The sequence below is a fragment of the Manis pentadactyla genome, chromosome 6 (genome assembly GCF_030020395.1).
Source record: "Manis pentadactyla isolate mManPen7 chromosome 6, mManPen7.hap1, whole genome shotgun sequence".
NCBI lineage: Eukaryota > Metazoa > Chordata > Mammalia > Pholidota > Manidae > Manis > Manis pentadactyla.
The window spans coordinates 40472319-41039162 of NC_080024.1; the positions used below are offsets into that span (position 1 = coordinate 40472319).

The window sequence follows — 566844 nt, forward strand, 5'->3', positions numbered from 1 at the left end:
TAAAAGTTTAGAAAGCTCCTAATAATCTATGTATTTTTAAATTATCTCAAAATTGTTTATAAAGAGATTAGGTAGGTGACACATATTCCCCGATATCTCAAGGTGACAGAGTATAATCTTTTAAAAATTTTGGCCATTTTTATTTTTAATATAGGGCTCCTTGATATTAGTTCAGAGAGGCATACACCTGGTCCAAAATTAGAATTAATGTGCATTTCCCTAATGAGAGTGACTTCATGATTTGCATTCATATTAATTCTCAACAGGCTTGCTTAAAATTGTTTTGAATTAGAGTTTCTTAATTAGTATTTAACATTTAAATCATATTCAGGAGACTATGCATATGGTTAAACAGACTGCCAGAATAAATTATGAACTAACAAAATAGTAATGTATTACTTTAAGGCATTTAGTAAGTCATACTATAGTTATCCTTTTACATCTTCTTACAAAAATATTCCCTTAGGTTTCTTAGCCACAGTTCACCCCCACTTTGGCCCCCAACACTTGCCTACAGTGCCTTCACACTGCCACACCAGGGAGTCAAACCTTCGTGGTGTCCTGTCAATTACATGAGGGAGAAATTCAGTAAAATATCCAATGTGTTTGCTTCTTTTCTTAGTAACCTGAGCTCTCCTCTTTTTTCCCTGAGGTATAGCTTAGGCTCCAGTAATGTTTTTTTCATAATATCACCTTCCCAATGTTCTGTTTAGAGACTGGAGAAAACACAAGACCAGGTGTTAACACATTTGCTTTTGAAATTTGAGAACCATTTCATTGGTTATCTTGCCTTCTAAGCTTCCCAGCTTCCAGTCTTATTCAGCTTTGTTATTTAAGTCACCTTGCCTCTGGTGAAAGGCTTCACAGCCTCTGCACTATTATTTGTGGCCAAGTGACTCCTTGTTGTGGGAGGCAGTCCTGTGCCTTGTGGCATGTTTAGCCCCATCCCTGGCCTTCACCCATTTCCGATGCAAGTAGCACCTCCTCCTACCCCCATCCTGGCTGTAGCAAGCAAAAATGTTTCCAGATATGATCAAATGTCTTCTGGGTAAGTAGAGGGAGGGACAAATTGCCCCCAGTTGAGAACCATGCGCTATGATAACTGGAGCTAAAGATCTTTCCAAATGACACAATACTAAGGATCACTAGAATTAAAAACCTGTTTTAGATGAGATCAACATTTAAATCAGTGAACTTTTATGAAAGTAGGCTGTTTCCATAACATGGGTCCACCTCATCTAATCCGCAGAATGTCTAAATAGAACAAAAAGGCCAGCCTCCCCAAGCAATAGGAGCAATGTGGGAGACTACGGCTGGCAGTCCAGTAGACTGCCTTGGTACTAAAATGGCACCATCAGCTCACCTGGGCATCAAACTATATATGTATTTATGTATGTATACATACGTATATGTATGTGTGTAGCATAAATATGTGTGTGTGTATAATAAAATATATAATATAGTTTGTGTGTGTATATATACATATATATATGCATATATATATATACACACATACACACACACTTTTCCTGTGTAGAACACTAATACATGACATAATTGAAACAACAATATTTCTGCTTTTCTTCCCTTCCACACATACTCTTTCACCAAATTAGCAGAGCCATCCATGTTGCCTTGAGGAGGATGAGCAATGTTTATTTTTTTACTTCTGAATATTGTCAAAGAATCAAAAGGGAAGGTTTAAGGAAGTAAGACCCAAAGTTTCCTTAATAACAGAAGAATTATAAAGAAAGTAGATGTGAGAAGGGTAGGGCAAGGTCTGGTGGGGTATAAAGACAGAAGCAGAGCTAACAGGAGAATCCAGGGAATTCTGTGGTGGGATGGCCAGTGCTCGGGAGCCAATCCAAGATCCAGAAGAGACCATGTGAGGGAGTTCCTCACACCACCTGGATGGATAACCACATTAACTGCGATCTTGTGACTAAATGTGTCCATTATCAGCTTCCTACATGTTTCCCATGAATTGTGCTTTGAGAATTTTCAGAGGCCCATTCAAACTGCCCAATTTGAAAGCAACCTCTCTTTTTCAAAGGCTCAGAGAATTTATAAGTCTCTTCCAAACAGAAAGCCGATGCCTCAGCACTCAGAAAGAAGGAAGGGAAAATCATTGCACTGGTGAAATCATGAATGTTCATGCTGTGCTTCCTCATGCTGAGAACAATGTCCAGTGATAAAGAAAGGTCACAAGATAAGAAGCATAGGTCTTTATTAAGTTGAGCAGAAAATGCTGCACAGCAAAATAAAATACAGAGAAGTAAAACTGTCTTCTGTATGGCATTCTGAGTTTTGAGAAATCAAACTTTCTGGTATCTGCTTTGTTTTGAATCACAGATAGCTCCTCTGCATAGGTTTTCCTTTTCAAAAAAACAGAGCTCTGCTTACATATAGACAACTTGTTTATGTTATGATACCTGTAGATTCTTGGCATTTCTATTAAAGAAAAATTATTTCTATTATTAGTATATCACATGAAAATGGCTAGACATAATTCACCAATTTTGAAGCATGTGTTTGGTTGATCTACCCTGAAACCCAGAAATTCCACTCATAGCTATGTTCCCAAAAGAAATAAGTACATGCATCCACCAAAAACCATGTATAAAGAGATTCATGGCAGTTTTGTTCATAATAGCTCAAAATTGGAAACTACCCAAAACAATCATGATGGGAGACTGGATAAACATATGCCTACAATAGAATACTCTGCATTACTAAAAAAAGACTGAAATATTGATACCACAGCAACGTGAATGAACCTCAAAAACATGCTGAGCAAAATAATCCAGACATAAAAGTGTGTACTGCATGGTTCCATTTATATGAATTTCAACAGGCACAACTAATCAATGATAATACAAGTCAGAATAATTGATGACTGGGTGGGCATATATATAGAAAAGGACATAAAAGATGCAAGGGCCTCCACTGAAGTGATGGAAACTTCCAGTATCTCCATGCTGGGTAGTGGCTCTTAGGTATGTACATAGAAAATGTCATCAAGCTATACACTTAATAATAGTTTAACATTTTATTGACTGTATGTTATATCTCAAACTTTTTTTAAATTTCCATACATAGAGAAAGAGCTGTGTACAAAATTCACCAAGAGGGACCTCAGATAATGGAAGTCATGCTTAGTCTAGAGCATCTGAGGCTCAGATACCTGCTAATTTAAAGAAAAATGTGCTCCATGTTTATATGCTCTAATCAGAAAAAATAATGATTTAAATATGAAGGCCAAATGGAAGATCATAAGGGTGGCCATTTGGAACAGCAAACATTGATTTGCTGTGCAGCTGCCTCTCATATGGTGTATTAATTTTCTACTGCCACCATAACTAGTTACCAAAAATTTAGTGGCTTATCTCTCAGTTTCTATTGGTCATAATAGAAGGTGGGCTCAGCTGGTTTCTCTGCTCCCAATTTCACAAGGCCACAAAGTATCAGCCAGCTGGACTCTTATCCACAGGCTCTGGGAAGATTTCCTTTCCCAGCCCATCCAGATTCTTCATGGTGGTTACACGTTCCTATTTCCTTGTCATCCAACAGCTACAGACCACCTGCAGCTCTTAAGGGCCCGTATCTGTTCCTTGCTGATGGTGCCTCCAATCTCAGACTCAGAAATGGCATGTCAAATCCTTCTCATGCTTATAATCTCTCTGACTTCTGCATCTCTCTTCTGCCTCCAGCTGGAGAAAATTCTCTGCTTTTGAGGGCTCACATGATTAAGCTGAGCCCACATAGATGATGCCGGATAATCTCTCTGTCCAAACTACACTTGCAAAGTCCCTTTTGTCATGTGACAGCATCTTCACAGGTTCCAGGAATATAGATGTGGAGTTTTGGGGTCCATTATTCTGCTGACTACACGTAACAGTTCTGTTTGGTGCTGTGGCTTTGTGGTAGCAGGTATTTATTCATTCATCAGTGCTTAACTGCTTTCCTGAATATGAGAAAGGAAAACAGCTAATATATCTGCAGCCCGATCATGATGAAATTATTTGAGTCTTCATTTCAAGATATTAGAACATTCTCTGAAATATAACACCACTCTATTTCACTATATTACTTCACCAATTCTAGTCCTAGTTTGACCTTGAAGAAATGTTCCTAAAATAATTACTGCTTCCCACAAACCTCAATAATTCTGTGCTACTGAAGATTCAGGTTCTGGGCAAAGATAAACCTTTAAAGTAAAGGATGAATTATGCTCCTGTAGCCATCCTCTCTCATCTTCCTTACAGTAGAGTGGCTTGGAGAAGAAAAGCAAAGAGAAAAGAAAATTGGCTTACTTTAACACAATGATGTACAGAAGGCAGTATATGAATCCTGGTTCATCCTAATTGTCAGAATTCGAAATGCCATTGTGAAGTGTCACCAGGACCCACCTTAGTTCTGACACAGGCAGACACTGCCTTGCTCACATTTCTTTTCCCCTTTCGTCTGTCCTTTAAGACCTTTACTTTGCATAGCACTGTGCAAATCTTTTGTCACACACAGACTTTCACTGAGCTTCCAAATAATCCTGTTAGGTAAATCAGGCAAGCATTATTACTCCATATTTCTCATGGGATAGCTGAAGTAAAGGAGAATGAAGTTACTCCAAGTTTATAGAGCTGGTGAGGAGCAGACCCAGCCATGCGTTCAGCAGTCTTTCCACCATCACTACGGCGATTACAGCTGCATGGGTTGCCAGAGCTCTCTTGTTCTTAATCCCTATCCCCTTGTCCAAGCCTAGCCCCTATGTCTCATTCACAAAGTGTGAGTGACTGATTCTTCCCAGAAGTGTCTGCACTTTGATATCAAAGGAAACAAATTCAAAAGATAACATTTCAGGCATTAGCAATTAAGTCAAGGAGAAAAGGGTTGGGATGGGAGGGGGTACAGAAGAATAAGGTCTTCCCAATTCTCCTAGAATGACATCCAGAAGGTTCTCCCAAATTTATCTAAATGTTAAACTCAGTGCCTGACTTCCATGGAATTTAGACATCAAGTTAAAGCTGCTTCAGACAATCTCATTTCATTCCAAAAATGAAGTTAATGCATAAATAAGGGAAGGTGGAAAGTTTAAAGAGCATTAGAGCAAGGAAGTTATAAGAGGAGAATGCCAGGCACAAGGAAGTTATGAGACGAGAATGCCAGGCACCAACAGAGGAAAATGACATAGATAACTAAAACTCTCAAGTTGTTATGTTAAATTAGATGTCTAATATTCCATCAAGAAATTGAGAAATTGCAAATATGGCCTTCTCTCACAAATGATTGAGTAATAGCAATTTTTATGCTTTGTTCTCTCTTGTTCATCAGGATAAATTGCCCTGTACTGAACTCAGAAGGACCTCAGAAGCCTCTATTAGAGAAATGTAATCATCTTTGAAACCATTGTCTCCACTGAAAATAGCACCTAAGTTCCTGCCACCTCTTTCTTTTCCCTACAGTGTTTTCTCATTTAATTTTTGTCCTCCTGTTATCTCTTGACCTGCTTTATGCTATCAACTTCTCAAATGTCTTTGAATAACATGTAGAAAATTATCCACTTAATGTTTCTTTTCTGAAACCTCAGCCCACTAAAAAAGATTAAGTAACTGAGTTTGATAGAATTAAACTAAAACTTTATTTGAAGCACTGCTGGGGTTTTGTTTTCTTTCCTGTTTAAAATTAGAAAGTAACATCTTTTCTATGTCACTTTAAAGGTGAAAGAGACCTTGACAAATTATCTAGAATTATTACATGAATCTAGGAAATACTACATTAAAACCATCAAACAACGTGATACCTCTCTTCTTATTTTTTTGTGTATTTCTAATCTTCACTGAAGATAACTTTGTAGAATATTTGTTCTCTTTACAAATGAAAAATATAATGGTGATCATGGTTAATATATATTGGTAGGTGTCTAGTTATAAAAGATGAGTTTCATTTCTCCTCAGATATACTGCATAGAGACGCCCTGTTCCGTGTGATGAACACACCTAACCAAAAGATACGGTTGGGTATTTATTTGTTTAAAAGGAAGTAATAAATGCAGGAAATTGAGAGTAACCTTCCCTTTAAAAAAAAAAATAGGTAAGAAATATACCAAGTACAGAAAAAACTGATCAGCATCTACGTTCACACCCAATAACCACATAGAAAGATGGTTCAAGATAATGGGTTAATTAGAATTCTCAAGAGAAAAGCTGCCTCTGTAGACTCACCCCTCTCTCTCTAAGGAGATGAAATCTCTGAATGGCCTGACCGATGATGCCAGGATAATAAGGCTGAATTAAATAAGACAGGACACTGAGGTGAGACGTCCTTCTAATAAAGTTCATTAGCATGGGGGAGGAATAATGCTGCACTAGCAGATAAGGTAGGGGTGAGAAAGAGGAGGAAATAAAGCAGGAATTTTATCTCTTTATATATATATATAAACCAGACTCCCTTTTATGTCCTTGAGTCTTAGCCAGACTCTCAAGCTGGAACTCTCAGGCAGGAATAAAGTGAAAGTAGGGCACTGTCTCTTACTTGTTACTGAAGATGACAGCTGAGTACACAGGGGAATATTTGATAGAATTTGATTTGGAACCAGTGATTTGACACTTCACAGAGGTGTATCTCCTGGTTTAAGATTAATGGCACTGCAAAAGTCAGAGTACTACTTTATCATAATACACACATGAGAATTATTATTCACCTCTCCATTGTAAGGAAAGAACCTAAATATTCCAGCTTCTTTTTATTTATAATTAAAGTATGCTAGTCTAGAAATTTCTAGAGGGTAGTTAAAAGTTATTAATACTGATCTTGAACATCCCTAATTAAATCATCTGGATGTGTTTTTAAATATCTTTAAATAATCATATGCTAGATATTTTCAAGCAATAGGTAGACAAGTAATGCCTTAGATTTAAAATGAAATTAGTATTCCAACCCCAAGATTCCTCTGGTCTTTGTAGCTCCAATTGCAAATCTATTGTTTGTGAAATCCCAAGAGTGATGACAGAATGGAAATGACTTTATAATTTATTGAGTATTATATAATTATATTAAATGATTTTATTATTAACATAACAAAAAGTGGTCTATCACAATTCTGCTCAAAGTACCACCTTCAACTTCATCTCATCTGGGAGGAAGAAAATTAGCAAATGGCTCTATCCCCTGCCATAAGAGAGGCATGGATTATATATTGTAGAAACATAAATGAAGTTTCAAATTACTTTTATATTTATAAATGGCCAGATGCACTTTTATACTACATTTGTTTTTCATCTTAAGCAAAAGGGAGTGACATAAAAGAATCATCTTTGAAAAAAAAGATTCCAAATTTGTATAAATGATAAACCCTAGAATTTAGCTTAAATTAATTTTAAGCTTGGTTATATCTGAGGTAAGATAAGTCCAATTTCTGAACCATTATTTCTTTTCTACACCAGTCATGCTTTTCTACACCAGTTCATTAGCATGGGGGAGGAATAATGCTGCCCCAAAATTACCCAAGTATGTTTCATGATTTGGACAACACAAAGGCTGACGTTCTAGTTAGCTAGTAAAACAGTACAAGAGCAGGAGAGACTGTGTTTTTTTGACAAAGAATGGAAACACATCCCAGGAATGTGCTAATTAATGTTGAGCAGAACCAAATTTAGTCTTACTTTGAAAGGTTGTCTCAAACTAATCTGGTAGAAGGCAAGCTTTTTCTTTAGGTTTCTGGCTTTACAGATCCAGTTTGCATAGTTGTCTTTATCATCAAAGAGAAGCACTTAACAACATAGTGTTTGAATCAACAGAGTACTTTTTGGTCTCATTGGCCTCACAATTCCTCTTTCCTTAAAGCTGATTCCTTGTTGAAAGCAAGACCAACATTTCTAACTTTCTCCGCTCAAAGAAGGGGTTTATATTATTCTGCTTCCACAACTCTATAAGTCATAATCTTTCAAACTACATTACTAAGTCATATTTCTAGGCTTACAATGTACAGAGAACATAAAGGGTTCACACTAGTTGCTGATATTCTCACTGTCAACCTTTTCTGTCTTCAAATTCACACTTCTGACCCACGTTAAATATTCATCCTCACACAGATACAATTTCTTACATATGCACATGAATGACAGACACAAATGTGGGAAATAACCAAAAGCAAACTGCTGAATTTTCAACATACAAATTTACCAATTATTATTTTGTTCATATTTCCATCAAGAGAACTGCTACTTTTTTTTTAATGATGCCTGCTGTTAGTTTACTAAATCTGATCTGCTAATGGAGAAAGAGAATTTATTAGAAGTATTTGTCATAGATTACAAAATTGGTGGGAATGCTAAACAATCAGATCCAGGGGAGCTTCAGGAATCACCAGGGCACCTTCTGTGAATGAATTTGTTCAAACCAATTTCAGCCTTTTCTGTAGTCTACTCGAGTTTTATCTTAATTGAACAAAGCATCTGGTTAGTTTAATTAGGATCATCTGCCCACCCCACACCCATTTTTCAAAATAGCAAGAGGCTATTCCTGAAAAAAGAAATTTGGCAGAACCAAACTTGGAATGAATGTTAGGCAGCTAAAAATAAGGAATGTCCATCCTTATCTAGCCCTTTGACTTCCTGAGCGCCTCATATCTCCTTTCAGGTTATAGATCCAAACGTCCACACCCAACATTTTGCAACTATTGGAGGTAAAACTAAGGGCTCAACATCTGCACCAAAGAAAGAAAACTCAAACTCTGTCAGTTTCTGGTGAACTTGCCAAAAGTGTCATGACTTACTCTTGACCAATCATTTGGGCTACAATTTCCCTGCAAACAGTGATTGGTTCAGGGAGAGCCACAGAACCCAAGTGACCAATCATAACTGGAGACTTGCCTTGTTCCCTCCCTTTGGGGGAATCTAGTTAGGTGTAGTCTTCAAATACTGTAGACCGCTTACTTTTGTTTTTTACTTTCTTTAGAGAATTTAAAGTTTTCTCTTACAAATTTGAAAGTACCAGCTGCCCACCACTTGGCTTGAGGAACAGACAGTAATTTAATAGTTCCACAGAATGTGAAAGATAACAGTGCTAGTACTAAAATATGGTGAAATGGATAGTAGGAATTAAAAGATCAACCAATGACCATTGTATCCCCTGCTCAAATATGTTTTGAATGGCTTTATTAAGGAATAATTTACTAACCATAGTATTCACCAATTTTAGGTTTACAGTTTAATGAATTTTAATAAATGTAAAAAGTGGCAGCCATCACCATAGTCCAGTTTTAGAAAACTTCCATCATCCCAAAAAGTTCCCTTGTGCAAATTTGCAATCAATCCTGATTTCAATCCCAATCCCTTCTACTGATCTGTTTTTTTAAACTACAGTTTTGCCTTTCCTAGACATTTCATTCTTAACATGTAGAAATAGTGTCTGTCTTCTCTCACTTTCTTCTTTCTTTTCTAGGACCCTAAAGCCAGACCCAGCCCTGGGCCTCTCCTGGGCAGGGTTTGATGGGTCAGGAAGTTGGGCCTGGACTTGAATGTAATGAGCCTGGGCTGCAATCTCTCTCTTCTTTTTTTTAAATTTTCCTTTTTCTTTCTTATTTTGCTATCATTAATATACACTTACATGAGCAACATGTGGTTACTAGATTTCCCCCATTATCCAGTCCCCACCACATACCCCATTACAGTCACGGTCCATCAATATAGAAAGATGCTATAGAGTCATTGCTTGTCTCCTCTGTGCTATACTGCCTTCACCGTACTCCCCCGTACGTTATGTGTGCTAATCGTAATGCCCCTTATTCCCCTCAATCCTTGCTTCCCACCCACCAACCCCAGCCCCTTTCCCTTTGGCAACTGTTAGTCCATTCTTGGGTTCTGTGAGTCTGCTGCTATATTGCTCCTTCAGTTTTTGCTTTGTTCTTATGCTCCACAGATGAGTGAAATCAATTGGCACTTGTATTTCTCCGCCTGGTTTATTTCACTGACCATAATACCATCTAGCTCCATCCATGTTGCTGCAAATGGTAGGATTTGTTTTCTTCTTATGGCTGAATAATATTCCATTGTGTATATGTACCACATCTTCTTTATCCATTCATCTACTGATGGACACTTAGGTTGCTTCTATTTCGTGGCTATTGTAAATAGTGCTGCTATAAACATAGGGGTGCATATGTCTTTTTGAATCTGGGATCCTGTATTCTTAGGGTACATTCCCTAAAAGTGGAATTCCTGGGTCAAATGGTATTTCTATTTTGAGTTTTTTGAGGAATCTCCATACTGCTTTCCACAATGGTTGAACTAATTTATATTCCCACCAGCAGTGTAGGAGCGTTTCCCATTCTCCACAACCGCACCAGCATTTGTTGTTCCTAGTCTTTTCCACGCTGGCCATCCTAACTGGTGTGAGGTGATATCCCATGGTGGTTTTAATTTCCATTTCCCTCATAATTACCAATGTGGAGCATCTTTTCATGTGTCTGTTGGCCATCTGAATTTCTTCTTTGGAGAAGTGTCTGTTCATATCCTCTGCCCATTTTTTAATCAGCTTATTTGCTTTTTGGGGGTTGAGTGTGAGTCCTTTATATATTTTGGATGTTAACCCCTTGTCAGATATGTCATTTACAAACAATTCTCCCATACTGTACAATGTCTTTTTGTCTGCTGAAGATGTCCTTTGCTGTACACAAGCTTTTTAGCATAATGTAGTCCCGTTTGTTCATTTTTTATTTTGTTTCCCTTGCCCGAAGAGATGTGTTCAGGAAAAAGTTACTCATGTTTGTATTTAAGAGATTTTTGCCTATGTTTTCTTCACAGAGTTTTAGTTTCATGACTCACATTCAGGTCTTTCATCCATTTAGAGTTTACTTTTGTGTTTGGGGTTAGACAATAATACAGTTTCATTCTCTTGCATGTAGCTGTCCAGTTTTGCCAACACCAGCTGTTGAAGAGGCTGTCATTTCCCCATTGCATATCCATGGCTCCTTTATCATATATTAATTGACCATATATGCTTGGGCTTATATCAGGGCTCTCTAGTCTGTTCCATTGGTCGATGAGTCTGTTTTTGTGCCAGTACCAAATTGTCTTGATTACTGTGGCTTTGTAGTAGAGCTTGAAGTCAGAGAGCATAATCCCGCCCACTTTATTCTTCCTTCTCAGGATTGCTTTGGCTATTCGGGGTATTTTGTGGTTCCATACGAACTTTAGAACGATTTTGTCTAGTTCATTGAAGAATGCTTTTGGTATTTTGATAGGGATTGCATTGAATTTGTAGATTGCTTTAAGCAGGATGGCCATTTTGACAATATTAATTCTTCTATCCGTGAGCATTGGACGTGTTTCCACTTACTGGTGTCTTCTTTAGTTTCTCTCATGAGTGTCTTGTAGTTTTCAGAGTATGTGTCTTTCACTTCCTTGATTAGGTTTATTCCTAGGTAATTTATTCTTTTTGATGCAATTGTGAATGGAATTGTTTTCCTGATTTCTCTTTCTGCTAGTTCATCTAGTGTATAGGAATGCAACAGATTTCTGTGTATTAATTTGTATCCTGCAACTTTGCTCAATTCAGATATTAGATCTAGTAGTTCTGGAGTGGATTCTTTAGGGTTTTTCATGTACAATGTCATGTCATCTGCAAACAGGGGCAGTTTAACTTCTTCCTTGCCAATGTGGGTGCCTTTTATTTCTTTGTGTTGTCTGATTGCCATGGCTAGGACCTCCAGAACTATGTTGAATAAAAGTGAGGAGAGTGGGCATCTTTGTCTTGTACCCGATCTTAAAGGAAAAACTTTCAGCTTCTCGCTGTTAAGTATGATGTTGGCTGTGGATTTATCATATATGGCCTGTATTATGTTGAGGTACTTGCCATCTATACCCATTTTGTTGAGAGTTTTTATCATGAATGGGTGTTGAATTTTGTCAAATGCTTTTTCAGCATTTATTGAGATAATCATGTGATTTTTGTCCTTCTTTCTGTTGATGTGGTGGATAATGTTGATGGGTTTTCGAATGTTGTGCCATCCTTGCATCCCTGGGATAAATCCTACTTGATCATGATGGATGATCTTTTTGATGTATTTTTTAATTCACTTTGCTAATATTTTGTTAAGTATTTTTTTCATCTATGTTCATCAGGGATATTGGTCTGTAATTTTCTGTTTTTGTGGTTTCTTTGCCTGGTTTTGGTATTAAAGTGATGCTGGCCTTGTACAATGAGTTTGGGAGTATTCCCTCCTCTTCTACTTTTTGGAAAACTTTTGGGAGGATGGGTGTTAGGTCTTCACTAAATATTTAATAAAATTCAACCATCTGGTCCAGGGGATTTGTTCTTAGGTAGTTTTTGATTACCAATTCAATTTCCTTGCTGATAATTGAACTATTTAGATTTTCTGTTTCTTCCTGGGTCAGCCTTGGAAGGTTGTATTTTTCTAGAAAGTTGTCCATTTCTTCTAGGTTATCCAGTTTCTTAGCATATAATTTTTCATAGTATTCTCTCATAATTCTTTCTATTTCTGTGGTGTCCATTGTGATTTTTCCTTTCTCGTTTCTGATTCTGTTTATGTGTGTGAATTCTCTTTTTTTCTTAAAAGTCTGGCTAGGGGGTTATCTATTTTGTTTATTTTCTCAAAGAACCACCTCCTGCTTTCATTTATTCTTTCTATTGCTTTATTCTTCTCAATTTTACTTTATTTATGCTCTAATCTTTATAATGCCCCTCCTTCTACTGACTTTGGGCCTCATTTGTTCTTATTTTTCTAGTTTCATTAATTTTGAGTTTAGACTGTTCATTTGGAATTGTTCTTCTTTCCCAAGGTAGGCCTGTATTGCAATATACTCCTTCTTAGCATGGCCTTTGCTGTGTCCCACAGATTTTGTAGTGTTCAATTATTGTTGTCATTTGTCTTCATATATTGCTTGATCTCTGTTTTTATTTGGTCATTGATCCATTGATTGTTTAGCAGCATATTATTAAGCCTCTGTGTGTTTATAGGCTTTTTCATTTTCTTTGTGTAATTAATTTCTATTTCATACCCTTGTGGTCTGAGAAGCTGGTTGGTACAATTGCAGTCTTTTTTAATTTACTGAGGCTCTTTTTGTGGCCTAGTGTATGATCTATTCTTGAAAATGTTCCATGTGCACTTGAGAAGAATGTGTATCCTGTTGCTTTTGGGTGGAGTGTTCTGTAGATGTCCTTTAGGTCCATCTGTTCTAATATGTTGTTCAGTGCTTCTGTCTCCTTACTTATTTTCTGTCTGGTTGATCTGTCTTTCCTTTGGAGTGAGTGGTGTGTTGAAGTCTCCTAAAATGAATGCATTGCATTCTATTTCCCCCTTTAATTCTGTTAGTATTTTTTTCACATATGTAGGTGATCCTGGGTTGGGTGCATAGATATTTATAATGCTTATATTCTCTTGTTGGATTCACCCCTTTATCATTATGTAATGTCCTTCTTTGTCTCTTGTGACTTTCTTTGTTTTGAAGTCTATTTTGTCTGATACAAGTACAGCAACTCCTGCTTTTTTCTCCCTTTTAGTTGTGTGAAATATCTTTCCCAACCCTTTACTTTCAGTCTGTCTATGTCTTTGGGTTTGAAGTGAGTCTCTTGTAGGCAGGGTATAGACGGGTCTTGTTTTTCTATCCATTCAGTGACTCTATGTCTTTTGATTGGTGCATTCAGACCACTTACATTTAGGGTGATTATTGTTACGTATGTACTTATTGTCGTTGCAGACTGTAGATTCATAGTTACCAAAGGTTCAAGGGTAATTCCCTTACTATCTAACTGTCAAATTTAACCTCAATTAGTATGCTATTACAAACACAGCCTAAAGGTTCTTTTTTTTTTTCCTCCTTTTTCTTCCTCCTCCATTCTTTATATATTAGGTACCATATTCTGTACTTTTATCTATCCCTTGATTGACTTTGGGGGTAGTTGATTTGATTTTGCATCTGTTTAGTAATTAATTGTTCTACTGTGCTGTGGTTTTATTTCCCATGATGACAGCTACTTAGCCTTAGGAATACTTCCATCTATAGCAGTCCCTCCAACATGCACTCTAGAGGTGTTTTGTGGGAGGTAAATTCTCTCAACTTTTGCTTATCTGAAAATTGTTTGATCCCTCCTTCACATTTAAATGATAATCTTGCTGGGTAGAGTATTCTTGGTTCAAAGACCTTCTGCTTCATTGCATTAAATATATCATGCCACTCCCTTATGGTCTGTAAGGTTTCTGTTGAGAAGTCTGATGCTAGCCTGATGGGTTTTCCTTTGTATGTGATCTTTTTTCTCTCTCTAGCTGCTTTTAAAAGTCTGTCCTTATCTTTGATCTTTGCCATTTTAATTATTATATGTCTTGGTGTTGTCTTCCTTGGGTCCCTTGAGTTGGGAGTTTTGTGCACCTCGATGGCCTGAGAAACTATCTCCTTCACCAGATTGTGGAATTTTTCAGCAATTACCTCCTCAAAGACACTTTCTATCCCTTTTTCTCTCTCTTCTTCTTCTTCTGGCAACCCTATAATGCGAATATAGTTCTGTTAGGAATGGTCCCACAGTTCTCTCAATATTCTTTCATTCCTAGAGATCCTTTTTTCTCTCTGTGCCTCAGTTTCTTTGTATTCTTCTTCTCTAATTTCTATTCCATTTATTGTCTCTTCTAGTACATCTAATCTGCTTTTAAATCCCTCTATTGTATGTTTCATTTCAGGTATGGAATTTCTTAATGATTGAATCTCCATACTGAATTCATCCCTGAGTTCTTGAATTTCATTCTGTACCTCCATGAGCATGTTTATGATTTTTATTTTGAACTCTCTTTCAGGAAGATTCATGAGTTCAGTTTCATTTGGTCCTTTTTCTGTTTTTTGCATGATTTTTGTTTGAACCATGTTCCTTTGACATTTCATATTTGTATGTGTCACTCTTTATTGCCCAAAGGGTCTAGTCTCTGGAACTGCTTGGCCTCTGGAGTGATTTCGGGAACACAGGGGAGTGTCGCTGGTGCCTGGGGGGAGGATAGAGCTGTTTCCTGCCCCCAAGCTGCAGCTGCCTGTCTCCAGTGTCAGAACCAGTGGACCAGCACATAGGTGTAAACCTCTGTGCTTTGCCTCCATAGTTGCTGTGGGCAGGGCCTCCCTCTGGCTGGCCTGATGTCAGGGCAGGGACTGCCAGTTTGCAAGCTGGTGCCAGCAAGCCAGGAAGAAGGCACAGCAGGCTGCATATCACAGTGGGGGGCCTCGGTGCTGAGTAGCCAGCCAGTGGGATGGAGCACCTGAAGCTCCTGAAAGTTCCCAGGATTGTATCTGCTGGGCAGAGCATGTCCAGCCAAACTTTACCACCTATTCCTTCTCCCATGCAGCAAGCTCTGTGCAAACCTTGCCCCTTCAGCAGCCCTCTCGCTGCTACAAAGCCTCTCAGACTGTCTGCCTTTCCTTTGCCCCAGGCCAGCTGTATGTGCATCCCTGTCCTCCACAAACAGCTGGAATCTCAGTCTCTCCAAGAATTCTGTCTGTCTTAGGTTTCCAACCCCACTAATCTCCAAAGCACCATGCAATTAGGTTTGTGCTCCCATAGTAGATTTCCAGGGCTGGTTTTTCAGCAGTCCTAGGCTTCTACCCCCTCCCCACTCTGTTTCTCTTCTTCCTGCTAGTGAGCTGGGGTGGGAGAAGGGCTTGGGCCCCGTGGGATCAAGACTACTTTGGTACATTACCCTGTTTCATGAGGTTTGCTATGTTCTCCAGGTATATGCAGTCTGGTGCAACCTTCTTTCCTGTTGTTCTTTTAGGATTTGTTGCATTAACTATATTTTCATATTATATGTGGTTTTGGGAAGAGTTCTCTGTCTCACCTCTCATGCCACCATCTTGAATACTGCAATCTTCTTTCACTTTCTATGATGTTTTTGAGGTGCATGAAAGCTACTGCATTTATCAGTTTTGGACAATTAGATTTTTTCCATTTTTCATTTGGCTATTATAATAATACAGCTCTGAATATTTATAGACAATGCTTTGTTGACATGTTTCCATTTTTCTTGGATAGATTTTAGAAAAGTATATTTTTGACTTAAGAAATTGCAAAGGTATTTCCAAAGTAGCTAAACCACTTTATATTCCACCAGCACAGTGTGAAAGTTCAAGTTGCTCCATATGCTTGACAACACTTGGTATTATGTCTCCTTTATTATCAGTATTCTAGTTGGTATGTAATGCTATTTCCTGGTGTTTAAATTTGCATTTCCCACTGATAATATTTGCCATTCACCTTCTTTAATGAAGTGCATACTCAAATCTTTCCCTCCTATTTTGAATTGGATCATTTGTTGTCTTATTCTTATATTTATTGGAGTTTTTTAATATATTCTTGATGTAAGTTCTTCATTATGTATGTTATTTGCATATATTTTCTCACAATCTATGGCTTATCTTTTCATTCTCATAATGAAGTCTTTTGAAGAGTATAAGGCCTACATTTTGTTGAATTTATCTTTTTTCCCCATAATAGTAGATAGTGCTTTTAGCATAATATGTAAGAAATCTTGACTAATCCAAGGTTATAAATATTTTCTCCAATGCTTTTTTCTAGAACTTTATAATTTCAGTCTTCATATTTAAGTCTATGATATTTTTGGGTTAATTTATTTTAAATGGTGAGATGTCAAGGTCTAAGTTCATTTTGTTCATATAGATATCCAGTTTTTCTCACATCATATGTTAAAAATATTATGCTTTCTCCATTGAATTACCTTTACATCTTTGTTGAAAATCAGTTGACAATGAATGTGTGGATTTATATCTGGACTCCACTCCATTTTGTTTCATTGTTGATGTTTATTCTTATATTTTGATTATTTCAGCTTTCCAGTTAATTTTCTAATTGGTTAGTGTAAATTTTCCAGATTTCTTATTTTTCAACACCTTTGAAAAGTGTTTTAACTATTCTACATCCTTTGAATTTCCATGTAAGTTTTAGGAAGAGTTTGTCCATTTCTAAAAAAAAAAATGGAATATGATAAGGAGTGGATTGTATCTATAAGTCAATTGAGAAAACTGTCATTTTAATGATAGTGAGGCTTCCAATCCACGAACATGGTATAACCCTCTATTTATTTAGGTCTTCTTTAATTTCATTCAGGAATGTTGCATACTTCTCAGTGTTTAAGTCTTATAATTCTCTTGTTAAATTTAGTCTTAAGAATTTTAATCTTTTTGATATTGTGAGAGGAATTGCTTTTTTATCCATTTTTTTATTGTTAGTAAATAGAAATAAAACTGGTTTTTGTATATTAGTCTTATGTCTTACATACTGTACTAGGCTTTATTTTCCTCTTCTGTAAAATGAGGCTATTGAATTTTAGAATTATTTTTAGCTAAGAGATTCTAAGACCCTGGTCTTATTTATTTCTTCATTTATCCTAAGACCCTAGTTTTAGAACTAATAAAAACAAAAGAGGGTTATAAAAAGAAGTCATTAACTCTAGCAGGCTATGGAGGATAAATACAGAAATTGTTTTGAGAATTGTCTAACAAATGTATCCCTGCATCATTCATAAAAGGGAATTGAAGTAGCATCACTGTTTCTTTGGGGTACAATCTGACCATTTTAAGTCTGGTATCATGAACGCAGATGTCATACTCTCCCAGATGATACTGTTTGTTAATTCACTTTGTACCCCTTGAGCTAACAGTTAACGTTCTTCCAGGGAACTGATACAATAGCAAAGGTCATTGTGCATCATATCAGATAAAAGCTGCTGTGGTCAGTCTTGCAGTTTTTTTCATTTGGAATGGATTTTCTAATACTATCAACATATCTCATACCTTAGTTGCTATGCCTTACAAAGACATCTGAAAAATGAGATGATAATGAAAAAGAATGTGAAAAAGGTTTATTTTCTGGGATGCTTTTTTAAATCGCTAACACATTGGGAAAATCTGAGCAAGAGTAAGAGTTTTCATGGATAATGAAGCAACACATGCCCAAATTTATTTTACCACCAACAAATTTAATTATTTCCAAGATAGAATATCAATATATTGGTGCTACAGTTTAAATAGAATTGTGTCACACAAGAATCATAAATAACGTGACTATTTACTTGAATCTGAGCCCATGTGCCCTGTGCCTAAGTAAACATAACCAGGTTGTCTCTTAAGACCTACAGCTCTAAGCAAATGAAAAATTTCAAGGATGCTTGAATGTTTGTTTCTCTGTGTGTGTGTGCTATCAATAGGGAGTTTTTGCCGAGTCTGTTCTCTTTCCAAGACCTCTGAACATCTTTCTAAATAACTTGCTTTGGATGGGGTGAATAGGGACTATGAAAAAGAGTTTTTCTTCGAGGGTAATGGGGAGACAAGGATGGCTGAAATGAAAAGAACATTATTTTCTCTGCTGCTCAGCACAGTTCCTCAACCTGAGCTATTTTTGAGGGTCCCTGAAGGCAGAAACCTACAGAAGGAGCTGCAATGGATACCTTGATGCTAGGATGCCCTACAGAAGCTAACAAGACTGCAGCAGACAAGGCAGAGCCTAGCAGCTCCCCTGGGAAGCAGATTTATTTGTGAGCCATGTGACACACCCCTGAGGACTTCCAGGAATCACAGGAAAGGGATATTTCAAGGAATCCAAGTGCTGGCTCCATCGGTGGGCATATTGAACTACAAATCTGAGTATTAATGTCAAGTTCATTTCATTCGTGGCAAATTGGTAAAGTCTGGGGAAATTTGGATTTATATGTATCTGTAAGTCCCTTTTCTCCAAGCCAGTTCTTTTTCTTTATTGTCTGTGTCCTGACTGCCTTCTAAAATTTCCAGAACAACAGTAGTCTAAACACTCCTAAGCCTCTTTGCCAAGAATAATTTCCCTGTCCTTGCCAGCCTTTTTGCCCTGACTGTTGCCTCCTGCTGAAGGCATGATAGGGAATACTAATGATGATATTTATTGACTCAGTGTAGTGTTAGGTGACTTAATGCATTATCTCCTTTTTAATTCAAAACAGACCTTTGAGGTAGGTACTCACACTCATATCACAAATGAGGAAACTAAGTTTCTGAGGGATTAAGTTAACTTGGCCAGTGTCACATGGCAAGTAAGTGATGGATCCTAGAAGTCCACCACTTGCAACAGAATTGCAAGTTTTTCCCTAACTCACTCCTTTATCAACTGCTGGTCAAACAAAGCAGATTTCTTGCCAACAATCTTTACTCTCCTAGAGGCCCAAGTTTTCTTAGGAGAAAAAAGACATTTAGCTGTAGACCTTTGCACCTACTCGAATTAATAAAAGCTATTCAAGCAAGAACCAATTCCACATGTCACTCTAATTTTGGCCTGTCGATCAATGTACAAATGCCAGGGTCCACTGAGCAGTAGAAATAACAGTAACAGAAGGGTCAAAGGAATTTAAATCAGTCTTATGCCCCATGCTGGCTTATGCCAAAAACCTTACATTAAAAAAAGTCTGTCTGTTGAGCATTCAGATAGATTTTAACACCAAAAAAAGAGGAAAAGGTTAGCGATACCCTTCTGCACAGAATACCTTTGGCACCTTGAGGAGTCCCACTTAGTACACAGGAAATGGCGCCAAGTGTTTTTCAGGAGAGGATGCCTCACCCAAGGAGTACCCAGTTGGGGAAGGATTAACAGAAGACAAAAATGGCAGCTGCTACATAATAACTGAACAGGCTTGCTCCTCTCTCTCTCTCTCTCTCTCTCTCTTACTCTCTCTCTCTCACACACACTCACACACATACACACACACACACACACACAAACACACACACAGAGTCCTGTAATTTTGCGTGCCATAGTGCATATTCAGTATAGCACAGAATAAAACTTATAAGCCTGAGAATAAAAATGCTAGTCTTGGCCCTATCCTGTTACTTCCAGTAAGTAAATTAACTCACTCTCAGTCTCAGCTTCCTACTCTCTTAAAAGAGGAAATTGAACCAAATAATATTTTTAAAGCTTCACAGTTCCAACCATCTTTACTGTTCAAAGAGCTACCCAGTTCACATCTTGCCAAGGGAATTGGAACATTTCTCTTAAAAGAATTTCAGTTCTAACCTTAAAAATAGTCTAAAGCATACCTCATTTGCTGATAATGTTTAAAATATTCTTTTCTTTTTTCTTTTTTTCTTTTTAAAGAAAATGCTCTTGCCCTTCAGGCAAAAGAAAACTCTTTGTCCTCATCTGTTGGCTGGCCCTCTTCAAGGCACAGCACATCCCTGACTTCTAACCTTGTGTGGCACTTTTTTCCTTTTCCTACTGTCAGAGTTCTCTGAAGTCTTGTTTGCAGAATAAGGAAGAAAACATTGCTGTCTGCAAGACTGCTTGTCACCTCTGAATATACTCCATCAACATGCTGCCACTTCATCTTGTTTAGACTCATCGACTGTTTTGTAGAAGGACACCGTTGCCCACATCTGTCTCCTTGAGACAGGCATAGAAAGGAATCCTTTTTCCTGTCTTAAAAAGAGCTGACAAGCTTTTAGTAGTGTTTATCTTCACTGAAGGGTGATAACCTTGAAAATGAAAGTAAAAAGAGACTGATACAATTAGGTCTTCTCCATTCTGTATTACAATTGGCTTTCTTTTATAGTTTAGGGAAGTTCTATTGTCCACATTTATTTCTCTAAAACTAAATTTAAAGTTGTATCTTACTTAAAATACAAGTGCATCATGTGAAATTATATTTGCAAAAAAGCAGTTCCTCTCTTAGGCCTAAAATGAGTTAAAAATGTAATTCCTTAAATATTTTCCATCCTATCCACCATTCTTCCCTTATTATCCATGCTATTTTTTCCTCTTCCTTTGAATTTGTGGGCCCCATATTATGTCATATTCACAGTCTTGAGATTTCCCTAAAATAATTTTCCCTGATTATAGGCAAAATCTTTGAATTCTAATTATTTACAGTATGTTAACTCAAAGACAGTAATAGGTGGATTTGATAGTTGCCTTAATAACTTATTGCTCTAGATGAGTGTTTTTATCCCCTCATAATTCATATGTTGGAATCCTAATCCCCAGTGTGATGGAGGTGAGGTCTTTGGAAAGTGATTAGGTCATAAGGGCAAAGCCCTCAGAATGAGAGTAGTGCCCTCATAAAAGAGAGAAGAGAGCTCCCTCCCTCCTTCCACCTCTGAGGACACAGCAGGAAAATAGTTATCTGTGAACCAAGGTGCAGGTTCTCACCAGACAGAAAATCTGTAGGTACCCTGATCTTGGACTTCCCAGCCACCCAGTAATGAGAAATAAATATCTGTAGTTTATAAGCCACCCAGTCTATGGTATTCTGTTACAGCAGCCCAACTGACTAAGACACGTGTATATTAGGGTTCCCTTGTGACCTACATTGTGCCCACTACTGGAGCTCAAACAGGCATAGATATATCTGCCCAGCTGGAGCCTGGCCCACCAGAGGTCTGTTTGTATGAGAGACTCAGAGTACTTTAGGAAAGAGTTTACCCTAACAGAACAAGAAGCCAGGCACCGGGCTTGGGCCGGCAGAAGAGAGCAGCATTGCTCAGCCTGGTGTCATGTCTGTTGCTCGGCTTTGTCTCCGGGCTGGCCCCCCAATGTTTCCTGTCTAAGGCACAGCAGAGAGAAAAGTCCACAAACAAAAATGAAGCTTAATTCAAATGGAAGAATGACATTCTTTCCGATTATGCAGCAGAGAAAGGTGCAGCGGTGACCTCTGGAGGGCTCCTGATTCAGCTATAATGGAAGCACAGTGGTAATGCCGGGGTTCTTGTTTGCAGAGTCGAAGAATGAGCTTCACAAACACCCAAGGTAGGAGACCCAGGGCAGAGGCTTTGATTTAGAAAAAGTGAGAGGAAAGAGCTCCTGGCTCAAGCCAGGAGGGGACAAGAGAGCCTGGGGCGGTGCGTTGTCTAGGATTTATAAGCAGTGAGGATTTTTGTGAATTGAGGGCTTAGGGTGTGGATTTGTACCACCTGCCCCGCCCTCAAGGTGGGCTGGGTGGTTGTCTGTTTGCTAGGGCTACTTACAGGGAAGTCACAGGTTATGCTGAGATACCCTTTCAGAACACTCAAACATTTCAGGCCAAGTTGCTCCTGGCCTTTTGACCTTTAACTGATCTCACTGAAGATGTCTATATTCCTAGTAGTATCTTTACCCTAGAGAATTAGTGTGACCTTGACTTTGCATAATGCTGAACACAGAGTTTCAATAGTGACTTTACATTGTTACATTGCTCTGACTGTAAATACCTTGCCTTACTTTATCTGGAGGCCCTCACCCTACTCTGTCTAAGCCCATGGTCCCTGTCTCAGTGGTTCCTGGTAAATGACTGGCAATGAGTTACTGAGAGGCGCAGCATCCAGTGAGCATAAACTGCTGCTAAACACACATTAATCCTGAGAACCCACAAACACACTGAAGGGAATTCTGGAGGGACTGAAGTCCCACAAAAGCAAGCAATCACATCTTTTATGCCAGCCCTGCTCTTAATCCAGGGAGAGGAAATCCCAGGGCAAAATACCTCTAAAACCAAAATCAGTCAAAGGGAGAAATAAAGTTTAAAATCTGTTTATTGCTTACAAACTGCAGTCTGGGGCCTTCTCTCTTTCCTGCTTCCAGCAGAAGCAAAACCAGCCCTCCCCCTCACCTCTCAGGTACAGATAAACCCTCTGTTGCTCAGGTAATTACCCACTGATATGGAAATGAATTTCTCTCCACCCCTGAGGAATAATGCAAATGCACTAAAGCCATACCTCTTTACATCTCTGAATGCCTATTGATATGCAGTGGTTCTAAAGCCAGGCAAGATATTCTGGAAATATTACAATTTTACCCACACCTGCTACTGTCCCCTCCCTGCTACTGCTACCTGCCATTCTTGCAGGCCTCTCTCCCCATGGGTGAGCTTAGCTACCCAGTATCTATGGCAGGCAGTACTGAATTATCAAGTCTGTAGGAGTCTAGCCAGAAGGGTCTTGGAAGCCAGATTCACACTGCCCTCTCCCTTCTCTCTACAGGTAATTGGCCCTGGCAGGGCTCTGAGCACCAGCAGAGTTGGTGAGTCAGCATCCGCCCACTGAATGTTGAATGTTGTTACTTGTTCTCAGTGGGAGCCAAGTGCAGATGAAATATCCTTGCCGGCTTAATCTGGCCTGCAGGTTGTATTTAGCCACCCCTGCTCCAGCCCTAAATTACTTCATAGTGATATAAGAATGTCTAAAAGTTACACTATCTGGTTTGGCTCAGAACTTGATACTACATTTTAAGTGTCTTAAAAATACAGACCATCTCATGTTCTTTTTCATACAGTTTATACAGAGCTAATAACATGGAGGTCTTTCTTTGGCATGAATTGTTTTTATCTTACCATTTCCCACCTCCACAAATAATTATTAAGTCTAATAGATAATGCCTGGCAGTAAATTGAGCAATGTAAATTGTAACTTTCCCTAAAATAGCACAGTCTAAAGCATAAAGATATTGATTGCATAACAAGGAATTGTGAGAGCTGTAGCACAGGCTAGCCATAAAGTAACATCTCAGTAAGTAATTTTTGAATTGAATTTTAATGGATTAAATGGGATGAAATTATCTGTTTATTAGTTTGTTGGTCTGTTAAGAGCAGGCAGAATCATACCCGGAGAGAAGGACTTGGAAGAATATTCTTTTAAGAAGTCATAGATTCAAGTCCTATCTCTCTTGCAAAGTATTGCTAAAAAGAAGCTATAGGCCCAAAATGGAGTCACTGATGTTAAGCTCCACTAGGGCTTAATACTGAACCTGACTGCATCACTCAGCACTGTGAGGCCATCAGGGCTACAGAGGTAATCTGCATGACAAAGCCTTCTGCCCTTCCCCTTCAGGGAAGGTGACCTTGCCGGAAACAATCCTTTCTTTTATTTGGCTGCTAACTTTTCCCACCCATTTCTGGCTACAAAATCCTTCCACTTTTCTGAGCACTTCTTTTAGATGGGAAACTGCCTGATTCACAAATTGTTGAATAAAGCCAACTAGATCTTTAAATTTACTAGGTGAATTTTTGTTCTTTAACAATTATAACCTTGGAAAAAATCATAAAACAGAGACAACAAACTATATCTCTATAGGATGCTGTAATGATAAATTACATAAGAATGTAAATCATCTACTGTGTTTGGTTCAATGAAGTTAATTGTCTTTTTTTAAGTCATAAATAGCTTTACGGCTATATGCAATAAGGATTAAAAGGTCAGCATCTGTCACTTTTCTAAGCTCTTATCTACGAATGTAACAACTGTGATAAAGGGGTCTCTAAGAGGTCTCTCCTGTTTGGAAACTGAATGTCAGCTGTAGTGTATAAATGGAAGTTCTTGATGATATCTGAGCCTTGGAATCTATCAACTACTCAGAAATATCAGTGTTCCAATTTACTGTCCTTTGTTTAAATGTGTCCAATTTAAATCCTTTGTTTAAATGTGGCAGCAAATACCATTTGGCCTGGAACATCTGGGAGGAAGGCAGCAATGAGACTATCCCCATATTCCTGGTTCAAGTTTGGCCCATTGGACACCTCTATTCACCGTAAGCAGCCCACTGTGGAGCAAACACTGACTGTCTTAAGGGTCTAAGACCATGAAATACAGCATTGGTTCCACTCATTCCTAGCTGTGTGGCCTGAGACAAGTTACTTAAGCTCATTAAACCTCAGTTTCTTCGTCTGAAAAATGAAAAAATTTCCTGTTCTTCCTACACTATTAAGTTATTGATTGTTACCCGGCTCCACCTATATTGCTTGGGTCTAATAGTCTCCTCAGCCCTATGTCAGTTACTAACTGTAACTCCAGGGAGGAAATCCCAGGGCAAAATACCTCTAAAACCGAAGTCAGTCACAGGGAGAAGTAAAGTTAAGAAGCCTGTTTATTTCCTACAAGCAGTCTTCCAGTCTCTCTCTTGACCAGGCTGCAGCAGAAGAGAGCTCCACCCAACCTCTCTGGTCTAGATAAACCCTCCCACGCCCTTTTAATTACTTATTGATTTATAGATGTACTAATTCTCTCCACCCCTTAGAAACACTTATTGACATGCAGATGCACTAAAGCCAGGCAAGAGATTCTGGAAATATTGCAATTTTACCCACACTGACATACCCCATATAATTATCTCATATAATCCTTAATTCAACCTGATGAGATAACTGTGATTCCCATTTGCTAGATGAGAAAACTTAAACCCTGAGAGATCAATTAACTTACACACCTGGGGTTAAGTGGCAGAGCAGGAATCCAGCTTCAAAGCCCACACGCCCAGCTGTTATTCTAACCCACCTCTTGGAAACTGAAGTAGGGTTTGGGGTCCTGCCACTCATTCAACAGGCATATATTAAGGATGAGTTCCTGTCTTAAGGATCTTATATCCAAAATCATAGTTCAGAGATACTCAGAGTCAAACTGCCATTTGTACCACCCCAGAAGAGGTAACTGAAGCCTACATCTCTAGCCAGTGGAGTAATTTCCTGGCAGGATATGTTACCACGAGAGATATGCCCACAACCAGTTACCCACACTCAGGTGGGACTAGAGATAGTTTGTCTCCCCCAAAGGTGCTACTTCTTTTCTGGTTTATAATCACCTTCCCCTCTGTTTCCATTAAAGTATAATTTTTAAAAAGAAACATTTATTTCCTTTACTCATAAAGGAAATTGCATTTTGCTTGGTCTCAAATAGATAAATTTAATGCTGCACTGCAAAAAATAAAACCTTTCTTAAATTACAAAAATGATAAATCCTTATTGGGCTTTCTTACTGATATGCATAGCAGTTCAGTATTAATGGCTTCTAGAGTTAGAACCTAGAATTTTAAAACTCCAAAGCAGTTTTGTAATGCCATTTTACATACAAGGACAAGACTCAGAGTTGCATCTCCTTACTCCCACTCCTGTGCTCTTTCCACTGTAAGAACACCCTTCTTTAATTCTCCTGGATTTAAAAGATCAAGGGAAGCTTATAAAGAGATGCCTTTCATCTTTTCCTGAAGTCAGTGTCTTAGGTGATCACTTCTTGCCCAGAGGCGATGAGTCCCCCAGATGAGGTGCTGTGACTCAGGGAACTCTTGCCCCAACTTTATCAGCTCATTAAGGGTACATTCTACCACAAAGTGACTTTTGAACAGAATAAGTAGGAAGAATCAAATGGTTTCTGCAGTGACAGGGTCAGCTGGATCAGAGCCTGAGCCTTGAAATAAATCAGCTATTGAAGAAGTAAACAACAAAAGGAGCTGAAGACAGATTGAATACAGACATGGTGCTTTTATCTGTCAGCCAGCAAGCCGCCAACTTTCTCTTTTGCAGACAGACATGGCGTTGCTGTGGTGCCATCTTATCACACTGTGGGTCCCTTGCCTACCTCACTTGCTGGTCTGTGAGCTCTCGGCGAGAAGGGACTCTGTCATGCATATTTGTATTTCATAGTTTGCAGCACACCTTTTATATAGTGGTTTTCTGATATATGAAGAAAATAGAGGAAGAAAGGAACAAAAGCCCTATGTCCTATATCCTGAAGAAATTTATAATGAGACCTTTTGTTCTTCCCTAGAACAAACAGAAATGAATTCCACAATAGAAAAAATGAGTAACTGTTTTTGTAGGAGAAATTGGGAGAATGGGAAATAAGAGAGTGAATAAAGAAAAGAATAAACATTTGTTTAGAGGCTACCTTGTGCCAAACACTGTAGCAGGAAATTTGCATAAATAATCTCATCTAATCCTTATGACAGCACCCTGAGTCAGATATTTGTATTCTTCTTTTACAGATTAAAAAAAACGGGTCTCAGAAAGAGTAAGCAATCGTTCAAAGTCTTAAAGCTGTTAAGTAACAGAGGCAGAATTCAAACCACTGACTGCAGAGCCCATCTTGTTTTCATTTTGATCAAGCTGCCTCCCATAGACAATGTCATTCTATAGCCGTAATTAATCTCATCCTAGCAACAAACACTTCTCATCCCTGTAACAGGCGGCTTATATCTTATATTCCTCCATGCCAGCACTATTGCCTCTTTTTCTCCCATTGATATTTTTTTAAGACATCACAAATTAGGGACTTCCACTTCCAGCACAACTGGAATAACAGGAAACTAATTTACCCTTCAGGCTAAAACAATCAGAAAAAAAACAAAAAAGCTACAGTGTATTAACAGTTTTCAAGACTTTGAGCATCAGGCAATGAAGTATCATAATCCCTGAGAGATGAGAAGCAAATGATGTAAGCCCTACAGCAGCCCTGACTTAGTGCTTTGACAGAATATCCAAGCTGTGGCCCAGAGCGGGGGTATCCAGGCACAGCCCAGTGAATGACCCAAGTTGAGGACATAGAGCTGAGAGTCCAAAGAGAACCAGGCAGGTAGAATTTACAAGGCAGCATAACCAGAGAGGAGAGAGCTGCACAAAAAGCGAACTCCAGAAATCTGCAGAGGAACCTCTAGAGTATTTAGCAGAGTACTGATTAGTGCAGGATGTGAAGAAATTGCTCCTAGTTGGGAAAGGACCCCTGAATTATCAACTACTGTATAAGAATATACCTAGGATAATTCAACTGAGCAGCTAATTAATATATTTCAATCTAGAAACAAGAAAATACCAGGTATTTTCCCTCCTGTGTTACTATTACAAATAGGTCAAATCAGCTTATTTCGACAAATATTTATAGAGTGCCTACCATGTGCCAAGCACTGTACTAGGCACAGAGGATAGAAACAAAGGATGGTATTGGGCCATGCCAAGGACCTCACAATCTGATGGGAGAGACAGATTTTTTTTAAGGCAAAAAAAAAAAAAAAAGGCAATAAGGTCAATAAGTATATGACAGGAATATAGGGTAGTGCAGAGAAGGAAATGATTCATATCCTGAAAGATTTTTATCTCAAAAGAAAATTCACAATAAGCTCACATACATTACCTGGAAGAAGAACAGAATGAGAATAAATGTAAAAATAATGTGAGCAAAAGTGAATATGAGGAAAAGTACATAAAACTGAATCTTAATGTTTTTATGCCTTTTCATCTTTTTATATGGGTTCTAGATTTGATTGGAAGCATGCAAATGATGGTAATAAATGAGTAGATAAATGGCTATGGTTATTTTATTTTACTAAATAGTTTTAAAAATTACTTGTGAGCCCTATTTTACCTACTTTTTATCTCTACACCTGGGGAAATCTAACTATTGAGCCAATGTAATTAAACCCAGAACTAGTCAATCCTCAGCAATTACACAGATTGCAACAGAGTACCTAAGTTGAATTTTCAGTCTGTATCAATGATGATACCAAGCAGTTCATTAAAATTGCTGTAAGTTTTAGTGTAGAAAAATTTAAATATGTTTTTCTTTTCCAATGCTGCTGGTTTTCCTTCTCAGGGTGATTAGTCTATAAAATCAACAACAAAGAGAAAACTATGCCCTCTGAATGAATCATTGTAATTTCAGATCAAAGGACATATTTTTTTAATTCCGCTGAAGGAAATTCTGAATGGACCAAACTATCAAGAAAGTTGGTTAAATACAGCAATCCCAATTTATTATAATTAATGTTATTTTAAAAAAGTAATTAGTAATATTCATTTGCCCAGGCACTTTTAAGGAATAGAATTGTTATTATCTATTCATTTAGTTAATCATTCATTCTTTCATCCACTCAGTTTTCCAATAAATTTTTACTGAGGGCCAATTTTGTGCCAGGCATTGTTCTACGTGCTAAGGCTATGGCATGGAACGAAATGATGGTTCTGCCCTGTGGATAAAGTGAAGGTTCCTGTGGCCAAGATCCTCACCTGGCCCTGGTCAGCTAGCTCACTACACATGTGTAGGCAATACATTGGTATTGACTCTATGTAAAGAGCTCCACCTAGTGCTCTGGAGACACAGTGGCATGGCCGTAGGGCTGCATGTCTGCAGGAGAGCACAGACTGGAGTGGTGGCAGCACAGAGGACAGAGACTGATACAGCTATGGGGGCAGAGAGGCCTAGAGGCAGAAAACAGCTTGCTGTATGCAGACGGGCTCTGAATGTACAGGATTCTGGTGATTGACCTGCCACCATGGGAATAAAGCTGGTTATAAACCCTTTTGCCCCAAGAATGTTCCATTGTCATTCCTCGGTCTTCCTGAATCCATAGTGAACTTGCCTGGGGCTGAAACCCATTGGCACAACTTGCCCATAAAACATATTGTAGTGAGAGAGACAGATAATAGACAAATTAAAAAGTAAATATGTAATATGTCAGATGGTAAGAAAATAAAAGGCAAGACATGGAAAGTAGAGGAGGTCAGAGGCTCACAGATACAGTATTACATGAATAAAAATCTGAAGGAAGTAAGTGAATAATTCATGTAGATATTTCAGGAGGAGAAACAACCAGTGCAAAAGCTCTGGGGTAGTACCATGTGGGGAAAGTGAAAGTTCCTATGGCCAGGATCCTCACCTGACCCTAAACTACTCAATGACATAATTGGCCTACTGCTAGGCTAATGCTTCCACACCTGTAGGCAATGAGCTATTATTGACTGAGTCACTGTATAAAGATCTCCTCCCCTGGATGAGGCAGAAATGGAAGTGGACTAGGGAATTGCAGACTGTTGGATATAGACATGATTCTAGTGCTCCACCTACCAACTGTGAGAATAAAGCTGGTTATAAACCCTTTTATCCTAAGAACATTCCGTTGTGATTTTTCAGTCTCATGGAATCCATCATGAACTCACCTGGGGCTGAACCCTCAGACAAGACAGCAATACTAACCTAAAATGTATCTTTTTATCTCATTTACATAAATTATATGTGGAATAAAAATAATGTCTGTGTGATTTTGTTTAGTTTGGTGTTGGGGACATTTTTGTTTGGTCTGACATGTATTTGTACCCTGTTTTGCTAGGGCTATCATCTTAAGAAAAATCATTGCACACTTTCTCTTTTGAAATCATGATTTGTGCGAGACTTTCATCGATTGACATCCATGAGCTTGTTTGTCTTTTTATTAAAGAAAAAGTGTTAGGATGAGTAATCAGAATGGCATGCTTTTAATTCATTATTATAGGGCACGAGGAATTTGAGAAAGGCATCTCATTTTTTTTCCAAGAATTAGAGAAACAAATAAAATTAGGATTTTATTTTGTTTCTTTTTCATCTATCACTGTAAATGGCATAGACATTTAAATATAGGAGGGTGCTTAACCACATTTAGATTGTACCAGTGAAGACGATGATAATTATGGTAAAAGTAAATACACAACTGGACTTTCTCTTTCATAATTGGGTAAGAGTGGTATTTTCCTAAACATATATAAAGTAGAAACTTGTTTTCTATACCTAACTCCCAAATTCTGGGATCTCATAAAGTATCAGAAAGTTACTATCAGGCTTTCCTTATCACCCAGACAAGCTACTCATAGTTCACTCTTACCTATAGTGCAGGACTAGGAGGAGAATAAAACTTAAAAAGGAAAGTTCAGTTAATTTTTTTTCCTATACCTTATCATACAACTTTAGTTTTTGACCTAAAACTCATCCATCTCCCTAGGTGTCCTATTCTTAAAGATCATTAGAATAAAATAGTCATTGGCTAGATCTTGCTGGATAAATTCCAACATTACTAATACTACATTCATATTGGTGTTATGATAGATAAATTATTCCTAGAAATAGGCTATTATTTGTATACATAGTCTTTTATGTGTATACATAGGTTTTTTTATTTATAAATATAGGTTATAACTAAATGCAGGGAAGAGATTATTTGATTTTAAAAATTAGGAATCAAGGTTATTAGATTCGATGTTAACCTTGCCACATACTGTGACCTTGAACAAATTAGTTAACCTCCTGGTGGCTTAATTTATACATCTACAGAAGAGTAAATTACCACCTACATTATTTTCAGAAAGGATGAGAATTTACTTAACATAGTAATTAGTAGGGCTCTATCATTTTGGTGAAAGTCTGACTCAGCTGGAAATCTACACATACTTAATTTATGGCAAATCTTAATGCTGAAATAACTACCAATGTATTTTTTTTAAAGGAACTATCCAACTTTAAAATTGGCAAAATGTTCCGCTTGAGCTAGACAAATGAGTTTACTTTGTTGAAGGAAATCAGCTCACTAGGTCGGACTACAGAACCAAAGAGTTCAAGGTCATAGGAGTAGCTCTCATATTGCTCAGATACTTTCACACACGAAAACTGTTTGAGCCATGACTTCCACAGCATCCCGATCACATCTTAATCTACTGCTTTGTAGTTTATGGCATAGATCACAAGGAATCTACGCATGCAGGTGCCTCAGTAACACTTTTATCAAAACTGCTGAAATATGCAACGCAAAACCCAAATCTTGCTACTTGTATAGGTTAGTAAGATCACGACTACCTTTGTTTCATTAATAGAATGTAGACCTCAATAACAAAGGTTTTTGCTGTTTTCTTCATTTTTATATCTCTAGCTCCTAGAACAATGCTTGGTACATAATCAACAATAAGTATCTATTCAATGAATGAATGAATTACTCTCAATCAGTAGTTTGGAGCTCTCTTTCCTGCCACTCTCAAGGGAACTATATGATTATCCAGAAGATGGTTACGAAAAAAATCTCTTTTTTTGGATTATTATTTTATGTGTTGTGGCCAAATTGACATATGCATTGAACATATTTAGAAATAAACAATGAAAGAACAACCTAGAAGGACCTCTGCTCATCATAGTACTTACTAATAGGTTGCCATCTATAGCAGTTTTCCCAAAGCCTTCCCAATTTATACCTTTCAGTCTAAAATTATTATTAATAACTCCCTTTCTTATTCCCAAGAAGTCCTGCTTAGGACAACAAAATATATGCTCACCCTTCCTACTGACCTACACACCAAGAAATAGAAAACCTGTCCCTTTGTAAGTTGACTTTCTCTAAGTAATACTAAAACAAAATCTTAAAATAATCCATTAAAATATCTAATAATGAAAACCAAAATGAACTGCAATATAGTGGAAAGGATATTAACTAAAAGTTAACAGACTTGAGAATTGTGCCCACTGACCAGCTGGGTGATTTGGAACAAAATGTTTAAATGAGCCTCACTTTACCTACTGAAGAAAGCTGTTGACTTAAACTAGGAAATCCATAAGAGCACTTCAAGCTCTGTTATTCTATAATACTTTATCATAAACTTATAAAGTTTATCAATTGCCTTTTCTTTTTCATTACTTATTGAAATATGAATTTTGGCCTGTTGATTTAACTTTCTAATTGTTAAATGATTCCTGAGGTCCTTTCCAACTCTAAAAATGTAATTGGACTATAAAAGTCTAGGTCTGCTATAATTTATACTAAGGAAATAAAAATTGTGACTGTATAATGGGAAGAAAAGTCTAAACATTAATATCAAGTACAGAGAGATTTTTGAGGAAGTATAGAGGAAGGCAAGTCTAGGTAGGACACTGCATTGTTAGGACAGCTAGAAAAATGTTTAGATTTTCTAGGATCCACAGCAAAGAAAAGAGAGATATCCAGAAGTTAAGAGAAGGAGCATAAAGGGTAATTTCCATAATTTTTTAAAGATACCGTTTTCCAGTCTTCTTCATCTAGAGGCCAAATCACTTGTTTGTTAATGGCATATGCTATGGTTGAGTTCCCTCTCTCTTTTGCATGATGTCATACCCATCGATGCTTGTGGTGATTTAAAAATGAGTCCACACACTTTTTGACACTTCTTCCTTCAGAAGGTGGAACTTAATTCTTCCTTTTTTAGTGACTTGCTTCTAATAAAGAGATCGAAGTAGAAGTGATGGTGTATGGCTACCAAGATGAGGTCATAAAAGGCGATGTGTTTCCTCCTGCTCTCTCTCAGATAGCTCACTCCAGTGGGAGCAGCTGCCATCTTGTGGAAATACTCAAACAGTTTTGAGTTTCAGTGGTCTCATGCCGGAAGCCAGTGGAAACTGAGGCCTCATGCCTCCAGCTATGTGGTGAGTCATCCTGGAAATAGATCCTCCAGCCCAAGTTAAGCTTTCAGATGACTGCATCTCCCACTGCCATCTTGATCTCAACCTCAGGAGAGACCCTTAGCCAGAATCATCCAACTAAAATGTTCCTGAATTCCTGACCCACAGAAACTGAAGATGATAAATATTTGTTAAGTTGCTAAATTTGGAGGTAGTTGGTTACAAAACAACATATAACTAAAACAGTGATCCATTTAAGTAAAAAGTGAATTGCTTCAGGAGAAATAAGGTTGGGGTAGAAGGAATAGCTGATATCAGATGCTAGGAATGAGAAAACATTCTAATTAAATTACATGGAAGAACTATCTGTTCTCTTGGAGTCAGATTCTATTGGACACTGAAGGGCCTTCTTTTATATAACCCCACTCTTCTCTAGGAGATACATTCTGAAATCTTTACAAGTGAAGTGACATGATGTCTAGGTTAGCTTAAAAATATTCTAGGAATAAAACAAAAAACAAAACTGAGAGTAGGGGTTGAATAAAGATGCCAAAATGCTGATCATGGTTGAAGCGGGACAATTGATACATAAGGGCTCATTATGCAATTTTCTCAGCTTTTGTGTATGTTCCGAAATTTCTACAATAAGGTGCTTTAAAAATCTAAAAAACATATAATTAAACTCTTGACTCTGATACTTTAAAGCAAATGTATGTTTTAGAATTATTTTAACTAAACTAAAAAAAGTATGTTTTTTTCAAATACAATTTCAGAACCTTAAAAAGTGAAAATAAATAAATAATAGTCTCATCCACTTGAACGGGTGAAGTGTGGGGGATTTGTGACACAGATACCTGTATTCCCAGGCCATGTTCACTTTTTCACTATCCTTAACACCTTCACTCTTAAAGCAGTGGAAAGGCCTATATGCTGAGCTTGTGACCCAGGGAATTTGAGGGGTTATTGTGGACTGAATTGTGTCCTCCAAAAAGAGAGACTAAATCCTAACTCCTGGAAACAATGTGAATTTACAGAAATACGGTCTTTGTGATGTAATCAAGTTAAGATGAGGCCATCCTAAATTATGGCATCCTTATAAAAAGAGAAAAATTTAGACACACACAGAAGAAGGCCATGTGACGACCAAGGCAGAGACCGGAGTGACATGCCTACAAGCCAAGGAACGCCAAGGACTGCAAACAACCACTGGAAGATAGGAGAGAGGCAGTTTCTCCCCAAGCCTCTGGAAGGACCCAAACCTGCTGATATCTTGACTCCTAGCCTCCAGAATTGTGAGAGAATAAATTTTTGTTTTTTTGTTGTTTAAGCCATCGAGTTTGTGGTCCCTTATAACTGCAGCCCTGAGAATCTAAAACTGGAAGCATCAGTGCAATTTCCTACTTTCCTGTGACCCTTCCTACAAATGAGTTGAGAAATGCCTGATTTGGCTGTGTAAAAATACAGACAATTTGTCACTTACATGAACAGCTTGCTGCTGATAAACCCTCCCAGGGCCAGGTCCCCATCATCACCCTAGGCTCCCTCACCCCTGCCTTCATCATGCCATTACACACTGTCTTCTTTGGTTCCTCTGAGAGTAGAATGTGGTTTACCCAGCTTCTCACCTTCCTACAACCAGTGTGTATTTTACACTTGTTTTTAAGGGCTTTACTATTGTAAAGAAACAGGGCTTTAAAATGATTAAAAAGTATTACAAAATTATAGAAATCTCCAAATATAGAAGTAAAGGTATATATAATTTTCATTGAGTTGTCGTGGAAGTTTGACCTGTCATTGTCACATGGTGATTACCCAGTAAGGATAACTATTTATTTTCTAGAATTACTTCATGAGCCACTTCTAAATGTGGATACCATATCAGACCACTGAGAATAGAAAGATAAAAAGACAGTCTTCATCAGGGGTTATATTTCAGAAGGAACAAAAATAAGTAAATAAAAGCAATAGGTGTTAAGATTAAAAAGATATGTTTTGTATTGAGGTGGCATGAGTTAGCTGTTATAAACAATTTTCAGAATAAATAACCCTGTATTGAGTTTTCAAAAATCAAAATAGGAAAGGGCTTTCCAGCATGAATCTAGATAGACAGATAGACAGATAGACAGACAGACAGATGAAAATTTTGGGGAACTGCAAGTAATTTTTGTGGGTTCAGAGGCATAAAACAAAATTGAAAACAAGAAAACAAGTCTAAGGAAAAATACATGGAAGGGAATATGATGACATCAAAAGAAAGTTGAGAAAGTCATTCTATAAATTGCTATGGATATTTTTTAGAAATAGCCTTTGTGTATATTTCCATGCTCCACAGTAGATAATTGAAGGAAAGGGACATTATCAGTTAAGAGTCACAATTTCACAAGGTAAAAATGAGTCCTTTGCTAAGAGAATGAGAATATTATTACTATAATCCCAAAGTGTAGTTGTCATAGTGCTAGAGAAGAGGAGGGAACAGAAATGAAATACAAATGATAAGGAGGGAAGATAAACTGGACTGGCTCACCTGGTCCATGTGGAGGATCATGGCAGAACAGCTCCCTGGTTTCTTGCATTGATGATGGGAAAATAGAGAACCTGCTGATGATGGAGAATAAAGACAACAAAGGTAATGAGTTCAGTTGTGAGGATATTAATTTAATGCCCTGCAGGTAGGGGGTAAATACAATGAGACCACAGTTAGGGGTAGCAAATAAATGATCTTATAGGTAAAAGTTGAAGACAAAGAAATAGATTAGCTCAGTCAAATGGGCTTGTAGATTAAGAAAAGAAGATATGTGATGAGTAGTTAAGAGCATGGGCCCTGAGCCTGAAAGCTAGACTTTGAATGATAACTCCATGGCTAATTAGCTGAGTGGCCTTGTGCAAATTAACCTAACTTCTCTGTTTCAGTTTCTGCACATGTGAAATGTTGTAAAAATTAACTGAGTTATTTTATGTAAAGTCCTTAGAAGAGTGCCTGACTGTCTCACCTACGGGTCTCATCTCCAGGTAAGTTCATTCTGGATTCAGTGAGACAATAACAGCAATAGAATGTTGGGGGTAAAGGTCTTATACCAAGCGTGGTTCTTGTGATGGCAGGTCAATCACTAGAATCACTTCCACATCCAGCAAGGCTGCAATCCTTCTCTGCCTTTGCCTCTACCAATGGGGAAGAGCACTGGGCAGAGCTCTTCATATAGCAACACAGACAACAATGGTTCGTTGCCAACATGTGTACAAGCATGGCCTGCAAAGTAGGCTAATTACATCACTGCGTGTGTGCAGTGGGCAAGAAGATTAGGGTTAGGTGAGCATCCTGGCCATGGAAACTTCCATCTTCCCTACATGACCCATAGTAAATATTAAATAATATTAGAGGAAAGGCAAGGGTCAGGGGACGACAAAACAAAGGAGAGAGAGAGAGAGGGAGAGATATTGGTGAAAGGGATCTGAGGGAAGCAACAAAGGAAAAACAGCATATATCAGCAGTGGGCAGAGAAGGAGCCTCCATGAAAGGCTGGGAAGAGTCCCCAGAAATTGGAGCCAGTAGCAGGAATGCAAGGATATCAAGATGACAGGTGTGCTCAAAAGCTTAATCTTCAAAGAATTCAAAAGATATAAGTGAATGAAGAGTCCACTGGTTTGGCACTTGAGCCAATGGGAAGAACTCAGTGCATTGGAGACACAGAAGCAGAGAGAGCAGGCCAGAGACTATTGTATAACCCTCTTCACTAGCCACCTGCTGTCTCTGCCTGCTTATGTAGGTCCATAATAAATATACACAGTTTTTGAAGGTGCAGTATGAAGACTTGGCATTTTCTTCCATTGTAGTTAACTTCCAGTTGTTCATACATACCAGCTTGGGGGAAACATTTCAAGAAGATAATACAAACTTTTAAAAATGCATTATTTGTACTGTCTTCCCCACCTGTAACCATCACTCACCACCTGCCCTTTCCCAAAGACAGAACTAGTGATGATGCTAGAAAGGTGGGTAGCAGGGACAGTAAGCAAATGCCAAAACTGAAAAGAAAGAAGGTAGTATAAGAATAAAAATTTCTGTCTCAAGAAATACTAGAGGACAGGGCGGAAGATGGCGGCGTGAGTAGAGCAGCGGAAATCTCCTCCCAAAACCACATATATCTATGAAAATATAACAAAGAAAAGCCTTCCTAGAATAAAGACCAGAGGACACAGGACAATATCCAGACCACATCCGCACCTGAGAGAACCCAGCGCCTCGCGAAGGGGGTAAGATACAAGCCCCAGCCCAGCGGGAGCCGAGCGCCCCTCCCCCCAGCTCCCGGCGGGAGAAGAGTAGGCAGAGCGGGAGGGAGACGGAGCCCAGGACTGCCGAGCACCCAGCCCCAGCCATCCGGGCCAGAGTGCAGGGCCCTCGATACTAGGAAAACAGGGCAGCAAGAACAGTGAGCAGGCACTGGAGGCTGGGCGACAGAGGACATAAGAAAAGCGCGCGACCATTTTTTTTTTTTTTTTGCTGTTTTGTTTTGGTGAGCACTTTTTGGAAGACTTAAAGGGATAGGTACCCCAATACTAGGGAAACAGGGCAGCAACACCGGTGAGCAGATGCCTGACACTGGCGCCGGAGAATAAAGAAAAATGAGCGGCCACTTTTTTTTTTTTTTAATTAAAAAAAATTTTTTTTTAATTTAAATTTTTTTTTTTTTTGTGGTCGTTGTTTTGCTTTGGTGGGTGCTTTTTGGAAGTCTTAAAGGGGCAGGGCGGGCCACTTAATCCAGAGGTAGGGAATCCGGGGTCTCTGGGCACCCTAACCCCTGGGCTGCAGGGAGCAGGGAGGCCCCTTACGGAGATAAATAGCCTCCCAGCAGCTCCTGCTCCAACGCGACTCCACCATTTTGGAGTAGCTGCCCGAGCCAGGCCACGCCCACAGCAACAGCGGAGATTAACTCCATAGCAGCCGGGCAGGAAGCAGAAACCCTGTCTGCGCGCAGCTGCGCAGCACAAGCCACTAGAGGCCGCTGTTCTCCCAGGAGAGGAGGGCCACAAACCAACAAGAAGGGAAGTCCTTCCAGCCGTCACTCGTCCCAGCTCTGCAAACTATTCCTATCACCATGAAAAGGCAAAGCTACAGGCAGACAAAGATCACAGAGACAACACCAGAGAAGGAGACAGACCTAACCAGTCTTCCTGACAAAGAATTCAAAATAAGAATCATAAACATGCTGACAGAGATGCAGAGAAATACGCAAGAGAAATGGGATGAAGTCCGGAAAGAGATCACAGATGCCAGAAAGGAGATCGCAGAAATGAAACAAACTCTGGAAGGGTTTATAAGCAGAATGGATAGGATGCAAGAGGCCATTGATGGAATTGAAATCAGAGAACAGAAACGCGTAGAAGCTGACATAGAGAGAGAGACAAAAGGATCTCCAGGAATGAAACAATATTAAGAGAACTGTGTGAACAATCCAAAAGGAACAATATCCGTATTATAGGGGTACCAGAAGAAGAAGAGAGAAGAAAAGGGATGGAAAGTATCCTGGAAGAAATAATTGCTGAAAACTTCCCCAAACTGGGGGAGGAAATAATCGAACAGACCACGGAAATACACAGAACCCCCAACAAAAAGGAGCCAAGGAGAACAACATCAAGGCACATAATAATTAAAATGGCAAAGATTAAGGACAAGGAAAGATTTTAAAGGCAGTTAGAGAGAAAATGGTCACCGATAAAGGAAAACCCATAAGGCTAACATCAGACTTCTCGACAGAAACCCTACAGGCCAGAAGAGAATGGCATGATATATTTAATGCAATGAAACAGAAGGGCCTTGAACCAAGGATACTGTATCCAGCACGACTATCATTTATATATGACGGTGGGATTAAACAATTCCAAGACAAACAAAAGCTGAGGGAATTTGCTTTCCACAAACCACCTCTACAGAACATCTTACAGGGACTGCGCTAGATGGGAGCACTCCTAGAAAGAGCACAGCACAAAACACCCAACATATGAAAAATCGAGGAGGAGGAATAAGAAGGGAGAGAAGAAAAGAATCTCCAGATTGTGTATATAACAGCTCAATAAGCGAGCTAAGTTAGGCAATAAGATACTAAAGAGGCTAACCTTGAACCTTTGGTAACCACGAATTTAAAGTCTGCAATGGCAATAAGTACATATCTTTCAATAGTCACCCTAAATGTTAATGGGCTGAATGCACCAATCAAGAGACATAGAGTAATAGAATGGATAAAAAAGCAAGACCCATCTATATGCTGCTTACAAGAAACTCACCTCAAACCCAAAGACATGTACAGACTAAAAGTCAAGGGATGGAAAAACATATTTCAAGCAAACAACAGCGAGAAGAAAGCAGGGGTTGCAGTACAAATATCAGACAAAATAGACTTCAAAACAAAGAAAGTATCGAGAGATAAAGAAGGACACTACATAATGATAAAGGGCTCAGTCCAACCAACAAGAGGATATAACCATTCTAAATATATATGCCCCCAAAACAGGAGCACCAGCATATGTGAAACAAATACTAACAGAACTAAAGGGGGAAATAGACTGCAATGCATTCATTCTAGGAGACTTAAACACACCACTCACCCCAAAGGATAGATCCACCGGGCAGAAAATAAGTAAAGACATGGAAGCACTGAACAACACAGTAGAGCATATGGACCTAATAGACATCTATAGAACTCTACATTAAAAAGCAACAGGATATACATTCTTCTCAAGTGCACATGGAACATTCTCCAGAATAGACCACATACTAGGCCACATAAAGAGCCTCAGAAAATTCCAAAAGATTGAAATCCTACCAACCAACTTTTCAGACCACCGAGGCATAAAACTAGAAATAAACTGTACAAAGAAAGCAAAGAGGCTCACAAACACATGGAGGCTTAAGAACACACTCCTAAATAATCAATGGATCAATGACCAAATCAAAATGGAGATCCAGCAATATATGGAAACAAATGACAACAACAACACTAAGCCCCTACTTCTGTGGGACACAGCAAAAGCAGTCTTAAGAGGAAAGTATGTAGCAATCCAAGCATATTTAAAAAAGGAAGAACAATCCCAAATGAATGGTCTAATGTCACAATTATCGAAATTGGAAAAAGAAGAACAGATGAGGCCTAAGGTCAGCAGAAGGAGGGACATAATAAAGATCAGAGAAGAAATAAATAAAATTGAGAAGAATAAAACAATAGCAAAAATCAATGAAACCAAGAGCTGGTTCTTCGAGAAAATAAACAAAATAGATAAGCCTCTAGCCAGACTTATTAAGAAGAAAAGAGAGTCAACACAAATCAATAGTATCAGAAATGAGAAAGGAAAAATCACAACAGACCCCACAGAAATACAAAGAATTATTAGAGAATACTATGAAAACCTATATGCTAACAAGCTGGGAAACCTAGGAGAAATGGACAACTTCCTAGAAAAATACAACCTTCCAAGATTGACCCAGAAAAAAACAGAAAATCTAAACAGACCAATTACCAGCAACGAAATTGAAGCGGTAATCAAAAAATTACCAAAGAACAAAACCCCCAGGCCAGATGGATTGACCTTGGAATTTTATCAGACATACAGGGAAGACATAATACCCATTCTCCTTAAAGTTTTCCAAAAAATAGAGCAGGAGGGGATACTCCCAAACTCATTCTATGAAGCTAACATCACCTTAATACCAAAACCAGGCAAAGACCCCACCAAAAAAGAAAACTACAGACCAATATCCCTAATGTACGTAGATGCAAAAATACTCAACAAAATATTAGCAAACCGAATTCAAAAATACATCAAAAGGATCATACACCATGACCAAGTGGGATTCATCCCAGGGATGCAAGGATGGTACAACATTCGAAAGTCCATCAACATCATCCACCACATCAAAAAAAAGAAAGAGAAAAACCACATGATCATCTCCATAGATGTTGAAAAAGCATATGACAAAGTTCAACATCCATTCATGATAAAAACTCTCAGCAAAATGGGAATAGAGGGAAAGTACCTAAACATAATAAAGGCCATCTATGATAAACCCACAGCCAACATTATATTGAACAGCAAGAAGCTGAAAGCATTTCCTCTGAGATCGGGAACTAGACAGGGATGCCCAATCTCTCCACTGTTATTTAACATAGTTCTGGAGGTCCTAGCCATGGCAATCAGACAAAACAAAGAAATACAAGAAATCCAGATTGGTAAAGAAGAAGTTAAACTGTCACTATTTGCAGATGACATGATACTGTACATAAAAAACCCTAAAGACTCCACCCCAAAACTACTAGAACTGATATCGGAATACAGCAAAGTTGCAGGATACAAAATAAACACACAGAAATCTGTGGCTTTCCTATATACTAACAATGAACCAACAGAAAGAGAAATCAGGAAAACAACTCCATTCACAATTGCATCAAAAAAAATTAGATACCTAGGAATAAACCTAACCAAAGAAGTGAAAGACTTATACTCTGAAAACTACAAGTCACTCTTAAGAGAAATTAAAGGGGACACTAAAAGATGGAAACTCATCCCATGCTCGTGGCTAAGAAGAATTAATATCATCAAAATGGCCTTCCTGCCCAAAGCAATATACAGATTTGATGCAATCCCTATGAAACTACCAGCAACATTCTTCAATGAACTGGAACAAATAATTCAAAAATTCATACGGAAACACCAAAGACCCCGAATAGCCAAAGCAATCCTGAGAAAGAAGAATAAAGTAGGGGGGATCTCACTCCCCAACTTCAAGCTCTACTATAAAGCCATAGTAATCAAGACAATTTGGTACTGGCACAAGAGCAGAGCCACAGACCAATGGACCAGACTAGAGAATCCAGACATTAACCCAGACATATATGGTCAATTAATATTTGATAAAGGAGCCATGGACATACAATGGCGAAATGACAGTCTCTTCAACAGGTGGTGCTGGCAAAACTGGACAGCTACATGTAGGAGAATGAAACTGGACCATTGTCTAACCCCATATACAAAAGTAAACTCAAAATGGATCAAAGACCTGAATGTAAGTCATGAAACCATTAAACTCTTGGAAGAAAACATAGGCAAAAACCTCTTAGACATAAACATGAGTGACCTCTTCTTGAACATATCTCCCCGGGCAAGGAAAACAACAGCAAAAATGAGTAAGTGGGACTATATTAAGCTGAAAAGCTTCTGTACAGCAAATGAAAACATCAATAGAACAAAAAGGAACCCTACAGTATGGGAGAATATATTTGAAAATGAAACACCCGATAAAGGCTTGACGTCCAGAATACATAAAGAGCTCACATGCCTCAACAAACAAAAAACAAATAACCCAATTAAAAAATGGGCAGAGGAACTGAACAGACAGTTCTCCAAAAAAGAAATACAGATGGCCAACAGACACATGAAAAGATGCTCCACATCACTAATTATCAGAGAAATGCAAATTAAAACTACAATGAGGTATCACTTCACACCAGTAAGGATGGCTGCCATCCAAAAGACAACCAACAACAAATGTTGGCAAGGCTGTGGAGAAAGGGGAACCCTCCTACACTGCTGGTGGGAATGTAAGTTAGTTCAACCATTGTGGAAAGCAGTATGGAGGTACATCAAAATGCTCAAAACAGACATACCATTTGACCCAGGAATTGCACTCCTAGGAATTTACCCTAAGAATTCAGCAATCAAGTATGAGAAAGATCAGTGCACCTCTATGTTTATCGCAGCACTATTTACAATAGCCAAGAATTGGAAGCAACCTAAATGTCCATCGATAGATGAATGGATAAAGAAGAGGTGGTACATATACACAATGGAATACTACTCAGCCATAAGAAAAGGGCAAATCCAACCATTTGCAGCAACATGGATGGAGCTGGAGGGTATTATGCTCAGTGAAACAAGCCAAGCAGAGAAAGAGAAATACCAAATCATTTCACTTATCTGTGGAATATAAGAACAAAGGAAAAACTGAAGGAACAAAACAGCAGCAGAATCACAGAACTCAAGAATGGACTAACAGGTACCAAAGGGAAAGGGACTGGGGAGGATGGGTGGGTAGGGAGGGATAAGGGGGGGGAGAAGTAGGGGGTTATTAAGATTAACATGCATGGGGGGGTAGGAGAAAAGGGAGGGCTGTACAACACAGAGAAGGCAAGTAATGATTCTACAACATTTTGCTATGCTGATGGACAGTGACTGTAAAGGGGTTTATAGGGGAGACCTGGTATAGGGGAGAGCCTAGTAAACATAATATTCGTCATGTAAGTGTAGATTAGCGATACCAAAAAAAAAAGGAAGGACAGTTCCTGTGTGGTAACCTCCAATGAGTTCTACACAAGGGTATAAAGGGCATATAAAAGTGTAGGCAAAGGGTCTGTTTGTGTTTATACAGAGGATCAAAGCCTAATTGGGTTACCCCGAAAATGAACTAAGATACGATATGAAAGAGAACTTCCAACATCAGCACTCTCTGAAAGACTCATGCCAGAAGATGATCATCAAAAAACCCCAACAAAGATCCACGCACTGCTACAGCTATAGATGCACTCATCCCACCAGCTCCTGGACTTGCCATGGGAATGAAGTTGATATCTAAGCTGGCCTGTGCATACAGTAAAACAACAAATTTGACTGGATCTATACTGTTGGAACTCAATCAAGAATTAGGAGAAGTGCAAATTGAAGCGCTCCAAAATCTTACAACTACAGACTATTTACTGTTAAAAGAACATAAGGGATGTGAACATTCCCCAGGAATGGGTTGTTTTAATTTGTCTGATTTCTCTCAGACTGTTCAAGTTAAGCTGGACAATATCCACCATATCATAGATAAGTTTTCACAAATGCCTAAGGTGCCTAACTGGTTTTCTTGGTTTCACTGGAGATGGCTGGTAATTACAGGTATGCTTTGGTTATGTAACTATACTCCTATTATGTTAATGTGTGTGCACAATTTAAGTAGTAGCTTAAAACCTATACATGCTGAAGTTACTCTACAAGAAGATATGTCAAAGAAATAATCAATCTTCCCATGTTTTCTGCCACCTGCTACTTCTATAGCTTTTCTTCTTCCTTCCTAATTACAACCCTTAAATAGAATTTGTGCCTCATATCAAATTTACCGAGTATCATAATTCTTCCAAGTGGTAAAGATACCTCAAGACAAATGCTGGGCATAGAAGCTACAGGGCATAAATATGCAAAGAAATAAAAAGCTAACCATTTCAAACAATAAGGCTTCTCTCTCACTTACCAACTTCACATTTCCCTGTATGGCCCCGGAAGATGACTGGTTAGCCAGAGACGGGTAAGATTCCTCAAGGGAGGAACAACCTAAGACAGGCACAGTCACAGGTGGGTCATCAGGTGAGAAATTGGGGATCAACAGACGTGAGGCTTAGAACTTCACCCCCCGTTCTGAGAGAAATCTTCTGCATAAGTGGATGTTTTATTGCCCTTGTCTAGCTTGGAGTAACACATAGTCTACAGGCACACACCTGATCATCTACATTTGCTCCCTTACAACACTAAACTATGTTTTCTACCTTTATCTTGTATCTACCTACCACTTCAGCTTTTTATTAAAAATAACAATAATAAAGAGAGAAATGTGGTATCCACATATAAATCAAGTATAAAAATCAAATGAGTATTCATATTTGAACTGACTGTTTATAGTTCATAATGCATGAGCAAAACCGAAAGTTTCTGTGATGACTGCCCTTGTACTGTTCACCATGTAACTTATTCACTATGTAAGAGTTTGTTCTCCATGTAAGAACATGTTTATTATGCCTCAGAAGATTGGAGACTGACAAAAATTAGGCTTGGGTGGATTAATGATTGTGCATTGAGCATTGACTCCCCTATACAGAATTTTATTGTTGTTAACAACCATTTGATCAATAAATATGAGAGATGCCCTCACAAAAAAAAAAAAAAAAAAAAAAGTACACACTTCCAATTGTAAAATAAATAAGTAACCGGGATGTAATGTATAGCATGAGGAATATAGTCAAGATATTGTAAGAGCTTGGTATGGTGATAGGTGGTTCCTAGAATTGTCATGTATATAAATGTTGAATCACTATGTTGTACACCTGAAACTAATGTAATGTAATACTGTGTGTCAACTACCCTTCAATAAAAAATAATTATCTACAAAAAAAAAAAAAAAAAGAAATGCTAGAGCAGCTGAGGTAGAATTTCAGTTCGATTTTTACATAGTGATTGGGAATGTGAGCTTAAAAATGCAGATTCTCAGAAGTCCAGGAACTTGCATTTTAACGCACCCTCCTTGTGATTCTGATGCAAGCAGTCTGAGTGAGCAGCTGACTTTTCAAAATAATTGCTCTTGAGAGTGTGTAGATGAACTGAGAGTAGATATTCTTTCATTACAAGGTCAGAGATGTTAAATAAACGGGCCAAGATATTTTGTAGTACTTGGTCCCACACTGTGAGAATTCCTATACAAAAGTGGTTCTCAAGGTTTAGGATTGTTAAACTCAGACTGTTGGGCCCAACACCCACAGTTTCTGACTCAGTAGGTCTGGGACAAGATCCAAGAATTAGTAGCTCTATCAAGACCCCAGGTGATTTAATCTGCTGATGCAGGGACCACATGCTGAGAACTGCTGCTCTTCAGCTGCATAATATGATAATACTTTGCTGTCCTCTGTCAAGAGCATGAAGAAAATCAAGCTCATTTTATATATGCATATTAAAGCATAAAAAGATGAAGACATGGTGGCAAGTGTCACACAGCCTTATATGCTTTAAAGGAGGAGAATGATTTCACACATCACTTACACCACATGGTCTCAAGGCCATCCCAGGTGGATCAAGGTAGAAACAAGCAATATTTTGTTCTTTCAATTACATCATCATGGTTTTGCACACACATCCTGAAACTTCCTGGGGAAGCTGTAAGTGATACATGCAAAGCTACTGGGTTCAGCCCTATCAAAAGACCTATTTCAATCTGAGCATACCTCAAATAAGAAACGTTTGAGAGTTATTTCTCCTCCCTAACTCTGGGATGTTGTGTAAGAACCCAAAATGAAAATTGAATTAATGATAAAGACTTACTTACTATACTCATTAATGACTTAATTTCTAACTATGATTCATATTTACATACTTGCATAGTGTGAGTGCAGTATAACTATACTGTGATTCATTTCAGCCACTTGTTTTAAATTTCTTTTAAATAAGAAACCTACAATAGTTTCTGCATAATACATTTATGGTAACAAACTGAAGTATAAGATTCCCCCATAACTGTATGTTTTTTGCAATTGTATAGTTTTATATTTGTACATAATTGTATATATTTGTAAATGCTCTTTTGCAAAGATATGTTATATGCTGGCTTTCATATAAGAAAAGCTATCACAGGAAATAATACCCATTAAGTTTTCATATTTTTGTTGGAAAGTATTACTTTAAGTATACATACTCAAGTTAAAATTGTTAATTATGAAAAGAACAGGTATATGAGAGAGAGTGTGTATGTATAGAGAAAATGGAAGCTCCCATGGGTAGGAAGCTCACCTGACCCTAATATACTGGCACTGTGCATGTGCAAGATGTAATAATTGGCCTACTGCACAGGCACATGCTTACACATGTGTTGGCAATAAGCCATTATTGACTGTGTTGCTATATAAAGACCTCTGCCCAGTGCTCTCTGCTGGGGTGGAGGCAGATTGTGGACTTACTGGGTTCAGATATGACACTAGTGCTGGACCTGCCATCACAAGAATAAAGGTTGGTATAAGACCTTTTACCCACAATGTTCCAGTGCTGTTATTTGGTCTCACTGAATCATGTGAACTTTCCCAGAGCTGAAACCCTCTGGTGCTGCAGAGAGAAACATTAACAATCTTTATAAAAATTAGAAATGAAGATCTGTGAACATCATTTACATAGTCACAGGTGTATTATAGGTGAATTTGAGGCAAATAGTTTTTTTTCAAACAAAATTGCAGGTGATGGAATTGGAAAATAAATACCATTTTATACTCCCACCTTGGTTTAGGAATAAGAGTAACAGGCGTTTTAGATGCAAACCAGGTGGTTCTGATCAAATTACTCTGGGATGACAATGAGATTTCTTGAGCACTGTATTTGTCCAGGGTTCTTCTTTGGAAGAAATAATGGCTACAGTGTAAGCTGCCTAATAGCAATAGCTTTGCAAGTTGACTTCCTCTAAGCTGCAGTAGCAGGAGAAAGTAGTACTCCTTCTTTCCTCAAAAACAGTCCCTTCTTAAAGTTAAGGTAATATGTAAATATGATTTTTAAAAGTATGAATTGAAAAGGAAAGTGGTTGCCCCCTCTCTTAATACTCCAAATTTCTCTCCCAAAAATTAACTACAATTAATAATTATTTTGTGTACCTACATAGAAAAACATTTTATGTGTACCCTTTATGTGTAGTTTATATGCATTTTCTCTTGTTTACATAAATATAGTCATGCCATACATACTGCTTTACATCTTGTTGAAAAACATACTGTGGAGATCTTTCTGTATTTGCAAATACAAATCTTCCTCATTCATTTTTTAAAAACTGTATGAGAAGTTCTGTACTTATCCTCTTATTAACAAACATTTAGATGGTTTCCAATTTTTGCTGTTGCAAACAAGGCTATAGTGCAAGTATATCCATAGGGAAAATTCCTGGTAATAGGGTTACTGGGTCAAAGAGGATATTAATTTGCAATTTTGATAGATACTGCCAAATTGTCCTCTTAAAGTGTTGTGCCAAGTTTCACTCCCATTTACAGTTAATAAAAGAGCCTTAGTAGCATGGGCTCTCTGTTTAAGCATCCTGCCCAGCTACAGTAGAGAAAGGGGGCCTACTCCAAATACTGGCAGGAACCCACCTATCCCCTGTAGAATTTTCCACTTATCAGCACACCAAGGAACTCACTCAAAGGCATCTCTCTAATTTCACTAGTCAGTTTATCATCTAAACATGTATTTAGCATATTTATCAAAGAATACCTACCATATGCTAGTTTCCCTAGAGCTTGCTAATAATCTGAAATTTTTGCATCTGTCCTACATTTCATTTTGTCCTTGGGAAATATATAGTCCCAGCATCTGGATGGTAATAATAAATAATAATATCTCCCTTATATGGGATTTTTTGCTCCAGGAATTCAGAGCACATTATGCACATTATCTCATTTATCATAAAAACATCCATTAAGGAAGGCATTTTCATCTGTATTTTAAAATTACATAGAGCTTGAGCAACAGACTGTTAAGAGTTTCCCTTACAGGTCTTCATGAACTAACGAGTTTTATGTATTCTGGTCTCCTGATTTGAGTTCAGCAAAGTTCATGACACAGGCTCTCTGAGTTCTCATCATTAAGGAAAGTCCCATGCTTTTATTAAACTATAACAAGCAAAATGGAACAGAGCTCTCCCAATAAGCCAGAGAAGACTGTGAACTACTTTTCTCAAGGGATTTACCATCTTCCATTAAACAATTACAAAGGGAAAAGAAGCCAGGCCACAAGAAGAGAAGAATCCACATTGCAAATTAAAGTTTACGGTAAGGTAGCAGGGGATCCTCAGGATGCTGATCAAAATGAGACGAATCTATGAAGCCTTATGAGATACCATCAAGCTATAATCAAATTGGAATGGAAGGAGCTGAACTAAAAATTATGCTAGATTTGGCAGACAAGAATGAGGGTTTGAGAGGAAATCTGTTCGACTGGCCAGCTCACACAGCCATGTGCAGCCTGATATCAACATTCGCAGATTCAATGGTTCACTCAGTTCATTCCACTCAGCACTGTTATTGTGAAATCTAGTGCTAGTTGCACCGAATTCCTGGTCTGACTTGGGAAGGTTAACTATAGAAACCCCTGGGGGCAAGGATAAACAGAGTCATGACTGGCATTTCCTTCAGGTTTATTGGATTGCCAGTTACAAGTACACAATGGGTTTTTCTACTGGTACATTTCTATTCTTCTCTCATAAAAGTTAGGATTATGGAGATACTATCTTACACAAAAGGCAGAAGCATCTTTCAAGGTGGGATCCTACTCAGGGATACTCTTCATACATTTCTGAGGTCTTAGCAAAGTCTGTCATTTCCTCTTCCTGTTGCAATTTGCAGCAGAATTTTTCCACCTCAGAGGAGGAATAGGAGCATGGTGAATAGAAAAAATAATACAAAATTCCATAAATAAAATTCCCTTTCTTGCTTTATAACTTCTGCCAAGAATGACTTGTGAACCAGAAGCAGAGATCAAAAGACAGTGTAGACTTTTCCAGAATGAGTGCTGGGGCAGAATTTTTTAGCATTTCAAATACTAAAATAGACAGAAGGAATTCAGAAAAATAATGTGCAAGATACTGTGGGCTGTAGTTAGCAGAACTGCTTTTCTTTCTATAGCAACAAAATTAGACGTGACTATTCAATGCTAAGAACAGTGGAGCATAACTGTATGGCTCATATTTATGCTAATTTCAGTACATTAAAAGAATTTTCATGTTTTTATTGCAGACCACTTGAAAATATGAATACTTTAAGTAGGTGTACTGAAAACTCATGCCCTGTTTGGCCAAAAAGGTTCTTGTGGTAACATTCAATTGAGATCTGACTTGAAGGATTTCATAAATATGAAACATTTCATTTAAATGCACACATATTATGCACATATTAACTGCCTTTGGTAAGAAGAGACAAGGTCAACTCTAAAGGGTTCCTATCTCCTGTAGTGTTTGCCATTAAAGGATGAAGGCAAATTGCCAGTGCCTGTGTACATGTATTTTCTTTGTCCTCCTTTGTTTTGTTTGTGGGGCCTATCCTAGTGATTTCACAAGAAATAATTTACACTGCTGTGTTCCTGAGAAAATAATAAGCAAAGCATACTGGCCTTTAGCTCATCCTTACTCACGGGAGATACCTTGCTCAATTAATTGCTGGACTCCTAACTGCAACTTTTCCATTCCTTAGGGAGTTTGGTGTTGCTCACAACAAAGTTACCTTTTCAAGTAAAAATGCTGGCACATCCCTTTGGGTTTTATTGGACCCTAGAGATAGTTGGCCTAATCTGAGTCTGAAGGTTAACTTACAAAATTTAATTTAATATATCTAATTGTTTGTGGTTTTTTTGGCCATTGATACTGCCAAAAATATAGGTTACTTTTAAAATTTTTTTCAGACAGTTTCAGTGGTTTGAGAGAACATTCAGTGCAGGAATCTTTGTATTCTCTTAAACTGGGCCACCTTTCATAGAACTTCACAATAAAATAATTTTAGATCTAGAAGGGATCTCATCTCATACGAGCCTATTATTTTATCAGATAAAAAATTTCCACACTATGATTTTTTTTCAAAATATGTCACTTCTTTTGGATAAGTAATGTAAGCATATTGTTCAAATGTCAGAAAACACAAAACATTGGGCAGTAGAAAATATTTCCCACTCTTAGTTACCCAGTTAGCATCCCTAGAAGGAACTACCATCGCCAGCTTCTTGTGATATTTGCAGAGATATTTTCTGCATGCTGTAACACCCTCTCAGCAAGAGCTGCAAACCTGGCAAAGCCGGAGAGTCATAAATTAATTGCAATTTGATAATTGTCATAAAGTAAGAGTGGATCTTTTAAATTCAATCTCAGCTCTGTCACTTACTATCTAGGGCAAATTAATCTCTCTTCGTAATTTTCCCATCCATGTGATGGAACTAATGATCCCCACCCAGAAAGACAGTCAGGATTAAGTGAAGTAATGTACCAAAGTTCTAGATACACCCCTTGATTTTTGGCTATATGGGTATAAGGAAAATGAAAGTTCCTGTGGCCAGGATCCTCACCTGATGATAAAATATTTGATGATGTAATTGGCTTACTGCTAGGCTAATGCTTCACACCTGTTGGCAATAAGCCATTATATGGTGTTACTATATAGAGAGCCCCACCCAGAGGCAAAGATGAAGACTGTGAATCCTCCAGAGGCTGACATGATTCCAGCACTCGACCTACCACTGCGAGAATAAATTCCAGTAGAAACCCTTTCACCCCTAATGTTCCATTGTTGTTATTTAGTCTCACTGAATCCAGAGTGAACTTGCCTGGGGGCAGTCCCCCTAAGGCCAGACAGGGGAAATATAATCTTTTTTTTTTCTTCTATTTACTTGCATTTCAAATGCAGAAGATGAAATAGGTAGGAATGAGAGTGTCTATAGAATCTACATAATAAAGAAGTATATATCATGTTTTCTGTTTCCATAGCACTGTCACTCTACTTTCATCATCCTTGATGAAACTGACTGGCTTCTTTAGTCACACTGTTTTCATCATTAAATGTCTTTAATCTTCTCTAACACTACTTCACACAACCTGAGAGTCAAATGCCTCTTTTAAATGCACTACTTTCAAAGATTTTATGCAGAAAATATCACAAAGAAGAAGGGGATTATCATTTAGTCAATACTGATGATGCAACTAATATGTATCAGGCACTGTGGGGCAGTTGGGGCTCCTACGGCCAGGATCCTCACTGAACTTAAACCACCTGATGATATAACTGGCCTGTTGCTGGGCTGCTGCTTCCACACCTGTAGGCAATAAGCTATTACTGTGCTATAGAGAGAGCTCGGCCCAAAGCTCTGGGCGGAGGTAGAGACGCGAGTGCTCCACCTACCCCCAGAGAACAAGCTGGGTAATGAACCCTTTCACCCCGAGAACGTTTTGCTGTCGATTTGTTTGGTCACACTGAATCCATAGCGAACTTGCCCGGAGCTGAAACCCATTGGCAAGACAGGCACTTTGCTAGGTGACCCAGAACCACACAAAATGATGAAAATGGTGCTAAGGACTGCTTTACTTAGGGATTGGTGAAATTCAATGGACAACTTGGTCTTCTGAGACCTAGAAAATCATTAGTCTCACTCAAATTTAAGATTTCATTTATAAGTTTAAAAAAATCTAACAACTTAAAGTAACTAAAAGTGTTCATTTACTCATATGAAGGAAATCCAAAAATTGAACAGGCTTTAAAAAATAAATGGCTCCTTAATGTCAACAAAGACCTACTTTCTTTCAATTGCTATACTCCATCTTCCATGATGTTGTTTTCTTCTAAGCCTTGTTTCTGTTAATGGTCTCAAAAAGGTAGTCAGAAAAAACCGGACCTACATCCTTCCTAGTTCACAGCTACAAAAGCAAGGAGTTCTTTTTAAGGCAGTTCCCATGATTAGAGAGAAATTTCCTTTCCCCAAAACTCCTATCCCCATTTCTTAACCTCATTGTCCCCAATTGGTTCATGTGCCTACACTGAACCAATTGTGTGGGCAGGCTGATGTGACTTAAGACAACCAGGAATTACTCTGGATTTTGGAGATCCAACACAAACCATGCTGGAAAATGTAAAGTTTCCTTAGAAAGTAGAAAGAGGCCTGGATGGTGAGGGATGATTTCACAAATGTCAACTAGAGCTCTTGTTACTGCTTCTCTCTGCATGTCTATTGTGTGTCACTCTCTTAGGCTGCCTATACATAAAATTGCTGAGTCTTGTCATGGGACAACTCTGAAACCAAATACCTATGACTCTGCAAATCTAATTCTCATCACCCATCTACAACTTTTATGCCTTACTTAAGAATTCTCAAATGATTTCATCTAATTGGCTTGTCCTAACCTATGTATTGACTCTCCTGGTCATCTCTGCACACTGGTCCTTGTCTCCTATAGCCAGAGGTAGGGTCATCTGATATAATCAGGGATGACTATGTCCATCTATTCAGCAGGGTTTGTAGGTAGGAGCAGATCCTTTTAGAAGGGGATGTGGGCAGAAAGGCAATTATATGTATCTCTAACCAGGAAAATTCCCAGGGGTGTAAATTATAGGGAAAAAAATGGCACCAAATTTAAAGATAAAAGAAAAGCTTGCCACCATGATTCAAGACTGGGCTATGTGACTGATAATAGAGTTTTGCTTTTATTGCTAACTTAGCCTTAAAATCTCTCAAGTTCACTTTTAAGAACACCAAAACACTTCTTCAAGGATTCCTCAAATACTTCACGGGTACTTGGTTACAGAAGAGAAAACAATCTTTGTAAGTGTAGAACCTAGAAGGATATTTATGCTCATTATATCCCAGGTGCTGAAAAGTGGCAAGGTACTGCTAAATTTTATGCCTTTTTTGCAGTCGCTTCCTCTAAATGAGTTGAAGCGTTGAAAGGACTGGCCTAATACCCCAGTAGAATTTCTCCCAACAGAACTGCACTTTATTCTTAAGTGAATTCTGCATTTCACTTTCTGATACCCAGGAAGATGTTGGAGATTCCCATCCCATCCCATTCCCAGCCCAACTCCAGATATGTTCATTGGACAAAGGGAAGTTTTTAAGTTCTCAGCAGTAACTGTGGCTCTAAGGAAAGAAATTGATGGGTATCAGAGTAGCACAATCAAACATCTGCTGGACAAAAGAGGAACACAGATTGCCAGAATGGGAAGTGTTTTTCTTCACTCTCTTGTTATGCCTTCTGGCTTACTTTGACCCAAATAACCATCTGACTGGTTACCATTTTAGATGCAAAAGAAGTGGAGAAGGGACTCTTCCAGCCCCCATAACCTGGAACAGATTGGACTGAGGGCACTAAAACATCCCCCGAAGCATGGAAATCGTACTTCGTATGTTTTCCATGTACAATTGGTTCTAATACTGAATTAAGAACTCTTTGTCTAGGCTAGGTCCAAGATATCAGAAATAATAGAATAAAACTGAACTGAAGAAAAGTGTAGGAAACATAAAGACAACACTTTTCAAAAACGTATTTATTTAGCCTGTGGCTAATTCTGATTTTAGTTAAAAAGCATAGCAAAGCCCAGTGATGGCTAAAATTAAACAACAGTTAAAAGAAAGAGAGACTTTAAACATAAAGGCAGAATTTTTAAATCAACATTTCATGCAGCAGCTCCTGCACAGCCTTCCAATTTCTCAATAGCTTTGATTTGTGGAAATAATGGTTATGCAATTTCCACACATTGTGCCCCAATCACAGCATGTAGGCACAATAAAAGAAAACAACTAAACACACTTGAAGCTGGAGATTTTGATAAGCTTTTCTTTTCACTTAACAAAGGTATTTAACTTGATTTTTCTAAGGCAACTGAAATAGTCCTATTGAGTTTAAATCAGATACACGTGAACACAGCAAAGAGTCTCATTTTCTTAAACGTGTTTATGGCAGCAGCACTGGTTAATTTAGTCATGAAAAATTAACCAAAAAGAACTATTGGACTATGAGAATTCCACAGTTGACAGATTGTTGGTCTTTCTCTTAAAATAAAAAAAATCTATGCCATCTGTTTACAAAAGATGAGAAATACTGGAGAAAATTATTTCCCTTAGGGCATAATGCTACAGCCTTTTAGAGAGAGGTTTCTGGTATTTTCAGCAAGGTTTTAGTACAAGGAACCAGACAGCATCAGGTCTGCACAGTCGTTGGCTGTGAAAAACAAAGATGATTTCCTCTGGTCCCTATTTCCCTTTTACTCTTTGAACTTCCAACAGTTTATTTATCATTGTTGTTATTATTTTTAATTGGGTACAGATTGTTTCAGGAGTCATCTTGGTTCCCTTTTTTGATGTCCTTTTTTTTTTTTAATATGTTGAGACTGTTTTCCTAACGCGCTCCACTTCCACCACCTGTCACTACACAGGGGTCTGCGACTTGAGAACGCTCAGCAGTTTGAGTTCAGCTGTGGACTGGACGGTGCAGGGCAGCAGCAGGAAGAGGTAGAGGTGCAGACTTGGAGGTAGGTGGCAATATAGTATTTCAAAATAAAAATTCCCAAGCTGCAAAGCAGTGATAAATTTTCGTACGCTCTGTGTACCTGGGGAACTAAAACTAATCTGTCTAATTTAATTCTCTCAGAACAGGATGTTCTGCTTTACATATAAGATCCTGGGAATTTTGCCTCCTAACCCCATCATTTCTGTGATTAATCATATGTTGGTCACTTGTCACTAGAGGGCATCATGTAGTGTTTGACAGTAGTAACTAAGTTTGTGAAGTTACAGCTGAGATGGTTTTTCAGTATTTTCTTCTTTGGTATGGATCTAAAGAATCTAAATTGGATTCTGGATATTTCCTCTATTGGTTTTATGGGTTTGCTTTGTAAAATTTGTGTGTTTTTGTACTTATTTTTTCAGGGCACCTTGCTAGTATGTAAATTCAATAATTGTTAGTCTTAAATAAATAATAAATTAGCTCTTCCTCCAAGTTTTCTTCTAAGTCACATACACAAATATTTATTTTAGGGACTTTGCAGAAACAAAATAAAGCTCAATATATCCAGGATCTTTGCCTACACATGCAAGTAGAAGAAATATACATGAGAACTTGCTTTATCTAAGCATGGCCAGTTGAAATCTAGTCATGGATGAGCTATGCTGATGGAATAATATAAAAATGGTCAGTTGGTGCTTTCATAAGCCTGTGAAATTTATAAAGGAAATATAACAGTGATAAAGAAAACTGATGTGAATATAATGTGAGTTAATGGTCTCAGTCTTATATTCTCCTAGATGTGACAGGTAATTATGACCATTTTTTATTTGTTATATTCCAATAAAACTTGTCACTGAAAAATGAATTCTAAATTTTATGCTGTCAATAAAACAGGATAAGTATTTCTAAATTGTGATTATGACTTGGTGATCTGAAAATTTGTAAATAATAATAGAAAAATACAGAAAATAATTTTGAGTGAGGCTAATAAGATAAATGATATATTAGATGATTGATAGATAAATGGATGGCATCTAATACAATACTTGATATTCTCAGTATTTGTCTAAAATCTATATTACTCTTCTATTTACATATATTTATTGCTATCTGAAAAGATAGTTGTCTTTTTCTTTTTTCATTCATTCACTCAAAAAATATTAGCAGAATACTTATATGGGATTAAATACTAGAGATACAAAAATAAATAGGACAGTAAATATGCCCTCAGAAAGCTTTCCGTTTTTTATGTTGTTAAGCATCCATAAAGTAAGTTTCCAAATCAATCATGACAGGGAAAGGAGAGAGAGAGAAACAGAGAGGGAGAAAGGGAGAGAAGGGGAAAGGAGGAGAAAGGGAGAATGCAAAGTCTGAAACCAGGAAACAAGGTACGCAGTTACTGTCATAGCTCTGCTGGTAACTCATGCTGTGACCATGGATCTCCCTCATTATATGTTCAAATGAAATAATTTTACATGAAAGTGCTTCGTAAACTGTAAAATACTTTTTAAATGTAAAGGTGTTTTTTAGCTTTTTCAATTCTTCCTATAAGCATCCCAGTTATAAATTGAACTTTGATCCTGCAACCAAGTGCTTACTACTTTTCAATTTCCCCTCTATTTCAAATTCCCAACTGCATGAATAAAACCCATCCAGTTTGCAACTTACCTTGTAAAGCAAAAAAATGATCTCATGGTCAGAAGCACCATGATCTTGGAGAGAAAATAGAGAGGCTAAATTAAATGGCCCTGTGATCACATCAGGCTCTGAAATACTGAGACTCCGGGATTAATCTCTCTACTCTTCTCTGGTGCTGCTTTTGGTTTCTGCAGATGAGAAATGGAATTTCAAGCAAATTATGTTACAATAACACATGTGGGATGAAGAGACCTCTGTGAGTTTCATTGTGGTCCTGTAACTTTACTTCGTCTACAGCTTGATGGTAGAAAAAAACTAAAGAAAGTTCTAGCATATTACTGGGTTAGGAGGTTCAGTACAATGCTGTCTATTCTTATACTAGCCCAATAGTTCTGCAAAATGCTTCTTATTTTTCATTAAGTCCAGTCATATCATATTCTACAATAGATAAGTCAGAAAACTTCTTTTTCTACAGGTTGTATGCAGAAATCAATATGCAAGGAACATCAAACTCAAACCTATTTAGGACCACAATTACAATGAAATGGCATTCTTGGTCAAATTCTTGACTGGATCAGGACATATAAAGAGGTTAATCTTAATTTCCTGGTTTATCTTACTTTTTTAAATTTATCTTAATTTCCTGGTCCATTATCTGGAGATTTTGTCTTTTATTTTGTTACTGAATTAAACTATATTTTTAGTATTTTGACAGTTTACCAATGAAGATAAACTTCTAATGAAGGATTTGGGTTGAAAATACACATCCAATATATTAATATATCCTTGTTTGAAATAGTCTTATTTCATTAGGAAAAGAGAGAAAGTAGCTTGGATTTGTTCTACCTGTAGGAAATTATTTTGAATGATTAATTTTATTATAAACTATTTGCCATCAGACATGGGCTGGAGAAAACTCAGAAGGTTGGAAATGAAAGTTTAGAGACTGAGATCTCTATTTACTATATCATTTCTTTCCTTGCTTAGGTTTATGACATTCTTCTCTTTGTTTAAAATAGTATTTCAAGCCAACAAGTGCTATAAGAATGTATTTATGCACAGGAACTTAGAAAATGGAATTCTACTTCAGTTCCAGAGACCAAAGCCCTTAAGCCATTCACCATCAGTATTTTTGAGTAAAAAGATGGTCTTTCTCATGAAAATGTATGCACCTACATTTAGCCATGGACAAAACTTTCCTGGAAGGAAGCAGAAATTTAAAAAAAAAAATTATTTTGGAAAAGTATGCTAAGGCTTTTCTCTAAAAATAAAATGGTTTTTCACCAGTACTGGTCATTTTTTTTAGCCGCATATGACAAATGATCACAGATGCTCATAAAAATCTAAAAGGAACTGAACACCATTCTCTTCTGAAATGGCAAATATTTTTCCTTTAACTACATTTTAAAACAAAAACAAACTTTACCACTTTGACTGAAGAGAATGCAGGAAGCCATATGGTCCCACCCAAAGTTCCTGCCTTCAAAATGTCCTCTTGGGGAAGAAGGCTCAAGGTGTTTTTAAGAACAGAACTTTTATGTTTCTGCAAGGTAACAATGGCACTTCCTGTTTTGATCACTAACCATGTCAGGCTATCAAGAAAGTAAGATGATAGACTTATTTTTGCACAGTGAAGAGTATTTTCACCCACCTCACCTTGTGTTTGGAGTTCAACATGAAGATGAGCAGGACTCAGTTCTCCTGAGGTCCTATGCATTGATCTGTGGCCTCCCAAAAAGGGTTGGGATTTCCAGTAATTTATAGTTACCTAGCCTTGAGCCTGGTATTAAAGTCAACAGAATGTGCAATATCCCTCATCTCAAAAGTAATAAAGCTGTATATATTGTCTCAAAATGGTCCCATTGTTTTACTAAAAGTCATTAACAACCCTTGACAGATTCAGGACTCAGTGATTGCCTCTTTTTAAGTCACCTTCTGTCAAAAAAGAAAGAAGAAAGTAGTGAAAGAGGAAGGAAGGAAAGACGGAAGAAAGAAAAAAGAAAAGAGGGAAGGGAGACAGGATGGGGGGAAAGGAGACAAAAGAAAGAAAAATTAGTAAGATTTATAACTTTAAAGTGAGAAAGAAACTACATGCAAGATTCAATAATGTGAGTTGCATCCTAAAACCAGAAAGAAAATATTTCTAAAACAAATCCAATTCCACTTAGTATTAAAAATTTTATGTTATTTTTTAAATATAGGTACAGATTTCTGGAATGCTAAGGATTTAAGTATGATATCAAATAAATAACAAGAGCATTTTAGAAAGTAATGTTTTCAGAATTAAAAGAAATAGTACATTGAAAAAGGACACTATCTAAAGTCAAAAAAAGTCTCAGCATATTTTCTGAATTATTGTCAGAATGACATTTAATAGAAATGAGAATATCTTTTCTTAACAAAAAAGACAAACCTTGTCTTGGAATTTACCTTCAGTTCTTGAGAGAAGATATATATTTTATGCCATAGAAAAATAATATGTTGGCTATGCTACCCAGATTCTATAAAATCTCCTTTAAATATAAATGTATAGGCTATTAAACATATAAGTATTCAACTTAAACTGTATGTGCATAGATATAAATGGTTTAGGGACACTTAAATGACTACTTTCTTTAAAATGTTTCAGTAATTGGGATAAATGCAGTAAAAATAAATTTCTTCAGGCATTTATTATCATTAATGATTTGTGCATGGCTTTTTAAAAATAAGAAATTCATATGTTTTAGATGCAAATTCCAGATTGTTACCCATACCAAATGATACTAAAGCAATAAAAGATTGGCTAAAGCAGAGAATAAGCAAAACATCTTCAAAAGATGATATTGGTGCAGCTAATAGCAAAGTTGGTAAGACTGCTGATCCTAAAGCAATGAAAGATTGGCTAAAGCAGAGAATAAGCAAAACATCTTCAAAAGATGATATTGGTGCAGCTAATAGCAAAGTTGGTAAGACTGCTGATCCCATTTGGAAATCTTCACAACTTGATGAGCTGATGCATAAGAAAGATCTTAGTGGAAGATATAAGATAACCAAAGATAATTAGGAAGGAAAGTCAATGCTTATCAGAATGCATTCTAAGGCAAAAAGAAGTTTTTGAAATAAAAGATTTTCTGGCATAATAACTAAAATGATTAGGCATTCTTGACAAAAACTTCCATAAATTTACAAAATCGAAATAAAAAATGGGTACCCATCAAAAACTAATGTTTTCTTCTTCCATAAAACAACACTTTGTAGAACAGTTTTGCTGTAAAAATGATCACCAGATCACCAGTACATGTTTTCCTTAATTCTTGATTTAGGGTTTTATGTATTTTTCAGAAGTAAACAATTGATAAATTATCTGATATTCTTGATCCATTATCAATAAAAGGTCAGGGAGTTGGATAAAAAGACAATTTTAAAAACTCTTTATAAATAATACATATAATATGAACATAATAATGATATGTCAACTTCAAGGGGATCTAAGAAGGCTTTTACCTCTAAAAATCAATTGTTCAAGTATGGAATGAACATAGGGAAGCAAAAGAAAGCAAGGAAGTATGCGACCAGGAAGTAAATGCTTAATCTCAGAGATCAGAGGCGTAAACAGAAGGATCGATTAAAACCTAAAAAGAAAGAAAAGACCCCAGTGCACTCAAAGAAAGAGAAGTCCCCCAAACCCTGCTTCTTCTTCCAGTATGACACACAGCCAGGCGCACCTTACCACATCCTGGGTGATACCAACTTTATCAACTTTTCTATTAAAGCCAAACTGGACTCAGTGCAGTCAAATGGACTGTCTGCATGCCAAGTGTATCCCTTGTATAGCTGATAAGGAGTTGGGTTCCGAGTCACAGGGAAGTCAGACAGACTGAAACCAAAGTCTAGAAAGCAAGCAAGCAAGTTTCTTACACTCTGTCACAGAGTGGGCCCTGACCTAGTGTCTGACAGGCCCCCACTGCCTACTGTGAGGCTTTATGACGTTCTGGCAGGGCAGAGTCCTTGATTGACAGTTCTTGGCCCTGTAGGCCTGATCTGATTGGAGAAGTGAGGACAAGGGCAGGGCTGAGCTCTGATGTTTCTTATCTGGGGAGACCCTGGACATTCCCTGAGTCACTCTTGGCCCCTGTGGCTTCATGGGATTAACTCTGAGTCATTTCTGGCTCTCTGGCTTTATCTGATTAGCTCTCTGAGTCATTTTTGCTGGGGTCTACTCTTTTTCCATCCCACTCAGTCTATCTTTCTGCCTAACATAGCTGACTGTGTAAAGGCTGAAACTGAGAAATTTGGGCAGAAGTATCAAGTTGCTAAGGGTTGCCAAAGACCTAAGATTTGAACCCATACAGATGACTGCTTATTATAAAGTAACTCCGCACAAGTGTAGCAAAGTGGCCACAGCTGACCGGGACCTTAAATGGAGAATCCGGAAGATACCTGGAGTTCCCATCATATGCATATGTAACCATAGTTACAACACTGAGCAGATGCCAGATGGTTATGGATCCCCTTGGCTCTAACTGTTATAAAACAAAGTTCCTCTGCCTTCCTTTGACCAAATTCCTCTGTTGCCAGTTCATTAAAAATACTGTAGTGTGAGGTATTATTCACTCCCCCGTTTGCTCTGCTACCAGCTCAGTATGGTTAAATACACTCACCTTTTGATGTTGTTTTGAAAATGACATTTTGATCATTTTAAAGTTTGTTGCATCCTTTTATAAATCCCATGATTCCTTACATAAAAAAATCAATTGTTCTGCAGGTCTAGTTTTAGATGGTGAGTGATTAAGAGCAAGAACTAGGGAGTCAGGTAGTCTATATTTTAATTACAGTATAGTAATACCACTCAGTATCTCTGGTAAAATGGACCAGTTTACCCCAGTAAATTATGGTTTTCTTCATTTCAAATGGAGATGGTAACAGCCCTTTCATCACTGGATTTTTGAGAGTATTAAATGAGAGAATTCATGCTTAGCACAATGTCTGAGACACAGTAAGCATGCTATAAAATCAGTTGCAATAATGTTGTTTCTGATGATGACGATGCTATTCTATAAGGGCTCTAACCTTCCTCCTGAGATTTCTAGTTTTAACTGTAACTAAAAGATAAGCCTCCCCCCATGTGCTCCTTGAGAACTCAATTATCTACACAGAAGCAAAATGTCAGAATTCCACTTTCCTGGTCTTGATACCTTCACAGCTCAATAGTTCTTACCTAAACAGGTATGTAGACTTGAAGGAAACGGCCACCCCTGTAGATGCGAAAGCGCCATCTGATGGGACAGAACCCCCAACACCAGCACTGTTTTCTCTGAGATTTGTTCACGTTACAGTGAAAACTACAGGACAAAGTTCTGAGACTCATCACTTCAAAGGTGTCAATCTTGAAGTCAGTTATATCTCAAATGCGAAATTATAGTAGTTAAATGTGGAATACAGAATTGGATGAAATTATAAAGTGGAGTTTGGAAGTTCAGGAACACAGGCTCAATGCTAAGGAAAACAAAGAGAAATACAGGCTATAGAAATCACAAAAGCCAGAAATATGCAATGGATTAGGATTTGAGGGGGAGCCATTGTGTTGCTGATTAGGCACCACAACCCTCCCCAAGAGACCATCACGAAATTACTTCAGCTGAGGCCGGCCGGCACCGTTTGGCCTCTTACTCTGTCGGTGCTGTCTACCTTGACCAAGTTAGAAGAAAATTTATTTGAGCTCAGAGTTGCATCCTTTTTCTTTGGACCGAAAGTACCTTGAAAAGCTGTTGCCAGGGTAAGTCTTCTTGTGTTCACCCACCCTAGGCCTAAGACATATTATTACGGAGGCTGTGGAAAGATCCTGAGGGCCTCTCTGACGTGCCTGTGTATTTCCTTACTGCTTAAACTTTGGAACCTGATGTCGTGGGGAATGGCACTCAACCAAGATTCAAGGATGGCTGAGTGCTTCTGGGGTATTAATGGAGTGTTTACTGAAGACAGAAATTTGAATTTCTACATGATAGAAACTAGCCAAGGAGAAATTTTGCCACCTTTCATCTTGAGATTCATTTGTCTTGTCCCTTTACCTCTTCAAACCCCATGCTCCTGTTCTTAGCAGAGTAACAGATTAGGAACTACTAACCATAGTGAAGAATACAAGTGTTAGGCACATAGAAAATTATTTATGTTCGCTGTATGCTCTTTAAATTGTTAGATCTGTGTTTTTAAAAGGAAGTCATTTAAGAAGAAAAAACTCAGGTGCTGGTTCTTGGCCACATCTATGAGCAATGTTAAGTGTTCACCCAAGGTCTTAAGGTCCATGGTGTGGTCCACAAAAATTATAATTGTTAAGAATCAAATAAGAAACATATTACAGGCTTGATTTGATCCTCTCCAGATTGCTTTCAATTCTGAGAATCCAGGTTTTAGGATGATGTAGAATGTTGGATATATGACACAATTGTCAGGTAACATCATAAAGTGATGTGCAAAAGTGAGGAAGGACTGTGTGTGTGTGTGCGTGGTGTGGGATGTGTGTGTATATGTTTTTGTGAATTTTGCTGTGTCAGAAAGGAAAACTTCTTTTTCCCTTTTAGTTTCTGTAGCTGGCCTAAGAATTAAACTGACATATTAACAGGAGAGAAAAACATGCAAATATATTCCAAATATATTCAATTTTTTTACATGTATATGGGAGTCTTCAGATGGAAAATAAAAACCTGAAGAAGTCATCAGGCCCAAAAGCTTATGTACCTTTCTACACACAAAAAAATAACAAGTCGTGCTGATGTGACAAGACAGGGGTTTGGGCTAGGGGCAGTAAATTATGGGACAGTGACTAGGAATTTTTTATTGGGGGGGAAATAATAATTGAAGATAAGGTTTATTTAGTAAGTTTCTACGGGTCTATTCTGGTGACCACTCCTATACTTTGGTGATAAAATGTTCTCTCCTGGTACTGGGAAGGCACCTTTCTCACTGGAAATTTTATGACTGCTTTTAGGTAGAAAGCGAAAGTCGGATAGCCCTTCATACATCTGTTGTTTCTCAAGTGCCTTCAGCTCAAAATAATCAGTATGCCAAATAGCATATATTCAGGTGGCATGTTCGGAATCCCTGATTAACTTTTCAAATCAGGAAAAAGGAAACAACAAAAAAATCTTTTTAATTCCTACTGTGAAATAAATAATTTTGTGTCTGTAGATGCTGGTGCATATGCTGATTGTTCATAACCTCATTGTAATTTGCATGGTAAACACACTACAATCTTTCAGCTAACAGCCTAATAGTCTACAGCTTGTATGCAATTTAGTCAGAAAATAAGCAATTTGATCAGCAAAGATTTTCAGGCTGATCAGAAAATTGATCTAGTGAATTGTGACATCAGTGAGATACATAAAATTGTAATGAAAAAGATACACTGGTAGCATGACTTTATCTCTTTGGATTGATCATTAATCCCCAAATACTTGAGTACTTGAATGTATTCAGAAAAATCAAGGGACAAACCAAACACAAAATTTTCCTATTCTAAACTAGTCAATTAGAAGGACTAAATTCAATTATGAAGTGATGAGGTGGAATGTTAAATGAAGTAAAGGGAAGTTAGGAAGGATTATAGATAATGAAAATAAATGCAGATCAATTTCCACATAATGTAAAATATGCGTATTAAGACATTTAGAAAGCATGTGCAGATAATACTGGCCTTAAAAGTAGAAGAATGAAAGATAATACAGACACAAGTTATATAATACAAAGACTAAGATAAAGTCTTTAAAAAGTATTTGTGTTTCCTGGGGAATTAATATTGAACTTAAAAGATGTGTAACAATTTTTCGAATTCGCCTGATGTTAGATATTTTCTGCTGGAATTGCTTTGTGCTCTTAAAAGATTTTTTAAAATATGTTGAACCTTTATATTGGCTGTACCAAGGATACAATTTTAAAGATAAAAGAAAATTACTTACAGGTTCAGACACATCAGTAGGCATTTAGGGTCAATGCCAACTGCAGAGTGCACTGGGGTGTCCGCTCCCTGAGATAGAGGCTCAGACTCCAGGCTGAAGGAAGGCCTGAGGTGTGAATTAACTCTTGGTGCAAAGCTTCTTCCAACTTGAAATACTCAGCTCCCCTGTGTAGAAGGCCCATCCCAAGTTCAGGTTTCTGAAAGCTTCCCTCTTAGACAATATGTGATTTAGAAGATTAAAACTTTAAGGAGAGTGTTCAAAAAATGGAGGTCCGCAGTGGCCTTTATGATTAGTTTGTCATTCACTGAAACAAAGCAATGATTTGAACACACTAAATAAACCTAACACTGTGACACATCAGTAGTAATGGATATTTGTAGGGTTAATTTTTCTTAATGTGCCTTACGGTATGCCTAAAACTATTCAAGGTCTCAATCCCACAAAACTTTGGTGAGACTGTCTTTCTTGTTCCAGATAATGTGACTTCTGAAGTTCTGTTTTTCTTGTATTGACATGGGGTCTAGTAGTTTGTATTTGAATCTCTGGTCCATGATCTCAGTCCTTAATTTGCTTTATCATACAATAATTTTAATACTCAAAACATTTAAGTTCTAGATTACCTGGATTTAACCTGCTCCAAATAGCCAAATAAATATTCTCAATTCTTTCTTGAACCTATAGTGATCTAATCTAGTCTTAAAAATCTTGATAACTTCAAACCCAGGCTCAGGCCACTAGATTATTTTACTCAAGTTTCTATTGCCTCTTTACTCAGGATTCCATCCAAATGCACCTTAGAGACCTGGAATCACGTACCTCTCAGTGTGCCATCCTCTTCAACTTGGTTTTCGATTCCCAATCCCCATTTCTTTCTTCTTTTAATTACCACAGACAGGAGTACTTTTCAGTTCTCAATGACCAACACTGAAATGTTTCTAGTTTAGGAAATAGTATCCATAAACAAAGCTCTGTAAATAGGTTCTCTCATAAGGGTGCCTCACGTAGGAGAAGCATTATGTTGCTCTAAGCAAATAGCACATTGTGTGCTGTGAAACTCAAATGATTGAGTTTTCCAGGACAGAAAGCCAGTGTGTGAAAGGTGAGCCACAGATAAAAGTTCCACTGGGTGCAGGGCGGAAAAACAATGGACAGAAATGTCCGGGCTGCTTATCAGCAGATCGCTGATCCTACAACTTCAGTGGACCATGATGTTTTGCACTGTTCGAATCCCTAGATTTTAAACACTGCTATAGAGCTCTAAAACCAAGTATCTGCAGGTTCCCCAGACCTTACAGTTTCAGTACTTGACTCTAAAACCTTTCCAGAAGAGCCAACATTAGTATTTCATTCCTTTTTTACCTCCAATAATTATAAATTAAGACTGAACTGTGGCCCAGAGATGAACTATTTCTGGCTTACCGTATTTTTGGCCCAGTGCCTTGGCAGTTTAATTACCAGATATTTCTAGATGTGCTAACTGAAGATATGGAGCATGAGGAGAAGATAGAAGGGCATTGTTTTCCGTTTGACTGCAAATCTGGGTTGTGTACAAATAAAACCAAAGCACTGAGCTGCTGTACCTTGTTAGATTCTAAATTTTTCTCAAGGTAAAAGAGCAACCTTCCAAAGTGAGTCATTGTCTGCATTTCTAAAGCTGTGGAGGTGGAGCACCTGATATTGTAAAACATGACTCCAGATTTGCAACCATCCCCATCATGCTAAAAAAAGGAAAAGGTATAAAAAACTGAAAAGCCAAGTCAAAACTATTCTCCAAAGCAAAATCTGACTCCAGAATTTAGGCAAGGTTTCTTGACTACAATCAAGGTAGCCTTTTTTTCCAGTATCATCTCTTCAAAGAAGCAAATTGAAGTACAGGAATTGGCACTGATCTTCTGTCCGATAGGACCCAAAGGGCAGGATGGGGCTGTGTAACAGAGTGATGGAAATAGAATGAAGCTCTTGTTACTGTTTTGCAGAAGATAATCCGAGGGTTGTCATGGTAACTCACTAGGGTATAAGACTATTGTCAGCTCCAGGGGACAATTTGGGCTTACATTCTTAAAAGGATATCAAGTGCTTGCATTAAAAGAGAAAGAAGAATCTCTTGGAAGTGAATTGAAACTAATTTGAGATTTTGATTTGTATTTGAGAGAGTGGGTTTCTTGGGAGAAAGCAATAGAAATATGTCAGTTGGTAAGCCTTGCTAAGTCATCGGCATTGTTGCGGGGGAAATGAAGGGGTGGCGGACGGACTTGAGAAGACTTACGCCAGATAGTAGAACTAAAAGAAAGAATCTGAAAACAGCTGGAGCTGTTTCGTAATTTAAATATGCACATTCTTATAAGAACTAAAGCTGTAAAAGAAATTGCTCTGCTATTAGCTTTTCATCTCAAAATTACCTAATCAGAAAGACGCCATTTCAGAGTTTATCCTGCCCTTTTCCTGTATTTTCATTCTGAAATTCTTCCTTCTCTGTATTAATGACTATGTACAGCTTTTCGCCTTCTTTCAGAAAAGCATAAATGAAATAAGGTTTTATTGCAGCAGCTACTTTCAGAACAATTATTCCTGGTAAAAGCTGTTTAACTATGGGATGCTGCAGTTAAGATTTCCTGTAATTTTTTATTCGAGTGTGGTGGTAGCTAAGCCCGCTCCTTTGACTTTTCACATTTGAGTACCATGTCCTTAGGGGAACAGGGCTCTGAACAGACAGCTGCCTTCCTGGAGCTTTAGCTTTACTAGAAAATTTGGGGTAAATAGATTATTGAGCAGAATAGCACATATGCAACATTTAAGACAAAACACAAAACTAGAAAGATCTCTCCTGCTTTATGCCATCTATGCTGCCTTCCTTGACTTCACTATGATCTCACTTGTTGAACTTTTTGGAAAACTTCTTGAGAAACCATAATTCAAATAGTCAGTCTTTCTGGGATTCCTGAGGATGGATTCAAACAGTATAATATGCAAATAGCCCTAAATCATTTTTTAAAAAATGTGGTTTGAGTCATTGTGACTTGCCTTTCCATGACAATTACAAGGTGTTGTCTGGGTTAGTGTGATTCTAGGTCATAGACTAGAATCCATTCCCCATTTGTCGCTGAATCAAGTCCCCACCCCCCATTCCCCATTTTCCACACCTATTACCTGAGGTGGGTCCTTGGTCTCTCTGCAAGAAATAATTCAAAAACAGATGCAAAAGTGGTTGAGCACTATGAGTTTAGCTGGAAAATGTGATTATAGAAAGAGTATACACCCAAAAGTGAGGGTGGGCAAACCCAGAGAGAGTTAAGCCAAGGAGAGAATAGGGACCTATTTTCATAAGAAGGGATATGGATGTTCACTAAGTGCAGTTAGGTTTCAAAGGTAACAGGCAGAGTTTATTTATTTATGTATTTAATTGATGTATTATTGATATATAGTCTTACATTGATTTCAAAAGGACAACACAGTGTTTCAACAGCTACCCATAATATTAAATCCTCACCCCCTCTATTTATCAACATAGAAAGATGTTACATAATCACTGACTATATTCTCCATGCTGTACCACCATCCCATAACTAACTTTTTTTGTGGTTGTGAATTGCTATGCCCTTTTATTCCCATCACTCTCCACCCACACCTGCCCCACCCCCACCCCCTTGGTAACCACTAGTTATTTCTCAGTGTCTATGAGTCTACTGCTGGTTGTTCCTTCTGTTTTTCACCGTTTTTATACTCCACAAATAAGTGAAATCCTGTGGTATTTGTCTTCTTTGCCTGGCTTATTTCACTGAGCATAATACCCTCTAGCTCCATCCATGTTGTTGCAAATGGTAGGATTTCTTTTCTTCTTATGGCTGAATAATAGTCCCTTGTGTATGTGTACCACATCTTCTTTATCCATTCATCTACTGATGGACACTTAGGTTGCTTCCATTCTTGGCTATGCAAATAGTACCTGGATAAACATAGGGGTGCATATGTCTTTTTGAGTCAGGGATGATGTTTTCTTTGGGTAAATTCCTAGAAGTGAAATTACTGGGTCAACTGGTATTTCTATTTTCAGTTTTTTGAGGAACCTCCATACTGCTTTCTACAGTAGTTGCACCAATTTCCATTCCCACCAATAGTGTAGGAGGGTTCTATTTTGCTGCACTCTTGCCAACATTTGCTATTTCTTGTTTTTGGTTAGAGGCCACTGTAACTGGTGTGAGGTGATATTGTGGTTTTAATTTTCATTTCCCTGATGATTAGTGATGTGGAGCATTTTTTCATGTGCCTGTTGTCCATCTGTATTTCTTTGGAGAAGTTTATGTTCAGGTCCTCCACCTATTTTTTAAGTGGGTTGTTTGTTATTTAGGTGTTGAGTCATATGAGTTCTTTATATATTTTGGATGTTGACCCATTATCTGATACGTCATTTATAAATATATTCTCCCGTACTGAAGGATGCCTTTTTTATATGCTAATGGTATCCTTTGCTGTACAGAAGCTTTTTAGTTTGATGTAGTCCCATTGTTCATTTTTTATTTTGATTCCCTAGCACAAGGAGATGTCTCCAGGAAAATATTGCTCATACTTATGTTCAAGAGATTTTTGCCTGTTTTCTTCTAAGAATTTTACCATTTCATGACTTACATTCAGGTCTTTGATCCATGCCAAGTTTACTTTTGTGTATGGAGTTAGACAATAATCCAGTTTCCTTCTCTTACATGTAGCTGTCCAGTTTTGCCAACACCAGTTATTGAAGAAGCTGTCTTTTCCCCATTTTATATTTATGGCTTCTATATCATATATTGATTGACCATACATGCATGGGTTTATATCTAGGCTCTCTATTCTGTTCCATTGATCTACAGATCTGTTCTTGTGTCAGTACCAAATTGTTTTGATGGCTGTAGTTTTGGAGTAGAGCTTGAAGTCAGGGAACATAATCCCCCAGCTTTGTTCTTCTTTCTCAGGATTGCTTTGGCTGTTCAGGGTCTTTTGTGGTTCCATATGAATTTTAGAACTATTTGTTCTAGTTCATTGAAGAGTGCTGTTGGTATTTTGATAGGGATTGCACTGAATCTGTAAACTACTTTGGGCAGGATGCCCATTTTGACAATATTAATTCTTTCTATCCATGAGCATGGGATAGCTTTCCATTTATTGATGTCTTGAATTTCTTTCATGAGTGTCTTATAGTTTTCAGAGTAAAGATCTTTCTTTCACCTTCTTGGTTAAGTTTACTCCTAGGTATTTTATTCTTTCTGATACAGTTGTAAATGGAGTTGTCTTCGTGATTTTTCATTCTGTTCGTTTGTTGTTAGTATATAAGAATGCAACAGATTTCTGTGTATTAATTTTGTAGCCTGCAACTTTGCTGAATTCAGTTATTAGTTCTAATAGTTTTTTTGGTAGAGTCTTTAGGGTTTTCTATGTATAATGTCATATCATCTATAATCAGTGACAGTTTAACTTTTTCCTTACCAATTTGGATGCCTTTTATCTCTTTGTGTTTCTGACTGCTGTTGCTAGGACCTCAGTACTATGTTGAATAAAAGTGGTGAGAGTGGACATCCTTGTTTTGTTCCCAGTCTTAGAGGAAAAGCTTTCATCTTTTCACTGTTAAGTATAATACTGGCTGTGGGTTTATTGTATTTGGCCTTTATTATGTTGAGCTACATACTCTCTATACCCATTTTGTTAAAGAGTTTTATCATGACTGGATGTTGAATTTTGTCCAATGCTTTTTCAGCTTCTGTTGAGATGATTGTATAGGTTTTGTTCTTTCTGTTAATGTGGTGTATATTGATTGATTTACAAATATTCTACCATCCTTGCATCCATGGAACAATTTCCACTTGGTCATGATAGATGATCTTTTTGATATATTTTTGAATTTGGTTTGCTAATGTTCTGTTTAGGATTTTTACATCTATATTAATCAGGGTTTTTGGTCTCTAATTTTCTTTTTTATGGTATCTTTGTCTGATTTTGGTATTAGAGTAATGCTGGCTTCATAGAATGAGTATGGAAATATTCCCTCCTCTACTTTTTGGAATCCTTTAAGAAGCATATGTTTTAATGCTGGTAATTTGACAGCAGATTTTCTGTTTCTTCCAAGGTCAATTTTGGAAGGTTGCATTTTTCTAGGAAGTTGTCAATTTCTTCTAGGTTGTCCAGTTTATTGGCATATAGTTTTTCATAGTATTCTCTAATAATTCTTTGTATTTCTGTGGTGTCCATTGTTATTATTCCTTCTTCATTTCTGATTTTGTTTGTGTGTGTATTTTTTTTCTTTGATAAGTCTGGCTCAGGGTTTATATATTTTATTTATTTTCTCAAAGAACCAGCTCCTGGTTTCACTTATTTTTTTCCTATTATTTTCTTCTTTTTTTATTTATTTCTCTCTGATGTTTATTATGTCCCTCCTCCTACTAACATTGGACTTCATCTGTTTGTTTTTTCCAGTTTCTTTAATTGTGAATTTAGATTGTTTATTTGTAATTGTTCTTGTTTCTTGAGGTAAGCCTTTATTGTTATGTACTTCCCTCTTAAAATTGCCTTTGCCACATCCCACAGATTTTGGGCTGCTGAATTTTTGTTTTCATTTGTCTCCATTGCTTGATTTCTGTTTTATTTTTTTCATTGACCCATTGGTTATATAGAAGGATGTTGTTTAGCCTCCATGTGTTTGTCGCTTTTTTGTTTTTTTTGTGTAATTTATTTCTAGTTTCATACCATTGTGGTCTGAGAAGCTGCTTGATAAAATTTCAATCTTTTAAAATTTATTGAGGCTCTCTTTATGACCTAGTATGTGATCTATTTTTGGAAAACATTCCATGGATGCTTGAGAAGAGTATGTATCCTGTTGCTTTTAGGTGGAATGTTCTGTAGATATCTGTTAAGTCCATCTGATCTAATGTGTTGTTCAGTGCCTCTTTTTCCTTACTTATCTTCTCTCTGGTTGATCTGTCTGTTGATGTGAGTGGTGTGTTAATGTCTCCTAAGAGGAATGTTTTGCAACCTATTTCCCCCTTTAATTCTGTTAGTATGTGTTTTACGTACTTAGGTGTTCCTATGTTGGGTGCATATATATTTATAATAGTTAGTCTCTTATTAGCTGACTTCTTTGTCATTATGTAATGTCCTTCTTTATCTATTGTACTTTCTTTGTTTTGAAATCTATTTTGTCTGATATCAGAACTGCTACTTCTGTTTTTTCTCCCTATTCTTGCATGAAATGTCTTTTTTCATCCCTTCACTTTTAGTCTGTGTATGTCTTTGGGTCTGAAATGAATCTCTTGTATGAAGCATATAGATGAATCTTGCTTCTTTCTGCATTCTGCCATCCTATGTCTTTTGATTGGCTCATTCAGTCCATTTACATTTAAAGTATTATTGATAGATATATACTTACTGCCATTTTATTGTTTTGTAGTTGTTTTTATAGCTCCTCTCTGTTTGTTTCTTCCTTTTTTATGGTCTTCTCTTGTTATTTGATTGTTTTCTGTAGTGCTGTGATTGGATTTCTCTCTTTTTTTGTGTGTTGTATCTATTTTGGGCTTTAGTTTTGTGGTTATGAGAGGTTCAAGGATAGCTTCCTTACATTATAGCAGTCTACCTAAAATTGCTGATTACTCTATTTCAAGCACAATCTAATGGTACCTTTTCATTCTTCCTCTTCCTCTTCCATAGTTTATGTATTAGATGTCTTACTCTACTTTTTGTGTATCCCTTGGCTGATTTTGTATGTGTTTGATTTTGCTTCTTTTGTTTTCTTTCAATCTCATACTTGCTTGGTAATTAATTGGTCTACTACCTTTACTGTGGGTTTATTTTCACTGGTGACAGCTATTTAGTCTCAGCAACATTCCATCTACAGCAGTCCCTTCAACATATCCTGTAAGGCTGGCTGAGTGGTAGAAAACCCCTTCAACTTTTGTTTATCTGGAAATTGCTTTATACCTGCTTCAAATGTAAAGGATAATCTTGCCAAGGAGAGGACTCTTAGTTGGAAGTTCTTCTGTTTTAGTTCATTAAATATATCATGCCACTCCCTTCTGTCCTATACATTTTCTGCTGAGATGTCTGGTGATAGCCTCTCTCTCTGGCTGCTTTCAGCACTCTCTTTCTTTTCTTTCTTTTTGTCATTTTAATTATTATGTCTTGGTGTTGTCTTCCTGGGGTTCCTTTTGTTAGGGCCTCTCTGTGCTTCCATGACCCGAGTGTGTATTTCCTTCCCCAGGTTGGGGAAGTTTTCAACAATTATTTCCTCAAAGAGATTTTCTATCCCTTTGTCTTTCTCTTCTCCTCTGGTACCCCTATTATGTGAATATTGTTTCCTTTGGATTGGTCACACAGATTTCTTACCATTCTTACATTTCTAGAGGTCCCTTTTTCTTTCTGTTCTTCAGCTTCACTGTGTTCCTGTTCTCTAATTCCATCTCATTGGCATTCTCCTCTAGCTGTGGTAATATTCTGTTCAATCCCTCCATTGTATGTTCCATTTCAGTTACTGTATTCTTCAGCTCTGAGTGGCTCTTTTTCAGCACTTCTATCTCTTTGAAGTTCTCCCTAAGATCCTGAATATTTTCCTGTAAATCCATGAACACATTTATGACTTTTACTTTGAAAACTTTATCAAGAAGATTAGTGGTCTCCGTTTCATTTAGACCTCTTTATGGTGTTGTCTGTGGTTTTGTTTGAAATACGTTCCTCTACCTCCTCATTTTGTCAGGGTTTCTGTTTTTTCCTTTGTATTAGATGGCTCTTTTATGTTTCTTGACATGGAGAGTAGTAGTTTTATGAAGGAAGCATCCTATTGTGCCCAGAAGCTCAAGACTCTTTACCGTTTCTGCTTCTACTTTACAGGAATCCCAGGTTTTGGCTTGCAGTGGGTGGGGCTGCATTTCTGTCTGTCTTCTGTAGTGGTCTGAGTCTGTGCCAGCTATGTGCTTCAGCCACACCTTTGTGATCTGAGCAAAAGATTCTACTGCGATTGCTGTAGGTGGGGCCACAATCTGCCTGCCCTAAAGCGATGGTAGAGCTTCAGGGTTAATGGAGTGGGTGGGCCATTGTGTGGCTCTGGGGCAAGGTGGCACTGGCAGCAGTGGACTTGGACACCTGCAGAAAGGAAGGAGCTCTTGGGGTGGATCCTGCAGGCACCTCCTCAGTTGGACTGAAATGGGATGAGAAAGCTGGGATAATTTCCCTCTGCCTGTTAGGCAGGAAAATCTGATGTTGACACTGGGCCAAATAGGTTGGCTCACTGGCATGCACGTAAGGAAAAGCCTTTGGGTTGCACTGTCAGTGAGGGAGATGGAATATCTGGGGCTCCTGAGAGTTCCTGACCTGTTGGGCTGAGGAAGGGCCTGGGAGGTATAGTCTACCTGTTCTTTCTCCTGAGGAGAGAGCTCTTTCCAATCCTCACCCCTCTGGCACCCCTCCCACTGCTGGCAAGTCTTTCAAACTGCCACCTCTGCTTTGGGTCTCAGGACTGGCGGAGCATGCGTGTCCTGCACAAGTGGCTAGAGTCTCAGCCTCCCAGATATTCCTCCTTTCCCTGGTGTCCAGCTCCACTAATCACTATAAGCCAATGTAATGTGGACTTGTGCTCCTGGAGCAGATTTCCAGGGCTAGGTATGCAGATGTCCTGAACTCCTATCCCCTCCCTGCTCCATTCCTCTTTCTCCCACCTGTAGGCTGTGGTAGGGGGATGACTTGGGTCCTGCTTGATTACAGCTCTGTCCCTTTACCCTTTTCGGTGTGGTCCTCTCTTCTTCCCCAGGTGTAGGTGGTCTGTTCTGCAGTCTTCAGGTCATTTTCAGGTTTAGTTGTTTTTGTTGTATTTTCTTCTTTAAGGTGTTTTTGGGAGGATGTTTTTGCCTTTCCCTTCTACTCCATCCTATTTTTCTCCACTCTCCAGGTGGAGTTTTTTCAGAGTTTGCTTGTTCCACCCATGTGGTATGGAGGGATATTTGACTATTTTTGGTCCCCATAAGAACTGTCATCATGCGGGATGGTGTGATTTTTTCCAATGCTAATGACAGGGGGTGTGATTTTTACTATGGTAATGGATTTTGTGGTGAAGTCTGGGTCAGTTTCTCCTCCATGTTGGAACCAGCCAGTTTAACCAATCTGTTATCTACATTCTCATTCCCCTCATCCTGTGAAAATAGCTTATACAGAATGTATAGAATGTAAGCAGGCATCTGAATGAAGTTCCCCTTCCTCTCTCTGCTTATGTCTACCTGTCTACCTACTCTAAAAGAGCCTACCAGATAAGAATGGTTCTTCTATTTTTCAGTGGTTGGAAAAGTTGAAAAGAAAAATACTTCATGATGTGAAAATGATATGAAATTCAAATGTCAGCTGCAAACAAAGTTTATTGGAACACAGCCACACATTCATTTATCTATTGTCTGGGGTTGCTTTCCTGCCATAAGAGCAGAGTTGATGCCACAGAGACCATATGGTCCAAAAAGCCTAAAATAGTTACTATCTGCTCTTCATAGAAAATCACAGCCAATCTCTAATTTAAGTCATAATCCCCATTGTTACCAAGTTACAGGGTGAATTATTTAAATATAAACATCAATCAAATTATATTAATACTACACCAATGAGAGCTGTTCTGATAAGAGTTCATCATGCTGTTGCAGAAGCCTGAGTGCAGAGACCAGACTTCTCAGTGGTAGGTGTGACAAGAAGATAAAATACACAAAGAGAAAACAGAAGATATTGTGACACTTCTCAGTAATCTCTTCCAAAGAAAATTGAAATCTTTTCAATGATACTCGCTGTTAAGTTTCCATTTTCATATCAGAAACCAAAATACCCTATTTCTAAACCCATGAAAACTGGAGACACTCCCACTTGGTTGACAGTTTTCTTCCAGAGGAATTAGTGATCATTGTGTGCAAGTTCAAACTGTTACCTCATCTGTCAAATTGGGGTTGAATACATTGGGAAAATGACAAAAGGAAAGAATCATTTAGATATGTATTTTCTGAGACTCCATTCATCTTTATGAAGGAGCTATAAGACTAGCATTCTGGTCAACTAATAACTGGCTTGCTTTAAACAGTGGAAAGGTATTTTGAATTAAAAATCTAGTTGTTATTCTAATTTAGCCAAGTCTCTTGTCTCTCTCTATAAGTCCAGAGAGTGTAGTACTTTTTCTTGGCTCCTAGCAAATCTCTTTAAAAATCCAGCAGTTGGATTTACAATTGTCCTTTTGTCTTGTGGGAGTACTTCTCAATCTTTCTGCTGATGCACAAATTGGGCAGTGTTCATATGGCTTGTGCCCAAGGTTTTACATAATCCCAGAATCCACTGAATCTAATGGAACCACTTGCTTTACAGTCTGACTTACAGAATGTAAGTGAATGCAAGAAAACTGAACCCACTTCTCTATATTTTGTATATTTTAAGTAAACTTCAGTACATTATGCCAATTTTGGAATTGTGAACAACAGATTTGTTTAGACACATCTTACACAACTAGTTGCAACACCTCAGCTGAATGAGAACTATGGCCTTAGCTGAGAACACATTTAATTTGGGTTATATAGGCAAAACATTGGGCTCCTTAATCTTTTCACCTTGGAGAGTTTTCTCTGGGCAGCAACTTGAGTAGCAGGGAGTTGACTTCGGCATCACTGTCATGGCAGTTCTGTGAAAAGAGGCCCCTGGAGGTTGAGCTTTAACTGTCTCTCACAGTTGGGTCCGCCTCTGGTATACTTTGATCCTTTCAGACCCAGAGCCCATCCATGCAGGAGGCTGTTCAGTTGCATTGGACTCAGTTACAGGTAAGGGATCAACCTTCATCTCTATATGCCATCCCCCACAAGGTGCCAAGGACTCTCAGAAACCACAAAAACTGCTGGGGAAAAAAGTTTCTTTTCTTCAGTATTACTTATTTCTCTGCATGCTCCGCAGTATTTTCAAGAATGTGCCCATTATCACTAGTCATGTGGGACACACTTACAAGGCCATACCTTCTCAGAATCTTTTGCTCTTCAGCATTTAGGAAATCAGTTACTTCAGAAATGTGCATCCATCCAAATGATTGTGTATGAAAATCTCCTTTTAACCAGTTTAAGAAATAGAGGAAGAAGTCCTGGCACACTGGATGTAGGTTAAAAGAACGCCTGCATTTAAGGAGAAAATGAAATTTCTTAAGTCAACACACTGGCTTTTAGATTTCTACTTTTATACAGTTTGTGGCTTCATCAGACATGAGTAGAAGAACTGATCCAGTGATCAGCTGGGGAGCGCTAGGTAGCACTAATGTGGACCAAGGCAAGTAAGGATAATTGTGAATCTACAGGGAATCTTATGTTTCAGAGTTGCAGGTTCTAATTACAAAAATAGGAACACAAGGCTAGTCCTGAAGAAGAAAAAAGGCCAGTTGGATATGAGTATGGTGGCTAGCCACATGTTCTGCAGAAGCAAGATGCTTGCTCTGAATACAGGGCTTGTTGTAAAAAACAAAATTTAATTAATGTGGTTCTCTAGATAATACATTCATATAATACAGAACTTAATATCTGGAAATGGCCTACACCACTGTGTAGTGTGGTAGCCACAAACCTAACACTAAGGCTGTCCACCAAGCCCTGTCCATGAGGTTGGACTTTTCTTTATTTCTGCCTCCTAATCAAGAGAATAAGATTTTTCTTTTTTGATATAAACAATTCTTCCCATTTAACTTTTGAACAGTATTCTCTCTCTTGGTTTATTTTTTAAGCATCTTAAATGCTTTATATTAAAGTCATATTCTTTTCATTTCTCATTTTTTTTCTGTTAGCTTTTCACATTTTATTTTCTTTAGTAATTATATTACTTCGTCAGTGTGTGTGTGTGTGTGTGTGTGTGTGTGTGTGTGTGTGCTCACACATGCACATACTTTTCTGGAAGGATTTTATTTGTGCAGCAAAGACACTTGCTATTCTGCCTTTTTCTTCCTCCACGTTTATGTGTGTGTCACTTCCCCTTTTGTCTTAAGCAGTTTCAATATTTATTGCTTAAAGATTTTGCACTGTGAGATTTTTATCTCCAAACTCCTTCCATTAATTATAAAAAGCAATATTATGAGCACTTGTACTCAGGTTTTTTTTTTTAGTGGGCATAATTTTTTTCAAATTTTGATATCATTAATGTACAATTACTTGAACAACATTATGGTTGCTAGACTCCCCTTATTATCAACTTCCCCCCACATACCCCATTACAGTCACTGTCCATCAGCGTAGTAAGATGCTATAGAATCATTACTTGTCTTCTCTGTATATACTGCATTTCTTGTGTCTTCCCCCGCTACATTATGTGTGCTAATTGTAATGCCCCCTTTTCCCCCTTATCCCTCCCTTCCCACCCACCCTCCCCAGTCCCTTTCCCTTTGGTAACTGTTAGTCCATTCTTGGGTTCTGTGAGTCTGCTGCTGTTTCGTTCTTTCAATTTTTTCTTTGTTCTTATACTCCACAGATGAGTGAAATCATTTGGTACTTGTCTTTCTCCGCCTGGCCTATTTCACTGAGCATAATACCCTCCAGCTCAATCCATATTGTTGCAAATGGTAGGATTTGTTTCTTTCTTATGGCCGAATAGTATTCCATTGTGTATATGTACCACATCTTCTTTATCCATTCATCTACTGATGGACACTTAGGTTGCTTCCCTACCTTGGCTATTGTAAAAAATGCTGCAATAAACATAGGGGTGCATATGTCTTTTTGAATCTGAGAAGTTGTATTCTTTGGGTAAATTCCAAGGAGTGGGATTCCCAGGTAAAATGGTATTTCTATTTTTACTTTTTTGAGGAACCTCTGTATGGCTTTCCACAATGGTTGAACTACCTTACATTCCCACCAACAGTGTAGGAGGGTTTCTCTTTCTCTGCATCCTCACCAGCGTTTGTTGTTCTTAGTCTTTTCGATGCTGGCCATCCTTACTGGTGTGACGTGATATCTCATTGCAGTTTTAATTTGCATTTCCCTGATGATTAGTGATGTGGAGCATCTTTTCATGTGTCTGTTGGCCATCTGAATTTCTTCTTTGGAGCACTGTCTCTTCATATCCTCTGCCCATTTGTTAATTGGGTTATTTGCTTTTTGGTTATTGAGGGTGCAAGTTCTTTATATATTTTGGATGTTAACCCCTTGTCACATATGTCATTTACAAATATATTCTCCCATACTGTAGGATGCCTTTTTTGTTCTGTTGATGGTGTCCTTTGCTGTAAAGAAACTTTTTAGTTTGATGTAGTCCCATGAGTTCATTTTTGCTTTTGTTTCCCTTGCTCGAGGAGATGTGTTCAGGAAGAAGTTGCTCATGCTTATATTCAGGAGATGTTTGCCTATGTTGTTTTCTAAGACTTTTATGGTTTCATGACTTACATTCAAGTGTTTAATCCATTTTGTGTTTACTTTTGTGTATGGAGTTAAACAATAATCCAGTTTCATTCTCTTGCATGTAGCTGTCCAGTTTTGCCAATACCAGCTGTTGAAGAGGCTGTCATTTCCCCATTGTATATCCATGGCTCCTTTATCATATATTAATTGACCATATATGGTTGGGCTTATATCAGGGCTCTCTAGTCTGTTCCTTTGGTCTATGGGTCTATTCTTGTGCCAGTACCAAATTGTCTTGATTACTGTGGCTTTGTAGCAGAGCTTGAAGTTGGGGAGCATAATACCCCCAGCTTTATTCTTCCTTCTCAGAATTGCTTTGGCTACTCAGGGTCTTTTGTGGTTCCATATGAATTTTAGAACGATTTTGTCTAGTTCATTGAAGAATGCTGTTGGTATTTTGATAGGAATTGCATTGAGTCTATAGATAGCTTTAGGTAGGATGGCCATTTTGATAATATTAATTCTTCCTATCCATGAGCATGGAATGAGTTTCCATTTATTGGTATCTTCTTTAATTTCTCTTAAGAGTGTCTTGTAGTTTTCAGGACATAGGTCTTTCACTTTCTTGGTTAGATTTATTCTTAGGTATCTTATTCTTTTTGGTGCAACTGTGAATGGAATTGTTTTCCTGATTTCTCTCTCTGCTAGTTCATTGTTAGTGTATAGAAACGTGACAGATTTCTGTGTATTAATTTTGTGTCCTACAACTTTGCTGAATTCAGATATTAGATCTAGTAGTTTTGGAGTGAATTCTTTAGGGTTTTTTATGTACAATATCATGTCATCTGCAAACAGGGACAGTTTAACTTTTTCCTTGCCAATCTGGATGCCTTTTATTTCTTCGTGTTGTCTGTTTGCTGTGGCTAGGACCTCCAGTACTCTGTTGAATAGAAGTGGGGAGAGTGGGCATCCTTGTCTTGTTCCCGATTGTAAAGGAAAAGTTTTCAGCTTCTTGCTGTTAAGTATGATGTTGGCTGTGTGTTTGTCATATATGGCCTTTATTATGTTGAGGTACTTGCCCTCTACACCCATTTTGTTGAGAGTTTTTATTATGAATGGATGTTGAATTTTGTCAAATGCTTTTTCAGCATCTACGGAGATGATCATGTGGTTTCTGTCATTCTTTCTTTTGATGTGGTGGATGATGTTGATGAATTTTCAAATGTTGTACCATCCTTGCATCCCTGGAATAATTGCTACTTGTTCATGATGGATGATCTTTTTGATGTATTTTGAATTCGGTTTGCTAATATTTTGTTGAGTATTTTTGCATCTATGTTCATCAGGGATATTGGTCTGTAATTTTCTTTTTTTGTGATGTCTTTGCCTGGTTTTGGTATTAGAGTGATGTTGTCCTCATAGAATGAGTTTGAAAGTATTCCCACTTCTACTCTTTGGAGAACTTTAAGGAGAATGGGTATTAGGTCTTCACTAAATGTTTGATAAAATTCAGTGGTGAAGCCATCTGGTCCAGGGATTTTGTTGTTAGGTAGTTTTTTGATTACCAGTTCAATTTCATTGTTGGTAATTGGTCTGTTCAGAATTTCTGTTTCTTACTTGGTCAGCTTTGGAAGGTTGTATTTTTCTAGAAAGTTGTCCATTTCTTCTAGGTTATCCAGTTTGTTAGCATATAATTTTTCATAGTATTCTCTAATAATTCTCTGTATTTCTGTGGTGTCCATAGTGATTTTTCCTTTCTCATTTCTGATTCTGTTTACGTGAGTAGACTCTCTTTTTTTCTTGATAAGACTGGCTAGGGGTTTATCTATTTTGTTTATTTTCTCGAAGAACCAGCTCTTGCTTTCATTGATTGTTTCTATTGTTTTATTCTTCTCGATTTTATTTAATTCCACTCTATTCTTTATTATGTCCCTCCTTCTGCTGACCTTGGGCCTCATTTGTTCTTCTTCTACTAGTTTCATTAATTGGGAGTTTAGACTGCTTATATGGGATTGTTCTTCTTTCCTGAGGTAGTCCTGTATTGCAATATACTTTCCTCTTAGCGCAGCCTTGGCTGCATCCCACAGATTTTGCAGTGTTGAATTATTGTTGTCATTTGTCTCCATATATTGCTTGATGTCTGTTTTTATTTGGCCATTGATCCTTTGGTTATTTAGGAGCATGTTGTGAAGCCTCCATGTGTTTGTGGGATTTTTCATTTTCTTTGTGTAATTTATTTCTAGTTTCATACCTTTGTTGTCTGAGAAACCGGTACAATTTTCAATCTTTTTTAATTTACCAAGGCTCTTTTTGTGGCCTAGTATATGAGCTACTCTTGAAAATGTTCATGTGTACTTGAGAAGAATGTGTATTCTGCTGTTTTTGGGTGTAGAGTTCTGTAGATATCTGTTAGGTCCATCTGTTCTAATGTGTTGTTCAGTGCCTCTGTGTCCTTACTTATTTTCTGTCTGGTTGATCAGTCCTTCAGAGTGAGTGGAGTGTTGAAGTCTCCTAGAATGAATGCATTGCATTCTATTTTCTCTTTTAATTCAGTTAGTACTTGTTTCACATATGTAGGTGCTTCTGTGTTGGGAGCATAGATATTTATAATGGTTATATCTTCTTGTTGGATTGACCCCTTTATCATTATGTAATGTCCTTCTTTGTCTCTTGTGACTTTCTTTGTTTTGAAGTCCATTCTATCTGACACAACTACTGCAACTCTTGCTTTTTCTCTCTATTAGTTGTATGAAATATCTTTTCCATCCCTTCTGTGTATGTCTTTGGGTTTAAAGGCAGTCTCTTCTAGGCTGCATATAGTTGGGTCTTGTGTTTTTATCCATTCAGAGACTCTACATTTTTTGACTGGTGCATTCAGTCCATTTACATGTGGGATGATTATCAATCAGTATGTACTTATTGCCACTGCAGACTTTAGATTTGTGGTTACCAAAGATTCAAGGTTGACTTCCTTACTATCTCAGAGTCTAACTTAACTCACTTAATATGCTATTACAAACACAATTTAAGAGTTCTTTTCTTTTTCTCCTCCTTTTTCTTCCTCCTCCATTCTTTATATATTAGGTGTCATATTCTGTACTCTTTGTCTATCGCTTGATTGACTTTGTGGATAGTTAATTTTGTATTTGCTTAGTAATCAGCTGTTTTACTTTCTTTACTGTGGGTTTATTACCTCTGGTGACAGCTATGAAACGTTCGGAACGCTTCCATCTATAGCAGTCCCGCCAAAATAGACTGTAAAGATGGTTTGTAGTAGGTAAATTCTCTCAGCTTTTGCTTATATGAAAATTGTTTAATTCCTCCTTCAAATTTAAATGATAATCTTGCCAGATAAAGTAATCTTGGTTCCAGGCCCTTCTGCTTCATGGCATTAAATGCATCATGCCACTCCCTTCTGGCCTGTAAGGTTTCTGCTGAGAAGTCTGATGTTAGCCTGATGGGCTTTCCTTTGTATGTGATCTTATTTCTGCCTCTGACTGCTTTTAACAGTCTGTTCTTATCCTTGATCTTTGCCAATTTTATTACTATATGTCTTGGTGTTGTCTTCCTTGGGTCCCTTGTGTTGGGAGATCTGTGGATCTACATGGCCTGAGAGACTATCTCCTTCCCCAGGTTGGGGAAGTTTTCAGCAATTACCTCCTCAAAAACACTTTCTATCCCTTTCTCTCCCTTTTTTTCTTCTGGTACCCTTATAATGCGAATATTGTTCGGTTTGGATTAGTCACACAGTTTTCTCAATATTCTTTCACTCTTAGAGATCCTTTTTTCTCTTTGTGCCTCAGCTTCTTTGTATTCCTCTTCTCTAGTTTCTATTTCATTTATTGTCTCCTCCACCATAATCCAATCTGCTTTTAATACCCTCCATTGTGCTCTTCAATGATTGGATCTCCGACCAGAATTCATTTCTGAGTTCTTGAATATCTTTTGTACCTCCATGAGCATGTTAATGATTTTTATTTTGAACTCCCTTTCAGGAATAGTCATGAGGTCCATGTCATGTTTCTCAGGGGTTATATTAATTTTACTCTGGACCAGGTTTCTTTGGCATTTCATATTTGTATATGGTGCCCTCTAGTGTCCAAAAGCTCTACACTCTGGAGCTGCTCAGCCCCTGAAGCAATGTTGGTGGTTGCAGGGGCATGTTATTGGTGCCTGGGGAGAGGAAAGAGCTGTTTCCTGCTTCCTGGCTGCTCTGCCTGTCTCCACTGCCTGAACCAGTGGGCTGAGCACAGAGGTATAGGCTTTTGTCCCAGAGCAGCCGGATATGGATCCCTGCTTTCCACAAGCAGCTCGAATCCCAGTCTCCCCAGGAACTCCACCTGTCCCAGCTTTCCAAACCCATAATCACAAGAGTATGATGAAAGCACCATGAAATGTAGGTTTGTGCTCCCAGAGCAGATCTCTGGAGCTAGGTATTCAGCAGTCCCAGGCCTCTACTCCCTCCCTGCTCAGTTTCTCTTCCTCCCGCCAGTGATCTGGGGTGGGGGAAGGGCTCGGGTCCCACCGGGCCACAGCTTTGGTACGTTACCCTGTTCTGTGATGTCTGCTGTTTTCTCCAGCTCTATGCAGTCTGGTGCACTCCTCTTTCCTGTTGCTCTCTCAGGATTAGTTGTATCAATGATATTTTCATATTATATGTGGTTTTAGGAGGAAGCCTCTGTCTCACCTCTCATGCTGCCATCTTCAATCCTCTCCCTTGTACTCAGTTTTAAATTTGAAAATGTTTCAAAATTCTTTTTCAAAAGAAGTGATAGGATTTGATGGACTTCCTTATTAGCTTGCCAAAAATTAATTTAGCTGCATGTTGAAAAAATCTACCTTTGTTCAGCCTGGACTTTTCATGTCATTTATATAGCTTCTGTTTTTTTCAGCTTTATTTGAAGCATAAGCTATGTACAGTAATGTCCAATAATTTTTAAGTGTACATTTGGAAGAGTGTTGACCAATGTATAAAAGCCCAGTAACTGCTACTAAAATCAACGAGCAGAACATTTCCATCTCCCCAAAGACTTCTTCCTTCCTGCTCCTCTGCAGTTAATCCTCTTCTCCCACCACCCCCCTCAGTCCCTAATGGGCCACTCATCTTTCTGAAGTCACTACAGTCTGTGTTTTTTGAATTTCATATACATGGAGTCATAGTGTATGTATTCTTTGTCTCTGGCTTCTTTAATTCAGTGTAACTCCTTTGAGATTTCTCCTTGTCTGCAGCTTTTATTTTTATTGTTACATGTATCAATAGTTTATTCCTTTTATTGTGAAATGGTTTTCTATTGTATGAGTCAGCCACAATTTATTTATTAGTTTACCAGTTGATGGACATTTGGGTTGTTTTCAATTTCTGGCTATTACAAATAAGCTTTTCTGAACATTCTCATACAAGTCTTTTTGTGAATATAAGTTTTTCTTTTTTTTGGATAGATAACTAGGAGAGGAATTGCTGGATCATATAGTAAATGTATGTTTAACTTTTTAAGAAACTGCAAACACTTTTCCAAAGTGGCTCTACGATTTTGCCCTTCCACCAGCAATATGTAAGCATTTCAGTTGTTCCACAAACTTATAAAAAGTTGATATTATCAGTCTTTTTAATTTTTGTCATTGTAATGTATGTCATTTTAATTGGATTTCCCTCAATGAATAAGGATGCTTACTGTATCTGAAAAGACTTTTTGAAGACTTGGTCTCATTGATTTTTCTCTTCCTGTTGTCCATTTTCTGATTCACTGATTTCTACTCTTTATCTTTTTTCTTCATTCTCTTTAACTTGCATTTAATTTGGCCTTCTTAATCCATTTTTTTTGTTGTTGTTGTTGTTGCCTAATGTGAAAGTTTAGATCACTTATTTTGGTCTTACCTTCTAATGTAAGTGTTAGGCAGAAAGACAGTATGAGCACGGTGGAGAGAGAATAAAGCCAGTAAAACTCATTAAAAGGGACTCAAAGGGTTAACCAGATAAAACCAGAAAGCCAGAAAAGGACTCTTAGAATTAATTAGTTAACTGAAGTTTCAAAGGCCAGGAGTGACTTGTAATGTTCAGATAGTCCCCAGATGAAAAACAATTCCCCAGATAAAGAAAAACATCAGAGCACAGCCCATGTCTTCAGTGTACCAATTAGATCAGGCTTCCAAGGCCAAAGATTGTCAATCAAGGACTTCTGTGCCTTACCCCATGAGGCAGGCAGGGAAGTGGGACAAGTGTCATGCCATTGTAAATCTACCTAGTCTGCAAAAATGGCCTAGTTTATTCCTTAACTTAATCTATATGCTGATCTTCCTCTTCTTCCAGCCCCTTAATCAATTAAGTAACTTTGTAACCATGACAGGAGGTAGACAAGCAAGTGTGAATGAATCTATGTGGATAAAGAATGCCAAGATCCAGACCAATGGCAGTCACCTAAATAACCCTATTCTTAACACAAAAACTTCAAAGGAATTATGAATCACCTGTATACATCATGCCTCATGTTGACCCCTACCCAAGAGGCCTTATAAAACCCCAAACCCTAAACTCTTATAAGCACCTGCTCTCTGAGGTTGCCCACACTCCCATTTCTTTGAGTGTGTACCTTTTGCCTTGAATAAAAACTTCTTGCTGCTCAATTTACTACGTTTTGTTTCTGTGTTCTTCCAATGGTAAGCTTCTTTGCTATTTCTTTTCTCTAGTCTTAAGCACAAGTCTTCACTCTCCATGTCCTACTTCAGACAAGTAGGGAGAGGAACTACTGAGACCTCTGATTTGGGCCTGCAAGTTCCCATCACCTAGGTGACCCAGACAGACAAGCTACGCTCTGTAGTAGCCTGCCTGTCCAGCCTTAGGTGAGCCCACTTTGGTACTCTATTACAGGGTGCAATAAAACTTAATTTGTTTTCTTGACTTTATTTTCACTGTGACTTTCCTGTGTCTCTGAACCAAATTCCTTCCCAACATAAGCATTTAGAAATAGAAATTTTTCATCAAACACTTATATTTTGCTATGTTGTGTTTCTAATTCTATTGACTTTATTTTCTTCTTTTTACTATGTGTTGTTTATAAGTATGTTGCTTAATCCAAGTATTTGTATTTTCCCAGTATCTAGAATGTTATTGTTTCCTTTCATTATGGTCAGAGACAGTTTTTATTTACTCTTAACCCTTTTAAATATATTGAGATTCATTTTAAGCCCTAAATCTGGTCTTTCTTCTTGAATGTTCTGTGTCCAGTGAAAAAAATGTGAATTCTGCTATTTCTGGATGGAGTGCTCAGAATATGTCAATTAGGTCAAGTTGTCTTATTAGTATTGATAGTTTTGTTCACTACTGCATCACAAGTACCTGGAATTGTCAGTTCTTTTTAAATATTTGTTGTATGAATTAATTAATTAATTAATACATGACCTATATCATGGCTGATTAGTATTTTTATTCTCAGAAATCTAAATACTGGGCTGGATGAAGAATAACCTCAGATCTAATCAGTGCATCTATCTCACTAGCATCCAAACAGTCACATGAGCAGTAAATTCAAAGGCCATTCAGATGGCATGTCCTCCCTTTTGTGTTATTTTTAAATCTACCACTACAGTGTTTACTGTGTATTCCTGGTTATTTAAACTTCAAGAAATTACCAGTACTTTCTTTCTAGATGAAAACCATGTTTCAATAATGTTCTGAAAGAAAACATCCAGAGGAAAAGAGCTTAAATGTATTTAGGGAGAGTCAACACAAAGTTGATTTTCATAGTAGACAGAGGAGGATGGGGAGGGAAGGGGGCCAGAAGGACAGGAGACTGTGGCCCTGAAATTTTTGTCTTGTAAGTACATTCTTTAGCGATTGCAAATTTTTTGATGTACTCTGTCTTTACAAGTCCTTTGTTTCTTTTCCTGACTCTTTTGAAAGAGATATTAGTAGTGTTTGTGGTCCAAGAATAAAAATGGTAGTAGTTGTAATTAAGATTATCAGTCTTTTTAGAGTAGCCCCACCATTCCCCCAAAAAGTTATATTTCTTATTAATTTCCTTTAAAAATTCAGACAAACGAACATCAATTTTATTCTGAGGCTTTTACAATACCCTCCAAATCACAACAGATACACCGACAAGCCAGAAAACCAGGACTTTTGCACTGATATTATAACTGCTTTGTAATTGTGAAAACTCTTAACTAGAGTTATAACTTTTGTAGTCTCCAAAAGTAGTGTGAGAGTTATATCTTAAATTAATGCATCTAAATCCACATAAAATGTGTGCACTATTAATGTTTAACCCTACTTTTTGTCATTTCAGCTCTCTCAGAGACTTACAACCCTTTTCTTCTTTTTCTTTTTTAACTCCTTCCAAGGAAACCTTGATAGAAATCAAGTATGGCCAGTTTTGTTAGTTCATGACTTGTAAGTGCTATCTTTAAAATCATAGAGCTCTGCTTGCTAGTCTGAGGTGTTACTAATTAGGCCAAAACATGTCTTAGCCTGAGAATTTATCTGCATAATTTTAAGTCTTAATATGTGTGAAAGCTAGCCAAGAGAGTACTAAGTGTGGATTTTTTGGGGTTAAACCTTTTAAAACTAATGTTACTCTCCATAAAACATTTCCTCTACTTCCCCTGAAATATTTTAATTAGATAGTGTTTTGCATATGCAAGCTTTAAGCTGACATATTCCTGTCGGTAGCTCATGGTCTCCTACATTTTCCCCTTGACTATTTCTTCTTTTATTACTCGTATGAAGGAATTTTTTTGTGACTTGTTTTTGGATAATCTGGAATAGTGATTGTGTTCTGGTATGAAGGGGAATCACTCCAAATCCAACAAGAACTGTTTGAGAGCCTGAGGAAGAGGCCATTAGTCACAGCCGTGGGGAACGGCACTGCCCAGTGGAGGACCCCAGTGGGCGCAGTTACAGGAAGAAGTGACTTACATGAGGGTGTGGGCAGTGGATACCCAAGCTACCATTCCCCTGGCCCTCAGTGGTCCACTCAGTGAGGAAGCCAGCATAAACCCTCTGATGACAAGAGGAGGAGAGGAGATAGATACTGCTGCTGAAAGGTGGATTATAACTCATGGTGCGGTTCTATAGTACTATAGGTTGTCTATGTCTCCTACACTCAGAAATCAAGTTGGGTTGGTCTTGAGTGGCGCTTTGAGTCTTAATGCCAGCTTGCTTTCAGAAAAACCTTTCACTGGCTTTCGAACATGCTCTCATTTTGAGGCTGCACAGGGCCACTAGCTAGTTCTGGTTATGTGAAGTAGAAAACACACCCCCTCTTCAGGCAAGTGAATGCAGCCCTGTGTCAGTGCACTCTGCTTGTCTAGTGTCTTTATTTACTAACAAGCTGTACAAGTATATATGTAGCTTCCCTGAGGCTACATCTGTGACCACAACCCCAGGGTCACTCTTGGCAGTAAATAGTCTATCTTGAATATCTATTGAGATCACCTCTGGATTGTAATAGTCAGCAACTACAGGGGAGTTACAGGACAGATAAGACTGACAATTGTCACAAATGCTGCAAAGAAAGGACATAAAATAAGGAAGGAAATCATGTCTGCTGTTTCTTATCTTTAGCCTCTTAGCTCAAATTTCCCTTCCTCAGAGAGGTCTTTATTGTCAACCCATCTGTAGTGGGTTGACTCTTTTTTCTTCTTACTAGTGACAGTTATTTGTGTGTTTATCTTGTTTATTATATTACCTATCTTTTCGACTGTCACCCTGTATGCCAGCCAATACACCCACAACACATAGTATTACTTGACACAGAGCCGGTACTTAGTAAACCTTAGAATGAAGGAATGTCTTTAGGAACCTCTGCTAGTGGCAAGGATGGGAGGTATGAAGGTGGTTGAAAAGAACAAGAGGACAGACTGTGGACAGCAGCTCTTGACCAGAGGAACGAATCTATTTGTTTTCCCATACTACAGGGGCTTACCTTGATCTGCCACCTTTTACAGATAAGAGAGGCTGGGCAGTCAGTGTTTCACTGTTTTTAACAGACGCTCACTAAGAATGCCAGGCACTGTGCTAAGTGCTCTATTTATATGCATTATGTCATCTAACCTGAACAATAAGTACTCTATGAAGTAGGTATAATTATTCATTTCATAAGTAAGAAAACAGATTTGGGTGATAGGTAGGTACATAATGAACAGTAAAAAATGTACAATAAATGAAAGCATCAGCACTTGAACCTGGGTCTGTTCAACCCCAAATAGCCCTCTCTTAAACATTATTAAACTTTATGTTGAACACAGTGAGATGGAGCAAGAAATGCAAAGTACAGATACCTACTACAAACTCTCCGAGCCCGGCTCTTAGTAGCCCTACCTACATTTGGTCTTACCAGATAATGGAGGCTTTCCAGTTCTGCCTGTGTCCTAATCTATTAAATCACAGCCTTCATGTCCATTACCTTCTTTGCTTCCTTATTGGCCGTTAGTCTCCATACTATGGGCAGAGAGCTATCTACTACATGGTTTCTGCATTCCTGGCCAGATGCAGTCTGTTCCTCACACTTAGCAAAGCACAAGGGGTCTGGTTATATAGCTCAATGGTGAACAATGCTCAGTCTCTGGTGGGTTTTGTTTTCCCCCAAATTTTTAACGATTCCTTAAAAATGACAACCTTTTATCCTTTCAGTTTTGAAACTGCTGTGGTGGTGTCCCAGAGCCCAGGCATTTTGGGTATGTCAGCCACTTCAAGAAAAAAACATAGCTAACTGCTCATTGAACCTAATATAAAATATATATTAAATTTTCTCATCTCAAATGATCAGAAAATTTCATAACCAATTTTATACATATCTGTGCTACATATTTACTTGCTGCATAGAACACTACAGTAATTATTTAGATATATGTAGCATTCAATGTGTGCAAATCACATTATAACTTTTAAAATTGTTTATTTAAACATATGGGTTAAGGCCTGAGTGACAAGAAGAAATAAAGATAAGTAAGTGACTGCAAGAGGTTAAAAATCTGATTGTAATTATTTCTAACAAGACCCAGAGGTAGTAGAATATTTTGATCTTCTTTATATAGTCTTAATACCCTCATAAACCAGTCTGACACACTGGACTTCTTTCCAACAGGACATATGCTTTCATTCCTTTGCCTCACTGCTAATAGCTCAGAAGCTCCCCTTGCATGTGCGAGAGCAGAGTTGGGTACAGAGGAACATTGCATGGTTACTAATTCACTCCTCTCTCTCCCTCCCAGCCCAGTTTTGCAGGTGAAAAAAGTTAAGGCAACTCTATCTATGGCTTTTTCAGATCTAAATATGAGGTAACATGGAGGCCATACAATCCAGTGATTCTCCACATTTTTTTTATGATCTTGTGCACTATGTAAACATGGCTGAAGATAAACTCAAGTTTAAGCTGCATTTTATTTTGTAAACTTGTGAAAGTTGCACTTTTAAAATCCTTGGTTATTATCCATGCTAGCCAGAAAGGATTTAAATTAGCAAAAACATTTCTGTCTGCATCTTTAGACCCACACCACCAGACATTATGAACAATTCTTGAGCTCTGGTTTCAGGAAAAAAATATTAAAATTTCTTAAGCTGTAATTTAAAAGTCAACTGTGTTACTTTTCTTTATGTTGTTCTTGGTTATTATGCCTTAATATAGTGTGTAGTAAAGATAAAAATATCAGTTGAGATTTGTGTGTGTGTGTGCTTGAAAAAAAAATCATAAGCAAGGATGAGTAATTTATTTCAATTCAGTAAACCTATCAAAAGCTTAGTACCAGGGTAGGTGCTATAGGCAGAGAGTAACAAAGAGTAACAGAATCCTAATGGGGAGCTGAGACGATACAGAAATGACTATATTAGAGACTAGGACGGTTGTTTAAATGAGGCAGGAGATTGCAGCTAGGGGAAGGGGAGTGGGAAATATTTCTGAAGTTTGTGATAGGAGGTGGCTATGGTATCATTCAATCAAGAATTCCTCTAGACCATGACCCCCTTGAAAGGCAGCACATAGAGTTGGATCAAGCCTTACTGCTTTCTGTTTGGGCCATTATATCTCTCCCACTCACTCCTCTCTTTTCCATCCCTACTTCCATTGCCAAAAGAAGAGAGTAATGGAAGGGAAAAATGCTTTTCCTTTCTTCAGCTCCAAAATGTATTGTCTTGCCTAGGGCCAGTACGTAGACAAACTATTCTCAAAATAGGTTCATGCAGGATGGAGCATGATGCAAAGCTTCCCAGATTTTAAAGGGATCATTCACAGGAATAAAAACGTTGGTGCGGGAGCATATAAAGACGAGGAAAAGCCAGAATGAATGTATTGCCAGTTTACTATAGTCATGGTGTTACAAAAGACCTTGTTTTATTTAGTCAAGTAATCACATTCTCTCTGAAACGTTTGGATGCAAGTGCAGAAATAAAGGTATTCATGAAGTCAGAGTTGGAGTTGCCAGGAAGTAGTAAAGATGCCAATTTAGTTTCTGCTACCTGTGTAAGTCCTAAGGGGAAGATGAGCTCATGAATGCATATGTAGATCATCACATGGCTGAATTAAAGTACATTAAATATGGCAGTTGCATATAAACCCCTGAGGGTTATACAACAAAAAAGAATGGTTGAAGAACAACCTGAAGCTTTAAAAGGGGGAAACCGAAGATCCTCACTGGCTGGAGAAAACAGTTACTACTCACTCTTAAAGGAAAACATCTCCTATAAAGGTTGGGGTTTTGAAAACCTTAGCACTCCTACTGATCTAAATGCATGTAAATTTAGGAGGAGGAACTTGCTTTATCCTTCTTGTGGGCTCCACAGCCTCTGGACCTGAGAGGCTTCTGTAACTGTTCACCTGAATTGGATTAAGCTGAAATAAAGAGGTAAAGATCCTAAATCATCTATTGAAATCTTCCTTAAAGGGTAAGTTTTGTTTATTTACCATTTTTAAACTAGTATTGCTATTCAGCAAAGTACGTATGCTATTGGCTAAACAGTGGAGCATTTATTTTAATATTTCATTTTGGGGTAACATTGTCGTTAGTAGTACAGGGATCAGTACAATGAGTGGCAGGCACTCTGCCCACACCTTGCATACACCCCCACACAGGAAGGAAGGAAGGCTCACACTCCGTGAGTGTCCCATGCAATAAACCTCTGGTGTATTGATGGATTGGCATTACAGGTGGTTCAACGGGGACCAAAAGTAGAATGAAGTGGTTACCAATCAAAAGGAAGAAATATAGAAATTCATACAAAAGAATGGGGAAAAAGTGAGTTAAAGTCAAGAGAATGCTGAGGCTATGGAAAGCATCAAAAATAGAGAAGCAGGAATAGGAAGGAGATTTATGTGGAAAGATTACTTGGACAAAGGATTTTATGCTGGCGTCAGTTGGAGATTGTTCTCAAAAACAACCCAAAAGATAGTAAAGAGGTGTTTGGCCAAAAAAATGAGCCAGTATAGACATTCCTTTTGACAGGTGATGGCTATTCTAAGAGTTACTGAGAACCACAAAAATAAAGAGGAATAAAGAAGAAAACATTTATAGTCCATAGGTATTCATTGTTAAAATTCCAGGGATGTCCATTTGCTGTAATAACTAACATGAACAAAATACAAGAGACAAAATCTGGAAAAAAAATACTGTTTATTTTATAGTCTCAGAAATGGACCTAACCAGACATGTTGAAAGTTAATGGAGACCAACTGATTACTTACGAGTGTGGTTTAGGGTCACCTGTAAACTCATAGAAGAGAATTCTGAAGCAGAAACACAGCAGTCACCAACCTCAGAACTTGGATAATTCTGCCTCAAAGCCAAAGAGCCTTCATTATCCAAAACGTCCTTTTCTTCTACGATACAACTTTAAATTCTGAAATACTCAACATCCGGCCAACTGAGAATCTTACCAGTAAAAAGTAAATAACAAAGCACAGCACCTTGGGACTCTGCATGTCTTTAACTGCCAGGAACCCATTAACAAAGCAGCAACTAAAGACACAGATATAATTCTTTCAGTCACAAATTCTGACTTAATTTAAAAGTAAATAAACTAATCTTCAGAAAAAATAAGGCATTAAGAATTTAAATCTTGTTCAGTGCTTTTCCCCCACACACACAGAAACTAAAATGAAATAGGGGAGAAAAGCCCTATGAAGAAAAAGTATTCAGTCAGCTCTTTGATGCTTTGGTGTAAAGAACCCGTCATCAGAGTGTAATTTTACTAATAGTTGGATTTTCTTCTGCTCATTTAGGTTCCGTCTTGTAGACACGGAACATCGTGTATTCGCACGTTCTTTTCTTTGAAGTGATTCCACGGTTAGGGTTAGTTATGCCATGAAAGACTTCACAGTTGCTTGTTATTCCTGGTATAATAGAAATATTGGCCAATGTACTTTAAAGTTTAAAAGATTACATCAGCAAATGTAATTCAATACCCAAGATTTTTATTCTTTTGGTTATTATCTGGCATTTTAACTATTCTTTTTACTTGGCTTCACTTTTTACCTGTGAATTTTCATGTTTTTCTGTGGTATTTGAATCCATAATAACAATAATGTGGATGTTTATGCTTTTACGCCTTGCAAGAGTGGGTTGAGTGTGTAAGTTAAAAAAAAAATTAACACTTTCTCATGTGCACCTATCTGAAAGAATGCACCCTAACATGTGAAAATACTATTCTTATGCCACATAAAAGATAATCAGCCTTTGCGCTCAAGGTGATCGCCATCTACTTTAGCTGATTGAACTGAGCATTATATATATTCTTTTTGTAAGATGAAAGAGTAATTAAGCTCTTCATGGGTTGAGGAAGCGCTTTGTGTGAGCAGCAGTGACATAAAATGATTTTGGAGTCAAATGGACCTGGGCTTGAACTCTGGCTCTGCACACTTAGTGCTTTTATTCCTTGAAGCCTGAGATATTCCACCTATAAAATGGGAATACTAGTTTTTGATCTTACAGAGGTGTCATGAGGGTTAAGTATAATAATGTGTGTGTAACACCTATCACATAGGTGAGCCCTAAATTTTTAGTACCCTCCTCCTTATATAGATTACTTAAATAAAATAGTCAGCTTTAGCATTGTCCAAATTGTCCCCATTAATTTTCATCTAGTGGTTTTTTTGCATAATGCTTCCAGGTTGTAATTGGCAATACTTTAGGTAGTGAATGAGGCAGCAATACAGTTGAAGAGACAACATAGGAATGCCAGAGCATGAAGCTCAGGAGCCAAGCCACAAGCCTTCCACACATTTATCACCAGCCACAGCCTCTGCTTGTTAGAAATTATCTGCCAGTGCTAAGGAGTGTCCAAGGGAGAAAAGAGTCAGAGAAAAGTGCTTCTAAAAAGCCTGAAGAAAAAAAAAAAAATAGTTTAGATGATAGGGATCTGTTGTGTCAGGGTTCTCTAAGAAAGAAGGATACATAAATTGTATGAAGAAATAAATACTAGGGTTTCTCACTCTTTTTCCAGTCCACCCAGATCCATTATGTGTTTTTTCATACAGAAAACAACTACATGCACTCCTGTCCTTCCTGGACAGCACTGATGCCCCCGTCCTGCCTCCATTTTCATTCTGTTGAACCCTGTCGAGCAATACAGAAAGTGAACTTGAGATCAAACTTTAATTGTCTACCCGAAACCCACATATTCGGTTTCCCTTTTGTCCACCTGGTCACTCTTTGCAGCAGTCTCTCTCAGAAGAGAATCAGGGTGCTCCTTACAAAGATCAAGGGCAGCAGGATTGCCTAACCAAGAAAGTCTAAAACTTAAGTCCAAAAGCCCTAGTAGTCTTTGGGAGAGTCTTTATTATTCTTAAATCCCTCCCTGTCTCCTCATTCCACACCTAATGAAAGAGGGAACAGGAACATTAAAAGAAAAACAGGCTGGTCATTCTGTGATCCCCTGGGTGAAGGGTTATTTCTCTATATTTTAAAAAATGAGATTATCTTTCTCTCTTGTTGAAAGTGGAGACTTTCTAACTTGTTTTTTCTTTCTTCACTGTGAATTCTCATTAAAAAAATTTTTAGTTGTAGAGTAACATGTAGTAATGTGCACAGATCTTGAGTGTTTAAATGAGTTTTAATATATTGATATACCTGTATACTTGAACCTGATCAACATCTAGGACATTGTCAGCATACAGAAAGTTCTCTGATACCCCTTCCCTATCAGTAATGCCTCCCTGGTAAGCCTTGCTCTGACTTCAAGTTTTGCCTGATTTTGAACTTCATATAAATGGAACCATAAACAGGTGCCCTTTTGTATCTGGTTTATCTTTATCAAGATGAAGTCAGTGGGATTCATTCATACTGCTCAGTGTATCAATCATTTTTTCTTTTGTTATGTAGTATTCCTTTGTATGAATATAGCACAATTTATCCTTCTCTGTTGATGAATATTTGTTTTGTTTCCATTTTTTGGCTATTTTAAATAAAGTTGCCTTCTGCACTGCGGATTCTTAATTTTCTCCAAGCCCCTTCTCTTTGGAAATTGTGATAAATAGAATTGTGGATGTTTATAATCACTCAGTTAATTTTGCCCCACATTAGTGTTTCAGTTTACTGTGACACCAGAATTCAAAGATAAAAGTCCTCTGTTGTCCAAATAAGAAGAAAGGGAAGGCGGGCAGAAAGGAAAGAAAGAAGGAAGGAAGGGAATGTGTAGGCATGTTAGTATATAAAATCTTAAACTCATAATTCCCATTTTATAGAGGTATCTGATCATCTTAATTTGCAGTCGCTAAATAAGTAATGCTTACATGATTACATACTTCTTTACCTCACTTTTGGAAGTACTCCATGCCTTCTGGAAATTACTTAAAGAGCTTTGTCATATCCCTTTAGGAAATGATGAAGTCAGTGTCAAGTTTAAGTTCCACAGCCAAGTTCACTGGGAAGTTTGGTTGACTTTGAGTATTTTTCCTAAAAAGATTTTTTTGTCTTGTTAATTGTCTTCACTTCAAGAAGATTCCAAATTCTTGAACAAATCCCAGAGAGGCTAAGGAAAACAGTGAAATGGATATTTGGTATTCACTATTCTGTGCAGTTACCAGCAATCTCTATTGCTGATTCTTATCTTTTGATTCTTTATTCTACTTTCCCTAGGTTTTTATGCTTTTGTTGTTACTTAATTTGCCTCCTCAAATGTGGAAAGTCATCAGACATTCAAGTTGTCCCTTTGAGTCCCCAGCATCTACTACATTAACAAATCATCTAAACAATTACATAACTACTATCTTATTTCAATTTTTATATACAAATCATCTGAGAGACTGGTCAGTTGAAATAATCAGTGCATGATAATTAGCAAATTATTTGTCAACAGTTTATTTTTTATTACGGAGATTTTAATTTCTATCATTAAGATTATAATGGGGATTATCCCCAATAAGAGGGATAGTTTTTATGTATGTGTGTTCATTTTGCAAGTGTTGGCTTATTTGTAATTGTGTTCTTATTTGCTTAGTTATGGGGAAATATACATATTCTTTGTAACATCATTGCTTAATGTTTGAAATCAGATTATACTCATTCTCAATTCAGTTTATGCCAAATGAAGTTTGAGAGGCTTCATGATAAATTATATCAAGCCATAGAACCTCTTAAGAGTAACCACTTGGTACTGTAGAATAAATTACAAATGATACTAAAATAGTGACAAATGGCTGTATAAACATGGCAAGTCAAGTTCAGGGCATCATCTCTAATCAAAAAGAGTTAGTCTAAGAAGAAAATACAAATCACTTTGAATTTCCTTTTAAATAATCATAGGTCAAAGCTTAAAATATGGTTAGAATTTGTGTATGACTTTCTCCCCAACATTTAGGGCCAGATGAGTACAGCTGCTCTAATGAGTGTTTTATCTTGCCACTCATTGCCGGAAGCAGTATGATTTAAAGACAGAATGGAGAGCATATAGGCCAAAGTTGAGAGAGAAAAGATAAATATTTATGTTGAAGGGTGGTAGACACAGAAATGCATTAGCTAATAGTATATAAATGGCTTGGCATTTATTACATTGCTTGGAAGGACATTTTGGAGTCTCCTGAGTTTTCTTGAAAACCACGTTAGCAGCTTCATCTGGGAAAGAGTTCTCTGGCCTAACCAATAGTCCAAGGCCAACTTTCAGGCTTTCCTTAAAATGTGCTTTCTATTAAACTGTCAGAAAATAGGCTTTTGTTAACTCTATAGTTCTGATCTCAAAGACACTGAAGTAATAAAAATATAAATTGTGATTCCTTTTCTCTTAAAAGAGAAAGGACACTCTAGCTGGAGCTGGTTTTGAATTCCAGTGATAGTGTTTAACTTGTTCAAGGTTCACATTCAACATTTACAATTGACTCAGAGTTAGAGAGGAGAAACCTGTTGATACAGCTCCTTTACACGCCATGGGTTTCAAAACAGCTCTGTAGATAGCACACATTCCTGTGGTGGGAGGCAGAGGGAAGCCTGAAGCCTTTATTCATCCAAAGAAGGAGAAAAGGACTGAACTTATTCACAACAGGTTAAGTTATGCACATCCTGTAAGTGGATTGATTTAAATCAAAGTTCTGTCCACAGGGGCCATAAGCAACCCACCTTAACAGCCCCCGGCTTACTGCTAGGAAAATATTTGTTGTTCAGAGATGCCTTTCTTCCTCCTTGAGTTTTTTTCCTCTTTAGGTCAAAAGGATTTTTTCTCTTTTTGTCATGTCTATGTGCCTTGTCTAATACATTATGTTTCCTTTTTCTTCTGTTACTATGCTGTGCACATCTTAAAAACAACTGAGATTTTAATCAAAATAAATGCATGTTTTATAAAATTATAAATGAATAAATACAGCTGTTCTCAATGATGATATTCTTTGAACATTTAAAAGTTTGAAAGTGGTTGGAAATTTCTTTTAAAGAAACTCAAAAAACTAATTACAGAAGTCCATTTTGTGAAGTTTTTTTCATTTTGGTTCTTATGGCTAGTTTACAAAAATACCTACTGTATTTCTGAAATAATTATACATATTTTTAGTGCTGTAGAGTTTCAACAGGTTAAGATTTTAGACTGATTTTTCACTTGCAGTGAGTCTATGTATTTATCCATAGAAGTGATTACATGTAATATTTCAGCAGAGGTAGATAAGAACATCACTCAATACAATTTAACTTAAAAAAGAATAACATCATATAAGGGTTGTGGGACCAAAAGAAAATGGTTGCTGATATTTATTCATTGAGAGCCCTGTTGTCAAATTCTAGCAAAGGGAAAGGGGGAGAAGGGAAAAGAGGTGAGACGGAGAGAGAGGCAAGACCTTCCAGGATGTATCTTTACCTGTTCTGAACTCCCCTTCCTTCCTTTGTTCTGTCCCCAGTGTCAGGGTCCTTAGGATTCAAAGGCAATGCTCCTAAGCTGCTGACAGGCACTGGTTGGGGCATGGACTGCTCTGACTCACCCACACTTTTATCTCGTGAGATCATTCATTCTAGGAGCAGTGACATCAATTTTCCAGGAAGCTGCCTGGCTAGGAATACCATGGAAGGGATGAAGTTAAGGACTATGAAAAGCATCTGGTACATAGTAAGTGTTTGTTGGATAAAAGTCTTCAACTGTTTCCTTAGTGTCAGTTACCTCAACCAGATCATGAGGGAGCAAGGTTTCTTTTGTGTTTGTATTTCAGTTGTAACCCTGGGTTTAAAAATTGAGTGACTTGACATTGTCAAAATTAAGCAAATAAGCTTTACTTAATTTACGTAAGCAAGCATTCCAAACCTCTAGCCTTTATGCTGCATTTACAGTAAGTTTTGCATAAGGGAGTTGGGCAGGAGAGATGCTGAATTAGTGAGGCTCCAAAATCCTTACCCACTTCAATGAGAGAAGTGTTACATATGGATTTTTGCTCTATGATATTGTTGGCAGATGTGCTTTGGCTGCTCAAAAACATTTTTAAGTGAATACCAAAAATCCCACTTAAAAAAACTACCTTAAAGTAACCTATGCTTTAGGCAAACTCCACTAATTCACCATTTCCACTCTAGCAAACTAGGAGGCCCTCATCATCTTTTGATAATTTCCCCTTAATTTCATTTATTTGAGTAGTTGTTCAGCAGCATAAATGAAAAATTAGAAGAGCTACAACCAGGGGGTCTGCATCCTCTCAGGGAAACACCGTTACTACCTAATGAATGACTACTCCCTCCAAGATAACACATTTCTCCAGAGCAGGAATTATCAAACGTAACAGTGTATATGAGAATCACTGCAGATGTTGTCACAGTGCAGATTCTGATTTTGTAATTCTGGGGTGGGGCCTGGGATTCTTCATTTTTAACAGTCACAGATCACAAGAATGCTGCTAGCCTACATTATTATCATCTGTGCAGTTTTGTAAAACTACAGCTATCAGGGTTTTCCACCAGCAGCCCATTTTCCTACCCCACCCAGGTTTCTGATTGAGTTGAGCTAAATTGTGACCTGAACATGAGGATTTTTAAAAATCTCTCAGGAGCTGCTAATATGCAGCCAAGTTTAAGAACTTCTAGAGGTTGTTTTTAGTCAATTTCCACTGGCAATCCATTCATGTGCATGCATCACCTGCCTGGCCCCTAGAGGCATTTGATTTTCAGAATTAAGTATCCTACCCTTTCTTAAGGAAATCAGAGGAGTCTTTCAAAACCCCATTTTTCAGCTATATAATACATTTAAGAAATTCTTCTAGTACTTACCTTGACCTAAATCTCATACAGCTAGATTTGTTAACTGTTTAGGCAATGACCACATTCTGCCTTATAATTACATGTGCATTTATCTTAACCTCCCTAGTTGACACACCACTTAAAGGCAGACATTATCTACCTCTTTTATCTTTCCCTGTGGTTTCCCAACCAGGGGCCCCACACAGTACCCCTACCCGGTGCTCTAAGCATGTATTTCTTCATTCAACAACTTTCACATAGAGCTGGTGAGCCAACCAGGCCAGGCCCTGGTGAGGTCTGCAAAAACCCATGTGTTCCCTCCCTTCCTCCAGGACCTTCACAGTTAAATGAGGGAGGCAGAGAGCCAAAAGTGATTTACCAAAACAAATATAAGTGTCCAACTGAGACATGAGAGAATCTCAACTTCTCCAGATTGGAAAGAAAGTCTTTTTGGGGAAATGATTGAGATCTAAAGAATTATGTAACGAGGTAGAAGTGGGGAATGAAGGCCAAGAACATCCCAGGTAGAGAAAACTAAAGCATTTGCATGTTTTTTTAAAGCAATTAATATTTTTTCAATCAAAAATGCCCCTACCAGTATCCTCTATCCACCCAGGTCCCCAGAGAGGTGCCAACTATTATTAGTTTCTTGTGTATCCTTTCAGAGTTTATGTCTAACCAGACACATACTAAGCACTGTTTTCATTTCTGAAGCATGTTTTTTCTCCTTTAATAATTTACTCTGTATTTCTTCTCATTTTAGTACAGAAAAAGAAATCAGAAATCAGTACAGAAAAAAAAGTTCCTTATTTTTTCATAAGAAAAAACTCACTTAAAGCTGAACGTTATTCCATTTTGTGGATGTATTTACCAGTATGTCCCCAGTAGTTGGGTTACTTATAATATTTTCCTATTGCAAACAAGGCCACAATGAATAATCTTGTACTTAAGACATTTTTCATATAGGAAAGTAATATCTGTAAGGTCATTTTCCAGAAGAGAAATTGCTGAGTCATGATGATGTGCTTTTTTTTGGTTGTTGTTCTCAGGCAAGTTATATTTCCTAATTCTTTAGGATTATGATGTACTGTTGTCATTTGGATTTTTTTTTTTAATGGAAGTATTGCTGATACACAATCCTATATCGGTATCAAGTATACAAAACAGTGGTTCAAATATGCTCCCCCTATTAGTGTGGTTACTATCTATCAACATAGGAAGATGTTATAGAATTATTGGCTATATTTATATTCTTCATGCTGTACTGTCATCCCCATGACCAACTTATATTATGATTGAGAATTTTTTAAATTAATTTTGTTATCATTAATCTACAGTTACATGAAGAACATTATGTTTACTAGACTTCCCCCTTCACCAAGTCCCCCAACAAACCCCATTACATTCACTGTCCATCAGTGTAGTAAGATGCTGTAGAATCACTACTTGTCTTCTCTGTGTTGCACATCCTCCCTATGTGCCCCCCATATTATACATGCTAATCATAAGGCCCCCTTTCTTTTTCCTCGCCCTTATCCCTCCCTCCTCACCCATCCTCCCTAGTCCCTTTCCCTTTGGTAACTGTTAGTCCATTCCTGGGTTCTGTGATTCTGCTGCTGTTTTGTTCCTTCAGTTTTTCTTTGTTCTTGTACTCCACAGATGTGTGAAATCATTTGGTACTTGTCTTTCTCAGCTGGGCTTATTTCACTGAGCATAATACCCTCTAGCTTCATCCATGTTGTTGCAAATGGTAGGATTTGTTTTCTTCTTATGGCTGAATAATATTCCATTGTGTATATGTACCACATCTTCTTTATACATTCATCTACTGATGGACACTTAGGTTGCTTCCATTTCTTGGCTATTGTAAATAGTGCTGCATTCTTAGGGAAATTCCTAGAAGTGGAATTCCTGGGTCAAATGGTATTTCTATTTTGAGCTTTTTCAGGAACCTCCACACTGCTTTCCACAATTGTTGAACTAATTTACATTCCCACCAGGAGTGTAGGAGGGTTCCCCTTTCTCCACAACCTCGCCAACATGCGTTGCTGTTGGCCTTTTGGATGGTGGAGATCCTTACTGGTGTGAGGTGATGTCTCATTGTGGTGTTAATTTGCATTTCTCTGATGACAAGCGATGTGGAGCATCTTTTCATGTGTCTGTTGGCCACCTGAATTTCTTCTTTGGAGAAGTGTCTGTTCAGCTCCTCTGCCCATTTTTTAATTGGATTATTTGCTTTTTGTTTGTTGAGGTGTGTGAGCTCTTTATATATTTTGGATGTCAACCCTTTATCGGATCTGTCATTTATGAATATATTCTCCAATACTGTACGGTACCTTTTTGTTCTATTGATGGTGCCCTTTGCTATACAGAATTTTTCAGCTTGATATAGTCCCACTTGTTCATTTTTGCTTTTATTTCCCTTGCCCTGGAGATATGTTCATGAAGAAGTTGCTCATGTTTATGTCCAAGAGATTTTTGCCTATGTTTTTTTCTAAGAGTTTTATGGTTTCATGACTTACATTCAGGTCTTTGATCCATTTCGAATTTACTTTTGTATATGGGGTTAGATAGTGATCCAGTTTCATTCTCTTACATGTAGCTGTCCAGTTTTGCCAGCACCATCTGTTGAAGAGACTGTCATTTCCCCATTATATGTCCATGGCTCCTTTATCATGTATTAATTGACCATATATGTTTGGGGTAATGTCTGGAGTCTCTATTCTGTTCCACTGGTCTGTGGCTCTGTTCTTGTGCCAGTACCAAACTGTCTTGATTACTGTGGCTTTGTAGTAGAGCTTGAAGTTGGGGAGCGAAATCCCCCCCCCACTTTATTCTTCCTTCTCAGGATTGCATTGGCTATTTGGGGTCTTCGGTGTTGCCATATGAATTTTTGAACTGTTTGTTCCAGTTCATTGAAGAATGCTGTTGGTAATTTGATAGGGATTGCAACCAATCTGTATATTGCTTTGGGCAGGATGGGCATTTTGACGATCTTAATTCTTCCTAGCCAAGAGCATGGGATGAGTTTCCATTTGTTAGTGTCCTCTTTAATTTCTCTTAAGAGTGTCTTGTAGTTTTCAGGGTATAGGTCTTTCACTTCTTTGGTTAGGTTTATTCCTAGGTATTTTATTCTTTTTGATGCAATTGTGAATGGAATTGTTTTCCTGATTTGTCTTTCTATTGGCTCATTGTTAGTGTATAGGAAAGCCACAGATTTCTGTGTGTTAATTTTGTATCCTGCAACTTTGCTGTATTCCGATATCAGTTCTAGTAGTTTTGGAGTGCAGTCCTTAGGGTTTTTTATGTACAATAATATGTCATTTGCAAACAGTGACAGTTTAACTTCTTCTTTACCAATTTGGATTCCTTGTATTTCTTTGTTTTGTCTAATAGCCATGGCTAGGACCTCCAGTACTATGTTGAATAACAGTGGGGAGAGTGGGCATTCTTATCTTGTTCCCGATCACAGAGGAAAAGCTTTCAGCTTCTCACTGTTCAGTATGATGTTGGCAGTGGGTTTATCATATATGGCTTTTATTATGTTAAGGTACTTGCCCTGTACATCCATTTTGTTGAGTTTTTATCATGAATGAATGTTGAATTTTGTCGAATGCATTTTCAGCATCTGTGGAAATGATCATGTGGTTTTTGTCTTTCTTTTTGTTAATGTGGTGGATGATGTTGATGGACTTTCGAATGTTGTGCCATCCTTGCATCCCTGGGATGAATCCCACTTGGTCATGGTGTATGATCCTTTTGATGTATTTTTTAATTCGGTTTGCTAATATTTTGTTGAGTGTTTTTGCACCTATGTTCATCAGGGATATTGGTCTGTAATTTTCTTTATTGGTGGGGTCTTTGCCTGGTTTTGGTATTAGGGTGATGTTGGCTTCATAGAATGAGTTTGGGAGTATTCCCTCCTCTTCTGTTTTTTGGAAAACTTCGAGGAGAATGTGTATTATGTCTTCTCTGTATGTCTGATAAAATTCTGAAGTAAATCCATCTGGCCTGGGGATTTTGTTCTTGGGTAGTTTTTTGATTACCGCTTCAGTTTCTTTGCTGGTAATTGGTTTGTTTAGATTTTGTGTTTCTTCCTTGGTCAATCTTGGAAGGTTGTATTTTTCTAGGAAGTTGTCCATTTCTTCTAGGTTTTCCAGCCTGTTAGCGTATAGGTTTTCATAGTAGTCTGTAGTAATTCCTTGTATTTCTGTGGAGTCTGTCATGATGTTTCCTTTCTCATTTCTGATTCTGTTGATGTGTGTTGACTCTCTTTTTCTCTTAGTAAGTCTGGCTAGAGGCTTATCTGTTTTGTTTATTTCTCAAAGAACCAGCTCTTTGTTTCATTGATTTTTTTCTATTGTTTCATTCTTCTCAATTTTATTTATTTCTTCTCTGATCTTTATTATGTCCCTCCTTCTGCTGACTTTAGGCCTCTTTTCTTCTTCTTTTTCCAGTTTCGATAATTGTGATGTTAGACTATTTATTTGGGATTGTTCTTCCTTTTTTAAATATGCCTGGATTGCTATATACTTTCCTCGTAAGACTGCTTTTGCTGCTTCCCACAGAAGTTGGGGCTTTGTGTTGTTGTTGTCATTTGTTTCCATATATTGCTGGATCTGTAGTTTAATTTGGTCATTGATCCATTGATTATTTAGGAGCATGTTGTTAAGCCTCCATGTGTTTGTGAGCCTTTTTGCTTTCTTTGTACAATTTATTTCTAGTTTTATACCTTTGTGGTCTGAAAAGTTGGTTGGTAGGATTTCAACCTTTTGGAATTTACTGAGGCTCTTTTTGTGGCCTAGTATGTGGTCTATTCTGGAGAATGTTCCATGTGCACTTGAGAAGAATGTGTATCCTGTTGCTTTTGGATGTAGAGTTCTATAGATGTCTATTAGGTCCATCTGCTCTACTGTGTTGTTCAGTGCCTCTGTGTCCTTACTTATTTTCTGTCTGGTGGATCTGTCCTTTGGAGTGAATGGTGTGTTGAAGTCTCCTAAAATGAATGCATTACATTCTATTTCCATCTTTAGTTCTGTTAGCACTTGTTTCACATATGCTGGTGCTCCTGTGTTGGGTGCATACATATTTATAAAGGTTATATCCTCTTGTTGGTCTGAGCCCTTATCATTATGTAATGTCCTTCTTTATCTCTTGTTACTTTCTTTGTTTTGAAGTCTGTTTTGTCTGATACTAGAACTGCAACACCTGCTTTTTCTCCTTATTGTTTGCATGAAGTATCTTTTTCCATCCCTGAACTTTTAGTCTGTGCATGTCTTTGGGTATGAGGTGAGTCTCTTCCAAGCAGCATATAGATGGGTCTTGTTTTTTTATCCATTCAGTGACTTTATGTCTTTTGATTGGTGCATTCAGTACATTTACATTTAGGGTGATTATCGATAGGTATGTACTTATTGACATTGCAGGCTTTAGATTCGTGGTTACCAAAGGTTCAAGGTTAATTTCCTTATGGTCTAAGAGTCTAACTTAACTCACTTAGTATGCTGTTACAAACACAATCTAAAGGTTCTTTTCTGTTTCTCCTCCTTTTTCTTCCTCCTCCATTCTTTATATATTAGATATCATATTCTGTACTTTTTGTCTATCCCTTGATTGACTGTGGGGATAGTTCATTTAATTTTGCATTTGCTTATTAATTAGCTGTTTTACTTTCTTCACTGTGGTTTTATTGCCTCTGGTGACAGCTATTCAACCTTAGGAACACTTCCATCTATAGCAGTCCCTCCAAAATAGACTGTAGAGATGGTTTGTGGGAGGTAAATTCTCTCAGCTTTTGTTTATCTGGAAATTGTTTAATCCCTCCTTCAAATTTAAATGATAACCTTGCCAGATAAAGTAATCTTAGTTCCAGGCCCTTCTGCTTCATGGCATTAGATACATCATGCCACTCCCTTCTGACCTGTAAGGTTTCTGCTGAGAAGTCTGATGTTAGCCTGATGGGCTTTCCTTTGTATGTGATCTTATTTCTGTCTCTGGCTGCTTTTTACAGTCTGTCCTTTTCCTTGATCTTTTCCATTTTAATTACTACGTGTCTTGGTGTTGTCTTCTTTGGGTCCCTTGTGTTGGGAGATCTGTGGATCTCCATGGCCTGACAGACTATGTCCTTCCCCAGAGTGGGGAAGTTTTCAGCAACTACCTCCTCAAAGACACTTTCTATCCCTTTCTCTCTCTCTTTTTCTTCTGGTATCCCTAAAATGCGAATATTATTCCGTTTGGTTTGGTCACACAGTTCTCTCAATATTCTTTCATTCTTAGAGATCCTTTTTTCTCTCTGTGCCTCAGCTTCTTTGTATTCCTCTTCTCTAGTTTCTATTTCATTTATCATCTCCTCCACCATATCCAACTGCTTTTAATACCCTCCATCGTGCTCTTCAACGATTAAATTCATTCCTGAGTTCTTGGATGTCTTTCCGTACCTCCATTAGCATGTCAATGATTTTTATTTTGAACTCTCTTTCAGGAAGAGTCACAAGGTCCATATCATTTAAATCTTTCTCAGGATTTGTACCAAGAATTTTACTCTTGACCAGGTTTCTTTGGCATTTCATGTTTGTATATGTCACCCTCTAGTTTCCAGAAGCTCTATTCTGGAGCTGCTCAGCACCTGGAGCAATGTTGGGGGTCGCAGAGAAGTGGTATTGGTGCCTGGGGAGAGGAAAGAGCTGTTCCCTGCTTCCCGGCTGCTGTGCCTGTCTCCACTGCCTGATCCTGTGGGCCAAGCACACAGATAAAAGCTTTTGTCCCAGAGCAGCCAGATATGGATCCCTGCTTTCCACAAGCGGCCAGAATCCCAGTCTCCCCAGGAATTCTGCCTGTCCCAGCTTTCCAACCCTGTAATCAGAAGAATATGATGAAAGCACCATGAAATGTAGGTTTGTGCTCCCAGTGCAGATCTCTGGAGCTAGGTATTCAGCAGTCCCAAGCCTTCCACTCCCTTCCTGCACCGTTTCTCTTCCTCCCACTGGTGAGCTGGGGTGGGGGAGGGGCTTGGGTCCACGGAGCCACAGCTCTGGTACCTTACCCAGTTTTGTGAGGCCTGCTCTTTTCTCCAGGAGTATGCAGTCTGGAGCCATCCTTCTTCCTGTTGCTCTCTCAGGATTAGTAGCACGAACTATATTTTCTAATTGTATCCAGTTTTAGGAGGAAGCCTCTGTCTCTCCTCTCACGTTGCCATCTTTAATCCTCTCCATGATAATTTTTGTCCCCCTTTATCTTTCTCACCCTCTCCACCTATCCACCCAACCCCTCCCCCATGGTAACCACCAGTCACTTCTCAGAGTCTGTGAGTCTACTGTTATTTTATTCATTTTCTTTTGTTTTGTTTTTAGATTCCATGTATAAATGAAATTGTATGGTATTTGTCTTTCTCAGCCTGGCTTGTTTCACTAAACATCCTCTAGATCCATCCATGCAAATGGCAGGATTTAATTTTTATGACAGAATAATATTCCATTGTATATATATATACGACATCTTCTTCATTCATTCATCTATTGATGGACATTTAGGTGGCTTCCATATCTTGGCTATTATAAATAATTAGCAATGAACATAGGGGTGCAAATATCTTTTTGAATCAGGGATATTGTTTCCTAAGCATAAATTCCTGGAAGTGGAATTACTGGCTCCTAAGGTTTTTCTATTTTTTTTTCTTTTCTTTGTAGATAATTATTTTTTATTGAAGGGTAGTTGACACACAGTACTACATTACATTAGTTTCAGGTGTACAACATAGTGATTCAACATTTATATACATGACAATTCTAGGTACCAGCTATCACCATACCAAGCTGTTACAATATCTTGACTATATTCATTAAATCCCGGTTACTTACTATTTTACCACTGGAAGTGTGTACTTTTTTTTTTTTTTTTTTGTGAGGGCATCTCTCATATTTATTGATCAAATGGTTGTAAACAACAATAAAATTCTGTATAGGGGAGTCAATGCTCAATGCACAATCATTAATCCACCCCAAGCCTAATTTTCGTCAGTCTCCAATCTTCTGAGGCATAACAAACAAGTTCTTACATGGAGAACAATTTCTTACATAGGGAATAAGTTCTTACATGGTGAACAGTACAAGGGCAGCCATCACAGAAACCTTCAGTTTTGCTCATGCATTATGAACTATAAACAGTCAGTTCAAATATAAATACTCATTTGATTTTTATACTTGATTTATATGTGGATACCACATTTCTCTCTTTATTATTATTATTTTTAATAAAATGCTGAAGTGGTAGGTAGATACAAGATAAAGGTAGAAAACATAGTTTAGTGTTGTAAGAGAGCAAATGTAGATGATCAGGTGTGTGCCTGTAGACTATGTGTTAATCCAAGCTAGACAAGGGCAAGAAAACATCCACGGATGCAGAAGATTTCTCTCAGAACAGGGGGGGTGAGGTTCTAAGCCTCACGTCAGTTGATCCCCAATTTCTCACCTGATGACCCCCCTGCGACTGTGCCTGTCTTAGGTTGTTCCTCCCTTGAGGAATCTTACCCGTCTCTGGCTAACCAGTCATCTTCCGGGGCCATACAGGGAAATGTAAAGTTGGTAAGTGAGAGAGAAGCCTCATTGTTTGAAATGGTTAGCTTTTTATTTCTTTGCATATTTATGCCCTGTAGCTTCTATGCCCAGCATTTGTCTTGAGGTATCTTTACCACTTGGAAGAATTATGATACTCGGTAAATTTGATATGAGGCAAGAATTCTATTTAAGGGTTGTAATTAGGAAGGAAGAAGAAAAGCTATAGAAGTAGCAGGCGGAAGAAAACATGGGAAGATTGATTATTTCTTTGACATATCTTCTTGTAGAGTAACTTCAGCATGTATAGGTTTTAAGCTACTACTTAAATTGCGCACACACATTAACATAATAGGAGTATAGTTACATAACCAAAGCATACCTGTAATTACCAGCCATCTCCAATGAAACCAAGAAAACCAGTTAGGCACCTTAGGCATTTGTGAAAACTTATCTATGATATGGTGGATATTGTCCAACTGAACTTGAACAGTCTGAGAGAAATCAGACAAATTAAAACAACCCATTCCTGGGGAATGTTCACATCCCATATGTTCTTTTAACAGTAAATAGTCTGTAGTTGTAAGATTTTGGAGCGCTACAATTTGCACTTCTCCTAATTCTTGATTGAGTTCCAACAGTATAGATCCAGTCAAATTTGTTGTTTTACTTTATGCACAGGCCAGTTTAGATATCTCCTTCCTCATTCCCATGGCAAGTCCAGGAACTGGTAGGATGAGTGCATCTACAGCTGTAGCAGTGCGTGGATCTTTGTTGGGGTTTTTTGATGATCATCTTCTGGCATGAGTCTTCCAGAGAGTGCTGATGTTGGAAGTTGTTTTTCATATCGTATCTTAGTTCATTTTCGGGGTAGCCCAGTTAGGCTTTGATCCTCTGTATAAACACAAACAGACCCTTTGCCTACACTTTTATATGCCCTTTATACACTGGTGTAGAACTCATTGGAGGTTACCACACAAGAACTGCCCTTTTTTTTTTTTTGGTATCACTAATCTACACTTACATGACGAATATTATGTTTACTAGGCTCTCCCCTATACCAGGTCCCCCCTATAAACCCCTTTACAGTCACTGTCCATCAGCATAGAAAAATGTTGTAGAATCACTACTTGCCTTCTCTGTGTTGTACAGCCCTCCCTTTTCTCCTACCCCCCCATGCATGCTAATCTTGATACCCCCTACTTCTCCCCCGCCTTATCCCTCCCTATCCACCCATTCTCCCCAGTCCCTTTCCCTTTGGTACCTGTTAGTCCATTCTTTTTTTATTTTTATTTTTTATTTTTATTGAAGGGTAGTTGACAACAGCATTGCATTACATTAGTTTCAGGTGTACAACACAGTGATTCAACATTTATATACATGATAATTCTAGGTACCAGGTATCACCATACCAAGTTGTTACAATATTTTGACTATATTCCTTATGCTATACATTACATCCCGGTTACTTATTTATTTTACAATTGGAAGTGTGTTTATATATATATATATATATATATATATATATATATATATATATATATATTTTTTTTTTTTTTGTGAGGGCATCTCTCGTATTTATTGATCAAATAGTTGTTAACCACAATAAATTTCTGTATAGGGGGGTCAATACTCTATGCAAAATCATTAATCCACCCCAAGTGTAATTTTCGTCAGTCTCCAATCTTCTGATGCATAATGAACAAATTCTTACATGGAGTACAAATTCTTACATAGTGAATAAGTTACATGGTGAACAGTGCAAGGGCAGTCATCACAGAAGCTTTCGGTTTTGTTCATACATTATGAACTATACACAGTCAGTTCAAATATGAATATTCATTTGATTTTAAACTTGATTTATATGTGGATACCACATTTCTCTATTATTATTATTTTTAATAAAATGCTGAAGTGATAGGTAGATACAAGATAAAGGTAGAAAACAGAGTTTAGTGTTGTAAGAGAGCAAATGTAGATGATCAGGTGTGTGCCTGTAGACTATGTTAATCCGAGCTAGATGAGGGCAATAAACATCCATGTATGCCAAAGATTTCTCTCAGAACATGAGGGGGGAGGTTCTAAGCCTCACCTCTGCTGCTCCCCAATTTCTCACCTGATGGTCCCCCTGCGACTGTGCCTGTCTTAGGTTGTTCCTCCCTTGAGGAATCTTACCCGTCTCTGGCTAACCAGTCATCTTCCGGAGCCATACAGGGAAATGTGAAGTTGGTAAGTGACAGAGAAGCCTTATCGTTTGAAAAGGTTAGCTTTTTACTTCTTTGCATATTTATGCCCTGTGGCTTCTATGCCCAGCATTTGTCTTGAGGTATCTTTACCACTTGGAAGAATTATGATACTCGGTAAATTCGACATGTGGCACGAGTTCTATTTAAAGGTTGTGATTAGGTAGGAAGAAGAAAATCTGTAGAAGTAGCAGGCAGAAGAAAACCTGGGAAGATTGATTATTTCTTTGACATATCTTCTTTTAGAGTAACTTCAGCATGGATAGGTTTTAAACGACTAATTAAATTGTGCGCACACATTAGCATAATAGGAATATAGTTACCTAACCAAAGCATACCTGTAATTACCAGCCATCTCCAGTGAAACCAAGAAAACCAGTTAGGCACCTTAGGCATTTGTGAAAACTTATCTATGATATGGTGGATATTGTCCGACTGAACTTAAACAGTCTGAGAGAATTCAGATAAACTAGAACACCCCATTCCTGGGGACTGTTCATATCCCATATGTTCTTTTAACGATAAATAGTCTGTGGTTGTAAGATTTTGGAGTGCTACAATTTGCACTTCTCCTAATTCTTGGTTGAGTTCCAACAGTATAGATCCAGTCCAATTTTTGTTTTACTGTATGCACAGGCCAGCTTAGATATCTCCTTCATCTTTCCCATGGCAGGTCCAGGAACTGGTGGGATGAGTGCATCTACACCTGTGACAGAGCGTGGATCTTTGTTGAAGTTTTTTTTTTTTCTGATCATCTTCTGTCATGAGTCTTCCCGAGAGTGCTGATGTTGGAAGTTCTTTTTCATATCGTATCTTAGTTCATTTTCGGGGTAGCCAAATTAGGCTTTGATCCTCTGTATAAACACAAACAGACCCTTTGCCTACACTTTTATATGTCCTTTATATCATTGTGTAGAACTCATTAGAGGTCACCACATAGGAACTGCATTTTTTTTTTAAATCATTAATCTACACTTACATGACGAATACTTTGTTTACTAGGCTCTCCCCTATACCAGGTCCCCCCTATATACTCCTTTACAGTCACTGTCCATCAGCGTAGCAACCTGTTGTAGAATCACTACTTGCCTTCTCTGTGTTGTACAGCCCTCCCCTTTCTCCCACCCCGCTATGGATGCTAACCTTAATACCCCTCTTTTTCTGCCCCCCCTTATCCCTCCCTACCCACCCATCCTCCCCAGTCCCTTTCCCTTTGGTACCTGTTAGTCCATTCTTGAGTTCTGTGATTCTGCTGCTGTTTTGTTCCTTCAGTTTTTCCTTTGTTCTCATATTCCACAGATAAGTGAAATCATTTGGTATTTCTCTTTCTCTGCTTGGCTTGTTTCACTGAGCATAATACCCTCCAGCTCCATCCATGTTGCTGCAAATGGTTGGATTTGCCCTTTTCTTATGGCTGAGTAGTACTCCATTGTGTATATGTACCACCTCTTCTTTATCCATTCATCTATCGATGGACATTTAGGTTGCTTCCAATTCTTGGCTATTGTAAATAGTGCTGCCATAAATATAGGGGTGCACTGATCTTTCTCATACTTGATTGCTGCATTCTTAGGGTAAATCCCTAGGAGTGCAATTCCTGGGTCAAATGGTAGGTCTGTTTTGAGCATTTTGATGTACCTCCATACTGCTTTCCACAATGGTTGAACTAACTTACTTTCCCACCAGCAGTGTAGGAGGGTTCCCCTTTCTCCACAGCCTCACCAACATTTGTTGTTGTTTGTCTTTTGGATGGCAGCCATCCTTACTGGTGTGAGGTGATACCTCATTGTAGTTTTAATTTGCATTTCTCTGATAATTAGCGATGTGGAGCATCTTTTCATGTGTCTGCTGGCCATCTGTATTTCTTTTTTGGAGAACTGTCTGTTCAGTTCCTCTGCCCATTTTTTAATTGGGTTATTTGTTTTTTGTTTGTTGAGGCGTGTGAGCTCTTTATGTATTCTGGACGTCAAGCCTTTATCGGATGTGTCATTTTCAAATATATTCTCCCATACTGTAGGGTTCCTTTTTGTTCTATTGATGTTGTCTTTTGCTGTACAGAAGCTTTTCAGCTTAATATAGTCCCACGTACTCATTTTTGCTGTTGTTTTCCTTGCCCGGGGAGATATGTTCAAGAAGAGGTCACTCATGTTTATGTTTAAGAGGTTTTTGGCTATGTTTTCTTCCAAGAGTTTAATGGTTTCATGACTTACATTCAGGTCTTTGATCCATTTTGAGTTTACTTTTGTATATGGGGTTAGACAATGGTCCAGTTTCATTCTCCTACATGTAGCTGTCCAGTTTTGCCAGCACCATCTGTTGAAGAGACTGTCATTTTGCCATTGTATGTCCATGGCTCCTTTATCAAATATTAATTGACCATATATGTCTGGGTTAATGTCTGTATTCTCTAGTCTGGTCCATTGGTCTGTGGCTCTGCTCTTGTGCCAGTACCAAATTGTCTTGATTACTATGGCTTTATAGTAGAGCTTGAAGTGGGGGAGTGAGATCCCCCCTACTTTATTCTTCTTTCTCAGGATTGCTTTGGCTATTCGGGGTCTTTGGTGTTTCCGTATGAATTTTGAATTATTTGTTCCAGTTCATTGAAGAATGTTGCTGGTAGTTTCATAGGGATTGCATCAAATCTGTATATTGCTTTGGGAGGATGGCCATTTTGATGATATTAATTCTTCCTAGCCACAAGCATGGGATGAGTTTCCATCTGTTAGTGTCCCCTTTAATTTCTCTTAAGAGTGATTTGTAGTTTTCAGAGTATAAGTCTTTCACTTCCTTGGTTAGGTTTATTCCTCAGTATTTTATTTTTTTTGATGCAATTGTGAATGGAGTTGTTTTCCTGATTTCTCTTTCTGTTGGTTCATTGTTAGTATATAGAAAAGCCACAGATTTCTGTGTGTTGATTTTGTATCCTGCAACTTTGCTGCATTCCGATATCAGTTCTAGTAGTTCTGGGGTGGAGTCTTTAGGGTTTTTTATGTACAGTATCATGTCATCTGCAAATAGTAACAGTTTAACTTCTTCTTTACCAATCTGGATTCCTTGTATTTCTTTGTTTTGTCTGATTGCCATGGCTAGGACCTCCAGTACTATGTTAAATAACAGTGGAGAGAGTAGGCATCCCTTTCTAGGTCCTGATCTCAGAGGAAATGCTTTCAGCTTTTCGCTGTTCGATATAATGTTGGCTGTGGGTTTATCATAGATGGCCTTTATTATGTTGAGGTACTTGCCCTCTATTCCCATTTTGCTGAGAGTTTTTATCATGAATGGATGTTGAACTTTGTCATATGCTTTTTCAACATCTATGGAGATGATCATGTGGTTTTTGTCTTTCTTTTTTTTGATGTGGTGGATGATGTTGATGGACTTTCGAATGTTGTGCCATCCTTGCATCCCTGGGATGAATCCCACTTGGTCATGGTGTATGATCCTTTTGATGTATTTTTTAATTTGGTTTGCTAATATTTTGTTGAGTATTTTTGCATCTACATTCATCAGGGATATTGGTCTGTAGTTTTCTTTATTGGTGGGGTCTTTGCCTGGTTTTGGTGTTAGGGTGATGTTAGCTTCATAGAATGACTTTGGGAGTATCCGCTCCTCCTCTATTTTTTGGAAAAGTCTAAGTAGAATGGGTACTATGTCTTCCCTGTATGTCTGATAAAATTCCAAGGCAAATCCATCTGGCCTGGGGGTTTTTTTCTTTGGTAGTTTTTTGATTACCGCTTCAATTTCATTGCTGGTAATTGGTCTGTTTAGATTTTCTTTTTCTTTCTGGGTCAATCTTGGAAGGTTGTATTTTTCTAGGAAGTTCCCATTTCTCCTATGTTTCCCAGCTTGTTAGCCTATAGGTTATCATAGTATTCTCTAATAATTCTTTGTATTTTTGTGTTGTCCTTCGTGATTTTTCCTTTCTTGTTTCTGATACTGTTGATTTGTGTTGACTCACTTTTCTTCTTAATAGGTATGGCTAGAGGCTTATCTATTTTGTTTGTTTTCTTGAAGAACCAGGTCTTGGTTTCATTGATTTTTGCTATTGTTTTATTCTTCTCAGTTTTATTTATTTCTTCTCTGATCTTTATTATGTCCCTCCTTCTGCTGACCTTAGGCCTCATTTGTTCTTCTTTTTCCAATTTTGATAGTTGTGACATTAGACCGTTCATTTGGGATTGCTCTTCCTTTTTTAAATATGCTTGGAGTGCTATATACTTTCCTCTTAAGACTGCTTTTGCTGCGTCCCACAGAAGTTGGGGCTTAGTGTTGTTGTTGTCATTTGTTTCCATATATTGCTGGATCTCCATTTTGATTTGGTCATTGATCCATTGATTATTTAGGAGCGTGTTGTTAAGCCTCCATGTGTTTGTGAGCCTCTTTGCTTTCTTTGTACAGTTTATTTCTAGTTTTATGCCTTTGTGGTCTGAAAAGTTGGTTGGTAGGATTTCAATCTTTTGGAATTTTCTGACGCTCTTTTTGTGGCCTTGTATGTGGTCTATTCTGAAGAATGTTCCATGTGCACTTGAGAAGAATGTATATCCCGCTGCTTTTGGATGTAGAGTTCTATAGATGTTTATTAGGTCCATCTGCTCTACTGTGTTGTTCAGTGCTTCCGTGTCCTTACTTATTTTCTGCCCAGTGGATCTATCCTTTGGGGTGAGTGGTGTGTTGAAGTCTCCTAGAATGAATGCATTGCAGTCTATTTCCCCCTTTAGTTCTGTTAGTATTTGTTTCACATATGCTGGTCCTCCTGTGTTGGGTGCATATATATTTAGAATGGTTATATCCTCTTGTTGGACTGAGCCCTTTATCATTATGTAGTGTCCTTCTTTATCTCTTGTTACTTTCTTTGTTTTGAAGTCTATTTTGTCTGATATTAGTACTGCAACCCCTGCTTTCTTCTCACTGTTGTTTGCTTGAAATATGTTTTTCCATCCCTTGACTTTTAGTCTGTACATGTCTTTGGGTTTGAGGTGAGTTTCTTGTAAGCAGCATATAGACCTGTCTTGCTTTTTTATCCATTCTGTAACTCTGTGTCTTTTGATTGGTGCATTCAGTCCGTTTACATTTAGGGTGATATTGAAAGATATGTACTTATTGCCATTGCAGGCTTTAGATTCGTGGTTACCAAAGGTTCAAGGTTAGCTTCTTTAGTATCTTACTGCCTAACTTAGCTCGCTTATTGAGCTGTTATATACACTGTCTGGAGATTCTTTTCTTCTCTCCCTTCTTGTTCCTCCTCCTCGATTCTTCATATGTTGGGTGTTTTGTGCTGTGCTCTTTCTAGGAGTGCTCCCATCTAGAGCAGTCCCTGTAAGATGTTCTGTAGAGGTGGTTTGTGGAAAGCAAATTCCCTCAGCTTTTGTTTGTCTGGCAATTGTTTAATCCCACCGTCATATTTGAATGAGAGTCGTGCTGGATACAGTATCCTTGGTTCAAGGCCCTTTTGTTTCATTGTATTAAATATATCATGCCATTCTCTTCTGGCCTGTAGGGTTTCTGTCGAGAAGTCTGATGTTAGCCTGATGGTTTTTCCTTTATAGGTGACCTTTTTCTCTCTAGCTGCCTTTAAAACTCTTTCTTTGTCCTTGATCTTTGCCATTTTAATTATTATGTGTCTTGGTGTTGTCCTCCTTGGATCCTTTCTGTTGGGGGTTCTGTGTATTTTTGTGGTCTGTTCGATTATTTCCTCCCCCGGTTTGGGGAAGTTTTCAGCAATTATTTCTTCTAAGATACTTTTCATCTCTTTTCCTCTCTCTTCTTCTTCTGGAACCCATATAATATGGATATTGTTCCTTTTGGATTGGTCACACAGTTCTCTTAGTATTGTTTCATTCCTGGAGATCCTTTTGTCTCTCTCTATGTCAGCTTCTATGCGTTCCTGTTCTCTGGTTTCAATTCCATCAATGGCCTCTTGCATCCTATCCATTCTGCTTATAAACCCTTCCAGAGTTTGTTTCATTTCTGTGATCTCCTTTCTGGCATCTGTGATCTCCCTCCGGACTTCATCCCATTTCTCTTGCGTATTTCTCTGCATCTCTGTCAGCATGTTTATGATTTTTAGTTTGAATTCTTTGTCAGGAAGACTGGTTAGGTCTGTCTCCTTCTCTGGTGTTGTCTCTGTGATCTTTGTCTGCCTGTAGCTTTGCCTTTTCATGGTGATAGGAATAGTCTGCAGAGCTGGGACGAGTGGCGGCTGGAAGAACTTCCATTCTTGTTGGTTTGTGGCCCTCCTCTCCTGGGAGAACAGCGACCTCTAGTGGCTTGTGCTGGGCAGCTGTGCGCAGAAAGGGTTTCTGCTTCCTGCCCAGCTGCTATAGAGTTTATCTCCACTGTTGCTGTGGGCGTGGCCTGGTTCGGGCTTCTGCTCCAAAGTGGTGGAGTGGCGTTGTAGGGGTAGCAGCCTGGAGGCTATTTATCTCCGTAAGGGGCCTCCCTGCTCCCTGCAGCCCAGGGATTAGGGTGCCCAGAGATCCCTGGATTCCCTACCTCTGGATTAAGTGTCCCGCCCTGCCCCTTTAAGAATTCCAAAAATCACCTGCCAAAACATAACAATGACCACAAAAAAATTAATAAATAAAAATTTGTTTAAGTAAAAAAAAAAAAGGTGGCCGCTCGTTTTTCTTTATTATCCGGCGCCAGCCTCAGGCATCTGCTCACCGGTCTTGCTGCCCTGTTTCCCTAGTATTGGGGTCCCTATCCCTTTAAGACTTCCAAAAAGCGCTTGCCAAAACAAAACCAAAAAAAAAAAAAAATTGTCGCTCGCTTTTCTGGTGTCCTCAGGCGCCAGGCCACTGGTGCCCACTCACTGTTCTTGCTGCCCTGTTTCCCTAGTATTGGGGGCCCTATCCCTTTAAGACTTCCAAAAAGCGCTCACCAAAACAAAACTGCAAAAAAAACCAAAAAAAATTGGTCACTCGCTTTTCTTATGTCCTCTGTCGCCCAGCCTCCAGTGCCTGCTCACTGTTCTTGCTGCCCTGTTTTCCTAGTACCCAGGGCCCTGCACTCTGGCCCGGATGACTGGGGCTGGGTGTTCGGCAGTCCTGGGCTCCGTCTCCCTCCCGCTCTGCCTATTCTTCTCCCGCCGGGAGCTGGGGGGAGGGGCGCTCGGCTCCCGCCGGGCTGGGGCTTGTATCTTACCCCCTTCGCGAGGCGCTGGGTTCTCTCAGGTTCGGATGTGGTCTGTATATTTTCCTGTGTCCTCTGGTCTTTATTCTAGGAAGAGTTGTCTTTGTTATATTTTCATAGATATATGTGGTTTTGGGAGGAGATTTCCACTGCTCTACTCACGCCGCCATCTTCTGCCCCTGTCCAGTCAGGAGACTGGTATTTCTATTTTTATAGTTTTTTTGAGGAAACTCCATACTGCTTTCCACAGTGGCTCCACCAATTTGCATTCCCTCCTAATAGTGTAAGGAGGGTTCCTTTGCCAGCACTTGTTTTTTCTTGTGTTTTGGATGGTGGCCATTCTAACTGGTATGAGGTGATATCTCATTGTGGTTTTGATTTGTAGTTACCTGATGATTAGTAATGTGAAGCATCTTTTCTTGTGCCTGTTGGCCATTTGTATTTCTTCTTTGGAGAAATTTCTGTTCAGGACCTCCGCCCATTTTTAATGGGTTTATTTGTTATTTTGGTGTTGAGTTACATGAGTTATTTTTATATTTTGAATATTAACCCCTTAATAAGATAAATCATGTATGAATATATTCTCCCATACTCTAGGATGCCTTTTTTTTTTTTTTGCTAATGGTGTCTTCTGCTGTACAGAAGTTTTTAGTTTGTTGTATTCCCATTGTTCATTTTTTATTTTAATTCCTTTGATCAAGGAGATGTGCTCAGGAAAAAATTCCTTATGCTTATATTCAAGAGATTTTTGCCTATATTTTCTTTGAAGAGTTTTGTGGTTTCATGCCTCACATTCATGTTGAGTTTACTTTTGTGATGGAGTTAGATAGTAATCCAGCTTCATTCTCTTACATGTATGTAGCTGTCCAGTTTTGCCAACACCAGTTGTTGAAGAGACTGTCTTTTCCCAATTTTATATTCGTGGCTCCTTTATTGTTTATTAATTGGCCATACATGCATGGATTTATATCTGGGCTCTGTTCTGTTCTATTGATCTATGGATCTGTTCTTGTGCCATTACCAAATTGTTTTCATTACTATAGCTTTGTAGTAGAGCTATAAGTCAGGGAACATAATCCCTCCAGCTTTGTTCTTATTTCTCAGGATTGCTTTGGCTATTCAGGGTCTTTTGTGGTTCCATATGAATTTTAAGATAATTTACTCTAGTTTGATTGAAGAATGCTGTTGTTATTTTGCTAGGGATTGCACTGAATCTTGCTTTGGGCAGGATGCCCATTTTGACAATACTAATTCTTCCAATTGATGAGCATGGAATAGATTTCCATTTATTGGTGTCTTCTTCAATTTCTGTCATGAGTGTCTTATATCTTATAGTTTTCAGAGTACAGGTCTTTTACCCCATTGGTTAGGTTTATTCCTAGGTATTTTATTCTTTTTGATGCATTTATAAATGGAATTATTTTCCTGTTTCTTTTTTTGCTAGTTCATTGTTACCATATAGAAACACAACAGATTTCTATGTATTAATTCTGTATCCTTCAACTTTGCTGAATTCAGTTCATAGTTCTAGTAGTGTTTTGGTAGATTCTTTAGGGTTTTCTATGTATAATATCATGTTATCTGCAGATAATGATAGTTTACCTTCTTCGTTACTAATTTGGAATCCTTTTATCTCTTTGTTTTGTCTGATTGCCATGGCTTTGACCTCCAGTACTATGTTGAAAAAAAGTGGTGAGAGTGGACATCCTTGTCTTGTTCCTGATCTTAGAGGAAAAACTTTTAGGTTTTCACCTTGTGTATGATGTTGGCTGTGGGTTTGTCCTATATGGCCTTTATTATGTTGAGGTATGTACTTTCTATACCCATTTTATTGAGAGTTCTTATCATGAATGGATTGAATTTTGTCAGATGCTTTTTCAGCACCTATTGAGATGATCATATCATTTTTATCCTTTTTGTTAATGTGTGTGACATTGATTGATTTATGAATATTATACCATCCTTGCATCCCTGGAATGCAAGTGTGATAATCCCTGGATTATCATTTTGATGTACTTTTTAATTTGGTTTACTAATATTTTGTTGAGGATTTTTGCATCTATGTTCATCAGGGATACTGGTCTATAATTTTCTTTTTTTGTGATGTCTTTGTCTGGTTTTGGTATTAGAATCATGTTGGCCATATAGAATGAGTTTGGAAGTGTTCCCTCCCCTTCCATTTTTTGGTATACTTTAAGAAGGATGTATATTAGCTCTTCTCTAAATGTGTGGTAGAATTCAGCTGTAAAGCTATCTTGTCCTGGAATTTTGTTTGTTGGGAGTTTTTTGATGACCAATTCAATTTCATTACTGGTAATGTCTTTATATTTTCTGTTTTTTCCTGCGTCAATATTAGAAGGTTGTATTTTTCTTAGAGTTGTTCCATTTCTTTTAGGTTGTCTAATTTATTGGCATATAACTTTTCATAGAATTCCCTAATAATTCTTTGTATTTCTATGGTATCTGTGTGACTATTCCTTTTTTGTTTCTGATTTTGTTTATGTGTGTACTTTCTCTTTTCTTGTTGATAAGTCTGTCTGGGGATTTGTCTTATTTGTTTATTTTCTCAGAGAGCCAGCTCTTGATTTCATTGATTGTCTTTTTCTATTGTTCTAATGTGAGAGCCCCCTTTTCCATGCAGCCTCTCCAATAATGTGTTATCAGTCTTTGGATGCTTTTCAGATCTAATAGGTAAAAATAATATCTTAATAGTTTTAATTTGTATCTCTTATTATGAGCCAAGTTGATCATTATTTGATATGTTGAAGAGTCATTTATACTTTTTTCTGAAAACTTGTTTCCATAATCTTTGACCTTATTTATATTAGGTTGTTGGTAGTTTTCTTATTGACTTCAAAAAAAGCTCTTTATGTGTTAGTTATACTTTTTTGATATTAGTTGCTAATAATTCTCCCAATCTTTTGTATTTGGTCATAGTGTTGTGGAGGTTCTATTTGTTAGTTATTTGTTTGCTTATTTGTTTTTAAATTACAGTTGATTTTGGTTTTGGTAGAGTTGAATTCATCAACCTTATCTATTATGATATCAGAATTTTAAGTCATAGTTAGAATGGTTTTACCTCCTCCAAGACTATAAATGAATTGTTCCATGTTTTATTTTAGAGCAATTATAGCTCTCCCTTTCTACATTTATGTCTTTGATCTTTCATGTACATTTGGTATATGATGTAAGGCATAGGACTGATTGTTTTTGTATATCCATCTACTGTCAAAATATCATTTGTTATATACATATTTTTAAAGGGATAACTGTGAGAGCACTGAGAAAGGGAATCAAGATTCAAGTCTAGGAGACCAGTTCTAGGGAAATAAAAAGTGATGGAGTGCCAAAGCAATCTGTAGCAAGACGGACAGCAAATATATTACATAGATGGCTGCCATTACCACCACCCCTTTAAGGTAGATAAGCATGGCCAATCTGTCATAGCACTTCTCCTTAAAACACAGTGTTTCAGACAGCCACTGCCAATTAATGAGAATAGACACATTGGCCATCCCTAGTGTAGGTTTCATTTGGAGGAATGGGGAAGGAAGAGAGTGCCAAGAGAGGCGGCTAAAAAGAAATAATAGCTTAGGCATGAAAGTATGCTTAATTTAGCCTGGAGAAAAGTACAGATGGTGACTTCATTCACAATAAATGAAGGCACTTAGGGCTAACTATTTCCACAAAGTTCAGACCAAGAGAAGAAGGGAAAAACTGTAAATTGAGCTGTATGAAATGTGAGTCAAAACTTCCTGAGATGAAGGCTAAATATTAGAGTTGATTTCGTAGTTCATATTGTCAGGAGGTTGTGAAATCTCTCTGTGAATCTTTAAAACCTGGAGAGCTACATAGGAAACCTTTTATCTGCAAGCATCCTGTACCTAAGGATCCGGTCTCAGATCCCTGATGTTAAAATTTCTCCACCAATCTCATGTGAGTTGCACCCTATTGTAGAAGGTCATTTCAATAGTCAGTGCCCCTTCAAGACCCATTCATTCATTCAATGACTATTTTTTTATATCATTAATGTACAATTACTTGAACAACATTATGGTTACTAGACTCCCCCCATTATTAAGTCCCCCCCACATACCCCATTACAGTCACTGTCCATCAGCATAGTAAGATGCCATAGAATCATTACTTGTCTTCTCTGTATATACTGCCTTTCCAGTGTCCCTCCACCTACATTATTTGTGCTAATCATAATGCCCCATTTTCCCCCTTATCCCTCCCTTCCCACCCACCCTCCCCAGTCCCTTTCCCCTTGGTAACTGTTAGTCCATTCTTGGGTTCTGTGAGTCTGCTGCTGTTTTGTTCCTTCAGTTTTTTCTTTGTTCTTATACTCCACAGGTAAGTGAAATCTCAATGACTTTTTTGAGTAGTACATGTGAGGCATTATTTTAGGAGCTGAGGATGAGGGATGTATAAAACAGAGGAAAGAAATGTATCCAAAGTTTATTGAGTGTTGCTCTGTATCAGGTACTGAGCAATCACCTGCTCAAGGCTAAAAACCACCTTCCTGAAAAACTGTCTCTTGCTAAAGTCCCCATTTAATTGGATTCCTCATCTGTTTCCTCCCAGATCCCTGCCTGAGTCTGTTATCTCAGAGAGTAGTGCAGGGGCCTGGAGATCCTCCTCCAAAAATAAGTATAATTCATGAGTTTTGATATTAGTAGACTTCAAATAGAGTATGGATTGTCTGTAATTTTAATTTGTATCAAAATCATCCATGATATAATTTATTCATTGGGCTTACTTACTCAATTTTCTTTTTAACTATCTGCTGTCTGATTGCCACTACTGAATGTGACAGCTTGTTGCCCAATGATGGTGTTTTTTGGAGATGTATTTTAATAAAATATTATTTTAATTGCTCAGAAAGGCAAAATTAGAATATACAGCATTTAGGTAGTTTCTTTATGTAATACATGTAGATATACTGTGTATTTTTAGATGTTAAAATTATACAGAATACTTGGGAAAAAAGGCTACTACAAGAATACATGTTTAGAAATTAGCTGAATTTTTTTTAAGACATATTTAAAATTGGAAATTGATTGCCATATAGATTGTGAGTTCTTTGATTTCTTGGAAGATAATGTCTGATGGAGTTAGCTTTCTTGGTACTGAACTCAGCAGAGGGGCAAAGGGCTGTTTATATCTTTGAAGAAGCAAACTACCATCAATTTAGAAGCTATCTGTAGGACAGGGAGTCATATTCCTCCTGTTATTATTTCCAGGTGCTTTGAAGCATCCCCATATTACTTGATCCAATTCTTCAGGTAGAGAATCTAGCAGTAGCAGAGGTAGGATTAGGGAGAAAAGATACTGGGCCAGGATGATTGGAAAACATTATTTTACTGGTGAGATTTTTACCAATTCAGAGATGTGTAAATTAATCAGAATAAATTTGTAGTAGTTAAAGTATGAAGTGACCCACTATTGAAATAGAGTTTCACTTGGAAAGATAGATGTGAACAGGCAGATTTTTGCAACTGTACATGAATGGACAGACTTTGATGATTCTTTCAGGACAGAAGAGTAGTAAGTGGTAGTGGGAGGATCCAGAGCATCCCAAAATTGTGTTTTTATAGGACAATCACCTATGATCATAACAAAGTCAGTGACCTAACTTAAGCATGCATAGGAACATGTGTTGGGTGCTTTAAAACCATTATCCCATTAAATCTTCATGGACCCCTGTAATATAAGGAGTATTTGCAGAAGAACAAACTGAAGCCCAGATAATTAAATAATTCCCCTACTTAGAAAATGGTGGTGCTGGGATTTAAATTCAAATCTATCTGATTCCAAATCTGTACTTTTTCATTGCATCACATTGGTTCTGAATGATTGGGCCATTGTTGCATTACTTTAGAAAAACAAGTGATTTAGAATTCTCCCTTTATATTCAAGCATTGCAGCATTTCCCAGAAATGTTTTGGGTTAAGTAGACTCAATAAACTGAACATTTTCAGTTGGAAGCAGTTAGACAACAATATCAAAATTGTTACCAGTCAGCCATGCCTCCTATGCACCGAGCAAGGTAGTTTCCTTAGGACAGAAGGTTTAAAGAGAACTCAAGTGTTTGAAAGAGAAATTATGGTGAATGTAACAAAGTTAACTTGTAAATAAAAACTTCAAAAAGTTTGGACATCACCAATGTCTGGGCTTGAGTGAGCAATAGCTAGAGATCCCTCAGAGGTAGGGTTATCAAGCAATGATTAAGTAAATTAAGTCAGCTAAGCCCAAAAATATGATTGAAAGTGATAGGAGGAAACTAAGGGTCAAAGTTTGTATGTAAACAAATGATGTCACTTTAAACTTTACTTATTATTATTTTTTTATTAGATCCATCCAATAAAAGTCCACTGTATTCAGGGCTGTTCTGCCAAATTACACAAGGACATGTGTTTTCATGGCGTGATCGGTTTTGAGTATATTATTCTGTCAATAATAGGATTTTTTTCCCTTACGTTTTATATTAATACTTTTGTTCAAGGTTCATTTAGAATTGCCTTAGTGACCTTATCAGCTTTTATAAGAACATAAACTCTCCTAATTTATTGTACATGAGTATTTATTAATGATGGGTTCTTGCACTAGAAGTAAAGCATCCTTTTGGGCTTGGTAGACATTTCTTAAAGAAGAGAGGCCATACTCATGCAATTACTATGATGCAAATAACTGGTACTTTACACACATAGTCTTCAGGAAAGTAATTTTTATTTTGGTTCTCTGCAGTTAACATTTAAGGCAACCATTAATTGCATGCTTTAGCTCTCAAACAGAAAGTTAGCCCAGAGAAGAAAACACTTTTCTCTCTATGAAGTAAATTATTTTCAGATTTTAAATGGGCAAAATGCATATATACACTGTATCATGTACTTCCATTTATATTGTCTTCTTTCTCAGCAGCTTGCTTTTTTATCCTTTGAAAATGAAAATCTGAGAACATTATGAATGTACTTGAAACTTTGCAAAAGTATTCCATTAAGGTAATGATGTTTTAGTCATTATTTTAAAAAATAGCAAGGCTCAGACAAAACAAAAAGCCACACACATACAGATACATATGCAACACATACCCTTTTAGGTATACAGATAGATTAGAAGAAATTAGACCAGAGGCTCAAAATCTAAAACAAAGACTGTATTTCCTGAAAATTTATGTTCAGGAAGAAAATAAAGGAGGGAAATCATTCACCAATCAGAATCTAGAGATTGTTTCTGTTGTGTCCATATATAAAAGAAGGTCTGATGTTTCTGTATATTGAAGATATAAGATGTGGTGATTGTCTATTCAGGAGGAGGGAAGGGTAAACATTGTACTCATAAGTTAGCAAACTTCCAAAATGCCAATTTCAAAAGGTGCTGATAATAATATACATTTGAGAATAGTCACAGTCTTTGTCCAGTAAAGCACTGAAGATTTCAAACTTTGTTGACAACTTGTTTTGATCAGTGAATTATATAAGGAGGGCTTCCTCACCACTCTCCATCTCCAGCCCATTTATGAAGTACCTATTATGTGCGAGGCACTGTGGTTGAGAGATTAGCAGGAAAATACATATCTAAGATAAGGTCTTTGTCTATCCTGGATTGCTTAATGGATAACAGCAAAGCTGGGATACCAAAAATTGAAGAAAGTTCAGCATTGATAAACTTACTCAAATTTTTATAAGCAAAAAAATATCTGGAGAGAAGCTCTTAATTTAAGTATGCCTGTAAGTCTTGCATTTGGGAATTTATACCTTGTTACTGACTTTATTTGAACAATATATGAGGAATCATCATCATCTTTTCAGAGCTCCAGGCCTCTAAAAGTTTTAAATGAAGCTGTATTCTCTCCTTCCTTACCTTGAGGAAATGAAAAGCCTCTCATACTTTCTTCTGTTTTGTGCTTTTTCTCCCCTGGAGATGGCAGTCATATGAGTAGAAACTCTAAAACTTCTCAGACTCCTCTCAGGAGAAGGCCCCACTTAAATTCAGATGGTGCAACTCTGACACCAAGGAAGCTAATGCTGTCTTGATGGTCCTACTGTATATTAGGGGTACTTTCCAATTTACGACTTTTTTCTTGATAACTGCTCCTGAAGCTTTGAGATGCAAGAGTAAGAAACAACATTTTATTGTGACACATAGAAGAGGAGGTCCTACAAGTATTTTTCTTTATGACCACAAAATAATGAATTACTCATCCATATAGTTTCTTAAAAAAAAAAAATGAAATACGTAGGAATAAACCTAACCAAAGAAGTGGAAGACCTATACCCTGAAAACTACAAGACACTCTTAAGAGAAATTAAAAAGGATACTAACAAATAGAAACTCATCCCATGCTCTTGGCTAGGAAGAATTAATATAATCAAAATGGCCATCCTGCCCAAAGCAATACACGGATTTGATGCAATCCCTATCAAATTACCAGCAACATTCTTCAACGAACTGGAACAAATAGTTCAAAAATTCATATGGAAACACCAAAGACCCCGAATAGCCAAAGCAATCCTGAAAAAGAAGAATAAAGTGGGGGGGATCTCACTCCCCAACTTCAAGCTCTACTACAAAACCATAGTAATCAAGACAATTTGGTACTGGCACAAGAACAGAGCCACAGACCAGTGGGACAGAATAGAGAGTCCAGACATTAACCCCAACATATATGGTCAATTAATATTTGATAAAGGAGCCATGGACATACAATGGGGAAATGACAGTCTCTTCAACAGATGGTGCTGGCAAAACTGGACAACTACATGTAAGAGAATGAAACTGGACCAATGTTTAACCCCATACACAAAAGTAAATTCAAAATGGATCGAAGACCTGAATGTAAGTCATGAAACCATAAAACTCTTAGAAAAAAACATAGGCAAAAATCTCTTGGACATAAACATTAGTGACTTCTTCATGAACATATCTACCCAGGCAAGGAAAACAAAAGCAAAAATGAACAAGTGGGACTATATCAAGCTGAAAAGCTTCTGTACAGCAAAAGACACCATCAATAGAACAAAAAGGTACCCTACAGTGTGGGAGAATATATTTGTAAATGACAGATCTGATAAAGGCTTGACATCCAAAATATATAAAGAGCTCACACACCTCAACAAACAAAAAGCAAATAATCCAATTAAAAAATGGGCAGAGTAACTGAACAGACCTTCTCCAAAAATGAAATTCAGATGGCCAACAGACACATGAAAAGATGCTCCACATCGCTAGTTATCAGAGAAATGCAAATTAAAACCACAATGAGATATCATCTTATACCAGTAAGGATGGCTACCATCCAAAAGACAAACAACAACAAATGTTGGTGAGGTTGTAGAGAAAGGGGAACCCTCCTATACTGCTGGTGGGAATGTAAATTAGTTCAACCATTGTGGAAAGCAGTATGGAGGTTCCTCAAAATGCTCAAAATAGACTTACCATTTGACCCAGGAATTCTACTTCTAGATATCTATCCTAAGAATGCAGCAGCCTAGTTTGAAAAAGACAGATGCACCCCTATGTTTATTGCAGCACTATTTACAATAGCCAAGAAATGGAAGCAACCTAAGTGTTCATCAGTAGATGAATGGATAAAGAAGATGTGGTACATATACACAACAGAACATTTTTCAGCCCTAAGAAGAAAACAAATCCTACCATTTGCAACAACATGGATGGAGCTAGAGGGTATTATGCTCAGTGAAATAAGCCAAGTGGAAAAAGACAAATACCAAATGATTTCACTCATCTGTGGAGTATAGGAACAAAGGAAAAACTGAAGGAACAAAACCGCAGCAGAATCACAGAACCCAAGAAGGGACTAACAGTTACCAAAGGGTAAGAGACTGGGGAGAATGGGAGGGTAGGGAGGGATAAGGGTGGGGAAGAAGAAAGGGGGTATAAAAAAAGAAAAGAAAAAGAAAATGACTCAAACAAGCCTTCCAATTCTGTGGAAAGTAGAAGAGTTTCCTTTTAAAAACCAAATCAGTTCTAGATTTTTGGGAGGAATATTGGGATTCTTATGGCAGAGCACAGACAGTCATTAGAAGGGTCAGTTGTAGAGCAACTGTGCAAAGAGCAGAAAAACGTGAAGATATCAGGGAGAATATCATCAATGGGTAGAGATTTCTCTGAGTAGATTTTCGCCAAAGGGGAGATTTTTCTATGTAGAGTTACTCATCTGTATCTCAGGCTCACAAACTGGCTGGCAAGTGGCAGGATTATTGATAAATAGTTGTAGCCTGGAGATACAATTTCTCTCCTTGCACATAAATGTCTTCCCATGTCCCTTGGCTGTTTTTATCTCAAAGCATTAATCTGTGTTTCTTGGGTAAAATAAATTCATGATGCTGTATCAGTAAATTCTCAGCAACTTAAAGATTGCCTTAAAATTGTATTTTAAAATATTACCTTTCTGTATTAAGTTAAGGTTTTACTATTACCTAAGAAGTGATCTAAATTGGAAGCTTTTAACCAGGGACAAGTATAAATTCCAATTTGCTCTAATGTCTCTGGATAATTTATTCTTATTCCGTCCCCAAACATTTTGAAACAGTAGGTCTAGAATCTACATTAACATAAAACAAAAACCTCCCTTGATGACTCATACTTACCACAGTGATTTATTTAAAAAAAGCTAACAGCTTCAATAACTGTCCATTCTTCCATTTAAAACTGCAGTAAACAATAAAGACACTTATTTAAATTAAGTGGCAAATTTATGTCATTCTGGGTAGACTAGAGAGATGGCGATGTGATTTCAGCAGTACCAGCTTCTCACGATTAGCAACACACCCTAAAGGTAATCATATTACCCAAATTACCAAAACCCAGAAGGTAATATAATTACCTAAGTAGCTGAAGGGAGAGAGACTTCTAAGGACTTGCTGATTCTAACATTCCATGATTCTTAGAATGATTTATTTTAATAATCCATAGGCAAACATTTTTTGTACAATAGGAAATAAAACCAAGAAGGAATTAAGAAACACACAGGGAATTCTGAGAGATGGAAAATGTATATACATACACAGTATACTGGAAGTCCAGATGTTGCATTTAGAATCTCTAAATACTGAGAGGCAGAAAAAAAAGCACTGACTCTCTTAGTAAAAGTAATACAAAGGAAGGGAGATTGTTGTCAATACCAAAATTTGCAGATTTCACACTTCTGGTAGTGTCTCTTCTGTGTAAAATTTACTAAGTACCTTGTGCAAGAAATCTCTCCGTGATTAAGACCTATTAAAATAAACTTAGAAATGAAATTCTGGTATAAGGAGCTTGTACAAATATTGACACTTTGAATAAGTCAGCAAAATCAACGTCATGTCCACCTTGTTTACTAAAGTTACAATTGAAACATAAGTAAATGTTTTAATATAACAATTAAATGATACATTGAAGTAGTAAACATTTATGAACTCTTCATAGGTAAGAGAACCTTGAGGGACATGTAGATGAATAACATAGGCTCCCAAACCCTGGAGTTTATGATAGAACACTTGTACAATAGATGAATTGATTGTTCTTTGAACAAAAAAGGTTCTCTATAAACATTCATATATCACAAATCCTCCATGGAGAGTGAAATAATAAACTAAAATGCTCGAATCCTTTGCTGTTTAATTTGTTTCCTTAGGAAAGTTCCAAGATAAATGATAATTGATTAAAGTCTTAAATTGTTACATAAATATTTATATTTTAAAAACTGCTAGATTGTTGTTATCACCTTAGCAGGCTCATCTTACATTCAGTCAATATCCACATTCACTTTAACTCATTAAATACTTAGTATTTATTCTGTGCTGGGCACTATGCTAAGTACTGAGGATACAAATTGAAGAAAATGGCTTTTGCCCTTAAGAAATATACATTCTAGTGAAGACAAATACAAAATAAATAATCACAAATAATTGATTGAAAACTATGTGGAACTCCAGGGAAGAATCCTGGGGCAAAATACCTTTGAAATCGAAATCAGTCAAAGGGAGAAATAACATGGGAGAAACTAATTTATTTCTTAACAAGCAGTTGTCCACCTCTGCTCCCCCAGCAGCAGAAGAAGGGGCCGGGCCCTTGCATGCCCTTGTAGTTACCTATTGATATGGAGATAGACTACTTCTCTCCACCTCTTGGAAAAACCTATTGATATGGAGATGCACTAAAGCCAGGAGAGAGATTCTGAAAAATTGTAGTTTTACCCACAGCCCACCCCTCTAGAAATCTCACCTTACAATCTACGCATTCCCCATCTTCTGCAATGGCTCCTGGGTGAGAAAACTGGACCATTGAAACCACTAATAACAACAGCAACAGCAATAAAATCATGATAATCCACAAGCTAGATGATTCAGCTATGTTCAAAATCCTGTGCAGATTTAGTCCATAGCTCACCCATTCCACAGGCAGGCAGTAGCTGAACAGGTAGGGAGTTCAGAGCAATCATCACAAGGCAGCTGCAGCCAGGGGGCAGGTCCAGGCCACAGGGACTGTAGAAGAAAATAATCTTAAGGGCGATAAGATACATGTTTTAATGACACCAGCATAGGAAAATCTTGTCCATCAGGTAGGATGCATGCAAGAGAGTGGTCCTGTGAGAGGACAGTGGCAGGAATGGGATCTCATCCTGGTCTAGGATACCAGACTTTCACACCCCTCCCTGTGAGCTACAGATGGGTCAATATATAGAGCTATGGGAGGTGCATGCACTGGCCATAAAGATAAAACAAAACTTCCTCATAAAATGCTCTTAACCTTCTGGACTTTTAGGGTACACTATCATAATATTTGGGGGCCACTCTGCTGTTACTTGAGGAATACACACAAGGCCAGTTTCCAGGTCTTTTCCTCAAGGTGCCAGAAAGGCCAGCCATCGCTGGTTCATGTTTCGAAATGTCCAGGGCCACATCCATTTAACAGTGTCTCCAGGGCTGCCAGTTGGGGCTGGCAGCAGGATGTTGCTCTGCTGGCCATATCTTGGATTCAATAACTCCTCTTTGGTTTGCACATACAGTTGTATAGGAGAGGCAGCAATGTGTGTTAGCATACCCACAGGGCTTAAGGCTTCTTTTTGCAGCTTCACTTTCAAACCGTAGCACTGTCCATAAATGAACTGACAAGCTCTGTAGAATATTGGTGTTCAACTTCAGGCCAGATTTCAACAAACCATTGTATCTCTATTACCATGCCTGCCCTGGTAGGGTTATATGGTACATAAAACTTCCACTTTATTCCTAATTGCTGCACCCATTCTTGTAATGCATGGCAGATAAAGTGGATGTCATGATGGCTCTCAATCACCTGCGGCCAGCCATAAGTTGCAAAGAGATGCTCTAGGCCCCTTTTGGTGGTTTGCTGATCTGCATAACATGCAGGAAAAGCAACCAACAGGTCAGTATCTGTGTCCACACAAGTCATGGCATACTGATATCCTTCTGATATGGGCAAAGGCCCAATACTGTGTCTCTGCCACCAGATAAGAGGTATCAACCCATTGACTATTGTCCCATGTTGCTGTGGGACTTGGTGTAAGTCCCTCTTAGAGCACACAAAGCACTCCCTCCGGGCTCTGCTGGCTTCTTCAAAGGTCAACAGTAAGCCCCACTGGTGGGCTACAGCCCACATTGTCTTTTGCCCTGTGTGCAAGAAATGCTGATGTAACCATTGGGCCACATCAGAGACAGGCTTTCCTTCTAGCCAATGCACCTGGGCCAATGTGTCTGATTCATCATTCCCTGGGGATGCCAAAGGCAAATTAGCAGTCACATGATATATGGTAACTGTCTTAGTCTGACTAGGGGTCTATAGGTCTTGCCACAACTCCTTCCTGCAAAGGAGCTGGTGATCAACCATCCAGTTAGCATGGTACCCTGTTGGTAGCCACAGGGTCAAACCCTGATAGATAGACCAGTTGTCAGTGCAGACAACTATGGGGGAAGGCTCCTGGGTGATCATGAGCCATACTGCCCACAACTCAGCCCATTGGCTGAACTTACCCTCTCCATCCTTCATCCATATTGTCTCAGTCTTAGGATGGAAAGCCATAGTCCTCCACTTCAGGGGCTGCCCATGACTGGAGCCATCTGTATACCAAGCATCTTCAGGTATAGGGGCTTTTCCCTCCTGATAAGGAATTTCGGCCACCAATGGCTCAAAAGCAAGTTCTTCCTGCTTTCCACTGGTATATATCACTGACTCCAATAAGTGTTAGAGGTCTCCACCTAAGGGGCTAGTAGAGAGGGTACTACGCTGCTGTAAACATGCATGCTACATGCTGTAAACATCAATGTAATGATACAACTGCACTATTTTCAGTTTCCTCTATGTGGCCAAGTCCTGAGTTACATACAAGTCAGTGACAAATGGTGGGACTGTGGAGGTATCCCTGTGGAAGGACAGTGAATGTCCACTGCCGACCACCCCATATGAAGGCAAACTGTTCCTGACTTTCCTTGTGCTATGTCAGTAGAGAAGAAAACATTAACATGGTCCACAATGCAATGATATGTCCCTAATTCATGACTAAGTGTGTCCATAAGGGCTGCTGTAGAGGGGACAGCAACATGCAAAGGGGGTGTGACTTTATTACATTCTCTGTAGTCCACTGTCATATGCCAGGAACCATCTGGATTTTTTACTGGCCATACTAGGGAATTAAAAGGTCTGCAAGTGGGCTTTGTGATGCTCACTCTCTGCAAATTCTGTAGAGTTTCTCCAATTTCCTTGTGCTCCCCAGGCAATTTATACTGCTTAGTATTTGTCACCAACTGAGGTACAGGCAGAGCCACAGGTGGGTGCTTAGCATGTCCCCTCAGAACTGCCTTTACCACACATACCCTCAGTCTGAACTCACCTGCAATGGTCTGTTAACCACAGGCCCTTCAGGATATCTACCCCCAAAATATATTCAGGGATGGGAGAAATGTACACAGTATACTCCTTTGGGGGTAAATGCCCTATCCCCAATGGGATTTGGGCTTTCTTCACTGTAATTGCCTTACCACCATAGCCATCTATCACAGCAGGGGTCTCTAGAAAATGCTCAGGGTTGCCATAAATCAGAGAGCATTCAGCTCCTGTGTCCACCAGGACCCATTGTGCATTCACAGGGGACCAATGAATTGCTAATTCTGTATGTGGCCTCCGGTCCCCACCACGTCCCCCAAGGTGTCGGCCTTTACACCCCCCAGTCAAACCGTGATGCCCAATTGTCTTCCTTTTGGAGTGAGGGCCCAGGCGGATCCTGAGTACTGTCCCCCAGGAAGTCTTGCAGGGACACAGGCTTGACATGGGCTTTGACTCCAGCTTCTGTGTCTTGGACCTCAGCAGCTGGAACCACTGCTGTGGCTTTAATTGTTGCTACAGTTCCAACAAGATCCTATTGGGTTGCCATTCATGTTTTTCTTTCACTACCCTGGCCTTTATCAAATCAACCCACATCTGGGTCCTCGAGACCTTCACGGGGCCTTTTGCACCTCTCCTTTCTGTCATAGCCTGTACTTCCTCCATGCTCTTATTGTTTCAACCTCCCCCAGATCTTGAATATTCTTGAGTGATCTTATCCAGTTTGCCCTATATGGGGGGCAAGAATAGTCACTAGGGACCCAAAGAGAGATAAGGGAGCTATATGGAGCACCAGATTTCTCAATCCTTTGGTGAACAACTCATCAGGCCCTGGGGGGCCATATTACAGATGATATTTTTCATGCCCAGCTCCCATAACACCTGCTGGAGCTCTGCATACATTTTCCAGCTAATGGGTAAATATGGTAAATCACCCTGATCAGGCCAAACTGCCCTGTTGGCTGCTGTCAGCCAATCCAGAAGTGGCTGATTCCCTGAGGTGTGATGGGCACTTTGCAACTGTTGCCAGAGGGAAGGGTGAGTCATCAGGGATAACAGTCTACCCATTTCAGAACCCAACATAACAATGTTTTCCACCCCCATATCCCAGAGATGCAAAAGTCAAGAGGTTCTCATGGCTTCTGCTGATACCAGACACTCATGTCCACCAATTCATCCTGGGTATAGGGACAGAGCATGGAGTGCTCCACAACCTGGGTAGGGGGCAGTTCTTCCCCATGAGGAGCCCATGGTTGTTGAGGTTTTTTTTTTTTTTTTAATTACAACTGGGCTGGCCTTTAATACAGGAGAGGTGAGTGCTTCAGGCAGTGGCCTCGGCAGTAGACTGGCCCTCAGCCCTACCACCTCATCCCTCCCGACATCTCCTCTACCTTCTTCAGGGCTGAAGGCACTGCTCAGTCCTCCCCCTCCCCCATGGCCTCCTGCAACAGAGATTCTCCTGATGTCTCCTTTCTCACTGCTGCTAACATGTCTTCCAGGAGAGTGACCTGTCTTCTCAATAATTCTTTCTCTTTCCTAAGGGCATCCTGTAGGTCATTGCCCAGCTCTTCTAAACGATGCTGAAGTGTCTCTCTCTCCTGTTGAAGTCTCTCTCTGTCCTTGATAACCCTCCTTTGTCCTTGATAACACTCTCCACTATCTCAAGGAAATGACATCCTGCAGTCTCAGCTACTACACATCCACTCAGCACCTCTAAGCAATCTTCTATCTCATTAGATGGCTAATTCCACAGGTTCCAGTTTCTCCACCCTTCCCCAATTCCCCACCAGGGGCTCCTCAGTTGGAAACCCCACATATAGGGGGCTCCCAAGTAAAACTACACCCTCTACCCCTGCAGCCACTGGGGCCTCCTCACCAGTGGGGTTCTGGATATCTCCCTACCATCTCTAGGGTCAGCTCACCCAAGGTTTGCACCCATGTAGACATATTTCGGGTTCAGAGGTCCTGCTGACTTGTGCCAGATGTAAATCTGGAAGAAAATCCCAGAACAAAATATCTTTGAAACCACAGTCAAAGGGAGAAACAAAACGGGAAAAACCCATTTATTTCTTACAAGCAGTTGTCCACTTTTGCTCTCCCATGTCTCTTGTGACCTGGTTGCAGGAGAACAGTCTGCTCCCAGCCTCTCTGGTCCAGATTTGCCCTTGCTTGCCCTTGTAATTACCTATTGATATGGAGATGAACTATTCTCCACCTCTTGGAAACACCTATTGATATGGAGATGCACTAAAGCCAGGTAAGAGATTCTGGAAATATTGCAATTTTACCCACATTGTGGTAAGTATTTTGAATATAAAATGAGGATATCTGGGCATAGCATTGTCTGATAGAGACTAAGGGGTCAGGAAAAATCGTTTGAAAAAAAATTAAGTAGAAACCTAAATATTAGAGAAGTTATTATAGTTAAAAATGGGGTAGGAAATTGCTCAAGTTTTCCAGAAAGAGGTCTTGGGCCTTCTTTACATTCTACCAAATATTCTTGAGCAATCTTATCCAGTCCTATGATTTCAAATACCATCTCAACACCAACTCCAAAATGTATCACACAGCTCACACACTTTTTGGAGCCTGACCTGGATATTCCATCATCTACTTTGCATCTTCACTAAGGTGTCCCTTAGGTATCTCAAACTTAAAATATCTAACTATTAAGTCTTCATCCTCCATCCCTACCTCCAAATCTACCCCTCCTCCTGTCTTCTCCCTCTTGGTAAAAGATACCTCCATCTACATAGTTATTTTCATGCCAGAAACCCAAGAGTTATCCTTGACCCCATGCCCCCTCCTCCAAGCTATAGCCAAGCTTCATCAATTCTACCTCCAAAATATATTTCATATCTGCTACTACGCTTACCACAGTTTCTACATCAGCATCTTTCTTGAATTACTGCAATAGCACACAGAGTTCCAACGCAATATCTATGTCTTAATACAACCACAGATCTCGAGCCACATACTGAGCATGTCAGACTCAGATTAATGGAGACTCTTTCACCTAATACTTTCCAGAGTATATCATGGAAAAGGCTTTGCATTTATATTGTACAAATGACTTGGCAAGATTCCTTTTCTGATGCTTACAAAGCTACCCAAATTTGAAATTAATATTCCCCTGTGGCACCTAACTGAAAGGAACATATACTTGGAGAATATGTATTTCCATACTATTGCTGGAAGAATTGAACTAGTTATTTCACTTCATGTATATGTTTAAAATGTCAAATTGAATCTCTGATGTAAAAAGTCAGTCTCTAACTGAAACACCAAACATATCTTAGCCCCAAGCTGTACAGCTGATTAAAGGAAATTAAAGGCATTTTAAACCCTCAAAATGCAATATTACTTCTATGTTTAAATAACATTTCTTTTTTAAAAAATGAGACCAAATTGTTGTATGAAATTATAATTTAAGTTATTTAACCATAATATACTTAAAAGTTGCTGATACCTTGTTTTCTGTTAGTGCTTCAGCATGGCTCAAAAAACATCTTACTGAATGGAAATAGATGAAAACTTGCAAGGTATTTGATTTGGAATTATTTCTGAAAAATAGCCTTTGAAAGCAATCACCATTTTTTTTTTAATGCCATTGAGTGCACTTTGGGGAAATGATGAGAACACGTCCAAATGATCATCACCATGAAAGCAATCTCAATTTGTTATTAAGAATATTTACCAGTATAGAACATCAATGTTCATTCTCAATAGGGAGATGGATAAAATAATGATATAATCACAGGATAAATTTTACTACACTCTAAAGTAGAAAGCAATGCAAAATTTTATGGACATACTGATCAATGCTTATAAAATATAAAGGACAAAACAACCAGATTATGAAACAGGATGGAAAACTTCAGCAAATGTACAATTACTACTGTATATAAGGGCACTAATTATCTTTATAAAACAATTTCGAGTTTTATAAAAATGTATAGCTTTTTGAAACAATTACTGAAGCTGCTCTATCATGCAATGATTGTGACTTAATTTGGGCAACCTAACCTTTGTTTCTTAGGCTCTCTATTCAAGGACTTTTGGAGATCTGCAGTGTACATATTTGTTTTGATATTAGACAAGAGGAATTTCATCATGCTTTTGATTTGAGATAAGCTATGCCCAATGAATTTCAATGGTTTGTTGTTCATATCAAAGCATTTTTAGTTGAAGCTGACTTTTAAGTGGTAATGTCAAATACAAAAAAGTGGCCCCAGCTCTCATTCTATTTCCTTTCAAAGAGTTGAAGTACTTCATCTGCTAAAGTGAATTAAGATTTGTGGTTTTACCTAATCCTTAGAATTCAGACCCATTTCTACTTCTTCATTTGGTGGTAACCTCTAAAATAACATCTTGATATGATGATGTCTAGTCATTTCAGAGCTAGTTTAAATTAAAATATGTAATTCAGTGACATTTAATGTTTGAGCTTAAGATGTAACTTTATTTCATTTAGTTACAGAATCATTATACATTAGAAGAGTTGAATGTTGACTTTCATAGAGAGAGATTGCTATTTTCCTAAAGCCATTCCTTATAGAGTGAACTAGATTTTTCTTGTAGAAATGGGAACTCCGATCTTGCAAGGCACAAGTAGCTGTGACCTATTTCTGCTTTTCTATTCACACACAGGGAAAGTGGGTAAGAGAAATAAAAAATGATTTTTTCTATGTATAAGACCAGTTTGTTTCTCTGTTTCTTTGATTTAAGTATTTACCCTTCTGAATCCTACAGTGTGAGATTCAGAGGTTAAAAAAATTAGAACTCTTGAGACCCACATGCAAGTATCAAAAAATAGACCTATTTTATTTTGAAAAGAACTCTTTACTGTAACCTGACAATTCACAAATGAACATTTTGTTACTTCTCTTACTCATGAGTGACTTTGGAAGTAGAACTTTGGTTGTGCTAACACAGAATAACGAATACTTTGCTATTAGTCTACTACAAAGTCTGTCTGTGGGAGAAATCTTTGATTTCTGAAAACTTGGATGTATTTCAAGGGTTTACCTCTGAACACCTTGTTGCTTTGTGATCTTGATTACTCTATAATTCATGAATACTTTTAGTTTCTAAATTTTTGGTGTTCTAATCCCTTTAAGGTTCTCATGTTTTTATTAAAACTAATGTTGTCTGTTATTCAATTTGCCTCCATAAAGCAACCTGTTATAGTTGTTCAACTTGGTATACCTCCTTTTATCTACTGTTAAATGGCTTGTAATAATTTTCTTTTGCTTGCTTAATTCAGGAAGTCTGGAATGTATCAAACTCTGGCAATCAGGTTTTTCGAATAGTAATTGATAGGAAGTACAAGACGATATAAATAAAGATGCTTTTGACTGCAGTGAAGAGAAAACCTAATAGTCACTTAAACAATAAGGAAAATTAGTATCACACATAACAAGAATTCTAGAGGTAAGGCAGTTTCAAAGTAGAATAATTCAGTGACTCAGCAGTGACACATCACTTTGCCCAGATGTTTTCCATCTTTCCTCTTTCCCATATTCAGTGTGTTGTTTGTCCTCTTTGGCAGGTTATTTCTAGGTTTCCCAGGTAAATGACAAAGTCCACATACAGAAAGGAGGTTTCTGCTCCTACCTATCTTGTTAGAAGGAAGAAATCTTTCCCAGAGTCCCCTTTGATTTTTTAGCCAGAATTATATCACATATCTATTCCAGAACTAATTGCCAAATGAAATAGAATATAACATAGACTTAACTCAGCAGTGGTTTGTGGAGCGTGGGAACCCTGACATACTTTCAGGCAGTTTGCAAAGTTGAAATTGTTTCCTCTAATAATGCTAAGATGTTACTTGTCTTTTTCACTCCACTGATGGTGTAAAAGTAGCAAATAAGTAACACTCCTGGGTTTTTTTTGCACAAATCAGTGGTTTTGCACCAAAATATAGTAGTCGTCATTGTATTCTTCACTGTCAGGCAGTCATACAAAGTTTGTTGTTACTGTTTTCAGGTCCGTAATACTTTTGTTATTTCAGTCTCATATCTTGTGATTGAGTTTTGAGTTAAATGACTACTTTTTTTCATGGAACACTTTTTTTTTTTTAACCTGGAAGATTGACAAAGTGTGGTTATTCAGTCTTGGGTATTTGCAGACATTTTCTTGAAAATGAGCAAAATGAGCCTGTCACTTCAAGGAAAACAACTGACAATATTTCTGGCAAATGATGACATTCAAGCTTTCAGGTGAAAATTAGAAGGCTGGATAATTTGCATCAACCACTGTGAGCTTGCCAGCTTCCCAGTACTTAAATATTTCTGTGAGAATGTCAGTGGTGATATTAACAAAAGTGATTTTTTGATATGGTATGATGAAATGAGTCAGCATTTGAAAAAGATCTGCATAACTCAGTGAACAAACATGTTCTCAGTGACCAGTGCAGGTTACAAAATCTCTCATGGGTAATAGATTTATTCAAAGACCAAAAAAATAGACTAAAGATATAAGGATAATTGAGTACAGAATTTCATTGATCTGTTTTCAGATTCCACACTATAATTAACCTTTGAGAGACTACCACTTTTTGAGTTTTAGTGTAGTATCAAAGAAGAATATCCAAAATGATGTAAAGAGGCGACTGTACTTTATTTTTTGACTACTTATTTGTATGAGGCTGGATAGTCTTAATGTACCTCAACCAAACAACAGATTGAATGCAGAAGCAAATATGAGAATCTACATTTTGTATTGTCAGGCTTCTCAAAATTTTTTTATTTTGAAAAACAGTTATTTGTCCATAAAAATGTTTTTTATATTAATGTGTAATGGGCCTATTATTTTTTACTTTTAAATGAAGTAATAAATTTGTGTTTTAAATTTTATTTTTTCATTTCTTAAATGGTAAATACTGATGTAACTCACATAAACAAATGTACTTTGTAGTGTGTAAAAGGATCCTGAAACCGAAAAGTTTGAGAACCACCTGGTTTAGACCAATCAGAGGCTTAGATTCAGCTTCCTCTGAATACAGATATTATATTGTCTCAGTAAAATCAGGGTTGTATTAACAGGCTGGTTAATGGCTTGATTATATAGCAATGATCTGCCACTTTCAAGCCAAAGAACTTTCCCAGTGGCACTTGGCCACTCTGCCACATGTCACCCGTTTTTGGGAAACGTTGGAAAGGATTTTTCAGGTCTCAGAAATCAGGATTTCATCACTACTGTGTTCATCCTGTGCTGCCAGATTCTAGGGGAGCTTTCTGCAAAAGCTACACATAGAAAATGGACAGAGGTGTTAATTTGTCTTTCATGCCCACTGGGGGTTAACCAGAGTCTCTGGTCTGTGCCACAAAAGCAGTGGTGTTCTCTGCCCCAAGCTGGCCATGTTCATTTTATTCTCAAGGAATACAAAACAGTGACATCCCATATCACTGTCTCATATCAGGACTCGAGGTTTCAGCTGTATTTGGGCTCACTCCAGGTTGACAAGTAGGCCAATGCTGTTTTGATTGATTGGTTAGTAATTATTTAGGAAAATTAATGCACTGACAGGAAAGGAAGCAGGTAGAAATAAAATCAAACAATATTTGTATGAACTCAGAGAGGATAATGGTGGTAAATAAAGCAATCATGGGTATATTCAAAGATTCCGTTAGATGAATGGGGAAATTATAATGTTCTTAGAGCTATGATTAAGGACATGGAACCACAGAGTTTAAAATGAGGATTTTTCTTTTGGACATTTTGAGTTTAATATCCCTGAAAATCTGTGTAGATTTGTCCACAAGGCACCTGAAAATATGGTCTGACCTTTAAAAGACAAATTGGACTTAAAATGCAGATCCTGGACTGTTCAACATGAAGGTCATAGTTTTATAGGAATTGGTAAAATTTCTTTCCCACAGAGTAAAGTGATAAGAAAGTGAAGTTTGAGATAGAAAGTTAGGAAATCTTATTTAAGGGAAGGGAAAAACAGGAATCTAGTATTGGAGACTGGAAGAGAGTATTAGGCAGAAGGAGAACAAAGCAAAGGTATTATTAAAGATGCTGAAGGAAGAGAGTTCCTCAAGGAGATATTCAACAGTGCAGGATGAACATTGTGAAAAGGCAGTAAGATTTGACAAATAAGGAATCAATGATGATTTTTTAAAAAGTAAACTATTTTTAGAACAGTTTTAGATATATAGATAATAGCATATAAAGTTCTTATATACCCAATATCTAGTTTGTTTCTCCTATTAACACCTTATGTTGGTATGATGTGTTTGTTACAATTAATGAATCAACATTGATACACTAGTATTAACTAAAGTCTGCAGTTTATACACAATGTCCTTTTTCTGTTTTGGAATCCCATCCAGATCATCACATTACATTTAGTTGTCATATCTTCTTAGGTTCCTCTTTGTTGTGACAGTTTCTCAAATTTTCCTTGTTTTTGATGACCTTGACAATTTGAGGAGTACTGGTCAGGTATTTTGTAGAATGGTCCTGATGTTTTTCTCATGATTAGATTGGGGTTGTGGGTTTTAGGGAGCAAGACTATAGAAGTAAAGTGCCATTTTAATCACCTTATATCAGAAGTAAATACTATCAACATGACTTATCACTGTTAATTATGACCTTACTCATCTGGTTGAGTTAGGGCTTGTCAGGTTCCTCCACTGTAAAATCACCTTCCATCCTGTGCTCTTTGAAAGGAAGTCACTACATATGCCCACTTTTAAGGTGGGGAGTCATGCTTCCCCTCCTTGAAGACAAGGTCTACATAAATTATTTGGATTTCTTCTGCATGGGATATTTGTGTGTTCTCCCCGATTAAAATTTACTTAATTAGTTATGTCAGTATGGACTCCTGGATACTTATTTTATACTTTGGGTTATAATCCAAGACATATTTTATTTCTCAAATGGTTCCAACTTTGGCCATTGGGCATTCTTTCAGGTGGCTCTGTGTCTCTTATACATAGTCCTGCTCCATGAGTTTTGAGTGAGCCATTTCAGCAGCATGGTGAGCACTGGTGTGATGGTGTGTTGAGGAGTAAATAAGTGGTAAAGCATTAGAAACAGAAAGCAGTTAAGTGGTGCCTCCAATCAAGGTAAGGCCTAGTATTTGTCTTTACCAGTTCTCGAGACATGTGAATCTCATAAAACTACAAAGAGATGCAATTCCTAGTTGTGCCATGAAAGGCCCAAAGCATTAAAAGCAAAAAAAAACAAAGCAGAAAAGCCCCAGAGTGATCAAATTGGATGAACACTGAGGATACCACGCAAAATTTATATCTGATGATACTGACAAAATCATTACTGCCTGTTTTTACTGTTTTTATATCTATCATATACTCACTAATTTTTTGTTTTAACAGAGGGTAATGTAAACATTAGTTATAATGTGAGTACCCCAGAATTTTTTTTTCTGTGCTTTTTACTTAAAAGATTTTTTATTTTTTAATAAGGTATCATTGATGTGAAGTCTTATGAAGGTTTCACATGAGCAACATTGTGATTATTACATTCACCCATATTGTCAAGTCCGCCCACCCCGCCATACCTGATTGCAGTCACTGTGCATCAGTGTAAGATGCTGTACAGTCACAACTTGCCTTCTCTGTGCTATACTGCCTTTCCCGCAACTCCCTTACATTGTGTGTGATCATAATGCCCCTTAATCTGCTTCTCTCTCCCTACCCACCCACCCTCCACAGCCCTTTCTGAGAGACCATTTCCTTCCCCAGATTGAAGAAGTTTTCAGCAATTATTTCCTCAAAGAGACTTTATATCCTTTTTTTTCTCTCTCTTCTTCTGATACGTCTATAGTGTGAATATTGTTCCATTTGGTTGGTCACACAACTCTCTTAATATTCTTTCATTCCTAGAGATCCTTTCTTCTTTCTGTGCCTCAGCTTCTTTGTATTCCTGTTCTCTGCTCTACATCATCTAATCTGCTCTTAAATCCCTCCACTGTATGTTTCATTTCAGATACTGTATTTTTCAAAGTTTCTATCTCTTTCTTGAGGTCCTCTCTGAGATACTGAATATTTTTCCGTAGCACCGTGAGCATGTTTATGATTTTTATTTTGAAATCTTTATCAGGAAGATTGGTGATTTCAGTTTCACTTAGCCCTCTTTCTGGTGTTTGAGGGATTTTGGTTTGCACCAGGTTATTTTGCCATTTCATATGCCTAATGATTCCTATGAAATAACAATTTTGTGTAGGCAGTGCCCAGAAGCTCTACTCTCTGGAGCTGCCTAGCACCTGGAGCAATGGTGGGGATTACAGGCGAGGAGTGCCAGTGCCTACCAGGAGGAAATAGTTCTTTCCTGCTTCCTGTCTGCAGTGCCTGTCTCCACTGCCAGGTCCAGTGGGCCAAGTGTCCAGGGAGGAGCCTCTATGTTACACCCTTGTAGCTGCCATAGGCGGGGCCACCCTCCACCTGGCCTGATGTGATGGTGGAGATTGCAGATTTGTGAACTGGTGCTGGCCAGGAGGAAGGAGTGGCAAGCTGGGTATCACAGTGGAGGGCCTCAGTGCTGTGCTGCCAGCCAGGGATATGGAGCACGTGAAGCTCCTGAAAGTTCCCAACCTTCTGGTCTGAGCGTGCCAGGACAATTCTGTCCACCTGTCATTTCTCCTGAGCAGAAAGATCTGTGTAATCTCGCCCCTTTAGCAGCCCTCTCACTGTTGGAAAGTCTTTCAAAGTGCCCACCTTTCTTTTGTCTGGAGCAGCCGGTTGTGGTACCTGTTCTCGACAAGCAGCTGGAATCTCACTCTCTCTTAGTATTCTGCCTGTCTTTGGTTTCTGACACCTCTAATCTCTGGAGCACCATATAATGTGGGTTCATGTTCCCAGATCTCCAGGGGTGGGTGTTCAGTAGTCCTGGGTTTCCACTCCCTCCCTGCTCTGTTTCCCTTCTCCTGCTGGTGAGCCAGGGTTCAGGGAGGGCTTGGGTCCTGCCACATCACAGCTTTGCTGCTTTACCCTTTTCTGTGAGGTCTTTTCTTTTCCCCAGATGTAGGCTGTCTGTTGCAGTTTTCTTTCCAGTCGCTCTTTCAGGATTAATTTTATTTGCTGTATTTTCATGTTATATGTGGTTTTGGGAGGAAGTTTCTGCCAGTTCTCACACCGCCATCTTGAAAAAGTCTTCTATGCCAGAATTTTCGTTACACTTAAAACTTCTTTGTGATTGCCAGCAATACAGGATTATAAGGAAAAGACTTGATTTTAAGTCTTGGTTAAATTCCTGCAAAGTCTTGATCTTTGGAAATGAATACAAAGAATAGGTAATATTTCTCACAGTGAATATATTCTAGTAGTAAAGCAGCTTTAAAATACTTAGAAGACAGAAGCTGTTATCCTTTTATTCTCTGATGATTTTCTCATTCGAATTACCAGATGAAGTTTTAAATCTTTACAAGGGTCAAAGGAACCAAGAGAGGGTTTGGGGTGTTGTTTGATAGAGTATGGTCAGGCTAAGGAAGAAGAGATGATGTAAGTCATAATTCCTCCCACACATACTATTATCAGCCATTTCCAGTAGCCATTCCACTATTATTTACTCCATATTACTTTGTACGAAGCAATATGCTCGATTCTGGGGATACTACACTGAACAAGTCACAGAGCTGCTGACAAACAATGTGTGACTATAGGAGACATAGTTTGGGGGTAGACAAGTAAACCACAAATGTAGTACTCTGCAAGGTGTGTGCTGTATGTGTGAGCAATGTAGGAGGCATAGTTAACCCAGAATTGATTTGGGAAGGGTATGGGGCAGGAAAGGTCCTCATGGTGATAACTAAACTAAATCCTGAAGGACAAGTAGGAGGTAATCAGATGAGGGAAGTAGGAGGTAATCAGATGCAGGAAGTGCAGAGGAGAGGTAGCACTTTAAGCAAGGAAAAGCATAACATTTGAAGGAGTAACATGTTTTTCAGTATTGCTGGATCACGCATGGAGTTCTCACCTGCATCGTCCAGAAGTATAATGCTAACATATATAATTAAAAGAAATTTTAGCAGTCATAGTAAGAATAATTAAGTAAAATTAATTTTAGTAATATATTATTTAGCCCAATATATTTAAAATGTATCTCAGCATGTAATCAATAAGAAAGGCTATTAGTGAAACCTTGTTCCTTTTTTTTTTGTACCATATTTGAGAAATTCATCATGTGAATTACACTTAACAGCACATATCAGTCTGGATTAGCCACACTTCAAGTGCTTAGTGGCCACACATGGCTCGTGGCTACTATACTGGACAGCTCAGTTTTTGAATGAAGTAATAAAGTACCAATCTGCAGAGATGCTATAGAAGCAGATGAGGTGGGATATTGTTTGTCAGTACCCTTAGTTAAATTATTTAACCTAAGGGCAATGGGGGGCTTTGAAAAGTTTATATATGGGAATAATTTGATCAAATTAGTGATGACTCCCACTTTCACTCTGGAGAATGGATTGGAGGTAGGTTAACCAGAAATCAACTAGTTCTAGGTAATATGTGATAATACTTTTACTAAGAGAATGGCTTGGGTGTGATGAGAAGTAGGAGTCAAGAGTCATAAGAAGAGAGTGAACTGAGAGAGGAGACAAGAATGACTGCCTTGCTTCTGCTTTTTTTTTCCCTCCAGGGAGTTCAGGGGAACCATTATGAGAACTAGGGAAAGGAAAGGAAGAGTGGCAGTCTGGGGAGACGGTGTGTTCCGTCTGGTCATCTTAAATTGTAGGAGTTACCTTGTGAGACACCAAGTGGGATGTTCACATCTGAAAATAGGGAGACAGATGCTACCAACAGATAATTAGTAACTGAAGTCATGAAATTGGATAAAATTAACCCAGGGTGAGTGTGTAAAACAGTAATTTCCAATAAGAGTTACTTGGGAGGTAATTTAAAATGTAGATTTTGGTCTTTATCCCCAAGATACTGGTTACCTAGGGTGAGGGCTGGAAATTGCACTTTTAATAAAAACCACTGGAGTATTTGATGTAAGTGATCCTTAAGATACTCTTTTGCAAACACTGGTTTAGAATGATAAATAAAAGGACCCAGAGGAAACTGCCTACATGTATGGAAGTTTATAGAGGACAAAGGCCCTTGAAAAAGATAGGAAAGGAGCCACTAGAGACTAATAAAAAATCAGAAGAGTGCTATATGCTATTAAAGTGGAGAGGAATCGGATTCTTACCTAAAGAGGAGCAAGGCTGGAGGTGGGGCAGCTAGGCAGGTACTTTAATTGGTTGGGCAGTCAGCCTGGGAGAAGGCGCCACCCTTTGGCTGCTTCTTAAGAGGTGTGTCCTGGGCATATCTTCTCATCCTACCACCAAACACATCAAATTTCCTTAGGACTTGAAGGAGGAAGTGCTTTATTACCTGCCTCAGAAGAAGCAGACAAATCAAATAGAATGCCAGTTGAAAGTGACCACTGGGTTTAGTAACTGAGGTCACTGGTGGTAGTGTTACTGAGCCAAGCTGGCTCTGTTTGCCTGCGCGCATGGGAAAACCAGCCAGAGGAGCAGCACACCTGTCTTTTGCAGAGAGAAAGTTTTATTGTAAGATGACTGAACATGGAGACAGGAGGCTGGCTTGATGAATCTGTCTCCTTGACCGGAGTGCAGAATCTATACAGGAGGCTTTTGCATATTAATCAGGGGTTGATGAAATTAACAGAGTTAGGACAGGGCTTTTCTCCTACAACTACATAGCATGTAAATATGTTACTACCTACACAGTATGTTCAAAAATGGTGGCTAAGCCGGGTGGAGATTTTAGTAGGGTAATGAAGAAGAGGTAACTTCAGGTTATCTGGAACTGTCTCTGCACTGGCTCAGTTGAAGGTTGGTGGGTGCAGCCAGCTTGGATCAACTGAAGCTGCTCTGAGTAAAGCTGGCTTTAGGGAAGCTGCAAAGTGACTTGTGACTTCTCTGTCTTAGAAAAGAGCATAGAAAGTGGTACTGAATTTTAACAATGCACTGCATAACAGGGGCAGGAAATGACTTTGGGCTTTTTAATTAAAAGGCCACAATTTCAGCAACTTGGATGACCTGTTAGGGATGGAAGCCCAATTCTAATAGGTGAGTTGAGAAAGTGGGTCCAGTAAGGATAAAAGTCTTTTAAGAATCTTGGTTATGAAAAGGAGAAAGGAGAAGGCACAGCGTATACATGGATGTTCGTAGGAAATGGTAAGAGATGCATGCCATTCTTCTGAGTCTGTCCACCCTTGTTTCATAGTTGGTTGAATACTTGGTTGATGGAATACTATAAAACCATAGACTCTCTGTCCAAGTTTCATAGAATATAGTTATTAAATAATTTGTACTTTTACTTTCAAATCAGTAAAATGATGTTTGGTTATATCATTACTTCTATTAATTATTAGAAGGGATAAACCATTTTACAGAATAACTGTAGCTAATTATTGATGGTTTGAAAGAAGTGCCAACCTATGGTAGGTGACGATTAGATGATGGGGGAAAAAAGAAGAAGAAGCCAGAACCTTGAGCCAGAATTTCTTGGTCTCCTTCTTATGTGTCCTCTCTACTGGCCAATCATGTATCATGGGCAGAGCTCCAGAACATCCCTGTTACAGTAATTTTGTGTTATCTTTTACTCCTCCTCTCAGCACCACTCCCAATACCAGGTTAATTAGGAGCTGACTATTGGTCATCAGATTAATTATTTAACAGTGTAGAGTACCAGTTTAAATAGTGCACCGCCGTAGTAAATATTTAAAACATGTGCTTTGTTTCCACAAATGTGGTATGCTACAAAGTATAAAAGTTCAAATAAAATGAAATTAAAATAGGAGCACTAGAGCTTCATTTTTAAACATAGCCAAAAGTTCAGTTGGGTTAAATGCAAATTAGTTATGTTTTTGGTTTCCTCCAAACATGGTGGGTCTATTTTGGAAAGGGGTCAAGTAATTATAGTCACACGTGCATCGCATTCATGTGTGCCCATTTTACCCCACATGTGACCGATTTAACTACTTGCAAAAAATGAATACCAGGCACAGGTATGACAGTATTATCTTGGCTGATGTCACTACAGACAAATTTTGGTAACTTCAGAACTGCTTCAGCTATAAAGCTATTCTTATTCAAATCTACTCTTATTTTTCGATGTTGTTATTTAAAATACAGCAAAAATAATTACAAACTCCTTCTGAGAATTTATTCCCAAAATCACATTTAAAAACTCTAGGTTTATAAAATCATTCATGTTCTGTAATTTGGTCCAGTTCCTTGAGTATTATATAGTATATTTGTTTAATTTACCTTTATTGAAATGCTTTATATTTTACTGTTGTTATGGAATTTTTAAAACAACAGAAGTAGAGGAAATAGTAAAATGCATACCCATATAACCAACACCCATTTGTAACAATTCACATGTGAATTATCTTGCATCACCTAGATACTTCCAGTGGATAATTCTAAGGCAAATCTCAGACATTTTATTTCATCCATAAATACCTCAGTATGTATCTTTCAATAATGATTCTTTTTCTTATAAGCACAGTACTATTACCACACATTTAAAAGTTAATAATAATTCCTTTCTATCAAATACCCTATCAGTATTTAAAATTTTATGATTGTCTTCCTACATTGGATTCTTCAAATTAGGAATCAGACTCCTATATTGAAATGCTGTATTTTCAATATTTATTTAGCTATAATTTCATCTTGCAATCTGTACAAAACAAAAATGTCACCTGAACCATACATTCTTCTCTACTAACTTGCCATGTCATGGAAAGAGTATTAAAGATTTTGAATAACTTATTGACAACCTATTTATAAGTAAATTTTTTTTTTGAGAATTTTTTTTTTGGTGTTTGGGAATAATGTTTTCTTCAGTAAATCACTAACGCATTAATGGCCAGTTAGGGCTGGCTTCATAGGCCTGCAACCTGTGCAGTCATACAGGACCCCTCGTTCAGAAGGACCTGTGCTTGGTTTGTTCTGCTGCTGCTGTATTGAAATTCCTAATACTTTTGACCAAGGGGCTCCACGTTTTCATTTTGAAGAGCCCTACAAGCTATGTGGCTGATCCTGCAGGCAGTATAAAAGTTGGGTAGGAAACACATGACTCCCTGTTAATGTCTGTAACTCCAGGGGGAAGATATTTTCCCAGCCTGGGGCAAAATACCTTTTAAATGAAATCAGTCAAAGAGAGAAATAAAGTGGGAGACACCTGTTGATTGCCTACAAGCAGTCATCCACTTTTGCCTGTGTGTGTCTCTCACTACCTGGCTGCAGAAGAAGGGATCCCACCCAGCCTCTCCAGTCCAGATATGCCCTTGCTAGCCCTGGTAATTACCTAGATATGGAGATTGACTACTTCTCTCCACTCCTCAGAAACACCTATTGATATGGAGATGTACTAAGGCCAGGTGAGAGATTCTGAAAATACTGCAATTTCACCTACAGTGTCTTAAATAAGTTCTCAAAAGTTATTTGAATGTACCTAAATCTTCTACTTACATCTCTATCAGGATTAATAAAATCTGACTAGGCTTCAAGCCACTCACTACAGCACCTTTGCCTTTCCTAAAGTATCTTACTTGAGTAGTACCTATGTAAAAGAGTGGGAATGGGTTTGAGAGTACTTTCTTGCAGATTTAATATTTCTCCGTTGACTATCATTAATAACGTAAAACTTTGGGGAACAATAGTACCTGCATTATGCTAAACACTATAACTCCTTGTTATGATGATGATTATTAGTTAATTATTACCATTTAGTATCATCTTAGTATCATTTAGTATCTTGACTCTTGGGCTTTTAGATAAGAAATGCAAACCAGTCTTGAAATGCTTTGATAGACGTTCTTTAACAGATACTAATTAGGAACGTAATTAAAAAGATTATTTTATAAGCAAATCATTACAGTTTACCAATTTGATCTTCATTTCAGTAGCACAAGTATCACAGGAATTCTAGCCCCCTGAACCATTTTAATGTCACACATACAGGTATCTGAATTCTAGGCTTTCCAACCTCATCTTTCAGCCTTTGTAAAAAGTCTTAATGGACATAAATACATATTGGATCTAATGCCAAGTTTGGGGCAGCCGTTCTCTAAGGTCTAGTCTGTAGATATACTAATTCTCCAGAGATTTCATAGAGCAAAACAAGTTGGAAATTTTGATAATTCTGTTGACACCTACTTTCTATTTCCTACTCCCATGTATCTATACATTTACAAAAAGAAACTTAGGGTATAGAAGACAATGTAGGTGATTCATAACATTTCTTCTTGATGATAGTAGCAAAGGTGCAAATATTTCCCAGGTGTGGTTCCTATTTAATAAAAAGGTTTATGAGAGAAAACAGACTATCTCTGCCGAAGGACTTGATTATTTTGCAATCAATATCAATTGGAAGGGTCAGGATACATTACAGTAACATTTATAATTTTGCTAATAAATTAGGTATCCTAATATAAATGAGGAGTTAAGGAAAGAGAAGAGGGTGTTCTGATAGAGAAAGCTTCCCTGAGAAAGTGAAACCTGAAGGATGAGAAAGTTTCAGGTAATCTAGATTATCTTTTTTAGCTGAAGGACATCCCATAGTATAAACACACCACAAAAGTTACTTTTTTCCCAAGAACAACATATTTATGATCAAATGCAGTTACTACTGGAAAATCAACAGTGATGCTTTGTTGTAAACTGTATTTTATGGAAATCCATTGTAGTACATACTAACAACCTTTTTTTAGGTAAATAATGATAGTGATATAATGGTGATGGTGACCTTATTGCTGCTGATTAGACCTTATTACATGTTGGGGTATTTACAAAGTATATTGCCTACATTATCTCATTATCTGTATTAGTTCATTTATTATTAAAAGCAATTCTGGAGTATTTCTGATTAAATATGGCAGATCAAACATGTGTGTTTACTTTTGCTCCTTCACTAAAACAAAAATGGTAGTGAGAAATAATAAATGTACAGCCATAAAGATAGAAGACAAAGGGCAAGAGTAATGAACAGTTTGGAAGATAGAAAGGGAAGGGTTACTTTATTCCCTCAGGGAAGTCAATGCTTGGAGATGGGGTTGGCAGGGAGAAGGAAGCCCATCAGTGCCCTAGCATCCCAGAAACACTCAAGTGTTGCAAGTATCATGCCCTTATGAATGGAGGTGAAGGGTATGCCTGGGAAGAAGAAGATATTTGAAAATGTATGCAGGGAAAAAAAAATCTACATTATGATTGTTGTGTTTAATTAAGAGAGTTAAATCCTGATCTTTTTTACTGAAAGTTAATAACAGATACCTAAAATTGATGAAATAGCAGGATAAACACATCATTTTAAAATATGGAGGCAAATCCCTGAAGAAAAGCTAAAATAATTGAAGATTTTGTTCTGGGAAAGTAGATCCTGGAGTTGGTAATGTACTGTTGTTTCTATTCTGTTTTTGAAATTGTAGTTAAGTATACATGGCAATGTACCATTTTAGCCATTTTTAAAGATATAATCAAAAGATTTTATTGACTTATACCTGTGAGTAGATAAAGCTGAATCTGTTTTAAACTTTCACTTTTTTCTTGCTATTAAGATATCATGCATTAGAATTAAATGTATTTATTTAATAATATTTTTCTGTTGTGGTAAAATATACATAACATTTTACCTATTTATAATTCAGTGGCATTAATACATCCACAACATTGTGCAGCCATCACTATTCACAAAATTTTTTCATCATCCCAGATAAAGACTTTACCCATTAGGTATTAAGCCCCCATTTTCTCTGTCTCCTCTCCCCGCTACTTTTCCTCCCCACACCCCTACCCACCCCCGGTCTCTGGAAACCTCTGTTCTAGAAAGTTCTAGAACTTTCTGGGTCCAGGAATTGGCCTATTTTAGGTATCTTAATATCAGTGGAATCCAAAAATATTCATGTTTTGTATCTGACTTATTTCATTTAACATGTTTCCGAATTCATTCATGTCGTAGCATGTACTTCTATTTGAACTTTGAAGGTGATGTTACGGTATGACCTTGATAAAAATAGAAATTGAAATAAAATCCTGCAACGTACTGCCCATTCTATAGGTGTCAAAAATGAAACTGAAAGTTAAGAAGAATCTTTCAAGGCCACAGCTACTAAGTAGAGCTGGGGTTCCTGTTTCATTCTGTCTCCTTGACACTTCTCAAATCCAACAATTTCTCTTTATCCATAATCACTTCACACATCGATTATTGTTTCCTAATTGTACTGGTTTGCTATTGCTGCTCTAACACATTATCTCAAATTTGGCAGCTTAAAACAATACAAATGTATTATCTTAGAGAGTTCTGTTAAGTCAGAGGTCTGTCTGACAGGTCTCATTGGGCTAAAACCAAAGTGTCTGCAGAACTGCATTCCTTCAGGAGGCTCTAGGAGGGACCCATTTTCTTGCCTTTTCTAGCATCTAGAGGCCACCCCCATTCCTTAGTTGTGCCTTTCTCCAGTACCACTGTATCCCTCCGATGATGCTTCCACAGTCACCACCCTCTCTGACTCTCCTCTTGTTTCCTTCTGTTCTTAGAGACCCTTGTGATTAAATTGAGCCAGCCTCATTCAGGATAATCTCCCCATCTCAAAAGGAGCTAATTAGCAACATAATTCCATCCCCAATCTCAGTTCCCATTTGCCCCATAAACTAGCATATCCACAGGTTCCAGGGATTAGAACGTGAACATTTGAGCTGGGGAGGTATTACTTCTGCCTACCAAACTAATCATATTACTACTTCCCTTCTTGCCTGTCATCATGCCACTTGCCTGCTTAAAATCCCTCAGCAGCACTTACTGCCCTCAGGGTAGCATTCAGATTCTTTTATATGGTACACAAAGGCCCTGCTTCCTGGGCTGTCTCATCTTTCCCAAATCCCCATACCAAAAACACACACTGACACTATGTGTTTCGGTTCCCCAAGATGAGAACCATACTTCCACTCATTCATTCCTCTGTTGGGTGCTTTCCCCCTGCTCTTCACCTGGCTCTCCTTTGCATCCTTCATGTCAGACCTTGGATGTCACTTCCTTTTGGAGCTATTTTTGGACTTTACTGTCACAGCAGCCCTTACCTATCTCTAACATAGTACTTGCCACTCTGTACTCTAATTACCTCCATGACTGGATTGTAAACTACTTAAGGGCAAGAATCATATTTTATTCAACCTCATTTCCCAGCTACTTAGTAGAATAATGTGGAAGATATTTCCAAACATTAACATTTGTCTCTTTTTCCAAAGAGACTTACAGAGGATGTAGATCCATACACATCTAAGTAATGAAATGAACCTTTAATCCCCTAACTGAATTTCACTTTTAATCTGTTGGACTATATATGCCTGCACCTGACTGATTCTTCATTATTGATTAGTACATTAGTAACTCATATATACAAAACTATGATCAAAGTCATTAACATACACCTGATTCTGCCTAATTTTTACTGGTATAAATCCTTGAACAACTACCTCAAATCACCATAAAGAGGGGGAAGCTTTCAACTAAATGTATAACCAGACTGGCTAATTAACATTCTAATTTAAGAGACTGTGAAGTAAACATCTCCTTTGGAATTGATTCAAGCTAGTCAAGCTGAAAGACAAAGCAAAAAAGAACAAATGTTCACATTATAACCGTTGCAAAACATCTTTATTCTACTTAAAATTTCCATCGACCTGCAACATTTACAGACTGGGAAACCACCAGTTTATGGTTCTACAGGGTTTTTAAAAATTTTTTTACTTGCAAACTTTTGCAAAAAAAACTAAAATAAAATAATTATTCTCACAATAATTTTGAGCTGCACAGTCTTGATATAAGAGGCAAAGTAATGTACATACTAACTACATCGATTTTCTTCATTTATGAAATGAGCATAAATAATATCCACCTTGACAGAGCTGTCATAGGAATAAAATCAGTTATTGTATTAAAGCACTAATAATGGAGCCTGGCACATTTTAAACTACACCATCATGTATTTAAGGTAGGAAGAAAGACACGAAACATAACTGCTTAGAGAAAGCCACTGTCATTGTAATTGGAATGAAACTTGAGTGTGATGGAATCCCCAGAGGCTGTAGATAAGATCATTTGCCAGAAAGAAAGCCAGGTATATTTAGTTGGTGGCTATGTCTACTGGACACTGCTAGAATCATTTCTCAAAAAATACTAGGAAGTTTCTAAAATTTCTTTAAAGATGTATGCTGGTATAAGGAGGTAGTTTACAAGAGTCTATGAAGAAAACAAAGGTGGTTTATTATGGTAAATATAAAAAAGATTTGAGCTTTACTTAAAAATAGTGCAGGAAAAATACAGAAATCTCTACAAGCAACTCTTATTTTGACAACTCATTTCTTACCTCCCCTAATATTTAGAATTTGCTGCATTCTTGCTGTCAAATTTTTAACAAATAGAGGTAAGCAATATTTGTTAAAATAAGCCAAGTGTGTCTTGATTTTAAAATATGTACTTCATTGTTTTCATAAATGTCAGTTGTGAAATAGGTCTCATTATTAATTATCTTGGAAGCCTTAGGCAAGATCTGAAATTTGCTCTTATGTGATGACATTTTAAAATGAATTTCTGAAACGCATTTATTAATTTTAACTAGTTAAACAAATGAACCTGTTTTAAAAAATATTCACATGGTAACTTATTGCTAATTCATTTCCATGGTGATAATTGTCCTTAAACTGGAGTGTAACCATACACAAATACTTTTCAAATTTGCAATATTCACTGTGGATATTTATGTTACTTTTTATTCCTTTGGACTGGGAGTTAAGGTTTAGAAAGTCAGTATCTGCTGTGCCTCCAGCGTTCCAAAAGATCCGAAATGGCTGCCTGTTTGCATCTAGGCTGCCATGATTGGTACAAGGGGTTGCTTACCAAGCCTGCCGTTTTTCTTCATCTTCATATTCCATGAGTGAACAAGGCTGGTTAGAATCAAGATTGAGAAGTTGGCAGTTTGTCCGGTTTTCCTTCTGTCCCTTTGCACCACACTACCCTTGGGAAACTAGATAACCATGTTTTCTGTCTCAAAACTTCCTCTTCAGAAAATACCTGAAAAAAATACACTCACAGCAGTATAAGTAAGTAAAATGGTAGTAACTCCTCTCACAGTTAAAGTCCCTTTGGTTTCAAAGCCTAGGAATGAAGTGCTAAATGTGGAATTCCAGGGATTGGGGATCACAATAGACTGGCTTGGGGACAAGAAGTCTCTGTAGCACCATCCTGTGTGCAAATGTGTGGTTAGCCTGTTATCTGGGCTCGAGCTCAGAGCTTCTTGCTTTTGTTCATTCTTCTAAGTGGGTTTTCCTCATTCTCCTAAGCTAGGTGTCATTCCTATTTTCGAAGGTACCTGACACGGCAAATCAGAAGCTTTAAGCCTCTCCATCCCTGTTTTTCTTCCAGTTAGGAATGTCTGAGGCTACAGGCCTTTTGTCTGTATTGAGGTAAAATAAAACTAAGGGATCTGCTTTATCTAAAGTTAGTGTCATCTAGGCAAATGATATAGAAGTTCATTTTTCTACCATGGGTGGGGAGTTGCTTGAATATTTGTTTTAATTGTCTCATTCTTCAGTCTGTTTTTGTCTCGGCAGATAGCCTGAAATTCATTTATTCCATAAGTCTTACAAACACAGAATGATCTCACTTGAGAGAAACATCAGTCAAATTTGCCTTTTACCAGGGTCTGATTGGCTCATCTCTTCCTGCTTTTATAAAGTTCCTTCCCCGAAGTGCTAGGCTCTTTGAGAGAAGGTGGCCTTCTCAGTTACATGAGTCATGTTCTTTAGAAGGGGCTGCAAGGGCAGCTCTGTTGCTCTAATCACTGTAATGCAAGCTCTCAAGGCCTCTTTATTATTAATTTTAGTAATGGCAAGTTTTTAGATGAGACTGTAGGACCTTAATTTCTTAAGGGATCAGGAAAAGACTGCCTCACAGAACTCCCTTCCCATACCATGGGCTTGGCATATTAGATGTCATAGAGTGCCATAGGCTTTAAAGAACAGGAATGGGATGTACCTTTTTTTAAATTTGCATAATTCATTTCTAGTTTCATTCCTTTGTGGTCTGAGAAGCTGGTTGGCACAATTTCAATCCTCCTGAACTTACTGAGGCTCTTTTTGTGTCCTAGTATGTGATCTATTCTTGAAAATGTTCCATGTGTACTTGAGAAGAATGTGTATCCTGCTGCTTTTGTTGGATGGAGTGTTCTGTAGATGTCTGTTAGGTCCATCTGTTCCAATGTGCTGTTCAGTGCCTCTGTCTCCTTACTTATTTTCTGTCTGGTTGATCTGTCCTATGGAGTGAGTCATGTGTTCAAGTCTCCTAAAATGAATGCATTGCTTTCTATTTCCCTTTTTAATTCTGTTAGTATTTGTTTCACATATGTAGGTGATCCTGTGTTGGGTGCATAGATCTTTATAATGGTTATATCCTCTTGTTGGACTGATCCCTTTATCATTATGCCCTTCTTTGTATCTTGTTACTTTCTTTGTTTTGAAGTCCATTTTATCTGGTACAAGTACTGCAACTCCTGCTTTTTTCTCCCTATTATTTGCATGAAATATTTTTTTCCATCCCTTCACTTTTAGTCTGTGTATGTCCTTGGGTTTGAAGTCTCTTGTAGGCAGCATACAGATGGGTCTTGTTTTTTATCCATTCAGTGACTCTATGTCTTTAGATTGGTGCATTCAGTCAATTTACATTTAGGGTGATTATCAATAGATATGTACTTAATGCCATTGCAGGCTTTAGATTCATGGTTACCAAAGGTTCAAGGGCAGCTTATTTACTATCGAACAGTCTAACTTAACTTGCTTATTATGCTATTACAAACACAATCTAAAGGTTCATTTTTTTTCTCTTCTTTTTCTTCCTCCTCCACTTTTATATATTAGATGTCATATTCTGTACTCTTTGTGTATCCCTTGATACTTTGGGGGTAGTTGATTTAATTTTGCATTTGGTTAGTAATTAATTGGTCGACTTACTTTACTGTAGTTTTCTCTGGTGACATCCTATTAGCCTTAAGAGCACTTCCAGCTATAGCAGTCCTTTTAAAATACGCTGTAGAGATAGTTTGTGTGAGGTAAATTCCCTCAACTTTTGCTTATCTGGAAATTGTCTGATCTCTTCTTTAGATTTAAATAATAATCATGCCAGGTAGAGTATTCTTGTTTGGAGGCCCTTCCTTTTCCTTGCATTAAATATATCGTGCCACTCCTTTCTGGCCTGTAAGGTTTCTGCTGAGAAGTCTGATGATAGCCTGATGGGTTTTCCTTTGTGTGTGATCTTTTTTTCTCTCCCTGGCTGCTTTCAACACTCTCTCCTTGTCCTTGATCCTTTCCATTTTAATTATTATATGTCTTGGTGTTGTCTTCCTAGGGTTCCTTGTGTTGGGAGATCTGTACACTTCCATGACCCAAGAGACTATTTCCTTCCTTTCCCAGATTGGGGAAGCACTCATCAGTTATTTCCTCAAAGAGAGTTCTATCCCCTTTTCTCTCTTCTTCTTCTTCTGGTACCCCTGTAATGCAAATAGTTTCCATTTTGGATTGGTCACACAGTTCTCTTATTATTTGTTCATTCCTAGAGATCCTTTTTTCTCTCTGTGCCTCAGCTTCTTTGTATTCCTGTTCTCTGATTTCTATTTCATTTACTGTCTTATCTACGTCACTAATCTGCTCTTAAATCCCTCCATTGTATGTTTCACTTCAGATACTCTGGTTTTCAAAGTTTCTGTCTCTTTCTTGACTCTGAGATCCTGAATATTTTTATGTAGCTCCATGAGCATGTTTATGATTTTTATTTTGAAATCTTTATTAAGAAGGTTGGTGATTTCAGTTTCACTTAGTCCTCTTTCTGGTGTTTGTGAAATTTTTGTTTGGACTAAATTCCTTTGTCATTTCATATTTCTAATTATTATTATAGAATAATAACTTTGTGTAGTTTGCACCCTCTAGAGCTCAGAAGCTCTACTGTTGGATCTGCCCAGCCCCTGGAGTGATGTTGGAGGTCGCAGGTGCATGGCACTGGTGCCTGCTGGGAGGAAAGAGCTCTTTCTTCCTGGCTGCAGTGCCTAGGCAGGGCTATCCTCCAGGTGGCCTGTCATGATGGTGGGAGCAGCAGGTATTCGGGGCGATGCCTGCTGGGAGGAAGGGACAGCATGCTGACTGCATATTCCAGTGGTGGGGGGTCCTCAGCGCTGCATTGCCAGCTAGGGGGATAGAGCATCTGAGGCTCCTAAGAGTTCCCAATCTGTTGGTCTGAGTGTCCAGGATGATTTTATTCCCCTGTCCTTTCTCTTGAGTGGCAAGCTCTATGTAATCCTTACCACCTTATCACCCTCTCACTGTTGGTTAGTCTTTCAAAGTGCTGACCTTTCTTTTCTTCCAGAGCAGCCAGTTGTGGATACCTGTTCTCCACTAGTGGCTGGAATCTTAGTCTCTCCAAGTATTCTGCCTGTCTTTCCTTTCTAACCCCTCTAATCTCCAGAACACTATGTAATGTGGGTTCGTGCTCCCAGAGGACATCTCCAGGGCTGGGTGTTTAGCAGTTCTGGACTTCTCCCTCCTGCTACATTTTTCTTCCTTCCACTTGTGAACTGGGGTGTGGGGAGGGCCTGGGTCCTGCTGGATCACGTCTTATTTTATTTACACTTTTCTGTGAGATCTTCTCTTCCCCAGATGCAGGCAGGCTCTTGCAATCTTCAGGTTGCTCTTTCAGGATTAGTTGTATTTGCTGTGTTTTACTGTTATATATGGTTTTGGATGGAAGTTTCTGGCTGTCTTCTCAGGCCATCTCTTTTCCTTTGGGATGTACCTTTTTATATTTTTCTGACTTCAGATCCGGAGCTGGGCCTCAATTTCTAAGCTAAAATTCATAGTCTCTAAAAATGAATTAAGTGTTACTTTTGAGGCCTAGGTTAAGAACACATTCTGATGTCTTCTCTTCCCAGTTCTTTAAAACCTAGTCTTGGTGCTTAGTACCCCCACCTCAGCGCTATATCTCAGTACAACTTAGTCTTTTTTGTAGCCTTGCTTCTAAGCATAATCTTATTTGAAGCAAACATTTCTGGCCATGTAACAATCAGAGTTAAGACTAAACATGAATTTAAGGAAGTTTCTTTATTTTTATTATTAATCTATTTTTATTTTAAAATTTTTATTGCAGTATCATTGATATACGATCTTTTTTATCACTGATATACATTCTTATATTTGTTTAAAGTATACAACACAGTGGCTCAGCATTTACCCATATTATCAAGTCCTCACCCCCATTAATACAACTACTATCTGTCATCATAGGAATATGTTACAGAATCATTGGCTATATTCTCCATGCTTTACTACTATTCCTGTGACCAACCTATACTATGATTGAGAATTTTTGTGCCCCTTATTCCCCCTCAACCTCCCTACCCACCCACTCTAACCCCACTCCCACGGTAACCACCTGTTACTTCTCAGTGTCTATGAGTCTCCTGCTGTTTTGTTCATTCTGTTTTGCTTTGTATTTATATTCCACAAATAAGTGAAATCATACAGTATTTGTCTTTCTCCACCTGGCTTATTTCACTGAGCATAATTCCTTTATCCATCCATGTTGTTGCAAATGGCATGATTTCTTTTTTTAATGGCTAATATTCCATTGTATATACGTACCACATCTTCTTTATCCTTCCATCTATCGATGGACACTTCTGTTGCTTCCATATCTTGTCTACCATAAATAATGCAGAAATAATCATAGGAGTGCTTATATCTTTTCAAATCAGGGATTTTGTTTTATTTGGATAAATTCCTACAAGTTGAATTATTGAGTCAAATTGTACTTCTCTTTTTAGCTTTTTGAAGAGCTCCATATGGCTTTCCACAGTGATTGTACCAGTTTATATTCCCATCAACAGTGTAGGAGGGTTCCCATTTCTCTACATCCTTGTCAACACTTGTTATTTCTTGTCTTTTGGGTAGTGGCCATTTTGACTGGTGTGAGGTGATATATCTCATTGTGATTTTTTATTTGCATTTTCCTGATGATTAGTAATGTGAAGTATCTTTTCATGTGCCTGTATTTCTTCTTTGGAGAAATGTCTGTTCAGGTCTGGTTTTTATTAATCTTGAGTTATGGAAAGAACAGTTTAGTTTGAAAAGTATTATTTCTTAGAATTATAGTCTTTTTTTAAATGAGGTATTATTGATATAGTATCTTAATTGGATTCAGATGTACAACACGAGTGGTTCAGCAGTTACCCATATTACTTAATCCTCACCCCCAGTAGTGCAGTTACTGTTTGTCAACATAGGAAGATGTTACAGAATCACTGTCTATATTCTCCATGCTGTACTACCATCCCTGTGACCAGCTTATATTATGATTGAGAATTTTTTGCCCCTTTACCTCCCTCACCTTCCCCACCCACCCATCACTTATGTTTTTATACATTTAATTAAAGGTTTTTACATTGTTATGGATGATGACAGTTTTCTCCTCTGCTTGAGGGAAAGCCAAGTTTTTGACTCAGACTTCTTTAGTCACAACTGAAGATTGAGTTGTGAAGTGTTGGTTCTTATTTTCTCTGTTTATCATAGCTGGTTCTTTTCTAATCCCCAATGGACAAAAATAGCCATTGGACTTATTATATTATGTCTCACTAAAGTAGATTGGTTATGCTTAAAAATTTTAGATTGTGCAATATACTTGTAACCGAAACTGTGTGAATAAGTGAAATGAATGAAAGGTAAACCATTTACACACAGTTCAATACTCTCTCTTCTTCTTGGTTATTGCAAGTCATCTGTACTGTTTTTATAGTTCAGATGTGCTTCTTTATGAATCAGATGAGGTGGCTGGAAAGAAAAAAAGTAAGTTGTATGATTCTAACACATTAGAAATTCCATACCTGACACATCCCTTGTACATCAAAGTGGTAAAAATAAAACATGAATTATAGAGATATTTTTGCTATATTCTTCATTGTTTAACTCAGTGGGTGATTTTGAGTAAGCCTGAAAGTCATCTTCTGAGATTGCTTTTCCCAGTGGGAAAAGGAATATATTAGTTTGCAGCTCCATCATTACCATACCTAGTAATTTTGCTTTAAGCCCTGCCCTAATAAGTGTGCATACACATGATCATATGTGAATGTTTGGGTGAGTGTATAAAAATGGTAAGAGACACCATCTATTTTCAAGTAGCTTGCCCTGTAGTTTTTATGCAGGGATGATATTTAATAATGTAACAATCAGTAAAGCATAGGCATCAACCAGTTAGAATGGATGTCTTTGACAACAGTTAGGGCCTGAAGGTTTCCTTCTTAGCCAAGCATTAACCCCGTAGTTCCTGAAATGTGGGAGGTTGTGCAATCTTGAGAGAAAGGGTTGGTACTGGAGGAGATCATGGCTGACTTTGGAGATGGGAGCTGCAGCTGTTGACCAACTTGTGTGGGAGTATTTCAATATGGGATCAGTTGGTTCAGCTGAACCTGTGTGTACTCCCTGAATACTTTTAACCTTGTAAATACATAAATAAAAAGCAGAGTGTGGATGCCCTAAAATGTAAGGACTTTAAGTACTATATCTTACTGATATTTAGAAGAAAGGTACTGCATAAATTTTAAAGGTACTGATAGTTATGAAATCATTTAAAACAATTATGAGCCTTAAAATATAAGAGTAATTTAGAAGCATTTCATGCTTTGGACCTGAAAGATGTACCAAATTGATTTTATGAAATCTAAGGAGGTTAGAATATATTTAGACCAGTTAACTTACACATGAATCTAAAGCCTATGTTCACTGTCTCCCAGTTAGTGATATGGTGGGACTTGAAACTAGGACACTTAATCTCTACCATCTACACCTCCCTTTGCAGCTGTGGAAAATGGCCAGAATGACGTAAATGGATTGGCTTTTCCCAAAAGAAAATGGATTCCCTTTCCCAAAAAGGGATATGAGAAGCTTAGTATCCTGGCAGTTAGTAGGCATTTATTAAGCACCTATAAGATGTTCTTTGTAGAGATACGAAACAAAAACAACCTTCTTTCGTGAAGGTAAATATGCAGGTAGCAGGAATGTGTAGCCATTCTAAGTAGGTGTGGATTTCAACTCTTCTCCCCACCTGTTTTGTGATCTTACCTAACTTGTGCCTCAGTTTCTTGGGGTAGGATAATAATACCCACTTTACTGTGTTAGGAGGATTAAATTAATATATATGTAAAGCACTTAGGAAGTATTTGACATAGTAAGACTTGCTATTACTATTAATCAAGGCTGTATGCACTCTGCTAGACCGCATTAAGGCATCTCCAAAACTCTTTAAGTAGATTTTAGCTGCATACAGAAACAGGCACACAGGGCAGAATACAGAGAAGCCTCACCATGGAGATTAAATAAACGTCAGGAAGCAGAGTAATGGAGCAAAGGGAAGGTGTGAAGAACCCCCTTTAGGAAATTATGACTGTGAACTGCCCAGGAAGAGGAGGGGAGACAACTCACCTGGTAGGTATGGTGTGAGCAAAGAATTGGGAGCAAGAATGAGAACGATGTAGGCAGCAGTACGTGGAATTGCTTGACTGGATGTTTTTATTGTTGGGGGTTAAGAAATAATCCATGAATTAAGTAGTAGGAGGTGGTGGGAAATCTTGGAAAGTTGCCAAAAGTCTCGGGAATTACTCTTTAAGGGAGTGAGAGGTCCTCTGGATTCAACTTTTTTCAGGCTTGTAAGGCCCGTAGGAAGTGTACTTAAGAATAAATGCGGGGGTGGGAGGAGAACAATGCAAAAGACCTCACTTTGAGCACGAAATAAATCCTAGTTCCTCTTTGCCCTAACAGACTTAAAGGTTATTTCCACAAAGGGAGGGGTTAAATTAACGTAGATAAACATCCTAATTTATCAGGATACAGACTGAAGATACTATCCCTTCGGCAGAAGCGTTTACGCTTAGGACTTCGATTATTCATCCGTCTCCCCAGGGCCGCAGCCACCGATATGCAAAGACCCGAGAGAAGGAAAGTGGTGTAGGGCGCTCCACGCATGCGTTAAAAGCAGCCCCAACTCCCCGCGGCGTCCTTTCTTGGAACAAAACTAGCGCCGAGCCACGGAGCTCCGCAGTTTGCGTAGACGCTAATTTCCCAGTGCTCCGATTCTCCCTGTAGAATCCACTAGTGGTGCAGTTCCCCTACTCATATTGCGTTATCCGAAGTGAATGGCTGGGTGGTACGTGTACGCCCAGAGCGTAGCACCCTTAGGCGAACGGGGTGCGGCGCAGGGACCTGAGTGGGCCTTCTACGCCGCTAGCGTAGCGTGGTGTCTGACGCTCGCGTCTCCGCGACGCAGGTAGCGCAGCCAGCTTTGGTGAATACACGACTTGGTGCAGCCGGGGTTTGGTACCGAGCGGAGAGGAGATGCACACGGCACTCGAGTGTGAGGTAACTATAAAACCCCGATTTGTTTACATTCCCTCCCCCAGAACCGGCCCCGTGCGCGGCGGAGACTGCGAGTCCTGGGACGGCGGGGGGGTGGAAAGGGAGACAGGGTCCGGGGAGTCTGGGCTGCGTCCCTCGGGGATCCGGGCGCCGCAGTCGGGGACGGCGGCGAGCGGGAGCCGCGCGAGCGGTGGGCTGCGCGTGGAGCGCCGCGGCTCGTGCGATCTCCAGGCTGCGGCGGGATGGCGGCGGGCAGTCTCCGCCCCGCGTGCGGGGCCCGCGTCCGGCTCGGCCTCCTGCGGAGTGCGGTGGCCGCGCGGGGAGAGGGGGAGTGACCGCTGGGCGGGCGGCGCCGGTTAGGGGGCTGCGCGCGGGCGCCCGGGGGCCGAGGGTGGCGGCGCCGGCGGAGGCGGGGACCCTGGGGCCAGAGGGCGGGAGGGTCCGCGGCCGGATCTGCAGTGAGGGGGGCAAGGACAAACGCGCCCGGTCATTCCTCTGCCGGCCTCCCTCCTGGGCCGTCATGGGGTCGGGCGAGGAGACCCCGAAACGGGGACTGGGCGCCGCTGGGAGGCTAACGGACGGTGGCGCTTGTGCTCCTACCGCGGGAAGCCTCGTGGGGGCCTCTCTCCCCGACCAACCGAAACGCCGAGGCGCGGCGCGGGGGGAGGTGTCACGATTTTAGCCAGCCGGGGTCGAGGGGTTGAGGGTTCGGGTGGGGCCAGCGCTGGGGGAGGCCGGTGGGCCGCGAGGTGGTGCGGCAGCCCGGGCTTTGTTCCTGGAACCTTTGGGCAAAGAATGATGCGGGGCCCGGCTGGGAGAGTGGGCAGGGAACCGCCTCGGCCCCCCTCCCCGCGTCTCGAGGTCTGCTCAACTCCTTGCTTCTCCCTTGGGACCCCCGAGTGCCTCGGCCAAGAAGGGGGGGGGGCCTTGAGAGCGCGGCGCGCCGTGCGGTTGAAGTCCTTCCTGTAGCTCCTCTAAGGAGCTGTTCACGTGGGAGGCTGCCCACATGGGCTGGTTTTAGCAGCTGGGAAGGAAGAAGTACCACAGAAGGAACCGAAACCCTCAGCTGGAAGAGTCGTTCACTCAAGTCCCTGTTATAATAGTGACATTAAGGCCACGAATTTTTTTAAAATGGTAGGTTATCTTTAAAAAAAAAAAACAACCTCAAAACTCAGGTTTTTTTTTTACAGTGTTAAGTAATCTCTAGTTTTATCTTGAAACTGAGGAGTCATTATTGATGGAGAAAAACTAGCATGTGACAGGCTTACAATTCATTTGTGTTTTCTTTCTGGATGCATTATCTAAATTCTACATAATTAAAAAGTAATATATTGGAAAAGATGGAGATTTAGAATGTAGTCAGTTAATAATGGAGTTGAAAGCCTTAAGTCAAGATCTTGTGTACTGTTTTATGTTAGGATTAACTAGTCTTCACATTCGAGTTCATTATGAGTCAGTTACTTGTTCTAGACCTTGGTCCATACCAGGCAAACCATATACTTAGAGGCGCTTCATATTCTGGTAGGGGCAGAGAAATACATAATACCAGTGATATATGGTAGGAAGAAAATAAAATAATGATGTACTGGACCATCTTTTAACTTTTTTGTTTGAACCTCAGAATGATTTTTAAATGTATGAAATACTTAGGGTTACAACAGAAATCGGGTATATTGAAATTAATTATCAATATTAAGTATAATGAAGTAATCCATGTTTTATTTTAGTAAAGCATTAAATGTCAAGATTAGTGGGAGGTCTAATGACTAATTTCAAGCTAGTCTGTAAATCTTAAAAAGATTTAATTTGTAGGGTTTCTATTGATAAATTTCAGGTATTGCATATTACTGTGGTTTTTGCCTATGTAACTGATAGAATAAATTTCAGAGATGTATCTTCCCTATCCACATTCACAAACCTGAATTCTATACACAGACCCCTGATTAAGAAGACCTGTGCAAGGATGACATTCTTGCTACCTCTGAAAGAAGTCGGAAGGAGACTTAGGAGTTGATTTCAGTGCTGTGTTGATAATGTGAATTTGTATTCTGCTGACTGGTAGCTTAAAAGCCAACACAGTTCTTCCCCCTTTTTTGAGCACCCTTTTTTGGAAGTACTTTTTAGGAGGCCTCAAGTTTGGTATGCAAGTGCTGCTCTAGGGTATTTTGAACTGAATTATGTAGAATATAAGTGTAAGCAAGTGGAATTAACGGAAACGGTCATTTGCTTTGATTTAAAGAATTTACTTTGTTACTATCCTATTCACCTCAACTCTACCTCTACTATTGGCTTATATTGGAAGGCATTTAGGGCTTTGGAGTAAGACTTCAGGTTCCAAACTGTGACTTGTTACTAGTTTGGTTACCTTGCACAAGTTGCTTTAGTCTTAACCTTTTATCTGTAAACTTGAAATACAAAAAAAAAAAACTACTTCATGGGTTTACTGTGACCTTAAAATGATATAATGAACCAAAAGGCAATGGCTACTTAATTCATGTTTCAGGTCTTCAAGTGAGTGAAGGACTACTTAGTCTTGTCTTTTCCACTTAAACTTGATTACTTCCCAAAGGAGGTTTAATGGTCTCTACTGGACCTTTGGACGTGGATACAGTTATCCTATTGTTATTGTTCTATTGCTCATATGTAACAGAATTTTTTCTGTCTATTTTCTAATTTAATAATTACATATGCACATCTTATTTTCCCTGCCAGACTGAATTACTTGAAAGGGACATATGCACAGCTTTTTTGTCACATAATGCTCATGATACATTATTGAGAAAATGTGCACAGCTTTGGGTGTCAAGCTCTTTAATGAAGTATAAAATGTTGAGTGAAAACTTTTATTTAGCAATAACCCAAGGAAATACTTCAGGTGAAAATGTCAGTGTCTGTCTCAAGAATGGAAATGGCATGGGTTTTTGTTTTATATCAAAGGGACATTATCACTAGTGCATTTAAAACTTGATATTCACAAGATGCAAAAGAAAAATACACAGTAGGATACAGAAGTGTAGACAATCAAAGCTAGCTTTTTAATTTTATAACAGGAAAGTTATCTTTCATTATAAAGCCATCTTTCATTATAATGTAATTCTCATTAAAAAAATATTTCAGCTTAAAGTTTGCAAGTTAGAAGTGTGCCCAGGTTCTCCCAGCAGTTTGGTGCTGCCCCCTAGTGTTTGATTCCTTAGAAGTTTTTAGTTTATCCTTAATCTTTTCCTAAAAGATGATTTCATTTGTTATAATTAGATTCCTTAGTGCTATATTATGTAGTCTACCCTGGGATTTCTTCTTCAGCTGCTCAGTGCTGCTAACTGCTTATTGGTTAACTCTGCTTGATTTTCACTCCTAGCTTTCCAAATAGGAGGTAAGTTTTGGGTGGAGATAGAACAGTATAATGCCATGTTTCCTTCCAAGAGTATATGGGATTTTTCAAAACACGAAAAGCGATATGTTAAAGGTGTATCTTTGAAGTTAGCTTTATATGTAAATAACAGCAGTTTCATTCATTTAATCTGTGTTTCCCTTTGTTTTGGAGAGAGCGATGTGAAATTTTGCTCTCTGGCTTTAGTCCCGTATAACTTTGTATTGTCTCAACTTTGTATTAAAAATAAAATTTGAAAATGTTAAAATCACATGGTGAGCTTTTTTATAAGTTCATACTTATTTTGAACTATGACTTCTATAGAATGCTTTTTGAATAGTAGAGTCTCAAGGGCATTTAACAGCCATGAGATTTTCTGTAGTCATTAAGTAAACTCTAAGGTTTCAAGTTATACCAGTTACCAATATGCAAACTACTTTTTCCTTTTCATTATTTTCCATTCATAAATTGTGAGTGGACCACAGAATGACTTAGGTTTTTCTAAAATAAGCAAATATATTCTCAATAAAAATTTACCACAGCGAGAATATTCAAAACTATGTTTATTATGTATGAAGGCAATTTGCACCTGAAATTATAAAGTTTTAAGTAAGGGTAGCATTATTGAAATTATTTCCAGTTGCTAAGAGACTGCTCTTAGTGTTTAGACATGAAAAACTATAGTTTTCATATCATAATACAGTATCAAATTCAATTTTCTATTTTCTTATTAGAACATGAATTTTTGATTGCCAGGTACAAGGATATTTAACTGAATTTTAATTAGGTTTTTCATGTTTTCAAGATGTATTAGAATGGGATGGTGGGGGTGGTAGTTACAGGTTTGTAAGTATAAGATCTAAAGTCTTATTCAAGTGTTTAAATTATTTCAAGTGGTAGATCATTTTATAATTAATTTTATAATTATGTTTTATAATATTTAGTATATTACAGATATTTTACTGATGAGAGAGAAGAGGTATCAGATAATACTTGTCCTTGTATTAATGGCCATGTTTACCCTTAATATATATCCTACTTTTAGGGACCATCCATCTCATTGAGAAAAGAGGTTATGGAGGACTAGAAGTGAATCAGAATATTGTAGGCAGTATATTTGTCTTGTTAATCTAATAAGATTATATAGTTTCATAAGACCAGAAGTATAGTTCTTATTAATAAGTATTATGAAGTATGTATTAAAGAGTTATTTCTCTAATTATTTGGTAATTATCTAAGACTTGTCAGGGATCACTTTGGTTTTTAGATTTATTTTCATTCATAGAGGAAGTAGAGAATCTAAATTGCTTTCAGTTGTAGTAATGATCACAAAGATATAGATCCCAGTGTCTCCTATTTGTTTAATGTCTGTAAATAAAAAGAAACTTTAAGATGTGTCCTCACATCTGTATAAGATTTTTTTGATTGATGTATTGTTGATATGCAATCTTATGTTGGTTTCAAGTGTGTAACACAGTGGTTCAACAGTTACCATTTTAAGAAATCTTCACCCCCCTCAACTAGTGCAGTTACTATCTGTCAACATAGGAAGATGTTACAGAATCATTGGCTATATTCTCCATGCTGTACTACCATCCTGGTGACCAACTTACATTATTGTTGGGGATTTTTGTGCCCATTTTTCCTCCTCATCCCTCCATCCCATCTACACCCAACCCCTACCCCCCCATAACCACCACTTTCAGTGTCTATGAGTCTACTGTTGTTTTTTCATTTTGTTCTGTATTTAGTTTCTACAAGTAAGTGATGTCATAGTATTTGTGTTTCTTTGCCTTGCTTATTTCTCTTAGCATAATACCCTTTAGATCCATCTATGTTGTAAATGGCAGGATTTCTTTTTTTTTTTTTGTGACTGAATAATATTCCATTGTATTTATCACATCTTTATTCATCTATTGATAGACACTTTGGTTGCTTCCATATCTTGGCTGCCATAAATAATATGACAGTAAACTTAGGGATGCATATATCTTTTCAAATCAGGTACTTTGTTTTCTTTGAGTAAATTCCTTGAAGTGGAATTACTGTGTTAGATGATATCTCTTTTTTAATTTTTTTGAGGAACCTCCATATGACTTTCCACAGTGGCCGCACCAGGTGATATTCCCACCAAAAGTGTAGGAAGGTTCCGTTTTTCTCCATGTCCTTGTCAACACTTGTTATTTCTTGTCTTAGTGTCCATTCTGACTGGTGTGAGGGTAGTATCTCATTGTGGTTTTGATTTTCATTTCCCTGATGATTCACAATGTGGAGCATCTTGCCCTGTACGTGTTGCCCATTTGTATTTCTTCTTTGGACAAATGTCTGTTTAGGTCCTCTGCCCATTTTTTTAAATCAGATTATTTGTATTTTTGGTATTGAGGCATATGAGTCCTTTATAAATAATTTTGGATGTTAACCCCTTATCAGATAAATTGCTTATAAATATATTCTGCCATACTGGAGGTTGCCTTTTTGTTCTGCTGATGGTGTCCTTTGCTGTACAGAAACTTTAATTTGTTGAAGTCCCACTTGTTCATTTTTTATTTTGTTTCCCTTGCCTGAGGAGATGTGTCAGGGAAAAATTGCTCATGCTCATGTTCAGGAGATTTTTGCCTTTGTTCTGAGATTTATGGTTTCATGTCTTACATTCAGGTCTTTGATCCATTTCTAGTTAACTTTTTGTGTATGGAGTTAGACATTAATGCAGTTTCATTCTCTTGCATGTAGCTGTCCCATTTCCTCAACACCAGTTAATGAAAAGACTGTCTTTTCCCTATTGTATATCCATGGTTCCTTTATTGTATACTAATTGACATGTGTGGGTTTATATCTGGACTCATTATTCTGTTTCATTGATCAGTGGGTCTGGTCTTGTGCCAGTACTATACTGTTTTGGTTACCCTAGCTTTGTAGTATAGTTTGAAGTCAGGGAGAGTAGTCCCCCTGGCTTTGTTCTTTCTCATGATTGCTTTGGCTACTTGGGGTCTTTTGTGGTCCCATATGAATTTTAGGATTATTTGCTCTGATAGATTTGCTCTGTCTAGTTCATTGAAAAATACTGTTGGTATTTTCATAGGGATTGCACTGAATCTGTAAATTGCTTTGGGCAGGATGGCCATTTTTGACAATACTAATTCTTTTCCATGAGCAAAAGGGTAGATTTTCATTTATTGGTGTCTTCTTCAATTTCTCTCATGAGTGTCTTACAGTTTTCAGTGTACAAGTCTTTCATCTCCTTGGTTAGATTTATTCCTAGGTATTTTATTCTTTTTGTTGCAATTATAAATGAAATTGTTTTACTGATTTCTCTGTGCCAGTTTTTTGTTATTATATAGAAACACAACAGGTTTCTCTATATTTTGTATCCTGCAACTTTGGGAGTCCTTAGGGTTTTCTATGTATAATATACTGTTATGCGCATATAGTGACAGTTTAACTTCTTCATTACCAATTTGGAATCCTTTTATCTCTATGTGTTGTCTGATTGCTGTCGCTAGGACCTCTAGTACGATGTTGCATAAAAGTGCTGTGCATGGACATGTTTGTCTTGTTCTTGATTTTAGAGGAAAAACACCATGGGGTATGATGTTAGCTGTGGGTTTATACACTTTTTTTCTGAATTCACTATATATACTCTATATATTTTTGAGTTTTAAAATAGTGGTTTCCCATGAAACTGTCTGCTGAATTGGTAGTTTTAAAAAGTGTAGATTAAGTTCATGGGTCAGCAAACTATGACCCATGGACCAAATCAGCCTGATTTCGTAAATTATTATTGAAACACAGGCTCATCATTCATTTATGTATTGTATATGACTCATTTTCTGCCATAATGGCATGATTTAGGAGTTCCCTTAAGAGACTGTACTACCTAAAAAACATATTTACTGTCAAGTCCTTTTAGAGCTGCCAACCCCTGGATCCAGTTCTTAGATGTTATAATTTCACATGTTGTTGTTATTTAAATAGTACATTTTTGTAGAGCCTATAGGAGTAAAATACTTTGGTTGAAAAACTTTCAAATACATGAATTCATAGGTAATAATGTGAGTGCTTAGGTGTTTTTCACCTAAAAGGTACAGAAACTTTTCATCCCTTTCTCTTTCCATTTTCCTTTTATAGGAGGAATAGCACCTGTTATGCATAAAGTTAAAATGTGAATAAGTCCTTTGCTTTTAACCTTGACCATTATATGAAGTATTTTCCCCATGTTGTATTTTTCATCCTTGTGACTGACTTAGTTTTTAATTGGAGGTTTGTATCTCTATCCCTTTCATTTATTTTGCACCACCCCTCCACCCCCTGCCCTGTGGCAGCCACCAGCTGATTCTCTGTATTTGAGTCTATTTCTGATTTGTTTGTTCATTTGCTTTTTTTATATTTTTACATTCCACATACAGTAAAATGTCTTTTTCTGTCTGTCTTATTTCACTTAGCATCTATACCCTCTAAGTCTATGTTTTTGGAAATGGCAAAATTTCTTTGTTTTTTATGGCCAAGTAATATTCCATTGCATAATTTTACCACATCTTCTTTATGTATTCATCTATCAAGTGCTTGGGGACACTAAGCCACCTAACACTGCTACTCTGTTTCTACTACTAAAGTTGTGTCTCTCAAATTTTACCTGTTTTAACAGTGCTTTTGTCTTCTTTTTACCTCCTTCAAGGTAGAATGTGTTTCATATTTATTTTTATGCCTTCTTCCTGTCCCTGTCCCCTTTCCTCCTCATTATCCTCTCCTCCCATTCCCTTTGAAAAGTGATTCATAATAGCAGGTTTACAGGCCTGTGAACAAATGTTTCAGTATAATGCTTGTCAGTGCAGCTCTGCTGAAGATGAATCATTATTTTGTTTATATATGAAGAAGTATACTTGGTGCTGTGTTAGAGAGGAACATAGCCTCTTGATGAAGGGGGCTATGGAGATATTGACTTATATTCCTTATCAAGGCATAACACAATTTATTACACTATAAAACATTAGTAAGGCAATATAGTATACATAATTATTATGTACTATTTAACTTACATAATGGTATAGAAAATTACATACAACAATATAGAACTGGATAATATGTGTAATATATAAGAAAGCAATGAGACCATGTTTTCTGTTCCCATGGACCATTTTCAGTGTAGAATTTCATCTGACTTGTTAACTTGTTAATGTTGGGAATACACTTTTTAACATTTTCATTTTTAATTAGAAAATGCTAGCTTTTTCAAGTAGAGTGAATAATTTGATGTACATAACCATTTTAAAAAGTTCATTTTCAAGAAAACAATCATGCTAATTAAAAATAAATTAGAAAGGTAAAAATCAAATCACTGAAAGATATTTTAAGAAAAAATGTTCTTTAAATTTACTGTAAATATAATACAATCCATAATAAATTAATAAAACAAATGTATAAATTTTTGTAATAAATTTATAAAACAAATGTTACAGCTCTATGAAGATATTTGCTTAAACACAAGTACTTGAAGGTTTGAGGCAAAAATATGAACTTTGTTAGTTAACAAATAAGTATGTATTGTTCAGTGTATGTTTTAATTTTCCCTTAAAAAGATGGATGTCTGGGGTCATGTTAATTTTAATTATAGCTCTTTTTTTAAAAAGGAAAAATATTAAAAAATTTATTATATTTAGAGATCATGGAAGAAATTGAAAGAAATTCATAGGTTTAATTGTATGTACATAAAAATATCTGTACTTGAAAGGGAAACATTGTAATCAGTATAAAAAGGCACTGGAGAGAATGTAAGATGGTTTTTGCAGAAAATATGACCAAGTCATGTTATATAAAAGTTCATATATTTGGATGGGAATATTGAGACACCAGGAATAAATTAAAAATATAAATAAAAATAAGATCTTATTCCAAAATTAATACTACCAAGTTCTAATGAGAATGCTATGATCACACTGCTGGTGGCAGTATAACCAAACTTAATTTCTTTACAAACCAATTTAGAAATATGTAGCAGGATCTGAAAAAATGTAATGTTTTTGTAATCTTTCCCGACATCTTGGAATTATCCAAGCAAGTAACCAAAAATAATAGCACAATTTGGAATTAAAATGGTTGTATATTGTTATTAAAAATTTACAGATACTTGTGAAAATCTTTAAATTGTGATTCATTTTCTTTCACATGTGACAAATGTGATTTTGTTTATTTTTAGTATTTTTAATTAAAGTTATACATGAAGTAGTTTAAAGACAAATAGTTCTGTCAAGTTTTTAGGGAAAAGAAAAGAAAATCAGTCCTCTGTCTTCTTTAAAAAAACTCTTTTAAGTCAATTATTTTGCTCTTCAGTGCCATGGTTATGACATGTTCATTACTTTCTATTGATTTTCAGTTTCAGTCATTATCTGTTTTATTAGAATCAGGATTTAGCGCACTTCCCACTGCCCCATGCACCTTACCATTTCCTATTCTCCAACTTTTCAGTGCAGTTATAACTCTGGTTCAAAACAGTATTTAGTGTTATATTTTTATGGCTATGAATTTTGTTTACAACTGAGCCCTTTTAATAAACTTAATTTTCCTTTCCTGAACAACTTTGTTTTTTCTGATAATTTTCTTAATTTCTTTCCCTTTTTATTTTTTATGTGCCTGTATGTTACAAAATCTACCCCAGCTCTGTGTATCTGAATGTAGTTCTGTAAGAAAGGGAATGTGCCCTATTGTTAGTTAAACTTGATAATAATAAAGGATTGATAATGACATTGGTAGTTGGCTAGGAAAAATTAAGTAGCTTTGACATTTGAATTACACATTTATAGGATTCTGCTAAATGGTAAAACTGAATTATTCCACTTTATTCTACAATTTGAAAGGGTCTTAGTGAATTAAAATAACTATAAGGACAGCTAAAATTAGAAAGTGTCCCTTGTGGGGAAGAAGTAGCCTGTGTTGTCACTAGCACTGAACAGTGTTAATCTTACAAAAAAAAAAGTTGCCCTGGATATTCTGATTAATTTTTTAAACTGACCTCATTCATACAAAGGAAGGGTCGTTTTAACTGGCAGTGCTTATGAACGGCAAGCTGGTGTAGAATTAAGTTAGTATAGCAGTGACAAGATGTTGAGAAAGGAAAACACAAGGGAAGAGTGAAGATGGAGTGACAAAGATTTGAGGCAGTAACAGTAGCTGGAATAAGGGATTACCAGTGCAGTGGTGATTAGTCAGAGAAACACGCCTCTGCAGGGTGAGAAGGCATGCGTGTGTCTTACTCAGGTCCTAAGGGAGCACTGTTTTTAAGTCCTGATGCATGTTATGTGATTGATGTGCATTTGGAGTGGAAAGAGGTTGAAGCCTATTTACTGAAAGGGTAACTAAAATGAATGTTTTAATAACTTCAAATGACATCACAGTATTTTGTGAATGACAGGCCTCCGCGCCAGTACCAGTACATTTACTAACCTCACATCAGATGCTCTTTGTATTCACAAGCAGCAGAACAGACAAATATAGGTGGCTTTCTACAGTATGGCTCCAGGTTCCTTATAATGAAAGCTTGAACAGAAGAGACTTCAGATGCTTTGACATTTAATGAGAAAATGTAGGTTTGTATGTGAATGTTTAGAATATAGTGAAGATGGATTTGATGTGGTGTTGCTTGATTGGTACAAATCGAGGCTCCGATGTTTATATTGTCTTTTATTAAAAAAAGAAAAAGTGAAACAGGACCAGCTCTGAATTATGTTCAAACTCTGTTAGCATGTATCTCTTTTTCTATGAATGAATTTCAGTGGAAATACAGAGGTCTGAACTGTGCTAATTTTTTGGGAAGAACTACAGTGGCGTTCCAACTGACATTAGGAGAAGGCTAGTAAACTGGGGTTAATGAAAAAGCAAACTTTGAAGCTGTAAGCATATTTGGTTCCTGCTGATTCCTGCTGAAAACTCATTACAGGAATAATTTTATGCCTTAAAAGTTTTATAAAGTCAGTGAAACTAGAATTTTGTGGTGATTATTTCCAGCTTCTCAAATACTAGTGAATTCATTGCATTCTGTAATCTAGAAGTGTTCCTGGGAGTACTACTGCTGATAATGCTTTCAGAGTATTTTTTATAGCATTCTTTCAAAGGAGTCAAAACAAAGGGACTTTTCTCCCTAGTTCTGTATTTTTTTTGGAAGTTAAGTGAAGCATACATAACACTGCATCCAATAGTAGTAATATCTTAGGTTAATATACTTGCTTTACAAAGCAGTTTCATATATATTCAGTTAATATATAAGTGTAGGTCTTCTGTTTGGTAGAGGGAACAGTGACAATGCTGGGATGGTGTAAGAGACAAAGGTTTCTGACTCCTGGTTTTATGTACAAAATAATACATTCAGTGTATCTATCAGAAGTGGGATTAAAATGGGTGGAAGTTATGTTACTATTAATAACTTGCATTTAAACATTACAAATAAAATGAATAAAACGTTTACCACTTAAAGTATTCATGTTACTTTATTTGGACCTTGAAATTACTGTGAAATAGAACAGGGATTAATTAGTGTCCAGTGACTTGCTCAACAACTCACGGCTTGTGAGTGGCACAGCCAGAACTCTGACATCTTTGACTCTTAGATGCTGATTTCTTCAGTATGCACAGTGTCACTGCTTCTCCCATTTTGTGTACTGCTGATGAATCACAGAGGGAAACTGAATTAGTATCTGACTACCTACATTCCTGTCAATATGGATAAAGAATGATGAAGTCATTCAAGTGCTATAAATATTAGTTTGTTTTGTGATTCAGGATTATAGAACAAATTTTTGTCATTATTTAAAGAAGTCCTATAATGAAACCTTTCAAAAAAAATGAAATCCATTATGAACTTAGGGTACTAGATATATTTAATAAATTTGGATTTATTATAATTAATAAAAAATAATGGATTTTCACATTAAGTGAACTTAAGGCATGATACATAAGCTAGGTTGAGAGTTTTAGTGATTTCTGTTCTTGGTTTCTACCTCATTGACCTTCGAAATAACAATCTGGAATATTGAAAGGACTAGTCCTAAAACCTTGCTATGCAACTTAGCATATTTTTTCTATGATTATTAGTTTGCATATACATACATTGTGTATGTGTGTGTGTATGGAAGAGAGATTTGAGATATACATAAAAACTCTGGGTCTTTAATTTACCTTTAAAAAAAATCCCTCGAGTAAGAGTCTACTTTTTAATCAGATGAGTTGAATAGATTATACACAGGATAGATATATGTTAGTTGGCCTATCTAGTAATAGGAACTTACTGTTGGAAGTAGAGTTATTTTAATGTTTATCAGTTCTTAGGCCAAGCAATCATTTTGTTAAGTAATCTAGTGATATTCTTACTGACTTTGTATTTTTTATGTTGGCTGTAAGTATTAGGAAGTTTCCTTTCTCTTTAAAAATACTCTGGTAGTATATTGTAGATGGGTATCAGTAGTTGTCTCATGGTGTTCTGGTTTAAGATACACAGATACACCGGTTTTGCAGTAGAAAGAACCCCAGACTTCCAAGTCAGCGGACTGGTACAAACTTGAAATACCACTTGAATCATATTCTACATATTCTCTGGATTTAGATTTCTGTGTATAAAATAAGAGTGTTTTACCAGATACACTTAAGGGCCTTTCATTGTAAACTTTGTATGGTGTTAAATTATGTTCATCTGTGAAATAGAAAATTATATTTAGACAAAATGTAGAAGAATTTGTAATGTTAGCAATTGGTGTATATTTCAGACTTTGTTCCTGATGTAGATATTTTATTTATTTAAAAATTTGTAGATCGGCATTTTTTGTAGGAAAAACTACAATAGAAAGCCTCTAATTAAAGAGGTTGGTAAACATTTATAGAAGTATTTGCTGTGGAGATTATTAGCCTTGAATACTTATATTTAAAGACCTATTTATACCTTTCTCTCGAGTATAATAAAATCTTTTTTTGTGTAAACAAGATCCTTTGGTCACCAGTGTACCTGCCCCAGCACACAAGTGAAGAAGTAAAGCATTAACAGCAAAGCGAATTTTCCCCTCTTGGTTCTTCCCAATCACTTCCCACACCAAAGTATAATCACTGTCCTCACTAAATACTTAGTTTTGATGTTAATGAATATTAGTGAGTTTTTTCTAGGAATTCACCTGAAAAAAACAAAATCCCTGATTTGAAAAAATATAGGCACCCTTATGTTTATCGCAGCACTATTTGCAATAGCTATGATACAGAAGCAACCTAAGTGTCCATCAGTAGATGAATGGCTAAAGAAGATGTGATACATATACACAATAGAGTATTATTCAGCCATAAAAGGAAAAGAAATCCTGCCTTTTGCAACAACATGCAATATCTAGAGGGCATTATGCTCAGTGAAATAAGCCAGGCAGAGAAAAGTACTATATGATTTCACTTATTTGTGGAATGTAAAAACAGCAAAACAGAAGGAACAAACAGTAATAGACTCACAGACACTGAGAAGTGATTAGTGCATACCAAGGGGGAAGGGTTGGGACTGGTAGGGTGGTAGGGTGAGGGGATAAAGGGGCACAATAATTTGCAATCACAATACGAGTTGGTCATGGGGACAGTAGTACTGCATGGAGGATACAATATAGTCAGCAATTCTGTAACATCTTTCTATGTTGATAGTAGCTGCACTAGAGGGGGGAAGGATTTGACAGTATGGGTAACTGTTGAACTACTGTGTGGCACATTTGAAACCAATATAAGATTGAATATCAGTGATACTTTAATTAAAAAAAATAACTAGTTTTATAGGAAAATGTTAGTGAATCTCTTTTTTTTACATCCAAAGCAAACTATTCACTTCAGAAATAGTATAATTAGCACAATAATTAAGTTACTTAATTGTGAATTAACCCAGTCCTTCAGTCCTTAATGGGGAAAGTATACAGTGGTAGGATACTTCAACTTTTAACTGTGGTGATATACTGGAAATAACAAAAAATGAAATTAAATATGTGGTGACAATTGCTGGCTCTTTTCCAGAAACCATTCATCTTATGCAGTAGGATCATCCATAGATGTCTGTAGTACCCAGAAGTCTTCGATAAATAACTCAATATATATGTATTTGATGAATTGAAAAAAAGTTATTAAACTAATAACATTCTCAATGCACAAAACTTGGAAAACTCCAAAGCACAAGAGACAATAGAATATTTTGACTAAGGCAAAGCTGAGTCCTATAAAGACCATTATTTAAGGATAAGTTGTATATGGACTTAGGCAGCATTTCCCCCATTCCTATCTCTACCCCAAAGATCCTCTCTGTGTAACAAATAGAAAATGATTCTTAACTTCTATAGATGCATGGGAAACTCTGTAAGTTGTAGGTAAGACTCTATTTCCCAGTCTCCTTAAAGCTAATTAGGCTATGTGACCAAGTTCTTGCCAGTGGAGTGTGAGATGTGGTACATGGAACATACTGATTTCCTGGTGAAGAAATTTCTGAACCTGGACTTCCATTCTTTCTTTGCTACCACTGGCTGGAATAGCACCCATGTAAGGCCAATGTGTCTCTGAATAACTGGAGCAGAGGTTCTCGCAGACCTGAACAGTCATCTTGGACTAATTTTGAGAGAGAAATTTGCTTGTTTCTTAAGCCACTGCCTTCTGGGAGAGGTCTCTGCAATAGCTGCTTAGTTTATGCTGTCTAGTGCATATTTCATCCAAATGATTCTTAAGCATACATCTGCTATAGCAGTTAAAAAGTTGCAATTTATTAATGATTTACTTAGAAAAAATAACACAGGTTTAATATTACCCCTATGATGTCATTCATGTACTTGCATTCCTGTGATGCTCTCTTGAATGTGAATGATTAGAGGACTCAAGATACTTAGAATCTTTGCAGTAAACAAATCGAGTTCCATATGTTTAAAAAATAGAGACAGATGACAATTCACAGCTCATATAGAGACCACCCACAGTTTTTGTGTTTCATGGAGTCATTCATTTGATGCTACCTTGATGAATATGTGTTTTATTTCCACCACTGGTATTTATTTGACACAGATAATATGCACTGAAGAAACTGCAAAACATTTACATATCAGATGAATGGAGCAACAGTCACTCAGAAATCACTTTTCACTAACATCTTATAGTGGAAAACCAGGGTAAACTGCAGGGAGTGGAACACTGTCCTCTTTCTGCTTAATAGTGATTATTCTTAATTACCCATGCCCTTCCATCATTAGTATGCAGGTAAAATTTGAAATATTTTTCATGGTGACTTTAACCATGAGACCTTATAAGAAACTGAAGTGTAGTTTAGCTTCTGTGTCCACTTGGCCCAGAGAAACTACCTCTAACATCAGTGATGACATCTGTATTGTGTTTGAGCTGTGGAATTAAGGGACATTTTTTTTCTCTAGAAATTTAATTTTTCGCAGTAATCTTTTTTTTTTAAGTTTGAAGAACGAATTTATTTCTCATACCTCGATGGTGGGAATACTAAATAGTAGAACCACTTTGGAAAACATTTCTGGCGACTCATAAGGTTTCTTCATGCAACTTTGCAGAACATAATTCCTTTTCTCCTGACATAACCACTATTCTGAATTCCGTAACATTTAGTTTTGTTCATTTTTTTTTTTTGAGAGGGCATCTCTCATATTTATTGATCAAATGGTTGTTAACAATAATAAAACTGTATAGGGGACTCAATGCACAGTCATTAATCAACCCCAAGCCTATATGTCAACAGTCTCCAATCTTCTGAAGCGTAACAAGTTCTTACATGGTGAACAAGGTCTTACATAGTGAATAAGTTTTTACATGGTAAACAGTGCAAGGGCAGTCATATCACAGAAACTTTCAGTTTTGATCACACATCATGAACTATAAACAAGTCAAATATGATTATTTGTTTGATTTTTATACATGATTTATATGTGAATCCCACATTTCTCCCTTATTATTTTTTTTAAATAAAATGCTGAAGTGGTGGGTAGATGCAAGATAAAGGTAGAAAACATAATTTAGTGCTGTAAGAGGGCAAGTGTAGATGATCAGGTGTGTGCCTATAGACTAAGTATTAATCCAAGCTAGACAAGGGCAACAAAACATCCACGAATGCAGAAGATTTCTCTCAAAACGGGGGTGAGGTTCTAAGCCTCCCCTCTGTTGATCCCCAATTTCTCTCCTGATGGCCCCCCTGCAACTGTGCCTGTCTTAGGTTGTTCCTCCCTTGAGGAATCTTACCCGTCTCTGGCTGACCAGTCATCTTCTGGGACCATACAGGGAAATGTAAAGTTAGTAAGTGAGAGAGAAGCAATATTCTTTGAAAAGGTTAGCTTTTTACTTCTTTGCAGATTTATGCTCTGTGGCTTCTATGCCCAGCATTTGTCTTGAGGTATCTTTACCACTTGGAAGAATTACGATACTCGGTAATTTTCGATATGAGGCACTAATTCTACTAAAGGGTTGTAATTAGGAAGGAAGAGGAAAAGCTATAGAGGTAGCAGATGGAAGAAAACATGGGAAGATTGATTATTTCTTTGACATATCTTCTTGTAGAGTAACATAAGCATGTATAGGTTTTAAACTACTAATTAAATTGTGCACATACATTAACATAATAGGAATACAGCTACATAACCAAAGCAGACCTACAATTACCAGCCATATCCAGTGAGACCAAGAAAACCAGTTAGGTACCCTAGGCATTTGTGAAAACTTATCAATGATATGATGGATATTGTCTAACTGAATTTGAATAGTTTGAGAAAAATATGACAAATTAAAACCACATTCCTGGGAACTGTTCATATCCCATGTGTTCTTTTAACAGTAGATAGTCTATAGTCGCACGATTTTGGAGCACTGCAACTTGCACTTCTCCTAATTCTTGGTTGAGTTCCGACATAAAGATCCAGTCAAATTTGTCGTTTTACTGTATGCACAGGCCAGCTTAGATATATCCTTCTTCATTCCAATGGCAAGTCCAGGAACCCTTGCGATGACTGCAGCTACAACTGCAACAGCGCCAGGATCTTTGTTGAAGTTTTTTGATGTTCATCTTCTGGAATGACTCTTCCAGAAGATGTTGATATTGAAAGTTCTTCTTCATATCATATCTTAATTCGTTTTCTGGGTAGCCAAATTAGGCTTTGATCCTATGTATAAACACAAACACACCCTTTGCCCACACTTTGATATGACCTTTATACCATTGTGAAGAACCTATTGGAGATCACCACACAGGAACTGCCTTTTTTTTTTTTTTTTAAGAGAAAGGAATATTATCTTTTCGCAGTAATCTTAAAAACAAAAGCTAAACAAAACGAACCAAGAACAACAACTAAAAACTAGGCAGTTTTGCCTAATCAGATGTATGAATATGGAGTCAGATCTCCAAACTTCTCTTTCCACATATGTAAAATGGGGAAAGTTTCTCTGCATTGTGGGAAAGATAATAAATGGTAGCAGTTATAATCTAATTGCTAGCTAGTTACTCTGTAAATTCAAGTGAGGAAATTTCCAGGAAATTGGTTTTGTTCCCTCCTGGCCACTAAGAGGTGCACTTAGGACCAGTAGAAATGTGAGCGGAAATAGTTCAAAAGCAGAGGACCTGCTTCAACTTCTGGCAGAAGTGGATGCTCCCTCCTACCACATCCTATAAGCTTAGAAATAATTTCAAATTTTCTACATAGTACAAACGGTAGGCATGAAAAGTTTTCGGCACTACTCCGAGATTATTGTCTTGGAAGCCCTCAGCTTTTTCTTCAATATTACTTCTCGGACGTGGCTTTATATTCTTTGAAAGACCAAGAGCAGGAAAGGTTCGTCTTCCCCCTGCCAGGACCCAGAGGTTATGTCCCATCAGCCTTGGCACGCAATTTTCCTGTCCTTTCCTCGGCGCTGCCTACGGAGGTGGCAGCCATCTCCTACCTGGCATCATGGCTGCCCTCAGACCTCTTGTGAAGCCTAAGATCATCAGAAAGGACCAAGAAGTTGATCCGCACCAGGTAGACCGATATGTGAAAATTAAGCGTAACTGGTGGAAACTCGGAGGTATTGACAACAGGGTGTGCAGAAGATTCAAGGGCCAGATTTTGATGCCCAACATTGGTTATGGGAGCAACAAGAAAACAAAGCACATGCTGCCCAGTGGCTTCCGGAAGTTCCTGGTGGACAACGTCAAGGAGCTTGAAGTACTGCTGATGTGCAACAAATCTGTGCTGAGATTGCTCACAATGTCTTCTCCAAGGACCGCAAAGCCATAGTGGAAAGAGCAGCCCAGCTGGCCATCAGAGTCACCAATCCTAATGCCAGTCCGCGCAGTGAAGAAAATGAATAGACAGCTTGTGTGCATGTTGTATTTGTGTTAATAAAGCCGTAAAACTGGCATCTGGTGTTTCCCTCCAAAAACAAAAAACAAAAAAAACTGAAGTGTGTGTTTTAAAAAAACAATCTCTAGCTAGTTACTCTGTAAAAGTTAATGTAGCTTTGGAATTAAATATATTTTATAGATGAAGTATTTTTTTTAACTTTTAATGCATACATGGTAATTCAATCCAAGTAATTTAGATAATAACTCAGTTGACTGAAGTATCATGTTAAATAAATGGGACTGTGTGATCATTTATTTGTATAGTGGTTCTCAAACTTTAGCTAGCTTGCATCAGACTCCCCAGGAAGACTGGATGAAACGTTGCTGATGGAGTAGGTCTAGGCAGAGTGCAAGAATTTACACTTCTAACGGTTTCCAGGTGCCTGGAATGCTGCTTCTGCTGCTCTTAGAATCATACTTCGATTAATCACTGATTGAGGTTATGTGATATACTTTCAAACTTACTGAAGAGTACGTAGAAGAATGTAACAGTATCTGAATCCCATTATGCTGCTTTACAATACTAAGTGTCTTGTCAGATTGTTTTAGATCCTGCCCCCTTTTTGAAGAAGTAAAACTGCTGATGCAGTGAAATGTGTATATCCTTCCACTATCCGATTCTCCTCCTTCTCTTCCTAAAAGGGTAACCACTCTCCAGGATGTAATAATCCCCATCTTATGCTGTTGCTACATGTACGTATGCCCAAAAGTAAGGTATTTTACATATGTTAGGTTATGTATAAGTGGTATGATATGTATCTTGCAGTTTACTTTTTAAATTATGAGAGTTGCACATGTTACATTCCCTCATGGTCATATTTATAACTACATTGTGATCTTTAATTACATAAATATGCCACATTTATTTTATCCATTTTTCCGCTGATGGGCATTTAGGTTTGTGATAGGCACGAATGGTTACATAATTGACTGCCATTCCTCCTCTACTTCCTTTTTCCTTGCTGTTAGGCCCTTATGTTCTGAGTACTCCCTCTCCCTTAAATGTAAGAAATAAAAAAAGGTGGTTTCTTTCCAGTTCCAAGGGAAGGGGTGTTGATTCGACTAAGCCAGTCATGGTAATTTCTTCCTTTAACAGTGATTGGTTTTGGCCTGGGTTTGTAGTACAGTCCTGCTCAGAGACAGTAAAGGGAAATCTGTGAGGGACTTTACAGGAAAGATTTTTCTCCCTAGATAGAGAGACATGAAGATAAACCCTCCAGCTTTGGATATGGTTGTGCAGGGGCAGGAATGGTTGTAGCAGCAGCTGTTTCTTGAGACTCTGAGAGAACAAATTTGAGGAGGAGAGAGTTTGGGTTTTTGATGATGTAATTGTCCTGAAACTATCCATTTTCCTACTTCTGTTTATGTGAAATTTTCCTCTTTGTTTTAACCACTTTTCTTTGAGTGTTCTGTTATTTGCAACCAAAGCAACCTGTCACAAGGTAAAAAAAAACACTGCAAAAAAGATTCTGAGTTTGTTACCTGTATCTAAGCACAAGAATTTCATTAGGTTAGATAGGTACATAAAAGTGGAATTTGGGGACTGTTGAGTATGTTCGTATTTAGCTTTAATAGATATCAGATTACTTCCCAGTAAGTTTGTACCGATGTATACTTCCACCTGCAGTGTAGGTAGTTTCTATGTCCTGCATTAGATTTTGCTTAACTGCTGGTATTGTCAGGTCTTAATCCTTGACTAGTAATGTCTTGGTGCATGCATTGTCTACATTACTAGTAAATCGGTTGCTGCTCAACCAGCTGTTCTATTTACATCCTTTGTATAGTTGTCTATGCAATACTAGAATTTTTTCATATTGATATGTATATTTTATGTATTCTGGATACTGATATATGCATTGCTTACATATACATTGCAAATGTCTTATAGTTTATGGCTTATTATCAGCTTTGCTTATGGTTTCCTTTATTGTGGAGTAATGGCTAAAGAATTTAGTTTAGATTAACCATATTTTTTTTCTTTAAGGTTTGTGCTTTCTTTGTCTTATTTGAAAAGTTTTTCCCTATCCTAAAGTCATGATATTCTCCTATATGTTCTTCTAAAACTTAAGAATTTTGTTTTTCACATTTAGGTCTTTAATCCTCTTGTAATTAACTTTTTTGGATGGTGTGGGGAAGAACCATTATTTTATAACCAATATTTTTTTTTTTTTTTTTTTTTTTTTTAGATAATTATTTTTTATTGAAGGGTAGTTGACACACAGTATTACATTACATTAGTTTCAGGTGTACAACACAGTGATTCAACATTTATATACATGATAATTCTAAGTACCAGCTATCACCATACCAAGTTGTTACAATATTTTGACTATATTCCTTATGCTATACATTACATCCCGGTTGCTTATTTATTTCACAATTGGAAGTGTGTACTTTTTCTTGGTTGTTGTTGTGAGGGCATCTCTCATATTTATTGATCAAATGGTTGTTAACAACAATAAAATTCTGTATAGGGGAGTCAATGCTCAATGCACAATCATTAATCCACCCCAAGCCTAATTTTCGTCAGTCTCCAATCTTCTGAAGCATAACGAACAAGTTCTTACATGGAGAACAATTTCTTACATAGTGAATAAGTTACATGGTGAACAGTACAAGGGCAGTCATCACAGAAACTTTTGGTTTTGCTCATGCATTATGAACTATAAACAGTCAGTTCAAATATGAATACACATTTGATTTTTATACTTGATTTATATGTGGATACCACATTTCTCTCTTTATTATTTTTAATAAGATGCTGAAGTGGTAGGTAGATACAACATAAAGGTAGAAAACATAGTTTAGTGTTGTAAGAGAGCAAATGTAGATGATCAGGTGTGTGCCTGTAGACTATGTGTTAATCCAAGCTAGACAAGGGCAATAAAACATCCACATATGCAGAAGATTTCTCTCAGAACAGGGGGGGTGAGGTTCTAAGCCTCACCTCTGTTGATCCCCAATTTCTCACCTGATGACCCCCCAGCGACTGTGCCTGTCTTAGGTTGTTCCTCCCTTGAGGAATCTTACCCGTCTCTGGCTAACCAGTCATCTTCCGGGGCCACACAGGGAAATGTTAAGTTGGTAAGTGAGAGAGAAGCCTTATTGTTTGAAATGGTTAGCTTTTTATTTCTTTGCATATTTATGCCCTGTGGCTTCTATGCCCAGCATTTGTCTTGAGTTATCTTTACCACTTGGAGGAGTTATGATACTCGGTAAATTTGATATGAGGCACGAATTCTATTTAAGAATTCGTTGTAATTAGGAAGGAAGAAGAAAAGCTATAGAAGTAGCAGGCGGGAGAAAACATGGGAAGATTGATTATTTCTTTGACATATCTTCTTGTAGAGTAACTTCAGCATGTATATATTTTAAGCTACTACTTAAATTGCGCACACACATTAACATAATAGGAGTATAGTTACATAACCAAAGCATACCTGTAATTACCAGCCATCTCCAGTGAAACCAAGAAAACCAGTTAGGCACCCTAGGCATTTGTGAAAACTTATCAATGATATGATGGTTATTATCTAACTGAATTTGAATAGTTTGAGAAAAATCAGACAAATTAAAACAACCCATTCCTGGGCACTGTTCACATCCCATATGTTCTTTTAACAGTAAATAGTCTGTAGTTGTAAGATTTTGGAGCGCTACAATTTGCACTTCTCCTAATTCTTGGTTGAGTTCCAACAGTATAGATCCAGTCAAATTTGTTGTTTTACTGTATGCACAGGCCAGCTTAGATATCTCCTTCATTCCCATGGCAAGTCCAGGAGCTGGTGGGATGAGTGCATCTACAGCTGTAGCAGTGCGTGGATCTTTGTTGGGGTTTTTTGATGATCATCTTCTGGCATGAGTCTTCCCGAGAGTGCTGATGTTGGAAGTTCTCTTTCATATCGTTTCTTAGTTCATTTTCGGGGTAGCCAAATTAGGCTTTGATCCTCTGTATAAACACAAACAGACCCTTTGCCTACACTTTTATATGTCCTTTATATTATTGTGTAGAACTCATTAGAGGTCACCACATAGGAACTGCATTTTTTTTTTTTTTAATCATTAATCTACACTTACATGACGAATACTTACGAATACTTTGTTTACTAGGCTCTCCCCTATACCAGGTCCCCCCTATATACTCCTTTACAGTCACTGTCCATCAGCGTAGCAACCTGTTGTAGAATCACTACTTGTCTTCTCTGTGTTGTACAGCCCTCCCCTTTCTCCCACCCCGCTATGGATGCTAATCTTAATACCCCCCTACTTCTCCCCCCCTTATCCCTCCCTACCCACCCATCCTCCCCAGTCCCTTTCCCTTTGGTACCTGTTAGTCCATTCTTGAGTTCTGTGATTCTGCTGCTGTTTTGTTCCTTCAGTTTTTCCTTTGTTCTTATATTCCACAGATGAGTGAAATCATTTGGTATTTCTCTTTCTCTGCTTGGCTTGTTTCACTGAGCAAAATACCCTCCAGCTCCATCCATGTTGCTGCAAATGGTTGGATTTGCCCTTTTCTTATGGCTGAGTAGTATTCCATTGTGTATATGTACCACATCTTCTTTATCCATTCATCTATCGATGGACATTTAGGTTGCTTCCAATTCTTGGCTATTGTAAATAGTGCTGCGATAAACATAGGGGTGCACTGATCTTTCTCATACTTGATTGCTGCATTCTTAGGGTAAATTCCTAGGAGTGCAATTCCTGGGTCAAATGGTAAGTCTGTTTTGAGCATTTTGATGTACCTCCATACTGCTTTCCACAATGGTTGAACAAGTTTACATTCCCACCAGCAGTGTAGGAGGGTTCCCCTTTCTCCACAGCCTCGCCAACATTTGTTGTTGTTTGTCTTTTGGATGGCAGCCATCCTTACTGGTGTGAGGTGATACCTCATTGTAGTTTTAATTTGCATTTCTCTGATAATTAGCGATGTGGAGCATCTTTTCATGTGTCTGTTGGCCATCTGTATTTCTTTTTTGGAGAACCGTCTGTTCAGTTCCTTTGCCCATTTTTTAATTGGGTTATTTGTTTTTTGTTTGTTGAGGCGTGTGAGCTCTTTATATATTCTGGACGTCAAGCCTTTATCGGATGTGTCATTTTCAAAGATATTCTCCCATACTGTAGGGTTTCTTTTTGTTCTATTGATGGTGTCTTTTGCTGTACAGAAGCTTTTCAGCTTAATATAGTCCCACTTGTTCATTTTTGCTGTTGTTTTCCTTGCCCGGGGAGATATGTTCAAGAAGAGGTCACTCATGTTTATGTCTAAGAGGTTTGTGCCTATGTTTTCTTCCAAGAGTTTAATGGTTTCATGACTTACATTCAGGTCTTTGATCCATTTTGAGTTTACTTTTGTATATGGGGTTAGACGATGGTCCAGTTTCATTCTCCTACATGTAGCTGTCCAGTTTTGCCAGCACCATCTGTTGAAGAGACTGTCATTTCGCCATTGTATGTCCATGGCTCCTTTATCAAATATTAATTGACCATATATGTCTGAGTTAATGTCTGGATTCTCTAGTCTGTTCCATTGGTCTGTGGCTCTGTTCTTGTGCCAGTACCAAATTGTCTTGATTACTATGGCTTTATAATAGAGCTTGAAGTTGGGGAGTGAGATCCCCCCTACTTTATTCTTCTTTCTCAGGATTGCTTTGGCTATTCGGGGTCTTTGGTGGTTCCATATGAATTTTTGAATTATTTGATCCAGTTCATTGAAGAATGTTGCTGGTAGTTTCATAGGGATTGCATCAAATCTGTATATTGCTTTGGGCAGGATGGCCATTTTGACGATATTAATTCTTCCTAGCCATGAGCATGGGATGCGTTTCCATCTGTTAGTGTCCCCTTTAATTTCTTTTAAGAGTGACTTGTAGTTTTCAGAATATAAGTCTTTCACTTCTTTGGTTAGGTTTATTCCTAGGTATTTTATTTTTTTTGATGCAATTGTGAATGGAGTTGTTTTCCTGATTTCTCTTTCTGTTGGTTCATTGTTGGTATATAGGAAAGCCACAGATTTCTGTGTGTTGATTTTGTATCCTGCAACTTTGCTGTATTCCGATATCAGTTCTAGTAGTTCTGGGGTGGAGTCTTTAGGGTTTTTTATGTACAGTATCATGTCATCTGCAAATAGTGACAGTTTGACTTCTTCTTTGCCAATCTGGATTCCTTGTATTTTTTTGTTTTGTCTGATTGCCGTGGCTAGGACCTCTAGTACAATGTTAAATAACAGTGGGGAGAGTGGGCATCCCTGTCTAGTTCCCGATCTCAGCGGAAATGCTTTCAGCTTCTCGCTATTCAATATAATGTTGGCTGTGGGTTTTTCATAGATGGCCTTTATTATGTTGAGGTACTTGCCCTCTATTCCCATTTTGCTGAGAGTTTTTATCATGAATGGATGTTGAACTTTGTCAAATGCTTTTTCAGCATCTATGGAGATGATCATGTGGTTTTTGTCTTTCTTTTTGTTGATGTGGTGGATGATATTGATGGACTTTCGAATGTTGTGCCATCCTTGCATCCCTGGGATGAATCCCACTTGGTCATGGTGTACGATGGTTTTGATGTATTTTTGAATTCGGTTTGCTAAAATTTTGTTGAGTATTTTTGCGTCTACGTTCATCAGGGATATTGGTCTATAGTTTTCTTTTTTGGTGGTGTCTTTGCCTGGTTTTGGTATTAGGGTGATGTTAGCTTCATAGAATGAGTTTGGGAGTATCCCCTCCTCTTCTATTTCTTGGAAAACTTTAAGGAGAATGGGTATTATGTCTTCCCTGTATGTCTGATAAAATTCCGAGGTAAATCCATCTGGCCCGGGGGTTTTGTTCTTTGGTAGTTTTTTGATTACCGCTTCAATTTCGTTGCTGGTAATTGGTCTGTTTAGATTTTCTGTTTCTTTTTGGGTCAGTCTTGGAAGGTTGTATTTTTCTAGGAAGTTGTCCATTTCTCCTAGGTTTCCCAGCTTGTTAGCATATAGGTTTTCATAGTAGTCTCTAATAATTCTTTGTATTTCTGCGGGATCTGTTGTGATTTTTCCTTTCTCATTTCTGATACTGTTGATTTGTGTTGACTCTCTTTTCCTCTTAATAAGTCTGGCTAGAGGCTTATCTATTTTGTTTATTTTCTCGAAGAACCAGCTCTTGGTTTCATTGATTTTTGCTATTGTTTTATTCTTCTCAATTTTATTTATTTCTTCTCTGATCTTTATTATGTCCCTCCTTCTGCTGACCTTAGGCCTCATTTGTTCTTCTTTTTCCAATTTTGATAGTTGTGACATTAGACCGTTCATTTGGGATTGCTCTTCCTTTTTTAAATATGCTTGGAGTGCTATATACTTTCCTCTTAAGACTGCTTTTGCTGCGTCCCACAGAAGTTGGGGCTTAGTGTTGTTGTTGTCATTTGTTTCCATATATTGCTGGATCTCCATTTTGATTTGGTCATTGATCCATTGATTATTTAGGAGCGTGTTGTTTAGCCTCCATGTGTTTGTGAGCCTTTTTGCTTTCTTTGAACAGTTTATTTCTAGTTTAATGCCTTTGTGGTCTGAAAAGTTGGTTGGTAGGATTTCAATCTTTTGGAATTTACTGAGGCTCTTTTTGTGTCCTAGTATGTGGTCTATTCTGGAGAATGTTCCATGTGCACTTGAGAAGAACGTGTATCCTGTTGCTTTTGGATGTAGAGTTCTGTAGATGTCTATTAGGTCCATCTGTTCTAGTGTGTTGTTCAGTGCCTCTGTGTCCTTACTTATTTTCTGTCTGGTGGATCGGTCCTTTGGAGTGAGTGGTGTGTTGAAGTCTCCTAGAATGAATGCATTGCATTCTATTTCCTCCTTTAGTTCTGTTAATATTTGTTTCAGGTATGTTGGTGCTCCTGTATTGGGTGCATATATATTTATAATGGTTATATCCTCTTGATGGACTGAGCCCTTTATCATTATGTAATGTCCTTCTTTGTCTTTTGTTACTTTCTTTATTTTGAAGTCTGTTTTGTCTGATACCAGAATTGCAACACCTGCTTTCTTCTCTCTGTTGTTTGCTTGAAATATCTTTTTCCATCCCTTGACTTTAAGTCTGTGCGCGTCTTTGGGTTTGAGGTGAGTCTCTTGTAAGCAGCATATGGATGGATCTTGCTTTTTTATCCATTCTATTACTCTGTGTCTTTTGATTGGTGCATTCAGTCCATTTACATTTAGGGTGATTATTGAAAGGTATGAATTTATTGCCATTGCAGGCTTTAAGTTTGTGGTTACCAAAGGTTTAGGGTTAGCTTCTTTACTGTCTTACTGTCTAACTTAACTCGCTTGTTGAGCTATTATAAACACAATCTGATGATTCTTTATTTCTCTCCCTTCTTATTCCTCCTCCTCCCTTCTTCATATGTTGGGTGTTTTGTTGTGTGCTCTTTTTAGGAGTGCTCCCATCTAGAGCAGTCCCTGTAGGATGCCCTGTAGAGGTGGTTTGTGGGAGGCAAATTCCCTCAACTTTTGCTTGTCTGGGAATTGTTTAATCCCTCCTTCATATTTAAATGATATTCGTGCTGGATACAGTAGTCTTGGTTCGAGGCCCTTCTGTTTCATTGCATTAAGTATATCATGCCATTCTCTTCTGGCCTGTAGGGTTTCTGTTGAGAAGTCTGATGATAGCCTGATGGGTTTTCCTTTGTAGGTAACCTTTTTTTTCTCTCTGGCTGCTTGTAATACTTTGTCCTTGTCTTTGATCTTTGCCATTTTAATTATTATGTGTCTTGGTGTTGCCCTCCTTGGATCCCTTGTCATGGGAGTTCTGTGTACCTCTGTGGTCTGCGAGGCCATTTCTTCCCCTAGTTTGGGGAAATTTTCAGCAATTATTTCTTCAAAGACATTTTCTATCCCCTTTTCTCTCTCTACTTCTTCTGGAATGCCTATGATTCTTAAATTATTTCTTTTATATTGATCACTCAGCTCTCTTAAAATTCTTTCATTCCTGGAGATCCTTTTATCTCTCTCTGCATCAGCTTCTCTGCGTTCCTGTTCTCTGTTTTCTAGTCCATTAATGGTCTCTTGCATCTCGTCCATTCTGTTTTGAAGTCCTTCCAGAGCTTGTTTTATTTCTGAATTCTCCTTCCTTAGTTCTTGCATATTTCTCTGCAAGTCCATCAGCATGGTTATGACTTTTGTTTTGAATTCTTTTTCAGGTAGACTGGCTAAATCTATCTCCCCAGATTCCTTCTCAGGGGAAGATGTAGCAGATGCCGAAGCTGTCTGGGTTAGTCTTGTCTGAATCATATTTTTTTGCCTTTTCATGTTGACAGGTGCTATTGACTGTCAGCTGGGAGGGCCAAAATTTTCACTTACTACTGGCCTTTCTTTACTGGGGCAACTGCGACCCCTAGTGGCTTGTGTTGGGTAATTGCGTGTAGAGTGGGTCTTTGTGTCTTGCCTGGCCGGAAGGGAGAAATTTCCCTTTCTGTGGGCGGAATTTGTCTCAGGCTGCTTCTCTGCTTTCGCAGCGCCCGGTGGGGTGATGGATGGGGGGGCTGCTTGACTGTTTGCCTCCGTGAGGGGTCTCAGAGCTGTTGCCCAGGGGGTTAGTGCACCCGGTTTTCCCTGTAATTTCCAGCTGCTGTACTGTGACCTGGGTTGTTTCCGTCAAGCTGTTAAGTCCCTGTCCCTTTAAGACTTTCAAAAAAGCCCCCGCTTTTCTTTGTCACAGGGGCATCAGCTTCAGCACCCGCTCTGAGGTCTACCCCCTGTTCTCCCAGTATCCAGGGCCCCCTGGGCATATACTGTGTCTGCGCTCTGGCCCGGATGGCTGGGGCTGGGTGTTCGGCAGTCCTGGGCTCCGTCTCCCTCCCGCTCTGCCTATTGTTCTCCCGCCGGGAGCTGGGGGGAGGGGCGCTCGGGTCCCGCGGGGCCGGGGCTTGTATCTTACCCCCTTCGCGAGGCGCTGGGTTCTCGCTGGTGTAGCTGCAGTCTGGCCACTGTCCTGCGTCTTCTGGTCTCTCTTTTAGGGCTAGTTGTGTTTGTTGTATTTTCAAAAGTATATATGTTTTTGGGAGGAGATTCCCACTGTCCTACTCACGCCGCCATGTTGGCTCCGCCTGTTTATAACCAATATTAATGATTCTCTTTCTGAACTCTGTTCTGCTTCTCTGGTCTATTTGTCCCTGTGCCAATTTAGTTAGTATAATATAAAAAGAAGTCTTTATCACCTTGCTAATATTCTGAATTGCTTGGTTGTCCTTGGGTTTTCCTCTCTCCATATGAATTTTTGGATTAGTTTGTGCCAGCTCACCAAAAACAGTTACCAGGATTTTGATGGACAATTAAATTTGTATATATATTTGGGAAGGCTTTATATATCTTATGCTGTTTAGCCCATCCACACAAGTGATGTCCCTTCTACTTTTGCAGTTCTTCTTTACTGTCCTTCAATAATGTCTTATAAATTCCTCCTTGTAATGGTCTTGTTCTGTTTATTTTTAGAAGACTTACAATTTTTGTTTATAATTTCATTTTCTAATTGGTTTTCACTGGGGAAAATTCGAGTTTTAAAAAATTCATCAAAATATAATGTGTGTACAGAAAAGTGCACAAGAGTATATATTACAAAGAATCACAGAGTAAACATGTTTTTGTAACCATTCCTCAAGTAAAGAAAGAACACTTTACCATACCTTACAATCCCAATTACTGTTCCCATCTTCCTTTCAAAAAGTAATGATTTCCTTGGTTTGGTTTTGCTCATTTTTAGCTTTACATAACTAAAATTATACACTATGGTTTCTTTAGTAATTGTCGTCTTTTGCTCAGTGTAATACTTGAGATTCATCTATGTAATGTGTGAAGCTGTAATTTCATTTTCATTCCTGTAATATTCCACTGTAAGATTATTCTGCTTTATCCATTCTACTGTTGATGAACATTTGTTCTTTTTCCAGTTTTGACCTGTGATGAATAATAAGAGCTTTCATGTTCATGCCTTTTGTTGTCCCTGTACATAAATTTCTGTTGAGTATATACCCAGGAGCAATATTGCTGTGTGAGTGGATATGCTTATGTTCAAATTCTGGCAGATCCTGCCAAACAGTTTTCCAAAAGATACCAATCTGCAGCCCCATCAGCAGTGTATGCATTATTGGCTCCATATTCTTGCCTATATCTTTTATATTTTGTCCATTCTGGTAGGTGTTTAGTAGTTTCTAATTGTGATTTTAATTTGCATTTCTCATATGACTGTTGAGACTGAGAATCTTTCTATATGCTTCTTAGTAATTTGGCTGTCATTTTATAAAGTGCTTATTAAATTTCCTGCCCTTTTTCTATTGAGTTGTTTCATAATTTTCATACTTATTTTTAGAAATACGTTATATATTTTTACTGGTAACATTGTGGTAATCTTCTCCTAGTCTGTGGCTTGCCTTTCTAGTCTCAGTAATATCTCTTGATGAACAGAAATTTCTTAATTTTAAGGTAGTATACTTTATCAGTCTTTTCATTATGTTTTCTGTGTCCAATTTTGAAGGTATTGAAGCTAGTCTCCCAAGTAAGTCTTCCAGATTTGCAGTTTGCAGCACAGTAGTCATTAGCTACATGTGGCTGTTGAGCACTTGAAATGTGTCTAGTCTGAATTAAGATGTTCTATAAGTGTAAGACATACATGGCATATTTAAAGACATAGTATTAAAAAAGGGAATGTAAAAATCTCAGTTTTTATATTGATTATGTTGAAATAATATTTTGGGTATAGTGAGTTAAATAAAATATAGTATGAAAATGATTTTCACCTGTTTATTCTAGAAAACTTTAAAATTACATAATTGGATCATACTGTATTCCTATACTCTATAAGTGAGCAGTACAGTAGAACTTTAGGTGATGAATATGTTCCCATCTCCACTGTCCACTATAATAGCTATGAACTACAGTTGACTATTGACTGTTTTAAATGTACCTAGGATGATTGAGAAGCTGAACTTTTAATTTAATTGTAGTTAGTTTAAATTTAAGTAGCCACATGTGACTAGTGGCTACTATATTGGACAACACAGTCTGGATACTTTATTGCTCCAAATATTGTTTTATATTTAGGTTTACAATCTGTAATTGACTTTTATGTATGGTGTGGGGTGGGGATTAGGTTTTACTTTTTCTTCTATATGGAAATCTAGTTGTTCAAGCACCAAGAGAAAGGAATCTTTCCTAATTTTAGACTCTATTTTGTTTCTTTGGTATATTTATTTCTTCTCACACCAAATACCATACCGTCTTTAGTAACTGGTAGACCAAGTGCTCCTATATTGTTCTTCAAGAGTGTCTTGACTATTCTTTGACATTTTTGTTTCCACATAAATATCAAAAATACCTTATCAATTTTTTCAGAAAATAACCTCTGGGATTTTGATTGGAATTACATTGGACATATAACTCATTCAGTCATGAGCATGATAATAGCCATCCATTCATTTGGGTTATTTATTTTTTTAAATGTGTGATTTTTTTTTTTAATGTATAGGTCTTGCACATCTTTTGTTAGATTTATTCCTAGCTATTTGCTATTGCAAATGATACTGTATTTTAATTTCATTTTCTATTTATTGCTGGATAAATAGAAATCAAAATTGATTTTAAGTTACTGTTCTTATATCCAGCAACTGAACTAAGTTAATTTATTAATTCTTAAAATTCTTTTGGATTTCCTACACAACAAATCCTGCCATTCATGAATGGTGACTATTTCATTTTTTTCTGATTCTTACATTTTATCATTTTATTTCATCATCTTGTGTTGCATTTACCAGGATCTCCAGAGCAGGGGTCAGTTAACTTTTTTGTAAAAGACCGGATAGGAAAGAAGCCAGCAATTCTTGTATAAAGGTATAGACTCTTGAAATGTGCCTATAGGGAGTCAGAATGATCTTACAGATGAGTCTTGAGCAATTTGTATTAATTCAAAGGGCTGTACATTATTTCAATAAATCACAAGGGGACATTTTTTATAGGGCATTGGAGAAGAATGATTCATAGTCATGAAATAAATGGAGTATAACATTAGGCTAATGTATTGGTAACTGATGGAGAGTTTGTTTTTGAATGTGCCTAAGTGTGAACTAATTATTGCCTCTCTCTTTAAATCCCTTTAGGAAAAATAGAAATGAAGGTACATATGCACACAAAATTTTGCCTCATTTGTTTGCTGACATTTATTTTCCATCACTGCCATCACTGCCACGAAGAACATGACCACGGCTCTGAAGAGCATCACCGACACCACTGTGGGACGACAGAATCGGAGTCAAGCAAGTTTTCAGTGCTGGATGCTGAAAATGAAAAAAAATACTACATTGAAAAACTTTTTGATCGTTATGGTGAAAATGGAAGATTATCCTTTTTTGGTCTGGAGAAACTCTTAACAAACTTGGGCCTTGGAGAGATAAAAGTAGTAGAGATTAATCATGAGGATCTTGGCCATGATCATGTTTCTCACTTAGATATTTTGGCAGTTCAAGAGGGAAAGCATTTTCACTCGCATAACCACCAGCATTCCCATGATCATTTAAATACAGAAAATCAAACTGTGACCAGTGTATCAACAAAAAGAAACCATAAGTGCGATCCAGAGAAAGAGACCATTGAAGTGTCTGTCACATCCAGTGATAAACATATGCGTGACCATAGTCATCGCTCATGTCGCCACCGTTTACATCATCACCTCGATCGTAACACTACTCGCCATCTTCCTAATGATTCCGTCACTCACAGCGAGCATGGGGAGCCTAGCCATGAACCTTCAACGGAGACCAATAAAACACAAGAACAATCGGAAAGTAAGCTGTTGAAAGGAAAGAAGAAGAGAAAAGGGAAGAAAACTAATGAAAATTTTGAGGTTGTTACACCAGGTTTTCAAGTCCCTAACCATGATCAGGGTGAACAGTATGTGCACAATCGGGTCCACAAACCTCATCGTGCACATAACCCAGGTCATTCTCATGTACATCTTCCAGAACATCATGGTCATGATCCTGGTCATGGACACCAAGACCTTGATGCTGATAATGAAGGTGAACTTCGTCATGCTAGAAAGCGAGAAGTACCACATGTTAAAAAAAGTGCAATTTATTCAGCTGCTAGTCACAAAGATCATAACGAAGATAACCGCCAACATGAGGTGAGTATAAAAACAGGGTTGCTCCATAATTCTCAGATAACCATGGAGCATTTTAGATAAAAGAAGTAATAGTGGAGAAGAGTGAGTCATATTCAAGTTTATTTATAGATAATTTTCCTGAACAAAAGACATTAAGGAATCAAAGTCAGATTAAAGGTTGTTCTCTGGACTTTCACTTGTTTTGTTTGTTTTCACATTTGGGTTCCTTAATTCTAAATGTTTAAAAGTTGTTAGAAAATATATCCCTTATTTTCATTCCTTATTTTACTCTCTTGTTTATGACTTGTTTTGATTCCCAAGTTAGTTTACATGTTGTTTCTGTTTTCTGGTTTCTAGATATTTGAAAAATCGAAGCTTTCTTTGTTCAATTTGTCCTCTTGGGAAGTGACTAGACAGTTTATTTTTCATAATTATTAACTTACTGAATTAACAAGAAATGGTACCCAGTTATTGCTCTGGCTCCAAAGTGGGGTATTTTTCATATTTGGTAAATTTGTTTTTTTCTGTGTCATTTTGTGATAGGGCTTATTTGGTCATGATAGTCTTTTCTCACACCTTTGACAGATTTAGGATTAATACAAAAAGATAAACAACAATTGGGAACTCCTATAGTTGTGTGAATGGTTGTGTTTTTCTTCTAAATTTTTTTATGCTTTTTTGAATTCTTTCATATTTGATTGGTTCCTGGATGCTTTTTTAAACTGTTCACCTAAACACCTTTTTTTTGTTTCATTAAAGGTATATCAACATCCTTGTTTCTTCTAATTTTTAGCACTGTTATTAAAGTTTAGATGTTGAATTTTTTCATGTGTATAAAAAACAGCACCATCTAATGTGGAAAATACCTCACCCTTTGCTGTTCCTGTCTCTATTACTAAAGCATGTTTCACATCTCCATAGATATCTTTGTGTTTCTTCCCCAGATAAATCATGAGATACTTGTTCTTTGGTAGTTATAAACATTGATACAGAAATAACTTATTTTAAGATCTTGGTGTACTTGCAGAGAAATAGTTCATTTTTACTATGGACAATATCCTGAAATCTTCAGTTGATAATAGTAACTAGGCATTATGCCAGTTGTTACTGTAAAATATTAGTAAAATAAAATGTTAGTAAAATACTACTCTTTGTCTAAGACTTGTGGTGTCTGCATCATCAGACCTGTTATTTTATGTCCTCAGAGGCCTGATGCATACTGGGAATTTTCTCAAGATTTCTGGAAATGTTCTCTGCACTGGATAGGGTAGTACCTCTTGTTAATACTTGAGAAGAATCTGGGTTTTTTTATACCATAGACAGAATAATGAGGCAGCAAGTCAATAAACCAGCATTCAATCAGAGTATGTGTGAAAAAGAGGCAGAACCATCTCCACCGCCTTAATTTGGTTTATTTAAATTTTTTTATTGACGTATAGTCAGTATACAATCTTCTTTTGGTTTCAAGTTTACAACACAGTGGTTCAGCAGTTACCCACAGTATTAAATTCTCATTCTAATTAGTGTAGTTACTGCGTCAACATAGGAAGATGTTACAGAAGCATTGGCTATATATATTTTCCATGCTGCCCTACCATCCCTGTGACTGACTTATATTATGAGAGAGAATTTTTCAGCCCTTTCATCTCCCTTATCCACCCCAACCTGTCCCCCATGGTAACCACCAGTCACTTCTCAGTGTCTACAAGGCTACTGCTGTTTGTTTGTCTTGTTTTGTTTTTTCCATAAATAAATGATATTATATGGTATTTGTATTTCTCCACCTGGCTAATTTCACTTAGCATAATACCCTCTAGGTCCATCCATGTTCTTGGAACTGGCAGGATTTCTTTTTTTTTTAATGGCTGAATAATATTCTATTGTGTATATGTACCACATCTTTATCCATTTATCTATTGATGGACATTTCATTTGCTTTCATATCTTGGCTATTGTAATTAATGCAGCTATAAACATAGGGATGCATATATCTTTCAAATCAGGTATTTTGTTTTCTTAGGGTGAGTTCCTAGTAGTGGAATTACTGAGTCATATGGTATTTCTCTTTTTAATTTTTTTGAGGAACCTCCCTGTGCATTCCACAGTGGCTGCTCCACTTTACATTCCCATCAACAGTGTAGGAAGGTTCCTCTGTTGCCTTAATTTTAGATATTTGTTTTTACTATATGATGGGCCTATGCTTGTTTTCTGCTTTGCTTTGTTTTGTTTTTAAAGTATCAGTGTATGAAGCTACCTTTTTTTCATCTTCAGTTTTAGCACTGAGCTAGAATTACCCAATAATATTCTCTTGGGTTATCTTACACAGTGAAAAATACCTGTTACAGTATGTTTTAATATAAAGTTACTAAAGTACTCTAAATCTATTTAATGCTTTCACAAATAAGAATTTTGAGTGATTGAATATTGCACTTTAACTAAGGAAGTGATTTTTCTCCTCACCTTTTAAGAATATAAGTCATTTCAACGGCAGGAAGTCTTTATCTTTCATGTGTTACAGTGGAAAATGGCTAAAATCTATAAGAAGCCCTGGGTAATCAAGTTTAATATATTCCTATTATAAATTCCTATCAAAAAGCTTTATTTGTAAAAGATATCTATGTATTACAGATTATTTTCAAATAATATTTAGAATATTTTTATTTCTTTTTCTGCAAATCTTCTTAAAATACTCTTTTACTTAATTTGTTTTATTAATTTCCTTGCAGTGTTTGAACGTCACTCAGTTGTTAAAATACTATGGTCATGGTGCCAACTCTCCAATCTCACCTGATCTATTTACATACCTTTGCCCTGCTTTGTTATATCAGATCGACAGCAGACTTTGTATTGAACATTTTGACAGACTTTTAGTTGAAGATTTAAATAAGGATAAAAATCAGGTTCCTGAAGATAAAGCAAACTTAAGGGCCTCAGGTAAGAAAGATTTGTTTTTCTCCTCAAAATAGGCTCTGTATTTATTTTTTTAATGTAGTTGAATTGGAAAGTAATTCAGATTTATTGTGTTCTTTTTGGTGACTTTCAATGTGTTTTAATGATGCTTAAAATGGTATATATTTTAAAAAGATTGGGGGAGGACAAGAGGCACAATACATTTTATCTCTTCCAGCATTACAGAGGAAAATTTTTCTATAGAGCGAGAACTAGATTTAAAAGGATATATAAGTTTGTGAAACATGGATCCTTCTTTGGGCAAATAAATAATGGGGCCCCTAATTAAAGTTACTGGGTGTTAGAACTACTTTTAGCAGAGTTGAGGGCCTTGGTGAAAGGCTAAGGTTTTTAAATTTTTAAGGAAGTAAAAGGGAAAGGCAGTGTGGTTAAACACTAGAAAGGTCTCAGAAATGCAGTGATCAGCACATGAGCGTCCTCACGGGTCTGCTTCTACAGAGCCCCAGCTAAGGTCAAACCAAAACCATTTTTACACTTTTCTTTCGGCTCTTTTTCATCGTATTCAGCTGACTAGATAACTGCAACTTGATGTTAACAGGTACTTCCCACTTAATATTCCCAAAATAGCTACCTCACACAGTTTGTTCCTGTTACTGAATCCCAAAAAACATTACAATTCATTTTTTTTAAATAAAATTTGAAAACCTTTGCCTTTTCTTCTTATGTTGTTTGTTTTCATTTCCTTTTTTCCCTTTGTATAATGAATCATCAAGTTCAATGGAATCTTCTCTTAAATATCTTCTATCTCTGTCCATTCTGTCTTTAACTTCAGTTCAGGTCCTTATTGGTTCTTTATTGAATTGTTGAAATAACTTCATAACCTCCCTTACCTGTGTTCTTACCCCCTTGTAAGGTCATCCTGAGCACTTATGCTAGACCTATCTTTCTAAATGCAGATGAGATTTTCTGACAGTTTTTTTCTTTTTAATGATAGCTAACATTTAGTTAATACATTATGTTTTTAATTATTAACAAACATATGTTGCAAACATTATTCTAAATTTATTTATTCATCACAACAGTCCTTTGAGATGATAACTTTCCCAAGGTCTCAGAGCTAGTAAGTTAGATAGGTATTAGGATTCAAGCCTTGGAAGTTTAACCATTTTGCTATCCATGTGCTGTGTTTTACATGCTTTATGTTCCCCACTAAACTTTAACAGTAATAAATTATTATAAGAGAGCTAGTATGTTTTTTGTTTTTACAGCTAAGGAAGCTGAGGTAAAGAAAAGTTTAGTAGCTTTCCCACAGTTCCCAGCCTAACAAATGAAGGAGCCCACCAACCCTAAAATTTAAGTCTGCTAGTTTATCAGTATGCTATTATTTTTGAAATTTATTTAATTCTGGTATCACCTTTATGGTTTTTGCCATATATCTTTACACTATTTAATATTTTTCATTACCTCTCTAGTATTTTTCTTTACATCTTTTATATTACAAGCAATAATATCTGTGAGAACATGGATATGATGTGATGTGCTAGTTATATTTTTTCCTTAATATATTTTAGAAAACTGCATTATGCTATATTGTTTAAAGTTCAAAGTCTTTTACTTGACCAACAAGCTTTCTAGAATGTAATCCCTGCTTACCTACCTTTTCATCCTTACCCCACCATTCATTTCTTTTTTCTTAGCTATATAACCATAACAAATTCCTGATAATAGATGATGCTGTTTTCCCCTCTGTCTTTTCTGCCTTTTTGCATTCTCTTTGACTAACTGACTTCTATGATTTCATCCGGGGATAAGACCCTTTGGGACATTATCTCCATCACAGTACAGAGCATGGGGGTTCATAACAGTTCAATTGGTTAATCTCTTTTTGTTAGACTTCACTTGCTTAAAGAAAGTAACTGGATCTCTCATCTTGGCATTTGTAGTGTCTTAAGTTAAAGGGTACTTTGGACAAAAAGTGCTCACATATTGAATGAATTGCTTAATATTAGTCAATAAGCTTTCAGGGATGACAATTGAACATTTTATTAATGTATCAATTAGCCTAGTTTATTTTGATAATACGGTGTTCTCAGAATGAGTGAGATTTTCATCATTATTGTGTGCAAAATCATGATGAATGTAATTCTGGTTGAAATGTCTAAGATGAGTGGTGCTGTTGCATAGTAATTAAAATGACTAAATTGCTGTGCATGAACATGGGCTAAAGAAGGAGTTCTGGCAAGATAAAGATTGAGAGGATGGAATGTAAAATTTTTTCATAGTGTAGGAATAAGGTAGAAATGTTTAAGAGTATCATATTGTAGTGTACATATAAAAGTTTTATTTGGGATAGAGATGTTCATTAAAGCTTGTAAGAGTACCAGTAAAAGGAAAATGCACTCAAAACATAACAAATTGAGTCTCTTAGGTACCTATCTATTTTTGGTTAATTTCTTTGTAATAGAAAAATAACTTTAGAATAGATAAATTAATCATAATAGCCCATGTTATATTGGAACCCTACCATGTGCTGTTCTACACACTTTTTCAAGCATGTTTAATATATTAAACCCATAAGATAAGCACTTTCATTTACTTATACTTTTTGTGGAAAGGAGGCTTTGAGAAGTAAAGTAATTTGCCAAAGGTCATAAAGTTGTCAGGTAGCAGAGCAATGATTCAAACTAGAGTATTCTTCATCTAAAAAGTATAATTGTGACCACTGTGCTCTTCTCCTAAACTGTCCTGTACCGCTTAAGTATGCTTTTTCTAGAATGTAAGTGGTGGGGAGGTAAGGAGAAGTATATTTAGTAGTGTTTGGGCAGGTAATGCAGACAATAGGAAAGTGGTAGATGTTAATACTGGTATAAATAAGTATTGTTATGTAAGTATAGATTAGTCAGTACAGTAACAAAAAAATTCAAGAATAGTAGGTAGAAAAGCAGGGTTCAGTCTAGTATGATCAGTAAAGTTAGATAAAGTGAGTCTACACACTAGATTTGAATTCTGATTTTTCAGTTAGATAAAATATGTCTGTTTTCCTGGCTTACTGCTCACTGATCTTTGTAGATGAGTAAATGCCCTGAGAAGCCATAGTGCCTCTCAGAATGCTTATAAATTACCACTGTGGCAGGAGAAAGGGAAAGCTACATCTGAGATTATTTACTTAAAATACATTTGTTCTTAATAGGGAAAAATGGATACTGAGAAGATTGTTGCATCTAGAGTTAAAACTAGTGAAAACTAAATAGCTTCTTTTATTTTTAAGGCTTCTAGAAAGTTCTAGTTCTTTGTTTTCACATCAACTGCGGATTATCATTTGGAGTTGTCTGTTGTAATATTGACATCTGTATATTTTAATGAAGCTGTTAACACATGCTTGACTATAGTAATATTGAAAATTATACTTAATTCAATCTGAAAAGCCTTAGGGGAAATTTTACTTGCTCTGAAAACAAATAATTGCTAATAGTGAATATTGATTAGTTGTTTGCAAGTGGTTATTGGCATTATCAGGAATGAAGCTTGCATTAATTATGTCCTGATAGATGTTAATAATTGTTAGAGAGAATGCCCTACCAGTAATTATTTTTAATGACTGCTGCACCATTAAGAAAGGTTAACTTGTTCTGTATAAATCTCCCATAGTGTCATAGCTGCTACCTCATTAACTGTTCAAAGGCTGCTGTAAACCAAATATGCTATATACTGTGTATGGTAGAAATCATTTGTTTCACAAGATTGGCTCATTTAGTTATAGAGTTGACCCTAGCTTAATTACCAAGGGGGGCTGTGAATAGGCCTCTAAGCATTTTATGCCAATTAAAATGCTGAAAACTGTGTAGAAAACTGCCATCTTGCACATGCTTTCAACCAAGTTAATTAGAAAGTTTCCACAGATGGGCGCTTCTTTTTAAAGGAATGCATTTTCTTTCTCAATAATGAGAAAGGGAATTGGTGAATAACTAAGCTTGAAGACCTTTAACGGTTTAAGCAACCTAATTTGCAGAATAAGTGAAGCTTGTTTTAGACATTTAGCGTTTTTATTGTATATGCTATCTTGGGTACAAATAAAACATTTGCTAGTTGTATTTAATACTTTGCATATTGTTTGGTTTAAATTTTATAATATATACCTTTTTTTGTTTGTCGCTTTTCTTTTTTTTTGTGCCTTATTCTAAACAAATTGTGATTGGAAAGGCACAATAATTTGGTTAGAAATATGAAGAGTTTTATTACCTGAGTTTTTTTCTGCACATAGAAAATTCTGATAGTTTACATAAACTTAAATGTAAATGCTATTAATTCTAAAAAAATATTTACATAGCATGGGTAAGTATTTCAAGTACAGCAAATTCAAACAACTTTATTTCTCATAGGTCAAAAGGATTGTCATTTTTCTTGATTTACAGGTTGTTAGGAAGAAGGCTATTATTTAAATTGTTCATGCTAGATAGCCAAAATTATTTTTTAAATTAACAATAAACCACTGTAAGAAAATGGGTCTATAATAACATACACTTATGGGAGTAGTAGGGCTGTTTTGCTAATGTAACAGTTGCAATGGAATAGTTGCAATCTATAGAAAGTAATCTGGAAATTCTCTGATTTACAGAAATGGGAAATCTAACTCTTTACCCCTTATTTCTTGGCACCGGCAAAAGTGATAATTTATTTTAGGACATAAATACTTGAATTAACCTTACCCTTACATATATTTTTAGGTGACATTGAAATGAGTATAAGTATATTCTAATAATTTTACGTAATTACAAGATTGTATGTAGTACTCTTTTGTACCCGTCTATCCTGATTAGCTCAAATTTTGGAAGATTGTCATTTGGATCAGTAGTATTCCTTTTTTCTTTCATGTTTAATTATACTTATTTTTCTTATAGATCCTCTTATGTGAAGCCACCTCTATGAGGTAAATACATAAGTGATAAATCACTTGGCCAAGAATTCTCTGAAAATACTGATTTAGTGGAGAAAACACTAGATTAAGAGAGGACTTTGGGTTTAACCTTGACTTTGTTATTTCAGCCAGCTTTTTAACTGTTTATTATGGTAAAACATATGTAACAATACACCAAAGTACTTAAAAGTGTATGTGTGTGTGTGTGTGTGTGTGTGTGTATCAGCTTATTTTGGCGAGGCAGCTAAGTTCAGTGTAAGACCATTTCATTGAACAGCTGGCTCCCAGTAGTATCATTCACATTGTATTCTGAGTAAGTGGCACTTCCTCAAATACACAGTGAGAATGGTGCCCTTGAAGTTGGCTTATGCTATGAGCTTAGATTAATTTATGTAAGGCATTTTCTTTTGTGGGATTTTGTTTTCTTGTATTTTCTGAATTTTAAGTGTCAAATGTCACAAATACCAAAGATTTTCTAATCATAAATTGGGCTTCTTTCAAGCATTTCTTTTCTTATTTTACAGATTAGCTTTCTCAAGTGGATGAGAATGAGATACAATTATCAGCTGATACATAATAAAGTTGTACCTGCAAGTTTGTAATATGTGACATGTACCCATTTGTGCACACATGAACTCATATACCCTTTCACACAGACATACGCCTAGCCATATGTGGAAACACTTGGCTAATATAACATCAGTGAATCTGCCAGTGCTAGGTCTTCAGTTATAATGTATTTAACTTTCATGTTAGCATATTGGCAAATTGATTTTCACCAACCTCTATTTTGGTTTATGTGTCATTTGTTAACTTGGTTTTTGACTAATTGACCAAAAGCCATTTGAGATTGTAAAGCATCTCAGAACACTGCAAAATGTTTATGGCTTAATAGTTTCTCTCTTGGGCTTTTCACATTAAGGCAGCTTAATCAGAAGTTAGTATGAGAATTTTAGAAAGAAAATATTTGCTTAGGATAATATTCATTTTCAGAAACAGTTTTATGATTAGGAAATTCATTTTCTCTCAACTCTTTGATGATTAGATTTTTATAAATATGCTTATTGGAATATGTATATGTATTGGTTTAATAGAGACTTAAATTTTATAATCTTATAAACTCAAACTTAATAAACTTTATAAATAAAATCAAACCATAGATAATGCTAATATTTTATTAGTTTGTGGAATTATATTGTATAAATTGTTAATCATCTCAAATGTCTCTCCAGTATCAAGTTAATGGTATTCTATGTTAAGGTTTAGAAATGTGATTTCTATTGTAAATGTCTTCATAGACAAATCCAGAAATGAATGAATTCATATTCCCTAATGTAGAATATAATGTACCCTAGAAAAAAAGAATAAATCAGGTTAATAAGATTTACTCAACCAGGTTTTGGCAAGTAGGGTTTTTAATTTAGCATCTTAATCTAGTTATATAAATTTTCTTGGGCATTGGGACATAGGAATAAAATAAATACTTTTATTGGGTAATTTCGGTGACTAATCCCAGTGTATTTTGGCCAAAATAATTCTGATTAATAAAAATTTCTAATAATGAATATTTAAATTTGTACAGTATATTTTGGATCTCTTCTGTAGCTTTGGCAATCTCCATCCATATATATTTACATTAGTGAGTATGTACAATTATTCTACTATAGAGTATCTTGGAATATGAATTACTGGCTTTTCTTTTCAAGTAGTTTAGTGCTGTTTTTCTTTAAGTTCTTAATTTAAGTTGCTTTTAGATTGATTGTTTTGAGATAAATTGCTTCTAATGGATTATTGCTAGACTAGGAAAAGTATATTTGGAAAGGGAGAGTTGTGTATTAATATCTGAGACATTTTATCTTTAGGTAAAATGTTACCAAGTTCAATTTGTCCCACTTAGTTATTAGTATTTAGTCCCATAATATTGTAAGTACCTTTAGTCTCTTTTCTTTCCCATTAGTATGCCTAATACTAATTAGAGAACTGAGTTAGTTAGTTAGAGAACTGAGGTAGTTTTGACAAACCTGTATTGATTTAGTTGGCCAATAACTTTATTGGCTCCCTGATGTCATATATATCTATGGCCACTTTTCTCCAACCTATTTCCTGTTGTTACTGCCTGTGTATGGGGATTAAACAGATAAAGTATTTTGGTCATTGTTATTAAATCAACCTTAAGCCTTATTTGACTTCATATATTTCTTTTTTCTAAAATAAGGTTTTTGACCTTCGTTTTCTGTGACGGATAGTCCTAGTCATTAGTTGGGGGAATCTCCCTGTTGCCCTTTGGTTCCACTAAGCAGGATGTTGCTTTATAATGAATCTTTCTCTGACCCTGGTTCCTTAGGAATTGAGTTTCTGTTCCTCCTTGCCTCCAAATCCTTGCAGGAATTGAAACCACTGAATCCAAATTCTGTATTTCCATCTTCTTTTGGCCCTTTAGATCCCCCATGTCTATATCAGAGTAATTATCTGTTAGATAAAGGATAAAGCACAGAGCTTCCATTAGTCATAGATGACTTACTGGTTTCAATTGTGTGAGTTAATTTAGCTAACGAGAAGCCATAGTACTAATGTTATTGGATACTGTGGCTAAAATGTCCAGAGGATGAACACAATTTTATTGATAAAGTTCACATAGTAGGTCAGTTAAAGTTTCATTTTCTACCTATCCTTACTTCTCTTTGAAAATTTTAAGTTACCTTGTTAAAGAAATGCATTTTTCCTTTGTTCTCTTACCACAACACTTAACATAAAATATTTCAGCACTTTAATAGTCCTGTTAGTTTGATTACAAAAATAGCATTTTAGATCAAAACCCAGCCTTGTTCTGTGTTAGCTCTGATTGTCCTGAACTCTTTCATTTTGTTTTCTCATGATTGTGAAATGTACAACTTCAGCTTGACTGTTCACCTTTTGGGTTTGTTTCATTAAAGTAGAAGCAGTCTATGTAAAAAAAAATGCATACATTTTACAAAGTTCTCATTCTACAGTGAAATTTTCATAGATATTAAAATAAGCAGAATTTTAAAACATTTGTATTTCATTTTAGGCCATTGATAGAAAGTGATTTCACATTTTAAATGAACTGGCATTTATTTCTGGTATCTAGTCTAATTTATAAACAGCCTAATAAAGAAATGTGCACAGAACTCCCCTTTTCCACCACACTTAACATGATTCACAAGTTATATTTTTAAGTTTTCTCTGTGTTCTGACCCAATTTAAAAATTGTATATTTTTATATAATTACATAAATTAAAAATTATTTGTAAATGTAGTAAATTCTACAGAAAGCCAAATTGGAGGAAAAGGGGCAGAGTTGGTTGTGGAGAACAAATGACATCTAGGGTAATAGGACTGAATTATCCTCTGTAAAAATAAGAAATGAAATATAAGAAAGCTACCAGTACTTAAGGCTTTTTTTGTATCTCATGTGAGTATATTTCCATTTTGGCTGGTATGTTGTTTCTTAAACTTTGTATTAGAAAGATTTACAAAGATTATGGTGTATTAGATACTAGGTTTTCCTTTAATGCTCACAGAAGAGTTTTATAATTATATTCTCTGAATAGTTTCATTGCTGTGGCTCTGCCTTTAGAATTGGTAAAATTTTATTTACAGTCTAAATATTAAAGAGTGAATCACAGCCTTAAGTCATTTTAAATCCATGTTTCTAATAAAGTGGGCCACTGAAGATACTATTTATAACAGTCTGAGTTTAATTTTTTTTTAAGTATTCAGGTTGGTTATTTTGTTTTTCATCATAGAAGTTTCAAAATATAAAACTTAAAAACCGTCTGGGTAAGATAATCTGTCTTCCATGACTCATTTACATTATGTTTATTCTTCCTTAGAGATCTTGTGGTTTATATTGCCATACTAATGTTGACTATTTCTTTTCTACAGCATGGATTTGTGGAATCATTTCTATCACTGTCATTAGCCTGCTTTCCTTGCTAGGCGTGATCTTGGTCCCCATCATTAACCAAGGATGCTTCAAATTCCTTCTCACATTCCTTGTTGCACTAGCTGTAGGAACAATGAGCGGGGATGCCCTTCTTCATCTACTGCCCCATGTAAGAAATCTTTTTAACCTTTACAAAGTTAAAACTAAATATATTCATGCTAAAAGTATCCTTAATTAGCAAACTATAGCACACTAGTATTTGTGTTGTTTTATTTGCTTATAGGATTAAGAGCTTTTTCTATTTACATAGTCCTAATAGCAATGTTTTTGAAATAAATTGAATCATTAGGCTTTAAACCAGCAACAAAAACTAGTGTTAGTTTTACTTTCACCTGTCACAGTATATACACACCAAGTCACCACGATGTATACTTTAAATATCTTACAATTTTATGTCAGTTATACTTCAGCAAATTGAAATTTAAAAGAGCAGTTTGTCCTATTAGCAGTTCTGAAAATTAATACCTAAAAATCAATAAGTGATATGTTTTCATCTGTATGATATATCAAAAAAGCCTTTAGAAGAAATGTATAAGGGGTCTGTTAACAATTGTGCTCTAACCAGTATATCACAGGTATCTTTATTTGAGCAGCAGTTGGCAGACATACTCAGTTAACTATTTTAGGCATTTGCTCTTTACACATGGGGCCATTTATCTTTTCACCTGCCATACCACCTGTTTTCTTCCATTTGGGACACTACCAATGATACGATCATAAGCCCACACTCCTAGTACCTTGCTTATCAACTTTCTAAATCTATTTGTCGTCAGTTAAGAGTATTTGATCTGCCTTGTTGTTTTTACTTCAGATTATAAAAACAGTGGAGCCTTTTCTTTTCCAAATGTAAAATTACAAATTTGAATATTTTAAAATATTTTCACCCCCTTTCTGCTGCATTTGACAGACAGAATTATATTTGTGTATTCCTCTTCTTCCCTTCTGCACTCCTGGTTTTGAGATTTCTAGATCTATTGTCTACAACAATGTATGCATTACCTTATAAAATGTGAATTAATGAATCTTTAAGCTGTCAATGAAAGCTTTTTGTTGATTTTAACTTATATTTTATTTACTTGAAGTTGATTCATTATATGTTACTTACCCCCTTTATTCCCAACCCTTGCTTGCCCTTTGTACCAGCCATCAGGAATAGCAATAGTTTGTTTCAGAACTGGGCATAATAAGGACAGTTGAAGTGAGAATAATGTTTAAGTATGTTTAACTTATTTTTTTTCAGGGGAGTATTAATTAAATAAAGCTATTACCTTTTTCAATGGTCCTACCTCCTTTGAGAAGTTTAGGAACCTCTTCTGTTGACTACTAGCATATGGGGGAAGAATACAAATCAATGTTACAAGGAGGGAAAACACTGAAGACTGGTTCTCTGACTTCTAAGTTCTCTAAGATTAACATCGTGAAACTTCTATGTTTTACAATTTAAAAATAACTTCATTTTTGTACTTACATTTATTTTTGCTAAAGCTTTAAATATAGAATACTAAACACATTTCAGCATATGCTTTGCTAATGTTTGACAGTGTATGCAGAGGTAGCATCTTATCACTCAAATTTATAAGAGAGTGATATTATAAAAATATGACCAGTTTTTTAAAAAGTCATAAGTAGTGACCTACTGGTGAATTAGTTTGTTTTATTTTTGCTAAATATTAGGCATTTATCTGGGTCATGTTCCCTTCAGTTTACAAAGGACCTGTTATCTTTCTACCGGCTTGATTCTCTCACTATAGTATGTATCTTAACCCCTCTAGGCCTTTGAGTTTGCGGTGTTTGTTCTAGAGTCACCATGAAGTGCTACTCTAGGCCACTGAGTATAGCAAAATTAAGTGGAAGATTACATGTATTTTAAGTGAGAGAATATTTAAGGGAGTACTTTAAAAACTGGAGAGCATTTTTTGTGTCCTCTAGGAAATTATAATGTGAAATTTTAAAATAGCATTTTAATTACTTGTTTAGAATTTTCCTTTATTCTTATTAATAGTCTCAAGGTGGACATGATCACAGTCATCAGCATGCACACGGGCATGGACATGCTCATGGACATGAATCTAAGAAGTTTTTGGAAGAACATGATGCTGTATTGAAAGGACTTGTGGCTCTAGGAGGCATTTACCTGTTATTTATCATTGAACACTGCATTAGAATGTTTAAGCACTACAAACAACAAAGAGTAAGTGTTTTTTAATTGTGTATTTCATTTTCTTAGATGTAAAGCTCAGACCATCATTTTCTGGGCATATGCTTAATTATGGTGTTGGTGTATATTAAATCTCTTTTAATAGGTTATCTTCCCAGGAAAAATTGGCTTTGATCTTTGCTATTTCTTTGCTACCACATTTATTTTGGCATTTATAATTAAGATAGAGCTCTTTTTGTTTCAGTTATTTTGTGGTTCATTTTATCTAGTTGACTTAAATAGGATGGAAAAAGCTATTGGCCAATTTTTACTTCTTATAAAAATGCAAAAATGTATAGTTGGGAGCATGCTCATCATCAGTCTTCTTAGTTAACATTTTCAAGTATAAGTGGCTTTCATTGTTATAGCTTAATGAGAATGTTTTCACACAACACACTTAAATTTCTTAATCAGAAATGCCTTGCCAGTGGTAGAAGTACTAGAGGTAAGAATAATTAGATTCAGGGAGCTTTGTAGGAAGAAAATCTAATGAAATGCAGGAAATGGTGACTCATCTCAGGAGTGTCGAACCACTTGAGAAATGTTACTTAGACTATTGGTTAAATACCCTGCTTACCGTGAAATGTCTGTGTTTCATGTCACATTTGTCAGTATGAGACAAATATCTAAAATAATTTTCCCCTAAGTTCAGGGCTTCTATCATTCATTATGATTTACTTCCCTCCCTGTTCACATTGGGTGATACCTATCTGTCTCTAAAGTGCTATCTTGAGTGCATCTCATTAACATGTTTGTGATCCTAATGCTGATTATATATTTTAAATCAGGAGAAGATTTTTAGAAGGCTTGTCACAAAAAGAGTTAGAAAATTCTTAGTTCTTTTTAGTTAAGTACAAATATTAAAAAATATACTTTCTTTTTCTTTCAAAACATGAGATAGTCATGATCATAGAATATACATTCCACATTTACAATTCTTATGCTATTTTACGTATATATTTTGTTTGTATTTGCATATATCCCCTTGAGGGATGTTCTAAGTAGTGTTATAAAATACGGTTTAGAACAGAGCCCTGAATTGGGATCAGGAGTTATTTTAGTTCTTGCCCAGCTACAAACTATCTGTGGAACTATGACTCATGCTTCATGATTTCCAGTGACTGTCTATATTATGAAAATAAATCCTGTTTATCTGATTTTCGTATCATATACAAGCACTGTATTTAATTTTAATTGCCATGTTTTAGTCAGGGTATCATCATATTTAATATGTCAAGATTGCATGTCCAGTGAGCTGAGGAATGGTAAAAGGAACTGGGAAGGGTCAACTTAGACAAAAGTAATTTAGATCAGTATTTGGTTTCTGAACAGTCATGTAGATGGGTGAAGAACAGAATTTGGTGGGTGGGATGCCAAGGTGTAAGGGTGGCTGAAGGGAAATGAGTTAGCAAAGGTGATTACTGTGGATAAGCTAGAAGAGAGGTGACGGGGCTTTGAATATTGCCATGGCATGAAGAATGGGGAAGGGAATATAACTTAGAGAATTATTTAAATGAGAGAATCAATAAGAAGACTTGATAACTGATGAGATGTAATAAAAGAACTTAGAGTCTGTCTCTGTGAGTACATAATTTAGAACACAATTACATACTGAAAAGTATATAAAGAAGTTTTGGAGTTACTGTGAAACCCTAATTTTCTTCAGTTACATGCACCTACTAACATTGAAGCAACAAATATTAAGTACTTAATATGTACAAAATATCAGAGACTGTATAATTTACAGATAAATATAAAATGTGCTTCAGGAGATAGAATAAACAGATTTTTAAAACTAATGGTGATCTCTTTTTGAAGCTAAGCTTACTGGCAAAATTAAAAACATTTATTTTTGTAAAGTAACCTATTGTAGGGGAATAGCATCTCCAGAACATGGTATCTTTTTTATGAATTTGAAATTGTGAGAAGTAAAAACTTGTACACATTTGGTGGAGGGGTCCTCTAAGTCTAATAGAGAGTTCTTCAAGTACATGAAAGAAAGGAATCTGGGCAGGTAAATCAGTACATGTCATTCATGATAAATAGGACTGTAAGTAATCTGAAAAAGTATACGGCAGTTTTTGAAGAAAGGGATTTAATGATACTTGAATAAAACATTTGACTCTGTAGAAGATCAACTATTGGAAGGAAGCTTTCAGCATAGGTTAAATAATACACCAGATGCTGACTGGTTTCAGCAAGTTGGGGTTTTGAGGGTAATGATTTGGCAAGTGTTTAGGAGAGTGGACAATCAGAACCAAAGTGATTAAGCAAAATCCTGGCTGGTGTTCCCATTTTCTTTTTTTCTTCTTATATCCATCTCACTGACTTTTATACTATTACCAGCTCCTCCTCTATTTTTCCTTCTTGATTCATGACTGGTTCCATTTTTTTATTTACAGTTTTCTCTGTACTGTATTCTTTTGAACCTTTTCTGTTTTTCCAGTTTCTGTTACCTACTGTTGGAGAAGAACAACTTAAAATGTAATGGCTTGTAACAATTCATTATTTTTCCTAATTCTGTCAGAAATTTAGGCAGAATTCATCTGGGCAGTTCTTTTGCTCCACTTGGCATCAGATAGAGTCACTCATTCTACTACATTGTGAACTAGGCTGACATGGGTTGACATGAGCAGAGCAGGGCTGGAAGGTTCAGGAACGCTTCACACAGTGTCTGCCTCTTGGTACTTCTCCACATGGCTTTTCTTTAGAGTCTAGACTGAGTGTCATCATAGCATAGTGGCTAGTTTCCACAGGCAAAAGCAAATGGTTCCAGGCCTCTTCCAGACTACTCTCAGAACTGGCACAATATCACTTCTGTTGCATTCTATTGGTCAAAGCAAGTCAAAAAGCCAGCCAGAATTCAGGGCCAGGGGAGAGGTTCCACCTCATCAGGGAGGGAAGAAATTGATGATGGCCATTTTTGGAGACTCTACCATACACTCAACTGGCCGAAACAAGCTGCAGCAGTTGGAAGACAAACTCTGAAACGTAGTTCATATCCTGTAAGCAAACACAACAGGAGAATCCCGTCAGTCAGTATGCATTCCCAGAGAATACTTTTATTTTCACACTGTTCTAATACCCTTGATATTTTGCTCTCTTAGATTAACATAGATTAGAAGTAGACATTTTAAGTTGGAAGAGGTGTTCTTGGGTTACATTAGTAAAAGAACAAAGCATACTATTAAGAGATAAGATAGGAAAATTCAGACCTAAATAGTGAAATAGAATAATTAGAATTCATTAGTAATTGAGGATAGATTAGATGAGAAATAAAAATTTTCTTTATTGCAAAACTATTAAAAATCAGTTGATAGGTTTTCATATGTCACCTCATTTAATCCTCATAAGAATCTATCCTTTTTATCTTAACAGATGAGTATTGATATTATATTCAGTAAGTTAAACTTGTCCAAGTCTCAGAAGTAAATTGCAGATTAGAGATTTTAACTCATTTGATTCTGTCCATTATATCACATATAGGGAAATATGAGATTGCATTAAATACAAAATGAAATTCAAAGGAATAAACTTTAATCTTTTGGAACTTTGTATTCGTGCACATTATTAAGTGATAATATTCTTGCACATACTTAATAATATACATATACTTAATAATATACATACCCTATTCTTAAATTTGAAGTAGAGCAATTGAACCCTTTCATTGGGTATTTGATAAAAAACAGTAACATAAAAATTTAGCTGGATTTTTCCGTCTGGTTAGACCCCCCCCTTGATTAACCTCTAAATTTTTTTCTCCTTTTCTAAATAATTTATTTATAATACCACTGGTTATCTCAGTAGATGTTAACAAGTAGATACTGTTGCTAATTATGGTTGCTGATTTGGGATTAATATCATATTTTTTTTAGGGAAAACAGAAATGGTTTATGAAGCAGAGCACAGAAGAATCAACTATTGGAAGGAAACTTTCAGATCATAAGTTAAATAATACACCAGATGCTGACTGGCTTCAGCTCAAGCCTCTTGCTGGTAGACAACAGTTTTGACTAAAGAGAAACTTTTAAAACATAAAAATTGAAGTATTGTTTCTAAACTTTGTGTTGTTGAAATTTCTTGTCTTGTGGCTTCTCTAGTATTAGTTTCTAAGTTGTGTTTCCTTAAGTGTGAGTGTTTTAATTGCAATTTTGTTAGTGTTTTTGTTGATTTAAACCATATTTAAACTGGAGTGTGGGACCAATTACATTACAGGGCAAGGAACATGTTATACTTAATACTTTATAGGAAAAAGAATAAAACAAACAGAAAGACTTCTTAAGTGGTGGATTAGTGCTAGTTTTATTTCTTGGCAATGCAAAATCTTTGTGCCCTCCACATGTAATTGGTTTCATATAGATAAAGGAGAATCAGCCTTTTGTGTTTAAAGAATAGTTTTCTGTACTAAAATCTGTGCTCATCCATCCATGTGTTCTGTAGCCTGATAGATATAATGAGGTAGTTTACAGTTTTTCAGGGAAACATTTAAAAAATTTTAACCTAATTTCCTCCCTTTATGTTTGAACTGATGTTTCCTCTGAGTGTGCCAATTACTTGTTGCAGAAAAGGGGCAGCCTAGACTCTTAATTGTATAGACTCTGTCCCAAAATAAATTTGGGAAGTATTAGCTTCTTTGTCACATAATAAATAGCTTTTGAAAACTAGGTGAGGTCAACCTCGATTTAAAAAAGGAACGTACTAGATGTTGTTTTCACTTAATACGGGTTTCTCAACTTCATTATAATAATGACCTAAATAGCATTGTCAGATAGGTGGAGCATTAGAGGAGACAAATTACTTAAATTTTGTCTTTTCTTAAATGTTAAGAGGAGATTAGTGTGAGTAAACTTTAGGTTTCCTCCTTTCTCTGAAAAATAATGGGTCTGTTTGTTATCCTGTACAAGCTGCAGTACTAGCTACCCTCTGATTGCCATCAGCTGTTCCTGATGTGTTCCTTACGTCTCACAGTGTCTTCCTGCTCACCCGTTTTTCTCCTAGCTTTGCCTACTATTGGTTTCAGTTTCCATTTACCTCATCTGGTTCATCTTTTTTTTTTTTTTTTTACATGAAGAGTATTATGTTTACTAGGGTCCCCCCTTCACCAAATCCTCCTGACAAACCCCATTATAGTACTATCCATCAGCGTAGTAAGATGCTGTAGAATCACTACTTGTCTTCTCTGTGTTGCACAGCCCTCCCCAGCAACCCCCACATTATACATGCTAATCGTAATGTCCCCTTTTTCCCCACCCTTATCCCTCCCTTCCCTCCCTTTCTCCCCAGTCCCGTTCCCTTTGGTAACTGTTAGTCCATTCTTAGGTTCTATGATTCTGCTGCTGTTTTGTTCCTTCAGTCTTTCTTTGTTCCTATAGTCTCTGGGTTTGAGGTGAGTCTCTTGTAAGCAGCATAGAGATGGGTCTTGCTTTTTTATCCATTCTATTATTCTGTGTCTTTTGATTGGTGCATTCAGTCCATTTACATTTAGGGTGATTATTTAAAGATATGTACTTACTGCCATTGCAGGCTTTAGATTCGTGGTTGCCAAAGGTTCAAGGTCAGCTTCTTTAGTATCTTACTGTCTAACTTAACTCACTTATTGAGCTATTTTAAACACTGTCTGGTCATTCTTTATTTTTCTCCCTTCTTATTCCTCCTCCTCCATTCTTTATATGTTGGTTGTTTTATTCTGTGCTCTTTTGTGCTTCTTTTAACTGCTTTTGTGGGTAGTTGATTTTATTTTTTGCCTTTAGTTAGTGTTTGGTTGGTCTGCTTTCTTTGCTGTGATTTTATTTTCTCTGGTGACATCTATTTAGTCTTAGAAGTGCTCCCATCTAGAGCAGTCCCTCTAAAATACCCTGTAGAGGTGGTTTGTGGGAGGCAAATTCCCTCAACTTTTGCTTGTCTGGGAATTGTTTAAACCCTCCTTCACATTTAAATGATAGTCGTGCTGGATACAGTATTCTTGGTTCAAGGCCCTTCTCTTTCATTGCATTAAATATATCATGCCATTCTCTTCTGGCCTGTAAGGTTTCTGTTGAGAAGTCTGATGATAGCCTGATGGGTTTTCCTTTATAGGTAACCTTTCTCCTCTCTCTAGCTGCCTTTAAAACTCTTTCCTTGTCCTTGATCTTTGCCATTTTAATTATTATGTGTCTTGGTGTTGTCCTCCTTGGGTACTTTCTGTTGGGAGTTCTGTACACTTCCATGGTCTGATTGATTATTTCCTCCCCCAGTTTGGAGAAGTTTTCAGCAATTATTTCTTCAAATACTCTTTCTATCCCTTTCTCTCTTCTTCTGGTACCCCTATAATGTGGATATTGTTCCTTTTGGATTGGTCACACAGTTCTCTTAATATTGTTTCATTCCTGGAGATCCTTTTATCTATCTCTATGTCAGCTTCTATGTGTTCCTGTTGTCTGGTTTCTATTCCATCAATGGCCTCTTGCATCTTATCCATTCTGCTTATAAATTCTTCCAGAGTTCGTTTCACTTCTGTAATCTCCCTCCGGACTTCATCCCTTAGCTCTTGCATATTTCTCTGCAGCTCCATCAGCATGGTTATGAGCTTTATTTTTAATTCTTTTTCAGGAAGACTGGTTAGGTCTATCTCCTTCTCAGGGTTTGCTTCTGTGATCTTTGTCTGTATCAATTTCTTCTGCCTTTTCATGGTGATAGATATATTTGTGGGGAGCTGGCGTGTGTGCTGGGTAAGAGAAAGTCACTTCTTGCCAGTATATGGCCTTCCTCTCGTGGGAGAACAGTGGCCTCTAGCGACTTGTGCTGGGCAGCTGCGTGCAGACAGGGCTTCTGATCTTGCCCGGCCGCTATGGAGTTTATTTAGCTCTGCAGTTGCTGTGGGCATGGCCTGCCTCAGGCTGCTTCTTGAATATGGCGGAGCCGCGTCGGAGGAGGAACAGGCGGGAGGCTTTTTATCTCTGTGAGGGGCCTCCGAGCTGCGCTGCAGGACTTCGGGCGCCCAGAGTTCTCCCGGATTCGCAGCTGCTGGGCTAAGTGTCCCAGGACGCTTCCATCCAGCTGTGGGGTCCCTGTCCCTTTAAGACTTCCAAAAAGCACTTGCTTTTCTTTGTCCCGGGTGCGCCGGCTGTGGGGACCTGCTCACAGGTCTTACTGTCCTGTTTCCCTAGTATCCAGCACCCCATGCATGCTCTGTGTCTGCGCTCTGGTCCGGATGGCTGGGGCTGGGTGTTAGCAGTCCTGGGCTCCCTCTCCCTCCCCGCTCCGACTCTTCCCCTCCCACCAGGAGCTGGGGTGAGGGGCGCTCAGGTCCCGCCGGGCCGGGGCTTGTATCTTACCCCCTTCGCGAGGCGCTGGGTTCTCGCAGGTGTGGATGTAGTCTGGCTGTTGTCCTGTGTCTTCTGGTCTCTCTTTTAGGAATAGTTGTATTTATTGTATTTTCAAAAATATATATGGTTTTGGGAGGAGATTTCTGCTGCTGTACTCACGCCGCCATCTTGGTTCTCCCTGGTTCATCTTTTGCACCCTAAGAACCCTGGTCTGTTTTGTGTGTGTGCATGTGTATATTTATTTGTTTTATTTTTACATATTTATTTAGGAGTTTTTAAAGATAATCACTTAAGAAATGTTTGTTACATGACTATTCTGCCTGGGTTTATATTAGCAAATATGCATTCATTTACTTGTTGGTAAAGCATATCCTTTGCTATTATAAATACAGGAACTGATGACTCGGTTGTTTCTGAAGATCGACTTAATGAGACTGAACTGACAGATTTAGAGGGCCAACAGGAATCCCCTCCTAAAAATTATCTTTGTGTGGAAGAGGAGAAAATCATGGACCATTCTCACGCTGATGGATTACATACCATTCATGAGCATGACGTCCATGCTGCTGCACATAACCACCATGATGAGGGTAAAACTGTGCTGAGGAAACATAATCATCAGTGGCACCACAAACATTCTCATCACTCACACGGTCCCTGTCATTCTGGAGCAGACCTGAAAGAAACGGGAATAGCTAATATAGCTTGGATGGTAATCATGGGGGATGGCATCCACAACTTCAGTGATGGGTTAGCAATTGGTAAGTGGACTTAAAACTTGGGTATAATTGGTTCCTTAACACTGGTTTCACTCTTCCACTATTTTAGTACTAATCTTAGGAACTGTAATATGTAATACATAAGATAAAAATAGGAGTTTAAAAAATGCACTTTAAAGTAACTGTTGTCATTTGGTTTCTCCAAAGCCTGTGTTAGTATTCTTGATAAGTTTATTTGGGGACATAGACGTATACTTTCAGGGTTTTTCTTTGAACATGTACCTAAATGTTAATAATATACTTCTTCATAATCACTATATTGGAAAATGTATCTTAACATTTTCAAATAGATTATACACCTCTGAATGAAAACAAATTAATTTCAATCTTGGGTTTAATAATTTTTTTACACCTTTGAAAAGGTGAAGAAAAATTCTACAGTATTAAAAATACATTGTACTGAATATATTATATTAGAATCTTGCTACTGTAACCTGATAATACCAGTTTAGGAAAACTTAAACATGATGCAATACATGATTTTCTTTAAGATCCAGACTCCATTAAATAATCACTCAGAGATAGGCTTTGGTTTCTTTCAGAAAGGAGAGACCATATATTTTGAATCCACAGTGGCTGTCAGTGTTAAAGAATAAAGAATTTTACTTGTAGAAAAAGATGGATTTATATCTCTGGTTTCAGTCCTGAAAACCATCAGACAAATATAGGCACACCTCAGAGATACTGTGAGTTTGGTTCCAGACCACGGCAATAAAGCAAATATTGCAATAAAACTCGTTAAATAAATTTTTGGTTTTGCAGTGCATATAAAAGTTATGCTTTCACTATACTGTAGTTTGTTAAATGTACAACAGTATTATGTCTTAAAAAACAATGTACATACCTGAATTAAAAAATACTTATTTGCTAAAATATGGTAACCATCATCTATACTTTCAGCACATTGTAATCACTGATCACAGACCACAACAAATTATAATAATAAAAAAAAAGTTTGAAATATTTCAAGAATTACTAAAATTGTGACTCAGAGTCATGAAGTAAGCAAATGATGATGAAAAAATGGTGCCAATAGACTTGCTTGATACAGGGTTGCCCCAAACCTTCAAATTATAAAAAACACTGTGTCTAAGAAGCACGATGAAATGCACAATCAAATGAGGTGTGCCTGTAATATTTTGTACCATTTATTCTCCAGATCCAGAAAAGCTTGGAATAAGGAGGCTAGTCACATTAATATCTATAAATGCTAATGTGAGAAAGCAAGTTCAATCACAGACTTACATGACTTGAAATTGGTAGCATTAGACTACCACTTAGAGATTAGAGCACTGAATACCAGTACTGTTCCCTAGCTATTAGTGAGTGAGTGAGAAGGCTTCACATAAAAAGAATTGAATTCAGTAGGGAATATTTTTTTCATTGAATAACTCTTTCTCTGGTTGTCACACACATATTTTACCTCAGTATATGTTCAAACACTACAGTGTTTAAGTGAATCATTCATATATTGTGAAATCAGATAAAAGAGACTGTACCTCTCATTACTAGTGAAAATGGAAAAACAGAAGATTGATAAACATCACTTTTTTTGCTCCCCTCCAACTCAGGAGCAGCTTTCAGTGCTGGATTGACGGGAGGAATCAGTACTTCTATAGCTGTCTTTTGTCATGAGCTGCCACATGAATTAGGTAATGCAACCTTAAAATTTTTACCAGATTTCATCAAAGCTAAGACTTCTTTGATTGTAAATGTATCCAGATTTTAGAGATGTTAAAACATAACGAATGGCTGATGGCAAGTATAATATGTCATCATTCTCTTATTTCTTTTATAATCTTTGTTATATATATGTATATAAATTTATGTAAACAATTGTATCCCATTCTGCCTCTGTCTTTAAGTTATTACTTATTATGTTTTTAAACTCCATCCAGGTTACCATGAATTAATTCAATATGTTGCTTCTGCCAAGTACTCAGAGGTGTGCACTTACCCACTTCACGTATTTAGCAGCTGGTATTGGACACACCGTGCCTTTAATTTCCTGCCACCACAGACTTGGTGCTTATAGAGCCCTTATGAGAATGTCTTTTGTTCTCATAACAATTGATGGGCCCTAGGATATGCACACCAAGAACATGCTGTGTCACTATCCAAAATGGTCACACTAGTCACTAACCAGCAATACCTAAACAGAGCTCCTGTGTTTCTATATCCCTGCAAACATTTGGAATTAACTTTCTAATTTTTGCCATTTTAATAGGTGTAAAATGGTACTTTGTTGTTTTAATTGGCATTTGTTGATCTACCGATTATTTTAGTTTCTCTTCATGTGTGTTTTCTTCTTTAAGTTGAAAAATGGAAGTAAAAGATGTGAGGATACATCACAGAAAATATCTGAGGGATGTGGAGATAACATTAATTTCAAAGGAAAACAGCTACCTAACTTTTGAGTCCAAGGAATTTCTTCATGGGCTCTAATTTTTTTTTCTTAAGTTTATTTGCTTATGAAATGGTTTATCTATCATTTGACTATTTAATTGTCTTTATTGATAGTAGCCTTACTTGCTTAGTTTGAATAGAATTTATTCATACAGTTTGCTTAGAAAATTATTAACTGTTCACATAGAGCAGAAAAATCTGTTAGTGCCTACCTGATGCTGATTCTTTAATGCTTGATTCCTTATGGTTTTGTTTACCTTGACAGCTTTGGGCAAGGTAATCTTACATCTTGTTAATGCCACATTTTCTTTTACCCCATCATGATTGTTTTTTGTTGTCTCTTGTTTCAATAATACCAATAGTTTTGATACATCTGCCAGTAAGGTATATGAAATTGACTGGAACAGAATGAAACTAGAGGCATTCTTCAATGTGACTTGTTTATATAATTAGTATCTTAAGTAGCTTCCTTTACCTATAAGGTAAAAGCTTGAGATTCATTAGTCCTGCTTTCAGTGACCTTCATTTCTGGCCTTTACCTACCTTTCTGGCTTACTTGCTATACTTACTGTTGCATAGTTTCTACTTCCTCCAAACACAGTTCACCACACATGCCTGAACCTGTTTCTTTGCTTATCCCATCCTCCACCTTGCTTGTCCTACTACCTCTGTCTCTAGTTTATCCTGCTAAGGTCTTTTCTCTAACTCCGGTATTGTCCTCCAGTGCCCCATGCCTTGTATGACTTTGTCCTCTATATCACTTACTTTCTCCAGGTTCTTCTTTTGGTGCTTAGTATATTTCCACTTTAGATGTCCTATTTCTTTAAATGTACATTTTCTTTATGTACAGACTCTATGTCTTATACCCTTCTCTGCTTTCCTGTGTTAATAAAAGAATGATCTGCCAGATACTTCTTTCAGTTCCATAGCAATACCAGTCAAGGCTTCCTGTCAGTTGTTATACATGAGTAACATTGCCTAATAGTTTTAATTTTTTACCTTTTGTTTTTTTAACTTGCTTAGTAATAGACTTGGATAGTTGTACCACATATCCACGGGTATGCTTAGTAATAGACTTGGATAGTTGTACGCATATCCACGGGTATACTAGGACAATCTTTAACTTCTCTTTATCTACTACTCCTTAAATGGAGTATGTCAGGCAACTTCATGATTAAGTGTGGTTTTACTGAATTGCTCTAACCCCCAGGAATCTTTACTGAATTGGCAGGAGGGAATTTGGAGATTAGAGATGGTTGCCTTCCTCCCACTCACTTCTTTTTGTTTCTGTAGTTTCTTGTTTTAGGAATGACACACAGGGAACGATAGCCACATGCAAAGCAAATGCAGTACGCATCTTAGCGGCTAGGTAAACCCTGGGTACCCAATACAGAGCTCAGGTAAAACAACTGTAGAACTCTGCTTGGGCCAGGACTCCTCAGTGAGACATTCAGACCCCAAACCCCTGCCTGTTTTACCCCACAAACCTGAGGTTGAGTGTTACTATTGCTGTGAGAGGAAACATCAACCCAAAGGTAGTGAGCTTTGCCAGAAGGAAAGGAGTGGGACCTTACAAAATGTTCATTTTCTCCCAATGCCTAGTGCTAAATCTACATAAACTGCCCTGTATGCTAGCTTCATAGGCTCCTGGGGAATAAAGATCATTAAGAAAAGACCCAGCTTTCTCCTCTGGAAGTTACAGAAAAGACTTTGGCCCTTGTATCCATCAACAAGGTAGGAAGTGTTTTACTGACTCCATAACTAAAGGAAGTAAAAAAGAAAAACATGCTTGCAGATCCTAATTTCTGCCTTTAAGGCACAGTGATAAAATAGGGCTGGGTGAATGCCTCTACTCTGATTAGATTACCTGCTCTTACTTGGAGAGGATATGGAGAGAAGCATAGAAATATCTTCCTCAGAATTCCCAAACAAGGGGAAAGCCGTCCCCCTGGAGGCCGACATAGAAGCATGGCAGTTAGAAAGGGGGAGTCATCTCTCCACTTACTGGGTTAAGACGTTGGCAAAAGCAGCATGATATGTCACATTCTAGGATAATTTATTTGACGTGAAACCTCTTCAGCCCTAGTTAAATGTTTTATTATAAATTCTTAAAACTGTTGTGGGATTCCTATACGAAAGTGTTACCCTAAGGGGAAAACCTTGTGTTTAAATTACAGTGCAGTGCAGTGGAGACTAACGCTAAGTCAGTTGGTGACACCAAAAAACATGAAAAACCTTAGTTAAATCTAACAAATGTGCATAGAATCTGTATGTTAAAAGGTACAGATTATCAACAAAAGAAATGAAAGGAGACTTAAATAAGATATTCTAGGTTCATGGACTAGAAGGCCTCAGTAATTTTAAGATGTTAATTATCCCTATTGCTTCAGTGCCTTCCCAATCAATCCCAGCACACTTTTTCAAATGAGTTTTTCAAAATTTTATATGGAGAGGGAAAGGAACTTGAATAGCCAGAAGAATTTTTAAAAAAGACAACAAAGTTTAAGACTTACTAGCAAGCCACAGTAAACAGAGCAGTATATTCGTGAAAGAACAGACATAAGTCAGTAGTAGAGTACTGAGTTTTCAGGTATATGGCAACTTATTTTCAACAAAAGTACAAAGGAAATTTCATGTAGAAAGAATAGTTTTTTCAACAAATATTGCTGCAATAATTGGATATCTACTTGCAAAAAAACCCACAAACAAAAACTCACATCATAGACAAAAGTTGACACAAAGTGGATCATTGATCTAGATGAAGAAACTTAAAACACAGGTTCTCCTTGCTGTCTGAAAGTAGGGCATTCCTATGAAATCTTTCATAAACTGAAGTGGTGTAAAGCAGAGAAGTAATTACCATTAATTTATGTGGAAAAATTGTTTAGCATTCCAAACCCAAAAAATAACCTCCCATAGGCTTTTCTGATGCCTTAGTATGCACAAAAATAAGTTGAGATAAGTACACGTGCTCATACCATTCAAAGCTTTATGGTGGCTTGATACTGAGATGCTGAGTGTCCTCCTTGCAGAAGGAGCTTGCTGGGGCCACTTGCTGCTTGGGTGTGCCCTGCCTCTGTACAGCGGTGGCTGTAAAACAAACACTGAACACTATTTTAGCTTTTTGACTCTTTTCTTAAAAATGAAAATCCTCTTCAGATTTCTTTGCAGTTAGTGAAAACAGGTACTAATATAGATCTTTCATAAAAACAGTGATGTAATGTGAACTTTATAGAAAAATGGGGATACGTGTACCAGACTTGTAGGAAACATAGTGGGAAAATCTTTGTGTACTTGGAATAAGCTAACTAACTGTTTTTAGGTACATCAAAAAAGCATAATTCATTATGGAAAAAATAAAATGGACTCCATAAAAATTAAAAACAGTGCAAGGGACACTTAAAGAGTAAATAGATAAATCACAGAGTGGGAAAAAAGATATTTAGAAAGTACATATCTGATAAAGAGTTTTAGGATATTTAGAGACCTCAACTCAATAATAAGAATACAAAAAAAAAATGGTCAAAAGACTTGACTACGTATTTTACTAAAGAAGTTACACAGGTGACAGATGACCACATGGAATTCCAGGTGCTGGATTTGTTGTTAAGGTCTGCAAGGGGTGTGGAACAGCCAGAACTCTCATAAATTGCTGGTGGGAATGCAATTTCTTATAAAGTTAGGTATACACAGACTGTATGGCCCAGAAATCTAACTTAGATTATTTACATAAGAAAAAGGAAAACTTATGTTGACACAAAAACGTGTCTAAGAATGTGTATAATGGCTTTATTCATAATTGCCAAAAACTGGAAATAACTTAAATGCCCTTCAGCTGATAAATGGTATATAAGCTGTGCGTCCTGTATGGAATATTACTTAGCAGTAAAAGGCAGTAACTTGCTGATATGAATTGTAACATGGATGAGTCTTTACACACATTATACTAAATGAAAAATCTAGACCTGAGGGACTGTGTTACTGTATGATTCCATTTCTGTGATGTTCTAGAAAAGGCAAAACTGTAGGGACAGAAAGCAGATCGCTGGTTGCCTAGGAATAAGGGATCTGAGGGAGTTCGGGTGATGAAGTAGTTCGAGAGTTTGATGAGAGGTATGGTCACATAGTATGTACTTTTTTGAAAACTCATAGAATTCTACATCCAAAAAATAAATGGAGAATTATATATGTAAGTAATATCTTAATTTTTAAGAAGTATTAACTAAAAGTAATTCCTTTGGAATCTTGATTAGTTTTAATTCATGCTGTTTGGTTGTTACTCAGGGATGAAGTAAATCATCTTGCTCTCCAGTAACATCTGGGAAGGCATCAAAGTTGGTATAATTTGTACCTATGATACTTTTGTTCATTTCCTATTAACTAATACTCCATTTAAAACTCCATTTTGAAATTGTAAAAGGAAACAATGTATTTTATAACCAAAAGATACTTCTCTAGTCTTACTTTGTATTATCTAACCCTCTGCTAAATGAAATTGTCCCTTTAGCACTCTTGGTGTGTATTGAAAACACAGCCGAGAAATTTGTAAAAAGAAGCACTTTGCTTAGAGGAAGCTGAAAAAGAAAGGCCAGAAGAAATTAAAACTCTAGGGGAGAGAAGAGATTAAGGCTGATATTGAATCCAAGTCTCGTCAGCAGAATTAAGTTGTTGGGGTCAGAGGGGAAAATGTGTAAGAAGAGTAGTATTAGATGGAAACTGGAGAATGACAATTTAGAAGCCATTGGTACATAATTTCCATAGATGCCTTTACTTTACCCAGAATACTTCAGTATGTAGTTTGTAACAATTTGTTGGAACATGGAAAAATAATGCCTTGCACTAATTTCTTTGTTGTTAACTTCTACTTATCTGTTATAAATTAGGCCCTTGTAACCATAAGAGTTAAAAAAGAACAGGTCATGTATTTTTTAGTCTTGTAAGATCCCTTCTTAAGGGAAAGAAAAGCCCAGTATTCTGATAGGACCTTGTGTTAATTCATACTAGTAAGTGTTCAGTAATTGATTGGCTATTTGTATATTTAATAACCAAAACAGAGAAGTTAAAATTAGTAAAACTATGCTGTTTGATCCTTTAGTTGCAAGACTGATTTCTATCAGTGTTTTGCCCTTCCAGCAACCTCTCAGGAATATTTAATCCTTTTATTTCCCTAGTGTTCCAACTTGGGGCAGGTGAATGAGAAGTCTCTTTATTCTTTATACATTTTTCAGATTTTCAGAATTAAAATTTAATTTTTTTCTGGAAAAAATAAAACATAAATGTGAACAGAATGTAGTATTCCTAAAGAATGTGTTAACCTCTGTTCTTATGCCATCTCCCTTTGAAAGAAGAGCAAAGATCAGAGCAGAGAACTTTAATTGGTTCTCACAAAAAGAGCAGTGACCTAGTTCCTTTTTTCCACTAAAAAATTTTTTTACAGTTCATGTACAACGGTAAAATTGACCTTGCTTTTTGACATACAGTTCTTTGAATTTTAACATTTATATAGAGTTGTGTAACCACCACCACCATCAGGGTAGAGAACAGTTCCATTTTCCCAACAAATCCCCTTCAGCTGTCCCTTTAGTCACACCCCTTTTCCACCCCTACCCCCTGGTAACCACTAAATGTTCTCCATCACTATAGTTTATCTTTTTGAGGCACTCATATAAATGGAGTCATATATGACCTTTCAGACTCTTTCAGCATCATGCTTTGAGATTCATCCAAGTTTTTGCATATATTCAGGTTTACTAAGCAAAAAACAAATTTTCATAAAATTTTAGTTTTTATGGTGTATGCTTTTTATGTCATTCTTAATTTTTTTTATTGTTTTTTTCCCCTAAATTTGTGTATAAAATTTTGTGGTTTTAAAACTCTCATGTTATCTCTTAACTGCAGGTGATTTTGCAGTTCTTCTTAAAGCAGGCATGACTGTAAAGCAAGCAATTGTATACAACCTTCTCTCTGCCATGATGGCTTATGTAGGCGTGCTCATAGGCACAGCTGTTGGTCAGTATGCCAATAACATCACACTTTGGATCTTTGCAGTCACTGCAGGCATGTTCCTCTACGTAGCTTTGGTGGATATGGTAAGATATTTTATATTTTTTATTATACTAAATCTGTAAATAGAATGCAACTTCCAAGAATGGAGATTTTTGGATCTGGTTTGAAAGACTACTTTAAAAAGTATAACCCATTTTAAAGACATGATATATCCTAAATAATCTATTAGGGAAAGACACTTGAAAGGAGCATTCCTTCTTTGGAAACCAGTTGAGATGCTGCATGTAATAATGAAATTATTACATGACTTTGAAGATTTTGTAATATTGGGGTGGAAATGTTTGTTAAGAAAATTATTCTTTGAGTTTGCTTTATGGCAAAAAAGAAAGAAATACTAATGATACCTCTTAAATAAGCCAGTCTTCTGCAGAAAATGGTTCATATTCCAAGGGATTTATGTAATTTCCCTTATTTCTACTTTAATTTAAACTTAATAAATCTAAACATTAACATTTAGTTTTATTTTAATTTTACTTTACTATCCTAAATATTTTAGGCAGTATATTTGCATAACTAGCAACTTGCTGACCTTTTATTTGTATGTTCAGTTTTCTTCCCAGTAGGATCTGTTAGATAGTCTTATTTCAAAATTACCAAGCTAAGGTTTTAATCACAGTATTAATGCTTATTGATTATAGAAAGTACAGAAATTATGAACAAAAAGAAAATGCAAGAGTTACTTATTCTGTACATAGAAATAGCCATGTCTTCCCTCCTTCTCCTCTTGGATTCTTTTTGTAGCCCAAAGCTGCATTTTTTTTTCATTAAAGTATCATTGATATAGTCTTAATGTTGGTTTCAAGTATATAACACAGTGGTTCAACATTTACCCATATTACCAAGTCCTCACCCTCTCCAGTGAGGTCACTATCCATTAATGTAGTAAAATGTTACAGAATCATTAACTATATTCTCCATGCTGTACTACTGTCCCATGACCAACTTATATTGTGATTGTGAATCATTGTGCCCCTTTATCCCCTTCCCCCTCCCACCCTCATCCTCTCCAACTCCTCCCCTTTGGTAACTACTGGACCCTTCTCAGTGTTTGAGTCTACTGCTATTTTGTTCCTTCTGTTTTGCTTTGTTTCATACTCCACAAATCATTTGGTATTTGTCTTTCTCCATGCGGCTTATTTCACTGAACATAATAGCCTCTAGATCCATCCATGTTGTTGCAAATGGGAGGGTTTCTTTTCTTTTTATGGCTGAATAATCCATTGTGTATTTGTACCACATCTTCTTTATCTGCCCATCTGTTGATGGACACTTAGGTTGGTTCCATATCTTGGCTATTGCAAATAGTGCAGTGATAAACATAGGGGTGCATATGTCTTTTTGAATCAGGGATCTTGTTTTCTTTGTTTAAGTTCCTAGGAGTGGAATTACTGGGTCAAATGGTATTTCAATTTTTAGTTTTTTGAGGAACCTGCATATTGCTTTCCACAATCGTTGCACCAATTTACATTCCCACCAGCAGTGTAGGAGGGTTCTTATTTCTCCGCATCATTACGAGCATTAGTTATTTCTTGTCTTTTGGATAGTGGCTTTCCCGATTGGCCTAACAAAAAGTTGCTCATGCTTATATGCAAGAGATTTTTGCCTGTGTTTTCTTCTATGAGTTTCATGGTTTCATAACTTAACATTTAGGTCTTTGATCCATTTTGTGTTTACTTTTGTGTATGGAGTTAGACAATAATCGAGTTTCATTCTCTTACATGTAGCTGTCCAGTTTAGCCAACACCAGTTGTTGAAAAGGCTGTCCATTCCCCATTGTATATGCATGGCTTCTTTATTGTATATTAATTGGCTGTATCTGTGTGGGTTTATATCTGGGCTCTCTATTCTCTTCCATTGATTTATGGGTCTGTTCTTGTTCCAGTACCAAATTGTTTTGATTACTGTGACTTTGTAGTAGAGCTTGAAGTCAGGAAGTGTAATCCCCCCAACTTTGTTCCTTTTTCTCAGGATTGCTTTGGCTATTCAGGGTCTTTTGTGGTTCCATATGAATTTTATAACTATTGTTCTAGTTCATTGTAGAATGCTGTTGGTATTTTGATAGGAATTGCATTGAATCTGTAAATTGCTTTGGGCAGGTTGGCCATTTTGACACTATTAGTTCTTCCTATCCATGAGCATGAGATAGATTTCCATTTATTGGTGTCTTCTTTCATTTCTTCCGTGAGTATCATAGTTTTCAGAGTAAAGGTATTTCACCTCCTTGGTTAGGTTTTTTCCTAGGTATTTTATTCTTTTGAATGCAATTGTAAATGGAGTTGTTTTCCTGATTTCTCTTTCTGTGAATTTCTTGTTAGTATATAGGAATGCAGCAGATTTCTATATATTCTGTATCCTGCAACTTTGCTGAATTCAGTTATTAGTTCTGATAGTTTTTTGGTGGAGTCTTTAGGGTTTTCTATGTATAATATCATGTGATGTGCAAATAGTGAGAATTTAACTTCTTTCTTAATAATTTGGATGGCTTTTATCTCTTGTGTTGTCTGATTGCCATGGCTAGGACCTCCAGTACTATGTCGAATAAAAGTGGTGAGAGTGGGCATCCTTTTTTCTTGTTCCCGATCTTAGAGGAAAAGTTTTCAGCTTTTTGCTGTTAAGTATAATGTTGGCTGTGGGTTTGTAGTATATGGCCTTTATTATGTTGAGGTACTTGCCCTCTATACTCATTTTGTTGAGAGTTTTTATCATGAATGGATGTTGAATTTTGTCAAATGCTTTTTTAGCATCTATTGAAATGACCATGTGATTTTTTCCCTTTTGTTGATGTGATATATTATATTGATTGATTTTCAAATTGTGTACCATCCTTGCATTCTGAAATAAATCCCACTTGGTCATGATGGATGATCTTTTTGATGTATTTTTGAATTCGGTTTGCTAATATCTTATTGAGGATTTTTGCATCTATGTTCATCAGGGATATTGGTCTATAATTTTCTCTTTTTTTTTTATGTCTTTGTCTGGTTTCGTAATAGAGTGATGCTGGCATCATAGAATGAGTTTGGAAGTATTCCCCAGTCTTCTATATTTTGGAATACTTTAAGAAGGATGGGCATTAGTTCTTCTTTAAATGTTTGATAAAATTCTGCTTTGAAGCCATCTGGGCCAGGCATTTTGTTTTCACATAGTTTTTTTGATTACCAGTTCAATTTCATTGCTAGTAATTGGTCTGTTCAGATTTTCTGTTTCTTCTGGGGTCAGTCTTGGAAGGTTATATTTTTCCATGAAGTTGTCCATTTCTTCTAGGTTGTCCAATTTGTTGGCATATAATTTTTCATAGTATTCTCTAATAATTCTTTGTGTTTCCATGGTGTTCTTTGTGATTATTCCTTTTTCGTTGTGATTCTGTTTATGTGTATACACTCTTTTTTTTCTGATACTCCTGGCTAAGGGTTTATCTATTTTGTTTATTTTCTCAAAGCTACTGATTTCACTGATTTTTTCTATTGTTTTATTCTTCTCTATTTTATTTATTTCTGTTCTTATCTCTCTCCTTCCACTGACTTTGGGTTTCATTTTTTCTTCTTTTTCTAGTTTCTTTAGTTGTGAGTTTAGACTGTTTATTTGGGGTTGTTCTTGTTTCTTGAGATAAGCCTGTATTGCTATGTAGTTTCCTCTTAGAACTACCTTTGCTGCATCCCACAGGTTTTGGACTGTTGAGTTGTTTTCATTTGTCTCTGTGTATTGCTTGATCTCTGTTTTAAATTTGTCATTGATCCACTGATTATTTAGAAGCATGTTGTTTAGCCTCCATCTGTTTATAGGCTTTTTTGATTTCATGTGTGATTTATTTCTAGTGTCATACCATTGTGTTCTGAGAAACTGCTTGATACAATTTTAATTTTTGAATTTATTGAGGTTCTTTTTATGGCCTAGTATATGATCTATTCTGGAGAACATTCATGTGCACTTGAGAAGAATGTGTATCTTGCTGCTTTTGGGTGAAGTGTTCTATATATGTCTGTTAGGTCCATCTGTTCTAATGTATTGTTCAGTGCCTCTGTGTCCTTACTTATTTTCTGTCTGGTTGATCTATCTGTTGATGTGAGTGGTGTGTTAATGTCTCCTAAAATGAATGTGTTGCAGTCTATTTCCCCTTTCAATTCTGTTAGTATTTTTTTTACATATTTAAGTACTCCTATGTTGGATGCATAGATATTTATAAAGGTTATAGCCTCTTGTTGGACTTATCATATGTAATGGACCTTTCCCTTGTTACTTTTCTTTGGTTTGAAATCTATTTTGTCTGATAGCAGTACTGCTAATCCTGATTTTTTTCCTCCCTATTATTTACATGAACTATCATTTTCCATCCCTTCACTTTTAGTCTGTATGTGTCTTTGGGATTGAAATGAATCTCTTGTAGGGTTTCGTTTTCTTATCTATTCTACCACTCTTTTGATTGGTGCATTCAGTCCATTTACATTTAGGATAATTATTGATAGATACGTACTTACTGCCATTTTATTGTTTTCTGGTTGTTTTTATATTTCTTCTCTGTTGCTTTTTTCCTCTTATACTCTTTTCTTATTATTTGATGGATTTCTTTAGTGCTGTGATTAGATTTCCTTTATTTCTTCTTCTTTTTTTTTTTTTAAATCTATTGTAGGCTTCGGATTTGTGGTTACCAAAGGTTCAAGGATAGCTTCCTTACTATATAACAATCTATCTTAAATTGCTCATTACTCTTATTTTAGACACAGTCTAGAGTTACTTTTTCCCCCTATTCTTCCTCCTCTACACTTTATGTATTAGGTGTCATTCTGCATTTTTTGTGTATCCCTTGGCTGATTCTGTGAGTAGTTGATTTAATTTTGTACTTACTTGGTAATTAATTAGTCTAGTACCTTTCACTGGTGACAGCTATTTCACCTTAGGAACATTTCTATCTACAGCAGCCCCTTTAACATATCCTGTAGGGTTGGCATAGTGGTGCTGAATTCTTTCAACATTTTTTCTGAAAATTGTTTAATCTCTGCTTCAAATTCAAATGATAATTTTGCCAGGTGTAGTGTTCTTGGTTGGAGGTCCTTCCATTTCATTACATTAAATATATCATGCCACTCCCTTTTGGCCTGTGAAGTTTCTGCTGAGAAGTCTGCTGATAGCCTGATGGGGTTCCCTTTATAAGTAATCTTTTTTCTCCCTCTGGCTGCTGTCAATACTCTCTCCTTGTCCTTGATCTTTGCAATCTTAATTATTATATATCTTGGTGTTGTCTTCCTGGGGTTCCTTTTGTTAGGGGCTCCCTGAACATCCATAATCTGAGTGTCTATTTCCTTCCACAGATTGGGGAAGTTTTCAACAGCTATTTCCCTCAAAGAGACTTTCTATCCCTTTATCTCATTCTTTTCCTTCTGGTACTCCTGTTATGCCAGTATTGTTCTGTTTGGATTGGTCACACAGTTCTCTTATTCTTTCATTCCCAGAGATCCTTTTTTCTCTGTTTTGTGGCCTCATTCTTGTTCCCTAATTTACATATCATTTACAACTTCTTCAACCTGTGAAAGTCTGCTATTAAATAAATCTCTCCGTTGTATGTTTCATTTCAGACACTGTATTTTTCAGCTCTGAGGGTCTCTTTTATAGTCTTCTGTTGATGTCCTCTTTGAGATCTTGAATATTTTTCTGTAGATCTGTGACCATGTTTATGACTTTGAATCTTTATCAAGAAAATTGGTGATTTCAGGTTCATTCAGCCCTCTTTCTGATGTTTTGTAGTCTTGTTTGAAACAAATTCCTCTGCCTCCTCTTTTCTCAGCGTTTTCTGTGGAGTAATAGCTTTATGAAGGAGATGCCTTCTAGTGCCCAGAAGCTCAAGACACTTCACTTTCCAGTGCAGGAGCCCCAGTTATTAGTGCAGTGTGCTGGGCAGCTTGCTTTCTGGCTTGTAGTGATTTGATTTCAGGCGAGCTGTTGGCTTCTGCTGGGCCTTTGTGTTCAGTGCAGTAGTCTCTGCTGGAGTTGCTGTGAGTGGGGCTGCATTAGTGGCAGGGGCTGCAAGGTTAATAGGGTGGGCGGGCTTGTGTGTGTGTCTGCCCACGCCTGCTGCGCAGGATCTGGTGCTCCTGGGACTAGCTCCTGCAGGCAGTTCCCTGGCAGGACCAAAATCGGGCTAAGAAAGCTGGGAGGGCTTTCCTCTGCCTAGTCGCTGCCAGCAATGTCTGACACCACTGCCGGGCTAGGTGGACCATCAGCTGGTCACGCACACAGAGAGATGCTTTAGTGCTGTGCCGCTGGAGTTGCTATGGATGGAGTCACCCTTTGCCTGGCCTTCAGCAATGGTGGGGGTTCCGGGCAGGTGGGGCCAGTGCCCGCCAGGGGAAATGGGCTCCTGGGGCTGGCTGGCTCCTGCAGGCAGTTCCCTGGCTATGCTGTAATAGGGCCAAGAAAGCTGGGAGGGTCTGCCTCTGCGTATTGGGCAATGAAGTCTTAACAACACTGCTGGGCCAAGTGGGCCATCCGCAGACTGTGTGCTGCAGAGAGGAACCTTGGGGACTGCATTGCCAGTGATGGGTTGGAATGTCTGGGGCTCCCGAGAGTTCCCAAACTGTTGGGCTGAGGGCGGGCTGGGGAGATATTGTCCACCTGTCCTTTCTCCTGAGCAGCAAGCTCTATGTAACCCTTGCCCTTCCGACATCCCTCCCACTGCTGGGAAGTTTCAAACTGCCTGCTTTGCTTTTGTTTCAGGGGGGCCGGTAAAGCGTGCCTGTTCTCCACAATTGGCTGGAATCTCCGCCTCCCAGAGTGTTCCACCTGTCTTTGTTGTCCAGCCCCCTTAATCACGAGCACCATGTAATGTGGGCTCGTGTTCCCAGTGCAGATCCCCAGGGCCAGGTGTTCAGGGATCTGGGGCTTCTACTCCCTCCCTGCTCCATTCCTCTTCCTCCCGTCTGTGGTTTGTGGGTCGGGGGAGGGCTTGGGTCCCACCGGATCTCTGCTTTGCCACTTCACCCTTTTCTGTGAGGGCTTCTCTTCTTCCCCAGATGTAGTCAGTCCTGCAGACTGCAGATCGTTTTCAGGTTTAGTTGTATTTGCTGTATTTTTGTGTTTTATGTGTTTTCAGAGGAGGTTTCCTCCTTGCCTTTGTCATCTTTTTCCCAGTCTCCTTACACTTCAATACCTTATTTCCTATCCCCATGCTCAGCCAATAACCTTGCTTCCTATTTCCTGGAGGACACTGAAGCCATCAAGACAACCTTCCTCAAGTTCCCATCACCATTTCTGCTCAGCTGCTTGTATCTATGCCTGTTTACCTTCTCTGTTACTATGAATAAGTGCCTAGGTACTTTGCTAAGGCCAGTTCCTTAAAACTATTCCCTAGAATTTATCCCCTCTTGCAAACCCCCTGAAATTCTTCCCTCTCTTTCCTGTGTCATTCATTTTTCCCTCTCTGGATCATTCCTGTCAGCATATAAACTTCGTGTTACTTCTCCGTTCTTAGAAAGGTAAGAGAGAGATAGCTCCTTCCCTTTTATAGCAGATCACCTTACTTATATTTTGATTCTCTTCTTACCTGAGTCTGGCCTTCTCAGGTTTCTCCGTCACTGCTTTGCCAGATTGCCTTTGTCAAATTTACCATCAGCCATGAAATTGCCAAGTCAACTGTGCATTTACTCCACCTGTGTTTGTTTTATTTGTTCCAAAAGCAGCATGTGACAGTTGATCATTCTCTTGTCTTTGAAACACTTCGTCAGTCGGCTTCTGTGTCACCACCATTTCCTGGTTCCTTGCCTTCCTGGCCTTTCTTTCTCAGTCATTTTTACTGGATCCTCTTCTTCTTATCTCCACATGCTGGTGAAAGCCCTCTAAGTAACTGCATCTAGACTCACGACTTTAAATATTTATTGGTTGATAATTCCTAAGATTACATCTTTAGCCCAGACCTTTTCCTTAACTCCAGATTAGTGTACCTGCCTGCTTACCTGAATGTCTAAAGGCATTGCAAACTTAGTATATCCAGAACCCACATCCAGAACCCAACTCCTGATGTTTGCCAGCCCCACTCCTTGCACCAGCACCTCCAAGAGAATTATCTATTTCATAAACAGTAACTACATTCTTCTAGTTGCTCAGTCAAACCCTAAGTGTCATTCTTTGTGCCCTCCCTGTACTCCCCACGTCTGGCACCTCAGAGAGTCCTGAGGACCGACCGTCTCTTTTAACAGCTCAGTTCCCGCCTTCTTTCTCTGACTGTTCTCCCTGCCTTTGCTCTTGCCCTGTCTGCCATACTGTGTATCAGCACCACAACTAATGATCTTTTTTAAGTGATCCTTCAAAGATCAGACTGTGTCACTTATACTTCAGATCATTCCGTTGTTTTCCATCTTACTGAGAGTAAAGGTACCAGAGTTACCATTGTGACCTTCAAAGGTTTTCATCCTCCTTGAACATTTCCTCTCCCCTCTCCTCCCTCGTTTTCCCAGACTTGCGCCATCTCCTCCGCCCCCCAGGGGCCTCTGCCTCACCGTCCTGGCTCTTGCTGATCACTCCATGTACAACGTTTTGCCTGCAGATGCCCTCCTGGCCAGCTCCCTCACTTCTTGTGAGGCACCCTGTATAAAATGCCAGTCTCTTCCCTAACATTTCACATCCTCTCTCCATAGTTTACCTCATTCTCCTTTGTACTTGTCTCTAAATCTATTAGTAACATTTTACTTACTGAGTTTGCTGTGTGCCCCACTAGGATGTCAGTTCTGGGAGGGCAGGCATTTTTATCATATTTCAGTTAGCTGGAGAGGCAGTTCACAATTAGCCAAATGAAAAATGAATGAGCTAATTTTTATACTAGGAAGCTAAAAATGTAAAAAGAACAAGAGAGTCTTTACAGTAAGGAATTACCATCTGATGAAGAGGAAGAGTAGCCACTCGTTAGAGTTCTTTGTGTTTAGGGCGTGCACCATGTTTATGGAACTAGAGATAGACTGGCTAAAAAATTGGGAAATAAAGCTAAGAAAGTTTTTCTGGAACAGGAAATATGAGCTGAGTTTTAAAGAATGTAGAAGAAGACTTTATTAGAAATAAGAGGAAAAGGCATATGAGAAAGAAGAATAGAGACCATCATTTCTTTGACCAGTGAGTGACTCTACTCCTGGAATTGTATTCTGAGGAAATAACCTAAAATGAATACTGCTAATAAAGCAAACAAAAAATAAACCAAAACACAGTGTTCTTTGCAGTAGTAGCTATGCTGTGATTATATTAGAAACATCCTAAATATCCAAGAAAAGGGGGACAAACTATCCACATATGTTAGGGTTTTAAAGACACTGAAATTATGTATTTTCTACTGTTATGTGGGAAAAAATGGACTAAAAAATTATATCCAAAGAGTCAGGTAGATGTTGGCTAGACATGACAGCCACACAGCAGGCCATGCTAGGAAGATTAATCTTTTAAATTCTGGGGAGACACCAAAATGTTTAGTAACAATGACATAACTTTTTTTTTTGGAAGGACCACTTTGGCTATAAGGAGGAGGCCTTTATTGATTTATAGTGAGTCAATAAGATAGCAACAGTACCGGAAGTTTTAGTTGGATATACAGGTGGAGGTATCTGGCTTTAGGGGGCATTGGGTAGAAGCTGTTTATCAACCAGTATGGAAGCACTGCTGCATTTTAATATGTGCTGGCCATACCAGTAGGTGCTGGCTGGCTCTTAGCTGTGGTTATGACAGACCATATGGGTGTTGGCATCTGGGATAAAATTGAATGTGGGAAGGCATAGTGCCTCATCTAGCTGATATGTACATCCTTCTAGAGGGGCTATGTCTACGAAACATCCTGTACATAGTTAATGCTTTAAATATTAAGTCAGAATTAAAATTTTTACAATGATAAAAACTGGGGTAAGAGGAGAGGACAGATATAATAAAGTAGTCCTTTAACTAGAACTATAGGTAGGAAGTTGCCAGTTTTAGTCTTAATCCAGGAGTTTGCAAACTTTCTGTAAAGGGACAGATAGTAAATATTGAGGCTTTGTGGACTAGACTGTCACAACTACTTAGCTCTGCCAGACAAGAACAGTATCCTCTATTAGCCATTATACACTATTGCTGACAGAACAGATGATCAGCATGAAGTACTTCTTAAACATGACCCTCAGAAGATTGTTAAATATACTGTAGCAATGTCAGAGTACAGTAGTTGGATTAATTGTACTTATTATTTAATAATGAATAATGGTGTTTCTTTGTAGGTAGACACTATGTACTTAACACCACATTTCTCCTCCCTAAACCCAAAAGAACGAGGGTTTGGGGAGTAAAGCTAAGAAAGTAGCATTATCAGTGTCATCTTTCTGTGGATGTTCACTACAAACTTGAAAAACAGAGAGTGAAAGTCAAAATTGGAAGTAGCAGTATTTACACAATTCTGATGAGATTTCTGAGGAAAGATTTTTGTGCTTAAGTAATGCACAGATTTAACAAATCTATACTTTGAAATATGGATTATTGTTAAATGTAATTAGTATATGCCTATGCTTTAGAAGTTGAACTATGAGGTTTTCAGTGTACTGTGCCTTTAAAGATACTGGAAACTTCCAAATTTTTAAAAATTTTATTACTATTAAAGGAGTAGAATACATTGTGAAGGCAGTGTGCATAACTGGGTAGTTGTACTGCTGGACAGCTTTGACATACTGTTTTCTGTGTCTGTTGGAAGGAAAATAATGGCTTAGGGTCACAGAGATGCCTATTTGGAATTCTGTAGATGTCTGTCCTTGATGTCATATACATTGGGAGTGAGAATTTTTAAATGGAAAAGGGTGAAGAAATGATAGTTTTGAATCAGATATCCCCAAAAGAATCTTACTTTCCCAGTGAGCTTAAGATGTATCAGTCAGTGTGAGAACTGTGGTATTCTTTTCTGAAAGTTCTATTGGCAATAATAAGTTGTCTTATATTTTAGCCTAAAGTAAATGTCAGAACTGATAAGGTCAGTGGACAGTAACTTCAGAAGATGACTAATGCATATATTATGTGCATTTTTTGGGAAGATGAGGAGGGGAGAGATTTAGTATTTACTTAGCACATAGCCAGAGCATAAAATTTCTTAGTGTTTGACTAAAACATGTGTTACAGTTAGCATTGTGTTCAATAAAATAATTATTTGGAGTTCAAGAAAATGTAAAAAAAATATATATATATATATTTTCTCTTCAGCTTCCAGAAATGTTACATGGTGATGGTGACAATGAAGAACATGGCTTTTGTCCAGTGGGGCAGTTCATTCTTCAGAATTTAGGATTGTTGTTTGGATTTGCCATCATGTTGGTCATCGCCCTCTATGAAGACAAAATTGTGTTTGACCTCCAGTTTTGACCATTCCCAGTAGTCACTGGGGAGTGAGAATGTTACCATGCAGCATTGCATCTGTTCCTTGTACTGTGTGCACATTGCTCAGAGAAAAGTCAGTGGCTTGTACTGCTTACAAGTTCCATAGATTTGAGCCTAACCACGAGACTGGTGCTCAGTACTGTTTTCCCTGTGTGAAGGGGTCTTTTAAAAATATAAAGTTGTGATAAAGAAAGGAGAAAATGAGACTCCATGAAGCAATGTTGATATATGTTTGATTAAGACTTTAAAAAAAATAATCATATAAAACACTAACATAGTCTCTTTGGTAATAGAAATGTCTGTGGCTATGCAGAATAGAAACTGAACCAAAAAAAAATCACTCTAAGTTTAAAAATATTTTAAATGGACTTTGGGCAGACTTTTCTTTGTGCTAAAATGAATTACAGTGTCCTTTAATTGAGCTATACATATATACACGTGGTAAGAGGAATCAACTTGACACAACTTCAAAACTGCATAGACTATAGGAACTGTAGGCTGCATTAGGGTATGAATCTAGCATTGGGAAAAGCCCTATTCTTGAACCTAGAGTTACTATTTTTGTATATATTGGCATAGTGTTTAAACTTGCAGCCTAAACTACTGAAATTTGTGATTGTATGTTTGTGAGCTTCAGTTTCATGAAAGATTCATAACGGTTCTTTGTATTAATATACTTGGTGTTTGGGGTCTTTTTTTTTTTTTTTTCAAACTTTAATATTGTTTGTGTTTGGGATTTTTGGTGGGGGTAAGGGTTTGGAGCATGTGGTGAAATGTTTTTTCATTAAAATTGTAACCCTCTAGAATATATCAGTTAAATGAAGAACCCAAACATGGTCTAAATATTCATTTTTCCTACTTTAATAGCACCAACTAGTTAAGTGGGAAATTTAAGTTCTAAATGTATGCATTGTTTTACCAGTTTGGCACTGGAATGTAGAGCACATGCTGTGGCTGCCAGTAAAGTTGTAAGATATAAAATGTAAGTTTACCACATCCATAATCTCCATTGATACCCTGGCTATCATGGTACCAAGTAACTTGGAAGACACACTTATTAAGTAGCTCAGCTGAAGTCACTTGATCATTTTGTGCCAAGATATGCTGTTGGTGCCCATAGGGATTAGTCTCTTATAGGTGCCCTGTTCTACTACCATAATTATAAATGATTTGTGAGAAGTGCAAGCCATATATCCTGGATTTTGACCTAATAATTTGTACTTGCATGTAGCTTTCTGTTTACATCCTGTGCCACATGGTCATTCATACCAGATAAATCTCAACTACGTGCAGGCAGCTGTGTTTTAATCTGCCTAGCTACCAATGTAGCTGCTTTACAGATCTTACTGTTCAAGTATTTAAGAGCCAAACTCTTTCCATTCCATTTGAGCTGTTCCCTTTAGCCCTCCCTCCCTTCCTCTTACTCCATGAACTCTGAGAGCAGCACACACATCCAGGTATTACGAGTATTGCCAGTGTTTCTTCTTCATGCTGTAAGCAAGGGAGCTTTCCTTAACTTATACCTGAACTTGGAGAATTGTTTCTGGCTTTCGTCTTGGTCTCCTGTAACAAGTAGGAGTTTTATATGTTATCTTCAGCATTGGGCACTGAATTAGGACAGTCCTCATCTCATTGCTTGGCCCTTCAAGCAACCTAGCTAAAAAGTGCAAGTATTTTATTTAGTACTGCCAACTTCAAGTGATTCATAATATTTACAGTTCAGTTTGGGGTTCTTATACCCAAGGAAGATTCTGCATTCCAGCATTAAATCTGCTTAATTTTAAAACCTTTTCTGAAAAGCAACAGCTGGAATATACTCCCATTCTTACATTGAAAGCCTGATTTAAAGCAAATAGGTTATGCTGAAATACATGAAAATTTTATATCCTCTGCTCATTTTTTTTAAAACTTTTAAGAGGGCTGTAACAGTTGCTGCTAGTATTTTGTTAGTGTTCCACCAGTATTTAGTTTTCACATCATTCTTATGTATAGTTTCAAGTCTTACTAGACAATCTGAATTCCACTACATTTCTGTTTGGCTCCAACATTCCAGTTAGCTTGACCAGTCTAATTTAACATGTGTCTGTTGGAGGTCATTAATGTTACTTGTACAATGCTGTCACTGTGTGACATCCATTTGAATTTTGTATATCACATTGCATTCAAACAGCTGTGATTATGCATAGAAATACTGTAGTAACTAGATGCAGTGTGAATTTTTCCACTAACAATGAGTCAGTGGCTTAAATATGATTACGGTTCTGCAAGGTGATACTTGCTAAAATATCTAAACTTTTTTTGTTGTAACTGAATCATTTTTCTAAAATTTGTAAAGCTGGAAATGATCAAATTGTTTTTTTCATTGTCAACAGTGGTGTGTCATTTTATGTATGTTCCTCATGCGTATGGAACTCTCCCAAAATAAAGTTACTCAAAAAGAACAAATGTGCCAGTGTTCTCCTTAGTTCTTCAGAACATTTCCTTACTCTGAAATATGGATCATTTTAAATATAGACTGCATTTGCACAATACATTTATAATTAAGTATAGCTTTAGTCAAATTGATTTAAGCCAAATAAATTGTTTAAAAAATGAACTATATTTTCTTTCCACCATCAGGAACAGGGGAATGACGTCTTCTGTTTATGAATTAAGTTGACATAATAATGCTACACCTCGCCCGATCCAGTGCTCCTTGGGCTCGTCAGACGGAAGAGCCACGGCAATCACAAAATTCGTGGAGTGGCCAGTGGTGGATAAGGTTCCTCTCCGCTCGCTTGTCTTATACAATGGAGCAATGTAACTTGGTCGCTCTGGTATATCTGCCCTCTTACAGGGCTTCAGCCACATCTGGAAGAAAGTGAATAAAACTTACCTCTTCAAGTCAAGGCTGTTATATTTACATATATATGAATCTAGTATGATAGTGTTAGTTACATCTGCCAATGTCTGTGGCCCAAATAGGTTTTATTATTGTCAGCAGTGCTGCTGTTGCTCAAAACATTTTATTTAGTACTCTTAGAAGTATCTTCATAACCAGTTGAAAAAACTAAATGAGAAAAAATAGTCATTTTCATCCACTCTGTCAAAAAGCATATTCCCATTTAGTCATCACTTCTCCACCATACTTATCTGGTGATGACTTGGTGTTTACAATACCAAAAATGCCGATATCCCTTCAAAGGAGAGAACTGGCACCACTGATAGTAAAAGTCTTGTTGCCTTATTAAGGCCAATCCCAAAAAATTTGGAAAAGATTTATTAGTGATTGTAGAACTAGATCACCTCCCCATTTTAGGTGACTGTTTTAAAGGGGGGCCATATATATAGTGCTGTTTGTTTAAAATTTAGTTGCATTCCTTTACAATATACCCACATTATTTAGAGAGTCATTAGCCAAGTTCCTAGACTGTTAAGCATTGATGAACCTCACCAATCTCAAAAATAAGATTTTGGGGCAAGTCGATCTCTGAACATCAGATTAAAGAACAAACTATGACCATAAGGATCAAATAATGTTTTGTTTAAAATCTACTTGATTTAATTAAATTCCTTTTTCCAATAATAATAATAGTAATACTTGAGGTGATATGGCTTGACAGAACCATCTTCTGTTTCTCAAAAATCAAAACAAAAATTATATAAAGGAACTAATAGTGATGCTAGGCTCTCCTTCTCCCACTTAATTGTGGAATTCAGATTATTATAAGGGAGACCCATAAGACAGTTTTCAGATTAGTTAAATATAAGGACACCCAACACTCAAGTTCAATGTATTTCATAAGAACTTTATAAGTGACTTCCTTATTCAGGAGAATCATCTGCTTAAAAATTCCTTCTGCTCTTCACTGCAGAGCTACTTAAGAGTTTCCTTGTGAAAGAAAAAATATTTAATCACAACTGAAATTGCAAGCTTTCGCCCTTGTGATACTCTACTTTGGATCTGATATTTGAAACTTTCTCTGTCCACAGTATCTTAGCATATATGGTTAGGTTATATAGCATATATAGTTGGCTGTCAGCTGGTCCCTCACCATCTGTTAGAGCTCCTCTGAAGGGCTTTTGCCTGTCTTTGAGCTGCTCCCAGTGTACCACCAAAAGTTCATATCAATCTACAGCCTGTCTTTTGTCACACCATCCCAGACTGACCCTTCAAATTGTATGAAAATCTATCTAGCCATTTTCTCATGAGACAGTAACTGAAGGGAACAGTACATAGCTTAGTTTGCCTGTGCTGAAGATAGGTGCCTAGGAGAAACTTTTCATGTGGATCGTTTTCATATTACCTTTAGTATGCAACTTTCACATTATTGGATTAAGGTATATGTAAGAAAAGCAACATATATTAAATATGTAGTAATATATATGTGGATACATATGTACTGTCAGCCCTCATTATTCTTGGATTCTACATTTGCAAATTTGCCTATCGGTAATATTTATTCATAATCTCTAAGTCAATACTCTGTTTTTGTGGTCGATCACAGGCACGGTCAGAGCTGCTGTGAGAGTCACCAGACAAGTGTGTCCCCAGCTGAGGCTGAGTCGGGTGACACACTGCCTTCCTTTCAGCTCACCTAACTGTAAACAAGTAGCCTTTTGGCCATTTATTTAGTGCCACTCCAAGTTTTTTGCATTTTTTTGGGTGTTGACTTTACTACTTAAAATGTCCTCCAGGTATAGGGCTGAGGTGCTGTCTAGTTAGTGTTCCTAAATGCGAGAAGGCTGCAATGTTCCTTCTGGAGAAAATACATATAAGCTTCACTCAGGCAAGAGTTAACGGTGCTGTTCTCCATGAGTTCAGTGTTAATGAATCAACAATGTATATTAAGTTATCTCTAAACACAAATAAAGCAAATTTATGCAGTTAACAAAAATGTAAGCAGATGATCAGAAACTTAACTTTGTATTTCTCTAGGAGCAATAGCTCAGTATTCACTAATTAATTCAGTGTTGGCAGCAACTTCATAAAAGAGAATTGCCGTGAATAACAAGAATTGATTGTATGTGTGTGTGTGTAAATAGCCACTCATGTACATATACATATATATGTTATTAGAATATACTAACCACAGGCACTGTATCATAAAGAATTTTGGGATGTGATTCTGCAAGTTTCTTGATCTTTCTATTCCAGGAAGCTCCATCCAGAAATAATCCATGAATGAAAACACCTAAATATAAATGAGGCAGGTTAACACAGCAGCACTTTATATATGCATATTGAGTTCCGAATCTGAAATTCCCACAGGTGAATAATACCATGCAGGTGATCCTAGGTCAGCAGCCTAAACCTTGTTCTAAAATGAAAGCAACGTCCGTCCTGAGTGCTTTAACAACATTATTCCAAGAATATGGATGCTTTCCTAGTCAATTAATTCTATAGTAAAATTAGATGTGGAAAGAGAAAAGGAATTTTAAAGTAGTCTATGAGAAGTCCTCAGGTTGGGTGAACACTATTAGATTTATATTTTTAATTGTAATGTAGTCAAGAGACCATAAAATCTGCAAAAGATGTTCTTAATGTCACTAGGGATCCTCTGGCTTCCAGGCAGGAGGTGAGCACAATACTGTCAGCATATCTCCAATGTGAAAGTCACATTTCACCTCACCTTTCAGAATTTATTCTCATTCCAAGACTTCTCCTTGTCCTATAAGAGAACATGTGAGGAGCGCCATCTAGAATGAATGTCAAACAGCTGACAAACACCAATTAGGAAATAAAACCTGGATCAGCTCTCTTGCTATCCATTTGTGCAAAGAATTGGTACAGGTGTCTGCATGTGAAAACACTCACTACACATGCTGCACAGAAGGGAAGCAATGAGGACCTTAGCCCAAGGTTTTCAGTCCTGATTTGCTGCTTGACACTGAGCAATTTATTTAACTTAAGACTTGTCACCTGAAAAACATTTGTGAATGAATAATGCCTATTTTATCTACCTTGTAGATTTGCTGGAATCGAATCAGCTAATCTTGGTGAAAGCACTTTGTAAATTAGTATATAAAAGTCCACTTGGGTGGTGCTCTCCAATAGGACTTTTTGCAGTGATGGAAATTTATATATGTCTGTACTTCACAATATGATAGCTACTGGCTATTAAGTACCTGAAACATGGCTAGTGTGACCAAGGGACTGAACTTTGAATTTTACTTTAATTAAACTTAAAAAGCTACATGTGGATAGTCCAGTGATGGATGCTGGGGAGAAGACTTAACCCTTTCTCCTCTCTAGGTTCTAACTATGGGAACAATAGTTGTAATAAAATGTCAGTTTTATTAACTGGCAAAGCCCTTGTCCAATAACTTTGCAAGCAGTACTATGGTAAAGCTGAGTTGCAAAATGCAGCTTTTTTTTAAAATTGTGTAGTTGATACACAATAGTATATTGGTTTCAAGTAGACAACACAGTGGTTCAACAGTTACACCCATTATTAAATCCTCACCTGAATTAGTGCAGTTACTGTCTATAACATAGGAAGATGTTACAGAATCATTGGCTATATTCTCCATGCTGTACTACCATCCCCATGACCAATTTACATTGTAATTGGGATTGCAAAATGCATCTTGAACCTGGGACAACCTGGGTGTGGACTTGAGGGAGAGGCAGGCCTGCAAGCACATCCTACTTGTGAACCTCTCTGGCCAGATCTAAGGCCTCAGACCAGTCTCAAGTAGAGGAGGCCTTACACACAGGTCCCAGACAGCTGTTTAATATGCTGGCCCTGTTGATTTGTGAGCATAGCCCAGTAAATCTCTGGCACTAACCGATTAGATTATCTATTCCTCACTTGGGAAAGAAAGATAACATCAGTGAGTAAACAGAAGAGCTCATTTCAATGCCTAAGAAAAGTGGCAGTAGGGAAGAACATTGCCTCCAGCTCAACAATTCTATGAGAAATGTGAAGGGGATATTTAAATTGATTTCTCATTGTCATTAGTGCTTTAAGGAAAACACAAGATACCTAACGACAGGTAGATCTTAACAGGGTCCTGGGGCATAGCCACTCTCACTCTGAGTCACACCTTTTCCCAAACTTGAGATGCGGTCAGCACACAGCTGCCAGCTGAGCGACTCCAGCCCCCTCGCGTTCACTACGCCCTGTCTCCCCTCTTGCTGCGCGGGGCTCTCCGTTGATGACCCTGGGTCACCCTGTGGTACCCAATAGTTCAAGTAAGAGGGATCTTAGGCGAATACATCCAGGATGTGTGATGCCAAATCTAGGTAGATTCACAATGGCATTTGTGGCCAACAAGTCACTTTGAGTGACATTTTTCAAGATGTTTAATTTCATCATAGGTAAATAAGGCTGACTTCTCATGAGCCCCAGAACCCAGGAACAGGCACATCCTGAAGGGTGTATAAAGGAGATAGACTGAGTGAGTGGCCAAGGAGATAAGGAAAGAAACTGTGGCTCTAGCCCAAGGTCTTCTGGGGTGGGATCTGTGTTCCTCCCAAGAGGGTCCCAAGAGAAAGTTGTTGCTTGGGAAAAGGCCATTGTGCCGAGTCATCTCATGGAATCTCATTTTCTTTCTGGTAACTAGGCTACATTGTGGATACCTGTGTTTATTTGTGAAAATGTGTGTGTATAAGATAATAAAATGATTTAGTGAATGTTAGCTATTATTAATCAAATACAGGCTGACACTTTGGTATTCAGTAAATGGTTTATGTAACTGATGGCTACTCCTAACTGCGTGAAACTAACAGTGACACTAAATGATCTTTATTGATCTTTAAATAAATTGTGCTTTATACTGTTCTGCTGTTTTCAACAAGTTTGGATTTTAATAAACTTGAATCTTTAATAAGAGCAAATTGTGGATTAAATTGGTAAATCATTGTGAAAAATACCAAATACCTTGTACAATGTCTGAGTTTAGTGATTAATGATTGGCAATTCAATACTTCTATCTTAGCTATTAAATATTAGCTACTTTGTAAACTTTAGGCAATGCTTTTATAAACTCTTTTAGCTGAGTTTAAAACATGACTCTGAGGGCCATCATCAGTACCACCCAGACTTCAAATGCCATCTTCTGTCTTTTATCATAATGAGGAAAATTTAGAAAACAGATTTCTTATATCTGAATTAAATATTTAATCAGTCATAGCTTCTATACAAAAACTTTCCCTGAGAAATATAATGATGTTTTCAAACTTCTGCCAAAATACTTAGAGGCCGTAGGGAACATAGCAGGCTAAGCATCAGAGCCAGATGGCCTGGGGTTTGACTCTCAGCTCTGCCCATTTCTGGGGTCCACTTCTGTGTAATGGGGATAGTAACAGTATCTGCCACACGGTTATTGTGAGAAATGTAAAGGGCTGAGCAGTTTCTGGAACCCAGTAATGGCACTGAGCAGCTCCATGCCCTTCCTTTGATTTGTGCTTATACAACTTGAACACCTCTTTCCCCTCTTGCTGAATACTTAGTTGAACCAAATTTTATCTTTTTTAGTGTGTTGCTAATTTACCTATATTTTGACTTTTATGAAGGTGGTATGGAGGTATGAACTCAAACTTCCACTTACTGGTATCTTTTATAGCATGTCATACAGCAAGCTGTACAGAGAAGGATATGTTTTAAAGGCCTGTATAATTAAGGAAGCAATAAGCAACTTAGCAGAAGGTTGTTAAACACCCTTCAGGCATGCAGCAATATACACATTTTGATTATGTTAGGAATAAAAGTATTCTGAACAAATGGCCAGATTAATGATGGGTTAAGCATCTATGGCTGGGGGGGAAATGGTTAGTCATAAAATATTTGTTCCAATGATCTTTTTCCCCTTGCATCTATTGTTCTTAAATGTGTGTCTGCAATAAAACTAAATTAAGTATTAAAGAAGATTGCAATAAACAATAGTTTGAAAGTTTAGGTTAGATTCCATGAGTTTGTAGTGGTTCAAGCGGCATGATTTTGAGAATTTCTACAGCAGCATTTGGGCGCCTATTTTGCACCAGACATTCTGAATGGCACTGAGGAATAAAGGATCATAGAGTCAAACAAGACCACTCGCCTCTTGGCATTTTTATAGAATTGAGGAAAGAGACAATAAAGAAGGAAACAATAACACAGTGTGACTAATGTTTTGATGTTAATAAGCAGAGTTGGATGACAAGGTATAGTGGGGGCTTCAAGAGAGTCTGTTCAGGAGGTTCTTTCTGCTGAGCTATAAGCTAAGACCTGAAGGTCACAGGCACCCACCGTGCTAAGTTTCGGAACAGCATGTACAAAGATCCCAAAGAGAGAAGAGCTTGAGGTGTTCTAGGGACTGTCAGAAGGTCAGTGGGACCTGTGTGTGGCCATGCTGAGCTCCTGCAGGTAGGCAGTGACCAGAACATGCCTGGACTCCCCAGTCACAAGGGGTCAAGATTTTATTCTAACTGTAAAGGGGGAAATGCCATTATTAACTTAATTAGTTGTCCAAATTTTCAGTGGGGGCTTAGTGATGACATGTTCTGTTTATATTCGATCAAAATTTCTGTGGCTTCTGTACAAATAAAGGATTATAAGAGTGTAACAACACTAGCAGGGAGATATGATAAGAGGCTAGAACAGAAGATAAAATGGTGGTGGCAGTAGGACTGCAGACAAGGGACTGCATTTGTTGTGAGTATGTGAGGGGGCAGAAGAATGAAGGAGAATTCATGGGTTTTTGGCTGGACGGTGGTGCCGTTTATTGAAGTCATTGTAAGTTTTACATATCCAGGAGACACCAAAGTGGAGATGTCAGGTAGGCGGCTGGATATTGAGGTCTAGATCTCATAGGAAGATCTAGACCGGACATTTAAATTTGGAAGATACCAGTCAGTAGATAATATTTAAAGACACAAGAAAGTATAAGGTCACTTGGGGAGAGGATGCAGTTAGAAAGGGAAGTAGTTCCAGGACTGAAGTCCTTGGGAACTTCAACATTTAGAGAAGGAAAAGCTAGCAAAAAAACATGAATGTGTCCAGCAAGAAAAGGAGAAGAGATGGTGCTGCCTTGGAAACAAAGGGAGAAGAATGTCTCTAGGAAGAGGAAGTTGTCAACTGGTTTAAACTGCTAAGAGGTTAAGATAAGGACAAGAGAATTTATGGAATTTGTCAGCATGGAAGTTATTAGTAACTCTGAAAAGAATAACTTCAGTTAATTGGATAGGGTGAAAGGTAGACAGGAAATAGGAAGCAAGAAACTGGAGATGGCATGTAAAGACAATGTTTTTTGAGAAATTTACTGTAAAGGGAGCAGAAATGTGGGACAGTAGCTGAGGGGATGTAGCTATTAAAACAATTGGAATTATTTGTTGATTTGTTTTAAAAGGAGAGATTTTAGACTTTGTCAAATGCTGAAAGGAATTGTCCAGTAGTGAGAGAGATTCTGTTGATTCTAGAAAAAGAGGCCATAGTTGGAGCAAAAAACCCTTGGAAGGTGGAAAAAATTAGGATCTGGACTACCCAGAGGGTTTGGACTATGAGAGGCATGGAAGCCGACAGATTTATGGATCTCGCAGTCCTAAAGGCTCTATGCTGATGGCTTCTTATTTTTTCAGTGAAGGATGAGGTGAGATGTAGGTGCAGAGGGGAGGATAAAGAAGGCATAAAGGTTTTGTTTGGAGGGTGGGAAAGCAACTTCCCTGGAAATAAATAGAATTGTGTCGTAGTGTTACAAACCCTTTGAGACCTGACACCAATGTAAAGTAAAATCATTTCGAATAGTAATGTGATCACCATGCACTGTTGTGACCACACATTTACTTTTAGTATCTCCCACCAGAGTGTAATTTAGCTGAGGGTAGAGATCCTGTTAAAGTGTTCACTGTTAATATCCCCAGTGTCTATCATAGCGAGCCAGTGAATTCATCATTCAGGGATGAATAAGGAAGGAGAATTGTGTTTGACACAAAGTGAAAGCGTATTAGTGGTCTTTTAGAGATTAATGCCATTTATTTAAAGACACCACAATTTTGGTAAAATTAGGAATCAATCTGAAGCATTTTAAAAGTAATACTTGTTTAAAATAGTGGCCCCCATCCACTAACTAACTCTGAAATAAAACATTAGAGAAGCCACTAAGTATTGAAAAGATAATCAATTAAGAAAATAAAGAAATATTTTCACATCTTTCATTCACAAAACAAATGCTCCTATTAGCTATTAGCTTTATTAAGTTTTGCATATAACAGGAAATAATACATATTTTAGGACTCTGCAAAGGTAAGCTCTTTGAGAGACCAGGGAAGGCCCTGGTCTCTCAAATGTGCCAAGTCACCATAGGTCACGGTTGATTACCCCGTGTATTGTTAATTTGATGATTACTTTCTTTTCATTAGAAAAATTCCAAACTTACAGAATTTTACAAAAATAAAAGAGTACATAGGACATACACTCTATTCTAATTCATTTTATCCCCACTTGCTTTTTCAGTCTCTTGCTCACTCTATATATATCCATGCATTTTTTTCTCAACCACTTGAGGGTGATTTACATATGATGATTATATTTTTAACAGCTGAGAAAAGTAAGCAAAAATGTTAGGTTTTCGTTCAGTGCTTGGAAATAAGCCAGCTCGTTCGGTCACTGTGCTTACCATCTTCCGGGGTATGTTTATATTCTTTGTCTTCCATCACCTCATAGTCAAACCCAAGAAGATCAATGGGGATGGTGTATTTCCTGGCATAGTTCTGCTGGGCACCAGTCAGGAAGGCTTGTGTGAAGAAAAAGCCAGAGAGCCAGAAGACAGGAGGAGGGCCCACTTCGTACCATCGCTGTGGTGACAAGACACAAGTGTCCTCTCAACGGAGCTTTTCAACTTTGAATACAATACTACTTAATAAAATTGTCCCCAAAACACTCCTATTATCTTTTAGGTAAACTAATAAATGCTAACACTTTGAGAAATAAAAAGCCATACTCTCAATGTTTTAAAAATAAGCAGCATATTCAGTATTTGCTCTGACTTTAATTTCATATCTATCACACTAGCTTGTGCATCACAATGTGCATGAATGCAGATACAAATGTCTGTTTTATACATGTATAATGATTTCTTTCTAAAAGCTCCATACAGCAGTGAATATTTAATTCATGATTGTACAATATATCATGATATATAGTTCAATAGAAGAAGAGATCCCAATGAAGTCTGGTCAGAGAGTAGTGTTTTTCCACTTTTTTCCCCCTCTTTCCTCTCTAGTCATTACTGCCCAGTGGAATGTTCTGGAACTTCACCCTACTTTACCAAACTACAATGAAATCCAACATACAGAAGTACAGTATTCTACAAGGAATTCCCAGAAGAAACAGGATAGAGAGAACTTAGGAGTTTTATAAATATCAAGATATTTGGATATTCTGCTCATATTATATATTTTAATAAACTAGTTGAATATTGACTTCAACTAAATAGTAAATTATAGTCAATCAGAAGAAGAAATCTGAAGAACTTTTCCTGATTATGGTCCAAGGTAGAGCCTTCACCTTTCAAGAACAATCTTAATTCTCTAGTACAAACTCTAGCACAACAGAAGGCCTGTATTATAAGGAAAGTTTAATCATTTCATCCCTGCAGAAATTTCCGCACAGGCAGCTTTTGATGCATTATGTACAGTATCTAGGAAATTAAGCAATACTTCTAATGAATATAATTGTTAATAAGAACATAACTTAAACACCACTATTGCCAGATAATTAGGAGATAGGCTTCTGCCCACTCAACATTTCCAAGACAATTAGCCATTGAGGTTTATTACTGTCTTGGGCTGAACCAGCAATCTAGTGATTCCATGACCTGGAGAGTGCTTGACAAGGAAGAAATCATGCTCCTTGCTAATAGTGTGATTTGCTTTCGTAGATGCTCTGCTCTAGGATCTACTTTAATGCTAAAAATGTAATGGAAAAGTCAGCATAGCCAGTTGTTTTCTCTTCAGCTGTCATTGACTTGATTGTCTAACTTCACTGAACACGGACACCTATTCCTACAGAAATGTTCAGAGTCTACTCCCAATACTAGTATTTTGACAGTTCAGTGCAACAGTTCTGTAAATTATTTGTAATATTGAGCAGTGGTCATTTGTGTCAGGGATGTACAGAAAAACTAGGGAGTAATAGTCATCATATTGGATATCCTGAGGAAGAAAATGAAATTTGAATAAACTTAATATATTATCATCCAGACAAACTCACCTGGAAGAATTTTAGTCTTGCAAGGAAATCATTCACATAGCTCCCGAGTGGTTTAAGGCTTGGGTATGATTTACCCATCCACATTCCTGGAATTTTGACATTCAGAATGCTGCTAACCACTTCTTCAAGATCTGTAGACATCACTACCAGGCCCTGAAACACATTTAACCTTTGGTTAACATGATAGTATACAATTTGGACAACCCCCTCTTAAATTCTTTGCTTATCATTATCCTTTGTTTACAATTGCTATTAGTTCAGGTTGAGTCACATAGTAAAAAAAAGAGAAAGTAAGGATATTTGCTTTTGCTCACAAGTCATGAGGTCTTTGACTTTGTTTTCCTTAGAAAAACAAATAATTTTAATGTAATCAAATTTGAATGGAAAATTTTTTCATGGAGGCATAATTGACATACCGTGTTTCAGGTATACAGCATAATGATTCAATATTTGTGAATATTGTGAAATTATAACCACAATGTCTAGTTAATATCTTTCACCATACATAATTACAATTTTGGTTTTTCTTGTGATGAGGGCTTTTAAGATCTGTTAGCAGCTTTCAAATATGCAATATGGTATTACTAACTATAGTCTCCATTCTATGTCTTACATCCCCAAGATTTATTTTATAACTGAAAGTTTGTACCTTGTGAACCCCTTTCACCCATTTCACCCATCCTAGAAAATCATAATCAATATGTGGCTACATACTAGCAATTAATACACAGCCTAACTTTGACGTGGTTTACTTGTCTATCCAGTGGATGACTAATATCTCTGTCCTGTCCTGAAAGGAAAGTGATGAACATAAAATTAAGAAAATGATGTGAAATATTTTGACAAGTTACAAGATCCTGGATTCCAATTGGGAAGTCTAATTGATCTTGCCCCATTCTGAATCACTGATGTACAGAGGTTAAAACTTTGAGGCCCTTGAAAATTCCTGCATATCTGATCTTGTGATTGGGCCAGCTGCTATCATTTCTGCTTTTTCTATAGTTGACAATATTATTCCAGCTAACATATGAAGAAATTTTTGAGTAAATATAATGGATTACACAACCACATTTCATTTGCTTCCTTCCCCAAACCAGCTAAAACAACAGTGAAGGGATTTAGTTTTAAAAGGCATAAGCCCAAAAATGCAGAAAAAATAGAGAGAAGAACAATGACAACACGATTTGGGCAGCTAGGAAGGGGAAAGCAAAGAATCAACTAGATATACATTGTAGAAAAATATTTGGAATTGATGGCTTAGATGAAAGTGTGGAGAGGAGGATGGTGCTAAAGATTACTGAAACCCGGTTTAAAAAAACAGATGTCTTCTCCTGCAAAACTTCACATCATCTATTTTGAATGAAACCTAGAAATGAAAATGAAGAAACCCCTGGAGTGGGGAATGCCAGGCTCAGCTGGAGGTCAGAATAACCTGAAATCAGGAATGAAGGGAATGTAGGTCTATTGGATGGTGAGATAGATCCCTGAGGCCTCTTTCCCCTCTTAGCTCAATGCCGGAAGGACAAGAGAGGAACCAGGGCAAGGAGAAACACATGACACTGAATGCTTCTTGGCCAGAGAGTCCACCCGGGTTACACTACAGCCAACCTTGTAGACTCCTTTTTCAGTAATAACTCATAACCACCACTTTTCTCCACATCCAGCGCTACTGTAAAAACCAACTCAGCTGGACTACTTCAGTCGTGTAACTGGTTTCTTCCTGCTTTCTTGCTCCCCTACGATATTTCTGCAGTGATCAGAGTGACCACTTAAAAATCTAAAATAGTTTTCACTTAAAACCTCTGAAGGACCCCCTCACCTTTACCCTTTAGAATAAAACAAGATCCCAGCGACGGCCAACGAGGCCATCACGAACCTGTGACTCCCTCGCTTCCTGCCGTTTCCTGCCTGCTCACTCGCCGCTAGCCACACCAGCCTTCCCCACTGTGCCCCTGCACCGGGCCCAGGCCCTGGCTACTGCCTCCGCCCAAACGTGCCCTGGCCTGCCCCTCACATCAGGCTGCTGCCCAGGGGTCTGCACAGCAGAGGGGCTTCATTCAAAACAAGTGAGTTTCCCACCCATCATTCTTTACTTCCTCATCCTTTACTTTTTTTCCACTGAACTTACTACTTACCAAAATTACATGTTCATTTTTGATTGTCCAGCTTATTAAAAAGTAAGCTGTTATGACGGCAGACACTTTGCTTTTCTTACTTGTGACACTTTGTATCCTCTAAGCATGTATCCAAACTAACAAACTATTTCTATCTAACATACTTATTTACCTACTTATTAACTGTCACCCCCAGAATTCTATATGCCCTTCAAGGGCAGGGATTTCTTTTCTATCCCCAGAACCAAGGACAGGGCTGGCACAGAATCTGCGTCCCAAAAATATTTGCTGAGTAAATGAATGATGTATTTATTTCAGTGATATTTCTTCGATGTCTTTCCCCTTACCTTGACTGCTTTCTGAATGTTGACACATGATTCTCTTATGGTCTGTAACAACTTATTGAACCGTCCCATCTCCTGAACAAGCACAGTGTTCATGCTCTGAGTGTAAGTTGTTGGATATCTCCTCATTGCAGCCTCAATGTCAAAGTTGTTTGGAAGTTTATCCAAGATGTCACCAGCCACATCATTTACTACTTCATCTGATGATTTTGCACCAGCCTCTGCTGAACGAGACTGTAAAGAATCCAAATCAGAAATCAGAAATCCTCATAAAGGTCTAAGAATTGATGCACAGGAAAACTCCTTTGGTGATTTTTTTAAGAATGAGTACTATTTTATCTATGATTCTTCTCTACACTAGATTTATTGACGTGATGATAATAGGCCTGGGGGTGGAGTTTTGGGGGGGTGGAGTATTGGGAGAGGAAGAGGGCATGTACAGTGTTCAGAGGCAAGAGGCATGCTGTGCTGCCTGGGTGAGGGAGAAGAATAGAGCTGTGGAGAGGGGGTGAAAAAATATTTATGTTGGTGACATGGCCACGTGGCGATGGGCATTCCAACTTAGAAGGAAATCTGATTTTGCCCTGAGAAAGCTTGCTAATACCTCTGGTGCCTGCTGGCGGCTGAAAGCAGAGAGATAGTTTTGTCCTTGAAACAGGAGGGCAAATAAAATAAGCTCATGTCCTGTAAGCTGTTAGAAGAATTATGGAGAAAAGGCAGACTTTAGTGACTCACACTGGAAGCAACGAAGGAGAATTTCATTTCAAATTTTATTTTTTATGTTTATAGTGGCACTGTGTAAATGAATCTCTATTTTCTGGAAAAACCTTTTAAATCCTCAGAATAAATGAGTGTGTGTGTGTGTGTGTGTGTGTGTGTGTGTGTGTGTGTGTGTGTGTGTATACACACACTCACTTGGATGTGTGTGTTGAGAGAAAATAAACACAATTAGAATAGAAATGAACATATATTTTCCCAGTCCTAGGAAATTATGTTTAATCTTATTTCAGATTTTATATCTTCGTTTCAATACTGGCTTCTATACTATTCTATAAATATTACTTTTTCATGTTTCTAATGAGATTTTTAATGTTGCTTACCACATATCACCATAAGATCCTGTGAAGTTGCACAATACAAAATTAAATGTTGGTAAATGTTAATTATGTGCTAGTAAAAAAAGGATATGCCAGTATAGTAATTCTTTGTTACAACCCCAAAGTACTGGGTTTACAACTAAATATATAAACTTATAAAGAACGAAGAAGATAATGAATTTTTGGCCAAAACTGGTAAAATATCTATTTTCATTGCATTTGAATAATCATATGCTGATTTCTATTTGTATTTAACATGCATACAAGGTACTATAAGCTCATTTAAAAATTCCTATTTTCTAACAAGAGCTGTGCCTGCACCAAAAAAATCTGAAACAAAACAAAACAAAACAAAAACAAATCCCAGACCTATAGCCTTTCAGATGTAAGAAAAATTTTTTATTAACACAAACATTCTCTTTACCTAATTTTTACACACCAAAATCACATAATTGGGGTGCTATGCTTTTAAAGTCATGTCCAGTTAATACTGAGAACTAAGAACAAGAGGGTGTTAACTTACTGTAATTGTTTAAATTTAAGCTTTTTTCTTTTTACCACCTTAGGGTTTTCAGAAATGTCACCTGGAATCTTCTAAGGGTTACTCTCCTTTAATTAAACAATTAGAAGTGGGACTCATTTTCAAGGAGGCATCACAGAATTTAACCTTTTCATTTCTAGGTTTATAATTTTTAAGTTGAAACAGTTTTCCTATTGCTTGGCAGTAACCATCTCAACTCTAGTATTTCCCTCTCTTGTTTTTAAAGATAATTTAGTTGAAAACATAATCTAAGTCTGGTCATCATTCACTTGCTCTCCAGACTCGAGGGTTCCTGTCTCTCTGGCCCTGAGCAGTGGTGGATCCAACGGAGAGCCACTGAACTCTTGCTGACCCATTGCTATAATCATCCTTGCCAATCTGAGATTGAGGGTATTGAAAGAGGTTGTTTAATTACATACTGAGAAGATACCCCATGTGTATTTACACTTTTTAGTTTGGTTCTGAGCCATTTTCTGTTGGAATGAGCCCACTGTTTTACGTGTTCTGTAATGTGGCACACCCCATCAAGTTTAAATAAAGCCAAGAGACACTCTAAGTGTCCTATTGTCAGACTACTGGGTATTACATACTTCTAATATTCCTAAAGACCTTTTTCATGTCTGTACATATACTTTTGTGTTCAGGCAATCACTGATTTTAGTGGTATTAACATGAAAATGAAGATAAAAAATAATCCTTATCCTTTTTTGCCTTCTTAGAAAATACTGTCTTCCAGTAGCAGACCAGGAGTTCCATGGGCTCTTTCATCAATGATATCATATTATTTTATCCTCCTAATCTAGGTTCTTTTAGCCTCTCCCCAGACTCACAGCATCTCTGGTTATCTGCCTTTTGGGTCCTTTCTCATTTTTAGAATCTAGAAAGAATAGCATAGGAATTCAGAATGGATTCTGGAGTCAAACTAGCAGCAGTCAGACTGCTTGGCTTTGAGACCTGTCTTGAAGTTGTACTAGCTGACCTTGGGCAAACCACATAATCTTCTGGGTCTCAGCTGTCTCGCTGCAAAGTGGGAATAATCAGCCCCTCCCTCATAGGACTGCCACAGCAAATACACTGTTACACATGAACAGTGCTAGCAGACAGTAAGCACTGATGAGGATTAACTATTACTATCATTGCTCTGGGATTCCATAAAAATAAAAAAGATCAGCTAGAATTCAGTTTGTGGCATAATCTGCTTGACTGAATAATCATTCATAAGAAATAAGTTGCCGTAGAAAGGTGTGTAATCATCCATGACATTAAAGTTTCATTTAATCGCTAGGGGAACCCTTGCCATTTGGACTCATTTGCTTTCAAAAATGATCAAAACAAACAACTGAGCATATCGTCTAAAGAGAGAAGAATACAAGAGAAGATCTCTTAATAGACAACCAAGATGAAAGAGTTTTCATTCAAGTACACTAACTGGTGCCCGTGGCGTGCTGAATTCTGATGCCTTAGGAAATTCCTCACCGACAGGCCCTGTGTTTATGCTCTCACCAATGGAGCTGTGCGTCTACACGGAATCAACTGTATTTTTCTTCTAAACTTTTTAATTTGTTTTATACTTCCTACTGCAATTGTATTCTTTCAATATTATGTGATCTGACAAAATGCGGATGTGAGAGAAACTTTCTATGTACACTAGGTTAAATATTCTGGGATATTTGAAAAAGATAAGTCATTTAAAAAATTGCTGTTGATTTAGTTAAGAGACTAGGAAATAAAGAGGCAAGATTCTAGATGGATTCTGGCATCAAACTGCTTCCCAAGTATTTTTGAAATTGTTCTTCCACTTCAAAAGAATTAAAATGGGATATAATGTCTGATGTATTTGGGCATGGTTTACACAAGAAAAGCAAAATGGAACTCCTAGCAGCAGAATGATATCCAAGATTCCTTCCAAATCAAGACACCAGTGAAAACCCTCATATGCTCATGTACTTTATGTTTAAATACATATTTAAAGTATGGATTTTTTTTCTTTTCCTTAAAATAGTTCTGCATGCTAACAGATGGAATTGTGTACATGGGCCTCTATTTTGGGGACACATGCTGCCTGGGGGCATCCGTTCCACCCCCAGAAGCCAGTTCCTGTGCACATCACACACCTGTGTGAGAAGAATGTTATCGAACAGCAGTTGCGTTTCTGACTGATCCTTAGTGATATCTGCATTGGCATTCATGCCAAAGATTTCCGGTGCTGGCGTCAGGGGCAGAGTCTTTGTATATTCGATGTAGCTTTTGTGCTGCAAAGATGAATAACAAGGAGGTCAGAAATCAATTATCCTGTAGAACTTTCTCACTGAAAAGAGATCATTTTCCATACTCTAGATACTAAGTGAATGAGCCTTTGAGACTGGACCCTGAATGTTTTCATTTTCGTTCTATCTGGACCAAAGGTTTTTTTTTTTTTTTTGTTTGTTTTAAAGATATGGACACATTTAGAAAAAGAACACCATTCAGTTGGGATGGATTTTAAAATGAAGAGAGGAATGTCCTGGCCACTTCATTTACAAATTTCTTCTGGAGAAATCTTCTGTGCTATGTTTGCTGATGACTATTCTTAATTTATCACAGTAACAATAATTTTTTTTCCCAGTTTCACTCTGATTTCTGTTTGCTCCTATTGTGATAAATCCAATCAGAAAAGAAAAAAATTATCTGAAATTCTATTATCTTGAGATAACTACCATTAACATGGTATTTCTTGTGCTTATGCATACACATTTATATTTAATTGACATGGACTTTTATCATAATTCCATACCTTTCTTGGTGCTCATATGATCATATACAAACACCCATATACATAAATGGTGGCCGGGGAGGATCAGTCATTGGTGGTTTTTCTGTGTGGCTTGTGTTTACATATACCTGACTTCATCTGGCTTTTTTCTTGTTTGACAGTTGATCACTGGAGATCTTGCTACTCGCCATGTTGATTTGTTCCACCCCATCAGTGACCTCAGCTTTGGGATGGTTTTTCTTGCCACCTGTCCTCAGCTAGCCATTAATCCAAGCAGAAGATGAGGGTATGGTATGTGCCTCTATTGCATGTGGCTGTGTGTTCAACTTACCACATGTGTCTTTTTGACTTCTGGGAATAAAATGAGTACCAATTTGACTGTCCTGTCAGTCCCTGAAGTCTATTATGTGATAATCTGAAGGCAGATACCACATTTTCCACCAGACAGGACTGGAGAAAACAGCAGAAGGGAATGCTGGCCTCACGCAGCAGGTGGTTCTGTGACTCTGGGCCCCTTTCTACCTGTGTAGCCTTAGGCAAGCCATTCAACTTTAATGAACTTGCTTTCTCTTCTATAAAGGGATAGAATAGTTTTGCCAGTGTTAATTTTATGTTCCAGTGAGATAATTACAAGGAACTGCTTAGTGAATAAACATGATCTAAATATTAACTATTATCGTTAATAGTATTTTGTAATCCCTCTCATGTGTATTTCCATTTTAATTGGCAACAATATCCTTCTACCCAAAGGACTGGATGCATGATAATAGTATTTCATGTCACTGAGGAAGCTATTCTTGGGCGAAGAAAGTTCCTGATATTCCTCACATTACAGTAAGCAGGAAACCACTCCCCCCTCGTACGCACGGGGTTTGCTCTGTCCTGGTACTACTGAAGAAAGCCCACACGATGGTTAACGGAAAGATGAGGCCTCTGGAAAGATCATTTTCTATTTCAAAGAAATTTCATGTTTCACTGCTTCTAGTTTTCTGGAAGGGCATACTTACATCACCAGAAGGAGGGACAAAATAGATGCCACTTGTGTCGAATTTATAGTCTGGATTTTCAACTAATTCTGTGTTGAAGAATTTGTTTAAGATACTGCGCAGCGTGCGCCGGTCCCAGTCATCTGTCACCCTGCCTCCATAATTGCATTCACCGGTCATGTATCTCAGGGCGTCGTAAGGCAGTTCCTAAAATTGCAAGTTCGAGTCACTCAAACAGCTCAGAGTTATCAGTAGCACGTTATACAGAATTATGTTTCTTGTTTGCTCATATTATTAAACAGTTTACAAAAATACAATTTCCCTTCAGATACTTCCCTGCTAATAGTTGTAAGTTTCCCCAGGGTCTTTCTCTCCTTTTGTGATTTGTTATTTCTATTCAGTCAATGCCGAGAACAGAACTCTTCTATTAACTTGTAAACTCACTATTCAACCAGCATTAACAGACCACCTTCCATGTGCTAGACACAAAATAATTTAGACCATAATCCCATCCTTGTAAACCTTGTACTGCTGAGTGACATTCAAAACAAACCCAATATAATTCAGAGATAATCTGTGTTAATTTCCTTTACCACCTTTTATATTCCCATATATTCTGACAATTGGAATCACATTACATATATCAATTTCACATATGATTTTCACCAAATCTCATGAGATATATTTTACCATATCATGAAATACTCTTTGAAGATATTATTTTAATACCTGTTTTCTAAAGTTGAACATTTCAGTTGCTACTAATTTTCTACTCAGTTAGATTATGTTCCATTAATATACCTTTCTTAAATTTTCTAATGATTCTTTAGAATCCTAAAAAGCAATTATGTCAAAGGGAAGGAGTTTTATAAAGAGCAATTGATCAATGTCACCAAACTGCTTTTCTGAAAGGCTGTGGCAATTGTAGAAATCAGTTTTAACCTCTTTGCTAATTTGATTGCCCAAAGGTAAGTAATATTGTATTAATTTGCATTTTCTAGACTACTAGTAAAGTTCATAATTTTTTCATGTTTAATAACATTTATTCTGCGAACTAGCCTTCTATCCATTGTCTTCAATTAATTTTAGTAGTTTTACCTTATTTGCATAAGCTGTTTTATAAGTGGACCTTAATCAAATTTGCGAAAATATCTTTTCCTGTTAGCTTTATTATATTTTCTTGTTTACAAAATGTTTAAATGTTTACAAATGCAAAAGTATTGTTTTTCATACTGCAATTTCTTTTAGCCTAAGCATAAATACTTCCACACCTACTGGCAATATAGACAATTCTGTGTTTCTCTGCTCTCAACAAAACTGATCATTATCACTTGGGAAAAAAAATGAAAATTAAATAAAATTGTTTTTAATTTTTAACTTTGCTCTTTTATTTTTATTGACATAAAATTGACATATAACATGGCTAGTTTCAGGTGTACAACTTAATGATTTGATACTTGTATGTATTATGAAATGATTACCACAGTAATCATGTTTATTTAACTTCTATCACCATACGCAGATATAAAATTCTTTTTCTTATGATGGGAAGTGTCTAGATCTATTCTCTTAGCTACTTTCAAATATGCACTATATTATTAAGCTATGTAATGTACAGCATGGTGATTATGGTTTATTTTTGATAATGACATTTAAAAAATGTTTATTCAGCATTTGTATTTCTTTGTTAAATCATCTACTCTTTCTTTTATTTTTTTCCTCATTTGAATTCTTTTTTTCCTTATTAAAAGCTCTTTATAAAGATATGGAATCAGTTTGCCAGAAATTTTTAATAGTTTTGCAAAATTTCATTTGTTTTGTAATCATGTTCAATTGTTTAAGTTAAGGATAAATCAAAAACTCTAGAGACTGAGAGACCTCTGAAATAAAAGGGCTTATTGAGCTTTTACAGATGCTAGCCAGAGATGGACTGGATCCTAGGATAGAAAGTTTCTGCCTAACCAGCAGCAAGGCCAGGTAACAGAAACAACTTGTCCACCAGACTCAAGAAATAGGGCACATTTATGAAAATTCTTGAGGAAAGAAAATTCTTTATATTCACACTGGTAAAGATAAGAAAGGGAGGCTACCCAAAGAGGGTGCAGGGAAAGTCCCTTGATAGGCGGTTAGTCTAGAGAGAAAGCTCATGGAGGGGTTGTTGATGATGGTCAGACAGTGGTCACACACAAGGGGGGATGTGGTGATTCTGGCTACCTTCTAAAGGATTGTTGAAATGACTTCATCCAGGAACATGAGGTTCTGGTTAGCTGCAGACTGAGGCTATTGACCTATGACCTTCCCTTGTCTCTCTCCCTCATTCTCTCACTCTTAATGTCACTTAATTTATGACATTTCAGAATTTTTGCTTTGTCACTATCTTAGTATAGCGATATTTAAAAATATTTTCTAATGAAATATAGCTATCTTTTACTTTAGGATTTTTTCATCATTTTTTGCTATATGCCCTTCTGACAGTTATCTTTTAAAAGTTAAAGTGGATATATCCTACATTGCTATGATCCTACTTTGAGGAATCTCTTTAATAGCACTAGGAAAAAAGAGAGTAATGAATAAAGGGAGGGAATTTATTGAATTAGGGGCTGGAAATTATGGGACTCATTACTTGGTGGAACTGGAACTGAAGGCAGTGAATTTAGGAGGACATACGTCAGTGACCAAGACATTGTGGAGAAGAAAACAGATTCAAGAACTCCAGCATGTTTATATTCTTCCAGCTGCACAACGTGAGGGGTGTTTGATCAGAGGCATGCACTGCCTGTTGACAGGCCCCCACCTCATAAAAGTAAAATAAATTAAGAAAACACAAGTGCAAATGAAACACGTTGAATATGAGGTAGAGCAATACATGCATGAGCTGGCCCCTAGGAAGGCTTTGTGATGCAGATGTAAGATGAGATCTGGAGGGGGAAGGGTTTGATTTATGCATAAAGAGTTAAACCTGCCAACATGCTCCAGAAAGCTGATGGGTGACACGTGTCTCTCAGCAGCTTGCTCACAACTAAGGCCAATGGAATTGGGGAATGTGTTCTCCCAGGGGCCCACATGCACTGGCTGGGATCACAGAAATAGCAGCTGCTTTCTGCTGAAACCACTACCCTGCTCCATTGTTATAAGAGAGTTGAGACCATGGCCAGGGAAAGAGTGGAGAGGGAAGCAGAACTTGAAGTTAGCAGCAAGTGCACAGTTATATATAAAGTCGTTTCACTTGAACAATGTTTATTAGCAAAAAATAAAATAGGAAAAAAATCCTAATGGTCAACAAAGGGGAAATGCTGTGCAAGCAGCTATTAACACAAAGATCTGTACCTACTTTGGAAGTTGTCCACAACATATGTACAGTAAAAAAAGCAAGGAGAAAATAAATATGCAAACATAGTTATGTTTTCTGGAAAAATTTGTGTGTGTATTGTACATATGTTTATGTGTACCTGTATGTGCATAGGAAAACTGGACAGACCTTCCCTAAGCTGTGAAACTGGTTGCTTTGGGAAAGAGTCAAGGACCAGCCTTTCTTACACACACACACACACACACACACACACACACACACACACACCCCAGTACCACAACAAGAAAAACAAAGCAATTGTCCATCTGTCAATTAGATTATATATGTATGTATTTGTATTTTTTCTTTCAATTTATTCCTATTTACTATTATTTATTTTCTATTTCCGATTTTTAAAATCCAGTGAGAATTATACAGTATGAATAATCTAATTTTTTCCTAATAGCAAATAACCAATTATCATATCATCATTTATTAAGCACTTCTTATTTCCTATTTACTTTAAATATTGCAATGATTGTGCCAAATTTCTATACAGAGTAGTGCTGCCATTCTTGTTAATGAGAACTTGATCTTCCAACATGATTTATTCATTGAACAGACACTCACTGAGCTAACTACGACATCTACTGTTTTAGGTGCTAGGGATACAAGAGTAAACAAACTGAAGTCACCATAATAGAGTGGCTCATTATCTGACAAAATGTGCTCTCCTTCTGAGCAAGTTTGTAGTTCCCAGTGACCTGCATGTATCACCAGCTCCCTTAAGGCTATCAGAGCAAAATGGCGCCTTGCATCCATGTTTCTGCCCACTACGCTAGAGTACATTAGGAAGAGCGTAACAGACATGATGGGCTAGTGGGCCACAGAAAACCAAAAAATGTGGAATATCTCCTGTTCTCACATGTGTTCACCCATGTTGATAAGGATTCTCAATACAATCCTGGACAGACTGACTATCAGCCAGTGGCATGTAGAAATATGCCAAAGTTGGGGGGAGGGGAGGGCCAACTCTTGGCTTCTGAGTCTGAGTTGGTTATTCAAAAAAGACTCCGAAAAGTAGACAAGGATTGAGCATAGGAAACGGCACTCAAAGAAGGAAATATATGCCAAGGCTCAGAGATGCAGAAGAGCACCTCGCTATGAGAAGAGCAAGCAGGCCGTGGTGACGCCACGCAGCAGTCCCCTTCCCTTGGGGGGACTACGTTCCAGGACCCTAGTAGATGCCTGAAATTGCAGACAGTACTAAACTGTATACACACTGTATCTTTTCCTTTACAAACATACCTATTATAGAGTTCAATCTATAAATTGGACACAATAAGAGACTAACAATAATAAACACTACAGTAAAAGTTATGTGAACACCATCTCTCTCAAAATATCTCATTGTACCAGATTCACCCTTCTTGTGATGATGTGAGATAATAAGATGTCTAAGTGATGAAATGAAGTAGGCATTGGCATTGGGCTACTAGTGACCTTCTGAGGATTGGCCAGAGGAGGATCAGCTGTTTCTGGACCACAGTTGACTGTGGGTAACTGAAACCATGGAAAGAGTAACTGCGGAACTACTGTGCACGGCATGAGATAGAGCAGGGAGTGGAGGACAGTAGGTTAGGGAGGGATGAGGAGTAACTGAGTGTAGTAACTCCCAGTAGCTTGCGGGTTTGGTGGGTGGTGGTTCCTTTGATGCAAGCAGAGAATGGAAAACGGAGAATGGAAACAGTACTCTGTGAGGTAATCATTCCTCATTCTGCTTCTTTTCCAGAATTTTCCCTACTCCTTGGCCTGTAGTATTTATAAAGCACCTCACTTTATATCATCTCTGTGGACACCCAGCACCTAACTGGAAATCAGGGCTCAAAGGTGGCTTTCAGCCCCAAAACTTGCATACCAGAGACTACTTGAGTGAAATCTTTGCTTCTTCAAGTTCCCTATTAATACTTGATTCTTCTAGAATTCTGGAGCTTTGCCTATAGATTTCACCTTCCTAAAAACTTGCTTTTTTTCTTTATACATTCTTGGTTGGGGTAGAGGGACCCCATCAAGGCCATATTTGCAAGGCATAGGACAAGAACTCCTAAAATTCTTCATTTTCTCCACTTCCAGTTTGACTTTTATTCAGTCAGCTAGAATTTGAATAGATAGATTTGGTTCCATTGCCATAGCTGACCCACTGGACCTACTTAGAAGCTGGAAGAATGTAGTGTAATAAAATTTGGGAGGTCCTGGGTTTTAATTTTTGTTGTAATCATAATCCCAATTCTTATCTCCAAATGGAGGTTAGTGTACCCCTCTTTGATTTGATTTCCTCATTCTATTCATTCTCTCGATGGCAGCAAATTGTTGGTCTAGGTTTAGTGTGTGTATCTGTGTGTGTAAGAGAAGGAGAGAATTTGGTTTTGATTTGTTTCTTTGTCAAGATATTGGATCATTTCAAGACAAAATGTTGATTATTGAAGAAGGATTACTTTAGACTTAATAACATCAAAGGAAACTGGGAATTCACATTCCCCAAATAATCCCTCTAGCTCTTGATGAGTTTTCTGTGATTCATGAGTAACAGTTCTGTCAAGTCTGCTGTGTAATTTCTATGTTGGAAGAATGGGAGGCACTGCTGAACTGGCATTTAAGAGAAGAAACCATTTCAGTCAGTCCTGTATGGTATTAAAGGATTCTCTCTGTAGCATTTGACAGGATGGGCAATTCCTGCTATTCCTCATTTACTCAGCATGCTCCCTCCTGCTTTTTCTTTCTGGCTGCTCAGTCTGCACTTTCCACATCTTCTGTCTCCTCTCCTCCCATTGATGTGGGTGCTCACCCACAGTTGATCTTTAGTTCTTTTCTTATGCTACAATATCTCCCTTTCAAATCTCAGAGTTCTCAGGCTTCTCCTAATACTTTAACAATTCACAAATCTCTGTTTTATGCTGTCTTCTCCTGGGCCTTATTTCCATACGCCATGAGCCTATTTGATATCTCCACCTGGACAGTGCAGATGTATAAAATGCAGGAGACTGAAGAAATTACCCTCTTGCCCACCCACATTCCATCAACCCACGTGCTATTTACCTGTTCATTCTTCATACCTACTCCCTGTCAGGATAAATTGATGGTATAGTACTAATCCAGACCAGAAAGCTAACATCAACCAAGAGTTCTCCCTCTCCCTTTACCATTTAATACCTGTCATTTCATTCCATTTCTCTACATATCTATTGTATCTCTACCACGGTCCCCCTCCTAGCTCACATGCTTTAGCCTAAACTCTTATCATCTGTTGCCTGGGTCATCATGAGGGTCTCTTGTATTCGTTTTCTAGGGTTGCCAATAGATGTTTTAAAACAACAGCAATTTATTTTCTGAGAGTTCTGGAAGTTAGAAGTTTGAAATTAAGGTGTTGGCAAGGCCACACACCCTCCAAATCTTCTATGAGGCTCCCTCCTTGCCTCTTTTAGTCTGGAGGCCCACATGTTTCTTGGTTTGTCACAGAACTTCAATCTCTATAATATTTTAAGTTAGAATGTACTCAATGGGTGCTTGAACAAACTGCTAGATGAAGGAGGTCCTCCTCCTTTTTATTGTCTTGTATTGAAAAGTGTATATATATTTTAGCTCAAATACTTCCTCAGGCACAGTATCACTACTTTTTCCCTCCATTTTAGCATCTTTTTTTTTTTAAGTAAATATTACTGTGAGAAGGAAAGTCATCAACTTTATTCTCCTTTGGAATGTTTCAGCAAACTTTAATGCTGCAAAAGCAAAAGCCTTCTCAACTCACTTGACTAGTACAGAATAGAAATTTGTTTAATGAAACAGAAGATCATATGAAAGATTCTTCACATTAGTTTAGATATGTCATTTGAGCTCTTGATATTTTTTGTCCTGTTTGTCCTTTGCTTTTATAGAGATAGAATTCAAAGCCTTCTTGTTTATAAGCCTTCTTAAAGAAAATGATCACAATTCACTACAAGTTTCAAAAACCAAAGTTTTTTGATAGTTCATTGATTGGTTTAGTTAAAATTCCCAAATAACTTTGAACAAAATTCTATCAAAATTTAGAATATTCACTTTTTTAAAAGTTCCATATCCTTATAGGACATGTGAATTGAGTTAATAAGCAGTTCTTCAAAGATACAAATGTAAAAAATCCAATTGATAGGCAAGTAGCAAAGAGAAAAAGTGAGTACTGTGTGTTGATGTGTGTTTGAATCTCAGAATTTTATGAGATGAAATGTGGATATGACAACATTAGGCTGTTTAGCTTTTTCCCTGAATCTATACTTCATGTTAACACCAGTGGCTTAACTAGCTTATCTTCTCCTGACAAATGGCCCACACTCTGGAATAATAGCACAATCACATTTCTCTAAAAATAAAATCATGCTCTAGAACAGAAGAAATAATTTTATTTCTTATTTTGGAGCCTGATTAATGGTTTTCTCAAAACCTTGTCAAAGTAAATACGATATAATCACATTTCAGATCCCCATAGCTGTTTATGTGTCAAAATAAATGATAAAATATAGATTCCTAATAGACAAACTAACATCCTAACTACCTCCTTTAGCAGTTATAATATCCTACTATACTGAAGTATTATTTAATAAGCTGTTGGGAACTATCCTGCTATTCATTTTATAAAAGTAGGAATTAATCAGAAGTCCCCTGCACACTTACAACATGACAAAGAGCAAACTAGGTAATGTCCTTGCTGTGATTTTTATGATACCTCGTACTGGTTCAGGAACATGTGGAGTTGCTGTACACTGATTCTCAGGTCAGTCTCATTGAACTCATAAGGAATATTCCACCCCAGGGACCCAAATTTCCGTCTCTCTTGTACCAAAGCATGAAAGAAACAAAGGCCATAAAGTAATTTCTTGAATTCCTCCTGTAACGAGAAGAAGTGGGGCCACATCATTATTTTTTCTCCTAACATTACATTATACCTACCATATTTTAAAATGCAATTAACTCCTTTGGCTTATAAATACAGCCATCTTGAAGTTTAACTAAAACAGAGTTAACTGTTTCTACAGGGTATTTAGGCAAAACTATGCTGATTTGTATACATATTCAGCAGGCACATATAGCTATGTACACCAGGTTTTTAAGACACATAGTAAGCTTGTCAAATTTAATGCTACCTCACAGTATTTTGGAGGTTCCAAGTGAAGATTCGTGAGGCTAGAAGTATGAATTCCAATATGTGGTACCAGACCACCATGGAGACATTTGAAAGGACATGTTTCAATTCAATTAAGCAGCCCTTTAAGAGCGGCTTCTGGACTGGGACTTGGGCAGCTCAGTGATTTCTCTGGTGTTCTCAGGTAATAAAAAGTATTACAGTTACTTTCAGTGGCAAAACCAGTCTTGATTCAGAAATCAGAAAGTACAATGCAATATATTAATCATTTGTACCCTCCACAAGGAGAATATAAAATGTTCAAAAGGGCTTAGCAGGGAACTGGTGAAGAGATTTCCTTGGGAAGAGCAGCTGCTGACCTAGAAGCCCTCCTGCCCTAATGCCCAAAGGGGCAGGGAGTGGGGGGTCTGTCTTCTTACCCCAAGTTAGTGGGAAGACATCACTGGGGCCACTCAGAGTTGATGCATGTTCCCTACAGCTGGGATAGAGTGGAAAAGTGAAAAAAGCATGCCTGAGAGCCTAGAGCAGTCTAGAGGGCTGGGAGAGGGAAACCGGCGCTCTGCCTCCAGCAGTGGCCGGCCTGGTGGGAATCCCAGAGAGCAGATGGGGAACTGGACTAGACATGTCGGCCAGGGGTCATTTTAGAGGTTTCCTGGTCCAGAGGACTTGCATCGTGGAGTGGGGAAATCCCAGCAGGAAGAACCTATGTGAAGTGAGTGACGGAGAACCAAAAGCTGAGGGCAATCGGGGGCAGCCAGGGGAAGGAGAGGCATGGCCAAGGGTGATGGGTCACTGGCAGGGGAGGCCGGCAAGGGAGTCACGGAGAGCCCGTGAAAGAACTCGCAACAGAGAAAAAGCCAGCGTCAGACCGCTGCTGAGTCCGCAGGGCTCCCAGGAACAGCAGCTCAGAACAGGAAGCCCAGCCCCTCCTGGCCACGCCGCTGCGCGCACCCCGACCCCGCGAGGCTGGCCAGCATCAGCAGCTACTTACTGCAGGCCGGAGGCGTCAGAAAAAGAAAGACGCCAACTCCATCCTCACTGCCCACCCACAGGCACGAAACCCCCGACTACAGGCCCTGGGGGAGTCCCCTGAGAGGTTAAGCCTACACTGTGATTACAAACTGTACATACAGTGAATACACAGTAAGCTGTACTTGCTGACTCCTGAGTCAAGGCTGGCTTTGCAAGTTGGAGTAACTCCAGGCCACTTCGTTAATTCCAGAACCCAGAAAAGCCATGATGCTGCCCAGAGTTTTATCCAAGGCAGGGGGAGGGGTCCCCTGTGGAATAAAACGGAAAGGGAGAGTGGGAGACAGAAGTAAAGAGCATAAGTGAACCAGAGAGGTGGGAGTAAGTTAAGTTAGACATGCTGTGCTAAGTTTGGAACTATTATAGATACAGTAGAGAATTAAGCAACTTGGTAAATGTGCTGATGCTGTGGGAGTCAGGCTTCTCACTGTAGAAGAAGAGACATACAAATATGGAATGTAGCAAAGCAAGAAAGAACCCTGGGCACGTGGACTGAAATGGGATATATTGCTGTGAACTCATTACTTCTAAAATATACATGTGAGTATAGATGTGTGCATGTACTTGTTCATATGCATGTATATATATTTGTATATATGTATATGTGCATGTGAGCACATGTACATATTTCCATGTCTTGGTTTTTAATACCATTCCCCTCTAAGAAGGAACCGGGACTCTTCAAAAAAATGACTGCGTCCAGGATTGGGGTGCAGATGAGCCCGGAGCATCTCATGCCAGAAAGTAAAAGGGTTAATAATAATAATAACAAATGGTGGGACCCGTAACAAGGACAGGGGAGTCAGCTTGAAGGAGATCCTACTGACCAAATCTGGGACAATTTGAGCAAAAGATTTAAGAATAGTAATGAATTGTAAACCATTGAGGAAAAAAAATATATAAGGAATTCATAAGTATATACCAAAAATAGATAAATAAATGGAGAAGTGAGGGCTATTGCTGACAGTAGCATGTCATGTGTCAAATCTGGAGGAAGAGCTAGAGTTGGAACTGTCATAGGAAATAACTAGATCAGGTAAGAATGATCAATGGCTACCAAATCCGGGTCGGGGGTAGATTTTGATGAGGAACAGGATATTGGCATGGCCCTAAATTGTCTCCCCACAGACTGATTGTTAGTTGCAAGGGGCAAGGTAGTTATTAAGCCCTGAGGAAATCAGACCCCACTTTGTTCGGGTGATCAGAATCAGTACTGTCAGTGAGGGATAAATGGGCATGGTGTGCCTATCAGCATTAGGCCCTGAGGACACAATTCCATCTGTGTAGTATTCTGGCTAAAAATGCATAACCTGAATGTAATCGTTAGGAAATATCAAATAAGCCCACAATGAGAAATGTTCTATTAAAAAACACAGGGGAAGATGAATTCTTCAGAAATGTCAATGTCAAAGACAAAGGCTAAGGAAATGTTCAAGAGTAGAGACAGAGACATGGCGACAAAAGGCGGCACTAACCCTAGCCCAGTCCTGTGGAGTGAGCGAGCCGAACGCTCCAAAGGACAGCACCGATAAACCATCTGATACACTTGGAACACAGACAGTACATTACATGTAACAGTGTATCCTTGTCAAATTTGCTAACTTGAGAATTGTACTGGGATATGGTAGTATCTTTCTTAAGAAATATACATCACAGTATTTTGGATAAAGGGCCATGACATATCTAACTTACCTGGAAATGGTACATATAAACAGAGGTGAATATAGGTCAAGGGTATAGGGTATTCTTTGTACTACTTTTGACCTGTAAGTTTTTATAAGTTTAAAGTTAGCTCCAAATACAAAGTTAAGATAGAGAAATCAAATGCTGCTTTGGCATTTGAGGAAATTCGGGTTTTGGGTTGGACTGTGGTTCATAAATACCTAAACTTCCAATACGTGGGGCTACCACTGTGGAGACCTTTGGATCTAGGAGAAAAAGAATTAAAATTTTGCACAAGGGCTTTTGTCCAGCCTTTCACATGCAAAAATGACCTCACCACCTACCTGAAAATAATCTGCTCTCTCTGGGCCTAATCAATGCAAAAACCAGTCATACAGCAGGTCTTAGATGCTTAGGGTAAGGTTTGACAGCTTTAGATATACTTGGTTTTTTTAGGACCCAAGATTTTATTTAATGAAAGTACTTCTTTATTTTTTAATGTTTTCTTTTGATGTGAACTTAAAACATATTCTGACATCAAGAGTGTAAGCTTTTTAATGGCAAAAACTTACCAAGGTTCATAACCCCTTTTAAAAAGAAATTCTTCCATTTTTAATTATGGCAAAACACTGTGAAACAGTTTTAGGTCACAGGCATTCACATACAGAATTCTAATCATGAAAGCAGTGGGTGGTTTCCCCTCTCGCCTGGTGATGCTGTGAAAGACCCTTATGAGCCCCATCAATCAAGGAGTAAAATCATTTTGGCTCTCATTATAGTTATATGGAGGACATATTTTTATGTTTTAATTTAAAGATATGGCTCCAAATAGCAAAGGGCTCAGTTAATATCCTGAAACAAGATTCTCCAACCTTGCAGATTTGTACTGGGAATGGCTTACAGCTGACTTTCTAAATAGAAAGCTACATTATTAATGACAGTCCAGAAGATCTCAGCTGAGCAGGAATGAGGCTGGTGGTAAAATTAAAATAAAATATTAATAAAATTGACTTCAGCACAGTCAATAATCAGTAATCAAAACCAACATCATGGCACTGCAAGGAACCCTATTTAATTTGTTTTCCTCGGCACACACACCCATGATTAGCAGGGGCCGCCTGAACTGCTTTACAGGGCTGAGGCAACAAGCCTTAGGCACTACTAACAGGCTTTCTGCAGCTGCCAAAGAACTCAGGGTCAGAGATGGGGTCCATGAGGTAGGATCGGATGACGTTAGCCCGTAAGCCTTTGGGTGCCTCGTTGGTCATTTTCACTCCGTTCTGTAGTACTGACACAGGGAAATTTGGAGACGGGTAACTTGTCAGCCAAATTCGGAAATCTGGATGTGTTGAGTCTGGGCTTAACTCCTGCAAGAAAAGAAATCAGACACAAAAGGCTATGTAAAATCCAAGGAAAATCTCCAGATCATATGTGCCTGGGATGACCTGGAAGTGGGAGGAAGCAATGTTACACAATAGTTTATTGCTAAAATATAAGGCAAAAGCCGTAAAATCTGATTATGCCCCCAAACATCATACTTCATTAAGAAGGCACAGAGAATTGTCATTCTCCTTGATAAAATTAAATTATGACTATAAAGTTTTCAAAGGTGTTACATAATTCAGAGTTGGCCACAATGAAGACTAAGACATTCCAAAAATGTTAACGTTAACATCTAATGTTAAATGGTCTTGCTGAAATATTTACAGAAATAATTATCTGCCTGAAAATCAGATTAAAAATAATCTTTGTGCGCTAGCCAGGCTATGAGAATGAGCAACACACTCAGATTAAAGCCAGTATTGAACCAGGTGGTGAGGGAAAAAAAAAAGAGAACAAACACATTTTAAAGGTGAGAAGAACTGGTATATTCTGAAGCATTAAAACATGACTGTTAGTTATATTTGTTTCAGGAGCCCTCAAGCCTGCCCTACAGAGGAGAGCAGAACACACTGTCATGGGGGCTGCATAGGCTGGGAATAATTAGCATGGGCCATTGTCCATGTTAGTGGGATCTATGTTTTTTTCTAAACTACAAATATTTATCAGTAAAAGAATTCTTGAGCACTCATGTGAAGGGGTGGCAGTGAATTAGGAGGGATTCATAGGTGCATATCATCTTTAAGAGCAACAGTGTGGGTGAGGGCACCACTTTTCCTCTTACCAGCTGCCCTATGCCCAGTGACGTAAGTAACATGACTCATGGGGCTCTGGGAGAAGTTTGTCACCCATTAGGGACAGCTCTTCTCTCATATTCCCTCATACTCTGAAGGTTATGTATGATACAGTTCCACAGGTCATGAGAATGGTCTAGAGACAGAGGAAACGTAAGGGAACAGGCACAAATACAAAACCTCTAATGTAAGGCCTGAAGGATGAGAAGACGTTGGTCAGGGAAATAAGAAAAAGAATAGTTTTCAGATAGAAATAACATCTATTATGATATGGCTTATGTTCTTGAAAGAGTGTGCTATACCAGTGAAAGTGGAAGAAGTTCAAATGGTTAGAGCATAGAAGTCACGATGGAAAGTGGCTGGAGATGAAACAGAGACAGGCAAGGGACAGACAAAGAAAGGTGTAGTAAGCCATGATGGGGGTTTGAACTTTGTCTTGTATGCAGTGGGAAGCCATGGAAAGGTTTTAAGCAGTAAAACAACAGTCACTAACTAATTCAGTAAATAGTTACTGTCTTGGATGGGCCAGGCACTATTCAGGGTGCTGGAGATAAAGCAGAGCACAAAAAAAATCACTGTTCAGGTGCTTAGACTCTTGTGGAACAAACAGAGGAAATGGTGACAAGGGGCATAAAGAAAAATACAATCTACTCCTTAAGGTTTCAGTTGGATGTCTGGATGGTGCACATATATCATTACCTTAGTTATTTAGCAGCCTGAAGAACTCTGAGTTAGGAGAGGGCTAGAGTCATGGGTAATTACATCAGACGCACCTTCTGTTTGTTGAAATCAAGCACCACGTTTTCTGTTTACTCAACTGACCTACACTGTTTTTCCCTTCTGGAAGTTGTGCTCACCAAAATGGGGAAGTCCCGCGGCCCACTGCCAGGGCAGCGGGGGGAGCCACCTTCTGGTTTCAGACCAATCATCTGGGGCCAGATCACTGACTGAGTGAGTGAGAAGTGAGTTAAAGAAAAGTTACACTCTGCAGCCTTCTGGTTTAGAGTGGCTACGTGAATTTCACCCTGAACACCTTCTCTGTTGTTTTTAGTCCACTGATGTAAAAGGTAAATTGGTTTCTGTCTACCCCGTAGTTTACTCTTGATCAAAGAGATTTTTGACCCACTGGGCGGGCTCTTGCCCTCGTTGGAAGGAGTCAGCAAGGCCTGACCAGGTGCACTCCTCTAGTCCCCTGGTTCCCCTAAGGAGCCCATCTCACCTGTAATCCAGCCATGCCACTCACCTGCAACCCTCCAAACTAGAGGACAGGAATGGCCTTACTTAGTTGGTATGCATATCACTAATTATAGGGAGGAAATACCGTCTAATAAAAATAAACATGCATTTTTACCTCACACACTTTCTCAAGAGTTGGCATCCAAGAAGTGGCAAGGTGACAGTTCTGAAGAACCACCCATGTCCCGTCCTTGACAGCTTTTTCTAACATCTTCATGGCTATAGGCCCTTGGCCTTGACCAAGAGATAAAGAGCTAAGTTTTGATCCTCCATAACCCTGTGTGAAAGAATAATAAAGATGTTTAAAATCATATTTTTAAGAAGAATCTTTATTATTACAGGAAATGTTGACATTAAATACATTAAAATTTAATTATGCAGCATCCCTCAAAGGTCCAAACACATGCAGCCCTAAAAAACTCTTACTGATCAAGAATCCTACAGACTCTTAGATAAAAAGCAAGTCAGTCCAGGAAATAGTCATGGTAATAAATGGAAAATTCTGTAGGGTCTTTGATTGTTGAGATAAAGTACAGAAAAAAAATTAACAAGACTTAACACGAGGAGATGAAAGGGCCTGGCTGTCATGCAGCAACTCCTCAAAACCAAAGCTGAAAAGAAAACCATGAACAGATATCCTTCAGATGTTCAAATAATTATATTTTAACTAATTTGGCTACTGCATAAAATGCCCAGAAAAAAAAAATTGACCCCTAATTCCCATGTAAAAGTTTCTTTAAAGAATTCTGTGGGTATGTTTCTGGAATTCATTTCTACCAAACTAATTCATCTGCAGCTTCTGGAGATGGTGTCTGTGAGTCCCTGAACATTTTTGTTATCACCTGAAGGCCTCTTTAGAAGAGGAGCAGGTAGAAGCAGTAGAAAACAAAACAGAGCTAGCTACTGTTTCTGGGGGAAGTGGAGGCAGCAAGCGGAAACAACCCATTTAGCAGTCCTACATGGGGGACAGAGAATAATCACATACAATGTGGCAAGAAAATGGAGAGGATTTAGGAAGGTCTCAAAAGGTTGGAAAGGTTGTATTGATGTGGAGAGGGTGAGGCCCACGTAAAATGGACACTTCTAGCCACCGCCACCATTTCCACTCTAGTCCTACCCACCATCGATCTTCCTGGCCATTCAAGAGTCCCTTCCGTCCCTGCTGCCCCCACCTCATGCTCTGCTTCCATTTTGCACCATTTAAATCAATTCTCACTCTAACTAGGATGAGCCTTATAAATTATAGATGAGGTCATTTCACTTTGTTGATTAAAACCCTATCACATTGTTCCATCTTACTCAAAGTCCTTAATAATGTAGCCTACAGAGGCCCTACGTGATCTGGTCCCTCATCAACTCCAGTCGTGACAGCCATGTGCTAAGGCACTTTAACTGAAGGTAAGTGCTGTGTTATATAACCAATCCTTTAGTATCTAAGAACTACACCCAAGGCAAAAGACATGTGGTATTAAAATATAAATTGGCCTAGTAAAGAGTATTTTAATCAATTAGCTATAAAACCTTTGAGAAGCCACTTAACCACTCTGTGCTTTAGTATCTAAATAAATGGAGATGCTACTATTTACTTCATAGGACTGCTGGAAAAATTAAAAGAGAAAATATGTATAACAAGGTCTAGCAAAATTAACAGTATATGTAAAGCACTCAATAAAAGTGATGATGGGTGTTTTAGAAATATCAGGATTATTGCCTTAAAATATTATTATGATTAGACCAAAAGGGGAAAAAAAATCAACTCAAAATACCTAATTGTGCAAAAATGCCCATCTGTTTATTATGATTTCTTATTCTAGGTTGAATGATGCAAGCAAATTTACAGTAAATTCATTTGAATAACTGTTAAAGCTTAGATAAAAAAATATTAGAATATATTCTAACCTTGTAAGGTGACTGTAACATATGATGCTTCTGGAACTTCAAGGTTCCCCCGTAAAAACTGGGAGAAGGGGCAGGACTGGGGAAGTTTCTCAGGGGGTCATTGCCCTGACTTGAGTTCATTAAATCACCCAGGCATGTACACTGGGGTAATGATGTCACAGACACCCCTATCCCCTCAAAATAAAAACAAGGGAAGCCCAAACCCAAATTCTGACTTTATAATTTGGATAAGGAGCTACTTTTTAATGTTGGTGGTGCTGTTTAAATATCATTTTCTTGGGACTCTGTCAACCTCTGGACTCCCAAGTCTTCAAGGGCTTGAAGTGATATATTTTTACCTTTCCCTCCCCTCTGAGGGCAAGCCAGTATTTCTGTTTTTACTTTTTAAATTTTGTTGGCAAGTCCTTTATGTGTTTTTATAATACCAGGTAACCTCATCTGTTTCAGGGTACCTGGTCATCAGCAAACCTCAGAAGAGCAGCCATGGGATCCGCTCCAGGAGAGAGCACAAAAATGAGTGGTGCGCAGCAGTTACTATCTCCAAAGGCCTTGGATAGGTCAAAGGGGGGTGGTTCGATGAATGTGCGCCCCAATTTGTTGGCTATAAATTCTTGCAGCATGGGGATAACCTAGAAAGGGACAAGGACATATTTGAAACAATATTAAAAATCTGCCTAAAACATTAAAAAGTTCAGATGCAAAGCTGTTGGGAGATACAACTCAGAGAGTCCTTAGAAACAAAGCACTCTAGTTACGTTAGCTTAGGAATTTTTTAATGGTGGTGGAGAAATAAAGGTGCCACTTTACATAAATATCTTTTAGATACAAAAACATTGTAAGTTACTTAAATTATGAAGGGTGAGTTGTTAGTAATACCAGTACTCAAAGGCATTTTTTTTCCTTTTAGTGAGCATTCCACACTTAGTAGATGAAGAATACAAAAAGCCTTAACTCTTTAAATTGTAAAATACTATGTTTGGAAAGTCCACAGCTCAAAAGTAGAAATTTTAGTGTGATTTATACAATACTATACCATCAAGAAAGAATTGATATAGCTGGGGGAAAAAAACAGAAAGAAAATTGAAGCACTGTGAAAGAAACACAAGCCAAATTATATTGCATAACATTTTGATCACATGCTTTCACATTTGTTGGGAATGTGTTTGAGAAAGAGTGGAACTCTGTGGCTTGGGGGTCCTTATCAGGCATCGATGTGGGAATGAATTTATATTCATCAGCATGGATGATGGACCGTCTCTGAGACACGGTTCCCTCTTTCTGATAAAGGAATGTCACCTGTTATGTCCGGACAATGGCTCCAGCTAAGGACTCTGGTGTGAGCCAAACAAGTGAAAAGATAGATTTAACGAACCAGTATTCCCATATCTAGCCTAACAAATTATGTAAACAAATCTCACAAAGGGAAGTAATTGAGTGACAAGAACACAAAGAATTTTTTGAAGGCCCCAGAATCACTCCAACTAGATACCTGCTGTCACCCAAGGACAGAACTGTGTGTCCACACACCACTCCAAGTTAGGCTGGCAATTTCAGCAGCCCACAACTTTTCTGAACTTAAAACCAACTGCAGGAGCAATTTGCAGATATCAAGTATCTCAAAAACATGATCTCCTCAAAAAGTATTTCCAAACTTTACTCTTCTCCAGAACATCTATTCACACAAGGTTTCTAAGTAAAGCTCATTGGCATGTCACAGGGCTGTACAGTGTCAACCCTGGGGTTGAGGGTGTGTGGCTGAGGGTGTTGGCAGCGAGAGCTGAGACACTGAAGGAATAGCTACACTTAAAGGAGATTTTTAAATCCCTCCCCAGTATTTCTCTAATATCAAGCTTATAGCAGGAAACAAAAAAAATACCCTAACTGCCTGGCCCAGGCACTATCCTTGCTTTTCTCATTATTCTTGCTTTCCTATAGCAGGTGGTGTTTTTTACTAGATTAAAAAACAACTAATGAAAGAAAAACAACTTTTTTCATGATCTCTTTCTTCTCAAGGTTGACTTTTTTCCTAAATTATATTTTTTACAAACAAAATGAAAGCTCCTGGCTTCAAAGTGCATGGTTATACTTTCAGTAAGTTTGCATTGCAAGTGGCCCCTCCTTTGTGAGTACTTCAGGCTGGTGCTGGCCACCGCCCTGCCGCCAGCACACTTGGTGGGAAACGATTCTTCTGTTAGTGCTGGAGGGCCAAGTGAGGGTGCGCATCGGAGAGGGAGCGCTGACAAATTTGAGAGTTTCATTTTTCATGTTAAAACTGAACAAGACTCACTTGTTCCCAAGACCGAATTGTAACTCCCAGGGTAAATTAAGCTATGCTAGCTATTCAGTTTGTAAGACAATAGAATTGGGGTTGCTCTGCAACCTGACTGTGCCAGCATTAGGTTTCTAAAATGAAATCTGTCAGAAAGAAAAATTAGACTAATTTAGGCAACCATCTTCCTAAAGGCAGAAAGAAGTATCTGGTCTTCTGTTTATGTTTTTCTATGAATTTCAAGTTTCTGTAGGATTTATCTGAGGTCAGAAGAAACATACTTATATTTGATAAGTATTTAAGTCTTATTTAAAGCTAATTAGTTTGCTTTTTGTTTATAGTTCAGAAGGAGAGAACTGTGGCCAGAGGCTCTTCAGTTCATCAGTGGGCTCAAAACATTCCAAACCTCAGTATTTATCTATTTAATATATTTCTTTGATCAACAAAACACTATAAGCTATTAAACCACATGAAAGTGAAAGCCCATCTTATTTTTCCTGCTGGTAATTTAGTGAGCATCTTTTATATTTTTCCAAAGTAGAGCAGGAAAGAACCTGGCATTTGTGTTTTTTATTAGTGGGCAGAGTTGATTTTGAGGGGAGAGTGGTGGAAATGAGACAAAAAAAATTGTGCTGACAAATAATATATACTCTAAAGGAGAGATCATGCAACTGCTGCTTTTCCTGGTGGGCATGTATATGTTTGTGTGTGTGTGTGTATATATATATACACACTATCTCATGACTTAGCGATTGCAAGGAAATAAAACCTATAGGACATTAGTCCAAATATTAGCCTCAAAAACACTGCTCCTTTCTCTGGTATGCTAATATCATTTTACTTTGGAAAGCCATTTCTTTTAAAATCTTAATAGCCATCAATTATTTTTAAATATATAGATTCCAAAATCAACAATTCATCACTAGAAACTGGAGTAGCTGAGAACAGCAAGATTGAAGAGTTTGAGGCTATTAATGTAAGAGCACACTAAACAATTTTTTATTAAGGATTATGGGTGTGATATAAAGATAATGGTAACTAGCTGATCACATTGGATAAACTGAATTATGCTGTTGTAGCAAACAGTTTGCAGATCTCAGTGGGTTAACACAACAAAGGCTTATTTTTTGTGCTTGCAAAGCCACCTGGGAGCGCAGGCAGGTAGCTGTCCCAGTGCGGGATTGGCGTCCCGGCCTGCTTACAGCACTTAAGTATCAACACGATTCCACAATTTTGATGGCAGAAGGAGTGCCCTGGAGAGTCGCACACTGGCAATTCAGTGCTTCTGCCCTGACACTTCTCATATTTTATTGGCCAAAGCAGGGTTTATGGCCACAATGCTCCACCATGAGTGTGCGCAGTAGAGAAGAACCAGAAACATTGGCAAGTAGCATTAATGTTTAGAGTCATCCACCTACCCGAGGAAAACTCTGGAGAAGATAAGGAAATATATAGAAAAAAAGTACAAGACCGGGTACTAAAGTATTGGTCAGAGTAGCTAAGACAAGTATGAAACCCAAAGTTTTACCTCAATTGATTTAAAAATAAATGAACATGTATAAACAAAAACCCCTCAGCTTGAATATCTAACTCCCTACCTCCCTCAAATACACCTTAAAAAGAGAATGAATATGTAAAGTAATATTTGATCTATTTGGTAGCTCAATGTGTTTTCAGATTAAAATGTCAAGTTTATATGAACATAAAACTGGGGAAAAGATATTTAGAGATTAAATTGTTGCAATGAGGAAATGGCTCATTAATCACTTTTAATTAAAGTTAAAACATGTAAACAGAACTTTCTTATTTTCAAATATTGAGGGGAAAAGGTCAATTGTACAGGCAGTCATTTTAGTACCAACAGTGTCTTCCTAGCTTGGAAAACAGTGAAAACCTTTGGAAATGTTAACAGGTTTTCTACAAGGAAGCTGTATTAGGCAATGTGAAGCATTTTACATTCTTCCATATTTAATGCTTGAAGAGAAGACTTCTGAGGCTGAGCACTAAAGTGTCAGTGGAGATTCATTTTTAAAAGGGTTACTAAGGGGCAGGATGTGTCATTAGTTTAACAGTGATTCCCAAACAACTGTCATTACTTCCGGCACCTAAGAGCAGAGCACAGCACCTGTAGTTTCACAGGCCCTAGGCACTACATGGGTCTCTTTCTCCATTAGAAAATATTATAAATTATATCTTACAATTATTTTTGCATGATTACAAATATAATACAGACTGGATTATATTTTCTCCTTTTGAAAGGAATAAAACATTTTAATGGACCCCTACAATATCATGGGCCCTAAGCTCTGTGCCTAATGGACACTTTGGCCTGGCCAAGAGCCTACTGCCAAGTCAAGCAAGAATTACATTTGTTCATTGAATAGACTGTGACTTACAGAGGAAAGAACACCTCTACCCTGTATTATTATTGATGGGCATAAAAATTGTTTTTAAATATATTGCTTTTATCATCTCAGTTCTGCCTTTTCTTAGGATGGAAGTATTGTCTCATAGTCCACAGCAATTCAAATTGTGAATATCACAAGTTTTCAAATAATTATGTATTATTTTTACTTGAGTAGAAATAAAGGACAATTAGGATTATTTTTTCAATCTTTTCCCAGTAAACCTGATGTTTACGTTTTTTCAGAGTATATGGATATCTCTGATTATGGGTCATTTATACTTAAGTTTTTTTCTAAAAGAAATCATAATAATACAAATGAAGATATCGATGAATACTGAAATCTGCTGACGTGACAGGGCAGTTGATTTACTGGTTATATAATTGATTATTTAAAAAAATTAAAACAGTATTGATACCTCCTTTGTAGTCAGCAATGATGTACGTCTTAAGAACAACATTCTAGTAGCTTTTCAAGGGCCAATGAAGAACTACATATATAAGGAATAGTATTCAAGGAGCCAGAAACTCTAGTATATAAGCTTGATGTTAGCACCATTGACTAGTTTCATTGAAATAATAAAAATAAAAATGATATTATAAAATGTAAAGGAAGCAGATTATGAGGAATTGGGGAAGCATACATTAAAGAATCATAAAACAAGTAAACGAGTGAAATATAATCTGGTTACTAATTTACTGTAGTTTTCAATAAATACATAAACTTTTTGAAAAATGGCTGCATTAGAAGTAAGTGGGGTTGTTTTCTCCAGGCTCCTCCACCTCCCCTATGGGCACCCACCGCAATAGCATGTTTGGTTGACTGTGGAGAGAGAAGGGCCTGGACTCATGGAGCTGCTTTCAAAGCCCAAATTTACCTTGTCTGGCCTCAAGCAACGAATGATAAGCATCCTTTGAAACTCATTTGCTTTATCTTGCCAATTTTCAGGAAAAACCTCATGATGTGGTTCCTAAAATTACAGTAGATAAAATTCAATGTTATTTTGGAGATTATTTCTGAAATGAACAGTATTTTGACTTATAGACCAATTTTTAGAGAAAGCACGACTAAAGGAAATAAAGAATCCTAATGTAAATTGATTAGATTGGAGCAAAGTTGTGAAATGAGGAATGAAAAGAAAATTTAAAAACACCATGAAGGAATCAAAACTAGGACATGAATTAAGCAGATTAAAGCAATATGAATGCTAATCAATATACAAAACGATCCCTATTATGAAAACAATAAATGTGTGTACAGTTATTCCCCATTATTTCTTCAAAGGCATTTCAAAAACCCACCAACTACTCTCACCATCTATTTATGAAAATAAACATTTATTACAAAAGAAGAAGGACATTGTACTGAAATTTACTGTGTTATTTATTTTGAACAAATTTTTTGGTATCTTTTTAAATGAAGGGATATTTGAAAATGTGCACAGTAAAGAAGCAGCCAAAAGAGAGAGCTATTAAAATATGCAAGAGGAGAGGCATCAAGATCTCAGAAGGGAGGGTATACCTGGAAAAAAAGTAGGTGTTTGTACCTTTGAAATTTGAGGGAAGGCTATGTGGTATTTCAGATCAGAAATTGCCATGTACCAGCAGAGTGAATAAAATTTCCATTTCAAATTAGAATGAAGTACTCACAAAAACATGTTTGCCTCTAGGAAGTGTATTTTTATTACTAACATGGAGAGATCCAAAAGAGAGCCAGTCCAAAGATATGCAGACATAATTTCACTGTAATCATATGAACTACAACAAATACGTCATCTGACAAAAGATTTCTCCATGCATCTGGCTCTTTCCGCCTCCCACCTCTTGCATGTCATACCCAAGGAAAGCAGGTCCAGGGAGTAGAAACAAAGGAATAAACAAAATTAACTGGGACTCTGCAAAACATTAGCTCTCATGCTAAAGGAAAAGTAAAAGAAGGCAACAACTTCTATACATTCCAGAAGGGAAACTGAGAATCATGGTATGTGTTAACTTTAATAGTATCCAGTCAGCAAGATAGGGTTTCTTTTATGAAAATTATAGGAGAACAATTACCTTTTTCCTCTCCTCAAATGACACAAATATTTATTAGCTTATATCTGGCACTTTGAAAACTTAAGCAATAGCTGTTTTATAATATTTTAACTCATCTTCTATTATGATTGCTGAAGCCTAAATTGATACTAAATAAAAACCTGGCATGGAAATTCAAAAGAATACTTTTAAGGACCCTGCAGTTTTATATTTCTACATGTTTCAAGGAATTTGAGTAGAAGTTCAAACAGAACCACCAGCTTAGAAGGTAGAGATAATACAAATCAAAACTTTGATTTTAACATCTGACCAGTTGTTTAAAGCTTACTTAAATCTTATTTCTATTCAAAGAATAAATTACTTAACTTATTTTCTCCATTTAAAAGCTTTGGAATAGGCAAAGGTTAAAAACATACCAAACTATCATACACTTTTTTCCATCCATCCTTTAAATGCATAAACTCCCTACGAATGTTTCTGAAGGATGGTAAATCATCTAGTCGACATATTTCATCCCAGGATTTTTGAGGAAGCCATGTACAAGGGCTGGCGTGAGGATTATCCAGTCCAATGCCACCGGTTAGCAGAAACCTCCACTCAGCTTTGTTAATCTTTGGAAAACAGAGTAGTATGAATAGTCAGAAATGAGCTTATCATATATGTAGTAAATTTATAACCATTTTAAAAGAATTGACTGTTGATTTTCAAATTTCAGGTATGGTCTTTATGAAATTCTATAATTACTGCTATAGCTCAGTATTTATTCATTAGAAACCAATGTATCCATTATAACCAGTTTTCAGAATAGTTCCACTTTTAGAGAGCTATTTTTTGAAAATTTTCCTACAGAACTACAATCTAAACATGAAAATCTGAATATATTCTATTTGAGTATATGTTTCTCAAAATGACTGCTTAGAGTTCTCTTGGCATAAAAAATGGTGAGAAGACAGAAAACCATCAATCTGCCATGTTTTCAATTAATTTCTATTGCTGTTATGAAACTTGCAAGAAATGCAAGAATAAAGCCTTTACTCCTTCAGAATTGAATTAATACATCACTTATGAAATAACCAAATCTTAAACACATAAGTGTATAAAATAATGTATTTATACAGTACTTCTCCTCCACCTTAAATTGCTTCCTATATTTTAAATAATTAGATTTGAAACATGGCAAAAATTTATGAAAGGTATTGTGTTAAACTCAAATGGTTGGCTTTGACTAACTTGCATAAGGTCTTAAGAGCATTACCATTTATACTATCACTTGGTGTAAACATATCAATATATACAGTAAATTTATATACATTTATATGAGATTTTAACAGAAACTAATATTAAACCAAACCATATAATTTAAGTACTAGTTACATAATGTACACTGCTTAAGTTTTCATCTCTGAAATTCAGTCTAGTTGTGATGTTTTGACTTAACTATAGTAATTATTGTTGTTTAACTATGTATATTCTCTTAAATATATTACCATACAAATTAGTAAATTAATGAGTCTATGTTAATATGTTTTTATCCTATAAATTAAAATGGTACTGACCATACGCTCATGTATCAGCAGATTCACAGTTAGACAGAAGGAGAAGAGCAGCTTATCCTTCTCAAAGAGTGATCGGCAGACGTTGACATACAGGGAATAAGTAAAGTGATCCTTGAGAATCTGAAGCCTATGGTTCAACAGAAAGAAAAGTCGATAAATAAAACTGCATTATACTTTAAAGACAATGACCTTAAGAAAATCTATTAAAAGCCATTTAGATGTATGTTTTAATAGGCTTTCTGTTTTCAGTTACCCCCCAAACAATCAAGGATTCTTAGTAACTGGGTGCACCAAATTGAGAGTTACACAATGTAGAAACACTTAAGTAGAATTGCATTTTACTGTTGACTGATTTTTTTAAAAATCGTCCTTTGGGAAAAAAAGTCAATATATGGTATATTCATCTACTATGTTTAAAGGCTTGTGGACTATTTTTAACTATGAATCATTTTGGGGGTTAAAAATGGACTTATTTCATAAATACTGCTAAATGTTCTATATATTAAACAGAGTTAAGTTTTTTTTCTTAACTTTATTAACTTTTATTAACTTTAGTTAATAGCTCCTCTATCAAATTAATGTTTAGAAGTATGATACTCTGCTCATAAATCCATAAAAGCTGGAGAAATCACAAAAACTTGGCATTTTTATTTACCACCTAGACAAAACATGCAAATATGAATAATCAAAATATTTACAGCTAACATGTGTATTTTGTATTCGTAATAATTCTTAACATAATGCTTTTAAGAATTTTCATTTAATTACCCTGTAAGGGAAATAAACTATAATTCAAAAAAAAATTTAAAAAATATTTTTATTGCTTGCTATAATAGTTATAATAGAAATAAACAGTAGACTGAAAACATTTGTAGAGAGCTAATGATTGATACAGATTAATGGCCAAACTACCTAAGCAGACCAATTCACTTGAAGGAAGAATATCATAGTTTGATTATGATCAAGCAAATTTTTATCTGTGTTTCTTAATGTGTCTAGAAAAAAATAATCTAGTAGTGTAACCACATCTTGGCTATTTCCAGACTGATATCCTAGGCTCTAGATCATCCCAGCTCTATTTTTTTTTACCTGCTATACCTATCTTATCCCCTGCCAGCATTTCCATGAAGAGAACTACAACAAACTGATATAGTTCTAGTTGAGAACTCTGAAAAAATCGCTTGGTTGGAAGGGCTTTGAAACCAGTTGCTGAAATATAGCTGAATTCTTTGAAGATATAAAATTCCTGTCCCCACTTTTATGCTAATAGGTAACATTTTCACACTTGGCATTTAATGTTTCTCATTTGTAACAGTACAATTAATACAGGGTAACTCAGATTTGGTCTTTCTAGAATAAAATAAAAATTTCTGTACTTTAAGACAGACTCCTCTTGAAGATAGGAAGATTGAAGGGAAAATTATAAGGGGCAATCATATTAGAAATTCAATATTAGTCTCACTAGTATAGTAATGCAGATTAAAATATGATATTTTTAAGTATTTGTTACAGTGAAAAAGAGGATCAAAATGATCATTCTCAACTGTGATGCCTGATATAATGAAATAAGATCATTCATGTTCCTCTGATAGAGTTGTACACTTGAATAACATTCCAGGAAGGAATTTATGTAAGGAGTCTGAAAGAAGTGAACCCTTTTGATTCTCACCTAAACCAATGATGGGACCATTCATATTTATTGCAGCATTATTTATAATAGAAAAGCTGGAATTATTTATAAGTCTTACAATTAGAAAATTATGGCACCATTCATAAGATAATATGCTATGCAGCTACTAAAAATTATGTTTCAGAAGAATATTTAATAACATGGGGAAATGATCTTTTTGAAATGAAGTATAGTTGATACACAATATCTATTGGTTTCAGGTGTCCAACATAGTGATTGGACAATTATATACATTATGAAATGCTCACCATGGTAAGTGTACTTACCATGTACCAGAGACATTACAATATTATTGACTATATTCCCCATGCTGTACTTTGATCCCTGTGACTTACTCATTTCACAGTTAGAAGTCTGCGTCTCTTTATCCCCTTCACCTATTTGCCCAGTTCCCTACTCCTCTTCTCCTATGGCAAACACCAGTTTGCTCTCTGAGTTTATTTATGAGTCTATTTCTATTTTGTTTGTTTGTTCATTGTTCATTTTATGGTTTTAGATTCTATGTATAAGTGAAATCATACAGTATTTGTCTTTCTCCCCCTGACATATTTCAATGAGCATAATACCCTCTAGTTCCATCCATGTTGTTGCAAATGGCAACATTTCATTCTTTTTTATGGCTGAGTAATATTCCATTGTATGTAGGTACCACATATTTACCCATTCATCTATGGATGAACTTTTAGGTTATTTCCATATTTTGGCTGTTGTAAATAATGCTGCATAAAACATGAGTGCCTATCTTTTTGGATTATGATTTTGTTTTCTTTGGGTAAATACTTAGAAGTAGAATTACTGGTTTGTATGGTACTTCTATTTATATATTTTTGAGGAAGCTCCATACTATTTTCCATAGTAGCTGCACCAATTTATAATCCCTGTGACAGTGTCCAAGGGTTCCCTTTTCTTCACAGCCTCATTAGCACTTGTTATTTCTGGTCTCTTTTATTCTGACTGGTGTGAGGTGGTATCTCATTGTGGTTTTGATTTGCATTTCCCTGATGATTAGTGATGTTGATCATTTTTTCATGTGTGTGTCACCCATCTGTATGTCTTCTTTGGGAAAAAATGATCTTGATAGAAGCAGAAGGAAAAAATATTGTGTGTTATGTTATGCTTACATTGTTTTCTTAGAGAAAAAGAAATAGAAACAAAATAAGAAAGAGAAAGAGAAGGAGAAAGAAAAGGAAAGATAGAGTGATTGATTTCAGTTTGGTCTCTATAACACAACTATATCCTACTTAAACTTTTGTTTCTGTACTTACTACTTTTCTTTTGCTACAGTTATCTATATATTTTGCTATAATAAATTCTGATGTGTTAAAAATTTTTAAATACCATATGAACCAAATTACAGCTATTTCACAGTATATACCATAGCAGTCATAAGATATGGTGTCATAGATAAACAATAATTACTATGAATAAAAACCATTGGAAGGCAATTAAAAATGAAACATATTTTTATCTTTGAGTAAAAGTAAATAGGAGATAATTTTAGACCAATATTAAGATTCTAAAACAATTTGGTAGCCTGATATTAATAGTCACGTGGTTTCTTTGCCTTTGAATAAGTACAGTCCAATAGCTGATTTAAGTCCACAGGTTATCTGAGGTTTATTGATGATTGATCAATAAACAAATGATTCCTACAAGAACTCATTCTCTTTATTTTTGAATGGGAGCTAGCTTCTTAATTGGAAACACTTATTTTGCTAAAAAAAAATATTAAACAAGAACTGGCTAAAAGATTCTCTCTTGGTATAGCTACTTTGGAGATCTATTTAGCAGTATTTACTAAAATGGGACATATTCATACCCTGTGATCATCAATTCTATTTCTAGATATATACCTACCAGAAATGTGTACATAAAAAAGCTATGTACAAGAATGTTCAAGGAAGCAAAAACTTACAATAGCCCTAAAGTGGGATCTATCCAAATGTCTTTGATAGTAGATTAAATTGTGATATAGTATAAAGCCAAATAAAAATTTTAAATAATAGGTTTAATTCTCCCTGTTGAAAAAATATTTCCCTTCCCTTTTTCTTAGGATATTAACTTTTGAAAACTTAAAATTACAAGTACTCTCTCCTCTCTTTGTAATGTATGTAAATCCTTTCTTTTTTTCAAAATTTGATACATTTGACATGTTACAAATGATAAATTTAAGGTGTATAGTGTTACTTTGATACATTTATACATTGTGATACAATTGCCATCAGAGCAATATATCATATTACACCATTACATGTTGACTATATTCATTATACTGTGTATTAGACCTCTTTGACTTATTTACTACTTGTTAAAGTTTATACCCTTAAATACCATCAGTCTTATTCATCCACACTCCAATAACCACCATTTTACTCTTTTTTTTACAAATTTGACTTTTTAGATTCCACATATAAATGATATCACACAGTACTTGTCTTTTTCTGACTTATCCTAGTTCACACAATGTGCTCAAGTTCCATCTATGTCACAAATAGCAGAGCAGACACATGCAGAACAATGAACCTGGACCCCATCCAATGAATCTGGACCCCTATCTCATGTCACTCACAAAAGTTAATGCAAAGTGGATCAAAGATTTAAACATAAGGCCTTACACCATGAAACTCTTAGAAGAAAACACAGGGAAGAAACTCATTGATAATGGTTTTGGCAATAATTTTTTGGATCTGATGCTAAAAGCACAAAAATACAAAAACAAAAACCAACAAATTGGACTACATTAAACTCAAAAGCTTCTATACAGCAAATGAAGTAGCAAAGTGAAACAGCAGTGCACAGAATGGGCAAACATTTTGTAGACTATATATTGGACAAGGGAGTTAATAACCAAAATATATGAAGAACACAACAACAATAACAGAAACAATCAATTTTAAAATGGGGAGAACTAAATAAAAGGGAAGAAGAACTAAATAGACATTTTCCCAGAGGACCTCAAAATGGCCAACAAGCACATGAAAAGATGTTCAACATCACTAATCATCAGGGACATGCAAAGCAAAACCACAGTGGGCTGTCACCTCACACCTGTTGGAGTGGCTTTTGTCAAGAAGAGAAGAGACAACAGGTACTTGCAAAGATGTAGTGAAAAAGGAAGTCCCCTACAAATCTTTTTAAAAATTAGGTCTTTTGTCAGCTTTATGCCCCAGGAAAGTCTTTCTCAAAGCTCTGAGAGCCATCTCTTTGAAATGTAAAGGTCAGGGGAGATAGAGCCCCTGTCACCCTGTTTCTGTGGGAGGGTAGGAACTTAACGTTGGTCATTGGCTGGCTCCAAGTTGAAAAACTACCTCCTGTCATAAAGAGATGTTTGTTTTTCCTCTAGATAAAGCTAGTTTGCTTACAGTCACCTCAATCAGCAGGTAACATTAGGATGAGATTTCTGTTTTTGCAGTCTGTTAGTGGATTTCCAGTAATGTGCATCACATTCTGGTTTAATGTTTATTCAATAATAAAACTGTTTTCTTTGTCTACTACCTTTGTGGAGAAAATTTCTGGGATGGGAGAAGTTTTGCTTTCATACTTCCCCAACTATATACTAGCACAATGGAATACAACTTAACAATGAGAGTGAGTAAATCCCTGAGCTACACAAAACATGAATTTCACAAATACAATGTTGAGCATATACTGTGTGACTCCATTTATATGACATTCTAAAAACAGGCAAAACTAGGCTGCAGTGCTGGAAGTCAGGACAGTGATTACCTTGGGGAAGAGGGTTTAGTCACTAGAAGGGGACACAAAGTAGGGTTTCTGGGCTATTGATAATGTTCTCTGTCTTGATCTGGATGCTATTTACACAGGTGTCCTCATGTATGAAAATTCATTGAGCAAACACTTGTCACAACAGTGGATTAGTTTTAACTGGTTATAACAAAGGACAATAAAGGAACCAGAATTTATTTTTAAAGCATAAACTTGCCCTAATTTTCAAATCTTGAATACAAAATATATCTTTAAGTGGCAGAGCAAAGAAATTTTCTCCTTTAGACTTTAGCAAATACCTTGATTTCAAACTAATTAAGATGGTGACATTCTGGTGGTTATTGTTTTAACAAGGTAAAAATTAAGAACTGCACTGAAGAGCAGAACATCATTTGTTATGTAGCTCTGTAGCTATACTGTAATTAGCACTGTGATAAGTTCTGGGCATATTAAAAAACAAAACAAAACAAAAAACCTTTGCCTCAGAGAGCTCAGAATCTAGTGTGAAATGCTTGTTCAATTAACTAACATGATGCAAATGTTTGGAAATTTTTCTAAGAAAGAGGACTCAAAATTTTGTTTCCTGGATTTCAGTAATACTTGTAAGCCTTCCTTGAAAATTTCAGATACTGGAAGAAATTGAGAAATAAAATAATGTTTTCAAATATCATAATGCAAAAATAAAATTTAAACTCTACCTAAAGAACCCCCCTCCTTCCCTCTCTTCTCTTTCTCACAGGCAGACATCTGAAAAATTATTTGCTAATCCAAGTATTGATCTTATACCTTTATTAGTGTCATGTTCAAGAGCTTGTAAAATAATGAATGATACTAAAAAAATTTCTCAATCTAAGAGTATTCAAAATTTAGCAAAATTCTACCATGATAAAGAAAGGAATTCAATTCATATTTCAGGAGACTAACATTTTTTTAATTTCTACAAAATTATTCTTAACCACAAGTGGTAAGTACTGAGTTTCCTTTGTGTGTATGTGCTGTCACTGAAGAATCTAGCTTCATGTTGATCAATAAAATTATATAGGCAAAAGTTGCAATGAACTATTTTCTTTGTTCAAGAAGTAATTTCATGTTGGACTCTGTTAAAGACATGTTTTAATACCAAACTAAAATTATCTCACTGATAATAAATTGAAGTTTTATTCTCCCATAGACTTTAGTAAGGTCTTAATTCCATTATTTATGTAATAGCCAACAGTAAAATAAGATATTTTACGTAGACAAGAATAATACAAATAATTACAACAGGGTATTTTTTTAAACCCTGCTACTGGACAAATGTTATTTATCTGTATATCAACACATGAATTTGTAACTTGAAATTCAAGTTTACAGAGGGCTAAGATTTAGGGGGTATTAACCACTCTTTCCATACCTCCAATGATAAATACATTTTGCAAATGAGAGAGTTAAATTTTCCTCTTTTTAGAATCACTTTATAACCCCATGTCTCTGCAAACAATTTTCTGGCAGATTGTTTGGTCATATCTGTTCAATTCTTAACCCTTGAATGTATTTATAGTACAATTAACCAAGTTCACTTTAGCTATGTGACTGTAATGCTCACACCCTTATGAAACAATGAAGGCCATCAATTACTATTTAATTTTCATGCATGAATTAGTATTAGCATTAAACAGTATTTCTTTTACATACCTTTTTGATAAAATTTCTGATTTCTCTGAATTTTCAATAGACAGGATAAAAAGGTTAATAAACCAGGTCAGTGAGTATTGGTACATGGGCTCAATATTAGCTAAATCAGCAATAGAAAAAAACAGGATGGTGGAATGGCTGGCAATAGGACGGTAGCCCATGCGGGTGGTATCAATCTTCCTCTCTGTCTCCTCGGCAACTTCCTGCTTTTGAGAAATCTCATCAGCCAAAGCCTTGGAGGAAGATAATATCTTAATAGCAGTTTCATCTTCTAATATATTGCCTTCTGAAGATGAAAGAACTTCTAAAATCTTGTCTTCTATTTCTTTTAACTGCCTAGAATAAAACACAATTTTCTCAGAAGAAAAGGAAATAGTTTAAAATCACTTCACATATACCTTCTTTTATAAGAAACACAGAGTTTGTAACCTACAGAAATGCATCCCTTTGTGATGAGTATCTGTAATGGTGATACTGTATAATTAATTTCTTATCTTGCAAAATGTCAAAAAGACCAGACTTTCTGCTCCACTTCTCTTTCCAATAATCATTTATGTGGTAACAGAGAGAGAGGTGGTAAGCCAATCTATTCTGCCATCAAGTATCTCATCCCTGAGTGAATAGAAAGTATCACTCCATTTATTTTCTGAAATTTTTCATGACTTACAGAGCTTTGCCCTTTCGATCTATGATATAGACATTATGAGCAGAAAGTGGGATGCAATATATTCATTCAGACTGTGCTCTAGGTAAAAGAGGTAACCTCAGTTACATAATGAATACTAAAACTTTCATGCTAAAACTTTGTTGAACAGTTGAAAATGCATTGCTTTGACTTGTGGCAGGCCTTCTAGCTCCTGCAGTGCCTAACAACCTGTATGTAAGACTATACTCTGTAATGCAACTTAACAGAGGCACTGTAATACCTTCTATTTTCCTCTCAAATCTTCCCATTCAAGGCACCTATTAAATCTAACCAAATATACCTTTAAAATGTTCTCTAATTTGTTCTAAGTGATCTTGAAACAAGAAAAATTACATGTTTTATAACATTTAAAACCTTTTGTTTTCAGCTCCTTGTAATATCAAGGCTTGTTTTTCTTCTTCAAGGTCCGGCCTTTCTCGTGCCACCGCAATTCCCAAGAGCTGATCTTGCATTCCCTCAGAAGTTATCATGAAGTTTAATAATGTTACCTATAAATGAAAGTATATACAAAATTGCATTATTATTTCTATTGGGAAGGCCTCTGCTTACATGCAAGTTCTGACCTTAAAACAGACTCTATTTTTATAGCAGTATGTGCTAAAAGTGGAATTTGTAGAGGCTATGGTTAGGTAAGCCTGACTGTTGGATTAAAAAGCCACTAAAGTTTCTCACAGTCATAGATGCAACACTTCAAATGGTTTTGTTTGGTGATCAATTTATTCTCATTTCTTACTGGTCCAATTTCTGACAACTCTTTAATCTCCAAATAAACTGGTATCAGGTTGGAAGCTATCCTTCATATTGGCTGGACCAAATGTTTAAGTTTTAAGGATTCTAATGGTGTCAAAAAGTAAAAGAAATGTTATAAAGTGAGATAAGAGAAAAAAGAACACTGTAATTGTCATGTGTTAAGTATGATATTTACAATATAACTGTATTACATATAACATATAATCATGTTACAATATGGCATATTATATAGTCATATTATGACATGATAATAAGCCACTATTGTGAACAAAGGAATGTACATTTCAGTGGTGTCCATCAAGATGAAGCCAACACCTGCTTCATCCTGGTACCTAATGGCTCTTACAGCCTGTTTCCTATACCTTAAAATCCCTCCTCTCTTAGTTCTTTCCTGAAAGTGGGAAAGTAAACATGCTCAGATGTTTTTAAAAAAGCAAACAACGAACAAATCATTCTCTTGCTCCACAATCACTTGCAGCTAAAGTACAATCTCTCTTTGTGTCTTCATAACTATATACACTTATTAAAATGTTATTGATATACACTTTCTATCTCCACCTCATTTCATTCTCCAGCCATCTACAGTCTGCTCTCCTCCCTGCCTTTACACATCCGTCAATACCCACGGCAATAAACGGTAGGACCTTCCTGGCTCTGGTCACCGAGGAACCCATGCCCAGCAAACACTCCCTGGACGTTGGCTTAGGTTAAGAACTCACTCCCTTTTCAGGTCTGTTTGCAGTCTGCCTGCCCTCTGTCCTCAGTCAAGGCCGACACCTCTTGATCATTGCCTCCCAGTCCTCTTTCCCGTGCCTTTCACTTAGGCTGTACTGAACTGACTGTGGAGTCTCATGCACAGTGACAGGGAAATGCCTACATTTGCTTTGCATCTGGCAGCTGAGGTGAGACCTGTGTCTTCCTGCCCTTCCTAGTAAGAGAATATGTTTTCTGCAGGAATAGGGTAATTTTGTTTTTGTAGAAGATCTCCTACCTGTGACCAGAAGTGTAAAACAGCTTCTTATGCTGCTGCTAGGAAGGAGAGTACCTCCTATCCCCAAACCTAGGCACCTTCTCCACAGTGGTGCCCTGTGGGTTAAACTTGCCCCCTCATGTGCCCCCTGGTGGGACTTGTATGCCACTATATGAGTTACCTGGGCAGAATCATAAATTTAGATGGGATAATAAGCAATTCTTGAAATCAAGCAATTAAAAAAAGCATCAAATGTTTTATGATTCCCTACTGCTTTGGCATTTGCTCATGGAAAATGTGTAATTAAAGCTTTCAGATACTTTCCCTGTTGATACAAGAAACGAAGTATGGGTTACATTTGCTTTAATTCCTAAAATGCAGTCACAGTGTTTAGTGAAATGTATGCTTTACAATTTTACCTATTATACTAACCACAAGGAGTTAGTCATTCATAGTCCATCAGTGGTGGCTCTTTTGAGATCAAGATTTTGCAAACCTAGTCATTTGCTCACCAATAACGTGAAATATTTAAGTAAATAATAACAAATAAACATTTAAAGCATACAGGTCAGTTTCATAATTTTATTTTCATTTAGATTCAAAGGGATTATAGCAGCATGGTTTCATCCCTTGACTCTTTTGAAAGTGAAAGTTATGTGGAAGATTTTAAAGATGGGATCAAGAGGAAGTATTTTAATTTGTAAATGAAAGCAAGTAACAGCCTGTTTTCTAATCCCTGTTTAATCAATCCCAGCAATTAAAAATAATGAAGCAATAAGACACTCTAGGGAGCTTAAGGACTTGGATACTGAATCATAGATCATTTTCTTCCTCATAGCTGTTTATGACTTCTGCTAGAATTAGTTACTAGTGAACTAAGAATTGCTTATTTGTGATATTTTCATAGATTTTACTAAGAAGTAAATAAGGTTTTCCTTGTCATTTATTTAAAGAACAAAATTTTTTTATAACACAGCTTTGGGATTTTATCATTTTATTTTATGGTTCATTCCTTCTCACATATTTTAAAGTTAAATACTAATACCTAACACTTATAAAACATTATGTGCTGGGCCTTATTCTAAGCATCAACATAGATTAATTAATTTAGTCTTCACATCACTCTATGATATAAACATTTATTATTCCCATTTGAAAGACTTGGGAACTGAGGAACAGAGAGGTTGAATAACATGGCCAAACTCACACAGCTGGCGAGTAATAGAGTTGGGATTTCAACCAAGGTAGCCTGGCTCCAGAGCCCCATGCTCTCAATTACTAACAGCTGCTGCCTGTCCTAACAGGTAAAGAGGTAACACACAAATTTTAGGTGGTTAGACAATATTTATTTTAAAATAAAAGCAGTGGGCAAGATTTTCCAGGTTTTGACTTGGTCTTCTTAAAGCTAAGCTCTGGGGTCACCCACCTTTCCCCAGTCGTTTTGGCTTCCCTGAAGCATGTCCCCAACTCTGAGCTCCTCTCTCTCTTCCTAAATGCTGTTACTTTACATTCACATTGCTTACAATGTAAACCTCTTGAGAGCAAAGACTGTTTATTCAACTTGGAGGGAATGAATTATATCATCTTTGTACTTCCTCTGCCTCTGCAGAGAGATGCCTACATTAAATTAAATATTCCTAATAAAGGGCAGTGTTTAAACTTTCTGGATACATTCTGTTTCTGTATGTGATGTTCAAATTCTGAATCAGTATTTCTTAATTCCATCTTCTGGCAGGTTCTGTAAATGAAAGATACCCCTCTTTCCTCCCTCAATCACTCACTCATTCCACATTTATCAAGTGCTAATCTTATGGAGTGCTAAGAAATGGGAATAAAAAATGGGATAACTGCAGGAAATCAGTTGTAGATCAACGTTTCAAGTCATTGACTAAAACTTGAAACTAACTTTTCGCTTTAAGAGAATTTTTATTATTTTAAAAGAACCAGTGATCGGAAACAGTTCTTTTAAGTAATTACATAAAACTCAGATAACAGCAACTTTATTCTGAGAAGGAAGAATGGAGTTTTGTTCCCGAATTCTAATGCCAAGAATTAGCATATTATCTTTTATTACAAAGAGAGAATATGAATAAATGTCATCTATTTTTAACAATGAAAATCTAAGAGTAATATCATTTATAGAAATTAAATTCTCACGGTCTTTTTCATTGCATACTGAAGGCTCCTTTGTTACTTACATATACGTACAAAAGCAACATTTGGAAATAATTATAGCAATTTCAGGAAAAGCCAAACAAGGACAAAATCCATTTATTTTAGGAAGACCTATTCTTACGGCTCAGGAGGAAAATACAGTCATTAACTGTAAAATTTGATAAGAAACATTTGTTTTATATACTAGCCTTTACTGATGTTTCAGGAAGATAATGAGGGTTTCTTAGCTTGGTAGTAACATAGAAGCGGAAGTCTGATGCATATTCAATGGTAGCGTCCCCAAGCCGGATACATGTGCTCCCACCCTGCTTAAAGGTCTGTTTTAGCAGAAGAGGTTCCAAAATAGGATCCAGCTCTTCTCCAACATTTTCTAGCAACACTGCAGTAAAATAAGAAAAAAAATTCCATGTTATTTTAAATACCTACTAAACACTCAACCGTCCAAATTCTTTCAGCTTTCTAGACTGCCACTGCTACCAGTTACCTATAAAATAAGTTTGTCTTCTAGGAAAATTATTCTGTAAGAAGAATAAGATGTCTGTGGGAAGGGTTTAACTGATGGGTCAGTCTATTTGGTCATCCTGCATGCTTCCGTACTCCTTCTCAGGGCTCCCCACCAGGTCTGGGATTCACTATGTGCTCAGCCGTGGTGGCAGTGAGGTATACGCATCAGACACACCCCAGACAAAGCATTTCCAGTTTGCACTTGCTTGAATGGTTATTATATAATAAAAGTAAGTCATGCTTATTACAGAACATGTGGAAATTTGGAAAGAATAAAGAAGTGTTAAATTAATTCAATGAGGAAGCCATTAGAGTGAGTTGACACTAATGCCATGGTGGCCTGCGTAAGCAAACCAAAAATTTAAGAGTATAAATGCCTCAAGGTTATGAAATCAAAACACTAAGGACAACTGAACACAAACAGCCAACTAGGCTTTAAGCTAGAGCCAGTTTCCTTTTTGTGCTTCAGTACTTTCTCTTTGCAGTTCCTATATCTCTTTCCCCAGCTCCTATATCAGTCACTGGTGGTTTAAGGCTGCCAGTTCCAGCTGTCCGTTGCTCACATAAACTCCAAATTGCTTAACATGCCTCAGTTTATATTTTAACAGAAGAAATTGGAAAACTACCTGCAATCAGATTTTCCTGATCTTTCTCACTCTCCCACTCCTTAAATATTTTGCATAACTGACTCATATTCATATATAGGTTGGTGGAAAAATGATGTAAAACTACGTATGTATAATTATTTCTTACAAAAATATAATAAATTATATTTTTCTCTTCAGTATTTTTTTCATATTTTTCTATGCACAGTTGAGACTAAACAGTATACCTAATTTTACATCCTACATATTTTGCTTGACATTAATATTTGACAGAATATTTGCTTGACATAGAATATTTCCCCATGTTATTAAAAACTAATAAACATGCTTTTAATTATTGTATGGTAGTCTGTCATATTAATGTTCTCTCATTTTTTAACCAATGTTCTGTCATTAGAGATTTGGCTTGTTTCCTATTCTCAATATTATAAATAGCACTGTATGTGAAAACCTTGTGCTTCAGAATATTTTGTTATGATTCTAGAAGGGGAATCCCTGGATCAAAGACTAGTGACATTGTTAAGGGTCTTGATACACTTGCCAAATTAAAGTCTTACATTCTGGTGTTTGGGGTGTTTGATCATAGTTTGAAACACATTTTGTAAGAGCCCCTCAAGGGACTGGATGTTCACTCTAGACTGGAAAGAAGATGCTCAGGGTATTGGGACCACAGGTATTTGGATCTTGATTCCAGTGAAAGTGCAGACATATTTTGCTTCTTCCCACAGGCCATGCTTGGCTAAACGAATTCCTAAAATTATCTTGTTAATTTCCTTCACTGCTGAGATCTAAATTAGCCAAAGCAGGCATGTCAGATGATTTTTAAATTCATTTTCCTTTCCTGCTTGAATAAAATATTTTTCATGGAAAAATAATATGAGCATTACATACATTATTATTTACATTGCTTCCATTTTTTCCACTGTTAATAATGCTGCAGTGAACATCTTTTTGAGTAAACTCCATGTTCATCTCTGATTACTTAATCAGGTTGGAGTACTAGAGGTGCAACTAATGGTCAACAGTTACATGCATTTTAAAGGCTATTTACATTGCCAAATTTTTTTCCTGAATGGCTGTAGAAATTTTAGATTTGCAATAAGCACATTTGTGTTTGTTTTTAAGCCTGTTTTTTTGTAATGTGCTGATAAATGTTAGGCATCATGCCAGCATTGTATTTTCTCATCATCCTCAAATACTTTAAAAAGCACAGACTGTTATCACCTCAGTTTTATATATGAGGAAACTGAGGTGAAGCACCTGAAGTAAAATTTTCACTTAAATTAGCTAGTAAATGACAGAGACTTGAACTGAGCAGTCTGGCTCTTTGCACGGCTGTCTTCTTTGCTGTGTGATACTGTCAGCATTAAATACTATATTCATGACTTATAGCTTGATAGGTAAAAAATCATTACAATTGCTATTTGGGGCTTGATGTTTAGGTCCTCTTCATCTAATTACATATTTTCCTTCTGAACATTGTATGTTAACATATTCACCCATTTTTCCTACTGATTGTATATGTTATTTACAATTAGGTTCAGCTGCAAGTGATTAAAAAAACACCCAGAATAACAGTAACACTAAAAAGAAGAAATTTATGTCTCATGTAAAGGGGATCCAGGCTGGAAGGAGAGTATATCCAAACCGTCAGAGATCCAAGTTCCCACCATTTTGCTCCTTGACCATTCTTGGCATATGGCTCTTCTGTCTTTGGCCAAAATGACCTTCCAAATGACACCCATATTCCGTCCATCAGAATAAAGAGAAAGGAAGAAATAGGCTGTGAAGATATCCCTGGGAATCACAAATGACGCTTATATTTACATCTTAATGGCTAGACTATAGTCACATCATCATACACCATCATGACAGAAGATAGGGAATACTTATACTCTGAACTCATTGTGCCCAGGTAAACACAGGGGGCGCTGCTAGGAGGGGAAGAGGATGCACCCTGCGCTCTCATCTTCCGACCAACCCTCATCCCACCTGTGATCTCTGTCTCCCTCTCTCAGCCAGTAAGCTCCAAGACACGGAGACCACCTCTGTCTTGTTCATGCTGTGTTTTCAGTGGCATATGGTAGTCGCAAAATAAATATTTGTTAGGTGAATGAAAACCAAACGAATTAGCAACTGAAAGAAACATAAAGCCAGGGGCAGTTTTGTGTCCCTGATATGTTACATGCACGGGAGAAAGAAAATCAAGTGTTTACAGATGGAAAGTAAGGGAGACTCAGATATGATAGGTTTTGCTTTCAATGCAGAGATTTTATTTTTCTGAGTTCACAGGAAGCCATTAAAAGATCTTCTATACAATTTGATTTCTTCGTAAAATTTTAAAAATGTTATTATCCCAGCTTTATTGAGGTATGAACAAATTGATTTATTGACAATATTTATATGATTACTGTCCTATGCATACCTTATCCATTGGTGTGGCTAATAGAGAACTGTATATTCTGGAACATTGGCTTTTAATCTTTTTTTTAAGCAGCAGGATCCTTTTTCTCAAAAAGGATCTTATCTGAAAACTCAAAATAAACAAGGAAAAGGGAAGCCAGCTCAGAATGAAACAGAGGCAGGTGGGTGAAGAAGGTGAAAACCTCTGCCTTCACCACCCAGGCTGCCTGGAAGGGATGCCAGATCAAAGGCCTCTGTCCTTGAATAGGCCAATATCTAAAGGTAACTTCTTAAATGGAAGAGTCTCCCACTACTTATGTTTTAAAACTGTAATGGTAACCAATTCTTTTATTTGAAGTTTAAATATAGAAATAGTTATAAAATCTGCCATCTGTGTCTTTTTCTATAATAGATTTCAAACTTTCACTTCTCTATGGTGATTAATGTTAGAAGGCATTGTAAATAATCATCTGTTTTAAAAGTATTTCATTCCAAAAAGTAGGTTAAAGCAACTGTGAGTGACACAGTAAGGACGGGACAAAGGCAGATGACCTGGGGACTTGTAGCACTCTCCTTAACTGGAGATACCACCTTGGTTAAGCCATGTAACTAACATATTCTCTAACACCTCACTTAACATGCTAATGAGTTACTACTGGATTTCAAGTTTCTTATGGCCATAACTCCAAGTAAGAAATACATGTGAAAATTTGATCCAACATACACTTATGCATGTAAAACTAAAAATTTTATGAATAATGCTTACCTTTACTCCATGATATGCAGCCTGATATGTTTTTTTCTATTGCATTTTATAAAAATGCTTGTCATGACCCAATAAGTTGGTTTTCTTTCCCACAGTTGTGACCCACAGTTTGAAAAACAGTTCAAAAAATTTGATAGACAGATTGTCTCTCTGGGTCTTTCCTCTCTAAAATGTTGCAATATTAACATCAGGATACACAACTGAGATCATGGTTAGCTCCAGAATGTCAAGCACATAGATTCTCAATTATGGTTTAATTTTTTTTTTACTGTGTCAAGAAAATTATTTGAGTCATTAAATAAAATTAAGTAACTTTAATGACTTAAAGTATTTAAGGTGTTAGTTCCTTCAAGAAATCTTCCCTGATTCCTCTGAATTCTTATAGTTCCTATTATTCCTTTTCATTATACTAATATAAATACAATGCCAATATAATTAAAAGGTAATACATGTAAATGACATAGTAAATCCCCAAGCGAAAAACAACATAAGTTAATTAGACACTGCTTTAAGTACCCAATATACAGTAACTCATTTCTTCCTTATACTATATGGTCAAAGTACAGATGGGGAAACTGAGTCTCAGAAAGGTCACTGAACCAAACACTGAGTAACAGAGGCAGGTACTCTCGATTTCAGAGCCAGTGCACATATCCATACCAGCACAGTGGTCCTAACAAGGGTTAGTGGTAAATGCCCACTTCCTAGTTTTATTACATTTAGTTACATATATTGTCAGATCCTGTTAAGCAAGGTATTTGATAGTAGAGATCATGTTCCCCCTTTCTTCTAACTCCTATATCACTATACTATAAGAATACCAGCGGAATGAATGAAATCCTAGCTGTGTGTGCATCTGTGTGTCCACATAAACACAAGATTTTTGAGGTAGACTTGGCTTTCATTTCATGCATACCCTAACCAAACCTAAAATTGTAATTAATATTTTAAAGACTAAGTCATTAATATATAAAAGTAAAATGCCTGTACAACTACCTGGTACAGTTGTGGTTCACCCACATAGTACTAGCTCTAACAGCAACTGGGATTTGCTGAACTTGTCCTGGGGCTAAATGTGTTGCAGTTTCATAATGTTCACGTTTACTTAGTCAAGTAAATAGTCAAAATTTGATAGGCAACATGGATTTAAAATGTGACTGATAGCCCAATTTACTCAAATTATAAGTAACTTGTTTTGACAAATGTGACATGTAAATAGAGCTATATTGAGAAATCCCTGTCATGTTTCTGGCTTCTTCATTGCAAATGGTAGGGTAACAGCCACGTAAAATGTGTACTCACTTCTCTGCCACTTTTGTAGGATAAGCTGAGAGAAGAACAAATAGGTAATTGGAATAACGTTGTGTTAAAATACCTTTGGCATAATTGTGGCCTTTTTAATTGTGGAAGTGGAGTTATAATGAGAACTAAAGAACGACAAATGACAGAAACTAAACCAGCTAAATTTGAGGAAGCAATTACAAATGAATTTTGAGACAAAGAAAATGCCCTGACCTGCCAGAAGTATAATGTCTAAAGTTCTCACTTAGTTATCAGTAAATAACAGGAGACATTAACATAATCATTACTGAAGATGAGTCTGAAACAAATACCCTTTTTAAAAGGAAACAACCTCCACTGTTTTGGGTTAATTTTTCCCTCTCCAGGCAATTCTGTAAGGTACGCTTGTTATTCAAATACATACCAGGGGTGCCAAACTGGATGCAGTTTTCCAGAGTCCGGATATAGTCAGGATCACTTAATTTAATTAGATGAAGGCTATTGGTTTTTTCCATGTTCTTGATCCATTTATTAGCCTGACCTTGAGGATCTATCATCAGAGGCCACCTTCTTGCATTCCTAAAAAGGAGGAGAAAATGACATGGGTCCAGCCATGATTTGTCTCTCTGCTATATAATTAAGCACACATAATTTTCTTACAGTTTATACTTTATAGTAGTATTTTACTTTTTAACTTTTTATGAGAAACTATGTTCTTGAAGCAGAGACATGTAGCTTGAGCAGACTCCTAGAATGGCAACTATAAAAACCACCTGGAAAATTTAACACAAGTTCTTTTATACTCCTTTTGAAAATTTTAAACTTTCTAAATGTTAAATTACATTAAAAAATATTTTCTAATCTTGTTAATTAAGTGACAATGACAACCATCAAGAGTACTAGAAATCAGGAAACTACAGTTCTTCACTAGGCCCTGCCAGGAACACCTTCAACAAGTGGCTTCACTTGCTCTACTTTTATCTGTTATGATGTGTATAAAAGAGAACGAGAAGTGGTTGACATCATATCTCTCTTTGAAATCTAAACCATTAAAGATAAAATGGTCTAGAAAAAATGTGAAAATTATAATTTTATATCATCTAAACTTCATAACAGACATGGACCCTTAAGTGTTAACACAATTGTTGACCCAGTATTTGTTTTAAACACTTTGTGTATTTTATGTCACACATAGTTCATTGCATATTTACCTTGTGACAGTAAGTTTCCTATGGACAGAAATACATTCTCTGAAAGTCAGGGTTTTTATACTATGGAAGAGCTCATACTTACTGCTTTATTTCTACTCACATCCCTCTTTTATGATAAGAATAAGACAAGTTAACCATGAGGTACCCTGTTTATTTTCCAGGGTATTGTGGGGTTTACAAAGAGTTAACCAGCATTTGCCATCACCATAATATATCCAGTCACATAGCTTTCTGCCTGTGAAATGTAATCAGCATTAAGGTTACCATTTTCTTTCTTCTTTCTCTTATAAGTTTCAGTAAACACAAGTCATAATTTTGGCCAATTCCTAAAGATACAGTCATACTCTTCAAAAGTGAGCACAGCAAATTCCCACAGAGCATCAGAAGAACAGGAGAATATAAAATGTGACTGGGGAAGGAAAAATAGGGACGAAGTGGGATGATGTACTCAACTCCATCTCATTATAACATGAACATAAGTTTCATTGGATAATTTGTCCAAAATGAAAAATATTCACATATATTAGCATGAAAGTTAGAGCCTGATACAAACCATGTAGCTTATATTGTAAAGAAGATAGTCTTGTTCCCCAATACTAGCCTTACATAATGTATTAGTTGGCTTGGGCTGCCATTACAAAGTAACACAGATTGTCTTCAAAACCAGAAATTTATTTTCCCACAGTACTAGAGGCTGGAAGTTCAAAATCAAAGTGCCAGCAGGCGTAGTTTCTCTGAAGGCTTCTCTTGAGCACACGGCCCTCTTACTGTACCCTCACGTGGCCCTTCCTCTGTGTGCCCATCCCCAGTGTCTCTTCTTTTCTTTATAAGGACACCAGTCCTATTGGATCCGTGCTCCACCTGTATGACCTTGTTTAACCTTCACTACCTCCTTAAAGGACCTATCTCCCAATACAGTCATGTTGGGGGTTCTATATTCAACATCTGAATTTGAGAGGGGAAGACACAATTCAATCCATAATATTCATTATATTTAGGAAGAAATGAGACAAAAGATCAGTGTAATATCTTAGGTGCAATAAACTAATAAAAGGAGAATCATATTGAAAAGAAACTAAAGGGAATGAGAAGAGAAGTTAGAAAGGAATAAAACTTATAAATATGTAAAAGTTTCATTCTGTCATATTTTAGAAATATTTTTAAGTTTGGAGGATTCTGAGTGTTAGCATTATGCATCCCTAAAGAAATAGAAATGACTCACTCCTCCTTCTGTTGCTTCCACATCTTTTAGCCACAATATCCATGTTCACGCTGTTTCTTTGTGCAAAATGCTCTTCTTCCCTATCCTTTCATGTTTAAGTCCTACTCATGTTTCAAGATTAGCTCAAATGCTAGGCAGTCCACAAAGCCAGTCTTGTACTCTTTTCTCTATGAACTTCTTTAGCAACTGTACATATTGTATTTATGGTATTCATATAATAACAATATTCTACTATGGTAATTCTTTAATTTCTTAACTGCATCACCCAACTAAATTGTATATTCTTTGAGGGAATGGTCCATGCTGATTCTTCATTATCTTTCCTAGATCAAATAAAGTTTACATATGATAACTACTGAAATGGAACAGCAAAACACATCTGACAAACACCATACCAATTACCTGATTCTAAAAATGGCCATTTCCTAAGAGATTATCTCTGCACAGGGAATACTGGTCCAAAGCACCCTCTCTCAAATTCAGAGGAAGGGACTTCTGGTGCTGACCAAGCTAGGCTGTTGATTATAGCCTATCCTTTCCACTGACTACAATGAAAATGCTGGATACAGTACAAAAGGTAAACTACTTGCAGATAATAAGAAGTAACAACAAGTGAATGGGAAAAAAGTTAAAACTTGAGGAATGACCGATAAGGGAGGGGTGAGATTTTGTGTGTTTTTTTAATCTTCTGGCTTTGTTCTGAGAACAGGCCTAATGAGGAATCTGTGCAGTAGACAGAGGTAGCGAAAACTCCAGCCAGAAGACTGAGAAAATGAACACATGTGAACCAGAACATTGGGGGAAATCCATGTTTTTTTTCTCTTCTTTCCTGTCCCTAGGTCAACACGAGTCACAAAACTGTATCATGACAAAAGCAGTGGTGGGGCAGCCACTAAAAACACGGAGAGAAAACCCATCTCTCTCTGGATAGCAGAACTGGGGCAAGGGGGCTTTGCTGTGCATAGAGGGTAAGAGTATCTCAGGCTGCTCTAACAAATGGCCACAGACTAGGTGGCTTAAATAACATTTATTTCTTACAGTTCTGGCGGCTGGGAAACCCAAGATCAAGGCGCCAGCAAATAGTAAGTGATAAGGGCCCCCTTCCTGGTTTGCAGATGGCCATCCTCTCTTCGTATCCTCAAATGGTGAAGAGCAGAGCGGATTCACATCTCTGTGTCTTTTCTTATAAGGACACTAAACCCACTCAGAAAGGCTCCATCCTCATGACCCAATCACACCCAAGGCCATACCTTCAAAGCTATCACACTGGGGATTTGGGCTTCAACATATGAATTTGGGGGACACAACATGTAGTCCAGAGCAAGGGGAATCCCAGTATTTTTCTCTTTCCTCTTGCCACTTTTCCATGAGTGTGGATGAGATTGTGCAACAGTGTGAGAAACAAACTCTGAGAGAACTCCATTGCTTTGGTCAGAAAACTATAGGAAAAAGGGTCCCTAAGAATTAGAAAATGAGGGAGAAGTCCTCTGATTCTGTGAAGGCACAGACACAAGTCCTGAGCTCACTATGTAGCTGTTCATGCAAGGAACACATCCCAAAGAAGTAAACCAAGGACTCAGAACTGTGATCAGTTAGTCCCTAACTATCCCCTGAACAACTGCATGTGGAGGAGGAGATCTAACCAGCACGGGAAAGGCTTTCAAGTCTGACCTGACATTGGAAACATCACCCACAGAAAGAAAGACAGAAATTGTGACCTGAACCTTACTGAGTTGTTTAACTACGGAAACAAAAACCAATCTTATCCAGAGGATTTTAACAGGACCCCAAGTCTCACATTCCAAATGCTCAGGATACAGTCCAAAATTACCTAACAAAGAAACAAAATGTGACTAATCCTCAAAGAAACAGCAAGATGTTAGATTACCAAAAAAAACTTTAAAGCAATTAGAGTAATCCTCCATGAGGAAAGGTGAACACTTTTCAAATAAATGGAAAGAGAGGTGTTCTCAACAGAGAAATAGAAAGTATGAAAGGAACCTGATGGATATTTTAGAACTGAAAAATACAATATCTGACATGAAAACTCCACTGTGTGGATTCAATAGCAGGGAGAAGTTGACAGAGGAACATCAGTGATCTTGAATACAGATGAACAAAAATAATCCAATTTGAACAACAAAGAGAAAAAAGTTAAAAAAAATAAACAGAGCCTCAGAGACCTGTGAGAAAATATTAGATAGTTTAATATTCATGTTATTTGGGTCCCTGGAGAGGCTAAACAGGTTGGTATAGAAAACATATTTGGAAAAATAATGGCTAAAGCTTTCCCAAGTTCAGTGAAAAATAAATTTAGTTTCACAAAGCTCAGCAATCCTCAAAAACAGAGAAACTAAAGACAAACAAAAAAACCTGAAAAAACATAAAGCAGATACCTGGGCACATTTCAATCAAGGTGCTTGAATACCAAATATTTGAAAAAAATATTTTTTGAAAGTGCCACCCTCCCCCACAAAATGATATATTATATGCTGATGACAATTATTCAAAAGACTGCAGATTTCACTTCAGAAATCATGGAGCCAGAACACAGTAGAACATCCTTCAAATGCTGAATAAAACAACCATCACCTCAGCAGTCTATATTCACCAAAAATATCCTTTAAGGATAAAGGCAAAATAAAAGACATTCTCAGATAAAGGAAACTAAGAAAATTCTTTGCCAGCAGATCTGCTCCAAACAAATTATAAAGTTCTTCACCCTAAAGGAAAGGGATATAACAGTGAGTTTTAGAAATAAAAGAAGAGCAATAAGATGATAGACTGGTTTTCTCCTGTTATGTTCTTAAAATATGTATAAATATTGAGACAAAAATATTAACATTGTTGGTGGCAGCTTCATTGTATGTAAATATAACACATATGACCAATATAGCACAATCAGGGGATGGGAAAGGAAACCTGTATAGCTTCTACATTTTACTTGAAGTGGTAAAATATTATCTCTAGGTAGACTGTAAAAGCTGTGCTAAAAATATTGCAAAGCATTAGAGTGAAAAAATGCCAATAAATTAAAATACTAAAAGTAGATTGTCTAAATAATTCAAAAGTATGAAAAATGGGTGACAGAGAAACAAAAATCAGATGTAAAAACAAAGAATAATAAAATGATAGATCTAGATTCAATTATATCAACCATGTTAAGTGGAAAGTTGTCTAGACATAATAATTAATGAGGAGATTCAGCAGAGCCTGCAAACACTAATCAAAAGAAAGCTGAACTGGGTATAGATTTCAGAACAAGAAAAACTATCAGGGATAAAGAAGGATGTTACATAAAGATAAAAGACTCACTTCAAGAAGACATAATAATCCTGAATGTATACGCATGTTACAACAGAGCTCTACAATACACGAGGCTAACAAAGACAGAACTGGAGATAGTAAGTAGATATAATCAGTAAGGATATTGAAAACGTGAACAACACTATCAAACAACTCAACCTAATGGACAAAAACACCCAATAATAGCAAAATACATATTTTTTCAAGTGCACATACAATATTCACAAATGTTGACCATATTTATGCTGTAAACAAACCTTAACTAATTTGAAACAATTGGAATCATGCAATGTATATCCTCTGAACATACTGGGATAAATACATTAAAAAACAATAACAAAAAGATACTTTAAAAATTCCCACATATCTGGAAATTAAGAAATACATTTTTCAATGACCTATGGCTCAAAGAGGAAGTCTTATATTAGAAAATATTTTAAAGAAACTGAAAATATAACATATAAAAACTTGTGCTATGCAGTGCTTAGTGAGAAATGTACAGCATGAAATGCATATACTAGCATGAAAGAAACATCTGAAATCAGTAACCTAAGCTTCCACCTTCAGAAAATGAAGAGGAGCCTTCAGGCCAATAATAAGCAGAAAAAAAATATTAAAGCAGAAACTGATGAAATTGGAAACCAAATGAGATGGAATCCTTGTTCGTAGATGGGACCAGCACAATTTATCAAACTCTTAACTAGACTGATCAAGAAAAAACAGAGATACAAATTACTAATATCAGGAAAGAAAAGGAAGATTATTATTGTAGACTCTGCAGACATTAAAAGGATGACAAGGGAATACTACAAACTAAGCCCATCAATTTGATAACTTAGTTGAAATGGACCAATTTCTTGAAAGATAGAAACTACTGAAACTCACTTAAATATAGAAAGATAACTTGAATAGTCCAATAACTACTTTAAAGTTGAATTCATAGATAAGATCTTCCAATAAAGAAAATTCCGGGTACAAATAGTTTCTTTGGTCATTTCTACCAAACATTTAAGAAGGAAATAATTCTATTATACATAATCTCTTCCATAAAATAGAATGGGAGAGAACACCTTCTAATTCATTTAATGTAGCCAGTATTACCTTGATACCAAAACCATACAGATATTATAATAAAACAAAACACATACCAATATTGCTTATGAACATAAATACAAAAATCTTCAACAAAGTATTAGCAAATTCAGAAATACATAAATAGGAGAGAAGATGATGACCAGGTACATCCTGGGAAGGTAAGGCTGATTCAACATTCAAAAATCAATCAGTACAATTCATCATATTAATAGACTCACTTTTTTTTTTTTTTTTTTTAGATAATTATTTTTTATTGAAGGGTAGTTGACACACAGTATTACATTACATTAGTTTCAGGTGTACAACACAGTGATTCAACATTTATATACATGATAATTCTAAGTACCAGCTATCACCATACCAAGTTGTTACAATATTTTGACTATATTCCTTATGCTATACATTACATCCCGGTTGCTTATTTATTTCACAATTGGAAGTGTGTACTTTTTCTTGGTTGTTGTTGTGAGGGCATCTCTCATATTTATTGATCAAATGGTTGTTAACAACAATAAAATTCTGTATAGGGGAGTCAATGCTCAATGCACAATCATTAATCCACCCCAAGCCTAATTTTCGTCAGTCTCCAATCTTCTGAAGCATAACGAACAAGTTCTTACATGGAGAACAAATTCTTACATAGTGAATAAGTTACATGGTGAACAGTACAAGGGCAGTCATCACAGAAACTTTTGGTTTTGCTCATGCATTATGAACTATAAACAGTCAGTTCAAATATGAATACCCATTTGATTTTTATACTTGATTTATATGTGGATACCACATTTCTCTCTTTATTATTTTTAATAAGATGCTGAAGTGGTAGGTAGATACAACATAAAGGTAGAAAACATAGTTTAGTGTTGTAAGAGAGCAAATGTAGATGATCAGGTGTGTGCCTGTAGACTATGTGTTAATCCAAGCTAGACAAGGGCAATAAAACATCCACATATGCAGAAGATTTCTCTCAGAACAGGGGGGGTGAGGTTCTAAGCCTCACCTCTGTTGATCCCCAATTTCTCACCTGATGACCCCCCTGCGACTGTGCCTGTCTTAGGTTGTTCCTCCCTTGAGGAATCTTACCCGTCTCTGGCTAACCAGTCATCTTCCGGGGCCATACAGGGAAATGTTAAGTTGGTAAGTGAGAGAGAAGCCTTATTGTTTGAAATGGTTAGCTTTTTATTTCTTTGCATATTTATGCCCTGTGGCTTCTATGCCCAGCATTTGTCTTGAGGTATCTTTACCACTTGGAGGAGTTATGATACTCGGTAAATTTGATATGAGGCACGAATTCTATTTAAGAATTCGTTGTAATTAGGAAGAAAGAAGAAAAGCTATAGAAGTAGCAGGCGGGAGAAAACATGGGAAGATTGATTATTTCTTTGACATATCTTCTTGTAGAGTAACTTCAGCATGTATAGATTTTAAGCTACTACTTAAATTGCGCACACACATTAACATAATAGGAGTATAGTTACATAACCAAAGCATACCTGTAATTACCAGCCATCTCCAGTGAAACCAAGAAAACCAGTTAGGCACCCTAGGCATTTGTGAAAACTTATCAATGATATGATGGTTATTATCTAACTGAATTTGAGTAGTTTGAGAAAAATCAGACAAATTAAAACAACCCATTCCTGGGCACTGTTCACATCCCATATGTTCTTTTAACAGTAAATAGTCTGTAGTTGTAAGATTTTGGAGCACTACAATTTGCACTTCTCCTAATTCTTGGTTGAGTTCCAACAGTATAGATCCAGTCAAATTTGTTGTTTTACTGTATGCACAGGCCAGCTTAGATATCTCCTTCATTCCCATGGCAAGTCCAGGAGCTGGTGGGATGAGTGCATCTACAGCTGTAGCAGTGCGTGGATCTTTGTTGGGGTTTTTTGATGATCATCTTCTGGCATGAGTCTTCCCGAGATAGACTCACTTTTTAAAACTAGTATGTCACTAGATGAAGAAAAAGCACTTGAAAAAATTTAACATGTATTAATGATGTAAAAACCTTCAGCAAACTAGGAACTGAGGGAATTTCCTTCACCTGATAAAAAAGTTGTACAAAAAGCCTACAACTTGATAGAGATTCCAGAAAAGATGGCGGTGTGAGAGGAGAGACAGAGGCTTCCTCCTAAAACTGGATACAATTAGAAAATTTAATTGGAGCAACTAATCCTGACAGAGCAACAGGAAAGAGATGGTGCCAGACTGCACAAAACTGGAGAAAAGAGCAGACCTCAGTGAATGGGGTAACGTACCAGAGCTGTGGCTCCGAGGGACCTGAGCACCTACCTACCCAAGCTCACCGGCAGGAGGAAGAGAAATGGAGCAGGGAGGGAGTGGAAGGCTTGGGACTGCTGAATACCTAGATCCCGAGAACTGCTCTGGGAGCACAAACCTACATTCACGGTGCTTTCATCATAACCTTCTGATTACGGGGTTGGAAAGCTGGGACAGGTGGAGTTCCTGGGGAGACTGGGATTCCGGCAACTTGTGGAAAACAGGGATCCATATCTGGCTGCTCTGGGACAAAAGCTTATACCTGTGTGCTCAGCCCACTGGCTCAGGCAGTGGAGATAGGCACAGCAGCCAGGAGGCGGGGAACAGCTCTTTCCTCCCCCCAGTACGGCTCCCCTGTGACCCCTGACATTGCTTCAGGGGCTCAGAAGCTCCAGAATAGAGCTTCTGGACACTAGAGGGTGCCATATACAAACATGAAACGCCAAAGGAACCTTGTCCAGAGTAAAATTATTAATACAACTCCCGAGAAAGATTTAAATGATATGGGCCTCGTGACTCTTCCTGAAAGGGAGTTCCAAATAAAAATCATCAACATGCTAATGGAGGTACAGAAAGACATCCAAGAACTCAGGAATGGATTCAGGTCAGAGATCCAATCATTAAAGAACACGATGGAGGATATTAAAAGCAGGTTGGATACGGTGGAGGAAACAATAAATGAAATAGAAACTAGAGAAGAGGAATACAAAGAAGCTGAGGTACAAAGAGAAAAAAGGATCTCTAAGAATGAAAGAATACTGAGAGAACTGTGTGACCAATCCAAGCAGAACAATATTCCCATTATAGGAATACCAGAAGAAGAAGAGAGAGAAAAAAGGATAGAAAGTGTCTTTGAGGAGGTAGTTGCTGAAAACTTCCCCAATCTGGGGAAGGAGATAGTCTCTCAGGCCAATGAGATCCACAGATCTCCAAAAACAAGGGACCCAAAGAAGACAACACCAAGACATATAGTAATAAAATTGGCAAAGGTCAAGGATAAGGACAGACTGCTAAAGCAGCCAAAGGCAGAAATAAGATCACATAAAAAGGAAAGCCCATCAGACTAACAACAGACTTCTCAGCAGAGACCTTACAGGCCAGAAGGGAGTGGCATGATGTATTTAATGCCATGAAGCAGAAGGGCCTGGAACCAAGATTACTTTATCCAGCGAAATTATCATTTAAATTTGAAGGAGGGATTAAACAATTTCCAGACAAGCAAAAGCTGAGAGAGTTTACCTCCCACAAACCATCTCTGCAGTCTATTTTGGAGGGACTGCTATAGATGCAAGTGTTCCTAGGGGTGGATAGCTGTCACCAGAGGTACTAAAATCATGGTAGGGAGGGTGGAGCAGCTGATTGCGAGGCAAATGCAAAATTAAATAGACTATCCCCAAAGCCAATCAAGAGATAGAGAAAAAGTATAGAATCTGATACCTAATATATAAAGAATGAAGGAGGATGAAAAAGGAGGAGAAATAGAAAAGAACCTTTAGATTATGTTTGTAAGAGCATACTAAGTGAGTTAAGTTAGACTCTTAGATAGTAAGGAAAGTAACCTGGAACCTTTGGTAACCATGAATCTAAAGCCTGAAATGGCAATAAGTACATACCTATCGATAATCACCCTAAATGTAAATGGACCAAATGCACCAATCAAAAGACATAGAGTCACTGAATGGATAAAAAAACAAGACCCATCTATATGCTGCTTACAAGAGACTCACCTCAAACCCAAAGACATGCACAGACTAAAAGTCAAAGGATGGAAAAAGATATTTCATGCAAACAATAGGGAGAAAAAAAGCAGGAGTTGCAGTACTAGTATCAGACAAAATAGACTTCAAAACAAAGAAAGTAACTAGAGATAAAGAAGGACATTACATAATGATAAAGGGCTCAGTCCAACAAGAGAATGTAACCATTATAAATATATATGCACCCAACACAAGAGCACCAGCATATGTGAAACAAATACTAACAGAACTAAAGGAGGAAATACACTGCAATGCATTCATTTTAGGAGACTTCAACACACCATTCACTCCAAAGGACAGATCCACCAGACAGAAAATAAGTAAGGACACAGAGGCACTGAACAACACACTAGAACAGATGGACCTAATAGACATCTATAGAACTCTACACCCAAAAGCAACAGGATACACATTCTTCTCAAGTGCACATGGAACATTCTCCAGAAGAGACCACATACTAGGCCACAAAAAGAGCCTCAGTAAATTCCAAAAGGTTGAAATCCTACCAACCAACTTTTCAGACCACAAAGGTATAAAACTAGAAATAAATCGTACCAAGAAATCAAAAGGACTCACAAACACATGGAGGCTTAACAACACGCTTCTAAATAGTCAATGGATCAATGACCAAATTAAAATGGAGTTCCAGCAATATATGGAAATAAATGACAACAACAACACAAAGCCCCAAATTCTGTGGGACACAGCAAAAGCAGTCTTAAGAGGAAAGTATATAGCAATCCAAGCATATTTAAAAAAGGAAGAACAAGCCCAAATGAATGGTCTAATGTCACAATTATCGAAATTGGAAAAAGGAGAACGAATGAGACCTAAGGTCAGCAGAAGGAGGGACATAATAAAGATCAGAGAAGAAATAAACAAAAGTGAGAAGAATAAAACAATAGAAAAAAATCAATGAAACCAAGAGCTGATTCTTTGAGAAAATAAACAAAATAGAGAAGCCTCTAGCCAGACTTATTAAGAGAAAAAGAGAATCAACACACATCAACAGAATCAGAAATGAGAAAGGAAACATCAAGACGGACCCAACAGAAATACAAAGAATTATTAGAGACTACTATGAAAACCTATATGCTAAGAAGTTGGAAAACCTAGAAGAAACGGACAACTTCCTCGAAAAATACAACCTTCCAAGACTGACCAAGGAAGAAACAAAATCTAAACAAACCAATTACCAGCAAAGAAATTGAAGCGGTAATCAAAAAACTACCCAAGAAAAAAAACCCCTGGGCCAGATGGATTTACCTCGGAATTTTATCAGACATACAGGGAAGATATAACACCCATTCTCCTTAAAGTTTTCCAAAACATGGAAGAGGAGGGAATACTCCCAAACTCATTCTATGAAGCCAACATCACCCTAATACCAAAACCAAGCCAAGACCCTACCAAAAAAAGAAAATTACAGACCAATATCCCTGATGAACATGGATGCAAAAATACTCAACAAAATATTAACAAACTGCATTCAAAAATATACCAAAAGGATCATACACCACGACCAAGTGGGATTCATCCCATGGATGCAAGGATGGTACAACATTCGAAAATCCATCAACATCATCCACCACATCAACAAAAAGAAAGACAAAAACCACATGATCATCTCCATAGATGCTGAAAAAGTACTCAACAAAATTCAACATCCATTCATGATAAAAACTCTCGGCAAAATGGGTACAGAGGGCAAGTACCTCAACATAATAAAGGCCATATACTATAAACCCACAGCCAACATCATACTTAACAGCGAGAGGCTGAAAGCTTTTCCTCTGAGATCGGGAACAAGACAGGGATGCCCACTCTCCCCACTGTTATTTAACATAGCACTGGAGGTCCTAGCCATGGCAATTAGACAAAACAAAGAAATACAAGGAATCCAGATTGGTAAAGAAGTTAAACTGTCACTATTTGAAGATGACATGATATTGTACATAAAAAACCCTAAAGACTCCACTCCAAAACTACTAGAACTGATATCAGAATACACCAAAGTTGCAGGATACAAAATTAACACACAGAAATCTGTGGCTTTCCTATACACTAACAATGAGCCAATAGAAAGACAAATCAGGAAAACAATTCCATTCACAATTGCATCAAAAAGAATAAAATACCTAGGAATAAACCTAACCAAAGAAGTGAAAGACCTATACCCTGAAAACTATAAGACACTCTTAAGAGAAGTTAAAGAGGACACTAACAAATGGAAACTCATCCCATGCTCTTGGCTAGGAAGAATTAATATTGTCAAAATGGCCATCCTGCCCAAAGAAATATACAGATTTGATGCAATTCCTATCAAATTACCAACAACATTCTTCAACGAACTGGAACAAATGGTTCAAAAATTCATATGGAAACACCAAAGACCCCGAATAGCCAAAGCAATCCTGAGAAAGAAGAATAAAGTGGCGGGGATCTCACTCCCCAACTTCAAGCTCTACTACAAAGCCATAGTAATCAAGACAATTTGGTACTGGCACAAGAACAGAGCCACAGACCAGTGGAACAGATTAGAGACTCCAGACATAAACCCAAACATACACGGTCAATTAATATTCGATAAAGGAGCCATGGACATACAATGGGGAAATGACAGTCTCTTCAACAGATGGTGCTGGCAAAACTGGACAGGTACATGTAAGAGAATGAAACTGGATCACTGTCTAACCCCATACACAAAAGTAAATTCGAAATGGATTAAAGACCTGAATGTCAGTCATGAAACCATAAAACTCTTAGAAAAAAACATAGGCAAAAATCTCTTGGGCATAAACATGAGTGACCTCTTCTTGAACATATCTCCCTTGGCAAGGAAAACAAAAGCAAAAATGAACAAGTGGGACTATATCAAGCTGAAAAGCTTCTGTACAGTAAAGGACACCATCAATAGAACAAAAAGGTACCCTACAGTATGGGAGAATATTTTCATAAATGACAGGTCCAATAAAGGCTTGACATCCAAAATATATAAAGAGCTCATGCTCCTCAACAAACAAAAAGCAAATAATCCAATTAAAAAATGGTCAGAGGAGCTGAACAGACAGTTCTCCAAAGAAGAAATTCAGATGGCCAACAGACACATGAAAAGATGCTCCACATTGCTAGTTGTCAGAGAAATGCAAATTAAAACCACAATGAGATATCATCTTACACCAGTAAGGATGGCCACCATCCAAAAGACAAACAACAACAAATGTTGGCAAGGTTTCGGAGAAAGGGGAACCCTCCTTCATTGCTGGTGGGAATGTAAATTAGTTCAACTATTGTGGAAAGCAATATGGAGGTTCCTCAAAATGCTCAAAATAGACTTACCATTTGACCCAGGAATTCCACTTCTATGAATTTACCCTAAGGATTCAGCACTCCAGTTTGAAAAAGACAGATGCACCCCTATGTTTATCGCAGCACTATTTACAATAGCCAAGAAATGGAAGCAACCTAAGTGTCCATTAGTAGATGAATGGATAAAGATGTGGTACATATACACAATGGAATATTGTTCAGCCATAAGAAGAAAACAAGTCCTACCATTTGCAACAACATGGATGGAGCTAGAGGATATTATGCTCAGTGAAATAAGCCAAGCAGAGAAAAACAAATACCAAATGATTTCACTCATCTGTGGAGTATAAGAACAAAAGAAAAACTGAAGGAACAAAACAGCAGCAGAATCACAGAACCCAAGAATGGACTAACAGTTACCAAAGGGAAAGAGACTGGGGAGAATGGGAGGGTAGGGAGGGATAAGGATGGGGAAGAAGAAAGGGGATATTATGATTAGCATGTATAATGTGGGGGGTAGGGGAAAGGGGAGGACTTTGCAACACAGAGAAGACAAGTAGTGATTCTACAACATCTTACTATGCTGATGGACAGTGACTATAATGGGGTTTGTGGTGGGGGGGGAACTTGGGGTAGGGGAGAGCCTAGTAAACATAATGTTCTTCAAAAAAATAAAAATAATTAAAAAAAAAAAAGCCTACGACTTATACCCTATGTGATTGCCTTCCCCTAAGAGTATGTAAAAGGTAGCAATGTCTGATTTCATCACCCCTATTCAATATACTTGCCAGTGTAAGTTATACTTGTCTAAGCATAATAAGTATTCTTATACTTGCCAGTATAAGAAGTCTTTGACAACACAATAAAGCCAAGAAAAAGAAAAGGCATACAGATTAGAAAGAAATGGTACTGTCTCTGTGTGCAGACAGCATGATTGTCTATATAGAATATCCCAGCGAATCTATCAAGGTCACAAGGTACAGGGTCAATATTCAAAAATCAATTGCTTTTCTAATACTAGCAATGAAGAACAAAATTTTTCAAGGCACTTTTTACAAAAGTATACAAAAATAAAGTACTGGGTATAAGTCTAACAATAAAACACTGGTGAGCTACATAAATGGAGAGATATACTATGTTTATGAATTAGAAAATTTATTTAGTTATCAATTCTTCCCAAATTGATCTACAGATTCAGCAGAGCATCAATCAAAATCCCAGCAGGATCTTTTGTAGATATTTAAGAACTAATTCTAAAATTTATACTGAGAGAGAAAAACTGAAAAAGAACAGAGGTGGAAGATATATCATCTGACTTCAAGACTTAATATAAACTACACTCTAATCAAGGCAATGTAGTATTTGCATCAAGACAGACAAATAGATCATGGTGCAAAATAGACAATCCAGAAATAGATCCACATGTATATGGACAAAGATGATTTTAAGCAAAGATGCAAAGGCAATTCTATGGCAAAAGGATAATGTTTTCAAACAAACTACTGATTAATTCAAGAACAGAACAATGTTGTGACTTCAGTTTTTTTTTTCTTTTAAAAATTAGGGCTTCCATAGAATAACATTAGATGAATAAAATTTCAAAAGAGATATTCTTTGGGTATGCAGAAAAGAATGTCCTGGCTTTTACCTACATATGCAACAAGAGTCATTGTGGAGAGCTACATGCAACACACGTGGGTTTAAAACAGCTGCAGTCTTTGGATGAATATAAATCCTGTATTTGAAATGAACAAGCATTGTATTTACTATTTACTTCCTTTTCACCATTATTTTGCATTATTTTTTGACAAGACAAGTTTTTCTCCACACAATCTCCTCTCTTCTATCATTCTTGAATTCAGAAACTCTTTAAGACTAGAGTTCCCAAGTGGAAACTGAATTTTTATAGCATGTAGCATTCCAAGTTTTGATAGTGTTTGTTATTTTGTTATTGTCTGGAGGACTATTATTTGGTGCTCTTTTGGGGTTTTGAAAAATACAGACTTCTAACAGTGATAATACAGGTTCACAGAAGTCTGAGAGGAAGGACACAATTTGAATATATAACAATGGTGCATTTCAAGTTTTGCTATTTTCCTCGTTACACACATAAAAATAGATAAACACAGACAGGGAAAGGTGGATGTTTGTTATTATTACTGCTGAAATAATGCTAATTTATCCGACTCCTATAGAGATGAAAACTTAAGGAATTTTTTTTTTAAAGCAGACTACTATTTGATGTAGGTCTGATCTACTTACCAAGTTGTTAAAAAATCCTAAAACTTGCCCTGGGAAATGCTCAGATATAATCCAATTACATTTAATGTCCATATTAGCCCTTGAAATTCTGACTAGCCAAGGACCTTCAGGTGTCAATAACTCCAAATATTAGTTACATTCTAACTTATCTAAATTTTATAGATTCTTCCAGTTTCCCTAACTAATCAACTCCTCACTCTGCTGATAGAGTATGCAAAAAGCACTTAGCACAGGATTAGATCCTTAGTAAGTGCTTAATACTGGGTTTCATTATCAAGCAAGTATCTCTGGGGAATGGATGAACACACTATGCAAGTAAACAAGATATTTATCAGATATTTCAAAATGATCACATTAAACCATTTATTGAAACCTCTCAGTATAAGATTCCCAAAATCCACTGACAAAATAAGAATGAAAACTGTGAATATTTCTTTCTTAGTGAAGTTGCCACCATAACTTTTTGCTAATATTTCCACATTTTTACAAACAAATAGCAAAAATGCAAGGGTTATGGCTCATTAACACCATTTTCTACCTCTCTCTCCCTAAAGGTGAGATTATTATCTTGAAAAATAATCACCAAACGATTTGGAAAACCTTAAAAGCAGAAATATTCATCAACAATTGTATTATTATTGAAATGAGTGGACCCAAAGAAAGGTACAATTACTTGCTAGAAAATAAGAAGCAATTTAGCCTCCAATGGATATAATAGTTATAGATGCTAGATGGCAAAGGTATATAAACACATCACAGCAATAAACACATAGCTGCCCCTATGTGGGATGTGACTGACTATATTCACAAATGCTTAGGAAGAACAAAGTATTTTTTCTGAGAGGGAAACAAGAGCAACAACAACAAAAACAGCAAAAATCTGACTGTTTTTTAAGTTGAAGTTTAATTGGTCCATCTGGACAAAAGTAAAGGTGGACTTCTAAACTTTCAGAAACCTCCCATACATATCAATGTCTAGTGTGGGTTCTCACATTGCATATCAACACAAACCTTCTCGTTTAATACAGCTGACCTTGAACAAGGGAGGGGTTAGGGGTTCTGAAACCCTGGCACAGTCAAAAATCCAAGTGTGGCTTTTGACTCCCTAAAAACTTAACTACAATAGCCTACTGATGACCAGAAGCATTACTAATAATATGAAGAGTCAGTAACACATATTTTGCATGTTATATGTATTATACACTGTATTCTTATAAAAAGTAAGCTAGAGAAAATAAAACGTTTTTCTAATTGTCATAAACATCAAAAAATTCTAATACATTTATTGGAAAAAAATTAGTGAACCTGTGCAGTTAAAATATGTCATTTAAGGGTCAACCATAATTAAAAAACAATCTGTCATCATGAACTTGTTAAAAGGCACTTAAAAATCTGTTTTAGTGGCAAACTAATGCATGTACTTAACCATTTATCTGGATTCTATCATTTCTTTTCTGGATTAATTTAGATTATCAGAGCAGAGTACCCAGTACTTAACTTTAGTTCCCCAAAGAAAAGCTTTGTAATCTTTTCCCCAAATCAACAAAATAAATTTAAGTTTGAAAAGTTTGTCTAAGTACAATTTACTTGGTTAAAAATAAGAACTATGTGACACAACTTTTCTTTTTTGCCTTAGTTACCAGAAAGTTTTGAATTTAATTCAGGGCCCAACTGTAAAGATTAGCTTGTCACAAGCACCTAGTAGTAACTACTTATTTAACTTCCCCTAGGCAGTCTCATCAGATTTTATCTTGTTTAACTTTATATTCAAATAGCACCTACCTCAAATCCCTGTAGAACAATTCAGTAAATAAATGCTAAAGAAATCCATGTCAGGATCATTTGTGGAGCAATAAAAAAAGGTATTCGCCAGAGTTTTAATTTTTGAAATAATTTTCATAAATACTACATACAAGAAAACTTAAGAATAACTAGTCTTCACATGCAGTGGTTAATTCTGTTTTGAAAATTCACATGTCTCAAACATTTTTAATTTAAATTAAGTACTACCATATCAACTACTTTTTTGGAAGTAAACTAACAACTAATCAAAATAGTCATGTAACAGGACTAAATATTTCCTGTTGGTGGTTTATCTGTACTATTCTTAACATGCTAAAACCTCCAAGAAGACTGATCCAAGGAAAGAAAGCCCATGGCAATGTGAACTTGGAAATGACACAATGGTTGACTGTCCTCACACTGCCGCAGGCAGAAGTCCCTCACTTCTTGGAGGTAAGACCTGGAGGAAAGCGAGGCTGATGAGCCTGCAGGATTCTCACAGCCCAGTCTCCACTGGATTTATCTACTAGCCAGGACATTCCAGGAATGGCAACCACTGTTTTGAAAGCCCCTGTCAGCCCAGGACCCAGAAATATATCCACATCATTTAATCTAGTCCCACACTCAGGAGGCACTAAGAATTTGGAACACCCAGACCCATGGCCATCACCAACCACTGCTGTCTGTACCTTTCATTCACCTGCAGTATTTTATGAGAATAAAAATGTTGGACTTCATTTACTGCATGGTAAGGTTTTGCTCTATTTGCTAAAAATTGGTGGAAAATTGAGCAAAAGTCATCTGAGCTTTTTACTTGTTTACTAGTCTCCAATACTCAATTATTCCAAAATTAACAGGAGAAGAAAATGACTGCTCATATTTAATTTAGCTAATTAAGTAAATATTTTCTTCAATACTGTAAAAGTTTACTAGCTATAATTGTTAAAAAGGTACACAGACAAATAAATCTACTGATGAAAGGAGGTCGTTTTTGAGAAAAATATTTTCCTTACATTATGATGATTCCATTATCAATGGAAAATGAGTCAGAAGGTAACCCAGCAATATTCCAGGCTTGAATCATCACTGCTTCTCCCAGGGTACCCATGAGAGAATAATCATCCGAGCAGGGGATATTTCTTCCTTTACACAAGTTTGTCCACTCCTTGATTTGGTTCTTCAGGGTAAACACAGAAAATATAAAAATGAGGCCCGAGGTTATCAAACAAATACTTTATAAACTCATCAATTACATTGTATTCATTGAATTAGCAAACCATTGTTGAGATTCTACCTCAAAAATGTTTTGTGTCTCTCTTTTTTACAAATAAAATTATAATTTAGAAGGTCTACTATGTAATCAAATGAAAATCAATCCTACCCAGTGTTAAGATAAAGTTATGACAGATCACTCAATAATAAAGTCATAATTTTGCATCCGGAAAAACTAATTGCCAATTGTTTTTCTAAAGCATCACTTGACGAAGTAGTTGGAGACCATCATTTTCTACATTTTTTATTTAAATTACAGGTATCCCACAAAGTTTGATACAGTATTATGGTACAAAAGTAAATCCAATTTGAACTAATAGGGGACAAAGAAAACATTTGTTTCTGGATTTCACATTCACAGGAGGAGTGACCAAGGATCAGGACACATACTGGAGTTTGGAATACCTGACCCGGGGCATGGTTTGCAGGATGTCAGGAAACAGAAGGGTACTTTAAGCCCAGGTTCAGACTCAGAAAGCATAAGTCAAGATCCAGTTTGATGTTACAGATCAAAATGTTCAAAAATGATGAAAGACATGACCAGAGAAACAATAGGTGAGGAAGAGGAATGGGGGCGGTGGAAACACATGTGTCGACACCAGCCCACGGGCAGATGGAGATGCTGTGTGCGAAGCGGTGCTTCCTGGGAGGGCATGGTGGGCACTACTGTGTCTCTCGGGCTCCTGCTGAGAGGTTTGAACAACATTCCCTTAGGTTTTCACACAAAAGGCCATGACAATTTGTGGGGAGCTGATGGCTTTCATGACTTCGATTATCCTATTATTTTGTAGAATGCTCCACAATCGCATCTATATGATGTTCCCGCATGATTCAAGTTAAGCACCTTTGGCAGGAATATCACAGAAATGATGTGTTCTCATTGCATTCCATCAATGGTACATGATTTCAATGAGTTCATTTATTGACGACATTGATCTTTTACTCGTTTAAGATGTTGTCTTTCAGGTTTCGGTCTCACAGTTTTATGATCTTAGGTGTGATTAAAGCTATTTTGGATGGTGGGACACAACACAAAGACATTCAGCTAGAGGAAAGACAGAACTCTTTGCCCCTTACAGCTCCAAATGAGAGAAAGCTGCTACATAGGAAGCTGCACCCAGTTACAGGGTAGCAGTAAGGAGGAGGTGCAGGAGGCAGTTTACATATGGAAAGCAGAGTGGGGTGTGGTTGGTGGGTTTCATGGGCTGCCTGGGGATTGGGTATTATTTTTTTGAGGGGGGATTAGGTATTTTGAATAATTCCACGGACACGGTGAAGAAGGGTGTTACGTATCTGGGGGCCTCTGGAAGTTGGATGCCTGTTGTAACCTGGAGTATTAGAACCTGCTAAGGGAAACGATTGGTGTGAAGGCTTAGCAATATGCCTGCAAAAGGGAATTCAGAGTTCTTAATCATGATTCAAAACCAAGTTAAGCCAGCACTTGTGAAATATTGTATTACAGCTTCTCCACTATTAAGTAGCTCTTTTCTCCTTTCCCTTTGTAATTAATAAGAATTTTGTAGGGAGATGGTTTGTAACTATATAAATACTCTAAGTTTTGTCAGGCACTCATTTTTTTAATTACTCAGTATAGATTTATTTTTCATCCATCACCACACACAGCTGCAAAATATTCTTCTTGTGGTAACTTTTAAGATTTACTCTCTCAGCAACTTCCAAATATACAATGAAGTATTAACTATACTCACTATGCTGGTCATTACATTTGCATGACTTCATTTTATAACTGTCTATTTATTCCTTGTGACCCCCTTCATTTTGCCCACATCTTTTCCTGTTTAATTCAGTGAGTTATAATAGGATACTATCAGTATTTATTGCCGATTGAGCTAGCAAGAGTACCTTTAAGCTAATCCTATGTCCCTTTGACATGTCCCTATGATTTTTGGGGGCATTTTCTTACTCTTGCTCAAAAAAGATATTTCAGGCTTATCTTATAATCAAATCTAGGTTAACCCAGGATAATGTTCATATTTCAAATTCAGCTGATAAGCAACATTAATTCCATCTGCAAAGTCCTTTTGTCATGTAATGTAATATGTTCACAGGTGTAACACTAGAGGGCAAATACTGGGGGCAAAATCTTGCCTTTCATGAGTACTAAATAGCTCTCATCTGGCCTTTTTGTCTGGTTTGGTGGATAACAGAAACAGGTGGTGTGGCTATGTAGGGAGAGGGGACAGAGTTTCCAGTTTGGCTTCTGCCTTCTAGTACGCAGCTACTGATGGCATATTTTGATCTCTCTGTTGTCAGGCTATAGGTTGGCCTGCAGACTTTGCAGGGAGATCTGAAGGTTTTCTCAGATGCAGCTTGATGCTGGTATAGGTATGATAGCTAATAATATGGGGAAGATGTAGAGAAAATGAAAACAATATTTGCTATGGAATGCTGTTTACAATTGGCAGGTACAGTACGTTATCACAGATGAACTCTGGATTAGAAATTTAAGTAGCTGAATTATATGTCTACCAGGGTGTAGCAGCAGAGGATAACTGACATGAACATGAGAGACCCTGAGCACAGATTTCAAAATACAGGCCAAGGGCATGGGCTGGCAACCAGGTGGTAAGAGATGGTGGAAATGAAAAACTGACCCTTATGGGTGACATCTTGATAAAAATAATAACCACTACTATGAAAAGAGTTTTGACTTCGATTATTGGCAGGGAAAAGGTTGCTTAGAAAATTCAAATCAGTTCAACTCCAGGGTGTGTAGGAACTAACAGCAGGATTTTTTTTGGAGATTGGTATGCGCGCTGCAGCTGAAGTACTGTGGGCCCAGTTATCCTAGGAGAAGTAGGATTTTCTACATTTTATTTATGAAGAGTACCAGAAACTCTATAAAAAGTTTGATGACTAATTGACAACTACTCAGATTCAAGCTTGGAGGGAAGGGATCCAGCTATTTATTGAGGACTCTTGGTATCTAGAGACTTAGATGTCAGAAAAGAACCAAAAGTGTTGTAAAATCTTTTTGTCTTAGTTGGGTTTTCCAGAAGCTGTCACTGAGATGATGATCTACGTGAAGTGATTTATTAAGGTAGGGGTGCTAAGGAAGCAGTACAAGGACTGACAAGAAGCCAAAAAGAGGTGAGGGACCAGCCAAAGTTCTGCAGTGGGTGGCTTCTGCTTGGTCCTACACGGAGCATAAGTTATTCCCTGGAGGGGGAAGGGAGACACATTCTCTTGTTCGCACCTCTGTCAGTCCTTCATTAAGGCCTGCCCTTTGGGAAGTAAGCTCCGTGCAATTATAGCTCTCCAAGCACTAGCAAATTGCCTTCTAAGAACCCAAGGGAAGTCTGCTTAAAAAAATAAAAAATGTTCATGGGTGCTGGTTGGTGGACATGAAAGCACAGGAGGCCAGGAGGGTATCCGGGCAGAACACTGAAGCTGCCTTATGCTTACAACGGATTGGGAAACTTTTGATAGGGTGTAAACTGACAGCTTCCCTGATGTAAGAAATTAGAGAGAAGGTAACAGTAGAACACACAGAGTGAATTCAGAGGAACAGTGACATTAGAGACTTGTTAAGAAAAGTAAAAGCCTAGGTTGTTATAGTGAGACAAGAAAGGGAAAAAATTGCCTTCAAACCTTCATGGAGATGAGATGGGATGGGATGATGTGGCTACCTGAATCAGGGTGGGGGAAATGGATGTCATTTCACAGAGGGAGCTGCGAGCTTTGGTTGCACCCTGTGTCTAGCTTGAATGTCTCTTTGCATCTTTCAATGAATTCCAAGGTCTCAGTTCTGGACCTCAGTGCTCCTTTGAAGCTCTTGTGTGTGATCTGGGCCCCTATCCTGATAGAGGCAGGTAACTTTGGAATCAGCAGGATGCCATGCCCTGGAACGAGTCTGTCAGAGAAGGCAGGGCTGGGAGGAGTGCTACTGGATGGTACACTTTCAGCATGGCACTGGAATGCCAAACAGGGGTATGCTGGGGACCAACAGAAAAGGGTAAGGGTGGCTGCAGCTCCTTCCATTGTTCCAAGTTCATGTAGGAGAATAGAAAGAGCACTAAATTAGAATTTGAGCAACTACAAGTCTCATTCCTGCTCTGTCATTAACCAGCTTTGTAGCACTGAGCAACTCTCTTAATCTTTATAAGCCTCGGTCTCTGAAATTGCAGGGCAAACAAGTCTATTACTAGGCAAATCAGGTCATGGTAAATGTTAACTATTTCAACTATAAGATTTTAAGGCTGTAACTGTAGATGTTCATTCAAAGATACAAATAAACAGACAAAGCTAAAAAGAATATGAAGGTCATGGACCAGGACAAGGGCTACTAGATCCCCAAAGACACAAATACCATCTATGTGAGGATTTTAAAACAGTTTGGTCAAAAACAATCAAACAAGCCAAAACAGTGGCCACCAAGAATCAACTCGGCTTTTAAGGAAAAGCCCTGAAGTTAGGTAAGGTCCAAATGAGACCATGTGCAAGTTAATGCTTTATAAAATGATCAAGGTGAGTTACCATTTACTCTTTCCTTACTTGACACCAGAAGCTATTGCCTAATGTTTTCAACTTCTCTCTTCTCTTGTTTTGATCATTACCCTTTTCTTTTTCTCTTAGTTCTTTTAATTTTCCTATATTTCTCTCCCTGCTTTGACAAGGCTGTGTTCTAGGTTGGATTCCAGTTCAAATTTCCTAAGGAAACCAAAAAAAAATATGCTGGGTCTCATTTAGGAAGTGACTGAAAAGTGGAAGAAAAAAGCAGGGAGAAGAAATAGGGTTAGAAGCTGGGTAAAGGAGAAGACGGGAAAAATCCATCAAGGGGGTGGGAATTCAAAGCAGGGGTTGGCCTTTGTTTTCTGAGAAGAAGCCACTTATCAGTTGGGTTTTAAATCATGCTACCTTTTCCTCCTCTGAAGTTTCAGTCTCTGAAGTGATTTGTTATTGAGACTCATAGGCACTAGTTGATTAAACACACACACACAAAATCCCAAGACCTTGATACTTGTTTAGAAATTGAAAATTTATCATTAGGGTCAACTGTTTCATATTATTTATCAAAGTAGGCCTTTGTATTTCTAAAGCAATTTAATTTTTAGAAGAGTATTTGATATAGCATCTTCTGGCTATCAAGCCAATTTACAGAATAACTAAAATACACAATTAGAAATCACGTGAAGACATTTTGCTCCTTGTACATACAAAAAGCAAACAAACAAAAACCCCTAAGATTAATGTTGGGTGTAATGGGAGAGTCAGGAAGAGACCCTGGAAACTGACTAGTGTTCCTCACCTGCCGATAGTTAGATGTGAAGGCTCCGAGGTAAGCGACAACTCCTGAGGAAATGAGGATATCACCTGTCAGGTTGATGTACAACTGCCCCAGCTTTAGAGCTGTTTGGCTCCATCGAGTTTTCTCACCCCCAAGGCCTCCAATCAGCTGCTCAGCTCGTTCTAGCTTTTTGCTACACAAGTCAACCTCGAAAATGAAAGTAAGCTTTTATCAACATCCACTAGCACAGGTTCAAAATTCTGCAAGATTTTATTCTCCGAGATGAATTATTTTTTCAAAAGTTACACTTCTCCTTGGAACTTTTTAACTCGCTAAAAGAAAAATGTGAGATATTTCACTACGAAAATGAGAAACTCCATGTTTTAGAGGCTTTTTCATAATGAAGTATGTGCTTAACGAAATTCATAATGGATATTTATCATATAATATAAAAATTAGCTCTCCTTAAGGAAATGACGTATGAGACACTGAAAATTAAGTAATAAAAGACATACTCTTGCAAGTATAGATGTTTTTCTTCCATTTTATATTATATATATAGAAATCTAAGTGCATTTTATTTTAAATATTCTATGAACGTTTCCCCTCATTTAACTACGGTTGGTTTAATGATAATTTTAAAGGTTAAATGTTTAAGAGTTTCAATAATTTATGCTTACTTACAAAGCAGAATTTTCAACTTGTTAGATTGTGTCAACCTACGCAGACACTTGCAATTAACCTTAAGTTAGGACATCAGTCAAGAGCTGAGAGCCTACTTTGTGAATAAGACTGTCAACCAAATTTGATTATACATAATTAAGCAGTGTGATTAAAAAAAGAAAAAGGGTAATTGTGAAGGTGGCAAACTTGGCAAAAAGTCATTTCAACTCACACAATAGCAATATGTCAGTAGAATGCTGAATTATTTTGATTTAATTTTAAGTGACTTAGCATCACTATTCTTGGACGAAGAAAGATTAAGTAAAGGTTAGCTTAAGAATCAAAATGAATAATTCACATGAAAAGAGGTAAATAATTGATAAAAGTAGAGGCATTTAGGTTATTTTGGAATAAGAATTTGGATTATACTTTTTCCTAATGCTATTAACATTTGGTTTTAGATTAAAAAATATACATTAATTTGTCCAAAGACAGGTTTAATAAAGCAGAAGATATGTAATTTGTAATATTTTTGATGCTTCCTAAATTTGGGCTTTTTCTTTTAATTTTTCTTCTTTTAATATCTTCCATCTTCCTAGTTTCTTTCTTCAACCATTCTTTCAACAGTGTTTATGATAAACTGGGTCAGGTCTTGGACTACAGTAGTAATAAAGGTGCTATCAGAAAACTACTATGCAAAAATATTTTAGCTAAAGATTTCTCCTCCAAAAACAGATTTTTAGTACACACATATGCATATATTCATATTACATTATCATAATTGTGAATATTTTATCATGAAAAATAAAAATTTCAAATGCACAACAGAGTTGAAAAATGTTTGCAGTGAGTAACAGTATATTCATCTATTATATTATTTAAATTAAAAGTGATCACTTGGAAATAATGCCACATAATAGGTCACATTTCTAAAAATTAGCACAATGCTATATATTTGTACAAACACAGAATTTGTGCACGTATTCTATAGAAAGAAGCAGTCTGGTACTGTGGGAAAAAACATAGCTATTATAGTCAGACTGCCTGTGTTGAGATTTAGCCTTAATACTTAGAAGCTGGGCTGATCATGGGCAAATTGCTTAATCTTTCTGTACTTGTTTCTGCAAAGTGTTGCAAGAAGATTACCTCCTCCAGAAGGCTATTGTGAGAGAATAAATGAGAAAATACATACTGTTGTCAGAACAGTGCCTTGAACATAATAAGAACTCAATAAATATTGGCTGTTATAAAATATTTTGATGATTTTATGAACATAATTGGATTTTAGCAGTTAATTTTTGCAAAAAGTTATCCCTGTGCAAGTTACAGCAATATTTTTAGACTTAAAAACATTTTCAGTGGACATGGTGTGGTTTTGGGTATTGAGTTCAAATCTCAGTTCTTCCTTAACTCTGACACAACCTAAGCCACTTAATATTTTGGTTCTTCATTTCCTTACCTATAACATGAAGAATGATTTAAATAATCAAGCTCAGTATTCCAGTAATCAAAGGCAATGATGATGGGCCTTTGTTTTTCTTTTGGAGGGGTAAGGGCCCAGAAAGTGAATACTTTAGTCTCTGTGGGCCAAAAGGCAAAAGAGAGGATATTATATAGGTACTTTTATAACCATGTGGTGTGTAATCATTTAAAAATGTCAAAGCCATTTGTTAGCTTGTAGTCCATACAAAAATGGGCAATGGTGGATTTCGCCAGTGGGCCATAGTTTGCTAACTCCTGACCAGGAAGAAAACAGGATTGATGTTCTGTGCTAGCATGAAGATCCTATTTATTTACAGTAATTGAGGATTTGCCCATATTTGTCTCTATTATCACATACTTGGTTTTCCAAGTCGGCCTTCTTTTGTTTATTTAGTTCGAGTGTGTCCTGAAGCTTAGCCAGCTTGGCCTGAACTTCGTGCAGGGCTGCCTGCTTCTTTCTAAGACTGTCCATGGCGATTTTAAGCTCCCCTTCAGCTGCGGCCAGTTTTATCTTTTTGGGAGCTACTATTTTTGCCACTCTGCAAAAAGTAAAACCAGAATGTTAAATATACATTTAATATTCTAGTGCAATTCCTATCACTGAATTTACTTTTCTATCCTTACTATAACTCAAAACACATTTTTATGGAAAACATGTACTGATGCCTATATTCTGTATTTCATCTACAAATCAGTCAAACCTGATGCCGGCACATTAGAAATGGTTATAAAATAGATACCAAATATGCATAATGTTTTCATATAAGCAGTTTTTTTAACCCAAAATATGTAATTGTTGCCACTGTGAATACTGGTGGTTTTGTAAAAGGAGACTAACATGTTCATTTAAAATATTACAGTGTCTGTGGGAACTAGCCTGATTTGATAAGGCTTAATTCTGATAAGGAGAAAGTGAGGTGTTTTATCTATGTCATTTTGCTTAAAAAAAGATTAGAATATACCCTTAACTAAAATGAGCCATCTTATAAATATGCATATTGGTAATAAAAGGGACAGTAATAAGGATGGATATAAATTTTCTTATATCTGGAAAATGGAGTCATGTTATATTTCTAAACAAATGATAAAACAATAAATTAAAATTTATCATTAATATATCATTGTCCAAAACATACTTAGTGTGTTTTGTATGTATATATGCATAATGATTCAAATTATGAGTTTGAAACACATCCTGTAGTAGTTGCTTTTTGAAGAAATAAGCAGTAATTTTTACTATTTTGTACATTATATAAATAGTTCTCATACAAGCATCAAAAAAGGTTTCTTGTCACACAAAGAATATATATTATACCAGTGACTTTCAATGTGGTTGAAGATATGTTTCCTCCACTTCAGGGAATCCATGAGGTCCTCCCTTGTCCATTTAAACATCTATCTGTGTGAGGCTATATTTTCTTCACGTGCTTCAATCAACACAACATATTGCAATAGACTGAATGAAGAAGCAGACTTGAGCATCTAGCTGGCCTTCTATTGGCCAAGTATTAAACAGATTTGCTACAATATAAAACACCACTACACTTCTCGCAATGTTTTTTTGTGGAAAATGTAGTTTTTAAGAGAGAAAATAATTTATGTTAACATATAATCTTTTTATTGTCACTTTAGTTAATCAGTACTTTTGAAATTCTGTTTTTATTTCTAATATGGTAGATAAAGTTTTTGGGGTCAGTCTTCAATAATTTTTAAGAGTATAAAGAGTTCTTGAGTCCAAAAAAGTTTGTGTCACTACATTACACTATTTAATTGGTATGGTCTTGCCTTCAGTAAATACATAAACACATAGCATGTTTTAGGCATGATTTTCTGAAAAGCCTCTCACTTGCATAGCGTTTAAGCTTTACGTTATCTAAATGACCAAACATGAACATAAAACATATCTATTAGCTGTTTTTCTGTCAGTACTTACTTATCATATGAATCCATTGCTATGACCCATTTGCATAGTCCTTCAGCTGCTGTGGACGCATTTCTAATCTTCTCTGGAACAAAATCTGGATTTGGAATATAATTTTTTCTTATGATATTCATATAAGCTGGAGGAATGTTGTCCTTGTCATATTCATGAAGTGACTGTAGAAATCGAATGTCACCAAGAAGTCTCTTAGCTGGACCCCAGAAATCCTCTATTTTTTTCCCTGAACCTGTTGGGTCAGGGATTTTGTCAGCTTTGATGCCTTTCAGGATACATATAGCTTCCATAACAAGCTTGACTCCAGCAGGGGGACTCTTCATAGATTTTACCACCGTGATGTCCTTGAAACAACAACATGCAAATTATTAAAAAAAGAATTGTTTGTTTATGCATGACTTGTAATGGCTCCCATTTTCAAACCAAGCTGTAGGATATAGAAACTGACTCCATTCATTGGGTAAAAATGGTAACAGTGATAGAATTGTGTCAAAAAACATTAAGAAGTTGGTCCCAAAGTTAAAGTTAAAAACAAAACAAAACAATGGGAAGATGCCCTATGTGAGATTACTTGTGACATGAAGTCGCTTCAAAAACACATAAAAGAGAGATTTGGCTGTTACAAATTAAGTTTCATTGGTACCTAAAAACTATAAAAGTAACATATATGGGGTATGATCAAAATAGGGACAACAGATAAAGAAGTGCAAACTTCCAATTATAAGATAAATTTGTCATGGGGATAAAAAGTACAATACAGAGAATATAGTCAGTAATATTACAATAACTTTGCTTGTTGATAGATGGTAAGTAACTACATTTATATAAGGTGAGTATTTTGTAATGCATTATAATTGCTGAGTCACTATATTGTATACCTGAAACTAATATAATATTTTATTTTTCAACTATACCTCAATTAAAAAAGAAATTACAAAGAACATTTGTAAAAAAAAAATTAAGTGGCTAACATATAGTAAGGACATCTTTTTAAAATACTATGGCACCATCATTATTCACCTGGATTTCAGCAATGGGCCCTGTTCTTGCTCCACTTAGGTCTAAAGCAACAAACAAACAAAACTATAAAAGAAATAGATGCAAACACTAGAAAAATACAAATAAGTTATACATATGAAGGTTTCCTGTAATCCCATAATATGTAGTTAACTACTGTGATCAATTTCATTGATATTCTTCTATATCTTTTTCTATGTGTATATGCTACAAACCAGTGTATGTGCTATATTTCAACCAGTGGAATCATAGTGTACATACCATACATGATGTCTTAAAACCTATTCTATTTCAATAATATATAGTGAACATTCTTTCATGCTAGTAAATATCTGTATCATTTTTAATAGCTGACAATCTTCTGACATATAAACATAATTCTTATACCCTATCTATGCTTTTTCTCTATTTTTTACTATTATAATTGCCATGTTGAATCAAGGAATTTATGTCTTATATTTTTAAGGCTTTGACACGTATTGACAAATTGTTTTCCAGAAAGTATATAAAGGTACCTGTTTTACTACATACACCCTTAACAACACTGATAGGCATTCTGATAGGCAAGATAAATCTTATTTTAATCTGTATTTCCTTAAATACAAGTGAGGCAGAATATATTTTCACATACTTATTGACTATTTGTATTTCTTCTCCTGTAAATTACTTCTTTAAATTATTTACTATCTTATCTTACAACTACCTTTTTTCTTGATTTGTAAGAGCTTTTTACATAGAGGTATATTCTTCTTTTGTTTGCCATGTAATTCAATTATTTTCCCCCAGTGCTCTAGACTTTTGTCCATGGTGTTTATATCAAATAAAATGTGTTGGTTTTTAGTTACTAAAATTTATAACTTAGAAAAGTTATTGATTATGAAAAAAAAAGAGTATCCAGAGCATACATATTACAAATAATATTGCTTAGCTTTTTTCTGATTTCTCTCAAACCTAAGAAATCTTAGTCTTTTCCAAGATTATAAACATGATCTACAACTATATTTAAATTTCAATCACTGTGAAATCTATTTTGAGGAGAGTGTGAAGAAAGGATCTAACACTCTCCTACCCCATCCTAAAAGTTTGGCCAAGAATCCTAACACTATTCATTTTAAAAAATTCACCCTTATCTTTCTTGAAGTGTTCCCCTTTCACATCTGAATTTCTAATATCACATTTCATCAAATCTAAAATATGCTATTATAAAATATAACATTGTAAGTTGTATAATTATCTTATGTATGGCTTAAAAAACCCACTAACAAACATTTCATATGATCACATCTACCCTAAGGCACATCCCAGTCACAAAAGTGTGTAAGTATTAAAAAGATGCACCTTAGAATCAAAATATATACTTGGGTCTTGTTCTTCTGTACATTACTGTAGCACAAGGTTGTTAGGAAAAGGTTACAGAAATAAGAGTTGCTTTATGATAGGTTATAACATTTGTCAGTTTTCCTCTTTTCCAAAATTATCTCAGTAATGCACAAGCATTTCTTTTTTTCAGGTGAATTATGGAATCCTTTTGCCAACTTGAAAATTATTTCAGTTGCTTTAAATATAGAGACTAATTTGGAAACACAGGCTAGGTTATAGCACACAACGGTAAGTCCTTTCGTGAGCTACAATGACATGCTTCCCAGCAAGTTGTGGCAGTGCTCTTACCTGTGCAGTGAGAGTATCGAGGGCAGAAAGGGCTGACTCTAATATAGGTAGGGCCCCTGCCAGGTCAGTGTCACATTCGTCTTTGATGGCTTTAGAAGCCATAGCTTGTTCATTCGCTACAGTTTCATCAGCTTTTACTATCTTTTCGGTCTTGGCAACTTCTACAGACTCCCTCTCAATGATTACCATCATTTCATCAACCTCTTTGCTAGCAACTTTTAACTGCGGATGTAGAGCTTCCAACTCGAGTTGCATTGTGGCCACTTGAGACGCAGCAGAATCCAGTTTATCCAAGCCCACCTCATACCTCTTCTTCATTTTCATTACCTCACTGAAAGCAACAGTTAGAACAAGGTTACTTGTCAGGTTCGGTATCTTATTTCAAGGAAAAAATTTAAGTGTTCTGGAGCTTTTCAGGCTTTTTTCCAGGTATAACCAAAGGAGTAACCTGAAAGATTTTTGCATATAGTAACAATTTGTGAAAAAAAAAAAAGAACTTCAGAACATTGTATTGTGTACATTTAAGAGCAGATAGTGGACACAATAACATGGGTGATTGTAGTAACCACATTATTTTTCATGTGAAACCTTCATAAGAGTGTATATCAATAATACCTTAATTAAAAAAAAGAGCAGATAGTATGTCTGGTTCACATTTGCATTTCCAGTACTTTGCACAACATCTGGGCATATAACAGAAATTCAGAAGTTGTTGTATTTATTATACACTAAGTATAAGGCAAGGAGCCTCATGTATTAAAATGAATGGTATACCTCTACAATTAGTCACTTTGGGAAGTTTATTCCAACAACCATATTATTCCTTACCGCCTTTTAATAATCACTTCTTTTTAATAGACTTCAGTGTTGAAAATATATTATTTTGAATGTTGCTAAAGGCGGCAAACGATTTTAAGATGTATTCAATATCTTGAAATAGAAATTTTTATTAAGACAAAAGTGATATAAAAATAGACAGTGAAGGTCAGCATACTTTTTGTGCAAAATGATTACAAGGTAATAATAACTGATTAGGGATATAATATTTTAATGTACTTTAGCTTTTTATCTGTATTCATATATGTTCTATAGATAATTATACATTTTATGTAGAGAAAACTCTTCTACTTTATAATTTGCTTCACTTTAAATATTTGATATACCATAATGTTTGAAGTGACACATTTTAGAACCTCTCCTTCAGAAAGTAGATAGGGTAGGTAATGAGGCAGTGTACTTGTCTAAAGGCAAAAGCACACTCTTCAGCTGAGTGCTTAACTGGCTTGAGCTGGAACAGGTAACCAGGAGAACACCGAAGATACTGTCACAGGGGAAAAGGACCATTTAGAAGTGAGGACTTGCCACATTTTGTCATGTTGATTCCCTCTAGCAAACTAGCTGACAGGAATGGGAAGTGAAGGGACTGGATACACAACATTATCTGTGAATTGGGTTTCAGTTGAAATCTTTCAGAGCAAGCACAAGAAAGGTCTCACTCCTGCCAGCATGAAGCAGTTCCAGTATTGTGGTTCCTCCCACATGACCCTTTGCCAGTTAAAATACTGGTTTCCTGGAAGGTGACCTGATCATTCACTTCTAGGTTTAGTACTGCCTGGCTATAAAATGATCTGAAGGCTTTTGCTATTAAGGGAAGAGTAACCACAGGACGAGAATTCTAGTTGAAGTAAAGCAGAATTTTTTTTTTAAAAGAGGAAAATTGTAAAGGCAAATAAGAATACCTAAAAATGCCCAGAAAATGATTTTTGCAACCTTCCTATAAGTTTATATCTTATTTTCATAATCGTTCTTTCAGTTAGAATGGCCTTAAACATTGTGAGTATGCAAACAGAAACTTAAATGATTTCCAAATTTTTGATCCTCCTGGATGGGAAAATATGAGGGAAATAAAGTGCAAGATTTCATTAAGTTAAAGATCATAAGATCTTCATGGAAGATAATTATTTTGACAGCCAAAGACATGATAAAATTCAGCCAAGCCATGTAATAGACTGGGGTAAGAATTGCAGGTTTCACTAGATAGATGGGAAAAATACTAATGGTATGATTCAACGGTATAGACCATGGTGAGTAGGAAATACACCTACACAGAAGGCATTACAATACTCACTATAAGTACAGATGAGGAGGGTGCTACCAGTAGCTGGGTAGCATTCTGGACAATAAGAGAAAAGGCGCTTCAAAACACCTGAGATAGTGGGTTAGCCACAGGAAGATATAGAAATAACTATAGTTAATATGCAAAAACTAAACAGTATTAAAATTTGTGTCAAGGAATCTAGAGTGTTTTAAGTATTATTTTTAATATTTAAAAGAATTTGTCCTGCTAGATTAATAGATCAGCCTTGTAGTCCAGTATAAATTGTTACTGAGCAATAGGTTTGTGTTTTTAAGTAAAAAATCTCATTAAGTTTATAAAGAATATTCAAACATTTAAAAGAACTTAAGACTCACTATATTAATTTTTAGTTATATAAATTTAACTTACTAGATTTTATAAATTATGTAAGTACCTAGGAAAGTTTGATTTGTTAAATCAGACACCAAAGGGAAATAAAAACTATTAAAAATTACAAGGGCAATGAAAAAATTTATTTAACTTTTTGAGTGTGACCAAACATTAGTTGAAGACCCTCTTAAAGGTGATCACTAAAATTTCTAACTTTCTAACTTTCTAGCTTAATGTTCTTTTACATTTCATAATATATTAATTTTTAGAACCAAAGAAAAATTTGAGTAAACTTTTCTCCATGTAAAAGTCAGCCTCAAAATTCACATTGACACATTCTATAGTACATGGTCTTGCTGAAGTGTATGTTGATGTTATCAAATGGGAGTTGATTTAAAGAAGGAAAGCTGACGAGGTATATTGAGTGGCTGTCTCTGGGTTTCAGCTGTTTGCTACCAAAAGAGGAAATTTAATCTATTATCTAATTACTTATCAAACAAAAACTACTCTTAGGTGATATTTACTCAATATCATTGTCAAAGTGTCCTGGGGCTTTACCACAGATCTGAGTGGCACACTTTCATTCCTTCAAAAAACATGATTATTCATTCACAGTGTGCTATGCAATACATCTGTACAGAAGAATAAGACCGGCTCCCTACCCTAAAGACAGACGACTGTGGAGTGAATCATTTAAACATTTACAAAACCCACAGATATGTATATGTATGAAATAAATATCTATTTTATCATATCCATGTCATGCACACACAAATATTTTTAAGCCCCCATAGCCTACTTTGAAATATGAAATTTCATCTTTACCTTCTTTTCTTTTCCAACAACACTTTGAAGGTAGAGATTAATTCAAGATAAGAGGTAGGCGTCACATAATTGTATCTCTGAAGTTCAACATAGAAGGATGTTGATAAATCTACAGTAGAAGTGTGGAAGCTCTTACACATGTCAATACAGCCTTCTCGTATGTCCTCTGACATTTCAATTTCTTCCAAGAAACGTGAGGCGACTGCCTGCAGTGCATCTTCAGGCCATGACTAAATTTAAGATAAATGCTTTAGCACTTGATCAAAGTTATCAGTAAAAATTACTATTGCAGTCTTTTACAGTTTATGGATGTTAGAAATGGAGGGAAATGGATGGGGTGGGACACACTTTCATGAGGAGCTCCCCCCCATCGGGTACTCTCTTGCTTAGAGCAAGAGCAGCTAGTACACATAATAATAAATCTTCATGGTTTGTTCAAGGGCTAGAGAAATTGTTCATGAGCACTGCAGGGACAAGGAAGAGGAAAGGAACTAAACTTACAGAATGTTCATTTCTGTGTGCATTCACTGGTATTTCCTCATTTAATTCTTCCAATAGTTCTCTGAAGTAAACATTACTATCTTTTCCCTAAACTCCAGAATTATATGAACAACTACCTCTTTGATTTCTCTTATAGTCATCTTAAACTTACCAAGTCCAAAATGTTGTTCTTATTACCCTCAAAATAGTTGCAGTCTTCCCCGACTTAGTAAACATCACTATCATCTACCCACTTGCTTACATCAAACACAGGAATCTTCACTGGCTCCTCTCTTCCTCAACCTACATCCCCACAAGCAAGTACTATGGGCACCAGCCCTAGAAGAGTTTCCAAATCCTCTCCCTTTATTTTATAGAAATATCCTCTGTTTCTACAACAACCATCTCAATCCAACTCCCTATTATCTTTGTGGAATATTTTAATAGTTTGTGTGCTCTGTACAGATGCCACAACGATCTTTTCAAAATGTAAGTCAGCTCATGTCACACTCCCCAATTTACAATCCTATGAAGACTTCCCAGTATATTTAAAATAAAATCCCAAAGCAGCTTGTAAATATCTACCAGGTCTGGCCCTTCCCACCTTTCTGACCTCAACTCTATTTCCCCTCAGTTACTCTGCTCTCATCACTGATTTTCTTTTACCCACTCATTCTTTGTATTTGGCCACTTACCTTCCCCAGTTTATTCTCTCTGCCCAGATTCTCTCAGTACTGGCACTTTTTGTCTTTTGTGTTTCCTCTTAAAGGCTACCTATTCAGAAAACCTTTTATTCACTATGTGCTGCTGTACATGATAGATTTATTTTTGCTAATTTGTTTGTATAAAGGAAAGTCAAAGAAAGGAGAAGCCTTGCCTATTTCATTTTCTTCTTCATTTCCAGCTTTCAGAATAACACTTGTTACAAAGGGTTCAATAAGTACGACTTGCATGGAATGCTTGATTTTAACAGGAAATGGAGGAACAGGAGGACTATATGAATTTTCCAAGATCAAAATGCTTTTGTGTTAGATCTCACTTATAGGATCTCTGCCACAGTCCACAGATTTCCTACCTCACACCCTGTTCTGTGCTTCCTGATGCTAAAGTTTACTACAAAACATCACTTTGGCTAATGGAAAGAGATTGGAGGGTGAGAAAAGAGAAAGGTAAGGATTTTTATACCCTCCGTTTCTTTCTAGCAGGAGATGAGTTCTAGGTCCTGGGTTCCTGTTCCTCTCAGGGAGTCCTACTTCCACAGCTCCAAAGTACAGTAACACTCTTTCCTCCTTATGCCTTTTTATATCCAGCTGTAGTAACAACTTCCTGCTATGTTCTACCACTTACTGATAGTTCCACCATCCCTTCTCAGTTCTTTAATCCTATCTACACCTCCATTAACATTCCTTTCATTCAACGTTCCGTAGTAAAGCCTTCCAGTGTGCTCTGTTTCCTGTCAGAACCCTGACTGATATTAAAATTTACACTAAAACTTTCTATAATTCATTAAGGTTAATGACTGTATACATTAGTCTAAAATGCTTTTCTAGTATGATGATTCCTTCAATTATCATTTCATAAAATACACTACTGTTGATCAGAAAATTCTACTAAACTACATTTTGGGGGAAGTCTATAAAATAAGTCATGATGATGATGAAGATTCAACATTTCTAGAAGTCTATCTAAAATTTACATGTCAATACCTGAAACCAGTCAATGGTACAGCAGTTGACAAGAGCAGGGAACTTTCTAAGACGAATCCGAAATGTATCTCCAATGGGACTCATGGCGAGGACAACATGCAGTTGGTTGCGGCAGCAATCAATAAACATGTTGAAAAGAGCTATGGGGCTTCCATCTGTTTGTTTGGTTTTATCCCGTTGGCGATCTAACTGACGCATCTTATCGCATATCTCCTGCTTCTCATCTAATGCAAAGAGATTTGGGATCTCCCCAGCATTTAGCAGATTGTTCACATCTTCCAGAAATGACTCCCTTTTAATCTGAGTATCTGTAAACAGGAAGACACCCTGCACATCACCCTCAGCACACTTCCTTAAGATAACCTTTAGATCTTCATGCCACTCAGAGGTGCCATAGCCTTTGGAGATTTCAACCTGGAAAACTGCATAATCAGCCATGTGGGCAGCTAATCTGGTGACAGACTGCCTTCCACTCCCTCCAACACCAACCAGAAGAGCATGGCTGCGAGGCTGCTTCAGGATCCTGGAAATTCTGCTAATGTGTTCTATGGCAAATCGAAATAAGACAAGGTTCATGGTTTTTTTGCTCATATTATTGTATTCTTCTAAATGAGCTTCTACTATCAGCCGAAGATTATCTACACTTGCGACTTCTCTGTAGTTGGTATCCTCCCTTTTGGGATCATGGAAATCACAGAACATTAGGCTGCGTAAGTCATCTTCTTCCACCACTCCATCATTATCAAAATCCAAACCTTGAAAAAGCTCATGAAAATCTTCTTCCATGTATTGTCTCAAAATTTCTTGAATGTACTTGATAAGCCAACTTCTGTCCGCATTATCTAGAAGGCGATCATAATACACCCTAAGGACCTGCATAATAATTAAAAGGCAGCTTCAGGAATGGATCCTTCAATTTTTTTAGTTTTATTTCTGTGCTAATTTCAATATAAAAAGTACTCTCAGGAAATTTCTGTGGGTTTTATTAAAACCATACCTAAACAATCAAGACTGCCTCATAGTAGTTTATTTTAAATATTAATTTTGATCATATATATTTGAAATGATATGCAGTTATTTTACTTATCAATAATAAAGGAGCTTTGGGGGGACTAAAGTGTATTATAGAGATGAAAAGAGTATGGAGGACTAGAAAATTTTAAAAAAGGGCTGAGGTAAGTGACTTCCTTGACTGGTCACCCAGCTAGATCTGGGAACTGGAATCTAGGGTTTTCCAACTCCCTTGCTATGATCTTTCCTTTTTTCAAGCCAGATAACATTTTGAAAATCATTGTCAAATCAATATATATATATATATATTTTAATAAAAAGCTCATTTTCTAGAAATGGAGGGGATGTCTTAGGTGATAGGCATGTTTGTTTTGCACTGTGAGGACACGGTGAGAAGGCGGCCTTCTGGAAGGGAGACCCAGAGAACCTCACTAGAACCGTACTGCTGGAATGTTGATCTCAGACTCCTGCCAGAACAATGAGAAAATAAATACATGTTGCTTAGGCCACTCAGTCTGTGTTATTTTGTTATGGCAGCACTAGAAGAATAATACACATATGATATAAGCAGTGCATATTTTTGTCAGCAAAACTTCTGACATTCTAGGGAAATGACATAAACCTTTCTGCATCAGCTTATTCACCTACAAAATAGTAGTAGTAATGCCTGCCTTGCAAATCTCACAGATGTGTGGCAAAAAATAAAATGAAAACATATGTGAAAACACCCAGAATTCAGAAATACAATTACTATAAACTCTCTTAGAATCAGCCTAATGGTGTTTGAGCGTAATGATTTCAGTGTTTTCACTGTTGTCAAGCTGATGACATAACAGTGTTATCCCCTTTTTAGCACTGCTGGCTGCACAGGCAAATGGTATGATTGAAGTCTCCCCTCTACTCCAGCCAGTTCAAAAGCTATTTCTCTATAGGATAATCTAGTTTTCCAACATATGTCAATAGTCATGTCCTTGAACTGATGTACTGAAGACCTTGTACAATTTTCCTGTGGGAGAAGGGAATTAGACTGAGCCAACCTCATATACCAGGCATCAGGGCCTATGCATGAATCAAGTACGTTGTTATCTAGCTGGCAAGAACCTAAGACAAGTGTTTTTCAATATTGTCAAGATACCTGCATGGAATTATCTGTGCTACTTGCTAAAAGGTAGACTCCAGGGCCCCACTCTGTACCTGTTGACTTAAAAACTTAGAGAATGGTACCTGATATATCCTTTCATGTTTTTCCTTTTTTTGTTTCCTTACATAAAGTAAAAAAATCTTAAGTGTACAGCTCCAAGAATTTTCACACATTTATACACCCATGTAACCAAGATCAAGATACGGAACATTCCCAGCACCTTAGGTTCCCCCATTTTCACTTCTGTTGATACCCACTCTCCTCCATCCCCAATAGAAGACTATTATTCTACTGCCATTCCTTACACTTTTAAAAGCTGACATGTAAAATTTTCTATTATAATTCTAAATCATTGCAAAGGAGGTAATTTCTAGTACACTTATTTTGTATTTGAATGTTTGCACTTTTTGACTATTATGAATAATTCTGCTAATACATTCATATGATGTGTTTGTATGGACATATGTTTTCAGTTTTCTGGGGTATATAGCGAGGAATTGCAGGATCCAATGGTAACTATGTTTAACATTTTGAGGAATTGCTAAATTGTTTTCCAAAGTGGCTATTCCATATTACGTCCCACAAGCAATATATGAATGTTGTAATTCCTCCACCATCTTCTTCAACAATTGTTATTATCTGTATTTTTCTTGGGTTGCTTGTGCAGAATATCTATATTTAGCAAGCAAACCAAATGTTATGCACACTAACGTGCAAGAGCCCTGGAGAAGCCAAAGAGAATGTGAGATAGTAAGCCACTTTCACACCTTGAAAACATTTAGTGAAATTATATTGCCTCTTCTAGCTTGGTAAAAGTATCTGGAAAACAAAAAGATGCCTAGCATCTAATATATATTAGAGCCTAAGGAAATTTTGAGTGAACATATAGCACAAATTATACTGTTGAGTATAATCACTTCATACTTTTTAGAACCATTGAAAACAATGTGCCTAGCACTGTTCTCAGCCCTGTGGATAACTCAGTGAGGGAAAAAAAAAAATCTCTATTCGCATGGAGCTTGCATGTTATATGAGGGAGATGGACAATAAAGTTAAATGGCATGAAGTTGATAAATGCTGTGGAAATACTTTGGAAAGAAGAAAACTGAGCAAGTCAAGAAAGGCTGGAACTGCTAGTGGATTGTGAGTTATAGCTTCAATAGGGTGACCAGTGTGGGCCTCATTGATGAGAGATTTGATCAAAAGCAGAAGGAAGCAAGGCCAGAGGACCAGTATCTAGGGGAGGAACATTCCAGGCAGAGAAAACAGCCAGGAAGCCTGTGTTGAAGGACTGATGAGGGTGAGAGCAGAAGGCAGCCTGGGGGGAACTAGGGAAGAGGTATACACATATGATGTCTTTTGGGCCCCCTGAACTTTTATTCTGAATTCTTCCCAGTAAAGTAAGGTGCTACTGCAGGGTTTTGAGGTGAGGACATAAATTCATTATGGTGTACGAATATGAAACAGTCACAAAAATTTATATTATGCACTTCACTAAATGATCAAAAGCTTAACAACCATTGTCAAAACTCAATAACTTGACAGTCAAGACAGTATAGTATTGATCGGTTGGTCTATCTATATCTATCTATCTATCTATCTATCTATCTATCTATCATCTATCTATCTATGTATACCATCCCAAGTGACATAGCATGTTATATTATAGAAAGGCTGCTTTGCTTCCTCACTTTATGCACTTATTCAACAATATTTATTGAGTGTTGCCCTCATAAAACTTCTATTATAGTAGAGACGGTAAGTAAGCAAAAATTTATACTGTGTCATGTGACCTTCAGTGTTACGAAGAATGAAGCAAGATAAAGGATCAAGAGTTATAGGGGTAGAGATGGTCCACAGAGAGCTCTATGGTGAGGGGGTATTTGACCAGAGATCTTAAGGAGCTAAGTGGGCAAGACTTGTGGATAATGGGGAGGAAGAGTATTCCAGGCAGAAGGAATATCCAGGGCAAAGTTCCTGAGGTGGAGGACGCTAGATGCTTCTAGGGTAAGACTGGGCCCTTAACAGAAGGCTGCCTTAGGCAATGCAATGAAAAGGCTCCTCCAGTGATGTCATTGCATTCCTCCCCTCTTGCCTCTCCCCCTCTCCAGCTTTCAGCATATTTCTGTTACCCATGTGGTCTACCCAACTTAGAGCCTGTGTCCATGTCCAAGAATAGGGACTCCACTCAAGCAACTAAATGGCCTACAGTGGAGAATAAGAATCTTCAGATCATACTTTCCAAAGAATTAGATTTAGAGACTTTGCTGGGACCAAAATTTCCAGATGGAGTGGACATTTAGTTGGACATATATTTGAATGCATAAAGATTTAGGAGTTCAAATTATAGGTCTAAAAGCCCAAAGAAACAGAATTTTTAAAAGCCCTTTTGAAACTTAGGTCTTTGTGGCACATAGTTTTAACAGCAGCACATTCTCATTTCCTACATAACTACAGTATTAAAATCAAAAGAACTGTATTACTTGCATATTAAAAATGGAAGAACATTTTTCCTCCCACTTTCCCATATTCTTTGCCTATTTTTAAAATATTGAACTATTATTTTTGATGCTTTATTTTCTGTATTCTCTCCCTCCTATAAAGTTTTACAAGAAAACTTCAACTTGCACATACAGCTTCCGAAGAGAACTTAACATATATTTTTATGCAGTTTCTATGCTTTCAAACTTGGTTTGCTTTGAAGATCTTTTGGCACCTAGTAATACAGGTAAGTAATGTAAATAAATAGTCACTTCTTATGAAAGTAGCTCCTTAAAAAGTGTTCATCTCAAAAGTATTTGAAGCCAAACTAAGAGGATTAAGTCACTTAACAGAGACTGACCTAAAGTGATACGTACTTCAAAGTATCCTATAAATCAGCAGACATTCCTAAAAATAAGAGATAAAGGATTTTAAACATCATAAAATTTATTAGTGTTAAATACTTAAAAAAATTATCTGGACCATTGGCCTTCATATTGCCAAATAGCTGAATGCATTTCATCAATGAAAACTGAATTTCTCAGTTGCTGGGATGGTAAAAATCTTTGTTTCTTGCATAATCATATTTCAGTAACACAGAAATTTACCTCATGAACCCAAAGACGTTTAATTGCTTCTTTGGTTTCTGCTGTTTCAGGTCTTGACAAACACACACCCTGAATGACCCGAGATAAATCACGGAGGTTGAACAAGTAGTGTGATTTAGCTGGAGTAGGCAAGAGATTCTTCATTGCTTCTTTATACAAAGTCATTGTACCATTAACGATCTGTGTGGTCAGATCTAGAAAGTCATCTGGAAATTTATAACTTAAAAAAATTTTTTAAATAAAAGGAAAGAAAAATGTTAGCAAATACAGAATTATAATACCTAAGTGACATTTAGCACAACTAGCATAAAATTTTTATTCTAAATTGATTAGATCAATTTAGTTTTCAAAATTACCATTTCTTGCTATAAATAGAATTTTTACTTCTTTTAAAGCTATTTTGCATTCATTATTTTATTTTATGTTCAAAGGAACTCCATGAGTGAGCAGAACCAATTAACGGACTTAAAACTTTAAGTAAGTGAGCCAGCCAAGCAACCCAGATTATGTCATCTAAGTCCAGCACCCACTAGACAAATGTGTCCTGGCCTCTTTCTCTCCCATTCTCAATTGCATGTAGAGAGAATCTCTGAAGAGCATTTGTAAGATGGCTGTTTTCAGAATGGGAAGGAAGAGAATGCAAATTCAGAAAAAGTAAGTTAACAAGAAAAAGAAAAAGGAGAGTGAAAAAAAGAAAAAAGAGAAAGTGAAATAAAGACTGCCTCAAAAAAATGGGCCAAGAGCATGATTCGGGTAGAAAGCACATGGTGGAAGAGTATCCATTTGGAAAAACCTGCTGTCTTTAACGTGGCTCAGCAAGAAGCCAGCTGTCCTTTTCTGTCCTCAATGGACAGGGAAGGAATGACAATTTCCTGAGGATGGACACTAGGAAGCCAAGACTTGCACTGCCCTGGTTCCCTTGGTGCCCTGACTTCTGCAAATCTTGTGGAGAAGCACTGAGTGCCCAGAGCTAGGGAGAAACATTTCCCCCGAGTACACGCTCCAATGCCACACTCAAACCTGGACATGGACACCCCTAAGGAACTCAAGAGTCCTAGTGCAGGATATCAAGGTCAAAGGATACACCTGGCATATCTGCCCAGCATTAACTGCACTACTTGTGGTGAAAATTCAAAATACTGATAATCCCATCATGGACGTATTAAACAACAGAATGCAAACATTGCATAGTTTTTTGGGCTAACATTCAAAACTTCAAATAAAAAAAAAGGAAAAAGAGAAAGATACGCTGGCCCCTTTGTGTTAACTTCCCATCACTGGAGGTGGGAGCTGCAGAGAGGAGCAAGGTTACCTGTTATCTTTTTCCTTGTCTAGGGAGGCTTTCATGAAAAAGTTTGAGAAGCACTGCTCATGTATATGCTTCCAAAAGATTTTATACCCCTTAATGAAGAAACAAACAGATTTTTAAATGCCATACTTTACTTACCAGATTTTTAAATGCCAGGTTAAGATTCTAGAGAAGATTGTAAACATGGATTTATCACTAAACTCATTAATTGTTATAATATTGAAATGTCGCATGTATCGAGGAGTTATTGGATTTCGACCACCACCTAAATATTAAAAAAGAATAACTCTTAACAATGTTACTAGTGTATACTATTTTCCCCAATATTTTGCACCATAAAACAACTTGAAAAATGGACAAGTTCACAGCACGCAGAGAAGTTAAGAGTAATCAAATACTTGGGTAACCCTGACTTCAAAACAGTTTTCCCCTCAAACTCAAGGTGTTGTTTTCCAAGTTGAATTATCTAATTGAGTTCAACTAATTAGACATAATCTTGGGTCAGGTCTATTTACTAAAGGAAACAGACCAGACAGAGAAAGCCAGTGGCCACCTTCTCCATGACTCATAGCCCAAAGCAGTAAATGCTACATGTCCTCATTACAATATTAAGATACAATATTATGCAATATTAATATAATATACAATAGTTTAATTATATATATTAATATAATATACAATATTTCTTTCTTTAGAAAGAAAGAAAGGAAGAAACCCTGGTGAGCCTGACTGATCAAACTTCAGGGTCCTTCCCATATGGCTGAAATTCAGCATAATCTTGGCATATGGCCTAATTTTCCCCCACATCTTGAAATGAATTTCCCTAAGACTAGTCTATTTGGTTTATGTGGCCACTTCACTGGCTGCTCGCATTTTTCAAAATTTGGGGATTAACTCACGTTAATAAAATAATGATCACATTTTCAAATATTAAGTGTTGAATCTGAATTGGAAGGTAACACATCATTTTACAAAATTGATATTATAATTTAAAAATATATAGACAAATTTCATTTGCTTTACAAAGGTGTTTTATCATGAAATCTTTTGTAAAGAAGTGATTTTAAAAGTGCAAATATCTCTAATATTTGCATAAAAATATATAGGTTCACTTATTAAACATTTTATTGGGATATGGTTGATATATAAAATTTCATTGTTTTCAAATGTTCCACAGATATGATAATTATATACATTACTAAATGCTCACCCTAGTGTACAGTTACCATACCAAGATATTACAATATTATTGGTAATATTTTCTATGTTGTACTTCCATTCCTCTAACAAATTTATTATATAATTTGAAGTTTGTACCTTTTTGTTCCCTTCACCTATCTCACCACCCCACCACCCAAAACCTTCCCTGTGATTACCATTAGTCTGTTTTCAATATTTATGGACCTTTTTCATTTTTGTTTGTTTTGCTTTAGATTCCACATATAAGTGAAATCCATGTTTTATGTTTGTTTAAAACTAGGTAAATCTGTATTTTGTTTTTATCACTGAATTATACAGTGCTGATTCTGAAAATATGACTAATGTGTGAAAGCATGAAACTAGTAGTCTATAGATCAAAACAGCTATGTATAGCTATGTAGTTAGAAACATATAATGAACACTGATATACCTGGGCAAGTTTAATGAGATGGTGAGAGGGTTGCAGAAGGAAAGGTGAGAGATCCTATCTCTCAGTTCTGTCTTCAAACATTCCTCCCAGTACTTTTAGAAATGGGGTCCAAGAGGAAAAGATACCCCAGGGATTCAGCCTACTCCTCTGCCCACTCTCTGAGGAGGCAGGGAAAAGTGGGCATAGAACACAAATGACTGGCTTGTGTGGTGGGGTAGAGGCAAAGTAGAACTGAAGTGGCCCAGGACGTGTGCTGAGAGCAATTACTGACTCAGTGTGAACTCTGCCTTAAGGGTCAGATAAGGTCAAGGGGTTAAGCAAATATTGGATGGAGTCCCTGAAGAAATCTTCTATCAAGAAAAAAAAAAAAATTTGAATAGCAGGAAGAAAAGCTGTAGTTGAATCAAGCCATTTTGGATATACCCCAGTATAAAGAATTTCTCCTGCAAATAGATTCCTTTGAGTTTATAAATTCCTCTTGGAAAATGTAAAGGCTCTTTAAGAGTTAGTTCTTTTGGCCATTTCCTACTTAATTTCCTCTAAACAGCCAGTCTAAATCGAGACTCACTAGACTGGGACTTCACTGGAGTGGAGAAAAGATCATCTCTGATGCAGGGACATTCCATATAGTGGAAACATTAAGGAATGAAACAGAGGGAAATGACCTGAGGCATTCTCAGAATGCAAGGACTGGAAATAGGAAACAAAGGCCTAGGAGGTGGGAGAAAAAGGACTTGGGAGAGTTGGTAGGAAAATGGCCCCAAACAAGGGAACCCACTTTACAGTTTCAACGACTGTGGCTCACTCCCTTAGGTCACAATTTACATGCAGAGAAAACATACACAAAGCATGGTAACAAAACTCAGTTGAATTTCTTTCTTTCTCTAGCTTTTTAGATAAAGGCAGAGTGATTTTCAATTTTAGTAATCACAAACTCAGAAGATGTACCTGGAGGTCCCATTGCACACATGATTTGAATGTCCACTAGTTTAATCATAGAACAATCTTTCAGGTCATACCAATTCCAGTGATCTAGCCACTGTCTAAGTAACTCGATGGGGGGCTGAGCCCCATATACCTCTCGAGCAGGCATATTGACATCATCTACAAAGACAACCTGAAAATAAAGGGAAAAGAGGTATTAGAAAATACTAACACCTTAATATAGTGTTCTATTGTGAAAACAATGTTGAGGCAAAGAGATCATTTTGTAGAGAAGTGATGATCTCTTCAAATCAAGAATGATGTCCCCTAACATCCACGCTTCTGTGGATTGGGGAGACAGTCTCGTTACTAAATGTTTTAGGTTAAGAGTCTAGGACTTATTCATCTTCTCATACACTTTGTTTCTCAATATACTTTCTCTTTTTTCCATTGTACAACTTCAATACATTAAAATAAATGAGAAAAGTGTGCGGATTTACAGTGATGATAACCTCTGAGTGGTGAGTGTGAGGTTCAGAAAGGTGTCCTTGGCAGAGGAACATAGATAAATCAATTGATAGCTGGGTTGTTTAAAGGCAGGGAAGAGCAAGCAGCAATGGTTCTGATGAGCAAAAATGTTAATGAGAGAATTAGGAAGGTAGATAATCTCCCAGATGAATATTCCACTTTTAATTCAAAGGGCAACTGCTTGCTTTTAATGTCAAGTTGTCTAAGGTACATACTAATATGAACACACTTTCAGGAAAACTTCTTAATACAAATTTATGATGGTAAAAACTGTACAAAAAGATATCAAACTAAAGCAATCTACAGATTCAATGTAATTCCTACCAAAATATTAACAGCATTCTTCAACAAACTGGAACAAATAGTTCTAAAATTCATATGGAACCACAAAAGACCCCAAATAGCCAAACCATACTGAGAAGGAAGAATAAAGTAGGGGGATCTCGCTTCCCAACTTCAAGCTCTACTACAGAGCCACAGTAATCAAGACAATTTGGTACTGGCACAAGAACAGACCCATAGACCAGTGGAACAGAATAGAGAGTCCAGATATTAACCCAAACATATGAGGTCAATTAATATATGATAAAGGAGCCATGGACATATAATGGGGAAATGACAGTCTCTTCAACAGATGGTGCTGGCAAAACTGAACAGGTACATGTAAGAGAATGAAACTGGATCATTGTCTAACCCCATACACAAAAGTAAATTCAAAATGGATCAAAGACCTGAATGTAAGCCATGAAACCATAAAACTCTTAGAAAAAAACACAGGCAAAAATCTCTTGTACATAAACATGAGCAACTTCTTCATGAACATGTCTCCCCAGGCAAGGGAAACAAAAGCAAAAATGGACAAGTGGGACTTATCAAACTGAAAAGCTTCTGTACAGCAAAGGACACCATCAGCAGAACAAAAAGGCATCCTACAGTATGGGACAATATATTCATAAATGACAGATCCGATAAAAGGTTGACATTCAAAATATATAAAGAGCTCATGCACCTCAACAAACAAAAAGCAAATAATCCAATTAAAAAATGGGCAGAGGAGCTGAAAAGACAGTTCTGTAAAGAAGAAATTCAGGTGGCCAACAGACACATGAAAAGATGCTCCACATCGCTAATCATCAGAGAAATGCAAATTTAAACCACAATGAGATATCACCTCACACCAGTTAGGATGGCCACCATCCAAAAGACAAATAACAACAAATGTTGGCAAGGTTGTGGAAAAAGGGGAACCCTCCTACACTGCTGGTGGGAATGTAAATTAGTTCAACCATTGTGGAAAACAGTATGGAGGTTTCTCAAAAAGCTCAAAATAGAAATACCATTCGACCTAGGAATTCCACTCCTAGGAATTTACCCTAAGAATGTAGCACTCCAGTTTGAAAAAGACAGATGCACCCCTATGTTTATCGCAGCACTATTTACAATAGCTAAGAAATGGAAGCAACCTAAGTGTCCATCAGTAGATGAATGGATAAAGAAGATGTGGTACATAAACACAATGGAATATTATTCAGCCATAAGAAGAAAACAAATCCTACCATTTGCAACAACATGGATGGAGCTAGAGGATATTATGCTCAGTGAAATAAGCCAGGTGGAAAAAGACAAGTATCAAATGATTTGACTCATCTGTGGAGTATAAGAACAAAGAAAAAAACTGAAGGAACAAAACAGCAGCAGACTCACAGAACCCAAGAATGGACTAACAGTTAACAAAGGGAAAGGTACTAGGGAGGATGTGTGGGAAGGGAGGGATAAGGGTTAAATTAAAAAGGGGCATTACTATTAGCAGACATAATGTAGTGGGGGCACGGGGAGGGCTGTATAACACAGGGAAGACAAGTAGTGATTCTATAGCATCTTACTACGCTGATGGACAGTGACTGAAATGGGGTATGTCGGGGGAACTTGGTGATGGGGGGAGTCTAGTAAACATAATGTCCCTCATGTAACTGTAGATTAATGATACCAAAATTAAAAAATAAAAATAAGATATCAAGCTCCAATATTCCTGACTTCCTTGTTCTAATTGTAGCAGTGCACATGAACAGGACCAGTGCCACATGTACAGGAACAGAGAACAATTACCATTCTCTTGCCCAAAGGAGGACCAAAAACTCCTTTTCTTCTTTTGTCCAACTTTGATATGATAATATTCTGAGTTTGAGCTGCTGTAGTTTGTGCTGAGAAGTTGATTAGCAGAGGCTTGTAAATTTCCTTATTGAGTTGACTTAAAAGAAAATTCTGATAACATAAATTAAAAAATGAGATATTGTTGGAATTATGTTTTGACATTTCAAAATAAATACTAAGCATCATAGCTGACAACACTCACATTTACCTTAGAGTGCCATAACAATGCAAATAGCTATAACAATTACTACATCAGTGAAGTGTCTCTATTTGGGCAGGCCCTGTGATCTCCAAAACCACCACACAGAGTATACATTCCTTCTTAACACAGGTCATTGGGTCTGGGAAGCTGAGAAAGTTGCTTAAGGTCCCAGGGATGGGGCAAGAGTTTCAGATTGCCATTTGCCTCTCCAGATCAATATTCTTTTTAATATGGCTTATTATCTTTCCACTTAAATACCAAGTTATCTGACTTTTAGTTGGGAAGCTTAAATAATATAATTGCATTTTTAAAATGGAATTTGCCAGAAACCAGATACAATTAAACATCTTAATCAAGATGGTGTGTTCAACAAATCATTTTGTAGAATGAAGAAATAGGAAAATATTAATAACATATTAAGTAGAAAAAAGCAGATGATAAAATAAAATACAAAATATGTGCCAAATTTTGTGAAAAGTAATGTTTTTTTTGCCTGGATAGTTTATTACCTGGGCTGAATTTGACAAATGACAAAAGACTTTATTTTTTCTCTAACTACTGCCCTTAAACCATGTCAAATCTCCATTCTGACTCTTGATGGTATCTTGGATAAATCCCTTAGCTTTCTTCTCTTTTTTAAAAAATCCAGGCCAAATCAACACCTTCGCATAAAATCTCAGTGTATACTTCCCCCCTCCTGCTCTTGGGCCATTCGTGATACAGACAGCATTTAGGTGTGATAAATGATAAAGGTGTCATTTCAATCTGTTGTGGGAGATGTAGTAACTCAGTGATACTAGGGCAATTACTTAACTATACACCCAAATGACTAAAGGACTAAATTAAAATATAAAACCAATAAAGAACTAGAAATAGGCAATGTCATATGAATTGACTGGGAACCTGCCATGGGGGACGGAGCATGGACGGCTCCTTGGCTCTCTTCTACCTGCTTCCCCACCTCCCTCCTGTCCGGTGGTTGGGTAGGGCCGAGCTAGGGGAAGAGGCAAAGGCCCTACTTTCTGGGCACCAGGGTGGTGTTCTCTGGGCCAGTACTGCATTGCCTGCTGTCCTGGCCAGCTTCCAAATGCCTGCTCTCCAAGAGGAGCAGATATACACGTCCCTTAGGTGCTCCAAAGAGACACTGTGCCATACAGTCCCCTACAGAAGGGCACTAATGGGCCTACCTCAGTCCTCACCCACACAGGAGTCCCAGGAGAGCTCAAGGCCACTTATCCTCCACATTGTCCATTTGGCCCTGGGGAAGCTTACACATTTTTTGCCTTGCCAAAGGCTGGGGGTGCTACTTACTATTAGTTTCAGCCAGCTTTCTGCCTTTAGAAATCTGAAACTAGATGCAAGAATCGGTCCTTGATCAACATGGCCCCCTAAACTCAAGGGAACACAGGCTGTGTAAAGTTCCTGAGATTTGGGGCATTATCTGTCACAGCAGTTAACAATTTCCTAACTAACATACAGTGCGTATATTCCAGAAATTGTTAAAGAAAATCAGTTTTATTAATACATAATAGTCATTCAGTATTAAATATTTTAGAAAATTAAATATCAAGAGTAATTACCTAAAACACTCTTTTCAAGAGAAATTCTTCATTCTGAACAAGCTATTTCTATTAAAATACCTTTAAAAAATGGGACAATGATTTAGTGATATAAAATGGCATATCTATAATAAATTTTCTAAAATAAATAGGTAATTATTCAAAAATTTACTATGGCTCTAAAATCAAAATACTCGAGTATTTAAAGAATATTAGGTCTCCTATTTCAGGTAGTTCAAAACATAACATTCTTAGGAATATAATTCACATTTAATATGTAGATTTCTATAATACTTACAATAATATAAACACTTTTTCCAGTTCCTGTTGGTCCTACAAATACTGAAGGCTTTTGATGGGTGGTCAACAATTCCATTAGTGCAGAATATCGAATCGTGTCCAGAGTTGGTACAATGATTTCATTAAACATCACATCCTTAGGAATTGGAGGAGCATCTGCCAATTTCTTTATCCATGGTTCCCATTTACCTATTCCCTATTTATAATAAACAGCCAAATTTGAATGTTATGTTATAAAATACTTTTAAAAGCTCCTTTGTCCTGTGCTATTGTAGAAAATGTCAAAGATCAAGACCAAAATACTCTGATATTTATACCTTTATTTTTATTCTTTAAAATACTTCCCCCTGAGTTTGAAAGTTAAAATTTCATGTTAAAATAAGGAGAAACTAGGCTTTCACATGAATAAAAATGAAACGTCAATGCTGTAATATTTTTTATCCCAGGGAACCACTGATGCTGTCAACTTAAAGATCAGTTATTTTGGTCAAATGTTAGATTCTTTAATGGCATTGAGAAAATTGGATTAATTAATGTGTTTAAGAATAAGGAATTTTATTCAATAAATATTAACCAGTATAGAAATTTTTTCTACCTAGAACATGAGCTGCATATTGCCTAACTTTTTTAAAATTCATTTTATTATCATTAATCTACAATTACATGAAGAACATTATGGTTACTAGACTCCCCCCTTCACCAAGTCCCCCTCCAGAAAACCCATTATAATCACTGTCCATCAGTGTAGTAAGATGCTGTAGACTCACTACTTGTCTTCTCTGTGTTGCACATCCCTCCCTATGCCCCTCTCCCCACATTATACATGCTAATCGTAATGCCCCCTTTCTTTTTCCCTGCCCTTATCCCTCCCTTCCTACCCCTCCTGCCCAGTCCCTTTCTCTTTGGTAACTGCTAGTCCATTCTTGGGTTCTGTGATTCTGCTGCTGTTTTGTTCCTTCAGTTTTTCTTTGTTCTTATACTCCACTTATGAGTGAAATCATTTGGTTATTGTCTTTCTCCGCTTGGCTTATTTCACTGAGCATAATACCCTCTAGCTCCATCCATGTTGTTGCAAATGGTAGGATTTGTTTTCTTCTTACAGCTGAATAATATTCCATTGTGTATATGTACCACATCTTCTTTATCCATTCATCTACTAATGGACACTTAGGTTGCTTCCATTTCTTAGCTATTGTAAATAGTGCTGTGATAAATATACGGGTGCATCTATCTTTTTCAAACTGGAGTGCTGCATTCTTAGGGTAAATTCCTAGAAGTGGAATTCCTGGGTCAAATGGTAAGTCTATTTTGAGCATTTTGAGGAACCTCCATACTGCTTTCCGCAATGGTTGAACTAATTTACATCTCCACCAGCAGTGTAGGAGGGTTCCGCTTTCTCCATAACATGGCCAACATTTGTTGTTGATTGTCTTTTCGATGATGGCGATCCTTACTGGTGTGAGGTGATATCTCATTGTGGTTTAAATTTGCATTTTTCTGATGAAAAGTGCTGTGTAGCATCTTTTCATGTGTCTGTTGGCCACCTGAATTTCTTCTTTACAGAACTGTCTTTTCAGCTCCTCTGCCCATTTTTTAATTGGATTATTTGCTTTTTGTTTGTTGAGGTGCATGAGCTCTTTATATATTTTGAATGTCAACCTTTTATCGGATCTGTCATTTATGAATATATTGTCCCATACTGTAGGATGCCTTTTTGTTCTGCTGATGGTGTCCTTTGCTGTACAGAAGCTTTTCAGTTTGATAAGTCCCACTTGTCCATTTTTGCTTTTGTTTCCCTTGCCTGGGGAGACATGTTCATGAAGAAGTTGCTCATGTTTATGTACAAGAGATTTTTGCCTGTGTTTTTTTCTAAGAGTTTTATGGTTTCATGGCTTACATTCAGGTCTTTGATCCATTTTGAATTTACTTTTGTGTATGGGGTTAGACAATGATCCAGTTTCATTCTCTTACATGTACCTGTTCAGTTTTGCCAGCACCATCTGTTGAAGAGACTGTCATTTCCCCATTGTATGTCCAAGGCTCCTTTATCGAATATTAATTGACCATATATGTTTGGGTTAATGTCTGGAATCTCTAATCTGTTCCACTGGTCTGTGGCTCTGTTCTTGTGCTAGTACCAAATTGTCTTGATTACTATGGCTTTGTAGTAGAGTGTGAAGTTGGGGAGTGAGATTCCCCCCCCCCCCCCACTTTATTCTTCTTTCTCAGGATTGCTTTGGCTATTCAGGGTCTTTGGTGTTTCCATATGAATTTTTGAACCATTTGTTGCAGTTCATTGAAGAATGTTGTTGGTAATCTGATAGGGATCGCATCAAATCTGTATATTGCTTTGGGCAGGATGGCCGTTTTGATGATATTAATTCTTCCTAGTCAAGAGCATGGGATGAGTTTCCATTTGTTAGTGACTTCTTTAATTTCTCTTAAGAGTGTCTTGTAGTTTTCAGGGTATAGGTCTTTCACTTCTTTGGTTAGGTTTATTACTAGGTATTTTATTCTTTTTGATGAAATTGTGAATGGAATTGTTTTCCTGATTTTTCTTTTTATTGGTTCATTGTTAGTGTATAGGAAAGCCGCAGATTTCTGTGTGTTAATTTTGTATACTGCAACTTTGCTGTATTCCAATATCAGTTCTAGTGGTTTTGGAGTGGAGTCTTTAGGGTTTTTTGTGTACAATATCATGTCATCTGCAAATAGTGACAGTTTAACTTCTTCTTTACCAATCTGGATTCCTTGTATTTCTTTGTTTTGTCTAATTGCCATGGCTAGGACCTCCAGTACTACGTTAAATAACAGTGGGGAGAGTGGGCATCCCTGTCTTGTTCCCGATCTCAGAGAAAAAGCTTTCAGCTTCTCGCTGTTCAGTATAATGTTGGCTGTGGGTTTGTCATATATGGCCTTTATTATGTTGAGGTACTTGTCCTCTATACCCATTTTGCTGAGAGTTTTATCATGAATGGATGTTGAATTTTGTCGAATGCTTTTTCAGCATCTATGGAGATGATCATGTGGTTTTCATCTTTCTTTTTGTTTATGTGGTGGATGATGTTGACGGATTTTCGAATGTTGTACCATCCTTGCATCCCTGGGATGAAACCCACTTGGTCGTGGTATATGATCCTTTTCATATATTTTTGAATTCGTTTTACTAATATTTTATTGAGTATTTTTGCATCTACGTTCATCAGGGATATTGGTCTGTAATTTTCTTTTTTGGTGGGGTCTTGGCCTGGTTTTGGTATTAGGATGATGTTGGCTTCATAGAATGAGTTTGGGAGTATTCCCTCCTCTTCTATGTTTTTGGAAAACTTTAAGGAGAATGGGTATTATATCTTCTCTGTATGTCTGATGAAATTACGAGGTAAATCCTTCTGACCCGGGTTTTTTTTTCCTTGGGTAGTTTTTTGATTACCACTTCAATTTCTTTGCTGGTAATTGGTTTGTTTAGATTTTGTGTATCTTCCTTGGTCAGTCTTGGAAGGTTGTATTTTTCTAGGAAGTTCTCCATTTCTTCTAGGTTTTCCAGCTTCTAAACATATAGGTTTTCATAGTAGTCTCTAATAATTCTTTGTATTTCTGTTGGGTCTGTCGTGATGTTCCCTTTCTCATTTCTGATTCTGTTGTGTGTTGATTCTCTTTTTCTCTTAATAAGTCTGGCTAGTGGCTTATCTATTTTGTTTATTTTCTCAAAGAACCAGCTCTTGGTTTCATCGATTTTTTCTACTATTTTATTCTTCTCAATTTTGTTTATTTCTTTTCTGATCTTTATTATGTCCGTCCTTCTGCTGACTTTAGGCCTCATTTGTTCTTCTTTTTCCAATTTCGATAATTGTGATGTTAGACTATTCATTTGGGTTTGTTCTTCTTCTTTAAATATGTCTGGATTGCTATATACTTTCCTCTTAATAGTGCTTTCGCTGCGTCCCACAGAAGTTGAGGCTTTGTATTGTTGTTGTCATTTATTTCCATATATTGCTGGATCTCCATTTTAATTTGGTCATTGATCCATTAACTATTTAGGAGCGTGTTGTTAAGCCTCCATGTGTTTGTGAGCCTTTTTGCTTTCTTTGTACAATTTATTTCTAGTTTTATACCTTTGTGGTCTGAAAAGTTGGTTGGTAGGATTTCAATCTTTTGGAATTTACTGAGGATCTTTTTGTGGCCTAGTATGTGGTCTATTTTGGAGAATGTTCCATGTGCACTTGAGAAGAATGTGTATCCTGTTGCTTTTGGGTATAGCGTCCCATAGATGTCTATTAGGTCCATCTGTTCTTGTGTGTTTTTCAGTGCCTCTGTGTCCTTACTTATTTTCTATCTGGTGTATCTGTCCTTTGGTGTGAATGGTGTGTTGAGGTCTCCTAAAATGGATGCATTGCATTCTATTTCCTCCTTTAGTTCTGTTAGTATTTGTTTCACATATGCTGGTGCTCTTGTGTTGGGTGCATATATATTTATAATGGTTATATCCTCTTGTTGGACTGAGTCCTTTATCATTATGTAATGTCCTTCTTTATCTGTTACTTTCTTTGTTCTGAAGTCTATTTTGTCTGATACTAGTACTGCAACACCTGCTTTTTTCTCCCTATTGTTTACATGAAAAATATTTTTCCATCCCTTGACTTTTAGTCTGTGCATGTCTTTGGGTTTGAGCTGAGTCTTTTTTAAGCAGCATATAGATGGGTCTTGTTTTTTTATCCATTCAGTGACTCTGTCTTTTGATTGGTGCATTCAGTCCATTTACATTTAGGGTGATTATCAATAGGTATGTACTTATTGCCATTTCAGGCTTTGGATTCGTGGTTACCAAAGGTTCCAGGTTACTTCCCTTACTATCTAAGAGTCTAACTTAACTCACTTAGTACGCTGTTACAAACACAATCTAAAGGTTCTTTTCTATTTCTCCTCCTTTTTCTTCCTACTTCATTCTTTATATATTAGGTATCAAATTCTGTACTTTTTGTCTATCTCTTGATTGACTTTGGGGATAGTTAATTTAATTTTGCATTTGCTTCATAATTAGCTGTTCTACTTTCTTTACTGCGGTTTTATTACCTCTGGTGACAGCTATTCAACCCTAGGAACACTTCCATCTACAGCAGTCCCTCCAAAATAGACTGTAGAGATGGTTTTGGGAGGTAAATTCTCTCAGCTTTTGCTTATCTGGAAATTGTTTAATCCCTCCTTCAAATTTAAATGATAAACTTTCCGGATAAAGTAATCTTGGTTCCAGGCCCGTCTGCTTCATGGCATTAAATACATCATGCCACTCCCTTCTGGCCTGTAAGGTTTCTGCCTAGAAGTCTGACGTTAGTCTGCTGGGCTTTCGTTTGTATGTGATTGTATTTCTGTCTCTGGCTGCTTTTAACAGGCTGTCCTTATCCTTGATCTTTCCCATTTTAATTACTATGTGTCTTGGTGTTGCCTTCTTTGGGTCCCTTGTGTTGGGAGATCTGTGAATCTCCATGGCCTGAGAGACTATCTCCTTTCCCAGATTGGGGAAGTTTTCAGCAACTACCTCTTTAAAGACACTTTCTATCCCTTTCTCTCTCTCTTCTTCTTCTGGTATCCCTATAATGCGAATATTATTCTGCTTAGATTGGTCACACATTTCTCTCAATAATCTTTCATTCTTAGAGATCCTTTTTACTCTCTGTGCATCAGCTTCTCTGTATTCCTCTTCTCTAGTTTCTATTTCATTTATTGTCTCCTCCACCCTATCCAACCTGCTTTTAATACCCTCCATCGTGCTCTTCAATGATTGAATCTCTGACCTGAATTCATTCCTGAGTTCTTGTATTCCTTTCCGTACCTCCATTAGAATGTTGGTTTTTATTTTGAACTCCCTTTCAGGAAGAGTCACAAGGTCCACATCGTTTAAATCTTTCTCGGGAGTTGTATTAATAATTTTACTCTGAACAAGGTTCCTTTAGGGTTTCATGTTTGTATATGGCGCCCTCTAGTGTCCAGAAGCTCTATTCTGGAGCTGCTGAGCCCCTGTAGCAATGTCGGGGGTCGCAGGGGAGTGGTACTGGTGCTGGGGGCAGGAAAGAACTGTTCCCTGCCTCCCAGCTGCTGAGCCTGTCTCCACTGCCTGAGCCAGTGGGCCAAGCACACAGGTATAAGTTTTTGTCCCAGAGCAGCCAGATATGGATCCCTGCTTTCCACAAGCAGCCGGACTCCCCATCTCCCCAGGAACTCTGCCTGTATTAACTTTCCAACTCAACAGTCATGCGAGTCTCATGAAAGCATCATGAAATGTAGGTTTGTGCTCCCAGCGCAGATCTCCAGAGCCAGGTATTCAGCAGTCCCAAGCCTTCCACTTCCTCTCTGCTCCGTTTCTCTTCCTCCCACCAATGAGCTGGGGTGAGGGAAGGGCTCAGGTCCAGCGGAGCCACAGCTCTGGTACGTTACCCCATTCGGTGAGGTCTGCTTTTCTCCAGGTGTGTGCAGTCTGACGCCATCCTCTTTCCTGTTGCTCTCAGGATTAGCTGCACCAACTATATTTTCTAATTGTATCCAGTTTTAGGAGGAAACCTCTGTCTCTCCTCTCATGCCGCCATCTTTAATCTCTCACCTGATGTGCTTAACTTTTATAATGGTATTTACTATATCAGTTTACCATTTCAAGTGAGATCTTTGTCTTTAAATTGCAGTTAAAAAAACACACAAGTAAAATTTACCTTTGCTATTTTTAAGTGTACAGTTCAGTAGTGTTATCTATGTCCCCATTATTGTGCAACAGATCTCTAGAAAAGACTTATTAATGTGAAATTATTATGATGATGAATTCTATTATACTATATTTTTGTGATTAGCCTGTAAACTAAAATTTTTATTTGCTATGATAGCATTTAAAACAGAAAATTTCAAATATATCCTGCTTAGTCTCCTTCTTTTAAAAAATACCACTGCCCTCTCTATTCTTACAGAATCAAATTCAAGCTTCTGGTCATTCAAAGCAATTCAGAATTCAGACCCATCCTTCATTCACATCCTCATGTGTTCCCAGAGCCAAGCCTCACTGATAGACCTACTGGCTTCAAACATACTCCAGTTCCCTGGGCCTTGACACATGGTACTCTTTTGGCCTTGAGTGTTACAAGGCACTCTTCTGAAGAGGTAGGAACTCACTGAGGGCAGGAAGGTGCTTTATTCATTTTTGTATCCTCTGACACTGTGTTGTTCATATAGTAGAGATTTTTTGAGGAGGCTGAATTACATCAATTTGAAATTGTATTGCAAAGAAATTTCTAGAACTTTCTAGAAATGATTAAGAAATAACACCCTTTCCGTATCTTGATAATGTTTTTTAGCATGTATTTTTTGCCACTGTATGGGGAAGGAAAAATTAAGAATCAGACAACCTGAAATGGACAGTCATTTAGAGATTGTGTGGCCCTGGGAAAATTGTAATATCCCTGAACCCAAATTCCCTCAATGATAAAATTTGTAAAATAATCCTATCTTTCCTATTTTACTGACACACTGAGAAAGAAAATAGAAGTGATTGTAGTAAAGTTTAACAAACTACAAAGTGGTCTAAAAATGCAGGATATTGTTAGTAATCTGAAGTAAAGTTTGTAAAGATACTATCTTATTGTTGGCAGGGTAAAGTATCTCTTTTGAGGTAAGCTTCCCAATACATCTCAGAAGCCATAAAAATTTAAAAATTGATACAGTAATTCCTTTCCTAGGAACTTAAATAATCAGACATATACAGAATGACTGTGTATATTCAGCAAATCAGAAAAACTAAGAAACAACAAAAACAGTTCAATGCTCAAGAGTTGGAAACTGAATACATCATGGTCCATCCAGATGGTAGAATAAAGGGGCTTTAGAAAAATATTCTTAAAGAAATATTGATGAGATACAAAGATGTGTCTTAATTAAGGGAAAAGAAGGCCATAGAACTACTCATTAGGCATATGGTGTTATCCCAACTTCACTTGAATTAAAATAGATATTCCTAAACTTTGTCCTTAATATGGTACTTACGGGAGCTGTCCCACAAAAATAAACAAGTAAACAAAACCACCCAGGTTTTATGGTTCAATCCACTTGGCAAGTGCTGAATTAACACTAACCCAGCTGCTTCCCTGCAGGACTCCTTAGTGCCTGCGATGCTAACATGCCCCACAAATTTCCTAGAGGTGTCTTTGAACACTATGTGCCTAATGTTGGACTAGATGTCATAATGTGTGATTTTATTTAATGAATACAATTGGCCCATCAGGTATTATAATTTATCTCATTTTATCAATGAGAAAAACAAGGCTCAAGGAGATTAAATAACTCATCCAAAGCTATACAGAAAGAAAATGGGTTTACCAAAACTCAAACCCAGGTATGTCTGGCTTCAGGGCACCTTTCCCTACTCCATGCATCTCTGAAAGTAAATGGTGGTGACAAGGTGGCCAGAGAGCCATCATGTGCTGTGTGTCTCAAACTGCCTGGCTGACAGTTGCAAATCTTGCTTCAGAATTCTTACCTCAGTGACAAATTGATAATCATAAATTGTTCCTTTTTCAGGAAATGGAACTGTTAATGCTTTTGAAGATGTTTGTCCATTACCACTCAGTAATTTAAACTTATTTCGAGTTAGTTCTGAAATTGGACCTTCCATTAGTTCTCGAAGAATCTCATTAAATTTCAACCGGTCATCATCTTTACAGGAAGCACCAACGGACCAGATTAATGAAAACAGAAAAATGCCCTGCATTGGGGAGATGAGAAGATGGACTGCATTAAAGAATAACTTTAGTCTATCTTTGAAGCTTAAATCAAAATCAGCAAGATTAATATCTTTAAAGGATATGCATAATGGTAGGTTATCTCAGTATTTTATAATAATTGTTTCTCTCTGGCAACTATTTAAAATGTCTTATTTTTCTGTCAAATTGCATGTCTTACAAATTCTTATTATCAGAGATGATAATACAGTGCAAAGTGTAAATTCTAGCCATAGTGACACTTAGAATGACTAGTTTGGTAAATCATGTGCTATTTTAGGTATGTGGCAGGACCTTGATATTAAAAAGAACATTGAGATAACTTTTGATTAAAGTATAAAGGCACATTTTAATAAGAATAGTTAGCCCACAACATGCTCTTTTTTAAATTTAAATTTTGATTACAGTGTTTTCTTACAAAGTTGAAAAAAATTCATATTCTTTTATTTACCTGTTGTACTAATTATCTCAGCATTGATTGAATACCTAGAATTGCCGTCATGCAAGCTTTCTTCTGACTGGACTCAGGCAAAGGAAACAGTGCAGATGCTGAGACCCACATCTGACTGAGAAAACCTGTTTGCTCATGCTAAAATCACATCTCCTTTTCAATGCAAAAACTAAAACACATTCTTGATTATGCTCATGAAAGTTGTGGACTCTCTGACATTGTTCACTTAGGTGGATTACTCTGACACTACTTCTCTCTGGCAACCATTTAAAATTAAATTAAAAATTATTTCATAAAATTTAAGCAATAAGAGTAATATATTGACTACCATTAGCAATTGGAAAAGTTACCATTAGCAGTATATAATATTTTATTGAGTATTCAAGTTGTTGATAATTTTCTTATTTAGAAAATATGTTTACAGATGATATATTTTCTTGTTTTCCTCAATCCAAATATAAATTTAAACACACACACGTATTTTAAACATTTATATCTCATGAAAAAGGAAAGAAAGTCAAGGAAAAAACAATGAATTACTAAGAGTTTGAGTTTGAATGAAGGTGAATCTCACAGTCAAATGGTCATTGACATTTTGGGGACTGATCATTCCTGAGGCCAGTCATATGACACAAGATTTCAGTAGCAGATCTAAGGCAATCATAAGCTCCACCCAAACCTCATGAGGCAAGGGAACTGCTAATCCAGGAACTTCCCTATCAGCATTGGTGTTTGGGGCCTGACTTAGTCTTCACTGTTCAGTTACCCACTCATCATTCACCCTCCAATTTCAGGCGAGGAGTGAGGTACGTTAACTAGAAAGCCCTGGGGAAAGCAGTAGATGTCTTTCTGTTGTAAAATGCAAAGAGCGGTTGACTTTACCTCAAGTAAAGAGTAAGTTTCTCGATCATTTCTGTCTTTTACTTTGACTTCATCAGCAAAGTTATCCATAAAACAGTCTATTAGATTCATTAAAGATCGTACCAAGTTTGTATCTGAAGTAGGAGATAACTCCTGAAAAATCAGGGGAAAAAGTCCATAAAAATTAATTTGAATTAGGTACTAATTAAAACAGCATCAGTTAATATTTATTGAACCTATTTAGTTCTAACAGTCATAGTATCTTTTAAAGGGCACTATGACTATAGTTCTAGTTTCACAGGCAGGAAAACAGAGGCACAATTAAATCCCTGGTCTCGAGTGTGGCACCGGCGGAGGTCATGCCCAGGTAGTGTGCACTCTTCAGCCACTTTTGTACTGACTCCCAAATTCAAAAAACCTAGTTACACATTCAGTTAATTTAATCAAAGACATAGGTTCTGTTATACCAATTTTTAAACCAAAACACTAAAAAAATCTTCTGAAGAATTTGCTTCTCTAAAGTGTGTAAAAAATTTGACAACATCTTTAGAAGTTAGGACAATACACATAGTAAACCAATTCCTGTGAAAAGCTCCTAGAACCACACAGCATATAGCAAGTTGTCAATAAACTTTCTTCTTCTCTCCAAGCTCTCCTCCAACCTTTGAAGTCATATTATTTCATTGTTAACATGTAAAAATTAACTCTCTGAAATGGATTCTCTGAAGGTCAGAAGCAGCTAACTTCATATTCAGCCACTGTCCCAGGAGAAGCAGGCAGAAATGACAGCTGAGTTTCTGACTAAGAATGGGAGGAGGTGTTACTGATGCAAAATTAAATATTTGTAGTAACACAAATTTTTATTAGTACAAATAAGTCAGATTTTTATTACTACACACTTAATAACCAGCTTTCATAATTTTCTCAGCAGAGGACAAAGGTGCAGAGTACAGTTTAGAAAGCTTGCTTTAAAAGTGCTTTTTCCCCCTGTTTTGCTACCAAGAAGGTAAGTTTGTTAAATGGAAAATTCATTTATATTTAATGCTTGCATTCTCTAACAATGCCAGGGTGGGGAGTAAACCCTGTAGCTATTTTATTATAACCCTCAAAATTGATACATGAACTGTTTTTTTTTTTTTTTTTTTTTAATAATTATTTTTTATTGAAGGGTAGTTGACACACAGTATTACATTACATGAGTTTCAACTGTACAACACAGTGGTAGAACATTTATATACATAATTCTAGGTTCCAGCTATCACCCTACCAAGCTGTTACAATATCTTGACTATATTCCTTATGCTATACATTACATCCCGGTTACTAATTTATTTTACCATTGGAAGTCTGTCCTTTTTTTTTTTTTTTTTTTTTGTGAGGGCATCTCTCATATTTATTGATCAAATGGTTGTTAACGACAATAAAATTCTGTATAGGGGAGTCAATGCTCAATGCACAATCATTAATCCACCCCAAGCCTAATTTTTGTCAGTCTCCAATCTTCTGAGGCATAACAAACAAGTTTTTACATGTAGAACAAATTCTTACATAATGAATAAGTTACATAGTGAACAGTACAAGGGCAGTCATCACAGAAACTTTCGGTTTTGCTCATGCATTATGAACTCTAAACAGTCAGTTCAAATATGAATACTCATTTGGTTTTTATACTTGATTTATATGTGGATACCACATTTCTCTCTTTATTATTATTATTTTTAATAAAATGCTGAAGTGGTAGGTAGATACAAGATAAAGGTAGAAAACATAGTTTAGTGTTGTAAGAGAGCACATGTAGATGATCAGGTGTGTGCCTGTAGACTATGTGTTAATCCAAGCTAGACCAGGGCAATAAAACATACACGTATGCAGAAGATTTCTCTCAGAACGGGGGGGTGAGGTTCTAAGCCTCACCTCTGTTGATCCCCAATTTCTCACCTGATGGCCCCCCTGCGACTGTGCCTGTCTTAGGTTGTTCCTCCCTTGAGGAATCTTACCCGTCTCTGGCTAACCAGTCATCTTCCGGGGCCATACAGGGAAATGTGAAGTTGGTAAGTGAGAGAGAAGCCTTATTGTTTGAAAAAGTTAGCTTTTTACTTCTTTGCATATTTATGCCCTGTGGCTTCTATGCCCAGCATTTGTCTTGAGGTATCTTTACCACTTGGAAGAATTATGATACTCGGTAAATTTGATATGAGGCACGAATTCTATTTAAGGGTTGTAATTAGGAAGGAAGAAGAAAAGCTATAGAAGTAGCAGGCGGAAGAAAACATGGGAAGATTGATTATTTCTTTGATATATCTTCTTGTAGAGTAACTTCAGCATGTACAGGTTTTAAGCTACTACTTAGATTGCACACACACATTAACATAATAGGAGTATAGTTACATAACCAAAGCATATCTGTAATTACCAGCCATCTGCAGTGAAACCAAGAAAACCAGTTAGGCACCTTAGGCATTTGTGAAAACTTATCTATGATATGGTGGATATTGTCCAACTGAACTTGAACAGTCTGAGAGAAATCAGACAAATTAAAACAACCCATTCCTGGGGACTGTTCACATGCCATATGTTCTTTTAACAGTAAATAGTTTGTAGTTGTAAGACTTTGGAGCGCTACAATTTGCACTTCTCCAAATTCTTGGTTGAGTTCCAACAGTATAGATCCAGTCAAATTTGTTGTTTTACTGTATGCACAGGCCAGCTTAGATATCTCCTTCCTCATTCCCATGGCAAGTCCAGGAACTGGTGGGATGAGTGCATCTACAGCTGTTGCAGTGCGTGGATCTTTGTTGGGGTTTTTTGATGATCATCTTCTGGCATGAGTCTTCCAGAGAGTGCTGATGTTGGAAGTTCTTTTTCATATCGTATCTTAGTTCATTTTCGGGGTAGCCCAATTAGGCTTTGATCCTCTGTATAAACACAAACAGACCCTTTGCCTACACTTTTATATGCCCTTTATACCCTTGTGTAGAACTCGTTGGAGGTTACCACACAGAAACTGCCCTTTTTTTTTTTTTCTATCACTAATCTACACTTACATGACGAATATTATGTTTACTAGGCTCTCCCCTATAAACCCCTTTACAGTCACTGTCCATCAGCATAGCAAAATGTTGTAGAATCACTACTTGCCTTCTCTGTGTTGTACAGCCCTCCCTTTTCTCCTACCCCCCCATGCATGTTAATCTTAATACCCCCCTACTTCTCCCCCCCTTATCCCTACCTACCCACCCATCCTCCCCAGTCCCTTTCCCTTTGGTACCTGTTAGTCCATTCTTGAGTTCTGTGATTCTGCTGCTGTTTTGTTCCTTCAGTTTTTCCTTTGTTCTTATATTCCACAGATAAGTGAAATCATTTGGTATTTCTCTTTCTCCGCTTGGCTTATTTCACTGAGCATAATACCCTCCAGCTCCATCCATGTTGCTGCAAATGGTTGGATTTGCCCTTTTCTTATGGCTGACTAGTATTCCATTGTGTATATGTACCACATCTTCTTTATCCATTCATCTATTGATGGACATTTAGGTTGCTTCCAATTCTTGGCTATTGTAAATAGTGCTGCAATAAACATAGGGGTGCATCTGTCTTTCTCAAACTTGATTGCTGCGTTCTTAGGGTAAATTCCTAGGAGTGGAATTCCTGGGTCAAATGGTAAGTCTGTTTTGAGCATTTTGATGTACCTCCATACTGCTTTCCACAATGGTTGAACTAACTTACATTCCCACCAGCAGTGTAGGAGGGTTCCCCTTTCTCCACAGCCTCGCCAACATTTGTTGTTGGTTGTCTTTTGGATGGCAGCCATCCTTACTGGTGTGAGGTGATACCTCATTGTAGTTTTAATTTGCATTTCTCTGATAATTAGCGATGTGGAGCATCTTTTCATGTGTCTGTTGGCCATCTGTATTTCTTTTTTGGAGAACTGTCTGTTCAGTTCCTCTGCCCATTTTTTAATTGCGTTATTTGTTTTTTGTTTGTTGAGGCGTGAGAGCTCCTTATATATTCTAGACGTCAAGCCTTTATCGAATGTGTCATTTTCAAATATATTCTCCCATACTGTAGGGATCCTTCTTGTTCTATTGATGGTGTCTTTTGCTGTACAGAAGCTTTTCAGCTTAATATAGTCCCACTTACTCATTTTTGCTGTTGTTTTCCTTGCCCGGGGAGATATGTTCAAGAAGAGGTCACTCATGTTTATGTCTAAGAGGTTTGTGCCTATGTTTTCTTCCAAGAGTTTAATGGTTTCATGGCTTACATTCAGGTCTTTGATCCATTTTGAGTTTACTTTTGTATATGGGGTTAGACAATGGTCCAGTTTCATTCTCCTACATGTAGCTGTCCAGTTTTGCCAGCACCACCTGTTGAAGAGACTGTCATTTTGCCATTGTATGTCCATGGCTCCTTTATCAAATATTAATTGACCATATATGTCTGGGTTAATGTCTGGATTCTCTAGTCTGTTCCATTGGTCTGTGGCTCTGCTCTTGTGCCAGTACCAAATTGTCTTGATTACTATGGCTTTATAGTAGAGCTTGAAGTGGGGGAGTGAGATCCCCCCTACTTTATTCTTCTTTCTCAGGATTGCTTTGGCTATTCGGGGTCTTTGGTGTTTCCATATGAATTTTTGAATTATTTGTTCCAGTTCATTGAAGAATGTTGCTGGTAGTTTCATAGGGATTGCATCAAATCTGTATATTGCTTTGGGCAGGATGGCCATTTTAACGATATTAATTCTTCCTAGGCACGAGCATGGGATGAGTTTCCAACTGTTAGTGTCCCCTTTAATTTCTCTTAAGAGTGACTTGTAGTTTTCAGAGTATAAGTCTTTCACTTCTTTGGTTAGGTTTATTCCTAGGTATTTTATTTTTTTGGATGCAATTGTGAATGGAGTTGTTTTCCTGATTTCTCTTTCTGTTGGTTCATTGTTAGTATATAGGAAAGCCACAGATTTCTGTGTGTTGATTTTGTATCCTGCAACTTTGCTGTATTCCGATATCAGTTCTAGTAGTTTTGGGGTGGAGTCTTTAGGGTTTTTTATGTACAGTATCATGTCATCTGCAAATAGTGACAGTTTAACTTCTTCTTTACCAATCTGGATTCCTTGTATTTCTTTATTTTGTCTGATTGCCGTAGCTAGGACCTCCAGTACTATGTTAAATAACAGTGGAGAGAGTGGGCATCCCTGTCTAGTTCCCGATCTCAGCGGAAATGCTTTCAGCTTCTCGCTGTTCAATATAATGTTGGCTGTGGGTTTATCATAGATGGCCTTTATTATGTTGAGGTACTTGCCCTCTATTCCCATTTTGCTGAGAGTTTTTAACATGAATGGATGTTGAACTTTGTCAAATGCTTTTTCAGCATCTATGGAGATGATCATGTGGTTTTTGTCTTTCTTTTTGTTGATGTGGTGGATGATGTTGATGGACTTTCGAATGTTGTACCATCCTTGCATCCCTGGGATGAATCCCACTTGGTCATGGTGTATGATCCTTTTGATGTATTTTTGAATTCGGTTTGCTAATATTTTGTTGAGTATTTTTGCATCTACGTTCATCAGGGATATTGGTCTGTAGTTTTCTTTTTTGGTGGGGTCTTTGCCTGGTTTTGGTATTAGGGTGATGTTAGCTTCATAGAATGAGTTTGGGAGTATCCCCTCCTCCTCTATTTTTTGGAAAACTTTAAGGAGAATGGGTATTATGTCTTCCCTGTATGTCTGATAAAATTCCGAGGTAAATCCATCTGGCCCGGGGGTTTTGTTCTTTGGTAGTTTTTTGATTACCTCTTCAATTTCGTTGCTGGTAATTGGTCTGTTTAGATTTTCTGCTTCTTCCTGGGTCAATCTTGGAAGGTTATAGTTTTCTAGGAAGTTGTCCATTTCTCCTAGGTTTCCCAGCTTGTTAGCATATAGGTTTTCATAGTATTCTCCAATAATTCTTTGCATTTCCGTGGGGTCCGTCGTGATTTTTCCTTTCTCGTTTCTGATACTGTTGATTTGTGTTGACTCTCTTTTCTTCTTAATAAGTCTGGCTAGAGGCTTATCTATTTTGTTTATTTTCTCGAAGAACCAGCTCTTGGTTTCATTGATTTTTGCTATTGTTTTATTCTTCTCAATTTTATTTATTTCTTCTCTGATCTTTATTATGTCCCTCCTTCTGCTGACCTTAGGCCTCATCTGTTCTTCTTTTTCCAATTTCGATAATTGTGACATTAGACCATTCATTTAGGATTGCTCTTCCTTTTTTAAATATGCTTGGATTGCTATATACTTTCCTCTTAAGACTGCTTTTGCTGTGTCCCACAGAAGTTTGGGGCTTAGTGTTGTTGTTGTCATTTGTTTCCATATATTGCTGGATCTCCATTTTGATTTGGTCATTGATCCATTGATTATTTAGGAGCGTGTTGTTAAGCCTCCATGTGTTTGTGAGCCTCTTTGCTTTCTTTGTACAGTTAATTTCTAGTTTTATGCCTTTGTGGTCTGAAAAGTTGGTTGGTAGGATTTCAATTTTTTGGAATTTTCTGAGGCTCTTTTTGTGGCCTAGTATGTGGTCTATTCTGGAGAATGTTCCATGTGCACTTGAGAAGAATGTATATCCCGCTGCTTTTGGATGTAGAGTTCTATAGATGTCTATTAGGTCCATCTGCTCTACTGTGTTGTTCAGTGCTTCCGTGTCCTTACTTATTTTCTGCCCAGTGGATCTATCCTTTGGGGTGAGTGGTGTGTTGAAGTCTCCTAGAATGAATGCATTGTAGTCTATATCCCCCTTTAGCTCTGTTAGTATTTGTTTCACATATGCTGGTCCTCCTGTGTTGGGTGCATATATATTTAGAATGGTTATATCCTCTTGTTTGACTGAGCCCTTTATCATTATGTAGTTTCCTTCTTTATCTCTTGTTACTTTCTTTGTTTTGAAGTCTATTTTGTCTGATATTAGTACTGCAACCCCTGCTTTCTTCTCACTGTTGTTTGCTTGAAATATGTTTTCCCATCCCTTGACTTTTAGTCTGTACATGTCTTTGGGTTTGAGGTGAGTTTCTTGTAAGCAGCATATAGATGGGTCTTGCTTTTTTATCCATTCTGTTACTCTGTGTCTTTTGATTGGTGCATTCAACCCATTAACATTTAGGGTGACTATTGAAAGATATGTACTTATTGCCATTGCAGGCTTTAAATTCGTGGTTACCAAAGGTTCAAGGTTAGCCTCTTTAGTATCTTACTGCCTAACTTAGCTCGCTTATTGAGCTGTTATATACACTGTCTGGAGATTCTTTTCTTCTCTCCCTTCTTGTTCCTCCTCCTTGATTCTTCATATGTTGGGTGTTTTGTGCTGTGCTCCTTCTAGGAGTGCTCCCATCTAGAGCAGTCCATGTAAGATGTTCTGTAGAGGTGGTTTGTGGAAAGCAAATTCCCTCAGCTTTTGTTTGTCTGGGAATTGTTTAATCCCACCGTCATATTTGAATGAGAGTCGTGCTGGATACAGTATCCTTGGTTCAAGGCCCTTCTGTTTCATTGTATTAAATATATCATGCCATTCTCTTCTGGCCTGTAGGGTTTCTGTTGAGAAATCTGACGTTAGCCTGATGGGTTTCCCTTTATAGGTGACCTTTTTCTCTCTAGCTGCCTTTAACACTCTTTCCTTGTCCTTGATCTTTGCCATTTTAATTATTATGTGTCTTGGTGTTGCCCTTCTTGGATCCTTTCTGTTGGGGGTTCTGTGTATTTCCGTGGTCTGTTTGATTACTTCCTCCCCCAGTGTGGGGAAGTTTTCAGCAATTATTTTTTCTAAGGTACTTTCCATCTCTTTTCCTCTCTCTTCTTCTTCTGGGACCCCTATAATACGGATATTGTTCCTTTTAGATTGGTCACACAGTTCTCTTAATATTGTTTCATTCCTGGAGATCCTTTTGTCTCTCTCTATGTCAGCTTCTATGCGTTCCTGTTCTCTGATTTCAATTCCATCAATGGCCTCTTGCATTCTATCCATTCTGCTTATAAACCCTTCCAGAGTTTGTTTCATTTCTGCGATCTCCTTTCTGGCATCTGTGATCTCTTTCCGGACTTCATCCCATTTTTCTTGCGTATTTCTCTGCATCTCTGTCAGCATGTTTATGATTCTTATTTTGAATTCTTTGTCAGGAAGACTGGTTAGGTCTGTCTCCTTCTCTGGTGTTGTCTCTGTGATCTTTGTCTGCCTGTAGCTTTGCCTTTTCATGGTGATAGGAATAGTCTGCAGAACTGGGACGAGTGACGGCTGGAAGGACTTCCTTTCTTGTTGGTTTGTGGCCCTCCTCTCCTGGGAGAACAGCGGCCTCTAGTGGCTTGTGCTGCGCAGCTGCGCGCAGACAGGGTTTCTGCTTCCTGCCCTGCTGCTATGGAGTTAATCTCCGCTGTTGCTGTGGGCGTGGCCTGGCTCGGGCAGCTACTCCAAAGTGGTGGAGTCGCGTTGGAGCAGGAGCGGCTGGGAGGCTATTTATCTCCGTAAGGGGCCTCCCTGCTCCCTGCAGCCCAGGGGTTAGGGTGCCCAGAGATCCCGGATTCCCTACCTCTGGATTAAGTGACCCACCCTGCCCCTTTAAGACTTCCAAAAAGCACCCGCCAAAACAAAACAACGACCACAAAAAAAAACAAGAAAAAAAATTTTTTTAATTAAAAAAAAAAAAATTTTTAATTAAAAAAAAAAAGGTGGTCGTTCGTTTTTCTTTATTCTCCGGTGCCAGCCTCAGGCCTCTGCTCACCGGTCTTTCTGCCCTGTTTCCCTAGTATTGGGGTCCCTGTCCCTTTAAGACTTCCAAAATGCGCTCGCCAAAACAAAACAGCAAAAAAGCAAAAAAAAAAAAATGGTCATGCGCTTTTCTTATGTCCTCTGTCGCCCAGCCTCCAGTGCCTGCTCACTGTTCTTGCTGCCCTGTTTCCCTAGTATTGGGGTCCCTGTCCCTTTAAGACTTCCAAAAAGCACTCGCCAAAACAAAGCAGCAAAAAAGCAAAAAAAAAAAAAAAAAAATGGTCGCGCGCTTTTCTTATGTCCTCTGTCGCCCAGCCTCCAGTGCCTGCTCACTGTTCTTGCTGCCCTGTTTTCCCAGTATCGAGGGCCCTGCACTCTGGCCCGGATGGCTGGGGCTGGGTGTTCGGCAGCCCTGGGCTCCGTCTCCCTCCCGCTCTGCCTGCTCTTCTCCCGCCGGGAGCTGGGGGGAGGGGCGCTCGGCTCCCGCGGGGCCGGGGCTTGTATCTTACCCCCTTCACGAGGCGCTGGGTTCTCTCAGGTGTGGATGTTGTCTGGATATTGTCCTGTGTCCTCTGGTCTTTATTCTGGGAAGGGTTGTCTTTGTTATATTTTCATAGATATATGTTGTTTTGGGAGGAGATTTCCGCTGCTCTACTCACGCCGCCATCTTCCGCCCCTCCTCCACATGAACTGTTTTTAAAACGTATCTTCAATAAATTTCAGGGGTTGTTTCGTTTTGTTTACAGTGAAGCTTCTTGAAAGAGCAGTCTATACCCACTGTTGTGCTGGATGTCCCACATGCCTCAAATAACTGCCCTCGGGTGGCCTTGCTTCTCTCCTGAGAGTGCTTGGGCCAGCGTTCCCCCATGATCTTTAATCACCACGTCCAACAGACATGAGCCAAACTTCCTTTTGGTAGTCTCTGAAAATGCTAACTACTTGTTTCTCAAAATGCTTTCCTCTCTTACTTCTCTCTTCTTGAAATTGTAGCTGCATCTGGGATTCTATCCTTGCTCTCTTTTTCTCTCTGGATTTTCCATTGAAATAATGTCCACTGGCATGATTTGAAATTCCACTTTCCAGATACGTACCTTGAGCCAAACTTCTGCCTCCAGCTTTTTGGTTATATTTCTAAGAGCAGTAGAAATACCAGTCCTGTGTCCCTATATTTGTTCCAGAGCCAAAGTCATTCTAAATGTCCTTTGGTTGACATCCCCCAAAGTAGAAATTAAGCATACATTTCCTATAAATTTCCAGCAGGAGTGTGTTTAAGAGCCTCGTGGGAACTCCATCAACTCTCAAGAGGCAGGAAATTTCCACTCATACTCTCCCTTTTCTCCCTTCTACCTTTCCTCCTATTTCTACCCCCAGGGTGTACTGAAAGGAAGAAAAGTGGATTTGCCTACTTTAGGATCTCTGTCAATCCCACTATCAAGGACTGACCTACCTCCCTGAATTCCAATTTTATTTAGCCATCAACAGTACTGCCAACAGAATTAGATGCACTCATGCTAAAAATAATGGATCACTCATTCAGTATGCCTAAAGCAGTAAGATGTGTCCCTCCATTATTACTCACCGTCCGTTCTTCAGCTGTCATAAATGAGCTCACTCTTAAAAATTGACCTTTTCCTGATTATAATATATATTTATCCTAGAAACTTTGGAAAATAAAGGAAATTTTAAAAAAGGAAACCAGTTAAAATATAATAGTCCATCAGAAATGAGAGAGAATATTTTAGGATATTTTCACCCAAATATGGTTAAGTGGACCTTTGAGATTTACTTTTTAAAGGGAACAGATTAATATCCATACATTTTCTCAAACTCTAAGATGCTTCATTTAAAATATGTTTTGGAGGGTAAGTATGCAAACTAAAATCTTTTTACTTTAATCAGAAAACTGATTTTTAGTCAAACAGGTAAGAAATTTTAATAGCTGGCAATTAACAATAAAACAAATTAAATTTAACATACTTGGTTAATTTGGATTTTCCATTAATTTAAAATTTTTAAAATCCACATTCCCCTTACCTTTGTATGCTTTCTAATAAATTCGACAGAAACAGGAACCATTCTGTCAAATAAGCCTATTATGAATTCCTTCTGAACAGTACTGATCCCAGCAGGTAAAAGATTTACCCAAGACAACATCAGTGGTCTCCAGCCTAACATGTGAGGCTCCATGTAAATCATACCACATCTGGAAACCTGGAAAAACAATAATTGTTTACCATTAAGGTCATGCTTATAAAAGAAATATGACATAGTACATTTATTTATGACCTTTAGAAAACTCTTGAAAAAAAGTTTAATTTTATATAATTTAATGATCTAAATCATTCTACCAGTATTTTTCATTTAAAGTCAAAGTTACTAAGTGATAAAAGCATTTGTAAAACTTCAAATTTTAAGCAGATGTCAAAAATTGAGAACTTACAGTGGCAGGAGAAGCAACTTCTAAATCCATTGGTTCAAAAATAAGATTCATTTGTGGTGACATCTGAATAATCTCACCACTCATCAGACATAGCTTTTTGTTGTCATCCAGCACAGTATTCATATTCTCAATCCATACTGCATCTACTGGCCCATCAAAAATTAACCATTTTCTATCTGGGGTCTGGTGAATAAGGGGAAAAAAATGAAATAATGATAATGAAAGGAAACAGCTCGATAGCATGATTTCATAATTTAAAAATGTAACTCCTAAAATTAATTTATCTTGAAAATGTAAAGGCATCTTTTGAATAAGTGTTTATGTGTGTGTGTATTCATGTGTGTATATACGGTCATTATAGAACCCTGTATATGCCACGCACAAGACAGAAAAATACAGCATCTTTTCCTAAGATTCCATCTTCTCCAGTTTCTGAACTCTTATATAACATGTTTTACAAAGTACTATAAGTAAGAAATTATAATTGCCAGGGAAAACAGAATTTTCATTTGGATTATCTAACTCCTTATAGTATTGTGTACACACAGATAGATTACTCATGTCAATTACTCTGGTCAATTACTTCTTTCCTCCACTGAATGAATGAATTCACATATATACACACCTCTTCTTGGGCTGAATTGTCTCGTGGTGATACAGGACATTAATATCAATATAATATTCACAATCCCACACTGACAAATATGAATATATTTGCACATTTTCTGGAATACAGTAAATGCTCCATAAATATTAAGAAGTAGCCAGGTATTAGCCAAGCCAGGGAGTACAAAAGCTGACTCTTCTTTCCAGATCCTTATGAATCAGCCTTTTTGTGCACACAGACGATGCTTTGGTTCACCTTCAGCAAATGTGAATTCAAGTTGAAGCAGTGAAGGATGTGAATCCATCTTAACACATTCTCAGGACTTGCAACCAATTGCACTACCGTACAAGACAGTGGGCCTGCCGTGGGGTCAGGCCACCCACACCCACACTCCTCAGCAGCCAGCTCTGGCTGCACTCAGAAAGTAAGGAGGAGCCCATATCTCAGAGATGACCTGGAGGTCAACTTTTACTCTTCCTGGTGGCTTCCCATCCCTGGGGCTCTTCACTTTGGGAAACACTGCATGTAATGGTGAAATACTGGGTTTCCCATCACTTGTCATTTGTCTTTAATATCTACCTGCAATATGACTTTGATTAGCTACTTAACCTCTCTGAGACTCAGTATTTGCAGGACAAAGCTTCCTGGAAAATGTAATGTAATCTATATAACGGAGTATAAAATGGGAGATATCACATGATTATTTCTGTATACTGTGACTGCATACATTATCTTGAGACTTCATATGTTAATCTGGGTCAGAGTGCATCCACTGTGACAAGAGAAGACCCGAGAAGTCAATGGTTGCAGACCTCTGTCTGCCCTGCCTGTGCCTCATAATTACTTTTATCCTTGACATTACTAGTAAAGCCTAATACTGGGCAAGATCTCTGCCCTATGAGAGCCAATCCTTGTGTTACTCACTGTCCAAGATCCTTCAGTGGGTAAGAACAGAGATGAGATTTTTATGTTTTTCTAGTCATTACAATGACTCATAAATCATGATCAGCTGGGTCCTTAAGTGAGTAAAAAGCACCAAATTTAGGTTGTATGGTAGTCAGAATAAAGGAAGCAATTATATAAAATTAAAAGATTCAACCAATAAATTAAATGCCTCCAGTGTAGGCCCCTTTTCCTTTAAGACCAGCTTTAGCCAACTGTCACCTACGTGATCATACTGGATGGAGAGCCTGCTGACATATGGCAACCAAGTTAATATTTATTGGTCTGTGGACACTTTGTAAGAGTTGGCGGCAGTCACACGGCACCATCTAGGGAAGCACCCGCTCCCATTCACGTCGTCAGCAGCTGGCACATCCCTTGCCTCTCGTGCTTTCACAGGCAACCCATTCTTTTCCAAACACGCTAGAGGTAAAAGTGTTAGAACTTTAAGGCAACGTTTTGCAAAGGTTTGCAATTTCTCTCTAAGCACTTAAGTACATCAGAGGCAGCAGTCCCAGGGGAGCAACGGCAGGACAATACGGAAGCAGAGGATGGATCCCATCCTTCAGCTGCTCCCCTTCCTGGGTCAGTTAGCCTGAAAACAGAGAACCAGAAATACTTCCCCCATCCTCTTGTCTCCTCCCCTCTGTTCTGTACACACCAGGGCAAAGGTGCGGGTGGCGTGGACTCTGCCATTGTTGTTAGTTGTAGCACTGTTCTTCACTGATACACTGCCAGACTACCCATTAATGTGTTTAAAGTATATACATTGAGCCACGACATGTTTGAAGCAACTGAAAACAAATCAGTAATTGGTCAGAAAGAATTATCTTACCAAATATGCATGTAAAAGTCTGGGTACTTACCGCTGAAGAAGCAAATGCTCTAAAACTGACAGCAAGGATTCCATCGGACCACTCGTGGGACACAACATCAAACTGTCCATACAGTTGACCCATGGTGACAGACTTAGGGTTTAAAACAGTAATCTGAACCTTATTTTCTTCCATTAACCCCTTATTGGGAAAAGAAAAACCCATTTATTTATGTAGAAGGATATTGTATTTATTCACAGAAAACATGATTATGCAGAAAATCCTAAAGACTACAAAGAAACTACCTGAAGGGGTGTATTTATCAAGGTTCCAGCATACATGTAAAACAACTGTATTTTCTATATAACACCAGTGAACAACTAAAAAATAAAAATTTTTAAATACCACTTACTATAGTATTTAAACACTCAACTCTTAGAAAAAAATGAGCAAATATTGTGCAAGATCTATAAATCTAAAACTTGCACAAAATGGGGGTTGGCAAATATTTTTGTAAAAGTTTAGATAGTAAACATTACATATAGGCTTTGCAGTTTACATTTGGTGCATCACATATTCATCTTTTCTTTCCTTTTTTTTTTAACAAACCTTAAAAAATGTTAAAACTATTCTAAGTTCATTGGCATTACAAAAACAGGCTTTGGGCCAAATTTGGTCCATGGGCTATAACTGGCTGACTCCTGCTACAAAACATCTTCTGGGAGAGAATTAAAAGATCTAAATATAGGGAAATACGTACCATTCTCACAAAGTAGAAAAGTTAATATTGGCGAGTTGTCAGTATTGACCAGAACTTGGAAAGCTGGTGTATGGAATTATGCAAGAGATATTAATACCCTTGGGTCATAGGCTTTTTTATGTTTTTGATTAACAGGGCTTATATTTTTTAGAGTAACTTTAGGTTTACAGAAAAATTGAGAACTACAGAGATTCACATATATTCCTTCTGGGCACCCCCTGTCACCCCCACACAGTTACCCGTATTATTAAAGTCTTGCATTGGTGTGTCCATTGTTGTGACTGATGGACTGAAATTAACATATTATTATTAATTAAAGACCATGGTTTACATTAACTTTCACTCTTTGTATTTTACATTCTATGGGTTTGGCCAAATGGATAATATCATGTATCCATCCTTACAGTATCATACAGGATAGTTTCAGTACCTAAAAATCCACGGTGCTCCACCTATTCATAATCTTTCCTTTTCATATATAACAACATGACAAGTTCAACTCTTCCCAACACTGCCTTCCACCCGCTACCTCCACAACTTGGGATATAAACTATCTAACTGAAGAAAAGATGTGGGAGTAAAAGCATGAAGCAGTAAGACAAGCTCAAGGTCTTTGCTGTCTTCTCCATGCCGAGTTAAGAAGAGGACAGCAATGTGTCATCTTAAATTCAGAAGTATGGGAAACCTCTAGGATAAAATTGCTGCAGCCAAAGCAGTTTTTGTCCCAAATGCAGCAAAGCTAGTGAGACTTCACAATGAAGATATGATTACAAACCCCGTATAGGCCGCAAACATTGAAATATGTGAAGCAAAAACTATTCGAAGTACAAAGAGAAGTAGACAGAAAGGCAGTATTAGTTGGAGAATTTACAACAGTCTCATTGCTTTAGCATATCAAAGCAGACCAAATTGTGATTTGTAGGTCAGGAATTTTGAATAATATAATAATTATTATTATGCACATGTACCTGTGTATGTATTATCTAATACACACACATTTCAATTCATATCACTGGCAGTCAGTAATAAATCAAACCACCCAGAAAATAAAATACACTCTCTGAAAAGTATGAAAAGAAAACCATTGGTTTATTTTTCACAGTTTTAGACTTTTTCTACATAGAACACATATTAACTTTATAATTTAAAAAATTTTAAAGAAAAAGTTGAAAGGCAAATCTGTGGCATACTCCTTATGATGGACTTGCTACTTGCTTCATATTACTTCTCTAACTGTATCTTCTCTGACTCATTTCTTTTCATGGTTATAAATAGCTGCATTAAAGCATACTTTCTATTTTGCACAAAGCTGATTATAAATAAATTAATGCATTAATAACACACTTACCTTTTCACATATATCATTTAATGCTCCAGCTAAGACACGATATGCACTGGTTTTTCCTCCAAATGGTTCTCCAACAATCATAAAACCATGACGTACAATCATCATCTCATATATTTGAAGAATCTTCTCAGAAAAGAATCCGGTCATTTGCAAATTCATGGAGTCACAGTTGTCTTTGATAGCTACTAGCAAATCATTGTAGTCTGGTTTTGGTAACTTCACTCCAGGAAACAAATCTGAAGTAATTCCCTGATGATAGATGATTTAGGGATTTACATTATATAAGTTCTCTCTCTGTATATATGTATGTTTACATATATGTGCACATATGTGTGTATATACATACATATACATACACATACAAATATGTTTCTCTATTCTCATATTTAATATTGATAGAAACAGAGCCATTAAATAATAGCTCAATAGTATTTTTAATAGCTATATAGAGGTATGATTAATACACAATGAACTATATATATTTAAAGTGCACAATTTGATAAGTGAAACCATCAACTCGGTCAAGATAACATCTTCATCAGTCCCAAAAGTTTCCTTGTAACTTGTTACAAGCCTCCCTCCCTCCCCTTCTTGCCACCTCCTACCTCCATCCCCAGGTGACCACTGATTTGTTTTCTGTTACTATTTTTATATGTATTGTGTAAAATTTAATACAGATGAAATTAACCATTATGTGTACTACTTTTTTTGGGTCTGGCTTCTATCAGGTGGCATCAAGATTTGGAAATTCATGTGTCACAGCATGTATCAATAGTTCACTGTATTGAAGTATTCCATTGTATTGAAGTTCCACAGTTTTTAGATTCATTCCTCTGCTGATGGATATTTTCTTTCTTTCTAGTTTTTGACTAATACAAATAAAGCTGCCATGAACATTTGTACAACTCTGTATGGACAACTGTTTTCATTTCTCTTGGGTGAATACTGAGGAGAGGAATACCTGGAATACCTGGAGAATACGGTGGTCATGTGTTTAACATTTTAGGAAACTACCTGCTTTCCAAAGTGGTTGCATTATTTTACATTCCCCCCAGCAGTATATGAGGATTCCAATATTTGATATGGTTAGTCTTTTTTATTTTAGCCATACTAATAGGTGTGTAACAGTATCTTACTGTGGCTTCAGTTTGCATTTCCTAATGACTAGCATTTTTGCATGTGCTTATTTACCATATGTATATATTCTTTAGTGAGGTGCCTGTTCAAATCTTTTGCCTATTCTTAACTGGTTTATTCTCTTAATGGTAAGCTTTGACCATTCTTTAAATATGCTGCATACAAATCCATCATATATCTAATTTGCAAATATTCTTCCTAGTCTGAAAATTCTTTCATTCTTTTACTAGTGTCTTTCAAAGAGTAAACTTTTAATTTTGAGAGTCTGCTTTATCAATTGTTTTATGCATTGTGCTTTTGGTGTCGTATTTAAGAAATTTTTGCCCAATCCAAAATCACAAGGGATTTCTCCTGTTTTCCTCTAGAAATTTTATAATTTTACAATATTATTAAGTTAAAAAGTTGGAGGATGAATGCTGATTTCAAAGCTTATTATAAAGACAGTGTCACACTAGTATAAAGATAGAAAAATGTATCAATAAAACTGGATAGGAAACCCAGAAATAGATCCTACACACAAACAATTCATTCTCAACAAAGCGACAAAGACAATTTAGCAGATACTAGATGAGATAGTTTTCAACAAATGATGTTAGAAAACCTGGATTTGCCAAAATAATTAACTCAAGCCATACCTCATATATTTAAAAATTAGTTCAAAGGTATTTTAATCATTGTAGTGGGTAGTATTTTCACCGGCTTATTGTCCTTCACAAACTCATGTCCTCTCAGCACCTCAGATTGTGACCTTATTTGGAAAAAAGGACCATTGCAGATATAATCAGATAAGTTAAGATGAGGTCATATTGGGTCCTAAATCCAATGATTGGTGTTTTTATAGGAGAAAGAGGAGGATTCAGATACAAAGACACAAAGGGAAGAATGCTGTGTAATAATGGAGGCAGAGATTGGAGTAATGCCAAGCGAAGCCAAAGAACATCAAGGGTTGCCAGTAGCCAACAGGAGATGAGAAAGAAGGTGTCTTTCCTAAGCCTTCAGTAGGATCCAGCACCTTGATTTCAGAGTTACAGGAGAGAATAAGTTTCTGTGTTTTTAAGCCACCAAGTTTGGGGTGCTTTGTGTGGAAGTTAAAGGAAACAGATACAATTATGCAATTATGTGATTGGAAAGCAATATCATTCCACATTTAGTGTACATATGAATATATAAAGTTAATTTCATGGTCTAAGAAACATTACTTTATAAGCTGCTAAGGCTAATTTATAAGTATTACAGCAACCTATGTGACAAATATGACTTCTTTTCACTCTGAAGGGAAAAGTAAACATTAAGAACTGCAAAATGTGAAAGCATACATTCAAGCTGTACTTCAGAATTTATGAATTACCAGTTTAATTACCCCTGCATTTAATTATTTAAATATTGTTATGGAGAAACTGGTATCAGTTCATCAAAGCAGTAAGTTTCCTCACAGCAAAGGAGAGATAAAGACCATGCAGGAGAATGGTTAAGAGCACACTGCAGCCTTGCTGAGGCGGAAACCCCCTCCCCCGTGTACTGCAGTACATGGTACTTAGCCCTCTGGGCCTCGGTCACCTCTGTAAAACAGGGACAGGGAGAGCAGCTGCCCCCCTGGCTCACTATGAGCATGAAGTGATTATTTTAAAGCCCTGACAAAATAGTGCCTGGTCCACAGTAAGTGCATAGTGTTTGTTAAATAAACAAAAATATCTTCTTAGATTATTCCATTTATGGTTACCCTCTAAAGAAGAGGACAACTCCAGACATATTTGTCATTCAGTGGTTCTCAGCCATGACCAGTTCCCCTCACTCTCCCACCACATAGAACTGAAAATATGTTGTCTTTTCATTGTCACAGTGACAGAGGTCCAGAGACACCTGGTGGGGTTCGGGGGGCAGAGACGCCAAATGGTCTGCTGTGCATGGGACAGTCTATTACAACAAGGAATTGTCCTAATTAAGAATGGCAATTATGACCCATTTGTGAAATATTGCTCCACACATATTCGCTGAATGAATATACAACTGCATGAGGATGTATCTGGAGAGGTAGTTTTTTCCACTCTATAAAAAATACCCATATATAAATAAATAATGCTCTTATTCCTGGAAAATCTATACAGTCTACTAGTACCAAGGAAAATGAAGAAACATTTTAGGAAGAAAATCTGAACCTATTCCTTGTAGATTTGTTTTATACAATACTTGCACTGCCAGCTGTGAATACTAAGGAAAGCCCCATTCAGAATGATAACATAGGGGTGCTTTGGATAGCTAATGACACAGGACCACACTACGGGGCAGGGTCGTTCCCCACCCCCACCCCCACCCCCACACAGACAGTTGTAACTTTGGTCTTTACACATGGGAAACTAACTGCCTGTACTTCAAGCAGTGGCAATTAGAAGGCCCTGGCCCCAATTTCTTCCGAGAAAAGAATGACATCAAATGGTAATACTGAAACTTTTCACCATAATCTTAAATTGCTTATCTTATATTATCCTGAAGGAACAATTTCATAAAAACAGTTTCATAAAAGTCATTGCACTCTTTCAAAGAAATTAAGCTTGTAAAATAATTTCCTCAATCACTAATTTAATACATATTTACTAAATACCTATTCTATGCAAGGGATTCAGTGCACCTTAGACCTGTTACTTTCCTTCCCATTCTAGAGCAATTTACAAGCAAACATATTTTGTGACTTTTGTGAGCTCATTATATTTTGCTTCCCAGTCCCAAAAGAGAGAGAGTATTACTAAATAATCCTAAGTTGTTGAAAGTCATCCAAAACAACAAGGCTAGCTAAATACACTTCAAATAAAATATGGGATGGCACATATCATTTTTTATATTGGAAGCATCTTGCAGGGAGTTGTAAACTTGGACCTTCAATAAACACATTATTTTAAGAGTTTTGATACATTAGAATAATGAATGTTCTTACCTCAAAAAGTGGCAAATCATGGGACAAAAACTTTGGCAGATTTACATCAATAATAGATCTAAGCAGCAAAATTTCTTCATTTTCATTTGGATATTTAAGCTGAAAGAAAATGTACTCCTGATGATATTTGCATCTACTGACTGCACACCCTGTTTGCTCTCTTATACACAAGCACACAGGCCCAAGGAACAACTTAAACCCAGGCTAAATTGTTGTTTTTACTTATTCACTGAACTGGATTATTAATTTTAGAAACCAACATTTATACTAGATAAATTTTATACTAGTGTATAATGAAAACCTGGGGTGAACTACCTTTTCACAGATGTTCAGGGTAAAAAACTATTGGCCGTGAATTCAATATAGTTTGAGAGCTGCACTGCCTCTGTACTAGGTAAGGGCTTGTTTGCTCTGTGCATGCAAGAGCAGCAGTGGGTTAAGTGAAAATCATTAAAAGTTGGCAATCATTTTTAAAAGATACATTTAAATTTTAAAAATATAAACATCCACTCATTTGCCCACATTTTGAAGCCAAGGCTTTTCTCTGAGTGTAGAATTCTGCACCATTTTTCTTATAAAAAACACATCAATAATGCATCATCTGCTCTGTTTTGATGTATAATGTTTTTTTTTTTTTAGTTTTTCATATTGAGGTACATACCATAAAATGCACAAGGCTTAGTGTACAGCCTGATGAAGTTTGACATATATACACACTTCTCTACTTTCCAGAATAAAATATCAAACATTCCAATCTCCCCCAACTTCACTTATTTCACTCATCCCCCACTCCTCTCACCTATGGCAACCACCAGTCTGTTCTCTGTGAGTTTATTTTGATTTTGTTTGTTCATTTGTTTTGTTTTAGATTCCACATATAAATAAAATCATATGGTTTTTGTTTCTCTGACTTATTTCACTTAGTGTAATACCCTCTAGGTCCAACCACATTGTTGCAAATGGCAAGATTTCATTCAGTTTTACAGCTGAATAATATCCCATTGTATATAGGTCACTACATCTTCTTTATCCATTCCTCTACCAATGGACGCTTAGGTTGTTTCCATATTTTGGTTGTTGTTAATAATGCTGCAATAAACACAGAAGTTCATATATCTTGTCAAATTAGTGAGTTTGTTTTCTTCAGCTGAATTCCCATAAGTGGAATTTCTGGGCCAAATGGCATTTCTATTTTTAGTTGTTTGAGGAACCTCCAACTCGCTTTCCATAGTGGCTGCCCCAACTTGTAATCCCACCAGCAATGCTGAAGGTTCCATTTTCTCCACATCCTCGACAACAATTGTTATTTCTTGTCTTGCTGATACTAGCCATTCTAACTGGTGAGAGGTGGTATCTTATTGTGGTTTTGATTTGCATTTCCCTGATGGTTAGTGACATTGAGCATCTTTTCATGTGCCTGTTGGCCATCTGCAAGTATTTTCTGGTGAAATGTCTATTCAGGTCCTCTGCCCACTTTTTAATTGAAAACAATTTTTTTTTGGATCATTTGTTTTAAAGGGGATCGTGCTTTTTGAGATACTTGTGATACTAAGTGTAGCATCCTTATCAATTTTTAAGATTTTTTTAGTCTTATATACTTTTCTTATCCACACTTGAGACAGTTTTTTAGCATTTCATCTACACTGAATCTTTCTTAAACAATGGACTTAGTTTTCATAAAAAGAAAACTCTTATTTTCATGTTCACATATCATCAGTTTCATTGACATTTAATAAATGATGTAGAGACAGTACCATGTCCAACTGGTTTCAGAAAATTCAAGGAACAAGCAAACTGACTGGGTAGGAACATAGCTCATCCGGTAGAAAAGGAGAGGGCAGGGCAGTCCTGCAATGCTGGCTACCTGCAAGCAGGGGCGTGTGTTTGTGTTCCACGGAGTGAAGAGGGCTGGTTAATATGCTGTCATTCAAGTAGAGAGTGTTTTAGAAAACTTACATTACATTCCAAAACAGTGTGGTAATCCCAAAGTTTACCAAAAATCTGACTGAACTGTGACTTGTTGCTCATAGGTTCATGTAATTCACAAAAATCTAAATTCAGAATTATATCTCCCAACTTCAATACTTTACTCCACATCTCATTCCAAAGTCTCTCCTGCCATCATGCAATTTTACAGAACCCTTTTGCTTTTCTCTGGAATCTTTCTGCCTAATAAATTCCATGTCCCTATTTAACTGGCTTTAACCTTACAAGTTAGTGACACCTGGTAGTCAAGTTCAGATGTCTCTGAGTCACTATTGCTCCCGATGCTAAGACTAGTCCTGCTCATATGGACTCTGTCTTTCTTTGGATCAATCTAACCACACAAATACGATAAATTATGAAATGTCAGAAGTCTGTTTTGTTATTTTAGAGGCTATTATTTTAAAGCAAATGTTTATTTCTTGATGTAATGGAAACAAACTTTAAAATATTCATGCCAACACATTCAACAATTCTGAATTAGCTTTTGAAAAGAATGACAGGATTCATTTGCTATGTAACTTTAATAGCTCAGTTCCATAGTCAAGATGTCAGTGATGACACATGCTAGGACAATGCATTATCTTTCCCACTATCTGACTACAATGTAAACATACCAGGTTAATACAAATTGTTGCTTCTGGTTGCATCTGTTTATTGCAAAAAAACCCACAATGACTTTAAGTCATATTGGTCTAATGTGAAATAGAGTACCACCACTATGTATGAGAATTCTTGGTACCATTATTATAGAAGATAAAAATGTATGCCATTGTTCTTAATCATGTAGGATATATTTTAAATTCTTTATCTTCTACAAATCATGAGCATGAAAATTTTATAAACTTCAAGGTCATATTTTGCATTTTGCTGTTAACCACAGCCTATCTTGCTTGCTTTGAAAAAGAACTAATGTACTTGTATTTCAGGATTCTATAAAATACCTTCAAAGAAAAGTTATCCAAGTCTTAAAATATTTGGGTTTTTCATCTATGTAGTTATGATTTATACCATTTTAAGATGCAAATATTATATTGCAAATCTAATACTGCTAGTCTATAGTTGGCTGCAACTGTGTAATTATATTGAGTGACAATGGTTAGGGACTTTTGTATATATTTATCAACTATACACTGGAATAATTCTAAAGCTATACATATTTACATAGACTGAAAGCCTTCAAAAATTTTGCAGCAGCCAGAAATTACATTTCTTGGTAGTACTTAGTTTCATATATTTGAAATTATAGAAGAGAACACAAATCACTAAAAATTGTCTAAGGTTTTTACAAATCATAAAATTTCTCTTTTTTAAGTGTGCAAATAATAATTTTTTAATATAACAACTGCATTTTTTTCAGTTGATGAAACCTACCAGGTATTGGAACTCTTTGGAGAAACATGGTCCTGAGATTTATAAATAGGAAGTTTATGAGAAAGAAACAACTTGAGTTCTCTACCTTTAGGTTCCCAGCAGCGGTGAGCACTGACTTCACAGCCCTCATGCCATAGTCATAGTGATGCTGCGATGACAGCTGCTCTGAACACAAGCGATACGTAGCCACAATTTTTACTGACAGTGGCCGAGCTGTGACAAACCCACAGGAGTACAGGACTATTTCGGCAATCATGGCATAGTCAGGCACCATCATTGCTACCGTCCGAAAGAGAGCCTATGGGTGTGGAGAAAGTGTGCTTTTATGAAGACAATCATGAAGATAATCTTACTCTTTATTTCACAACGTATTACAGCTTCTATAGTGGTTAATCGTTTTTCTGCAACATTAAATTACAATGTCCAAATAATGTAGATAAAAACACTTAATTTAAAAAACTGGTTTCTTTTTATTGTTATATAATAAGTCATTAACTTTTTGTTATAGATTTTTTTTCTTAAATTATGTTTTAAGGATACTTTCAGATTTCTGTCATACTTGGATATTATTAATTCACATAGATGTTGAGGATCAGTTATGTTCTATTCTTCTAGAGAAGTGACAGGTTACAGGGAAAAAGCATCAGACTCTACTGGGATGTCCAAAATCCAGGTTTCGCATCAGGGCTCATGAGAAAGTGCCCAGTGTTGGGAGACTGGGCTTCCAGTGAGGTTCTCTCACTATCTAACTAATTGTATGAACTGGAGCTAATCAAGGAACCCCTAATAAAAAGGTCATGGTAGGTGAGTGATATGTTTTGAGATGTTTCTAACCTTTGGAGTCTGCAGTCACCCTGGGAGTCTTTCACCAAGCAAAATAAAGAGGAGAAAAAGATGGAAATAAACTCATGGTTAATCATTATTAGATATAAATCAATTTTATAAACTGTGAAAATATTTTTTCTAATGGTATTTTAAATATTGTGGGACAAATATATGTCATCTGATGATAAATAAATAGGAAACTGAATCAATTTTAAAGGAATAAATAAGAAATTTTCATGTGATTCCATGACAGCCCCCCACTATCTTTAGGAAATGACCTAAATCTTCAAAATCTTCAGCAAAAAAAGAAAAGGAAAGAAAATTTAAGTTTAGAATGTTAGTATGTGTCATATCTTACTTCAATAGCTCACACATTAGAGCATGACTTTGTACTAAACAGGGAAAATAATACAATTCTAGAAAAATGACAATTGTATTCGGATAATGAATGACAATCATAGTGAATAACAATTGTATTCAGATAGTTCATAAATACTCTCTGGGAATTCATTCAGTTACTTAAAACACAAGGCAGAAAGAAAATAAGAACATTTTGCTTAAGTGATCTGTTAGGAACAAAAAAAAGATTTGCATCAAGAAAAATTCTTTCAGTGTGTTTTGTTAATTACTACTAGAGTTGTTAGTAATGCTATTTTATCAATAAGATTACCATTAAAGAAAGGGAAAAATAAAATGTTAAAAATTTTCTGCTTGGGCAAATAATTTGGAACAGAGAATTGTAAGCAAGTGCTCTCAACAACTACACACCTGGGGAAAAAAGAGGGTAAAGGAATTACTATTCAGATAGTACCTCTTTGAAAGGATAGATTTTCTCAACAACTGTATTTTTGAATGAATAAGAGAGAGAATGAATGAATGGTCAGTGGGGCAATGGCTAGGTTAGGGTGATACAGTCTTTCTGCAATGGTACACATTGCTACTCATTTAGGGCCAACAAACAGATCTGTGTGTTGGAGGTGTCCCTCTGAACACCCCAGATGGTCATTTCACAAATTTCTGTTCACATTCTCTTAACACTATTAGCAATATGGTTGTGGAGTACCATGAAACAGATGTATGGGTGGCCAAGAGAACATAAACTAGTTTCAAGGAGTTATCATGATGTTCTGTTTAATAGGAGTCTGCCTCCAAAGACTTAATGGTGATTCTTATTTATCACAGAGAAAAGCATGCTGGCCAAAATATTTTTTCAGGCCTTTTATGGTAGTGGGTATTCTAATTCAATGGTTCTCAGACAGAGTGTGAAATACTGATATTGATATGGTTTGACTTGGGATGTGACAGAAGTAATTTGTTAGTAATAGCATAAAGTTTAAGTGTAATTTAGTGTTTTTTAAAAAAATTAGGTTGGATTCTGGCTTAATCAATAACATACTTTATTAAGTGTAAAGAAAAGGAGGGGGAATGTATAAATAGAGGTAACAGGCCAAAGCTTGAGTAAATCCTAGTATATGGAATCAGTGTGAGCATTACGCCCCATATTTATTTCAGCAGAAATAAATGACTGAGAATAGCTATTTCACTGCTTCTGCCCTACCTGGTAGATGGAGGAGGGATTATGTATACTCCCTAGAGTGTGCTTTGAAAGGACTGCATTTTGGAACAAACAAACAATTGCAAAACTCAAGCAATAACTTCTTACCATTTATCTCTTAGCAATTGGAAATAGATTTTTTAAATCTTGGAACTGTTGAGGAATGAGATAAGTTTTAGTTGAGTGAAATGGAGTATTCAGGATTTATTTCACTTTCCTCCATAAGGGGGTTTCATGTTACATACCCTTTGTAAAGCTATGTATCTGGTTATTGGCTTTGTGACTTTAAAAGATCTTGAATACACCTATTTTACCATGACTTTTAACGTTTATTCTGAAATAATCATTGAGTATTGATTCTTCATAGTAGTAATAATATTAAATATAGCTTCTCTAAAATGGAGATGTGTTTAAGAAACTGCTCTATTTTGCAGGTTTTATCTAGATGTACAGGATATTACAATGGGACTCTTCCTCAGGATATGATACATATTGGGTGCCAAAGTATGATCTACTAAATATGGAAAATTTACAAATAAAATATACACAGTTCTTAAACTGCACCTTTACTTGTAGATCATAAAATATTTGAGAGTATAAGTAAGGTGGGAGGATTTGTGAAAAGACTTCCACTAAAGGGAGCTTTTCTTAGGCTATGAATCTCCATACCACCCCCAGTTGCCCCCAAGCTTGGTGAGAGATTGATAGGTATCCCCATATTGGGGCTGCTATAGATTGATGTCTATAAGCAAAGCAAAAGTGGCCTGTGGCAGCAGGATCCACGTGGCCTTCAGTCCCAGAGTTTGTAGGGACAAAGGTGAATGACATATACACAGTAAAGGAAAGAGAGAATCAAGCTGGAGCCACTTGAAATCCTGCCAAAGACCCTCTCTGGTAAAATGAGAGCTCTCCAACAGTGAAGTCTGCATGGACTCCCCCACCAGAGAGCCAGGCAGAGGGGAGGGAATGTCAACTGGAGAAGCAGAATCCATCACCCAAGTCTGAGGAGTCACAGTGGAGAGACCTAACAGAGGAGTCCTGGGAGAAGTCATGGACATGTGCAGGACAGAGAGACTCAGCCATAAACCTCTGCCAGCAGCAGGGGCTGTACTCCAAAGGTCATAGCTGAATGGTATGTATGTTTAGTGGTTCACTGCTGACTTAAAGGATGAGTTTGAATTTGTCTGGCAGGAAAGTGGTGGTTTAGCAGAACACTGGAGAGAAGGCAACCAGCACGTGTGTGCAAAGGCATGGGGCCTTCAGTGGTTAGGGAGGCCCTGTGTGACAGACAGAGGCCAGGAGATGGCAGGACAAATGCAACTGGGTCCTAATGTCAAGGCTCTTGTCTTATCAGGCCAAGAAATCTGAACTTTTTTCTGTAGGCAAAAAAGGAGTCCATGGCTTTTTTTAGGTCTGGAAGTTATATAACCTAGATATCTTCTGATGACACTGGTAGCATTATAATGAGGAATTCATTATAGTGTTTTTCAGTGTGGAAAAGATTGGTGACAAGTGAGCCATGGCAATAAAACAGGCAAGGGAAGACTGAAGAGGGGTGAAGCAAGGTATGGCAGTGGGGCTGCTCAGGAGCAGCAGGGACTATGGGACTCCAGGGAAATCTGATCCCTGGTTTTGGTGACTGGATGAACCACTGGGTAAAGAAGAAGGAAGCTTCAAGGATGACTCCAAAGACTGGTAACAACATTCTGGGGCCTCAGCAGGCTGTTTTTCTTTCTTTCTTTTTAGGAAGATAAATCTCTTTCATTTCAGACTGAGACACTTTTTCAAAATTGTTAGGTATGTCCATATAATACTTGAAAACAGATGTTCAGTAGCAGCTTTAACCAAGAAGACAGCACAACAGGAGAAGCAACAATAAAAAAGCAATCAGAATTTGAGAGCAGCTTTTCCTACTTTAGTAGAAGGAAAATACATTACCCCAAGAAACACAAGGTGAATATTTTGATACCATTTCAGCATGCACCATAAATAAAACCATGCAAAAGTCTGTATAGATTCAACCAATAATGGTCCCAGATTTTTATAAGTAGCTACACACAGATTTTGCCTTTACAAATGTTTATGTAGTCAGATTGGTCCTAATGAAAGAAAGAAAAACATGAGTGAATGAAAGAGCTGTTGTACAAAGAGCTTTCCAAATGTAAATCACAATGAAAAGTTGCAAATGCTTCTTTTGATAAAGAGGATTTACCACTTTTTATTTTTAATCATACCTTCTTGCACTAAGGCAAAGTACTAGGACATCTCATCTAAAACATAAAAGTGCAAAAATACTTGGTAGCAACTAGTGGTATCAAAAGTCTTTGGTGGAGGCAAAACTGGACAGCTACATGTAAGAGAATGAAACTGGATCATTTTCTAACCCCATACACAAAAGTAAATTCGAAATGGATCAAAGACCTGAATGTAAGTCATGAAACCATAAAACTCTTAGAAAAAAACATAGGCAAAAATCTCTTGGACATAAACATGAGCGACTTCTTCATGAACATATCTGCCCAGGCAAGGGAAACAAAAGCAAAAATGAACAAGTGGGACTATATCAAGCTGAAAAGCTTCTGTACAGCAAAGGACAACATCAATAGAACAAAAAGGTATCCTACAGTATGGGAGAATATATTCATAAACAACAGATCTGATAAAGGGTTGACATCCAAAATATATAAAGAGCTCATATACCTCAACAAACAAAAACCGAACAATCCAATTAAAAAATGGGCAGAGGGGCTGAACAGACAGTTCTCCAAAGAAGAAATTCAGATGGCCAACAGCACATGAAAAGATGCTCCACATCACTAGTCATCAGCAATATGCAAATTAAAACCACAATGAGATATCACCACACACCAGTAAGGATCACCACCATCCAAAAGATAAATAACAACAAATGTTGGCAAGGTTGTGGAGAAAGGGGAACCCTCCTACACTGCTGGTGGGAATGTAAATTAGTTCAACCATTGTGGAAAGCAGTATGGAGGTTCCTCAAAAAGCTTAAAACAGAAATACCATTTGACCCAGGAATCCCACTTCTAGGAATTTACCCTAAGAATGCAGCAGCCCAATTTGAAAAAGACAGATGCACCCCTATGTTTATCGCTGCACTATTTACAATAGCCAAGAAATGGTAGCAACCTAAGTGTCCATCAGTAGATGAATGGATAAAGAAGATGTGGTACATATGCTCAATGGAATATTATTCAGCCATAAGAAGAAAACAAATCCTACCATTTGCAACAACATGGATGGAGCTAGAGGGTATTATGCTCAGTGAAATAAGCCAGGCGGAGAATGACAAGTACCAAATGATTTCACTCATACGTGGAATATAAGAACAAAAGAAAAACTGAGGGAACAAAATAGCAGCAGAATCACAGAACCCAAGAATGGACTAACAGTTGCCAAAGGGAAAGGGACTGGGGAGGATGGGTGGGAAAGGAGGGAGAAGTGGGGGTAAGAATAAAGGGGGCCTTACGATTAGCATGTATAGTGGGGGGGGCACAGGGAGGGCTGTGCAACACAGAGAAGACAAGTAGTGATTCTACCGCATCTTACTATGCTGATGGACAGTGACTAATGCAGTATGTAGGGGGGACTTGGTGAAGGGGGGAGTCTAGTAAACATAATGTTCCTCATGTAATTGTAGATTAATGATACCAAAAAATAAAGAAAAAAAAAGGTCTTTGGTGGAAAAGAAAAATGCCTCAACTTGTCTGAGAAGCTGTCAGTCTAAACATGTGAACAGTGGGAGGAAGGTAGGGTTTAGAATCAGAAGACTTGGTTCTGGACCTGCAATTACCACTGCATTATTCTTCATCAACTTTCTCAGTGAATTAGCCACACACAGGCAACTCACCAGGAAAGGTTATAAAATGCCTACCAAAGAAGTGAGAAAAATCTCATGACTAAAAATGAAAGGGGTTTTTTTCAGTGAAAATTCTAGTCTATTCAATTAGCAAAGTGTTTTGTTCTTTTTACAAAAAGAAAAATAGAGCGAGAATTGAAAATTGATATGATTTGGGATATAAATTGTTTCAACTTCTGTTGGAAGGCAATTTAGCAACACAGCTCTTGGTTCTATGACTCCACCCAAGGAAAAGTTTAAATTTTAAATATTTACCTGAAGAAATATTTTAAAGAAATTTCTAAATATAGAAAAAAGCCTTCAGTAAAGGAAAACTAAAAACAACCCAAATGTTCAACAATAAGACATAGTTCAGTAAATTTATCTACAGTTTGAATTGTGTTTATAAAGATAGGAAAATGCTCATACTACTAACTTGACAAAAAAACACCAAGTATACACAATTTGTCTGATTTCAGCATTTAAAATGAACACTTTTTTTTGAGGCATTTAAAATTGGGGGATAAAATATAGTAAACAGTAGAATGGGTACCCTTTTCAATGCTTGCTATTATTTTCTAATTTTCTACAATCGCTCTTTCTTTTTGAAATTTCATCTGGTTTGCATATTTTCTAAAGGCAAAGCTTACAAATTATTTTCTAAAATAATGTTCTAAAATATAATGTCTAAAAGCAAGTATTTTGCATAAAACTCAAGTAGAGCCTATTCTTTCTTTTTACATATTAACTTTGTAAGTTACAGAAAGGAAATAGGTGATATAATTGCCTCTTCTAAAAATACCTTCAGATTATCTGGCAGTTCTGATCGCCCAGCATACCCAGGGTTCATTGTTATGAAGACAGCACATGTGGGGTCAAGTTTTAGTTCAGTTCCTTCAAACACTAATGTATCAGCACCTGCATTAATACCTGTGGGTAATCAAGAATGAAATGACTTAGCAATTCTACATATAAATGTGACTTGTGCCGTTCATTACCTCCCATAATTCTGTTTTCACATAATGCAAAGACAAACTAGTGTATTACCTCTTTGGATAGTAAGAATTTGTTGAGCAACCACAGACAGTACTTCCAAATCAATTCTGTTGAACTCATCAAAGCAAGCCCAGGCTCCACAAGATAACAGTCCCTGAGAGAAAAGAGTAATGAAATTTTTCAATTTTATCTGATTGAATATTTCATTGAAATGTTGCATTTTCACCTGATCTTTTCAAGGATTTAATATCCTATCAGGGAAATTGCTTATTCACCTTTATCTTTTTAAGAAGGCTTATTTTTTATTACAGTTCACTGTTCTGCATGAATAAAGAGTTGACCAATTGGAAAGTTTTCCAATTGATATATATATATATATATATGTTTTACTTTCTATACATATTTTGGCATTTAGATGTATACCTGTAATTTCAAAGGCATTCTTACTTTTTATTTACAAGTTGATTTTATTTGCTTTTTCCACATAGACTCTATCAAATGAATTGCAACAATTCTCTAATTAAATGACTTCTGTTGCCACTGAAATGACTCTGTGGTCTGAGCACCTTAACAGTCAACTAACATGGTTTGAGGCCCTAGTTTGCAATCTTCACTCACAACTACCTCACAAATATGTGCCATCTGGTCATAAGGAAAAACCCAAAAATCAAACTCAAGTAGATCAGTCCAAATTCAGATTTATTTAAAAAAAAATCAATTCAACAAATATTTATTGAATGTACATCCTATAGCTTGTATATTTATGTATGTGTGTCTCACTGAGTACCTGGTAGTGCAGGCATGATGAATGGCACTTTGTACATATCTTTTAAATAAGGAAATGAAGGCTATATCATGCAAGAGGCTGAGTAATCAGTACATGGCCACACAGCTAAGAGTGGCTGACCTTGGATTTGTAGACAGTGCAATCTACTGAACCACAGTGGATTAAATATGAACTCCATACATGTCAAAAAATTGTATATTTTCAATATTTAGAGATGACTGTGACTTTGATCTCTATACATGATATAATAAAATGATGAGAAATCACAGAGAACAGAATGCTATGAATCTACATATTCAGTTATATGGATTGTGAGGTTCTTGACATTAAGATCCATGTCTTTTTAATTTTGCACCCCCATTATTCAGCATGTTCCTAACAGTGTCCATATAATCAATAATTGTCAATAAGCAAATTTAATGCTATGTGTATGAATCTATATCAAAGAATTAAGAATGTCATTATATAGATTCAAAACTGAGTAGCACACACCAGACTTTTCTTTAGACATTTAGGAATATAATGGCTATTCAAACTTCATATAGAATCTTTGAGTTAATATTTCTTTGTTAAATAATAATCACAAGTTTGTACATCATTACAAAAGATGTTTAAAATGCTAACTGGTCATTCAAATCTTTTGATGTTTTATTTATGATACTTTATACTTTTTACTCCTTTTCTATTGTTTCAGCATAACAAATGTAGAGACTTTCTATATATTCCAAATCTGCTATCAAGTGACCAGGCCATATTTCAGCCAGGAACAGTTTACTGCCTGGGAAAGGATTAGTATATTCTTTTTTATTAATTTGGTTATTTTTTTTAATGTTAACTTTTTCTGGGGAAACTTTAGAAAAGCCAGGATTGCAGAATCTTTAAAATGTACTTTGAAAATTATAGAAAACAAATAAAACTCATAATCCCAAGTAGATAATTTTGTGTTCAATTGTACCACCTAACATTTTAAGGAATAACAGGCTATAGCAACAAAGTGCTAAAATGGCCAGATGTTCACAGTATTAGGCAGAAAGACAGAAATGAGCGGGATGAAAAGGAGAAAGGGCCCCCCAAAGATGACTCAGGGGGTTGATCAGATAGAGCCAGAAAGCCAGAAATGACTCAGAGAGTTAATCAAATGAAGCCACAGGGTCCAAGAGTGACTCAGGAAATGCCCAGGGTCTCCCTAGATAAGAAACATCAGAAGCACAGGCACAGCACAGCCCCTGTCCCCATCTCACCAATCAGAAGAAGCCCAGAAACCTGTCAGCTGTCAATCAAGGACCTCTCTGCCCTGCCAAAACCACATAAAAGAAGCTTTAGAATAAGCACCCGGTCCTGTCTCACCTTAGGCAGGCCCGCTCTGTTACTCTGTGCAGTGTATTAAACCTTACTTTGCTTTATTTACTTGGTCTCTCCTCTCACTATACCTGACTTCCCTGCAAAACCAACCCAAGTTCCTTCTTCCTAACAATAGATTTAAAGACAAAGACTTTATATCTTTAATTTCCCCTTTTGCAATCTTACAGACTCATAAGAGTGGGAATCTGACTCAAAATAAGGAAAAAACAAAACAAAGATTTCAAGTTGACCAGAAACGATTAACTAGAATGTATCTATAAAAGTAAATTATTGAATCATAATTTGTTAATAACAAGATACAGATTTACGAAGTCTTTAGATTCCCACAGTCTTTATACAATGTAGAAGCTCTCAAATTTGTAGTTGCCCAAGGTATTCAAGGGACACGACACACTCCTGTCAGTAACACTGAACTATTACAGCAGGGACTGAAGAAGGAGGTGGAGCTCCTTCTCAAATAAGCTTTTGATACAACCCTACTTCTCTTGAGAATTATTGAGAAAGTACTTTCATTTGAACTTTGCTTAAGCTGCAATAACTCTTTTACTTGCATTGTTATGTTTCATTATAAGTAACCTTCATCTCTCAGCAGTTATACTTTAAAGAAATGAGGAGTCAATTCAAACCTTAAAGAACTTTCCTAAAGCCAGATAATCCAATCCATCAGAGCAATTGAAAACAACACATTGTTTGGCTATAGCTTTTGCTAAATCTTTGGTAGTTTCAGTCTTTCCAGTGCCAGCTGGCCCCTCAGGGGCTCCTCCAAGGTGCAGGTGAAGGGCTCCAAATAAGGTTCTGAAACATAAGAAGAAAGCTTTGGAGAACAATATGATTTTCTTCAAATACATTCTGAAAAGAGGAAAAGTTTAAACTGAGAACCAATTTTCCACTTCAGTAATGTCTTACTTCCCGCTAACCTCTGAAAATCCTTGTGCATTACTTTGTTATTATGAATATGACAAAAATCAGGAAAAAATCACTTTTGAAATTCAATACTAACTCCTGGCCAATATGGAGAATTCAGCTGATCCTTAACCACCCACTTCCCCTACTGCAAATATGGAAATACTACATACAAGAAAACAAATAATAATTTTTGAAAAACATAGTCTTTTTTGAAAGAATGAAGAGGTAATCACCAATGAAAATAGAATGCAAAGCTTGAAAAGTCATTAGGTGCTAAAGCTAGAAGAGGCACATACTGTTTGGGGATCTGCATCTAAACACAAGTGCATTCATGTCCCCACAGAAGAGAAAATAAGTTGTTAAAACTGAGTAAGGTGAGATGCTAGAATAGAGTCACATGTATAAACCTAGATGCTTTGAAAAGCTGCTTGTCTCTAATTGGGAACTAAAAATTACTCCAGTAATCTACTCATAAGAGACAAAGAAGAGTCAGAAGAGACTGAAGCAGAGACAGGAAGCTCACCTTTCCTGCAGGGCCCAATGAGAAGTCTACATGGTTCATGAGGGGTGGGGCCCAAATTTATATCAGGCAGCGGCACATGAACCCACACTGAGAAATTAGCATTAAAATTTTCTTCTGGACCACAGAAAACCCTAGAGCCCTCCTCAGATAAATGTGACATTGCTCCACATGGACACCTCCACAGCTGAGAATATGTAAGACTATCTGGGGAAACAACCCCTACTAAAATGTGCTCACAGTTAAAACTGGAGAGAGGTCAAAGAGTCAGACATGTAGTGGCAAAGGCAGATGGACAAACCTCTGGGAGGGTTACTGAATACCTGACATTCTGCCTCCTTTGGTATTTTGGTGGTTTGTTCAACAAGGTTTTAAATAAAAAGCAACAGATGTCAGAAAATTTTGAGGAAGAAAAGGAGCCACTTTCATAAAAGAGGCAGATTGAAATGCAGTAATGATTAATATGATCACTGAACTTTTAAAAACTCAGTGAACAAATTAAATACCAGAGTGAATATAAAGAAATGGAATTATGCACTAGAAGATTAAATATGAGGAAATCACCCAGGGAGATACAGAGATTGAATATAAGAAAAGTTAAGAGACATACAAGAAGAAGGAAGAGAATGGGGAAAAGGCAAGATTTTAAAGGCAATGGCTGATAATTTGCCAGAATTAAAGAAACACATGAATTTATCTCAACTGGAATAAATAACAACTTATCCACATCTACTAATATTATTAGAGTAAACACCAATAATAATGAGAAAATCTTACATAGAATATTAACTACAAAGGAATACTGATTAGAATAACAGACTACTCAGCGGTAGCAAAGATTCCCAGAAGAACAGTATCTCTGGAGCATTAATGGAAAACTGATGTACACCCACAGTTTTATACCTAGCTAATCTATCATTTCATAATTGAATGAAGGCCAAAATAAAGAGGTATTTTTAGACAAAGACAAATACAGCCCCGTATGTGCAAGGTCTCACAGAAACAATTACTAAAGATGTTGCCTAGTAAGGAGAAAAGAATAGACCAGGAATAAGGCAAAGGAAGAAGCAATGGTGAGTAAAGACAATGATAATATTTTTTGTAATCACATATAAATATTAGCTGTAAAAAAATATGTAACTGCATATAAATAACCTTATTCTTTCTTAGACTTGTGAGTAAATCCCTCAGCTGAGAACAACATATGCTAGACCATCTGATTTTACAGAGAGTGAAACTGGTTGCCTCCATCAGTGCACACAGAAACTGGAAAGGATTGTAAGTGAGAGCCCAGAAATGAGGATTTCTTTGGAAAGAATTGTTGGTGTGTTGTATATTTTCCTTCCCTGTCTATGGAGGAAGAGAGAGAGGTACTTATCCCTCCTCCCAAGCTAACTGAGGGGCTTTAGAGAACTGCTCAGAAATCTTGGTGCACTGGCCCCTAGGGTTTGTGGAACACAGGAAGTTGGAGCTGACTCACAACTTGAAATATTTCAAGTCAAGAGAATGCCTGCAGCTTCTCCTGATGGCAGGGTAGGAGAAAACAGGGACAGTAAGAGAAATATACTCACTGCTGGCAAAACAAATTCATGTTATATCATCTGACCAGAATCCCTATCTCACTGGAAGGGAGCCAGATTTGAGTCATGCTGAATGAGACCCTGTACAAGAGGCCCACCTAGAATCAGAGAAGTCCCCAAGGGAAGAGTCTGTATGTGGTGAACTTAAGATAGAGGCTGAAGCAAAAGTCACCAGCAGCCAGCCAACAAGGGCATTTTCCACAGGTGGAAGGATCCAGTGACTGTGTGTGAGTGTAGGGGGGCCTCCAAAGAACCCACACAAACATCCTCAGAGAGATCTGGCAAATCTTGGCTTATGCCATCACTGAGGGCACTAAATAGCCAAGAAATAGTTGCTGCACAGGACACTTGTTATATTTAAACTTACCCTCCCTTTTCTTCTACTCTCCTCCATCAGACTCTGACATCGGAGGAGAAGAAAGAAGAGCTGTTGAGGTGTGGATGCAAAAGACAGGGATAAAAATGACAAAATACGGACCACCTTTACCCTCCCAAATTCAGGTCCTGAACTTGAGTTAGACTCAAGCTGTGGAAAAAGCAAAGTTGTAAGTTGGATCAAAGATATTAATTTGTAGTACCTGAGAAAATAACACTATTCATTAATATCTTACAGCAACAAGAAAAACTAGAGAATCCTATATTTCATACAGGAATGGGGAAAAATATTTGATATAAAAAATTTAAAAGAACAGTGATAAGAAAGAATCAAATTGCTTTTTGTTTGCATCCTAAAACTAGATTTAGTCTATATACTAGTTAAAATGACTAACTTTTTGGAAGAAAATGAAAAAAAAAGTTTAACTTGGTATTTAACAATAATTTGGGGTATGGGAGATGGGAACTTGGAGTTTGAGTAGTTAAAACCCATTTATTATTAAGGAAAATTAAAGAAAAAATGTAAACATAAATACCTCTGGGATAGCTAATGGAGGTATCTAGCAGCCATCTGTGTGGTGAAAAATTCTGGGGAAGACCTTGACTGGAGGAACTGATCTGAGGATTTTCAAGATTTAGGCTGTTAAAGCCTGGGAGCAGACAAGAAAGTTCAGGAAACAATGAAGCATGAGACAAAACACTGTATGACAACAAACCTAGAAAACTCCCTGTTTCACAGGATGACTCAAATGATCCAAAAGGAAGAGGCTGAAAGTTTCCAGAAGGAGAAATTAATAATGCAAAAAGCAACTGCAATCCCTGATAGTGCTTAGAGCTCCAGAGCTGAGGCAAAGAAACCAGCAAAGAAAGAGAAACTGAAGATCAAGTTGAGAGGAGAATTAGGTCTAGGAAGGGAACACAAGATACATTAACCAGGTGGAAAAGAGTTTTGTACTTTTAAAGAGATTAGTGGTCTAGGGGTAAAAGTTACTTCCTTAAATTAATGAGTTTACCTGTAACATCTGTCAGTAAGTGGAGTAATAACCAGTCTTGGGGAATTGCCCAGATATTCATATCCATATCGTAAACCAGCATTGATCATCTTTGTTTCTAAATGATTTTCCTAGGATAAATCAGATAAAATTAAGGTAGCTTAAATAACAAAATTTTAAATATGAAATCTCAAGCTATTTAGTAAATAATAGTCATGTTGCAAATAACATCTCTAAAATTAACTTTTATGACATCATTTAATTCTGAAGAATTAAATATCTGGTTTCTTTGGATAAGTAATTAAAGCCACTAGTTTCAATTTTTCCCATAGAATATCTTCAGAAAATGTATTTGTTCCTTATCTCTCCTATATTTACTTTCCTTTTTTTAACTTGATAACACTTATTTATTTATCAAGGTATAATTGATATACATTATGTTAGTTTCAGGTATACAACATAATGATTCATTATTTGTATGTATTACAAAATAATCGCAATAAGCCATCTTATTGTGGTTAACATCTATCACCATATAGTCATAGATGTTTTTTCTTGTGAGAAATTTTAAGATTATCTTAGTAACTTTCAAATATGCAATGCAGCATTAACTATAGTTGCCATACTGTATATTACATCCCCATGATTTATTTTATGACTGGAAGTTCTAACTTTGACTCCCTTCACCCATGTCTCCCATCCCCCATCACCAGCCTCTAGCAACTACCAATCTTGCACAGTTCTTGTTTTGTTTTGTTTTGTTTTTAGATTCCACATAAAAATGAAATCATACAGTATTTGTCTTTTTCTGTCTGACTCATTTCACTTCAGACATGCCCTCAAGTTCCATTCATCATGTCACAAACGGCAAGATTTCATTTTTTATGGATGAATAATATTCTGTGGTACATATACACCATGTATTCTTTATGCATTCATCTGTTGATGGATATTTAGGTTGTTTCAATATCTTGGCTATTGTAAATAGTGCTGAAATGAACGTGGGAGGTGCATATATCTTTTAGAGTTAGTGTTTTTGTTTTCTTTGGATAAATAGCCAGAAGTGGAATTGCCATATCACAATATATTTTTTATTTTTTGAGGCACTTCCATACTGCTTTCCATAGTGACTGCACCAATTTACAATCCTACCAACAGTACACAAGGGTTCACACCCTTTTCTCCATATCCTTATTAACATTTGTAACCTTGTATCTTTTTTATAATAGTCATTCTAATACATGTGATGTGATCTCATTGTGGTTTTGACTTCTATTTCTATTTCCTTTGACTGGTGATGTTGACCACCTACATGTTTTCTTTGGAAAAATGTCTTTTCAGATCTTCTATTCTTTAAATCAGACTCTTTTTTTGCTATTGAGCTGTATAAGTTCTTTATATATTTTGGATATTAATCCTTATCAGATATGTGATTTGCAAATGTTTTCTCCCATTCATTAGGTTGCCTTTTCATTTTGTTGATGGTTTCCCTTGCTGTTCAGAGGTGTTTTAGTTTGTAGTCCCACTTGTTTTTGTCTTTATTGCCTTTGCTTTTGGTGACAAATCCAAAAAAATCATCACCAAGACCAATGTCAAGAAGTAATGTTTTCTTCTGTTTATGTTTCTTCTGTTTTCTTCAAGGAGTTTTATGGTTTCAGGTCTTACATTCAAATCTTTAATCCAATTTGAGTTAATTTTTGTGTATGGTGTAAGACAGTGGTCCAGTTTTCCCAACATGATTTATTTAAAAGACAGACTGTCTTTTCTCCATTGTATAGTTTTGGCCTCCTTTGTTTTAAATTAATTGGCCATGTATGCATGGGTTTATTTCTAGACTCTTTACTCTGTTCCATTGATCTATGTGTCTGTTTTTATGCTAATGCCATTCTGTTTTGATTACTCAAGCTTTGTAATATCATTTGAAATCAGAGAGCATGATGCCTTGAGCTTTGTTCTTCTTTCTCAAGATTGCTTTGGCTATTTGGGGTCTTTTGTGGTTCCATACAAATTTTAGGACCGTTATTCTATTTGGGTGAAAAATGCCATCACTATTTTGATAGGGATTGCATTGAATCTGTAGATTTATTTGGATAGGATGGCCATTTAAACAACATTAATTCTGCCAATCCATTAGCATGGATTGTGTCTTCAATTTCTTTCATCTATCACTTACAGTTTTTACTGTAGAGGTCTTTCACCTCCTTGGTTAACTTTATTCCTAGGTATCTTATTCTTCTTGATGCAACTGTAAATGGAGTCATTTTCTTAAACCCTTCTTCTGATAGTTCATGATTCTCCTATGTTTTCAGTCATTTGTTCAATTTGTTTTCACTATAGAGTGAATATTATCATCATCATTTTACAGATAAGGAAACTGATGCTTTAAAAGAATAAGTAACTTTCCCAAGACATGTATCTGACATTTAAAATGATAATTCCATAGTTTGAGCTCCTAACCACTCTATACATGGTCTCTCATATGGTTTTCCAAGACACTGGTTCTTGTATCTCCTTTCTTCCCATCCATACCTCTCAAGCCTTTCACGAAAGCAAGGATGATGAGAATTTTCAAGTCCTTATCTCTAGTCATCAGTTCTCTCTTCCCACTCTCAATAGGCCCAAACTTGTCCACTGTACTAACTATTCCTGCTTCACCTGCCTTCCTGATAGTGACTGCCATATCATCCACCAGGATGCCCTGACAAAAACCTTGCTTCCCGATCACATTCTTGGTTCCTTCAATTAATCAACAAGAGGAAACTTCAATGACTAAATCAGACCTAAACAGTCTGATTTGCACATTCTTCAGATGTATCAAGAATCTAAAAATGTAATTTTAAACTGACTAGTTCCAACATTTTTCAGATTCATCAAGCATAATGACTCATTTAAAATGAGTAATTTTTTATAATTACTCATAATTTGTATGTGTCTATATATGTATATGTATTTCTATGTAATTATACATTTGGATGTGGACTTGGCTATAGATACAGTTTTAGGATGGATGATATAGATATAGTTTTTGGCTGCCTTCATCTTCAATCTGGAGAAAGCTTGTTTGGGTAGAATCAGCCATCAGCAAAAAATTCTATATTATTGGTACTATTTCCCATGTGAGAAAGCAAGCACAAATTAAAAAGCTGTGAACTGAAATTGCTGTGTAATAACATTCAGTGATATCACTTACTTGCCAGTAGTATCTAAGCTGACTTAACCATTCGAAGTCAGATTCATCACTAACTTTTTTATTAACAAGTGATGTGAGAACATCTCTAGCATGGACATCCAGCACCACGAGGGCTCCCAGAGTGACACGATTCTGCTTGGACAATTTGCCACGGACCAAGGTGACAATATCATCAATTTGTTTGTTACATTTTTCCAAGTATTGTTCAAGAGCCTGAAATAAAATAAGGTGTGATTACTCAATGTAATCAGAGTCCTTTTGAACAGAAACATTTTGAACTAGCAGGTATGCAGAGTATTTTATACATTTTTATCATAATTTCTATAAGATATAACTTTAAAATAATCAACTTTTCTTACTACAGTGGTATCATGTAAACAAGCCCAGTATGGCATGGTATAGTGGACATATGTGGCTTGTGTATCCCCAACATCCTTCTCTTCCCTATTTTCACTCCTGTGTGCTCTATGGTTCTGATGAGCTGTCAATCATATTGCCCCATCTCCATGGCAACATGAAAGGGATGTGTGACTCAGTCAGAGCCAATCATAATTCTTCCCAGGGACTGCTATACAGATAGAGGAACAAAGTGCTTTTCACTAGCCTTGGTAGACTTTGAATATGCCAATCTGAAGTTACTGCAATCCTTCATCCCCAATGCAGAATAAAGCCTGCCAGAGACTAGCAAAGATGGAAGACAACTAAAGAGAAACTGCAATAGCAATGAAGCCCTGAGGTCCAGATTCCAATTGCTCTTCCTTGTTCCTTGGTTCCCAAGAGTCCTTCTAGTACTCTGTGTAAGCTGATTAGGATTTGTGTTACATTAAATGTAAAGATCCTAATAAACAAAACATCTAATGCTTTAGTTTATGGTGAGTTAATGCTATTTCTAAGGACCAGGCTTGCTCTGGAGTCTCCCTGCCAGTGGTAAATCTAATTAGTAAGTTAAAAAAGAGAAGAGGGTTTATGATGAAAATCAAATTAGAATCAATGAAAACCACTGTGCTTAAGGGAAATGTCAATATGCTCCAGCAAGCTAAACTGGTCGCTTCCTCCACTCTAATAATATTTAATAAGCACTGTGCACCAACGAGTGTATTTCTCTCCTTCAGGGCTAGGTAAATGATAGCAATGAATCAAAAGTAAGAATTTCCAAGGAGAAAAAGTTTGAAGCATAGAGTCTGGGAATTCAGGTTGCTTCTGTAAGGGGCACTTCTCTTATTCCTTGAAATATTTTTTTTATTTTTTATTTTTAAGGAAGTCACTTTTTGCAAAGGACTTACATTTATATTATTAACATGATTAATTGTTGTTAATTTGCTTCATACATAGTAAAAAATAAACTCTGTCCTACCCATGTTTAAATATCCATAAGTGCTTAAGTCTCCAGATCCAATTAGTGAATTATGGTATTTTGAGTATAAAAAATAGTAAGAACAGTTTTGGTGTTAGGAACACAAGCTATGCCAGTTGGTATATCTTAGTTTTCTCATTGGAAGCTGAGATCTCTGACAGCCTTACCAGTTCTCACATCCTGTAGTTCAACATAAGACATAAAATCTAATGTTTGGACCTAACAGTACAAATTATATGTCCATAAGAATTTATTACTATGTACACTAGCAGAATATATTTTCCTATACCAGAAAAACAGATTTAGAATTAAAATTTAGCTTCAAACTGTGATAAACTGAGTTCTTTAGGAATTGAATTATCTGAATCAATGAGAATTCAGATTAGATTGAAAAATATGATATTGCTAGTACTTTTGTTACATATTATTCCTTGTAACCATTCTGTAGTGAGCTAATGAATCTGAAGGTAACTGCTATAATATTCAGCCAAAAGAAACCCTCTCTAGAATCAAATATTTTTCTCATACCTAGATCCTTCTACATACAAAGTGATACAGTAACTCAAAATCACATCAATATTTGCAGTATCCTGTGCTCTGTGACAGTGTTGTTTTTCATTCACTTTACAGCTCCTGTAATGCCCCATGTGGTCTAGTTGCACAATCAACATTCACTGAATAAATAAATGCAACAGATCCTCTGCAAGTGTGACAGTGTAACATGGTACTATGACAGCATCAAGCTCCAGTCAGCCTGGGATGTCAGCAGAGAATGGAAGCATCCAGTCTTCTATAAGGCTGCCGAGAGTCTCCAAAGGCTTGAGCAAAGTCATCAGTTTGAGTCACACATTAATTAGCAGAAAAATTGTCAACACACAGAACACTAAAATATAGCTAGCTCCCATGTTATTATTTTTTATATCATCAATGCTATAGAATACCAAAACATGTGCCAGCTCAATATGCTGTGTTACAGAACTTGAGCAGCCTGAACATGGATGAAATGCGGGTGGGATGAGGGTGCAGAGGCGGCAGATGAAGGGCATACTGAAGCAGGGTAACCACAAGCAGATGAAAAGGACAAAAACTTTAAGGACACATATAAAGCTTAATTTCATACCAGGAAACTTAGCTATGAAAGCACCATAAAATACAATGGAGGAGTGAAAGCTGGCAAGCAACGGTAACAAAGGCGCGACCTGCTAAGCTTTAGCTTCAGAGGACTTTGAGTCTCTGAAGCTGAGTCACCCTTGAGGAGCAGTCGCTCAGGGGTCGGGTTCTCATTCTGGCTTTCTCTGTAAATGACTTCATACCTGCACCATGTTACATGAGTGGGAAAATAATTGAATAGACTAATAAAGAAGTAAATAAACAACTCTCTCACTATCAGTGGATACTGCTGTAAACTAAAAAAACTATTTGTATCTGTAGGTGGTATAAGAATTACAGGCAGATAGTTTTGAGCAGAGGACACATTGAAATGACAGTACTTAAATTGCGTGTCCCTTGAGATTCAAATTTTGCTTGAGGGTTAGGTGGAAGCATAAAAGGGCTATAGTTGATGCTTTAAAGCTCTACCTCGACACCTGTTCCTGCTTTCTTGGATTAAGACAGAGAAAAATACAGTTTTGACAAAGGGGTAGAAGCTTGATAAACACCACATCTAAGGTGAAGAAATTTGGAAGATGCCTATAAATTTGCCTAATTTGCTCCCGTTTGTTTCTTTGTTCCCTCCAGACTATTTCCCCACAGTGCTGAGTTACAAAGTTGGTATGTGGTTTGGGGGGCCAGCAAGCAAGGAAAGATATCCAAGAAGCTATGTGTCCTCCCAGCAGCCCACATTGGCAAGAGAGGAATCTCTTTTTGGGGGATGCTGGGGAGTGGTTGCTTAAAAGTGAGAGACAAAATGAATTATCTGACCCACTCAGGAAAAAAGAAAAACACACCTGAGGCGAGACAGCCAAGAGCCCAGAAATAACCCCAATGACTTACTGCAGCTAGAGAAATGCTCATTCCCAGTGCCCTGGTTTCCATGAAGAAAGACTTTTTCCTGAAAATCCCTGACTTTCTGCCATACACTCTTATCCGTTAGCGCAGAGGAGAAATAAGGTGCCTGCTGGTATGTTGGCGTGAACTAAGCATTGTTACTCAGCTACTTCCTGTTTGGGATCTGCCTGCTCATAGAGAACACGAGTCTCTCTCAAATGCCAACACTCACCAGTGTTGCCTTAGAGTTAGATATTAATATTGAACTCCATGCAAAGTATTTGAAAAACTCATAGTTTTAAACAAAATGTCTACCGTAACTAGATTCTAATTGTTCGGCAAAGTTGACCTGCCTGGAATCTTTTTTTGAAGGATAAGAATATTGCTTTGAATGCAGTGTTTGATTTTTATTTAATAGCAGCAATCCAATGAATAATATTATGAAATTTGTATATCTAATACATTAGTATATGTAAAATAAACATTATCCAAAAAAATAATTACTTATTCAAAATCAATACATTAACAGTAAAAATAGTCAAAAATCAGTCAATACCTTATCTTTATGAGGTAGTTTTACTCAAGGCATAAAAAAAGAATTATATTACATTATTTCCTTCTAATCTCTTTAAGTCTAGGATTTTTCTTAGTCCTGTTAACACTGTTTTTAAATGCACAAAATTATATATAATAACTAGATTGAAATTCAAGTACCCTTGACTTTTTGAGTGGATTGTCCTAATTTCTTTTTAAAGTAAGTATATTCTGGCAATAAATTGAAAAAATGCTGAAAAACCTGAAGGTAATAAAAGCTTACCTCTGGCCCCCTTGAAATAGATGCTTGTACTTCTATTGTCCAGAAGGTCTGGGATACACAGAGAACTGTCTGTCCAGGCCAATCCCTCACCCAGTTAATTCGTTCATGTTGTGTGTAGGCAACAATTGCATTTTTAATCATCTAAATGGAAATTAAAATGCTAAAGATGAGCAATTACACACTAAACTTGAAAAAAAACTATGTACAACAAAAAGCAAAATTCCTAAACAGATTAACTCATACTGCTCAACTCTTTATATTATCTTAGCCAATTATGAAGACTCAAAGCATACGATTAGACTATTTAAATTCATGTTTATTCATATCCCTGTGAGCAAAAGACAAATATAATACATAGCACTTTATTTTGCTGATTTGTCATCAATTTGTATGAATCATATATATCAAATATTCATTTGACCAGATGAATCCAAAGATATTCTAGATACATTTGAATTGATGAAACAGGCAATTTTACCACAAAACATAAATTCAAATAAATCCAATGAGTTACATCAAACTCATAGATAGTTTTTGTTGAGCTTTATTAGATTTCTATATAGTTGGGTAGAGAAATATGATTATGTGAAGTTCTATGATATTATATATAGACTGTATCTATGTATGCCATATATATACAAATATGTAGCTACATATATTTTGGGGGTAGCAAGCTACATTAAACCCATGATAATCTAGTAATATAAAGATAAAGCAAAGGTGTCAAGAACATGATTTTTTAAATTATTTACAAATGACATAAAATTCACTTAATTTAGGCATGAAGTACCTTTTTAAGCATGCACATATGTATAGCACAACATAATCTCCTATTTTGTAGTATTTTAAATTGCATTTCCTTGCATATTTCAACAACACAAACTCATGAACATTGGGGAAGATATTTCCTCCACAATTCCTTGCTACCCTATCTTAATGACCTGAAATGGCAGCCAAAATATTTTCTCTAAGCACTTTAACAAAATTAAAAGAATAGTTGAAATAGTATGAGTTATGTCTAAAATAATGAGTTATCACTGTATACATCAATTAACAAACCATTATATCCAATTCAATACTGCTAAGTAGTGGTCAAAGTGGGTTTCATTTATATTAACAGCTACATAAATGGGAATGCTATTTGTCAATACTTATTAAGGTCTTTGAAAGCTCATCTTTTTTGACCATGGTCCTATACATGAGATGTTATAAGAAAATAATTCAATCAAAGAAACCATATCCATAAATACATCATTATAATTTAGTCCATAAAAAGGAGAAATGGGAAACTGTCCAAAAGGGTTTATACTTTTTGGAAAAATATATTGCAGATCTGATATTAAATGTATATTTAGGAAGAGAAAGAAGCATCAAGATACATGATATGCATTAAACACCAGATTCCAATGAATTTTTTAATAATGTGTGAGAGAATATGAAAATTTTAATGAAAACTGTTGAAATCTGGTGCCATATTTCCTTTTCATTCTTGCCCTCATAACTCACTGCTCAACTGTGATATTTATTCCTGATGAGGAACTTGAAAGCTAAATCCACAGTATAGTAGAAAGTGAATTTAAGTACTCAATTATTTTTGTTGACTTGACTCGAAAATATCTACTAACAAGAATGGTTACAAGTGACTGAGTTGATAATATGTTTTATGAGATGTGGAAAATATGAAGTTACCATTAATTGTAGGAAGCAGTTGTGGTTTCCTAACATTTTGGTACATATTTTATATATATACAAAACAAAAGAATTCACCACAGAAACAAACATATCAAGGAGATTGATGTCAAACTGTAGAGACGTGCTTCCAAGACTAGATATACCCTGTAGACCAGTGTGTATCTAATGAAGAAAGAATTAGCATGTGGCTACAAGAAAGGAGATACACTTGTGACTAAAATCCAAGTTTCTGTGGCATAGCTGGTATTTTGTCCAACTTTTTGAGAAACTACAAAAATAATATCACGCATCATATATCTTTGCCTTTAAGCTATTTATTATAATTGAACTGGTAACTCATGACTCAGTTTCTGCCTAAGTAAGAGTGCATTTATCAATGATTCATTAATAGTCTATCATCTTTACTAGAAATAATAAATATAGCCAGTTACCTTGTGGATGGATTTTATCATAACTTTCTCTAACTCAGCCAACCACTTTTCTACTTGACCTCTGGCTTTGGCTGTTGAAATAGTCTCTGTGAGTTCCACAACCTCTCCTTCACTACTCTTCATGTGAGTAATGTCTAAGATTTCTGTAAATTCTACCTTTGCAATTCCTTCAAAACATTTCTTCAGGTGAGGTTGCACCCTAACAGGGAAAAAAAAAGTTTAAGAGCATTAATCAAATTTAAGCAAATCCTTAAATTTCATTGTTGTGTTTTGCACCAATCTTCATTCAAAAGTCATAAATATGCATTCTGTGTTAGGCCCCTAACTAGATGTTGCTGGAGATGAAGTGTTGAAAAACAACAACAAAAAGACAAAATCCTGCCTACAGGGACTACACCATCCAGTGGGAGGTCATCATTGATTGAATGATTACAAAAAAAATCTGTAAAATTACAATTATAAGAGCTACAAAGGAAACATCCATGAAGCTTTGTTTCAAACAAAATGAATTGAAAGATGTTAAAAGTAACATAAGGAGCAAACCAATCTTAATTAATAGATAATACACTAATTTGAAGCATCTTCGAATGCATGTAAGTAGTCGTTTAAACTGGAATCTTCAGGAACTGCTTGCAAATTATGAAGGTGCTTTAGTGCTTTAAGTACTTAACAGTTTACTACATCACCTTCTTTGAAGATACCTAGCTTTAGTGTATTCATTGTAATACAGATAGAATGGACTAAACAAACCTCTTGTTTTTGGCATATTATTAATAACTGATTGAATTCATCTCTCAAATAGGCAAAAAAGTAGAGTATAAAAACTAACATGGTAATCTGAACCTAAATTTGTCTTCTTGTCTGGATTACTTGTCTCCTACTTTGAAGGCACAAGATACAAAAACAACAAGTTTATTCAACAAACTATCTATTCACTCTCTGCTATATACTATATACTATTAAAAGGAATCAGCATTAGGGGAAAAAAAACAGTAAAAAATCTCTGCCACCATGGAGCTTATATTCTGCTAGATGAAATCAAACAATAAACAATAAGTACATTTTGGCATATGCCAGATGATAAAAAGCATGCCAAAAGAAAATTAGGCAGAAAAGATAATCCAGGAAAGGTGGCTAGGGTGTGCTGTAGGGGCATGTCATTTTAAATACAGTGGTCAGTGGAGGCTTGCTGAGTGACAGGTGTTTGAGCAGGTTTCCACAAAGACCTAGAGGAAAAAGAGGTCCTATGGGTATTTGGCTAAGAAGCATCCTAGGCAAAGAGAATAGTATGCTGCAGAAGGAGGATGCCCCCTTTTTGGAAGCACTTCAAGGATATATTACAATGTGATACCATTACCATATTACAATGAATCCTCTGTAGCAGAGTGAGCAGGAAGAAAAAAGTGGGAGATGAATGGGAAGGATACCAGGGGACCACCTGTGTGGGTCATCACAAGCTATTGTGATGTGCATGGATGTGAGGAGTGATGTGCTCTAGAAAATCTGTAAGAGAACATGTGATAAAATAAGAAATTCACTCCAAGAGTCATTGCATTTGAAAAATATCATTCAATGGTACGACTCATGTTTTTAATAATTATTTTAACTTGATGATTGATAATATTTAGGATATCTTGAAAAATGTAATTACATAAACATAACTATGTAAATATTTATTTATGCTCTGCCTTTTTCTAAAAATTGAATTTAAGCAGATAAATTTAGCCATGTGTTACATAAATAAGTGATTTACCTAGTGGGATCTTTAGTCTCAGACAGTATCTCAAGAAGTTCATCATTAGACAGGAAAAAGAATCTGGGGAAGAAGAGACGTTTCTTTTCTAAATATTCATTAAGTCCTTTAAGAATGAGTTCCAAAAGTTCATTAGATTTTTTCAGCCTTTCTAGCATTCTCTCAATAGTTACAACTGCCAGTACATGTTTATCCTAAAAATAAAAGAGAAAGCATTTAACTCAAAAATATTAGATAATAACTTTATTTATATTCAGATTTTTTAAATATTTTAAAAAGTAGTCTTGCATATATATTCTAGGCCTTATAACTAGCCTCTTTTAGACTTGGAAAATGAACATGAAATAAAAGAGAGATAGAACACTGAATTCACAAGAAGGATGGGGAAAACAAAGTAGTATGAGATGTGTTTGTTTTTTATTCTTTGAGGAAAAGTACTCTAAAAAGATAAAAGTCACATTATAATTATTATTTTGAATATTGTTATCAATGATGATATAATGACACAAGCCCTGTTTTTAATGTAGGTAAAAGAGTAAGGGTTTGGAGATTGGGGAGGAAGGAGTTTTGATAACGATCTTATGTTGCAAAGAACTACATTTGGAACTACACTGTAATACTCTGCTCGCTGAAGGACTTAAGTTCAGAGCGTGTTCCCCCTGAATTGTCTAGACTGAGACTGTTCTACTTTAAGGCATGGATTTCTGAACATTCCACCACATGAAAGTCCACTGTGAACTCTTTGCTTTAAAGTGATTCAAATACACTGAAGAATTTTTTAAAAGTTTTCTTTTATGCTGTGGGATTCAAAAGATCACCAAAAACTGATCTTAAGAACTAATATTTTTAAAGAGTAAGCAGTTTATTGATTTCTCAAAATATCCATACATGTCACCACTGGGTTTATGAAAATCTTTAGAAATACATATTAAAATACAACCTAGATATAGTTGAGATAAAATCATTTTAGTTTTATTTTTTCTTTAACATATAATTAATATCATATGGATCTAGTTAGTCTTGGCCTTATAATTCCAAACTCATTGTTAGCATTGAACCAATGAAAAAGTTGAATAAGCTTGAATAAGCTTAAAGGTGTTAGAAAGAGATGCTAAACACACTAGAGAGTTTAATCACCACACCAAATAATAAACCTCGTGAGAACACACCAGTATGTTTATTAATAGGGCATTTTAGAAAATTTATGAAATTAAAACAAAAATACTGTTAAAATTAAGTATGAAATCTCAAGAATATTTCAAAATATAATTTTCTACTTTTTTAAATTACAGTTTTCCAGTGTAACTAGGAAACACAGCAATTTAATCAAGGGGAAAAATTATTATTAATATTGTTTTCTCAATAAAACAGATCCGTATGAAATATGTAACTACTAAACTAACTCATCTTTAAAGACACAATTTTAAAAAGGCATTTTATAATACGCCCTGGCAGTTTCATGTTTCAAGTAACCATTTTAAAACAAACAAACAAACAAATGAAAAGCAGGACAGAGACTCAGGTCATAATTTAATGCGTAATTCGTCTAGTAAAGGATAGAGCAGTACTCTTGTAAGCCTAAATCTAAAAAACAAAATAGTGTTCTTAGAGTGCCACCTTCTGGAAAGACATACCTTTTTTTTGTTGTTGGGAAAAAAAAGTTTCTTTAGACTGAATGGATGCTAATATATGTGAAAAACAGGTGTTTTCAGAAGCAAAACTACCTTAATAACCAAAAGTGACTGAAAAACTCTGGAATTAAACTGAAAGATCAATAAGGGAGCCTCTTGCAGTGAGAAAGGAGCTTTGGAAGCAGATACCGAAATAAAATTATTTCATGTTTATATCTCGAGGAACCAAGACCCCTCAATTAACCTAAGTAACAATATCATTTACATTCAATATTTAATTTCTGAGCCTTTTCTCTTAGCAGAGTTCTAAAAGAACCCTCATAAGGAACCCCTAATATGGAAAAAATGGCTTTTTGTACCAAGAACTTAATCCAGTGGTGTCTACTCCATAGGTGTGGGGAAATGGAACTTTCTAACCTGGATTTCCACCTGGCCTTAATAGTGCCCACTGTGTATATAATAAGAGTGTGTTTGTACATTTATAGGATGTTTATCAGTGACAGAGCTTCTGGTCAGTCATGGGAGTAACTGCCTAGGGGAAAGGTAGAGAGGAAACACCCGTTCTCTCCTCTCTCTGTGTTTCTGGTACATAATTGGTCAGGCATCCACCAGTCACCAGGAACCCCGCACAGAGTTCCTCCTGGTGGGAGCAGGGATCTAGGCCACGAGGAGAACAGAGCGAGCCATGGATACCCTGTGTTCCCGAACAGTTAAGCTCGAGCATGGGAGCAGGGCACTTGGAGGGCAGGGAGCAAGGAGAGACTGAGACCTACTGCCTAGAGGATTAAGCCCATGCTGGGGAGCAGAACCCATAGCTGGCCTGGGGGTACATTCGAGCCAGCTGCGTGTACTAAGCTTCCTGTGACTACAGTGAAGATAAACGTGGTAACCCCCTTTTCCCACAACTTTTTGTTCTTGACTGTCTTCAGTCTCACCGAGTTCACAGAGAACTTGCACCGGGAGGGGAACCCCTCCTCCTGGAGCTGTAGTGGGTCATTTTACTAGCCTTCCTGAGAGAATACAGACTTGCGTTTACTTTCAAAGCTTTGGAGAGTCTGGACATAAAACTATCCTGAATATTAACATATTGAGGTAAAGAAAAATATAAAGCCAGCTGTGGAAGACAATCAGAGAAGAGTTTATCACTCTCTTGGATCCGGCTTCTCAGTTGGAGAGAGAGCTTCCATACTCGGGGAACCAGAATGCTTCCACATGCTAACAAGTCAGGCGCCAAGCTCCATGAGAGTAAAAGTTCTTTTATTTGGGACCTTGCCCTATATATCTCTTTATCTGGCTATTAACTTGTATTCTTTGCAGTAACCTGTATTAAACTGGTAAATGCAAATGTTTTCCTGAGTTCTGTGAGCCACTCTAGCAAATTAATCCAACCTAAGTGGTAGGTCATTGGAACCTCTAATCTGTAGCTGGTAGGTCATAAACCCAGGTAACAGCTGGGGGCTTACGACTGGTGTCTGGAGGCTGGGTGGAGGGCAGTCTTGTGGGACAGAGCTCTTAACCTGGGGAATCTGGCGCTGTCTCCAGGCAGATAGAATCAGAAAAGAGTTTAGTTCTCCAACACCCTGCTGGTGTTCAAGAATTGCTTGGCATTATGTATGGGAAGATCCCCTCCCACACACGTACGCCCAGTGGAATTGGGTCTGGGAAGCCAAACGGAGTTATACTACTATTACTTACTGCTGTGTATAATACTATTGTTGTTATATATGAAAGAACACATAACAAAGATTTCCTCAGTAATTTGGGGTTTGAAGAGTATTTGAATCAAATACAAAAAAGAATATTTTTAATTAAAAAAATTATATTAACTACAAGAGTACAAGCATCTATTTTTTGTTTTGGGGCAACAAAAAAATTCTACTTGATCTTTTTCCAAGTGAAAATGTATATGTGTTATAAAGGTTTTGCCCTGTTATAAGGAAATAATATATGAAAGGCTCAATTTTTAAAATTAGAGATGATTAAATGTGTTACAAAGTGACTCACCAATAGGTCCTTTAAATATGGAATTCCAGTGTGATTAATTTTATAGAAGTTTGGTTTATACAGAGATATTATTACACAAAATGAAATAAACATGATAAACAAACCCATGTCTACCTTTCTGAATATTTTTCTATAAAATCATAAAAGTTGATGTTGACAGAGTACTGTCAGTACTTAGTATTACTGTCACAACTTTCAAAGTTTAAATTATAAAACTATGCATATTTAGGGCAGAAAAATTGTAAGGTAATATTCTTCCTATCTTACAGTAAAAACATCAACGGAGAAGTTTATATTTATTTAATAATTTAATAATGTCTTCTATTTTAATCCTAACTTACCAATAACACACAAACCATGCTTTGTAGGCAGTAAATGCCTTTTGAATTTACTCACACCTTTTTCAATTTTACTGGTTTTCAACAAATTCCCTCCTTAACTTAAATTGTAAGTTTCCGCCACAGTATATGTGTATTGACTGTTTACATTTTATTTCTTATTTATAGGGCTCTTTGAGTCTATTTATCTTTGAAATTCACCTTTTTTTTTAGGTCTCTATGGAGAAACTTGTTAATTAAGTGGTTGGCACGCTGACATGTTTGCCACATTTCAGTGGTGGCGCAGCATGAACAAGGGCCCATAGAATAGAAGGGGACAGTAAGCGCTTAGCATTGTTTCCCTACAAGAGGATCCGGTAGGAACCACTAATGGTGCTAAACGTCATTAAGTTATGCAAATTAACGTTGGATTTCAAGAAGTAATCAAGATAGAATATCTATTTTGCTTTTGATATATCTTGCTCTGGGATTCTAAAACAATACCTGAAAAGCTAACAATTATGGAAAAAAGACAGTGGCTTATTTGGATTGTGCTAAAAATAAAAGTCATGTCACATCAACCAAATAATCACATTCTTATAAATTTTTTACCTACTTGTACTACACTTTTCATTATCTCTCTCCATGTTTTATCCACAGTTGTAAATCGTCTGCTTTCCTCAGGCATTTGAGACATAATGTCTGGAGAACTGAAAATGGGCTCCAAATACAGCCATGTGGCTTGGACCTTGAGCCATTCATCCAGAATCTCCTGAAGCAGCAGGAGCTTGCCCTCCCATTCTCTGAGAAGCAAAACACAGTGGCTCTTATCAACCAACAGCAAATTAAGCAGTGCTTCAGATGACAAAACTCAAAAGCATAAGTAGACTGTCAATCTTGTATGCAATGTTGTTATTCCAATGCATCTACCTTTAGTCAAAAATAAATCATTAGATTTGTTCTATAAAGTCTGCTTTAAAAAATAGTAGCAACATTTATGTTAATACAGATATACATGTTAAGATACACCTATCTACAAATGGGCTGGCTTCTGCATATCTCATAACAATAAACCTTTTTGCAATCTACTTCTATGGCTAGAGGGCACAAATTGAGAAATAAGATTTTGGAGACAGTTATGGTGTCCTCAACAAAGGGCACTCTGAACTTCTAAGGAAAGGTAGTTATATTCAGGACTCATTTCCCTAGGATTTTTCTTCTTTTTAAAATTTGGGCCCATAAAGTCTTTATTGCCAGAATAAAATATTTTAATTCATAAGATGTAACTGCATTTTTAAAAATGTATGTAATCTTAAATATATTCGTGTGCATTCAGGAGGAAGAAGCATTTTTAAATCTATAATAGGTTATTAATTCATTTCTAAATATGGAGAACAAAATGATGACTTGATTTCTTCAATAATAAATATTACAATTACACCATAAACTAAAAATTTTACAAGCACAGTTCTAAGGTTTCTGTATGTATTTGTCCCATCCACACAACAACCCCATGAGGTAGGGTCCAGTATATAACATCTATTTTCCAATGGGGAGACTAAGGCACACAGGGGTTAAATACCAGGTTCAAGTTCACCTAGCTAACAAATGATAGTGCCAGATCTGAATCCAGATAGCTGCAACTACTAGGTTAAAGAGATCACACAGTCCTAAAGAAGAATGACTGATTAATGGCAACAGAACTTGGATAGCTTTATATTAAGATATCACCCAACATTTATAAGTGGTGATCTGTAACTTAAGATTGTTAAATCCAAGAAATGTAAATAGGAGTTCTAAAAGTCACCAGGAATTTTCAAATGCCTTTTCTAAATATCTTATTTTCAGTGTTAACTATGAATTTGTTTAACCTCCTTTCACAAGAAGAAATGAATACCTCTGCTTTCTTCTGGTGCTCGGATTCCCTCTTTCTCCATCTAGTCCCTGACAGAAAATTTCCAACTAGCTAATGATTTCGTACATAGTCCTCAAAAATGGAATCCAGATATACCACTTTCAGAGTGGTTCAAAAATTACTCTTCATGAGTACATTGGAGCAAACTAGGCAAGAGGCAGAGAAACCAAACAGAGACTGAGCGAATCCAGAGTACATTCAAGTTTATGATAATATATCAATAACCAGAGGTGGATGCCATGAAGCAGTTAACTGCCCTAAATTTCCCTAAAAATTTTCCATAAAAATTCACATTGAAGATGGTAGTCTGATTTGGATTTACTCTTTTTTTTTAAGGTAAAATATAAACAGCTTAATACAAATTATAAAAATGGAAAAAATTGACGGGATAAGGGCTGTATCAGGTGCCAGTCTAGAATCAGAGTTTCACTCTTCTGCACTTTTCTAGCCATTTTTTGTGCATATTGTGGAAATTACATCAGACCTTTAGGGGTCATCTACAATAAAGTCCTATATTTTCAAAATGACATTATCTTCAGTTTAATAATTTATATGTTCTACAAACTATGTTCATAGACATGAAATTATTTTCGAGAGTCAAATATATAAGATCAGATTGTAGGCAATAAAAATGAGTATCTCGAAGCTGATTCTCCACCACCTTTGTTATGAATACAGATGATAGCAAAGGGATCAGTACTTTTCCAAAAGTAATAAAGCTTATCATTCCTTACAGTGAACTATTTAAAATATTAAGTATGAAATGGAGAACCAAAATATCACTTTACCTCATTTGTTTTTCATAAGGCTTAATGAAAGGAGATCCTCGCATAGTTTGTGACTTAATAACGTGGTCATCCAACAACATTTGAATTTCATCAACTGATGACAAAATAAATGTCCCACTTTCTCTGTAAGAAAGAACGGCAAATTCCACTGCATCCCATTCATTAATCATCTTCTCCATGGCCTTTTCAAGAGAATATTCTTTGCTGGCTGCTTCACTAATACCTTCCAATCTATCTAAATATGGTTCCAGATTCATGTCTAAAAAAGAGAAGACAGTGGAGTCGTCTGCTGGCTGCAGCGGGTAACCAACAATGCTGGACATGGCCTCCCAGTGTCTGGTTCGCAGGCCAGGATTACAGATCACCTGAATGAGAGGAATGTGCTCTTTGAAATCTTCTACCTTTGCTCTTACTTTTTTTGTCATTGCTAATGCATTTGGAGAATCATGGAAGATTTTCTCCAGCTTATATAGTCCTCTCCAATAATTTCCAACATCTGTTTCTACTTGGTCTGGATTCACCTTGTGATATGGTCCTTCGGTCCATCCTCTGTACTTGTTGTTAAATTCAAGAACAGTTTCATAGAGACGAAGGTAAGGGTTCAAACCATCTTGGATTTTTTTACGTTGAGGGTATATTGATGGTAGCCAACCAAATGCCTCCTCTTCAGCATTAAACTGTTCAATCTGGAAGGACAGGCATTAAATAAATTATTCTGCAAGTGAATGATATTCAAAATTAAGTTTTTAAAAGTATTTATATCAAAGGTTACCCAAAAACCTCACAAAGCCCTAAAGTTAAGTTAATTAGGAAATGATCTAGAAAAATCAAGCCACAATCTGTTTCTCCTGTTTCTTCTTTATTACATTTTCCAGATTGTATGCTAAAATGAATTTACAGAAATAGAGAAGTCTTTGCCCATCCAAATATATTGAGGATATAGCATCATTCATTCATTAATAGAATTCAGATTAACAGCATTATGCTATATACTGTGGAAAATAGAAAAAAGTGTTATATTGCAAAGTACCAACTCCAAGGTGTTAGTCATCTGGCTTGGGAGGCAAGACACATATATGTAGAAAGTTAAATAGACATTGTTCAATAATAATAGAAGGCAATCAAAGAAATGTCTTAGAGCAGTAGCTGTTTAAGATAGAAGGATTAGTATACACTAAAAAGACTATCACTCAGAAACAAGAGACCTCGCTGAAATAGTGCAGTCACAGACGCTTCTATGGAACAAATGCAACCAGAGCTGGGTCTTGAAGATATGTAGAATAGGAAGAGGCAAAGAAAACATTAATTTCCTCTTTTTTTAGTAGTGAAATATGTGAGGATGTGGGTGGTCTAGAGGAGAAAGCTATAGAATTGAAAAGTGTGAGCTTGGTTTATAAAGTCTGCAGGTTACCTAAAATTTTAGTGGCCTCAGTCTTAAAAAATCTTCACTTTCTTCTTTCTCAAAATATGTTTACATATTTCTGACCATTATAAGCTATTTAATTACTTCAACTATTAATATCTTTCAATGTAAGAAAAATGGTAGAGCATCATAATATGGTCTGTTTTCATATTTTCCCTTTTTATAAAAAAATGCAATTAAAATTTTCAAACAGCTTATGTGTCAAAGGGTATGCTTTTCCCACTTCAGCTTCTTCTAATGAGAAAGATGATTTGTGAAATAGCAATAATGGGAACAAAGGGGCTTGAGGGACATGATAATGGGCCTGATTTAAAAACACATCCACCAAATCTAAGCTGGGTTCTATGAAGATGGGAAAACTAAATAGTAACCAGGTGCTCGCACATGATATAAATGATTAAATGACCCAAAATAAAAATGGAGAAGCAGATGGAGATATAACTCTATCTTTCAAATAAAAGGCGAAGGCCACTGAAATGTTATTACTAGTAGTAAAAAAAACCGGCAATGTTGCTCCTCCTTGAAGCAGGTCTGTAAAATCTCTTTGTCTCATTTATATTATTTTCTCATTAAATATAGTTAAACTGTTTTATTTGAGTCTATTTCTTAAAGGTGAATGCAAACTCAATGCTCTTTCTTCATCATCTTAATAATTCATCATAATTGATCTTCTGAAGAATTTTAAAATTATACCTTGTCTGCTGCTAAATCCAACTTTCCATTCAGTGTTTGAGCCTTTTTCAGGTATCTCTGTATATCCTCAAGATCTCCAAATGAGTAAAATTCTTCTGATTGTTTAGCATAACTCTCCAATTCCTCCACAAACCGTCCACACCGTAACTAATAAAAACAATATTTGTTGTTACTATTTTTAAAAGTTAAAACTCCTAGGCATCAAGAGAGAATTTAAATATTTGTAAGGATTATTAGAATTATTATATTTGTCACTGGAAAAATATGAAGAAAAGAATGATCTGGAAGATGACTGGGATCTAACATAAGCAGAATTTTTAAGAGTTGGGATTTAAAATTAGTGGATCAAGATTCTTGTAATTCACCAATTAGATAAAGTTTACCCTTGTAGTAGCAATGTAAAAAGTTCTAATTGATAAAATGAATTAGAATGTTGTTAAACCATGGTATTCTTAAGTACGCTAAAGAATTTATGCTAACAAATGATTTATAAGGACTTGAAAAATATCATAATAATCAAGTATAGGATTAAAAAGGAACTAAATTTTTAAGGGCTATAAAGGTATCTGCAACATTTGAATAAACCGCTGGGAAAAACCACTTCTTCAATTGTGTCCTAATATTCAGATAGCTCTTCCATTAGTAATGCTGACACAAAGTATTCCAAGATTATTTTCTTGTCCCAGGGGCTTTCTTCACAAGAAATGTGCAAGGTAAGTAAACCCAGATTTAAATGCTTAAAAACTATAGCCTACCAATATAAAACAGGCATGTCCCTGTTTTGTTTTGTTTTTTAATGAGAATGGCTTATAGCAAAATTGTCATTGGTAAGACATTACAAATTAAATGGCTCAAGAAAAAAATCTTAATGAAATATTCAAAAGTCAAATCTAGGTTATTCAAAAATAGATTTTATATTTTATGGATTATCTAGGTTGATGCCTGTGCTCTTTTCTCTAGTTCATGGCAAATTTATTGCTCTGGCCCTGTGGGGGAAGAAAAATGAAAGGAAAATTTGTCAACATTATATGTAGTCTGTAGAATAATATACTTTATGATAAGTATAGATAATTCTGAGGCACTCAGCAATTTTCTAAGTGCCTATTATATTGTAATTTAAGCATCTAATATTTACTGTTCACGATGTTTCCTATAGGTTTTAACAAATTCTGAAATGGCCTAAATTTACAACAGAAGAATAGACTACAGTTTAAAATGAAGAATTTTTTAGACTCAAACACAGAGAAGAGACTGGTGGTTACCATAAGGGAGGGGTTGGAGTGGGTGGGTGAAATAGGTGACGGGGATAAAGTGGCACAAAATCTCAATTATAATATAGTTATGGACATAAAAATATGGCATAGAGAATAGAATCAATAATACTATAATATCTTTCTATGTTGACAGTAACTACACTTATTGGGGTGGGCACTTCATAGTGTAGATAACTGTCGAATCATAATGTTATATACTTAAAACCAATTTAATACTGTATCTCAACTATATATCAATAAAAATAAATAATAAAATGAAGGATTTTTTTAAGTCTATGAATTATTCTCCAAACAATATATTCTGCTAATTAACTATATCTGCAGTAAATGTGGTGGAAAGAGACTAGGCTTGCTACCAAAGGACATCTCTCCTGGTTGACCTGAACAAGTCTTTTCACTTCAGGAAGCTTCGTTTCTTCATCTGTGAAGTGAGACTGAAAATACTAAGTCATTTGTTTGGACAAGAGCTATGGAGTGCTCATGTGATGTGCGCCTGGGTGTCAGGTACTGTGCTAGCCTGCGGGATAGACATGAGAAAAGGTAAAAATGAAACAGCCCTCCTATTAAGGAGCTGACTGTATAATGGGGAGATAGACTTGAAAAATGCTAATAGAATGATGAGGTCATCAGTTCAGTGGGGATGTGTTAAAAGTCTTACAGAAGCCGAGGAGAAGCTGCGCAGAGTCTGACTGAGAGGTATTATCAGAAAGTCAGAGGCACAGGCTAGACAGACAAACACGTGTGGGGCAGGGATGCAAGAGATGAAAGGTGTCAGAGAGCAGGGACCTGAAAGTTGCTCAGGGTGGCTGAAAAGTCAAGAACAATGAGTGGGAAGAGACAGATGAGGCTGGACAGATAGGGGGAAACCATGAACCATCTTACATGTAGGAAGACAACAAAAAGAGTTAGAGTCATTGGACATTAGGGAGATGACTCTGGACAGAGTGCTTCAGCAAGTTTCAGTGATTACCAGGTGTGAAGGCAAACTTCACCAAGGGAGCTTTGCTGTTAAATGATAAAAATAAAATAACTCAAGAGTACGCTAAACTGTATGAGATAAACACTATTTTTGTTAATGGTCATTTGTGGTCAATACATTAAAATTTTTTCTCCCTTGAAAAATCAAGAAGTGACACCATGCCAATCCAATATGTGTACTATTGTCTAAGATTTACAGCATGGAGAAACTAAAGTACATGACCTGTGAAATAGAGTTGACAATGCTACATAACAAGTTAGAACATAACCATTTCCACAAAATGAAAACAATTTAAAATGTCTATGCTGCCAACCTTAAGACCTTCTTGATATTGTTCTGTTTTCTCTTTAATGATTTTCCTGTGTTCTTCAAAAATTTCTTCCATTCTTCCATACCACTGAAAAACATTATTATTTAGCCTGATGTCTGCTGGAGAAAAGCTGGCACACTCAATGAGGAAGGCCAGGCAGTTTTTAGAATCCACCAATCTCTGTTTCAGTTCAATCATATCAGTTGTCTCTACTTTCTGAATATAAGCCTGAGGGAAAACAAAAATTACAGATGGCATTGTACTGAACAGCTCAAGTCAAGAAACAGCCTGTGGAAATGCATTGCATAAACATGTACAGACTTGTTAGATGTATAGATGTTTGGTTCATGATAAGGGCTACAGGACCGTTCGCTTCTCATCAATCCCAAACACCTCCACTAAATTAGCAGGGGGTAAAAATAGAAAATATTAAACAACACATAAAGAGCACAGAGAAGAATGCTATAGGTTTCTGGAAGATACAAAGCAGTTGCTACATTAGCAATATAATTTACTCTTTCAGAGTAGCATTTATGGGCACCTGCTCTGTACCTGCCATGGTGCCATGTGCTGGCAATTCAGTGTGACAACTAACACACTTGGGATTTGTCCTCAGGGAATTTAGAATCCAGTTGGGGGAAACAATTTTTAGTGAACTAAACACCATAAAAAATGTAAAATTGCAAACTTGCAACAGACACCAGTGTAATAACACTTTCCTTTGTTACAAAGATAAAAAATAACTACAGGCATATTTAACAAAAAATGTGATAAATCTCTGGTAGGAAAACTGTAATACTACATTGAAGGACATTTCTAAAGTTCTGAATAAATATGGAAACATATATTAAGATATAATATTATAAGGATGTAGATACTCCTCCAGTCTATAAAACCAATGTCATTTAAATCAAAATTGCAATAGCATTTAAAAATACTAAATTTGATATAAATCTAAAAGTCTCTGAAATAGTAAATACTCAAGAGTAGCAAAGATAACAATGAAAAAGAAAGATGATAGATATCAGCCTTGCCAAATATCAAAATGTAATATGTAGATGCAGTAATTTAAACAGTTCTTGTTCTATCGCAGGAATAGATGACGGAGCAGAATAAAGAGTTGAAAATTAGATCCAAGTACATATGGGAATGTAATGTTGAAAGGGTGCATCTTAAGTAGGGTGAAATAATAAATCATTTAATGAATAATATTGGAGTAATTAGCTTTTGATTTTGGAAAAAAGTCATATCCTAGTTACTTAGTAGGAGAAATACAGAGAAGGTTTATTGATTGTTAAGTGAATAAAGTAATTTTCAAGAGAATAATGATTCTGTTTTTGCAAAAACAAATCTGTATGTGTGTGTGTGTGTGTGTGTGTGTTTGTGTGTGAGAGAGAGAGAGACAGAGACAGAGAAAGAGAGAGAGAGAGAGAAACTGGGAAAGAAAAAAAATTACCTTATACCCACACAACTATAAAGAGTTTATAAACCATACCTTCATTTCCATTAGTTCTGCTGTATTTGGAGGTGTGCTAAGAGCTTTTTCAGCTATCTTCTCAAATTCCTCACATAATCTGTAACACCAGCAAAATCAACCTTATATAATTAAATTTCATTCCTAAATATATTCCCATATATTATTTAAATGTTCTATTAAATGAAAAAATTAAGACCTTAACTACATGACATCTAGTGAATTAAAAGCAAATTCTGTCCATTTACTTATTATTTAATACACATTTAATTATCATGTATTAAATTCCCAACTACAATATTAAGTGACAGAGATACAGAAATGGATAAGATGCAATAATGATACTCAAGCACCTCACAATCCAGTATGGAAGACAAGACCATAAACAGTAATTTCTAACCTAGAATTTTAAGGGCTTCACCAGAGATTTAGTTGAGACGGCATCAAAAAGGTGGTACAAGAGCAAGGAGTGATTAACTCTACTTGGAGGGAATGGTTCAAATGGGCTGGGGTGCTCAGAAACTTCTGATAATATGCAAATATTTCCTAATTTGGATTGTGGTCAAAATGATGAACTTACTGTGAGGTTAAAAAAAAAAGAGAAAAGAGTAGTGGGAGCTAAGGAAGTCCAGACAAGATTGGCCATGAGGTGAAGAAAGGTATAGCATGGTGACGATGCTGGGCTGAATTACAGGAAATGAACACTGTGAACACTTGTAAATTTCAGAGGCAGAACCAACAGTGAAGGAGAGGTTTAAAATGAGATAGGGGATGATCAGTAGAGAGCTTTGACGGGTGTAACAGACTTCGGCTTTCTGAGAATGTAGGGACACAGGGATGAAGGGATTCATGGAGAGATGAGTCAAAACATGTAGGGACAAGAGGTCAAGGGCATTCTATCTACTGTTTCCTGTAATAGTCCTGAAATGTCCCTTGTACATCCAGTGAGTCTGGTGAGGGACATATCAGGAGAAAAGAGGAAGAAGTAGAACTGGCATGAGCTCAGAGGACAGGGAAAATAGCTATGAAATTAAAATAAATATTTCATTCAGCATGACAAGCTACAAGTAAAAGACATTTTCACTACTCTTCCAATACTTTTACAGGAAAATATGCTTTCAGTTGAACATATGATTGTGGTGCCTAGAAAAGCTACACACGTCCTATCCTTTTCCACACAGTGACTTCCTCTTTGGCCTTACCCCTCACCTGTCTTCCCTCATAGTGTCTGTGAAAGCATCACGAACCATTCCTAGTTCTTGAAAACACCATGCCATTTTCATATCTCACACCCTTCTACATATTATCTTCTGTACCTGGAATTCTTTCACCCACATTGTTCACCTGGCAGACTCCTACTCAGCCTTCAAAATAAATTCACACATCACTTCCTCCTTGCAGCCTTCTCTGATTTTCCCCTCTGCCCCAACTTCCACCCTGAAAGAAAATTAATCATTTCCTTCTCTCTTCTCCTTCTGTGGCTCAGTACAGAACTTATTCTGCCCTACTGTAATTTACTGGTTTATCTGTCCAGTTCCTCTTTAACTTCATAATTTCCTTCAATGGTGTGAGTCATACTGAGAGTCCTAGTACCTAGTGCTGTGCCTAACACATGCTGGTAAATAAAGCTTCCTTCAGGCTTCTATACAGTCTGAATAAATACTCTTTTTACTGATATGTTTTTTTTCCTCTGATGCCATAACTATTTTAAAAATTGTGATTATTTGGGCTTTTTTCTCATGTAACTGATACCAGAAAAGAGATTCCCAGAGTAACACTAACCCCAGTTGTTGGAAGACTAGTTACATTTCTTGTCTTAAATAAACCAGTATTCTGCTTTACACATTAGCATTCTATGAATTTACTTAACATGGGTCAGTTTTCCTAAAAATCTCCAGGTTAGTCAACAAATGAGCTTTTAGTTAAGATAATAAGATAACAACTTGAAGAGTAATTACAGTCGATGAAGTTCCAAACTGGAGGGACCCATGTATGAGGGACACATTATAACTGCATAAATCTACCTTAAAAATCCACTTGGTGTATTGATTATACAAATAAAAAAAATCTGAAGTTAGACTTGTGCAAACAAAATGGGAACACATTTTAATACCATCTTAATTCAGACAATTGGGAAGGCACAATTGCGGTGAAAAAAATAATACCAATTATCAGAAAATAACACTTGAAACCAATAGAAATAAATGTGACATTATCTTTTTTGGGCCGTTTATGACACTGCTTTAATCCATTACTTTAGATGAATGATAGTTGATTCTGTTTAACAGCCCTCCTCCCATGGAAAATATAATAATTGACAGCACATAAATACCTTGTATTTACTTCCTGATGATTGCTGAACATTTTAGCTATAAATTTTCCACAGATAATGTCTGCTTGCTTCACCAGAGCTCTGATTAATTCTTCACAGCGTATTTCAAACATTCCTAAACGAACGGTCTGCAGTGTTAAGTATTAAAAGTTTAATAAACATGAATAGGAAGAAAATAACAATTTTGCCTTTCTCATAATATTGATTTTTTGTGCATATGTGATCTAATGAGTTGAGTTTTTTGTTTTGTTTTATTGTGATGCAGGAAGGGTTTTCTAAATACTCATTTATATTTTACAACTATCTTTTGGGCAAATATCCCTGAGGAGTTTATTATCTCAAAAACCAATTCTATTTTAGGACAATATAGATATAAAAACTAGAGAATTGAGCTCTTAAATAGGTAGTTGGAATTTAAATGTTATCTCTGCTCTATACAAAAAAGTAATGCATGCTTATGGTAGAAATTTTGGGAAATATAAAAATAAGACAAAAGAAGAACATTTTAAATACCAGTCTGCTACTAAACAGAAATAAGTTTTGTGATACTAGACTCTCAGCTCTATGAATGTAAGAACTGTGTCCATTTGGCCACCTCCATATATCCAGATCTTACCACAGTGCTTTGCACATGCAAAGTCTCAGTAAATATTTTTCCTGCTGATAGTAATGGCCTAATTTTTTTGCTGTATGAACTAAAAATACATCCTAGTAAAACTGGAAAAAGAGCATTAGGACAGAGACTAGTTGTACAAAATGGGTCATTTACCTTTCTAGATGTGTACTGTATATCCTCTATTAGTTTTTGGTATTTGCGAATTTCTTCTATTATTTTCTCATAACTATGATTTTCTGCAAGAAAAGCATCAGCATCTTGCTCAGCTTTTCTGTTAATCAAGAAATCATACTTGTCATAGAGTTTGAGGTGCTCCTTCGGTGCCATGCTCTCTCTCAGTATCACTTCCTTAACCTTTTCTTTGTGAGCTTCAATAATTTCATCCAGAATTACAGGCTTCAAGGTTGTTGGTTTACACTTACTTTCCTAAACAAAGGGAAAAAAAATATTAGTCTTTAAAATACCTTAAATTAAGATAACTGGATCACTTAACCTTCATAAAAATGCCAATCTTACTGTATTGTTATTTCTTCATTCACAAATTCTTTTTGATTTTCTAATCTCTACAGAAAGAGAGATTTAGTCTAATCACAGCAGTATTTTAAATATCTAGATTTCATATAATTTTTTTTCTTTAAGACTACCTAGTTGTGTTTTGTTTTTCTATATGGATGAAACAACTGTTACTTGAAGATATACACAAAATAAGAAAATATAAAAACAGCAGAATCCACACCTTATTTATACAGCTGTATATATAGCTTTGTAAGGCAGTGCTTGCACTGTACATTATTTGTATTTAGAACCAGCTCAGTGTCATATCATCACACTCTTTGATCACAGTATTTTTTCATCTTGAGGAGTAATCTATCTAGAAAAAATAATTTTTACTCATTCATTGACCTTTGATCTTTGATTCTGTGAACAGCAACTAGACCACACTGAAATTCTTAGTTGTAAAATTTCATTCTGCTATCAGCATTAGAATAATGGAGCACACAACGACTTTAAATAAGCAAGCAAATCTCAACAGTTTGTCTCCTTTTTTCAAGTAAGAGGGCAAGTAAATGTGCTTACATGGTTTGTTATCTTGAACCAAGTTACACTTAAAAATATGTATGACCTTCTTGTTCAGAATAATGGATTTTTAACTATAACAAACAAAAATCACTGTCTGTAGGGAATACTCTACAGTGTTCAGATTGACAATATGAAAGGACTTCTTTGACAATCAATTTGTTGAGGTATCCAGGGTTCACTTGCCTTCTGTGCCCCATTTATGGGCATTTCAGGAAATCAAATTGTTTAGAACTAGATGCTTCAGGACATTAGTGAATTCCATTAGCACCAGCACAACTACCACCAATACCACCTCACCCTTGGGCTCAGTAGGTGCTGAGTGTCATCTTTTCTGAAAACGAACTTCGGGATAGAGCAATCTATACTATTTACTGTATGCAGTGTGAGATGATTGGATCTAATGTGAAGCTCATTAATATTATGGACTGTTTTCTTAAATTAACAGCCTAATTTCTAAAGCATATAGATCTTTTAAAACAGAACTGGATACATAATTCAGAACTATATTACAAAGTATGCTTTTAATATGAACTCAAATCAGTTCTTATCAAGAGTTAAGAGAAATGATATTTTTGTATTAGACAGCTCCAGTGTTTGAAAGCATGTCAAACTAGATCATGAGATAGTGGTGTGCTTGGACTCACAGGACCTTAGCCCCTTTCAGGGTTGCCTTCCAAGGGAGAAAAAGTGTATTTTAATTTCACTTTCAGCTTCTATCAAAGACTGTGAAAAGAAACAGCTATAAGAATTCCTTTCTACAGTTGCTGTCAAAGATCCCTGAGACCATGACCAATTATCTTACTCAAAGTACCTTCTATAGGACTTGTTTCCAAACTTGACTGATTGCCAGTACCATCTAGAGATATTTTGCCAGTACCTATTTCTAAATTCCATCTGTCACTGTGAATCGGCACTTCTAGGGACAAAGAGTGGTAATGGTGGGTATCCTTAGATTTATGTTTTAAAAATATCTCCATGTGATGCTGACACATAACGTTTCAGAACCATTACCCCATGTGTAATGCCTCATGTAAGACCTCTCTCTCAAAATTTGATATTAGGAAAAATACCTGAGCAATCTAATTTGACTATTTAATCCTAGTTAAAACGTGTCATATTCTCCTTTTCACTTTAGAAACTGGGAAGCTTAGAGCCATATTTCATAACCATAAAATCTTGGCAACTGCATTCATTTAAATGATTATAATAATTTTCTCCACTTTCAGCTTTGTCTAGTAACTCTTATTAGCTTGCTGTATTTGTCTGTTTCAAAGGCTACCTCAAATCAGTCTTGAAAAAAAGGGTAAGGTATGAATAGAAAATGATATAATAGATGAATTGGAATTAAAAAAAAAGTAAACAGTGTATTTCTTGAGAGACTTCTACTTATGGCAACATGGCAACAGATATCCTGAAAACAGCTATTCAGTTCAAAACACATAAATATGCTGGAAAAAAATGTTAAATATAATTTTTATAATGCACAGCTAAGGAAGAAAAATAATTGGCAAGTCTAAGGGGCCAAACGTGAGAGGACGCATGATTGGAGAGGCAATTGCGTGCAAAAGTGAGCAGCTGCTCTGGAGATGGTGCTGATCCCTGGTGGTCTAAACTTTGCTTAATGAGTCGCTTAATGAGCTAGGTGGGCACACATGTGGCGGGGTGGGAGGATGGGTGGGTGGATGGCTGTCAGGAAACAAAGCCTCAAGCCTGAGCAAGGTGGGAAGTCACAGTTGATAGGCGCACATAAAACCAAGAACACTGAAAGGTGTCACAACTTCAAATGAGGGTTCTGGGGACATAAACTTCAGAAATGCTAACAGGTACGACAGAACTTTAGAATGATGGAGCAAAAGTAAGGAAAAATGTGCTGTTTGGGCTTTTTTTGGTAGAGAAGAAAAAAGATTGTCATCTTAAGAATTTGTAACCACAAGCTTGTTCTTATCCCAATTGAGTAAGCATCCACACTGCCAGTGTTGTCTACGAAGCTCTCAGCCAAGAATTTTGTTACAAAATTAGTCCTTGGTCTGCACAGGCCTCCTGAGCACCTGTCCAGAGGATATGCAAATTCCAGGTGAACCAATTCAAACCAAGGTCTCAAAGATTTCCCTAAATAAAGTTCTGTCACACACAAAAACGCACAGAATTAAAACACCAGAAGCAGGTGTCAGATCAATAAACAGAGAAGTAAACCAGTAATGATTATATGACCAAGTACAAGAGTCTATCAAAAATGATTAGGCCTATATGAAAAAGAACTTAGTGGAATTGCTAGAAAAGTAAATTAGAAATTAAAATAAATTAGAATCTATAAAGAAGATAATGTCCTCAAAATGGATAATTTCATAACTGTAATGTGAAGTAGAATAAAACAAGTCACTGATTATTTGTAAGATGACTCCACCTATACAAAGACATGGAAAAACTAAACAAATTGTTTAGGGATATATATAGACATATAGTAAATTATCTTTAAAATGCAAAATAATAACTACACAATTCAAGATAGTGCTTCTTTTGCTAGAAGGTAGAAGGAAGGGATGTGAACAGGGTGGGGCAATGGAGGGTGGGAAGAGCTTAAAGGTATCAGTAAATCTCTGAGTCTTAAGTTAGACTGCAGGTATGCTGGTGTTAACTTTATTACTACTTACAACACAGTAGTATAAACACACTAGTCTCCTGGACTCTTGTATGTGTGAAATATTCATAAACTATTTTAAAAATGAAAAAAGGAGAAAGCTTCAAACAAATCATGAAAACCTTGTAAGTTAAGGAATTTTCGGATATGTTCATTTCATATACTAGACTGTAATAACTACTGTTGAAATGTCACAGTTCAGCTTCGCTTCGCTAAATATTTAGCCAAAGAGAGAAGTATGGTCTGTGATTTGCAAGCACAGAGACACTACTATTTATGGAAAAAGGAGTATGAGGAGGTAATCAACAGGAGGACAGCTTTACAGAGCTGAAAAAATATAGCAGAAGTTGCAGCAGGGTCTACAGGAGCACTCATTGACGGCTTCAAACCTGCTCACAATTTTAATTCATTCCCCTCAAAGTTTTTAGCTGAGTCCAAAGGAAGACTGGACTAAGAAACCGGGCACAAGAGTATTTTTTTTTTAAATCAAACTTCCTTATAAGCAAATGTTATTAGGCCATTTATATTCCGCAAAGCAGAGGATATCTATCTACATCTTACAAGTTATTTGAAGTGAATATCATCATGCAATTCAAGCCATCAGGATATCCTTGTTACTTACCCACTTGGAATACAATTTTGTCTCAACTCTTGGCACAAAACTGATGGCCTTAATCATCATATCATAAACATTCAGAAGGATGTCGATATAGTCATTGAACTCAGGTTCAAACTTAATAGTGCCATTATCAAGAATCAGCCTCATGATGAAACCTGGATGTTCAAAAGCTTTTACAGAATCCTGCAAAAGAAATTATATATATATATACATATATAGATATACATACACACACACACACATACACATACATCCATACACATTTGAATCGTGATAGACTCTGGAGTGCACTGGTTCCAATTAGAATACAAGGAAACTCATCCTTCCTCTTATGGCCTGGACAGTTAAGCCAAAGAGGAGCTCTACTGAAAAGAGCAAGAGCAATGCCCAGATAGACTCGTTAGTATATATTATCCATTAGGCCAACTATGGGTCAAAGTTCCAGAAAAAGGAGGATGCACATAGCAGTGGGACTCTAGAATCATGCAAGAAAGAGCTCAAGAGAAGAGCATTTCAGTTTCTCAGGCCTTGCTCATACTGTAACAGACCCTCTTCCAGGAGAAAAGAGTTGCTTATGGAAATATTCCCCAGCCATCATGACCCAGATTTCCCAATCATAGGACTTTCCAGTTATTTCTACTAACCCTTACTAATGTGATTATACTCATATATTCTGAGTATGCAGGTTGACACTGTTTTTTAAACAGATAAGTGCAAAACAAATAAGGTAGCCAATGAATATTGGGGTGACTGAGCCATACTTACCAGGGGCTGCACAATTAAGTCCGTGAAATCTTGCATGGAGACCAGAGCAAGCTCCTGCAGCTGCGAGGTCATAAGTGCAGCGGCACAGTTGAAAAAAGATTCCAGCTTGGTGCTGCTGTCACCAGTTGGCAATTGCTTTTTTTTATTACCTTGGTAATAAATATTCTGCACTTCTGGAAACCACCTTGAAAGAACAAAAGACTTTTAAAAGTTAATACTTGCAGTGAATTACTCCTTTTACATGAAGCTTTACAGTAACTTCTGGGCATCCAAAGGTCTCCATAGAGAGGTATATTGCAAAGTGGTATTATACACTCTCTGAAATGTAAGTGCCAGCATATTTAACTTCTCCTGGGAAAAGAAATTAAACATAGCCAATAGAAAATGACTCAATGATGTGATACTGTGAGACAAACATAAATTTAACTCCTGGAACTATGATTCCTGCCCTTTCTAAATATATATGACAACAAATTTTATTGGATATTACAAGATACTCCTGTTGCTGAAATGTTCTTCAGGGAATGAATTTGTTAGTTCAAAGCTAAAATGTGAATAACTGATTAAACCAAGAGAGGCCTTATGTGGTTCAACCCACTTGGTATTTTATGGCATTCTATCTGCTTCATAATGACTTGAAAATAAGATGCAAATCAATAAAATCAAGTATTATTTCCTTATGCCCCTTAATGTGAAATCCTGAAAGACTGATTTAAAACAGTTTCAAGTGTGGATGTATCCTTGTAATAAAAGGGTAACAGTGAAATTCACATATAGATACATCATGATGATAACAAGTGAAGTTTTTAGTTGTAAAAACCACTGTCCAACACCATAAAATTAAGGAATATTGGTACCTCTTTCATAAGAGATAATGAGTTAAAATAGAGAGTCAGTATAATTTTAGGAGTTGCCTGAATGCTCCAAGAGAGATCTAAGTTTTAAATATATGTATTCACCCCTTCAACAAATACAGGCTTAGTGTCTACTGTGTGCTCAGAGAAGTGCCACGGGAGATATACAAAGACACAACGTCATCCCTCCTCTCAGTAAAGCAATGTGTCATAGCAGAAAAACAACTCGGAAGCTAAAGGATAGAGACATAATTTTCTATGTAACTAATGGAGACAGGTTTTACAGTGAAGACTGCAATTTCACTGAACACTGGGTAGAAATGAAATGAGGATGATGATGAGAAAAGGATCTGAAGTAGAAGTAGAATAATAAAAATAGGTGAGGTGGGTGGGACTAATATATTTGATCATTCTACTGTCTATAACAGATAACAGACAAGGAAATAGGAAGAATTAAGTGGGGAAACCCATGAGGACTTTTGTAGAACTTGGGAGCTAAACACATGAACTTGGGACAGCCTCAGGCTCTAAAAAGAAGCCGCAGCAGATCTTTCTGCAATAATTTGTCACCATTAAAACAACAGGTAAAGAGGACAAGTAGCAAATACAAAGTAGGGAAGGGAAGTGCTAGATTAAAAAAGGCTATTGAAAAGCTTTTAGTAGTTCAGGCAAGAGATGGAATAAGATTAGGGCTATAGGACAAGAAAAGGAATAAAATACATTTTAAAAATTATTCATTCAGTCATTGTCTCAAACATAAGGCTCCCTACTATGCACAAAATATTTGGGCTACAAAATAGTACTCAAAGTGCTCATATGCTAGTGGAGGGGAAAAAAGGCACAAAAATAAATATTTTAAAAGAAGGAATCAAAAGAGAATAAAGTGTTACAGGCATTCAAAAGGAAGAGATCCCTTTTGATAAGGTAACAATAAAGATTTCATGGAAGAAGCATCATTTGGGCTGGGTAAGGAAGGATAGAAGAGAAGCTTCTCCAGTTATGAGCTACATTAAGTACTGTAAATACTGTGAACCATAATATTTTGCTGATGGAATTTAAGTGGTTCTTACTCTGTTTTAATCTCCTTAACCTCTACTTCAAAATGATACAACTATGTATGCAAAGATGATAACAATAAAAATCACAGACTGTAAGAGAAAAGCAACTGAATGACTTTCAAATTTTCATAGAATTTATCTCATAGATGAGAACAAGGAGTAGCTATTTTAAAACCAATAATTATTTTAAAAGGAGAACAAAGGGCCTTCAGATTTACCCATTGGGTAGATACTTAGCACTTGTAGGGTATGGTTACAGTCTTAGAAGTTACATTCTGTTTAATTTAACATGGCCATCTCTAGAGGCATGACCCAAGGTGAAAGTCTTTTCAAAACTAAAAATGGAAGATAGGTTAGGTCTGGGTTGCCGAGGACCTTAAAAAGCAGGTTAAGGAATGTGGACTTATTTTGTCAGCAAGACAAAGGTACTGAACTAGGTAATATTTTCAGATTCCTCTGGCCTACATGGGAGGTTAAAAGGGCCTCCCAAGGGTAGTCATAGTGACAATTAAAACATGGAAGATGTTTCTGAGAGTGAAGCAAGAATAGTTGCTGTCCTAAGTCTCAATAAATACAAAAGGACTGAAATCATACAAAGTTAGAAATCAGTAACAGAAGGACACTCCAAAAATTCACAAATGTGGAAATTAAACAGCAGAGTCCTAAATATCCAGGGAATCAAAAAACAAATCACAAGGGAAATTAGAAAACAATTTGAGATAAATAAAAATGAAAACACCATATTCTGAAACTCATAGCATGCAAAAAAGAAGAAATCAAAGGGAAATCTATAGCTGTAAATACCTATGTTAAAAAAATTTTTAATACCTTAATTAAATAACCTAAACTTCCACTAGAAATCAGAAGAAAAGCAAACTAAACTAAAAACAAGGAGAAGGGGAAAAATTAAAATTTGAGTGGAAATAAACAAAATAGAGAATAGAAAAACAAGATAGAAAAATCAACAAAACCAAAAGCTGGTTTTTTTAAAAGATCAGCAGAATTGACAAACCTATATCTAAGACTCATATTAGGAATGAAAAAGAGAATATTGATATTCACTTTACAGAAATAAAAAAGATTATAAGGAAGTTCAATAAACAATTGCATGTCAACAAATTATCTAGCAAAGTCCTAGAAAGCTCAAACCACCATAACTGACTCAAGAAGAAATAGAGGATATGAATAGACATATAACAAGAAACTGAGTTAGTAGCAAATAAATAAATAGTAACTAAATAAATAAATAAACCAAAAATAAAAAAGTACAGAATCCAGGAATAGATGGCTTCACCAGCGAGTTCTACAAAACATTTAAAAGATTAACACCAATCCTTCACCAACTCTTCCAAAAAGAAAAAGAACAAAGAAAACATTCTAACTCATTCCATAAGGCCAGTATCATAATACCAAAACCATGCAATGATATCACAAGAAAACTACAATAGCCCTTATAAATGTAAACACAAATATCATCAACAGAAGAATAGCAAACTGAATCTAACAGCATATAAAAATAATTACATTCTGTGAACCAGTAGGAATTATCTCAGGAATGCAGGGTTGAGTCAATATATTAAAATTGATGTAATATATTGATAAAGGAGAAAAACCCATTATCATCCCAATTGATGCAGAAAAAGCATTTGGCAAAAATCTACACTATTTCATGATAAAAATAATCAAGAAACTAAGAATGAAAGGGGGGTCAGAAAAACATATTTCTTGAGGCAGGGCTGATAAACCACAGCAACTGCTGAGTAGAAGCACAGGATGAGGACTAAAAGAAGACATTTGAGTTTAGGGTAGATGTCATAATGAAGCATATGCTAATTGTTTGTCTGCTGTGGTGAGCTGATATTCCACCTGTTAGCCATGAAGGCAGGGCTGATAAACCACAGCAACTGCTGAGTAGAAGCACAGGATGAGGACTAAAAGAAGACATTTGAGTTTAGGGTAGATGTCATAATGAAGCATATGCTAATTGTTTGTCTGCTGTGGTGAGCTGATATTCCACCTGTTAGCCATGATAAACACATTCTGGCTCATTATTTAAAATATGGTCAGAGGGTTCTTCTAGAATCAATTAGGATGCATCAAGAGGTACAGCTAATCAATCTACTTCTCTCAGCAAAATTATTCAATCAGGATTGTACTCTACTCTGTACTTTGACACCCAATTTACTAAAATTTACAATAGTAATGTATTCCTGGGTTATAACCCTGCAGTTATAGATCAAGAAATTTTATTTTTATTCTGTCCTTAGGAGATCATTTTCTTAATTAATTATGGGGTTTTATGATGCAATTAACTATGTGGTTTCATTCTGTATTCCTTCTCTATTTGTTTATGCTAACTAAATAATAATACTAAATAAGAGCCTAAAGTTTTTCAAGTAATGTCAGACAAAGAATTTGATTCTAACATATTGGAGAAGAAAAAAGATAAAGATTCTTTCTTAAACTATCAAGATTTATTTCTAAGTAACTCTTAGAAATCATGAAGCTGTATTAGAGTTTCAGGCCCTCTGTTAATTCAATTTGATCTTATTTTAATGTACTATTTATAGTAATTTAATAACTCATGATAACGATAATCTTTCTGTACTGTTTCAGAGCACATTGTCTGGCACCAGCATCAATATGTGTTTATTCCATTTTGAAGGGCTAATCTAAGAAGATGTTTAATTATCATTTGATAAGTCTCACCTCCAAATGTGATTGCAAACTCCTTTATAGAATATATTTTCCCCACCCAATCATTCTTTGCACTCCCTCACATCCTCCAACCAAAAGTAAAGAAAGAGGCACAGCACTTTACATGTATTAATAGATGTCAAATCAAAAATCTGGCAAGTGATTAGTTGGTGATCATTCACCTGCTAACGCCCCCAACCCCGTATCCCACTCCACTCTTAGAGCACAAGTAGAAACCAGATATTTAGAAAAAAACTAACCATTAGTTATAATAATTTTAGTTTCTGCATAATCTATGCTATGTAGAGCATCTGGATAGACATTACAGACCAAGGCAGTTAAGGAGATCACATTTAACTCTCAAACAGAAATGATAACAAACTTGTTAAAATGGGATTTTCTAAAAGCAGTTAAAATGCAGTGTCCTATCAAACACATTTTAAAATTATGTTTTCCTACATGAAATTTCAAAACTTTACATTTTAAGTAGAGTCTCTTTGGCAGTTTCCATGTGTTTCACTACAGTGCTCTGAAAATTTGACAGCTCTAATGCATCCTGGCGATTGTGAAATTCTTCCACGTCAATTAAACGTAATTTTCTGCAAAACAAAAAAGTGAACAGTAATTAATTTATGAGTCTTCTTGTATTTAGTATTTTTGCTAATTGACCCCATCTCAAAAAATATGACATTCCTAGGCTTTATTATTAATACTTGTGTTTCATGAAATCAAATATTTAAGAATATGAGATATTCTAATTTTTAAAGTAATGAATGTAAGTAAATTCAATAGGAACACAATATATTATGAAAGTATGAAAAGATGAAAAACTAAGTAAAAGGTTGAAATAACTGGGACTTAATAGATAGTTTAGACTAATTTTTGCTTTCAAACTGTAATCATTAATACAGAAAAAGAGAGAGCTCGAAGCTTACATGGTCCACTGCTTCTAAAACAAACACTGCACCCTCTCTGAAAAGAAAGCAATCCTGGATATTAGGGAGCCATGTGAAGGGGGAATTCTCACACTTAACGATTAAGACCCAGTGTGTCAGAATCTTGCAAACCTGTCTGGTTTTGATCTTTTTAGAAAACACAGTGTTTACTCCAGTCAACAGATTTCAGTACAACCCCTTTTCTGATTGCAATGCTATGGATCTTTGTTACATACATAGCTTACTCATTTAAGAATTTCCTCTGTTGGGAAAACTGGATAGCCACATGCGAAAGAATAAAATAGAACCACTATCTTACACTATACACAAACATTAACTCAAAATGGATTAAAGACTTGAACATAAAACCTGAAGACATAAAACTCCAGGAAAAAAACTTGGGTAGTAAGCTCATCCTTGACATGGGTCTTGACTTTTTAGATCTGATACCAAAAGCAAAAACAAACAAATGGGACTAAATCAAACTAAAAGGCTTCTGCATAGCAAAAGAAGCCATCAACAAAATGAAAAGCAACCTACTGAATGGGAGAAAATACTTGAAAATCACATACCTGATAAGGGTTAACCTGCAAAATATATAAAAATTCATACAACTCAACTGCAAAGAAAACCAAACAACCTGATTAAAAAATAGGCAGAGGATCTAAATAGGCATTTTCCAAAAAAGCCATATAGATGGCCTACAGGCACATGAAAAGATGCTCAACATCACTGATCATCAGGAACATGCAAATCATAACTACAATGAGATATCACTTCACACCTGTTGGAGTGGCTAGTATCAAAAAGACACGAAAAAAGTGCTGGTGAGGATGTGGGAAAAGGGAACCCTTATATAGCATAGGTAGTGCAACCACTATTAAAAACAGTATGAAGGTTCCTCAAAAAAATTAAAATAGAACTAACATATTATCCAGCAATTCCACTTCCAGGTATTTATCCAAAGGGAAAAAACACTAACTTGAAAACCCACATATGCACTCAGCATGGTCACGGCAGCATTGTTTACAATAGTTAAAACATGGAAACAACCTAAATGTCCACTGGTGGAAGAATGAATAAAGAAAACGTGACATATATACACAGTAGAATATTATTCAGCCATAAGAGAATAATGAATTCTTACTTGCAAGAACATAAATGTGGAATCTAAAAAACAAACAAAAATCTGATTTCATGGATTTAGAGAACAGACTGGTGGTTACCTGAGGCAGGTGAGGGGGTGAGCAAAATGGGAGAATGGGGCCAAGTGGTACAAATTTCCAGTTATGAAGTAAGTCATGGAGAAATAATGTACTGTATAGTGACTATAGTTAATAATCCTGTATTGCTCACTTATTTGAAAGTAGCTAGGAAAGTGATCTTGAGGGTTCTCATTATAAGAAAAAGAATTTTTTGTAATTATATATGGTGACTGATGTTAACTGGACTTTGACTTTTTACTCTCTTCACTTCCATGTTATTTATTTAAAACAATGTTTAAATACTTATGTCAAATATGTAGGGTTTTTTAAGTTTGCAGTTAAAATAGTAAGAGAAGTAATTGCGATGTAATAAAATAACTTTCATCTCTCTTTTTAAAAAAAGCTAAGGCAGGCCAGAAATACTCACTTAAAAGTACTGTGCCACAAGTCTAACACAGCCAACATTGTAGGGTTCATTGCATTCAAGTGATCCCTAATATAACTGCTTGCAGCTAAAAAAGATTTCCTCCAAGGTTTTGGAAGGATTTCCATTCTGAAAACAGAAAAAAATATTCAGTTGTTTTCTTTAAAAATTAAAAGAAAGGATTTTTATACTCAATGTACTTTTTGAGTAAAAATGATTTAATTTCAAAAGCAAATATAATATATCCCTCAGTCAATAACAAAACATGAAATTTTGTGTCAAAATATATAAATATCATACTTCTTATGGTTTACTATAATTTCAGGATAATAATTTATGCATATGAATTTAGACTTGAATCTCTAACACATAAGGTGACTTGTTTCTCTAAGTACTTAAGTCCACAAGTAACTTAAAACAATCAAATTTAGAAACAGCCAGCTATGTTTCATATACATTTTGAAAGATTTTATTAATTTCAGGGCAAGAAACACTGAAATTTTTCCTTTATTTTAAAACTTTTTTAAGGATATGGTGCATTTTGCCTATGGAAATCCCCTTGAACTTCGCCTCTGTTAATGTGTGAAGATCACTTTCAAAATCAAACACAAATGTTTTAAAGACATTTACTCTGTAATTCTTGTGACTTGAGAAGTCATCTCTTATATTGAAGATGTTTCATCTTCATCTTTCAATGTATATTTAAACATTTACATTTTATGCCTAGAATTATTTTATTCTTGTTGATTTTAAACCCTTAGTCTTGTTTTATTATGTAGTAATTATTTTACTTTTTCAGATGTGGCCATACCACCTTTTCAATTACAAAAGATGATTTTTGTCTTTCCGCAGGAGAAAAGCTATTCTCCATAAAAGATGTGTTGGACTTTCTGCTTTTTCTTTTCTTTACTTGGTCATTATAGGAAACAATTTAGGCACTTTTAAATGACATAAAGGAAACAAAATAAAACTGAATTGGTTGCTGGATCATATAAATGTAAGTTCTATTCTTCAAACTAAGAGATAATTCCAACATATCAATTTAGGAAAAATACGTAACAAGTGCATTTTCCCGTTATATATTCTATACCTTAATCCATGCAATCAATTGAAATGCACCCTATATATACATATTTTCTACTGTACTCCCAATGTGTTGCTGAACATTTATATTGCCACCCAGCTTTTATGTCCCTATTATATCTGAAGCCTGTGGTGGTAGCTGTGGAGAGACAAAGATCTGTAACAAAGTCTTTCTCCAGGGTTCTTATATTTTAAACACCTAGGTGTTCGTTTGCCTGTTTGACCATCTACGAGGCAATTTGTAGTACATAATATTAGGGCTTAACTACATAAATAAACATAGTAAGAGCAGTAAGTTGTATATATGAAGTACGTAAATCACAAACATATATATGAGAAAATGTAACCGGTATATAAATACACACATACACACAGATACAGGAATGGTCACATAATCAATATTCTTAGAGAAACCTGATCACTTACTCAGCACGATGTGGTAGAAGTTCATCTGCTTTTTTATCATCTTCTTTTTCTCTAGGATCTTTTAAAACAAAATCAACTAAAAGAAAATTGTAAAGTTCTGATAAATAACCTTATATTAATTATAGTTTATTTCCAAGCAGTTACAAAACAAATTTTACTACAATTAATAAAACTATTTTGTTTTTAAAAACAATAAGCAACTTGTACTTTTATAAATACATGAAAGTAAAAAAAAAACTTGAGAAAATATATGACCCTGTGTCTTTGAGAGTACATCTTCCCTTTCTTAACAATGTATCCCTGTCCTTTTATCTGAAAATGATAATAAACATTTTCCCTTATAGCTATTCCACCAAAGACAGTTGTGGTTGAATTGAAGGTCAACAATACAGAGGAGCATTAGTTTCCTTTCACTGAAGAGATAATATCTTCCTGTTGGTCCCTTTAAGTTGCATAAAAGCACAAAACAATCTTGTTATAAAACCAGTAAAGCGAACTACTTCTACTTCTGTGTTCCATCATCTTGAATTTACAGTTAATTCTAGTTCTCCTGCTTATCTTTCAAGATGCTCTTTCTAAAATGCAAATTTGTGTGTTACCATCACAACCAATTGGAGAAATTTTTTTTTAAGTACACATTGAAAGGCCCTGCTTCCACAGATTGGTTCAGATGGGTCCAGAAATCTGTATTTTAAAAATAATTCTGATGATTACTTAATCTTAGAATCTATTGGATACCGCAAAGCAGCAAAACTTTTTTATAAAGGGCCAGATTGTAAATATTTTTAACTCTGTGACCAGAAGTCCCCTATCATACCTTACTCAATCTGCTCTTATATCTCAAAAGCATCCATAGGCAATATGCAAATGAATGTGTAGGGCTGTGTTCCAATAAAATTTTACAGAAACAGGCAGTGGGCCAGATTGGGCCTGTGAGCTGTATAGTCTGCCAACCGCTGGTCCATAGCAACAACTGTATAATTAATCACCTTCTAATTCATGCTATCAGTAAGATTAACATTGATTAAATAGTTAACATTTTTATAACTTTCTTTGGTTCTTTCCTTTGTTGAGGGGCTATAACCCTACAAAAAGGAAAACTGGTTTTTAAATTTTTTGCTGTACATTTTTAATGAAATTTACCTAAGATCTTAAGCAATGAAACAGCAATGCAAGAAACAGCATAATAAGTATAATAAATAGTTTCAAGTATAGGAATTAACTTTCCATTTAAAAGACTTTTCTTTAATAAGACACATGTCCAAATTAGAAAACAAAGAGAAATGCAGATTTACCTATGGACTTTTTTACACTAAGAAGATAATCTTCTCTCATTTCATCAGATAATTCAAGTATGCTGTCAGTGAAGACTTTCAGATGTTGGGGGACTAAATTCAACACATGCTCTAGCCAAGAATCTTCCATTGGAGCAACATGGTCTGTGTCAATTCCATGGTGAATGTAATAGTAATATCTCTATATAAAGAAAACCAAGAAATGTAGACAGGTTTAGTACTATGATAAGAGAAGTGTGTTTATCAAAAATAAAACTACTGAGAAAAACTAAAGTTTTAGGAGAACAAAGTATTTACAAATCAAAGTATTTTGTGCAATTCATGTAGGCATTATCTGAGATCTCCTCAATTAAAAAGGTATATATGATATTTCATGAAAATTAAAGCTCTTCTCTTAGTTCATAACTAGGGGCTAGAAAACACCAAGTTATATTACCAAATGTATAACATACTGAGCAGAGCCCATGCTGAAGTAGAGTTTAGTGTTTCTGAATGTGTGAAAGTTTGGTATGTTAGTTTTTGTCCTTTTATTATTGATGACCAGGAGTAGATCTTATAAGCTGCAAGTGCATCAATATTCCGATACATTAACCTTGGAAATACTATATGACAGGATTTAGGAAATTTCTAATAGGCCCATTAATATTCCACACTGTAACTTTACAGCTGCTATTAAATGCATATATTAAATATTCATTTTAAGCCATACAGTATTTCTCTGATAATAGATGCTAAATGTCAACATATTTTCACATGTCAATTAGAAAAAAATTTAATCAAAATATTTTCAATAGCAATGCTAAAGTCTTTGATAGTTACAATTAAATTCTTCTGTATTTGAAATACTTGAATAATTGGTAGTTCTAAAGTAAGTTAATATACTTTGTAAAGTGTACAGTATTCAATTTCTCATAGAAGAATAAAGACATGTAAAAGTTGTACAAAACTGAGGACAGCTTAAAAAAAGGACCAAGTAAAGTAATCCTAAGTAAATTTAAGATTCTTTGAGTGTGGTCACAGGTGGCAAGGGAGAAACGATTTCCTCCATGAATCCAATAGAACAATTTTATGAAACTCCGTATTTACTCCTACATCCACAGAGTCCACAGGAGAAGCACCGAATAATCTCAAAAGTATAAAAGTATCTTCAAGTGCTTCCTTTCCATTGAATTATACTGACAAGGAATAGCCCATTACCAAGATGTCTTTCTCTATTGCAGAAGTGGTCAGTTTGGGAAGGGTGCTTTCATCAGGATCATCTGAGTCTAAGACAGCATCTTGTTGCCTAAGAAAATGATAACCACACTATTCAAATGCACATAAAGGGCAGTTGAAACATAAACCAATGAATTTAAAAACATCAAGAACTGTCTTCTATTAAATCATAAGAAAAAAATGAGTTATTGAACATTTTATAAAGTGCACACATATTTGTTTGGTACTATATTCCTCCCAAAAGACTTTCTCTTTATTCATAGATAGTTAAATGGGAAGTGATTTGCAAGACCTAGTTCAGAGGTCACATTATTCTTGATGGCTTTACTCATTCTTCCTCTTTACTACAAAATCAAGCTCTCTCTTCTCTGGAATTTTATAGGAATGTTCTTGCATTATTCCTTATTCCTAAAATATGTACAGTTACTTTTAAATATGGAGTTTAAATGGAAAAGACTTTAAATGTATTTTTGCCAAAGACACAGATACATTCTTCTGAGGACCATTTCTCAGATTTCTAGAGCCATACAAGTTAGTAATGAGTGACATAGAAGCTCATATGTGACTATGTATTTATTCTTGGGCAACTGTTCATATAATACTATAGTGCTTATAGCTATAATTCAATTCAAAATCTATACCAGATATGAGCCACATTTTGTGACTTCTTCTGAGACTCCAGTATACAGAAAGGCATGGTTCACATCTTCAAGAAAAAGAACAAGTTTTTCTGAGATAGCTCTAACCTCTTTTTCATTGAATGTATCATGTTCTGAATCCCAGCTTCATTTGGGATAGATACAGGTGAGTTATTTTGTATAATAAAACACTCCTCCCCACTAACTGTCCAGAAGTGGAGACTGGAGCTTTATTCAATAAATGTCTGAGATACCATACCAAGATAGGTACCAGAATGGATCTTTTAAATGATTGCCTTTTGCAAATCCAGGAATCCAACATTTTGTGAACTTTACTTAAACTTATTCCTTTCAATTACATAGACCAGAGAAAAGGGTCAAGGCACCATCTCAGAAATTTCTCAGTTTAATTCAGTACAATAAATTCAGCTCAATAATGTTTATCTAGTGAAGGAATGAGTATAAAGGAGTGGTGGAAGACCTTCAAGGTATTCTGTGGTTGGAGAGAGAAGGATTGATTATTCTAAGCACAAAAGTAATCACCTCATTATTTTGTTGCTTGTAAAGAGGTATTAATATGACAGTAATATGTACTTTAGAAATCGGGGCATCTGGGTTCATATTCTGCCATTATAAAGTATCTGACCTTAATAAATAGGTTGCTTTGTTTTTAATGTTAGAAATGCTTATCTTATCTACTTCGGTGAGTCATGAGAATCAAACTTGACCCTCCGTTTGAGTACTGCCTACCTAGAAGGATGGAGTAGAGTAGGCGAGGAAGATGAAAGCTGGGGGCTTTAGAAGTGGCTAAAGAAATTCTTGCAGTCAGAATGAAGATACTTTTAACTCTAAAACTCTATGACTCAATCATTCTGTGGTTATAGGCAAAGATTCTGTTCACTGGGAAAAATAATAAGATTTTTATTGATCAGCTAGTGAGGCCCTAAGAAGTTCCACATGTGTTATGACTAATCCTCACACTTATTATTAAAGGAGCCATAATGACATCATTATCTCCATGTCACAGACGAAGAAACTGAATGTCAGACAGAATAACTTGCCCTTCATCATACTGTTAACTAAGTCTGAAAACAAGGATCTACCCACCCAAATGCCCTTCCAAACAGCCATGCTCTTTTCAACAGAGAAAAACACTCCACTCAGAAATAAACTGATCAATGTGGGAGACACTTTATCTGGTGAGGAAAAGATATGATGTACTTTAATTCTCAAGAATGAAAGAACTATATTGATTTTTTCCTCTTTATTAAATCTATAGACGTTTTAGGTTCAAGATGATGGCATGCACATCATTTTTTTCAAGTGTTCCTGTGAAAATGGTAGTAAAGTAAGTTTAACCAATGATTATAAAGAGGCTGGAGGGCTATCAGCTCAGCAGATACATCAGTAAATTTCTGGAACATGAAAAGAAGATAGAGGACAGTGAAAACAGCACATCTCATACCTCACGCAGGAAAGAAGTCCACCTGCCTAGGAGATCCCTAGGAAAGGATCTGGTCTTGTAGTCAGCAGGTACCAAAATTGGAAATGAGTGGGAAGACTGAAAGGAAGCTATCTAAACAAATTTATGCCAGCAAACTAGACAACTTAAATGAAAAGAACACATTCTTAAAAGGCAAAAAAGTACCAAACATGACTAAAGAATAAATAGAAAATCTGAATAGATCTATAGTAGATAAACTAATTGAATTAGCAATTAATAATCTTCCCACAATGCAAAGTTCAGGTCCAGATGGCTTCAGTAATAAATCCTATCAAATAAGTAAGGAAGAAGTAAGACCAGTTTTACACAAACTCATTCAGAAAATTGAGGCAAAAACACTTCCCAACTTATTTCATGAGACCAGCAGTGCCCTCATACCAAAGGCAGGCAAAGATAGCACAAGAAAAGTACAGTCCCCTTCTCCAATAATTAGTGTTGGGAAAACGGGACAGCTACATGCAAGAGAATGACATTGTATTACTATCTAACCCCATACACAAAAGCAAACTCAAAATGAATCAAAGAACTGAATCTAAGACATGAAACCATAAAACTCTTAGGAGAAAAAGTAAACAAAAATCTCTTAAACATAAGCAGGAGCAATTTTTTCCTATACACATCTTCCTGGGCAAGGGAAACACAATAAAAAATGAACAAGTGGGACTACATCAAACTAAAAAGCTTCTGTACAGCAAAGGACATCATTAGCAGGAAAAAAAAGGCAACTTACAGTACGAGAGAATATATTTGTAAACAATTTATCCAATAAGGGGTTAACATCCAAAAATATATAAAGAACACCTAAAATTCAACACCAAAAATGCAAATAACCTGTTTTAAATAATGGGCAGGGGACATGAATGGACATTTCTCTAAATGAGAAACAAAGATGGCCAATAGGCACATGAAAAGATGCTCCACATTGCTAATAATCAGGGCAAAGCAAATCAAGACCACAGTGAGACATCACCTCACATCAGTCAGAATGGCCACTATCCAAAAGACAAGAAATAATGAGTATTGGCAAGGATTTGGAAAAGAGGGACCTCCCGAAACTATTGGTGAGAATGTAAATTGGGCCACTGTGGAAAGCAGTATGGAGGTTCCTCAAAAAACTAAAAATAGAAATACCATACAACACAGTAACTGCACTTCTAGGAATTTACCTGAAGAAATCAAAATCCCTGATTCAAAAAATATATGCACCCTATGTTTTATTGCCTTATTTACAACAGCCAAGTTACAGAAGCAACCTAAGCATCCACTAATAGATGAATGGTTAAAGAAGATATGGAACATATACACAATGGAATATTATTCAGCCATAAAAAGGAAAGATATCCTGCCATTTGCAACAATATGGATGGACCTAGAGGGTATTATGCTAAGTGAAATAAGTCAGGCAGAGAAACAAAATACCATATGATTTCACTCATTTTTGGACTAGAAAACAAAACAAAACAAAACGAACAAAATAGCAGTAGACTCATAGACACTGAGAAGTGACTGGTGGTTACCATGGGGAGGGTGGAGGGAGTGGAAAGGATGAGGGGGATAAAGGAGCACAAAAATTCTCAATCAGAATATAACTTGGTCATGGGGATAGTAGTACAACATGGAGAATATAGCCAATTATTCTGTAACATTTTCCTACATTGACAGATAGTAACTGCACTACTGAGGTTAAGAACTTAATAATATGGGTAACTGTTGAACCACTGTGTTGTATATTTGCAACCAATATAAGATTGTATATCAATGATACTTCAAAAAAATTTTGATAGGGGAAAAAGTACAGTCCCCTATCATTAATATAGACTTGAAAATCTTTAACAAAATATTATCAAATCAATTCCAGAAACATGCAAAAAGGATTATACATAAGGACTAAGTGAGAGGATGCAAGGTTTCTTAACATATGAAAAGCAATTAGTGTAGTATATGCCATATTAACAAAATAAAGGACAAAAAAACAAATGATCATCTCAATGGACATTGAAAAAACATTTGACAAAAATCCAGTGCTCATTTCTGATAAAACCTCTCAACAAACTAGAAAGAAAAAGAGAACTTTCTTAATCTGATAAAAGGTATTTTAAAAACCTACAACTGACATTCCACATAAATGTGAAGCACGTAATGCTTTTCTCCTAAGACTGGGGATTCTATTCACCAATTCTATCTAACAATATATTGAAGGACCTAACAAGTGCAAAATGAAAAGAGAGAGAAATGAAAGGCATCTGGATTGGAAATGAAAAAGTAAAACTATCTGTTTGCAGACCACATGATAATATACATAAGCAATTAAAGGAATCTGTTTAAAAACTCTAGAACTAGTAAGCAAATTTAGTAAGATCTTAGGATGTAAAATCAATAAGCAAAAGTCAATTAACGTTTCTATATACTAGCAAAGAACAATCAGAAAATGAAATTAAATAATTCCATTCATTTCAAAAAACACTTGGGAATAAATTTTTAAAAAGAGGTACAAGAATTGTACATTAAAAATACAAGACACTGCTGAGATCAATTAAAGATCTAAATAAATGGAGAGAAATAACATGTTCATGGACTGGAATACTCAATATTATTGAAGTGGCAGTTCTCCCAAAATTGATCTATAGATTCAGTTCAATGCCTACTAAACCCCTATATAGGCCTTTTTTTTTTGGCTTATACTGACAAGCTGATCTTAAAATGTACATGGAAATGGAAAAGACCTAGAAAAGCCAAAACAATTTTGAAAAAGGATAAATTCTGTGGACTTAAAACCACCTGATTTCAAAACTTAATATAAAACTAGTGTGATCAAGACAGCATGGTAGTGGTATAAAGTCAGACATACAGATCAATGTAACAGAAATAGTACCCCATATATGGCTAAATGATTTTCAACAAATGTACCAAGGTTATTCAATGGAATAATGTTTTCAACAAATGGAGCTAAAACATTTGGATGTCCAAAGGCAAAAAAACTGAACCTCAATCTTTACCTAACATCATACACATTGAAATAAGCCATGCCCACAGATCTAAGAGCTATAACTTATAAAGCTTCTAAGGAAAAATAGGAGAAAATCTTTATGATCTTGTGATAGGATAATATTCTTAGATGACTCCAAAAGCATGAACAATAGAAAAAAATTGATAAATTGAGCTTCATCAAAATTTAAAACGTCTACTTTTCAAAAAATACTATTAAGAAAATGGAAAGATAAACCACAGACTGGGAGAAAATATTTGTAAAAGATATATCTGATGAAGAACTTGCATAGAAAATATATAAAAAACCCATACAATGCAATAAAAAGAAGACAGACAACCCAATTTTAAAAATGCCAAAAGATTTAAATAGATTTTTCACCAAAGAAGTTATATGAATGTCAAGCAACCACAGGAAAAGATGCCCATTATCTATCATTAGTCATTAGCGGCATACAATTTAAAGCCATAATGAGATACAAGATATCTACTAGCATGGCTAGAATGGTTAAACAGAACAAAACAAAGAATGGGCAAGGATATGAAAAAACTAGAAACTTCTTTATATGTTGCTAATGGGATTATAAAATAAAGGAGGTAAGAACATTTCCCAACTCATTTTATGAGACTATAGTGCCCTGATACTGAAGCCAGACATTACAGGTTAAGTACAGACACAAATCACCTGGGAAAGTTTAGCAATATCTTAAAAAGTTAAGCATATATCCCTACTGTACAACCCAGCATTTCTACACCTTGGCATCTAACCCAGGGGAAATGAAAGCATAGGTCCACAAAAAGACTTGCACACAAATGTTCACTGCGGCATCATTCAGAATAATGAAAGAAGAAATATTAAACCAGAAATAAAATGAATGGATTTCAAATATATACATACTGTATGATTCCATTTATATGAAATTTTGGAGATAAAACTGTAGAGACAGAAAGCAGATCAGTGATTGCCTAGGGCAACCAGTGGTGGGGAGAAGTAACTGAAATGGGCATAAGGGTGCCTTTGTGGATGGTGGAAGTACTCTAAAACTGGATTTTGGTGAAGGTTGTGCAACTATAGAAATTTACTCAAATTCATTCAACTATACATTTAACATGGACGAATTTAATGGTCTGCAAATGATAGTCAAATAAATCTACTTTTTTAAGCCTATCTGGAAGGTTTTCAAAATGAAAAGGAAAGACAAGCTAACAGAGTACAAATACAGACTGCAAACCAAACCAAGTAAAGACTAATAAAGCTACATAGGCTTCTCACCAACAATAATAAATGCTATAGCGGCTATAGTTGATATACTGCAATTTTGCTGAAGTTATTGTATAATAGAAATTAGAGAGTAGAACTTAAGCATTCTTATAAAAAAAAGATAAAGATATAAGGTGACAGATGTGTTAATTAACTTGATTGTAGAAATCCTTTCACAATGTATAAGTATATTAAATCATCACATTGTACATGTTAAATATATTATAATTTTATTTCTCAATTATACCTTAAAAAAGCTGGGGGAAAAATTAAATGCTAAAGAATAGTGGTTAATATTTTTCAATCTAATGTTTTCCAGATGTAGAGGGGGCAAGTCACTATTATCATTTAATTCTGTAGTCAGTTTAATAATTTATTCAAGGGTAAAGGTGAAATAGAGATCTTTATAGAGATGAAAGTCTGAAGTTGAATCCCCATAGACCCTCCACAGATTGAAAGAACCACTCTCTACCCTCTACAGCTTGAAAGAACTATAAAGGGATGAACTTCAGCAAAAATGAAAATGAACCCAGAAGTTTTATAAGAAATTTGAAAACATGTTCATAAATCTAAGTGTTAACTAAAAAAAAAGAATATGGAGAATTTAAGGAGTTTGTGGAACTAAAATATTATAGAAATATTTGTAGAAATAAATAGTCACATGGAAAATGCAAGGGAAAGTTCAGAGCTAAGTTAAAACATTCCAGTGTCCTTTTGTATTATTCAGGAGGAAGACAGATAGAATGAATTTTAAACTTTAAAAAATATAAATTACAATATATGGTTTTAATGTTAGGGGAACCTCTAAGAGAATAGAAATATAGTTGATAGCTTTTGAGCCAATAGGAATGAAGGGGGAAGAGAGAAAATTCAGTTCAATAGAAAGCAGGAAAAAAATAGGCAAAGATAACATATAGTAAATAGAAAATACAAACCAAATTGGTGGAAGTTAAGCCCACATATATAAGAAATATCAATAACTATAAGTGATGTTAAACAAGCCATTAAAGTACAGAAACTCTAAGACTGAATTTCAGTAAGTCCATCCATATCCTGTTTATAAAAGGCATAACTAAAGAAAGACATAAAATGATTAAAAAGAAACTTATTTCTTACAATAGAGCAGCAAAGATTGTATGAAAAACCTCTCAACACCATTCTATAAATACTGGATTGTATAGCTAATCTCACGAGAGAGAAAGGAAATATACAAGAAAGAAAAAAAAAGAATGGCAGGGCAGAGAAATGAGCAAAAACTATGGCTGCCCTTGTGGGTGCAGGGCCCCTGGACTCTAATGCCCAGTGGGTCAGAAGATGATTCCATAGACAGAGTGAAATGGGATTTCAAACTGAGACTACTGTGTGGAGCTGAAAGATGGGCTCTATCCTCAACCAGAGAAGGACTAGAAATGGCAGGCATAGGGCATTGTATCAAGAAAGATCACTCTTGACAAGGACACCAGGCAGAGAAAAAGTTGCTTCTAAGAACTGGTAGCCAGAGGCCTATCCACCTTTGGTTTGGGGTGTTGATTTTACAGTTTATGGGATCTTAGAATGCCTCATCCACAAAAGCAATATAAGGGGGCCAAGCTAGTAATACTCTACTGGTGCCTGGCAAAGCAAACTCCAAACCACTCTAGTGGACACACCCACCCACCATCCAGCTGCACAGGACTGGCACAAAACCCCCTTGTCCTTTATAAGCACACAGTAGTCACCATCCTCCCATCAAAGCCAGCCATCCGGCCACTAAAGTGCCACATGGGGACAGTAAACAGGGTTCTGTGGGTGAGCTACATACTGCAATGTGTCACAAAATTCATTTGTTTTCAAATGGCTGTCTGCTTGCCTTGAGAGTCATAATGAAAAAGAGGGTACTGAGAAAATAAGCAAGAAGAACATGCCCTGCCTATGCCTGCACTGCTCTCCATAAATAGATCTAAAACTCAGACGAGGCAAGCCCTGGGCCTGCTCACGCTGACCACTGCACCCCAACTCCCTTTTCTACACGAGGAGACCCACAATCCCAGAGAAGCCACCACATCATCTGGACAGAGGAGATGAGATGGGGGAAAAAAATCTGTCCCGTATCTTCCACCAGCCACATGGCTACAACCAGAACTCCCAGATGAACTCTCAGCCAACATCAAATATTAACATGGGTTCCTTTTCTGCTCATGATATCTAGAAGTGGGAAACAATAGGGTTAAGCTCAACCTCTCATTTTATTTTTTCCAACAAGGTTTTGGGGCATCCTTAGAGATGCACAGAACTCTTACATATTTAGATAAAAAGTTCCCAGTAACTAGAATACTCAGTGGTTAGCTTATAGAACTTACATAATGAAATTAACAAGAGTGCTTCTGAAGTTTTCTCGTTCTTTATGTGGAGATTTGCTCTTTGATTTGGAAGTAGATGGTCCAGCATAACTGTCATCAACTTGGTCTAGTAATTTGCCCTTTTTTCCAATGTGTTCCATGTATTTAGCTTGAATTTAAAAAATAAAAAAGCACAAGTTAACAATCTAAAAAGCAAGCTAAAACATTTAAGTGGTTAAATAATAAGCTAAAGCATACTTGAAGAAAAAACTACATGCTTTAAGTTCTCAAGTAAACTACGAGTATAATTAATTTTCTTCCACTATCAGGAAGTGAAACTACTCTTGTTTTATGTCATCATAATAGAAATCTCTGACTATTTCAAGAATATTCAATTAATAAGTTTAATTTTATATTTTGAGTAATAGGCCAATAAACTCAAAGTTTCAATTGTATTTGCATGGAACCTTCTTCAAATGAACAAGATGAAAGTTATCATAAAAACAGAATACAAAACTATTTCAGAAAATTTAAAGAACCATGATTTAAAAAATATTAAAATCCAATGTAATCAATCTGATGACTCAAAATAATAAAAAAATATTAAAATGACTAATTTGGAAGTAATGTTTACAACTTATTAAAATCTCTCTTAGAAAACTTCTTAGACTTCGATGTAGAGGCAAATTCTATTACAATAAATCAAAGTTTTATTATATACATTCCAGTTCCTAAAACTTCAGATTTACAATATTTGTAGCAGCCTAAAATAATTAAGAAATAGAATCAATTATTTTCTGAAGGAAAACATTTGATATAAATTTTTCTTCTTGATATAAATGTCATTTTGGTTTTATAGTGTCACTGCTCTATTAAATAAATGTTGTGTGACTTTTTTTCCTCTACAAAATTTCCTTAAATCTAAGAATATTAAATTCTTACCATTTGACTGTTCATTTTTAATACTAAACTGTTGAGGAATATCACTGTCCTGCTTTATACTCAGTTGGAATGATGGAGCTGCCTGCTGCCACTGCGGCTTTGTACTCACCTGAAATATGAAATTTAAGCAGCATTAATAAAATAAAGCAAGATCATATAAAAAACTTTTTTCATGAAATGCATGAGTATTTATAAACACAGACATTTTAAACAAATTAGGACATCTGGGAAGGAGACACAAGGCAACAGCAAATCTTATTCAAGCCCATGAAAGGCTGTGGTATATGCATTTGGAAGGCATTACACAAGTTCTGCTGCTGGTCTGATGTGGGCATCTGTTACCTAACACTGGGGTGTTCATGCCAGAGTCTACTCATACCAGCTATTGACAAGAGATTTTTAACCCTCCATTTTAATGAGAGGCATTCTCTGCTGGTCTTCAATAGTAATGAGTTCCTCTCATTCCAGCTCCAAAAGATCTTCCTTTTCTCATGACTTTAAGCATCTCTGGATTACTCTGGCAACTCATAAATTTAATCCATCCTTTAAGGCAGGGTTCATAAAATCTTATACTTACACAATTTGGGCAGGTATCATAAAAAAGGGAAAAAGGCTAGTGATGATAGCTAATGGTACTCAGCTTCAGTGCTGGGAACAGTGGAGCATGGTGGGGACTGCGGAAAACAGGAACACCTAGGTCTTCCAAAAAGGCAACAACGAATTAGCTGGAGTCAATTATTGCAATGCCAGAACATGGAGCCACTGTTGCTGAAACCACTGATTCCTCAATAAACCCAGACGTGTGGATTTCAAAGTAAAATGTAGATTTTTTTAATGCTAATAGAGACTGTGTTTTCCTTTCAGATCCAGACCAACTTGATAGCCCATCTTTGTATTGGCTTCTCCTTTTAGTTTTACTCCCTCCAATCCCCTACTCCTGCTTCCAAATGAACTACCTGTACACAAATTTTTACTTCAAGGCCTTCTTTCACAGGAAAGTAGGCTAAGACCACTTTAAAGCAATGCCTTTCCATCATTCTGTCTGCCCTTCCACTCTTCCACTCTTATTTTGCTCCATAACGAATTTAAATTCGTGGGAGTACTATGAGTAGGAAGTGCAAAAAGGGTGAGAATCAGGTCACCAGCTCACAGAGACTGGGGGCCACCAGTATTGGGTCACCCTGATTTCAACTAAGGATCACTTTCAGAAGCACCAAGGTCTTTAAAGAAAATCATTCAGGGTCTTAACAACTGCCAGAAAACTTTATGCAAATGCAAAACTTAATATTCAAATGAAAATACTTTGTTATTTTTAAATTAATGGACTAAAAAAACTTCAAATATTATTTCCCTTAAAACACATAAAACTATGCATGGGGGGGTAGGAGAAAAGGGAGGGCTGTACAACACAGAGAAGGCAAGTAGTGATTCTACAACATTTTGCTATGCTGATGGACAGTGACTGTAAAGGGGTTTATAGGGGAGACCTGGTATAGGGGAGAGCCTAGTAAACATAATATTCGTCATGTAAGTGTAGATTAGTGATAGCAAAAAAAAAAAAAAAAAAAAAAGGCAGTTCCTGTGTGGTAACCTCCAACGAGTTCTACACAAGGGTATAAAGGGCATATAAAAGTGTAGGCAAAGGGTCTGTTTGTGTTTACACAGAGGATCAAAGCCTAATTCGGCTACCCCGAAAATGAACTAAGATACGATATGAAAAAGAACTTCCAACATCTGCACTCTCTGGAAGACTCATGCCAGAAGATGATCATCAAAAAACCCCAACAAAGATCCACGCACTGCTACAGCTGTAGATGCACTCATCCCACCAGTTCCTGGACTTGCCATGGGAATGAGGAAGGAGATATCTAAGCTGGCCTGTGCATACAGTAAAACAACAAAATTGGACTGGATCTATACTGTTGGAACTCAACCAAGAATTTGGAGAAGTGCAAATTGTAGCGCTCCAAAGTCTTACAACTACAAACTATTTATTGTTAAAAGAACATATGGCATGTGAACAGTCCCCAGGAATGGGTTGTTTTAATTTGTCTGATTTCTCTCAGACTGTTCAAGTTCATTTGGACAATATCCACCATATCATAGATAAGTTTTCACAAATGCCTAAGGTGCCTAACTGGTTTTCTTGGTTTCACTGCAGATGGCTGGTAATTACAGATATGCCTTGGTTATGTAACTATACTCCTATTATGTTAATGTGTGTGTGCAATTTAAGTAGTAGCTTAAAACCTATACATGCTGAAGTTACTCTACAAGAAGATATATCAAAGAAATAATCAATCTTCCCATGTTTTCTTCCGCCTGCTACTTCTATAGCTTTTCTTCTTCCTTCCTAATTACAACCCTTAAATAGAATTCGTGCCTCATATCAAATTTACCGAGTATCATAATTCTTCCAAGTGGTAAAGATACCTCAAGACAAATGCTGGGCATAGAAGCCACAGGGCATAAATATGCAAAGAAGTAAAAAGCTAACTTTTTCAAACAATAAGGCTTCTCTCTCACTTACCAACTTCACATTTCCCTGTATGGCCCCGGAAGATGACTGGTTAGCCAGAGACGGGTAAGATTCCTCAAAGGAGGAACAACCTAAGACAGGCACAGTCGCAGGGGGGCCATCAGGTGAGAAATTGGGGATCAACAGAGGTGAGGCTTAGAACCTCACCCCCCCGTTCTGAGAGAAATCTTCTGCATACGTGGATGTTTTATTGCCCTTGTCTAGCTTGGATTAACACATAGTCTACAGGCACACACCTGATCATCTACATGTGCTCTCTTACAACACTAAACTATGTTTTCTACCTTTATCTTGTATCTACCTACCACTTCAGCATTTTATTAAAAATAATAATAATAAAGAGAGAAATGTGGTATCCACATATAAATCAAGTATAAAAACCAAATGAGTATTCATATTTGAACTGACTGTTTATAGTTCATAATGCATGAGCAAAACCGAAAGTTTCTGTGATGACTGCCCTTGTACTGTTCACTATGTAACTTACTCATTATGTAAGAATTTGTTCTACATGTAAAAACTTGTTTGTTATGCCTCAGAAGATTGGAGACTGACAAAAATTAGGCTTGGGGTGGAATAATGATTGTGCATTGAGCATTGACTCCCCTATACAGAATTTTATTGTCGTTAACAACCATTTGATCAATAAATATGAGAGATGCCCTCACAAAAAAAAAAAAAAAAAAAAAAAAAAAGGACAGACTTCCAATGGTAAAATAAATTAGTAACCAGGATGTAATGTATAGCATAAGGAATATAGTCAAGATATTGTAACAGCTTGGTAGGGTGATAGCTGGAACCTAGAATTATGTATATAAATGTTCTACCACTGTGTTGTACACTTGAAACTCATGTAATGTAATACTGTGTGTCAACTACCCTTCAAAAAAAAAAAAAAAAAAAAAACCACATAAAACTAAAACAATACTGAAAAAAATTTTTTAAATGGCCAAATATTAACATAAAATCAGGTTTAAATTAGCCAACAAAAATATTTTTAGATTTATATGCCACTAGCAGGAAAGGATTATTATTCAGCTCAGCCTCTGAATATTATATAAGGAAATTAATATTTTTTTAAATATTTATAATCCTACATTTCTAGCTTAGGTTTATATTTCTAAACCTACCTACTGACAAGACACAACAAACTAAGAGCAATTTTTACTTATTCCAGTTTCAAAATTTCTTCAATTTTTAAAGAGAAAATAAAATGTCATTTCCATTTCCGGTCTTGTCTTTGAAACTAGAAAATTTCAGATAGATTTTGCAGAACTAGGGAAAACATTCCATGGCTCAGTTCTATAGAACTTGGCATGAAAATCTGGTATTACCAGTAAAAACATATTTTTAACTAAAACGTATATTTTGAAATGTTCAAGAAAATTCATCTAAGAATATTAACTCAAGTTTTCTAAATGAAAAATGTCTTCCATTTAAAATTATTAAGAATCTTCTCATATAAAGCAACACAAACTCAATTTTATGCTTTGTCCTCAGCTTTTAAAATACCTTTCAAAAAATGCTTTGGATGAACCTTAAAAACATTACGCCAAGTGAAATAAGCTAGACATCACAGGACATATGTTACATGATTCCACTTAAACGAGATACGGAGAGCAGTCAGACACAGAAACAGGAAGTGGCAGCGCTGGTTGTCATGCGCTACAGATAGAGAGAAGGGGAGCCTATTGTTTTATGGGTACAGATTTTGTTTGGGAAGATGAAGCATTCTGGAGAAGGATGATGGTGATGGTTGCACAACCATGTGGATATACTTAATGCCACTGAACTATGGTTCTGATAAAAATGGTTAAAGTAACTTTTATGTATATTTTAGCACGATTAAAAAATAATAACATTTGCATTGAACTTCTACTTAAGCTCAGCTTCTAGGAGTCATAAGTGCACGACTCAATGGCATTAACCTTAACATAATTTCTAGATGGTAAAATTTATTACAGTAAGGTTTATTTACCTAGCCCTTACCAACTGAAAATGTCTTCTAACTGCCTCTTCCACAGGACAATAATCTATAATCATAATAATTTTAAAAAAGAATACCAAGATCTGAGGAATCTTTTGTGGCATAGCATTTCAGGGCTGGAAGATGCATCTCAAAGAAAACGGCTCATTTTCTAACTCAGAGACAGGCTCAGAAAGGTTAAGCGACCCTCTTAGAAGACAGAGCCTTTAGTGATAAAGCTGTAACCCAGGATCTTATTACCTAACACTGATATACTTTCTGCTAGTGGCATCTTGGAAATTTTTGCATCCAGAATATCCAAATAGTCTGTACATACTAGGATATTATAACCTAAAGTTAACTTTATTAAAATAGCTAGTTTTCTAATATGTGTACCTCATAGAATTTCTCTATCAGATAATAATCAAATGGAACACAAACTTTAAAATCAGGAATTCAGTTATTATTCACAAGTTTGAAAACCAATGAACATTTCTAAAAGTGCAAGAATCCAATGAGCCTATAGAGGTGGATTACCATAGCCAGTCGTGGTAAAACTCTCTCGGGTACCTTGGGTTTTTCTTCGCTCACTGATTTATCCTGCATGAAAATATGGGGAAAAACCTGTTAACTATGTTAAGTCAATTCACACAACCAAATTTTATAGAGGGTCTACTATAAAGTACAGATTATCCAAAATATTCAAAGACATGCTCTACTATTTTTTAATTTCTCAATGTTTGCCTTAGAATTGCTTCTGTGGAGCAAGGGAAAAAAGCGGTACCCAACAATACGTTAGGAAAGTTTAAAAAGTGTGCAAAGCTTTTTAATCCATCATGTCTTCCGGGAATTCATCTGAACCTAGTTAGTGTCCAGGGCTTACTCAGCTCCACCAACCTTCTCTATTGCTAAAATATCATTTTTGTTCTTTTGACAATTAGAGTGGTCCACTTCCTAAGGTGATAATGTATTCAGGTTAATGCACTCTCAGGTTGCCAAACTTTTAGCACAACTTTCAGAGAAAAGTGCCGCTATCTCCTTTGAGCAGGGAATAATTCTATGTAGGATTTCATCTACACAAGAGAGAGCACTGTTGTGGATGATCGTTTGATTTATAAAACAGGTAACAGGAGCTGTGCTTTGGCCACTTATCAATCTACTGCCTCTCAGGTCAAATCTATGCTCTTTGCTCCCCTTTGTGATTCTCCAACAGGACTCTGTAACATTTCTCCAGCAGGCACAATGTTGTAGAGGGCTCAGAGGCGACTTTTCTCCCTGGTTCCAGGGCTTTTCCTCCTTCCCATGGTGTGGCTGCCAGCAGTCAGCATCCTTGCCATGGACACTTTCCCAGCCTGTGGTGTGTGGCTTACCCAGCGGCAGACATCCTCTAGCAGGTTTCACCAGCATCCCTATGAGCATCTTTCCAGAAAGTTCCCCTTACATCAGAAGGAGATGGTCTTTTACCCTTCTCAGCAACCCAGCCGGTGGATTTCTCACCACTCAGCCCAGGCCTGCAGCAGGCAGGAGGAAATAGTTGCTCAGACACAGAACTCCCAAGAGACGGGACCCAAAGAGGACAACACCAAGACACATAATTAAAATGGCAAAGATCAAGGACAAGGACAGAGTATTAAAGGCAGCCAGAGAGAGAAAAAACGTCACCTACAAAGGAAAACCCATCAGGCTATCATCAGACTTCTCATACACATACACTGCTTACTACAACCGGGTCTGTTTTCTATAGTTCCCAGTGGCCCACAGGATATGAAGGGAAACACAGGCCAATATTTTTGGGATAAAAGGCTTAAAAGTGTTCCCAGAGTGGAAGGCTTCCCTCTGGGTAGACAGTGTGTGGCAAAGGCCTGGAAAGAATGCAGTTGTAGAGGATAAGGAGGAAAGGTTCTGGGATATATGGTCCAAATGCCCTGGAATTTTCACACCAGGATACAGAGGCAATTCAAATGAGGTCTATTGTATTGGAGCCATGACAAATGTAGAAAACACCTTGATCAACCCCAGTTTGCTACACAAAACCACATACACCTGACTTCTTAGGATCTCGGCACTACCCATTCTGCATGCTGAGCTATCACCCCGAGTCTCATCAGCACACTGGGTGGAGAAGGGAAGCAAGGGCCTTAGTGTTTCCATCTTATACTGCAGTGCAAAATATCTGTCTCATAGACGTTCTAGTTAATAGTGGTTCTCAGCTAACCAAGAAGAGCAACTGCAAGTTACACATAAACCAGAATATCATCTAGCCAAGTAACGTTCTTCAGCAATGACTTAAGCCTATGCCATCCTTTCCCTCTGTTTTGGCAATCTGGTGAGGATGCCCCAAGAAACTCCACTGGCTTTTCTATCAGAAAAATCTTGTGCCTCCCACCCTTTCCTATCCTCTTGGGCTCACCTCTGATTCCAGACATGACTGCAGTGGACAGTTCTCTACTGGCTTCAATTCGTGTAGGAATGACAGGGTTTTACCTCAAGAAAATGTCTTTGTTTTCTGCTGAGGGGCTTCTCCAATGCCATTGCCTGGGACTCTCGGGGTACCTGCTGCACACACACCAAGCAGCCAGAAGTGGGTGGCCAAAACATCCTCAGGAGCACCCTCCACCAACGTGGATGACAGCTCAGGAGTAAATGCTGCTCCCTGATCGTCCGCAGGCCCGCGGTCCCAGGAAGCACTCCATAAGCCGCTCAGAAGGCCACGGCAGGCCCACCCAGGCACCTAGGGCGCCAAACAACTTGACGAAACAGCCTCACGTTGACCCCTCCTTCCTAGTTTAAGTCTCCTGGCCTCTCACTCCTGCTTCCTGGGATCGCCTCCCAAATGAAGTGCACACAAGTCCTTGTCTCAAGCTCTTCTTTCACAGGAAAACAAACTAAGACAACTTAAAAATCATTGCTTTTCCATCTTTCTGCCTGTCCTTCCACTATTCTACTCTAATCTTGCTCCACAAAGGGTCTGAGATTCGTGGGAGTACTATGAGTGAGGAGTGCACAAAGGGTGAGAATCAGGTCACCAGCTCACAGAGACTGGGGGCCACCGGGGCTGGGTCACCCCTGCTTTCAGCTACAGGGATCCCTTCAGAATCATGAAAGGCTTTAAAAAAAATCTCTTTAGGTCTTAACTACTGCTGGAAAATTTTATACAAATGCAAACCTTAATGTTCAAATAAAAACTTTTTTTAATTCAAAGGATTACTTTTTAAAATATCTCTTAAAATATGATTTATCTTAAAAGACATAAAACCCAAAGGATTTGGAAGAAAAATCCAAAGACCTCTGCTGCTTATAATGTGAACACAATATAAGGTTTAAATTAGGCAAGAAAAGCATTTTAGACAATTATATGCCTCACTGGCTAGAAAAGATTATTTGTCTCAGCCATGGGATATTTATTCCATAAGTCAGTTTCAATTTTGCTGATATTTCTAAGCCTATATATTAGTGACATAAAAAAAACTAATGGTGATTTTTTCTCAGTTTTAAAATTTGCATAAATTTTAAAGGGAAAATAAAGTTTATATTGTATTTCAGTTATTTGTCTTTTAAACTGGAAAATATTTGCAGAACTAAAAAAAAGCCATGATTTTATTTTGTAGAACAGAGTGTGATAATGTTGGCATTATCGATACATACAGGTTCATAATTAAAACATATATTTTGAAATGTTCAGGAACATTCACGTAAAAATTTTCATTTGATATGTTTTTAAGCAGAAAGAATCATTTCAAAGTATTAGGAATCTTTTCTGTTTGAAACAATCCAGATTCCATTTTATAGTTCATTCGGAACGTTTAAAATATATTTTAAAACAAGTAATATTTGCATTCAATCTCCAGTCAAACTCAACTTCTAGGAATTACAAGGGTATAACTTAGTGGCATTAAACTCAACATAATAACCAGAAAGTAAATTGTATTGCAGTAACTTTTCCAGAATTTTACCAACTGAAAATATCTATTAACTACCTCTTCCATAAGACAATGATAAAGTCAAAATAATGAAAAAGGGTGGAAAAGTCTAAGAAATCTTTTGAATTACATTTTAGCATTTTAATGAGGTACCCTCCATAAATCAAACCAACTCTTCTAATTTTCAGACTCAGAAACTGGGGTTCAGAGAGATAAGTGACTCCCCAATAGCTATTAGTAACAAATCTGTATCCAAAGCCCTCATTTCCTGACTCTAAAGCTGATTCTGTTTGCCCTTTGCAATTCTTTAATTCAGAATACTCAAATAATCTGTACATACTAGGTAATTATAGCTCGTAGTTCCTTTATTATTTTTCCTAAAATGCATACCTCATAGAAGTTCTCCTTCAGAAAAGGAGCACAGAATTTAAAATCAGAAATTCAGTAACTTGTTTGCAAGTTTAAAATAATTATTATAAAATGAATAAAGTATGCAGACAGATTTGTAAATTACCATAGATAACTGTGGTAAAAATCTTACTGATGTCTTGGATTTTTCTTTGCTGGCTGATTTATCCTGCACGAAAAATATGAAAAACAGCACTGTTTACACTGTTAATGCTAAAATTGATTCATTCAACCACATTGTACAGTGTTTAATATAGAGTAAAGCACATTTTATCCAAAATATTCTAAAACATACTCTGCAGATGGTATGATACCATGCACAGAAAATCATATGAAATTCACAAAAAATTATTAGAGCTAATGAAGAGTTCAGCAAGGTTGCAGGATACAAGATCAATGCACAATAAAACTCCATTTCTAGATACTGGCAATGAATTATCCAAAACTGAAAGTAAGAAACAAAACCATTATGACAACATCAAGAAGGATAAAATTATTTAACAAAAGAATTCAACACAAAATGTAAGACTGTACAATGAAAGTTATAAAACCTTATTGAAGGACATTAAAATAGACCTTTACATGTGGAAACATATCACATGTTCATGGACTGGAAGATCAGTATTGTTAAGATGCAATACTGGCCCTTTCAAGTATCTACAGATACAGCATACTCCCTGTCAAAAGCCCAGCTGCTTTTTTGGGTAGATATTAACAAGTTGATCATAAAATTCATATGGAAATGTAAGGCACCCAGAACAGCAAAATATTCGAAAAAGGAGAAAAAAGCAGACTCAAACTTAGAGTTTCACAACTTACTACCACATTATGGTAATGAACACTGCAAAGTATTAAAATGTGGACCAAAAAAATAGAATTGGGAGCTTGCAAGGCCATATATTTACAGGCAATTGATTTTTGACAAGAGTGCCAAAACAATTCAGTGAGGAATTGACCATATCTTCTTTCAGAATTTTATCAGAATTAGTATTCAAAGTTGATTCAGCCCACCTCCCTTCCCCATGGCTAAAACTTCATTTCAGATCCACAATGCATGAACTTTTTGGGATTTTGATAGAAACACACTGAATTCCTAGAATAATTTGAGGAAACTGACATTTTTCTGAATATTAATGCTTCTCTTTCATGAATACATTTCTTTGTTCAGATCCTGGGAGTGTATCCTTCAAAATATTTTATAATATTCTTCATAAGGGTCTTAAACATTTGTTAGACCTATTCTTGGTATAAAGGTTTTGGATGAAGAATGTATCATAGGATCTAAACAACTAATTTACAAACATTTAATCCTACCTGATTTGTAAACAGCGAAGTATCTAAGGATCTTATTTATAATTTCTGTGATGGTTAGTCTTTGCTGGCCCCAGTTAAGTCTCTGTGCTTTTCTTTCTACTCTGTGCTTGAAAGACTGAATTCTATCTCTGGGCTCCCAGGCCTCTGGCTCCTGGTGTGGATTAAGCAATGAGAGGCACCAGGAGGATAGAGAGCAAGGGAAGAGTTTAGCTTCTTTCTTTCCTAGCAGTAACTGGTTCCCATAGTCTGACAGTAGCTGAATTCTTCCAGAGCTCAGGCCCTATCAGGAAGCTACCATTCCAAGGCCCCAGCTCTCATCAGATTCTGAGAATGGTGCTGAATTTCTTTGACCCATCAGACCTAGGAATGTAACAGCTTCCTGTAGTTACTAATCCTTAATGGCCTCCCCATCCTGTTGGCTCTTTCCCTAACCCTTACCCACACCTCTGCAAATGGACTAGTTGTAAATTTTCCTCAATTAAGTCCTTTGAGCATGCCATCTGTTTCCTGTTGGGATCCTAATATCATTTTATAATTTTACATTACCAAAAGTAAAATTGCTAAAGAATCTACTTTCTTAAGTAGTCTGGCTTTGCATTTAGTTTTCATTTTACCGATTTTCAACTACTTGTCTATTAGAAAGGTTAATATAAACCTGAAATGATCAAAATTTAACCACCATTCTGGTCAAATGATAGCATCTATGAATGTGTATGGTTAAATCAATAATCTTATGAAGTTGTCTGGTTAAATCAATAACAACCTCTCAAAATGTAATGGGGTTGATTTAAATATAGTTATCATATGTTTGAGTTACAGTTGGTAAAGCTATTACCATGCTGTTGGCCTCATATCCAACTGTTTTCACTCTCTCCTTTTAAAGCAATGACATCAAGAAGATACGATGAAGGAAAATGGAATGAACATCATATAAACGCAAAGCTACTTGATTTCACAACTGGAAAAAGCACTAGGGTAGAGCCAGGCTGACAGCTTTTTCCCTCCTATCTGCTTGCAATCTGTCGTGGATTTCTGGGGAGCTTTGTGGTCTTTGCATATTTGTATCTTTAAACGCCTGAAATTCCTTCAAAAGGCCTTATTTTATGTTTTAACTAATTTTAAAAATGAAATGAGCAGTTGCAAAAGATTGATTTTTCTTTTAAATACCTAATTTAAGAACTCAGACTACTATTCCTGAAAAATGGCATGTCACCCTCAACCTTCCACTAATGAGATGAATGTGTTAAAATCTCCTTCAGCAAATATGATTTATCACCTGCTCACTTTTTCAAACTAAATATATACATAAGTAAATGTCACATAAAAATGGCATTTCTGAAAATTTAATCCACTCCATTTGTTTTAGGTTAAAATATAAACCTTTCATCCTGTCAAAAGGAAATCTATACTTGAAATGAGCATAAATGAAAACATCAAGAGTTTTAAAGATCGACCAGTGCAGTGAGAGAGGTACCTCTGCTGCTTAAAAAAAAATTATGAAGAAAATGGAAATAATCCTAGATCGGCTGGCTCATGCTCATCCTTTCAAACCCCAATGCCTTGTCAATAATATAGGTTCCTTTAGAGGTGAGGGGAAGGGATGAAGGGTGTCATTTCCAAACATCATTTTTTTAATATAAAGTGAAACTTAAAACTTAACTGCCAGTATGCTTTTAGTGGATGCTTTTTAGTTGTATATTGGTCAACTAGAGGCTTTGAAAAGTAAAACCTGTTCAGAAATACCAAATATAGTACAATGTAAATATAGTACACATGTATTTTAAATTTCAACAATGTAAAGGATGTTTCAAGATCAGGCCAAAGACTGATATGGACATCAAACAAATAAGTTGCTTAATGTATATTGATGATAAGTTTTTTTAAAACACTTTACCATATCACTTGGAAAAAAATCACTAGCTCAGTCTATTAATACAATCGCTCAGCTTTTTAGTTACCTTTATCTCAATTTTTTTTTTGCTTGTTCATTTGTTCTTTTGCTACTAATTATATGGTAAATGAATCAGTGTTTTAGTTCTCAATGTATTACACATTTCAATAAAATGATGAAACCAAATTTCTTTGATCATCTAGGCATTAATTACTTACTTATTTGGTTACTGAATTAGTTTTGTTATTTTCTGTTAGTAATCTACAACCTAATGGATAGGGGAATAAATCACCTTTTAATACTGTTTCCATAATAAATTCAAACCCTACAAAAAATTATGACCATTGAAAAGGAAAGAATTATAGTTTACTGTCAGAACAAAGAATTTTTCCAAATTTAACCAAAATTTGCAGGCTTAAAAGCAGCTATTTTCCATGAAGTACCACAATGCTTAAGGGTCTGATTCAACGGGAGAATTAAGAACTGTTTTCTAGCTAGCCAGAATAAAGACCATGCTTTATACCTCGCCATTCTGTTCTGACATTAAAAAGTTTGACCATTGTTCTGCATTTCTTTTATAGTTGCTCTTAAGTTCAATAAAGAGTTATGAACAGTAGCTACTGTCACATGTATCTTTTATTACATGTCATAGGGATATTTTCTTAAGAAAAAAATCCATTTGCCATTTACCAAATCCTTTTGTGTGGCATGGTATGGTATCTTACTTGAACTTCACAACAATCTTGGGAGGGAAAGTTGTTCTGATTTCACCCTCAGCATAGAAGGGAAAGAAGGCTTAAAGAGAATGTGATTTGCCCAACGTTGCACAGCGAGGAAGGGCTTGGATTCCAAGCCTAAAGTCCAAACGCACCACATCTCGCCCTGAGCATCCCCCACCCAAAAGCACCCACCAGTAGCGCAGTGGGGCTGCGAGGTAAACTCCCGGAGCCCTGACCCGCTGCTGTGTTTGGTTGTTATGACAACATCAAGGACGAACCGTCGGTAAGGAAACATCCACGAGTTTTCAAGGAAAGCGCTCAGGATCCCAAATCATAACCAGAGTAAAGGACACTGTACCCCGCGGGATCACAACTGGGGAGTCCGGAGATCGGGCTTCAGTCACTTTTGAAATAGGAGGGAAGCTTCGCGGCGGGGAAAGCCAGGTGAGGAGCCACCCGCTTACCTGCTCGCTGCTCATGGCGGTGGGGACGCTTGGGCAGCACCCGGGGGATTCTGCACAGCGCCCCTAGGAATCCCTCGGAAGAGAGAAGCACAGTCCGGGACTAGCCTGAGTCCACTCGCTCAGCGCCTGGACTCCCGTCCCGGCCGCGTTGGCTGCTAAGCAACAGGCCGGAGCAAGTTCCATTTCCGGTCCCCTGTAGCTGCCGGCCCGGAGGGCTTTCCTCAGAGGCACTTTTCCGGGCTCGCGGTGGCGCCAGTGAGCCAGAGTGGTGGTAAGCCCGCGCGGTGCGCCTTGAACAGCTGCGCTGGAGGCCATGGGTGCTTCTTTCTGCCTTGCGGAGTGAATTCCCTTTGATTACTGATGGTCACACTTCTGCACCTTCCTTCTAATTTAGCTATGTGTTGCGGACCCTAGCCTTAACCCCTCATTTAACTTTGTGCCTAGAAGTTCTGGGAGGACTAGGGGAATGACGTGGCAAATTTCAATGCTGTTGTTACAAAATTAGGAAAACAAAGCATGCAAAGGCTGGTGCCGGTAAACACCTTCTTTCTATTATCCACGTGCTTCCAACTCCCCTTCTCTTGAGTTCCTCACATACTAGAAAACTACCCCTTGGAAAAATACAAGAAAAAAAAAACCTTCAAGAATTCATTTAAACTCGCATTCCCAGATGGTCATGAAAGGCGCTGTGTAAGCACTAGGCACCTCAGTGTGACCAAGATGACTATCCCTTCAGCCCAGAATGACGGGAGTATTCAAATAAGCAACTTAGAATGGGGTAGAGACAACACGGCAGTGAGAGTCCTCAGGGAGAGCACAGTGCAACCACTAGCTTCTCATGGAGGATGTGGAAGGGATGTGAAAACAGATTTGATGGAAGAACACATGGCCAGACTAACAGTGTTGTAGACAGAAAACAGATTACCTACGAAGTCATGAGACAAGGGTGGATGGCTGTCAACGATGAAAATGGTTCTGAAAGATTGGAGAGGAGATTTGGGTAAAGGGAGTTAGAATCTGGAGATGATGCTGAGCTGAAAAGCAGGTGCTTTGTCTTAAAGGAGTAAATAAACAAGGTTAGGAGTTTAGATTTCAAGGGCAATTGGCCTTTGCTGAAAAGTTTTCTGTTGAGAGAGGACAGGATCCCATCCTAAAATTCATATGGAATGTCAAGGAACCAGGAATTGCCAAAGTATTATTGAAAAAGAATAAAGTTGGAGTACTCATACTTCCTGATTTCAAAACTAGCTACAAAGATACCGTAATCAAAATAGTGTCTTTTCAATAAACTAAACTGGGAAAACTATTCATACACAAAAAATGAAGTGGAACTTTGCCTAATATGACTTTAAAAATTAACTAAAAATAGATCAAAGTCCTAAATGTTACAGCTAAAACTATAAAACTCCTGAGAAAAGAAAAAAAAAACAGGGAAAAAGCTTTATGATATTGTATTTGGCAACAACTTCTTGGGTAAGACACTATTGAAGGAACAACAACAAAATAGACAAACAGGACTTCATCAAAATTTTAAACCTTTGTACATCAAAGAACACTATCAACAGAGTAAAAAGGCAACACACAGAATAGGAGCAAATATTTGCAAATCATGAATCTGGTAAGAGGTAAATATCCAGAATATATATAGAGAGAATTCCTAAAACTCAACAACAGTAAACTCCCTGATTCAAAAAAAGGCAAGAGTCTTGAATAGACATTTTACCAGAGAAGATATGTGCATGGCCAATAGACCTATGAGATGTTCTACATGACTATTAGGGAAATGCAAACCAAAACCATAGTGAGATACCACTTTACATCCATTCGAATGGCTATATTAATAATAAAAAAAGACAATAACAAGTGTTGAAGCTTTGGAAAATCTGGAACACTTATACACTAATGGTGGGAGTGCAAAATGGCACAGCTGCTATGGAAAATACAGTGGCAGTCTCTCACAAAGTAAAAATAGAATTACCGTATGATCCAGCAATTCTACTTCTGGGTATATACCCAAAAGAACCAAAAACAGGGACACAAACATATTTGTACACCCATGTTCAAAGTAGTATCATTCATAACAACCAAAAGATGGAAGCAACCCAAGTGTCCATTGATGGTTGAATGGATAAACTGAATATAATAATACATACAATGGGAATTTTCATAGTATACATACTAGTATTTATTTCTTACAGTTATACAGAAATATAGGAAAATGCTCTAATAGAACAAAATTTTGCATAAGAAGTAAACTCCTAATCCACCTCTCACCTCTCCAGGGCCAACCAGTGTTACTGGGTTCTTTGGCAGATTTCCAGAAATTTTTATATAGAGACATATATATCTTTTATAGTTATACAAATGCTCACGTACTATGCAACCCATTATGTAATTTGCTTTTCCTACTCACAATATAACTCAGAAGTGGTTCCATATTATCTATCTTTTTTAATACTGCATAGTACCCACTACAGATTCCCGGTTTCTTAACCAGTCCATTATTGATGGATACAATGGGAATGTTATTCAGCCTTAGAAAGGAAGGAAATTTTGATATATTACAAAATGGATAAACCATGAAGGCATTACATTAAATGAAATCAGCCGATCAGCCAGTCACAAAAGGACAAATACTGTATGATTCCACTCACAGTAAGGGTACACGAGGCCAAATTTGGAGAGACAGAATGGTGGTTGCCGGGATAGGTTGAGGAATTATTATTTAAAGGGTAGAGACTTTCAGTTTTGCAAGATGAAAAAAGCTGTGGAGATGAATGGTAATGATGGTTGCACAACAATGTGAAGGTACTAAATGCCACTGAATGGTACACTTAAAAAATAGTTAAAATCATAAATTCTATATTCTGTATATTCTATAACAATTATGATAAAAATCTTTTTTTTTTTAAATAGGAAAATTGAAGCCAAAGGAGGAGGAGGAATGACAGGATCATATTTGCATTTTAGAAAGATCATCCTAGTTTCATTATTAGTGGAGAGACAGGAGAAAGGTAAGGATGGAGGCAAGAGGAAGGCCTGTGAGGAGGCTGCCACAACAGCTCCAGTAAGAGATGATGGTGGCTGGTACTGGGCTAATAACAGAGGTAATGCAAGTGGACAGATTCAAGAGATATTTGAGAAGTGGACATTTAGTTGGGAGAAATAAAACTGAGGATCATTTTACTGCTTTGAATGGTTAGGTAGAGGGAGGAGGAAGAGCAGCAAGCTTCAGAGAGAATGTGATGAGTCCTCTGTGGGACCTGGTGACTGTGAATCCCTGTAAGACATGTAAGTGCATATATGACCAGTAGGTATTAACATATTAGTCCGAACTCAAGAGATGATTTCTGAGCTAGGGACATAGGTTTGAGACTTATCAACATATAAATGACATTTGAATCCATGAGCATAAATGAGATGGCTCAGAGTATATAGAGAAAGAGCAGAAGAGAATCTAGTATAAAAAGAGCACTTAAGCAGAAGGGGATCCTGCAAAGAGAACTGAGAAAGAAGTGGCCAGACATAATTGGGAATTAAGACTATTGACTCATGGGGACCAAAGGAAACAATATTTCAAGAAAGAGAATATAGTCAACAGCGTCAAAAGCCTCCCAAGTTAAGTAAATTAAGGGTGTGAAAGTATCCACTAGACAGAGCATAAAGGAAGTGAGTCATTGGCGATTATGGCAAAGGGCTTTCAGTACAATGAGGTAGGAGGATGCGGGCCTAGGTACCAGAGGTTGGAGAAGGAAAGGGAAGGAGACGCCAATGCAGACAAATCTTTAAGAAGTTTGGGTTATGAGCAAGAGAGATTCAGTGGGAGCTGAGGGTAATCAAGGAGACAAAAGGCTTTATTTTTTCAAATGAGAGAGTTTTGTTTGTGTTACAATGCAAATGGAAAGGGAGAGGATGATGATGAAGGAAAAAGCGTAAAGGAGACAGAACTACTTTCCGATGAAGAGACACCTTGTAGCGTCACCTTTAGAGGGAGGAAGAACAAAGTGCAGATGTGGGCATCAAAAGCTTTGCTGGCGTGTAGTTGGTGGCATTCTGAAAAAGTGAGTTTCATTTCCTCTGTGATGTAGAAAGCAAAATCATCTGCTAAGAACTAGATAGAAGGCAGGAGTCAGGGGTCAGTAAAAAACATGAGCAGAATGAAAAACTTTAGAAATAACTCTTGGCAGAAAACGAGAGAATAGAAGTGATTGAGGAAATACGGGAAAGGCCAAGTTGACATGAATGCCTCTGAATTAGTAGTGACAGAAATCTGTCCTCCAAAAATGTTCAACAGACGAGGCTCAGGTTCAGAAAAGACAAACACATGGCACGTTTCCCAGGCTGGCATGATGGAAGAATAAACTGTTGGCTCACAAACTGGATCCCATACAGAGAGGGCAGGGAGAGACCAAAGAGATTCAGGCCACTCCAGCTTTTAAGTGTCAGGTTGAAGTAAGTAAGGGAAATTATGAGGCTAGTCTTGGGTGGCCTCAAGATGAGTAGATTTTCACACACACCAGTATCTTCAAAGTTTATACAGAAACCTTAACAGGGTTCAGGCATGCACACTGTCCAGTCTCAATATCCATTGGTCTTGTTAACCTTAAAAATGATACTGTCAGTTATTTCATCAGCAAGAAATGGATTTGGAAATAGCAGACAATTGCAATTCAGGACAAGCAAGCTTTGGCAAAGCAATAGGCAATTCCAGAGAACAAAGGAATGCTCTTTTATGGAAGAAAGTGGAAACTTGGGAGGAACTGTTATAAATAAAAAGTCCATTGTAGTAATGTGGGCGATGGAAGTATAGTGGTTTTTCCTTGGCTGAGTTGTGACAGTCTCTCTCTCATTGGCTGGACTGTTGCTAGGGGAGGAGGAAACCTTTCTTTCCTCCTGCTGGATAGTAAAGGAGTATATAAAGCAGTATTGTCTTACAAGGCCCATTCTCTTCTGGTTGTGTTTGCAATTGACAAGTGGTAGTGTGTGAAAGCTCCCATTACTGGCCTCCTGACTTCACCATAATGAGGTTTCCCTTTGTTAATTTTCACATCCCCCTTTTTGATCAAGATCTTTCTTTAAAAGCATCACTGATCAACAGTCAGGTTTTCCATAACTCTTCAGTGGTTTTGTCCCTCTGTGTCAAGAAGGACCTTCCCTGATTGTCATGACCTTTGTCAGAGGGAAAGTGCATAGTAATTGGAAGCCACATTCGAATAACTAGGAAGGTTAGGAGGGAGAACTCTTAGGCACTTCCCATCTTTAGTCCATATTTATCAAGATCAAAAGTATTAGAGATCATCTCATCATTGGGTGTGTCATCTTTACAAAAATTTGACCAGTAACAAAATATAGAACTTAAAAAATTATACAAAACAGAAGAAATAACCATTCTAAATTGCACACTGGTCCTAAACCAGGACCCTAGGTCTAAAAGTAGCCAATTGAAAATATTCATTAGCGCTTATTCTGACTCAGGAGAGATAAGTTCTTACTACAGAGGCAAACTCAGAGTTATGCATGCCTCCTTGAAGTCCCTCCTTAAAGTGGCCTTGAAAGCATAACAGTGAATTCTGCAAGAGCACACTGAAAGAAATTAACTGAGTGCATTTGTGTACTTACAGTAAAAACATAAACATGAAGCAATAGCTGATGAACTTTTCACAAGCAGAAAAAGTTAAAGACATTTTAAAGTAGTATTGTTATCTCAAAAGAACTGTTTGGAACCACCTTATCAATAATACAGTCTGTATGGTTGCAAATTCAGACACAATGAATTTGGATAAGAATCCAGAGTCAGATAATAGTTCAGATGAAAGAAAGACTTAAATGAATTCTGAACCTTCTAATCCTTCAGAAAAATCTCACAGATAATGATGAAAAACCAAAATCAAAAGAAGTTTCTTCCTTTTGCAAGAGTTTGGGAAATGCAGACAAGGACATTTTATTTCCAAAAAAGAGAAGCTGAAAACAATGAGAAAAAGGTATACATACCTGGTCTTGGCATGTTGGGAAAGCTGTCTTGTAAGATGTTTGCTTCAATTCCTGGAAATCTTTACTTTCAGGTCACCAGATGGAGCACAAGCCAGTCAGTGTTTGATGATTCTTTGTAGGTGTGCCATGTGAATCCAAGAGTCTGTACCCTGCAGTTTAGTGGCACAAAGGTTGGTTAGCAGTTCTTGATAAGAACCTTTCCAATGAGGTTGAAGAAAGTCTTTGTGGAACTATCTTTTCCAATAGAAGAAACCTCCAGGCTAGGAGGCATAATGCTTAAGGTCTAAATCTCCTGGAAATTGACTGTGAAAAGATTGCTCTACCAAAACATGATCATTTTTAATAGAAGCAGTAAGGCCTTTACAATATTGAAGTCTATCTCCTTTACCAGCTGTGAGTCTAAGGAGGCAGGGGTCAAATGTATTGGACATCCTGTGACTATCTCAAAAGGTGAGAGTCTATGAGTTCCAAAGGGGGTAGAGCTGAGATTTAGAAGGAGTAATGGCAATGTTTTTGGCCGAGGTATTTGGAGGGTCTCTATAAATTTTGCTAATTGATTCTTAATAGTACCTTTAGTATATGCAACCAACCCTGAGAATTGAGGATGGTATACACAATGAAAGTGTTGCAAAACCAGCATACAACATACATCTGTCAAAGCACCTGACCAGTAAAATGGGTTCTCCAGACAGAGATAATCTTTTCTAAAAGAACTTCAGCCACAGAAGCAGCATTGGCCTATCAGGAAAGCTTCAGTTCAATAAGGAAACATACAAACCATGACTAAAACATACATCCATGAGATGGAGGTTCCTATATGAAATCCATTTGTCAAACCTCAAATGGCCCATAGGGCAATTTTAAAGGTCTGGATGCGGTATGAGTGGGTTTCCCAGGATTGTATTTTGGACAGTGGGACAAGTGAGGCAGGCACATTTTTCAGCCTTATTAATATTTCCCCATCAATTTTGGCTCATGAATGCTCTCATTTTGTCAGTAGACCAATGGTTTAATACAGGTACAGTGGTAAGTCATGGGAATTTTAGAATATTTTGTAGGGGTAAATTGTTTTTTGGTCCAAACTAGAGTTCTTTTTATTGAACCAACTATTATTAGATTTCCAATATTGTTTTTCCCTCTCTAGGGCCAATTTTTGGGTATCCCTTGTCATTTTTCTCAAGTATCATTTGGGAAAAGATCTCTTTGGAACATAACAGGTTTGGGAATTTGTTTCCTTGAGAGCAGTGTTTCTGGTGGAAATAACCAGTGAGATGGGTTACTTTGGCCTCCAGGAAGTTGAGTCTAGAATGCCCAGAACCTTAATAACAAGAGCTGCAAACAAAAGTATGGCACCTAATACATTTGGAGCATAGGAGCCATTTTTAATTTTTATCCCCTTTGGAAATAACATTCCAAAGTCATGAGCTACCCCAAAAGCAAACTATCAGTATAAATACTAATGTTTTTACCCTTGGGTAAGGTAAAAGCTTGAGTAAGGGTGTATAACTGAGCCTGTTGGGCCAAAGTAGCCAAAGACAAAGGTGCTGCTGACTTCGAAAGGAGTTGCAATAACACACCCAGCACAATATTTTTCATTTTCATCCTTTTAATGGGAACCATCATTAGACCATGAAAACTCTGCAGTGCTTAGAGAGGTTTCTTGTAAATTGCCACAGGGAGTGGAAAAATGATCAGCATTAAGCAGTTGTGAAGAGTTTCATCTGGATCCAAATTAGTCCTGATATCAGATGGCCTAAATATCAAACCAGAGTTTGAGCAAATTGCAATTTTTGTTGGGAGCTTTTAAACCCAAAAGTTTTAACAGGTAAATACTGTCTAAGAGATCTGAGAAGGGGAGCAGAAAGGCAAATCATCCAGGTATTGTAACAAAGTAGAACCTAAAGAAAACATCATCTGAATCAGCTTTTAACTACTGTGAAAAGTAAAAAGGACTCCTTGAGCCCTGGAGCATTACTGCCCAGTTGTATTTCCATTCTTCCCAAATGGAAGCAAAAAGATATTGGCCACCCTTATCACCTAGAATTCTAAATATGTGCTGCATAGATCAGTAACAGTGAAAAATTTGCTTTCAGTGGGAATGGATGTCAACAACTTATCGGGGTTAGGCAGAAGAGGGTGCCAAGGGATAACAAGATTATTTATTGCTCAGAGGTCCCAGACAAACATCCATCCTCAGCCATTAGGTCTTCTCACAGGTCAAATAGCTGTTTTACAAGAACTAGTGCAGGGGTTGAGGCCATAAGCCTTATTATCTTCAATATGGGATTGATGCCTTTAAGAGTATCTCTATTTATAGGGAATTAGTTCTGGGGGAAAGGATTTGAGGGATCTGTTTTAACCTTGATGGGAGGTGCACTGTGGGTTTTGCCAATATCAGTTGAAGATTATATCCATAAAGAAGATGGTAGCTGTTCCAATAGGAACAAATGATGAGTGTCCCCAGACCCACCTATAGTACTGTCAGAGACAGAGCAAATTAAAGGTTGTTTAATTTCCCCAAATGGCTATTTTCATTACTACTGCCAAATTCTAGGATTATTTCCCCCTTTTTGGAGAAAAATTTCCATCATGACATATGTATCTTTAAGAAATCTCAGCCCAATAAATGAATAGGGGCAGAGGAACTGAGGAAAAGGATGTGTATTTCTCAAAGGCCTAGACAAAAAGGAATAGTTTCAGAGACAGAAACCTGTTGAGGTTTATTTAAGACCCCCACTATTTGAACTATTTCAGTACTCCAAGGCTGGGGCAGCTTTAGCGCAGTGGAGTCGAGCATGGAGAATGCATCTTCAGTGTCCATAAGGATAGAGAAATTCATTTCCAATCTACAGAGTGGTTTTTCTCATACAGTTAAAGAGAAGGACTGGGAAGAGCTCCTGTGGTTCCTTGGGGCACCATCATTGAGAATTAGGATGACATTGGAAAGGCTAGCTAGAGGGCTGAAGGCACCTGAAGCACTTACATTTGTAACAATTCCAATGTCAAGGTTCTTTGCAATAGCAAAACATATGAGTTTTTGGCTTTGTTTGCTTTTACTGGGGTTGACAATTTTAGAAGTTTTTCCTTCAGGTAAAACTAGGGTACAAGCAAGCTCTTTTGCCAAATTAAATCTGGAGTGGATGTAGTTTCCCATGCCATCCTGGTTCATCCCATTAACAAACAGAATGAAATGCTATCCAGGTAGATTCAACATCTAAAGGAAGACCAAAATTTTCTTTGGAAACAATGTGATGTCAATCTGAAGTCAATTGTAATAGTTATGGACAGAGTATAAGGTTTTGTGCGCAAGCCTGAATTTTGTTCCAATCAACAGGCTTAGGAAAAGCTACTGTAATTGCTTTGTGGAAATTTCTAGTCAGTGTTCTGGTATTTGGCCAAAAGTTAAGGGTCTGTTTCTCTAAATCCCTTTCAGGATGTTCCCATCTGATTGGTTTCATCCAATGTTTGGCCTGGCCTTCATCAGTAAGCATCTGGACCAATTGATATGGTCTGAAAAACCAGGTTGGTAAGTTTGAATACTATGTTAAATTCTTCACCAAACCAACAGGGATCTTCGGTCACTTTAGGAAAAGGATCTTCAGTCACTTTAGGAAACTAAGTTTGGCTCAAAATTCAGTCTTATTCCAGGGAACATAAGAAATTTGGGTTTTATTTGGATCCTTTAAAGAGGCAGGTTTTAGCAGGCTCAGGAGAGGTGAGAGCAGGGAGAGATTTGGAAGAAAAGGGAAATTAGGCAAAAGGATTAGGATGTGGGAGAAGGTGTAGAGGAGGTGGCGGACAGTGTAGAGGGATAAGAGGAGAATGTGCCGGAGGCAGGGCCTGAGCACAAGGCGGCTGCCAGGTGTCTGGAGACAGAGAAGATCGGGGAGGAGCAAAAGACACCTCAGAGGCCAATTTGGCTTCTTTCAATTATTTTGTGCCTCAATTTAGAAACAGTATTCTGCAAAGAGGCAAACAATCCTGAGAGCATTTGGAAACCTCGAGATATAAATTAAAATAGGCATCCCATTCAGTATTTTTGTTTGTTCAAATCACTGCTTATTTAATTTTGAGAAAAACTATTTTGAGATCAAAGTTCCTCCTAATGGCCATTGGTGTTCTAAATTACTTTTGGTTAAATTGATCCATTCAGTTAGAAATTCACATGAGGAAGTACATTAGTTTTTTAAACATAAAATCAGCAGGAGTCTCAGAAGACAGGGGCACCTTCAAGGCATTTTTATAATTGGGATCCCATTTCTTAGAAGTTTTTCTCTAAAGCAAAAAGAAAAATTCCTCAACAGCAGTTTCAACAGAAGCGGCCTGGTTCCAAAAGCAAATCAGACCAAAGGCCAGCATAGTTCCACTACGAACAGTTCAGTTCAAGATAGGAATCAATCAGAGGCCAAATGAATACTCTCAGAAATGACAAGGTCTTAAAACAGATCTCAAATAAAGCCCAGAGAACTTAAAAGAGCAAAGATAGCAGAGCTCAAAATCCGGGAGAAACCTTACCCTCAAACTCCAGGGTCATTAAGAGAGCAGTGAGCTCAACAGGCTCTGTGAGTCATGGCACCTGTTTGCTCAGCAGCCTCAGAGCTGTTGGTGGGTTTTGCTGGATCCCACTTCTGATCACCAAGTAATGTTAAGCTTAAAAATAAAACTGTCAGTTATTTTAACAGCAAAAATGGGTCTGTTCAGGAATAGCAGAGAACTGCAATTCAGAACAAGCAAGCCACAGCAGAGCCATAGATGAGTCAAGAGAACTAAGGAAAGCACCAGCTTTTTTATAGGGAAGAAGTTGGAAGGGGCTCTTACAAACAAAGAGTCCATTGGAGTAATGGGAAGAAGTATAGGGGCTTTTCATTGGCTCAGTTAGAACAGTCCCTCATTGGCTGTGCTGTGCTGGGGGAGGAGGAAACCCTTCCTTCCCCCTGCTGGGTAGTAGAGTAGTAACTAAAGTGGGATTGTTTTGCAAGGTACTTTCTCTTCTGGTTGGGTCTGCAATTAACTGGTGGTAGTGCATGAGAGCTCCCCCTGCTGGCCTCCCGGCTCCATGTCAGTGATGTTTCCCGATTAATTTTCAGATTCTCTCAAGGTTGTGTCCTTGAAAATGGCTCCAGCTATGGAAACGGGGGGCAGAGTGTACATTCCGAAGGGAGCAGGGGGGGAAAGGAGCCTCCAAAATCACCGGCCCAGCTCACAGGTCAACTGGGGGTCATGTCTTCTTGATAACCTCCAATAGAGCAAGAAAATGGAGAATTTGATAAGAGTGAAGTTGAAATAAGCAATCTCAGAACCTAAAATCAATAGAGGGTGAAAGAGCTGTTAAATGGGGAGAAAGTAACTGTTAAATGAAGTGGGTGGGGGTCTCAGTGAGAGCTAACATAGCAGGAGAAACTGTCAAAGCAGAAAGGATAGGAGTGAGGGTACTGCCTGTGATTTCAGATGTGGAGCAGTTCTAGTCATTGGCAACCCCTGATGTGGCCATGGAGGACAACTTTGGCTATGGAATGTCAAGGAACTGAGTTGCTAAGGCTATGGCTGTTCAGGCGGTGCTGAAGAAGCATGGTGGAGAGGAAAACTGGGAGTTAAGGCCTTCAGTGAATTAAGCAGGAGACAAAGAGAGAACATGCTATGAGCCTCAGATCAGTAAGAATCCTTTCTCAGGAAAACAGAGGATGAATGTTACAGACCCATCTCCTCAATTTGGAATGTGGAAGGTTTACTTCTCCATGGGAACAGAGCCTCTAGGCAGAGACAAATTTCACTAAAACCTGGAGGTTAAGAATAGGATTCAGAGAGTAAGTTAAAGATGTAGAGTGCTTTCTTAGCCCAAGGGAGGGCACAGTGAAAAGATCCGAAAGCCAGTAGAGGACTGGAAAATTCAGTTAGCCAAGAAGAAGCAAAAGTCACTTTGAAAGTAAAAGTATGAGAAGCAAAAAAATTAGCTCCAGGGCTGACACCACAGGCAATAACCAGGAGATTAAAGGTGCCATTGGTTGAATGGCTGCCAAAACTCATCCTGCAGTTCCCAGTGGTTTAAGAGGAGTTTAGGGTTCTGGACAGAAATCCAGCACCAAATGGACTGCTTCATGGAGGGTACTCGTCCACATGAGCAGGCCAGTGAGGGACAGATGGAGTCACAGCAACAATTTAAACAGAGATAAGCTGGAAAATTCAGCCTTCCCCTTTCCACACTTACCCCTCCTGCACACTTTCCTTCTTCAATCCCCTACTGTCCGTTTACCCCAACCTCAAAAGCCATAATCAAAATAAACAAACATCAGGGTACTCTGACTTTTATTCTGTGGGTTAATTTCTCATTTGCAGAATCCCATCTCTAAATTTGTCTTCTGTGAGGATTCTTGCCAGAATTATGGAACGAGAAACAATTTTTATAAAAATTGGGGCAAACACAATTCTTTTGTATTTGTCAGTTATTGTGATTGAGCAAGAGGAATGTGGCTCCTGGGACTGAATTCCCATAGTAATTCTTCTAGTAACCAGTAATGTCACCAACCAGACTGAGGCCAAGATGGGATCCCTGTCCTCACTGATCAGGTTAAGACCAGCTCAAAATCCCGACAAGGATCGACATATTTAAAAAAATGTTAGGAATGAATTTTAGATCAGATGTGTTAGACCACTAGCTCCCGCAGATTATAAAAAGGCACTTTTTCACACCTTTTACTGTCTCCTTTAAAGATTCCCTTATGACTTTAGTACTTAATTTGGTTAGAGATCTCTGTATGCTTTTGATTTACTAATCTACAAACATGGAAGTCCATTTGAAGAGACAGTATCTGGGAACAGAAACCAGTTACCTCAGTTAACCAAATATGAAAGACCAAAAGGAGAACAGAAATGGACTTGCTGATATTTTGGTTCCCTGAGTGTCAAGTTGCGGAGTACTTATGATATTGTGTTTTCTCTCATGGTTCAGATGTTTTTTGCTAAAATGACTTTATTAGATGTGAACCAAATGTTTGCTTAAGGATTTTGTGTCCAAATTTGTGCTGATTCTAAAGGAATCTTTTATGAGAAGATAATTTATTTTCCTTTAAAATATATTGTGTAAGCCTATGTAGCTGCTGAGTTCCGACGTGTTTGCTGTTGTTTGTTACCGCTTACTCTTTTTACCTCCTGCTTTTGAAACTATAGCATGTGTGGAAGGAAGCAGTGCTGGTGTGAATTATACGTGCTCCTTTTGAAGCAATGTGGCAGCTTTTTATTATTGTGGGGTGTGGTATGAGGTTGAGAAACTCAAGTATACAACTTAAAGCAAAGTCCAAAATCTGGTATTCTCTCCCCTCCCTATGTCTTTCTCTGTGAACCTTTACTCACCCTCATCTTCCTTATCTTGCTGAGGCAAAAAATATTTCTTGAACACCTGCTGTGCTCCCTGCACTGTTCCAGGCATGGAAGACACAGGGGGCAGCCAAGATCCCAGTTCCTGTTCTACTAAAGAGAACAAAACCAGCAAGAAAAAAAATAAGCATACTAATAAATAACTTGTTTATTTCAGATGATGAAAATCGCAAGGAGAAAATGAAAGGGGGAAATGGGAGAGACTACAGTCGAGGAAACTATCTGAGGAAGAATCATTTGAGCTGAGACTTGAGTGACAAAAAGGAATCAGCTTTTCAAGGATGTCAGGCAGGAATGAAACTCCGAGGAAGTCGGCGAGCTAGGGGCGAGGCCTAAATGTAAAAATGAGTTTGACATATTCAAGGGTCCTGCTTCCTCTCTGGCTCCATTTCAGTTCATGATTTCTCCACCTTATTAAAATAAGGCCAGGGACATAGTAAGAAAGGATCTTATTTTAATAAGGTGGAGAAATCATGAAATGGAGCCAGAAAGGAGGCAGAAAAACCAATTAGGAGCCTTTTGGAGTAGGTCAGGGAAGCACAGTGGTGGCCTGAATTTGGGGGAGCTAATGGAGATGGAGAGAAGGGGACAGACAGGGAGATATTTTAGAAGAAAACCTGCTAGCACTTGCTGCTGGACTAGGTTTAGGGAATGATCATAAGGTAAAGCGACTGTTAGGTTTTTTTGCCTGAGCTGTGTAGCAGATGGTTGCACCTTCAAGATAGGGAAATCAGGCTGGAGAGGAATAACACTTTTGAAGGTGTTAAGAAAATTAAAAACTGAGTTGAAACATGTTAAGTTTGAGTGCCTATTAAAATCCAAGTGAGATGTTGAGATAGGAAGCTACACGACTCTAGGTATAACTCTGGTCAAGGGATAGATTAGAAGTTCATCTATAGATAGATGGTAATTGAAGCCATGAGATTAGATAGAATCATCAAGCGAGAGAGAATGAGTAGAAACAAAAATAAATGTGGCCCAAGGATCAATCCCCAAGGCTCTGTTTTCTCTTTATGGAAACATCAAATTCAAAAATTACATATTTTGTCAACCCTTTAAAAACAAATAGTTATTCAAGTATAGAGTTATAACAGATATCTCAGATACAAAAGGACCTTACAAAATGTGGTTGAAAATTCATGCATGTGGTATTTGTTTGTGAAAATACTGAACTATATGGACCAATTCCCATAAAAACAAATAACGATGCTCTTTTATTACTACACATTGACCTTTGACTAATCAAAACCAGTCTGGTAAAGTACAAATGGTTGCATTTAGTTTATTTGCACACTAGAGGGAGATATATTCAACTGCAAATCAGGGAAAAATCTTTTTTTTCCTATAGAACCACTCTTTGGCCATTGAATCATAGAATATTTTAAATTTTGATGTTTTTGCAATCATCAAGAAATAAGTCATGTTTTAAGGCTTAAATAAAGTATACATGTTTGGAAAGTGACCTAATCTCTTTGTTAAACTAGAGACTAAAAGCTATTTACTTTCATATGCTTAAGATATATATGTCTTATGCTTATGATACCTTAGTCATTTTTCTCTAGGGCAGTGTGAAACAATTATATAAAATCAGTTCATTTTTATTTGGAGAAACATCAGTTCTTCCTCCTGGTAATATGCTCATTGTAAGCCAAAGTGTCAAAAGCTTTGACTCTTGACCTTAATGTCTATCGACTTTGGAAATGTGCTGTACTTCATTATGTGCAGTGTTTTTAGATGGCTTAAAGGTCACTGGCACTGACTTCATTCTGGACTTTTTACTTACTTAATAAATGCTCTTCAAGCTTGTTAGGTAATCGCATAGATACGTAGTGTTTTCATAATTGCTTGAGGCAGCTAGAAAACTTTCTCTTTATTTACTTTGGTAATCTTTCCAAAGAACATACTGTAAGGCGTCCTCCTTTCCTGATCAAAGGTTGAATGTGAACCCTATCCAACAATTATTAGCCTACCAAGTGCTTTCTTTGACTTTTAACTAATAAGTCATCTTTTCTGTAACTTCAATACTGAAATGCTTCTGGTAATTAAAGAGGAAAAATGTGTTTTCTATCCCTAGGAAGGAGTAAGAGAAAAGGCTATTTTCTAGAATCAGAGCTGATATGAATCCTGACTTTTGATGGATGTTAACTAAGCTTATTATGATGATCATTTCACAATGTATACATATATCAAATCTAAAAACAAATACAATGTTATATGTCAATTGTATCTCAAAAATAAAAATCCTGACTATATAGTGAGTCTATAGCATCTTACTACACTGATGGACAGTGACTGTAATGGGGTATGTGGTGGGGACTTGACCATGGGGGGAGTCTAGTAACCACAGTGTTGCTCATGTGATTGTATATTAATGATACAAAAAAAATCCTGGCTATCTCTCTACTGGTTGGTGAAGGTTAACAAATTTCTTTGCATCTCTGTAATAACATTTTCTTTTCTCTAAATTAGAATCACAAACATTTAAAATTATTGTGGGGACTGATTCAGAAAATATATGAAATGCATCTAGCTTAGCTCCTAGTAAAAAGCAGACATTCCAAGTTCCCTGGTCGTTCCTCTTTCCTTCCGCATAAATGTCTTATAAAATGACCTTATAAGTCATATTCATAGATTATGTGCTCTGAAATATTTGTCAAGTGCTGGTGATATGTACAGAATGTCACCTGGGCCACATTTGCACGGCAGTCTTGCAAGAGTACAGCATGTGATTAGAGCTATATTGCCCTGTGATCTACATGACTTGGCTAGATAAAGGGCCTCACTAAAGTGATGAACCACTCCTAACAATGAGCTTGTGAGCAGGAAGAGAGGAAGTGAGGCACTGAAAGTCTGGTGAGGATGTTATCCCTGAAAGGAATGACTTCCCCTTCCTCTGCACAAAGGTAAATTCCACCTTCCCACCCCCATAAAGTTCCAGTTCAATCTTTCTCTCTCCAAGAGATGTTCCCAGTCTAAATGAACTCACCCCTCCAAACACCTATAACGTTTATCCAGTTCAACCATCTGGCAATTCTTGGCTTTCATTCCTACTTAAACATCTCATTTGTATGTGTCTCCCCAAGCAGGTGGGTTCTGGTGAGGCATGGTTGCTACTGTGTCACTTTATGATTACTTCATTTTAACACATTTCACAATGTACCTCATGCAGCAGACATCAATACAGTATTTCTATGTCATTTTTCCTTCAACTTACTTTGTTGCATGCAGTTTGAAGATAGAACTCATCAAGGGAAAGTGTGTAGATACAGTTTAAATCACTGGGCAGACAGCATCGGAGAATTATCTCTTTTCTTTAAATTATAGATTCTTAGAAAGAACCATAGTGTAAGATATTATGTTCACATTTGTGCTATTTGCTTTGGTACCCATGCCATGATTTTTGCTGTGTATTCACTTTCAGCTGAAACAAATTAGTAACCATGATCCACTGGCTGTCACTTACAGATAGAATACAGCATACTGAGTGTGTGTGAAACGTTTTTATCACCAGCGAGCCATTTTTTCTTAAATCTCATTGGTCATTAAATGTATGAATAATAATTTGACACCTATAAAGTTCTGAGGTTTGCATACATAACTCCATCTTTACATACATAGAACTGAGACAGACAGTGGGTCTCGTCATTATTTATTATTCAAACTTCAGAATAAAAGGATTTTTGAGCTGGAATTAGTGTTCTTCAAGGTCATGAAGGATAAAAAATTACACATGAAATGGATCACCTGTTCCCCAAGTGTAAAACCATAACACAGCAAAGTCATAATCCTAAATCTTGACTACTTAGCAGTTCTGTGATGTGACACACTTGCAAAGTGACTCTACTTTAGGGTGGCCCAACCTTTCCTCCAAGGAGCACCTAGTCAAAGTTACATGTTCTTCAAGTGGACAACACAAGAATGTACTTTCAAAACTAATAATTATAATTGAAGCAACACTATTTTCAAAAGAGTTGCATGGTAATGTATTTTTAAAAGAATGTTCAAGTAATGTCTGCAGTTTTTAAAAAGAAAATGCAGAAAAATATATGGGACCAGACTCCTTCCCTTCTGCTTTCAAACATTCAGAAATCTCTTAGCTGCTAAACTGAACATTTAACTGACATTTTCCTCTAAATTCTACACCAGTTCTCCTCCTTTCATGCCCCAAATCTTCAAATGGATGGTCTTACCCACTTGGTCCATTTTCTACTTCCTTGCCATTTGATCTCTGAAAATTTTCTATGTCTGGCTTCTGTTTCCACAGTCCATTGCAATAGCCTTGGTATCACTAGTGACCTTCACCCACTTCTCATTTTCTTAACCCTACTCAGAATTTGATGCTGCTATTACGTCCTTCTTAAAATGATCTCCCTCTTGGTCTTGTGTGATGGCCTTGCCTCATTCTTCTAGTTCTTGTAAACCTTTCTGGCTCTTTTTCCTTCCCTGCCCTTTGTAGACCTTCCTTAAAGCCCTGATGGTGCCCTCTTCCCCTCAGTTCCCATGCCGTGCGTGGCTCATCTACTGTTGAAGTTTCACTTATAAACTTGATGCTTATGGTAACTGAGTCTTTGCTTCCTGCTATGTTCTCTCTCACTTGAACACTTGCTTCTTGTATCCAGTTATCTACATGATTTTCCCTTTAATTACTCTATTGTCCAAAACTAGAAATCAAACATTGATATTCTCTTCCCAATCTGTCAGTCGTACCTGAAGCCTCAACAATCTTATAGCTTAATATCTTGGGTTTATCTTGGTTTTCCTCCTTGCCCTCCAAATCCAAATCCAGTCATTGGTTTCTGCTATTACTTTTCCACAGAAATGTCTTAATTTATCTTCCCTTTACTCCTACTGCCAGTCTTTACTAATTTATTTATTTTTCAAATTATAGGTTTATTTTGATATTCCTAGTGAAATTAGAGAGTCAGGTGTTTAGATGATTAAGACTGTGACTACAAGCATTAACCATTAGTGAATACAAAATACTTTGAAAACCTAATTTTAAAAAGAAAATTTGTTTTCTTAGAAAAAAAGACCAACATAATTTTTTATTATTGCTATTTATATTGCAAGACTAGTAAGTCAGAAAAAAAAAGGAAAGCCAAAAAACACCATGGTTTAGGATTGGGATATAAACCAGAGAAATCTAAATATTGTTTTTGTACTTACAATACTACTTTTCAATATACATTTTTATTGAGGTGCAGTTGATAGGCAGTATTATATTGGTTTCAAGTGCACAACATTGATTGGACAGTTGTCTACATTATTAAATGCTCACCCCAACTAGTGTAGTTACTGTCAATATAGAAAATTGTTATAGAACTATTGACTATATTCTCTATGCTGTATTTTCACCCTGTGACTGATATTATGATTAAGATTTTGTGCCTCTATATCCCCTGCACCTATTTAACTCATCTACCCCCAGGGTAACCATCAGTCACTTCTTAGTGTTTATTAGTCTACTTCTCTTTTGTTCATTTGATTTTGAGATTCCACATATAAGTGAAATCATATGGTACTTGTTTTTCTCTGTCTGGTTTATTTCATTGTGCATATTACCCTCTAGATCCATCCATGCTGTCACAAATGGCAGGATTTATTATAGCCAAATAATATTCCATTGTGTATATATACCACCTCTTCTTTAACCATTCATCTACTGATGAACATTTTGGTTGCTTCCATATCTTGGCAAATGTAAATAATGTGGTGATAAACACAGGGGTGCATATATTTTTTCAAATCATGGATTTTGACTTCTTCAGGTGAATTCTTAGAAATGCCATTACTGGGTTGTATGGGATTTCTAAGTTTTTTGAGGAACCTCCATACTGCTTTCCATATGGCTGTACCAATTTACATTCCCATGAACAGCAGAGGAGAGTACCCTTTTTTCCCACATCCTTGCAAATACTTGTTACTTATTGTCTTTTGGATAGTGGGCATTCTAACTAATATGAGGTGATATATCTCATTATGGTTTTGATTTGCATTTCCCTGATGATTAGTGATGTGGAGAATCTTTTCATGTGTTTGTTGGTCATCTGTATTTCTTCTTTGGAAAATGTCTGTTCTGGTCCACCACTCATTTTTTAATCAGGTTGTTTTTTCAATATTGAGATGTATGAGTTCTGAATATATTTTGGATGTTAATCTCTTACCAGGTAAATCATTTATGAATATACTCTCCCATACTTAAGGCTGACTTTTTGTTCTGTTGATGGTGTCCTTTGCTGTATAGAAGCTGTTTAGTTTGATGTAGTTCTACTTGTTTATTTTTTTTGTTTCCCTTGCCTGAGGAGATGTGTCTAGAAAAAATTGCTCATGCTTATGTTTTTCTTTGAAGAGTTTTATGGTTTTATGTCTTACATTTGGGTCTTTAATCCATTTCAAGTTTACTTTTGTTTATGCAAATGCAGTCACATTCATTACAGAATGAATCCAGTTTCATTCTCTTGCATGTAGCTGTCCAGTTTTCCCAACAATTATTGAAGAGGCTGCCTTTTCCCCATTGTATATCCATAGCTCTTTGGTCTTATGTTAATTGACCATAGATGCATGGGTTTATATCTGGGCTCTCTATTCTGTTCCAATGAACTGTGGGTCTGTTCTTATGCTGGTACCATACTGTTTTGATTACTGTAGCTTTGTAGCATAGCTTGAAGTCAGGGAGCTTAAAACACCCATCCTTGTTCTTCTTTCTTGGGATTGCTTTGGCTATTGGGGGTCTTTTGTGGTTCTGTATGAATTTTAGTATTATTTGCTCTAGTTCATTGAAAAATGCTGTTGGTATTTTGATAGGAATTGAATTGAATCTGTAAATTGCTTTCAGCAGGATGGTCATTTTGACATTAATTCTTCCTATTCATGAGAATGGGATAGATTTCCATTTATTTGTGTTTTCTTTAATTTTTCTCATCAGTGTCTTATATTTTTCAGGGTACAGGGTTTTCACCTCCTTGGTTAGGTTTATTCCTAGGTATTTTATTCTTTTTGATGCATTTGTAAATGGAATTGTTTCACTGATTTCTCCTTCTGCTAGTTTGTTGTTAGCATATATGAATGCAAGGGATTCCTGTGTATTAATTTTGTATCCTGCAACTTTGCTGAATCTGTTATTAGTTCTAATAGATTTTGATGGAGTCTTTAGGGTTTTCTATATATAGTACCATGTCATTTGCAAATAGTGTTTTATTTCTTCCTTACCTATTTGGATGTCCTTTATATCTTTATCTTGTCTGAATACTATGGCTAGGACCTCCAGTAATATGGAGGTCATATGTGTTGACATCCTTATCTTGTTCCTGATCTTAGTGGAAAAGATTTTAGGTTTTCACCATGAGTATGATTTTAACTGTGGGTTTATTATATATGGCCTTTATTACTTCAAGATATGTTACCTCCATACCATTTTCTTGAGGGATTTTATCATGAATGGATGTTGAATTTTGTCAAAGGCTTTTTCAGCATCTATTGAGATGATCATATAGTTCTTTCCTTCCTTTTGTTACTGTGGTTGATTTATGAATACTGTACCATCTTTGCATCCCTGGAATAAATCTCACTTGGTTGTGATGGATGATCCTTTTGATGTATTTTTGAATTTGGTTTGCTAATATTTTATTGAGGATTTTTGCATTTATCTTCAGTAGGGATAATGGTCTTTAATTTTCTTTTTTTGTAGCATCTTTGTCTGGCCTTGGGATTAGAATGATGCCAGCCTCATAGAATGAGTTTGGAAGTATTCCATCTTTTTCTACTTTTTGGAATACTTTGAAAAAGATGGGTATTTGCTCTTCTTTAAATGTTTGGTAAAATTCAGCTGTTAAGCCATCTGGCCCTGGACATTTGTTGGTTGGGAGCTTTTTGATTACCAATTCAATTTTGTTAGTGGTAATTTGTCTGTTTAGATTTTCTGATTTTTCCTGGGTCAGTCTTGGAAGAGTGTACATTTCTAGGAATCTGATATATTGGCTTATAATTTTTCATGGCATTCTCTTACAATTCTTTGAATTTCTCTGGTGTCAATTGTGACTTCTCCTGATTTTCTGATTTTCACTTCTGATTTTACTTGTGTCCTTTCGTTTTTCTTTCTTAATAAGTCTGGATAGGAGTTTGTCTATTTATTTTCTTGAAGAACTAGCTTTTGTTTTTATTGATTCTTTCTATTGTTGTCTTTTTCTTTATTTTCTTAATTTCTGCTCTCATCTTTATTCCTCCTTCTATTAACTTTGGGATTTGTTAGTTGTTCTTTTTTTAGCTCCTTTAGTTGTATAGTTAGATTATTTGATATTCTTGTTTCTTGAGGTAGGTCTGTATTGCTATAAACTTCCCTCTTAAAACTGCTTTTTTTGCATCCCACATATTTTGACTCATTGTGTTTCTGTTTTCATTTGTCTCCATGTAATGTTTGATTTGTTCATTGAGTCACTGATTATTTAGAAGCATGTTATTTAGCCTCCATGTGTTTTTGGGTTTTTTTCTTTTTTTGGTTTTCTTCATGTAAACAATATCTAGTTTCATACCATTGTGGTCTGAAAAGATGTTTGACACAAGTTCAATCTTTCTGAATTTATTGAAGCTCTTTTTGTGTCCTAATATGTGATCTATTCTGGAGAATGTTCCATGTACACTTGAGCAAAATGTGTATTCTGCAGCTTTTGACTGGAATGTTCTGTATATATCTGTTAAGTCCATCTGGTCTATGTTTCATTCAATGCTATTTGTTCCTTGCTTATTTTCTATCTGGATGATCTATTCATTAATGTAAGTGGGTATTAAAATCCCCTAATATAACTGTGTTGCTTTCCATTTCTCCCTTTAGGTCTGTTATTATTTGTTTTATATATTTAGGTGCTCTTACGTTGGGTGCACCTCCAATGCTTGCTATATCCTCTTGTTGGACTGATCCATTTATCATTATGTGATGCCTTTTTTTTCTCTTGTTACTTTGTTTAGAAGTCCATTTTGTCTGATATAAGTACCACTACTCCTGCTTTTTTCTCCCCTTTATTTGCATGAAATATATTTTTCCATCCCTTTACATTCAGCTTATGTATGTCTTTAGGTTTGATGTGGATCTCTTCTAGGCAGCACAGATAGCTCATTTCTTTATCCATTCTCCCACCCTGTCTTTTGATTGGTGCATTCAGTCCATTTACATTTAAGGTAACTATTGATAGGTATATACTTATTGCCATCTTATTAATTGTTTTCTGGTTGTAGTTCTGTTTTTTTCTGTTTTTGTAGTTCTTCCCTGTTCCTTTCTTCCTCTCTTATACTCTTCTCTTGTTATTTGATGGTTTTCTTTGGTGTTATGATTGGATTCCTTTTTAAAAAAATTTTCTGTGTATATGTTATAGTCTTTAAGTTTGTGGTTCCCATAAGGCTCATATATATCTTCCTAAATATATAACAGTCTATAATAATTTGACGGTTGCTTGATTTTGAATACATTCTAAAAGTACTAATTTTTTATTCTTCTTCCTCCTCCACACTTTATGTATAAAATGGTATAATCTACATCTTTTGTGTATCCCTTGACTAATTTTGTGTTTAGTTGAGTTTATTATTTTTGTTTTTTAAACTTCATACTTGCTTTGTAAGTAATTGGTCTACTATGTTTATTACTTATTTTCACTGATGAAAAATATTTAGAGTTGAGAACATTTCCATCTAAAAAAATCCCTTTAACATATCCTGTAAGTCTGGTTTAGTGGTAGTGAATTCTTTTAACCTTTATTTATCTGAGAAACTTTTAATCTCTCCTTCAATTCTGAATGATAACCTTGCTGCATAGAGAATTCCTGGTTGTAGGTTCTTTTCTTTCAACACTTCAAATAGTTCATGCTACTCCCTCTGGCCTGTAAAGTTTCTGCTGAAAAATCTGAAGATAGACTTATGGAGTTTCCCTCTCTCTTGCTGCTTTTAAGATTCTCTCTTTATCTTTAACCTTCACCATTTTAATTATTATGTGTCTTGGCATTGTCTTTCTGGGGTTCTTTGCACTTCCAAGACCTGGAAGTCTATTTCCTTCCCCAGGTTGGGGAAGTTTTCAGCTACGATTTTCTCAAATATATTTTCTACACTTTTGTCTCTCTCTTCTCCTTCTGAGGCCCCTATTATGTTAACACTGCTTCATATGGAATTGTCACACTGCTCTCTTAGCATCTTTTCATTTTTATAAATTCTTTTTTCTTTCTGTTCCTTAGCTTGGTTACTTTGCGGTTCCCTATCTTCCATTGCACTGATCCTTTCCTCTGCTTTTTGCAGCCAGCTGTTTATTCCCTGTATTGTACATTTCATTTGTTATTGTATTCTTCAGCTCTGAATGCCTCTTTTTCATGTTTTCTATCTTTTTGTTTAAATTATCTTTGAGTTCCTAAATTGAGTTCTCCATTTCAGTAACATCTTTATGACTGTCACTTTGAATTATTTTTCAAGAATATTGCTAATCTCCATTTCATTTAGCTCTTTTTCTGGTGTTTTATCTTGTTCTTAAGTTTGGAACATATACCTCTCCCTCCTCATTTGTTTGGGTTTCTGTGTTTCTTCCTTTGTATCAGCTAGTATGCCTCCTGGTCTTGAAAGTAATGGTTTTATGAAGTGGGTATTCTGTGGTGCCCAGATATTCACCAGTGCCTGGTTTTCTTTTGCAGCTGAGCTGAAGTTGCTTTTGATGGGCAGTGGGTACAGCCTACCTTTCTGCTTGTCTGCTGGCCATGGCTGATCCCACAGCTAGACTCTGTGTGCCCTTTGTGTGATGTGAGGCACTTCTGCTGGACTTTGTTGTGGGCAAAGCTGTCCTCTGCCTGCTAGTCAGCAATGGTAAACCACTGCTGGACCAAGAGTTATGGGTGGGTCGGGTTGCTGTGGGGTTCTGGGTTGAGCCAGTAGGGCAGGTGCATAATTTATAGAGCTGGTTCCTGCGAGTGTCTGGCCAGTTCAGCTGAGGGAGGGCCAGAAAGCTGGGAAAGCATGTCTACCCTCTGTCTGCCAGTCAGCAAATTTGGATTGCTGCTGGGCTACACAGGCTGGGCTGGGTGGGTATGCATGAAAGCGCCACTGCAGGGGTTGAGTCACCAGCCAATGAGATGGAGAGTTTTGGAGATGGCTCCTGCAAGCGCCTGACCAGTTGGGCTGAGGGAGGTCTGGGAAAGTGTCCACCTGCCCTTTCTTCTCCAGAGAAAGCTCCCTCCAACCCCCGTACCTCTGGCACACTTCCTGCTGCTGGTAAATCTTTCAAAGTGCCAATTTGTGTTGGGTCTCAGCAGGACCAACAGGGCATACCTGCTGTCCACAAGTGATAGAAGACTTGCCCCACAGTTCTCCAGCTCTGGTGTCCAGCTCCATTAATCATCAAATGTGGACTTGTATTTCCCAGAGCAGATATACAGGGCCAGGTGTGCTGGGTTCCTGAGCATTTATATCCTCTGCACTCTGTTCCTCTCCCTCCTTCTTGTGGGCTTGGATAGGGGAAGGGCTTGGGCCCCCATCCATCACAGTTCCCCCTTTACAATACTCAAGAGGTCTGCTCTTCTTCCCCAGTGATAGATGGTCTGTTCTGAAGCCCTCAGGTCGTTTTCCCTGTTAGTTGTATCTGCTGTTGTTTCTTTCTTGGAGTGTAAGTGGGAGGAGGTTTTCACCTTGCCATCCTCCTCCACCATCTGTATGCAGCCTTTCCTACCACCACTTTTAAATCTAAGCTCTGACTGCCTAGATGACTGTATGAATCTTTCAAGTATTGTTTTGTTTTTTTGGGGGGGTTGGTCCCCAGTTTATCCAATATACAAATTTAAAGACAGAAAACACTAAAATAATCCAGAATTACTCCATCTTGGGTTTGATATCATCAAACTCTATTTCAAAAGACTATCAATTCCTTCCTCCTCACCGATCCAACTTAACTCCCACAGCCCTCTTTCCTATGCAGAGTCTAGATACTGTACAACATAGACCATCTACTCAGATTGTGATCCTCCACATCTTTCCTGAGTTTATTTTTTCTTCTGTATCTTTCTTTATCTAACTTTATCCCAACTTAACTCAAAGGCACCCCATCAATTTAGCTTTTGTTCAAACATCCAACAATGGTCTATTCTTTTTTAAAACAAGAATTCACATATTATACTCTTCCAACTTATTAACCATTATCATTTGTATGAATGCTGTTCTCTCTTCTTTACATATTGTATATTTTTTTCCATTTCTACTTTCATATTAAGTCCCAGTTCAAAGATCACTTCCTCTACAAAGTCTTCTCAGACTATCCCAGGCACTTGTGACTCACAAATGTACCTGGCATAGTTTTAGCATGTAACTGAAAAGATGCCAAAATCCTCCAGTTGATCTACATTTTGACAAAGAATGACCTCAGTCAAATTAATTGCTTCTCAGACCCAGAGGATATATACATAATTAACAGGGAAAGATGATATTTTTCTAGGTTAAGCCTTTGGTATTATTAGTAGAAGCAATACATAGAAATGAACTCTCAGAATTATTTTATTTTCAGTGAAATTAAAAAATAGCATATCACTATAGTCTCTGAAATACATACCTCTATAGTCTATATATTAATCATTATTTTCATTTTTATAGCTTTTTTTCTAATTACAGAAATAACATTCACACTATCATGGTGAATATATCATTATACATTCGTCAAAACCCTTAGAATTTAGAACACAAGGAGTGAACCTTAATATGAACTATGGAGTTTAGTTACTAATGTATTGAGATTTGTTCATCATTGTAACAAATGTGCCACACTAATACTAACAGTAATAATAGGGAAAAATTGAGATGGGGAGATTAAGGAGGAATATAGAAACTCTGTACTTTCCACTCAATTTTTCTGTTAACCCAAAACTACTCCAAAAAAAATCATCTGTCCAGTTTTTTACAATACATGTTTATCTTAGAAAATAATGTTGTCTAAAAAAGTATGAAGAAGAAAATTTTAAATATCATTAAGCCCTCTATTACTGCCAATATTTTGGTATGCCTTCAGTCGATGATTCCATCTATCACTGGATGATATCTTGCCCATTACTATTAAGTGACCAGTTTTAAAAAATATTTAATCATATGTAATAAGCATTTTCCCTGTCATTAAATATCCTCCTACATAAAATATTTAATAGTCACATGGCATGAACATGTTTATCTTGAAGCTTTGAAGTTTTTTAATTTCCCTCAGCTTTAATTTCTGCAACCTAAATAAACATTTCTACTTACTAAACCTGCATTATTGTTTTCTTGGGATTCATATCTGAATTCTTGATATTCCTTTTTCAGGATGCTCTAAAGTGAGTTGTTTATAATATTTCTTGATTTTCTATGTAATAGACTTTACACAGAACTATCTTTTTTTCCTTTTCCTACACTGACACTTATTTTCTGATCACATTGACTTAACTAAGAGTAGTTTTAGATATAAAGCAGCATGCATACGGTTTGTTTATACAGCACACTAATGATTAGTTAGAACACACATTAAAGTATGTCAACAAATATAAGATCTTTTTTTAACCTGGTGCATAATTTCCATAACATATGATATGGTCCTCATTTACTATTTGGGTTTACTTTAGCCAGGAGCTTGGAAATGGAGGCTGGTTAGAAGTAGCACCATATAATACACTACATTTAATACACTAGCATTAGTGCAGCATACAGAGTCTCTGAATTAGTGCACAAGGATTCAAGTAGGCTGAATGATGGGTCAAAATGTCTTTTGATTCTGGGTTGCATTTTATGGAGAAGTCAGCAATTATTCATAGCATTGTTCATCTATATGTAATGTGCTTTTCCTCTGACTGCTTATAATGTTTTCTCTTTTTATAGGTTTTTAGCAATATGATTATGAGGTATGATTTTGTGTTTATCTTACTTCATATTCACTCATTTCCTTAGGTTCTATCTTTCACCCAATTTGGAAATATTTGGCTGGTGTTTTTAAAAATATTTCTCTGTTCCAATCTATACATCTTTTCTCTGATAATCCAGTTATACATACTGATTGCTTGATCTGTTCCACAGCTCCCTGAGGCTCTGTCCACTTTTTTTTCCACTCTGCTCTCTGCTTCAGTTTGGATAGTTTCTGTGCCCTGTCTTCAAGGGGTTTTTCCTGCAGTGTTAAATCTATCTTGTGATAATTTCATTTTACACGTTGTATCTTCCAGTTCTAGATTTTCTACTTGGTTCTTTTTAAAGATTTCCATTTCTCTGTTGAGATTATCTGTTGTTCTTTCACTGTGTTCATGCTTTTCTTTTAATCTTTGAACACATTTAAACAGTAGTTCTAAAGTCCTATCTACTAATTTTATCAATATAGTTATTTATTTTTCTATTTATGCTGGCAGATAATTTTTTCTCTGTGTAATTTGGATTGGCATACTTGGCAGCCCAACCATCGTGCTGGGTCCTTGATCTTGGAGTAAGACCTATCATATTGGGAAGGCCAAGGAGAAGCCTTTGGAACTTCCCTCCACCCCCAGCAAAGAAGGCATATTAAAAAAAGTGTCACATCTTGGAATGGGGAGGTGGTATGTGGGTAGATGGCAGAAATTAGTGCCACCCTAGGTATCTAAAGGAGGAACACTTTTACCAGAGCTCACAGCAATAGTTTCATTGAATTATAAGCTATGGCTTATGCCTTGGTGTGTGGGTCAAAAATAAAACACATCAAGACTGAAAAGAGGGGCAAAAGTACATTTGCAGCAAATATTAAAACAGAAGAAGTCATTATGAATGATGTCATGTCCATATGTTTAAAACCTAAATGATATGGATAAATTCCTAGAGAAATTTTACCAAAATAGAGTCAAGAAGTAATAGAAAATAGGAATGATCCTACAATCATTGCAACAGAATCAGTAATTAAAAGACTTCTCAAAAGGTAATCATCAGTACAGAAAGTTCCATATGTGAATTCAATGAGACATTCAGGAAACATATTCTAATCTTAAATAAACATTTCCTAAGACTTCACTCTAAAAGAGGGAAATAACCCCAACTAATTTAATAAGCCCAATTAAATCTTGCTAATAAAATTAGACAATGACAATATGAGCAAGGAAAATTATAGTCCATTCTCATCATGGGAAAACCCTAACCATAATATTAGTAGGCCAAACTGAAAATATTTGAATGCAAGAATTGTTTAACATTAGAAAAATTCTATTAATGCAATTTACTTCATTGTGGCATGATAAAAAAATATATTTGGTCTTGGTCCTATGTTCTTGGCACAGATCTCCTAATATCCCTGGAATTTCCTGAGAGATAAGAGTGTCCTTTGTCATTCATAACAAGCCCCTTTCTACCATACCTTCAGGACGGGAACTGGTCACCAGGAAGACCAGGCACAGGATTAGAGGCTTGCAACTTTCAGTCACACCCCACAACCTTTGAGAAGGGGAGGGCTGTGGGGCTGGAGACTGTACAATAACCAATGGTTAATGAGTTAATCAATCATGCCTATTTAATGAAACCTTGATAAAACATTCTTGAACAATGAGATTTGGGAGGTTCCAGGTGGTTGAACACATCCGTGTACTGGTGTGGTGGTATGTCTGGAGAGGGCACAGAAGTTTTGTGTCTGCCTTCCTCTACCTCCCTTTACCTTGCCCTATACACCTCTTTCATTTGGCTGTTCCTGAGTAGTATCCTTTATAATAAAACTGTTCGTAATTACAGAGCTTTTGTGAGTTCTGTGAGTCATTCTACTGAATTATGGAATCTGGGGTGCAGGGGGTTGTCATGAGAAGTCTCAAAATTATAGCCAGTCACAAGTATGGGGAGACCATTAAGACTTGTGACTGGTGTCTGAAGTGAAGACAGTCTTGTGGCATTGAGCCCTTACCCTGTGGGGCCTGTGCTAACATGAGGTAGTTAGTGACAGAACTGAATTGACTTGAACACCCAGTCAGCACTACAGAATCGAGAATGGTGTTGGAAAGACACCATACTGATTAACAGATTAAAGAAGAAAAATCACAATTGCCTCAAAAGCAATAGTAAGAAAATAGGTGGCAGATCCCTTAGCCTTCTTTGCCTAGATCCCATACCAGTGCACATTGATGTACCAGAAATGGGTCACAGGTGAACCAAGGTTGTGAAGTCCGTGAAGGCCAGAGCTTCTAAGTTCATTGCTTCTCCAGCTTCAAGAAGTATCACCCACGTTTTCTATTGTCTTGTATGAATAGTGTAATTATCTACATGTGCTGTCATGTGAAAAAGTATTTTTTTAAATATATGAACTTCACTCTAATGGGTAACTCTTGTCCTATTGTTCTATTCACTACTCATTGGTAGATGGAATCTATGGGTTTCATTTGAGTAGAGCTTCTCAACTTAAAAATTTTTAAATCTGTAACTACAAGATATTTGCTCTTTCCTTCCCTCCATGACTGAACTAATGTGACGCAAGAATCTTGGGTAATACTAACTTTCCTCAGTTATACTGAATCAAGGCCAAGATGGAGGGGGCAGAATGTTAGGAAGCCTATTTAATGTTAGACATATCCTCAAATATAATTGTTTTTGATGACCAAAATGATATCTATTTTTTTTATCTCCATTGGTCTGACTGGTCAGAAATTTAAGATGAAAAGAGCTATTTTATTTACTGACCTCTTAATATGCCAATGCATATAGTTTCTAAAATGGGGGTTATTCTGAGCCAAAATCAATACATGAACCAAAATCAAACTTAAGTTATCTGATGATTTTCAAACTTTCCACCTGCTATAAAAATGTTCACAAATGGCCCCTCTCCTATTCTTATTCTCCCTAAATTTTCACTGAAATATCTCCTTGAAAATTTTTCTTTGATCAATTCCATTCTAAGCCACCTGCCCTTATACATTCCTGCCCAATAAGAAGACACTGTGACCAGTGTCAGATGGGCCTCTTAGAGAAAAGCTTTTTGCTCTTCCTTCTCCCTGTCTACCTCCTTCTTACACTATGGGGAATCTTCCTTTCTTAAAGGATTTCGATAACAACTCTGTCCCATGGAAAGAAGCCAAGCTTAGTGACTCGCCAGCTTCTTTTTTGTTGTTGTTTCAATCCTCATTGACCAGGAGCTTCTTCTAGAAATCAACACATCAAGACTCTTCTGGAGCATGTATCCTCCAGGTAACCTACACATGGAGCAAACTTTGAGAATTGCAGGCTCATTTTGGCAGCATGGTACTGAGCAAGCTATTTGGAGTTGTTTATTTAGTGTTTCCCCTCTGAAAAGGGAACATTCCATCTGCATGGAATTTCCACTGGTCATATTTCTGCTAAAGCTTCATCCCATCACACCTTTCTACCCTGCCACTCCTCCAATACACATACACACTTGCTCACTCTCTACCATAGCAGCATCCACTGTAAATACTGTCTCCACATGTACAGATACAACATGCTTTTATGTTAAGGGATTGGTAACATTTTCTTTTGTCACAAAACCATCATCTACATAGGGTGGCTTTTTTGATTTTTATTAATTATCTTACATATAGTATACTTACATAGGGCATAGTACCTATCCAAAGATATCCAGAAGGTTTGTTGAAAAACATTTTTTCTTGGGTCAGAGCCTTTATTAAATCCTCCCCAGGAGCTGATATTTGGGGAAAAAAATAACACTGGTAAAGAGAAGCATGTGAAGTTTTCCAAAGCAAAAGTGTACATAACCAACGAAAGGATAAAATTTCAATGCCTGTACAGTAAAGCAGCTATTAGATGATTTACTGGAAAATTCCTCCAAAACATAACAGAGGCTTCCTTACTACAAAGGGAATATTTTCCTTTAAGTCTATAATAGTAAAGTTCAATATGTTATGTACTCAAAAGCCTCTCTAAAAAGTCTAGGATTTTCACGATAACCTCCACCTTAGGGACTTGACTCTACACCCCTCTGAACAGCCAGGGCACCAGTGGTGTGTGTTCATGATGTGTGTTCTGAACTCCAGAGACTCTTTGCTTTTGTGCAGTTTCCAGTATTAATAACAGAGGCTAGGCCTTCACTTCTCAGGCATACCAGTGACTCATGCTAAACCAGGCAAATCAGATAACCTCTCACTTTCAATTAGAGAAAGTATCTTAGACCTGCCAGCAGGGCATCATGTGATTTACAAGGCCATGAGGACAACTGAAAGCAGTACTTGCAGGGAGGGGTGGGGATGGCGTCAGAGACAGAGAGAAAAGCAAACTGTTTCCAGTACCTTCCTTAGCTCTCTACATGGATGAGCAGCACGTGGAAGGCCTTTCTCAGATGCTCTCACCCCTGAACGTTCTGGCCAAGTCCTGGTGGAGGCCAGGAAAAGCAACAAGAGAGTGAAGGCGAGTGCACAGTGCCAAGCACTGTCGCTGCTCCACAGCCCAGAACAGTGGCCTGTGGGGGCATCTGTGTGACCGAATGGGCCAAAAAGCTCTTATTATTTCCCCAAACCAAAACTTGCCCCATTTAACCTCCTTCTTGACTCTGCTGACCCAGAAGATCATTTTTTTAGGGCTCATCAGAAACCTCTCGGACTCTGTAATGTTGTATTTACATGAAAAATACCTTCTGGATTAAACTACAAGGAGGACCCCGCCTGTGCAAAGGGTTCTATTGAGCTTGCTGAGGGGTAATTATTCCCAAGATTTCGACCCATATAAGAAAACAGAAATGGCAGTAGAGAAGAGGCACTATGATGCAAACTACTGTGTGCAAAACACGGGGCGTTTCCTGCCAGCTTGCCTCCTTTATTATTTTGAACACACCAACTAATTCTAGCCCACCTGTCCCTCGGTGTGCCAGAAATGTGGGCTAGGACTAGCAGGAAGTCCTGTTCAGCAGATAGCTCTTCATTTGGTGACTGATTAATGGTGAGGAGGCTGCCTTTAGCTTCGTTTGGATGTTCAGACAGTAAGAATACTTGGCTTTAACATGCACATCATTTTGATTGAAATTCCAGACTGGATAATCCTACTTTTCTTAAGAACTGAACATGGAAATGGTCCAATGGCAACAGGAACATTGAGGCAGGAATGGTTTGCTCAATAACTAACACATACAAGTCAAATGTCCAGAGTTTGATGCTGACATAAGCTCATATTGTGGGAGCAGGAGACTGCGATATCTGAGTCCTGGCTCTGGCCTGGACTGAGTCCAGCCTCCTGGCTGCGTGGCAGTGAAGGTTTGAGTCCCTGGTCACTGACTCAGCTCAGCTCTGCTTGGGGAAGATAAACTAGGTACCCCATGATTGGTAAAATAGGCTATTTCAGGAAAAATGTAGAAAGTAACTTCAAAAAAACAATTCCAGTCAATATGAAAGGTCCCTATCTGAAGAGGTACATATTGGCACATGAGGAGAACTTTTTCCTTCCTGATGAAAAAATATCATCTTCAAAGTTGTGTAGAACTGTTATCTATATGGACCTTTTGGGTTGCACTGATAAGGAGGGAGTCAAACGTCATTGCTAATGAAACTCTGCTCAGTTAAAGTGACAGCACGTCTCCTGCCTTGTGAGCAGCCAGCCCAGTCCTAACTGAGGAGCAGCTGTGAAGTCTGTTCTGGATCATAGAGCCTATTAGTTCCAAGTGGCAGGAGAATGTTGGGATCAGTTATAGAGCTATCTTTTCATATGTGTTAGCGTCTGTTCTGAACTCCGGGTGTACGTGCCCCTGAGAGGGCACGGCCCTCTTCTCCATTTGCTAAGAGACCCTGACCTTGTGGAGGAGTCAGGCAGCAATATGTCCACAGCAGGCAGGCTTAGGCCCAGGAATGAGTCATGTCTGGCCATTCCCCTTGGCCGGTGATTGGTATAAAGATCAAGCCAGAAAAGAAGGGCTGTTTAGGGGCTTTGGAAAAAGGTTCTCCTCCCCAATTAAAGGAACCTTGACATGACTGAACAGCTGAATTAACCCACCCTGTAATCCTACCTCTGGACTTCTTGTTTGGGGAGAGGATAAACTCCTTATTGCTTAAGCCCCATTAGATATGGTGAAAATTGCAACTAAAAGCATCCTAACTCATCCTCAGTGGTGGGAACCTGAATATACTTTATATTTCAGGAAGAGTTTTACAAACCATAGGTTATCGGATACTATGTAAACAGAGAAAATAAGTACTCATGGTAAGCTCTGTGAATTGAGGCAATTGTTGTTGAATTTGTTCATCTGTAAAGTGGATATAGCAGTAGTTACAATTTCATAGGTTTATGATGATTAATTTAGTTAGTACAAATAAAGCTCTTCAAATAATACATAAAGCTCAATTTAAATGTCAAATATTACTATTATGGAGATGAGGCAAGTAGGGTTGATCATTCCGGGCTAAATGATGGCTACCAACTAGGAACCAAGACATCACTTGCAAAGAGAAGATTGTGGCTGAGACTGGTAATATAAAGGAGACAATGACAGCCTGTTAACAATGTCTTCACCCTGCTTAGCCCTTCCCCAAGAGTACATGGCTGATCTGGCTGTGATAGCAGCCCTCATCCCTTTTGTCTCCAGGGTGGGTTCATCAGGGTTTACCTGATGTTGTAGGCTTACCACAAAGATGTCCTTGTGCTAATCCTTGGAACCTAGGGCTATGTTACCTTAGATGGCTAAAGCGACTTTGCAGATGTGATTCAGATAGGGATCTGGAGATGGGCAGATTATCCTGGACTGTCCACGGAGGTGCAATGTCCTTATAAGAGGGCAGAAGGAGGTCAGGGTCAGGAATGGGAGAGGTGCTGATGGAAGCAGGAGATTGCTGTGATGACAGGGACCATGGGACAAGGGCTGCAAGCTGACTCTAAAAGCTGAAAAGGGCAAGGAACTGAATCTCTCCTCAACCTCCAGAAGGAACCTAGCCCTGCCAACAGTTTTCACTTAGACCCCAGAACTGTAAAAGAATGAATGTGTATTGCTTCAAGCCAAAGTTTACAGAAATTTAATTCACCAATAATGAGAAATGAATATTTTTGGTAGGTGAAAGATATCTCCTACACCCCTGCATTAGATTGGATGTCTCTGCTGCAAGTAACAGAAGCCTCATCTCAACATGGCTTCAACAGTATCATGTCACATATAAAAAGCAGAGTAACAGAGTCAAGGTATTAAAGTTTGGTTAATTCAACCGCTCAATGGCATTATCAGAGATCCCGATGTTTTCCCAAATTCCTGCTCTCCATTCTCAGCACACAGTTTCTTCAGGCTGATCACTCATAGTCAAACATTATAGCTCCAACCACTATATCCTTACACAGTAATATCCAAATAAGTCATTTCTTTCTCGTGTTCCTTTTTAAGTACCGGAAATATTTTCCCAGAAGTCTCCCAGTAGACTTTGCCCTTTGGGGAATTAACAAGAATTGAATGATTCACCTGTTTGAAACCAGTCACTGGGGAGGAGATTGGAATCAGAATTCACCTGCTGGGAGAATGGAAGGGCTAGCCCTTCCTGTAGGACTTGACAGCCTACTTTCTAGATTGTATTAGTAAGGAAAAAGAGGGATGGTAGATGGTATGTGTAGCAAACACATATCTCCTACATTCCCTTGTTAAGGAAAATTTTGAGCAGACAACCCCATCAGAGAGAAAAAAATCTTCCAAAATAGAGGAAGGCTATCCTTTCAGTAAAGAGTGCAACTTCACTGTAACACTTAACTTTTTTCACTCAAAATCTTCTAACCTGGAAATGCATTCAATTATTGCTTAGAATAGTCTCTAAATAATATTTACTGAATCAAGGGTCAGTAATTATTTTTTTGTGCCTCTAATGGTATTATTTTTTCTTACTGTTTGATTCACAACAGTTGGGCAGATATTTAGAATCTATTAGAGATTTAATTAGCATAGACATTTGTATCAGGCTGAATAAAAATAAAAACACTAACCTTACATACTATTTTTTCTGGGCCAGTCATTATACTAAGGACTTTACATAACTACTTAACCTTAGATATATATAGGGTAACTGTTTTTAATCCCCATTTTATAGATGAAGAAACTCAGGCACAGAGATGAAAACCATTGCTAATCCATAAATTTAAGCAATATCAGATGACATGATATTGTATATAAAAAACCCTAAAGAATCCACCCCAAACCTACTAGAATTAATAACTGAATTCAGCAAAGTTGCAGGATACAAAATTAATACACAGAAATCTGTTGCATTTCTATATACTAATGATGAACTAGCAGGAAGAGGAATCAAGAAAAAAAACTCCATTTGCAATTACTTCAAAAAGGACAAAATACCTAGGAATAAACCTAACCAAGGAGGTGAAAGACCTATACCCTGAAAACTATAAGGCACTCATGAAAGAAATTAAAGAAGACACCAATAAATGGAAATACATCCTGTGCTCATGGATAGGAAGAATTAATATTCTCAAAATGACCATCCTGCCTAAAGCAATCTGCAGATTCAATGTAATCCCTATCAAAATACCAACAGCATTGTTCAATGAACTAGAACAAATAGTTCTAAAATTCATATGGAACCACCAAAGACCCTGAATAGCCAAAGCAATCCTGAGAAGGAAGAACAAAGGTGGGGTTATTATGCTCCCCACCTTCAAGCTCTACTACAAATCCACAGAAATCAAAACAGTTTGGTACTGGCACAAGAACAGACCCATAGATCAATGGAACAGAATAGAGAGACCAGATATTAACCCATACATATATGGCCAATTAATATACAATAAAGAAGTCATGGATAATCAATGGGGAAATGACACCCTCTTCAATAACTGGTGTTGGCAAAACTGTACAGCTACATGTAAGAGAATGAAACTGGATTATTGTCTATCCCCATACACAAAAGTAAACTGGAAATGGATTAAAGACCTGAATGTAAGTCACGAAACCATAATACTCAGAGAAGAAAACATAGGCAAAAATCTCTTGAATATAAACATGAGCAACTTTTCCTGAACACATCTCAGGCAAGGGAAACAAAAGCAAAAATGAACAAATGGGACTACATCAAACTAAAAAGCTTCTTTACAGAAAACGTCACCATCAGTAGAACAAAAACACATCCTACAGTATGGGAGAATATATTCGTAAATGACATATCGGATAAGGGGTTAATCTCAAAAATATATAAAGAGCTCACAAGTCTCAACACCCAAAAGACAAATAACCCAATTAAAAAGTGGGCAGAGGATCTGAACAGACACTTCTCTGAAGAAGAAATTCAGATGGCCAACAGACATGAAAAGATGCTCCACATCGCTAATTATCAGAGAAATGCAAATTAAAACCACAATGAGATATCACCTCACACCAGTTAGGATGCCAGTATCCAAAAGACAAGGAATAACAAGTGCTGGCTAGGATGTGGAGAGAGGGGAACCCTCCAACACTGTTGGTAGGGATGTAAATTAGTTCAACCATTGTGGGAAGCAATATGGAGGTTCCTCAAAAAAACTAAAAATAGAAATACCATTTGACCTAGGAATTCGACTCCTAGCAATTTACCCAAAGAAAACAAGATCTCAGATTCAAGAAGATATATGTACCCCTATGTTTATTGTAGCACTATTTGTAACAGCCAAGAAATGGATGTAACCTGTATCCATCAGTAGATGAAAGGATAAAGCAGAGGTGGTACATATACACAATGGAATATTATTCAGCCATAAGAAGAAAACAAATTCTACCATTTGCAACAACATGGATGGAGCTGGAGGATATTATGCTCAGTGAAATAAGCCAGGCAGAGAAAGACAAGTACCAAATGATTTCACTCATTTGTGGAGTATAACAACGAAGCAAAACTGAAGGAACAAAACAGCAGCAGACTCACAGACTCCAAGAAGGGAATAGCGGTTACCAAAGGGAGGGTGGGTGGGAAGGGAGGGAGAAGGGGATTAAGGGGCATTATAATTAGCACTCACAATATATGAGGAAGTGCAGGATATATGGGGAAGGCAGGATAGCACAGGGAAGACAAGTAGTGACTCTACCACATCTTACTAGGCTGATGCACTGTAATTGCAATGGGATGGGTGTGGGGACTTGGTAATGTGGGTGAATGTTGAAATCACAATGTTGGCCATGTGAAACTTTCATAAGATTGTATATCAATGATACCTTAATTTAAAAAAAGGAAATAAAAAAATGTAAGCAATAGCAAGGAGTAGCTCACTGAAGATATTTTAAAAAGAAGTAAAAACAAATTAGGAAAATGGCCTGATACATGATATAAACTCAGGACAATTTTACACTATATTTTAAAAAGATCTTTTTGATGTAAAATTAAACAACATAACAACATCCTAACCTGAACTGAGGGTAGATGAAAACAAAATGAAAAGTTCTATGGGTCTGTGGGAAAGACCGATAGGGAGAAAAGATAAACTTTAAAATTGTGATCTAACACACATGAACTAGAGAAAAAATGTGAAATTTCAAAGAGCTAATTTGGATTCAAGATCATTTGGCTTTCCTTTTAATGGTTTGTATGTGTAGAATTATTTTGACCTTTCTCTGAACTAACTCCTTTTAAAAATGTGTATGGGGTATTGTGCTACAACTGTTCTAAACCAAAAAGGCCTATATTATGTTTTGACTATTGGGATTTTCTAATCACTATTTATCCACTTTATTGTTACTGGATTCAGATATAATGGAAAAAAATGATTTCATCAATTCTTGTATATAGAATGTAATAAAGTTCATGTCAAATGCATGGTGATTCCCTCCAGGAGAGATGAGGATGCCTGCAAATGCTGGCACCATTATGCTTATGCTGGTTGGCCCTGCAATGGAGATTGAGGTGCTTTTTAAATAAGGTACAGAACAGTAGGACTTTCTATACCAAAAGAATAAAACTTCATTCATCCAAATCCTATTAGAGCTAACAAGGGTTTTAGTGAAGTTAGTTAGTTAATGATGGGACACTGTTGATTGCATGATGCAAAGTAAACCAAAGAATGCCTTCAAGAACACAAAATCCTGAAATATATAAAGGGAAGTAGGAGACTCACTTATGGTAAATGCAAACCAAGGAAAACACTTAGCACAGTACCTGACACATAGTAATAATCAATGTTAAATTCCCCAAACCAAACAATTTGCATTGTGGCAGTATGTTTGTTTAATTCTGGTTCTACTTAAATGGATAAAATGTCCAGAAAGATTGAAAATGTTGATCATTTATCTGGATGATGCCAAATAGTCAGATATTTGATACAAAAGACGTAAAACAGTAATGATCCAGGTTTTCGTTTCATAGTAGTTGATATCTAAAATTGTTCTTGCTTCACCTATTTCTAAAAAGGAGTTATTAAAAGAGTTCATTGATGATTGTAAATGTATTTCTCTTCTGCATTTAGTTTTTCCAGACCAACTCATTGTTGCCAAGCACATCCAGATAGACTATTTCCTCTGAATATCCAGATCTTAAATTGGTGTTTCTTTGACAGTCTGAATTGTTGCTGGTAGAGTTTGAATTAGTCCAATGCACTGGAAACTAATTTGACAGTCTGTACAAGAGTCCTACAATAAGTGGGTATGTGACCGAGTTGTTATGCTTACGGAAATAATTTTCAAGACTTAACAGAAAATTCAGAAAACATATTTATGTTCCATAATGTTTGCTTATATGGTAATTTTGTGAGCCAAGATGAGATTTAATCTAAATGCTTAATAATTGCAAGAGAATTAAGCAAATTATGATATATCCACTGAATGAGATGTTATTGTCTCTAAAATTATAATAATATGAGAAACAGTTTTAAACACAATGACAAGTGTGGATGCAGGCAGAAGGCAAAAGCTAAACTGTTTAGCATTCAATCATAACAACATTTACAAACACATATTCTTAAAAAAAACTCCAAATGCCCAAATACCCAACAAGAGAAAGGGTAAATAAGTTGTGATATATGCACGTGATAAAATATAAAATGTTTAAAATAAATGAACTTCAGTTATATAAGCCAATATGGATAAATTTTAATAATATATCTTAAAACAATAGCAAATAGCCAGAGGTCAGATACAGGTAACATTCTATTTCCTATGCAGAGCAGTGGGTCTTTTATTATGTATGTTATGATCAATAAATAAAATAAAAGTTTGGCCATGCATGAGCCAGTGAAAATGGTGTGCCACCACAGCCAAGTATTAGGATTTGTCCAGTTCTCACCATTGTCAGAAAATGAGATGTTTCTTTCTTTATACAATTCCACAATTTCTCATTTCCATGATTAACATTATACTTGCAATTTTTAAAAATAATTAACTGATGATCTAGAAATCCTATAGATATAAAAATTCAAAAGACATATTATAGCCATGTCTGGATGAGCTAGAATTAACAAATTAGGTGGGACAATTGAACCAAAAGCTAAGATTTAATTAACACTAAGGTGCAGTTAGCAGCTATATTATTTAGCCCTGATTTTCTTTCTTAATCCTGATGATTCAGTCTTCTCTGAGAGTGGGACCATACTGGGGCCTAAATGTAAAAATCTACAAGTATTACATTTTCTCATAATTATGATAATACCTAGCGTCGATTATTACTATGTGTCAGGTACTATGCTAAGTGTTTTCATCCATGGTTGGATTTAATGCTCACACTAAACATGATAGTTACTAATATTCAGATCCGACAGATGGAGAAACCGAGACTAAGTGCTAAGACTAAAGAAGCTAGATGCCTTGCCCAAGATCATACACCCAGTATATAAGGGAGCTCAGAATTTGAGCCTAGAACTAATAGGGATCAAGCCTTCTCCTGAGAACAACTAAAATCCTATCAAATGCTGATATTAATAAATATTTATTTACCAAAGTGGAAGTATAGAAGTTTGAGAGTGGAGCCTAGAGTTTGGTTCTTAGAACCACATGTAAGGGTAGACTTAGGGGCATAGTTTCCTAGGGCATTAATCTGGAGACAGAAGTTGAAGTATGGATCCCAAGGATATTTAGGAGACCTACTCTCACAGAGCTTTGAGAACAAGGTCAAGGGCTACAGCTACTTAGGTTTATATCCAGGCTTCACGCACATTAGCTTTGTGACCTGAGAAAGTTACTGTAATTCCCTAAGCTTCATTTTCCATGATTGTAAAATTGGGGTATAGTAGTACTTACTTCACAGAATCACTGTGCATATTAAATGAATTAATCTATGTAAAGCACTTAGAACAATCTCTGGCACATAGCACCCACTAAATGTTAGCTATTATGATTCTAGTGTAAATGTTCCCAATATGTGATCTTTATTCTGTCTCTTATTGTACATCCACAAGTTTCTTTGAATTATATAGAAAGTGAGACAAGGCATAAGTAAATATAGAAAGGAAAACAACCTTCATAATATTAATACATTCACTTTTATGATGAGAAATTAAGGATTAAGATGCATAAGCTGGTTTCTTTCATGGCTGAAAGAACACAATTTAAGAAAATGAGATCTCAGTTCAGGTCTTGACTCCGTCACTAACTATACAATCTTGAGTAACTCTCAACTCTGTCTTATCTGAGAGTGGAGGCAATAATGTTAGGGTCGCCTAGCTAAGTGCTTTCTTCTGGTGTGCCTTGGTAGGTCTGTTCTTTCATTCTGTGACCCGCATTTGGTGAACTGCACTGTGCTAGATTTTGTGCTGGAGGTGGGACATGTAAAGTCTGTTATCTTGAGGAACTCAGGGTAGAGGAATTGCAATCCTGGTCTGGGAGTGTGCATGCCTGTGACTGTGCATGGGTGGGAAGGAACTAGAAGTGAATATTTCACTTGCAAATGATGATTTTCAAAGCCTGGAAAACACACCAACCACCTAAAGGGGAATAATAGCTGGCATTATTGGCCATTCAGGAACAGGTCTTTTTTGACATGAAACATATGCACGTTTCTATTGGACTGTCTACCTATAATTGCCCCCATCTGATATGTTTATTTGGCATTTGTTTTGGGTCCTTTAAAATTCCACAAACCTTTAAATCAGTTTCTCAGGATAGAACATTTGTATTTGTTAAGCAGAAATTTCCTCGCTGTTCATGTCCAAATTATTAAGTTAGTTAGATAGAAAACAATGATATTACTACTCTTCCATGATATCACCCTTGACATTTTCATAAATAGAAACTTTGTTCATTGGCTGAAATCCTGTTTTATACTATCCAATGTCAAAGGTAGGATTTGCTGCACCACTCTCCTTAGAAACAAAGATGTGAGCCTCTAATTCAGTTACAGATGGAACTGAATTTGATAGCCTCAGACTATTTGCCAATAATATTTTTGTAGCCACAAATAAACTGGCAAGCATTTTGGTTTTGTGTAAGGTCAGAAAAAGGCCTACTTTGGGTTTTATTAGTCATTCGTTTGTATATTCCTTTAGTGCCCACCATGTGCACGTCCATACAGAGAAAAAGAGCCTACCTTGCTAACCAAAGCCACATCAAGATGTCAGACATTAATGTACTCTTCAACCCTAAACTTTTATACTGTGGCATCTAAATAAAGGAGATGGACTATAGAAAAAAAATAATCTAAAACTTTTTTGTTAACTACCATCAGAATATTTGGTATTGCTTAGACTGAACTAAACTTTTTTTAAAATCTTGCTTCTCAAAATGTAATAAAATGCGAAATGCAAATAGCTGATAAACCATGAAAAGATGCATGGCCTTATAGCAATAGAAGAAATGAAAAATAAGATAAAATATTATTTTTCCCCTATGAAATTCATAATTACTTGAAAATTGATAATACCCAGTGTTGGCAAGGGAGAAGTAAGAGGCACACTCACTTAACTGTTGGGCCTTAAAATATTACTACAATTTTTCTAGAAGGTAAAACACCCTAATATTTTGTATACCCTTTGACCTTGAAATTCCACCATTCAGAAATTATCTTGAGGAAATAATTATGAATGTACACAGATTTACCTTCAAGTATAATTAATTACTGTACTGTTATCAATAATGAATAATTTAAAGAGTTAGATGTCCACAAGAGCATATTGGTTAAATAAAGGATGCTATATCCATGCAATAACATAGTATATAATCACTAAATATATGTTATGTTATAATATTTTGTGGTAAGAATATATTTATGATATATTAAGAAAAAGAGACAACACCATACTAATAGTGGTTATGCCTAACTACAGGGATCCAAGGTGATTTTTAAACTGTTTTCATTTTTCTGTATTTTCTATGGCGAAGACATTTACCACTTTAACAAAAATGTGTAAAATGTAATGTAATTATTCTTAAACTTGTATAAGCCTCTAAATGCAATTAAAGCACAGATATTGGCATTCACTTTATGATCCCTGTGAGAGTAACTTTATCAAAGTTTATATTTTACAAGATTTTATCAGTTTAATTCCAAATAATATAGAAGTAATATTTGTTGAAGATCCTGTAAACACACAGGATTCTAGTTAACATTAGACATTTTGTATAATACCTGAGGTGGTAGTGCACTATTTCAGTGGACAGCTGTGATTTGCAAACTTGCATTCCTGTCCATGGGAAGCACGTGGAAATAATAAGAGCTGGCAGATGTAGATACTTTTGTAGTTGAGTCCAAAATAATAGGGGAAGAAAGCCAACACCCATCAATCACTGGGGTGGCCTGCACTAGATTCCTGCCTGTTCCCCACTGGCTGTGTAACCTTAGCCAACTCATTTAATTCCAGCAAAACAAGGATTATGAGAATATCTATCTCTTCCAAAGGTTTATGAGATTAAATGGGAAAAGGAGTGATAAAGGTGGATTTTGGATTAGAAGTAGCAAATTAGTACTCATTCAATAAAGTTTAGGTATAATTCATCGATAGGTTCATCATGTTGTTGGTAAGCTGAAGACTCCTGCTCAGTCCTCTGTGGCCAAACCTGAGGAAGATTTTCAAAGAACAAGCATCAGTCAACAACTGTTCACATTCCTCAACATTCCCCAGGGGTAGAAAGCTCAATACATGGAAGGGAATTGAACTTGGAAATGCCCTTGCATTCCTTCTTTATTTTTGGTGTATGTGTGTTAAGTGTGTGTGTTGTGTGTTTATCTTAATGGAATACTTTTGTTTGAAAAAAAAAAAAAGCACTAAAAGAAAAGAGGCACTGTCCACCATAGCTAACATTGCAAAGCCTTGGGGAGTAATATATTCACTGCTTTGTGATCCAGAGCCCAACAGGGGTTATGCTTCAGGGGATCTTCTTTGAATTGCATGACTCTTTTTTTCCTCTTTAAAGTTGTTTAAATGTTACCAAACTTTTAAGTTTGGTATGAAATCTCTGAGCAAATTGGTAAATGTTGCTGAAGCCCAGAGATGAGTGACCCAACACAAAGAAGGGCCTGATCTATTCAGAGACCTGAGCACAGGGAACAATGACCATTTCATGTGGTAAAATAATTAACCTGATAAAACAATGATACCTTACAGGAAAAATGTAAGAAAAGGTTACTGAAACCGGGAAATGCTGGTGAGTTCACTATTGCCTTCATGTAGAATCAGTAATTGAAAACTCCAGTTCCATGTTCCTATAGTAAAACCCCTCAGTACTGAGAAGGACTGAAAAAAAATGACTTCTTAAAAAACACGAAAGTTATTTTTTCAGATCTTAAAAGGAGATGTAATTTAGAAAAGGGATAATCACAAGCAACACTTTCTGCTGAAAACAAAAAACCAAAGCAAAAAAATATGGGCATTCCCGAGAAACCACTATGGCAAATCTCACTGGAACTTTAATTCATGTGGAGGCTTTGAAACATCAGCACACAGCAGGAAATGAAAGGACATTTGAAAAATAAAGGACAAGTCCAGTTTCTCCTCCAGTCATACCCCTATAAATTGCAAAGAAAAGTCCTTATTTTTAGCAAAATTGCTATCCCATTTACAAAAAGCAGTTCTGGACAAGTGTCCACAGCTCTATGCCAACATCACTGTATTGCTGTGGATCCAAATCTACAAGAACATTTTGTTTTTCGAAAGTAGTTTTGCCATAGAATACATTCAAGTGTAGAGTAGGGAATGAGAATTCTCATGGATAATGAGAACTCAGACCTGAGAACAAAAGAAATCTGCTAGAGATCTGAAGGAGTATACTATGAAGAAACATTCTTTTTTAGCTCCCAGTGAATTCCTCAGAAATTAGTGGTTTGTCTTGAAATGACGACAGTTGCAAGAACTGTGGCCAGAGAGCCATTGCCTGCCTACACCATGGGAATAACCATAACCTCTAAGAAAAAGAATTATAGTGCATAGAGTTACAGTGCGTAGAGTTATATACAAAATCTCTCTTTCAAAACTTCCTAGACCTCTCCTTCAATGGTATCCAAAGCAAACAACCAAAACATAAGGAAAGAAAAATTGTCCTTGACTGGGATTTCACAGATATTTCAAAGTAGAGGTGTGCATGAGCACTACATTCTGAACAAGAGAATATGTTTCAGTCTGCTGTGCTACCCTCCAAGAAGTAACTTAAGCACTTAAGCAAAGGAAGTCCAACATACATGGTTGTGGGATTTTATAGATAGGTGACTCAAACTTCCTGGCATTACTCAAAAAGGCATAAGAAAGTGCCATGAAAAACCATATGCTTCCAAAATCATCAGAATTCATAAAAGGCAGTGTATTATTTTAGTTTGACATTTTTTGTGCTACTGCTAAGACAGCTTTGCTCCTCCCCTATCAAATGCCTGATTATAAAAGAAATGCATGCTTATTGTAGATAACTGGAAAGCCTGGGGGAAATATCACCTATCACTCCACTGCCCAGGTGTTGACATGATTAACATACTGGTATATTTTTTTCTTGACTTTTTTCTACATATTTTTTTAAACCTACTTGAGATTATACTATGTGTGTGTTTTCACTTAATATATCATAGAATTTTTCCAAGGTCATGGAGAACACTTCATAATTATCATTCTGAAGGAAACATAATGCCTCATCACATAAATATACCATAATTTGCTTAACTGGTTCCTGTTATTGTACATTTTACATATTCTTTTGTACATTTGTATACTCTTTCAGTGTTTTGTTATTGAAAGTAATGAGGAACTTTTCTTGTTAAAACATGAAACAATTGTATTTTATATTTGTTTGTTTGTATAATAAGTATATTTTAATTTTGGGTGCTGACAGTAGACACTTTGATTTATATAATATTTACTTTCTTTGATGCAGTTCCTCAAAAATTAAAGTCTTGTAAAGATATGTAAAGAATATCTAATATCTAGAATATGTAAAGAACTCCTAAGAATCAATAATAAAACATACTCCAATTTTAAAATGGGCCAAAGATTTGAATAGACATTTCTCCAAAAAAGATATACCAAAACCCAATAAGTATATCAAATGATGCTCAACATTATTCACTATCAGGGAAATGCAAATTAAAGCCACAAAGAGATACTGTTTCAAGGCTGCTAGGATAACCAAAAAGACAATAATAACTAGGGGATGACATGGAGAAATTGGAACTCACACTGCCAGTTGGAATGTAAAATGGTGTAACCACTTTGAAACAGAGTGGCAGTTTCTCAGTGGTTAAACATAGTCATTCTATGACTCAGCAATTCCATTCCTAGGTATATACCCAAGAGAAATGAAGACGTGTCTACACAAAAACTTGTACATAGCAGTATTATTCTTAATAGCTAAAAAGTGGACACAACCCAAATGTTGATTAATTGATGAATGGGTAAGCAATATGGGATATATTTATATGGCAGGATATTATTCAGCAATAAAAAGGAATGCAGTACTGATACATGCTACAATATGGGTAAACCTTGAAAACATTATGCTAAGTGAAAGAAGTCGGTTACAAAAGGTGGTTTATTTTATAATTCCATTTATATGAAATGCACAAAATAGGCAAAACCATAGAGACAGAAAGTAGTTTACTGGTTGCCTAGGGCTGAGAAGTAGGGAAGAAATAGAGAGTGAATGCTAACAGACAGTGTTTCTTTGTGGGAGATTCTGGAATTAGATTGTGGTAATGGTTGCACATTCTGTGAATTAACTAAAAACCATTGAATTGTACACTTTGAGTGAACTGTATAGTGTTTAAATTATATTTCAATAAAACTATTATTTAAAAAAGGACTTCATGGCATATTATGGAAAATGTTCAGACATTGGCTCATTTTTCGTAGTTTAAAAGGTACCAATAATGGATCTACCATATTCTTGGCAATATAGTTTTCCTGGCTGCAAAGCACCCTTTAGTATCAAATTTCTTTATGTGCTTGGGATGATCTTGTAGCCACAGGAGACTACTAGTAAAGTTTCTAGTCAGGTTTCAGGTGGTTGACTCATAGATACAATCATCTTTTGGAGAAATTAACCCAATTCACAGGCTTTACTAGAATTTCAAAGCAAATGTGGGCTTTCCATACCCAGGATTGGAATAACATTTATTTACATTTGAAGCTCAGACACTGCAGAAATTTTGACAAAAACTCTTAACATATAAAGAGTTTACTTTCATGTCTAACCCTTCTAAGAATAAATGTAGTCTGGCTAGTTTGATTTAGTTGGCATTTGTTTGTTTTTTTCATTTTTCCCAAGTACTTTTGATAGCTCACAAATGACACCTATTTGTGCAGTCACACAAATAGTGGATGGTAAGGTCTGGTAGAACATGAGGAATCATAAATATTTTATGTTACTTTTCAGAAAATACAATCTGCCTCTTGGGATAACTTTGAAAGCTTATATTAGTCACTTTCACTTTTGCATACATGTATTTCTGTATATGTATGGAATGGTTCATATTCTATTTAAAAAATTCTGAATTCCTTATTCTTCATCCAATCACTTTTCTCTATCCTACCTTACTCTTTTCTTCTCCCAACTACATCCTACTGAAGACTTGGCTTCAAAGCCAAGTTAATATGACTCTAATATGGAGACCTAAACTATAAAGACAATGTAGGGCATTGCTCAATTTCACAGGCCTACTCCAAGCAAATCACCTCATTCAATCTATGCAAGGACAACACCTCAATTTATATGTCCATGGCTGGCCACACCTTTATGCTCCAAATCCATGTAACCAAAAACCAGCATCTAGGTCAACACATCCAAAACCAAACATCTTTCCTTCAGCCCTATTCTTCCTCCAATGTTCCCAATATGAGTAAATTAGTAAAGCCAACCCTTCAAATGTTGCTGAAAAGAAAACTTGAACATCATTGTTATATGCTCCCTCACCTTATTCATCTGATTACTTGAAGAACTCTATCAAAGTCTCACTTGAATCTGTCCATTTCTCTCAGTTTCTTCAGCCACTACCATCTCTTGCTAGGATGACTCAAATAATCCTCTTAAGTGGGTCAGATATGCACCTTTCAATGCATCCTTTACACAGTGTCCAAAGGAAGATCCATCTAAAACACAAAATACAAATATGTAAAGCACCCACTTAAAACTCTTTAATAGCACCCTGTGACCTTTAAGTAAAAGCTAAACTGGTTAACATGGTCCCTGCCTGCCTCTCCAGCTTCTTGCCTCATGTCCCTGGCGATCTTTAGTTCTCTGAATGGGCATTTCCTGCTTCACAGCCAGTTCTGCCTGGAGAAGGATTTCCTATGAAGGCTAGTTTTACAAGAAGTTTCTGAGACATTATAGGTAAAGAATAATGGAAGATTCATTTTATACCAATTTCTGCTTCAAAAAAAGCACTTTCTGTGTGTACATAATGTGTACAAAACCTATTTGTATAGTACAAATGACTAACAAAGAAACACTAGTGAATTATTCATGTTTCTCTTTTCTATTTAGCAAACACTGTTTTGTAAATATGTAATATTTATAATTATATAAAAATTGCGATTTAGATTATTCTATCCTAACTTTGACTTTATGATACATTTTAAGTTTTTAATCAAACACATATAAATTATCATTTTAACCCAAACATTTTTTTTAGAGGAAATGGATTCCAATCACTTTCTCTTAATTTTTTTCATTTAATTCTTGAAAATTTAACTCAAATCTGGTGTGATGGAAAGGGCAAAGAAGGCATTTGAAGCTGGGTGGACCTGAGCTCAGATCTCATGTATGGTAATATCAGGTAACTTTAAAAATTGCCTAGCCTCTCTGAGAATCATTTTCCTCACCTACCAGATGAAGATGGTATTTGATTTGCAAGGTAGTTGTGAAGATTAAACGAAACAGCATGAATAGAAGAGCAAAATATAATTTCTGATTCATAGTGGGTCCAAAGCAAACTTTATTCTTCCTCCTTTAATTTATATCTTACATATCTCTGACTACAGACATACCCACAGGCAATATTTTTTTACATAAACACACAAACAACCATTTTATAAACATACACTGTAAAAACCTTCCAAAATTAAACCAGTACTTACAGTGTTGTAAGACTATTGTGCATGTTGTTTGGGACATTGGAGCAAAGCCAAAGTAATTAAATCTCTTACAAATTTAGTAATATGAAAGGCCCCAGGCATTGCCCATTGTAATTATCCTATTCCTGAGAAGAAAGGAGACAGGTTTATTTGCAGTATCCCATGCTTAATCATTAGTATTAAATGAATTAGGACCAGAACTAATCAAAGAAGCAAACAGCTGATTACTGCTGTTTTGTAAAAGAAAGAGGTAATTGATGTTCACCCAGGTTAAAGTGTCCAGAAAGGCTTCTAAATAAATAGCCCAGCTCCTTTTTTCTCTTTATAACTTGTTTTCAATGGTCTTTAGTCTGTGATTACTTAAATATTCATTTATCTCAGAAGCCTTTTTGTGCAAATCCCAATTAAAAAAACAATCACGTTTGTAATAAATTGGTCTAACAACTTCTTTCAAAGGAAGAAACAAATAAATCACAATGTTTCAACCATAAAATTTGACTTTGTATATGACTATATAGGCAGTTAATTAAGTTACAACCAGGGAAGCTCATGAAGCCTCATAGATTTGTTCATGATGATTGAGTTATAGGGGAAGGGAGGACTGTGTATATGCCTACATGACATAGAGAATCTATTGTTTTATTTGTTCAATAATTTTATCTTATACTTTCCTGCTTATTTTACACTTACCTGTTTACTATTCAGTGTGACTAGAGTAACTGCACACTTACAGTTGGGTCTGTAATCGGTGACCCAGTTGCATTTTATGATCTGGCTAAAAATATTGGTATAATTAGCATATATCTTTCTTTTGGCCTTTCAAAGGGGTACTACAATTACTAAATTTAAATTCCAGTGGTGAGCCACAGAGGGCAGAATCCTCCTGCCTAATTATAAAATAACCCCCTTTTCACTTGTTTTGAATGTTGACCACAACATTGGCTTGGCATAGGGCCTAAACATGAGAGATTATTCGTTTGATTCTGACTGCACTTGCACCCACCCTGCCTAGTAGAGAGATTCTTGAACTCTTAGTAATATATTTTAAAGGATAGACTCAATTGATTTCAATAAGCTGGCAAATCAATTTTTTCCTGTAAGAAAAACTTTTATTTTCCATATAAGAAGATAGAAAAGTGTGTGTGTGTGTCTGTGTGTGTGTGTATTGAGCAAACTATGTGTAAGGGAAAATGTTGGAACTTCTCCATTCTTATAGGAAAGTTTTGACAAATAAGGAAGATGTCAGAAGATATGGAAAGGCCCACTGATGGTTTATTTTATGTGTCAACTTGATAGGGCTACAGGATGCTCAGAAAGCTGATAGAACTTATTGCTGGGTGCGTCTGTGAGGGTGTTTCTGGAAGAGATGAGTACTTGAATTAGTAGATTGAGTAGAGATCACCCTTACCGATGTGGGTGGGTATAATCCAATCAGTTGAGGGCCTAAATAAAACAGAAATCCAGGGGAAGGGAGAATTTATGTTTTGCTTGAGCTGAGACATCCATCTTCTTCAGCCTCAACACCGGTGTTCATTGTTTTTCAGTCTTCAGCCTTGGCCTGCAATTATACTACTAGCTTTCTGGGGTTCTCCAGCTTGCAGGGGGCAGATTGTAGAACTTCCAGACCTCCATAATCACATGAAAAATTTCCTATAATAAATTTCCTCTTACATATACCTATATGTCTATCTGTATTTATCTATCATCTATCTATCTATCTATCTTTATCTATCTATCTATCTATCTATCTATCTATCTATCTATCTATCTATCTATCTATCATCTATCTATCTATCATCTGTCTTATTGGTTCTGTTTCTGGGCAGAAACTAATATAAGTCCTTTGCTTTAGGGTGGAATATATTACAAATGAGTTAAGTTGATAGAGATGAAGGGCAGTGAGAGTGCAGTCTGCTTGTTCTAGAAGCCATTGCATGGCCAACTGAGTCCCCAGCAGAAAGACGTGCCAATGATTTTCTATCAAGAAAACATCTTCAAGATATTGAAGGCCCATGAGAATCAGGGTGTTGTATCAGAACCTAATGGTGATTTCTAATAAAAATATGAAGCTTACAGTGCTACAAAGAGGACTACTGCAAATGGTCTTTTTAGTACCTTCTCCAATGCAAGAACTAGTTCTCACAAAATACCTTGAATTCTCTGGATAATTTGGACTGCATTGCTTTGGCATCTAGCACAGTGTTTTACAAGTGTCCATGGATACTATACAGAGAGAGGTCAGCATAGTCAAAGTAATTATAAAACACACCACATACTGGGTTCCTCACTTGAAGATTCCCAGTGTAAATGAAAGCCTCCAAGGAATTCTGCAGTTAAAATGCATATTTAACACTGCTGAACATGGTATTTCCAAAACATAATTGAGTACACATGGTTTTTTCTTTGCCACACAGCTAATAACATTATGAGGAATGTGAGTTTGGGAAACATTGATGATTGTGTCAATTAAAATGCTTTCAGCTGCAAATAACAGAAAACCCAAAAGAGAGTGGCTTAAACAACTAGGACATTTTTTAAAATTACATACTGAGAAGTCGAGATGACTTCTGCCATTGCTTCAGTGGCTTCACTGTGACAGTCATGTCAGGGCCAGCATCTCCAGGATTCCCTTGTCCTTTCCCTCATAGTTGGTTACAAGATGGTGGAAACAGTTCCCATCCAAGATGGTGGGGAGGTGCGGGACTGTTAGCATTTTTGGTTTTCTTCCAGAAATTGAAAGCAGTTCAGAAGCCACTCAGCAGACTACCTGTTCCCAATTAGTCCAAGTGAGCTGGAAGAGCCTCTTTGATGGGGGCAGGCAAAGGAGAAGGGGCTAGCTATGGCTGTTGGGTTAGCCTATCAATGGTGTCTTCAACAATGATAGAATTAATATAAGACTTACATTATAGTTACATGGTTACAGCTCTCACCAAGGGATACTGTCATAACCAGTTATATGAAATCTGTTTTTCTAGTAAAAGCATTCTGTCATGAGGATATTGTCCAAAGCAAAAAATATGCTCTAATACAGACCCACATGAGACACTGTCAGGCTCAGTGCTATGATCTCCCTCCCTACCATGCTTATTCCAGAGATGCTGCTTACCCCACACAACCCTTTTGGATCTACCATAGTCCTAGAAACCATATTCCCAGTGTTAAACCATTCCCTACAAGGTCCTGCAATTCTGAACATGCAGTGGGAACTGTGCAAAGTTCTTGTTGCTCTGAGACCTATAGATTTCTCTCTCTTTGTTACTCTCTGAGCCTTTTCCATTCTTTCGAAACTCTGTTTTTCTCAAAGCATTTAAGTATTTTTTTTAAAAAAGCCCCAATGGATCTGTTTTTTCTCTTGTAAGTGCTATTATATGCCACCCTTGATGCAGAGAAGCTCAGTCTTCTGATAAAGAAAAAACTAGGCTAAAACTATAAATTATTACAATAATTATTCACCACTTTCACAAATTGAGATATTTGATATTAATGTCTGTCTTGCCTGATAGATTGTAAGTTCCACTCATTTAACTAACACTGTTCAAGGATTCTTCTGCTCCTTACCTTTTACGATATTTTCACTCTTCAAGCCACACCTTACTCCACTTCTTTTACTCTCAGCAATTAGCTGCATTCTTCTTTGTAAGGAGAAATTAATCAACCTCTTACTTCACATCTCTATTGTCATTCATCTGCTTTTTCTTCATTCTTGTCTGTGAGGAGAAAATGTTTTTCCTTATTCTAGCCAAGGTTGAGCCCCCCCTCCAATTTGTGCTTGTGATCTCATAAATTTCTCTAGCATTTTCTATCACCACTTATTTTCTCTTGTGCATTTCAACTGCTGCCTCCATGTGGACTTCTCTTTGCCTACTAACATTTTCAAGTCCTCCTCATCCTAAAACATTTTTAAAAATAGTCTTACAACAATTGCTCTCCTCTCCCCCTAGATTTCTTAGTAGACTGAGAAATTTCTCAACTACTTCTTGCAGACTCACCATTCTAGTGAACTCATTATACCCAGTGACCATTTTTCAGTCCTCTTCTTCTTGGGAGTCTGCTTGTTCTAATGAGACACTGTCTTCTCTCTTTCTGGCCTCTCCTCCTACCTCAGTCATGCTAGAACTAGGAAAATCAGATAGAACATCATTGTAATAATAGTCTAGCTCAGGGTCAAAAACTAAAGGCAACTATGTAAGAATTTGTACTCCATGTAAGAATTTGTTCGTTATGCATCAGAAGATTGGAGACTGACGAAAATTAGGCTTGGGGTGGATTAATGATTGTGCATTGAGTATTGACCCCCCTATACAGAAATTTATTGTTGTTAACAACTATTTGATCAATAAATATGAGAAATGCCCTCACACACACACACACACAAAATATATATATATATATATATATATATATATATATATATATATAAACACACTTCCAATTGTAAAATAAATAAGTAACCGGGATGTAATGTATAGCATAAGGAATATAGTCAAAATATTGTAACAACTTGGTATGGTGATAGCTGGTACCTAGAATTATCATGTATCTAAATGTTGAATCACTGTGTTGTACACCTGAAACTAATGTAATGTAATACTGTGTGTCAACTACCCTTCAATAAAAAAATAAATAAAAATAAAAAATAAAACAAAAAAAAACAAAAAAAAAAACTAAAGGCAGACTGTTGTCTGTTTCTATAAATAAAATTTTATTGGCACACCCATTTGTTTACACATTGTTTATTGCTGTTTTCATACTTCCACAGAATAATTGAGGAGTTGTGACAAGACACTGGCCTTCAAAGCCTAAAATGTTTAATTGGACATTTATAGAAAAAGTTCGCTGACCTCTTTCTAGAATATCTAGGTTAAAGAATGTGCACCAGTACTAATCAAGAAGAAATGACTATAAGACATAAGGAGATAACATGGAAATTAATAATTGGAAGAGGTGCTGAAAGGAAATTTATAGAACACCACATAGAAATTTCCAGTTGTAATGTGTGGGTAAATAGTATGTGTTAACTAAGGGAGGTTGTTAACCTACAACCAGATTATAAACTTCTTGAAGAATCCCTTATTCATTTTTATTTAAAATCAATTTATTTAAACTAAACAAAAAAACCCAAAAACAGTTCCCCCATTTCTGGGTAAATAAGAATCCCTTCTTCATTATTATGCAACATGTAATGCACTGTCATTCATTGATATTTTCTAAAAGTTTCTATTAATACCAGAGAATAGACCTTGTTTTCAAATTTATGTGGCTTTCCCAGAAGACAGGATCTAATTAACATACCTGTACTGGAAAGGGAGGTCAAAGATGACGCGAGTCAAAGCTAGAACGTCCAGGCCAGGTTTGCTTTTAAGAATAAATTTAGAAATACTTTAAAGCAAAAAGACAACCACAAATCTAAAAGAGTGCTTTTTAATTTTTAAACAAAAGGATCATTAAGTTAACATACTAAGTTTTATTACTGGAGTATTCATAATAATGTTGGTCAATATGTCTTAAGCAACATGACTATTTAATGAAAATTAGGATGGAGGGCAGTTGTAACTGTATGAAATTTACAATTACAGTTCAAAGTTCTTTAAACTTTTATAACATTATAAGTTGATAATTACTCCCCAAATTGGAGCTCAGATCATTTAATTTTAATACAATTTGAAATCAAAGTATAATTATTTACACAACAGTGAATCAGAACAACTTTTCAAGTCAGATATTTATTTTCAAACTGATAATTCAAAAATAAACAGAAGAAATGTAAAGTTATAAAATATCAACATTTGTAAGTGTTGTTTAGAACGAAGCTATTTATGAAAGAAGGAGCATGTGCCATAATGAAAATCAATTATATTACTAATGACTTTTTTATGGCAAGACTTTAAATAAAAGAAGCAATGTGTTGATCTGTATTTGGCACAGGCATCTTATCTCATTACAGGCTGGGGAACAGGTACTGCTCACTTCTTTTAAGTGCCATTATAATTTTACTGCTCAAGTTAAATTAATTGTAGGGAAAGAAAATGACAACTGTTACTGGCATCAATACCTCATCTATTTTTTAATCCCATCTAATCAGGGACCTATCGAAAAAGCAGATTAAACGTTATAAACTCATCATAATTTAACATTCATCTTTAGGTGCATTTAAATGTTACTAACATCTATTCATCTCAGTGGGGCTCTCCAGATTCCTACTATAATGAATTTTGATAGACATTTGTTTTCAATCTTGGGAAAAAAGAGTTAAGAATTGAGTAATTTGTTATTAAGTTCTTGCTAAAGATTGGTTTACTTTCACATTTCAATCAGTAAAAATATTTAAATCCACCTTTATGAAAAAAATTGAATTCCTGTACAGTTTGCACAATCACTTGCTTTTTTACAATAAAACTTATTAGAAAAAAAGGTATGAAAATTTACAACTCTGTATATTCTATTAACTAGGGGAAACCTAAACCGTTTTAAGATTTCTTAGAGCAAAAGAAAGATAGTATAAAATTTTTTTATTACTAGCTTATCAAAATTCAAATATTTCATTTTATTTTTTAGTATGACATAATTCCTCTAGAAATTTAAAAACATAATATGGTCTTTTGTAAAACTAATTATCTTTTCTTTCTCCAATGACTCACTAAACTTTACCTTCATTAGCTTAATACTGAAGGCATTAAATGGACAATCAACAATTTAGAAAAACTCATCAGTTTTTGATACACAAGAGCCCAATTTAGCTTCTGTGATGGCTAGTTTATTGAACTAACAAACTATTTCTTAAAGAATTTAAATGTATATTTACATGTCACAAGAAGAGAACTCCTTTGGCACCTGAGTTGAGCACAAAACACTAGAGCAAAGAACCTCTAAAAGAAAGTTGTCTAAAGACTTTATTTTATCTATCTATACATATATACATACATCTATATATATACATATACAACTATGCACACAAGCACAAGTAGATATAAATTTTCCTTTAAAAAGTATAAGATGTAAAAGGAATTCACCATTTAGCCAAATAAAGTGATCTGATGGTTATTAAAACTTTTTTATTTGGAGTCTTACCAAATTTCAAGAAGTTAAAAGTTTTAGAGTAATATGTAATTCAAAGGAGTAAATCTCAAGGATTTTTTTTGTCAAAATACAATTTCTCTTGATATAGTAACATGGCCATGAGGTTACAACTATCTTAACATGATAAATATTAGACTTTTTAACAGTCACCAGGTGGAATGTCATCAACAAGGAGTAAATTTCCCTCTATTTGGACTGAACATAGTCACTGGCCACTGACCAAACATTCTGCTCTCCCTAGACTCTTACCTGCATTAGTCTCAGCAAAAGACTGTTAAAGGCCACTGGAGATCACCTTCTGCTGAGCCTCATCACTCACTGGGACTCTTACACAAGAACTTTAGAAGAGCTTGATGTCATCATGTTTTATGATCACACCCACCGTGCTACTGCTGACTCTGGCATTGTATTAATAGTCCTACTGGTGCTGTGATATTTTTTACGCATACTTTTAGAACTGTAAATGACTGGCTTATATTCTAAGACTTAGAAGACATCTAAAATTCTTTAAGTTACTAAGTCTGTCAGCATTTTCTTCTACATTCAGTTAAGAAATATGTTTGGCTGACTAAAAACATAGCACATTCAGTTTTACCTAAGTATCTTCTACCTAGAAAATCTGGAAGGTAAAAATCCTCTATTTTATGTACTATTGACTCTCAATCTTTTACATTTTATTAATCTGTAGTATATTGAGAGTGGGCAAAAGACATCTGAGCTAAAAAATAATGCCATTCTACTCTTTTTTTCCTGCTCCAACTTGTATGGAATATTCTTAATGAGGTTTCTAACTCTCTGCTCTGGTTAAAGGAGCAGATGATGTATAATGGAAGTCTTAGGCAGTTTTGAAGTATTTGTGATTGAAAAACATTTTCAAATGTAAAATATCTCTTGAGAATCTATAAAATAGTATATATTCTTGCTCAAACTTGACACTGATATCCTAAACAAAACTGTCAATGGAGGCATGGTATAGATAGGACTTAACCTTGGAGAACCTTTAAGTTCAAATGTCTTCATTTGTTCAGTTTACATTAACTATAATATAAACCAAATTGCTTTTTTTTCCTGATAGGCAAAACATTTTGATAAATCCACTTGAACTTGAATTATTTTATTAACATGTAAACTCACACGCACAATTTTATTTTTTGTCATATATTTAAATATTTTCTTCTGTGCAGAATTGAGATCTAAAGATAGGAAATGAAATTATGCTAGTAACTAGTAATTTAGCATTAAAACATTTCCCTAAATTCTATGCAAAAGTGCATTTACATTATAAACATACCACATATGAAGCTACAAACCACAATCTCACACTAGAGTGGATTTCAAATTTCAAATTCAGTCCAAATAAGTCAAAGAGAAAAGTGCTAACAGAGCAAATCTGAAACGAGTTCATGGGGACTGGGCAATGAGTCATCAAAGCGGAATCTTTTGGAAACCATGCTGCTATCCTCTGGGATATTCTCTTTGTCTTCTCGGTCACTACAAGTTCCATTACAAGAGGATTTAGAAGTCTTGTCTTCCAAGGACCTTATCGTATGTTCCTGACTTTGAGAGGAACTGGAAGTTTCTTCAGGATGAAACAAGTTTCCAAAGTCCCATTGCTGTAGCCACGAATGAGAAAGGCAGATTTCTGCTGTTGGTCTTTTCCTTTGAAAAAAAGCACCAAGGGAAAATTGAAAACTAAAAATCAAGTTGGAAATGTCTGCAGTTCTATATAACATAGATTTATTTTTTAATTCATTATGAAAATAACACTCATAGTACAGAAGGGAATAATAGGGAGACTGAAGTACTAGAGTTTCTTTAATTCTGATATGCTGAAAATTTAATTTATTGTGGAGTTTACAGATGAGACTATCTAGTCAAGAAGACTGAGGACATATGAGAGCCTTACAGATGAAAATTAGTAAAATTATAGTCTCTTGAGTTTATAAACCCTTTAAAGGAAAATATATGTAAGTAATTCATAATCTCTATTATTATTTTGTGTTCTTAAAGACAATAACTGTGAAATCTTGAAAACAAAGGCTACTTTTCAATGATGTCTGCCTGACATTTAGAATTTTTACATTTGTTTTCTATTATGAAAATATGGTCAATTATCACAATATGTCAAAAAGAAAGAAAATACCGATCTACACTCAGAACTCCAACCTCAACACACCACCATTACAATTAGAACGTGTTTCTTTAGTCTTTGTTTTTAATGCTCATTTTTTTCTAATTGCAAAAAAATTAATGTGCTTATTATAGAAATTTTAGATCTAGGTTAAAAAGTATTTAAGAAAATAAAAATTGCTTATAACCAGAAACAAATAGTAGTATTATGATTTCTACTAAATTCATGTGTAATATATAGCCAGAGCAATATGCAAGTTTTTTGAATTTGCATTAAGCTACTAAAATGATTAACAATTCTATGAGGTTTTTTCTTAAATAGATAAGGAAATTGAGTCTACCAGGAGATTAAGTAATTGTCAGAGATAAAAGAACTGACAAATAACAAGAAACCAGGATCCCAGCCCAATCACTATATCGCAGCGTCTGCATTGGGTATAGCTAGGCCAGTTTAAAGTAAAGAGAGGTAAAGAAAAAGGAGGTCAGCTTTTTCTTCCCTGCTTTGAAGTTGTCAATGAGTGAGGTAAGAGTCTAGTTTCAAGTCCCTTCTTTACTAGGTTTTCAAAGAACATCTGATCCTTAGAGATGCAACAATTGGTAATTTGTACTTGTTATATAACTGCAATTATTTACAAATCATCAACAACAAAGTCTTATCAACTATACTTCAACTTTAAAAAGAAGTCTTATCATACTCAGCCATGTGTATTATAAACCTTCTATTTCTAATGATTTTCTGGAATTTCAGAGATTAGTAGCCGGTTGGGGGGAAAAAAATCCAAATCTCTTCACTCCAAAATTTCCTGTTGTATATTTTATATTTCTATGTTTGAAGTTACAGATTTGTTATTTAATGATATTTCATACTACCTCTCTCCTCATTTTACCTGAAACTTGAAAGTATACTTCTAATAATTTTATACTGTTTTAGAATGTATTTTTCTTAATATTATTTATTCTGTAATAGAATTTAAGCAAATTAATGTTTATTACTTACTCTGGATTTTTTACTAAAAGGCTCTGGATAAAGTCTGTGGCCATCTGTGAAACTGATGAAAACATTTCTTCTGAATAATCTACATTAACTTGAGAAATATTGAGGTATGTTTCTTGATTATCTTCTCCCACAAATGGGGATGTATGAGTTAACAACATATATGCTATAATACCAATATTCCTGAAAAGCAAATAAGAAAGAAGAGGGGAATTTAAAATGTGTTAATCTTAAAACATTTATATAAAGTAAAACTGATACTCAACATATTCCTGTCCTCAAAACGTATAAATTATAGACTTACATAGCTTTTTAAAGTTCCTATATTATTAAAACTAACTGTATTATTTCAAAGTTTGTCTCACAGAAAAAGAATATGAAAGGAATGTACATGTGCATTATAGAATTATAAATATATTACATGTATATCATTATATCTACAGTCAGTCCTTCACACAGACACCTGTTATGGAGTGCACAAAGTGGCTCAGAGAGCAGCATTTCCCAAAAGGAATCTAATGACACAGTGATGATCTGTGAGACATAAACAAGGGTTCTGTGCAAATAGTCTGCAAACTTGATGAAGCACAAAGTTGGGCAGACAGATTTTTTTTACTGCAAAACTTTTCAGAGCCTTAAATATGTTAATGACAAGTCCAGGGCTCAGAAGACCCAAAAAGACAATACACACAATACATGTTTCACCCACTTATTTATCTGCAGGATCCTTTTTTCTGGCAAATGCATTACAGTCCCATGGAACACAGGTATTAAGACTAAATTCTTCCACTTGGTCTATGGAGTCAGTCCCCTACTGTGGTCCCAAGTTTCAATATCAACCCCAGTTCTATTCCCTATGATATTTTTCTCTATGCTAGCCACAAAAAACTCCCAATACCCTAGAGATATAATCTCATAAAACTAAAATTTTCCATGAACCTGACCTTATTTTTCTGGTTAAATACTGTCCTAATCTTCTAGGCCTGGATCAAATGTCTCCCATCTGTTACTAGTCTGTTGCTTCTCCATGCTTACCTAGCATTTTAACTTTATTATAGAATCTGTGGCACAGTACTGTTACTATTTGGTTCTTTTACTAGACTGAGTCTTCCTCCAGAAAAGCAATTTTCTTATTTATTTCAGCTCAAAGCCAAGTGTTACTTAAAGTGAATGGACAGCTAAATGTTTTCATGTGGCATACTAATGATACTTAAATAAAATATTAAAGAAAGTCGTATTACTTACATTTGGACTAAAAGAACCCTTGAATATGTATACTACCCAACTTTTAATAAATGCATTTAGGTAACTAACAAAATCTTACCACATATCAGTTGCTGTGGTAATAGGATCATAGTTTAGGATTTCTGGAGCTGAAAGAGAAAATAAAATTCAAATTCAATATTGACAAATTTAAAAACACAAAAATTATTTTATATTAAATTAAAGCTGTATTTAATTTTAAAGAACCAATAATATAAGAGCAATAGAAATTTAGCATATTATTAATTATCCAGTGATTTGACATTTAAACATATCTAATATTGAGCAAATTATATAACCAAATGGTTCAAAAGTACCAATAATGTTCTTGTAATAATTGGTAGCTATTTAATTTTTTTAAAAAATCATTAACAGTAATCTCCAAAAAAACAATTATGAATAACTAAAGTGTTAGAAGCTAGAATCTTTTAAAAATTTTACTTTTATTACTCTTTTAGGAATTAGTTTGAGTCAGTGTATTAGACTGATGTGAATTTTTCTCTTTAGGGTAAATAGAATAGTATGCATTTACAATGACATTATGAGCAAATTATGCTTCATGGAAGATTTTCAAGAAGATTAAATATCTCTGTTAAATTATCAAAAAATTTCCTATGTCTTCTCCTCTGCCAAAATTCTTTGAAGAATACAAAATAAATTCTCTATACTTTGTAAACATTACCATAAATTTCAAATTAGTACAGCCCAAACTAGGATTTATGCTTGAATCATAACTTTATTTCACAGTTTGGTTTCAATGATTTTTTCAAAAAGAAATTGTTTCCTAAGCCTACCATTTTTGTTACTATATAAAGCCTTTGAGTCATATATATATATATAGTCAGCCTCCATTACACAACCTACAACTGTTATATACTTCTGTGAGCTGAGTTTTCTATAATTATACAATCATTTATTCTAGGATACTATAGCTCCTATTAAAATTAAAAAATTACTAATCTGCTTTGTTTTCCTTTTTGGAAAAGTCAGCAGCCTTGCTAAGTAGCCCTTGTTCTTTTTAGTTGTATCTTTTCAATGCCTGCCTAGGAAGAGCAATATGCGGAACACAAAAAAGTGTAAAAAGATCATAAATTAATATACCTTAAATTTATGTGCTGCTTCATACAATTTAAAAATCTTTCATATGAGTCATCTAATTTGCTGATTTAGTACAATATTTCTAGATTATCTAATCCTAGGTTCTTTCAGGAACGCTTTTTCTTCAAAACCCTTCTTTGACAGCCCTAGGCAAAACCTTACATAAAGTAGCAGCAACAAATGGCAAGGAGTCTTGCTAATAATCCCTGTAAAACCAAAGATAATTGTATTGTAAACAGCTTCAGAGTTGGGACCAGGACAGTAGTAGATGTGACCTCCATCCAAAAGCCAGGTTTCAAAAGCAGTAACAAGTCAATTGATTCCATTTTCCTCTTTTTCCATTTTCTCCTATTCCTTAACTTCCCTTCTACCCATTTTTCTTTATGAATAAAACACTTCCACACAAATGTTAAACTGTTAAACTTATATGCCCAATGTCATCTCAACTGTTGTGAATATCTCAATAATACTGCATTTACTAAAGTTCATTTAAATGTATCATAACCAAATTTCAATACACTAAAATACAAAATTTATTCTGGAATTACATGCTCTAAAATGTATTTTTATAGAGTTGTTACTTAGTTAATAAATTTCAAAATGACAAAGAGAATAAAAGGGAATTCTTACCTAAGTATTCTGGTGTTCCCATGATTTCCCGAAGTTCACATGCATTCCCTATTTTTCGAGACATTCCAAAGTCTACAATTTTTATGTCCCCAAGAGGGTATATGCTGCTCAATAATATATTCTGTGGCTAAATAAAGCACAACAAAAAACTCATAAGTAATATATAACAATAAAAGACTATTAGTCTCAGATTGAGGTAAATTCAGTGGAATTTATTGCTTAGCTGTTATGCATTTCATTGAGTCATTAATCAAACATTTATTGAACTATTTAGGAGGAGCTCTATATTCAATTATACAGTAAAAAATACACTCAAGGTATATTCTATTTGGAGGAAAAAGAAGTTACATAAGTTGCTTAATTGATTATGAGCTATAGAATACTCAATAATAAAGATAAGACTACTTAATTCTTCCCATTATAAAGTCCAAGAAGGCTTTTCTGTAGAGATGATGCTTAAGCTGAACCTTAAAGAATAAATAGGAGTATGCCAGTGGGAAAGGTGCTTAAGCTGAATCTTATAGAATAAATATGAGTATGCCAGTGAGAAAGGTGCTCTGGGGAACAGAAGGAAGAAGGCGTAAAGGAATAGAAATGCATACATTTCCAGAAACAGAATGGTTCAGTATGGTGGTTCTAAGTCTGACTGTTCCCAGGTTTTTAGCTTAGACAGTAAGATACATGGTATGGTGCGTGGAAGGTTTTGCCCATTACCTCCTAAAAACATGCGCCTTCGCTTTACTATTGCAGGGCTGGGGCTTATTACAGAGTTCCCTACCTCTGTCATAACCCATATACTTGCCAAGGTGCTGCTCCAAAGTCTGAGAAGAATCATAAGTCCTTTAACTTTGGGAAAACCCCATGCTTGTTTACTATTAAATCACATAGATCATTAGAGAAGGTAAGGGTAATTAGTTTTGTTGTTGCAAATCACAGGCTTTATGATAGATAAAACCAAGTTTATATGTCATCCCTGACTTTAAATGCTGTATGATACCACGTAATACACTTTGGCAGAAACAATTCCTAAGAGGAAGTCTGTGGGGGGCATGACTTTCCTGGTATTTACCATGTTGTTATTTTTCCAGTATCTTATCAGTAGGGGATGGCAGGACTGCTAGTTAGTAAATACTACCACTCCTCCATAGGGTGCCCAACACAAAAGGACAGATTTTTTTTTCCCTTAGAAAAAGGGGTAAGATAAAGAGGGAAAGGTAAGTATAGTTTGAGACATGTAAATTTTAAAGTTTCTGCATGACATCCAAATGGTATCTAATCTAAAGTTGGAAAAAACATTTGGAAATGAGGAGACTTCTTGGGCTATAGGTAGAGATCTGGGAGTCATTATTATTATGAAAGTGGTAGTGGAGGACAAAGGACCACCCAGGGAAGCTGTATTATGAAAGAGAAGAGTCCAGTGTTCAAAAAGTAAGAGACAGACTACTAGTTCAGATATTAAGGTTTTTGGACGGCTGAAGAGGAAGGATAACAACATGAGATGAAGTGGTATTTTAGGGCTTGGGTAAAGGGCCTGAATGAATGGTCTGAGGGAAAAAAAAGAACCAAAAGACTAAAAATCTCAAGAGAAAGATGAATGAGTATAACAGGAGCAAAGGAAAAAGGACTAGCAGGAGGTTATTTTCCGAGATGGAGATCAGAAATGAGTAATTTAGAGGAAAACACTTTTATAAAATGAGAAGATCCAGGATGTAAGGAGTGGGATGGAGATATGAATGACCAAAAGATTAGAATATAGAAGGATGAAGTTTTGTTTAGAGCTCAGTGATTAATTTGAGCTGCTTTCAAATGCAATCTTCTCTCTGCCAATATAAAATTAAGTCCACTTAGCACCTAGGTAAACAGAAAGCACCCAGTGCAGTCCAGAGGAGCATGCATGATCTGACTGTTGTTTCCTACCAATACTAGCTTGCAATTGTGCATGCCAAGAAAAGAAGGAACAGAGAGGTTGTGTTACTTAAAATCACAAGTTACATTACCTTTAAATCAAGGTGTACAATGTTATTCTGATGTAGATAATAAACTCCTTCAAGTATTTGTTTAATGAGTCTGACAATGTCATTTTCAGAGACCATTTCAGCCAGCTCAGGTAAACACAAGTTGAAAATCTCTCCACCTGCAGCACTGAAATAAGATTCAAACAATAGAAACTTGAAAAATCATTAACCTAAAAATGATGACTTTGAAATACTGTATACCTTGTTAAGTAAAAGGCACAAAGCCATCTAAACTTTAGTCTAGATAGATAGATAGATAGATAGATAGATAGATAGATAGATAGATAGATAGATAGATACACACATTTAAGGAATCAGGGTGGGAGGAAGATAGGGATGGATCTTTAAGGAAGAAAGCAAATGACAAGAATATGTCAAATTCTGGGTGCTGATACTTAAATAATTAACAAATAAAACTGAATTGCTTTATAATTCAATAATATTACAGTCAGCCTTAATGCTGCAATAAAAGTAATTGTTGACACTAGGAGTTCAGCTCTGCTTTATGTCTTCATTTTGTTCACTTATATATAGATATCAATATAATCAATTTTGTTCCTCATGACAGTGTAAGATGGGAGGTTATTATTCCCATTTTACAGATGATAAAACAAGGACAAAGAAGTTAAATTACTTGTACAAGGTTACATAGTAAACAGGGGGCCAGAATCTAAATCTGTATTATTGGTGAGAAGCTGCATCCTTAACCAATATCCTGTATTGCAGCTTCACAAATCTTTTATCTTCTTGAAGAACTAAAAATCTAGAAAATGTTGACAAAAGCATAGTGAAAACTCCCTAGGTTTGGAATCAAATGATGTAAATTTAAATCCTGAATCTGTTATTTACCAGCAATATAACTTAGGGTCAGTCATTTATTAGACTTTCCTCATCCATAAAATAGAGATATCACTGAACTTAATAGATTTTTTTAAAGGACTAAATCTAAATAAATAAGATAAAACTTGTCAGAACACCATGCAAAAAAAACCCTAGATGGTTATTCATCCCGTTTTATAAGGTATGTCTGGGATTATCACAAGTAAGTGTTTGTTGAATGAGTGAATAATGAAATAAACAATTATTCTTCAAAGCAGCTGAAAGTGAAATTCAGAAATCTTGGTGACTTCCAGGAGGAAGAAGCATGTCATATGTATTAGGAACCATGAGAAGAAAAAATAATCACTGGTGGTCAAAAAGGAGTCCACATTGAAAGTAAAAGGGCTGACCCTACACACTGCAGATGTAACTCGCAACCAAGCCATCTGTACAGTGTGCCAGTTACAGGCTGCAGGGATTTGCTGCTTTACACTTTAAAGTATTCCAGAGAACACTCTGTGGGACAGCTGATAAGAATACCTGTGGAAGCTCCAGTCATTGGTGCTTCATGCTTCAACTCTCCCCATCCCACAAAACTCCCAGAAAATGCATAAGAAATTAATATCTGTGACAAGGTATCATGGTAAGGACAATCTAAGTATGAAAAACTTAGTTTGCTCTTAAATTTATAATGGTGGACTCCAAAGTAAGGTATAGAAAAATATTAGAAGTTCATGTTCATCTAAAAAAAGAAATAAATTAATCTTTATGAATGGTTAATATACAGACTACCCCCAGTTGCGTCTTGTTCTGCATGTCTGAGGTTGACTTGTCACAACCCTGCTCAAGGTCTCCTGAGGGAAGAGGGACCCTCTAGGCCAGGCTGCCAGTGACACCCTCACTCCTTCCCTTTTTGTTCACATTATTTAGTTTTAACAAAACAAATCCTCTTAAAACAGAAAGTGATTTAAATATATTCTTGCAAAGATACTGCAGATACTACTACTAATGCAATAGTAAGCACATAAGAAAATGAGACAGTGATACTTTCTTCAGGTTCTCTTAGAATGAATTGTTAGCCACTTGACAAGATACATCTGATAAAAAATCAGACAATTTTAAATTATAAGAAAACTATACAACATGTGGATTATATTCACTATTAAGATATGAAAAATACCGGGAGGATCTGAATTCTTCATATATATGGCAACATAAATGACTTAGGTGAGAAATTCATTATTGAACACTGCAATTATTTATATGGCAACATTTTATATTACATTTACTAAGCTAATTCAATAGCTAGAACCCTCCATTAAATATAAAATTCAAAACAAATTGCAAGAAAACAAAGAAATATGTAAAGCTCTTTCCAGTACCTAGGACATAATAGAAAGGACAGCAGGCTCCTTATTGGGGTACCTACTGAAATCAAGACTGACTGGGTTCTATTCTGGCTCTGCAACTAACTAGCTGCATGAATTGGCACAAAATGTGCCTCTGTTTCTTCTACCGTAATATAACAAAACAGATGAATAATGATAGCTCCTATTTCATTGGGTTGCTATAAGAATAAAATTAGATAAGCCATATAAAGTACTGAGCATAATAGATGTTGTAAGGATAGAAGCAGGTCATCTGTAAGTATCACAGTGTCTAACACAGAGTAGATACTCAATAAATATTCATTATTATAATGAGTCAACAAATATTAACTCTAAATCTAGCCAACATCCAGCCTTTCTGAATTTTGGGGTTTCTTGTTAAACTCTGATTTTGAAGGCAATTTAAAAAGTCTAAATCAAGTTGCTAAATTCAAATTCACTTTTAGAAACACTCTATCATACATATGAAAAAGCACACAATATATTCTTAAGTGAAAAAAGAGGGTTACAATAAAGTACACCCCAAATCACAATTTTTTTCTAGAGGTATATAAACATAGACCAAAAAATAAGAATTATTTAAAAATACAGGAATATGCCATGAAAGTAACCATAGTTTATATATGATTTCTCTCTCCTATTTCTATTAAATTTAACACAATGCATAGGCATTACTTTTATAACCAGAAGTATCCTAAGGGTTTTTTGTTTGTTTCAATAACAAAACACAAATACTGTGTCAGTCAATCAGACTGTCTCTTTCTTTAAGTTTGTCAAGCTGACCGATATCTTTTATAGGACTGTTATTTTTTCCACAAAAGAGGGACACAGGTGAAGCTATGGCAAATGGAAAATTAGGAAGAGTTAAGAGAAAGGAAAGAACAGATAACACAAGTAACTGCAGAAGTTTAGCAAAAACTGATATAAATGAAATCATTGAGTAGCATAAAAGCAGATGCTTTGTTAAAACAAGCCACCAAGGAGTGGTGACTACAGAAAAAAAGAAATATCTCTATAGTTATAAAAACCACCTATATCATTATCATTGCCCTGGAAGTTACATTGAGATATTCTACTCTTTCTCTGTTAGAAGAGTGTGCCCCCTGACGATACATCAACCAACAAAGTTAGCAATCTGGAGCATTTGCATGCATGTGCTTATGTATTCATATATGTGTTGTGTGTGTGTGATTACCTTAGTACAGTTACACTGTCATGTAAACCTGTTACATACTTTCAAATGCTTCAGTAAATATGGTAAAATGTCAACAATTGGTGAATAAGACTGAGAAGTAAGATTGTTAATTGTATCCATTCTTTCAACTTCTCTGTAAACTTGAATTTTTTAAAATAAAAAAGTTGAGGAAGCAAACTGAGTATGTAGGATTTTTAAAGAAGGGATCAAATTGGTAGTTGTTACTGGAGTAAGATGCCACTGTTTCATTTTCACCATATAAAAAATGCCATCATATTAAAATAAATAAACCTGTCCGACCAAATTTTTACCTTTGATAAGATTGTCTGATTTGACAATGCCACTCCAAAAGTGATAGTCATAGTAAACCAAAGTCCTAGTAATAGATTTTAATAGGTCTTAGTTGCTCTGGTAAGAAATACATTAATCCACTCACACATTTACTGTGTGCTTGCTACTCTTCAGCCATTAGGTACGATTCTGCCTTTAAGGAATTCAGTTAACTAGGTAGAATACCTGAATCAATTTTCAGAATATGAACCAACCCATAACATTTATCAAAATTTTAATGTATTTTGTTGTTGCTACTTATATGAACCCCCAAAAGAGGATTTTATGAAAATGGTCAATGCTTCTATCTATATTCACTCTTCAAACCTAGTATTCCTTTGCTTTTCTGAAAAGTGTAAAATGCTTTTCACAAATTTCAAACATATAGTGTCATGCAAGTAGGTAACTTTTTAAATTTAGCTAGGAATCTGGCAGAAATAACCACAAAATGTATGAAAATGGAATCATATTAGTAGTATCCTGGGTTTTTCTGCAATTCTAATTTATTTTGAAGATGCTATAATATACTCTAATTGCTATGTTGGTATTCTGGAGAAGGTACATAACAGTCATTTTTAAATGAACTACTTGTTAGTTTAACATTTTGCAAAACAAGTCTTTTCATTTATAAGTTGATTCCAGGCAACTGACTTTCCAGTACAAAAATATATTGATTTTTATAAACATAACAACAAACCTCTTTATCCTTAAAATAACTTAAAATTAGGGTAATATACTTCAAATTCAAAAAGGCAACGATACACGTTAGCTACTGAAAAGAATTACTATATTTATCAAGAATTTTTTTGTATAATAAATACTTATCTCTTTGGTTTACTAGAAAGTAATTTCTTTTATAAAAATTATCAAAACCTAAAGCATACTGAACATAAATTGAGGCGATCTCTTCCAGTTGTTGCAACTGTTGCAGATGTTCAAACACATATTTTACATACTTAACAATAACTGTGTCAGACTGTCATGCAGTGAAGGCACTATTTTAGAATCACATGTCAATATACTGATTAATAAACGACTTAGTTGAACCACGCTCTACACCCAACTGACGAACTGTTAAATATTTGGGTGTTTTCAACTTTTCACTGACTTGTGGGAAGAGATATATTTTATGTCTTACTGCTATAATTCCTAACACAGTGTTTCATACATACTAAATAAACGTGTTTCTTTAACAAACAATATGATAGGCATACTTCACCTTCATGCAAGCTTACCTTTCCGTTCTCCTTGGGTCATTTCCTTGGATGTGTTTTTCAAAGATGGACAAAATATATAAATGATTTCAAATCTATTCACCCATCAGACTGTTTTGTAAAAAAACTCATCAGTTTTCTGTGCCATTAGCAATGAAAATATACTCATTTCATCACATTTCCCAAACATTGTACTGCCATCTGTTTCTTTTGTATTATTTAATTAGTTTTTGTATTATGTACATGAGCTGGTATATTTAGCTTTGTGAAAATACTTGAATATACAGTACATCCCTCTAATACTTTATCAACAGGTTATGCTTTTATCATTTTTGTTGACATTTCAATTTGCCTTATTCCACTAATTAAAATAGGTGCTATAAATTTACTTAAATTTATTCAAGTGCATACTTACTATTCCAATATCAAAATAATTTCACTTGTATTTTCATAGACTTCATGAAGATTAATCACGTGGGGACAGGACTTTGTCAGTTCAAGCACAGCAATCTCATGTAGAATCTCTGCTCGACAATCCTGTCCTCTTCTTCTCTTCTTAAGAAATTTTGCAGCATATTCCTGGCCAGTAGATTTTGATATGCACTGTCTAACCACAGCAAATTTTCCTCTGAGGGAAAAATGAGGATCATTAGCTTTAATTTTTCCATAAAGAACAATATTAGTATAATACCAATACAGTTTTAAAAGTCAATCCTTTCAAATAACCATGTCATTAGGAATTTAATCTTTGTTCTCTTGACTAAATCAAATACTACATGTACTATAAAATCTACAATACTATGACATTAAATGAAAATGGCAAATGTAATAACAGGATAAGAATTTTATTTAATCTTCACTGTTAGTATAATACATTATCATTTTGGGGAGATCTCATTTGCATACCAACTCCATGCCATACTCTTGATACAAATTATTGTGTTTAATTTTCACAACAATCCTATACAGTAAATGCTGTTCTGTTTTGCAGACCCCAGAGAAGATGTGTATCTCGGTCTATTTTCAAAGACTGTACCCTTAATAGGGTATCACTTTAACTCTCTAACAAAAATAGCCTTCCTTCAAATACAAGAAATTAAAATGAATGCAAAAATGGGTACTTGACATTTAATTTTATTAGTGTAGTCATTCTGCCTTTCAACACCTCTTTTAACAAGCTTTGAAGCTTTCTATCACAATTTGCCAACTGTTTTACCAGCAAATATGTGAAGCCTGTAACATATACCAAAGGTATTTATGCCCTATGGAGGGTACTCAAAGACACTTCATGATAAACTAAGAAAATTAATGGTTTCAACAGCTATGTACAAACACACCCAGTATGGTTATGTTTATCATTTTAGGAGTAAGTAAGTGATTGGCTCTCTGCACTAAAACTGCTCAACATCTCAGAAAAATTTTAAGGGACACTGGCAAATGTGTGTATTCTAAGCCCATAGTTGCCCAAAATCGAGTTTCCCAAAGACCTAAAACTATTTTGAGTTAAGACTATTTTACAAAACTAATAAGAGTTATTGACCGCCCACCTAGAAAAATGTACAAATGCCCTTAAATAGGAAGTTTTACTTAAAATTCCAGAGAGTTTTCAGATTTCTAAGCCCATCCATAAGCCTTCTAAGCCTGAATCCAAGGGATCCAAAATTAAGAAACTCTATCCTAAGGTTCAAATTGCTGTATAGATACTAACAAATCAGGACTAAATAAAGGCTCTTCAGAGAATACCTTCTGTTCTACAACACCTCTTTCCCCAATTTCTCTTAGAATAGACTTCCAAAACAAAATATCAGGTACTTAGCAAGGAAAACTATTTTTAATACACTTGGTATTTGGAGTGGGGGATAAGTGAACTTCCTGATTGTTATTTTATTTGTTATTCTCTAGGACTAGGAAAGCAAAGATTCCCAAATTTCCTCAAAATTGGTGCCAGTGAAAAACACTAGACCAAACTGAAAAAGTATAACTATTAATGCAAAAAAAAGGTGACCAAACTATTTTTGCATGCACAAACCTGATCCTTTGAAAGAACTTTTCATTTAAGATTTGAGAAAATGTTTAAACTATACTTTCTTACCTTATACATAAGGAATACAATTGATGCGTTTCAATGAGCACAGAAAAATGTCAACCAATACCTTTACTTTGTCTACTTACTTTTTCAAGCCACCCATGTTTTATAGATTTTATGCTGGATAAACTGAGTCAGAGTTAGATTAAATGATTCATGAAAGGTCATATATGGTACTGGGAGTGCCAAGAATTAAATGTGGAATGTGAATTCCTAGCTTTCTGTTCTAACCACTACAAAACAATTCCTCCCTTTAAGAGAGTTATTTTTTTAAGAAGTGCAACTCACATGTGCCAATTCTTACCTAGATTTAAAAGTGAAAATTTGTCTAAAACAGAAAGGAAATGCTGAGTCTTATGAAGGAATTCATTGTATAAAACTTAGGAAACAGAAACTAGTTAGCCAAGAAAACTGTCCAACTGAAAAAAAAATGCCTATGGTATCAATTGTGGCAATCTAGTTCTGCTGGAATATTATGATTATATATACAAGATACAATTTTCTCAGGAACAAAGAGCAAAATTAAATAATAACACTCTTTTTATCTAATTGTTTCAAGTATTCCCAAGAACAAGTACAGTACTCATTAATCCAGGGCAAAGGTGACCAAATGATATCAGTGATTATTTGTCAGTGTTCACCACTAAATTAAAGTCACCACTAAATTAAAGAGACCCTATCAGTCATAATTACTATAGAAATTATAAAATCTACATTTTGCTAAAACGTAATAGGAAATGAAATAGCTATTGAATGAATTGAAGAGTTATGCACCTACTATAATACCATATATTGTGTTATTTTTTATCCTGTATGTAAAGCATTTATATTTTTTAAAGCTTGTTTGAGATTCCAATAAAACTTTACATATATATTCACTTATATACTGTAAAATAAGGTAAATATTTTTACCATAATTATCCCTTAGGGAAAAAACAAGTTGTTTTCTATTCAAAAATGCTAATTGTGGTTTAGAACTATGAAAAATAATCTTTTATACATAACATCCCTGTATCAGATTTAACAGAAATAGTTAAGGAAATTTAAAACCCTTAACAATATTTAATTCATACCCTAAAAAGGCAAAGCTGACTAGATTTCCCAGCACTGAAAAGGTCTAGTAGTTACCCTTCTGCATTCTAGAACAGACAATAAAATGTGAGGGAAGGGGGAGGAAAAGCCACAAAGGAAGCTGACTTATTTCTGCATCTGCCTCACCCTTCTAACCACAAGAAGGCCTATGAAGTCTTGCCTCAGTTGGGGGAAGGGTGGAAAAAATTTACCCAACATGTTTAAAAAACAGGAACAATGCAAAGTTTTTAAGAATAGTCAAAAATGAACCGTTGACTTTTACATACTTTCTTTAAGCCTGCTAAAGGAAAATATATTCTTAAATACTAACACTTTAAAATTTTAAAAACAGTTGATTTAGAAAGATCAACTTGATTTACAAAGGAAGAACTTTGTAGTTCATCACATGCTAGAATTATGTTTATGTATTTTGCAGTGTATAAGTCTCAGGAGAAATAAGATAATGATTCTAATTTCCATTTCCAAATAATATAGGATATGAAAATTGGTCACAATACTGAAATAACTTAAAGCAAGAGTTTGGCAGATGAAAGGTCATGATTTGCAACTTACCAAGGTTTACTAATTAGATACACATATATATTCTTCATGTGATTCATCAGCCTGTATCAATTAAAAGATAAATGTATGTCTCCTCATGAAGTTATTTGAAGATGAGATATTAGCAATCTGAATTTGTTTTAGTCAGATACTATTATGAATTTGCTCTAAAATGTTAAAAAGTGTAAGTTTATGATTGTTATTTATGATGGCAACTCATTTATAAAACAATTTGGAATTATTTATATTGTCCTCCTGAAAGTTTAAGTTCTCCAAAACCCCCAAAGAAAAAAATTATAGACTCTCTAGCTCCCATAATATCCCTTATATTGCTAAATTAATTTAATAAATATATGCACACTTATCCATCAAAATATAACTTAGAAAAATAGAAAATAATCCCCTTTATTATGTGGTACTGTTCAAGGCTTTGAATATTCAGTTATCTGCTCAGAGTAGTTTCCAAACATTTTTGCAATAGAAGGAAACTTGGAGACATCTAGCCCACCCTCCCATTTAAAGAAAAGGAAATCAAACAACTAAGTATCTCATACAACTTTAGATTTAAAGACAAGTTAACTGACTTCCAGCATAGTCTGTTTTTACTAATACACTAAATGACAATATTTGATATGGCTGTTGGAAAAAAAAGAAAGAAAAACTCCTAATGGAGTCTTCCTAATGGAAGACTACCTCAATAAAGTATTCTAGATGTTAGGATATTGACAATAGTGTGTTCATTCTAGGCCTCCTCATTTTAACATTGACAATGAAAAATGCAAAGTAGTCCAGAAGAGGGTAACTGGATCAAGGAAGGCTGTCTGGAAATCAGGTCGTAAGATGAGTATTTAAGGAAACTGGTAATGTTTAGCCATATTCAAATCTCTGAAGGATTTTTCACATGAACATTACAGAAGGAGAACCACATCTATCGGGTAGATGTTAGCAGAGCATAAAAGAGAACCTTTTGTGCCTAAAAGGCCCACAAAATGGAAGAGACACATTCTGAGGCAATGAGTTCCCCATCACTGAAACATTCAAGTTGAAGCTAGATAAACAGCTTGTCAAGACAATTACAGGAAAGATTGCTATACTGGATAAAAAATTATATTGGAAGGCCACTGAGCACCGAAGTTTTTTCCACTGCAAAGACTGAATGACTATTCAATATGAGATAAAGGCAACTAAAAGAAAACTTACTCTTTCCTGCTATAATGCAAGGAGAAATAATTATAGATTTAGATGTAAACAATTTCTTAAAAACATTCTGAAAGGTTTTTAAAACTGTATCTCTTAATACGTCATTAAAACACCCAAAACTAAAGAAATTAACATGCCAGAAATTATGAAATGTGCTTTCACATTCAGTTCTTAATCTGATGAGGTAGATATTATCATCCTTATTTTGCAAAAGAAAGACAGCATCCAATATCCAACAACTGAAAAAGCTAGGACTTGACTTTACCCTTTACATAAAAGACCACCACCAACAGAATTATTTTTCATGGTCCAGTCAATTTTTGTTTTCACGCTGAGATTTTCAAAGATAAAAATCAAACTATTTTACTGTACATTTATCAATACAAATGTGGACTTACTAAATAAACCATTTTAACATAAGCCAATACATTTGCCTCCAGAACTAAACTGAAACTGAAGCTAGAAACTGATTGCCGTCTTCAAACCTTTAAGTGCCTCTTATTTAAAGCTCAAAAATAGATGTTCAATATTTAACATAAATAACTTGGTATATCTTTTATAACTTTCATTTATATTAACATGGTAATGCTAAATGGTCTCATAATCTCAGGACACACTTTACATCTTGGATAAATTAGATTACTATTAGTGTAAGAATAGGGTTTTACTTATATAAGATGCATTCTTTTTCATACAGAGTTATTACTATAAAATTTGAGTTAATTCTTTCTGTTTAATTTAGGAAAGAAGAGGAGGAGACTTTATTTTTTTAGCCCCATGCAATATCCTATGAATTTTTTAATTGTTTTAACAAAAACTTACATAGCAGTCTATAAATATTTTACAAATTTTAACTAATGTAATCCTCGAAACAACCATAAACAACCGGATGAGACAGATAACAGTTATTTTCATCCCCACTTCTCCGCTGAGGAGCCTATACAACTAAGAGGTGCAGTAATTTAGCTGAGGTTGCACTGCTTGTAAATGTGGGAGCCCAGATTTGGACTTGGCCGTCAACTATGCTAAGCTGCCTCTTCCCATGCACAGCCTCAAATAAGAACGCTGACCTTTCATCAGGGCCTCTGAAGGTAGGTAAGATGCATCATATAAGCTCACTAATCCTCCACAGATTTGATTTCTAAGTCAGTTAAGCCTAGACCCTGTATACTAACAGCAGAGATGATGATTTTTCTTTCTAATCATTGTTAATTATCAAGTAAGTTTTATAGAACTATAGGCACAGAAATACAAAATGTGAATTTAAACAGCATATACATCATAGTTCCTTACCTTCCTAGCTCTTTAGATGTAAGTGTATAAAAATTATTAAAGTTTTCCATTTTCATTGGAGTTTGAGGCATTGTAGTTAGCAAGCCTGAAATACTTCGGCAATCAAATCTTCTCCTTGACATGTTAGATGACTCCCAGATATACTCTTTAGTCACTTATTTTTACCTATTTAAAAACAGAAAAGATACAGGATATAACTTCAAAGCAATTTTTAAAAAGATGTTATCTCAGTGTATATTACATTATACAGCTACAACTATAGCTGTAAGATACAAACCCTACCCTCCCCCACAAAAAAAACAAAGAGAAAAAAGATTTAAAGAGCACATCCAGTCCAGAAGGAAGAAAAACAAAAAGCACACAAATGAACTGGTATCACCTCTACGGCACTTGAACTAAGTTACTAACTTTATTTCAGAATCAAACTATCATAAAAATCCTGTAAGAACTCTCAAATTCTTTTAAAAAGTTATAATAAAATTTTAACATAGCAATCATTTAATTTCACTTTTCAACTCTTGTTCTTTAAAGTTATATCTTCCTATAACAAGATAATTTAGCATAGCAATGTAATGATTATTCAATTTAAATTTATTTTCACATTTTCAAACAAATTTGGTGGTAAATTCACATTTTATGAGTTATATTACTGACATCTGAATAACATAAGAAATAGAACTCATTTTACATGCTGTCTATGTTTCAATACTAAACTTAAAAACTTTCATAGGTCTTAAGGGTATTGTTTCTTTGGCAGAACCTAGCACAGCTATGTATGAAGAACTCTATAAATTTTGTTGGGTGAGTAATGGACCATATCTAAAGTCTTATTCTGATGTTCTAATCTATATCTGAAGCACATATTTATCTGGAACTTTGTGATATTACATGTATTCAATTGCAACATCAAACTACCATTTCATATTAATTGAATTAAAATAGTATCAGACTATGTATTTTAAGATACTTTTGATTTTCTGCCATGCCTATCTAATAAAAGATTCAGTATTATTCTTCCAGCGCTCCCTTATAATAAACCCCTAAGCTTTTGCTCCTCTTCACATTCTTCCTCCCCTTATTTCCTACTTGAAATGTACTGTTCTTTATCTTTCTAAATACAAATGCCAACTGTACTCAACTCAGCACATAAGCAGTGTGATTAAAGTTCAGTGTTTTCAGTTTTTATACATTCTGACCTTTATTCTTAAATCAGCAATTTGTTTTCTAAATATCTTGGTATTTGGGGAAACAAAGACCTAACTAGTTTTGGGGTATATCTCTAGTGGTCTAAGGGTTTGGTGTAGCATTCTGGAAGTAACATTTGGACTGAATCACATCAGCATCTGAATTCCATTTATTCATCATACCAGCTATGAGAGCTTAGGTAAATTAGATCTTAACTAAATTTTTTAACTTTGCTACTGCTATGGACTGAATTGTGTCCTTCCCCTCAAAATTCACGTTTTAAGTCCTAAGACCCAGTTTTTCAGAAAGTGACTATATTTAGAGATAGGGTCTTTAAAGAGGTAGACAAGTTAAATTGTGATCAGTTGTGCTTTTACAAATTATTTTCTAAATTTAAAAGTCTACGAATATGCATGCTTATGATAACATTTATGTTACACACATATATACAGAAATAATATAATAGGGCTGGTGTCCTTAAAAAAAGAAGAGACTGGGACACAGAAACACACAAAGACCATGTGAAAACACCAGAAGAAGAGAAAGGCCTCAGAAAAAAAAACCCTGTCGACACCTTGATCTCAAACTTCTAAATCTCCAGAATTGTGAAAAAATTAATTTCTGTTGTTTTAAGTCACCCAATCTGTAATACTTTATTATGGCTGCCTAGCAAACCAATACAGCTACTTAAAAAAAAAAGAAAGACTTCAAATGCATAGGAAGGGATACAAATATCATAACAGACACTTGCTTTTTCAATCTTAATACTTTGCCATATTTCATTTACATTACAAGTAAGATATCATAGGCACAGCTAAAACCAGTCCCTTCTTTCTACCCCCAGTTTACATTCTCACCAGCACTGGGTGGAGCGCTTATCATTTCCTTGCCAACATTTGCCCCATTCAGACTTTTAATTTTGGCTATTCTAGCGTGATGAAGGTGAAATGCAATGCTGTGATTTACTTTGCATTTCTCTGAGTAGCAGTGAGGAAAGCTTCAATTCTGTCACCTCTAAAATATGGATAAGAATAGAATCTATGTTGCAGAGCTCTAAAGATGAAAAGTTAAAATATAATGAACTCTTATAGAATGGCACTGGTACAGTGATAGTCATGAGAGCACATCATGATTGTTCAATAAAAAAATATTATTAATATTCTACCCAAAATACTCTCTTGCAGTCCCCTGTCATTGCTGAGTGGCTCTACTCTATTTCCATATACAAAACTCTCAACCCAAGTAGCTTAAATTCAACTCTTAAAGTTATTTTTTATTCTGCTTTAACTATTTGTGTACTTTCTTAGTTCTGATGGTACTCAGTTTCGTTGGTCACATATTCATCTCCAAAAATTCAAAAGTTACCAATTTCCATACTTGGTGTATTTTTTTCAGGTCAAGTTTGGGCTTTCACTATTTTCTTCTAAATTTTAAAGTCTATGAATATGTATGTTTATGATTGCATGTTATACACATATATACAGAGAGAAGAGATGTACCTTTATCATGGATACAAATTGGGCTACATTCCCAACACAGTTCATCAGTCAGGACTTGGAAAACACAGGAACAAGAATATGCTAAATTCAATCCCAGACACAGAATATAGGCTCTTGATTCTAAGATGTTCACCTCATTCAGATTCTAGAATCTAAGATATTTATCTCGTGCTGTAATATACGAGCTACAAAATGAACTATTTCTAAGAACTCTAGTAGAACTAAGAAGCATTTTATGAACAAGTATTTTCTGCTGTCAAGTTTCAAAAGAGTCAATATGGGTTTTAGATGTCAAAGATTTATATTCAGTAAAGCATGATTTATAACAGTGAAAAATGATTTTAAACTTCCTGAATCAAAGAACCCCAAAGTCTAACACAGGGAAATGGTTAAATGTACCAAAATAAAAGGATATTATATACTCAAAGATTTCGCTTTCAAAGAATATTTTAAACTCATACAATAGTAAGTGTAAAAAGACACAAAACTTTATATACAATATGATAATTCTGTGGAAAAAAATAAAAGTAAAATAGAAGAAAAGACTAGAAAACTATGGCTAAATGCTGGTGGTTATCTTTAGGTGGTCCTGTTACAGCAGTATTTATGCTTTCCTGTGTTTAAATTATCTACACTAAGCAGGTACTACATTAATAACCAACAAAAATAAATAAATGCCTTTGGTAAAAAAGATGGCTGTGAATATATATGACTAGACTTTAATGCAGAAACTCCATATTTCTTCACACATTAAGGGCTTACCTGGCTAGAAGTTCAAGAGCCATTACTGCTAAGGTTTTTTTAAGACCTCAACATTTTCTCTGCATTAACATACAGCAGATGGTGCTCATTATCCAAATAATATGTCAGTTCTTATGGAGAAACCATATAGGCACTTTGAGTAAATACTAAGGAAGGATTAATGCCTGGTTTAATACTGCATAAAAAAATAAACAAATTCAGAAGTAATGTTATAGTTATAATTGTTATAGTGAATAATAATTTGTAACCTTAAGACATAAGCCTTTATTATGAGTATCACTTGTAAAATTCCAGACTCAGTCTGGGAGTCTGCAGAAAAAAAAAATCCAAAGTGTAATATTCAAATGTACTGATAAATATTAAGTTTTGTAATTCATATTATTTAGCTATATGAAAAGGAAAAAATGCTTAGCTTAGCTTTAAAAAAAAGGATTGAATTGGATAATGATAGTATAAATAGGGCCTTATGAATCAAGCTAATAGTAACGATAAAGTAAGACTACATAGTAAAGTATTTCTTAATACTGGACATTGACTTGTGTTTAATTTTTTTATCCTAACAAATTTTCTTCCCCTCATATGTACTGTTGGTTATCTTAATGGATGAATGTACCATAGGTATTTGTATGACTATAAATGTAACTGTAAACGGTATTGGGCAATCAGCAGTTTTTAAATACATGTTAATTCAAAAATCATTTTTTAAGTTATGATACATTTCATTCTGGCTTTGATAATGCTAGAACATGAAGCCATGTCTCAGAAAAAAGAAAGCACATTTCTGAAGATTAAACACTTAAACTTACTTACTTATGGTTAAATATATTACAACTGCTTTAGGAATCCATATAACATCCTTAAATAAATTTTCCTTCTATTTACTGCACTTGAACCAGTTGCCATAGTCTAGATATTTTTCCATTTCCTTTTCTTTGGTCATTTTTGCATATAGTGGAGCATGAATGTCACCTTTGTCCACCAAACACTCTACAAACATCTGGTTGCCCTTTATATAAGATTTAATCCTTGGGCACATGAAGGTTACCAATCAGCTCTGTTTCTCCTTGCATGTGACTACGTTTCCCATCAATTTCTCTTTAAATCCAACAAACAATCCCAGAACTTTTCTTAATTTCTACCACAATTCACAGACTTATAACTCATTCTAATTACGAATATGTCTCACTTCTTTTGAAATTCATTTCATAACACTTTATTAGGTTATACTAAGAAAAAAATCTTAAGAGACTCAGTAGGTAAATTTAGGTAAAAATATTAAGGAATTCAGTGTGTGTGTGTGCATAAGTACACAATTATAGACACAATCAGGTATTATAAAAAAATAAGGTAACAGAAGGCAAGATACAATTAAGTTTTCAATTTCACAGTACTACTAGGAATAATGGTATCTCAAGCTTATTTTCAAAGTTTTTTTTCATTAACTCCCATTACAATAATTACAATGAGAATTCAGATACAGATCAGTGAAGGAAGGAACAGAAGGAAATGTAAGGCTTGATCTGGGCCTTGACTTAACTTGAGGGAGAAAGCAAATGTGATGAGATTAAAAGTAGACAGAGTCCCTGAAAACCTCTAAGTAGTACTATTTTTAAAATATTCATCATGATATTCATCTCAAAGTTATCAAGTAAAAGTCTTTTACAAAAATAGAATATACCAATACAAAAAATGAAATCTAGAGAATTAAGTTGCCTACTTTGATCCTTAGCTCCCCAGTACCTACAAGCTAACATCCTTACAGCACGACACACAAAAGCTCTTGAACCCAGATACACACCAAGATTCATTTCCTGCCATGCTTGTACTCATTTTTTGCCTCATTTCTATTATACTTTTCTGCGTAAAACATCCTTTCTATCTTTCCTTAAATGGCTATCTCTTCTTATGCAGCCTTCATATCTCAACTCACATGGCAACATAGAATGTAATCTCCCCCAGGAAATTTTGCCTAAAAGCCACAGGTTGGATTAAACGCTTTTTTCTTATGCTTCAAACAGGAGGACCCTTAACATACCTCTTTACCTCAACATGTAACAGGTTAGATTGCAATTATGTTTAGTATTTAATGGGCAGCAACCATTTACTTGTAGTATCTGGCACCTAGTAGAAATTTTTCTTAAGTTTGATGAGCTGAATTATAAGAATTATGAAATACAGCAATAAGAATTTTTAGGTAAATCTCATATCTTCAAGAGTTTATTTAGCAGAACTTGAGATTCATCTAAAAATTATAGTATTGGAGTTTCGAACGTGGCTAGTCTCTGCTTAATTCAGTATTTGGCTAAATAAAATAAGAAATATTTAAAATTGCTATTAGAGAATTTCAATTCTAAACAGAAAGCCATAAAAGTCTCAAAACATGAATAAAATTATTTTATCATGTATTGTAATATAATACCAACAGACCATGTATTTTGTATTCACAATTCTTTCCAGACTAGGTGGTCACCTAATTTAATGTAAATACCTATGTCAGCTTAGAACATCAATATTCTAAGGGCTATCTCAATCAGGAAATTCAGACACTTTTCCTGTTAAAGACTGATAAATCTAGACCTTCATAAAGTAAACCTGAAGGCAATGGAAGCAAGGTCAGGCACACGATTACAGGAAAACAACTTCCTACATCGGCATTCATAACTACCAAGTTTTCCCAAGGAAACAGAGGAATTGGAGATATATTACCTAGTATAAATCAAAATAAAGGAAGATCTTTCTGAGTGTGGCAGAAGATATTGTTTAGGGATAGGGATGAGGATGATTCTCATGTTCAAGGAAAAGACTGTTCTTTCCATTAACTGTATTCTACTAATAGGTTTTATTTTTAAAAAAGATTGAATAGAAAGTATATTCAAGAACCTAAACCTTTGAAAATCACAACAGGAAGCCAACTGAGTCTGGCTTTAGTATATGCATACTGTCCAAGAACTGAAGTCCAGGTAACAACCCCAGTCCTGATTCTGTGCATTGACCATAAGGCCCAGAGCGATCCCTGTAATTGTGAACCAGAATAGGAAGATGTTGAAAACGGAAATATAGTGGGCCAACAAATACACACTGCTTGTCATTCATCAGATGGGAAATTAATTTTCTGTTGTAAAATAAACTACTATTTACTCATGGCATCAACTACTGTTTATTCTGTAACTATTACAATGAAAATGGAATATTGATCCTTTATGGATTACAGATCAACTACCACCTCATTGTTAGTATTAAAAATTTTAAACGCTTTAAGTATGACCATGCCCTCTTTGGAGAAAGCTGTAAAGGGTTAGGAGTATACCAAAATATGTTGCATATAAACATTTAAAGACTAGCTTAGATGTTTAAAGTGGCACTGAAGTTGAAGATGAAATAAATGTATTTGGAAAAAATAAGGATAAATAAATTTTTAAAAATTTAAACATAGTATGTCTTGAAAATTGCAACATCTATCACAACATATTTGGATAATTGGTGTTTGTGACTTAATTTAAATGTACATTTGTTAATTGAAATACTCAAAGAAATATTTGATGATCATCTACTATAGAATATAAGCTATGTAAAAATAAAGTTACTGATTTTGTCATCAATATTGTGGAAAATGAAAGCAACTAAAATATTTACATTTTTCCCAAGTGGACAGGAAGTACAAAAATGACTGTGAATGCCTCTGACATAATCAATACTTGCAGAAAGTAAAATAATTATTTAAAAAGCAGGAATCAACCAAAACTCTTTAAAGGCAGTAAATCCAGGAGCACTGTTTTATTAGCTGCCAATTTTAAACAGGAAATATGCCCTACAAATTAATATTCATGCAATTTTAAGACAAGTTTAGGATTAAGTGAAAATGTCAGCACTTGGTTTCCTTGATTCCTGGGTTTTTAATTAGGTTTCTAAGATTAAAATGGGGAAATTTTGATAAGGAAATTCTCTCAAAATTATTAAACAACTTCAAAACAAAGCTTTTAAAACATTTAAATGTTTACTTAACACTGGTAAAACATTGTCAGTCAAGCTTAAAAATAAAATTGTTTCATTAGAAACATGCCATAAAATGCTTGTATCTTCATATTTATTATGAATATGCTGACACTGACCAATCAAGTACCAACTTTCCTACAAACTGATGCTGTCTTAACCAAACTGTAATTCATTTTCAATAAGAATCACAACCAGTGTCCACACACAAAAGAGAAAGCCCTTCAAATTATTACACAACTTTTACTTTTCAAACTTAAATATATTGCCATGTAAACACACTTCACTTCAATTTTAGATCCATAACTTAGAAAAGTGATCTAAAATGTATGTTATGTATCTCAAAAATAAAGTAGCTATTCATAACAATTCCATTTATGAAAATATTCGACATTTTAAAAAATTGAACATCTGCTCAGAGGAGGCTGGCTGAAGGTGCAAGAAGAGAGGTCTTAACACTAGGGCACTGCTTCTGTGGACCAAATTTTAAAGAAAAATACACAATTCTAAGCATACGTGGTTTAATATTTATAAAATGAACATTTTAGAAGATGTTGAAAACTACTGGATAGTTTACTATGAACTATAAAATAGTGTATCCATCAAAAAGTATGTTCATTATCTTTTCCTTTAGTAAAATTGTGCTCCTGGGCCCAAAATATCAGGTTACATATGCTGTCGCTGGCCCAGTCATCTCTGCAGACAATGATTTCTCAGAAAGCACATTCTTAAAGACTTGGGAACTTAAAGGGGGCACCGCATCAAACACCAAACATCACTTAAGGTTCATCATTATCATTGGTATCACAGATGTAAACACTACATTGGAAAAATAATCAGCGAATGTGATAGACCTAATATAGAAATTTGATGAGTATGTGGCTGTATTTTTAAAATGTTTTTTTTCCCTTAGTTTCAATTTGCGAATTGATGTCAGAGCGACTCTAGTCCTATCACAGAGGCCGAACAAATACCCTCTGCCAGCTGCCACAAATTCTCTTTCAACTTTGTCTCTGCTTATCCCACTGAGGGAACTCAAATGAAGTGCTTTTCGCTACAATAAAACAAAGCTATGTAAATGTCAAAATCGTAGCAATCATGTAGCTGAACAGTTTGAAGATGAGTTGTGTACACTTAAGTGGTTTACACCGGTCAAAATAAAATGAGGCCGCTGAAAATTACTGAAACAACTGTAGTTCAATTTCACCACTCACTGACATTAGCACACTGTTCCCAAGCAGTAACTGAGAATGCCCCACAAGATCGGCACAAACTTTCCCTGGAGTGAGGCAGCCGCGAGCAGGACGTGTCCACGCGTCCAGATACGAGCGCCTCCTGCGCGCACAGCACAGCTGTGACCTCGGAAGGGACGGGAAGGACCACGTCGACCCGGCGCGGACGGGGCGCGAGTGAGCCGCTCGCGGAGCGGCCCCAGCGGGACGCCCGCCGGGGAGATCCCGGGCTGGGAAGGGCGTTGGAGCACCTCCGATCGCCCCCACGCCGCCCCCGAGAGACCTGGGGAGGCGGGACACCAGCCGGATGCGGCGAGGGCCCCGCAGCAATGCGGCCACCCCAAGGGCTGCAGAATCCTAGCCCATTTCCAGCAGGCCGGGGTCCGAGGGGACCCCGTACCCACGCCCACAGCCAGATCTCTCCACAGAAGCCCCCGCATGCACACTCGGGAGTCTCTGCCCAGAGGAGAGAGGGCTGGTTCCGGAGCCCACCCGCCAGTTGCGTAGGACCGCGGCCGCGCGAGGCGCAGGCACTGACCGTTCAGCCGCAGCAGGTTCTGCCGCGGCTGCCCCCTCCAAGGGGGCTCCCGTCCCGCCCCAAGCCGGCGGCCGCCACAGGACGCGCTCTCCCGCTCCAGCCCGCTGAAGGCGCCGGGCAGCTCCGAGGTGGCAAGACGCACTTGTACTCTTCCGTACAACGGCCAGCAACTGTGGCCTGGCCCCTCTGAGGTGGCTCCCGGCGACGACAGCGGAATCGGGGACCAGGGCTTACAGTTGAGGTTTGAAAACTGCAGCCGCGTTGCGGGGCAGTGCTGAAAGCTGAAGCCGCCCCTCGCTGGCAGAGCCAATCCGAGCGCGCGTGGAGGGCGGGGCCGCCACGTGACGGGAGGGGAGGGGCGTCGGCCGGCGGCGCGTGCTGCGGGGCGGGCCTCAGCCGGGAGCGGGTGTGGCCCGTGCCGGGCTAGCCAGCGGCCCGGCAGAGCCGCGGAGCAGGTGCCGCGCTGGGTAATTGCCGCGCGGCAGAAGCTTGGCGGGCGCTGTTAGAACTGCGCCCAGGGATGCAGCACTCACAGGGTGCGCCATCCCTGCCTTCAGCGCGGTCTTTCCAAGAGGTGTGAATATCTGCGAACTGGAGAGAGGGAAGAAGCAAAGTGAGTTCCAGCTAGTTCCGACTTATCCCCAGATTTCTGTGCCTACCAAAGGCCTGTTTTTGGACTCCCCTGTCATCTTTCCTATGACCTGAACCCACCCTTCAAGTGGAGAGCCCAGTTTGCGACGGCAAGTATCAACATCCTTTGCGGATTTATGGAGCCAGGGCCCAGCCACTCCAGTCCGCTCCGGTGCATTGAGTCCTTCTGAGTCACGGCTGCAGGCCGTGTAAGGAGAGTCGGAATAGGATGAATTGCTGACTTTGCATATAGAGTGCTAAGGGAAAATACGAAGGCTCACAGCAAACTTCTTGGGAACTGTTTACCCCTTGAAGATAATAATAAATGTTGGAAGTTCTGTCCAAGACACACTTGAGTTCTGTTTATATGATTTAGGGTTGTTTGCAGAGTACTCCAGATAATTGTAGACTATTGGAAAACTATATTGAGAGGGGAATCGTTCTCTTTCAAAAGAATATAATAGTCAACACATAAAAGGAGGTTTTCTTTTTCAATCCCAGTTAGAGAAACAAATTCCCATACAGCCATCGTTTGCTCTTCCATACTGTTATTTTCCCAAAATAAATGCATAAAATGCCTCACATTTAATGAAGTCGGCTTATTATTACTTAACTGACTCATCCTAATTTAATGTGTGTATTCTCTTAGCCTTCTCACTTGGAGAATATTGCTTCTGTCTAGTTTCTTGTTGCTAAAAATTGGACTGACTGGAGAAGCCTAAAATTAAGATGGAATCCAAAAAAAAAAAAAATCCACACACTGAAAGAGACTTTTCAGCTATCATTTTCTATGAGTCCACAAACCAAGAAGACTGTTCCCATCTCTTCTTTTCAAAACATGGGGGCAGCATCCAAGAGGTCTCAGCACCAGCACTGAAATCAGTAAAACCCCAAGGGACTAGAATAAGGAGGGTCCAAATAGACTGCACCACCTCTGTGATTTTTGGTGTGTGGGTGTGTGTGCTTAACTCTGGACCTCTTCAGTTGCAACATTCGATCAATTGCCAGCTCTTAGCAGTCTCCTGACACTCAGTCTGCCTTCCCCTCTGTCTCTAACCCAGTCCCACATGGCTTCATACCTAGATGAAAACCTTTCTCCATCACAGCTTTAAACCAAGCAAACAAGCCCTCTGCTCTAACCAATCAGCCTCCTCGGGTCTTTTCTTGTCTCACATTTTCCTGCCTCTGCCTTGGCTCTAGCTTTTCACCCTCCTCCTCATCAGCCTCTGGTGGTCATCAATTCCAACTTTAAGAAGGTTACCCTCTCCAGAAACCAGAAATTTTTGCTGATTTCTACTTTCCACTCCCAGCTCAAATCACCTCTTTGCCTTGCATTCCTAGGTGTAGGGCTCACATTGTACATATTTCATGTGTTTCTCTTATACCCCTGAATATATTGTTAACCCTTGTGCCTGATGTCAGCTTTGCCATCTAGGATTTAGCACACTATCCCAAGGACGTTCGACTATACTTACTTGGTCTCCAACAGTCAAGGAATTCTCGTGCTGAGGAGCAGGTTATACTATCTATGGCCTTGCAATAAAATCCAGGAGTCAGTGTGTTCCTCCATCCTACCTCATTTACTTAAAGTCATTCATAGCCATGTCAAATGTTCTTGTTTTCATGCCCTTGAGTAGGAAATCCCCACGTGACCTAATGGTCATTCTGTGGTCATTGCCTCTGACTACACAGTTCATTAAGTTGATTCTTGAATGCCACATACTGACCAGGGATAGTGGTTATTATGGGCTAAATGTGTCCCTGACAAATTCATATGGTGGAGTCCTAACCCCCAGGACCTCAAAATGTGGCTGTATTTGGAGATAAGACTTTAAAGAGATAATTAAGGTAAAACAAGATTATATAGGTGGGCTTGAATCCAAGATGAAGAGATTACACCATACCAACTACATGAAAAGTCAACCTACTGAATGGGAGAAAATATTGCAAATCATGTCTGACAAGGGCTTTAACATCCAAAGTATATAAAAGCTCATACAATTCAATAGCAAAAAACAAACAAACTGATTTAAAATGGGCAGCATGTCAGGATAGACATCTTTCCAAAGAAGACTTACAGATGGCCAACACATGAAAAGATGCTCAACATCATTAATCATCGGGGAAATGCAAATTAAAACCACAATGAGGTATTACCTCACACCTACTAAATGGCTATTATTAAAAAGACGAGATAACAAGTGTTGGAGAGTATGTGGACATAAGGAAACCCTTGTGGAGTGTTGGTGGGAATGTAAATTGGTGCAGCCAGTATGGAAAACAGTATGAAGTTTCCTCAAAAATAAAAAATAGAAATACCATATGATCTAGCCATTCAATTTCTGGGTATTTAACCAAATAAAATGAAAACATTCACTTCAAATATATACATCCCCATGTTCATTGCAGCATTATCTACAATAGCTAAGATATGGAAACAACCTAAGTGTCCAAGGATGGATGAATGAATAAAGAAATTGTAGGTTATAGCTATAACAGAATATATTCAGCCATAAAAAAAGAATGAAATATTGCCAGTTATGACAATATGGATGAACCTTGAGGGCATAATGCTAAGTGAAATAAGACAAAGACAAATACTGTATGATCTCACTTATATGTAAAATTAAAACAGCAAAAACCAAGATTGTAGATATAGAGAACAGATTGGTGGTTGCCAGAGGCAGTAAGAATAGCGGTAGGAGAAATAAGTGAAGGGGGTCAAAAGATACAAACTATCAATAAAAAATAAATAAATCGGGGATATAACATACAGAATGGTGACTATGGCTAATATTACTGTATTGTATACTTGAAAGTTACTAAGAGAGTAGATCTTAAAAGTTTCATCACTAGAAAAAAAAATTTTTCTGCCTATGTAAGGTGATGGATGTTAACTAGATTTACTGTTGTGATAATTACACAATGTGTACAAATACTGAATTATGTGTACCCCTGAAACTAATATAATGTTATATGTCAATTATATCTCAATTTAAAAAAGGTTACAACAGACAACACAGACTCAGGGATGCCCATGTGAGGGCACAGTAGAAGGTGATCATCTGTAAGCCAAGGAGAGAGGCCTCAGAAGAAACTAAACCTGCTGGCACCTTGATCTTTGACTTGTAGCCTCCAGAAGTGTGAGAAAATAAACTTCTGTTGCATAAGGCATCCAGTCTGTGGGTGTTTGTCGTGGCAGCCCTAGCAAACTAATACAGTAGTCCTCCCCAGTCACTCCAAGTGACCCAAGACGGTGGCCTTTGTGATCATGTGATATTCATCACATTCTATCCAGGGAAAGAGACCCTCCCCAGTCACAGCACACCAGTCACCACAGGCTGACCACATACTTGCCAGGGAAAGTGACCCTCCCTGATGGCACATTTCACCCAAGAGGTGCAGAGGATGAGGGTGGAATTTCATACAGAGAGGAAGGCCCCAAATTCAAAACTCCTGCCATCGACATATGCTCCTTCTGAAGAGGAGCTTACCAGCTATTTTTGTATGGCCAGAAAAATTTGTGGCCAGGATAAAGGCAGCCAGACACAAAGGGGCACCAATAGCCTCCAAAGGAGCTTGGCTCAAACCTCCATTCTACAGGGGTACACATGTTGAATGGAGACAGCGTAGCCCAAACAGAGGTAGGAGGGCTGAGTGTAGTCAGATGGATAAGTTACGGTGCATTTATCCATGATGCCTACAGCACATCCCAATTTTGAAAGCATTTGGGGACTACAGTGATCTTGCATCCTTTGGCTCTCTTAAAGCAAAGCCTGTTAGCAGAAGTAATTGGGGAAAGTCTTCCCTTATAAGAGTTATGACTCAGACTGGTAAATGTGACTCCCTCAGAGGTGACACAATTCTATTCTCCAAAGCACCCATGATTGACTGGATCTAGATTGCAAATCAAGCTACTCACCCTAAACTTCTAAAACTGCCCAAAAGAAATGTCATGCAGGCTATGTATGTCATTTTAAATTTAGTAGTCACAGCTAAGAATAAAAACAGATTATATTAATTTTAATAATATATTTTACTCAACCCAATATATCCAAAATACAGTCATTTCAACATGTAATCAAAGGGAAAATTATTAATAAGGTATTTTATATTCTTTTTTATTCATATTGTCTTAAATGTGGTATATTTTACATTTATAACATATCCCAATTCAGATGCTAACTTTTCATTGAAAACACTTGATTTGTATTTAGATCATAAAAAATTTACCTTTGAAAAAAGATTCAAATCCCTACATTATTTCAAACATAAAAGTTTTCAATAACTGAATACTGTATTCATTTCTTAAATTTAATTAAAGTAAAATAAAATTCAAATTAAGTTCTGCCAGCTACATTTCAAGCACTCCATAAAAAACACATGGTTGGTGCATTTTGTATTCACAGGTCCAGAGGGCTAGAAACATGTCTTCTAATGGCTTCTAAGCCTCAAATTGTTTAATGCAGTACTCATAACAATGTAGGTTCTCAATAAATCATAGCAGTTTGGGACTTCAAATATCTGTAAGGTTCAGTAGCCCATTTTCCTGTTTCAGAAAGGAGAAAACCTAGAATGAGATAAGATAAGGGGCTTGCAGAAGATCACACAACTGAACTAAATTGTTCACATCTGGGCAAGAATTTTGGTCTCCTGATTCTTAATTCCAAGGTCTTTCCACCTCATTACATCAGACATACTTCACAAAAACATCATCTTAAGTTTTTTCTGAATAATCATTTAAATGGTATGGGCAAAGGAAGACACATTACATCCCGGTTGCCTTTGCATACCCTGATAAAGACAGCACATTCTAGAATACTTCAGGCCTCCTTCCACTGTGGTTTGGGGTCTAGGTAGTTAAATCTATCAGCACCTTTACCTTGGCCTGTCACTTCTCTCTCTTCTTGGAGCCGCCCCATTGCACATCCATCTCACCTGCCCCCAGAACATCCGGCCACATTTTTCTGTCTTCATCTGTCCCCTCCCAGCTGGTTACCACAATTTGTTTAAGGTTGTGCTTCTGAGAATGCTTTATATTTGCAAATCAAAGTATTCAGTAGAAACTTCAGCAAAGTTGCAGAAGAGCCGCTACCCTCCAGCTACAAAGCGAGCTAAGGTCCTACCTTATGAGAGTTGTAGCGAGAGAGATTTGTGTGTGGTTAACTGTGTGTGGCATCAGACAGACGTGCATTCAAGTCCCAGGTCTGCCCATTTCTAGTTGTGTGACTTTGGGCAATCCTTGATTTCCTCATCTGTAAAATGACAACAATTAATAATAGCAACGTCTGTGAGATTTAAATGTGATAAGGCATACAGAGCACAGTGCCTGACAAAAGTAAGCCCTCAGTTCATACAGGCTGTTGTTATTGTCCAGTGGTCAGCAGGCTCCCTGAGGAGGAAATGCTTCAGACATAGTAGGTCCTAAGTAAGTATTTGTCAAGTGACTTTACTAATGATTTCCCCCAACTCTTAATGTTTGATGTTAAGAGATGTCATTGGGAAAAGATATGGTTAAGTCACCAATAAGATAAAGGGGAGAGAGAGGTGGCTGCTTCCTCCTTTAGAATCTACCCGATGGAGGCTACCGAAATGCAGCTGTACTGTCCAGGACTGTTTGGAATAAAGAACTTAGAGTCACTGGTATTTAAGGGAAGCATATATTAAACAGAACAAAGAAATCAATATAAGATATAAAATTGTCATTTACTTGATTTGAGGAGGTAAATCTCTAGCAGTTCTCCCCAGTAAATATCCTCCCTTTTCACTTTCTTAACAAACTTCCTCTACTAACCACATATTCCATGAATCATGACCTGGTGTCATATTTCCTAAGACCATATGGCATGTAAGAAACAGTAAAGCTTCTAAAAGTAAAGGAACTGTTCACTGAGTCTTCCTACAACTGAAAGTAACAGATATAGATAAAGCAGAGCTAACTTTGAACCCCTACCAACTCCCTTGTTGGAGGTAATCTTTGCTTCAGCTGACTTAAGGTGACAGTAACAGCATTGAGAAAGCCAATTTTTCCCACTAGCTAAGTGCTTTCATGGCATGAAAGTGTTGGTAATGTGGGACATGGTAATATTAATGATTATCATAATATCCCTGACTGTGAGAATATTCACAGCATCCTTGAATCTTTTCAGATGTTAGCCTTACCTTTAGATTTATAGAGAAGCATTTCATAGCTTTATTTTTACAGAAAGAGATACATGTATAGAGCTGTTCAGAAACATGAAAGGGCACAGATTATGAGAGTGAGTCTGTAATTTACTAGCTGTGAGAACTTAAGCTGGTTGTAATATCACATGGAGCATGCCTCTGTTTTTTCATCTGTAAAATGGAAATAATAATATACTTACCCATAAGGTACATAGTAACAATAGCTCATAAATACTGATCCTGGCACTGTTCTAAATGTGCTGTTATTTTTTTTCTAACTCATGTAATCCTCACACTCCTATGAACAAAGTGCTACATTTTCCTCCTTTCAAGATAAGAAAACTAAGGGACATGGGAGTCATACACTTCCCCAGAATTACCTGAGTTATTGAGTTATTAGTGGATTAGTAACTGTGTAGCCAAGATTCAAACTCACCCTCCACTACACAGTCTTGTAGCTGTGAACAATGGGCCCAGGTTCTTGGGTATTTAATCCACCGTAGTCCCTGGAGTCGCTGCTCTTTTCATTCTTTTGTTTACTCTCACACTTATCATTCCCACATTTCTTTATTGTTGAAATAACTTTACAAATATGTAACAAATGAAAGATTCAGAAGGAGGCTAGAATGATCCATGTGACAATGGATTGGAGTTAGAGACATTGGTATGAACCAATGTTTAGGTTAACATAGACACAGATGTTTATGTACAGAAATCTTTATATATTTCTGAAATATTACATACACATATCTCCTTGCTCTGCCAGCTGAGAGCATGTAGAAGCAATGACATCCAGGAGCAATAAGCACACCTACTTCTAATGCCATTCTCCAGTTAAAGGAGCCAAACTCCTTGGAGAAATTGATGCTTCTAGAACTGGGGCAGAAGCATACAGAAGGGCCAGGAACACTGTGTAGGCACAGAAAGAAAGAAGTGCAAAGAAACAAAACCACCACACAATGGTGGGGTAGGTCCATGGGACCCAGGAGCCAACTGAAAGAGCTCCCAATGGCCAAAACTGGGACAATCTGAGCAACACAATAAATAAATTAAGTGGTATTGGATTATAACTCAGAAAGTATAAAATAAATATCTGCTAATAAATACTGATACAAATGATTGAATAAATGGGAAGGCATAGACAAACCTTCCATGTAGAAGAGTTTATATACATAAACTACATAATTATCTACATAATTTATGTAGATACTCCACCATCAAGCTGTGTATAACTCCCCACTCCTAAGTGTAGGCTGCATAATGACTTTCTTCCAAAGAGCCCAATATGGAAAGGGAGAAAAAAAAAGAGTAACTTTACAGTGCAAACACCTGATAAATAGTATCTCAATCCAGGTGATCAAAGTTAACAACAATAATTATGTGATGTTGGTAATATGTACCTTTAATATGATGTAATGAGGATGACACTTGCCTCTGTTGTCTTTGTCCTCAAAAACCCATAACCCCAGTTTAACCATGAGAAAAGCATCACACAAATCCCAGTTGTGGGACAGCCTACAAAATACCTGACTTGTACCCCGCAAGACTGTCAAGATCATCAAAAGCAAGTGAGGTCTGAGGAACTGTCATAACCAAGTGGAGCCTAAATGTGATGTGGTTCCCGAATGGGATCCTGGGACAGGAAAATGACATTGAACAAGAACTAAGGAGTTCTGAATAAAGTATGAATTTTAGTTAACAATAGTAACATCAATTCATTAATTGTGACAAATATACCCTACTAATGTAAGACACTAATAGGGGAAACTCATTGTGGAGTACTCTCTGTATTATCTTTGCAATAATTTTGTAAATCTAAAACAAAAATAAAAATATTCTTAAAAAAAAAACGAATAAGTCCATCATTGATAAAAATATACAAATTCAGAGTGTCTTGCCAATGGGTTTCAGGCCTGGGCAAGTTGACTATAGATTCAATGTGACCAAAGAAATGACGGTAGAATGTTCTTGGGGTGAAAGGCTTATACCCAAATTCTTTTCCTCGGTGGCAGGTCAATCACTAAAATCCTGTTCAGAGCGAGTCTGCATGCAGCAAGCCAGTCTCTGCCTCTGGACCTCTTTACCCGCCCAGTCGTCCTCTGGGCCTCTCTGCTCTTGGAGCTGCCACCACCCCAGGCTCTTGCTCTGCTCTCCTGCAGCCTTGCAGCCATGCCAACGTGTCAAGCAGAGCACTGGGCAGGGCTCTTTATATAGTCAATAACGACACATTGCCCACAAGTGTGCAGTGAGCTAGCCAACCAGGGGCAGGTGAGAATTCTGGCCACAGGAACCTTCATTTAATCCACAAGAGAACCTTAAAATCAGAAATCAGAGCTGGAAAAAACCTTTGAGATTAAAGGAGAGGATGAAACGCCACAAACTAACCAAAATACAGTCCTGCCGTTATTTTTGCAGCCTGTTCAAAATACCTTTATATTAGTAATTTGATGCAGGCTCATCCTATCAATCTCCAAGCAAAATTTCTAAATCTTAGATAAAAATATACGTGACAGGAATGCAGAAAGAGATCCAAAGATTGTGTGTTTCAATATAATATATTTTATCTAATTCCAATCACACAAAGCAAAGTTTCACCTAGCAATTCTCAAACTGTGGTAGGGAGACCCCAACATGTTTTCAGGAATCCCCAAAGTCGAAATATTTTCATAACAATACTAAGATATTTACCCTTTTCACTCTTTTCTCTCACAAGTGTTTGAGTCAGTTTTCCAGAGTCTACAGAATATGTGGTATTATGAGTGTTTAATGTAGAGGCAGATGTGAGAATCCAAATACTTTTTCTATTAAGCCAGAAATTAGAGATATTGCAAAAATGTTAAACAATGCCACTCTTGTCATTCTTTACTTTTGTTTTAATATAGCTATTTTTCATGAAACACCTTATTTCTGTTAACATGCAATTGTTGCTATTGTTAGCATGTAATTGTTATTTTAAGTGAATTAATACATATTCTTAAATTTTCTTTTAATTTCTAATATGGTCACTATTGATAGATATAACCTACATAAACAAAAACCCTTTGAGGTCCTTAGTAATTTTTGAGTATAGAAAGATTGAGAACCATAGTTCTCATTATAGTGACCAGTTTGTTCTTTCAACTTTGGGACATTTGTCCCTCTATGATCACTTTATATGTTAATCCCTCCAGTGTTTGAGAATTCCTCATCTGTGGAGTCTATGGAAGCGAAAACGCCAAATCCTCACCTTCCCAGCCTCCCTTGCAGCCAGGACAGGAGCAGTTACCACAGGTTCTGTCAACCACCTGTATGCACTTGAGCCTTACAAACTGCAGCATGTGAGGCTGGGGCCAGGATCAACTTCGTGTGGGAAGCAGAAGTGGCAGGAAGATCAGGTCCTTGAAGCAGTAGGTATAGTGGCACCTCCTTTGCCCACTGTTAGTGGTGCTGACAGCACAAATCATAGTGCAGAATCTTTTGTTTCAGCAATAGTGCTGTCTTCACCAGAACAATCCACAGACGTGACTTTGTGCATATTTCCTGGTTGTCTTGTCCTGACCCTGGTTCTCCAGCCCCGATCTCTGTACTATGAGCTACCCAGTATCTTTTAAATACATTCCTTTTCAGCCTCAATCATCCAGGCATATTTAATTGTTTGCCATTAACAGCTCTGATTGATCCTACCCAAAATTGGTTTCTCATGTAACTCCTGGAGTTATACATCTTGACTTGTAACATCAGCCTTTCTGAAATTCCACAAATAAATCATAGTTAACTCAAGGAAAGCAAAAGCAAAATGAACTTACCTTTTGCCTTATCTGCTGTAAGAAACATGCAACTACATAAATAAATTTAAATGTTTAGCATTTTGAAGGATAAAAAAAATGTTGACCTTCTATTCTACTCTAGCTATAAAATTTTACCTAAATTTTGAAATTTTGGTCCAACTTTCAACCAGCAGAGTGTAAGATTTTCATTGTGTTACTTCCCAGTTATGCAATTTCTGTAAAACAGGCAAGAGGCTCTGAAGAGAATGCCTGATGACGCCATGCCATGTGCTTAGTTCGTTATGAATCATTTCAAGGACTTCCAGCCATACTGAGCCAATCGAAACAGAAATGTTCTAATGCATTTGAGAGTATCTTGTTTTATAGAGTGCTTAAGAAAGGCACAAAAAGCACACTAGATTTCAAATGTACCAAATTATCCAGAAACGATTTTGGAACTGGTTCCTATTAGGTTACTTTTTGTTATTCTTTAATGTGATATATAAAAATATAATACTTTGCTGTTTGAGCTCCTACAGGCTGGAATGGTTCTGCCTTCCACAATTCTGCAAGCAAATATCAAAAGATTTTTATTCTGGTCACCTTCTTGCTAGACTTCAAAGGTGAAAAGTATGTGGGCCAGTTTGGCCTTTCAGATCTTCCATTTACATGCTAGCTCAGATTTTTAGGGTCTTCAATTAATTTTGACTAGAAAAAGCATCTTCTATAATTGAAATGCTACCTCAGATTAAGGATCCTTTGAAGTAGTGTCTTGAAAGAATTTAGGGAAAAAACATGTAAGAGAAGCAACCCGTTCCTTTTTTCCTCTCATGCTCTTTGACTGTGCTGGTTTGAATTCAGGGATTCCTGGATTTGGAGTCTGATATTTCCACTCTCAACTTCTCAGAGGAAAGGTTTGTTTATAGAAGAAGTCAACAGAAAAGCATCAATCAGCCCACTCCACCTTGAGAGCAGATCGAGAAATCAAAACCCAGGCACATGTAATGACCAATGATAATGTATTTTTTGCAAGCTTAAATCAATGGTGCGTCTTTTAAAATATGAGGTTTTTGAGGACTTTGCAGATGATTATCTTGGTGTGCTTGAGAGAAGCTGCACAGACAAAACCACGTGTCTTTATTTCTTCCTGTCTCTCACCCAGGATATTTGTCTTTTTTCTCTCTACTTGCAAAGAACAGGAAATTGCAGAAATAGAGATTTGATCAGTTCCCATTATTTCAATGAGCCTTCCTCAGTTTAACCTAGGCTAACATCAAATTTATATTTGCCTAAATAAATTACACAACTTATCAGAATAGGCTAGTTTTGTGGGGTTCCTAATTATCTTTTAATCTTCCGGGCCTCAAGTTCTTCTCACTGTTAAGTCTCTAAGGAGGTTGCTCTTCCAAAGTAAAAATAGGCTGTACCTTTGAGACACTTTCCATTACTTATTGACCTAGAAAAGTCTCCTTCTAGTTCCTCAGTCCTAAGCAGATCTAAAAAGCTTCTAGGTCAGCCATGTTGGCTGAATGTGGTACAAGATACATGAATGGTAACAACACATCAAGTCTATACAGCATTTTAGAATTCATATAGAGTTTTCAGATGCATATTTTCTCTGAGCCTCAATAATCCTGAAATGATGGTAACCAAGGTTAGAATTACCACATTTTACAAATGAGAAGAGAGACACTAAGAGTTACTTTCCCAACTGAGGTCAGGGCTCAGTCTAGAAGATTGTAGACACTTCTGGGCTACCCCTGAGAGACAGGACTCTCCAGAGAGAAAAATGTATCCTCTTTCCCACCCTCATCCTTTCTCTGAAATGTAGGAGACCCTACAACAGAGCAGGGTCAGAGGCACAGAGACCTCCCGCAGAGGAGTAAATAAGGCCTTGTCAAAGCCAGTCCATGTTTTGACACCAGAATAGGGCTCCTTTAGGTAAGGAAGTTCCCACCTCATGTAGGAGGTCTGATATCAAACACCTGTGACCACAGCCATCATATTTTGAGCACTTTCTATATGCCAGACATAGTGTTTCATACACTGCAGAATGTGGTAGTTAGGACTGCTGGGTTGAAAATAACAGAATCCAACCTGATTATTAGTAATGATTAATTTATTTAAAAGATAGTTCTTTATTCTGAGATTGCCCTTCTCTTCAAGTCAGTGTTAAAATTTATTCCATTTCATATAATAATGTTAAGAGTGGGTGATAACTGCTAACTGCTGTAAGTAAATGTTCCTTTTAGCCACATTTAAGCTCACAGCACTAAGCCATTCTCCTTTCCCCACACCCAAATTTTTTCTTTTGGGTTGTGCATGGGGCTGGGTTTTATTGCTACATGACACTGAGGTGGGAAAGCCACTGCTTCATACCATTATCTAAATCATGGGCACTTTCATCCTTTTATTCAAGAAGAGCTCTCAGATTCTCATCAACATCTAATTTATTAATGTAGCAAGAATGTTAGCTGAGCTTGTGTGAACAGTTTTACATTATTATTAACTGAAGTCCATACTTTATTCCAATTTCCTTAGTATCTGCCTGATGTCCTTTTTTAAATTCTGTGGTCCTACCTACACACCATTTAGTGAGTTGTCTCATTAAGCTCCTCTGGGCTGTGACCATTTCTCTGCTTCTCAGATTTAACTTGGATTTGATGATCTGGGTAGTTTTGAGGAGTACAGGCCATGTATTTTGTAGAATGCTCCTATGTTGAAATTTGCCTGATGGTTGAACTGGGGTTACATATTTTGGGAGGAAGACCACAGAGGTAAAGTGTCATTTTTATCACATCATATCAAGGGAACATAATATCCACATATTTATGACTATTGATATTGACCTTGATCACCTGGCTGAGGTAGTGTTTTTCAGGTTTCCTAACTGTATTACTCTTCTCTCCTTCTCACCTCCATTCTGTGCTGTGCTTTTTGGAAGGAAGTCACTGTGGACATCTTACATTTAAGGGTGGAGTATCTAAGTAATTACTTGGAATTCTTCTGCACAGATTTGACTCTTCATTCATTAATTATTCAATCATTTATTTATCAGCATGGACTAGTGGATATTTATTTTATATTTTGTGTGATATTTGATACTACTTTATTTATTTTGTTTTTCAAATTGTTCATGCCCTGACCACTGGAGCTCTTTCAGTTGACTCCTGTATCCCATATTCTGAACTTTGGGGCTTTCTTTTTTGTAAGTTCTTCCTGACTTTCTAGCACTATAAGATGCTCCAGGATTACCTTGTATATTTCCTAGAATCTGTCATTTCTCCAAGGAATAGGGCTAATTTTTGAAACATGATTTTATATCTTTTTTTATTGAAGTATGGTTGATATACAGTCTTAAATTGGTTTCAAGTATACCACACAGTGGTTCAACACTTACCCATATTATTTAAATCCTCACCCCTACTAGTACTGTCAATGTAAGAAGTCACAGAATCATTGGCTATATTTTCCATGCTGTACTACCATCCCTGTGACCAACTTACACTGTGATTGTGAATGTGCTCCTTTATTCCCCTCATGACTCACCACCAAAAGAACAAATAACCCGATTAAAAAATGGGTGGAGGACCTGAACAGGCATTTTTCCAAAGAAGAAATACAGATGGCCAACAGACGTATGAAGAGATGCTCCACATCATTAATGATTTTATATCTTAACTAAGGGCCTTAGTTTGGGACAGATCAGAGTCAGCTAGAAAACATTAGTTTACTGACATGTATGTGTAAACCATCACCACATCCAAATTGTGTGGCTGGTTAGAAAAGGCCCATACATAAACTCCAGCCACAGAGCTATTGGTATTCCTGCTTGGTTCCAACATTCAGACAGCCTGTTATCTTAATTCTGCCTTAAACATCGTTATGAGTGATATAACAGACAGGTTAATTGCAGATGAGAGAAAACAAATCTGAGCAGTTTAGCTCCACATCATCAGTGGTAGCGTATGAGGGAAACACTCTGATGATACAGACATTGCTTTTCAAACACTGAGTGTATACCCAGAGTACATAATGGAACAGGCAAAATCAAAGTGGTTATCTTCTTGGATTACCAAATTTCTTTAACATTTGGGGGAGTGGGGACTAGTTGTTATTAAAACTAATGGGGGAAATTCCTGTTTTCAAATTAAAATCAAGTTATGTGACACATGAAAGTTTTACATAAAAGCAAATGAAACATACAAATAATTTTGTATTGGAAGGACCAGCTTCAAGCTACATTTCCATATTTGGAGGGTCTCTTATCACCATTGGTGATTTGATGCAACATTTAAGAAATGTTGACATGTTTTCCTAATTGAAACTGTGGTGATAGTAAATTATCACTAACTGGGCAATAGTTCTTTAGCTAACAGTTAATAATGATGTGTTTAGTTGTTTTGTTCTGCGAAGCCAATCATTCAGGAATAAAATTGGCTCTCAGAGAAAAAAGCATGGCCCCTCTCTGTTCTCCCCCACTCGGGCCCAAAGAAGGAATAGGGGCCTGGACTGGTCAGCTTCAGGAACCAAGACTTGGGCCTTGCTCTCCTTTGGGATTTCATCATTTGAGATTTCTCTTCCATTTCCAGGCCAGGCAGATAGAAGATAAAGGGAGCTCCCAGCCTCAGTCAGGTCTGCCACCTAGTTTCTGGGCTTTCCCATTTTTGTGGACCCATCAGTAGTACTGATTCCATTCAAGGGCTCCTCTGCCCTGATAAGTGGGCCATCTGGACCAGCTCCCAATTCATATATTGTACATCTAGATTCATATATAAACATATTCTTTTACTTTTCTTTATTGGCTGTTGTTCTCTTCTTGGAACTCCCATCTAAGTAGGATATAAAAGAACAAGCTCTAAGTGTGGATTTAGGAAGAAACAGGTGTAGGGAGCTTCTTTTGGTCTCTCAGAACTGACTTTTACCGCAAAAGATGTCCATCGTGTGTTCTAATCCAACTCAAAGGAGACTGACTGCATTGGACACTGGGCCAAAAGCCTCACAGTAATAAAAAGTAGGTCTTGACCTTGGCCTAGGAATTTGGGGGTAGAGGCAGGGAGCAGGATGGACTGATAATGCCATGACATGGTTTAAGAATTTGGACTTGGGGTCCATTTTCCAATGCCATTGAATACCAGCTAGAAGTGAATTAGTACCCTACCCAAGTATTTTGTGTAGCAAGTGGTAATATTTCATAACACTGTTATAAATTGTCAAAGAAAGATGTATTATTTCAGTGACTTATGCTTCAGGAAATTGTGTGCTTTCCCTTTCTAAATGAACAATCAGTGGCTAAAAATATCTGGAGAGGCTCTGTACTAATGGGGCAAATAAAATGTGTGAAGCTAATTTCTGTCAGTGTAAACATTATATCTCTATCAGACATTCTCATTTCAAATTACTGTTGTGATTCCAAAGTTTACTTTGGTTGGCAAATGGAGTACTAGGCAACCTAGTAAGTTTAGAAAGAAGTATCTGTTTAGAAGAAAAAAAGCCACTAATAGGTAAACATTTTTGATCAAGAAAAAGAGGAAACTATGAAGAAAACCCTTTTCCATTCTTTTATAAAGAGGTTAACTGCTTTCTGCTTAAAGGATAGAAAAAAGAAAAAAAAACACCAAGAGAGTTCCTGGGGGTGATTATCAGGATGCTGGAATTGTGCAGAGTTAAAAATTCACTAATGAAGTGGATTTCAGGTTTTATTAAAAGAATAAAATGAAGAAACATTTGTAATAAAAGCACACTGAAGCCAAAGGTTATAGAGGGAATTAACGACACAAAAACCAGAAAGTCAGTGTCGCGGATGCTGCCTCTTGTTCTTCCCTTTCAATAACAATGTCAAACTTTAGTCACTTATAGAGGCTATCTGATTTAACTGCTCTCCTGTGATATATGAAATGCATTTCTAGTCTAAAATACAGAATAAATAGCTTAACACACATCTGTTCCATGAAATTTTGACAGGAATCTTTAACTCATATGTATTATCACAAGTTGGTTTTCAGAACAATACTGGTAAGCACAGATCATTTTCAAGTACATCCTTTAGTGATCGTCAGCCCTCCTGTTTGCCTTTCTCCTGTCCTGATCTCTTTCTATTAACTGTGATGTCTTAGTAATATTTTATTTACTTGGTCAATTCATTTACACTACCAATCAAGCATGAAAGATAATGTTATTGATTAAATGGAAAGTTCCAAATTGGTTAATATGCAAGGCAAATTCAGCCTATTGACATAGTTGCTTTATCCACCTGGTATTAAAAAATCTAGAAATATCACATAAAATTTAGATTTCTGGGTTTCTCTTGATAAATCAGAAGATCTTTCAACACTGGACCTGAATTTTATGACATGAATCTGCCAAAACAAAATATTAGAATGTCCCCTTTAGGTAAACCCCACTTCTTTCTGTTGCTTATACTCAGACAGTTTCACTCACTAAACACCTACTCAGTCCCGGAGGCTTTTGAATTTGATTGCTGTGGGTGGTAGTGGTGGTGGTGGTGTGCATATGTGTTTATGAAATCAGCATTCAACTAAGATAGCTCAACAGTCTCAACCCATGTGAGTTAAGAGAGATTATAATCTATGTTAATTCATTTCTTCAACATTATTTGGTGGCCTATCAAATAGTAAAATGTTGTTTTAGGGATAAGCAAAATAGATTCCTAATTATAAATATCATGACAGGACTTCTTATATCCACAAAGCTGCATACTAATCCCATGAGTACTTTAACCCTATTTTGTTATCTTCTGGCTTGAGTTTTCTCTTCTTCAAATGTATCACAGAAGTCACAATGCATTTTTTAAAGAAGATTTATTTTGGATTAAATGATATCATGATGCAACATGGTTTTAAACAAAAATAGAGATCAGTATGAAAATAAAACAAATTGTACACATTAAAATATCCTTCCCTAAAAGTAATTCAGAATCATAAAAAAATACAACACAAAAGTCAGGGATTCAGGTGAGGACAAGAATTCAGACTTTCCAGAAAACAAAAACTAGTCTACATTTCAGAGTCCCAGGCTCCATTTAATACCACCCACGAATCATTTCTAGAATGTCATAATCTGCATTGTTTGCTTTGAAAAAAAAGATGACATTTAAATATAAGGTGAAAAGAGAGCTGTATAAATTTAATGCCAATAGCAAATACCTCCCATTATTATTATCTACTAAAAGTCACAATGAATAAATATGAAGCTTCAATCAACTCAACAAAAATAGAAACATAGTGTAGTAGACACAATGGGTGGAGTTGATGAGAAGAAATGGAAAGTCTTAAAAAAATACACCACCTATGCTCTACTGAAATCTTAGAAATAAATATTTTTTACAGAGCCTTAATATTAAAAAGTAAGCATTGTTATAAAATTAGATTAATACTTTCAGTAAGAGGCAAGAGAGATGCATGTATTTTTATTTACTTTGGAATGCCTGCATCCCTATTATAAAAATGTGTAATCTTATTAACTTTCCAACATATTAACAGTTTCACATTGTACTTGTGATATATAAAGAAAAATAGGTTCTAATGACATCTTTTAGAGCATTAGGGTCCTAAAAGAACATTCAGTTCTGTGTGTGTTTCCTGGTTAATCCTTACAAGGTATTTCCTGAACCATTCTTTTTCACAGAAGGTGATAGTAACCAGAAGTTTACTGATGATTCATTTCCCTGCATCAGTAATAGCTGATTCAGTTTGAATCATACAACATACCTATCAAAACTCCTCAGGGTTGTAATATCTTAAAAGAAAATTGGATAAAAAGATATCACCTGCCCAAGGCCACTAGATGTAAAAATCACATATATAAATTTAATTTTCCTGTATTCCCCAGAAACAGTACAGCTAGGGCCTTCCAATTCTGGTGACCTGTTAGATCATGAAAGCCAAATAAAGTACTTTGCAGATTAAATCTAAGCAAATGTGTTTTCAGTCTTGATTAGCTTCCTGAAAAATTGGAAACACTGATTAGGTCTCCATTTGCAATTCAGTAACCTAAT

General features: G+C 36.7%; 3 protein-coding genes and 2 pseudogenes across 9 annotated transcripts; 3 read left to right on the top strand and 2 right to left on the bottom strand.

Moving 5' to 3' along the window:
* The first annotated feature begins 54612 nt into the window (after positions 1-54612).
* SLC39A10 (solute carrier family 39 member 10) lies at positions 54613-239010 on the top strand. 3 transcript variants are annotated; one of them, XM_036927901.2, is made up of 10 exons: positions 54613-54739; positions 194274-195298; positions 198004-198211; positions 207009-207178; positions 209072-209260; positions 213145-213265; positions 216966-217334; positions 218924-219004; positions 225657-225847; positions 237009-239010. In XM_036927901.2, exons 2-10 carry the CDS (start codon positions 194285-194287, stop codon positions 237165-237167), a joined length of 2502 nt encoding a protein of 833 aa, XP_036783796.2. In that variant the 5' UTR covers positions 54613-54739; positions 194274-194284; the 3' UTR covers positions 237168-239010. The 3 variants fall into 3 exon arrangements, with proteins under 3 accessions (XP_036783796.2, XP_057359710.1, XP_036783793.2); XM_057503727.1 differs by lacking the exon at positions 54613-54739 and adding an exon at positions 91296-91487; XM_036927898.2 differs by lacking the exon at positions 54613-54739 and adding an exon at positions 162282-162435.
* LOC118933555 (rRNA-processing protein FCF1 homolog) lies at positions 59887-60857 on the top strand (annotated as a pseudogene).
* Positions 180438-181174, top strand: LOC118933525 (60S ribosomal protein L32-like; annotated as a pseudogene).
* Positions 239011-239713: 703 nt separating the features above from the next.
* DNAH7 (dynein axonemal heavy chain 7) lies at positions 239714-464359 on the bottom strand. Of its 5 annotated transcripts, none has more exons than XM_036927891.2 (65): positions 464021-464359; positions 459739-459801; positions 455842-455904; positions 450800-450908; positions 449879-450026; positions 441134-441221; positions 439937-440117; positions 438642-438717; positions 437136-437261; positions 435048-435167; positions 429960-430143; positions 429198-429377; positions 425011-425283; positions 424242-424369; positions 421931-422009; positions 420439-420663; positions 417873-418019; positions 415757-416442; positions 413670-413856; positions 409102-409295; positions 407349-407547; positions 405226-405366; positions 401069-401281; positions 397900-398009; positions 394132-394300; positions 391408-391510; positions 391163-391290; positions 384204-384416; positions 380762-380860; positions 376696-376944; positions 374639-374788; positions 372224-372406; positions 371818-371994; positions 361082-361213; positions 359508-359732; positions 350997-351194; positions 348893-349048; positions 346283-346451; positions 343843-343969; positions 342396-342615; positions 337155-338027; positions 334969-335198; positions 331677-332007; positions 328989-329335; positions 327414-327594; positions 324932-325117; positions 319404-319567; positions 300588-300742; positions 294793-294983; positions 291064-291197; positions 290004-290339; positions 282914-283040; positions 281774-281968; positions 280202-280294; positions 275103-275279; positions 272867-273028; positions 270508-270708; positions 266234-266395; positions 258210-258395; positions 256565-256702; positions 252816-253046; positions 250355-250507; positions 248760-248937; positions 242253-242356; positions 239714-240032 (listed from the first exon to the last, which is right to left on the bottom strand). In XM_036927891.2, exons 1-65 carry the CDS (start codon positions 464033-464035, stop codon positions 239826-239828), a joined length of 12075 nt encoding a protein of 4024 aa, XP_036783786.2. In that variant the 5' UTR covers positions 464036-464359; the 3' UTR covers positions 239714-239825. The 5 variants fall into 5 exon arrangements, with proteins under 5 accessions (XP_036783786.2, XP_036783789.2, XP_036783788.2 ...); XM_036927894.2 differs by lacking the exon at positions 464021-464359 and adding an exon at positions 451377-451498 and having other exon boundaries at positions 459739-459803; XM_036927893.2 differs by lacking the exon at positions 359508-359732.
* A 53764-nt stretch (positions 464360-518123) lies between these two features.
* STK17B (serine/threonine kinase 17b) lies at positions 518124-548553 on the bottom strand. Its single transcript, XM_036927993.2, has 8 exons — positions 548287-548553; positions 539081-539245; positions 533285-533497; positions 527906-528050; positions 525909-526035; positions 524242-524290; positions 522921-523100; positions 518124-521452 (listed from the first exon to the last, which is right to left on the bottom strand). The coding sequence occupies exons 2-8, from the start codon at positions 539200-539202 to the stop codon at positions 521170-521172; spliced, it is 1119 nt and encodes a 372-aa protein (XP_036783888.1). The 5' UTR covers positions 539203-539245; positions 548287-548553; the 3' UTR covers positions 518124-521169.
* Positions 548554-566844: the final 18291 nt, after the last annotated feature.

What these genes read in the sequence shown, in the direction of transcription:
- SLC39A10 (XM_036927901.2), top strand. Translation starts at nt 194,285, where the DNA reads ATGAAGGTACATATGCACACAAAATTTTGCCTCATTTGTTTGCTGACA. An exon ending in TTCTTCATCTACTGCCCCAT is followed by an intron (nt 207,179 to 209,071) that starts GTAAGAAATCTT and finishes TCTTATTAATAG; the next exon opens with TCTCAAGGTGGACATGATCA. An exon ending in AGCACTACAAACAACAAAGA is followed by an intron (nt 209,261 to 213,144) that starts GTAAGTGTTTTT and finishes TATTTTTTTTAG; the next exon opens with GGAAAACAGAAATGGTTTAT.
- DNAH7 (XM_036927891.2), bottom strand. An exon ending in TGGATTTAGCAGCAGACAAG is followed by an intron (nt 416,443 to 417,872) that starts GTATAATTTTAA and finishes CTGTCCTTCCAG; the next exon opens with ATTGAACAGTTTAATGCTGA. An exon ending in CCGCTGCTGGGAACCTAAAG is followed by an intron (nt 380,861 to 384,203) that starts GTAGAGAACTCA and finishes ATTTTCTTTCAG; the next exon opens with CTTAAATATCCAAATGAAAA.
- STK17B (XM_036927993.2), bottom strand. Translation starts at nt 539,202, where the DNA reads ATGTCAAGGAGAAGATTTGATTGCCGAAGTATTTCAGGCTTGCTAACT. An exon ending in ATTATTTTGATATTGGAATA is followed by an intron (nt 528,051 to 533,284) that starts GTAAGTATGCAC and finishes ATCTTATTTCAG; the next exon opens with TGCTGCAGGTGGAGAGATTT. An exon ending in CTTTTAGTAAAAAATCCAGA is followed by an intron (nt 521,453 to 522,920) that starts GTAAGTAATAAA and finishes TTTTTTTCAAAG; the next exon opens with GAAAAGACCAACAGCAGAAA.